The sequence below is a fragment of the Microcaecilia unicolor genome, chromosome 3 (genome assembly GCF_901765095.1).
Source record: "Microcaecilia unicolor chromosome 3, aMicUni1.1, whole genome shotgun sequence".
Taxonomy (NCBI): Eukaryota; Metazoa; Chordata; class Amphibia; order Gymnophiona; family Siphonopidae; genus Microcaecilia; species Microcaecilia unicolor.
Window position 1 is genome coordinate 100420772 of NC_044033.1, and position 487587 is coordinate 100908358.

The 487587-nt window shown below is 44.3% G+C and overlaps 2 protein-coding genes across 5 annotated transcripts; both read left to right on the forward strand.

Moving 5' to 3' along the window:
• Positions 1-41481: 41481 nt before the first annotated feature.
• PNPT1 (polyribonucleotide nucleotidyltransferase 1) lies at positions 41482-204156 on the forward strand. The gene is made up of 28 exons (XM_030196210.1): positions 41482-41696; positions 42258-42318; positions 50171-50245; positions 53145-53250; positions 55291-55340; positions 60345-60408; positions 60999-61046; positions 71166-71279; positions 74564-74750; positions 88002-88053; positions 89586-89643; positions 101439-101535; positions 104315-104417; positions 114632-114702; positions 115177-115213; positions 124736-124802; positions 125034-125123; positions 148215-148268; positions 148402-148511; positions 156554-156625; positions 166616-166679; positions 178503-178586; positions 181406-181489; positions 182045-182151; positions 182243-182298; positions 184285-184363; positions 192621-192668; positions 203858-204156. Exons 1-28 carry the CDS (start codon positions 41497-41499, stop codon positions 204014-204016), a joined length of 2397 nt encoding a protein of 798 aa, XP_030052070.1. The 5' UTR covers positions 41482-41496; the 3' UTR covers positions 204017-204156.
• A 35821-nt stretch (positions 204157-239977) lies between these two features.
• PPP4R3B (protein phosphatase 4 regulatory subunit 3B) lies at positions 239978-485511 on the forward strand. 4 transcript variants are annotated; one of them, XM_030196214.1, is made up of 16 exons: positions 239978-240527; positions 254714-254769; positions 285120-285218; positions 306910-307533; positions 319872-319949; positions 355232-355348; positions 387766-387882; positions 395747-395896; positions 411538-411640; positions 441598-441639; positions 442103-442261; positions 443066-443235; positions 475588-475727; positions 476800-476963; positions 477804-477997; positions 483942-485511. In XM_030196214.1, exons 1-16 carry the CDS (start codon positions 240386-240388, stop codon positions 484032-484034), a joined length of 2448 nt encoding a protein of 815 aa, XP_030052074.1. In that variant the 5' UTR covers positions 239978-240385; the 3' UTR covers positions 484035-485511. The 4 variants fall into 4 exon arrangements, with proteins under 4 accessions (XP_030052074.1, XP_030052075.1, XP_030052071.1 ...); XM_030196211.1 differs by having other exon boundaries at positions 239979-240527; positions 476779-476963; positions 483942-485510; XM_030196212.1 differs by having other exon boundaries at positions 239979-240527; positions 395747-395878; positions 476779-476963; positions 483942-485510.
• Positions 485512-487587: the final 2076 nt, after the last annotated feature.

Genomic DNA, 487587 nt, shown 5'->3' on the forward strand with positions numbered 1-487587 from the left:
CACATGCGGGTTTCAATTTTACCACAGGCCCTTTTCCCGGCCCATTGAAAAAAAGCCTATTTTCCTAGATGCAGTAAAAACTGGCCCAGCGCATGCCAAAAACACACACCCAAACTACCGCGGGCCACTTTTTGCCACACCTTAGTGAAAGGACCTCTTAAAGCACATAAAATACAATTACCACAAATTAAGGGGCTTTTTTACTAAGCTGCAGTAAAAAAAATGGTCTGCGCTAGTATGGGTGAGGTGAAATTGGCTCGCGCTGGGCCATTTTTTACCTTGGTGGGTAAAAAGGCCTTTTTTATGTTAAATCTTTTTTATTATTATTAAAGAGAATCATATACAAACAATACAAAACATTATCAGAAATCAGATTTGTTCAACGTTCTCAATATCCAACTCCCCTCACCCTCAATCCCACCTCGTCCGTAGCACAGATTCAAATACAATCTCAACTCCAACTATTCCCCTCCGTTGCCCGTGCTCCCACACCCACCTCAGATCAGAGAGAACAACCTCCACCTCCAGTTCTTATGGGTTCTTATGGCCATCCAGAGCCCCCAGAGGAGATAGGATGCTAAAGTATTTCCCTTTCCTCTTCCCTCCCAAATATCCCCTCTACATATTCTGTTAAGTGAGGTCAATGCTCTAAAAGAAATCAAACCAAGGAGATAGTGCAATCATAACACATTGAAAACAAGACTTCTGCCCCTAGGGGGCCAAAGAGGACAGGTATGGGACCCAGAGCTTCAAAAATCAGGTTTTACATTTATAAGATCACCTCGTCTCCCTCGCCTCCCATGTTAACAACAAATGCACCTGATTACGCCAGTGCCAATATGCTAGTGGGGTTTCCGAAATCCAGGACTGCAACATTTTTGTGCCAACAGGCAGACCTTTTGCAACAACAAGGTTACCTCCACTGTGGTTCCTCTAAAGGACTCAGGACTGCCCAGTATCATTTGGGTCAGAGTGCTTTCTATCCGACAATAAAGGAGTGAGGCCAGGTAAGCAATGATCTGATCCCAAAAAATGTTGAACTGCCATTTACTGCCTGAGCCCTTGCCACCACCTGTTTACTTGGCAGAAAGGGCTCACACGCTACTTGTGCGGTAATCAGGCAGTGCACAGTAACGTTGATGTGCTGCCAGTTAACACCGGAAATGCCCCTGTGGTAAAAAATAGAAAATTATTATTTTCTACCGCGGAAAACAGTACATGCCAACTTCAGAATTACCGTCGGGCGCCAACCCCCGCCAGCTGAAGTCTTTCTCCAGTTCTGTTTTCTGCGCATTGCCCTGCTTCCCCTTACATCGCATGCATGCTCGGTTTAAGTGAAACTGAGCATGCGCAATTCACGTATGCTCAGTTTCACTAACATCGAGCATGCACGCAACGTGAGGGGAAGCAAGGCAGGCAATGCACAAAGAACAATGCTGAAGAAAGGCTACAGCTGGCGGGGACTGGGGACCCCCTTCCAGCTAAGGTATGTGGGGTTGCAGTGGGGCAGCAGGCCAAACTGTGCCCCCCCCCCCACACTTTGGGCTCCAGACCCCCCCCCCCCCCCCCAAACATTAAGGTCTGGCTAAACCCCTGGCTGACAACTAAGTTCTGCTGATACGTGTGTAACTTATAATATTCTAAAAGTTACGTGCTTAAGTGTGAGTGCCACCCATGCTCTGCCCAGACTCTGCCTACCTATAAAATATACACTATGTAAGATGCACATGTATTTACAGAATAGTGCATATATGGGTGTTTGCATTTATGTGCGTATGTGTACACATGTGCCATTACCCTAATGCAGTGGTTCTCAACCAGTGTGTCACCAACAGCTGGGAGGTGTGTCACTAAAATTTTGGCAGACAACATACTTGTGACTTTCTTAACAACCATGTGTTCTGCAGGTTGGGGAGAGTTGAGAGCCAGAAAGTCGAGTACTTGAAATCTCCAGAACTGGTCCCTACATCTGGTAATCGCCTCAAATGAAAATATTGCAGCTCATCCCTCACTTCCACCCTGGCAGTCACCACCATTATGTCTGTCTTTCCCTTACATCATTGTTAGCAACAATTAAATGGTATATAGGGGTTTTCTCTTTGTTCAGCTGAAAACTGTAGTGAATATTGTCTGTCAGGTGAGTCACAACAGAAGACTGAGAACCACTGCTCTATGCACACTGGGGTCCTTTTACTAAGTTGCAGTTAAAGGGGGTCTGCACTAGCGTCAGCACGTGTTTTTGTCATGCGTTAAGGCCCCCTTTTACCGCAGCTGGTAAAAGGCTGTCTTTTTTTTTCTCAACAAGTGGCCATGTGGTAAGTGAACCCACTTACCATGCAGCCATTTCAGGGGGGAGCACTTACCATCTCCCATTGAGGTGGCGGTAAGGGCTCCTGTGCTAACCTGGTGGAAACCTGGCAGCGCCGGCACCAGCGCTACAAAAATGGCAACTTACAGAACTTGGATTGCTCTTCTTTCAAAGAGTCTTTCTGAAGACTATTTTATTTATTTGATGTTCAGTATCACGAGGTTGTTTACCATCTACGATCCAATAAGACTCCTGATGCAGGCACATTAGCTGAAACACGGTGCCGTATCAAGTCTACTTATGAAACAAACTTGTGTTGACATATCAACATCATCCACGTGTCATCTTCTGGAAGTATCCTGTTGACCACATTACTCCACCATTTCAGCAATCTATGATCCAATAAGACTCCTGATGCAGGCACATTAGCTGAAACACAGTGCCGTATCAAGTCTACTTATGAAACAAACTTGTGTTGACATATCAACATCATCCACGTGTCATCTTCTGGAAGTATCCTGTTGACCACATTACTCCACCATTTCAGCAATCTATGATCCAATAAGACTCCTGATGCAGGCACATTAGCTGAAACACGGTGCCGTATCAAGTCTACTTATGAAACAAACTTGTGTTGACATATCAACATCATCCATGTGTCATCTTCTGGAAGTGTTCTGTTGACCATATTACTCCACCATTTCAGCATACTAAGGGTGCCCATTGCTGTGCGCCAACCCTTTAGTAAAAGGGCCCACAATTGGTGCATGCTTATTGGCGCATAGTTTATAGAATTACTCCCTAAATACAACATACTAAGGACTTCAGTGCTGATCCAGTAACAGTAGACCAGGGGTCTCAACCCATTCCTTGGGACCAGGGCCGCCGAGGGGGGGGGCAAAATTCCCCAGGCCTGGCACCGGCACTGGGGTCTCTCTCTCTCCTGCTCCTGAAGAAAACTCCAGCGCCGAGCCCCCCTTGGAGGCTGGGGAGGAGCGGACACAGCAGGGTTTCAGGCCAGAGCCTCTGGTTTGGCTGGCACATTAGCTGAAACACGGTGCCGTATCAAGTCTACTTATGAAACAAACTTGTGTTGACATATCAACATCATCCACGTGTCATCTTCTGGAAGTATCCTGTTGACCACATTACTCCACCATTTCAGCAATCTATGATCCAATAAGACTCCTGATGCAGGCACATTAGCTGAAACACGGTGCCGTATCAAGTCTACTTATGAAACAAACTTGTGTTGACATATCAACATCATCCATGTGTCATCTTCTGGAAGTGTTCTGTTGACCATATTACTCCACCATTTCAGCATACTAAGGGTGCCCATTGCTGTGCGCCAACCCTTTAGTAAAAGGGCCCACAATTGGTGCATGCTTATTGGCGCATAGTTTATAGAATTACTCCCTAAATACAACATACTAAGGACTTCAGTGCTGATCCAGTAACAGTAGACCAGGGGTCTCAACCCATTCCTTGGGACCAGGGCCGCCGAGGGGGGGGGGGCAAAATTCCCCAGGCCTGGCACCGGCACTGGGGTCTCTCTCTCTCCTGCTCCTGAAGAAAACTCCAGCGCCGAGCCCCCCTTGGAGGCTGGGGAGGAGCGGACACAGCAGGGTTTCAGGCCAGAGCCTCTGGTTTGGCTGGCAGGGGTCCTCTCCAGGCCCCACCGGCAGAAGAGGTCTTCTTCCAGTGCTGCTCTTCACTCTGCCTCATTGCCTGCCAAGCGGCTGCTTTTCCCCTCAGGCTGTGCATTCTCAGTTTTGAAACCGAGCATGCATGATGAGAGAGAAAAAGCAACAGAGTGAAGAGCTGCACTGGAATCCCCATCAGCCAAGGTATTTGTAATTGCGACAGGGGGGGGGGGGCGGGGGGGAGCGGCCCTGCTTGGGACACATGTAGCCGATCAGGTTTTCAGGATAACCACAATGAATGTGCATGAGAGAGATTTCCATACAATGAAGATAATGCATGCAAATGTATCTCACCCATATTCATTGTGGGTATCTTAAAAACCAGCCTGGCTGAGTGTCTCTCAAGGACTGGGTTGAGAACCCCTGTAGTAGACTGACATTGGTAATGGGCAAAATAGTAAGAGCTATACTAAAAATCAAAATTACAGACCATATAGATAGACACAGTTTAATATGAATGAGTTAGCATGGGTTCAGAAAAGAGAAGTCTTGCCTTACCAATTTATTAGGGTTTTTTTTTCTTGAAGTTATAAACAAGCAAGTGAATAATGGTGAGCAAGTTGATGTAGTGTATTTGGATTTTCAGAAGGCTTTCAATAAAGTCTTTAATGACAATTCTTTTATGATTTCAAACTGGCTAAAGAACAGGAAACAGAGTAGAAATAAGTTGTCAGTTAATCACATGGCAAAAGTCCATTAACGAAGTGCCCCAAGGTTCTGTATTGTGATGAGTGCTGTTTAACATATTCATAAATGATCTGGAGAAAGGTGTAACGAGTGAGGTAGCTAATTTGGAAGATGGCATGAAATTATTCAAAGTCATTAAAATGGCAGAAGATTACAGGATTTGCAAAAGGATCTTGTGAGATTAAACATCTACATTTGTTTGTTTGTTTTTAATTTATTAGCTGAATTTATGAAGACGTTACATCCAAGGCTGTGTACAGCAGGTACACCTTGACATAAAACTTAAAATGTTATTAACACTATAACAATAAAATGACCAAATATAAGCATAAATACAATGTGACAAATTTGGAGATGGCTAATTGAACCCTAAACACAGGACTAGCATGGTACACTATCAGAAATATACACCTTTAACAGAATTGAGGGATATTTTTGAAAGGACTTCCACGTTATTAAGATTGTGCTTTCCAAGTTAAAATTATTACGTAAGCTGCAGGATTTGATATTATCTGGGAATTTTCAGTCAGTTTTACAAGCTGTAGTTTTTCCACATTTTGATTATTGTAATGCGTTGTTTGGTTTGTCTGGATATATGTTGTGGGCGCTCCAGGTTGCTCAAAATGCAGGTTCCCCTTAGTTCAACAGTCTTTATTTGTGATGAATAAAGACCCGACACGGGCCGTGTTTCGACGCTAGAGAGTGTCTACATCAGGGGTCAAACAGTAAACTCCAAATCTAGTGGCGGGACCACAGCCCTGCTCATGACTAGAAATGTGTGCACGTACCTCGGTATTCAAGGCAAGCAAACCAGCTTATAGCAGCGACTGTAGGAATTTAAAATGGGCAAATATAAAGTGATACACAGAGAAAAAATAATAATACCAACTACAGGCATAAAATGCTGGGTTCTGAGTTAGGAGTCACCATCCAAGAAAAAGATCATGGACTCCCTGGTGACAATATGGTAAAACCTTCAGCCCAATGGGCCATAGCTGCTGGGGGAAAAAAAAAAAGCTAATAGCATGTTATGAAAAAGACGGAAACAAATATTGAGAATATCATTATGCCTCTGTATAGCTCCCCTAGAATGATCACACCTTCAGTACTGGGTGAAGTTCTGGTCACCCATCTCATGAAGAATATAACAGAACTAGAAAAGTTTCAGAGATGGGATACAAAACAACATCTCTCTTATGAGAGAAAGCTAAACAGGATATAAGACAACAGAAGAAACATGATAAAAGTTTATAACATCAGGAGTAGAGCAGTACAGTTAAATAGACAGTTGTTTAAGCTTTCAAACAACACAAGAATAAGAGAATACTCCATGGGAATAATGACCAGCAGACTGAAACAAATTTTAGAGAAGTTTTTTTTTTTTCTTTCATGCAGTGTATAATTAATCTGCGGACTCAGTTATCGCATTAAGGGGTCCTTTTACTAAGATGCGCTGAAAAATGGCTTGCGGTAGTGTGGGCACAGGTTTTGGGTGCACGTCAATCCATATTTTAGCGCGCCTGCAAAACAAGGCCTCTTTTATTTGCCGAAAATGGACGTGCGGCAAAATCAAAATTGCCGCACATCCATTTTGAGCCTGAGACTTTACCACCAGCCCTTGACCTAGCAATAAAAAGTCCAGGCAGTAATGACCTACACACGTCAAATGCCACTTGGCACGCGTTCGTTACGCGCACCTGAAAATACAAAATATTTTTTAGACGCAAGTATTGGGCACGCATCAAAAATGAAATACCACAACAGCCTTGCGGTAGTCAGGCGGTAACTCCATTTTGGCGTGCATTGGGCACAGGTAGATGGTATCTACTGTCACTGTCACATCTTGGGGGGTGGGAGAGGGTCAGTGACCACTGGAGGATTAAGAGGGGGTCATGCCTTCATCCTTCCAATGGTCAGCTGGTCAGTTAGGGCACCTTTTTCTGACATAGTCATGACTGAAACAGGTCTCGATAAAAACTTACTTCTTTTCTGCCCTGGACCTTTTTTTCTGTTCCATTATTGCTGAAAAACTGTAAGGCAGCCCAATTCCCACCCAACACATGCCTCCAACACACCCCCTTGCTATTTGGACAAACTCGGTTAAAAAGTCCCAATTCTGCCTTTATGATAATTGCGATTTAGGCATTTTATTTATTTATTTATTTATTTATTTATTTATTTGTTGCATTTGTATCCCACATTTTCCCACCTCTTTGCAGGCTCAATGTGGCTTACAATACATCATGAATAGTGAGAATGCATGAGAAAGTATACATTTAGTAATAACAGAAAGATTTTGGGTAACATGATAATGATAAAACATGGTAGTGTTTTAGCAAGCAATCATAGTAAGAAATATTTAAGAAATATATAAGAATTATATAGAAAATGTACATTTAGTAATAGCGAGAGAAAGAAAAAAACATGATAGTGGTTTGGCAAGCAAATATTGTAGGGGCAGTTCTGGATCTGTGTACAGGAGTTCATATTTATTGATCATTGTTGTATGCCTTGTTGAAGAGATGGGTCTTCAGTAGACTTCGGAAGTTGGCTTGTTCATAGGTCGTTTTTAGGTTTCGCGACAGCGCATTCCAGAATTGTGTGCTCAGGTAGAAAAAGGTTGATGCATGCGTTAGTTTGTATTTAAGGCCTTTACAATTTGGGAAGTGAAGATTAAGGAATGTACGGGATGGTTTTTTAGCATTCCTGGGTGGTAGGTCTACCAGATCTGACATGTAGGCTGGTGCGTCTCCGTGAATGATTTTGTGAACTAGGGTGCATATTTTGAATGTGATTCGTTCTTTGAGTGGGAGCTAGTGCAATTTTTCTCGTAAGGGTTTTAACGGGAAAAGCCTCCATCTGGCACGTATTTCTCTTTTGACAATGAGCACCATAGGCACATATGTTCCCAGTCACACAATATTCTATAAAGGAAAGTAGCCACCTACTTTTCTTTATAGAGCAGGCTTGAAGTAGGAGCCCTCTAGGTGCCTAAATATAGGTGCTGCTTTATAGGTCTGCCCTCCACGTGCACAAATTAGTGCATGCTAAGAGTCAAGCCAGTACATTAATTATCATGATCTGCTCTAGCAGCATGCACTAATTGAGGATGAAGGGGGGCAGACTCAGGACTAATGTCAGGAAGTATTTTTTCACGGAGAGGGTGGTGGATATGTGGAATGCCCTCCCGTGGGAGGTGGTGGAGATGAAAATGGTAATGGAATTCAAACATGCATGGGATAAACATAAGGAATCCTGTTTAGAAGGAATGGTTCTGCGGAATCTTAGCCGAGATTGGATGGCGACGCTGGTAATTGGGAAACAAAATGGGAGCTGGGCAGACTTCTACTGTCTGTGCCCTGATTGTGACTGAATAGATAGGGATGGGCTGGAGTGTAAATTTTAAAGGGCTTCGACGTTAGCTTCTATACATATAAAGTATCACATACCATGTAAAATGAGTTTATCTTGTTGGGCAGACTAGATGGACCGTACAGGTCTTTATCTGCCGTCATTTTCTATGTTACTATGTAAGCACATTAATCATTAGCATGATCTGCTCTAGCAGCATGCACTAATTCACTCATTAAGGGGCCTTTTAACTACACTGCACTAAAACGTGGCCTACGCTACGAGTAGTGGATGCATTTCCCACACGTTGAGGCCACTTTTAGCGTGGCTGTAAAATTGGCACATTTCAATTTTTTCAATTAATGGCCACATGATAATTTCCTAGTTTTTTGGGTAATAAGCCTGCTTATTTTCGAAGGAGAAGGGCGGCCATCTCCTAAAGCCGGCCAAATCGGTATAATCAAAAGCCAATTTTGGCCGGCTTCAACTGCTTTCCATTGCAGGGACGACCAAAGTTCAAGGGGGCGTGTCGGCAGTGTACCGAAGGCGGGATGGGGGCGTGGTTAAGAGATGGTCGGCCTCAGCCAATAATGGAAAAAAAGAAGGCCGGCCCTGATGAGCATTTGGCCGGCTTTACGTGGTCCCTTTTTATTCATGACCAAGCCTTGAAAAGGTGCCCAAACTGACCAGATGACCACCGGAGGTAATCAGTGATCACCTCCCCTTTCTCCCCCAGTGGTCACCAATCCCCTCCCACCAAAAAATAAAAATAAAAAACATTTTTTTGCCAGCCTCTATGCCAGTCTCAAATGTCATACCCAGCTCCATCACAGCACTATGCAGCTCCCTGAAACAGTTTTTAGTGGGTACTGCAGTGCACTTCAGGCAGGTGGACCCAGGCCCATCCCCCCCTACCTGTTACACTTGTGGTGGTAAATGGGAGCCCTCCAAAACCCACCCGAAACCCACTGTAACCACATCTAGGTGCCCCCCTTCATCCCTAAGGGCTATGGTAGTGTTGTACAGTTGTGGGGAGTGGGTTTTGGGGGGCTCAGCACACAAGGTAAGGGAGCTATGCACCTGGGATCATTTTGTGATGTCCACTGCAGTGTCCCCTAGAGTGCCTGGTTGGTGTCCTGGCATGTGAGGGGGACCAGTGCACTACAAATGCTGGCTCCTCCCATGACCAAATGGCTTGTATTTGGCCGGGTTTGAGATGGCTGCCATTAGTTTCCATTATCGGCGAAAACCAATGGCGGCCATCTCTAATGCCAGCGATCTCTAAGGGTGGCCCAAATGTGTGTTAAGTACTTAGGGGCCCTTTTACTAAGCTGCAGTAAGCACTAATGGGTACCTTTAGCTAAAGGTCCCCAACATTTATTTTTTATAAATACGTTGAAATATAATGGGTTACATATTTATTACAAGGATACAGTAAACTTATGTCATGATCTGCAAATAATTCCAGTTCATGGAAAGTTAAAAGCGCTGTTTAAATGAGAGAATTTGTATCATTTGGCATCATGATAGAAGTAATTTTTCCTTTTTATCTATTCCTATAACAAAGAAACTGTTATATAATAGTTGTCACAAATACTTAAATAAATAGAATCAGTCCAAGAAAGGAAACATATCCAAGTCAGGCCTCCTATTTACAAATCGGTATTAGAAAGGGGAAAAAAATGTGAAAAAGGTAGAGATACTAATTCATGTCTAAGTAAAAACACATGCATTCACAAGGGTTGTCAACAGCAAAATCTCCTCTATTTGATTCTGCTGAGAGATTCAAAGAAAACACACAAAAATCCAAATTCCATTAACAGATCATCAGTATCATTTCACGTTTCCCCTTCTTCACGGGTTGTGTCCAATTCAGACATCTGGCAGGATTAATATTTGCTTTTGTCATGCTGCACTGGCTTTCTTAGGGGGTCTTGTACAAAGGTGTGGTAGCTAAAATCACTAGCTTACCTTTGTAAAAGGCCCACTTAGTTTTGGGACCATGACAAAATCATTCAAATAATTTTGTAAGAGCTATTTTTGAAAGTTTCTTTGCTGAGCATAAATATACTATAAACAAACATTGCAACCTTCAATTGAAGACATTATGAAGGTGAATTCGTTCCAGTTGTATTAGTCCTGGAAAAACTGGACTGTGCAAATTGTGATGTCTTTTATTAGACCAGCATAAAGATCATTGAAAGATGATATTGTATGTGATCATATGTAAACTCGGAGACAAACTCTAAAGAAAGAATGGGACTCTCTACAGAATACAGTCCTACAAATAGAAAACTCTTCAGCCCATCTTGTGACAGGAGATAAAAATATATTAAATCTATTTAGCATAGATTGCATTGGCTACCAAGAGAAGGTAGATCAGAATTTAAGATATTGCACCTGGTACATGAAGATGTAGCTACAGGCATTCATTAAATAATTTAGCTAAACATCTGAAGAGTTATGAACCTAGCAGAGCATTACAGTCATCACTGCAAGGGTTATTGAGGTTACCGTCATTGATGACAAAACATCTCAGAGCAACGCCCGACAGATCAAGGAAGGATTCCCTACATCAAGAGGTTGACTGTAGAAAAAAAAAACATTTACTGAGAAACCAGATACCATGGTGCCTGAACAATTAAAGTCTTTCATACAGCTCAAGAATATTGTTTAAGTTCTGATTAAGATATGAAGAATTTGTGGGTTAATGTTCAGCCTTTTCTTGTTTCTTTTGTTTTTCTTCTTGAGATCTCCTATTATCTCTTTAATGTCCCTCCCCCCCCCTTTAAATAGGTCTAAATAAGAAGGTAAATTGTTACTTATGGAATTTTATTTCCTGTAATTTTTTTATACCTTCTATATTGCCATAACAAGTGGATAACTGTGACTTATTGTTGAAATTTGTAAAAAATAAAAAATAAATTAAAAATTGAAAAAAACCAAAGTCAGAACTCTGCCATGAAGGGATTAAAATTGACCTTGGTTCTGGCCTTATTGGCTGGTGTGGCTACCCTTGGCTGGGATTTCTCCCTCTTCCTTAGGAGTATGAGTGAATAAGTGCCAGCTGAGTTCTCATGGAAATTCCCCTGATGACTCCTTTCCCCTTCCAGGTGTCTCTCTGCTTGCCTGGACTCAGACTAACAGGTAAGCTCAGAACCTAGCTGTGCTTTTGGCCACTGGACACCCCCCTCCCTTTCTCTTCTAGGGCTCTCTCTTTCTTCCATCCCTTCAATGGTTGATCCTTTTATTTATTTATTTATTTATTTATTTATTTAGATTTTGCTCACACCTCAGTAGTAGCTCAAAGTGAGTTACATTCAGGCACATTGGATAGTTTCTCTGTCCCAGGAGGGCTCACAATCTAAGTTTGTACCTGAGGCAATGGAGGGTTAAGTGACTTGCCCAAGATCACAAGGAGCAGCAGTGGGATTTCAACCTGCTACCTCTGGATTACAAGACCAGTGCTCTAACCACTAGGCCACTCCTCCACTCTTCCACTTTTAAACCCTTTCTGTCCTAGGAGGAAGGTAGTATTAATTATTCCAGCTGAGCTTGCTGAGTCAGTTTCTCCAGTGCTTCTAGTCACAGACCCCTCCCCCCTCCCCCAGCTTCAGCGCACAAGAACTTATGGGAATTGAATTCCATTTAAAGAGACCAAGACTTTAATCTGGTCTGAACTTATACAAAGAATATTCCTTGTTTTCTCTACTTTTCTTCCTGCCTGCACTGCAAACAACAATATACCTGGTTACATTAGCGTTCTATAAAAGAAAGTAAGGGGTCTTTTTATTAAGCCACACTAAAAAATTGGGTAGCGCTGCAAATAGCACATGGGTTTCGTGTGCGCTCCGGCCTCTCTTTAGCACAGTTCTAAAATGGCGGTTAAGAGTTCATACACTAATTGTGCAGTAATCGGGCAGTATGCAGCAATGGCCATGTGCTAGCTGATTACCGAAGGGCATGCCTACTTTCCGTCCCCCATGCTAGAAGATAATTTCTATTTTCTAGAGTGGGAATCGGCACATGCTGATCTCAGAAATACCTTGGGATGCCTCAGGGCATCCTGTGGTAGTGCTGATTTAATACAAACTACCCATGCAGTAGCCCTACCACCGTTTAGTAAAAGGGCCCCTAAATGCCTACTTTTCCTTTATAGAATAGGCACTATGGATGACATAACTGATCATGCCTAACTGCATATGCAGATATCTACCTGGTTACACTAGTTTTCTATTTAAAAAAAAACAGTAGGCACCTACTTTTCCTTTAAAGAAAAGGCATCATATAGGCACCTGTTATAGATTTGCCATCCACATAGGATGGCATTTAAAACACACACACACACACTCTGCAGTTTTCACCTGATATTGACCAGATAAGTGCTTTTCAGTAACATAGTAAATGACGGCCATAGGCGGTCGGTGGCCCAACTGTTTGGGGAGGCTAAAGGGGGCGGAGTTAGGGGTGGTGCCAAGGGTGGGGCTTATATCTACTACTACTACTACTACTACTTAACATTTCTAGAGCGCTACTAGGGTTACGCAGCGCTGTACAAATTAACAATAAGGACGGGCCCTGCTCGGAAGAGCTTACAATCTAAAGGACAAAATGTCAAGTTGGGGTAGATAAGTTTTCTGAGAAGAGGTGTAGTGATTAGGTGCCGAAGGCGACATTGAAGAGGTGGGCTTTGAGCATTGATTTGAAGATGGGTAGGGAGGGGGCACGGCGTATGGGCTCAGGGAGTTTGTTCCAGGCATGGGTGAGGTGAGACAGAAGGGACGGAGCCTGGAGTTGGAGGTGGTGGAGAAGGGTACTGAAAGGAGGGATTTGTCTTGAGAGCGGAGGTTACGGGTAGGGACGTAAAATTGTCTGACAACACAGAAAAAAAATAAGTAAAAATAAAATAGTCACAATTGCTACCTTTTATTAAATTTAGATATTAGATACAGTGGGGGAAATAAGTATTTGATCCCTTGCTGATTTTGTAAGTTTGCCCACTGACAAAGACATGAGCAGCCCATAATTGAAGGGTAGGTTATTGGTAACAGTGAGAGATAGCACATCACAAATTAAATCCGGAAAATCACATTGTGGAAAGTATATGAATTTATTTGCATTCTGCAGAGGGAAATAAGTATTTGATCCCTCTGGCAAACAAGACCTAATACTTGGTGGCAAAACCCTTGTTGGCAAGCACAGCGGTCAGACGTCTTCTGTAGTTGATGATGAGGTTTGCACACATGTCAGGAGGAATTTTGGTCCACTCCTCTTTGCAGATCATCTCTAAATCATTAAGAGTTCTGGGCTGTCGCTTGGCAACTCGCAGCTTCAGCTCCCTCCATAAGTTTTCAATGGGATTAAGGTCTGGTGACTGGCTAGGCCACTCCATGACCCTAATGTGCTTCTTCCTGAGCCACTCCTTTGTTGCCTTGGCTGTATGTTTGGGTCATTGTCGTGCTGGAAGACCCAGCCACGACCCATTTTTAAGGCCCTGGCGGAGGGAAGGAGGTTGTCACTCAGAATTGTACGGTACATGGCCCCATCCATTCTCCCATTGATGCGGTGAAGTAGTCCTGTGCCCTTAGCAGAGAAACACCCCCAAAACATAACATTTCCACCTCCATGCTTGACAGTGGGGACGGTGTTCTTTGGGTCATAGGCAGCATTTCTCTTCCTCCAAACACGGCGAGTTGAGTTCATGCCAAAGAGCTCAATTTTTGTCTCATCTGACCACAGCACCTTCTCCCAATCACTCTCGGCATCATCCAGGTGTTCACTGGCAAACTTCAGACGGGCCGTCACATGTGCCTTCCGGAGCAGGGGGACCTTGCGGGCACTGCAGGATTGCAATCCGTTATGTCGTAATGTGTTACCAATGGTTTTCGTGGTGACAGTGGTCCCAGCTGCCTTGAGATCATTGACAAGTTCCCCCCTTGTAGTTGTAGGCTGATTTCTAACCTTCCTCATGATCAAGGATACCCCACGAGGTGAGATTTTGCGTGGAGCCCCAGATCTTTGTCGATTGACAGTCATTTTGTACTTCTTCCATTTTCTTACTATGGCACCAACAGTTGTCTCCTTCTCGCCCAGCGTCTTACTGATGGTTTTGTAGCCCATTCCAGCCTTGTGCAGGTGTATGATCTTGTCCCTGACATCCTTAGACAGCTCCTTGCTCTTGGCCATTTTGTAGAGGTTAGAGTCTGACTGATTCACTGAGTCTGTGGACAGGTGTCTTTCATACAGGTGACCATTGCCGACAGCTGTCTGTCATGCAGGTAACGAGTTGATTTGGAGCATCTACCTGGTCTGTAGGGGCCAGATCTCTTACTGGTTGGTGGGGGATCAAATACTTATTTCCCTCTGCAGAATGCAAATAAATTCATATACTTTCCACAATGTGATTTTCCGGATTTAATTTGTGATGTGCTATCTCTCACTGTTACCAATAACCTACCCTTCAATTATGGGCTGCTCATGTCTTTGTCAGTGGGCAAACTTACAAAATCAGCAAGGGATCAAATACTTATTTCCCCCACTGTATATATCTTATGTCAAAGAATAAAGTGGTTGTTCAAAGCATATATTAACCAATGTATACTATTCAAAAATGTTATCAATTATTAAACACTACTATTTCCATCCATGGAAAATCCCAAAATGAAATGGTCACATTAGTGAAGTAACATTATGCATGAAAAGGCAGCACTGTAAATATTACACTGGGCAGACCCTAATACACCAAAATACCACCCATACAGAAAACACAGACCATCAACAATATGAAACAAGGGATCATAATATCACAATTCCTAAAGTACAGCCACAAAACAGGGGGATAGTGTTCACAATGAACTCCTTTTATTAACGACCAGATAGAGATAAGAGTTTTCAATTTTGGCACAGTATAAGTCATCACAACAACAAAATATAAGAAAACCAATGGACTGCATTAGGTGCTTATAGCCCATTTAGTTATGTTTAAACAAAAGAGATCTGCATGAAACAAAATATTTATTTTTATTTGACGTATAAAACTTCTCTCTCTCTCTCTCTCTGCCCAATCCAAAATTGCCCCTATGTCTCCCCATCTCTCCTCCCTTCATCATCCAGCATCATCACCCAATCCCCTCACCAGTCTCCTATTCAACAAAGCAATTTAGCAATAAGAGATCCAAATCAACGGACTGCATTAGGTGCTTATAGCCCATTTAGTTATGTGTAAACAAAAGAGATCTGCATGAAACAAAATATTTATTTTTATTTTAACTTATAGAACCTCTCTCTCTCTCTCTGCCCCAATCCAACATTGCCCCACTATCTTGACCCTCACCACCATCCAACATTGCCTCTATGTCCTCTCCCCATCTCTCTCTCCTTCCTTCAACATCCAGCATCATCACCCCGTCCCCTCACCAGTCTCCTGTTCAACAAAAAGCAATGAGAGAGCCAAATACTCCTTACCACTTGCTTCCTCGATCTGCTGCCTTCCTTCCTGGCTTAGTCGGTGTCGGTCACTGATTGAAAAGAGCTGCCGCGTGCTGCAACACTCAGGCTCACAGTCACAGCCAGGCTCTGACGCGGGAAAGGCAGCAGGCAGGAAATGTGTTACAGGTGGGAGGTTCCCTCCCGGTAGAGCCCGGAACCACTGAGGAAGGAGCCTTAGTGATATAGCGAGTCGGCAGGCAGCTGGTAAGAAAAGAAATGAACGGGGAAGGGGCAGGCGCTGGCGGAGAGAGGAAAGTACAATTTTCTTCCTGCCCTGAATTTGAGGAGAAGGCAGGGGAAGCAGGTCACGGTTAAGCCTCCCCAAGCCTCTTACATGGGGCGCCTATGAGGATGGCAGATAATCATAAGAACATAAGCACCGCCATACTAGGAAAAGACCAATGGTCCATCAAGCCCAGCATCCTGTCTCTGACAGCGGCCAATCCAGGCTTCAAGAACCCGGCAAAATCCCCCCTCCCCCCCAAAAAAAAATAATTTTAATAATGTTCAATGGACTTTTCCCTCAGGAATCTGTCCAAACCCCCTTTAAACTCCGTAAGGCCAGCTGCTGTCACTACATTTTCCAGCAACGAGTTCCAGAGTCCAACTAAACGCTGAGTAAAGGAAAACATTCTACTGTTTGTTTTAAATCTACCATATTCTAGCTTCATCTAGGTCCATCCAGTCTGCCCAACAAGATAAACTCATTCATATGGTATGTAATACTTTATATGTATACCCAAGTTTGATTTGTCCCTGCCTCTCTCAGGGCACAGACCGTAGAAGTCTACCCAGCACTGTTCTTGTACTAAGTTCTGGAGCTAACGTTGAAGCCCCTTAAAATTTACACTCCAGCTCATCCCTATCTATTCAGTCACAATCAGGGCATAGACCATAGAAGTCTGCCCAGCTCCCATTTTGTTTCCCAAACACCGGCGTCACCACCCAATCTCGGCTAAGATTCCGCAGAACCATTCCTTCTAAATTTGGTTCAATCCTAAATTCATCATTGGTAAAGAAAAAAGTGGTGAACTGGCCTATTTGGCAAGCAAAAAACATTTGTGCGTTGGATGACATTTTGGATAAGTCAAAATGTCTCTCTTTCCTGCATTTAACAGAAAAATATGGTTGCCAAATTCCCAAGCATATCAGTGGTTGCAGATGTGGCAAAGCATTCAAGAGAGCAACGTTTCCTTACTTAAACTGGAAAGAAACCTGATGCCATATGTGTCTATATGTCAGTTTTATGAATGAATAAATTCCTGTGAGATTCTAAAAAATAGTTTGCATGAGACCTGCAAAAATATTAATGCATGAGCACTTACCGCTTCCTAGTTATGAGGCACTAAGTGCACTCACGTTAGGTCAGCATTATCTAGATAGGGCTGGATTCTATATAAGGCATCTTAAATGTACGCGTGTTGGAATAATACGTGTAGCACTATTCTATAAACCGTGTCTATACTAAGACAGGGGAACACATGTACAGTTAGGTGTGGCCACTTACACCACTGGTGTAAATGCCTGCGCCTAAATGTACCAGTGGCATAGCTTCAGGGGGCCACAGGGGCCTGGGTCCCCACCCAAACTGGATCTGTGCCCCTGATTTGGCTGGCAGGGGTCCCCAACCCCCTCCAGCTGAAGCATTTTTTCCAGCACTGGTCTCCGGCACTGCCACATTTCCTGCCCTGCTCTCTCTTCCCCTCACATCTGGCACGCTCGTTTTAGTGAAACTGAGCTTTTGCACATGCTCAATTTCATTAAAACGAGCATGCTGGACATGACAAGAGGAGAAGAGAGAGAGCAGAGCAAGAAATGCAGTAGCGCCAGAGACCAGCGCTGTAAAACGCGCTTCAGTTGGCGGGGGTTGGGGACCCCCCACTAGCCAAGGCATGTGCAGCAGCAGCGGTGCTTCAGCTGGCACAGGTTGGGGACCCCCGCCAGCCAAGGTATGTGCAGCAGCAGCAGAAGCGGTGGTGGGGGGTGGCGAGGAGGTGGACCAAAATGTGCCTCCTCCCTTTGGGCTCTGGCCCCCTCCCACCTCAAGGTCTGGCTACTCCCCTGAAATGTACGTGTGTTTCCCCGAACTCTATAACCACATGCATAAATGCGATTGACACCCCTGACAAGCCTACACCCCCCATGGCTGTGCCCCCTTTATAGCTATGCACGTTGAAATTTACACACACCTCTTTTTAGAATACACCTACAAAGAAGCGCAAGTAAATTCCAGTTATTGCCAATTTTTAGTGATAATTGGTCATTATCAGCCAATTATCATGATTAATTGTCTTGTTACTCAATTGAATAGGCCATGTAAATTGGCCACATGCACAATTTAATGCACACTACTTGGCGCACCTTATATGGAATCCAGGGAATAGTGCATGCTAATGCAAATACGCTAGCTGGATAATGCTTTCATGCCTGTTCTCCACCCATGACATGCTCCCTCCCAAAAATATATTTTTTAAAATAAATAGCGCATGATTAGAGGCAAATTACTGCAAAACATTTGGACTGACTGGGTATAGACTTACATTACTGTTCTATCAAAATCTATGACTTTTAGAGCCAGATGCACTAAAGTCGTCGGTAATTCTCGTTCCCTACCGATTCCATAGTGAATCGGTAGGGAACGGGAATGCATCAACAATAGGGAATGCAAATGAGCTACTCGTTGTAGCTCACTTGCATTCGCTATTTTCCTCAGTTGCCAGTCGGAGAATCGGGACATCCCTTTCGATTATGCACTTCTTCCTGGTCTCTTCAGCCAATCAAAGCGCGTTTAGCTGGCTGGTGTCAGCTAAACACGCTCTGATTGGCTGAAGAGACCAGGAAGAAGTGCATAATCGAAAGGGACGTCCTGATTTTTCAGCAACCGAGGAAAATAGAAAAATTTTGCTGTGGAGGTGTAAGTGGTGAGGCGAAGACAAAATAGAAGGGGGAAAAACCCGCCTCAGTCACGAGCGCCGGCAGAGCGAAAAACAGCAAAAAAAAAAAAGACGTCCCTCAGAAGCATAGGGAGAGTACGTCCATAAAGGACGCCCCTCACATGCGCTCGCTGCTTTTTTTTTCTTTTTTACCTTTTTTTGGGGGCCCTTTTCCTTTCCGATTCCCTCACAGGAGCCCTAACGAGAGGTGCAGACCTCCCGTTAGGGTTCCTACAGTAAGGGAATCGGAAAAACGGTAGTGCATCTCATTATAATGGACTGCAACGGTAGTGCAGATCATTATATTAGCTTTTGAATAATTTGCATTCCATTTTCGTTGCCTGCTACCGTGACAGGGAAAATGCCCTTAGTGCATGCCCCCGGTAAACTACTTGCGTTTTAAACTGGCTGGAACCAGTTTAAAACGCAAGTTGTGGGCTCGTTAGGTTTAGTGCATCTGGCCCTCAGTGATTTGGTCTTACTAAATCCCTGTACTCTTTATTTGTTGGGATTTATTAACCACCTTTATGAAGAGATTCCTTCAAGGCACTTGTTAGATGAGTTAACTTAGATACTGCTTAAAATTGTACTTAGGCTTTGCAAAGATAGCAATAATTTGGGTATTTATTATTGGTGCAACTTGGTTTCCATTCTTTACAAACATAAAGCAAACTATAATTGAGTGGGAAAGTTTGTAAAAAAAAAATGGCACCCTCTGGATAAGTGTAAATGAGCCGTATAAAAATTTAATTTGATTTGATTTGCATTTCTCTCATGTAAAGTAATGAATTTTCTTTATGCAAGTTCTGGTTTTGCTTCTTTTGGCGGGGGGAGGGGGGGGAGGTTTTGGTTATTGGTTTAGGGGACTTTTGGGGGAGGAAGGCAATCTCTTTGTTAAAAAAAATGAAAAAAAAAAAGATTTAAATTGAAACAAATAAAAATGGTATATTCTATTAATTTCTTTACTGGAACCGTGATTATCACTGCAGGCACCTCTAGAGAAGATAGGGTAATTGCATTTCAAAAGGACACTATTTAGCTATTTTCTGCTGTAGAGAAATTTGAGCACATAAAAGGGCAAGAAAGCAGTAAGTTCATCCAGACCCAATGGACACTTGAACACAGCCTGGGGGGTTAATCATTTATTTTATTTGGAAGTCTTAAAATACGCTTTTTGTCTTGTTGAATTCTGTTTCTATGACTGCAAGCACTGCTTATGTTTTGCATGGTCTTTCGTGTTTATTACTTTAAAACTGCCATTAAAATATAGAGCATCTGGTGCTCTTTTCATATGCTTTGCATATGGGGCCCACCAGGGGAAAAGACCTACTTTTAACATGAGATATTATTACGCCCTCACATTGCTAACCCACAGCATCATTCCAGCTTAGTGGCAGCTTTCCATGCTTCCCAGCTGGGGGAACACCTGCATAACACAAGCCCACACTATGGTACAGCTGGTTTTTAAATAAAGCCTGCCTTTTTTTATTTGCCAAGCAGATATAGCTATCAAACATACTGAACACCAAAAGGCTAAAAAGTTAAACTACCTTCTTATTTAAGTGAAGGCAGATGTCTCATTAAACCTCATATTTCATGTGTAAGCAGAAAACAGGTAGTATATGAAAAAAAAATCAAACTGTAGCTACAAAAAGCATTTCACTGTTCAGCACTGCTGTACACAGTTTTCTCCTTATTGTACAAACCCCAGAGAAATGAGACTATTTGCTTTTTAGATAGATACTAAAGAGCTTTAAAATAATGTGTGCTCTTGTGTTTCAATATCACACTTTATTTCAACAGCATATTAGGGAAGGGGCATGTTTGCAGTGAAACACAAATAATATTGGCATAATTTTAATGCAACATATCATATATACATTACACTTATGCTACCAAGTACTGCATTAAAATAATACAATTGCTTTATTGTCATGTGCACTGTGTTATTTTTAACAGAGATTAAGCTCTCAGGGGTCCTTTTACTAAGGTGCGCTGCAAAATGGGCCTGCACTGTTGTAGGGGCGTGTATTGGATGCGTGTATGTCCATTTTTCAGCACGCCTGCAAAAAAGGCCCCTATTTTGGCCAAAAATGGACGTGCGGCAAAATAAAAATTGGAGCACGTCCATTTTGGGCCTGAGACCTTAGTGCCACCCATTGACTTAGCGGTAAGGTCTCACGCGTTAACCGGGCGGTAACTGTAAGAGCACTTACACTGCCGATTACTGCCCGGTTAGCGCCATGCGGTAGAAATGAAAAATATTTTCTGCCGCGCATATCGGACGTGCGTAAAAAATGGAATTACCGCCCGGGGCACGCAGTAGTTTGGCGGTAGTTCCAAACTGACGCGCATAGGCACCTACACACCTTAGTAAAAGGGCCCCTGTGTTTCCTCACTGTCAACCAATATAAGCCAGCCACGTGTAGGCACTGTGCTATTAGTTGGGTGCTGGGTATAAAAAGTGGTTCTTAATAGAGAGGGAAGAGAGGAGTTGTTCTGGTGGGTCTTAGAGAGTCTTGCTCTCAGAGTAATCCAATTGTTTTGCATTTTTCCTTGCCTTTTGTTTCTTTTTGTGAGTGCTAGCTGAGACAGCATACCAAGAGCGATAGAACATGGAAGGTGAAAGGATGGAAAATGACAAGAGGAAGCCTGGCTGTGGCAGGGAGCTGAGTGGGGTGAATGGTGTTTGGGAGGACAACAGTCAAGAAGGACAATAACAGAGGGGGAGGAGGGCTGATCAAGGTCAGGAGGAAGTACACCAAAGAAAAGACAGGGACAGCAGTCGTTGGAAATGCCAGGGGAGAAGTAGGGAATTGGAAGTGGGAGGTAAGGGGAAGGGACAGGGCATCCAGGTCAGATATTGGAGAAAGATGGAGCAAGAAATGCAGAAAAAGGCAGGGAAGAAGTTGGAACAGGTAGGGAGCAACAGACGGCTACTTTTCCAGGCATGTCCCTTATATGGTGTGAAGCCCCACCCAGCGCATCCCAGGATACAATGGGCAGAGCTGGGTGCCGCCATTTTGCAGGCGGTGCTGAAGGAAGAGGAGGGAGGCCACCTCCCTCCTCCAACTTAAGGTATAGGGGGTGGGAGGATTGACCGCGGCCCACTGGGCCACCAAGAACGTCTTACAAATGCTGGGGGGTTGGGAGGGCTGGAGACACACCGGATCTCCAGCCTCCCCTGAACCTGTGTTGGGGAGGGGTTTGGGGGGACTGGAGGTCTGCTGAACCTCCAGCCCCCTGTCAGTGGGGGGGGGGGGGGCGGGGTCATCGGTCAGGTCATCAGTTCCTGGGGGGGTCGTCAGTTGATTAATCGGTTGTGGGGGGTTGCTGCATTGGGGGGAATGGGGGCCTGCTAACATGCAAATGCATGCTGGGCAAGACTCATCATTCCTCCCAAATGGTCTGCAAACCCTAACACCAGCTCTGTGCTGGGATAGGGTTTGCCACAACCAGCGCTCCAATCTTTGGCATGCTGGTTGTTGATCATTGGAGATGAATAGGTTTTGCATGCATTTGCATGCTACTTGCATTCAGAGCCCACGAGCGCGTTGTTTCACATGCTCGGGGGCTCTGATCATGGTGCGGTAGCAAATGCAGGCGCTAGTATGGCGCTAACAGCCTCTAGCACCTGCATTTGCTTCTAATCATCAGCCCATCTGTTTGCAATCTCAAGGAGAGTTATCAGAGCTTGTAAAAAGCAGCACAAAAGGATTTCTGGTGCAGAGAAGTCTAGTCCATTGATGTTGGCATCAGAAGCACTAATCTCCATGGCTCTGGGATGCAAAAACCCAAAGGAACTGTATGTGATAGGAGGGAAGAGGCTGATCAGCACAGACCAGGAGAGAGACTGTGAAGGTCTGATAATCTCAAGGCAGTGAAACAATGCAACTAGGCAGCTGCTAAAGCCAGTGAGCAGAAAGGAGGAGGTCATAATATCTCTATGTAAGACAGTGGTGAATTTTCACATGAAGTACTGCATTCAATTTTGAATGCTGTATTTTGCTAAAAACATAAAGAGACTGGTGTTCGTACAAAGGGAAGTTATCAAAATGGTAAGAGATCTCTGTCAAAAGATATATGAGAAGAGAATGGGGTCCTAAATATGTATTCCCTAGAGGAGAGGTGTATTTAGATACAGACCTTTAAGTACTTGAATGGAATTACAGAGCAAGCAAGCCTTTTCCAAATGAGGACATGATATGAATGTACAGGGAGGTAGAGTAAAAAAAAACATCAGAAAAAGAGGTGGTAGAAGCAAAAACACTGCTGGAATTCAAAAAGGAATGGGATATATACACAGTGCATCCCTAAATGGCAAAAGGATGTAAACCAAACATAGAGAACTTCAGCTATGTAATTATTTTGTATTTCTAAGAAATCATGAGGAAAGTGACATACTGTGTGGCAGGAACAGCCCCAACAGCCTTTCTGGGCAGACTCAATGGACCATATTGATCTTTTTCATCATTTGCTATGTTTCTAATTAATTTCTACTCATGTTATTAAGTCAAGTGACATTACAGTGCATTCCCCTGTTTTAGGCTCTGTTGGTGGAATTCATTGTTCATTGAGATAAGAATGGAGCAAAATTTACTAACATTCCAGAAAAAAATCAAGTCCTGCTTTTGCTGGCCCAGCCTTGCCTGCAAGTTGAGCAGTTTATCAGAAGGATGGAACAGAGTTTGTTCTGCTCATTAATTGTGATGAGAAGACCTAGAGGATATTTGGATATCTGAAAGTGTAATTGTTTTAATATTTTCTTTTTTTTTATATTTTGTGTCACAGCCATGGGGGTCTTTGCAATCTGTCATGGATTGAGGGATGGTGAGCCCTTGGACCACAGCCAGAGCTGTGAAAGACAAGTCACCTGGGTTGACACAAGGCAGAAGTCAGAACAAGACAGGACTAGGCAAGGCAAGATAAGACTGGGCTTAGACAAACCAGGAGTCTAGACAAGACTGAACAGAAGTAACAAGGTACAATAGACAAGACAAGGACTGGATCCAGACGAGGCAAGGAAAGCAAGGCAAAGGGGCTAGAACTGGAACTCAGGTCAAGGCAAGACTCGGAACTAGATTAAAACTGGGACTGGGACCCAGACAATACAAGGCAAGGCAGAACAAGGCAAGACAAGGAACTAGATTAAAGCTGGGTCCAGAAAAGGCGAGACAAGGACAAGGCAAGCACTGGATTCAGATAAAACAGGACTGGACAAGACAAGGCAAGGCTATGCACAACCAGACAGGCAAGACAGAAGCTGGATCCAAACAAGACAAGAAAGCAAGGCAAAGGGCTAGAACTGAACCCAGACAGGAACATGGCAAAACACAGGAACAAGGCTAGAACTGGGTTCAGACACAGCAAGGAAAGGCAAGGCAAGAATTGGATCCAGACACAAGACTCAGCAGCCAAAGCAGGGCAGGAGCTAGGCAACAGGAATAGACAGAAGCAAGACTATAGACAAAGCAGGAGCAGGAACCAGGAACAGGACTTGGCCTGGCAAGAAAAGGAACCAGAAACTTGACTTGGCTAAGCAGGAGCAGGACTTGGCAGGCACAGAAACTAGGAACAGGACTTGGCTTGGCAGGAACAGAAACCAGGAACAGGACTTGGCTCGGCAAGAACAGAACCCAGGAACAGGACTTAACTCAGCAGGAACAAGACTTGGCTCAGCAGGAACAGAAACCAGAAACAGGACTTGGTTTGACAGTAACAGGAAACCTGGAACAGGACTTGGCTTGGCAGGAACAGAAACCAGGAACAGGACTTGTCTTGGCAGGAACAGGACTTGGCTTGGCAGGAAAAGGACTTGGCTCGCAGGAAGAGAAACCAGGAACAGGACTTGGCAGGAATAGAAACCAGGAACAGGATTTGGCTTGGCAGAAACAGTAAACCAGGAACAGGACTTGGCAGAAACAGGACTTGGCTTGGCAGGAACAAGACTTGGCTCGGCAGGAACAGAAGCCAGGAACAGAACAGGACTTGGCTCGGCAAGAACAGAAACCAGGAACAGGACTTGGCAGGAACAGAAACCAGGAACAAGGCTCAGCAAGAACAGGACTTGGCTCAGCAGGAACAGAACCAGGAACAGGACTTGGCTCAGCAGGAAAAGTAAATCTGGAAAAGGATTTGGCAAGAACAGAAATTAGGAACAGCACTTGACTCAGCAGGAACAGGACTTAGCTCAGCAGGAACAGAAACAAGGAACAGGACTTGGCTCAGCAGGAATAGGCTTGGCTCAGCAGGAACAGTAAACCAGGAACAGGACTTGGACTTGGCTTGGCAGAAACAGAAACCAGGAATAGGACTTGGCAGGCACAGAAACCAGGAACAGGACTTGGCTCAGCAGGAACAGTAATCCAGGAACAGGACTTGGCTCAGCAGGAATAGTAAACCTGGAACAGGACTTGGACTTGGCTTGGCAGAAACAGAAACCAGGAACAGGACTTGGCTCGGCAGGAACAGAAACTAGGAACAGGACTTCGCTCAGCAGGAACAGAAACCGGAGGCCAAAAATGAACCTGGACATGGCAACAACATTGAATTTCCAGGTTCAGCGCTGGCACAGGCCTTAACCACACTGTCCGTCACCAGCTGAATACCGGCCCCATGATATTTCAGCAAACTGTCCCAAAAGTTCTAAGCAAAGTCCTAACAATCCCTGCAGATGACCTAAAATGATGTCCTGAAAAGAAAAAGCATACGGTAAGGATTATACTTTTCTCAGGCAGGAGGTAATGTCTCCAATAGCCAATCAGAAACACATAAACATGTTTACAACAGGTGCAGGATGGGATGAGAAAGAAAGATTTTTCCTTCTCATAGTGTCTTGCAGTGTCTTTCATGAACTGATAAGAAGGGACAAAGCATGTATTTTTCTGTACTAGTGGAGAAGGCTCTCCCTAAGCAGTCTGAGCAATCTCTTAGACAAAGAAGAAAATATGTGGTTTTAAAAGCCTGTTACTTGCTGGATAGCACATCTATTTGCCCTCATGGGATAAATGTGGTTATTGGTAGAAGAAGATTTTTTGATTACACTAGGAACAAAAATGTATCTCCTTTGAGATCCACCTTGCTTCCTACCATAGGTAGGAATTATTCCCTTCTTAAATCTTTAAAACGAGATAATACCTGTTTAGAAATTTGTGATTGCAGTTCGGTACCTGCTGTTTATGTGAACACTAGATCTGTAAGTAACAAGGCACTTTTATTGCATGATCTTATGATCTCCCTCAACTTGGGTTTTCTGTTTGTTGCAGAAACCTGGCTAACTGAACTAGGTAGTCCTGTGATTTCTCATCTTCGTCCACCTAGGTATAGAATTTTGCATCTACCTAGACAGGATGAAAATGAAGGTGGCTTAGCCATATTTTACAAAAGCTTTAATTATTTGTTGTACACTCGGGTATTTCTCCTGAAGTGGAATTTATGCTTTGTAAGTTTAATGATGACTCTGCTGATGTTTCTACTACTAGTCCAAGAGCTATATAGGAGCCAACTTTTCAAAATTATTGGGGGTGCTAAGCCCAGTGGAAAAAACCCTTCCTTGGACATATACAAGGAATTTTCTCAATATTGGAGGTTCTCAAGCACACACAGCACCGGCTCCTATGGCTATAGGTCTCCTTTTAATATACCGACCCCCAGGTTCTTGGGCTAAAGCAGAACCTATTTTGTTTGATACAATAACTCAAACTATCAGTCAGTTCTCAAGATTAATAGTATTAGGAGATTTGAATTTACATTTAGAACAGGGTGCTGAATTTAATGTTACCAATTTTAAAGACTTTTTAATTTCTTTGACAGACTTTTAACTGATAGTGGCCCTACTCATGAGAAAGGCCACTCATTAGATTTTTTTTAGCTATTTATTCTTCCAATCTGATCAGATCTCCTACTTGGTCAGCAGTGTCATGGTCAGACTATTTTATGCTTCAATATTTGTTTTTTGCTCACACCTTTTCAGTAGTAGCTCAAGGTGAGTTACATTCAGGTACACTGGGTATGTCTCTGTACCGAGAGGGCTCACAATCTAATTTTGTACCTGACGCAATGGAGGGTTCAGTGACTTGCCAGCGATCATAAGGAAGAGCAGTGGGATTTGAACCAGGCACCTCTGAATGTCAAGAGCTGTGCTCTAACCACTAGGCTACTCTTCTATTGTAAATAGGTCAACTAAATTGATTACTACTAGGGGTAAAGTTGATGATAATCTTGTTTGGTCTGAAGTAAGTACATTCCTTCCACATTTGGATTCTATTACTACTTCATTCAAATCATGCTGGGATGCTTTATCATTATCTGTGTTAGGATAGCACCTAAGACAAAAACGGAGGTTATGGTTTACAGGAAATCACCTTGGTTTTCCGAAGACCTTAAAGCCCTAAAACAAAACTGCCATCACCTGGAGAAATGATGGCACAAAACAAAATCTTTGGAAGATAAATCTTCTTGAAAAGAATAAGAGTACAATTTTAACTGGTAGGAAGAATTATTATGGTAAATTGGTAGGCCTGGGACCTATTAATAGCAAAAAAATCTTTTTGTACTTATTAATAGTTTAACTGTATCTCCAAATTCTTATTTTAACTCTCAGTGTTCCCTACCATCAGCGCAAGATTGATTTTTTTTCTGATAAAGTTACCCAGATTTGTAGGGATCTAGATAAGTTTCCACCTGTTTTTTGTCATTCTACTACGTTTTGGACAAACCCACATTTTGAAGACCGAGTTTGGGTCTCTTTTCAATCGACTGAGGTCCATTCTTTATTGCTGAAATGTTCTCACTCACAGTGCTCTCTTGATAGCTGTGCTGTTTCACTATTCTCCTCAATACCCTCATCTGTTTTGCAATGGTTTACTCATCGGTTCAACGAACTGTTATGCTCTGTTTCTTTACCTCTCGACATGGACTTGATCCATTTTCTCCTTCCAACTATTGTCCTATTGCCAGCATTCCTTTGTTCACTAAAATGTTAGAATCTTGGGTAGGTAGTCTATTTTCTGCCTACCTAGATATATTTTTCTGTCTACATTTTACACAACTTGGGTTTAGAGTGGCCCAGAGCACCAATGTTCTTCTGCTTCTTCTGACTTCTTATGTAAAGGAACAACTTTGTTTCGGCAGACAAGTGCTTTTGCTTCAGTTTGATATTTTGGTAGCTTTTGATGCAGTTAATCATACTTTGCTATGAGAATGGCTGAAAGGGATTGGCATTACAGGTAAAGTTCTCAAGTGGTTTCAAGAATTTCTCTATAACCGTAGATATGCTGTTAGGCAAAGCAGTTCATTTTCAAAATACTGGTTTCTGGGTTATGAGGGTCCCTCGGGGTCCCCACTGTTTCCTGCACTATTTAATTTCTTTGTGTCATCACTGTATAAAACCGAGTTGAGGCTAGGGAAGATGCTCCTTTCCTATGCAGATGATATTTTGCTGCTGGTCCTGGTTCCTGTTAATCATGTTGATCATGTGAATATTGTTTCATTGGGGATGAACAAGATCCAGGATTGGGGTCTGAACAGTAAGTTAAAGTTAAATCCTAAAAAAATTAAAGATTCTCTGGTTTAGAAATCCAGGAGTAACTATACCCTCCTCACCTACTCTGTCTAAAGACAGGATTCTAACTTTCGAGTCTGAATCTAAGGTTTTGGGTGCAATTCTTGATTCTTCATTAAGTTATAACTCTCAAATAAATCAATTAAGGTTCAAGACTATATTTAAATTAAAGCAAATTAGGCTAATAAGATCTATTTTTGATCAAAGAAGATTTGCTTTCATGGTCCAGATGCTGATTCTTCCGCACTTGGACTACTGCAACGCTCTTATCTGATTTGAGAAAGATACAACTTAATCAAAACACTGCAGTTAGATTGATCGTTAAATTGAGTAAATTCGATAGTGTCTCTTCTTATTTGACTAAACTTCACTGGCTTCCAGATAATGCACGTATCACTTTTAAGTGGCCTGCTTGTTTTACAAAATCCTTTGTGGTACTACTTCAGAATTATTGGTAAACATGGTTCTTATGCCATTAGATTTTCATCCCAGTTATGGAATAAACTGTTCTTCACCCCACTTCTTTTAGGAACATATGTTTTCTTAGTGTGGCCAAGACTTTATTCTTTCATAGAGGTGTGTCTCTCTGGAATGCTTTCCCTTCCTCCTTAAGATTAGAACAAAACTACCTTAGTTTCAACAAAAGTTAAAACTTGCCTGTTTGAAAAATATAATTATTTGATTTTTAGTTTGTGTTACTTGGTATTATGAGACTTTCTGTATCTGATTTGATCTGACTTTTGTATTTGTCATGGTCCGTGTATGAGTGGGTTCCAGTAATGATTCCAGCGTCCGTGTAAGTGGGTTTCAGTTCAGCTTCCAGCGTCCGTGTATGAGTGGGGTTCCTGTAATGCTTCCAGCATCTTTGTGTGTGGGTTCCAGCAGCCTCACGTTTCTTCGTATGTGTGAGTTCCAGTAATCTTGTGCTTCTTTGTGCGTATGGATTCCAGCAGCCTCAGCCTTCTTTTTGTGTATGGGTTCCAGCAGTCTTGTGCTTCATTGTGTGTGTGGGTTCCAGTACCACATGCACCATTGCATGAGTGGGTTCCAGTAGTCTTACGCTTACTGTGTGTATGGGTTCCTGAGAAGCCGCCAGCTTCTATTCAAGTCACTGAGGCTTTGCTTGCTCGGCCTACTGGGGCCTCTATCCTGTTTTGGGCATTGATCCTATTGTGGGCCAGTTCAAATCTGCTACTAGATTCAGTCTATCGTAGACTTCCACTATGTACCAAGAGCTCGCCACCCCTGAAACATAAAAGTATTTTAGCATTACGTATTGATTGTATGCCACATTGAACCCATTTTGGTGGACACTGTGGTTTGTAAGAATATTATTGATATTGATATTTTCACTCAAAACAGTCACAGTTTTTTTCCATCTTGCATTGGTGGCACCTTAATTTAAGTGTAACTTTTAGAATTGCATGGTATTCTATAACAGAATCTGGGAGTGTACATACTGTTATAAAATAGGATTTCACTGGGTGGCATTAGGGTGCCTAAAAGGGAGAACCACTTACAGAATTACCTCCTAAGGTCCAAATTCTATATTGCGTGCGGAAAAATAACGTACCCGCACACAATGATCCTTTCCATGTCTCTCACCATTTGGTGTGTTTTGCATGTTTACTCTTTTGGTTTCCCCTTTTTTTTTGCCCATGCAGGTATTGTATTTGGGCCTCTTTCCTCATCCTAGGCTATGGGTAGCCCAAGGCAAGATGCCGCCCTCCACTTCCTGGGCGAAGTTCTGCCATCGCCACCCTTTCTTCCTGCACCCCTTCCCTGGGTTTACCTTCTTTCTACATGGTCCAAAAGCCAGCAGTGGCAGCGATTTCTATATGATGCCCTGCCGCCAGCACTGACCTCTTCTCTCATGTGGTCGTGGGCTGCTTCTGAGGAAACATCAGAGAGGCAGGCTGCAGTAAAGAGAAGAGGTGGGTGCCAGAAGCACATCAGGCTCAGTCTCTGGCTGTCTTCAAGTCTAGGCTTAAAGCCCACCTCTTTGCTACTGCTTTCGACTCCTAACTATGACTCTCTTACTCAACACCCTCACTTATCACCCCTACCACTGCAATTTCCCCACCCCTAGCTGTCTGTTCATCTGTCCAGTTTAGATTGTAAGCTCTGTTGAGCAGGGACTGTCTTTTCATGTTAATTTGTACAGCGCTGCGTAAGTCTAGTAGCGCTATAGAAATGTTTAATAGTAGTAGTAGTAGTGTATGGGAATCGCTGCCGCCGCTGGCTTTTGGAATATGGAGAAAGAAGGTAAACCTCCTTCCCTCCACAAACTCGTTGGCGTAATGAAGGGGGAAATGCAACTCCGGAAGAATGCCGCATGAGGCCCCCGCTTCAGGTGGCCTAATGGTCATGCCGCCCCTGATCCAAGGTTTAAACTGCTGTCAAATGCAAGACTCCTTTATGGAATGAGGCACAGGTTATATGAAGTGTTTCTTGGCCTCCCACAATCACAGCAAGACAATCATGCATTCAAAGCATGACTACAGAGTCTGTGCAGCCCAGCAACTGATAGGAAACAGAGATCATAAAGATCAAATGCATCAAACCAGAAATATAATGCAAACAAGCTACTACCCTGTGTACCCTCTATTATTTGTTTAAACTCATAGTGCTCCTGGTTGGGTATCTGCCCATACCTACATACATTCTCCCCCACAATTATACTTTGGTTTCCAAAACTAGAAACCTCTGTGCCACCTAGTATGGAGACACAGGGTAGCGTACATCAAGTCAAGTACTCCTCGCAACTGCTACTCAGCCTGCAAAAAAACACTTAACAAAAACAACAGGAAGGGGAACAGGCTCTGTTGAGAATCTCCATTTGTAGATGTTTGAGAGATGTGCTTCCCAAGTCCAGACCTGGAGTACCCATTGCCAGTCAGGTTTTCAGGATATCCACAATGAATATGCATGAAAGAGATTTGCATACACTGCCTCCATTATATGCAAATCTCTTTCAGGCATATTCATTGTGGATATCCTGAAAACCTGACTGGCAAGGGGTACTCCAGGACCGGACTTAGGAAACATTTCTCTAAAACATCTAGAATGAAGATTAGCGGGGTTTTAAAACGGTTGGATAGCTTCCTAAAGAAAAGTCCATAAGCCATTATTAAAATGGACTTGGGAAAATCAACTGTTTATTTCTAGGATAGCAGCATAAAATATATTGTACTGTTTTGGGATCTTGCCAGGTACTTGTGACCCGGATTGGCTATTGTTGAAACAGGATACTGGACTTGATGGACCCTCAGTCTGTCCCAGTATGGCAGCACTTATGTACTTATGTAAGCAAGTGCCCTAACCATTATACTATCGTAGAAAGTGGCATGGTGGCATCAGTCACTAGGTTATTTTGCAAAGTAGTGGGATATGACCTTGTGTTCTGCCTCTCTGTTCCTGTCATGCATGTTTTGCATTGGGAAACATTTTTTTGACTGGCTGGTGGAAGTATCTACAATAGGGGCAGATTACTCAAAGCTATAGGATGCAGCCTATGACACATATATGAGGGGCCTTTAACAGAGTCTGACCCCCTTCCTATTGCTATCTCCTTTCATAGAGATTCCAACTTCGACATTTCCAGGCTGCATATTTCGGGCCAGTCGTGGATTTGTAACCATCCCATCCTGGTGCATTATGGAACTTGCCGCACTCATTTCAATCGGCAGTCAGGCACTGTTGATCCCACACAGCTTGCAATGTATGTTAAAATCAGGACTGGCCCAAAATCTCCAGTTTGGAACTGTGTAACTTGGTATCTGTGGTGGCCATGGCCTTCCAGCAAAACCGTTACAGTACACACGATACAACAGTACACACAGTACCGACCCAGGAGCATGACTGTTCTTTCTTAAAGCAGGACATGCCCCCTGTCCTAACCTGTGCACTCCCTCATCTAATTTGTAACCTTTACACTGTGTTTGCTATATGAAGATATTTTGGCAGGTGGAGAGGTATCCAGCTAACACTCTGTCTCACTTTGGCTGGGTCTGTTTGGTCAAACAAAAGCTCTTGCTCAATGATTGATGGTAGTTAACTTGGTTCTGCTAAGGTCCTATAGTTGGACTTCAATCCTCCTCAATGACATCAGACAGCAGTGTTTTAGTTATCACAATCACACCACAGTACAGAGCAGCTCATGAGCTTATTAGTTACCTGGCAGCTGTCCGCTGTGCATTTGCCATGAACTAACAGAAATGTGTACGTGTTAGAGTTGGGAGACTTTAAAAGGTATATGTGCTTAGCAGGTTAGTGTTACAGAAGTGGAAACTGGTGAAAGAAATAAGATGTAAATGTAAAATGTTACAAGTAAATCATATGTACATGCTGGATAGGCACTGTAAAGAACCTACGCATATATTTACGCTATAAAAAACTAGGTTTAAATTTAAGTGCATATATTAACGCGGAGAGCAACAAATTCTATAACTATGCACAGAAATCAAGGGAACGCCCACACTATGCCTATTTTCGAATACGTGTAATGCCTCTTTTCAAATATGCGCATTAGAACCTGGTCGTATTCTAATAATACCGCGCATACAGATTTATGCTCATAGATTCCAATTAACACTCATTAGTATTAGTCATGCAAGGTTCCACATTAGGAGTCACGACCAAGAAGGGATTTAGGTATCGTCGTTGATGATACAGTGAAACCTTCTGCTCAGTGTGCTGCTGAGGCTAAGAAAGCAAATAGAATGTTAGGTATAATTAGGAAAGTAATGGAAAACAAAAATGAGGTCATTATAATGCCTTTGTATTGCTCCATGGTGCGATCGCACCGCGAATATTGTGTTCAATTCTGGTCACCGCATCTCAAAAAAAGATGTGGTGGAAAACAGTGTAGAGAAGGGTGACGAAAATGATAACAGGGATGGGATGACTTCCCTATGAGGAAAGGCTAAAGCAGCTAGGGCTCTTCAGCTTGGAGAAAAGACGGCTGCGGGGAGATATGATAGAGGTCTATAAAATAATGAGTGGAGTGGAACGGGTAGACGTGAAGCATCTGTTACACTTTCCAAAATTCTAGGACTAGGGGGGCATGCAATGAAGCTACAAAGTAGTACATTTTAAATGAATCGGAGAAAATCTTTCTTCACTCAACGTGTAATTAAACTCTGGAATTCATTGCCAGAGAATGTGGTAAAGGCGGTTAGTTTAGGAGAGTTTTAAAAAGGTTTGGACGGCTTCCTAAAGGAAAAGTCCATAGACCATTATTAAATTGGACTTGGGGAAAATCCACTATTTCTGGGATAAGCAGCATAAAATATTTGAACTTTTTTGGATCTTACCAGGTATTTGTGACCTGGATTGGCCACTGTTGGAAACAAGATGCTGGGCTTGATGGACCTTTGATCTGTCCCAGTATGGCAATACTTATGTACTTATGTAGTGTTTATTAATCTATTAACTCACATGTATTCTCTGTATCTATGCACATAACTACAATGGAAATTTCAGCACGGTATATAGAATCCAGGGGTAAGTGGATAATTGAGGGGAATGTGCAGACCCTATCTGGATAGCAGACTGAAAATTGCCACTATCCGGATAAATTCCATCTCTGACTGCCTTATCTCAATACACAGTGCTGGCCAGCCACTAACCAAATGTAATGCTGAATATCTGGATATTTTTTGACCACAAACAACCGAACAAGAACATTGGCCATGGTAGATGAATATTGACCCAATTGTTTTTATAATGTTTACTCATAGATGTCATGTTTTGCTTATTCTGTTCTGACTTCTAGAAGGGAGTAGTAGATCCCAAAAGCTAGTCAATTAAGTCCTTTAAAAAGATATCACCTTATACTTTTTTGTGTGTTTTTTCTTTCTTAGCCTTTCTTTCTATACATTCAAGTGGACTAACACAGGCAACATCACTGCTTTAAACATTTGCTGAAAAATATGCCATCATTGAAAACAACATTTAACATAACACAATAAAGAAAACCTTATTTCATCACTTACCCACACTACAGGGAGGGAACAATAATGTTTTTGTTAGTAATTTTATAGCATAATATTCTTTGGCTGTATGGAAGTAAAACAGTCAACAGTTTGTTTGGTCTTGCTTTATTTCATATTTTACCCTGTCCAATTAACCACAACAAAGCTGTACTTCTTAACTGGGGGGAGGGAGAAGGATACATAAGGAGAGGTGTGTGTGTGTGTGTGTGTGTGTGTGTGATCCCTCTCGTCCAACAAATTTATAATAATCCTACAGCATACAGTACTTTGGATTTTCAGAAAAATAAACTGGCAAAGGTAGTATTCTACTTCAAAGGTATAAAAGTTGAAACTTGCAGAAAATACATTGCCAGGCAGGCTATTTCATACTTAAAACCAAAGCCATGATTAAATAGTAACATGAAACCTTAAGAGAAGAAGAAGAAATTATCTTTGTTCCTGTGTGCTGAAATAGAAATCCTAAATTATGAGTATTTAATGAGCACTAACATTCATGTAACTCAAATGAATCTATCAAATATCATTTTATATAAGATTATCAAAACTATATTTGATATTTCAGTACAGTGTGCCTTCAACATAGCTGTGAATGATCATAATATTTTATGCTATAAGGACTCAAAGACATTTCAAATGTTATCACAAATCTCTAATAATAATCTGAATAGACTACTATTTTGATGCACACATACACACATGCACAATATGGACTTGACAGATACTTATTATTTATGTATTATAGTGTAGAGAATACTTGAATTCTGCTTCATTAAGAACACCAGAGCCCTCTGGTGGCTCTACTAATTGCTGGACATTGATTTCTAAATATTCCCACAGCTTCTGGAACAAGGAGTGTTCTCTTGGCCAGTGAAGTAATGGTGAGAGACCCCTCTTGGAGGGAAATGGTGGCTGGTATATAACCCCAGCCAGTGTTGTGCTGGTAAATGTTTAACAACAGGCTCTGTCTCAAAAAAAAAAAAAAATAGACCACCTGTAGATATGTACATAACTATATAATACATTCTACTGGTACAAATCATAAATATCACAGTGAGCCCTATTGAGAAAACTGAACAAGCTGGAATACTATATCAGAATAACTGACCCCAGTCACACATGCAGAACACAAATAGACCCTCTCCAAATACAGAATGTGACCACAAGCAAAAAATAAAAATATGTAGACAAAATTAACATGAAAATTCAAAAAGCCAGATTCTGCATGCAGCACAACACCAGAGAAATAGAAAGAGATGCATTTGCTCTTGTAATTTGCAAAATATAAACTAGCAGATGTCAATTACTAAACTGACGCATTCCAATCAATAAATGGAAAATAAAATTATTTTTCTACCTTTTTTTTTGGTCTGGTGGGTTTTTTAAAATCATATTAGTACTAGTTTCTGCTTCTTCTTCTTCTATTCTCTTAGTATGCTGTCCAGGCCTCCTGTCCATTTGCCATTTCTTTTCTGTATTCCTATCTTCTTCGTTTCATTGATTTTAAACACTCAGTTTTCTCCAATTTATTTTCTGCCTCTCAAATTTCATATCTCCTTCTCATCCTCCAGTCTTCAAGCTCCCTCTTTTTACTGTTTCTATCTAGTTCTCCATCTCTCCTCAACCCTTGTCAAATATCTCTCCTCTCTTCCGTTCTCCATCCATATTAGGCATCTCTCCTGTCTTCCCTTCCCTCATGTCCAATTATCTCTCCCTGATCTTCCCTGTCACCTGCCTCCATTTTCACTACATCCTCCTATCTCCCTTTCCACTATGTCCAGCATGCCCTCCGGACGTCACATGTTCTCTCAAGCTTGTTCTCATCCCACAGCTGTAATGATGTGCCTTACTGTCCCTCCCCTGCCGATGAATTCCAGTATCAATCTCTCTCTCTTCTTCTACTTCTTCTTCCCCATTCTGCATGGTCCCTTCTTGTTCCCAGTGCAGCCACTGTAAGAACTAAAAATGGTGGGCGCAGAGCCTCGTGCAGTAGCACTTTGAGCCGGGTTCGCTGGAACCGCCCCCTTGGCAGCAGGAAGTGCGTCAGAGGGAGCAGTTTGGCAGAGTTCCGCTGAAGCACAGGACTGTGTACCAGCTGGTTTTAGTTCCTGCTCATCGCGGCTGTACTGGGAAGGAGCCGCAGGACTAGGACAGGTTTGAGGGGAGGGAACAGATTTGAGGTGGGGGGACAAGAAGCAACAAAGCAGATACTGGAATGTGTCGGGCAGTTGAGGGAGAGTAAGGCACTTGGTCCAGCAGCGAACGCCCATGCTCCTGCACCAGCTGATCTGGCACAGCAACCGGCTCATGAGCCAGTGTGAGCCAGCTCCAGCGCACCATTATTAAAATGGACTTGGGGAAAATTCACTGCTTATTTCTAGGATAAGCAGCATAAAATGTATAGTACTTTTTAGGATCTTGCCAGGTACTTGTGACCTAGATTGGCCACTGTTGGAAACAGGATGCTTGGCTTGATGGACCTTCAGTCTGTCCCAGTATGGCAATACTTATGTAACCCAGAGGCTATGCCTGTACTGCAGGGATTAGGTCCACTATGCCCAATGATGCCCAAAGAAACTGGGAAACCAGCAGCCTTAATCCTGGCTGGGGAGGCAGAACCTGGGCTCAATAGAACTCACCTCATTCACAGATGCTGGTGCCAGCCATACTAGCCATCAACCCAGAAATCTGCATTGAGGCCTTCACTGAATCAGGAGCAGGATGTAATTTTATTGATGAAGCACTGGTGCGATGGTATCACATTCCCACACAAGAATGCTCTCATCCAAATCCAGTATCTTCAGTTTATGGACGTATTCAAGGAGTCTCCAAAGCCAAGACACCACCACTTGATATTCAAATTGGGGTATTCCACCAGGAAACAATCACCCTGTACATTCTGCAGACCACAGTGACCTCCCTCATTTTAGGTGTCCTATGGCTGTAACAACACAATCCACAAATTGACTGGAAAGAAGGGTCAGCTAACGGCTTGGAGTCCTTCATGCAGGGAGTGCTGTTTGGACATCGTAGTACCTCCTAGAAGCCTGCCACTCCAGATAGTGCAGGTCGATCTGCATCTCTTGCCAGTCTGCAAGGCGTCCACAGATGTCTTTTCAAAACAGCGAGCTGATACTCTCCCTCTCCATCACCTATATGATTGTGCCATTGACCTGGTACCCAGTAAAATGCCACCCAGAGGGCAGGTCTACCCATTGTCCCGACCTGAGATGGAGGCGATGTCTGCATACATCCAGGATAACCTCTCTCGAGGCTTTATATGTCCCTATCAGGCTCATTTTCAATAGGGAAGGATGCCCATCTTTCGACACAAATTGGAAGATGGGCGTCCTTCTCACAGGGTTGCCGTCCCCAACTGCTTTCCGTCGCAGGGATGACCAAAGTTCTCGGGGGCGTGTTGGAGGCGTAGCGAAGGCGGAACTTGCGCATACTTAACACATGGACGTCCTCAACCCATAATGGAAAACAAAAGGGCATCCCTGATGAGCACTTGGACGACTTTACCTGGTCCTGTTTTTCTTACGACCAAGCCACAAAAAGGTGCCCGAACTGACCAGATAACCACCAGAGAGATTTAGGAACCACTTCCTCTTACTCCCCCTGTGGTCACTAACCCCCTCCCACCCTCAAAAAAAATCTTTTAAAATATTGCCAGCCTCTATGCCAGTCTCAAATGTCATACTCAGGTTCATCACAGCAGTATGCAGCTCCCTGAAGCAGTTTTAATGGGTGCAGTGCACTTTAGGCAGGCGGACCCAGGCCCATCCCCCCCCCCACCTGTTACACTTGTGGTGGTAAATGTGAGCCCTCCAAAACCCACCAGAAACCCACTGTACCCACATCTAGGTGCCCCCTTCACCCGTAAGTGCTATGGTAGTGGTGTACAGTTGGGGGTAGTGGGTTTAGGGGGGTGGTCTGGGGAGCTCAGCACCCAAGGTAAGGGAGCTATGTACCTGGGAGCAATTTATGAAGTCCACTGCAGTGCCCCCTAGGGTGCTCGTTTGGTGTCCTGGCATGTCAGGGGGACCAGTGCACTACGAATGCTGGCTCCTTCCATTACCAAATGGCTTGGATTTGGCCGTTTTTGAGATGGCTGCCATTAGTTTCCATTATCGGTGAAAACCAATGTCAGCCATCTCTAAGGGCGGCCCAAATGTTGAGATTTGGCCAGCCCCGACCGTATTATCGAAACGAAAATGACCGCCCATCTTGTTTCGATAATATGGTCAGGTACGTCGCTTTACGGGGCCATCATTAGAGATGGCCGCCCTTATAGATGGGCGCCCCCATTCGATTATGCCCCTTCACGGGATTTAGGGGGCATGGCCATGGGAGAGCATGGATGGTTGAGGAACCACTGAGATACACATTAGTCAGGGGTGTACACACAAACACGACAAATGACCTAGTTTCAAGCAGGGGAATGCTTGCTCAGACCTGGTGCTCACCCTAGCATCCCACAGCATTGTAGGATTAGTATAGGGCTATTTAGATCACAGAGATCAGTGTAACAGATCCCATAATGCCACAGAATATCTGTGTATAACAAACAGACCAGATTGCATGTGATTATAAGGACAATGTATATGTTCTACTCTGTGTATTATCCGAGATAGCAGGTTGGCCAATCCCAGCATGTCAATTCGGGTACAGTCCTGGATTTCAGAGCAGACCATATTGATTCATGATGGGATTTGCACCAATGATGTGAAAGCCATTATCAAGCACTACAACTCACACACTGCTCTAGGATGTGATATCCAACACAGGACTATGTTACAATCTCCAGCCTGCCACTGAGTAACTTGAAATCTCTACACTAATGGGATTAAATATTGTGCAACTTTGGAGTAAGATTTTGAGGCTCTTCCTGTTTGGAAGATAACGTCGCAAACCACAGTAGGTTTTTTTTCAGTCTTTAAGATGAGTAGTGTGGATGTCATAGTCATTAAATTGAAAAGCACATAGCTTTAAAATGGTCAATAGGTAAATCAGCTATTTTGTAAGCCTAAGTGCTTTGAAAAATGACCCTCATAATGTATGTTGATGTGTGGGTTCAGATCCTGGCCCACAACTGACATTTTCCTCCTGGGCTGGTGAACTTAGCAGTTCTGTACTTACGTTGTGATAAGACATACCCACCCCCTTCCCTCTAAAAAAGCCAATAGCCTACATGGCCAGTATCAGAGGTACATAACACAAACTGAGTACATGTAAGACAAACACCTGGTTATAGTCAGTCCTCATCCAGCAGCCGTGGCCATATCTGCCCTCCTCAAAGGGAGGCCACAGTGATGCAGGAAGTAGGAGTCATGGGCAGAGCCTGGAAAACTGGCTACCACGTTCATGATGAGCATTTGGGCATCACAGACCACCTGGACGTTCAGGGAGTGGAAGTGCTTATGGTTCTGATAGATGTGTGCTCTGTCGCTGGGTGGAATGAGTGCCGCATGGGTACAATCAATTGCACCCATTACTTGTGGTAGCCTATGGATGTTACAGAAGTGTTCCTTCACAACTGCCCACTGTTGCCTGTCATTAGGGAAGGTGATGTTTTCCCTAACCCAGCTCATCATGGCACACAGTACCTGGAGGCATCTGGAGGCAAAAGACAACCCTATCCCACCTACTGCGGTCGTAGATGGCTGCAAAGAGACAGAGGCGAAAAAGTGTAATGCGCTCAGAAGTTTCACAAGGCAAGGTATAGCTTGGGACCTGTCTATGAGGGGGGTCAAGATCAGCCCTGAGTTCTTCATAGAGCCCCTGAGATCAGCTGGTACAGGTTCACCACCTGGTCCTCGAGTTGCCCTAGCAAGTTGGTGTGGGTACAGAAAATGCATGGGTGCCGTCGCCGTACTTCCAGTCTCTGAGGATGTCGGTGAGCCTGCTCCGGCTGCTGCTCATGTTTCTGCTGTGCTGGAACAACCTGCACCACCTGAGCTTATACTTCATGCTGTCCCTCTTGTTCTGTGGATGCAGCTGAGGCTCTGTATCAGACTTGCCTTCTTCTCCAATATCAGCCCCCACTGGGGCATACACATATGCCATTTTGTAGGTCTAAGCATGCTAGGATGATGCTGACCTTTTACTGCAGTGACAGAAGATATTTGTAGGCGGGACTAGTGATGTATACATGGACGTGCATGCACGCATTCGTGCGCTACTTCGCAGATGCGTGCACATGCCCTTGGAATCAGTTAACACCAGCCTCTATCCTGGCGTTATTGATACCTGCAAAAACACACATTTGATTGCATGCCTACCTTCTGCCACTTCTCTGCCATCTCTGCCCATTCATGCGACATCTAGTACTGCCGGCATTGGCGCACGCTGGTTCTGATTTTAGCGTGTCTAGGACTCCACCACACCCACAATGACTACATATGTGCACCAAAACACACATTAAACCCTTACTACAGCTTAGTAAAAGGGCCCCTTAGATTGTCTCTGGACAGATCTTGTGCATGAAGAAAGCCCCTACCTCATTATTCAATACATATCTGTGAAATAGTAGTAATAATAATTTTAAAAAAGGCAGGTGCATTTTTATAATATACCACTGTATTCCAGAAAACAAAAAGGAGCAAGTTCCCACATGCCATCTTTTTCTTTTGATGTAGGCACAGGAAAAAAAGAAGTTAAATGCTCCCAGTTTCAACCTAATTAATGTTTTTTAAAATTGTAAGTCTGATTGTTAAGTGCCTGATTCTCATAACATGATGTCTGTTTTGTTGGCCCTTTACTAGGTGAAAGTATCTCTGCATGAATACAGGGAGTCCCTATAGCCAGCCCCTCCAAATTATTTATTATTAATATTTATTGCATTTGTATCCCACATTTTCCCACCTATTTGCTGGCTCAGTGTGGCTTACAATAAGACATGAATAATAGAAATACATTTGTTACGACTAGGTTATGGATTACATTGAACAGAGTTGTGCGAGACATTCGAATATCATTGGGAGTATAACAATGGGACATCAACATAGAAACATTAGAAGGAGACAATGGGAAATGACAAAATGATTTAAAATGTTGAACAAATTAGTACTCTAATCGATAAAACCAACACTTCCTCTGTGCACATCCGTATGCTGCACAGGCCAGCATTTTTGAAAATTTAAGTGAGATTAGATAAAAAATGCTACCAACAATAAAGAACAACGACGATGATACAGCAGCTGCAGCCTGTAGGTTTGCCTGCTTTGTTAAGTGTACCAGAGTGAGAGACTGCGTCACTGCGCGCGCCGCGCGAGGAACGGGAAACAGCGACTAACCAAATGGGCTTCAACGTTCTGATGTCACCCCGTCTCCTGCTTTCTTCCACCTCCTTGATCTAACCTCTTTGTGTAGAACGTAAGTAGTGGGCGTATTCAAGGCTTTTAGCCTGTGACCAATCAACTGTGATGTAACTGCTTTGTGCAGACAGAGACAGTGACCAAATGTCATGGCGGCCTACAGGGTGTACAGGAAAGGGGTGCTGGAGGGTGGTCGTTTAGGGTCGCTTTTATTACCTTTAGGTATTGTACATCGTGCTATCATGGGCCGGTTTGTACCTGGATTGTCGAGTCGTTTGCAGCACGGAGATTCGGCTTGGAACGGTAGTGCTACGGCTGGCAAGAGGGTATGCCTGGATGTGGGCAATAGGTACAGAGGAGGCTTTTCATTACAATCCTTTTCTCTATACAGCCAATGCATTCTTCATCCTCGAAAGTCAAAGGCTTCCTTATTGCCTGCTCACCAATGAAGACGTTTAAACTGCTAGGCAGACTTTTAAAACTGACGTGTGTTAGCAAATTATTTTGTTTATAACTTCTTTTACTATCCGAAAGTTTGTGAAAAAAAAATCATATATTTTATAGTTTTGAAGACTGAGGGACAATAGAATACAAATCTGTGTGTGTGCATTTTCTTTGGAGGTTGAACTCACTGTTGATTGGATTGCTTAGATTAAAAATGAGCAAAGTGTACATGTTTTGCATAAAATGGCAATTATTCATAAGCATTTGGTTGCTTTGCATGGCGTTTTTGCCCTGTCTCTTACTTGTTTTCCATTATGTGGCTTGTCTTGGATATAGTGTAAACTTCAAGGAATAGGAACTGTTATTCTGTGTTTGTGTAGCCCTGTGTACATCTGGTATGTGCTGTACAGATCATCATGCCTAGTGAAATGCAGCAGCAGTACTAATTATTGTTTTTGTTCAACAGAAAATTGGAAATATCATCTGGGAAACTAGCAAGATTTGCTGATGGATGTGCTGTTGTACAGGTAAGCCTATAGATTTGTCATCTATTATAAGAAAATGCTGGAAACGATACAAAAAGGTTCCTAGCCAAAGAATAACAATGTGTCTAGTACGGACTCCAATATCTAGCTCGCATGATGATGACATTAAATAATTGTATGAAAACCTTTGATTCTCCAGAGGTCCGCTCAATTCTTTGATCAAATCTAAAAGGAATGTCTCCGTGATCTACAGTGTACGCTTATACATCTAAGATCCATCACAGGTTTTCTGTATAATAACCTCATTTAAATCAGCTTGATCTTTTCATATTTTTTCTCAAGTGTTTAAAAGTTAACTGCTACTTCATATAAGAAGTACCTTGTTGTCATAACTTACAGCTAGCCATTTTAACAACTATTTGCTTCTTATATTATTTTTTTATACAGTTGATGTTTATAATTTACGATAAATACTCATATAGCATTCTTGGATTGCAATTAACAGTGTATTTGAGGCGAGATCTGTACTACATTTGTCATCTCTTAGGGGCCCTTTTACTAAGGTGCGTTGAAAAATGGCCTGCGCTGGTGTAGACGCATGTATTGGATGATTGCAGGTTCATTTTTCAGTGCTCCTGCAAAAAAGGACTTTTTTTCTTTTTTACCGAAAATGGATGCGCGGCAAAATAAAAATTAGTGTGTATCCATTTTCCGCCTGAGACCTTACCACCACCCATTGAATTAGCAGTAAGGTCTCATGAGTTAACCGGGCGGTAATCGTCAGCACTCGTACACTGATGATTACCGCCTGGTTAGCACCATGCAGTAGAAAATAGAAATCATTTTCTGCTGTGCATTTTGGACGCATGTAGAAATTAGAATTACCGCTCGGGGCACTCATCTTAATAAAAGGGCCCCTAAGTAGCTCCACTATACGGTTTTACTATACTTGTTGCTTGAACTTATTAAAGTTCTTTATACTGTTAGGTTATTGTCTCATACAGTTACACTGCAATATGCCTTTGAACTTTCCTCTCTGGTATCTTCTTTATTATATGGTCTCATTCTTAATTATGTTTTATATCGCGAATAATGGCACAACCTAATCCTGTTTTGCCTTTGATCTTTGTTTCCTGGAACGTGATTGGCTTACAGCACCCAATTAAACATAAAAAAGTACTGACATATCTTTTAAAAAATTGAAAGCAGGTATTATTTTTCTCCAAGAGACTCATTCTCCTGACTTATTATCTTTTGTCAAATCTACAAAGTGGATTTTGCACTCTATAGATAGCCCATCAGAAAGTAGAAAAAGGGGTCTCTATTTTGTTCCATAAAAATCTAAACACACAAATATTAGAGCAAGCTATAGACCCTTTGAGAAGATGGGTTATTGTTAAATTATCTATACAAAGATTACCAGTACTTTTAATATTTATGCACCAAATTCAGATTCACCTTAATTTCCATGTCCCTTTGATTTTAGCAAGAAATTTTAATGTCCCTTTAGATATCTTGCAAGATAGACACTCCAGCTCTAAAATTTTACCCACAGAGTCCTCTGTGACTATATCCTCACTGATCTTTCAATTACAATTCTCTGATCCATGGAGATTATTACATCCTACTTCCAAGAATTCACCTTTTTCTCTTCCCCACACAACAGTTTTCCAGACTTGATTATCCTATATAATAATTTGCACTTCCAACGTTTACGTCTGGATGCCTGGGTTCATAACATCCATAACCACTCATTGCCTGCCCTCGTGTCAAAACATAAGACGTCAGAGGGCGGAACAGTGAGAGGAAGGGAAGCCAGCGCCAGCCAGCCAGAGAACATTAAGGTACAAATCGAGGGGCGAAGAGAATCGCGGGAGAAATCGCCCCCCTCCCTCCCTCTCCTTGAGTGCTAGCCCGACCTGCGCTGGCCGCCCTCTTCTCGCAGTCCTTTGCCTGCTCCTCGCCTTCCTGCGTGCCGCCCAGAATTTAAAAGTTCTTTTACCTCGGGTTCCGGCGGCAGCAGTGAAAGGCGAGCAGGTTCGGCGCTTCACCCTACCTTCCCTGCTCTCTCAGCTCTGCCTCTGGTCCTGCCCTTGCGGAAACAGGAATGAGGGCATGACCAGAGGCAGAACTGAGAGAGAAGGGAAGGCAGGCTGGAATTGCCGAACCTGCTTTGCTTTCACGCTGCCAGTCCGGACCCCGAGGTAAGAACTTTAAATTCTGGGCGGCACGCAGGAAGGCAACGGGCAGCGGAGGACTGGGAGAAGAGGCGGCTAGCGCAGGTCAGGCTAGCACGTGGAGGAGAGGGAGGGAGGGGGGCTTGGAACTCTGAGGATAGGGAGGGGGCCTGGAACTCGGAGGAGAGGGGGAGGGAGGGAGCCTTGAACCGGAGAGAAGGGGGCTGGAACTCAGAGGAGAGGGGGGAAGGAGGGGACTCTGGACCTCGGAGGAGAGAGCGGGTGACCTGGAACTCGGGAGGAGTGGGGGCCAGGATGGAACTGTGAGGAGAGGGGGGAGGGAGGGGCCAGGCTGGAACTCAGAGGAGAGGGATGAGGGAGGGGGACCTAGAACTCAGAGGAGACAGGGGGGCCTGGAACTCAGAGGAAGGGAGGGGGCCCGAAACTCAGATGAGAGGGGGGAGGGAGGGGGCCAAGCTGGAACTCGAGGATAACCTTGCTAGCGCCCATTTCATTTGTGTGAGAAACGAGCCTTTTTTACTAGTTTTTATATATCCTCTCATTAGTTGACTCAATATTCTCCACTAATAATTTCACCAATAGTTATTTCAGATACACTCCAGTTCTCCTTAACCATAAATTGGCAATCATTAATGCCCTCTAAATCACCAATATGGAAACTTGACCCTAGTATCCTAGCAGAAGAGGAATCTGTCAAGCATATATCGTTCACTTATTGAATTTTTTCTTTATAACAATTTCTCTGATTTATCCATTACTACTTTTTGGGAGGCCTTTAAAGCTGCCCTCAAGAGGTGAAAAATTTCAATTAACGCTTTCAATAATAAAAAAAAAAAAAAGATAAGGAATTAATAATTCAGTTAGAAAATACATATATTAATAATGATAATCCAAGTATGCTTAATCAGCTATATCATTTCAAATTTTTCTCTTAATTTGATTTTCAGTAAAAGCACTGGCCAAGAATTGTTTGAAACTCAGGGTTAATACTATTCTGAGAAAGACAAAAGTAGTAATTATTAGCTAATTACCTGAAACGTAAAAGAACTAAAATACAAATATCAGCAATTTGACAATCTAAGAATAAGATTTCCAACTGCCCTAACTGATATTTTGCAATCTTTTCACTCATTCTTTCCCACATTATATTTCAAAAGCCCTCCATCTAATGCAGAACTAGATAAATTCCTTGCACAATTGGGCGAGCCCTATTTGGTCCTCTGCTACTGCGAATATGCTTCAACAACCTGTAACACAGGAAGAAATTTTTTTAAGGCTATTAAAAATATACATTCTGGGAAGCTCCTGGCCTCTGAAGAGATTCCCTAACGAGTTTTTTTTAATTTTCAAGAAAGAAATATCAAACATTATGCTTCAGTTTATACAGTTTCTTGCCCTTACTAATGCGTGCAATACTCATTTTTCAGATACAATTATAACAGTTAACCCAAAAACCAAATGAGGATCCTCTCCTTATACAAAATTCTCCTTACTAAATGTTGATGACAACATATACGTCTCTTTTTTTTTTTCACCTTCTCAAGTAGTTCATGCTAGCCTTTCTCCTGTAGTTGCAATGACACTCGATGCAGAGAAGGCATTTGACAGAGTAGAGTTAAATTATCTTTTTGCAGTCTGAAAATGGTTTGGAGCCCCTCTCAATTCATTCAAAAAATTCAAGTTCTAAATGCAAATCCGACTGCACAGGTTTTGACTAAAACATATTGTCTGACATTATATATCTTAAACGTGGCACTGGACAGGGTTGCCCATTTCTCTCCTTTCTTGTTTAACCACTTAGAACCCCTTCTCATTGCTCTCATATCTCACCCCTTAATTACTGGCAGTGCCATTAATGATTTGGAGGTTAAAACTTCAGCATATGCTGATGATTATCTTATATCTAACAAACCCAAACACTTCCATCCGTGCTGTATTTCAGCTTATCAAAACGTTCTCAATTTCTCAGGCTATAAGTCAACCAACAAAAACTGGGGTTCTCCCTCTCAATCACCTTGGTTCACTCTATTGACTCAGTCACTCAGACTCACCAGGTCTAAAGGGAAAATAAAATATTTGGGAATTGATTTAGATTATGATATGGATGACTCTAAAAACCAATAGCGATCATATTCTGACTTCCTCAAAAACCTATTACTTCATGGCACCCTCTACAATTGTCTGGTGGGAAGATGGAAACACTAAAGTGGTGGTAGTTCCTAAAGTCAGTTTTATTCTTATATGATCTTGATTCTTTTTCCCACTAAGTTTTATTTCACAAATTGATAAACATTTAGTTTTCTTTTAATGGAAATCTAAACAACCAAGAATTGTCCTTCAAAAACTAAAAAGTACACGATTTAACGGAGGTATGCTTTTCCAGATTTAATTACATATCCTAAAGTGTTTATTCCACAACAAGGATGTAACTGCTCTTTACTGCTACTGATTACACTCCCTTATGGTTACAGATAGAAGAAACAATTTCAAAATCTTGTAAACTACCCTATTTTAATTTCTAGTTCATGTAATACAAATCTATTAATGATCAAATCATAACATCTACTGTTAAAATATCTTATAGAATTTGGTAATCGTTTGTCTTCTCCAGTTAATTCTACCATTCATAAACAATATGGTACAGCCCACATATACTTATAAATAAATCTCCATTTATTGGAAAGATAGGATATGGACGTCAAGGACATCCTAGCTGAAGATAGTCGAACAGTCATATCATTTCCACTTCTTCAGGCTCGTTTCCAACTACAGCTTAATAAACTACTACAAATGGTTTCAATTATATCCATGGCCTACACGTGAAACAACATATAGGGCCCTGTTTACTAAGCCGCGTTCTAGGTGCATTAGCATTTTAATGCGTGTTAACTGTGTACGTGCCTACAATATTCCTATAGGTGCCTACACAACATGCGCACTAATTGTAGGCGTGTTAAAAAAACACTAATGCGCTTTAGTAACAGGGCCCCTCAGAATCATCTGCTTCAGAAGAACCTTCTATCTTTCAACTGAACAATCATCATCATCTATATATATAAAAGCGCACCACCAACGTTCCTAATGAAGCCTCACTTCCGTTTTGCATGGTGGTGTAGATATCCGGTTCATTCACGCGTGTTTCCCTACTCTCCCCCTGCCTCACAATGAGCTGCACTGCTTGAATGCAGGAGGACTTGAGGTGCTGAAATCGGTAGGGTCATAAAACAACACGGAGGCACATTCTTACCAGCATCAGCACACAATCCAGATCGCCAGCACACAATCCAGGACTTCTCTCCTCCCCACCCCAACAAATAACACAGCTTTAGAAGTAATTAAGAGAACGGCTAGCAAGTTCCCACGTTCATGCCCTCTGCCAAGAGCTAAAGCTTTTTCAACAAGCTGTCCAGCCCAGTGCTTCAAGGAAAAGGCACAGCTCAGGTTTCGTTCTCTGCCAGGGAGAGGTGAATGCAGGGAGGACTGCAGGTGCTGTGTTCTGTATGTTAGCTCAGGCAGGCACTAGGACCTAGAGGGCACTGTTTGGGGGCCGCTCTCCAGACCACAAAATTGTATATTCGCTGCTGCTGCTGCTGTGACTGATTCAGTGTCAGCTCTGCTCCCAACCTTAGGAGTCTGTGTTTCATTTACAGAGAGGCTAGCCTGTACAAGTATTCTTTCCACACACACTCTCGCAAACATACACACTATGAGGAAAACCTTGCTAGTGCCCGTTTTACTCTGAAACGGGCCTTTTTCACTAGTTTATAATAAAATTGTGTCTAACATATATAAAGACTATTACGTCTAAATCTCATAAACATGTTACAGGTTTACAAAAATCTTGGGAAAATGACACTGGTCAAATACTTACAGAAGAAAATTGGGCATATCTGGACCTCAGGGATAAAACCACTGGTTTTATCCCTGAAGCCATTGCTGCAATTGGCGTGATATATGACTAATAATCCAAACAATTTTCAATCTACTTGTTCACTCTCATATTTTATTATTCATTTATAAAATCTAGGTCACCATTGATTAATCTTCCAGATCACATGTATAAACTTTTTGATATTCTTTTATACATTGCACTAAAATTTATTTTGTCAAATTGGAAATCAGTGAAACTTATCAATGTTCACTCTGATGGCAATCAGTCCTGCTTTATCGGAAATTTGAATTCTCAATTGCAGGTTCTATAATAAGGAAAAGGAAACGCTGGTCTCCTATAGAGTCATATCTAAATAATATAACTACTAACTAGCCAGTGTATCTGTATGATATCTTTTTTCTTGTTATGACATTTATTTTATTTATTAGGATTGTTTACCGCCTTTTGAAGGAATTCACTCGAGGCATTGTACTGTAAGAATAGATCAAAGATGATCAATAGGCAATTACAGCAGTAAAAATATTTGAATAATGCAAAGTGTGGCATAGTATACCACTTACAATGTCAACACAATACATAAACAGAACATTTTAATTCATAGTGGAGGGATAAAGCAAAGATGGAACATATAGGAGCCCCTTTACTAGGGTGCGCTGAAAATGGGCTGCACTAGTGTAGATGCGTGTTTTGGGCGCACACAGATCCATTTTTCAGCGCGCCTGTAAAAAAGACCTTTTTTAAATGTTTGCCAAAAATGGACATGTGGCAAAATTAAAAATAGGTGCGTCCTTTTTGGGTCTGAGAGCTTACTGCTAGCCATTGACTAGCCATTGACAAGGTCTCTCGCGGTAATCTTGTGAGGTAATCGTCTACGAGCGTAGAATGATGATTACTGCCTGGTTTTTGCTGCACGCCAGAAAATAAAAATAATTTTGCTGCACACCATAGCGGACACACGTCAAAAATGAAATTACCACAAGGGCCACCTGGTCACCGGGCGGTAACTCAAAATTGACGTGTGTTGGGCACGCGTAGGCACCTGCGCGGCTTAGTAAAAGGGCCCCATAGATAGGTAAGGACTAAGAAGCGTAGAAAGTAAGGTGACTGATTTAAAGAAAGTTGCACATGAGGTCAGAGAGATGGTTAAGTATTATTTCAGCTAGGGTAGGAGTGGATAATAATTGCGTGCTGCAGTTTGTGCAGAACGAGGTCACTCCTGTGTGTGTGAGTGAGACTAACAAGTTAGTTACCTTCTTCCATTAAAGGCCTGGTTGAAGAGCCAAGCTTTCACCTGCTTCCTAAAGTAGAGATAATCTTGTATTAAGCAGCGCATAGGAGCCAACTTTTCAGAATTATTGGGGGTGCTAAGCCCAGTAGAAATAACCCTTTCTTGGACACATACAAGGAATTTTCTGAATATTGGGGGTGCTCAAGCACCCACAGAGTTGGCTCCTATGAAGCAGAGCCTTTCAAGCAGTGCATTCCAAAATGTGGGGGCTACTCCAGGGAAGGCTCGCTTGCGAGTATCACATTGTGTCTTTCATTGTTGTTATTTTTTTTGAAAAATCAATAAAATTATCATCAGGGAAAAAAAACAAAATTGTGGAATCATAATTTTTGTATGCAAATATCTGTCTACTTTCTCAACCCCTTCTCCTTTTTCATCCCACTTAAATGTTAATTTTTTCAAATGCTGCTTGACATAAAAATGAATTTGACACCCTTGATTTACCATATTTTCTGCACTGTTAATTTTGTACTAAGTGGTCTGCTAATATTTATGGGTTTATTTTTCCCTACGTAGTTAGGTGATTCATCAGTGATGGTAACAGCGGTGAGCAAAACAAAGCCCTCACCATCTCAGTTCATGCCTTTAGTGGTAAGTACCAGCTGTATAATATATTCCTTCTAAGCGTCTAAATTTAAAATGCTTCTTTAATATTGGGATTAGTTTTTATTTAAAATGTATCATTTTTAAAAGGTTATATTGATTTTGTTTAGTTACTTATAGCGCTATTAACCATACGTTCAGTTGCAGAGCAAAAATCACATAAAGGTTAGGTTAAAAATCCAGGCATAAGCCGAATCTTTAAAACCTTTACTAGATCAGTATTTTTCAAACTACTTCTAGAGTACCTGTTAGCCAGTCTGGTTTTCAGTATATTCCCAGTGAATATGCATGAAATGGTTCTTCATTCACGGTTTCCATTGCATGCAGATCTTTTTCATGTATATGTAATTGTGGATATCTCCCCCCACCACGTGGTATACTTTATATCTTCTCTTTCACAACAGCACGTGTGCACTCTAAGGGGCAGAAATACGTATCCTGATTAGCCCACTAGGGGTTACCCAGTTGCTTGATCTACTGCTGCCGCTACACCTGAAGGAACTTTGTGCAGAGTTCTACATTTCGTAAGCAGTAGCAGCAGCTGCAGCACAAAGGGTGGCTCTCTCTCCCTTCCTGCTAACAGCGATCAAGAGGAGGAGGTGCAAGGCTTCATTTTCCATCTCTTCTGCCATCTTGGCCTCCAGCTGTTCCCTTGAACCATGCAGGCCTCCATACAGCCAGCCCTTTAAAGGAATAGTCAGGCCTAGGATAGCAGAAGAGGATGGAAATACTTTAAAATTAATAGGAGGAAATATTTTTTCACTCAACGAATAGTTAAGCTCTGGAACTCTTTCCAGAGGATGTGGTAACAGCAGTTAGGGTATCTGGGTTTAAAAAAAAGTTTGGACAAGTTCCTGGAGGAAAAGTCTGTAGTCTGCTATTGAGACAGATATGGAGAAGCAACTTCTTGCCCTGGGATTTGTAGCATGGAATATTGTTACTATTTGGGTTTCTGCCAGATACTTGTGACCTGGCTTAGCCACTCTTGGAAACAGAATGTTGGGCAAGATGGACCATTGGTCTGACCCAGTATGGCTATTTTTTTTTTAATTATTTTGCAAAACATTTTCCATTAGTATATAAGATAAATACTTAAAGCAAAACAGACATATATTTACTGTATTTAAACAGCAGTTAGTGGAATAAAGCAATAAACAAAAGAAAAACATTGATAGTCTTCTTTAGACCACAAAAATGGAGGAGGGGTTAACAGATATTCAGGAGATAAACCACCAACAATATTCTTAAGCATATGTAGCTTTGCACAAACTATCCAGACCTTAATTCATAATCTCAATCCTTGACCTCAAGTTGCCACCAGTTTCTTAGATTCTACAAAAATTCTTAATTGGTCAGGATTGAAGAAGATATATTTGATTCCTAAATATTTTATAACACATTTACAAGGATAATTTAGAAAAAATGCGGCACCTAATGCCAAAACATCCTTCCTAATAGCAAGAAAAGCTCTTCTTCTTTCCTGTGTTTGTTTAGTTACGTCCATATACATCCAAATCTTTTCACCATTAAACAAGGATTTGGAATTTCTAAAGAATAAGCGTTTGACCGCTTCTAAATCTTGTTCGAATATAAAAGAAACAATTAAAGTCATACGTTCGGAAACCTCTGACATAGATGATTCTAACAATTGAGTAACATCCAAATTTAATTGCTCTTTTCTTCTTTCTTGAATTTCTGCTTCAAAATCTGTATCCGTTTTTTTTCTTTTTTGGAATGTAATAGATTCTATTAATTGGTGGAATATGTTCAAGAGAAAATTTCAAAACTTCAGTTAGGTATTTCTTGAACACATCCAGGAGAGAAATCCCTAAGGATTTAGGAAAATTTAAAAGACGCAAGTTCAATCTGCGATTATAATTTTCCATCTGTTCTATTTTCCTGTGAATAAACTGTTTATCTTTTATAGTCATTGTGGAAAATTCTTGTAGTTTTTTAACTTCATTTTTGATCTCTAGCATTTGATTATCAGAATCTTTCTTAACTCCATCTAGGGATTTAGAAAGTGAATCAATAGTACTCACTAATACAGCAATTTCTCCAGTTGAACTAGTGGATGCTTGTAGATTTAGGCACTGAAATATGAACTAAGTGTATTCTAAATCTAGGGACCGATTATAGAATACACTTAGTAGGAACTGATTTCAGCGCCAATTTTTTTTTTTTAATGTGCCATATATATAGAATCTCCTCCATAATAGGTGTTAACGAGTTTGTGTTGTCAAGATATAACAGTACAATGTGAGAAGGGAGAGAGTATTACAACAAAAACTTTGGTGTTCATTTTCATAAGGTGAACCAATATGAGACGATAGACAAAAAGAAGGAAAGGTGATAGTAACAGTTTCAGCTTTGTCTAGGTTATGGCAGAACAGATACGTCCGATACAGCAGATTCTGCTATTGAAACATTTCTGCTTTAACAGGGAGAGGAAGACACAGCTGAATAGCTGAAAGTGTTTCAGAAAGTATTTTGAAATTTAAATGGCCTATATAATGAATATAAAAAAATGAAGGAATCTGAACTAAATTGAGAAGACCCAATTTAAATGGGAGGAATGTGGAGACCCAAAGAGTTCTGAGGCATAGAAGTGGTACAAGACTAGAATAGGGCCAGTAAATCCCAGAGATGAAAGTATATGCATATTGGTGATGGTACTGATAGCAGGAGAGGTCTAGGAAAATGAGACACCAGGCTTGGGCTGAGGAGTCTTAAACAAATAATCCAGAATCATAACTGCTCAGGATAGACCAACAGGGGTAACATGGGTGTGAGGTGTGTTCCTGGGATTGTTGGGGGGGTGGGTCTATCATTCAATTAAAATATTGTAATCTGGTGTCATTAAACCATAATTCATTTGTGCTTTTAGGTTGATTATCGTCAGAAAGCTGCCGCAGCAGGAAGGATACCAACCAACTATCTCAGAAGAGAACTTGGGTCTACTGACAAGGAAATCTTGACAAGCAGAATAATAGGTACAACTAATCGTCAAAAATGTCGCCAAGTGTATTCTGTGCAAGGTTTCAGATTTATGGCTGTTTGGGTAATATTTAACCTTTTTGTCTTGCTGTATACTCCTGGAAATACTAAGGACCCTGTTTACTAAGATGCGCTATAGGTGCACTAAGTTTTTAGCACGCACTAACACTAGAGACACCCATTGGTGCACTCATGCTCCCTTTGCAGTTGTGTGCTATGGATTTTGCATGCACAATTTGCAGAATTCCACCTTAACGCCAGTTAACACCAATTATAGCCAATAATTGGTTAACACCAATTATAGCCAATAATTGGTTAACACCAATTATAGCCAATAATTGGTTAACACCAATTATAGCCAATAATTGGTTAACACCAATTATAGCCAATAATTGGTTAACACTAATTAACAGCTAATTATTATACAAGGGTTAAGCAAAAAGTAATGCTTCCACTTTCATAATTCATCAATAGATGGCAGCACTGACATGCTACATGTGTTCACTTCCTTCACCTCAGTTGACAAGAAATGTCTGTGTGAAGAGGCTGTTTTGTTGTTGCTTGTCAAATAGAAGCATGCAATTAATGCTCATCGGTGCAATTTAAGCCACTGCTGTAATAGAATGAAGGAGTCCCTTCAACTGAAATTCACCACCACATTCAGATTGTTTATGGTGATGACTCTGATGTGAGTAAGGTGCATCACTGGGCCAAAACATTTAAAGATTGTGGATTGGGAGGGGCTGATTTTGTGTGATCAAAAACAAAGTGGACAACCTGTGACAGCAATGGATGAGTCTCACACAAGAAAGGTTGATGAACTCATAAAGGACCTTCAGAGGATTACTCAAGGCTTTTCATTGCAACCTTGAAAGCTTTTAAAGAATGATTTAAGAAGAATTTGGAAGCACAAGAAGGAAATTTGTTGCAACCTGACAATACTAGGCTTCACACAGCACGAAACAGCAGTCTTACGCCAGCCATTTGGCCCAGACTTAGCACTGTGCAATTTCCTTCTTTTTCCAAAATTAAAGTAATACCTTCAGGAGCATCTGTTTGACTCAAATGAAGAGGTGGAAAGGACTGTGAGGAACTGGTTTAAAATATGAGATGTGCAGTTCCTTTACAATGGCTTTCAAAAGTTTTGTCTGTTGTTAGCAGAAATGTGTGGCTAATCGTGGCAGTTATGTAGAAAAGTAAATATATACATTCAGAGCAAGTTTCAAGCATTTTCATTTTTTATTCAGTACGTTATCTTCATTTAAACAAAAGTTATGGAGGCGGAGGCATTACTTTTCATTTAACCCTCCTATTAAGTTAGGCGCACACTTAGTACTGTTCTATCACTTGCTCGTGCAACTTTGCATGCTAAGCTTAAAATTGTTCGTGCAAGTGTATAGAACTAGTGGGGTTGTTTCTTGGATTGACCAAGTTAGTCCTGACCTAAACTCTATCGAAATGTTGTAATGAGCTGAAGCAAGCCATTCATAAGAAGAGCCCTCAAGTGTCTGAAAGGAGAACAGGACAAAATTCCTCAAGGGCAATGTGAGGGGCTGATCAACAGCTAAAATAAACATTTAGCTGAAGTTATTTCTGCAGAAGGAAGTGCCACCAGATAAAGAATGAAAGGTTCATGAACTTTTTTTGATTCAGGGATACTTACTGTTGATTTTTTTTCCTTTTTAAATAAGTAATTCAGAATATATTTTGATTATTTCATAGAGTTATATTTCTGTTGTCATTATTTAGATTAGGATCTAATCATATTATAAGGTGTTGAAAAGCACAGGCTATCCTGAGGAGTTCACAGCACGGTATATGACATACTTTCAGTTTGTGGCCCATGGGGAAGGAGAAGGTGAAGATTCAGGAGTGACTTGACTTGTCAGCTCTTAGAAAGTGGGTTCTTTAAGCTCTGATTAGTAATTGTATACAAGGTTTTCCCCCCTTGTAGTACATGAGAATTGGGCATTGCATTTTTTTTGTCGCTTTGCTGCATTTGTAACTATACACTTAACCCTATAAATGTTTTACAGATCGTTCAATTCGGCCCCTTTTCCCAGCAGGCTACTTCTATGATACGCAGGTGGGTTATGTGAAACATATCTTCTATATGTTGCTTTAATCCTTATGGAGATATTCAGAAATTCAGAAGGGTTCTATCTCCAGAGTGTTTGTTTTTTAAGTTGATGGTTATTTGTAGATTTATAGGTACAGCAATGTTAAAGGATCTCTGCAGAATCATTTTAGTTCTCAGCAGGCCGCTCCTCTGTGTTCTCACCTGCACTAATATTTATAGTTTTGTTTTCTAAGTTTATAATTGAAAACAAATTTGTGATTTTCTACAGTTAAGGACTCCAATTGATTACAACACCCTGGAAATGGTCAAGGAATCCAGGTTTTGCCATAGAATAGTTGTCCTATTGCCAGCCTCCTAAGCTGTTTGCCATTATTACTGTCTTCATGCTGTTCCCCGTCCAATCATCATCTGCTTCTGCAATCATTCTTCTTCCTTCTCTCCTCGCCTTACTTTCACCCACCCCTTCCAAAACGGCTTTTCCCCTCAAAGCATTTGATGCTACCACTGTTGCGATTTTCTTTTGGCTTTTGCAACGGTATATCAAGCTTTCATAGTAAACATAAACAATATCAGTTGTCTTCCACTGTAACCCATCTTAACAGCTCTTTATTTGCTCACTTAAAAGTTAAATCTATAACTGAGCACATAAATTATAGGTTCTTTGAGTGCGTAAGCACACAGAAAAGTGGCTGTTAGGAGTTAACCAGATAAAACAACAAATAGTGGACTAAATCAACCCTCCAGTCTTCAGCTTACTGCTTAATGCAAAGTGGAGGAAAAGACCTCAGACATCTGTAACACAGTATCGCTGCCTCTAGTTTTTTTCAGAGGCTAATAACTGCTAAGCCAGATCTAGACACAATCATTGGTCTAAAATTATTCATTATTGCATTTTTTTTTTCAAAAGTCTATTTTTTTCTATTAAAGTGGGATAAATACAGCACTTGTCTTCAGAAAGTGATCCCAACAAGTCCCATTTCACCTTAGTTTCATCAGGGGATCTTAAGGTGCTGGACTAAATTAATGTCCTGACATGGAAACCAATTAGAAATGCACTACACCTATTCTATATGAGTGCTATAGCACGCACCTGCAAGGGGTGTACACACAGGTGGAGTGTGGGAGGGTTATGAGCAGGGCTTTACATGTCACACTTAGGTTCATCAATGTGGGTTTACGTTAGTATTTATAACAGAATACAGGTACCCAGATGCCATTATAGAATAGAGGCTCCCCATGCAGCATTGGGGAGCCTACAAGGGGGCACACACTTTAAGGGGGCAATTCATTCTATGACTGTATGGCATGAAGGGTACAGGAGAAGGACAGATCAGGTCCTGCTTCGTAAAATTGGAAATGGGGGGAGAGCTGGAAATTAGAGGCTGGGAAAGTATAAAGTAAAATCTGCTGAAAGATGGGAAGCTGTTTTCAGTCTAGAAGGGTTCCACATGGGAGACTTATTTAGGGCCACTTTTACAAAACTGTGCTACCGATTCTTGGTGCGGCAAATGAGAGGAATCCCATTCAATTCCTAGGGGCTTCCAATGGGATTCCTCTCATTTGCTGTGCGGGAATCGCTAGCACGGCTTTGTAAAAGAAGCCCTTAGTAAGCTGTTCAGGCTGAGAGTGGGTCTCAAAGTGGTGGGTTGGGTTACAAACATATGCATCTCTGTACTGGGACATCAAACCCAGATTTTATGCTGCTTATCCCAGGAATACTGTTAATAGATAGTGGCAATACTCTACCGTGATTTAAAATAACTACAAACACATACACCAGTAGAAGTGGGAGTATCAGATGCGTGGATATTCTGATTTACTTCAGGGACAGTCTCATATGGTCACCAGGACAATATATCACACCAATCACGGGTGTATCCTTCCTCTGTGACAGTTGTAATCATCAACTGACCCCCTCCTTCCACTATTTAATTTTTTTTGTCTGTTTTATATTTCTTCTTTCTAATATTACTACTTTTTTTTTTAATATTCCACTACTTATGTGTATGCTTTATGCCAAATTCGCTGACTCCTATATCGATCCAAAAAGTCAACGGTGTTTGTTGTGATACACGGTTATTGCAGTAATTACACGCCCTTACACTGGGCGTCCACAGACAGCCATTGTTTAATTCAGACGGCCATCATTAACAGTTAAGATGGCTATTGTTTGGGGCAAAAAGTATGGTCGCCCGAGCCATGAACAATTAAGCTCAGAGTGAAGACGGCCATAGTTAAGTGTGGACGCCCAGTGTAAGGGCGTGTAATTACTGCAATAACCGTGTATCACAACAAACACTGTTGACATTTTTGGATCAATATAGGAGTCAGCAAATTTGGCATAAAGCATGTACATAAGTAGTGGAATAATTAAAAAAGAAAAAAAAAAGAAGTAATATTAGAAAGAAGATCTGTGGCATTTTTGTATAGAGACAAACTGAGAAAATTTGAAGAGTAGTCAGTTGCTTGGCAGTTAAGTTTCAATAATGAAAATCAGAATTAGCACTAGTGGGAACACAAGTACAGGAGCAGTACATCTACTTTTCAGTTGTTTATTGCCCACCAATCCAAGGAACAATTCCTTCTCTTGGTGGATTATATCAATCATATGTAGAAAAAAGTAATAAAATACAGATGCATAAAAAATAAACACTTTCATTAAATACAGAGCTTCTAATCAGAAACTGATAAATCTTCTAAAGGCAAGGAATGATGTGGTCATTTGACAGCTACAGCCCATAATGAGCCTTGCAACTGCATTTTATACAAGGTATAGAGTTCTCATTGAGAACCAAGTAATTCAATAAAACCTGTTTCAGCAATCTACCCAATACAAAACTAATGCTTGTGGGACAGTCTGAAAATCAAGTTTTACCAAACAACTTAATTTTTACAGCACGCATAGTTTAAAGAACCTGAGTGAGCTATGAGCTCTCATTTACAGCAAAGTATCAGGAAACAACTCTCTGACTTCTAAGAACTGTCCAGTCAATACTCAAAATGGTAAAGAACCCCCTCCATGTGAGATCCATAGGAAATCTCAGAATCACAGATTTGAATAATATTAAGCAAAAGCCAATTCTACCAGTTTGCCTTCAAACCAGATTACTTTAGAAGGGTATCCATCATATCCTGAACTGGTAAAATCAACTGACTATCATCTGCCTTTATATAGTAAAATCTGTGTGTATGTATGTATGTCTGTATATATGTGTATTTATATGTATATAGATATATGTTAATACAATTTAGCTCCTGAAGCACCTGACTCAAAGGAGCAGTGTGTAAATTTAAATATGAGTGATTAAACATGAGCCTTGAAAAAACCCTGATGAAAAAGAACGCCAGTCGGAAGATAAATTGCCCCAAATAAACCTAGAACATATGCTCACTCAGGTATAATTCAAACCAATTTATGGCCACCTCTTCCCAACCTATATCTCATAACCTATTAATCCACCACTTCACAATCTAAGTGTCAAAAGCAGATGAAATGTCTGAAGCAATTATTCATAATGATATATTGTCAGTATGTTAATGTTTATTCAATACTTGATATACCGTCCAATTAACAGACTTTCTGAGCAGTTTACAATATAAAAAAGAGCAAAAAAAAAACCAAAGAGAGGAAATACAAAAACCAATGTAGCAGCAGAAACCAGCAATGCCCCCTGCGTACTGACCTGAAATGTAAAAGAGCTTTTCCGTAACTTTTTAAGGTAATCATCAATAGAAATAAAACATGGAAAAGAAAATAAGATGATACCTTTTTTATTGGACATAACTTAATACATTTCTTGATTAGCTTTCTGATATTCTTACTGAAGGGGGTAGCTCAGAATTAATGAAGTCGGGAGCTGTGAGTTCCTTTTCATTGGATATGTCAGGGGTTCCCAAATCTGTCCTGGGGAAACCTCAGCCAGTCAGGTTTTCAGGATATCCACAATGAATATTCATGACATTTGCACAGTATGTGCAAATTGATATCATCAATATTCGTTGTGAATATCCTGAAAACCTTGGGGTTCCCCCAGGACAGGTTTGGGCATCACTGGGCTATGTAATCGGATACAGATGATATTCCGATCATAATGCTTGTAAAATTTTAAAATTCAGTGCAAGTTGTTTGAAACTCAACAATTGCTTCCCATACAAGCATGATGGCTCAGTAAAGGTGTAACTATTATATTTCTGGCAGCTGTATTCCACAAAATCTGGTTTATGAAATAATTTAGAAATACCTAAGTAAAGCAAATAGCAATACTCAAACTGTGAAAGAATTATAGCCTAACAGTTATTCTAAATGGATACCTGAAAGGAGGTCATAATAGATCGTAGTTGCCTTAAAAATAATTTTCTTGACCAGATTTTTCTGTGCCTGAAATGGTAAACTAAAATACAGTATTGTTTCCAAAACCTGAACTGTGAGAAGTTTATTATTAAACAGAGACCCAACATGGTTGTGTTTTGGCGAGCATGCCTACATCGTGGCGAGTGTGCCTACATGGAGGTCAAAAACTTGTTCATGGAGCAGTCAGTAACCAAGTACCGCCAGGATTATATCAGTCAAAAATGAACTGTCACAGTGGTTTAATTAATTTGTGAGATGATGGCAGGTCGCCTCTCACAAAGAGCATGTGGTATTCCCTTTTATTTTTTTTTTAATTTATAGTTAAAACAAGTGTATTGAACATTATAAAGAAAAAAAGCAAGCAATCAAACAAACAAATGTTCAGCATATTACAGTGGCAGCCCAGACCCACACTCCCCTCCTGTCCCCCAGTAAACTGAAACTATCGAACAAGAACTATGGAAGAACAAAAAGAAACTTCCCACCAAACCCAACAAGAAACTACTTCACCCAAAGAAACCACACAGGGCTGTCTACTCTCCCCAGATTTTTTTTTTAATTTATATTATACCTACACAATATAACAAATACTCTGTAATATACCTCTTCTAACATGTAATAGATTTTAATGCTTTCTTATTATTTTTGTCTTCCACCAGATCATTTGTAATCTACTAGCTGTGGATGGTGTCATTGAACCTGATATCCTTGCAATTAATGGAGGTAAAGAAAAACCAACCAAAAAAACTAAATAGCATGACTGAATATACAGGCAATGTGGTTTTATATATTGTTAAATTATAGATGAACAATGAGAGATTCATAGAATTGGCTCTAAAGTGCTTTATTCCCATGAAATCTTGCTTGTCCCTCTAGTCTTGTTCTTGCTGCTGTACGGGTGAAGTATGTTCCTTTTTTTGGAACAGACTCTTCATATGTTTGACACTGCAAAGCAGCTTGGGACTTTCTTTAAGCACTACAGAAGGTTATAGCGTCTTTGATTAGTAAACAGTCAAGCCCAAATACAAAACTGTGTTTTCTGTAAACCCCTTCTTTTATCTTTAATGCACTTCCTAATCCTATATTTTCTAGCAAGAATAAGGAAATGGTTGGTTGGCTTGATGTATATTCACTGTTTGCCAGATACTATCAAGAGCAATCTGCATGAATTTAACCTGGTTAATGATACCTGATCTGGTGGATGTTGGTCTCACAAAATAGAACCAAAAGGCATGCCCTCCTCATAATGGGGCTTTGTTCATGTCTTTAAATATAGTGAAAAACAATTTATAACAAAATGATTTATTTTTTAGCCTCTGCAGCTCTTGCACTGTCAGACATACCATGGAATGGACCTATTGGTAAGTAAATATTTTAAAATCAGTGCTTATACTTATGAAGTAATATTAATCCAGTGCTTTCCAGAATTTGCAGCCAGTATGATGCTATTGTAACCGTCGATAGTTGGCGTGATCCCAAACGATGACCTAAACAAAAATAGCAGACTTTCACTCCCCCCTCTTTTTCCTCAACTACTGTGCCCCTCTCCCACCTTCTAACTGACTCAAAGCAGGAGCAGTAGTCAGGCAAGGTTTTTGAGTCCGTGTTCACTCTCGAATCCAGGTCCACTTCACAGGTTTCTGATCTAAGAGGGAGACTTTGCAGGAGTAGAAAGTGGGGCTAATGTGGGCCAACTTGTGCTGCCATTTGCAGATTGGAGGGGAGGGAGGAATAGATTAGATGCAAGTGAATTGTAGCGCCCATGATTTTTACTTCTCATTTTATAACTGATTTGGGAACCATTGTATTAATCTTAATGTAAACATAGAATTGTAGACTAGATGTATCTAACCTAGACTAGACGTGTCTACCCTATGATTTTCTACACTGTTGACACAAGCTAAAAAAGCTTGAGCAATGTTTAAATGCTTATCAATTCAGCTTAAGTGCCTAAAGTTTTAGTGCAGTGGCTGAGAACCTGGGGAACTGGGTTCAGTTCCCATTGCAGCTCCTTGACTCTGGTCAAGCCACTTAACACTTCTTTGCTACAGGTACAAACTAAGGGTCAATATTAAGTCGTTGATGGTTTTATTTGGCCGGCAGTGGCAAAATCTCCGGATATTTCAATTCCAGGCTATGTCCGGACACCAGCATTGAATATCAGTTCTGGGCTATGTCGTACATCGGCATGAATATCTACTACTACTACTTATCATTTCTATAGTGCTACTAGATGTACGCAGCGCTGTACCTTGAACATGATATACATAGCCAATAAAATTACTTGGTTAAGTTCTCACACTCCACCACTGTTTCTTCTCTCTTCTTATCCACTATGTTACCAAACTGTCAATGAAGCTGTTTCTTCCTATAATGCTGTTCTCTGTTCTGGACACATTTGCTGCTCCCATTCCTGTTCTGTAAAATGTACCAAACCCCAGCCTTGGCTGACCTCCAGAATCCACAAACCTCTGTTCCTGTGACCGATCTGCTTGAACACCTTTGGCAAAAATCCTGTGCCCATACTGACTTTATACATTTCAAATTCTTGCTGACCTATTTCCAGTTGGCTCTTTCACTTGCCAAACAAGACTACTAACATCCATTTCAAATTCAAATCAATTCTTGTATACTGCAAATATCCCCTTTCCAGGGTTCAGTGGCAGTTTATATTCTAAGTGGAGACAAAAACAAATAGTGTTAGTGTGAGGTTTGAGAAACATTAGAGGCCATTGGATTAATGCATGAGACTAAAAACATTAAGAAAAGGATAATGGATGATACTAGGACTGAAAACAATAAGAAACAGCATAAGAAATGGCAAGTCAAATGCAAAGAGGGACTTTGAAAAAAAAGATTTCGTTGGAGGCAAAAACATAGTAAAATGTTTTAGGTAAATTAAAAGCAAGAAGCCAGCAAAAGAATCAGTTGGTCCGCTAGATGACCGAGGGGTAATAGGGGCAGTCAGGAAGACAAAGCCATAGTGGAGGGATAAATTATTCTTTGCTTGGGTCTTCACTGAGCAAAATTTGGGAAAGATACTGGTGCCAGAAATGGTATTCAAAGCTGACTAGGCAGCGAAACTGAATGAAATGCAAGATGTAATGCGGCAATTTGACAAACTGAAGAGTATCAAATTGCCTGGACCGGATGGTATTCATCCAAGAGTACTGATGGAATTGAAAAATGAACTTGCGGAACTATTGTTATTCTTAAACCTCCATTATCCCAACTGCAGAGGACTTAAATACAAATCTATACATACATCTAGCTTTTCATACATCTGCACACAACTATGGAATGAATTGCCGATCACCATAAAAACGACACATGGCTTGACAACCTTCCGGAAATTACTGAAGACTTACTTGTTCAAAAAGACGTACAGAAAGGATCCCCCATAACGAACTGACTCCTAAACTTCACCAGATACAACTTTTATGGATCTCTCCTAATTTGTTTATTTTAATTACATCCTCATTACTGAATATTATATCTCGTCCTGATATCACTATGTTATGTTTTTCTATGTATCCACTTCTAACCCTACATGATATTCTTATGCATCTTATTTGTAACAATTCTGAAATTCATATTCCGGTAACATGATTGCCATGATTTTCTTATGCACCTTATCTATATCTATATTCTGAAATTCTTATTCCAGTAATGTGATTGTTTGTTGTAATATATTGTAAGCCCAAGTGAGCCTGCAAATAGGTGGGAAAATGTGGGATAGCAATTGCAGCAAATAATAATAAGTAAGTATCTTTAAAATCAAGCATGGTACTGGAAGATTGGAGGGTGTCCAATGTAATGCTATTTTTTAAAAAAGGTTCCAGAGGAGATCTGGAAAATTATAGACCGGTGAGCATAATGTTTATTGCCGGCAAAATGGGTACAGACTATTATAAGAACAAAATTACAGAGCATATTCAAAAAGCATGGATTATGAGACAAAGCCAACATGGACTTAGTGAAGGGAAATCTTGCTCCCAAGATATTACATTTCTTTGAAGGGGTGATGTAAACATGTGGATAAAGGTGAGTCGTTGATTATTGTGTATCTGGATTTTCAAAAGGCATTTGCAAAGTACCTCATGAAAGACTCCAGAGGAAATTGGAAAGTCATGGGATAGGAGGTAGTGTTCTATTTTGGATTAAAAATAGGTTAATACAGAGAGTAGGGTTAAATGATTAGTATTCTCATGGAGACGGTAGATAGTGGTGGTTCCCAGGAGTCTGTGCTGAGACTGCGCTTTTTAACATATTTATAATGATCTAGAGATGGAGTAACTAGTGAGGTAATTAAATTTGCTGATGACACAAAGTTATTCAAAGTTTGTTAAATTGCAAGTGGATTGTGAAAAATTACAAGAGGACCTTACGAGAATGAGAGACTGGGCGTGCAAATGACGTTTAATGTGAGCAAGTACAAAGTGATGCATTTGGGAACAAGGAACCAGAAGTATAGCTGCGTAATTAAAGGTTCCACATTAGGAGTCACCGACCAGGAGAGGGATCTAGACGATGATATATTGAAACTCTCTGCTCAGTGTGCGGTGGTGGATAAGAAAGCAAATAGAATGTTATGTATTTTTAGGAAAGGAATGGAAAACAAAAATGAGGATGTTATAATGCATTTGTATTGCTCTATGGTGCGACTGCACCTTGAATATTGTGTGCCATTCTGGTCACCGCATCTTAAAAAAGATATGTTGGAATTAGAAAAGGTACAGAGAAGGGCAACAAAAATGATAAAGGGGATGGGACAACTTCTCTTTGAGGAAAGGCTAAAGCGGCTAGGGCTCTTCAGCTTGAAGAAAAGACAGCTGAGGGGAGATATGATAGAGGTTTGTAAAATAATGAGTGGAGTGGAACGGGTACACGTGAATCACTTGTTACTTTTTCCAAAATACTAGGACTAGGGGGCACGCAATGGAGCTACAAAGTAGTAAATTTAAAATGAATCAGAGAAAATATTTCCTCACTCAATGTGTAATTACACTCTGGAAATGGTTGCCAGAGAATGTAGTAAAAGCAGTTAGCTTAGAAGGGTTTAAAAAAGGTTTGGCTAGCTTCCTGAAAGAAAAGTCCATAAGCCATTATGAAAATGGATGTGGGGAAAATTCATTGTTTATTTCTAGGATAAGCAGCATAAAATGTATTGTACTGTTTTGGGATCATGCCAGGTACTTGTAACCTGTATTGGCCACTGTTCAAGATTCTGGGCTTGTTGGACCTTCGTTCTGTCCCAGTATGATTTGCATTTTTTTTCTGAAACTGACACTTAATACCAAGAAATAGAACAAGTGAGATAGGACTAACATTTGGACTAGTAGTGCGAAGGCTTTTTGGTCAAAGAATGATCTGACTAGATGTAGCTGTCTCATTTTGAATAGTATTTTCTTCCATAGCTGGTTAATATGGGAAGCAAAGGTGAGTGAAGAGTCAAGCAAGACCTCTAATACTCTGGTTTCAGATTCGACTGTAAAGATTTGACCATTGGTCAAAGATATTGATGATGAGACCTCCACTCTGATTTTGGAACCACAGGACCTTGTTTTTTTGCGCATTCAATTTCAGTTTATTGATCAGGGCCTAGGTGCTGACAGCAGTCATACCATTCGCTACAGACTGTTGGATCTATGTTTGATGCTGTCACTGGTAAGAGAAGCAGGATGTCATCCACATAGTTCATTAAGTCCCAGGTGTAGTGAGAGATGACATAAAGAGATTGAACAGGATAGGTGAGAGGGGAGATCCTGTGGGAGACCAAAAGTTGGAAAGTTGGTTGTTTTGCTTGACAGAATACCTTGAAAGGAATTCGCTGAACCATTTGAACACAGTCCCTGTTATTCCTATCTGATCCAGGCGTTCAAGTAGCAGTGTTTGGTCAACTGCATCGAATGCCGCCAATATATCGAATTGGAGAAGAATTATTTGCATAGATGTTGTTTGCCATATGTAGTTAGAACTAGCAGCAATGTTTCCGTACTATGTGACGATCCGAAGCCAAATTGTGACCAGTGTAAAACAGAAAACCTTTCCAGATATAAGAGAGATGTTTACTAATGTAGGTTTCTAATACTTAAGTAAAATGGGGTATGCTTGCCACTGGACGGTAGTTTGCAGGCGATGTTATGTCTAGCCCAGATTCCTTCAGTAGTGGAGTGAGAACAATTTTGCCCATGTCAGGAGGAAGAGAGCCAGTTTTTAACAGTTCATTGAGATTATCGAGTAGCCTGTTTACTGTTTCCGTATGAATGGATTTGAGTAGGTGTTTTGGGCATTGATCCAGGGAGCAGTCGGCTCAGAAGCATTTCAACAGCATTGATCTTACATCCTCAACTGTTAGTGGTTGAAAAGATTCACAGTTTTGGTCAGTTTTGAGTCCTTTGTTTGTAGAATCTCCAACGATTAAGATTGAGGTACGGGTTTGGGCTATTTTCCTTGCTGGAGTTGCTTTAGATAGTTCGGACCTAATTTGGATGATCTTATTGGTGAAATGATCAGCTAGGTCTTGAGTGGTGGGACATGTTTTATGTGAATGTTCATCCTTATTAGTGGAAGCTAGTGTTTTAACTAAGGAGAAATGTTTTTTGTTGTCAGGATCATCTTGACCTATTAGGCTGCTAGTATTGGCGTTTTGAGTCAGCTACCTTCTTTTTGTAGCATTGGAAGGCTGACTTTCATTGGATTATCAGTAGTATCTTGTTCTTTCTCCATTGGTTTCCAGGAGTCAACATTCCTTTTTTAGGATTGATAGTTCCTCTGTAAACCATTTGATTAACTCTTGGCTCAATCCTCGCTGTCTCTTGCCACACTGAACACTCTCCTCAAAGCACCTCAACCCTCCCCCTTCATTTGTCTCCTGACTATGATGGAGTACTTCCATGACAAGGTTCACAAGATTAGATTAACCTTGAGTTCTCAACCAAGTTGCCTCCATTTTGCCTACCCCCCCCCCCCCCCCTCGATTCTCTCAACCTTTCTTCATCCCCTGCCACATTTTCTTCCTTTTCTAAAATCACTGAAGAGGAAACTGCACATCATTTTTTTCTTCGGGTCTTGAATATGTATACGGTAGAGAAAAGAGGAGGTGGTGATAATGATACAGACATTAAGTACTTGAAGATATTAATATACAAACAAATCTCTTCAGAGACATAGGGACGGTTGAGCTAGAGGACGTGAATTGAGATTGCAGGGAGGTAGACTTAGGAGCAACGTCAGGAAACTGCACAGAGAGGGTAGTGTACACATGGAACGCTGTTTCGTAGAGGTGGTAGTCAAAGATGGTGAGTGAATTCAAAAATGTGTGGGACAGACATGGGATTCCTAAATAAAGAGGATGGAAATACAAAATGGCTGTTGAGGTATTATGTTGGGCAAGAGTGGTAGGAAAGGCCAAAGCTGGACAGACATCTATGGCAAAAGGCTGGTGAACATTCAGCAACTCCGGTGTTGTAGATCACATTGTCACGTGGTGCAAGTGAGGGTGCTGTGCAGCTCAGGAAGGAGGGAAAGACATCTTGACTGATAAGTTGAATACTGTCAGCAATATTTGGGTTGATAAATGGTTATAACCAATCCTTGTTTTGCTGCCTATGAGGAGCATAATCGAAAGGGACGCCCAAGTTTCGCTGAGGACGTCCTCACAAAACGTCCTGATGGAGGGGCGGGGAAACCCGTATTATTGAAACAAGATGGACAGCCATCTTTCGTTTCTATAATAAGGCCTGGGACACCCAAATCCTGAAATCCTTAGAGATGATCGTCCCTAGACTTGGTCGTTTCTGTTTTTCGGCGATAATGGAAACCAAGGACGCCTGTCTCAGAAATGACCAAATGCAAGCCCTTTGGTCGTGGGAGGAGCCAGCATTCGTAGTGCACTGGTCCCCCTGACATGCCAGGACACCAACCGGGCACCCTAGGGGGGCACTGCAGTGGACTTCACAAATTGCTCTCAGGTACATAGCTCCTTACCTTGTGTGCTGAGCCCCCCCCCAAATCCCCCCCCCAAAAAAAACCCCACTACCCACAACTGTACACCACTACCATAGCCCTTATGGGTGAAGGGGGACACTTAGATGTGAGTACAGTGGGTTTCTGGTGGGTTTTGGATGGCTCACATTTACCACCACAAGTGTAACAGGTAGGGGGGGGATGGGCCTGGGTCCGCTTGCCGAGGGGGTTAGTGACCACTGGAGGAGTAAGGGGAGGTCATCCCCGATTCTCTCTGATGGTCATCTGGTCATTTTGGGCACCTTTTTGTGCTTGGTCGTAAAAAAAACCAGGGCCAGGTAAAGTCGTCCAAGTGCTCGTGAGGGACGCCCCCTTTTTTTTCCATTAAGGGTCAAGGACGTCCATGTGATAGGCACGCCCAAGTCCCGCCTCTTCCAGCATGCCCCCATGAACTTTGGTCGTCCCTGCGACGGAAAGCAATTGGGGATGTCCAAAATCAGCTTTCGATTATACCGATTTGGGCGACCCTGTGAGAAGGACGCCCATCTTCCGATTTGTGTCATTTACTTTATGTGCATGACATATATTGTACCATTGTCGCTACGCTCACATTAGACCTCTCCTTGAGTCACTTTCTTGGCCTCCAATCTGTTTCTGCATGCAGTACAAACTCCTCTTATTGACTTACAGCTCCTCAGTATCTCTCCATTGTTATCTCTCCCTGCACCCCTGTCTGGGAATTCCGTTCATTGGGTAACTCTCTCTTATCTATACCCTTCTGTGCACTGCCAACTCCAGACTCGTTCCTTTTATCTTTCTGAACCATGTGCCTGGAATAGACATACTGAATCGATACCTCAAGCTCCATCTCTGGCCATATTCAAATCTAGGCGAAATGCCCACCTTTTTGAGGCTGCTTTTAATTCCTAACTTCTATTCCCCTATTTATTACCCATGTCTGTTATAATCATTTTCACAGTAAGTAATTTCCTAATCTCATATTTGTCTGTTTGTCCATCTAGAATAGATTGTAAGCTCTTTTGAGCAGGGTACTGTCTCACACATGTTTAGTGTACAACGCTGCTTATGTCTAGTAGCACTAAAAAATGATTTAGTAGTAGTAACTTAACCAGACAAGTTAAACTGGATAAAGATAGGACTGTTTTATCTTGTTAAATTCTGAATATTGACAATTAACTGGATGAGTGCTCACTCCACCCACAGACCTCCACAAAATAGCTGGCTTCAGCTTAGGTGCTAACCAGGTGGCACTATTTGGTTAAGTGCTGCTGATTATTAACCCTGGACAAGCGATTTAAATGCCCAGGAGCCAGTTCCTGGATATTTAAATTGCTTTGAATATCAGTCCCTTAGATCAGCGTTTTTTCAACTAGTGTACCACAGGAGTTTGGGGTCATTTTAGTAGCGGGATTTAATCATTTGTGCCAGAATGGCCACGGACCTCTCTCCCTTTTTTGTCTCTCTTGACCCCTCTTCCCCCCCCCCCCTTCTTCTGTAGTGATCGGTGGCAGCAGGCAATGATTTAAATAGTCTTCTAGTGCCAACCCCAGAGTCTTCTCTCTGATATACCTTACCATTTCTGCATAGGCAGGAAGTATCTGAGAAGGCTTGGGTTGGTGCCAGCAGTTAGAGTACTATATTTAGTTATGGAAGCTATATGTTGGAGAGGATAGAGAAAGAGAGAGGCAACCCAAATGCTTTGGGGACTGTACCAAAAACCTATGAAAAAAGGCATATATAGAGAGCTAAAGAAGAGACGGGATATGGTTGGAGACTTTCAAATCTCTATAAGATATTTATAAATTCACAAGAAGCAAATGTTTTTCAAGGGAAGAGAAGTTCTAGAACTAGAGATGATGATAAACTCCTAGGAGGTAGATTAAGGGGTCATCATGAGAAACTCTCACAGGGAGGGTAGAGAAAGCAAAACTGATAACAGAATTTCTAAAAGCATAGAATTAAATATTGTTTCATTTGATTTAATAATTTGATATACTGTTTATTACAGCTGTTTAGAACTGTTTTACAATAAAAATAACATTTACAAAAATTTAACAAAGACTATAACACAATATATATCAAACAAAAACAATATTCAAATCAAATTGTAACAAACAAAAATGAGATCATAAGCAGAAACAAAAATATCAGATTATATGCAGAAGCAAAAGAACTTAAGAACAGTCATCAAACGTATTCTCAAAAATCCAGGTTTTCAACACTTTATGAAAGCCACAACTGTTCACATCAGCAGAAGAAGGATGTAATGTGCACTGCTTGAATATTTTACTGTTGCAATTGTTTGTTGTCTAAATTTGGGTTACACTTACTGTACACAGCCTTGGGTGGATTTCTGAAAAAGGTAGTAAATAAATCCAAATAATTAAATGGAAGCATTCCCTTTTAAACAGTTTTATAATTGATAAGGCAGAAATAGGAAGCAGGTATCCCTTATCAAAAGATAAAAATGCATATTCAGTAAAATACAGTAATTTATGTACTGATAGTATGCCTAAATATTTATTTATTTGCTTTATTTATATCCCACCTTTATCTAAGATGGGTCACAATAGTCACATACATGGTCCTAGACATTTAACCATCTCTAAGCATATGATGATGAAACATTATCAATAAAATGTCAGTAACTGCAGGAATACAAATAAGTACCTGTATATAATATGTAAGCCACATTGAGCCTGCTATGAGTGGGAAAGTGTGGGGTACAAATGTAACAAAAAAAAAAAAAAAAGAGAAAAAAAATGGCAGTATCCCCAAAGAGAGGAAAAAACCCAAAAAACAGATAAGTCCTCATGAAGCTGAAAAGGCCATTACAAATAGATGCGTTTTTAGCAACCTCTTGAATTGTCGAGTGTCTGTACATGATCTCAGGTATCCAGATAGGGCATTCCATAAGGATGGGGCAGCAATAGAGAAGGCCCATAGTTTTGTCTCTATGTAGTTATATAACTTCACGAAAGGTAAACAGAACTGATGGAACACCTCAGATCTCAGTGGTGATTTTGGTTTGTATGATTGCAGTGCAGTTCGAAAGTAGGCTGGAATAGTCCAAATATACATTGAGTCACTACAAGAGTCTTGAACTGAACTCTGTACATGACACAGAATAAGATCTGTACACAGCAATGTAGAAGATAACAGAAAAAAACTGATTGGTCCATTCAGCCTGCCCATTTGTACCTCCCCTGTTTTGTTATCATGGTCCTCCCTCAGTCTGTGCTTTTCTTCTTCTATGCCAGTAAGGTCCCTGTGGCTATCCCATGCATCCTTGAATTTGTTCGTTCAACTTCTACTAGAAGTCTGTTCTTCTAAAATATATATTTTTTCCCTTTTTGTTTTGAGCATTTCTCCCTTCAGTTGCATATAATGACCCCCTGTCATTAGCATAGATAGAAATGAAAAGCTTTAACTTGTTCTTCCATGAAGCGTACTACACTTAAAGGATGGCTTCATTTCTAAATTATTTGTAGGTGCTGTCAGGGTAGGCATGATTGATGGAGAGTTTGTCGTCAACCCAACACGAAAAGAAATGTCTTCAAGCAAATTGAATTTAGTGGTGGCTGGAGCTGCTCGCAGTCAGATTGGTAGGTGGTTATGTTTTTCAAATACTGCTCCCAATTGACAGTTGTATCTACCAGCAAGATACTGTCAACATCTGTTGTAGCAGGGATTGTTTTATTGCCTTTGTACTACTGGATATATAACACGTTCATGTAAAACTCTCTTCCAAAGGGGCGCTATTCTCTCGAAGTGCACCACAGACATTATGGTGTCTCCAAAATAAATTATCGAGGCCTTGAAATACTTAAAACACTTTTCACTGTAACATCCATTTATGAATCAATTTCACCAAAGTTCCTCAAAACCCTGCATTACACTTTTTTCCCCACATGAGACTTGTGTGGTCATAAAAACAGTTGCATAGGGAAAGGGAAATGGGACTTGATATACCGCCTTTCTGAGATTTTTGCAACTACATTCAAAGCGATTTATATATATATTCAAGTGCTTATTTTTTTTGTACCAGGGGCAATGGATACCTTATTACTATGCATGTGCTCAACACAGCACAAGTGCAGAAAACTATATAAAAAAATAAGTGGACAGCCATTCTTAGAGGTGCTTTTTTCTCCCAACACTATAATTAAATTTCTTGTAACTTGCATTATTCATCTGCATTTGCTGGCTGCAGTACTTCAATGGCCACAGTCTGTCAATATTCATCTACCATCCATCTGCCACACTGTGTTCTGTAGTGGTACTGCAGCTCAAAACCCTTTTTTCCCCCCATTTTTCGTCTGAAGTGGTAATTTCTCTTCAAAAAACAATTCTGGGTTCTGTCTCCTAAATACATCTGCCTATCCTGAAAATATGTTTTCTGCAGTTTTAAATGGTTTGAGAATGTCTACAGAAACACAGATAAAGCAGTTTTAGCAGCATGTTAGCAGTTAGCACTGTTAGTGGCTAATAATGACATATGTAACTGTCTGTAGTCACTAGTAGATGTAGTTTAGGAAGGGAGTGTGAGGTTTCATCGATCAGTTAAAGGGGTGCATGAACCAAAAAAGATTACAAACCCCCACCCATGCTGTACTTCTTCCTTGGGTTTTCAGCCTAAATGCTTGACCCTTCATTTTTTAGCATTAAATCTTAGCTGCCAAATTGTAGACTGTTTTTCAGATTTTGGTAGATTTCTCCTTGTGTTATCCAAACCTTACAGGGTGTCTACCTTGTTATAGGTTTTGGTATCATCTGCAAAGAAGCACACCTTACCCAATAACCCTTCTGCAATATCACTACCAAAAGTTTAATAAAATAAAACATGGACTGATCCCCACTGGATATGCCCTTACCCTCAGAGTGAGCACTGTTTACCACTGTTGAAAAGCTCAGTCAGCAGAGCCACTAGAACTTCCCTAAGCTCCTTCAGTACCCTCGGATGTATTTAGATGTGAGCGTTTACACCATCTCTATGACTAATGTAAGTGCTTGTGCCTAAATGTATATCCGTGTATTTGACCTATTACACTAGTGTTCTATAGTGAAAAGTAGGTGCCTACTTTTCTTTATAGACTAGAATATAAATAAGCACATTCTTGACACCTAAATATAGGCACCTTTTTATAGAAATGCTCTCAGATTATAACCATGTGCCTGTATTTGACACTTAATATGGTGTATGTTCTATAAATGAAAGTATGAGCCTACTTTTCTGTATTGACTACTAGTGTAGCAGGTTAGGTTCACACACATAATTGAGACACTAGCCTTGATGCCAAATACATGTGTAACTTATGTCATGAAACGCCTAGCCACCTGCCTGGGGTTACCCAGCAGCCACTTAGACTGTCTATCTCCAGCACAGCTCAGGTCCACTTGCACCTGCTGCTTGTGCTCTACACTAGCACCCTTCTCCCATGGACTGGATCTCAACAGCCTCTGGGCGAGTCTCCTGCTCTCAAATTATCGCCAGTGATTTCTAGGTTACTAGAGGCCACACTCTCAGCGGTCCCACAGTTCCCTGAAAGCACTCACAGACCCGACACAGAAACCCACAAACCACCATCAGTCTAGACAAGCAGCGTCAATAAACTAAAATTGTTCATTGTCTGAAAAATTAGAACAATGAACAGAAAAGGTGCAATCAGCAAAACAATAACAGGTGACTGAAATATGGATCAGTTGTAACACTAACTAAACATTTGTATACTATTTAAACAGTACTTGGGGAGATCAGGACATATAGCTGCTCACAAGTTATCAAATATAACTTTTCACGAGACTTCAGCAAAGAGATCTCTCTCTCCCCTCCCTGGCTGAAACTGGAGCAAAAGCCTGTAGCTCCTGGGTAACTTCAAACTTCAGGCCAATCAGAGCCCAGAACAACAACATTTGAAAATAGCTGGCCACATCACTGCAGGCACATCCTTTTATGTGTGTTAACTAAAGAAGGAAAGGTCAGTTCTCTGTAACAGCTTAGAACATAACATGCACCACCTGCTGGCCAAACTAGAGAAATACATTGCAGAAAAATACCAAAACAATTATCACAGACTTAAAAAAAAATCACTGTTTAGTCACAACTTGCATATGTAACTTAAAAGTATACTGTGAGTTCAGCCATGCCTTGCCCAGACTCCACCAGTGCACATACCTGTCTATATCGTTTTATGTGGATTTGGGGAATTTACATGTATATTTGATGCGTAAATATTAGCACCTTTTTATAAAATTATCCCCTATATGTCCTCCAGTCAGTGAAGAAATATAAGCTGAGGAGAGTTCAAAACATCGCTGAAAATCTACTATAAAATACTCAGATTGTTTTATCAGGGCCTTCACTGTTCAGACTTAAAGTATTATTAAAAATCTTTGGGGAAGTCTGAAACATGTAGAGCTAAAATTATTTTTGAGCTGGAAGAGTGGGAAAAATTCCAAAAGCAGGAATAAAAGCTGGCCACAGGAAGAGTTTTTGACAGAGCTAACAGATTCCAAGGGAGGTGTTAAAAAGTACTGATTGAAAGGGTGTCCAAACATTTGTTCCTTCCAATTCACTGTTTTCTTATTTTTGAATCTGTAAAAAAAAAACTTCAGATAGTAATTATGCATGAAAACTTGCAGAAAGATGTAGGCTTCTGTTCAGTTAGAGATTCTGTGGAACATTCAATTTGAGTTAAACTTTTGCACACAACTGTATTTGCTGGAAAGCTTGGTCGACAAACTTTTGTCAATACAGAGACATAATTATAATGTGGACATAACATAGAAACATTGTTCAGTCATTTAAATTTCAGAATTGTTGGCGTTATTGCACTTGAAAACCTAGTTCAACATAAGTATTAAATTTTGATTTTTTTTTGTTTAACAGTTATGATAGAAGCTGGAGCAGAAAATGTATTGCAGCAGGATTTTTGTCATGCCATCAAAGTTGGTATGAAGCACACTCAGCAAATAGTTCAGGGCATACAACAATTGGCAAAGGAACATGGGATGGCCAAGAGAATTCCCCAGAAGATTTTCAGTGCTCCAATGAAGATAGTGGAATGTGCAAAGCAGTAAGTACAAACTGCACCGTTTTCTGTTACTGAAAAGCAGTGAGAATTAAGAACCAGGAAAGTTTTTATCCAAGTTCCTCATTTCTGCCATTGGTTGCATAGCTTGACTTGCGTGTTTCATTCTTGATCCATAACAAGCATTTTAGAAATGTGATCTCTAGGAGGTAATTGTATAAAGGCTTTTACTTGTAGTAACACTATTATATAAAACTGCACAGCTCTTTGTTTGTGTGTAGGTACGTATGGCGATTAAGATTATGCCCATATCTGCACCACTTGTAGCCATTCCTCAGGGTGTAGTTTGGGCAGAGTTGTAACGCATGTGTTCATTTTATGAAATATATGGGTACTTGCATAGAACGTACAAACCACATTTATTTATTTGTTGTTGCATTTGTATCCCACATTTTCCCACCTATTTGCAGCTTCAGAGCAGGTGTAAATTTGTGTATCATTTGTATGTTATTGGGGCTGAATCTGGGAGCCTATTTTATAAAGGCACCTAGGGAGAGGAAGTAGCTTAATGGTTAGAGCAGTGGGCTTCTGCCATTGATAACTCTTTGTGAACTTGGGCAAGTCTCTGAGGACAAGTAGAATAGAAACAGAAAAAATGTAGGCAGATAGACCATATGACCTATCCAGTTGGCCTAGCCATGCAATCTACTCTCCCTATCACTCCCTTAGAGATCCTATGTATTATCCCAAGCTCTCTTGAATTCAGATACTCTTTTTGTGTCCACCGCTTCCACCTGGAGGCCATTCCACAAATTCATCATCCTTTCTGTAAAGAAGTATTTCCTCAGGTTACTTCTGAATCTATCCCCTTTCACCTTCATCTTATGCCCGCTCGTTCCAGAACTTCCTTTCAATTGAAAGAGACTTGCCTCCTGTGAATTTATGCTACATAGGTATTTAAATATCTCTTATGATATCTCCCCTCTCCCACCATTCTTCCATTCTTTGTGACAAAGACCACTGACCAATTTAGTAGCTGCCCTTTGGACCAACTCCATTTGGTCTATCTTTTTGAAGGTGCAGGTTCCAGAATTGTACATAATATTTGAAGAAAAGGTTAGACGAATTTCATATTCAATATAAAATGTTTATTTACAATTATACTGCATACCTTTTATGAGGTATGCAGGAAGCATGTTCAGACAAAGCAGTCAGAATGCTTAAGGTACAGATCTCTCATTGGTCTTATATAGCATTTGTCTTTGGCATCTGACTATACAACATCCCTGTGCAAGTCTCTGAATACCACAAACTGTTAAATGTGCAGAACATCTGCTTTCTGTTATTGCTCCCCCTTCTTGCCAGACTTTCTGGAGCCGTGCCTTTGGCTGATGTGGGCCTCATGTCTCAGGAGATTTAGTGTTGAAACAGCTTGCTCTGCATGTTCTTTGAAGCTTTCCACTTCTATTTTTTTATGCTTTTATTCAACATCCTCCCTTTGAGGACTGATTGTTTCAGGCCTCACACATCTGTTTCAGCTCCAGTCTGTTTCCTTACCTCCCTTCTAAATCTCCTCCCCCCTTGTTTGTGGCATTCAGTTTCTGCACGCTTTTTCAATATTTTTGGCTGACATATTAAAGTTCTATTCATTCTTGATTTCAGTTACCATTGTCATTTTAAAAGCATCCTGGCACATCTTTGCAAACATGCTAATACACATGTTACACAGCATTAAACAGATTCAATTGTACTATAACTTATAGTCACACCACAGATACCTGTCATTCTTACTTTTCATATAAGAACAATTATAAGGATAATGCCCAATTGCATTAACTGATGTGGCATTAAGAATTATACAAATTAAAAGCATATTCCAAAGTATTAACATTCATTGAATCAGTTGTTACATAACATTGAGTTAAAGTCTTATTGCAGCTTATTTTATTGCCACACTTTTCTTTGGTGGCTGTGACATTTATAATCAATGTACTTTTTCCTATACACCAATTACCTGTTACAACATTGTGCGTGTAATTGCACTTTATCAGGGGAATGTTTCCAGTTGTCATACTATTGATTAGACACCAAAATGATGTCTGTGGATACTTGTCCGTAAGCAAGGCTTGCTTATAAATAGTCTCATTTGTCCAATGAAGTTTCCATCATCCCTTACACAGGTATTATTGGGATAACAGACATGATTTTATCATTGTAGTCCCATATATCATAGCTGGCAAGGACAAGGATGATGTCAGTCAGTGGGCACATATGATACAATCAGTCAAATTCAACATCTTGGCCGCTGTAACAAGTCTATATGTGTTCATTGTCCATTAACAAACAACAACAAAACAACAACATCCCAATACCATCATGTTTAGGGACATGATGTTTGTTTATTCTTTGTCCATTTCAATATTATTAGTTCGTCGAATATCTGATAAGTGTATCCAAGAAGTATGACCTTCCAGACGGGCAGCGGTCTGAGTAAGGGCTGTGATAGCAAAAGGTCCTACATACACAGGATCCTTCCATGTTTTATGTGTAAAGTTCTTTCGTAGTACTAAATCACCTACTTTAAAAGCACAAACATCATTAGTAGTCCCTGCCTGTGATGCTACATTTGTTCGGATCATATCACTTGTCAGGTTCAACATTGGTTGTAGCTTTTGCCAGTACTGAGCTGTGCTATCAGTACTTGCTATCTGCATCGGGAAGAAATGACGTCCTGTCTGAATTTGGAATGGGGTCAATTTTGTACGCCCATTAGGTTGGGCCCTTATTGTCATTAATGCTAATGGCAATACATCAAGCCATGTATATAATTTTCCCACCAGTTCTTTATTGAGAGATTTTAGTAAGACTCTCAATTTTGTTTTTAAAATACCATTGTAGCGCTCTACCAAACCATTGGAGGTGGGGCGATACACTGATACTTTCCTGTGTGTTAAACCCATAATCGTTTCCATTTCTTTCAAAACACTGTTATTAAAATGTGTCCCGTTATCAGAAATTATTCTAGACGGACACCCATGGCTTGGCATAATATGAGTTACCAGGCATTGTACCACCTCATGTGCTGTCTCCCTTTTACATGGAAATGCTTCTATCCACCTTGAGAAAGCATCCACCCAAACTAACAAATACCTTTTTCCCTGTACTGGAACAATCATATCGGTGAAATCAATATACCATTCTTTTGCTGGGCCTTCTGGTATTGGAAGTGTCCCAGGTGATATTTTAGGACCTCGTTTAGGTATGTTAATATTGCATACCATGCAATTTTGCACAGCCTGTTGAATCAGGTTATCAATTTTTAAAGTCCAAAATCTTTGCTCAAATTGCAGTTTAATTGTTTCTCTGTTCCAATGCATGGTTGCATGCCACCTGAGCAATACCTTAATCGCCTGGCTCATTGGCATGCAAGGTAATCCTTCTTCTGCATTAAACCATTCACTTCCCAATTTCATACATCCTCTCTTCAACCATTTTTCACTTTCCTGTCCCTCTGGCTGCCACATTTCAATCTTATCTACATTCGTAAGTGGCCCTTCCTGTGTCTGTCTAGTATTATACAAAATCTTTTCACTTTGCTTAACCACCTCCGTTGCTGCTGCATCAGCCATTGCATTACCTAGTGCCTCAAAGGTTGGCCTTTCAGTGTGGGCCGGGGTCCACACAACTGCAGTTTTTCTACCTTCACGTTCCCTTCTTGCCAAAATTTCAAACAGCAATTTCCAATATGTGTAATGTTGTAGATTTTTACCTGCACTGGTTATCATCCCCCTACGCTGCCATTTTAATATATGATACTGTAGTGAACTTGCAACGTAACCACTATCAGTATATATAGTGACATTTTGAGTCATATCAGTGTGTTGTAAGGCCGTAATAACGGCTAAAAGTTCAGCATGCTGTGCAGTCTGGTCAGGAGGGGTTTTATATTGTACTTGCATTATCTTTCTTAGATTCTCATCTACTTGCACGCAGGCAAAGCCTGCAACAGTCCTTTCACAAGCTCCATCTGTAAACCATATTAACCCATCAGATAAGGGTTCAAAAGTAAGACAGTGAAATGTAGGGATTTCTATAGTATCGATCTCACCCTCTAGATCGACAGGAAAAAGCAGATCTATCTTATTTCTTTGTTCTTTAGTTAATGGTATTATTCTTATATCTTGTCCTAAAAATACTGCTTGATATTTTCCAAATCTAGTGGTTGTCAATGCTGTTTGGCTAGGGCTCAACAGCGTTTTAATCGTGTGGTTGGTATGTATTACAATAGGAACAAAAGGCATTTGTGCTCTCCATTTGCCTACTGCTGCCACAATAGCTGTCAATAACTTTGGTATCTCTTTCATTCCCTTTTCCACATGATTAAAAGAGCCTGACAAAAAAGCTACTGGTGCATTTACTTCATTATTTTGATTAATCATAGCTGCCCAACTTTGAGAAATACTGATACCTGATGCTGCACATAAAGCTTTAAAATCCCCAATAGTCAATTGAGTTCCTGCTTTTGTCAAATTCTGTACATCCTCAAGTGATGTAGGTCCTCCCTTGTCACGGGGGAAGGGGAGATGTTTAACTTCCAACAGGTTTTTAGTAACTCCCCACATTTGATTTTATCCATTCTCACAAGCTCTGCAGCTACATGTTTTTCCCTTAACTATTGGCCTTGGTGTCAATTTGAACAGGATTACCTTTGGTTTTTGTTGAGGTCTCGGGACTAACCCGTAGCCGTCCCTCAGCCTCAAATTATGTTGACCAATCATATTGTTCAGAGGTTATTAGAGATTTTAAATCACCTCTTTCACCTATTAGCCCTACACACAAAACTAGCTAGGACTGTGCCTAATTCAAACCAGATGATCTCTTAAAACTGCAGAAATCTCACTTAAAAAAGGGTTAAACAAAGTTAAATTGCAAAGACATTCCACATAGAGAACTAGAACTTATTAATTAAACAGAGTAACACATATTTTAAAATAAACAGAGATCACCTTATAAGACAAAATCAAACTTATTTAAATCTAATCTAAAACAATCTTTTAAAAGGAACAAAACAAATTTCAGTTCTTCCTGACCTTTCTAACCTGTAGCTTAAGCCAGACACCCGAGAAATCAAAACCAGATGACATTCCTCAACCTTCAGGCTGAACCAAAGGCTGCTTTTCCTGTTCTTGCTGTATTTTTTCAACATCTGCATGGAAAAGATCTGCTGCTACAGAAAATAAATTCCAAATTGTAAGATGCTTCTCTAAGCTTTTCTTCTTTTTCTTATTCTCTTGTATATATGTCAGGAGAGATAATAATTTTGGACGATCAAACGATCCATACTGAGACCAGTTTGCATCATATTTGACCCATTTCTCATGTATTTTTTCAATCTGTTTTTTTTCTAACGGGAATAATTCTATGACATGCTGCAAAGGGGAGCATTTTTTTTGACTATCTAAATCTAAATACAAAGCATATACAGGAGGCTTTTCTTTCTTATCTGCCCCTTTCCCTTCCATTTTATTCTGACTATTAAAATTTCTCCTATAAAGCCACAATCTACAAAAATATACTAATGCACCTAAACAAAGAAAATATACAAAAAAGAAAACTACAAAGCTAAACAAATATACTACTAATAAGTCCACAATGTAAGCTTACTCACGCGTCTTCTTATTCTCTTTAGCAAGCCCAGGAGTCGTCACCCGTATGTCCACGTCAGTAGGTTGATCACTCCCAAATCAGTAGTACACAGAAATCAGGCTTAAACAACGCTTGCTCTCTCTCAAAATCCTGTAAAAAACTTCGTTAACAACAAACACTTAATTTGTCATTCGTCTCGCCTTCTCTTTTCCGTGTGCGGCATAAATCTTCACTCCTGGCTGGCTCGCCACTTTGAAGAAAAGGTTAGACGAATTTCATATTCAATATAAAATGTTTATTTACAATTATACTGCATACCTTTTATGAGGTATGCAGGAAGCATGTTCAGACAAAGCAGTCAGAATGCTTAAGGTACAGATCTCTCATTGGTCTTATATAGCATTTGTCTTTGGCATCTGACTATACAACATCCCTGTGCAAGTCTCTGAATACCACAAACTGTTAAATGTGCAGAACATCTGCTTTCTGTTATTGCTCCCCCTTCTTGCCAGACTTTCTGGAGCCGTGCCTTTGGCTGATGTGGGCCTCATGTCTCAGGAGATTTAGTGTTGAAACAGCTTGCTCTGCATGTTCTTTGAAGCTTTCCACTTCTATTTTTTTATGCTTTTATTCAACATATTCTATATGAGGTCTCACCAGAACCTTATACAGGGGCATCATCACTCCTTTTTCCTACTGGCCATTTCTCTGCCTACGCACCCAAGCATCCTTCTTAGCTTTCGCTGTCACCTTTTCTATCTATTTGGCCACCTTAACATCATCATGTATGATTATACCCAAGTCCTGCTCCTCTTTTGTGCACAAAAGTTCTTCACTCCCTAAACTGTACTGTTCCCTCATGTTTTTGCAGCCCAAATGCATTACCCTTCATTTTTTTAGCATTAAATCTAAGCTGCCAAATTAGACTGTTCCTCTAGCTTTGCTAAGTCCTTCCACATGTTATCCACATCATCAGGGCTGTCTATCCTATTGCAAGTTTTGGTATCATCCGCAAAGAGGCACAACTTACCAGACAGCCCTTCAGCAATATTTCTTACAAAAATGTTAAGAACCAGTCCAAGAACTCAACCTTGCGGCACACCATTGGTAACACCCTTTTCCTCAGAAGGAGCTCCATTTACCACTACCTTCTGTTGCCTTTCGCTCAAACAGTTCCTTACCCAGTCAGTCACTTTAAGGCCCATACCAAGGGCACTCATTTTATTTATTAGTCATCTATGCGGAACCTTGTCAAAGGCTTTGCTAAAATCTAAATACACCACATCTAGCACTTTCCCTCAATCCAGCTCTCTGGTCACCCAGTCAAAGAAATCAATCTGATTTGTCTGATAAGACCTGCCCCTAGTGAAACTGTTGCCTCCGGTCCTGTAATCCATTGGATTCCAAAAACTTTACTATTCTCTGTTTAAAAGTGTTTCCATTGATTTACTTACCACAGAAGTCAGACTTAGTGGCCTGTAGTTCCCAACCTCTTCCTTCCTTCTTTTGTGAAGAGGGCCACATCTGCTCTTCTCCAGTCCTTCGGGACCACTCCCAACTCTAGAGAAACATTGAAAAGGTCAGTCAGCGGAGACGCTAGAATTTCCCTAAGCTCCTTAAGTCAATTGGATGTATGCCATCTGGTCCTATCGCTTTGTCCTTTAGACGTGAATAAACATGTGGATAAATGTGAGCTGGTTGATGTAGTGTATCTAGATTTTCAGAAAGCTTTTGATAAAGTTCCTCATGAGAGACTCCTGAGAAAATTAAAGAGTCATGGGATAGGAGGCAATGTCCTGTTGCGCATTAGGAATTGGTTATTGGACAGAAAACAGGGTAGGGTTAAATGGTCATTTCTCTCAATGGAGGAGGGTGAACAGTGGAGTGCCGCAGGGATTAGTACTGGGACAGATATATTTATAAATGATGTGGAAATCGGAACGACAAGTGAATTGATTACATTTGCAGATGACACAAAACTATTCAAGGTTGTTAAAACACGTGTAGACTGTGAAATATTGCAGGAAGACCTTAGGAAATTGGAAGACTGGGCATCTAAGTGACAGATGAAATTTAATGTGGACAAATGCAAGGTGATGCACATTGGAAAGAATAATCCGAATCAGTTACCCGATGCAAGGGTCCACCTTGGGGGACAGTAATCAAGAAAAAGATCTAGGTGTCATTGTAAATAATACACTGAAATATTCTGCTCAATATTTTGCGGCTACAAAAAAGCAAACAGGATGCTAGGAATTATTAGGAAAGGAACGATGAATAAGACTGAAAATACTTTAATGCCTCTGTATCGTTCCATGGTGCGACCTCACCTTGAGTATTGTGTTCAGTTCTGGTCACCGTATCTCAAAAAAGATACAGCAGAATTTCAAAGAATAGTGACCAAAATGATAAAGGAGATAGACCTCCTCTCATATGAGGAAATGCTAAAGAGGCTAGGGCTCTTCAGCTTGGAAAAGAGACGAATGAGGGGAGGAGATTTGATTGAGGTCTGCAAAATCCTAAGTGTTGTAAAATGAATGGAAGTGAATAGATTTTTTTTTTTACTCTTCCAAAAGTACAAAGACTAGGGAATGCTCAAGGAAGTTACATGGAAATACTTTTAAAACAAATAGGAGGAAATATTTTTCACTCAACGAATAGTTAAGCTCTGGAACTCTTTGCTGGTGAATGTAGTAACAGCGGTTAGCATATCTGGGTTTAAAAAGGGGTTGGACAAGTTCCTGGAAGACAAGTCCATAATCTGCTATTGAGACAGACATGGGGAATCAACTGCTTGCCCTGGAATTGGTAGCATGGAATGTTGCCATTATTTGGGTTTTCCAGGTACTTGTGGCTTGGCTTGGCAACTATTGGAAACAGGATACTGGACTAGATGGACCATTGGTCTAACCCAGTATGGCTACTCTTATGTTCTTAGTTTAGCCAGTTCTTCAAGAAAATCATTCAGGGACTACCACCCCTCCATTCCTATCTGTGTTTGTCTTCTGTGGTCCTTCTCCCAGCCCTTCAGTTGTGAACACAGAACAGAAATTTTGTTAAGCAATTCCACCTTATCTTTATCAGCTTCTCCATATTCCCCACCCTGCTTCACCTTTGAGTCTTACAATGCCACTCTTGCATGTTCTCTTGTCACTAACATATCTACAAAATGTCTTCCCCCCCCCCCCCCACCCCCCCACTCATTATATCGTATTGGCCGTTTTTTCTTCCATTTGCATCTTTTCTTTCCTGACTATTCTACCAGCTTCTCTTAACTTTACCAGATATTGTCACCAATCTTTCTCTTTCTGCGTTCTCTTGTAGTTTATAAAAGCTAACCTCTCTTTCCTTACCTCTTCAGCTACTGATTTTGAGATCCAAAGGGGCTCCTTTTCTCATACTTTTATTTACTTTCCTTACAAAATGTTTTGTTGCCCTTACTGTAGCTTCTTTCAGTTTTTGCCCACTACTTTCTAACTTCTTCCAGATGTTCCCATCCAGACAGCAATTCCTTGAGGTAATCCCCCCTCCTCCCCCCCTGTTTGAATGAAGCTTTTGTTTTGGGGTTTTCTGTTTTTTTGTTTTGTTTTGTTTTAAGTCTAGAACCTTCACTTTTGAATGAACCCTTTCCACACCTATCTTAATATTAAACCACACCATCTGGTGATCACCTACTGAAATATAAGAAACACTCTTCCCATTAGTAAGCACTGAGTCCAGTATGGCCCCATCCTGCATGGGTTCCATTACCAACTGCTGAAATAGTTCCCCCTGCAGAGAATCCAGGCTCTCCCTGCTTCTGAAAGACCCTGCAGTAGGGATACCCGAATCAACATCTGGCATATTAAAATCACCTGTTAGTAGTACTTCCCCTTTCACACCTATATTTTGAATGTCTTCAACTAAATCTCTGTCCACCTGTCTGTGAAAGAGGCCTGTGTATCACACCAGTATAAATACATTTGCCATTCCCTCTTTCCAGATTGACCCACAGTGCTTCTTCTTTACCCTGATCGTTCTGCAATTGTGTGGCTTTAATATTATCTGTAACATATAATGCCACACCCCCTTCCTTTTGTTTGTACCCTATCTTTCCTGAACAGATTATACAATGGGGGAAATAAGTATTTGATCCCTTGCTGATTTTGTAAGTTTGCCCACTGACAAAGACATGAGCAGCCCATAATTGAAGGGTAGGTTATTGGTAACAGTGAGAGATAGCACATCACAAATTAAATCCGGAAAATCACATTGTGGAAAGTATATGAATTTATTTGCATTCTGCAGAGGGAAATAAGTATTTGATCCCCCACCAACCAGTAAGAGATCTGGCCCCTACAGACCAGGTAGATGCTCCAAATCAACTCGTTACCTGCATGACAGACAGCTGTCGGCAATGGTCACCTGTATGAAAGACACCTGTCCACAGACTCAGTGAATCAGTCAGACTCTAACCTCTACAAAATGGCCAAGAGCAAGGAGCTGTCTAAGGATGTCAGGGACAAGATCATACACCTGCACAAGGCTGGAATGGGCTACAAAACCATCAGTAAGACGCTGGGCGAGAAGGAGACAACTGTTGGTGCCATAGTAAGAAAATGGAAGAAGTACAAAATGACTGTCAATCGACAAAGATCTGGGGCTCCACGCAAAATCTCACCTCGTGGGGTATCCTTGATCATGAGGAAGGTTAGAAATCAGCCTACAACTACAAGGGGGGAACTTGTCAATGATCTCAAGGCAGCTGGGACCACTGTCACCACGAAAACCATTGGTAACACATTACGACATAACGGATTGCAATCCTGCAGTGCCCGCAAGGTCCCCCTGCTCCGGAAGGCACATGTGACGGCCCGTCTGAAGTTTGCCAGTGAACACCTGGATGATGCCGAGAGTGATTGGGAGAAGGTGCTGTGGTCAGATGAGACAAAAATTGAGCTCTTTGGCATGAACTCAACTCGCCGTGTTTGGAGGAAGAGAAATGCTGCCTATGACCCAAAGAACACCGTCCCCACTGTCAAGCATGGAGGTGGAAATGTTATGTTTTGGGGGTGTTTCTCTGCTAAGGGCACAGGACTACTTCACCGCATCAATGGGAGAATGGATGGGGCCATGTACCGTACAATTCTGAGTGACAACCTCCTTCCCTCCGCCAGGGCCTTAAAAATGGGTCGTGGCTGGGTCTTCCAGCACGACAATGACCCAAAACATACAGCCAAGGCAACAAAGGAGTGGCTCAGGAAGAAGCACATTAGGGTCATGGAGTGGCCTAGCCAGTCACCAGACCTTAATCCCATTGAAAACTTATGGAGGGAGCTGAAGCTGCGAGTTGCCAAGCGACAGCCCAGAACTCTTAATGATTTAGAGATGATCTGCAAAGAGGAGTGGACCAAAATTCCTCCTGACATGTGTGCAAACCTCATCATCAACTACAGAAGACGTCTGACCGCTGTGCTTGCCAACAAGGGTTTTGCCACCAAGTATTAGGTCTTGTTTGCCAGAGGGATTAAATACTTATTTCCCTCTGCAGAATGCAAATAAATTCATATACTTTCCACAATGTGATTTTCCGGATTTAATTTGTGATGTGCTATCTCTCACTGTTACCAATAACCTACCCTTCAATTATGGGCTGCTCATGTCTTTGTCAGTGGGCAAACTTACAAAATCAGCAAGGGATCAAATACTTATTTCCCCCACTGTATATAGCCAGGTACAACTATATCCCAGTCATGGTTCTCTGTGAATGCCAGTATATCCAAATCGGCCTCTTCCATCACAGCTTCAAGATCTAAAACCTTATTTCCCATACTTCGGGCAGTGGTATATACACTGTTTTCCAGACATTGCCCCTTTTTCCCATTTGAGTAGAGGTATTTAGTGCTTCACTTACCACTGGGCTTTGATCACCTTTCCCAATGATTCTAGTTATAGCTAAGCTGCCTTTAGTAGGTTAGCCAGTCTGCTGCTGAAAACACTTCTTCCCTTCTTTAATAGATGGACATCATCTCTGTTCAGCAGTCCTTGGAAAAGCATCCCATGGTCCATGAAGCCAAAATGCTCTTCGCCGTTTTTGCAGCCACATATTCATCTCCAGGATGCAAGCTTCTCTGCTTTGTCCTTTTACCCTCAACAGGGAGGATTGATGAGAACACCACCTGTCTGCTTCACCCTTTATCACAGAGCCATGAAGTCACTTTTGATACATGGTACATGGATGAGTAGCTTTGGATAATAGTCATTCGGCTTGATGAGTCTTGGCAAGCTCTCTGTAACATAATGTCTGGTCTGCAGATGGACGCCTCTGTACTCCTCAGAAGAGAATGGTTCACTACCACTATCTTTCACCTCTTAGTGGTCAATGGTCCATCAACTTTGTGGATTTTGAGCTTCAATTCCTCCTCTCTCTGAGATGCTGTCATCTTTTCTGCTTCCAGGGCTGCATATCAGTTCTTCAGTTTGAGGGCAGATCCTGCAGGGTCGTATGATCAAAGTCCAGTTGTCCTCTTTCAGCACAGCTTCTTCCCTACTGCTGGAAATCTTTTAGTGCTTCATGAAGCATTTCATCAATATATTTCTCATTTTCACAGATGCTTCTAAACCTTACCACCTGCTTCCTGATCTCTTTTTCTCTTCTTCATGAGGGTTTCAAGATAAAGACATCTTGCATATGGAACCAGCCCCTCTCCTTGGATCACATTTTATTTTTATTTTTGTTACATTTGTATCCCGCGCTTTCCCACTCATGGCAGGCTCAATGCGGCTTACATGGGGCAATGAAGGGTTAAGTGACTTGCCCAGAGTCACAAGGAGCTGCCTGTGCCGGGAATCGAACTCAGTTCCCCAGGACCAAAGTCCACCACCCTAACCACTAGGCCACTCCTCCACTCCACAGAGGCAGAAGCTGTAACTGGGACAGCGTCTATGGTGACATAATATTTCCCAGCAATACTGCAATTGCAAGTATTTGCAGCCGTAGAAAGAAAATAGAAAAAGCCCTACCAAAATCACTAACTTTTCCTCAGCTGTCCTGTAGTCTAAAAGTAGCAACTCTCAGAAGTGTGGGGACTTCAAAAGAGATTTAGGTCACCTCCCCTATTGAAATGGAGGTAAAAAAGAAATCCTGGAGCAAGGAAGCTCCTTAAAGAGAAAATTAAACTAAGTCCTCTCTACTAGGATTAAAATTAAAAAAAAAAAGTTTTCTAAGCAATATAAAATTAGAATTTAAATAAACCTGTTCCTAAAATAAACAAATCGGGCACAGCGCTTGTTCCAAAATAGCTGAACCCTCCGACGTGAATGGCATCAACTGACTAAGCCTGCACTGGACCTTGTCGCCAGTACATTCTCAGATACGTAACTATTTTTATCTCTCATTACCTGAGGTTATAAGTTAGACTGTAAATTGTTTGGGGCTGAGCATTTTGTACCTGAATACTTTAGTAATGCTGTATAGGGGTGATTTATCTAGTAACAATCAAACTAAGTACTATTAATGATAAAAAAAAGATGCTATCTTAGACTTTCAACATAGGAGTCCTGTTATAAAATTACCCCTTGTAATGCATAAAATTTATTTTTTATACCATGAATGTTTGCCTTTTAGCTACACTTCCTTCTTCACAGTAAGCTTTCTTTCTCATCTGGTAGGCTTGCTTCTGACAAGTTATATGCAGTGTTTTCAGATTTTACTCATAACAAGGTAAGAATTTTTTGTTACAATATGACTTTGATTTTACAGTTGTATACCATTCATGTCAAGGATTAAGGAAATATGCAGTTAAGGCAATTTAAAGCCATTTCTGCAGGTAAAACAATACTTAATGTTTGTAAATTGCTCTAGTAAATGTATTTTAAGGGTGGTATAATTGCTTTTCTTTACATTCCCCCAATTGGGGGAAGAATTGTGGGGGGCAGGGTTTGGTAACTACATTCATACTTTTGAACAACTGTAACCACACTCTCTAAACAGACAAAAAGCATAGAAGTTTTGAAAGTATATATGTGTTTTAACTTGGAAAAGGATATACACGTCAGTAAAAGTATGTGTTAATTTTCAGTGAGTGTACATATATATGTTAGTGAAAAGTACTGTACATAAACTTTTCACCTGTGCAGACAGTTACAAATTAATAATAAACAGGGTTCTTTATATACCTTCACTACGGTGGCTCAGGAAGGTTTACAACAAAAGGTCAGAGTGATCAAACACAGTAGAGACTATTGGCAAAACTTAATATACAGCCAAACTTTCAAAAGTTTTCTAAATCTAAGATATGATCATTACATCTGATATCTGGAAGATAAACATAGAAAAATGCAGATAAAAACTATATAGCCTATCCAGTCTGCCCATCCATGCCATCTACTATCCTTTCCTTCCCATAAATTTGATGATTTTGATGACTTTGAAGACCAGAGTTTGCTGCTTGTTCTTTTTTTTATGTAGGTTTATCCTTTTGTTTAATCTGAAAATCTATGGGGATCATTTTAGAAGCACTGTGTGTGTTTTTATATGTGGAAATAAGTTTTATACATCTAAATGGCATGTATATAAATGCTGATTTTACTGTGCTACTATTTGCACATGTAGATTCCATGGGATGCATATATTTTTAAGGGCGTATGGTTTGAGTGGTCTAAAAATTGCAATGGCAGTTCACATTTTGAATGAGGTTTTTGTTGTTGTTACATATTCCTCAGTGCAAAGATTTAAGTGGTTACTACCTGCTCATTTCGACCTGGGGTCTCCAGGCAATTCTGATTATATAGTATATAAATAAATAATTTGAGGGGTGGTATCCACTCCACTACTTAATTGGCTTCTCATGTACTTGCAGTCTTCTGAAATCTTGCAAAAACACATATAAGGGTCCACATGATGCCACTCTTTTAGTCCACGTAAGTTTGTGAAATCAATGCTCCTGCTGTAAATGCTGGCAAATATACTTGTTTTTGTTGGCATCCTTATGTATATTTTGCAAAAGGCTTCACATCTAGCAGAGCCTTCTATAAAATACTTGGGGTGCTGAAAATCCCAAATTCTACCTAAGTGCCCTATGTGAAGTGTGGCTTTAAGTGTACCAAAAATAGCCTGAAGGAGCTAATTTGACAGGTTCAGTTTGCTTTGCATTGATGGTTGCAAGGTATCATGAATCACAGGGTGGCTGGAATGTTTCTAAAAAAAATTAGTCTTTTTGTTCAGAGATGCTGATAATATCAATTTATTCCTAGATTTCTAGAGATGAAGCTGTTAATCAGATAAGACTTGAAACAGAAGAAATACTGAAAGGTATAGTGAAAGAATAAGGGGACATATAAGCCTTTGCTTTGTTGCTGTATTACAATGTAATTTTTAGACAAGTCTCCTAGAGCACAGAATAGGAAGATAAGCTCTATGGTATGCCAGACACAGTAGTTCAGCTGGCTGTTGCTAGTATATTAATATAGAGGGCCTTTTAGTAATAAGTTGCTTTGGAAAAAAAAACCCTCAGAGCTGCATGTTGCTTACCTGTGGCTCTTCTATATGACTTCAGATTGTAACTGTCCACTTATTTTTCTTCTATCCAGTAACTTCACAATGGACATAGATTGTGGTATGGTTTGTTTTCTTTTTGTTTGTTTTTTTAATAGGAATAGTTTTGAAGTTAACTGTCTCTTTTTGACTTTAGCAACTTTATGTGCAGGTTGCCTGTGTAAATAAGCCTTTCACTGAACAGTAATATACTGTACTGAGGTTTTTTTTTTTTAATTTAGTTTTTAATTAGCAGGAATGATAAATTTGGGTTTATTAATGTGGAGGAGTGGCCTAGTGGTTAGGGTGGTGGACTTTGGTCCTGGGGAACTGAGGAACTGAGTTCGATTCCCACTTCAGGCACAGGCAGCTCCTTGTGACTCTGGGTAAGTCACTTAACCCTCCATTGCCCCATGTAAGCCGCATTGAGCCTGCCATGAGTGGGAAAGCGCGGGGTACAAATGTAACAAAAAAAAAAAAAAAAAATTATCAACAACCAGGATCTGAAATATGCAGAACCTCCATAAGATGTATTACGAGTTTTATTGGCCTGCATTGTAGTAGTCTGTGGGAGAGGCTGCATAATGGAGAAGGATTCTCATGGATCCTGTATAAAAGAAACTTAAATACTTTCTACGTTCTCCTATCCATTCTAAGAGCAGCAAGATCTCTCATCTGCTCAATTTGCTTAGGAGTGGTCTTTCACACCAGTTCTCTCACTCCTCTGTAATTATCCCTCCTAATACAGACACACACACTATTCTTTTACTTTACAGCTAGGAAAACGAGCACTACCAACGTGATACAGCCACTAATGAAGTCTATAGAGAGCGCAGCCTAAAATTCAGCAAGCAGCAAGGCTAGTGAATTATTTATTTCACTGAGGGGATGAGAATGAATTGCTCACAGGTCTTGCTCAGTACTTTCAGATGATGACCTCACTGTGTAACATCTATGCCAAATAGCAGCAACTGGACCACTTTAAAGCAGGGGCGTAGCCAGACTTGCGTGGGAGGGGGGTCCACAGCTCGAGGGGAGGGGGCACATTTTAGCCCCCCCCCCGCCGCCATCGTCGCCCCCCCCCCCCCCCGTCTCTGCCGACCCCCCTCCCGCCACGAACCTGCCCCCGCCGCCGCCTACCTTCCGTTTTGCTGGCGGGGGACCCCACTCCCTGCCAGCCGACGTCTTCTCCCGTAAAATGCAGCAGCCGGCACTGGCAGAGAAAAGTACAACGTGCAGGACGTCAGCAGCATGCGAGGATGAAGACTTTTCTCTGCCAGTGCCGGCTGCTGCGTTTTACGGGAGAAGACGTCGGCTGGCGGGGAGTGGGGTCCCCCGTCAGCAAAACGGAAGGTAGGCGGCGGCGGGGGCGGGTTCGCCGGGAGGGGGGTCCCCACGGAAATCTACGGGGGCCCAGGCCCCCTCAGGCCCCACGTAGCTACGCCACTGCTTTAAAGTGTGATAGGAATAAACGAATTCATATTTGCCACACATTGTCAAGGATTCTAAAAATGTTGGTAGTGATAGTACCAAAGCTTCTGGTGAAGATAACATTCCTGATGCAGTTATAAGTAGAAGTAGCAAATCACACAAATTCTTTTCTTCAAGGTTTATTTACTAAAAACATAACATAAAGTATGCTCTTATTCACATACTCATGTGTTAGAAGATATTGTTTCTAAAATTGGGCCATATATAAATTGGCCACTGAGGGAGCCATAGTTGCTCCCATAGCTGTTCCCTTTACCTGTTGATAAAACTTTCTATCAAAAGAGAAATAATTCCTAGTTAATGCTAAAACTGCCAATTCAACTATAAAATCTATGGGTACTCTAAGGAAAAAATCTCTTATCAAAGTGTCTCCCTAATTATTTCTGTAGCTTCCCTTTGCAGGATGTTTGTATATAATGATTTTACATCAAATGTTGCGAAAATGGTATTTTGTGTATACATAACAATATCAAGGACAGTAATCGTATCAGCTGAAGAATAAACATAGGAAGATATCTTCTTAACAAAGGTTCTTAGAAGTTTATCAATAAATTTTGATAATGGTTCAGGTAAAGACCCAATGGCAGAGACTGTTGGTCTTCCAGATGGGGACTGAAGAGATTTGTGTATCTTTGGAAAAATGTGAATCTTAAGGATCACTGATTCTTTCACATGCAGAAACTCAATTTCTTTTGAGTTACATATTGATCTTGCTTTCTGATTTCCAGTCAAGCATATGCGGAAGAAGGTTGTGTTTAGATCAGAATAAAACTGGCAGCATTATCTTGTGTGGATGCTTTGCAGTAACAGGGACTTAGGAAGCTTGTGATGGTAGAGGGTAAGAGGGATGGTACGAAGTGCAGACAGATCCTAGAAGCAAACCTGTTCCAGTCCACTGTAAACATGGGTCTGGGTGAGAATATTCTTTTCAGCACAACAATGATCTTAAATATAAAAGCAAAAACACAAACACCGATGAAGTGGCTCAGTAAGAAGAAAGTGAATGTCTGGTGGCCCATTCAGTGCCCAGACATGAATCCATAGGCAGGACTTGAATATTTCAGTCCAAGGAAGATCCTCTGTCAACTGGGAAGATCCTGAGCTATCCCTCCTCAAAGCATCCACCATCCCTTCTTTGCAAAGTTAGTAGACATTTATCCTAAACAATTCATGTTTATTGCTGCAAAAGGGGCTTCCATCAAGTATTGATTTAAGGGATGTGTAAACTTACTAAATCAATTTTTGGTTTCTTATTCTTTTTTGAGTATTTCCATAATTGTTCTTTCACATTGAAATTGTAGAGTATGCATTAGAGCAGTGCTTTTCTCAACCAAGTCCTCGGGACACACCAGGCCAGTCAGATTTTCAGGATATCCACATTGAATATGCATGAGAGAGATTTATATTCAGTGCCTCCTTGTTATGCAAATCTCTCTCATGCATATTTAGTATAGATATCCTGAAAACCTGACTGACTGGGTGAGCCCAAGGACTGGATTGCGAAGCACTGCATTAAGATTTTTTGGTTTTGATTTGTTGTTGTTTTTTTAAGTGTTTAATAAACATGGATAAAGGTGAGCTCATTAATGGTGTGTCTGGACTTTCAAAAGGCATTTAAAGTCCCTCATTTGAAACCCCAAGGAAATTAAAATGTCACATTGTTGTGGATTGGTAACTGTTAGATCAAATTAATCATATGGTAAGGAGTTTTTTTCTGACTGAGAGAATAAAGGAGGATACAGAAATATTTACTGCAAGCAGGATTTGGATTGGTAGTTCAATTTCTTATTTTGAGTAGATTAGACTACTGTAATATTTGGGTATCAAAAATTTTGCTAAAAAAGGATTCAACAATTCAGAACACTGCAGTTTGTCTAATTTATGCCTTGAAATTATCAGATCATATTACTCCCATCTTTTCTTGCCCTGTATTGGCATCCAGTGAAGGCACAAATCTTGTTTAAGCTTGGCTGTTTGGTTTTCAAGATCTTGTACGGGTTGGCTCCGCAATGTTACCTCTTGTGTGTAGGTCAATACCAAATCGAAAGCATCAAACTCATAATTTTGTTATTATCATTCCCTAATCCCAGGGCTATATCATCAAAAAAGGTATTTCAATCTTTATTTTCCTACCAGGCAGCTAACGTTTGGCCCATTTTACTTGGAGATATTTATTTATTTATTACATTTGTATCCCACATTTTCCAACCTATTTGTAGGCTTAATGTGGCTTACATAGTACCGGAGAGGCGTTTTCTGACTCCGGTGTGAACAAATATAAAGTGATGTTGTGGTAAGATAAAGTTCATGTGGCATAGCCACATTAGGGAATCGTGTTGGAAGAGTTGTGTTATGTCCATTCTGTACTTTAGTATTGTTGTGTTGCAGAGATCAGGCATTTATGTTGGATCGGTAGGGTATGCCTTTTTAAACAGGTTAGTTTTTAGTGTTTTCTGGAAGTTTAGGTGGTCGTATGTCCTTTTCGAGGCTTTTGGTAATGTGTTCCACAGTTGTGTGCTTATGTAGGAAAAACTGGATGCGTAAGTTGATTTGTATTTAAGTCCTTTGCAGCTTGGGTAGTGCAGATTCGGTATGTTCTGCACTAACTGAGAGGCCCTTTTACTAAGCCGCAGTAAAAAGTGGCCTGCAGTAGTGCGAGCACGTCTTTTGGGCGCGTGCTGGAACATTTTTTTACCACGTCTAGGAAAAAGGGCCTTTTTTTAAGGGGCTGAAAAGTGGACATGCGCTAAAATTGAAACCAGCACATGTCCATTTTTGGCCTGAGACTTTACCTCCACCACCCACTGACCCAGCGGTAGGATCTCACATGCTACCCGCACGGTAAGCATGCAGCGAGTGCCAACTGCTGTTTACCACCAGGTAAGCGGCCTGCGGTAGAAAATTATTTTCTACTTTGGGATTCAGTGTTCGCCACATTCAAAGTTACCACCTGGCTCATGCACTAACCAGGCGGTAGTGCCAATTTGGCACGCGCTGTACACATGTTGGCCTTTACGCAGTTTAGTAAAAGGGCCCCTGAGTAACTATGATTCTTATAAGAAAGCTATCAAAGCTTTTCTTTCTATAAATGTTTTGTTTAGATAGATAGTTGTAGTGAATGAGTATTATGTTACTCTTAGATAAATGATCTAGTTCTTTTTTTTTACTGTAATCTGCTGAGAACATGTATTGGGATACAGCAGACTATAAATAAAACTGTAAACTGTAGTTTTAAAATGGTGCACTTTCAAATTGCAAAATTGTGTTGGTGGAACATTTAACAGAGATAAGGTTTTTAACCAAAAGGTTAGACAAGTTCTTGGAAGAATATTACATAAACCATTCTTATCCATGTAAATTTGGAAAACCATCTCTCATCCCTGGTTAATGATCAAAAAGTATTGGATGATCTTGGATCCTCCCAGGTACTTGTGACCTAAATCAGCTACTCTGAGAGACAGGATGCTGTACTTAATTATCTTTTGGTCTTACCCAGTATGATATTTCATATGGCTTTGTGTTATGTAGATCAGCAAAACAAACTCTTACTTTAATGCATTTTGACTTTTATTAGACCTCAAAATGTGAATGTTTTCACACCCTTGTAGCTTTTACAAGGCAGAATAGAAAGCATAAAAAGAATTTTTTATATTTGAAAATGAAAATAAATTGGGCTCAATATTGTGTAGTGAAAATCACTGAGAATCCAACCAACAAGCACAAAAGACCAGAAGAAAAAAAGTTTACTTCGTAACAGTAGTGTTAAATGAAAATTGTGCATAAAGAGGTGTCATGGAGAATGTGTTAAATTTGAGAGTGCCAAAAAGATTCAGAACTTCAAGCTAACATATGCTGCACTAACAATTGGTATCCACCTATAACACAATTGAAAGTAAAAGCAGGAGCACAAAAGTTGCAGAGTAATGAAGAAAACTGAATGGGGAGCTGCCAAAATAATTCAGACAGAACCCATAGCCGTTCCATAAGGAATTTGGGAAGGATATTATTGCAGTTAAAAAGCCACTAACCAAATCTGAAACAAAAGTTAGAGAAACTTACGAGTCTCCTATAGAACACAGAAACTTCTCCATGCACACCAGCTAATCTATAAGAACCAGTGTTTGCCAAGATTGTACAACCATAATGAAAGCATAGGGACTGACATACAGAGTTGCAGATACATACCTGACTTCCTTTGTGAATTAAAAGGCTCATTTTCAAAGCATATACATCTATGCTCTTTGAAAATGAGCACTTTTATTACTGTACTATGATAAGCAGACCCAACATATAAAAGGTAACCAAAGAATTGGAAAGTTGCATACATATTGGCAGCGTTTTTGAATGATTCTAAAAGTATAATTTGTAGGAAAACCCTTTCTGTAGGCCTGAAGAGGATGATTTTATAACAAGGCACCTAAGTTAAAGGCCATGTAGGCGCCTACTTAGACACATCTGTCTTTTATAAAAACTAGTGAAAGTGGCAGAAGTCATGTCTTTAATGCAAACACAAATATGTACACCTGTTTGTGAGCAGGTGTAAATGTTCACATGTAGTTTGCAAGTATATGTGTGTATTAAAATTATTTTAACCATTTCATGTACTTGCAAAATTTGCCTACACTGCACCCAGACTGTGCCCTCGGCTCTGCCTGCTGGCGAAGTATACACCCTCTTGATACGAAGCATACTTAAGTCAGTATTTTACTAAAGGCCTTACCATATATGTGCAAAAATGACTCCATAATATGTGGCTGTCTCTGAGAAAATGTGACTATCAGGCTTATTTTCGAAAGAGAAGGGCGCCCATCTTCGACACAAATCGGGAGATGGGCGTCCTTCTCTCAGGGTCGCCCAAATCGGCATAATCGAAAGCCGATTTTCTGTGTCCCCAACTACTTCCCATCGCAGGGATGACCAAAGTTCCCGGGGGAGGGTGTCGGAGGCGTAGGGAAGGCGGGACTGGGGCGTGCCTAACAGATGGGCGTCCTCGAGCAATAATGGAAAAAAGAAAGGGGTCCCTGATGAGCACTTGGCCGACTTTACTTGGTCCATTTTTTCTTACAAACCAAGCCTCAAAAAGGTGCCTGAACTGACCAGATGACCACCTTCCCTGACTCCCCCAGTGGTGACTAATCCCTTCCCACCCTGAAAAAAACAAATTTAAAACTTTTTTTGCCAGCCTCAAATATCATACTTGGGTCCATCGCAGCAGTATGCAGGTCCCTGGGGGGGGGGGGGGGTTCAGTGGAGGCATAGCGAAGACGTGGACGTCCTTCTTTCAAACATTTTGGACGTCCTGAACTGCCCCCCCCCCCCCCCAAGAACGGCCAAATTTCAAGGGAGTGGAGTGGAGGAGTGTCCTAGTGGTTAGAGCACTGGTCTTGCAATCCAGAGGTGTCCGGTTCAAATCCCACTGCTGCTACATGTGATCCAAAATCCAAATAAAGGGGGTGTCAGAGGCATAGCAAAGGCATGGATGTCGTTCTCACAGAAACATCCAGGCATGGATGTCCTTCTCACAGAAATATCCACATTATGGACATCCTCAACTGCCGTCGCAGGGACGGAGGCATATTGAAGGATGTCCTTCACCCATACTCTTAAAAAAAAAAAAAAAAAGAGACGTCCCTGACGAGCATGTGGACGTTTTCACCTGGACTTGTATTTTTCTAAGGTTGTAGATGACAATTTATTTAAGGTTGTAGAAATCTATTATACACGCAGCTTGTCTGCATGTATGAAGCCGTCTTTGGCATGTTCAGAGGAGACACGCATAACGCTTGGCTGCTCTGCACTGGCTTCCCCTCCTTAGGAAGGAAATCATGTGCAAATAAGCTAACAGCGAACAGCTCATCTGCATGCGATTTCCTTCATGCATGCCCATTCCTTTCCGAATTGCTACGGGATCGGTAGGGGAAGGGCTTTTTCCGTTCAGTTAGTCCACTGCAGTGCCCCCAAGGGTGCCCGGTTGGTGTCCTGGCATGTCAGGGAGACCAGTGCTCTACGAATGCTGGCTCCTCCCACGACCAAATGAGTTGGATTTGGTCGTTTTTGAGATGGGCGTCCTCGGTTTCCATTATCGCTGAAAACCGGGGACGACCATCTCTAAGGTCGACCATCTAAACATTTACATTCCAGTTACACTTAGAGATGGAAAGGAATGAGTAGTAGGACAACTATATTGATCCATTATATTCTGAGTAACAATACACATAAGGGGAGGGAGGTAAAAACTCTAAAAAGAAAACAAAAGTAGGTAAAATCAGTTAAAAATTTTAGTCAAGAAAGTATATCGGGGAAAGGACATCTAAACAGTCAGGTTTTTTAGTTCAGTGTTTTTATTGACAACAAAGCACAGAAAAAAAAAATACTGACATATCTAATGATAAAAAGTGGCAATACTCAAAACAGGCAAAGTAAATACAGATAATATGATCCGTCATCAAACTTTTAAACTTTTCTCCCTTTTACCCCCCTCCCAAACTACCTTAACAAATCAGGATAAGTAACAGGCACCAAGACCAATATGAATGACGTACAAGAAGCATTACATGGCAAACAAAACCATGCAAACCCCCCCCCCCCCCCAAAAAAAAAAACATATGCAATTAATAACATCGCTACACCCCCTCCTCGTCTACACAAATGATCCCCCCTCTTAAAACCTCCACAATATCCCAAACTTCTACCCCCCAAATACATTCCCAGTGTAACAAAATCAAGAACATTCCCGTCCCAAATATATACCCCTTCTTTTACTATACCCTAAACTAAATATAGGAAGAGTCTGAATCTGCTAGCTCTCCCTATCTCACCCAAAAACAACTCGTCCCAAAAAAGTCCCAGTGTCTCAACCACCCCATCCCACCCAAAATAAGCGAAACTGAGGGAACAGAAGCACATAGTCATTAATCAGTTGAACAACAACTATAAAGGCTGAGCATTAAGAAGGAGGCTGTGCTCTCGGGGAGAGAAGCCCTTCACAAAGGAATCCCAAACTATCCAGAATCACTTCTTCCTCTTTGCCGTGAGTGAGGCAGATTGAGCCTCCCAGATGCATAACTGCTGGAGCGCATTATGCCAGTGCCATTGATTAGGAGCATCTCTCACACACCAAGTCTGCAAGATACACTTCACACCCACGAAACATGCTTTATACTGTATATGAAGTAACGATGTTCCTTAGACAAAAAGGGTCTATACTGTGTTATCCCCAACAGAAAGCTGGAGGGAGTAAACTCCGGGGGCAAAGGAAACAATGTGTTGATAAATGAAAAAATGCTATGCCAAAAGTCCCATATTATTGGACAAGTCTAAAGTGCATGAGAAAGGGTGGTCTCCAATAGTCAACAGGCTTCACACTGTGAAGAAGGGGCACACCCAGCATAAAACGCCTGCCTTGGAGAAAAGTAATCTCGCGTCATTGTGCATAACATACATTCTCTATATCAAGCATTATAAACGATCTGAGGCACCAGACGTAACATAGCTAAAATCGATCTCCCCCCCCCCCCCCCCCCCGCCACACACACATTAGACCTAGTTCGTCTGTCCACCTGGCCGCTATGGTAACATAAGATTTCCGTGACATCAGTAAAGTGAGGGATTTAGAAAAATAAGCCATCGACATACGAGTCACCTGAGATGAAGTGAAAAAAGATTGCAGCTTGGTTACTACTGTCAACGTACACCCAGTACGCAGAAGATGGGACACAATGTGTGACTTGCAAATACGCATAAAAATAACAGGTTTTTAAAAATGTTTTAAATTTCATGTGGGAGGGATCATGGTGAATATCTACTGGAAGCAAGCTCCAGAGAGTTGGAGCTATACAACATAAGGCAGAATCCCATGAAGAAGCAAAAACAGATTTCCTAAGCAAAGGAATGACCAATTGGTTAGTGAAGGTTGAGCATAAAAGTTGTTGAAATCGGTGTGGAACTAAAAGTGAATAAAGGTACTTTATATAAAAGAAATAATATTTTATACTGAATTCTATATTGAACATGTAACCAGTGTTGTTCAGATAGAAAAGGTGTTACATGGTCTCATTTTTTAGCATTATAGATTTTTACAGCAGTCTTTTATTTGGAGATGTCTGAGTACAGGGGTGTATCAACTAGCAAGGCATTACAATAATCCAAACAATTAAGAATTAGAGCATGGAGTGGGGGTTCTTAAAAGCATGAATATCCAAAAATAGTTTAGGGAACCTAATTTTCTGTAAAGCCACAAAAGACTTTTGAACCACTCAAGAAATGTGTGATGTTTAAATGACAAATTATTTTCAATTTTAACTCCTATTGACAGGAGTCTCTCTTTAATAGGAATCACAGTCTAGTTAAGGAGGACATGAGATGGAGAAGGACGTGAATGGAAAAACCAAAGATCTTTTTATTTTATTTTTATTTATTTATTGCATTTGTATCCCACATTTTCCCACCTCTTTGCAGGCTCAATGTGGCTTACAATACATTATGAATAGTGGAAATACAAAAGGAATTAGACATTTAGTATAACAGAAGGAACTTGGGTAACATGATAGTTGTAAAGCATGATAATAGTATAACAGCAAATATTATAAGGCAATTCTGGATAAGTGCGGAGGATTTCATATTTGTTGATCTTTATGGTACGCCTTGTTAAAGAGATGGGTCTTCTGTTTTTATTAGTGTTGAGAGAGCTTGTGATCAGTAAACCAAATGACAATGGCCAAAAAAGCACATCCCAGCAGTCATGCACTCTGGGCGAGTCTCCTGCTCCCAAATTATCCCCAGTGATTTCTAGGTTACTGGAGGCCACACTCCCAGTGGTCCCACAGTTCCCAGAAAGCACTCACAGACCCAACACACAAACCACCAGGATTCTTTATCAGTCCAGACAAGCAGAGTGAACAAACAATTGTGTTTATTCTCATAACTTGGAATAGTAGACAAAAAATGTGCAAATAGCAAACACTAACAAGTAACTAACAAGAAAACTAACTAAACATTTGCATACTGGCTAAACAGTACCTGGGAAGATCAGGACATAGATCTCTTTGCTGAGGCTCAGTGAATTATATCTCTTTCTTCCTTGCTAAGACTGAAAGCAAAACCAGCAAAGTCCAAATGAGATGAGCTCCTGGGCCAATCAGAGCCCAGTCAACAAGATTTCAAATATATACTGCTTCTTGCTTCATGTTTGTGTCAAACTAAAGAAAACACACTGAGTTCTCTGTAACAGCTTTAAGCATAAACATGTACCATCTGCTGGCCAAATAGGAGAAATACACTTCAGATATAATTCTTCATAGATATTAGCTGCATAAAGATAGATACAAATGTCTAGGGATTGGACAAGAGTTGCAAGGGGGGAATAAACAAGTTGAACAGAGTAGAAGAGAGAACGGAGCCTTGTGGACCCTATAAGGCAAAGGAGAGAGCTCAGAATACATTGTATCAAGTGCTGTTAAAAATGAGCCTGTGGAAAAATACTGGTGAAACCAATTGAGTGCTAGCCCCCCCCCCCCCCCCCCCCCCCCCCCCACCACCAGAGTCTTTCAGTCGAGTATGCAATATATCATGATTTATTAAATCAAAGGCAGAACTGAGGTCAAATTAGATCAACAGCACTTCTTGACTGACGTCAAGGAAACAATATCGTTGATCATAGAATCTAAAGCTGTTTCAGTGCTATGACCTACACAGTAGCCTGATTGATTAGGATGGAAATAGTTATTAGATTTCCAAAAATCAAGCAATTGGTACAAAACTGCTTTCTTACATAACTTAGACAAAAGATTTTCAGTTCTTTAGTGGTTACTTCAGGCCAGTCCTTAGCTTGATGTTCCCTTTTCAGTTAGTTTCAATTATGCTGTGTGGCTATTCTGCCTCTCATAAAATGGATGACAGAGATAGAAATAGCCATCTAATGTGCCACTCTGTGCAAGATAACCTCCCCCCCCCCCCCCCCCACGCGCACACACATTTGTTTCGTACAAACTTGGCTTATTCTTGTTCTCTACCTTTTCTATTTTAAATGCTGCCACTTTTATGTCTGTTTTAATTTATTTTTTTCCTCTGCACGTTCTTTTCAGAAAAATTCCCAGAGGCTGAACCATTTGAAATAATGGAATCCTTCAGTACTGTTTCAAAGAATGTTTTTAGAGACCTGGTTTTGAATGAATACAGACGGTAAAATGATAACTACTTTAGTTTATGTATTATGTATAATTTTGTATAAAGCATCCAGATGGAAAAAAAGCCATCCAAGTTGGGGCGCTCAAAGATTGCTAGGGGTCCTGTTAACTAAGATGCGCTAGCATTTTTTACGCATGCTAAAAATTAACGCGTATTAACGCTAGAGATGCCCATATATTTCTGTGGGTGTCTCTAGTGTTAGCGCATTCTAAAAACAGCTAGCGCACCTATAGCACACTTAGTAAACAAGGCCCTAGGTATTTTACAAAATGCTCACCACATGCTGGTGACCTTTTTGAAAAAAAAAAAACATGTTTAAAACCTTAGAAAAATGTGCATCTGTCTGCATGTACAATGTGAATAACCCCTTGTAAGGGGGGGAGTTATTGATGTGTAAACTACTGTTAAAACATGTCATTTTACTGTTAACTCCAGTTATTAGTAACTAGGTCTCTGCATAAAATGGAATCTGTGTTAAAATAGTCCCTTAGTGGTAAAATAACACATCTTAACAGTAGCCCAAATTCATAACTCCCCCTAAATGGAAAGATTTTGCATGACTGCATTGGACATCCTCCAATTCTTGACCCCTCCCCCGGAGCTAGGTAAGGAAATGAGCTTCAGATTTCAGTTTTTTTTAATATGAGGTTGTTTTGAGCACTGAAGATATAAGCACAATTTCCCCTTCAATCAGACTTCTGAAGTCTTGGCTCAAATGAGGCGTTATCTGACACATGTGAGTAGATGCAATGAGGACATGTTTTTGTTGCAATGTGTGTATTTCCTTTGCAAAATAGGAAAAACACATATTTTCAAGATCTTCCCAAACCATCCCTGACTGTGCAAATTGTGAGTATTCACATGTAAATAGCAGCTTTTCTAAAATCACTACTTACACATGTGAACTAGCTTTTTACAGTGATATGAAAAAGTATTTGCCTGCCCCGCCTCCCCAGTTTCCCCTTATTATTGCATATATGTCACACAGAATGGTTAGATCTTTAAACAAAATGTAATATTGGACAAAGAGAACCTGCGTAAACATATGACAATTTTAAATTTAGTTAGCTAACACCTATATCACCCCATGTGAAAAAGTTACTGCCTACTTAGTTAATCAACCAGCTTGCCAAATTGAATTGATAATTAGATTTAGCTGATTGAATACAAGCTTGATTACAGCCAGCGCTGTTGAATCTAAATCTCACTATATATTGAACTTTACCTTGAGAGTGAAGTAGTCACCACAAAGTTTAATCAAAGGAAAGAAAAATATAGTTGAAGTATATCAGACTGGAAAGGGTTACAAAACCATTTCTAAAACTCTGAAACTCCACCAAAACACAGGTGTGATCCCCTACTGTTGGGTTACTGTTAGACATCTGCTTCCTCTCTGTTACCTTACACCTCCCTCTGTGGTTTCCCCGTTTCATATTTTACCTTCTCTACCCTATTTCCTCTTCCTACTCTTATGCTTCTAACCCTTCACCTAACCTTGTGTTGTATAACTGGAATTCACACTTTCCTGTTGAAATTTTATAGTTCTTTTCTCTAAAAGTTTTCTATTTTTAACTTGTAAACCATGTGATCTGCTAGTTAGCAAATCTGAATAAACTAAACTAAAACAGTGAGAGACATTCCAAATGGTGAAAACTTGGAACAGTGGTAAATCTTTCCAGGAATCGCCTGCCTGCCAAAATTACTGCAAGAGCGCAGTGACAACTCATCTGAAAAGTCAGAAAACATCCTAGAAGACCATCCAAAGAGCTGTAGCCCTCTCTATCCTCAGCAAAGGTCAGTGTTAATGTCTCCATTGGACAAAAATGGAATTCATGGGAGAATAGCAAGGTGGAAACAGCTGCTATTCAACAATTAATATCAATGCTCGTATCACTTTGCAAAAACATATCTGGATGATCCCCAAGCTGTTTGGGAGCATTATCCAAGACACCACAGGTCCCATTATATCTGGTGTAAATCAAATTACAGCATTTTACAGTAAGAACATCATACTAACAATCTAATGTGGTAGTAAAACCTGGAAATTTTACCCATTATTGAAGGAACCATGCACTGTACCCGAAAATCATTCATGAGAATGTCCAGTCGTCTGTACATAAGCTGAAGCATAACTGGGTTATGCAGCAAGACAATGGTCCGGAACACAAAATCAAATCTACATCTGAATGGTTGAGGAGAAACAAAATTAGAGTGTTGGTTTGACCTAGTCAAAGTCCTAATTGGAACCCAATAGAGATGCTGTGGCAGATCTTCAAATGAGCTGTTCATGCATAAAAAAACCTATCAATGGCTGAATTAAAGCAGTTCTGCAAAGAAGAGTGAACTAAGATTCCTCAACAGTGATGTGGAGGACTGATATCAAATTATATGAAACGTTTGATTATAATTACTGCTGCAAAATTGGTGCAACCAGTTTATTTATTTATTTTTTTTTTTTGGGGGGGGGGGCAGTTACTTTTTCACGAGTGATATGGGTGTTGGATAACTTTGTTCCTTAAATGTTGTAATAATTTAAAAACTGTTTGTGTTTTCTCAGATTCCCTTTGACTAATACTACATTTTGTTTAAAGATTAGAAACCATTCTGTGTGACACATATGCAATAATAGGGGAAATCAGGAGGGGGGGGGGGGGTCAATACTTTCACATAACTGTAAATGTATAAATGATGCTCAACCTTTCTGAAATGACTTGCATAATGCTATGTCCTGTAAACAGGTTCTGATTTTGTGCTTCATTATTTTGTTTCACAGCTGTGATGGCAGAGATCTCACTTCTCTCCGAAACATAAACTGTGAAGTGGACTTGTTTAAACCTCTCCATGGGTCAGGGTTATTTCAGAGAGGGCAAACCCAGGTAATAATCTAAACAGTGGAAGCCACCAATCTTCAACTGATTTCCAGGAGCTCTCTATATGGTCTACAGTATTATTTTAGTTGTCATTAATTTTCAGTAACTGTACATGTACATTGTATTGGTTCAGAAGCACTACATTATTTTTGAATACAAAAAGAGTCCGTATAAAGAAATGTTTGATCTCGGCTGTATTTTAAGAGCAGATTACAGAATACTTATTCTGATATAGCCTTTCTTTTGTTTCCTGTTTAACATTCCTTAAAGTAAAAGGACCTTCTGTTGTAGCACTGCACACTTTTATTATGGGAACAGTCTTTGTGTGGCTCTTGAATAAATGTGGAATGTTGGTTTAAAGGATGACCTAGCTAGGATTTTATATAGTGCTGGGGAGGAGCAGGCTGTCTTGGTACATGTGGGTACCAGTGACTTAGGAAAATGTAGGAGAGAGGTTCTGGAAGCCAAATTTAGGCTCTTAGGTAGAAAGCTCAAATCCAGAACCTCTAGGGTAGCATTTTCCGAAGTTCAGCCTTTGCCACGCGCAGGGCCCAAGAGGCAGGCAGAAATTCGGATTCTCAATGTGTGGATGGTGCAGGCAAGAGGGGTTTAGATTTGTAAGGAACTGGGCAACATTCTGGGGAAGGGGGAGCCTATTCCGGAAGGATGGGCTCTATCTTATCCAGGGTGGGACCAGGCTGCTGGCATCGGCATTTAAAAAAGAGAGAGAGCAGCTTTTAAACTAGAACCTGGGGGAACACAGTTGTTCAAAAATGCATGGTTCGGAACAAGGTATCTTCAAAGATATCACCAAAACAGGGAAGATAGGGTATCTCGATAGCGAGGTTGCAAAAGAGTCCATAGTAGATCAGGTGTCAAATAAAAATCAGAGGAAAGATTGCAACTTAGCACTCAACTACTGAGCAAGATGTAAATAGGAATAACAAACAGTTTGAAATGTCTATATTCGAATGCCAGAAGCCTAAGAAATAAGATGAGAGAGTTAGAATACATTGCACTAAATGAAAAATTAGATATAGTAGGTATCTCTGAGACCAGGTAGAAGGAGGCTAACCAGTGGGACACTGTCATACCATTGTACAAATTATATTAAACTAGTAAAAAAGGCCCGTTTCTGTTTTAAAGGAAATGGGCGCTAGCAAGGTTTTCCTCAAGAGTGTGTATGTTTGAGAGAGTGTGTGTGAATGTGTGTGTGTGTGTAACAGAGAGAGTGAGACTGGGTGCGAGTGTGTGTGTGAGAATGAGAGTATGTGCCAGGGTCCCCCCTCCCTCCCAGTTCCAGGGTCCCCCCCCCCCCAGTCTTTGTCCCAGTTGCAGGGGAGTCCCCCCTCCCTCCCTTTTTCCCAGTTGCAGGGTCCCCCCTCCCTCCCAGTTGCAGGGTCTCCCTCCCTGCCTCCCAGTTGCAGGGTCTGTCTGTCTCCCCCCTCCTTTTGTCCTCCACGTTTTAAGGCACTGTGTTTCGAGGTGAAAGAGCTTTAGACTTGTTTCAGATGGAACAACAATTTAAAAACGACAATGTGAAGCAGCAGCTCCTAGGTTTGCTGGTTTTTGAGTGTATAAGAATGACGGCTGCGTAGGGTAGTGGAAACAGGGATTAACCAAAGGGTTTCCTTGCTTACCTTAGACTTGCTTTGCTCACTTCCACTCCTGTGTTTGAAACGTCCTGCAGCATCTCATAGGTTTGCTTGGTTTTTTTTGAGTGAACGGGGATGATGGCTGCGCTGGTTTTGGACCCGCTGTGCTTTCCCTCCACCCTCTTCCGAGTCGGCAATGGACCCCCGCCCTGAGCCCTCACCCGCTGCCACTCGCCGTCCTCCCTCTTCGTCCTCTCTGACAGTCCGAATCCGGACTTGGAGAAGAGAGGGAGGGTGGAGGCGGTGTTTTGAGGGCGGTTAGTGTGCACGGGTGGTTCAGGAGGTTGGCAGCCAGTCTCGAGCGATTCATAGTGTTTCCCTACTCCTCCCCCTGCCTGGGCCGCTGTTTGCTGCTGGCTGGGTCGTGGTTTGTTGCTGTGCGTCGGGCTGGTGACTTCACCTGAGGCGCAGCCAATCAGTGGGATTCTTGATGTCATCTTGATCTACAGCACCTAGCAGACCACGGCGGAAGCCAGGGTCCCAGGCAGCTTCAGAACGTTGGAGGTGAGAATTATTATATAGGAAGATTATTAAGAGACTTCAGACAGCCCAAAATACTGCAGCTAGACATATTTGGAAAGGCGAAATATGAAAGTGCTAGACCCCTTGGGAAATAATTACATTGGCTTCCGTTAACAGACAGAATTACATTCAAAATTTGCACCTTAGCTCATAAAACAATCCACGGAGAGGCCCCGACTTATATGTCAGACCTTATAGACCTTCCAGCAAGAAATACTAAAAGTTCTTCATGTACTTTCTTAAACCTCCACTACCCTAACTGCAAGGGACTCAAATACAAATCATTATATGCATCCAACTTCTACATCTGCGCACAACGTTGGAATGCACTGCCAAATACCTTGAAAACAACACATGATCTAGCAACTTTCCGGAGGTCACTGAAAACGAACTTATTCAACAAGACCTATAATAAGAATTTTTCTTAAAAAACTCATTTCATATCTATTAGAACTAATCAACACTGAATTCCTTAAATTGGCTACTTTAATCATATTGTCATTCTACTCTTTGCATATCTTGTAATTATTAATTATTTCTTTATTTCTAATTCTCATGAATTCCATCTACCTTAATCGAAATAATACTTTGTTCTCTTTATTTCGCTAATGGCGACTGTCATGGCGGCATAATGTAAGCCACATTGAGCCTGCGAAGAGGTGGGAAAATGTGGGATACAAATGCAGCAAATAAATATTGTAGTGATAGGGTGGATCTGATTGGTGGAGGGGTAACATTATATGTTAAAGAGGGTCTTGAATCAAATAGATTGAAAATTATACAGGAAAAAAAAAACACATCTTGGAATCCCTATGGATTAAAATTCCATGTATAAAGGGGAAAAGGATACATAAGTACATAAGTATTGCCATACTGGGAAAGACCAAAGGTCTATCAAGCCCAGCATCCTGTTTCCAACAGTGGCCAATCCAGGTCACAAATACCTGGTAAGATCCCAAAAAAGTACAAAACATTTTATACTGCTTATCCCAGAAATAGTGGATTTTCCCCAAGTCCATTTAATAATGGTCTATGGACTTTTCTGTTAGGAAGCCGTCCAACTCTTTTTTTTTTAAATATTTTAACTATTACAGTCATCAAGCTAATAACTTGTACAGAAAAGGTAAACTATACAATATCAGTTACTTTTTACTAACAAATAACATAATATTTCAATGAATAGGTACACTCAAGTCCTCAATTATTGATTCAAGATTAACATGAGTGGAATTTTTTTAATTAAAATAAAACCAGGAAAATATAGAAACCTGTATCAATTAAGTGTCCCATTTTATATAGAGCTCAAATTTGATGGTAATATTCCTTAGCCTTTTCTCAACTCCAGAGATCTTTTGGGTACCAGAAATTCCGTGAGTAGTAATGGCTCAAAGAAAACATGTTTAATTGATTGATAGCGGATTATGCATTTACATGGGTAATGCAAGTAGAAGGTCGCACCAAGCTGAAAAACTCCTGGCTTAAACAGTAAGAACTGCCTACGTCTTTTCTGAGTTTCTTTAGAAACATCCAGGAATATACGTGTTTTAAGACCCATAAATTCTTTATCTTGATTTTTAAAAAACCATTTTCATAATCCAAACTTTATCAAGAGTTAAGGCCACAGTTGCCAATAAAGTGGAAGAAGTTACCAAATCAGAATCTGATAATTCCAGAATTGCTGACACATCCAACGGAGGGTCAGATTGTTGTGCGGACAATTGGGTTCCTGTTGGCCTACTCGGCAGGTAGTACACTTGAGAGAAAGGAGGGATAACTTCTTCCTTAGCTTCAAATATGTCTTTTATATATCTGTTCAGTATTTCCCTAGGAGTAACCGATGGTACTCTAGGGAAATTCAAAAATCTCAAGTTATTAGATCTCATGGAATTTTCCAAAAACTCTATTTTCCTTCGCATGTTTGTATTATCTTTTATTATAGTTATCTGAATTTCTTGAGTTTTGGCTAGATCTTTCTCCTGAGTTTCTACTTTCTCCGATAATTTCTTCGTCTCCAAATGTTCTTTTTCCACTTGTTTTTCAAATTTTTTAATTCATGTCTCCAAAATTTGTGTATGTGGAAATAAAGCTTTACCCAGATTCACTATTAGGGCCAACAAATTGTCCAGGGTAACTTCAGCTGGTTTCTCCTCTAAGAAATTTGGAAGATTTAAAGATTGTATCTGGTCCGTTGAGACATTACCAACAGCAATCTCTTCTTGTAGCCAAATGGTCTCCCGCAGAATTATCTAATTTCTCCAAGGCTTGTTGGGAGCTAACAAAACTTGTCACTCCCCTGCTCTCCGGTGGTTGTTCTTGGGATCCTTGGCGTTCTACTTCGGCTTCACTTCCTGACTGCCGAGGGAGAGACACCAACACTGGGAAGCTGGCACTCTGGGGCTGCGGGGGAGGAGCTCTGTGATCGGGGCTTAAGGTAACATCAAGCACTAGCAGCGTCTCCAGGTTTCCACTCGTCCTTAGCATCACAAGCCTGCCACCCTCCGATCATATTGACACTTCGGACCTCTGCAAAAATGGTTCAATTGAACCCACAGTTGGTACTGGACGCCAACTAGGGGTCCCCGTGGTTGTCAACCTTCCCCTGTGCTTCGGCATAACAGCTGTAAGAAAGAGACGCAGAGATCTACAACAGGTTCAGTCCACCATCTTGAATGTAGTTGTTCAAACCTTTTTTAAACTCCGCTAAGCTAACCGCCTTTACCATATTCTCTGACAACGAATTACAGAGTTTAATTACACGTTGAGTGAAGAAACATTTTCTCCAATTCATTTTAAATTTACTACATTGAAGCTTCATCGCATGCCCCCTAGTCCTAGTTTTTCAGCTACTACTTTTGAGAACAAAAGTGGCCTCCTTTTCCTCTTACGTTATTTACTTTCCTTACAAAAAGATTTGTTACCCTTACAATAGTTACTTTCATTTTTTCACACTGCTGTCCAGCTTCTTCCACATGTTCCCATCTAGGCAATTCCTTGAAGTAATTGCCAATCTGAACAAAGTTAGTTTTTTTTTTTCAAGTCTAGAACCTTCACTTTTGAATGAACCCTCTCCACACCCATCTTAATATTAAACCACACCATCTGGTGATCACTGGATGTCAGATGATCACCTACTATAACATCAGAAATACTATCCCCATTAGTAGAGCTGCTAGGGTTCATTATAAACTTTCTCAAATCAAAACTAAACAGGACACAGAAACTAAAATTCATCGGAGGACTGCTGGACATGACTCTAGCATCAGGATTTGTTATGCAACACCAGATCTTAACTCTCATGTCAGTAGTACTAGAAGTATACCAGAGTCATAGATATCAGCTGGTCAGATGTTGAAGATACCAGGCTGAGTGTCCTGTACAGTTCATGTATCACCCATGGTACACCCCAATTTGAGGCAAGCTCAATAGACCCTATCAACCCAGTGGTTACAGGCCATGGAGAACTTTCAGGACATTTCAATCACCATTCTGCTCAGGAACTTACTGTCATGGTGGATGTTACTCTCCTATGGGGAAAAAGGATTCTCCTTCCAAATTCCTCAAATTTAGAAGGTATTAACAATGGATGTGTACTTCTAGAGTTGAGAGCAATCTGGAATGCTCTAAGCTTTCAGAGATAAGTTATCAAATCGTTCTAATTCAGATAGACAATCAGGCTGAAATGTACTATATCAATAAACAGGGAAAGAAAAGTCCATCCCTCCTGTGTCAAGAAGCAGTCAGAATATAGATTTGAGCCATATCTCATGGGAATGTCACTCAGAGCCCATAAAATCTTTCAATATTGGGTCACTTCTCAATAGATCTTTTTGCCACTCAGAACAAGAAAGTCCCTCAGTTTTGTTCCAGACTTGGATCACATGGCAAACTAACCTCGGATGCTTTCCTGATTCACTGGGGGCAGGAGTTTCTTCTACATGTGTATCCTCCAGTACCACTCTTAGTGAAAAGTCTTCTAAAATTCATGGAAAATCGAAGAACCATCATTCTGATTCCCTCCCCCCCCCCCCCCCCCCGAAACTGGTCGAGGCAGACATAGGTCCCCTCTTCTGGAACTTTCCTCCAGAAATCTTGGAAACTGGTATGTTTTCAAATACTGTTAACTCAGGGTCAGGAATCCCTACTACTTCCAGAACTTCAGTCCTTAGCCCTTACAACTTGGATGTTGAGAGGGTAGAGGTGGATTCTTTCAGCTTATTGGAAGAGTTTCTGCTAGGTGGTCTTCTAGTTTTCAGTGGAAGAGGTTTGCCTTAGATATTTTTTCCTCTCCACAAAAAACCTGCTTTGAATACCTTCTGCATCTGAGTCAGATCTCAAGACTAACTCTATTAATTATGTTATATATTACTGCTACATTTCAAATAGATTCTGAGCAGATCACAACACGATCTAACCTACTGTCTAGGAGAAATATATCACCTCTTCATACTATTCACAGAATACAAGTCTTTACAAACAATTTTGCAAAAATTCTTCTTTAAAAAAAATGCTTTGAGCCTTTCTAAAAGGGAAATATAGCTTAATCTGTCTAATATTCAAAGTCAAGTCGTTCCATACTTTCACTCCTTGATACAAATATGAAGATTCAAAAATAGATTTACTCCGTATGTTCTTCGTTGATAGATAGCTTTCAGCATTGTTCTTTACATGCCGTACTAAGTGCAGAAGGAAATTTCAAATAAAAAAAACGAATCCACTAGAATTATTTATTTATTTAATTTATTTATTTAATACATTTATACCCCACACTTTCCCTCTAGTTGTAGGCTCAATGTGGCTTACACAAACTGTAAAAGGGCTACCGTACAAAAAGTACAATTATACAATATAACAGTATGAATTATAAACAAATTGGTATCAGTTTACACACAAGATAGTAAAGAAAATGTAAGGTATTAGTGTCCATAAATTATATGAAACCATAAGTAAATCTTAATTATGTTGACTCTAGAGAATAAGCCTTTTTGAACAGGTTGGTCTTCAATTATCATCATAAAGAGACTTAAAAATTAAACAAGCCATCGGTTCAGTTGAAACCTTCCGTGAAGCCACCTGCAGTGTCATGGGACCTCAATGTAATTTTAACCCAGCTGATGAAAGCTCCTTTTGAGCCACTAAATATCTGTCACCTGAAGTACCTGACCTGGAAGGTCTTATTTTTGGTGACAGTCACTTCTGCCTGCAGGGTCAGTGAGCTCCTGACCTTAGTAGCTGATCCACCTTACTCTACGCTTTACAACAGAGCAGTCCTTTGCACACATTCTAAGTTCCTTCCTAAGGTAGTATCAGAATTCCATCTTAACCAGTCAATTGTTATCCCAACAATTTTTCCAAAGCCTCATGCCCACAGATGTGAAAGTGAACTGCACACTTTGCATTGCAAGAGAGCCTTGGCCTTTGATTTGGAACGGACTAAAGCCCATAGAAATTCTACCCAGCTTTTTGTTTCTTTTGACCCAAACTAGATGGGGGTTGCCATTGACAAACACACACTTTCAAATTGTCTATCCTTTATGTATGCCCAAGCTAGGCTGACTGTAGAGAGTCATGGCACAGCTCATAATGTCAGACTTGTAACTGTGTTGGTAGCCCATAAAAGATTTGCAGAGCTGCAACATGGTCTTCAGCCACACATTCACTTCATATTACTGTTCAGAACAGGACCTCTGTTCAGAATTTACGAGAGTCCCACTTGTGAGACTATGAGGGGCATAATCGAAAGGCGGTGGCCATCTCTAAGGCCGGCGCCGTAAAGAGGTCTCACGAACCGTATTATCGAAACAAGATGGCCGGCCATCTTGTGGAGAAGAGTGGCCTAGTGGTTAGGGTGGTGGACTTTGGTCCTGGGGAACTGAGGAACTGAGTTCAATTCCCGGCACAGGCAGCTCCTTGTGACTCTGGGCAAGTCACTTAACCCTCCATTGCCTGCCGCATTGAGCCTGCCATGAGTGGGAAAAAGTGCGGGGTACAAATGTAACAAAAAAAAAATAAAAATAAAATAATAAAAAACATAATACAGTTGGGGCCGGCCAAATGTCAGAGATGGCCGGGTTTGAGATGGCCGGCATTGGTTTTTGCCGATAATGGAAACCGATGCCGGCCATCTCAAACCCGGCCAAATCCAAGGCATTTGGTTGTGGGAGGAGCCAGCATTTGTAGTGCATTGGTCCCCCTGACATGCCAGGACACCAACTGGGGACCCTAGGGGGCACTGCAATGGACTTCAAAAATTGCTCCCAGGTTCATTTCTCCCTTACCTTGTGTGCTGAGCCCCCCAAATCCCCTCCAAAACCCACTCCCCACAACTGTACACCAATAACCATAGCCCTTATGCGTGAAGGGGGGCACCTAGATGTGGGGACAGTGGGGGGTTTTTTTTTTGGGGGGGGGGGGGTTGGAGGGCTCCCATTTACCACCACAAGTGTAATGGGGGGGATGGGCCTGGGTCCACCTGCCTGAAGTGCACTGCACCCACTAAAAACTGCTCCAGGGACCTGCATACTGCTGTCATGGAGCTGGGTATGACATTTCAGGCTGGCATAGAGGCTGGAAAAAAATAATTTTTAATTTTTTTTTTTTTTGGGTGGGAGTGGGTTGGTGACCACTGGGGGAGTAAGGGGAAGTAATCCTCGATTCCCTCCTGTGGTCCTCTGGTCATTTGGGGCACTTGTTGGAGGCTTGGTCCTAAAAATAAATGGACCAAGTGAAGCCAGCCAAGTGCTTGTCAGAGCCAGCCTTTTTTCCATTATTGGCCGAAGCCGGCCATCTCTTCACACCCCCGTGACGGCTTCGGTACACTGCCGACACGCCCCCTTGAACTTTTGCCGGCTCCGCAACGGAAAGCAGTTGAAGCTGGCCAAAATCGGCTTTCGATTACACCGACTTGGCCGGGTTTAGGAGATGGCCGGCCATCTCCCGATTTGTGTCGGAAAATGGCCGGCCTTCTTGTTCGAAAATAAGCAGGTATGCTATCTTGTTTGTCTTTGGAGAAAATGAATGTATTTACCTGTAGCAGGTGTTCTCTAAGGAAAGCAGGATATCTAGTCTCGTATATTCTCCCTCCTCCTCTTTGGAGTTGTATAGAATAGGTAACACATGGCAAGCAGGGAAGGTGTATGCTTTGCATTAAGAACCTGGAGAGCAGTTCCCACACAAGTGCTCCATTGGATGACCTCTCTTACTTGTGAGACTGTATCCTGCTGTCTTGGAGAACACGTGCTACAGATAAATAACTTTGATTTATCTGTGGTAGTCTTTATTGAAGAAAATATGTACCATAACCTGTCCTGATGGCACTTGGATGTATACACATCTGTAGCAACTGCTATCAGATGCACCAGCTCCAGGAGTCTTAAGCACTCCCAGAATCCGTTCTTGCCCCTGCATAATCTTTTGAATCTCCTGAATCTGTGGCAGTTAAGAGGAGAACCAGAAGCAGTAACATGGGAGCCGGATCATAAATTGAAGATGCTCAAGCATGTAGGGATCTGGTGCCTTACTTTTGCTCTTACCCATGTACAAGGGAAGCAGTTTTGAAGAACCCTTTTACTTGGGTAAATGGGTTTTGAAAAATTCCTTCAGTTTCTGATTTCTAGAGTCTCTTTGATAACGATGTAGTTTTTATCATTTTCCTTTGCTAGGTTTGGTCTTTTATCTCATTAATGAATGTAAAAATAAACATTGATCTGCATATAACACAGTTGGGCCTTTCAGTTGATGAAGTTGAAAAGATGACTTTTCCTGTTTCACTTTCTATTTCTATGCCTGTATTCACTTGGTTTTTCAGCTCTGACAGAGCAGCCTACATATCACTCTTTTCAAAGCCATGTTGTCCCATTTGCTGAGGTCTACCTCACAGGTTTTAAGGTTTCTTGAAAATTTCTGAGGTTGCTCTTTTTTTTTTTTTTTACTTGATATGTGTGGTAAATCTGGTACAGACTATCTGTGACTAAGTACTGTAATAGAACAAATTATTTTTGAAGATAATACCAGACATTCCTTTCATGTTTTTCTGTTGCATTTTAGGTTCTTTGTACTGTAACATTTGACTCTCTGGAATCAAGTGTGAAGTCTGACTTCATTACAGCAGCTGTAAGGTAGGCTTTTTTGCTTTTTGGTGTACTTTATCTGTGTATTAAGGTTCTCAGGGTTTTGGTTGAGACTCAGGATACCAGGGAATAATGAGCTGCACAACTTAAATAACTTTGATATGATATAAGCAGCTTGGTGGTAGCAAATAAGCAAGTTTTTCTACTGTGATCTAAGCTTGCACCACTCTCCGGCAGTGTCTTCTATGTGCCTCCTATCTGATTACGGTGTAAGCTGTTTGGGAAAGGGTGCTCCCTGATGTGTTTTGCCTATAATTCTTGTATTAACAATGAATGATGTCACCAGTCTCCTCCTATAGCCATGCACACCCTAAGTAAAAATAGAATTCTTCTTTGCATTTAATTGAACTGATACTCAAATCACTGCCATAACAAAGTATTTTTTTATGGTTGAAAGTAAATATAATGTCTAGTCAATAAAATGTGCAGTGCTTGCTTCTAATACATGTTTTCCTTTTCCAGTGGACTAAAGGAGAAGAATTTTATGTTGCATTATGAGGTAATTTTTTATGAATGGTATAAGATTCCTTAAAATATAGGTAACACATTATGGAATGGATTCAGTAAATTGCACCCAAATTTGGGTGCTGAAAAAAATCCACAATGAGTGCCATTCTATAGTTGGGTGCCATTTAGGGATCCGTGCTGAGGATTTACACCAACTGAAACCTGTTAAATCCTGGCATACAAGTGAGGTGCATATCCCCCGAATTCTATAATACAGTGTTTCCCAAGTTGGTCCTGGAGTACCCCCTTGCCAGTCTGGCTTTGAGGATCTCCAAAATGAATATGAGTGAGAATAATTTGCATACACTGCCTCTATTGTATGAAAGTCTTTCATGCATATTCATTGTGAGGATCCTGAAAACCTGACTGGCAAGGTACTCCAGGACTGAGTTGGGAAACACAGCTATAAGATTGTGCCATGACCCACCTATGCCCTCGCCTCCTTTTCAGTTGTGCACTAAAAGATCTGTACACTCATCTTTATAGAATAGCGTATAGCAAGATGTATGTGCAAATCCAATTAACTGCAATATTTGGTGGTTAGCACCCAATTATTGCTAGTTATCGACTCATTACTTAATTAAAATGTATATGCAGATTGGGTGCACGTTCAAATTTTGGGTGCCATATGGTTTATTAAAGTTTGCTATACTGCCAAAGCTAGCTTACAGGTCTCAGCGGTTTACAATAAAAACTATTAAAAAGTTTGCAATAGGAAAGACAACACATCTTAGCATCGTAGTAAATCCGAGGGTATATGTTCAGGGGTTTTGTGTGGTTAAGCAGTTCTCAACATGTGTGTCGCAGGCTGACAGCATACATTCTCTGTACCACGGCTGAGAATAGGAGTGCTTCTGCTGTTGTGACCAGGATCGAGGTTGAAGGGTGAAGCACTGATGCCACTGACACTTCTACAGCAGCTCTCAGGCAGCAGAAGTAGGCTGTGCTGTAGCCCAGGCTCCAGCAGAATTATGGATAGGAGAGAGGAGAAATGGTAAATGGACCGTACACATTAGCAAAAGAGCTATGAGACAGACGGAGAGAGACTTGGTCCAATATGACTGGAAACATATGCTTAGACAACAAAAGTAGAAAAATATAATTTTTTTATTTTATTAACCAGAATATGTTAACTTGGGAAATGTACATTGTGGATGCCTTTTGTATTTTGTTCAGTACAAGAAGAAATAGATTTCTATTTTTATTTCTTCAGATCAAAATGGAAAATCTCCTTTCATCACTACAAACAGAAAGTAACTGACTCAAGCGAAAATACTACCGTAGTCTAGTGGGCCTGGACACCCTTGACAGTAAAAAAAAAAAGCAACAAAAACAGAAAACTATTCACCCTAGTTAGGAGCTTAACTTCAGTCCACTATCCTGATAAAGAACATCAGACTTGCCCCTCTGTTCAAGAGCTAGCAAACTACTTCGAAAGCAAGATCAGTCAAATTAGAGCTGACCTAGCCAAATATAACCCAAAAGAAAATAACTTTAAAAAACTATGCCTCAGAAGCTAACTCCACCCTAGACTCAAGTCAAGGAATTAAGGTAACCCAACAATGGGAGGACTTCCAACCGCTATCAACTGAAGACGTAAAATCACTACTGCTCAAATGCTCTCGCTCGCATTGTATCCTAGACCACTGTCCTGAATTCCTGTTCCAAACCACCTCAACAGAGGTGATCATGTGGTTAACAGACTACTAGATTCTGGCTCTCAACCCTCAGATATAAGCAAAATCATTCATATTTCACTACTAAAGGGTTCAAGGATAGATAACCTCAGCAGTAAACTATTGCTCAGTGGCAAGTATACCACTCTTTACATAAAATGCTAGAATCATATGTTAGTAAACAATTCTCCCAACTATCTGGACACGTATACTCCACATTACACCAATCCCAATTAGGATTCAGAGCCGCACACAGCACTGAAACCCTACTCATAGTACTAACAATGTTTGTCAGACAATACCTATGTAAGGGAGATCAGGTGCTTCTACTTCAGTTCGATATCTCAGCAGCTTTCGACGTGGTGGATCATGTACTCCTACTGGAGCAGCTGAATCAGATCGGAATAACGGACCAGTTCTCAAATGGTTCAACGAATTCCTCTCAATCCAAAGCTACTCTGAAACAAAACAAAAACCTTTCCAAAATACTGGATTCCGCAATGTGGGGGTCCCCCAAGGCTCCCCACTCTCTCCTATCTTGTTCAACATCTTCTTGTCCTCCCTTAGCTCAATACATCTGGGATCAAGAGAACTACTGCTATCATACATGGATGGCATCATGCTCCTTCTAACTCTTACTTCCACACACCAAGATCCAATCCGATCAGCAATGATCGGGATGAGCACTATTCAGACCTGGGCCCTAGCAGACAAACTGAAATTGAACACCCAAAAAACTAAGATCCTCTGGTTCGAAGTCCCAGCCTCATTAACACCTTCCTAGTCAAATCAGAAGCTAGAGTGCTTGGAGTCACCCTTGACTTCTCCCTATCATTCATATCCCATTTCAACCAACTTTGGAAGAACTATGTTTAAAATGAGATAGCTTTGTCTGATCAGGTCATTATTTGATCAAAAAGCCTTTGTATTACTGGTACAAATGCGTATCCTTCTACACCTGGACTACTGCAATGCCCTATTTTTGAGTATCAAGAGCAAATACAAAACAAATCGTACAGAAAACAGCGGTAAGAATAATTTTCAAACTAAATAGATACACTAGTGTTTCACCTTACCTTCTGAACCTACACTGGATACCAACAACTGAAAGATCTAAGTTTAAAGTTGCCTGCAAAGATCTAAGTTTAAAGTTGCCTGCTTACTCTTTCAGATTCTTCATGGTACTACTTCTGCACTTCTAATTCGCATCTCATCTATTTGCATGTTGCGGTCCAACAGACTAAAAGAACAACTGATCCTAGGCACACCATTTCACAAAAGAATCCGATCTCAGAAGATCTTTAACTTGTTTTTCTCAGTAGCAGGGATCACTTTATGGAAATCACTCCCACTGGCTATTATAGCTACGTCATGCAAGGTTCCACGTTAGGAGTTATGGACCAAGAAAGGGATGTGGATGTCGTCGTCGATAATGCACTGAAACCTTCTGCTCAGTGTGCTGCTGTGGCTAGGAAAGCGAATAGAATATTGGGTATTTATTAGGAAAGGTATGGAAAACAGGTGTGAGGATGTTATAATGCCGTTGTATCGCTCCATGGTGCGACTGCACCTTGAGTATTGTGTTCAATTCTGGTTGCCGCATCTCAAGAAAGATATAGTAGAATTGGAAAAGGTGCAGCGAAGGGCGACTAAAATGATAGCGGGGATGGGACGACTTCCCTATGAAGAAAGACTAAGGAGGCTAGGGCTTTTCAGCTTGGAGAAGAGACGGCTGAGGGGAGACATGTTAGAGGTATATAAAATGATGAGTGGAGTGGAACAGGTGGATGTGAAGTGTCTGTTCATGCTTTCCAAAAATACTAGGACTAGGGGGCATGCGATGAAACTACAGTGTAGTAAATTTAAAAGAAACTGGAGAAAATGTTTCTTCACCCAACGCATAATTAAACTCTGGAATTCGTTGCCAGAGAACGTGGTGAAGGTGGTTAGCTTGGCAGAGTTTAAAAAGGGGTTAGACGGTTTCCTAAAGGACAAATCCATAAACCACTACTAAATGGACCTGGGAAAAATCCACAATTCCAGGAATAACATGTATAGAATGTTTGTACGTTTGGGAAGCTCGCCAGGTGTCCTTGGCCTGGATTGGCCGCTGTCATGGACAGGATGCTGGGCTCGATGGACCCTTGGTCTTTTCCCAGTGTGGCATTACTTATGTACTTATGTATAGAGTAGAATATAAGTACCTCAGCTTCCAAAAGAAGCTAAAAACCTACTTCTTCCCAAAGACTGCTATATAACACTCACCGATCATCGGTTCCCTAACAAACTATAGAAATATCAAGTTAAACACAGACTATAAACATAGTATATAACATTTTATAACATTACATCTAACCAACAAGAATGTATTCACCCAGTGTCTTACTTATAAAGCTGTAACTGTTATTCCACTAATGTTATAAGCTTCACTGAAACCTAAATGGGGTATTAGCTGTATATAAGAGCTAAATTGAATTATTATGTATTAGGATTTATTTACTGCCTTTTTGAGAAATTCACTCAAGTTGGTTGGTGTACAGCAAGAATAAGTCAAACATAGGCGATAGACAATTGCAGCCATAAAGATATTCAAATAACAATACAAAGTATGGCATAGTTTGCTACATTACAGTGTCAACACATTTTATTTCAGAATCTGTTTTTGTTCAATAATTAAAAAAAAAGAAATTGAACAGAACAGTAGCAATACACACAAATTGAATGAAGAACAATAGGCAACGGCAATAATACAAAGATGAGGAAGAAACACAACCTTCCTTCCCAGCACATCCACCGCAATAAACCATTTTAATAGACAGCATAAGGTGTAAGCAAAGATGGAACATGTAAGATAGAGTAACAGGAGTTAGAAAATAAGGTGACTAATTTAAGGAAAGTTGCACATAAGTCCAAAAGGTGCTTGAATATTAGCTTGGGCAGGAATGGATAAGGACCTCTCTACAGTGTATGCAGCTGGTATTACTCCTTGTATTCGACTTGCAATATATTGAGTTGTTTGGGGGGTTTTTCCTTTAAGTTCTCAGTTCAGTTTTTTGTCTTCATATTTCTATTTCCAATTTGTGGTTCCTTGCTTCATATTTGGTGAGGATCTGTCTGTTTTTTTCATGTGTGACCAAGGTGTGATATAATATAGACATGCAGTTTCTATGTAGAAATCTGTAACAGACCCACTTGTTCTGTTTTTCTAATAGTAGATGCATTGGTTTTCTAGGGCCCGTTGTTCATAGGTAGGTTCTAGCGTTTGAGTCTTAGGAATTAGTGCTGCTATCGTATGGCAGTTTTTCTGTGTGTGCATTGAGTGAGAATTTTTTCAGGTTTTGCATTATTTCACAACTGACTTCCATGGAGATATGTCCTAGTTTTACTCTGCAGCTGTTGTTGGAGGGACATAAGAGTTTTTGTGCATGCAGAATGTTTACATTTAAATCATAAGAACTGTTATATTGTGTCAGACCAAAGGTCAATGAGCGTCACGTCTGCAGTGTTTCACCCATGCAAGCATTGCCCTTCAGGTGTGTCATGATGGGAAAAAAGGTTTAGAACCAGTGTTCTAAACTTTAGGAAGAATTGTTTGTAATACAAGTTTACATGAAACTTGTAGTTTGATACTATTTATTAGAATGAGAAAAGTCGCCTACTAATTTCATTCTGACTTGTACGCTATGAATCCCTATAAGTGATTCTCTGTCACATAGCTGTCATTTTATTTTATTAAATTATTCATTCTTTATGCTGCAGAAAAGAATTACAGTAGTGTTCATCTTGTAGTGCTCCTAAAATGCATAAGGAATGAAAAGTACAGCCATTTGTGGGATGGAAACAAGTCTGGAAACTTTATCCCAGCACACCTTAGTAGGGTAGGTAGAGCAGAGGATCTGATTAAATCAGCAGTACTCATACACTCAATTTTAGACAAGTCTGAGAAGGGTGTACAGTAATCTCTCTCTCTCTCTCAGGCAAAATAGTGCAACTTGCTGTCCAATTTCTCAGCATAAGTTGTGGAGGATTTCTTTTTAATTTTGGACTATGATATACGTAAAATAGGAAAAGTACATATTACTATCTCTTCTGAACTGCTGCAATATATAGCAGAAGCCTTAAGCTATAACCAGGCAGAAGTTTCTTTCCAGCATCTATTAATTTTTGTTACTTTCCCAGAGTGGGGGAGGTACTACATTGTGGGACAGGAGCTATGTAAATCAATCCTAAAGATGTATCAAACTGAGAGAAAAGCCTAGACCCATTTTGTCAGTACACTCTGGACCAGGCCAGCCCACAATAGGAAAAGAGAACACTATCTAGCAGAATTAAATGATGATGGGAAATTGTGGTCTGCTGAACAGTAGAGAGAGAGGAGAAGTTAGGGGAGTTGAAAAGGAAACTTGAATGAAAGAGGGCAGGAGAGGTAAAGGGGCTAGAATAAATGGAGGTGAGGAGAGATGGGTGAAAGTGAAAAGGTGATGTACCTACTGTGTCTGAATGGAATTTGCTAGGAGCTAAATATAAACAAAATATATAAACCAGAGACAGAAGACAGGAAATAGCATAAAAGAGAGCAGCTACTTATGTGTCAGAGTAGTGCAGAGGGAGAATGGAAAAGGAACAGAAGAAAGAGACCCAGAGAAAGGAATCAAGAGAATACAGAGAGAAAAAATGAACAATATGGTAAGTTTTAAAAAATAGACAGGAAAAGTAGAAAAAATGCTGTCATAAATAGCAGATTGTTTTTCTTAGTTCAAATGTCAAATCACTAAATTGTATAATGACTGTACTTTCTGTATAAATTATGCCCGAATGGCGAGAGGTGTTGATCTGCAAGTGCTGCTGCAGTACAGATAAAGAGCAAACCAAATACACCAAGTGGTGAAAGCAGTAGACGATTTATTAGAAACAGAAGAGAACAGTTCCTGATGTGGACTCATTTTGCCTATATGTAGGCTGCATTTGGGGCTTATACTGTCAAACAGAATTCAAACTACATATCAAATTAAAAGGAACTAAAATCATATATAACAAAATCCATAAATAGTACTTTAAAAGTAAACATTTGAGACAAAAGCAAATAGTGAATGTTATCAACAACTTATGATATAAAAACAAACGCACATGCAGAGGTGCTTCAAAAATTGAAAATCAAAATTGTATCTGGCAAGATGATCCTCAACAGTGACGTGGAGGAGCATAATCGAAGGGGGCGCCCAAGTTTTCCTGAGGGCGTCCACGCAGGACGTCCCTGCGAAGGGGCGGGGAAACCTGTATTATCGAAACAAGATGGGCGGCCATCTTTCGTTTTGATAATACGGTCGGGGATGCCCAAATCTCAACATTTAGGTCGACCTTAGAGATGCTCATCCCCGATTTTCGGCGATAATGGAAACCGAGGACGCCCATCTCAGAAACGACCAAATCCAAGCCATTTGGTCGTGGGAGGAGCCAGCATTCGTAGTGCACTGTTCCCCCTCACATGCCAGGACACCAACCGGGCACCTTAGAGGGCACTGCAGTGGACTTTAGAAAAAGCTCCCAGGTGCATAACTCCCTTACCTTGTGTACTGAGCCCCCCCAAAACCCACTCACCACAACTTTACACCACTACCATAGCCCTTAGGGATGAAGGGGGGTACCTAGATGTGGGTACAGTGGGTTTGTGGTGGGTTGTGGAGGGCTCACATTTACCACCACAAGTTTAACAGGTAGAGGGGGATGGGCCTGGGTCCGCCTGCCTGAAGTGCACTGCAGTACCCACTAAAACTGCTCCAGGGACCTGCATACTGCTGTCATGGAGCTGGGTATGATATTTGAGGCTGGCATAGAGGCTGGAAAAAATATTTTTTTAAAAATTATATTTTTTAGGGTGGGAGGGGGTTAGTGACCACTGGGGGAGTAAGGGGAGAAGTCATCTGGTCATTTAGAGCACATTTTTGTGGCTTGGTCGCAAAATTAAAGGACCAAGTAAAGTCAGCCAAGTGTTCGTCAGGGACGCCCTTCTTTTTTCCATTATCAGCCGAGGACGCCCATATGTTAAGCACGCCCCAGTCCCGCCTTCGCTATGCTTCTGACATGCCCCCGTGAACTTTGGTCGTCCCCACAACGGAAAGCAGTTGAGGACGCCCAAAATCGGCTTTCGATTATGCCGATTTGGGCGACCCTGGGAGAAGGACGCCCATCTCCTGATCTGTGTCGAAAGATGGGCGCCCTTCTCTTTCGAAAATAAGCCTGATAGTGAACAATTATGATATAGTAAAATCCAGCTGAGTGTATTTGAGGTGTAATAGTGTTCCACACTTAGGATAGTGCAATGAAAATCAATCTATAAGAACCAGATATGACTTGCCTAGAGGGAACCAATAAGACACACTACCCTCTATAGCTAACAAAAAATGGCAAATGTTAAAATGTATTGTGTCAACTCTGGTCACCTTATAATAAAGATATAGCAGAATAAGAAAAGGCTCAAAGAAGGGCAACCAGAATGATTGAGGGGATGAAACTCCTCCCATTATGAGGAAAGGCATAAAAGATTAGGACTCTTCAGTTTGGAAAAGAGATGGCTGAGGGGGATATTGATAGAGGTCTACAAATTACTCATTGGTGTAAAATGGGTAAACGTAGATATATATATATTTTACTCTCAAAAAGTATAAAGACTAGGGGACACTCAAAGAAGTTACATGGTACTACTTTTAAAATAAACAGGAGGAAATATTTTTCACTCAAAGAATAGTTAAGCTCTGGAAGTGTATCAGCAGTTAGTGTATCTGGGTTTAAAAAAGGTTTGGACAAGTTCCTGGAAGAAAAGTCCCTATGTCTATTGAGATAGAAATAGGGAAAGCCACTGCTTGTCCCTAGGATCAGTAGCATGAATCTTGCTGCTATTTGAGATTCTGTCAGGTACTTGTGACCTGAATTGGCCACTGTTGGAAGCAGGAAACTGACAAAGTATGACTAGTCTTACGTTCTTACGTTCACAAATAATTGTATTAACATGGCTAGTACATTAATAAGAGAAAAATATATTCCTGCCTCTGGTGGAAAAATACTTAACAGCCAAAGCAGTCACAGCAAATGTCCTAGCTGTGCTCTGCGCTCATTGTTGGGGGAGAAACCAAGGATTTTTGTGAATACAGAATAAATATTTGGGTTTTAATACCGTATGAAGGAACATATGGGTGCTGGGCGAATGATGATGGGGGCTGAAGTGTGCAACTTCTTGTACTCTTCCCACCCCCCACCTTTCCAACTCAGCCTGTAGGTGCTGAAGCCAACACTACTGCCCTCAATGCAGTTGTTGTGGCAGGGCAGGTATGGAGCTTAGGCAATCCTAACTAGGCATGGAAAAAGAGAAAATCCACAAGGGCCAACAAATCATCAGAAAGATACAGAAATTGTTCCAATTGTCAGACACCACCAATCTGATTAAAAAGAATTTTCAATCACATCTTGATATGTTTCCTGTTTATATTACACCATATGAACTGCCAAAGAAGTTTTTAGCACAGTGCAAGTGCTGAGATGAGCATTATCTCCATAGCTCAGATTTTACAGCTAATCTACAACATACCGTGGCAAAGGATTAGTTTTATGTATTACTATGACAAGAAGAAACCTCACTCACTTGGAAACATTACCCTGAGACAGATTGTGTAACTTTCACTGGGATACAGAGGTGGTTATGGAAAGCCTATGTCCTCCCATTTTTACAGTGTGGTAATCTCTTGTTTTGGATATACAAAAAAAAATTTTAAATTAAATATTAGCATAATGAAGCAGTAGGAAAGGTCTGAACAGTAATTTCTGTGTCTTGCTTTTTTCCCCAGTTTCCACCTTTCGCAACAAATGAAATTGGCAAAGTTACTGGCATTAACAGAAGGGAACTTGGACATGGTGAGTGATAACCTAGAAAAAAATAATGAAACCCACTATAATTGAAGTTACTTATTAAACACTCTTAAATGCCATGCATCACTTGCAGTTCTGAGTAGTTTTACAAATGAATGAGAAATAGCTTGCTTTTATTCATATAAATACATACAAACAAAATACAAAGCAATACACGCATAAATAACAACTGGAGTGCAGTTCTTGTATTTGATTTACTTTGTGTTTTAAGTACAGGTGCCCTGGCAGAGAAAGCCTTGATACCCTTAATTCCTAAAGATTTTCCTTTCACAATAAGAGTCACTGCTGAAGTCCTTGAAAGTAATGGTAAGTGCTGGAGTCACAATGAAAAAGATACTACAATTTGTTATCTAGCTCATGGTTTTACAGGTAAGGTTGCTATATAGTACTGTGCTGATGGACTGGAAATACTATACATTCTGACCATAAGTACATTACTTTCATTGTGCACAACATACAGTGGTTCCTGTTTTAGCACCTTGAGAAAAGTTTCTTCTTCAAGGTCTTGCTCTCTTCTCTTTCTTACCCAAACCAGAATGGTTGGCAACTGGCCATAAAAATCATACTGACAAAATACTGTTCATTGCAAAAGTCTGTCTCCCACAGCCCTCAAGTAATCAACGAATGCAAAGGATCTTGTGTTTGTTTTGTATAATCACTACAGTGTGTGAACTTGGATGATGGTACTGGTGTGTATATTGCAGACTCTGAGACACCACTCACTGAGACAGTAAAGGGTAGATGGCAGCCTGCTGACAATGTAAACTCACAGGAGGTTTCCTGTTGGAATTAATTTTTTGTAACTTTCACACCCAGGCATCTATCTGAAGTTAGTTGGTAAACTATACATTCTTTAAGTATCCATTAATATAAAAATTATATAGATAGATCACATAAAGGCATAATACTTTAGTGAATTTTAATTACTGATGAGGTGACAGCCACCCCTTTCCTCCCTGGGCTGCAGGGAACAGAGTGAGAAGACTATGTAGAGGAAAAGAGGGGGGGAGAGTAGATAGGGGGATGGCAGTACAAGTGAGTACATTTCCTTCCCAGTGAGTATGTCCTGAAGGAAGTTTCAAATCCCCCCCCCCCCCCCCCCCAAAAAAAAAAAAAAAAAAATTAGCAGATGACACAAAACTATTCAAGGTTGTTAAAACACATAAAGACTGTGAAAAATTACAAGAAGGAAATTGGAAGACCGGGCATCCAAATGGCTGATGAGATTTAATGTGGACAAATGCTAAGTGATGCACATTGGAAAGAATAATCCAAATCATAGTTACCTGATGCTAGGGTCCACCTTGGAGGTCAGACCCAAGAAAAAGATCTAGGTATCGTTGTAGATAATACACTGAAATCTTTGGCTCGATGTGCAGTGGTGACCAAAAAAGCAAACAGGATGCTAGGAATTATTAGGAAAGGGATGGTAAATAAGCCTGAAAATACTATAATGCCTCTGTATCACTCCATGGTGCGACCTCATCTTGAGTATTGCGTTCCGTTCTGTCGCCATATCTCAAAAACGATATAGCGGAATTAGAAAAGGTTCAAAGAAGACCAACCAAAATGATAAAGGAGATAGAATTCCTCTCATATGAGGAAAGGCTAAAGAGGTTAGGGCTGTTCAGCTTGGAAAAGAGATGAATGAGGGGAGACATGTTTAAAGTCTGCAGAATCCTGAGTGGTGTAGATCAAGTGGAAGTGAATAGATTTTTTTTTAACATTAAATTTGAATTGAAAACCAAGCAATTTAAACATAATGCATCCAGTACAAATTATCATAGAAAACCTTCCATCCACCCTACATATACCTGTAATCTTAAGAGAAAAAAACTACAATCCAAGATATCAAATACCCCCTCATAACCTTTAAGACTTCTGGGTTAAAGTAACAAAATGGGTTCAAAGTTCAGAAACTGGGTCATACTGGTCCAATCTCTTATCCATGAGTTGTTCCATTTCTCCGATCAGAGATAATTTCAAAGTCCAATCAAATTTAGTAGGTCCCACCGACTGCTTCCAATGACTTGCTATAACACTTTTGGCAGCTGCTAAACATTTTCTCTTGAGACGTTGTTGCCACTTCAAACCACGTCTATTACTGAACCCCAACTAACACCGTTGTGGTTCACAAGGAAAAGGGCTTTACCCACTCACAGGACCACCAGATATGCATAAAGTTTCCAGTCCCATCCCTACAGCGCCAACAATGTTGAGGCAGCGCTGGATACATGTCATGAAGCCGCACGGGAGTGTAATAGCATCGTGTAAGAACTTTAAAAGCATTTTCTTTCAAAAGTACACATAGTGAAGCTTTTTTAACTTCCAAAATTATTGCTTTCCATTCATTCATAGTAAACTCAACATTCAAGTCATGTTCCCATTGAGACATATATGCATATTTCTGAAAGTCAGTGCCCCTAATAAAATATAGAATTGAAATGGTTCCCCTTATTTTTCCCCACAGATCCCACAAATTTTCAAATTGTTCATATTCATCTCTCAACCACCCCTGTTTAAACATATAGTGTTTAACCTGTAAATTAAAAAAAAACCCCATCAGACTCAGGTAAATTATACTGCTCCCCAAAAGAACGCATTTCATCCACATCCAAAAGATCCCTGAAACAGAACTATCTCCGAGTGGCCCATCGATCAAAAACGAGGTGCCCAAGTCCTACAAAAAATCCCAGGTCCTTGCCAATGTGAGCATATGAAGAAGATACTCTAGACTTCCGAAATCGAGACCTAAGAGAGTCCCACAGTATTAACAAATGCTGGACAAAGGGGTTATCAGTTAACTGACTATATACCCTGGAGGGGAGAGAGGCCCACAAAACTGCCTTCAAAATATAATCCCGTACAAAGATTTGATCCATGAGTGCCACAACTGTCGGATGTTTTTGGCTCCAGGCAGAGATGAGCTTCAACAGAGCTGTCCAGTAGTACCATTCCAAGTTGGGCACTCCCTGCCCACCTAGGTCCACCGAGTGCCACATCACTTTTTTTTTTTTAATATCTTTATTTATAAATTTTTTAATTAACAATCATTTAACATGACTGCAATTACAGTACTTGAATTACAGCAAAGAGGAAAAAAAAGAATAATAACTGGAGGTATAACCTCCCATAGGCAAATAATTTCATTTAGTTAGTCCACAATAAGGTGAGGCAAAACACAAAGAAAAAAAATCAAAATTAGAAATATTTCAAGTTTAGAGCAGGAGAACTACTAAACCCACAATCGAATTTAACAGCATTAGCCTAAAGAGTTGTTCTGGTTAGAACGATTCTAATCCTCCTTGGAAACAATAAAGTCTTGTAGTTTCTTCGGGTCAGTAAACATATAGTTAACATCTAGTCAATGGAAAGAAAGCATCTGCAGGGAAATTTCAATAGGAAGGTTCCTTTCAAGGTAAGAGTCCTCTGCTTTAAACCCAAAAACTCACGTCACGGAAAATAATGTCCGTTTCAAATACAAATTGTACCAAAAGAGTAGTACGCTCAGTTATTACTTCAGGGGAGCTTTCAAGAAATTCAGTTAAATTAAGGCCCAGTTGAGATTGTGAGTTTGTTTTGAAGTTCCTTTTCCTGTAATGTATTGAGCTCTAGTAATTGGAGGATATGCTTCTTTCAGGATAGCCAAAATTTCATGGAAGTATTTCTTTAACATATCAATAGCTGACAACATGGGAGATTTTGGGAAATTAAGCAATCTTAAGTTTAATTTTCTAGCATTATTATCCAGGTATTCTAATTTCCTGTTAATAATCTCTCTTTCGTGACTGCCCCTGCAAAAGTTTGTAAAGTTTTTATCTCGCCTTCTAGCTTAAGAATTCTCTCCTCCTGTTTTTGAACAGTCTCAGACAGAGGTAAATAGATACTTTTCAAACCAGTCGTTTCTTCTGTAAACGTTTTAGTTACCTGGAGAAGAGAGCCGGTCAGTTCCTGAATCGCATCCCATAGGGTGTCCAATGTCACCACACTCGATTTTTCACTTTTCTTTCAGCTCATGGTAGCAGGCCCCAGGTTTGAAAAAAGAGATGGCTCCTCCCGTCTTTATTCGATATTAACTCTGGGGTAGAAGTAGCAGGGGGGCCTCCTCCAGGCATCAAAGAACTATGCTCCACTGCTTGTAAAAAACTGCTTCCCGGTCTGGGAGATGTCGTGCTCGACGGAGAGCTCAAAGAGATCTCCTCTGTGCTGAGGGCTTTCCTCTCCATAACGGGGAGGGAATGCCCGTTTGCAGTGAGCGTCAGAGTTCCCGGTACCTGAGCAGCAAACATCGTCAGTGTAGTCTGGTGAAGTGCGGGGTTCCCTCCAGGGGTTAAGGAGGCCTGCCCCCTGGACTTCCCTTTTCTTTTCCCCATGTAAACGGGGGGAGAAGACCGCTCCTGCTGACAATTCACAACGATTCAAGAGCTTAGGTACTTGCTTCTGCTCAAGATGCCATCTTGCCTCTCTTCGCCACATCACTTTTCTGTTTAATCGTGGTGCACTACCCCCAAAGGAAACTTGAGATATCCCATTGTAACCTTCTGAATTCCACCAGAGGAACCAAGATTGGCAACGTCTAAAACAACAACCTGGGTAAGATGTTCATTCTGACAGCAGCAATCCAATCCCACCAAGATAACCATCTGCCTCTCCAACTCGCCACATCTCTACGGAGCCACCAAAACAAGGGAACATAATTCAAATTAAACAGCTGGGAAATCTTGCTGGGTATCTGGACCCCTAAGTATTTGATACTGCCCTGGACAAATCAAAAGGGAAAGGCCCGAGCTAACGATTCCCGCTCCTGCTGTGTAAGTGAAACACCCATTAATTCTGATTTATCATAATTTATCTTAAATCCTGACAATTTACTACAATTGTTCAATTCACATAACAGCACTGGTAAAGTAAGACCAGGGGCCCGTACATAAAACAATACTTCATCCGCAAAAAGCGCCAATTTATGTTCTGTATCACCAATTCGGACTCCTTTAATATCCACCAATGACCGAATCCTCTGGGCCAGAGGCTCAATAAAAAGAGCAAAGAGCAGTGGGGATAATGGGCACACTTGCCGAGTACCTCTCTCAATCGGGAAGACAGAGGAATAGCCCCCATTATCTTAAGCCGTGCTACCAGACGTTCATATGACTGCTTTAGCCAACCCAGGAGACAGAGTCCAACTCCCATGTATTGCAGCACTTACCACAAGTAGGGCCACTCAACCCTATCAAATGCTTTTTTGGCATCTGTGCTCAAAAGAGCCACAGGAACTTCCCTCTGCTGGGCTTCCCACAACACATGTAGCGTACGGCAAATATTATCTCTGGGCTTCCCACAACACATGTAGCGTACGGCAAATATCTGCAACTTGCCTATGAGCTACAAAACCTGATTGATCTGAATGTATCAGTTTGGGGAGTTTCTGGCCCAACCTATCCACCAATACCTTAGACAAAATTTTAACATCCAAATTTATCAAAGAGATTGGACGGTAATATCCACAGAGTGCCAGATCCCGCCCCGGCTTCAAGAGCACAGATATACCCGCTTCATGCATACTGATTGGGAGCAATTGACCATTGAAACATGCATTCTCCGAGGACAAGCAGGCTGCTTGTTCTCATGTGGTTCGGCGTCCACGGCAGCCCAGGAACTGATGTTTTTCCAGCAAAAATCCAAAGAACTTTATGACAGCTTCCGGAGCGTGGGACAGATGCACTGCGCATGCGTGGCCATCTTCCCGCCTCAGTTTTTCTTTTTCCGCGGTGAAGAGTGGCTGCGTGTCGGTCTCTGTGCCTCAGGCCCAAGGAAAGACTTAGGCGTCCTTCGCGTTCTTTTTCAGCGCTTTCTTTTTGGTTTACATTGCCTTTTTTATCTTTTTTTCTTTTTTCCAGTATTTAAAAAAACAAACAAACCTCTTTTATCTTAGTTTTTTTCCCCCTGTAAGTTTCCTTTCGCTCCGTTGCGGCCTTCTTGGGCTGCACGTACGCGGTACTCCTTTTTGTGCCCTCTTTCGGCACAATCGAGCCTTTTGATTTCGGCGCCGCAATTTTTCTGCTGATGTCATTGAAGCCTCCCAGTGGCTTCAAGAAGTGTGCTCAGTGCCAGCGGCCAATCTTGGGCATTGACCCGCACTCCTGGTGCATCCAGTGCCTTGGGCCCGACCATCGCCCAGATGCTTGTAAGTTGTGTGAGTTTGAAAAAATGGACACAGGCGTCGAGAAGAACTCTTCGGGACCATCTTTTCGGAGCCCCGACTGATTCCTCAACGTCGACAGCGGTACCGGGTCGGCGGTGTCGATATTGGCACCGGGGATGGCATCGACATTGGGAGCGCAGGTAATGGCTGTCCAGACTTTACCACTAGCTGGGAGTAGCGAGCTGTCGAGTGGGTCTCCACTTGTCTTGAAGGCTCCTACTGCGCAGGCCCACCGGGATCGACCACTGTCGGACCCGACCCTGAGGAGGCATGTGGATTCCACGTCCTCCTCGTCAGTACCGAGGAGTACCGGTGACGTGCTTCGAGCGAAGACTAAGAAGCATCAGCACCGGTCTCCTTCAAGGCACGGTACCGGGAGCTCTGGGGCGTCGAAGGATTCGGCACCCGGAAGGCGTCAACGCCGGGAGGAGCGCTCTCCCTCCATACAAGAAGTGTCGGTGCGTCGATCTTCGGACAGCCCGGTACCGCCTCCCAGGCCTCCACAGATTCTGACATCGACTTCTGTACCGGCCCCACAGCCTTCCTCGACAGCGACTCTGGAGGAGAGCATCCGAGCCATTCTTCCAGGCCTTCTGGAAGGGCTGCTACGTCAGCCTGCCTCGGTACCGGGGGTGCTTGTGCCCGTGGTACCGTCAATGGAAGAGGCAGCTGGCTCCGTGCCTGTGGTGAGGTCCCCGATGCCGATACTGCTTGCAGCATCGGCCTCGGCTGCCACCCAGGTCGACTCCCCGTCAACATCGTTGGAGGGAGCTTCATCGCCGCTGGCATGGGAGTTGACTTCTAAACATCGCCATCGGGGACATGGTTCCTCGGCACGGTTTCAGACTGCAGTTCGAGAACTCTTGTCCAATACCGAGGAGGATGCCTCTTGGGATGAAGGGGAAAATCCCAGATATTTCTCTTCCGAGGAGTCTTGTGGTCTTTCTTCTGATCCCACTCCTTCACCTGAGAGGAAGCTTTCTCCGCTGGAGAGTCTCTCCTTCTCGTCATTTGTCCAGGAAATATCTGTGGGCATTCCCTTCCCTGTGGTAACTGAGGATGAGCCCAGGACTGAGATGCTCGAGGTCCTTGACTATCCTTCACCACCTAAGGAGTCATCCACTGGCCCTCTGCATAATGTCCTTAAATAGACATTGCTGAAGAACTGGATGAAACCGTTAACTAATCCCACCATTCCCAAGAAAGCGAAGTCCCAGTATCGAATCCATGCAGAACCTGAGTTGATGAAGTCGCAGTTACCTCATGACTTTATGGTTGTGGATTCCGCTCTCAAGAGAGCCAGGAGTATTAGAGATTTCACCTCGGCACCCCCGGGGCGAGAAGCTAGGACTTTAGACTCTTTTGGGAGGAAGGCCTATCAGTCCTCTATGCTTGTGTCCAAAATTCAGTCTTACCAGCTCTACACGAGCATCCACATACGGAACAATGTAAAGCAACTGGCGGACTTGGTGGATAAGCTCCCTCCGGAGCACACCAGGCCTTTTCAGCAGGTGGTCAGGCAGCTGAAGGCGTGTCATAACTTCCTGTCCAGGGGTGCTTATGACACTTTTGATGTTGCATCCAGATAGGCTGCTCAAGGTATAGTAATGCGCTGACTCTCATGGCTGCGTGCCTCTGACCTGGACAATTGGACCCAGCAGCGGCTTGCGGATGTCCCTTGCCGGGAGGATAATAGTTTTGGCGAGAAGGTCGAGCAGGTGGTAGAGCAGCTCCACCAGCGGGAAACCGCCCTCAACAAACTCTCCCACCGGGCACCTTCAGCATCTACCTCAACAGGTAGATGTTTTTTCAGGGGAAGGAGGAATGCTCCCTATGCTTACAATAAGCGTAGGTACAATCCACCTTCCCGACAGCCTTCTCAGGCTCAACCCCAGCACGCTCGTTCGCGTCTACAATGTGCGCCCAGACAGGCCCCTGCAGCTCCCCAGCAAAAGCAAGGGACGGGCTTTTGACTGGCTCCAGCTGAGCATAGCCGCCATAAAAGTACCTGTGCCGGACGATCTACCGGTCGGGGGGAGGCTAAAATTTTTTCACCAAAGGTGGCCTCTCATAACCTCCGACCGGTGGGTTCTTCAAATAGTCCAGTTAGGGTACTCCCTCAATTTGATCTCCAGACCTCCAAATTGTCCACCGGGAGCTCAGTCCTTCAGCTTCCAGCACAGGCAGGTACTTGCAGAGGAACTCTCCGCCCTTCTCAGCGCCAATGCGGTTGAGCCCGTTCCACCAGGGCAAGGTGGGATTCTATTCCAGGTACTTCCTTGTGCAAAAGAAAATGGGGGGGGGGGGGGGGGGGATGTGTCCCATCCTAGACCTCAGGGCCCTGAACAAATATGTGGTCCGACAAAAGTTCAAGATGGTTTCCCTGGGCACCCTTCTTCCCATGATTCAGAAAAACGATTGGCTATGCTCTCTGGACTTAAAGGATGCTTACACTCACATCCCGATACATCCAGCTCACAGGCAATATCTTCGATTCCATCTGGGAACACAGCACTTCCAGTATTGTGTGCTACTCTTTGGTCTGGCGTCTGCGCCCAGGGTTTTTACAAAATGCCTGGCAGTAGTTGCAGCGTCGCTATGCAGACTGGGAGTACATGTGTTTCCTTTTCTCGACGATTGGCTGGTGAAGAACACCTCGGAGGCAGGAGCTCTACAGTCCATGCAGATGACTATTCAACTGCTGGAGCTACTCGGGTTTGTGATAAATTACCCAAAGTCCCACCTTCCAGTTCAAAAACTAGAATTCATAGGAGCTCTGCTGGACTGTCAGACAGCTCGGGCCTATCTTCCCGAGTTGAGGGCAGACAACCTTCTGTCTCTCGTTTCCATGGCCAGAGCATCTCAGCAGATCACAGCTCGGCAGATGTTGACTCCTAGGCCATATGGCCTCCACAGTTCATAAGTACATAAGTAATCCACACTGGGAAAAGACCAAGGGTCCATCGAGCCCAACATCCTGTCCACGACAGCGGCCAATCCAGGCCAAGGGCACCTGGCAAGCTTCCCAAATGTACAAACATTCTTTACATGTTATTCCTGGAATGGTGGATTTTTCCCAAGTCCATTTAGTAGTGGTTTATGGACTTGTCCTTTAGGAAACCATCAAACCCCTTTTTAAACTCTGCCAAGCTAACTGCTTTCACCACGTTCTCCGACATCGAATTCCAGAGTTTAATTATGCCTTCACATGAGGTCTGCTCAATGGACCCTAGCTTCCCAGTGGTATCAAGGTGCGGGGAATCTAGAGGATGTGATCCAGCTGTCCACCAATTTTCACGATTCCCTTCAGTGGTGGACAATTTGTTCCAATTTGACCTTGGGACGTCCCTTCCAAATTCCTCAGCCTCAAAAAGTGCTGACCACGGATGCATCTCTCCTGGGGTGGGGAGCGCATGTAGATGGGCTCCACACTCAGGGAGCTTGGTCCCTCCAAGATTCAGGTCTTCAGATCAATCTCCTGGAGTTGCGAGCGATCCAGAATGCTCTAAAGGCTTTCAGAGATCGGCTGTCCAATCAAATTATTCAAATTCAGACAGACAGCCAGGTTGCCATGTATTACATCAACAAGCAGGGGGGCACCGAATCTCACCCCCTGTGTCGGGAAGCCGTCCAGATGTGGCTTTGGCCTCACCGTTACGGCATGTTTCTCCAAGCCACCTGTCTGGCAGGCATAAACAACAGTCTGGCCGACAGATTAAACAGGATTATGCAACCTCATGAGTGGTCACTCAACTCTGGTGTGGTACGCAAGATCTTCCGGGAGTGGGGCACCCCCTTGGTGGATCTTTTTGCCACTCAGATCAATCACAAGGGCCCTCAGTTCCGTTCCAGAATTCAGGCCCACGACAGACTAGCGTCAGATGCCTTTCTCCTTCATTGAGGGAAGGGCCTTCTGTATGCATATCCTCCCATACATCTGGTGGGGAAGACTTTGCTGAAACTCCAGCAAGACCGCGGAACCATGATTCTGATTGCGCCCTTTTGGCCATTTCAGATTTGGTTCCCGCTTCTTCTGGAGTTGTCCTCCAAAGAACCGTGGAGATTGGAGTGTTTTTCCAACCCTCATCACTCAGAATGAAGGGGCGCTCCTGCATCCCAACCTCCAGTCTCTGGCTCTCACTGCCTGGATGTTGAGAGCGTAGACTTTGCCTTCTTAGGTCTTTCTGAGGGTGTCTCCCGAGTCTTGCTTGCTTCCAGGAAAGATTCCACGAAGAGGTGTTACTCTTTTAAATGGAGGAGGTTTGCCATCTGGTGTGACAGCAAGGCCCTAGATCCTCGTTCTTGTCCTACACAGATCCTGCTTGAATACCTTCTACACTTATTAGAGTCTGGTCTCAAGACCAGCTCCATAAGAGTTCTTCTTAGTGTGATTAGTGCTTTTTATTATCGTGTAGAGGGTAAGCCTATCTCTGGACAGCCTTTAGTTGTTCGCTTCATGAGAGATTTGCTTTTGTCAAAGCCCCCTGTCACACCTCCACCAATGTCATGGGATCTCAACGTCGTCCTCACCCAGCTGATGAAACCTTGTGAGCCACTGGATTCCTGCCATCTGAAGTATTTGACTTGGAAGGTCAATTTCTTGGTGGCTGTTACTTCAGCTCATAGAGTCAGTGAGCTTCAAGCCTTGGTAGCCCGTGCTTCCTATACTAAATTTCATCATAACAGAGTAGTCCTCCGTACGCACCCTAAGTTCTTGCCAAAGGTGATGTCGGAGTTCCATCTTAACCAGTCAATTGTTTTGCCAACATTCTTTCCCCGTCCTCATACCCGCCCTGCTGAACGTCAGTTGCCTACATTGGACTGCAAGAGAGCATTGGCCTTCTATGTGGAGCGGACAAGCCCCTTCAGACAGTCCGCCCAAATGTTTGTTTCTTTCGATCCCAACAGAAGGGGAGTTGCTGTTGGGAAACACACCATTTCCAATTGGCTAGCAGATTGCATTTCCTTCTCTTACGCCCAGGCTGGACTGACTATTGAGGGTCATGTCACAGCTTATAGTGTTCGAGCCATGGCAGCGTCAGTGGCCCACTTGGAGTCAGCCACTATAGAAGAGATTTGCAAGGCTGCGACATGGTCATCAGTCCACACATTCACCTCTCATTACTGCCTTCAGCAGGATTCCCGACGCGACAGTCGGTTTGGGCAGTCGGTGCTGCAGAATCTGTTTGGGGTCTAGAATCCAACTCCACCCCCCTTGGCCCATTTTTGTTCTGTTCCAGGCTGCACTCTCAGATGTTTCTTCGTAGATCAATCTTTGTTATGTCCTCGCCGTTGCGAGGCCCTGTTGACCATTGTTTGTTGTTTTGAGTGAGCCTGGGGGCTAGGGATACCCCACATGTAAGAACAAGCAATCTGCTTGTCCTCAGAGAAAGTGAAGATACTTACCTATAGCAGGTATTCTCTGAGGACAGCAGGCTGATTGTTCTCATCAACCCGCCCACCTCCCATTTGGAGTTGTTGTTGGTCTTTATTTGCTATTTGACATAACTGAGGCGGGAACGGACGCACGCGGGCGGGAAGATGGCCATGCATGCGCAGTGCATCTGTCCCACGCTCCGGAAACTGTCATAAGGTTCTTTGGATTTTTGCTGGAAAAATCTCCGTTCCTGGGCCGCCGTGGACACCGACTCACATGTGAGAACAATCAGCCTTCTGTCCTCGGAGAATACCTGCTACAGGTAAGTATCTTCGCTTTCCCCACCCTAATCAATAATGGGCCTACCTCTCCCGCAAATATTTTGAAAAATTTCACCGAGAATCCATCTAAACCCGGAGCCTTTCCCCCCTTAAGACCCTTTATTACTGACATAAGTTCCTCTAGATGGAAAGGGGCCTCCTACTCCGCACGTTCCTCATTAGATAATTTTGGTAACTCCAGCCCATGCAATAAATCTTGGATCGATGTTATCGCTCCCCCCCTCCCCCCACTCTGCTATATAAAGATTGATAAAACTGGGTGAACTGTTCTTGAATGTCTCTGTCCCAGTAGTACAACTTGTCCCCCGGACCTTTCATTTTTGTTACAATAGATGCCTGTTGACAACGGCAAAGATAATTAGCTAGCATTCTGCCTGATTTATTGCCAAATTCAAAAAACTTGTTGCACCAATCTCCTCTCATACTTTACCCTCTCAACCTGCAGCGTGTTAAGCTCCATACGACATTGTCGCAACTCCCGAAAAACCTCAGCAGACTCTCCCCCCTGATGTAGTCGCTCCAAATGCACCAGTCGAGATCACAACTCCAATTCCTGTTTCCTATGTGCCCCCCATTTAATTAAGTGGCCCCGAGCCACTGCCTTCAGGGCATCCCACAAGATCCCATCAGACACCTCCCCCATGTCATTAGATACAAGATAATTCCGAATTACATCCCTCAACTCATTACACACCTTTTTGTCACCCAAAATATGCTCATTCAATCTCCAAAACACCAGGCATCTCTCCTTCTCCAGTCCTCCCACAGCTATTTCTACAGGGGCATGATCCGAAATAGAAGTGGGACCTATTGCTGAATCCAACACATGCCCCCACAACTGACGTCTACACCACAGTATATCTATTCTAGTGTATGTAGATTGGGAGTGAGAGTAAAAAGTGTAAGACCTCTACCCAGGATGTTGGAGTCGCCAAACATCCAATATATCCAGACCAGAGGTTAGTAATCTCAATTGCTTACAATGTGCTATACTTGAGCTACTTACTCTTCTAGAGTGATCCATCGCAGAAGAGGAAAGATTAAAATCCCCCCCCCCCCCCCCAATTATCACTCCTCCCTGCTTAAATTGGAGGAGAGGCTCCCTAATTGTCCCCAAAAATTCCCCCTGCCCATAAAGAAAACCATGCACTGCAAGACATCTGCCTAATTCATCTCTATACACAGCATCTTTTAGAAATGGGACCAGTCCTCCCACCTTCCCCCCCCCCCCCCCCCCCCCCCCCCCCAGCATCTGAATGTACAAAGCTTTCACTATAGGCCCTATGTGTGAGTAAATGTACATCTTGCTTTCGTATATGAGTCTCTTGAAGAAACACAATGTCCCAGTGGAGACATTGCAACTCACAGTGGACCAGGCTTCTTTTACCTGGCAAATTTAACCCATTAACATTCCAAGAACCCAAACGCATCCCCTTCTGCCCCAACCCAGCTACACCCCCCCCCCAAAAAAAAAATCCCCAGCTGAGCAGCACCACTGCCTGCCAGCTCAGAACCCTGAGGAAGTGGTTCATCAACAGAGCAGACTCCCCTTTTCCCCAAAATATTTTCCCGACTTCCCCTCACCACCCCCAATTCCCCAAACCAACACCATTCATACCCTTGATCCATGACAAAACTCATGCATACTAAATAATCGTTCAGACCCCCAACAAGCTAAACCAACCCCAGCTCCCATCCTAGCCAGAAAAGTGAGAAGCCAAGTCAAAAAACATTAAACAGCGTGCATTGAAAGAGGCACAGATAAAGATTTCAAGTAAACAAAATGTATCAGGTCATCTGTTCTGCTGCCCCACATCCAGAATCCTGGGAATGCACCGAGGAACCCCGACCAGAGCATACTTTCTGCCATGTGGACTTTTTCCTTGCCTGCACTGCTGCAGGAGGGGACTCTGCAAGCACACCAACCGGCAGGTCTTTACAACCAAGCTCTAAAAGTACTTTCCAACCTCCACCACAATGGTAACTCGCCTGGATTGTCCTGCCACTGTAAACTGCAAGCCAAACGGATAGAGCCAAAGATAGCGGGAGTTGGACTGTTGGAGATACATAGTGAGATCTCGCGTTCCTCTCGCCAAATCTTGAAACACTGAAACTTTATGGTTTTCCCAAGGGACCTCCCCCAAGGATCTCTCCATCTTCCATATTGTTTCTTTAACAGTGTAATCATGGAAGTAGACCACAATGTCCCTAGGCTGCGATTCACTTCAAGGCCCCAGGCTTCTGTGAACCCAGTCAAGCTTAATCTCAGGCAGGTGTTCCCCAGTCTGCTTTCCAGATGCCGAAATCAAAAGCTTAATACAGATCTCCCGAATTATTTGGGTGCAATTAATGTACTGTTCCAATTTGGGGATTCCCTTAAAGCGCAAATTGCACCGCCTGGAGCAGTTCTTCAAATCCTTGAGTGCCAACTTCATAGTATCTCGCTCCTGTTTTACATTGTGAAGCTCTGCACGCATCTCCTGCACATCTCCATCTAAGCTTTCAAGCTTTTCCTCCGCCTGCTCCACACGGTTCCCAACCTCACACATTTCTCTCTGCATGTCAGCCACCACCGATTGAATCGTTTTCCGCACTTCCGACATTTCCGCCTTCAGTGCCTTAAACCATCTGGCCACGTCCTGTTTCGTTAGTTCGCCATCTCTTTCTGGAAGCTCAACCCGGGTGTTCTGTTTCGGACCCTGAGTTTACGGGCACCATTTTGGCATTCAGCTTTGTTGGCATCCGACCTGAGCCAGCCGCGTGATCTTGCTGATCTGCAGTGAATTTATCTACAACCAGGCAACAGCCCTGAAGTTGGCAGGGTCAGGGAACCGGGAATAAAACAGATTTATACACCACTCCAACGGAGCTTGAGACTCAGGCATCCATCTCCAACGATGATGTCACTTCCTCCCCCCATGAATAGATTTTTTTAACTCATCCAAAAGTACAAAGACTAGGGGAACACTCAAGGAAGTTACATGGAAATACTTTTAAAACAAATAGGAGGAAATAATATTTTTTCACTCAACGAATAGTTAAGCTCTGGAACTCTTTGCCGTAGGATGTAGTAACAGCGGTTAGCATATCGGGGTTTAAAAAGGAGTTGGGCAAGTTTCTGGAGGAAAAGTCCATCATCTGCTATTGAGGTAGGCATTGGAGGGGAGGGGCAAGCCACTGCATACCCTGGGATTGGTAGCATGGAATGTTGCCATTATTTGAGTTTCTGCCAGGTACTTGTGACTTGGATTGGCCACTGTTGGATACAGAATACAGGGCTAGACGGACCATTGGTCTAACCCAGTATGACTATTCTTATGTTATTATGAAGAACTAGCATCCATTCTTGAATTCTTCATTTTGTCTATTGTAAACAAAAAATAAATTCTCCAAGGACAAGCAGGCTTATATATTCTCACAAGTGGGTGATGCCAACCCATGTCGCCCGGTCCTGGATTTATAAAAAGTATAAGTATAGCCTTGTGGAGTGCAAGACATGCTCCACCGTGCGTGTGTGCCTTCCTGGCCGCCGCATGACCATGGTATCCTTGGTTCTTTTTCTACCGTGGTGAGGAGAGGGCATGTTTTTATTTTTACCATCTCAACGCTTGGTCCTAAAGAGCTTTTTCATGCCTTTTGGTGATTTTGTCTAGTATTGTATTCCCAGTTGTGGAACCCCCTTTTTTTGTTTTTCCCTTATATTTTTAGTTTATTTTGCCCGGTTTAAAGTTTCCTTTATTTTTCATCATCGTTCAGCTGCTTTTAGGCTTGAATTCAGCCGGGAATTTTCCCTTCGTTTTTTGTTGTGCCTAGCCCCCTTTTCAGGCACCATTGTTTTGTTTAATTTAGTCCAGGAAGTTTTTCCTTCCATATCCACAAAGGTTTCCAGTGGCTTTAAGCACTGTAGCCGGTGCAGTTGGACGATCTCTGGGAAGGACACCCATTCTTGGGCTTGACCATAGCCCCACTAACTGTGTTCTCTGTCTTCGCATAAAGAAGATTTCCAGAGAGGCTCAACGAGAACAGATTTTTGCCAGTTCCTTGGCATTGATGTTGAGTGTCACACTGGCTTCAGGAGTATCAGTTAGCATGGCTGCTGCTAGACCCTTAGACATTGGGAGCAGTGAAGCATCGAGTGGGTCTCCACCTGCCTCGAGGCTTCCTGCTGTGCAGGACCCCCAGGACCGTCCATCATCTGACCCGACTCAGAGGCGACGTGGGGATTCAACATAGTCATCATTGACACCAAGGAGCCTCTGACATGCTTCGGGCGAAGGCCAAGAAGCATCCTCATTGGTTGCACTCGACGCATGGTGCCAGGAGCTCCGGGGCGTCGAAGGATTTGGCGCCCTAGAAGCGTTGGCACCAGGAGGACTGCACCCTTTCCATTTAGGAGGTGCCGATGTGCTGGTCTCCCAGCAGCCAAGACCCAGCTCCCGCATCGACCCTGGCAGTTATGCAACTTGCACCTGTGCTGTCACACCAGCCTTTCCTGGTGTTGACCCTCGATGAGTGCATCCAGGCCATGCTCCCTGAGCTGCTGGATGCACCTAATGCATCAGGGGTGCTTGGGCTTACCTTGTCTACTGTTGCGGCCCCGCTTGGCCCTCAGTCTGTGGTGCAGCCTCCGACACCAATGCCGTATGTGGCTCCAGTGTCAGTTGCCACCCAAGCCGGTACTCCTTCAGTGTCGGTGGAGGAAGCTTCACCAGAGTCGAGGCAGGAACCTACTTCTCAATGCCTTTCTTGAGGGCATGGTTCCTCCATGTCGAGGCAGGTTCAGTCACGACACTCCCATGAGGAGGTATTGAATGACACCGAAGACGAGCACTCATAGGACTCAGGAGGATCCAAGGTACTTTTCCTCTGATGAGTCTTATGGAATTCCCGCTGAACCCTCCCCTCCACCTGAAAGGAGAAAGTATCCTCTGGAGAGCCTTTCATTCTCTTCTTTTGTTAAGGAAATGGCTGATGCTATTACCTTTCTGTTGGAAGTGAAGGACGAGCCTATGACCAAGATGCTTGAGGTCTTGGACTACACGTCTCTTCCTAGGAAGGCTTTGACAGTCTCTCTCCATGAGGTACTCGGAAGTCCTCGTTAGGAACTGGGAGTCCCCTTTGTTGGTCCCAGTCATGCCCAAGAAGATCAACACCTAGTATCGGATCCACAGTGCACATGGTTTTGATAAGTCTCAGTTGCCTCATAATTCCATGGTGATGAAATGCACTCTAAAGAGCCATGAGTTTCAGGGACTATGCTTCAGCGCCCCCAGGTAGAGAAGCTAGAATCCTAGATTCTTTTGGGAGGAAGGTATACTAGGCTTCAATGCTTGTCTCCCGAATACAATCATAACAGCTCTTCACAAGTATCCACTTCCGAAACTCGAGTTCCAATTGTCGGACCTGGCTTAGATGCTCCCTCCAGAGCAAGCCAAGTTACTTCTCCAGTCGGTCAAGCAGCAGAAGGCATGTTGAAAGTTCTTGGCCAGGGGCACTTATGGCACTTTTGACGTGGTATCCAGGATCTTTGCCCAGAGTATAGCAATGCACAGATGCTCATGCCTGCGTGTTTCTGACTTGGAACATTCTGTTCAGCAGAGGTTGACGGATGCCTTATGCCTGGGAGAGAACCTTTTTGGAGATAAGGTTGAGGAGGTCGCTGACCAAGTCAAGGGGCCCTTTTACTAAGCCGTGTAAGCATCAACGTGCACCAAAATGGAGTTACTGCCGAGCTACCACGTGGCTCTTGTGGTAATTTCATGTTTGGCATGTGTCTGAAAAATCATTTTTATTTTCGGACGTTTGCCAAGTGACATTTGACGCGCATAGGTCATTACCGCCCGGTTACAATGTGAGACTTTATCGTTAGGTCAATGGCTGGTGGTAAGGTCTCAGACCCAAAATGGACACATGCCAATTTTGATTTTGTCACACATCCATTTTCGGCAAAAATTTGAAAAGGACCTTTTCTACAGGTGGTCTAAAAAATGGATCAACACATGCCTAAAGCCCATGCCTACACTACCATAAGCTATTTTTCAGCGCACCTTAGTACAAGGACCCCCAAAAAACATACTGATACCATCTCTTCTCTCTCCCACCAGGTGCCTTTTGCATCTGCCTCCTCAGCTAGGAGGACATTTGATAAACCAAGGAGGAGTACCTATTACGAGCCCCCAGTGCGCTCGTTCACGTCAACAGCATACATTTAAGGCTTCTGCTGCTCCCCAGTCAAAGCAAGGGGCAAGCTTTTGACTGGCTCCAGCAGATCATAGCCATAGTAAAAGTGTCCGTTTTGGATGACTTGCTGGTCGGGGGGAGGCAGACGTTTTCCCACGAATGGTGGCCCCTTATAACCTCCGACCGGTGGGTTCTTCAAATAGTCCTTCTTGGATACGCATTCAGTTGGTATCAAAAACCTCCAAATTGCCCACTGAGATCTCATTCATTCAGGTCACAGCACAGACAGGTACTTGCAGAGGAACTCTCCGCCCTTCTGAAGTCCCATGCGATCGAGCCCGTTCCACCAGGTGTGAAGAAGGATGGGGATTCTATTCCAGGTACTTCCTTGTGCAGAAGAAAATGGGGGGATGTGTCCCATCCTAGACCTAAGGGCCCTGAACAAATTTCTAGTCTGAGAAAAGTTCAGGATGTTTTCTCTGGGCACCCTTCTCCCAGTGATTCAGGAAAACGATTGACTTTGCTCTCTGGACTTAAAAGATGCATATACTTGCATGCGTGGGATAAACATAAAGGAATCCTGTGCAGAAGGAAGGGATCCTCAGGAGCTTAGCCTAGAATGGGTGGCAGAGCTGGTGGTTGGGAGGCGGGCTAGTGCTGGGCAGACTTATACGGTCTGTGCCGGGGCTGGTGGTTGGGCGGCGGGGATAGGGCTGGGCAGACTTATACGGTCTGTGCCAGAGCCGGTGGTGGGAGGCGGGGTTGGTGGTTGGGAGGCGGGGATAGGGCTGGACAGACTTATACGGTCTGTGCCCTGAAGAGGGCAGTACAAATAAAAAAATAGCACATATGAATTTATCTTCTTGGGCAGACTGGATAGACCGTGCAGGTCTTTTTCTGCCGTCATCTACTATGTTACTATGTTACTGATACTGCCAGCCCACCAGAAGTATCTTCAGTTTTGCTGGGAACACATCACTTTCAGTACCACATGTTGCCTTTTGGCCTCGCATCAGCTCCCAAGGTGTTCACCAAATGTCTAGTGGTAGTTGCAGCATTGCTAATCAGACTGGGAGTTCATGTGTTCCCATGTCTCGACAATTGTCTGGTGAAGAGCACCTCTTCAGATGGAGCTCAGGAGTCCATGCGAATGACTATTCGGGTGCTCGAGCTACTAGGGTTCATTTTAAACTACCCTAAGTCCCACCTTCATCCCGTCCAGTAATTGGAATTCATAGGAGCCCTGCACGATACATAGAAAGTTCGAGCCTACCTTCCGGAGATGAGAACAGACACTCTTGTCGCACTTGCTTCCAACATTCAATCCTCTCAGCAGGTCACAGCTCGGCAGATGGCAAGATTGTTGGGTCACATGGCTTCCACAGTGTATGTTACAGCCATGACATGTCTTCACATGAGATCAGCTCAGTGGACCCTGGCTTCTCAGTAGTTTCAAGCCACGGGGAACGTAGAAGATGTCATCCAAGTATCCGCAGAGATTGTACGCTCTCTTCAGTGGTGGACCATTCGATCCAATTTGATTCTGGGACTTCCATTCCAAATTCCTTAGGCATAAAAAGTGCTGATGACTGATACATCGCTTCTGGGATGGGGAGCTCATGTAGATGAGCTTCACACCCAAGGTGTTTGGTCCACCCAGGAAACAAATCTTCAGATCAATTTCCTGGAGCTCCAGGCTATCTGGAACCCTCTGAAGGCTTTCAGAGATCAGCTGTCTCATCAAATTGTACTCCTACAAACAAGACAATCAGGTTGCAGTGTATTATACCAACAAGCAGGGGGGCACTGGATCACACCCTCCGTGTCAGAATGCCATGGCATGTTCCTTCAAGCCACTTATATGGCGGGCAAAAACAATACCCTGGCCGACAGATAAATCAACCCACACGAGTGATCTCTCAGTATGGGCATAGCCTGCGATATACAAAAAGACAAATGGGGTTCACACTCTCCACAGGAACGGAACACAACAGTAAAGGAGTGAAAAGGACCCAAAATCAAATGATCAGTCAACCACACAAGGGTAAGATGCTCCGAAAGAACCCTTTATTCAGACCCAACACGGCCCGTGTTTCGGCTAGAACAGCTTTCTTCAGGGGTCAATCTATTGGTATTCAGTAATATATTTTGATTGATGGAGTATTTAGATATCTTGACAAGCTGTTTGTGTAACGTGCTGCCGGATATCTAAATGCTCCATCAATCAATCAATATATTACTGAACACCAATAGATTGACCCCTGAAGAAGGCTGTTCTAGCCGAAACACGGACCGTGTTGGGTCTGAATAAAGGGTTCTTTTGGAGCATCTTACCCTTGTGTGGTTGACTGATCATTTGATTTTGGGTCCTTTCCACCCCTTTGCATAGCCTGCGATATGACAGGATTACACACTTCCAAGCGTGGGACACCCCCTCAGTGGATCTTTTTGCCACTCAGCTCAACCACAAAGTCCCTCAGTTCTGTTCAAGACTTCAGGCCCATGACAGACTAGCATCAGATGCTTTTCTCCTTAATTGGGGGACAGGTCTTCTGTATCTGTATCCTCCCATATCTCTAGTGGGGAAATCTTTGTTGAAACTCAAGCAAGACTGTGGAATCATGATTCTGATCGCTCCATACTGGCTTTGGCAGATATGGTTCCCTCTTCTTGTGGAGTTATCTTCCAAAGAACCATGGAGATTTGAGTGTTTTCTGACCCTCATCATGCAGAACGATGAGTCCCTTCTATATCCCAACCTCCAGTCTCTGGCTCTCACAGTTTGGATGTTGAGAGCTTAGAATTCGCTTCCTTGGGTCTTTTGTAGGGTGTCTCCTTGGTCTTGCTGGCTTCCAGGAAAGACTTCACTAAGAGGTGCTATTCTTTCAAACGGTGGAGGTTTGCCATCTGGTGTGAGAGCAAGGCCCTAGATCCCCTTGCCCTACATAGACCCTGCTTGAATACCTTCTACACCTATCAGAGTCTGGTCTCAAGACCAACTCAGTAAGGGGTCACCTTAGTGCAATTAGTGCTTATCATCAGCATGTAGAAGGTAAGCCCATCTCTGGACACCCTCTATTTGTTCACTTCATGAGAGGTTTGCTTTTGTCAAAGCCCCCTGTCAAACCTCCACCGGTGTCATGGGATCAAGCCACTGTATTCCTGCCATCTGAAGTACTTGACCTTGGAAGGTCATTTTCTTGGTGGCTGTTGCTTCAGCTTGTAGAGTCAGTGAGCTTCAGGCCTTAGTGGTGGATGCACCTTATACTAAGTTTCATCACAATAGAGTAGTCCTCCGCACTCCCCCTAAGTTCCTTCCAAAAGTGGTGTCTGAATTCCATCTGAACATGTCGATTATCTTGCCAACATTCTTTCCCCGATCTCATGCCCATCCTGGTGAAAGCAGTTTACACACCTTAGATTGCAAGAGAGCATTGGCCTACTACATGAAGAGGACCAGGCCCCACAGACAGTCCGCCCAACTTTTTGTTTCTTTTGATCCCAAAAGGATGGGGGTCGCCATGGGGAAACACACTATTTCTAATTGGCTAGTAGATTGCATTTCCTTCACTTATGCCCAGGCTGGGCTGGCCCTAGAGGGTCATGTAACAGGTCATAATGTCAGAGCCATGGCTGTGTTGGAAGCCCACTTGAGGTCAGCCTCCATCGAAGACATTTGCAAGTCTGCGATGTGGTCTTCAGGCCACACATTTACAGCACACTACTGCCTTGAGCAGGATACCCCACACTTCATTCGGTTTGGGCAGACAGTGTTACAGAATCTGTTTGGAGTCAAGAACTCCACCCTGCTAGGCCTGTTTTATTCTGTTCCAGGCTGCAATGTCATTCAGATTTTGTCTAGTTTCAGATTAATCTGTGTTATGTCCTCACTGTTGCAAGGCCCAGTTGACCAATGTTTGTTGTTTTTGGTGAGCCTGGATTCTAGAGATTCCCCACTTGTGAGCATACATAAGCCTGCTTGTCCTTGGAGAAAGCAAAGATACTTACCTATAGCAGGTATTCTCTGAGGACAGCTGGCTTTGTATTCTCACAATCCCTCCCACCTCCCCTTGGAGTTGTCTCCTTTGTTGTTTTTATTTTATTTAAACTGAGGAGACCGCATTGGCGTGGCGGGCAGGAAGGTATGCGTGCATGTGTGGTGAGGCATGTCTCGTGCTCCACAAAGCTCTACTTACACTTTTTATAAGTCCCAGACCGGGCAATCCAGGTCGGCATCATCCACTTGTGAAAATACAAAGTCTGCTGTCCTCGTAGAATACCTGCTACAGGTAAGTATTTTCACTTTGTGGCTGAACGACTTCCTGTATGGGCAATGTTTTAACAAAGGAAAAGTAAGCTGGCTCTATAGCTGTTTTCCTGATGGATCTCTAAAAACACTGGCCAGTATTTCTTCCTCCTGCATGCAAAACTTGGTGAATATCTGTCCTTTTACTTTTGAGAATTGTACCTTTGGATAGGTGGATTTATGAGCAATGATTACTTCTATATGTTTTCAGTGTTCTATATGTGAGAAAGCACAAAAGCTAAACAAGCTAGACATAAGAGCTTAGACAAGTTTAGGTGGCAGAGCCGGTGGTGGGAGGCGGGGATAGTGGTTGGGAGGCGGGGATAGTGCTGGGCAGACTTATACGGTCTGTGCCAGAGCCGGTGGTGGGAGGCAGGGCTGGTTGGGAGGCGGGGATAGTGCTGGGCCGACTTATACGGTCTGTGCCAGAGCCGGTGGTGGGAGGCGGGGCTGGTTGGGAAGCGGGGATAGTGCTGGGCAGACTTATACGGTCTGTGCCAGAGCTGGTGGTGTGAGGCGGGACTGGTAGTTGGGAGGTGGGGATAGTGCTGGGCAGACTTATACGGTCTGTGCCAGAGCTGGTGGTGGGAGGCGGGGCTGGTGGTTGGGAGGCGGAGATAGTGCTGGGCAGACTTATACGGTCTGTGCCAGAGCTGGTGGTGGGAGGTGGGACTGGTAGTTGGGAGGCGGGGATAGTGCTAGCCAGACTTATACGGTCTGTGCCCTGAAGAGGACAGGTACAAATAAAAAGTAGCACATATGAATTTATCTTGTTGGGCAGACTGGATGGACCGTGCAGGTCTTTTTCTGCCGTCATCTACTATGTTACTAAAAACTGAAGCTTACATTTTTTTAACAAACAATTATATAGCTATCAAAAACCCTAATTACATTTTCCATTTCTAATATGGGTTCGTTTGGTTTTCTCTGTAAGTATTGCTCACATATGAGTAATATGTGACATCTCATTCTGCAATTCTAAATCCTATAGGATCATCCTCCATGGCGTCTGCATGTAGTGGAAGTTTGGCCTTAATGGATGCAGGTATAGTACACAATATGACAAATTATTTACATGTAAATTAATTCATGCCTTTATGGTGCTAAACATTATTGATTGTGATGGATTTAAAATATTTGTTGTGCTATTGCCTTTTTTCTCTTATTACCATCATTAGGGGTCCCAATTTCATCTAGCGTGGCTGGTGTGGCAGTAGGCCTAATCACAACATTCAGTCCTGAGAAGGAAGGAGAAATTCAGGATTATCGCTTGCTGACAGATATCTTGGTGCGTGCAGCTTTTTGTACAGTCAATCCTTTTCTCCTTTAAGAAGCTGTCTTATTTTTGTGTGGCACAGAATGGTTTTCACTCTTAAAAATTCTGAACCCTTGCTCCTCTTTGTATGATTTTGTATGATTTTGTGGCAGGACTCCATGCTCTGAAATCTGAGTCTGTATTAGTTCAGTCTACTAGACTACTGTGATCTTATTTAATTTAGTTTAAAAATAAACCCAGTAACTGCAGCTCAGTTTGGAGCCTGCCTTAAATAGGATTGTGCTTCTGTAAACCCTTCAGTTACAGCTACTGTTCTTCCTGCCTTCTCCACCCCCTCCTCCACCATTTTTATTCCCTCACTCTCTTCCCTAGCTACAACATATCAATCTTAACCCTTGGTAATAGGCCACAGATAATGGCTGCTTTTAGAATCCGTTTTGAAGGTAATTCTATAACTGTGCACTTATAATTGGGCACTCAGGGGGTGCCTGATAGGAGCTGGAAAGGAACATAGGTGCCTACTTTACTTTTATAGAATACTAGCTTAGCAGGATAGATACATGTGGATGTTCTTAGACAAGACATCCAAGTATGTGCCAAAGTGCTGGTGATGTGCACATAATTTAGTATTCAATAAGTTGTATGTAATTTAGGCCCACTCATATTCTTCCTGGACTCTGATAATGTATGCCCACCTGTTTAAGGGAAGAGATGCTCACATTTACAGAGTTTTTAACAGTGAAGAAATTTACTTAAAAATTGGATCAGTGACGAATGGTCAGCGTTTGCATTTGAAAAATTAATATACATTCTGGTAGCCAGGCTTCTGAAGAGCCACAAAAACTTACAAAAATTTATATAATTTATGTTCATTGGTAACACACAAAATAGATTGTTTACAAAATATTTGTTTGCTGGGAATTGTTTTGTGTGTTGTCATATTTACAGAATTACGCTTAGGAATGTAAATGATACCGCCTTCTTTATGAAATTATCCCCTTAGTGTAACTAGTATCCCATACTTGTATGACGTTGTATGGTTTTTGGATTTTCCTTCACTCTTAGTCCTTTAACTCTGAATGCAACTACTACAGCCTCTGGCAGCCTAACTGCCAAACATGACAGCTGTATAAACCCAAATGAACCATATGGCAGCATACAGCATTTTCAGCAGGCCACATACCATTACTTTAAGAAGGATGCCTCACAGAAGAGAGAAGCACAATGCTGAGCATCTTCAGAAGGACACCTTTCAGAAAATTAGATCTGTCTCTGCAGATCGTGTTCAGATATTAAAAATGAACTCTAGTGAAGATATGTAAAGCAAATTGAAAATCAAATTCTTGAGATAACTTTGTTTTACTGAGTTTAGTTGTATAACCCACCCTGCAGTTTTAAAATGATTGAGCCACTCTAAAATGAAACTTTTTACATATTTGGCATCACACCTGCAAATGCATTCACACTTCACATCTGTTTTTCTCTTTTCTTCCCTATACCATTCCTTGTAAACTCTGTTCATCAGGCAACTCCTATCTGTATCCTGCTCTGTTACCAAATCCCAACTTAGTGCTTTCCACCTTGCATGCTGTATGCCTGGAATAGACTGCTGAATCATGCATTGTGCTCAGGGCAGGATTCAAATATAGACAAACTAGGCACATACCTAGGGCCCAAAGTCATGAGAGGTCCTACCAAGTCTGCTACCCAGCTTAAGACAGATGTGAGATACTTATAACCAGAGTAGAGTTATCAGTCAGCAGTTTTAATTAATGGTGACTGGCAGTACCTTTTTTTTTTTTTTTACATTGGTAATATACAGTGATTTGCCAGTAATCTGCTGATGGTCTGCATCCCTACTGTATACATGTACTTCTCTGCTCTGTAGGGCTGCAGTCCTTTTTGAGGTCTTCTCGATCCACATATTTCCTCAGTCTGCCAGACTTTAATCTATCTCCATCTCTTCTTGTACAGACCTTTATTCCTTCCTCATTGCCATTCCAATCAAGCACACCTTTGAAAGTAACCCAGAAAAACTGCATGGAGGCAGGTCCTGAGCATGGCAGCAGTTTACAGGCGAGTGCAAGGACTAAATCAGTATGCACATTCAGGCCACAGACTTGACCCTTCCTGCTTTTCTGGGTTCTGTCTAGGAGGCATGGCCTGTAGTATGCACTGCTTAGTCCTTGTGCTCACTCACAACCTGCTGTTGCTACCACACTCAGAAGCAGACTCTGAAATTTTCCACAAACCATTTCAGGAGAGGTGATCTAGGGGGAGGGCAACATGGGAAGTGACAAAGGCTATAATATATATAAAAAAAAAAAAAGTGAATAGAAGTTAAATTTTAAGCTTATCATTCATTTCCTTTCCTTTAGACCTCCCAGTAGGTTCTGATTCCTTGCCAGCAGATGGAGACAAAGCTCTGAACAGATTTCACTCTCGGGAGCTTCTTCAGTATATTTATCAGCTAAAAACCCAGGGCCCGGTATTCAAAATGATTTAAACAGGCAGGAGAGGCTCCTGGCCATTTAAATCACATGTCTGGGGCTAACTGGGTGTTTTCAGCAGCACGTAACAAGATGCTTCAACCGATAATGCCTGGTTAGTGCTTCAGCCAAAACAGCTATTTTAGGGGCATTCCAGGGGTAGAGTTGGCACTTTGCAGGTTAGATGCCAATATTCAACACTTTAACCAGTTAAGACAACCGCATAAATAGGACTGCATAAAATGCAGTGCCATCTTTGTGCAGTTTTTCATAGCCAGTTAATGACGAATATTGCACTTAACCAGTTGTTTTAGCCAGCTCCCTATACGCAGAAAATCGATGTCAGAGCCCGGAAGTGGCTCGGCATTGAATTTCCAGGTTTAATGCCAGTGGAGGTTAGCATAACACTGATCACAGTCAGCTGAATCTCGAGCCCCCAGATTAAAAACCCATCAGACATGACAACAACAAAAATAGTTTTTCTTGAACTTCCCAAAACACCATTGGAACCAGAGCTGAGAGTCTCTGATCAGTAACCCATAGACAAGCCAGTACCCAAAACCCAATGGTAAGATTGACCCAGATAACTTAGAATGAGCAACAATGCACTTGCAGTTCATTGTCTGAACTTTCAACTTTTGTGTGGATTCTGGACTGGTCTGGCAGGATTAAAAAAATGAAAATAACAGGTAAATTTTAATTTTACCTACCTTTTATAGTCCATGCCATTTTGGTCCAGACAAGTAGAACATCCCCAGTCTCCATATAGCTCAGGTAGGAGGAATCCATGACTACTCTCAGGACTGTTGTGGCAAAGGCAGAAATTCTGCTGGCCTGAACACCCAAGTTTAAGTGCTTAGAGTAGGATTGCAATGAAGGCAATGTCTCTGTCCTGCTATTATCATTGGGAAAGAGTTCAGGCTGTTTATATAAGGACTCCTGTGCCCTCATCAAGGGATTATTCAGGCCTCTAGAAATCGATCCATTAGAGATCACTGCATGATTTTTTGGGACCCATTCTGACCATGTTCTTGAACCAAATCAAAACTGTGCTCTTAATGATGGTACAGGTTTTACCTTGGTCCAGTATCCTCTGAAGGAAGAACCAGATCGAAGGAATTGAACCCACAGGGGAAAAATATGGAATCTTTTTGTAAAGCTAAACTTTGAGGCTCCAAACTCTAACATAGGTCATTTTTTCAGAAGAGTCTAAGATAAGAGACATCCCATTTACAAGTAGAAATCTCTTCTCCACCCAAATTTGCTAGGGGGCTTAGTAACTTGTGCTTCCTCACCTCCCTTTCCCTCCAGGATCTACCAGAAGATTCTAAAAGCAGAACCCTTCTGATTATAACAATCCAGAGAAGGCACAAGACATCAGAGTTCCAAACCAAGGAGCAATAGCTTTTCTTTCTCCACCAGGTATTGGTAACTTATAGAAAGTCTTGTGCATAATCAGCACAAAGTCAAATAAGAAAGGCCCCTAGGAAGGAAGAAGGGAAAGAACCACTAAGGCCCGTAAGACCTTTTCTGCTCAGGTGACCAAAAATGGAAAAGGATAGGAAGATGGCTAAGGGAAACAGGGCTATGGCAGGACTGCATGGCAGATAAAAACATAGCAGCTCTTCTACTAGCATGCAGACTACACAAGCAGGGCAGAATGGATTGTCCCAGGCCTGGGTTTCAGCCCTGAATATCCTTCACATGTCTTGCTAAACTCTTCCATAGTGCTGACAGTGGATTCCTCCCCCTCCAACACACTCAACAGCTGGTCCTGCAGTCCCTGTTTTCCAATAATTTTAACATAATTGGCTTCCCAATAAAAGGGTTCTCATAAAGAGATGCAGAGAAGCCAGTAGAAGGAATGGAGAGGAGGTTAGGAAGCTGATATAAGTAGAATCTGACACCTCTGATCACTCCACTCCATCCTTGCTCAACAAGAGGACCACCATAGTCAGAAGTCTTGATAGCATACCTACCAGGCCGTGCTGTACCAGAAGCAAACAAAGGCCAAACTGTGAGAGCCTGCTCAACGGTAGGCAGAAAGCCTAGAGCCCTGTGTATAGACCTACCAGTACCTGCTGTGCCACAAGCAGCTGAAAATCAAAGCTGAATCCTGGGAGTCTGCTCAACTGGAAAAACAGCCAAATGCTGTTGCCCTGGGAGCCCTATTGGAATCCTGCTCCACCTGGGGAAGATGGGCTGGAGACCATTGCTCTGGGGGCCTAATAATCTTGCTGTACCAGTAAATATGTCAAGACCATCTGCTGGAGACAGAGTAAAAAAAACAGCATCAGCCCCTATAAGTGAAGTGATGTCAGCTCATAGCATTTTTTTTGTTTAATTTGTTGTTGCTTGACTATCAGAATCAAAGAAAATTTATTTATGTTATAACAATTTTATTGATGACAAACCAAAGCATATACATCCAAAATTGCAGTGATACACTGTTCAGATATGAGAATGCTTAATACAAGCAATAATGCCATCTGTCAGCCTTTTAACCATTTTTATCCCCCCCCCCCCCCACCCCACCCCACCCCTGTATTGTAGTATTCAACCATTTTTATTGATGACACATACAATACAAACCATACGGTAAATAGCATAACATCTGATTACATACAATCAATTTGAGAAACTCCAACAATTATTACCAATTGAAAACCGTCATCAAGTTTTTTGTAAACAAACAATTCAAGCCCCCCCCCCCCCCAAACCTCCCTTCAGCTCACCAGAAAAAAAGGGGGAGGGAGGGGCTCCAACCAGGACGGGACCCGCGCGACTAAGGCCTACCTACCCGGCAGACTCCAACACTCCTGACCCTGTAACAGAGCATCTCGACCCTCGCCAAGTCAGCCATCAAGCTAAAGAGAATTCAAGAGCAGACTCCTGGCCCTATGCGGAAGGGACTCAACATATACATCCCATACTGCATGAAAAACCTTTAATCTCTTAGGGGTTTGCCTAGCATATTGGCGCTCTAGAAGCATCAGGGCATGCAATCGATTTCTCCTTGTCCAAAAAGATGGAGCTACCTCCCCAACCCAAACCGCAAGGATCACTTTCTTACCCAGAATCCCAGCTTTCCGGGGAAACAAAATTTATACCTGATTGCGGATGCGAAAGATTTCATAATTATCCAATAATACAGCTGCAGGAGAAAACGGTAAGTCACAGCCCAATAGCCTCCCCAAATAATTTAAAACAGCTCTCCAAAAAACCTTCACCTTCTGGCATTCCCAAAAGGCATGGAAAAATGAGTTAGACCCTTGCTGACATTTCTGACATACCAGGGACTCTACTGCCCCTATCTTAAACATTCGGTCTTAAGTAAAATATGCCCTATGTAGAGTCCGAAATTGACACTCTCTCAACTCAATTCTCACCGAAATCTCAGGGATTCGTTTGATAAGCTTCAGAGGCTCTATGGCAATACCTGATCTCCCCAAATCCCGACCCCACCTAGCAATAAGGTCATCATATGTCCGAGGTTGAGAGCTTGACTGCAATGCTTTGTGCAACCCAGAAACGGATAGACCTCCATCCCGAAATTTATCAAAGAATGCCTGTAAACTTATACCCAAGGACGGAACAGGAGCCCCCTGATCCAAAGAAAGTACATAATGACGTAATTGAAAATAAGCCATCAAATCCCGCATCTCTGCAACCCCTTTCATTAATAAGGCCGCCCAGGAGAACAGCCTACCCTCAGAGTCTAAAACATGCTGCAACAAAGAAACTCCCCTGGTCGCCCAACGAGCAAAGCTAGCATTCTCCCTCCCAGAGAAAACTGCATATTTCGTCCAATTGGAAGCTGGTCCGAAATATCAGGCCCCCCTCCTAACCGCAAAGTCATGAACCACCAAGTCAGACGCAGCGATCGGAGTAACACACTATGGGGCTCATTTTCAAAGCACTTAGACTTACAAAGTTCCATAGGTTTCTATGTAACTTTGTAAGTCTAAGTTAATTTGGTCTTGGTCCTGTTCACTCCTTATTCACATCAGTTTGAAAACACTCCTTTTAAGGCTGCTTTCCCATTTCCCATAGGCTCTTGTCTTAAGTCACTCTATACAACGTACATTCTAATTTTGTGTATGTGTGTGTGTATACTGTACTGTGTGACTAGTAGCACTACTTCTAGTAGTAGTGCTCTGTTCTGACAGATTTATACTGTATTTTTAAAGCAGTTTGCGCCACCCTTCACCTGGAAACATACCTAGTTTGTCAAGCTTTCTTTAATTTCTTTAAACAAATCACTGTAAAAGTAATATATTGCTCATTGGTCCTCTTAACATTAAAAAAAAAAAAAAGGAGGGGAAAAAACCTCAAAAGACCCAGGTGCTCAAGTGAACTTGCCACTTTTATCTTCATAGCACCCACCGGGCCACTACATCATCTTTGGCCAAAACCTCCTTAAGGATTTTTTTGTTCTTTTTAATGCCCAGAAAACATCTTGCTCACCTCACTCAGTGTAAAACAGAATTACAGGCTTGTCCACTGAGTGAGGTGAGCACAGTGGTTTTTTTTTTGGGCGTTAAAAAGAACAAAAATATCTACAAGGAAGTTTTTGGCCAATGATGATGTAGTGGCCCGGTGGGTGGTAATGAAGATACAAGTGACAAGTTTCACTTGATCACCTGGGTCTTTTGAGGTCTTTTCCTCCTTTTTTGCATTTTTTATGTTGAGGACCCATGAGCAATATACATTACTTTCTACAGTGATTGTTTAAAGAGATTCTGAGATTGTGTAGAAGTGTTTTTTTTCGATTGGAAGTGATCTTTCAAACTTTCAGGATTGCCATAGTGACTGTGCATGAGAGATTTGCAATGCACCAAGTCCTCCAAGAGAGGTTTGACATATATTGCATATTTATTAAGGATATATTCAAAAACTGGTAGGGAAACTTTGTCTTGAAATATTGGAATTAGAGCAGTGCTTCTCATCGGCATACCCAGCCAGTCAGGGTTTCAGGATATCCACAATGAATATGCATGAGATAGATTTGCATGCACTGCCTCCTTTGAATGCAAATCATCTAATGCATATGAATTCTGAATACCGTGAAACCCTGACTGGCTGGATGTGCCTCAGACTGGGATGAGAAGCATTGCTCTAATTCCAATATTTCAAGACAATGTTTCCTTACCAGTTTGGTTTTCAGGATATCCTTAATAAATATTCAAGAGAGAGTGGCATATACTAGAGACTTGGTGCATGCTAGAAATTGGCCTGTACTGGAGACTGACTGAGCACCACGGACTGGGTTGAGCAGCACTGAATTATTGGCTGATGACTGCATCTTCAATCGTTATCCATATTCTCTCAGGTTTCTTTCTTCATTTTTGTAACCAGATCCCTCAGCATAGAATCTTAGGTCATATGGATGCTCTGTATTCCTACTGAGGCTGTTATAAACTTGTGCCTTTGTCAGATTTCATCCCCCTTCTTCAAAACATGCCTTGCCCCCTCTTTTTTTTTTTTTTTGATACTGTGTTTATTTCCTGTTTTTAAAGATAGCTGTTGTGATTCAGTCTTCCAAATTATCTGATACTTTGGCAGGGGATTGAAGATTATTATGGTGATATGGACTTCAAAATGGCAGGCACGACCAAAGGAATAACTGCGTTACAGGTATATTTTGCTTTGTTAGTTTCATTATTATGGGAAAGTCACTGGGCTAATGCACTTCATTCTTTAAAGTTTTGGCCTGTCAATAGAAATAGAATAAAATAAAACTTAGAAAAGAAAATAAGATGATACCTTTTTTTATTGGACTAATTTAATAAATTTTTTGATTAGCTTTCGAAGGTAGCCCTTCTTCGTCAGATCAGAAATAAGCAAATTAAGTGAAACATACCTTTTTTTATGTATGGGTGCTATATTGGAGAAACAAGCCAGATGCTGAAGAAGAGATTTAATTTATATAGACATCATATGAAAAATGCCAGTGCCAATCAAGATGTTACCTCTGTGGGACAGCACTTTACAAAACTAGAACACTGTACTAATGATTTTATAGTGAGAATACTTAAAGGAAACTTTAAAACAATACAGGAGAGGGGGATCACGTGACGCTATGCACAGGAGCGGACGCTAGTCGAATTGCTCCTGCCTTCTCCTCAAGAATCGAGTTGAAAAAACTCAATCTAAAAGCGTTTGTTTGATTGTTACCGGCAAGAGGAAGCTTTGGGAAACAGAGGCATTTACTTACTATCGATTCAAAAGCTAATGGCGACCAAATCAACTAGAAAAGAGAAAGATAAGAACCGGCAAGCTGAGGACAAAATGGCGGCGCCGGCGAGCCCGGGAACTTCAGCGGTTGGATCTGCATGGGCCGCCGAGATAGTGGGCGAAGTCACACAAGCTTTGGAAGCTATTTTAGAGAAAAAACTCAGCTCACTAGACACTAAGTTAGAATCGCTGCATAACAGTGTAAATCAAATTCAGCTAGAAATGGTGACTTACCAACAGCGAGCCAGTGATACTGAAGATTCGCGTTGGTACTTTAGAGTCAGAAATAAACCAGCTGAAAAAAAACACTTGCCTCTTACGAAGAAAAGCTTGAGGATTTAGAAAACAGGTCAATACGAAATAAGTCTTCGGATGGTGGGTCTGTCGGAGGGACAAGGAGATCGAGACTTAAGCAGATACTGGAAACATGGTTGGCAGAGGAACTTGAACTACCGGAATCTTTGGGCCCGCTGAAAATTGAACGAGCTCACCGTCTAGGCCCAAAGCAGACGGCAGAAGGTAGACCACGTGTAGTCATTTGCAAAATTTTAAACTTTGCCCATAAAAACGCGATTTGCAGGCCTTAAGGAATGGGAAAGAACTGCACAGTGGAAATCGCAAAGTATATGTTTTCAAGACTACTCAGCGCAGTGGCAGCGCAAAGGAAAAAGTTTTCCGCCAATCTGTTCTGAACTCGTCAACCGGAAAGCTAAATTGGCGCTGCTATACCCGGCGAAATTGAGAATTAATCATCACTCGGAATAAAAATATTTGACTCAGTGGAAACAGCAAAACTTTTGGTACAACAGATGGAAAATGGACATAATGCGGCGAAATGATGCGATGCAATAACAATCTGAGATAGAGAATAATTGGTAGGGGGACTGATTACGGATAAAAAACGCATCCTAAAGATATGTCCCGCTGGGGTAAACTCAGCGGGAAGAGGTAATTAAAAGATGAGGCTATAACAAATAGTCAGGAGAAGATCATAGAGACTAAGACAGTTGATGATAAATGTCGTTGGAAACTGGACTATTTTGGTAAACCTTAATAATTGAAGAAGGCATTATAACTTGTCAACCTCGTAAACATAGACAGAAGTAAAAGTGAACTGTTTATCAATACTTCAGGTATCGTATAAAGAAGGGGAAATAATTCCCAGATAGCAACTGATATGAGACATACTGAAGAGAAAAGATAGACAATTTAACTGATAAGAAAGCTTAAATGCGGTAAAGAAATATATGATAGAAGGGATGTGATAGCACGATTGATATATAGACCTATATGGTTAGAAGAGGAATGAAAAACTGTAATGTTGAATGTCAAGAGATAAGTAATTATATAGAAGATTATTATTAAGAGAGGAGAAGGGGTGTCGGAAGTGATCCATTTCCTTAGGGAACAGAAGGGGTAGAGAGGGAGAACATGGGGCTGGGAAAGGGGAGGGGGGGGGGGGACTAACTCAAGTAGTATTAAAAGTGAAATTATCACAATTTGTAGAAGACCGAAATGTACGAGAGGGAGGCTGGAGGCTGGGCTGGCCTCTCTCAAAAGGAGAAGATGAATCTGATACAGATTGGCGGGACTTTGGAGGGTAAACATTAAGGTAGCCTCATGGAATGTAGGAGGTATACACTCCCCTATTAAGCGCTCCAAGATTCTGCGACAGCTTAAACGTCTTGGAACAGATATAGCGCTGTTACAAGAAACGCACTTGTCAGATGCTGAGCACACCAAATTGGCTAAGTGGTGGGTTGCGGACTGTGTGGCAACGGCGGCCTTGGGCCGGAAAGGGGGGGTGGCAATACTTTTTAGAAAAGGTATGGCTGTCCAAGTGCATAAAACGATTAAAGATGTGGAAGGCCGGTTTGTACTCTGCATTGCCACAATAAATAGACAAAAAATAATCTTGGGTAGTATTTACGCTCCTAATACATTGGATTTAAAATTTTATAAAAGATTACTTAGGCAGATCACATCAACTGGAACCATTGCCCTTATTGTTGGGAGGTGATTTTAATATGACTTGGGACCCATATAATGGACAGATCACATCCCCCGCTGACTTAAGGCGGATTAGTACCAGAGGTCTGCCGGATCTATGCACACACTCGGGCTCATAGATAGATGGAGGACACTGGGCATCCACTAGACAAAGAATATACCCATCAATCTAGAGCTCATGGCACCTCAGCCAGAATTGACTATTTGCTAGCTTCCCACACTTTATTAACAGATATTACTGAGGCACATATAGAACCTTGTGTTATATCGGATCATTCAGTGATTAGAATGTGCTGGAAAGGAGGAGGGGAGAAGAGAAATTAAATAGTTGGACGTTCCCAGCTACTTGTTTAAAGAACTCACGATTTGGGGAATATTTATGGGCTAAATGGACTGAATATAGCACTTTAACGAGGGTACGGTAGACAGTTCCACCAGCTTTTGGGAAGCCGCAAAGCAGTATTAAGAGGGGAGATAATAAGTTATGTGTCACAATATAAACGTGCCCGTGATAGGGAAATTGTGCGGCTAAGAAAAGAAGACTAATTAAGTTGAATAGACAAATTATGGGTCTAACCCCATGTAGTCAGATTAGACAAGAGGTGATAGAACTACAAACAACTTTGAACTCCCTGATACATGATAGAGAATTGAAATCTCAAGCCTATTAAGCGCTTTCAGCTATATAAGCTGGAAATAAAGGAGGCAAATTTCTAGCTAGACTTATAGCATCTAAATACGCATCTAAAAATATAACAGCTATTAAAAATAAAGAGGTGAAATATCTCCACACTAATAAAGAGATTAGATCAACGTTCCAGACATATTACCAAAGCCTCTATAAGGCGTCGGAACAAGAAGGACTTCCGGGAGAGCTATTTTGGATGGGGTGCAGACCCCTAAATTACAAGATGGGGATAGTACTCAATTAAATGCAAAAATTACTGCTGAGGAGGTGACATGGGTAATAACTCAAAGTAAAATGGGTAAGGGGGCCCCGGGCCCAGATGGGTATAAAGCAGAATTTTATAAATTGATGGTGACTCGGTGGTCCCCACACTGGTCAAGGTGTTTAATGAATGGATGGAGAATGGTAGGATGCCAGATCAATTAAATTTGGCTAGGATTGTTGTGTTTCCTAAGCCTAAAAGAGACGAAAAACTGGTAACCTCCTATAGGACCTATTTCATTACTTAACCAGGAAGCAAAATTATTTGCAAAAATTCTAGCAAATAGACTGGGGCGAGTGCTACCTCATCTTATCCACACAGCTCAGGTGGGTTTGTACAAGGTAGATCAGTTTCCAAAATTTGAGAAGTATACTGGCAGCACTAGAAAGGTTTGGGCCACTCCCAGGCACAAGCATTAATGATAAGCTTCGATGCGGAGAAAGCATTTGATAGAGTGGAGTGGGCCCTTCCTGTACTCTGTGCTGGAAAGATATGGATTTCAGGGTGGATTTGTACAGGCGATCAGGGCATTGTATCACCAACCTAGAGCACAGGTTATGGTGGAATGGGAATATATCGGAGGAGATCCAGATTAGTAGAGGTATCTAGACAGGGGTGTCCGCTCTCACCTCTACTTTTGCACTGCAGTTGGACCCCTTAATTAGAGACATATATGACTGCGCGCGGATTCCTGGAGTACAACTTAAAAATCAGGAATTTAAGCTTGCCGCGTTTGCGGATGACCTAATGAGGGTTATTAACAAACCGAAGGAGACCCTGTACAGTCTACTAGAGTTAATTCAAGAATATGGAGATTACTCGGAGCTTTAAATTAAACATAGACAAATCTGAAGCTCTTGGGATAAACCTTAGACATTCGGGCCTATTGGCCGGAAGGATTTCCTTTGAAATGTACGTGCAAGTCTTTTACATATTTAGGGATTCAACGACCGGCTAAATTGAAGGAGCTTTATACTTTAAATGTTACAACATTTGGAACAGACATCTCAACAGTTGGATTCATGGGGCAGTTTAACACTATCTTTGATGGGAGGATTAGTCCTTATCAAAATGGTGATATTGCCAAGATGGCTATACACATTACAGGTACTGCCCATAGTGTTATTGCAAAAAGATATCAAGCGCTTATATCGATTGATATCTAGATTCTGCTGGGCAAAAAAAACGGGCTAAGATGCAATTGAAACATATGATGGGGGATGGAGGCAAGGGGGCCTGGGAATACCTAATATAAAGTTTTATAATATGGCATGCCTCCTGCGTCAACACGAGATTGGCTATACCAAACCCAGGAACACACACCTCTAGAGATGGAGGAAGCGCTATATAGTCCATATCATGGGATAACATTAGCACATTTACAGAAAAAGGAGATACCGTATAGACTTAGACAAAATGTTCTGATACTATCACTTAGAGCAGCGTGGGAGATTCTTAGGGGAACTGTTGCGGGGAGATCCAAGAGTAACTGAGTATTTAAACATTAGGGAAATCCGTCTTTCGTGCCCGGGCTGGAAATAAAACATTTGATAGTGGGCACAGGCAGGTGTTACTTGTATAGCTGATGTACTGGGAGAGAGAGGGGACATACTGCCACTGTCACAGCTATTGGCTCAGAGGGAGCAGGTCTGGGGTGATGTATACGCGCACTGTCAACTTAAACATTATGTACAAACATTAGATAAAACAGCATTGCAGTGTAACTGGGCAACAAAATCAAAAAATTCTTTGATGAGATATCTGACAACGCCCCATCTATACCCAGATACATCGGAAGTTGTGGGAGCTGGCTCCATTGAAGGAGATAGCCACGATTAGACAGAGATGGGAAAAAGATATGAGTTGTAATTTAGAATCATGGGATATTACTGCGCAGATAAAAAATATACCAAGAATAATTGGGGCGCAGATTACAGTGAATGCGCGTATCGAATAATTAGTACCAGAGGTCTGCCGGATCTATGCACAACACTCGGGCTCATAGATATATGGAGGACACTGCATCCACTAGACAAGAATATACCCATCAATCTAGAGCTCATGGCACCGTCAGCCAGAATTGACTATTTGCTAGCTTCCCACACTTTATTAACAGATATTACTGAGGCACATATAGAACCTTGTGTTATATCGGATCATTCAGTGATTAGAATGTGCTGGAAAGGAGGAGGGGGAGGAAGAGAAATTAAATAGTGGACGTTCCCAAGCTACTTGTTTAAAGACTCACGATTGGGGAATATTTACGGGCTAAATGGACTGAATATAAGCACTTTAACGAGGGTACGGTAGACAGTGCCACCAGCTTTTGGGAAGCCGCAAAAAGCAGTATTAAGAGGGGAGATAATAAGTTAGTGTCACAATATAAACGTGCCCGTGATAGGGAAATTGTGCGGCTAGAAAAGAGACTAATTAAGTTGAATAGACAATATGGTCTAACCCCATGTAGTCAGATTAGACAAGAGGTGATAGAACTACAAACAACTTTGAACTCCCTGATACATGATAGAGAATTGAAATCTCAAGCCTATTATCGCTTTCAGCTATATAAAGCATGGAAATAAAGGAGGCAAATTTCTAGCTAGACTTATAGCATCTAAATACTCATCTAAAAATATAACAGCTATTAAAAATAAAGAGGGGAAATATCTCCACACTAATAAAGAGATTAGATCAACGTTCCAGACATATTACCAAAGCCTCTATAAGGCGTCGGAACAAGAAGGACTTCCGGGAGAGCTATTTTTGGATGGGGTGCAGACCCCTAAAATTAACAAGATGGGGATAGTACTCAATTAAATGCAAAAATTACTGCTGATGAGGTGACATGGGTAATAACGCAAAGTAAAATGGGTAAGGCCCCGGCCCAGATGGGTATAAGCAGAATTTTATAAATTGATGGGTGACTCGGTGGTCCCACACTGGTCAGGTGTTTAATGAATGGATGGAGAATGGTAGGATGCCAGATCAATTAAATTTGGCTAGGATTGTTGTGTTTCCTAAGCCTAAAAGAGACGAAAAACTGGTAACCTCCTATAGACCTATTTCATTACTTAACCAGGAAGCAAAATTATTTGCAAATAATTCTAGCAAATAGACTGGGGCGAGTGCTACCTCATCTTATCCACACAGCTCAGGTGGGGTTTGTACAAGGTAGATCAGTTTCCAAAAATTTGAGAAGTATACTGGCAGCACTAGAAGGTTTGGGCCACTCCCAGGCACAAGCATTAATGATAAGCTTCGATGCTGAGAAAGCATTTGATAGAGTGGAGTGGCCCTTCCTGTACTCTGTGCTGGAAAGATATGGATTTCAGGGTGGATTTGTACAGGCGATCAGGGCATTGTATCACCAACCTAGAGCACAGGTGATGGTGAATGGGAATATATCGGAGGAGATCCAGATTAGTAGAGGTACTAGACAGGGGTGTCCGCTCTCACCTCTACTTTTTGCACTGCAGTTGGACCCCTTAATTAGAGACATATATGACTGCGCGGCGATTCCTGGAGTACAACTTAAAAATCAGGAATTTAAGCTTGCCGCGTTTGCGGATGACCTAATGATGGTTATTACAAAACCGAAGGAGACCCTGTACAGTCTACTAGAGTTAATTCAAGAATATGGAGATTACTCGGGCTTTAAATTAAACATAGACAAATCTGAAGCTCTTGGGATAAACTTAGACATTCGGGCCTATTGGCCGGAAGGATTTCCTTTGAAATGTACGTGCAAGTCTTTTACATATTTAGGGATTCAACTACCGGCTAAATTGAAGGAGCTTTATACTTTAAATGTTACAAACATGTTGGAACAGACATCTCAACAGTTGGATTCATGGGGCAGTTTAACACATCTTTGATGGGGAGGATTAGTCTTATCAAAATGTGATATTGCCAAGATGGCTATACACATTACAGGTACTGCCCATAGTGTTATTGCAAAAAGATATCAAGCGCTTATATCGATTGATATCTAGATTCTGCTGGGCAAAAAAAACGGGCTAAGATGCAATTGAAACATATGATGGGGGGATGGAGGCAAGGGGGCCTGGGAATACCTAATATAAAGTTTTATAATATGGCATGCCTCCTGCGTCAAACACGAGATTGGCTATACCAAACCCAGGAACACACACCTCTAGAGATGGAGGAAGCGCTATATAGTCCATATCATGGGATAACATTAGCACATTTACAGAAAAGGAGATACCGTATAGACTTAGACAAAATGTTCTGATACTATCACTTAGAGCAGCGTGGAGATTCTTAGGGGAACTGTTGCGGGGAGATCCAAGAGTAACTGAGTATTTAAACATTAGGGGAAATCCGTCTTTCGTGCCCGGGCTGGAAAATAAAACATTTGATAGGTGGGCACAGGCAGGTGTTACTTGTATAGCTGATGTACTGGGAGAGAGAGGGGACATACTGCCACTGTCACAGCTATTGGCTCAGAGGGAGCAGGTCTGGGGTGATGTATACGCGCACTGTCAACTTAAACATTATGTACAAACATTAGATAAAACAGCATTGCAGTGTAAACTGGGCAACAAAATCAAAAAATTCTTTGATGAGATATCTGACAACGCCCCATCTATATCCCAGATACATCGGAAGTTGTGGGAGCTGGCTCCATTGAAGGAGATAGCCACGATTAGACAGAGATGGGAAAAAGATATGAGTTGTAATTTAGAATCATGGGATATTACTGCGCAGATAAAAAATATACCAAGAATAATTGGGGGCGCAGATTACAGTGAATGCGCGTATCGAATAATTTACAGAGCTTATTTTACTCAGGTACAACTATATAAATCAGGGGGAATAGAGACAGCGCTCTGTTTGAAATGTAATAGACATGACAATACTTTATACCATGCGATATGGGGGTGTGTAGTACTACAGAGATATTGGAGACAAATAGTTACCTACCTGTCACATGTTTTGGGTAGTAGAATAGCCATGAATCCACGACAGTTGATATTAGATTTGAAAGATGAACCTTTAAGACTCAATGCTGACAAAACATTATTATATCGAAAGTTATGTCTGGTGGCGAAAAAATGTATTATGCAATATTGGACTGTAGCCAGTTCACCACCTTACTGGCATTGGCGAAACAGGGTGCATCAGTTATTAGTGTGGGAGGCGAAAGAAGTTAAAGGACAATACAAAAGGAAAATAAGGTTTCTTAAAACATGGGGCAGTTACCTGGAAAAAATGACACAGAGAGGCCGAAGTTTGGTCATTAATACTTTATAAAAGTACTACATCACTACATTATTGGGATATATTAATTTGAGTTAGTTCAGGGGGGTGGGGGGGGGGTTAATAGGGAAGAGTGGGAGGAGGGTGTAGGGAAGGGGATAGAGGATTAAGAGGTTTCGAATTACATTAGTGTGATAAGCTGATCACTTACATCACGGTATAACAATGGTAGATTAACAATTGTATTTACCAAAGCAAAAGTTGTGTTATATTGTTAATGTGTTATGACTTTCTTTTAACAATTGTGGACAATACTGATATAAGGAGGGGAGGGGGTCGAGGGGGAGGGGGGAACAGAAAAATGAGATTCAGTGAATGAAGCAGATATAATGTTATTGCAATGCTGATTGGAAAACTGAACTTTGTTGTATGAAGCCTCCAAGTTGCATTGTATTGTGCCTTTCGATAATAAAAAAGTTTAAACATAAAACAATACAGGAATTTTGACACCCACCAGACAGGACTTAACAAAGATCTGGGTTTCCTAGCCCATTATAAACCATGAAATTTCACTGCTTTGTCACCCTCTGATCACCATGCATATCTCCCTGTCCCCCATCCTCTCAGCCCTCTCTGTTTCTCACCTAGCCCACCCCTCCCTCATCCTTTCAGACTGTCACTGAAATACTTTGATGTTTTACTTATCAAAATGTGCTTATTTCTAATCTGACAAAGAAGGGCTACCTTCGAAAGCTAATAAAAAAAATGTATTAAGTTAGTCCAATAAAAACGGTATCATCTTATTTTCTTTTCTATGTTTTATTTTATTCTATTTCTATTGACTGGCTTTAGAAGTGGACTAACATGGCTACCACATCTCTCTACTCAAGATGGAAGATACCACATCATATAGCCGCATGAAAAAGCAAATGAACAAACTTAGTTTTTGGCCTGCAACTTTGTTTTTTTATCGTTTTGGGCTTGTGGCCTCTTAAAAGCATGGACTGTGGTTTCCTCTAGTGTCCAGCACAACTGTGTTCTTAAGCCAGCCAGTCAGCATTGCTGTTGCTTGGTGTCTGGGACTGTTTGCTAGGGGCTTTTAATGCTGCCTCTTTGGTGTATGCTTTTAGCATAAGGAGCAGGTCTACAAATTTCTTCTTAGTATATTGATTTGTTTTTAGTTATGTTTTGTGTGATATTTTTTTTCTAGGCAGACATTAAAATACCAGGACTACCTTTGAAAATTGTAATGGAAGCCATTCAACAAGCCACAGGTACCCACATCACATGAGTTTTATTTTGTTCTTAATTCTAAGGTATTTAGATGTGTGAAGTTTGCTGCAGTAAATGTTTGCTTCATTTTAAATGGATTGTACAGCACAATGACATGTTTAAAAGCAGATTCTAGTTAACAAGCACAGTCAAGATTGGTAAACTGATCTGCATATAGCTATCATCCCAACATACTGCATTCATCTGCATGCTTTCATTACCAAATGAAGGTCTCATTTTGACATAGTCTTAAATTCAGGGGTAGGTTTTTTTTTTTTTAATTTCCTCCAGGGTCATCAGCAAAATGGCATCTTTTTAATCTGCGCACCACAGCTACTTTTCATATAAACACATGACATCAATAGCCAATTAGAGAAGCCCATCATCGGCTCTTATTCTCAACTAGTCAGAGCAGTCGCATTCATGTTCTCATCACTCAATGTCCATTTCAAACAAAATTAATTCACAAAACTAATTTCCAGTTAATGGAGTTGTTCAATATGTTCGGTTCCACAGTGTTCCAAAGAAAAAAGCACTTGTTATAATCTCAGCAAAGCCTTTCCTCGATCACCACTGCAACTGTCTAATTGCTGTTTGGTGGCAGAATGGCTTTCACCAGCCACCCGGGCACCTATTTTGGGCATCCTAAAGGGTGAGGTCTGCCAGCGGCCTCAGGTCCCTTACTGTGTCAGTTGACGGGAATGGGTTTTGCCAGCCATGTGGGCACCACAGGATGACAGTATACAGGGTAATTTTTAGACCATTTTCCCTTTCTTTATAAACTGGATCTTAATATTAAATTAACTTTTTCTTTCATATTGTTTCCATTTTGATTTTCTGCTTTGTGAACAGAATTTAATCTTGCGAAAATCTTGTGTAAGTCCTGGCATAGCAATTAGTCAGCATTCTGAATTTTAATTTTTTTCTCCTTGTACGCAGCTGACACTTATTGGCAGATAAGGACCAGTTGGTCTATCCGCCTCACCTAGTTACCCTTCAAGGTTTGACCACAGAGATTATTCTGGCTATAGTCATCATTAACTGTAGGAATATCTCTTAACTGTAATCTTTACAAGCTAGACCACAGTAAGAGAAAAATTTAAATACAAATGTAGCACAGCTAGCCATCACCAACATTATCTGAGGCAGGATCTCATGATTTAATGCCATGTCTGCTTTCATCTAATAGTGTACATTCCAAAGTTGGTTCTATTATGGAGCCATCTCGGAGTAGATGGATCTCATGAGTGAAGACATTGATGCCTCTGATTGTCATGTGCTTTTTCAAATACTCGGGTTCTTTACATATGCCCTAGGATGAAATACCCCAATATGAGGGCTTGGCATTGCCTGCAATGTACATACAAGAGCAAATCTTTTAGATCAGCTCAGAGGTTTATTTATCTTAGGTAGACCTATTGGAAATGAAAGTTTCACCATTTTGTGTATTCCTTTTGTATAGGCTGCTGTTAATAGTAGGAAATGAGGGCAGCACATTACTGGTTTGTTTTCAAAGGTGAACGGACCTTTAGTGCGAATAGCCCGCAAGATTTCAGCTTTGTGCACATAGTTAGGTAATTTAAAGATGGCTACTCGGGGACGTGTCTCAGCCGATGGGCTCACTAAATGCGTAGAGTGCCAGCCTCAGAGTGCAGCTGCAAGGTGGAGACCAATCAGGATTCCAGGAATCCCCGAACTCCGATTCAGTAATCGTTTCCAGTAAGCCCACGAGGTGTAGGTTTCCCCTTTGGGACATTTTCAATCTCATCCATCTTTTCTTCCATCACCCGAAGTTTAGTTTGTAGGTCTACATTTGAAGTGGAGAGTTGTTGCACGTGGTCTTCAAGATCAGACACTACTAGGGTTACCATACGTCCGGATTTCCCCGGACATGTCCTCTTTTTGAGGGCATGTCCGGGGCGTCCGGCGGATTTTGCCCCCGCCCACGTTTGTCCGGATTTCTGGACAAGCGCGGGTGCGGGCAGGCGCGTGCGTGCGGTGGGCGTGTGGGCGGGCGATCGGCGCGTGGTCTCCCGTCCCCTCCCCTCCCCTTCCTTACCATGTTCCCTGGTGGTCTAGTGACGTCTTCGGGGCAGGAAAGAGCCCCCTCTTTCCTGCCCGGAGCGCTGCCTCCCCTGTCTATCATCCTTCTCGGTCTGGCTGGGGATTCAAAATGGCCGCCGAGAGTTGAACTCTCGCGAGGCCGCTTCAACTCTCGGTGGCCATTTTGAATCCCCAGCCAGGAGGATGCAGCAGGCAAGGGCAGGCAGCGCTCCGGGCAGGAAAGAGGGGGCTCTTTCCTGCCCCGAAGAGAAGACGCTACTAGACCACCAGGGCTAGACAGTAAGTGAGGGGGGGGTATGTGATGGGGGGGAGGGGACTATGTGACGGGGGGGGGGGGGGAATAGGGGCGGAACCCGGACCTGAAGGGGGCGTGGCAGGGGCGGGGCATGAGGCGGGGCGGGGTAGGGGGGCGTGACATGTGTCCTCTTTTTCAGAGGACACAAAATGGTAACCCTAGACACTACCTGACACTGTGCAGAAAATTCTCCTTTTAGTGATTCCAGTCTCCCATCGACAGTATCAAGCTTATCTGTTTTATGTTGCAATTGTTTATTCAGTGAAGCGTCTATGACCTGTTTTATCTCCGCAACAATCTCAGTAACCTATGCGGAGCTTATCGTTGCCGGCCCGGCTTTGCCTTCATCCGCCATCTTGAGATCACTTTGGCACGATTTCTCTTGTCGCAGTGCTCTCGCAGCCATCAGCCCAAACAGACTATCTTTTGTACCAGAAACATACACCCGGATGGTGAGTTTTGGAGGTCGGGGCCCAGGAGCAAGTCCCATCTGCGTCCGCTTGCTAGCACGGCATCACGTGACCTAGTACTGTCTCTTTAAAGCAGCAAGAGACAGATCTGAAAGAGGGCTTTTCCTAACCTTGTCCTGATAATGCTCTTCTGATTACACTTGAATGAATAAAGTGAAAGGAAAGAAGGCGGCACATCATTTTTCATGGAGAAAAAAAAAATTTAAAACCTTTCCTTTCATTAGGGAATTAGAACAATATGTGAAAAAGGTTACCTAGATATACTCCTGCTTTGATCAGGACTAAAGTGTATTTTGGCTAAAGAAAATAAATCCAAATAAACAGAAATAAAAAATAATATAGACTGACTCTTCCTCCATGCTCTGAATATCCTTTTGGTCCTTTCTGAAAAATGTTATGTTCCAAACGGTGTTGTTTTTTTTTAATAGTATATTAAGGAACATGTGTGTGATGCCAAATGGAGGTTCTAGTATGTTTATTTTCCATATCTGAAGACACTAGCAGTGAATACACCAGAAATCTACTTACATAGTAATATAATAGGTGAATTAAAAGTGTGTATAGATAATCTATCTCAAATTCTAAGCAGCTTACAACATCCATCCATAAAATACAGCTTAAGACATAACATATAATAGCTCCACTTTTACTGGACAATTTGAGACTTTCAGAAAGCAGCTTGATGTTCCTCTCATTAAACAATACATAATTTTCAGACTTCTATAGGGTTATAGATTAATTAATTAAAGCCAGTGGTTCTTATCTGCCAACTCAGTCTACCCATTTATCCTCTTTATACTGCTCTAGCTAAGACTGTATCCCTGCTGTCAGCCATGCAAACCTGATCACCTGCAAGATATTGCTCATTTTCTGAGACAGTTTTGCTGTCCTGCTTTGGTCCTTTACCATGTGGGGTAGATGAGCATATATGTTTCATATTTGAACCAACATCCAGCCCTCATCTCCTCCCAGTTCTTTATTTTTTTTCTAGCTTTTAAGCACAGTGTTTAGCACTATCCTCTCCCTTTGTTCCAAACATTCTTAAATTCTGTCACCATTGCTGATTAGTAACTCCCTTTTGTCAACAAAGTAAAAACTAAAGCACAGAAAAGACAACTGGATTGCTGTTTTCAGACTGTACTGGCACCACAGATGGCACCAGGAGTTCATTCATACTAGAGGATGCATGTTTGTAACAATGGGAGGGTGTATATTAACCCTCAAGTGCTGTGGACAGGTTTTCAGAATATTTGTGAGATTTAGTTTCACATGCTGTTCAAAGCAACCTTCAAGAGCTGCTTCTACTATTTGCAACAGCTACGCTGCCTCTGTCCTTACATTGAGAAGGTAAATCTTATCCCAGTTGTGCATGCCATGGTAACATCAAGACTGGATTACTGCAATGCACTATACAATGGTCTGACTACAAAGGGCTTGCACCAGCTCCAGTTGATTCAGAATGCAGCAGCAAGACTCATAGAAGATTGCAAGCAACGTGACCACATCACACCGTTTTTGCAAAAACTTCATTGGCTACCAGTACAATACAGGGCTAAATTTAAAACTCTATGTCTGATCTTCAAGGCCCTGAAAGGAAATGGCCCTGAGTATCTAAAGAATAGGATGATCCTCCACACACCGCCAAGGACACTAAGGTCCTCCCAAGGACTTTCACTAACTACACCCTCTCCAAAAGACATTACACGATGTGATACCCGCAAGCGAGCCTTCTCTGGAGTAGCCCCCACACTCTGGAATGCATTACCTGAAAGGCACCGCTTACCACAAGACTATCTCTACTTCAGGAAGCAGGTGAAAGCTTGCCTCTTCAGCCAAGCCTTTAATGGAAGAAGTAACTAACTTGTTAGTCTCATTCACGCACAGAAGGAGTGACTCGGGCTGCACATACCACAGCAGGACATGTTTATCCACTCCTCCATGTGCAACTTTCTTCAAATCAGTCACCTTACTTTCTAATTCTTCCTACTTTCTTACCCACCTATATGTTACAACTTTGCCTTACCCATAATGTTCTATTACATATTGTGTTGACATTGCTAGTATACCATGTCATACTTTGTATTGCTTTTGAATATTTTTACTGCTGTAATTGCCTATTCTCCGAGGACAAGCAGGCTGCTTGTTCTCACTGATGGGTTGACGTCCTCGGCAGCCCCCTCCATCGGAAAGTTTACTAGCAAAGGCCTTTGCTAGTCCTCGCGCGCCCATGCGCACCGCGCATGCGCGGCCGTCTTCCCACCCGAAACCGGCTCGAGCCGGCCAGTCTTCTTTCGTCCGCGCTCGGTACGGTCGTGTTACGCCGTTCGTGCCCCAGAGAGTCGACCTCGCGCGTCCTTTTCGACGTGTTTTTTCCTTGTTTTTCTTTAAAAAAGTTCGGGAAGCGCTCCGGAAGTGTTCCGGAAGACCCTTTCGGGTTTTCTGCCCTTCCCGTAATTTTCTCAACTTTTGCCCCGTAAGTTTTCTTTCGTTGTCGGGGTAGGCCTAGTTTGGCCTCGGTCGAGATTTTTCTCCCTTTAAATTTTGGTGCTTCAATTTTCGCCATTTCGGCCTTTGATTTCGCCGGCGTGATTTTTCCGCCCATGACATCGAAGCCTTCCAGCGGCTTCAAGAAGTGCACCCAGTGCGCCCGGGTAATCTCGCTCACTGATAGGCACTCTGCGTGTCTTCAGTGTCTAGGGGCCCAGCACCGCCCTCAGAACTGCAGTCTGTGTTCCCTGTTACAAAGGCGGACTCAGGTAGCGAGATTAGCCCAGTGGAACGTTTTGTTCTCGGGCTCTTCGTCGACATCGGCACCGGAGGCATCGAGTGCATCGACGTCATCAGCGTCCGGACCATCTTCCTTGGCTGCCGCTCCATCGACTGCATCGAGGCATCGGACCTCTGCATCGGCGCTGAGGCATCGGGCGACTGCATCGACGTCGGTGGTACCGAGACTTCGTCTGCTGATGTCGTCGGACGGAGGTGCATCGTCAGGAGTGCAGGTGAGGGCTGTCTATTCCCCTGCTGGTGGCGGTGAGCCTTCGGGTGGGTCTCCTCCTACCCTGAGGGCTCCTGCGGTACAGCCCCCCCGGGATCGACCCTCTTCGGTCTCGGCCCCGAGGAAGCGACGGATGGATTCTACGTCCTCCTCGTCGGTGCCGGGGAGCTCCGGTGACATGCTTCGGAAGAAGTCGAAGAAGCATCGACACCGGTCTCCTCCCCATGTCGGCACCGAGAGCTCTGGGTCGCCGAGGGATTCGGCACCCAGCAGGCATCGGCACCGAGAGGACCGCTCACCCTCTGTTCAGGAGGTGTCGATGCGCTCCACTCTGGACAGCCCGGAACAGCCTCCTCGCCCGGAACAGGTTCTGACGTCGACGCCTGCATCGACCTCTCAGCCTTTTTCTGCAGCCACTCTGAACGAGAGCCTCCGGGCCGTTCTCCCAGAGATTCTGGGAGAGCTGTTGCGCCCTACCCCTCCGGTACCGGCGGTGCTTGCGCCTCCGGTACCGTCGAGCGTGGCGCCGGCTGGTCCATCGCCCAGGTTGAGGTCCCCGACGTCGGTACCGCGTGCGGTGCCGACCGCGGCCACCTCCCAGGAAGGCTCCCCGACTACGTCGGCGGAGGGAGCTTCGCCGATGCGGGCGAGGGAGTCTACCTCTCGACGCCCCCATCGTGGACGTGGCTCCACGGAGTCGAGCCGGGCGAGGTTGCAGACACAGGTCCGTGAACTTGTGTCTGACACCGAGGGTGAGGCCTCGTGGGAGGACGAAGAAGACCCCAGATATTTCTCTGACGAGGAGTCTGAGGGTCTTCCTTCTGATCCCACTCCCTCTCCTGAAAGGCAGCTTTCTCCTCCTGAGAGTCTGTCTTTCGCTTCCTTTGTCCGGGAGATGTCTACGGCCATCCCCTTCCCGGTGGTTGTGGAGGACGAGCCCAGGGCTGAAATGTTTGAGCTCCTGGACTATCCTTCTCCACCTAAGGAAGCGTCCACTGTTCCCTTGCACCATGTCCTGAAAAAGACATTGCTTGCGAACTGGACCAAGCCATTAAGTAATCCCCACATTCCCAAGAAGATCGAGTCCCAGTACCGGATCCATGGGGACCCAGAGCTGATGCGCACTCAGTTGCCTCATGACTCTGGAGTTGTGGATTTGGCCCTAAAGAAAGCTAAGAGTTCTAGGGAGCATGCTTCGGCGCCCCCGGGCAAAGACCCTAGAACCTTAGACTCCTTTGGGAGGAAGGCCTACCATTCTTCTATGCTCGTGGCCAAGATCCAGTCTTACCAGCTCTACACGAGCATACACATGCGGAACAATGTGCGGCAGTTGGCGGGCTTGGTTGATGCTCTTCCCCCTGAGCAAGCCAAGCCTTTTCAGGAGGTGGTCAGGCAGCTGAAGGCGTGCAGAAAATTCCTGGCCAGAGGAGTTTATGACACTTTTGATGTTGCGTCCAGGGCCGCTGCTCAAGGTGTGGTGATGCGCAGGCTCTCATGGCTGCGTGCCGCCGACCTGGAGAATAGACTCCAGCAGCGGATTGCGGACTCACCTTGCCGTGCGGACAACATTTTTGGGGAAAAAGTCGAGCAGGTGGTAGAGTCTCTCCACCAGCGGGACACCGCATTCGACAAGTTCTCCCGCCGGCAGCCTTCAGCCTCTACCTCTACAGGTAGAAGATTTTTCGGGGGAAGGAAGACTGGTCCCTATGCTTCTGGTAAGCGTAGGTACAATCCTCCTTCCCGACAGCCTGCGGCCCAGGCTAAGCCCCAGCACGCTCGCTCTCGTCAGCAGCGTGCGCCTCAGCAAGGCCCCGCGGCTCCCCAGCAAAAGCAAGGGGCGAGCTTTTGACTGGCTCCAGCAGAGCATAGCCGACATCCCAGTGTCAGTGCCGGGCGACCTGCCGGTCGGAGGGAGGTTGATAGCTTTTCACCAAAGGTGGCCTCTCATAACCTCCGATCAGTGGGTTCTGCAAATAGTCCGGCAGGGATACACCCTCAATTTGGCCTCAAAACCTCCAAATTGTCCACCGGGAGCTCAGTCTTACAGCTTCCAGCACAAGCAGGTACTTGCAGAGGAACTCTCCGCCCTTCTCAGCGCCAATGCGGTCGAGCCCGTGCCATCCGGGCAGGAAGGGCTGGGATTCTATTCCAGGTACTTCCTTGTGGAAAAGAAAACAGGGGGACAGGTGGATCACGTCCTCTAGACCCCCAGCGGCCTGATACCACTGGGAGGCTAGGGTCCATTGAGCAGATCTCATGTGAAGGCGGGCCATGGGAGTCACATGAACTGTGGAGGCCATGTGGCCCAGCAATCTCAACATCTGCCGAGCTGTGATCTGCTGGGACGCTCGCACCCGCGAGACGAGGGACAACAAGTTGTTGGCCCTCGTCTCTGGGAGATAGGCGCGAGCCGTCCGAGAATCCAGCAGAGCTCCTATGAATTCGAGTCTCTGCATTGGGAGAAGATGGGACTTTGGATAATTTATCACAACGCATCGTCCCATCCTAGACCTAAGGGCCCTGAACAAATATCTCGTAAAAGAAAAGTTCAGGATGCTTTCCCTGGGCACCCTCCTCCCCATGATTCAGCAAAACGATTGGCTATGCTCTCTGGACTTGAAGGATGCCTACACTCACATCCTGATACTGCCAGCTCACAGACAGTATCTGCGATTTCAGCTGGGCACACGCCACTTCCAGTACTGTGTGCTACCCTTTGGGCTCGCCTCTGCGCCCAGGGTGTTCACAAAGTGCCTAGCTGTGGTAGCAGCGGCACTTCGCAGGCTGGGGGTGCATGTGTTCCCATATCTCGACGATTGGCTGGTGAAGAACACATCCGAGGCAGGAGCCCTGCAGTCCATGCAGATGACTATTCGCCTACTGGAGCTACTGGGGTTTGTGATAAATTATCCAAAGTCCCATCTTCTCCCAATGCAGAGACTCGAATTCATAGGAGCTCTGCTGGATTCTCGGACGGCTCGCGCCTATCTCCCAGAGACGAGGGCCAACAACTTGTTGTCCCTCGTCTCGCGGGTGCGAGCGTCCCAGCAGATCACAGCTCGGCAGATGTTGAGATTGCTGGGCCACATGGCCTCCACAGTTCATGTGACTCCCATGGCCCGCCTTCACATGAGATCTGCTCAATGGACCCTAGCCTCCCAGTGGTATCAGGCCGCTGGGGGTCTAGAGGACGTGATCCACCTGTCCACGAGTTTTCTCAAATCCCTATATTGGTGGACGATTTGCTCCAATTTGACTCTGGGACGTCCCTTCCAAATTCTTCAGCCACAAAAGGTGCTGACCACGGATGCGTCCCTCCTGGGATGGGGAGCTCATGTCGATGGGCTTCACACCCAAGGAAGCTGGTCCCTCCAGGAACGCGATCTGCAGATCAATCTTCTGGAGTTACGAGCGATCTGGAACGCTCTGAAGGCTTTCAGAGATCGGCTGTCCCACCAAATTATCCAAATTCAGACAGACAACCAGGTTGCCATGTACTATGTCAACAAGCAGGGGGGCACCGGATCTCGCCCCCTGTGTCAGGAAGCCGTCAGCATGTGGCTCTGGGCTCGCCGTCACGACATGGTGCTCCAAGCCACATATCTGGCAGGCGTAAACAACAGTCTGGCCGACAGGTTGAGCAGGATTATGCAACCTCACGAGTGGTCGCTCAATTCCCGTGTGGTACGACAGATCTTCCAGGTGTGGGGCACCCCCTTGGTAGATCTCTTCGCATCTCGAGTGAACCACAAAGTCCCTCAGTTCTGTTCCAGGCTTCAGGCCCACGGCAGACTGGCATCGGATGCCTTCCTCCTGGACTGGGGGGAGGGTCTGCTGTATGCTTATCCTCCCATACCTCTGGTGGGGAAGACTTTGTTGAAACTCAAGCAAGACCAAGGCACCATGATTCTGATTGCTCCTTTTTGGCCGCGTCAGATCTGGTTCCCTCTTCTTCTGGAGTTGTCCTCCGAAGAACCGTGGAGATTGGAGTGTTTTCCGACCCTCATCACACAGGACGAAGGGGCACTTCTGCATCCCAGCCTCCAGTCGCTGGCTCTTACGGCCTGGATGTTGAGGGCGTAGACTTTGCCTCTTTGGGTCTGTCAGAGGGTGTCTCCCGCATCTTGCTTGCTTCCAGGAAAGATTCCACTAAGAGAAGTTACTTCTTCCATTGGAGGAGGTTTGCCGTCTGGTGTGACAGCAAGGCCCTAGATCCTCGCTCTTGTCCTACACAGACCCTGCTTGAATACCTTCTGCACTTGTCTGAGTCTGGTCTCAAGACCAACTCTGTAAGGGTTCACCTTAGTGCAATCAGTGCTTACCATTATCATGTGGAAGGTAAGCCGATCTCAGGACAGCCTTTAGTTGTTCGCTTCATGAGAGGCTTGCTTTTGTCAAAGCCCCCTGTCAAGCCTCCTACAGTGTCATGGGATCTCAATGTCGTTCTCACCCAGCTGATGAAACCTCCTTTCGAGCCACTGAATTCCTGCCATCTGAAGTACTTGACTTGGAAGGTCATTTTCTTGGTGGCAGTTACTTCAGCTCGTAGAGTCAGTGAGCTTCAGGCCCTGGTAGCCCAGGCTCCTTACACAAAATTTCATCATAACAGAGTAGTCCTCCGCACTCACCCTAAGTTCCTGCCAAAGGTCGTGTCGGAGTTCCATCTGAACCAGTCAATTGTCTTGCCAACATTCTTTCCCCGTCCTCATTCCTGCCCTGCTGAACGTCAGCTGCACACATTGGACTGCAAGAGAGCATTGGCCTTCTACCTGGAGCGGACACAGCCCCACAGACAGTCCGCCCAATTGTTTGTTTCTTTTGATCCCAATAGGAGGGGAGTGGCTGTAGGGAAACGCACCATATCCAATTGGCTAGCAGATTGCATTTCCTTCACTTACGCCCAGGCGGGGCTGGCTCTTGAGGGTCATGTCACGGCTCATAATGTTAGAGCCATGGCTGCGTCGGTAGCCCACTTGAAGTCAGCCTCCATTGAAGAAATTTGCAAAGCTGCGACGTGGTCATCTGTCCACACATTCACATCTCATTACTGCCTGCAGCAGGATACCCGACGCGACAGTCGGTTCGGGCAGTCAGTTCTTCAGAACCTGTTTGGGCTTTAGGATCCAACTCCACCCCCCGAGGGCCCTGTTTGTTCTGTTCCAGGCTGCACTCTCAGTTAGTTGGTAAATTTTTTAGGTCAATCTCAGTTTGTCCTCGCCGTTGCGAGGCCCAATTGACCATGGTTGTTGTTTTGAGTGAGCCTGGGGGCTAGGGATACCCCATCAGTGAGAACAAGCAGCCTGCTTGTCCTCGGAGAAAGCGAATGCTACATACCTGTAGAAGGTATTCTCCGAGGACAGCAGGCTGATTGTTCTCACAAACCCGCCCGCCTCCCCTTTGGAGTTGTCTTCCCTTGAAGTGTATTGTCTTGCTACATACTGGACTGGCCGGCTCGAGCCGGTTTCGGGCGGGAAGACGGCCGCGCATGCGCGGTGCGCATGGGCGCGCGAGGACTAGCAAAGGCCTTTGCTAGTAAACTTTCCGATGGAGGGGGCTGCCGAGGACGTCAACCCATCAGTGAGAACAATCAGCCTGCTGTCCTCGGAGAATACCTTCTACAGGTATGTAGCATTCGCTTTGCTCATGTTTGATCTATTCTTACTGTACACCGCCTTGAGTGAACTCCTTCAAAAAGGCAGTAAATAAATCCTATTAAATAAATAAGGTAACTTACATACTTGGGATATCCTGAAACAAGACCCATTTGTCAGTTTGCTGTCCCTCTTCCATTGCTTCTGTCCATGTTCCCAAAATACAGCAAACACCAAAGAGACAGTATTGTTACAACCGTTCACCTTAATGCTCACTTACTTGCCAGCGTGAGCCAGGCTGAGACCCAGTTTGCTTCTACTGTAAACACACATGAATTAATTGAAACAGAGGGAAAAAAAACAAAATCTCATGATGTATATATTAAATGGCTGTCTTTTTCTCCTAGTGGCAAAGAAAGAAATCATACAAATAATGAACAAAACCATTGCAAAACCCAGAGCAAATAGAAAGGAAAATGGACCAGTTGTTGGTAATGTCAATTGTATTTTAGCTTTAAAAATGAGCGATATTTACCGAGTTGGATGATTATGATTTGTACTTTAATTATTAATCAAAACTACTGAACTTTGATGGTATTATCAATTGTAATTTATTTTTAACTAAATAAGATTTGCATTCTTATACATTTTAAGTTCTGAAGAAACTGATCTTACAAATTTGAACCCTACTTTCAGCTGAAAATTCATCTTAATGTTAGGACATTAAAAGTTGTGCTTATAAATTTAGGCCTGCCATTCACTGGCCTAGATTTGAGTCTAGAGCTGAAAATTGGTGCAAAGCTTCCTAGCTTTTTTTTACTGTCTAAAATCTGCCTCGGTTATTACCTACTCTTCATGCTCTTAAATTTAGGAGTTTAGTGAAATTTTGAGTATGGGAGTTTAGTAGAATTTTGAGTATGTTTGAGCATAAATCCTTTGCATATTGGGCCATTTGCAAATTTTTTTGGTCTTTGCAGAACCCAAATGCTATAATTTAATAGAAATGTTGATAGTTGTGGGGCCTGTTTACTTAGTGTAGTTAATTTTTGCAGTTACAGCATGTTAAAGGCAGTGGTGTACTGGAGCCGGTTGTTAATTTTTTTTAGATTTTGTGAGCTGGTTGTTAAATCTCCCACAGCATCCCGCTCCCTGTTTGCCTCTCTTCCCCCAAGCCATAGGGCCCTGGCACATACCTGACTGAAGCCATCCTAATGGTCTAGTGGAGTCTTCGGGGCAGGAAAGATCCCCAGTCTTTCCTGCCCGCTACTGGCGCTGACCCTCCCGCTGCCACATTGCTCTTTAAAAATGGCTGCCGAGACTTCCAGCGGGCCTCGCGAGATTTCGCTGAAGTCTCGCAAGGCCACCGTTGAAGTCTCGGCAGCCATTTTAAAGAAGAAGTGGCTGCAGGAGGGTCAGCGCCTAGCTGGCAGGAAAAACTGGGGATCTTTCCTGCCCCGAAGACTCTACTAGACCACCAGGATGGCTTCGGGTAGGTGCCGGGAGGGCACCCTGTGGCTTGGGGGAGTGGTAGATCTGGAATAGGTAGGTGACGCTCTTCATTGTTAAATTTAGTCTCGCTTCTATTTTCAAACATGCCGGCTTGAGTATAGGGATGTACACAGGGGAAGTATAATATGGAATAAATTTTTTTAGAGTATTAACTTGTTATAAATCTTAATCAGTGTGTCATTTGGAGAAGCTGATTATAAGGACACCCTATCACTGTTATATTTGTGCAGGGATTTTTTTCTCCTGGTAAAGGGCCACTAAAACAGACATCATGTTATGAGAATCAGGTGCTTAACATTCAGAGTTTCTATCTATCTGTTTATTTACTTATTTATGCATTTTCTCCCACATTAAAATGAATTGGGAGCATTAAACCAAAACCTGGGAGCATTTAAAAAAAAAAAATTTTTTCTTGGAAGGAATAATGCATTGCCACCCCCAGGCTCTCTACATGGGTATAGCCAGCTCTGCAATTTGGGGGGGGGGGGGGGGCACAGAGGTGGACTGGGGAGAGAGCCTGTTGTTAAAATTTTACCAGCACACCACTGATTAAAGGCAAAAATTAATGTGTGCTAAGCACAAAACCTATGCATTAACTGTTGGGGGCATGGCCAATATCTGCCCATGCAGTTACTGCATAGGGCAAATATTTACCACATGGTAAGTGCTTTGCTGATGTATGCAGAATGGTAAGTGCATGTGCATTATCTCTGATGCATTTAAGTTCAATTTCCCCCGCGCCCCCCCCCCCCCCCAAAGTATCCCTCTAGGCTCTTACCTGCACCATCAAGTGACCCAGGGAGTGGTTGTCTCACAATACTGCTGCTAGGAATCAAGATGACATAGATGTTGTACCACAAGACAATTGCTAGGGGTGGAAGGCACTATCCATTTTGATTCCAGACCACTGACGGCACAGGCTCCTTGTCCCTGCTAAGCACCAGGGACCCCTGATAAGAGGTTGGGGGGGGGGGGGGGGAGCAGATAGTGGTAAACTTTGTAAAGGATGTCCAAGGGGGTGGGATGATATGAGAATGGTGTTGCTGCACTAGGTAAACTAAGAGATCCTTTTACTAAGGTGCGCTGAGAAATGGCTTCTGGTAGTGTAGCACAGGTTTTGGGTGCACGCGGATCGAAAATGGATGTGCAGCAAAATCAAAATTGCCACGCAACCATTTTGGGTCTGCGACCTTACCCCCAGCCATTGACCTAGCAGTAAAGTCTCTTGTTAACCGGACGGTAATGACCTACGCGCGTCATTGACGCGAATCCCAATACATGCGTCTGAAAATAACAATTATTTTTCGGCCGCGCATATCAGCCATGCGCCAAAAATGAAATTACCACAAGAGCTACGCAGTAGCCAGGTGGTAACTCCATTTTGGCATGCATTGGGTGCGCATAGTGCTTACGCAGCTTAGTAAAAGGGCCCCTAAGTGCATTCGTAAGTAGTGCAGATGCATTTAACACCACCTCTTTAGGAGGAGTTAATTGCACCTACACTAACTGGAAAGTTTCAGCACATGCTAAACACTGCAGTGTCCATTCCATTCCCATTCTTCAGATATAGCCCACCTATGTTGTGCCATATAACACAGCATGCAGTTAGCGCACAAACTAGTGCACACTGTCATGCCAGCATGGCATGTTACCACAGTTGTGCAGTAACAGCATGTGCAAATTTGATTGTTAACCACTTAGTTCAGTTAGTAAACAGACCCCTTTGATTTAGAGGTCAGGTACACAGTGATTAAAATAATTGTACTTTTCAAAATAAATTTGTGTGCCTTGTGCATTTCAGAGACTGTTCAGGTGCCACTGTCCAAAAGGATGCGATTTGTTGGCCCTGGTGGATTAAATTTAAAGAAACTGCAAGCTGAAACAGGTAAACATGTCCTCTAGTAGTGGGTATTTAGATATGACTATACACCACCCTGGGTGAATCTCTTCATAAAGGTGGTTAATAAATTTCGATAAATAAATAGGATGAGACAGGGACTCCATTTTTTCACTGAGGCATTTTGTTGCCCATAGGGATGCCAACAGTAAACTAGAAACACTTCCTTAAGAATCATTTTCTTATGAATTATCTCTTGTCCTTTTGCAATAGAGTTCTTGAAGTCATTACACTGAGTTAGTATTATATTACTGCACCTTTAGGATCATAGTGTTAGTAAATTTGCTGTAAAAGCTGGTTCAGCAATCACTCTGAAAAACTTCAAGAACTACATTTCTGATATCTTGACTATTATCCAAAGGTAGCTTTAATAAAATAAACTTTTTTTGACAACCAACTGAAGTCTGATGTATGAGGTCCCTGGGGTTTTTTTTCCTTAAAATTTTGTCTAAGGTTACTTGAGAAATTTGTCGTAATTTTTCCTGTCATGGCCAATCTTAAAAAGCAAGTAACTTTTTTTTTTTTAATCCTTTTCTCTTTAAGGGGTTACATTAAGTCAGTTAGATGAAGAGACATTCTCTGTGTTTGCTCCAACACCTGATGCAATGCACGAAGCACGCGAGTTTATTAGTGAGATCTGCAAGGATGATGTAAGTGCCATGTATTTTATGTTACCACTGCCTCTAGTTTGCTTTTTATTGTATCAAAATACTGTTTCCAACTCTCTACTTTTCTCTACAGCAAGAGCAGCAGTTGGAGTTTGGAGCCGTTTATACAGCATCAGTAACAGAAATTAGGTAAACCCCCCTTATCTCCTCTGAAAATGTTCTTTCCTTGCACATCATTTCTACTGCTAAAATTCCTAACTTGAATGTATATAAAAGCTGAATTGAAAAATAAACTTTATGGGGTAAATTTTCAGATGCCTAATTGAGAACTGCACATTTTAGGTGGTATACACAGGAAGAATAACTGACTAAATCTGCTGAAGTGGGATTTTCAGTGTACTAAAAGTATGGACATATACCATCTAAAATAATGTAAAATATGCATATGTATTTAGTTTTAAATACATATGCATGGACAGAACAGAAAGTGAGAACAGGGTCCAAGGTTTGGACAAGTTCCTGGAGGAAAATGCCATGATCTGCTATTGAGACAGACCTGGGGAAGCCACTGCTTGCCTCGGGATTGGTGACATGGAATGTAGCTACCATTTGGGTCTCCTCCAGGTTCTTGTGTCCTGGATTGGCCACAGAAGGAAACAGGATACTAGGATAGAAGGACCCATTGGCTTGACCCAGTATGGCTATCCCAACGTTCCTATGCTCAAACCACAGACATCCCCCATGGGGAGGTCAAATGGGAACATGAATGTAAGGTTCCATGATAAACAGGTGTGTAGAAACTCTCTCCACCAGCAGAACTAGCACAGACTGTGGAGGCCCCGTCATACAACGTGGCACTGTTTACTCTCTGTGATTGCACGGCTTCCGAAGGCAGGTGGAGAGAGACCCCCCCCCCCCCCTCGGCCAGAGACAAAACGTCTTCCTCTCCCTTACAGCCCTGATAACTGAGGATACTAGTAAGTCACCTGCAGCCAGTTGGCAGACCAAATTAAAAAGCCTCATTTTTTTTTATTTTTAATGCTAAACATTCACAGAATAAAGGAAGAAGAAAGGATAGGGTAGGAGAGGACAGGAGGGAGGGGAAGGGACCTGGGCTGACCCAGGTGTACCCCCTAAAGGTGGCACTGCTCAGCCAGACCCCAGAGCTCAACTAAGCTGGGAAAACCAGAATAGGTGCTGATAGCCAATGAGGCCAGGAGCTTGTGAGAGACTGTCCATCCTCCTGCTGGAGATAGAGAATACTGACTGGCCAATGTGCAATCTGGCACATAAGTACCCAGTGTACCTGAATGTAACTTGAGTTACTACTGAAAAAGGTGTGAGCAAAATCAAAATAAATAAGGCACAGTGAAATTCAGTGCTCTCTATCTCCACCTGCTAGTAGATGAACACAACCCACACGTCTCTGGATTCATCTGCTGCTGATGCTAAGGAAACAGCCTTTTGCATAGGAAAGACCTGTGTAAGGACACAGTAAGGCCAATTTTACCACAGCTTGGTAAAAGACCCCTAAATAATCAAAAATATGTGGGCAAAAGATACATAGGGCCCTGTTTACAAAGGCACGCTAGCGTTTTAGTGCAAGCTAAAAATTAGCGTGCATTAACCATGTAGATGCCCATAATATTCCTATCAGTGCCTACACGGTTAGCACGGGCTGATTTGTAGCGCACCTTTGTGAACAGGACCCATAGTTTCCCTGATATGGTGAATGCCACTTGGGTATAGTGGAAATCGTCTTTGAATCTGAAAGCTAGAGTTTTGGTAAAGGGTGGTACTTTTTGTTTGTAAATAAATATCTAATTTCATTAAATGGTAATCTTTGATAACACTCAACTGGAGAAATTATTGGTGAAACCTTTGATCTTTTTGATCAGAGATAACTAGGGGGTTACAGTAACAGATTTATCTATATTGTAGCCACTATGAAGTAGGTTTCTGAATCTGAACCTTTTCTTTTCCTTCATTTCTAATTTTTCTTTAACTTTTCTTCGCTTTCTTTGTTGGCTATTGTGTTCATAATGGATAGTTTGGTTATAGTTACATATTTAGGATTATGTGAGTGTATCATTTTATCTAATGTTTTTCTTTTAGAATGTATGTTTTCAAAAGCATGATCAAAAAAATGACCAAGAATATTTCCCTTTGCTGCAGAGATATTGGTGTGATGGTAAAACTATATCCGAATATGACTCCTGTGCTACTACATAACTCTCAACTTGATCACAGAAGGGTAAAGTGAAAACCTTGTCTGATTTATTTTTTTTCCATTTCTACATGTATAGTTTTGAAACAAATCAAAAAGTATACATAATACCCAAACTGGGAATGCTGTTGCAAAACCAAATAATTTTGAGTTGTCAAGAATTTTATTAGCAGAGTGATAATGTAGTTGAAACATAGGCATAATTGATTACTACAGATTAAGTTTTTAGTTCACTTCTTAAGTAGAAATGCCTCGTGCAATACCAGAAAGAGAGGGGGAAGCACCTCTTTGTCCCACATCTGTGCCTTCCTCTTCCCACTGCCTCAGAAAACCTAGAAGGACAATGGGGACTGCACTGAAGGTTCACAGAGAGCCACCTTTAGCCTGCAGACTTGCAGTGAAGATCATGATACACAGACTACTTTTTCTGTTGATCCTTTCTTGCATTCCTGTCTTCATTTCCCAGATGATTAGCTGAGGGCATATAACCTTTTCTTCAACGCTGCTAAATATATAGTAACATAGTAAGTGACGGCAGATAAAGACTGCCCAACAGTCACATTTATTATTAATTCAAGATTAAATCAACAATAAACATGATATTATATACTTGATCATGGTCTTTTTTTGGTGTTTCTGGGACATAGACCACAGAAGTCTTCCCAGCTCTGATGTTATGTTCCAACTACTGTAGTTGCCGTCAAAGCTCACTCCAGCTTTTCCGAATCCGTTTTGTCATTTGCGGGACACAGACCATAAAGTCTGCCCAGTACTGTCCTCACATTCCAAATTACTGGAGTTTCCGTCGAAACTCTCTCCAACCTATCCTACAACCAGATATGCAGGACTCAGACCATTCAAGCCAGCCCAACACCAGTCTTAGTTGATACAGCCAGAGTTACCATCTAAGCACCACTTAACATGCAAACACATATGCAACCCTTTAAGTTTTGTTTTTTATACCATTTTCTAATTAGAGATCCTCTGTGTTCATCCCACACCTTTTTGAATTATGCCACAGGTTTGTTTTTTTCTCCACCACCTTCCTCAGGATGGCATTCCAAGGCATCAGCCACCCTCTCCTTGAAAAATAATTTTCTGGCATTAATCCTAAGTCTACCACCCACAAGCTCAATTCATGTCCTCTAGTTTTACCAGTTTCTCTGGAAAATATTTGTTTCTATATTAATACCTTTCAAGTATTTAAATGTCTGTATCATATCTCCCCTGGCCCCTCCTCTCCTCTAGGGTATACATATTCAGGTCTTCCAGTCTCTTTTTTTGGTGCAAGCCCCATATCATTTTTGTCGCCTTCCTCTGGATTGCTTCAAGTATTCTTACATCTTTAGCAAGGTATGGCCATCAAAACTGAACACTATATTCCAGGTGGAGCATCGCCAATGACTTACACAGGGGCATCAACACCTCCTTCTACCGTCTCATCTTCCGCCAAGGTCGCTTTACTCATACTACCCCTCTCCTCAAGACCCTTCACTGGCTCCCTATCCGTTTTCGCATCCTGTTCAAACTTCTTCTACTAACCTATAAATGTATTCACTCTGCTGCTCCCCAGTATCTCTCTACACTCGTCCTTCCCTACACCCCTTCCCGTGCACTCCGCTCCATGGATAAATCCTTCTTATCTGTTCCCTTCTCCACTACTGCCAACTCCAGACTTCGCGCCTTCTGTCTCGCTGCACCCTACGCCTGGAATAAACTTCCTGAGCCCCTACGTCTTGCCCCATCCTTGGCCACCTTTAAATCTAGACTGAAAGCCCACCTCTTTAACATTGCTTTTGACTCGTAACCACTTGTAACCACTCGCCTCCACCTACCCTCCTTTCTTCCTTCCCGCTCACATTAATTGATTTGATTTGCTTACTTTATTTATTTTTTGTCTATTAGATTGTAAGCTCTTTGAGCAGGGACTGTCTTTCTTCTATGTTTGTGCAGCACTGCGTATGCCTTGTAGCGCTATAGAAATGCTAAATAGTAGTAGTAGTAGTAGTTACACCTCTCCCTGTACAGCCTAGCATCCTTCTGGCTATGGCCATCACATTGTCACACTGTTTCGTTGCCTTCATATACAATGTCCCTCTTCTTGTCTGTGCATATCAGCCTCTCACTGCCTAACACATTCGTCTCCCTTGGATTTCTACTCCCTAAGTGCATCACTTTGCACTTCTTTGCATTGAATTTTAATTGCCAAACATTAGACCATTCTAACTTTTGCAGATCCTTTTTCATGTTTTCCACTCCTTCCAGTGTGTCCATCTGTTACAAATCTTAGTATCATCTGCAAGAAGGCAAACCTTACGTTCTAACCCTTTGGCAATGTCGCTCACAAATATATTGAACAGAATTGGCCCCAGCACCGATCCTTGAGGCACTCCACTACTCACCTTTCCTTCATTTGAGTGAATTCTATTAACCACCACCACCACCACCCTCTGGTGTCTGTCTGTCAACTAGTTCCTAATCCAGTTCATCACTTTGGGTCCTAACTTCAGCCTGTCAAGTTTATTCAGGAGCCCCCTATGAGGAACCATGTCAAAGGCTTTGCTGAAATCTAAGTAGATTACATCTAGTGCACATCCTCTATCCAATTCTCTGGTAATCCAGTCATCAATCAGATTCGTTTGGCACAATTTACCTTTGGTAAAACCATGTTGTCTCTGATCTTGTAACCTATTGGATTCCAGGAAATTTACTATCCTTTCCTTCATCATCACTTCCATTACTTTTCCAATCACTGAAGTGAGATTTACCGGTCTGTAGTTTCCAGCTTCTCCTTTGTCACCACTTTTGTGAAAAGGAATCACATTCGCTCTTCTCCAGTCCCACGGAATCTCCCCCATCTCCAAAGATTTATTAAATCTTTAAGAGGACCTGCCAGAACCTCTCTGAGCTCCCTCAATATCCTGGGGTGAATCCAGTGTGGTCCCATGGCTTTGTCCACCTTCAAATTTTCAAGTTGTTCATAAACACTTTCTTCTGTGAACGGTGCTATAACTGCTCTATTCTCATATGTACCTTTGCCAGTCAATTTCTACATTTCTAGCCATTTGTTCTTCTCCTTGCTCTTTTGCGAGACGTATCTCTCTCTTGGCTTCTTTCAGTTTCATTTGGTATTCCTCTCAGTTTTTCTGTATTTCACAAATTCCAACTCTTTAGCCTTTATTTTTTAGAAACATAGAAACATGATGGCAGATAAAGGCCAGGTGGCCCATCCAGTCTGCCCATCCTCTGTAGCCACTAACTTCTTAAATTCTGACACAGTCCTCATCTCCATGACCTGCACCAGGAGGCCATTCCACGCTTCCACCACCCTTTCCGTGAACGAATACGTTCTTATATTCCTCTTAAGCCTGTTTCCTCTTAGCTTCATCGTATGCCCCCTCATTCCAGAGTTTTCCTTCATTTGAAAAAGGCTCACTTCTTGTACTTTAATGCCCGTAAGATATTTAAACATCTCTATCATATCTCTTCTGTCCCTGCTCTCTTCCAGTGTATACATGCTGAGGTTCATAAGCCTGTCCCTATATGTTTTATGTCCAAGACCACTTGCCAGTTTCGTAGCCACCCTCTGGACCGACTCCATCCTGTTTATAACCTTCCATAGTTGTGGTCTCCAGAATTGCACACAGTACTCTAAATGGGGCCTCACAAGAGACTTATACAAGGGCACTATCACCTCTTTGTTCCTGCTGGTCATCCCTCTCCTTATGCACCCTTCTGGCTATGACCGTCGCTTTTTCTACCTGGTTGGACACTTTAAGGTCATCAGACACAATAGCCCCCAAGTCCCACTCTTCCTTTGTACACAGAAGCACATCACCCCCTATATTGTACCATTCCCTCGGATTCTTGTGATCCAAGTGCTTGACTCTGCATTTTTTAGCATTAAATCTTAGTTGCCAAATATTGGACCATTCCTCAAGCTTCTCTAGGTCCTTCTCAGCCACTTGCTTGGAGAACCGTAGTGGTTTCCTTTTTTTCTTGCTTTTATTTACTCTCCTTACATAAAGGTCAGTAGCCATATTTATATCTCCTTTCAGTCTGGACCACTGCCTTTCCACTTCTCGTATGTCCTCCTAGCCCATCAGCTCTTTTTTCAGTTATTCCTCCATTTTACTAAGGTCAGCCTGTTTGTGAAATACATGACTTTCAGTTTTGAGTGGCTGCCCTCCACTTTAGCTGTTCTATCAAACCAAACTGTTTGATAATCACTACTGCCTAGGTGGGCACCCACTAGGACATTAGACACACTTTCCCCGTTTGTGAGCACCAGATCCAGCATCACTGGGTTCCATCACCATTTGTCTGAGCAGAGCACTTTGAAAGGCATCCATGATATTCCTACTTCTTTCTGATTTTGCAGATGGAACTTTCCAATCTGTATTCAGCAGTTTGAAATGCCTTCAGCAGCACCTCTGTTTTCTTTCCCAACTTTTGGATATCTGTAACCAGATCTTTATCTAGTTCCTCTGATTGTGTCGGAGGTCTACAGACAAATGGGGAAAGTGTGTCTAATGTCCTAGTGAGTGCCCACCTAGGCAGCAGTGATCATCAAACGGTTTGGTTTGATATAACAACTAAAGTGGAGGGCAGCCACTCAAAACTCAAAGTGATGGTGCCGATGCAAATGCATTTCAACTGAAACTCAACAAAGAAAAAACACACTGTCTCGTCTCATCTCAACACAGCGTGGACAACCCCACAATTATCAACACTCCAGACCATACCCTTCCTATCTCAGACAGCATGAAAATCCTCAGCGTCACAATAGACCGCTACCTAACACTAGAGAACCAAGTGGCATCCACAACGAAGAAAATGTTTCACACAATGTGGAAACTCAAATGCGTGAAACTACCTCCAGAGGGAAACATTTCGAAATCTGATACAATCAATGGTACTAAGCCATTTAGAGTACTGCAATGGAATCTATGCGGGATGTAAAGAACAAACCTTAAAGAGACTCCAGACCGCTCAGAATACGGCATCCAGACTTATCAGAAAAACCTGATACGATAGCGCAAAACCCCTTCGCGAAAAACTACATTGGCTCCCAATTAAAGAACGCATTGCTTTCAAGATCTGCACAGTGGTTCACAAGATTATCTACGGTAAGCCCCGGGATACATGACAGACTTGATCGACCTACCTACGAGAAACACATCTGAATCATCACGAATGATACCAATAATGTGGCCCTTTTTGTTACTTCTGATAATGAGTCCTTCCAAATCAAGGAAATATTTCTTAAATCATCCAATTTCTCCTCTTCCTGGACCTGTTCCATTTCTTCATAAGAACCTACTTGTCTCTTATTTTCCGGAAGAAAGAATATCATATTTATAGGAGGAATATTTTGAGCTGAAATTTTCAATAAGGTATTTTTTAAATAGTTCTAAAGGAAGAATTCCAATAGGCCTTGGGAAGTTCAATATCCTCATATTTAGACATCTGTTATAATTTTCAGTTTGTTCTATTTTTTGACATATAAATGTATTATCTTTCATAATTGCTGAAACATTGTCCTTAATAGTCACAACATCAGTTTGATATTTTAGTACCTGATCATTGAAGTAATGCTTTAATTTATCTATCGATTTGGAAAGCTGCTCCACCGTTGAAACTAGTGTTGTTGTTTCCTGGGTTGATTTTGTAACAGAAAAGTGCAGTTTCTCAATTGCCTGCCAGAGGGCGTCAAGGGTTACCACCATGGGAGGGTTCAATACACCCTTCTTATCCAAGGTCTCTGCTTCAACTGCCGGCCACCCTGATGAGGAGCCGCTACCACAGGGCCCAACTTCAGCGCCTTCCTCGTTCTTGGGACCCCATCATCTTCACCCACGACTCGGCAGGACATGGTGGTATCTCGGCTTCCGGGTTGGGGGGGGTGCAGATAATGTTCTTTCATGATCCAGGGGTGTCGAGGTTCCTCCCTCGGCACACACAGCGGAATTTCCCCCGGTTATAGTCCGTGGGCACTGGAGTGCGAAGCTGTCGAGGGTTTGCTGCTTCGGGGAAGACGCAAGGACTGGAAGTGGTAAGAACCTTACAATCCACTTTCTTTTAGTATGAGGCATAGCAGCAGTGGTAATCAATTCACTTCAAAAATCTTCAGCAAGCCCTCCTTAACAGCCTCACTCCTCTCAGTGTGTCGGCACCATCTTGGTCACGCCCCTCTGTTTTCTATCTTTTAACCAGTTTTTAATCCACAATAGAACACTACCTCCTATCCCATGACTCTCTAATTTCCTCTGGAATCTTTCATGAGGTACTTTGTCAGACGCCTTCTGGAAATCCAGATGCACAATATCAACCGGCTCACCTTTATCCACATGTTTGTTCACCCCTTCAAAGAAATGTAGTAGATTGGTGAGGCAAGATTTCCCTTCACTAAATCCATGTTTTTTTTTTCTCATTAATCCATGCTTTAGAATATGCTCCGTAATTTTGTTCTTTATAATAGTCTCTACCATTTTGCCTGGCACCGACATCAGACTCACCGCTTTATAATTTCCTGGATCTCCTCTGGAACCTTTTTTAAAAATCGGCGTTACATTGGCCACCCTCCAATCTTCCGGTACCACACTTGATTTTAAGGATAAATTACATATTACTAACAACAACTCCGCAAGTTCATTTTTCAATTCTATCAGTACTCCACTACTACTACTACTACTTATCATTTCTATAGCGCTACTAGACGTATGCAGCGCTGTACACTTGAACATGAAGAGACAGTCACTGCTCGACAGAGTTTACAATCTAATTAGGACAGACAAACAGGACAAACAAGTGATAAGAGAATATTATGGTGAGGATGATAAAATAAGGGTTCTGAACAAGTGAATAAGGGTTTGAAGTTAAAAGCAGCATCAAAAAGGTGGGCTTTTAGCTTAGATTTGAAGACGGCCAGAGATGAATACCATCCGGTCCAGGAGATTTGCTACTCTTCAGTTTGTAGAACTGCCCCATTACATCCTCCAGGTTTACAGAGAATTCATTAGGTTTCTCCGACACGTCAGCTTTGAATACCATTTCTGGCACCGGTATCCCACCCAAATCTTCCTCAGTGAAGACCAAAGCAAAGAATTTATTTAATCTCTCCACTACGGCTTTGTGTTCCCTCATCGCCCCTTTTACTCCTCGGTCATCTAGCGGTCCAACCTATACTTTTGCCGGCTTCCTGCTTTTAATATTCCTAAAAAAAACATTTACTCTGTGTTTTGGCCTCCAACGCAATCTTTTTTTCGAAGTCCCTCTTAGCCTTCCTTATCAGCGCTTTGCATTTGACCAGCTGCTCCATAAAGCAGTCCTTGATTTCATCAAGTAATTTTACCTCCCTAGTGTGCCCCGATCAAAATCGGGGTAATTGAAATCAATATTTGTTTGTTATCAACCCAGAACAGTGTGGTTTGGCAGTTTATAAATGTACATCCATATGTTTATAGAGAAAGAAAGAACAATGTTGAGGCATAAGAAAAAAGGCGAAGGGAATGAAAGCAGCAATGCTCGAGAAGAATGAAGGGTAGTGATGGGTATAGGAAATTAAATGACTGGCAAAATAATTAAATGACTGGGTAGAAAATCCAGTTGTAGGGTTCAGTGAACCAAAATGAAGATCTTGAAATATAGCAAAAATTGCCCCGAAGCAGAAAATGGTACATTGCTGATGGATCTGCCTTTTCTTATCTAGGTTTCTTCCTCTGACGGTCATTACTGTATATTTGCTAGCAAGTGTCGCTAAGTTTTAAAGGCTTTGAAAGCCTGGCTCTTTAACTTCTGAGCAAGGTTTTGGGACTTCAAGGCATGCTGAATTTTCTGTATTTTTGTTGCCCTGTTTATCTCAACTGCTTGTCTATTTTCTACAATTCCTTCTTCATTATTTCTTTGTGGCCCTCTTGAATTGCTTGCTTTTACATTGCAAATTATCTTAATGGCTGTTAAGATTGCAGGGTGGTCTAATGGTTATAAATAATGGTGATATGAGGGTTAAAATTACACACTGTAAGCAGTAATAAAAGAAAATAGCTGAGTAGTTGAGTTGAAATGCTGCCTTCTTATACAGGTAAATGGTGTGTTAAAATAGAGGCTCAGACTCTGGAGGAAGAAATGTGAACTAAAAAGTATACAGGTGACACGAGTTGTGAGCATATTATAGATACTTTTGCAATATACTTCTGAAGCGTTGCAGGTGAATGTGGGTGTGTTTAAATAGTTTTTGACACATTTTTATGAAATTAACTTACTATATGGATTTTTGTTCCAGATAAAACATCCTAGTGCCCTGGGATTAGAAGTTGGACAACAAATTCAGGTACTTTGTGGGAAGTGATTTTTGAAAGCAAACATTATAAATACCTGAGGAAAAAAAAAACAAAATATTTATAGCATTTGTTATGCATACAGTTATGCTGTACAGATAAAATAGAAAATGGGACCTGTATTCATAACTCTAAGATATAGCCACAGGCTACAGTACAAGAAACTGCATGCTTCTTGGGAAAGTAAGCCCTAGAGAGGAAAACAAACTCCATAGGCAGCTTGCAGGCCTACAAACACATTTTGGAAAAAAGAAATACTCTCCACAGAGTTTCCCTCTGAAAATTAAGGTGGCATGCACAAAATGGATAGTTACTACTACTACTACTTATCATTTCCATAGCGCTACTAGATGTACGCAGTGCTGTACACTTGAACATGAAAAGACAGTCCCTGCTCGACAGAGCTTACAATCTAATTAGGACAGACAAACAGGACAAATAAGAGATAAGGGAATATTAAAAGTGAGGATGATAAGGGGTCTGAACAAGTGAATAAGGGTTAGGAGTTAAAAGCAGCATAAAAAAAAGTGGGCTTTTAGCTTAGATTTGAAGACGGCCAGAGATGGAGCTTGACGTACCGGCTCAGGAAGTCAATGCCAGGCATATGGTGCAGCAAGATAAAAGGAACGGAGTATGGAGTTAGCGGTGGAGGAGAAGGGTGCAAAGAGAGATTTACCCAGTGAACGGAGTTCCCGGGGAGGAGTGTAGGGAGAGATGAGAGTGGAGAGGTTCTGAAGAGCTGCAGAGTGAATGCACTATAAGTCAATAAGAGGAGTTTGAACTGTATGCGGAAACGGATAGAGAGCCAGTGAAGTGACTTGAGGAGAAGGCTAATATGAATACAGCGACACTGGCAGAATATTAGTCGTGCAGCAGAATTTTGAACAGATTGAAGAGGAGAGAGATGGCTAAGTGGGAGACCTGTGAGAAGCAAGTTGCAATAGTCTAAGCGAGAGGTGATAAGAGTGTGGATGAGGATTCTGGTAGTGTGCTTAGAAAGGAAAGGGCGAATTTTGGTGATATTATAGAGAAAGAAACGACAGGTTTAGCAGTCTGCTGAATATGTGCAGAGAAGGAGAGGAAGGAGTTGAAGATGACCCCAAGGTTACGAGCTGAAGAGACAGGAAGGATGAGAGTGTTATCCACAGAAATAGAGAATGGGGGAAGAGGAGAGGTTGGTTTAGGGGGAAAGATAAGAAGCTCAGTCTTGGTCATGTTTAGTTTCAGATGGCAGTGAGACATCCAGGCAGCAATGTCAGACAGGCAGGCTGATACTTTGGCCTGGATTCCTGCTGAGATTTCTGATGTGGAGAGGTAGATCTGGGAATCATCAGCATAAAGATGATACTGAAAACCATGGGATGAGATCAGAGTACCAAGGGAAGAAGTGTAGATGGAGAAAAGAAGAGGTCCCAGGACAGATCCCTGAGGTACACCAACTGACAGTGGAATAGAAATAGAGGAGAATCCACCAGAGTATACACTAAAAGTACGTTGGGAGAGATAAGAAGAAAACCAGGAAAGAACAGAGCCCTGAAATCCAAGTGAGGACAGAGTATCAAGGAGTAGGCTGTGATCAACAGTGTCAAAAACAGCAGATAGATCGAGAAGAATGAGGATAGAATAGAGACCTTTGGATCTGGCCAGGAACAGGTCATTGGAGACTTTAGCTAGCGCTGTTTCAGTTGAATGAAGGGGGCGAAAGCCAGATTGAAGTGGGCCAAGAATAGCTTGAGATGAAAGAAAGTCAAGGCAACGGCGGTGAACAGCACGTTCAAGTATCTTGGATAGGAAAGGGAGCAGGGAAATGGGGCGATAGTTGAAAGGACAGGTAGGGTCCAATGAAGGTTTTTTAAGGAGTGGTGTGACTACGGCATGTTTGAAGGCATCAGGAACAGTCGCAGTGGAAAGTGAAAGATTGAGGATATGACAGAGAAAAGGGATGACAGTAGGAAAGATAGTGTTAAGTAGATGGGTGGGAATAGGATCAAAGGAACAGGTAGTTAGTTTTGAGGAGGAAAGAAGATGTATAGTTTCCTCTTCAGTGATTTCAGAAAAGGAGGCAGGAGTTGGAGGGTTGAGAGGATGGACTAAGGGAAGGAGAGGTGGAGGTGACCTGGTTGAGAATTCAAGTTTAATCTTGTGAACCTTATTATGAAAGTACTCAGCCAGAGTCTGGGGAGAAAGTGAAGGGGGAGTTGGAGGTGAAGGCACTTTGAAGAGAGAGTTCAGTGTAGCAAAGAGACGCCGAGAGTTTGAGCCAAGAGAATATGTCAACGAGATGTAATAGTCCTGTTTGGCAAGTAAAACAGCAGACTGGAAGAAGGTCAGCAAGAATTTGAAATGTATGAAGTCAGCATGGGCACGGGATTTAAGCCAAAGGTGTTCGGCAGAGCAGGCACAGGAATGTAGGTAGCGGATTCGTAGGAAACTAAACAAAAGTATTTGGCTGTACACCCCTAGTGCTCCATAGCATAAGGAACACTCCAGGGAATTATATACCAAAGGTATCAAAATTGTGTTGAAACAATCGGAAGTAAATACAGTGCACTCCATTTACGTGCACGTCGGATAAGCGCATGCTCTGTTTAACTGCATGCTGTACTTCGGTCCCGTTTTTGGCGCCATCAATTTATATGGGGACAAACCGGTTTAGCGCACCACTGATAAGTGCAAGATTCACTTATATGCATGGTTTAAGACCGCTTCTCTGTAGGAAAGACTCCGCATAAGTGCACGCACGGAATATGGAAGCCAATTAGCACGTGACAAAGGGGCAGTAAATTTGAAATCTCATTGGCTAACTGCCACAGGCAGAATAAGCGAAAGAATGTTGTTAGAGTGTACACTGGAGTGGTCGTCGTCGCGCAACTGTAAGACTTTAACACTGGCTGAATGAATAGAAGTTCTTAAAAAATTAGAAAGCAAACAGTCATGCATCTATTGCTAAAGAATATGGTGTCAATCCCAGTCAAATTTCACGTATCTTGAAGCAGAAAGATCAGCTTCTGGAAGACTGGCAAAACAATACAAATCCACACAGGAAACGATAACGGGCGGGAAAAGAGGAGGTAGAAGATGCTCTTCTTTGGTGGTTTTCTAAAGTCAGGAGCAGACAGTTTCCTGTCAGTGGTCCACTGCTTATGGAGAAAGCTAGCTAGCTGAAAGTCTTGGACTAACTGAATTCAAAGCCACTGTTGGATGGTTGGAAAGATGGAAGGAGAGGAACAACATAAAATTCAAGAAACAGCATGGTGAAAAACAAGACGCTGATGACTTTGGTGCTGAAAATTGGGTTGTTTCAGTTCTTCCTACCATCTTGAACGAGTTTGCACCTCGTGACATTTTCAATGCTGACGAAATCGATCTCTACTGGCGAGCAATTCCTGATGGAACACTTGCATTCAAACAAACCGAAACTACAGGAAGTAAAACGTTGCAGGACCGACTGACAATCCTCCTTTGCTGCAATATGGATGGAAGTGAGAAGTTGGAACCACTCATCATTGGAAAGAGCAAACAGCCCCATTGCTTCAATAATGTTAAGTGACTTCCTGTGTCATATGAGGCTAACGCAAATTCATGGATGCCTGGGGAAATTTGGAAACAGTGGCTAAAGAAGTTAGACACTAGAATGAGGGCACAAAAACATCAGATTTTGTTGCTTTGTGATAATTGTGCTGCACACAGTGATGATGTCAGGCTGTCTAACATCAAGGTGGTCTTCCTGCCACCAAACACTACCGCTCTGATCCAGCCTATGGATCAGGGCATAATAGCCAATTTCAAACAACATTATCAGACTCTTGTGCTACGTCGTATGATGAGCGTTATGGATGACCAGACTAGCAAGGATAAACGTGCTGTTGAACTGGCTCGTAATCTATCACTGTGATTCCCTACATATGCAGAAAGAAGCCTGGAATCATGTTACACAGGCAACCATTGTGAACTGCTACAAGCAGGCAAGCTTTGTTAAGAATATGGAGAGGGACGAAACAGAAGATAAAAAACAACAAAGCAGTGGAATCAAATGCATTTATTTGGAATAATACCCAACGTGGCCACGTTTCGCCAGGCTGCGTCAGGGGTACAAACTATCAAAAGTGTATATAAGTATATCATATACACTAGTACTGAGATGAGAACAGTTATTCCAAAAATCTAGTTCCACTTTTCTGCTACTTCCAACTGAACTGATATGCATATCAGTTCAGTTGGAAGTAGCAGAAAAGTAGAACTAGATTTTTGGAATATATGTTCTCATCTCAGTACTAGTGTATATGATATATACACTTTTGATAGTTTGTACCCCTGACGCAGCCTGAGGGCGAAATGTGGCCACGTCGGGTATTCCAAATAAATGCATTTGATTCCACTGCTTTGTTGTTTTTTTATCTACTGTTTTGTAAGCAGTTGTGTGCCTTTTTGTTTTTTTGGAGGGACGAAACAGATGCAGCTGTTGCAAACGCGTCAGATGAACAGGCTATTGACATCCAAGCCGGTGTTACTGAAGAGGAGTTTCATCACTACGTAGCTGTTGATTATGATCTACAAACAGCTGACAGCACTGATGTTGAGATATGCGCCTACACGCAGGCAACAGCTGATGATGAAACAAATTAAATGAGCAGCGAGGCACATGCTGACGAAATTCAACAACCTCCTGTCACTTTTGCAAGAGCGCTGGAGAGTCTCAACACCATGCGGGCCTATCTGGAGGGCACTGGATGTCAGTGCTATGACAGTTTTTACCGTCTGGCGTCTGGCAGACGTAGTCTATGGAACTCACAGACACGAGTGTACAGAGGACTATGACTGATTACTTCAAGTAAGCCTAACGTCAGTTAACGGAGACTATACTGTACGTATAATAAACAGTACTGTATATATGTTTATCAGATGTCAAGCTTCTTTGGGTCACAACGGTTAAGTGCAAGCTCCGGTTAACTGCATGTATTTCTTTGGTCCCAGACCCTTGCACTTAAGCGGATTACACTGTAATTTAGTTTTCACACATATATTGTTATAGGACTTTCTTACAAATTGATGTAACTGTTATGAGTATATTCTTGGAGTCAGATGCCTCAGGCCATTTACTGAGGGGCCCTTTAACTAAACTTGGCATGCATTAGCGGAATTTGCGCTCAATGCTAAGACGCTATGGGCTTCTTAGCATTTAGTGTACACTAACAAAATTATCACATGCTAAGCTTTAGTCAAATGGCCTCAGAGTGTGGTGGTTGTTTGTGTAGAGTGACCCAAGTAAAGTGTTTTGGTTGGGGAACTAAATGAGTGAGTGACTGCTAGGTGTGATGATTTTGAGTGCATGGGAAGAGTAAGTGGGGAGTGTGTGAGTAAACAGAGTTTGGTATGCCTCAGAGGGGTGGGGGGTTACTGTAGTGGACTCTGTGTGCCTGTCCTTAGATGAGTAGGACAGGATAAAGTGCAATGGTGAATAATATGCTGCAGGTGAGAGCTGTCCATAGAGAAGTGTCAGCATGTGCACAGTTAAATTTGTTAATGAGAAGGTAAGTTGGCATTCTTTTCTGACAGTGCATTCACTTGACTGTGTGTGTGTGTGTTTAACTTCCTGCAGCTCACTGTTCTTCCACACATCTCAAGCTCTTCCACACTCTCTCTCCTCTCCTACATGTATCTCATTATCCACTATAGTCTCTTCCCACATTATCCCCAGTAAGTCCCTTCCTAGCTTGTCTTCCCAAACTGTCTTTACAGGCCGTCTGAGTACCGGCACTGCAGCAATTGTACTGCACAGCTCTCTGATGGTGAGTCAAATGTAGCTGACCCATGGGCTTGCTGCACTGTGCAGCTCTAGCAGAGTATGATCAGCATAGTGCTCAAAATCCTGAGCTTTTCAGTCTCTCAAGAACAGTACAGGACTTCTGTACCTAACCAACCAATTGCGGCCCTGTCATTAGGCCGAGGCGGGGGTTTCAGGTGGCATGCTCCAAGAGCAGCACCCTCTTCTCCCTCTTCAGCCCTTTACCTTATTTGTTTCTTTTCCAAAAGGCGGCAGTGGCAGTGATTTCCCATAGGCTGCCTTGCTGCCGTCAATATCCTCGTCCTCTTCTCCCACTGCAGCCTGTCTCTTGACGTAACTTCTGTTCTCCGAGGACAAGCAGGCCTATCTGTTCTCACAAGCGGGTGACGCTGACCTGCGGCGCCTGGTCCGGGACTTATTTTTCATTATTACCTGCCACAGGTACCCCTAACACAGTTGTATGCAAGGTAGAATTTTGAAAGACTTTTGATATTGTATTCTACTTATTCCGGACATTTTCAGTATTTTCTGACCCTCATCACGCAGAACAAGGGGTCTTTTCTACATCTCGCCTCTAGTCTCTGGCTCTCACAGCTTAGATGTTGAGAGCCTAGAATTTGCTTCCTTGGGTCTATCAGAGGGTTTCTCCCTGGTCTTGCTGGCTTCCAGGAAAGACTCCACTAAGAGGTGCTATTCTTTCAAATGGAGGAAGTTTGCCGCCTAGTGTGAGAGCAAGGCCCTAGATCCTCTTGCTTTCCGTACACAGACCCTGCTTGACTACCTTCTACACCTATCAGTCTGGTCTCAAGACCAGTTCCATTAAGGGTTCACCCTAGTGCAATTAGTGCTTCTCATTAACGTGTAGAAGGTAAGGCCATCTCCGGACAGCCTCTAGTTCGCGTCACGAGAACTTTGCTTTTGTCAAAGCCCCCATCAGACCTCCACCAGTGTCATGGCATCTCAACGTCGTTTTCACCCAGTTGATGAAAGCTCCTTTTGAGCCATTGAATTCCTGCCATCTGAAGTATTTGACCTGGAAAGTTATTTTCTTGGTGGCTGTTACTTCAGCTCATAAAGTCAGTGAACTTCAGGCCTTAGTGGTGGATGCACCTTATACTAGGTTTCACCACAACAGAGTAGTCCTCCGCACTCACCCTAAGTTCTGCCGAAAGTGATGTTTGAGTTCCATCTGAACCAGTCAATTGTCTTGCCAACATTCTTTCCCCGACCTCATGCCCATCCTGGCAAGAGCAGCTTGCACACCTTGGATTGTAAGAGAACATTGGCCTACTACATGGAGCAGGCCAGGCCCCACAGACAGCCCAACCTTTTGTTTATTTTGATCCCAACAGGATGGGGTCACCATTGGGAAACGCACCATTTCTAATTGGCTGACAGATTGCATTTCCTTTACTTATGCCTGGATGCTAGGGATTCCCCACTTGTGAGAATAGATAGGCTTGCTTTTCCTCGGAGAAGGCGAAGATACTTACCTGTAGCAGGTATTCTCTGAGGACAGCAGGCCTTATATTCTCACAATCCTTCCCACCTCCCCTTGGAGTTGTTGCCTTTCTTTTTTTTACTATGTAAGCTCAAAAAGTTCTCTCACATGCTGGCACAAAGTATTTTTATATGTATGACTATTGTTCTGTGGAGTGCATTTAGAAAATTTATTAAATTGAACAATTTCTTTTAAAAAAAAGGGGAAAAAAGCATCAGCAGTAAGCCCAACCGCCCACCCGAGAAAACATTGAAAACAACGTGGGTGGAGAAAAATCAACAGGCTGTTTAATCTTCACGGGCTCCAAAAAAAAACCCCTTCTATTTCAAAGTATATAATATAAAAAATGCTGACTTCACAGAACTGACTTAAAGTGGATCCCCAAAATAAGTGAAAAACATTTTTTACTTAGCTCATTTTTCAAATAAAGCAGGCAATGTGCAAGTGGTCAGTCCATCACACCGACTTTGGCCAGAGTTTCGCAATAAGCTGTCTCAAGGCGTGGAGGACCTTAAAAGAGGGTGTAAAACAAAAACTAATCAAAAAGATGTGAACAAAACACAAAAACAACAAGTGTACATCCAATATAAACTTAAATGTGAAACAATCAATCTAGTACGTCAAAAATCGAGATGAATAGTTCAAGAAAAAATACTTGCCACTGATATCAGGCATGTTTAGCCTTATTGCAATGGGATCAACAGCCTTAAAATGACCGCGGCATCTTTTTTCTTTTATATTGTCAATAGAATGATATCATATCCTGTAACGTCAAGAGAGTCAACCTACTCATCAATTGTCGCAGCTTACATAAAGTAATATCCAATCATTATGCCCTAAAAAGCACTTTGCATGTTCTGGAAAACATGAACAAAAGTCCTCAACGATGTTAAACATGTCTTGAAAAATGATTCTGCTCAAAGAAAACTCCTCAACTCTAACCGCAGATTTAGACCTTGAGGTTCTTCTGTATTCAATGAGAATATCCAGAATTGTTCCCTCTGTAACAGCTTCTTAAGTCTGCCAGGAGAGTTTGCTGGAATATGATCAATCGCGCAAACTTGTAGGGAAGAAAAACCATGTCCCATATTAAGGCAGTGTGACACAATCGGTGCTTCCAATCTAGATTTCTTCAGACAACTCTTATGTTCAGACAGACGTTTATGCAAAGGGCGAGTGGTTTCTCCCACGTAGATCTTTGGACATGGGCAGATAATTAAATACACTACATAGTCAGACGAGCATGTAGTGTTAAACTACTTTTTTTCTTACTTTTTTGCTGTAGTGTATAAAAAACTGAGGAGACCGCGTTCTCACAGCATGCGGAAAGGTATTCGCACATGCGCAGTGGAGCGTGACTCACTCTCCTCAAAGCTCTATTTATGCTAATCATAATTCCTAGACCAGGCAACATGGGTCAGCGTCACCCACTTGTGAGAATATAAGGCCTGCTGTCCTCGGAGAATACCTGCTTCAAGTTAGTATGTTCCCATTTCCTCAGAGGCAGGACGCAATAGCGAAGAGGCTGGTACCAATGGCAGGGCAGCTTATGGGCATCTCTGCTGCTGACGCCTTTTGGGGAAAAAAAATATTTTAAACACTGGGAAGGGGGGGGGGGGGATACTGGGATGGTCAGCATCTCGTCCATGCCTTGGGCAGCACATTGCCTTGGGCCACCCCTGTAACCATCAGCAACCTAGAAAGCAAGTCTGGGCCCCCAACCCTGAAAAAGCCCTTCTCTATCCCCTTTTCCTGTAGCCCAGCATCTCCCCTTCCCTACCTCCTGTTCCTTTAGTCCTGCACAGCCTGTCTAAAGGGGACTACAGTTGGTAAAGTGGCCCCCTTGGTACATCCCAACATACCACTAGGGTCAGGCACTGGTACTTTTTACTTCTGCATCTAGCACAACCATCTTGAACATTGTTCCTGTCTCTGACCTCAAGATGAGATAGGGGAGGGGGAGTTTGTGACTGAACCACCAGAGGGATCTTTTGGGGGAGGCACCAGAGGGATCTTTGTGGGGGGGGGGGGGGGGGGGGAGGGGATTGGAGGTCCACTGACCTACCATGTGTCTCTAACAAAATTTTAAAGAAAAAGATCATATGAGGTGAATTGCTCACCACCTCAGATTTCTCTTTGCTATTCTGGCATCTTTACTCCAGCAACACGGTAAATGATCGCTTCCAGCAGTTTTAAAACATTTTATTTTAACATCCAGAGCAGTTAGACTATGGCTTTTTGCATGCCCACTGAGTCACTGTTCCCTCTAAGCTGAGCAAGTGGCCTCCACCTACAGCCCTGACAGTGGAGGGGTGCTGTTTCACTATTACATTTCCATTAGTGAGGGACAGGTAAGCGCTACAGGACTCCAGGGAGCCCGGTTGTCCCTAGAGATTGAAAATGCCATATTGAAGCACTTCCTCCCACTGACAGTTGTGCAGTTAGTACATAAGTATTGCCATACTGGGAAAGACCAAAGACTCCCGCGCAGATTAGAGGAAACGGTGCACTGTGCCCAAGGCGGTTTAATTGACAGGAGATTGTGGGACCGTTCTTGGCCCATGATCTGGCCTCAAGTCAATAGGCAGAGCTTGCTGCCATATTGAGTCACTCGAAACAGTAGCAAATGCTTATTAGAAATAAGGACTGCCTATGTATGTTTGGCGTGGACTAATAGTTTGCTTTGTTTTTAGTGTATCAACATGGCAGCTACAGCTTCAGCCTTGTCATGTGACGCCATCTACTGTCAATTAAATCTCCTTGACTGTCCAACCCTTTAGCATGTTTTTTTTAACTTCTGATCTTTCTGTGCTATATAAACCAGCAAGAGAAAGATTAGTGTGGGGAAAAAGGAATAAATTGCAGTTCTTAAGGATAGTCCAAACTTTAACAGCACTTCCAAGCTCAGCATTCGAAATGGCCGCCAAAGCAAAAGGCATGGCTATATATAGAAAAATGTCAGTGACAATTCAGCTCTTTAAAGGGATAAACACTTTTGAAAATGCACTCAACTACCATACAAACTTAAGAAGCTTAGAAAAATTATTTCCACGGTTCCACCCCACTAATGCATTCAGACCATGCGGTTCTGATGCAAGCATTTGAAAAATGTTTCTCTATTCTCTTTGGAGAAAGAGCAATGAAAATTTCCTCCCTGAATTGGGGACTGCAACTGTTCAATCACCCAACATCTTAAGTCTTTGAAAATATGATTACAGGAGGAGCAATGCTGTACTATTGGGGCCTCTAGCCTATTTCGTGTCAAACAGCTTTTATGTTCTGAAAACCAGGTTTTAAAAGAATATGTAGTAGCCTACAAAGTGTCACAATCACAGACAGCTCCTTTACAAATCCCATCAAGTTCAAAGCTGAGTCAGGCAAATGATTTGGTCTGCAACGACTTTAAACCATATTTAGTGAATGGTGGTTCTGAATTTAGAGAAGGCACTTAGGATTGTTTAATACTATGATTTTTTTTTTAAATCCGGATTTCAAGGCACTTATCACTTGAATATTCCAGCATAGCTATCCAACATGCTAGGTGTATTCCAATGTTCAGCTGCATATCTACAATAGTAATTTGCACTCCTCACTCAAACGAGATAATAGAACAGCAATTCCCTTGGTAAATTTGGAGGTCAAATTGTAAGCCAGTACGTTCTAACATGATCCCATCAGAGAAGCTTGCTGTTTTGATAGGGCTTATGCCAGAGAAGAGCACATTAGTTCTGGTTTTGAATTACCTCCAGATATATAGTGAAAATAATTCTTCTTTTGGAGAATTATTTGCTGCCCTCCCCTGCCCAAAGTATTAAGATACAGTGAAAAAGGGATTCTATTCATTGAGCCATTGTTAGTGTTTTTATTTTATTTTATTTTTTTGTTTCATTTTTCAGGTGAAATACTTTGGGCGTGATCCAACAGATGGTAGAATGAGGCTTTCACGTAAAGTACTTCAGTCTCCAGCTGCAACTGTAGTGAATACTTTAGGCGAAAAGAACAGTATTGTAATGGGAGGTACGGTTCCTGAATCATCCATCTCTTGCTCTGAATGATCGTAAGGATAATAGGAGAAATCATGGACATTGAATTTCAATTCAAATTCAAAACACTTGGCGGACAATAGACTACTGTCATATATATGTTGTGTATATTGTATAGATATTTTAATTATTTGCATAAAATCTATTTGATACACTAACTTTGCCTTTATAGTATTTTCTGTGTTGACCCAAGAGTTGGCCTCTTTTTACTTTTGTATTTCTAGCTTGAGCAGAATTGTACTATATTGGGTTGCATCATTGTGAGCCTTGACTTACAACTAGCCATTCTTCTCCCTCTCCATTTTCAACCCCTCATTACTTAACCCAGTTATTCTGGGTTACGAGGCATTTTTTCCACGGGGACAAAGGACCATTACCGCCTCCAAAACACGTTAATTAGATTGTTTGAATCTCTCCACTTTGTGATGGCAGAGTCTTCCTCCCTATCACCTAACCCATGGGTTTAAACACTGTAGCTGCAGCATCTCATGCTGGTCTAGGGAGCAAAACTCAGGCCCAAGAATCAAACCAAGACTTTTGCAAGACTCATTCAAGTATTATTTCTTATGCCAGTAAATTGGTGCTTCTTTCTCATACCGTATAGTTATAAATTCTGTGTAAATGGATGATAAACATTGGTTTATACCAAAGGTCTCAAATTCAGGTCCTTGAAGGCTACAAAAAGTTTGTATGCAAAGCTATCTCTTGCATATTCATTCATGTTTTTCCTAAAACTCAACTGGTTTGCAGCCATTGAGGACCAGAGTTTGAGATCTCTGGTTTACACACTGACAGCCTGTAATAACAATGGATAATGCCTGACCTATAGTATTGGTAAACAGTTATGTGCATTTTTGTGACATAGGTTTATATTTTCAATTTAGTAGGTGCTATAGAATATGCATTACTTCTTTAGCAGATGCCAATAGATTGACTAGATTGATTCTATACTCACAGGCAACATCAATATTCAAAGATAAACTTCTCAATGTCCAGAGTTCCACTTATCCTGTTCCCATTTGTCCTGTCACAAAAAATGGTAATGATGTGGCTTCCCAGGAAAAACAGAGAATTTATATGGCCATTTTCTAGTGGTATATCAGAAATAAACATGTAGAAAAGGCATAGGCGGTCGGTGGCCCAACTGTTTGGGGAGGCTAAAGGGGGTGGGGTTAGGGGTGGAGCCAGGGGCAGAGCTTACCTCCATAATTGTCTGACAACACACAGAAAATAATAAGTAAAAATAAAATAGTCACAATGAATACCTTTTATTAAATTTAGATTTTAGATATGTGTCATATGTCAAAGAATAAAGTGGTTGCTCAAAGCATATACTAACCACAATTGCTCAACTGCAAAACACTATGCACAACTTTGTGCAAAAACACACTCAGAACCTTACTGTACCATAAATATTACACTGGGCAGAACCTAATACACCAATATACCACCCATATGGAAAATGCAGACCGTCAACAATATGAAACAAGGGATCATAATATCACTATGAGCCTGCAAAGAGGTGGGAAAATGTGGGCTACAAATGCAGCAAATAAAATAAATAAACATGATGCCTGTTTTAGAAACCCATTACCAGGAGAAAAAAAATCTCTGCACCAATAACAGGGTTAAATGTCATAAATAAGTAACTAAATAAATAAATAGATAGAAACTCTGAATGTTGAGCACCTGATCCTTATAATATGACATCTGTATTAATGGTCCTTTACCAGAAGGGGGGGGGGGGAGCTAGACTGCACAGAGGAAAGGGGTTGAGTGTGAAAGAGGGCAGGAGATGTTTACAGGAGACACTGTAAACGCCAGAATAGTAATTAATACTTTAATCACAGAGTTATGTGTGATTAACTTCCAGCCCCCTACGTTTCTTCCAAACTACAAACATTCCTGAATTACAGATTCTGAAATACCTTCCTTACCATATTTGCGTTATGAAAATATATGTATTTAGTGTGAATATCATTTATGCCTAGTATATTTACACATATATAATATATAGAATATAAATGTTCAAGCCCAACCACACAAGATAAAAATGTTTATATACTTGTTAGATTAGTTTTGCATAAAGTTTAGAAAACTTGTGGGGAGGTAGTGGGGGAGGGGAAGGAAAAATTCACTCAGCTTTTCTGGTACATAATAATGTCACAAACGTTATGCAGGAATCAATGTGCCTTTTGTTAAAGCAAACATCAGCAAGGTTTGGGGAAAGAAAAAGTCAAGACACCGATCCTACTGATAAGCACTTACATGCAAAAGCAGGGATGCCTAGTCTGTCCCAGTAATGTTCTGCATTCTCACCCAAGGTTTTCTTCCTCGTTTTTTTTTTTTAACTCTCCCTTCCTTTCCACCATTTCTGCCCTACTGTCTCCTCTCATTCCTTTCATCACTAGTTTTCTTCCAAGTATTATGCTCTCTCCCTCTCCTGTTTGGATTATTTTATCCTTCACTGTAGCTAAACCTTTCTTGCCACCTCCTCTCCTTTGATGATCTTCTCTCCCTCCCCCCACAAACCGTACTGCCTCAAAGCTCATATGGAAAAACAGGCAGAAAAGTGCTTCTTTCAAGCGCTACGTTCCAGCCTCAACAAGCTGCAGAAGGCAGCAGCAGCAGCATTTTTATTTTAACAAGAAATTATTTCCTGTGTATTCCTTCAAACTGCTCATGCTTGAGCCACAGAACAGGTCACTTGTCCAAATTACAGCAGGGGGACGGTGTAAAAGCCAGTTCCATATCATCAAGCTGATCAATCCATAGACTGGTGGGTTGTGTCCATCTACCAGCAGGTGGAGATAGAGAGCAAACTTTTGCCTCCCTATATGTGGTCATGTGCTGCCGGAAACTCCTCTGTATGTTCTCTATCTCAGCAGGTGGTGGTCACACACAGCAGCAGCTCTGGCTAGGCCTCCAAGCCTAATCCTTAGGTTTTGTTGAGGCCTGGGGTTGAGGGCTCTTTTGAGCAAGTGCAAACCTGGTGGTGCCAGGTCCCTCCTTTTCTCCCCCCTCCCGCTGGCTCCGTTAAAAAAAAAAAAAAAAAAAAAAAATTTAAACGTCTTTAAAGGCGTTTATTTCGACGTTTATTTAAACGTTCATTGCAGCTACTCACTGGGACACCAGTTCGTTACAGCTCGGAGCGGCAAGCAGGTAATTTTACCTTTTTATAGCGGGCAGGGGGTTCCCCGATTCTTCTCCTCGTGGCATATGGCGTCGGAGGGCGAGGGCGCAAAGGGTCGCTCCCCGGATCGCTGGAGCGCTTCTAGAGGGGATGCGGGGGTATTAAAGCCTGATTCGCCCTTGTTGGGTGACAGTTTCGTGACCGATGAATGTCCCAGTCCTTCCTCCGGCGCGGCGGTTTTTCCCGCCATAAACGTCCATCCCCCGCTCCTCGCCTCCGCCATCTTGGCCGGCCACGCGGCTCGGACGGCTTCTTCGTGGGCCGCCCTTGAGGTTGGAGACATTAATGCCATGAACGCCCTTAATTTGGGCGACGGCACAAAAGCGGCTAAAGTTAAGCGCCGTTCTTCCCGCGCGGCTCCTTCGTGGAGTGTCGCGCCGGACGCCATTTTGGATGCGCAGCATGTCTCTCCCCCGCTCTTGCGAGCGCCGGTTGAGAGTGCGTCTAGGGCTGTTGCCCAGGCTGCGGAAGTGCACAGTCTGGGGGGTTTTTCCCCCGAGTTTGTTTTGCTGCTGCATCAGGCTTTCCTCAGGCAAAACGCTGCCCCTGCTCCCTCTTCTGGTAAAGAGGTTGAGGTTCCCAGAGGTAAACGCCCTCGGGTTGATTTTCAGGCCTTGGAGGACTTGTCTCCTCCGATGTAGATGAGGGCAGCGTGTCTGAGGTCTCCCAACGGTCCTTTGCGGATTCCTTGGAGGAGACGGATCCCCGCTCGGATGGAGCGGATGACCCCTCTGCAGCGCGGCTTTTTAGCCCAGAGGATTTGCCCAACCTGTTGTACAGGCCATGGACACTTTGAAGTTTCCTCTCCGGAGGACGTCTCTCCCTCAGCCCCTGTTGGCTCTGCCATTATGCTGGGGACGAAGCGCCCGCCTAGAACCTTCCACGTGCATGATGCCATGCACACCTTAATTTCGGCTCAATGGGATGTCCCGGAAACGAGCCTTAAAGTGGCTAGGGCTATGTCCCGCCTCTATCCTGTGGCTGTGAGTGAACGTGAGGCCTATCTGTGGCCTACCATGGATTCTTTAATCACTGCGGTGACTAAGAAAACGGCGTTGCCGGTGGAAGGTGGCACGGCCCTAAAGGACGCCCAAGACAGAAGATTGGAGGCGGCCTTAAGGTCGTCCTTTGAGGCAGCTGCTTTAAGTTTGCAGGCCTCAGTTTGCGGCTCCTATGTGGCCAGGGCGTGCCTGACTATGGTGCAGCGGGCTTCCCCCTCGGATCTTTCCTTGAGGGCTGATTGGCCGGCCCTGGAATCGGGCTTAGCCTATTTGGCAGACTTGCTGTATGATGTCTTGAGAGCCTCAGCTAAAGGCATGGCTCAGACAGTCTCTGCGCGGCGGTGGCTTTGGCTGAAACATTGGTCTGCTGACCACGCCTCTAAATCCCGCCTGGCTAGATTGCCTTTTAAAGGCAAGCTGCTCTTTGGGGTCGAGCTGGACAAAATCGTGACCGATCTCGGCACGTCTAAGGGCAAGAAATTACCAGAGGTCAGGGCTCGGGCTAGTACTCGTCCCGGTACCTCCAGAGGACGGTTGCAGGAAGCCCGTCGGTACCGCCCGGGCAAGTCGGGTTCCTCTGCCCCCTCTTCCTTCAAGAGGAATTTCTCCCCCAAGCAGCATTCCTTTCGCAGAGACCGCCGTCCCGGAGGTGCTCCCTCCGGTCCTCCCCCAGGGTCTCGTACCCAATGACGGGGCCTTGGTCCACGCCCCAGTGCAGATTGGAGGACGGCTGGCCTCGTTTCTGGGCGAGTGGACCACAATAACTTCAGACGCTTGGGTGCTGGAAGTCATCAGAGACGGCTACAAGCTAGAGTTCTGCCGACCCTTAAGAGACGGGTTTGTACTCTCTCCCTGCAAGTCTCCGGTCAAAGCTGTGGCAGTGCAGCAGACCTTGGACAACCTGATCCGCCGGGGTGTGGTCGTTCCGGTGCCAGAAAATCAGATTGGCAAGGGACGTTACTCCATTTACTTTGTGGTACCAAAGAAAGGAGGTTTTGTCCGGCCTTTCCTCGACCTCAAAGGGGTCAATCGGGCCTTGAAAGTGCGGCACTTTTGCATGGAGACTCTCCGCTCTGTTATAGCGGCAGTGAAGGCAGGAGAGTTCTTGGCTTCCTTGGACATCAAGGAAGCGTACCTGCATATTCCCATCTGGCCTCATCCTGCGTTTTGCAGTCCTGGGACGACACTTCCAGTTCAGAGCCCTCCCTTTTGGGTTGGCTACTGCTCCGCGGACCTTTTCCAAAGTAATGGTGGTCATAGCGGCCTTCCTGCGAAAGGCAGGAGTACAAGTCCATCCTTATCTGGACGACTGGTTGATCCGAGCCCCTCTTATGCAGAGTGCGGCAAAGCTGTGGACCAGGTAGTTGCTCTTTTGAGCTCCCTGGGATGGATCATCAACTGGAAGAAGAAGAGCCAGCTGCGCCCGACTCAGTCCCTGGAGTATCTGGGAGTTTGATTCGACACCCAAGTGGGCAGAGTGTTCCTGCCAGACAATCAGGCTCAGGTGGACTAGTTCCTAGTAGCCTCTCCTCTTCGGGCTTGGGACTATGTGCAGCTGTTGGGCTCTATGCCGGCCACGATGGAAGTAGTGCCCTGGGCCAGGGCTCATATGAGACCACTATACTCTCTCTGCTGCAGCGCTGGACTCCGTTGTCGGAGGATTATGCTGTGCGCCTTCCCTTGGACCCAGCAGTGCGCAAGGCGCTGAGCTGGTGGCTGCAGACAGTCAAGTTGTCTGCAGGAATGCCTCTGGTGACCCCAGAGTGGATTGTCGTCACGACGGACGCCTCTTTGTCGGGCTGGGGAGCCCACTGTTTGGGAAGGACAGCGCAGGGGCTCTGGTCTCCTGCAGAGGCAAAGTGGTCTATCAACCTCCTGGAACTCAGAGCCATTCGGTTGGCGCTTTTGGAGTTCATCCCGGTACTGGTCTTGAAGCCAGTACGGGTCCTGTCGGACAATGCCACGGCTGTGGCCTATGTCTACCGTCAGGGAGGTACCAAGAGCGCCCCTCTAGCCAAGGAGGCCATGAATCTATGCCAGTGGGCGGAAGCGAACCTGGAGCAGCTTTCAGCGGCCCACATTGCCGGGGTCACGAATGTCAAGGCGGTCTTTCTCAGTCGCCATACCTTGGAGCCCGGAGAGTGGCAACTATCTGCTCAGGCGTTCTTGGACATCACGAAGCGCTGGGGCCAGCCGAGCCTAGATCTGATGGCGTCATCGGCCAGTTACCAAGTGCCGCGCTTTTTCAGCAGAGGACGGGACCCTCGATCCCTGGGAGTAGATGCTCTTCTCCAACAGTGGCCGACACAAGAGCTCCTCTATGTGTTCCCGCCCTGGCCCATGTTGGGCAGGGTGCTAGACCGGGTGGCAAGCATCCCGGCAGGGTAATCCTGGTGGGTCCGGATTGGCCCAGACGTCCCTGGTATGCGGACTTGATCAGGCTCTCAGTCGACGATCCTCTGTGGCTGTCAGTGGAGCAGGGCCTGTTACATCAGGGTCCCGTGGTGATGGAGGATCCCTCCCCCTTTGGTCTTAAGGCCTGGCTATTGAGCGACAGCGTCTGAGGAAGAAGGGCTTCTCAGACAAGGTCATCGCCACTATGCTAAGAGCGAGGAAGCGCTCTACTTCTACTGCTTACGCCAGGGTTTGGCGTATCTTTGCAGCGTGGTGTGAAGCAGGCTCACTTTCTCCCTTCACTGCTCCAATTTCTTCAGTGTTGGCGTTCCTGCAAGAAGGTCTGGAGAAAGGCCTGTCGCTCAGTTCCCTTAAAGTCCAGGTGGCGGCTCTGGCTTGCTTCAGGGGCCGCCTGAAGGGTGCTTCCCTGGCTTCGCAGCCAGATGTGGTGCGCTTTCTCAGGGAGTTAATCACCTGCGCCCTCCTCTGCACTCAGTGGTGCCTGCGTGGAATATCAACCTGGTGCTAAGAGTATTGCAGAAGCCGCCTTTTGAACCCTTGTCAAGGGCATCTCTGAAAGACCTGACGTGGAAGCAGTCTTTTTGGTGGCTATCCCTTCAGCCAGAAGAGTTTCCGAGCTCCAGGCGCTCTCTTGTCGAGAGCCTTTTCTGCAGTTCACTGAGGCAGGAGTGACTATTCGCACAGTGCCTTCCTTTCTGCCCAAGATTGTTTCTCGCTTCCATGTGAATCAGCAGCTCTGTCTCCCTTCCTTTCGTAGGGAGGACTACCCAGAGGAGTACTCTGCTCTTAAATATCTGGATGTGAGGCGAGTCATCATCAGATACTTGGAAGTGACCAATGATTTCCGGAAATCGGATCATCTGTTTGTCCTGTTTGCAGGTCCTCGTAGGGGTCTGCAGGCTGCTAAGCCTACAGTGGCAAGATGGGTCAAGGAAACCATTGCAGCGGCTTATGTGGCCGCAAGGAAGGTGCCGCCTATCCAGCTGAAGGCTCACTCCACGAGAGCTCAGGCGGCCTCGATGGCAGAGGCCGGATCCGTCTCCTTGGAAGAGATATGCAAGGCGGCAACTTGGGCTTCGGCTCATACATTCTCCAAGCATTACCGTTTGACGGTGGCTGCACGGGCGGAGGCCCGGTTTGGAGCTTCAGTGTTGAGGTCAGGGATTTCAATGTCCCGCCCTGGGTGAGTACTGCTTCGGTACATCCCACCAGTCTATGGATTGATCAGCTTGATGATATGGAAGGTAAAATTATGTATAATCATACCTGATCATTTTCTTTCCATTAATCATAGCTGATCAATCCATAGCCCCTCCCAGATATCTGTACTGTTTTTATTCTGGTTGCATTTCAGGTTCAAGTTTAGTCTTCAGTTACTTCAGAAAGACTTCGTGTTCAAGTTTTTTCACTTGGATTCTTCAAGAGTTGAGACGAGTTTGTGTTACAGTGAGCTGCTGCATTCCTCTCCCCCCCCCGTTTTACGGGGCTGGATTGAGACATAAATTCTGCCGGCACTCCCTCCCGCTTCGTGCGGCTGTAGGGCAGCTTTGTACCCCTCCCGCTTCGGCGGTGTTAGGGTCAGTCAGCTCCTCCCGCGGTTGCGGTTGCAGGATAAGCCAGATCCCCCCGCATCGGCGGGTGTGGTGTCCTCCCCCGCTCCGCGGGGATGAGCTGGACGGATTCCCCTCCCCCACTTGTGTGGGGATGAGCTGGGTTAATTCCCCTCCCCCGTTTCGGCGGTGGTGAGCTGGGCAGAGTGTCCCTTCGTGGGTGTAATTCTCTAAGTGCTGAGTCCTGCGGATGGAGCTTTGATATCGACATACTGAGGAGTTTCCGGCAGCACATGACCACATATAGGGAGGCAAAAGTTTGCTCTCTATCTCCACCTGCTGGTAGATGGACACAACCCACCAGTCTATGGATTGATCAGCTATGATTAATGGAAAGAAAATTATCAGGTATGATTATACATAATTTTACCATCTGCGGGATCCTCCGGATCTAAGTACTACCTTAAGCGGTTGTTTGGTTTGACGGGCGCTCCTTTGTTTTGACGGCCGCAGCGATCACCGACTTTGTTTTGACGGCCGCAGCGATCACCGATCACCGGAAATACGAGGATCCCGCTGTATCCGGTGTTTACACCGTCCCCCTTTCCAAAACAGCAACTCAAAGCAGTACCATCTGGGACTGCAAGAGCACAGTCTTCCTTGGACTTAGGTTGTGCTAATTTTTATTCATTGTTCTATCCGCTGTATCCGGTTTTTACACCGTCCCTTACAGCAGGCAAGATGCAGACCTGAAATTTTGCATCACAAATTTCTTACTAAAACTGAACTACTCTCACTCTGTTTACAACTCACAGCAAAGGAAACAGACCAGAATAAGAGCCAGGTTTTGTTTACTGAATCTTTTGCACTGTTCTTTCCTAAGCAGCAAGGATATTACTTTTAACTTCTAACAAGAAGAGTACCTGAGTAGCTCTAGTGGTGGTCGTCGATCCGGAGCCTTCTCTCTGCTGCCTGCTGTTGCAACTTCCTGCTTACGCGTGGATGGGATCTGGCAGAGAAAAGGCTCCGGGTTGGTCAGGCAGTGGTGAGGGGAGGATGATGAACCTAAGGGACGACATCGTAGGGAGCTGAGGTATGCTGGGCACTCACGGGCGGGTGGGGGCTGGGGGAGGAGGGAGAGAGGAGGAGAAAAAAAAACCCAGATGTTTGTGTGCTGGCTGCCTGACTGCAACAACCGGCTGGCAAAAATCAATAACATTTAGAGGGAGAGCTGCCTGGCAAAAAGCGCTACGTTTGTGAGGACAGCAGCCAAGGGAAGTCAACGATTGGGCTGGGGAGGCTTAGCCTCCCCAAGCCTCTTATACGGAGCGCCTATGAGAAAAGGTGCTAGGAAAATAGTCAATTAGAAAGTTATTGAAGGGTTAGATAAACACATGGAGATAATCCTGCACTTTTCTGGAAAGCAGTCCTATTTTGCTATAAAAGGAATATTGAACTAAGCTGCTGATTGTATTAACCTTTTTTCCTTCCATTTACACAGAACAGAGAAGTCATAGGGGCTGTTTTTACTAAGGTGCACTAATGGATTAGTGTGCATTAAGTGCCATACAGCCCATAGACATACAGTGGGTTGCATGGCATTTAGCGCATACTAAATCCATTAGCACACCATAGTAAAAAGACCCCATAGTAAATAATATCCGAAATTCTTGTTGCAACACCAGTAATGCTCAAACAATCTATATTAATAATTCTCACCTTCAATTCTGAACCTCACAGTGTGGCAGGGAAACACTGAAGCCCTGTACTGTTGCTGCCTGTCAGCACCACTCACTCTCACTGTCACTCATACACCCGCCCTCAGCCACGCCCCCCAGCCACACCCCTTCCGGACATAATTCTCTACCTTAACATTCCATTGAGGCCACAAGCTCCTGCCACTTCCGTGAAGGGTTCATAACTTCATGGTGATGAAGCCTCTGTCTGTCACGCCCTCACGTACAACGTCGTTACATCGGGGGCGGAGCCATTGCGCCAAAAGCGTGACGTCACAACCAGAGCCAGAGAAACAACAGGAAGGCAGGCGGAACCATTTTGCATTACGTCGGGGGCGGACCCATTTCGCGAAAACCTTGACGTCGCGACCACAGCCAGAGGAACAACAGGAAGGCAGACGGAGCCATTTCGCTGAACGCGTGCCGTCGCGGACGCAACCCCCTGCCTCACAATGACCTCCCAGTGCGCCGGCGATACACAAATGGCGCCCACCACGACCTTCAAAAACGTGACGAAACGAAACCTGCTCATCCTGTTTCCCCAGGTATGTTAGGTGCGTCGCCGGAACATGAGGGGGGAGCAGAGGTATTCACGACCTGCATCGGGGTAGAAAGGGGGTGCAGTCGGTGCGGACATTCAAAACCTTTCCCTCAAATCCCCTTGCTAGCGCCCGTTTCATTTCGCCCAGAAACAGGCCTCTTTTACTAGTTTTACAGAAGTGTCTACAGTATACCTCCCACTTACAATTTTATTCATTCCTCCATTTGTACTTCAAACATTTTACAAGTATAAAACATTAAACCTATCTCATAATACCATTTTATATTCCTTGGTAAAATTTGTAATGTTTCATACATGAAAGTATAACTACTGAAAGGATTTATTATTTTTTCTTCTCTGTTTTTTTCTCAAAATAATATTTAATATGCTTTCCCATAATATATACGTGCATAGGCTTTTCTTCTAGTATGGTACAATTGACTTAATCAACATTGTCACCATTGTCAGCCCTTGGTTCGTAGAAGCAGTCTACAATAGACTGAATCCTAACAGAATACAGGACAGGCCCAGACTAGGCCACAGTCTGGAACAGGACAGAGAGCAGAAACTGGAGGCTATACTGGAACCCACTCATGCAGGTAAATGCCGAAAGCAATACTGAAACCCACTCACGCAGGTAAATGCTGAAAGCAGGACTGGAACCCACTCACACAGGTAAATGTTGAAAGCAGTACTGGAACGCACTCACACAGTAGTGGGAAGCTGCGCTGGAGCTCACACACACACAGTGGATGGAAGGCTGAACTAGCCGGGACAGTGAGGGCAGCAAGAAGGCGTCTCAGGACCCACAGGAACAAGACAGCAGCTAGGGCGGCTAACGATGCAAGAGCATCTAGACAAGTGTGCAACAGGGTTAAATGCCCTGCTCCCAAGTCGGCGTCTGATGTCATTCACCGGTGCTGGCGACTGTATCAGAATACAGTGTACTAGCTTTTAATAAAATACTAGCACAACTCCTGCTGAAGTCACCTCTAGACTGAAAGTGTGGACATTAACTATGCACAGAAAATATGACTCTGTTCATGCTCAGCCAAATGTCCCCAGAACAGACTAAATACATTCAGAAATGCGCATCATCTTGCCATTCTATGTGCTTTCAGCTGTGGGCTAATTTTATAACGGGCATTGTGGAGGCAATTCTATAAGTGTGCCTTGTGTGTGTAAGTACAGCCTCAATTGGCACGTAATCTGATATGACATATGGTGCAGTTGCTGGGATAATTTTTCTAATTCTATATAAAGTAGCGTACAAGTGCAAGGGAGTGTACACATGGGTATGGCACCAAGTGCTTCATACAACTTAGAATATTTTCAGCTGGGGACATTGCATGGTGCGCTTTGGCACATTCACTTCCACCGATCTTTGACCTGGTGTAAGTGATCACACCTAACATTTGCTACACCAGCATGGATTTATGCTAGTATTCTGTAACATCTTAGGTATGCGTAAGTGCCATTAATAGAATTAGCACTCATGGTGCCCCATTGTTGCACTTAATTTGAGGCACCAATTTATAGAATTACCTCCTGTATTTGTGAAAATGGTTTTATAAATTACTCCTTAAAGTATAGTTTTCTCATTAGCAGTCCAAAACAGCTGCCTATGCATCTTGGTGTTAAATATTGAGCCTGCAAATAGGTGGGAAAATGTGGGATACCAGTGCAATAAATAAATAAATAAAAATAAAACTTTAATTCAGTCTTGCAATGGCACATTCCCAGAAAGCATCACATCTGTGGAAGAGTGCCTCCCCCCCCCCCCCCTTAAAAAGAATAAAAATGGACAGTTATTTTTGTGCAAGTGATGCAAATAACGGTTTTGAATTTTTGGAACGAGCAAAAGTGCTGGCAAAACTTGCACAGGGGATCCTGTGCATTCCTACTACCAGCACGTCTTCTGAGAGGACATTTTCTATTGCAGAATGGACTGTGGAGGACAGGAGAGCTAGACTGAATCCTGAGATTGTTGATGACTTATTATTCATCCACAGATATAAAAATCATAACAATACTTCAAAGGGCATATTTCTCCCCCACAAGAGCATACAGAACGGGTTGTATTTTGTCCCCCTGCACATTTTAACAGGGTGGGTTAGGGTTCCTTGGGGGTAGGAGAAGTCACATATTGTTAGGGTTGGAAACGTAGATGATGGCGGGGTGTTATTTCAGGTACTCATTATTGATTTCTATTTGTGATTTATAAACAATTATACAGAATATTGTGCCTTGTTATACTTTAATAAAAATATTTTAAATGTAAAATCATAAGTGTTTGAGGTTTGTGCAGATGAAGACAGAGCCCCTGGGGATGGGACAGGGACAAATTTTTCTGTATGCCATTCTCTAGTGAAGATTCTGCTAGCATGTAGTGTCTGGGTAGGAATCAGTAGCAGTACATTTTGTTTTAGTTGCCCAGTAGTAAGTTTATTGATGCTGTTGAGTCCAGTGTAATATTTACAGCACTGTCTGGTGGGTTAGCCCCGTTATGGTTTGGTAAGTTTGATACAGGTTTTGAATGTCCTTGTGGGGTTTTGTGTTATTTTGCAAAGTGTCTGGCCCTATTTAAAAGCAGGCCCTTGGCACCCAAAACAAAAATGTTGAAGAATAGTGGTCTCCACAGCCTCTAGAGTCACCACATAAATAAAAAACCATTTGCTTTAACAAAATATTTGGCAGTGGAAGAAGTGTGTGCTGTTCCTGAGGTGGTAATCACAATCTGAATAGTCTTTGTATAGCCTATTGTAAGGATAGCTCTGTTGTTGGAGAATATGGAGATTCAGGGTTATATTCAGATTCTGACCAATCCTATACAGAATATCGACTTCGCTCTACACAGAAGAATTTGTTGAATGATGATATCAATTATAATGACCATTTTACTTGATAGCTGAAACCAGCTAGAGGGGGAAGAGTTTCTTTATGCATAGAGATTCATGGTGTTTTGTATTGTTAATTTAAAAAAGGGGGTTGGGAGAGGAGTGTATTCTGTGTGTAAATGTCATTTTGGCTTGCTCCTCTGTTGCCACCCCAAATATTTCTGTCTCAAGACACCACTGTGCTGAGCTTAAAGCAGCCTCAGCAAGGGAAGGAATACTTAAGAGGGCCTCTTACCAAGCCACGCTAGCAGGTCCCAGTGCGGTAATGTCGACAAAGCCCATTCACTTTGAATGGGCTCCGTCGGCGTTGCCGCACAAAAACTGCTAGTGCAGTTTGATAAGAGGCCCAGAATCATGCAATACAGTCACATGGGAGTCATGCATGGAAGTAACTCCAAAGGGGTCTGGCTTTCCATGGACCAGTGGGGTCCCAAAGCAGCTGTTGGTGGAAATGTCTACAGCAAGAAAGTAAGTCAGGCCCTCATTCCACACAAGCCTGGATGTTCCCAGTTCATCATTAAAAATAAATCAATAGATTTTAAGTTGCTTCCACCTACTTTATTTTTTTATAAAATTTTGATAATAAAGTACAATAGGAACTAAAGTACATCACAGTTGAAATGTGCCATCATTGCCATAATGAAAGGAAAACAACTTATTCAATTCACCACATTACGGAAGCTAACCCTGATGCAGACAAAAGAGAAAATTACAGAAATCCATAGGGTGATGTAGTTGACATCGTAACTCCCCCTATTCCCATCGTCCCCTGAAAATGAAATAAAGAAAAACTATTTTCATTAGGAAGGCTTCCAGCTGAGAGGGATCATTAAAAACATAATTAACCTGCTGGTAGGAAATTAAACATCTACAAGGAAAATGTAAAAAGAATGTAGCTCCAATAGCTAATACTTTGAACTTTAATTGAAGAAATTGTCTCCTCCTCAGCTGGGTTGCTCTGCAAACATCAGTAAAAGTGGTAATTTTCTGTCCACAATGCACCAAATCTTTCTTTGAAAAATAAGCCTTTAAGACTGGCAATTTATCCTCTTCTGTTACAAAAGTAACAAGTAAATTAGCCGTAGTTGAAATAACATTCTGTGAAGTTTCAAGAAACCGAGGGGGCCTTTTAAACAAAAATACACTAGCGTTTTTATTTCACCAGCTGGTTTTTACTAGGAGCTAAAAACGCTAGTGTTGCTTTGTAAAACATCCCGAGTGAGATTAGCAATTGTGAGATCATTAACAGCCTGCTCTCCCTGCTCTGAATCAGTAACTGATGTAGACAAATCAGTTTAGACAATTAAATATTATCCACATCTGGCATACTCGCTTGAGGTAATTTTTAAACAATATCTCTGGTGACAAAAGTTGGGTTTTTGGAAATTTCAATAACCTAAGGTTTCTAATCCTTAGTGAATTCTCCAAAACTTCTGTGTGCCACGTCTGAACATTTAACAGATATTTGTTCCCAAACATGTCATTTCTTTCTGAACTGGCACTGTGTTATTGCATTTTAGGGGCAAGAATTTCTATGATGTCTTTCAATTTAAAAAAGTACAGGAAAATATTGTTTTTATAAAATCCTATCAGAATTCAATCGAACATTTCCAACACCACTTGAAGAAATATTTTATTGTAGATAAAATGAAAATTAGAACATAAACATTATCCACCTGTTGTGATATCAAATCTCCCCCCAAAAGTAAAGCTGTTTTGGATATAGGAAGTTTAACCCTCATTTTTATTTTTCTTGCAAAAAAAAAAACAAACAAGTTAGCAATGCAAAAATTAAATTTTGAAACTCTTTTCAATGAACTGATTATGAATTTTGCCTATATTATTTAATTATAACTTCATGGAGGATGACAAGGGGCATTAAAAAGAAAAAAAAAAAAACACAAGCCAGCCAAATGTCAAACTACAAAAATGAAATTTATTCAATCACAACCAAAGGAACTGAATCCAAGAATAGTCATTAACAAATAATGCTACTGCTAAGAATGATTATAAAACCCAATAGCAGATCCTTTAAAAGAAATAAACTTTTTGATCTGTGCTCTGTTTTGTTGTTGATGAAAAGAACATTTATGCTTCTGCATTACAAGCAATTATTCTCCTTTTCAATAGGTTAATCCAGAGGATCGGAAGCTTGTTCATTACAAGCAGCTCATTTCATAATTTTAAAAGGATGGATCCTGAGGAAATATGGATATTCTATTTTCATGCTTTAGAACCAGTTGTTGTGGAAGATTAGTAGATTCTGCATTATATTGTTAGCAATTAATTGTTCTCAGAAGTTTTAAACAGACCAGAAGAGGAAATTCAGAAGATCCAGCAGATCTGGAAGACAAATAAGTTTGTTTTATTTATTTATAAATTTCTAATCTGCGCCATCTACAATTCTGGACAGAGTACAAAAACCATACATAAGCAATTTTCTTCACATACCAGTAAAAAACAACATACAACTTAAAATCACATACAATAACATAAAACAAACTCATAAAATTAAAATTATATATCACAGTGTAATATAATTAAAACAACAGTTCATATTTAACACTTGCTGAAACAAACAGGTCTTTAAAACCTTTTTAAAATCTATCAAGTTATAATGGTCCTACCGTATAAAAGATCAAATTTCTGTAACCTTGAAGGTATACTATCTTAAAAGATGGAACATCTAACAAATTACGTGAAGAAGATCTCAATGACTTTGATGTAGATATAGACTTGAGGCAATTACTTGGGAGATTTTATACACCATTACTTTGAAAACTAAAATCAAAATTTTATACTGCATTCTAAATTCAACTGGAAGGTAGTGTAGTGGAAGGTGATCAAAATGCTTCAACCCTAAAAGAACTTGAGCTGCAGCATTTTGTGCAATTTGTAGTAAATGAAGGGCATATTTTGGCAAGACTACAACAGAGAATTATAGCCTATTATTATTTGTTACATTTGTATCCCACATTTTCCCACCTTTTGCAGGCTCAATGTGGCTTACATATAACTGTTACATAGTAACATAGTAGATGACGGCAGAAAAAGACCTGCACGGCCCATCCAGTCTGCCCAAGATAAATTCATATGTGCTACTTTTTTTATTTGTACTGTCCTCTTCAGTGCACAGACCATATAAGTCTGGCCAGCCCTATCCCCGCCTCCCAACCACCAACCCCGCCTCCCAACCACCAGCTCTGGCACAGACCGTATAAGTCTGCCCAGCACTATCCCTGCCACCCACCACCGGCTCTGGCACAGACCGTATAAGTCTGCCCAGTACTATCCCCGCATTAGCCGATTACGGTCTGAACAAATACATGGTATGAATGAATACAAAGTGATATTGTGGTAGAATGAGGTACATGTATGGTAGGTACAGTTAGGGGGAACTTAGGGAGGGAAAGGGGGAAGAAGAGTCAGATAATGTCTGTTACAGTTTTTGGTTACATTGTGTCGCAAGTGACCAGGTATTTTTATGTTGGGTCGGTGGGGTATGCTTTTCTGAACAGGTCTACCTTTAGTGCTTTCCGAAAATTCAGCTGGTTGAGCGTAGTTTTTACTGCTTTTGGCAATGCGTTCCATAGTTGTGCGCTTAGGTAGGAAAAGCTGGCTTCATAGGTGGATTTGTATTTGAGTCCTTTGCTGCTTGGGTAGTGGAGGTTTAGGTATGATAGTGCAGATTTTGTGGTGTTTCTGGTTGGCAGGTCAATGAGTTCTGTCATGTATCCCGGTGCCTCGCCGTAAATAATTTTATGAACAGTCGTGCAGATTTTGAAGGTGATACATTCTTTGATTGGTAGCCAGTGCAATTTTTCTCTGAGTGGTTTGATGCTGTAAAAATGTGTTTTTCCACATATAAGCCTGGCTGCTGTGTTTTGGGGGGGGTCGACATTTCTTTATGATTTGATCCTTGCATCCCGCATAGATTCCATTACCGTAATCTGCGTGGCTTAATACCATGGATTGTACCAGGTTACAAAATATTTCCCTTGGGAAGAATGGTTTTACGCGTTTGAGTTTCTACATTGAGAAAAACATTTTCTTTATGGTGGATTTCGCTTGGGTCTCTAGTGATAGGTTACGGTCGATTGTTACTCCGAGAATTTTCAGGCTGTCTGAGACAGGGAGGGTGTATCCTGGGGTGTTCATGTTTCTGGGTTTGTATGTGTTGTATTGAGATGAGACAGTGTGTTTCTTCTGTATTGAGTTTTAGTTGGAATGCATTTGCCCATGAGTTCATGATGTTTAAGCTTAGCTTGATTTCGTTGGTGAATTTCCACCAGATCATGTTTGTATGGGATGTATAATGTAACGTCATCAGCATAGATAAATGGGTTGAGGCATTGGGTGGATAGGGTCTTGGCTAGTGGGGGGTCATCATGAGGTTGAAAAGGATCGGTAATAGTGGTGATTCTTGCGGTACTCCGCAGCCTGGTTTCTACGGTGACGATGTTTGTTTTTGATTTCTTTTATTTTTTTATTTATCTTTATTAGCATCAGAACCAAACATGCTTATAGTGTACAGCTTCTTGTACAATACAATATTCGATACATTGTTTCACTTGATATGTTCTTGTGGTTAGAAAACCCTTAATCCAATTGAGAGTGCCATCACTGATTCCGAAGTATTCTAGGAGTCTTAGCAATATGTTATGGTTAACCATGTTGAATGCACTTGACATGTCAAATTGGAGGAGAATGCTCTTGCCTATTGCTATTTCCTTCTTGAATTTGGTTAGAAGAGTGAGTAGTACTGTTTCAGTGCTATGTAGGGGTCGAAATCCTGATTGTGACTCATGTAGTATAGTGAATTTGTTTATGTAGTTATTGAGTTGTTTGGTCACCAGTCCTTCCATTAGTTTGACTAATGGGATAGATGCTACTGGGCGGTAGTTGGTAATGTCGTTTGTTTTTTTCTTGGTATCTTTTGGTATTGGGGTGAGCAGGATGTTGCCTTTTTCTTGAGGGTAGATACCCTGTTGAAGCATGACGTTTAAGTGGGATGTGAGATCTATTATGAAGCGGTGGGGGGCAGATTGTATTAGGTAGCTGGGGCATGTGTCCAATTGACAATGGCTGTTGAGTATTGTTTAATCGCCTGGGTAACTGTGTCAGCGCTAAGTAGAGCAAAATTTGACCATATTTGGTCAGCAAGGTATTCACCAGGGGTTAGGTCTAGACCATTAAGTTTTCTATGTCCATGTTGTTCTGAGGTAGGGTTTTGCGTAGGTTTATGATTTTTTCATTGAAAAACTTAGCAAGGTTGCCTGCAGATGGGATGTCAGTGTTGGTTGTGGTGACCGGTGTTGTGTCCAGTAGTTTGTTCACGAGATGGTATAGTTTCTTCGTGTTTTGTAGTCCGGCCCAATTTTAGTTTTGTAGTATGACCTTTTGGTCTGTCTTATTGCGTATTTGTATTTCCTCTGTAGTTGTTTCCATGCGTTGAGTGTGTTTGTCTTTTATTTTTTTCCATGCGCGTTCCAGTTTCCTAGATTGTGTTTTTAGTTTTTTTCAGTTCTTTATTGAACCATGGTATCGAGTTGTGTCTACGTGAAGTTGTGTCTGCATCTTTGTCCCTACGCAGCCTCAGGGATGAACATCTTGGAAGCCTGGGCCACCGCTTTTAAAGTAAAACTCAACAGACAGAAAACACAATTCCTGGTACTTAACATTGAATTACTGCAGTGACAACTTTCCCAGCATCAACATTGAAGGGATCACATACATACATACAGACAGACAATCTGAAAGTCCTTGGAGTCACATTAGACCATAACCTAACCTATGAAAAACAGGCGACAAACATCACAATGATAATGTTCCGAACAATGTGGAAGCTCAAATGAATCAGAGGCTACTTCCGGAGAGAGGTATTCCGCATGCTAGATCAAACAATGGTCTTAGCACATGCAGATTACTGCAATGAAGTGTACACAGGTAGCTAGAAACAGCACAAAACACAGCTACTAGATTGATCAATGGCAGTGGTTTCCAAACGTTTTCAGTTCATGGCACCCTTAGTGTCTGACCAATTTTTCTTGGCACCCCTCCCTCCCAGCCACACAGATCTCCACACCCCCCCCCCCCCCACACAAATCATGTCCAATATTTCTCCCTTTATCCTCCATGCACCATCTCTCCCTTCAACACTATGTCCAACATTTCTCCTTTGACTGTTTGCTGTATCTCTCCCCACCAGAGCTTAGCTGGAGAGAGTAGGATGAAGAAGAACCTGGAGCTGAGCATAGGAGGGAGGAAACATGATGTCCCGTGGGCACCCAGGACCCCTGATGCTGGACGTGGGCAGCTCTGGGGCTGTCCCACTTGGGTCTAGTAGAGAATGGGATATCACACAACTTTTATAGGATTCTCATGTTTTCTGCATGTAAAGAAGTCCTCTCATTCAAAGCTGACTTTCACTGAGATTCAGTTTTCTGAAGAGGAGGGTTCTGCTGGCTTACCATTAGCTCCAACTCATCTCCATGAAAGAAGTCCCCACCTGAGGCTGTGTAGATTCTATAAAACATCAACAAGCTTTTTAATAGCCTGATGCTGCTTTGCAGTTGTTGTATTTAGGGTTGCCAGTAGATTGCAAATTTTATCCTTCTACTTGTATTAATTTGTAGTCTTGCAAGCTACAATCCCAGCATGCACACTGTATTAAACTTTCAGTGCTGGCAGCACAAAATGAGAAAGACTCCTGAAGATTGAGATGGTGGAAGACTGGACATTAAACTTGTTAAGATGACATCACTAATGCAGAATTAACATTAATCTTATCTAATCTTAATGTGCTCCATCCAGTGGTATGACTGCATTGATTTTTTTTTAAATTAGAAACAGATATAATAACAGATAAAGCACTTCCAAGGGTTGTACTATCATCTGTTATTATATCTGTTTTTTTCCCCTTCTTGCATGGGCTTTTTCACTGTTTGAATTCTGCAGCACAACAGCGGCAGCAATTCCCACGCCGCTCTTGCTTTAACAAATCCGAGGCAGTGATTCACACTGCCTGCCCCCGAGGTAGCGGAAGACAACATGTGTGAATCTCTGCCTCGGATCTGTTAAAGCAGGAGCGGCATTGGATAAAGCAGGCAGTCACCAAAAAAATTTTAAAATGTACCTTGTATAGCTCCAAACTCCAGCAGTGGCGGGGCCCAAGATTAAATGTGGTGTATGCATGGCACGTGACACGTGCCCTTAAGGATGAACTCCAATCTTTCCCAACGGCACCTCTATGTTGTAGCATACCAGGGTGCCATGGAGCACAGTTTGGGAAACACTGACCTATGGTAAATCGTGATTTGAAACAGCAAGCCCACTACTACAAGGTTTGCATTGGCTCCCACTCAAGGCACGTATACAAGATACAGTGGTGGAAATAAGTATTTGATCCCTTGCTGATTTTGTAAGTTTGCCCACTGACAAAGACATGAGCAGCCCATAATTGAAGGGTAGGTTATTGGTAACAGTGAGAGATAGCACATCACAAATTAAATCCGGAAAATCACATTGTGGAAAGTATATGAATTTATTTGCATTCTGCAGAGGGAAATAAGTATTTGATCCCCCACCAACCAGTAAGAGATCTGGCCCCTACAGACCAGGTAGATGCTCCAAATCAACTCGTTACCTGCATGACAGACAGCTGTCGGCAATGGTCACCTGTATGAAAGACACCTGTCCACAGACTCAGTGAATCAGTCAGACTCTAACCTCTACAAAATGGCCAAGAGCAAGGAGCTGTCTAAGAATGTCAGGGACAAGATCATACACCTGCACAAGGCTGGAATGGGCTACAAAACCATCAGTAAGACGCTGGGCAAGAAGGAGACAACTGTTGGTGCCATAGTAAGAAAATGGAAGAAGTACAAAATGACTGTCAATCGACAAAGATCTGGGGCTCCACGCAAAATCTCACCTCGTGGGGTATCCTTGATCATGAGGAAGGTTAGAAATCAGCCTACAACTACAAGGGGGGAACTTGTCAATGATCTCAAGGCAGCTGGGACCACTGTCACCACGAAAACCATTGGTAACACATTACGACATAACGGATTGCAATCCTGCAGTGCCCGCAAGGTCCCCCCTGCTCCGGAAGGCACATGTGACGGCCCGTCTGAAGTTTGCCAGTGAACACCTGGATGATGCCGAGAGTGATTGGGAGAAGATTCTGTGGTCAGATGAGACAAAAATTGAGCTCTTTGGCATGAACTCAACTCGCCGTGTTTGGAGGAAGAGAAATGCTGCCTATGACCCAAAGAACACCGTCCCCACTGTCAAGCATGGAGGTGGAAATGTTATGTTTTGGGGGTGTTTCTCTGCTAAGGGCACAGGACTACTTCACCGCATCAATGGGAGAATGGATGGGGCCATGTACCGTACAATTCTGAGTGACAACCTCCTTCCCTCCGCCAGGGCCTTAAAAATGGGTCGTGGCTGGGTCTTCCAGCACGACAATGACCCAAAACATACAGCCAAGGCAACAAAGGAGTGGCTCAGGAAGAAGCACATTAGGGTCATGGAGTGGCCTAGCCAGTCACCAGACCTTAATCCCATTGAAAACTTATGGAGGGAGCTGAAGCTGCGAGTTGCCAAGCGACAGCCCAGAACTCTTAATGATTTAGAGATGATCTGCAAAGAGGAGTGGACCAAAATTCCTCCTGACATGTGTGCAAACCTCATCATCAACTACAGAAGAGGTCTGACCGCTGTGCTTGCCAACAAGGGTTTTGCCACCAAGTATTAGGTCTTGTTTGCCAGAGGGATTAAATACTTATTTCCCTCTGCAGAATGCAAATAAATTCATATACTTTCCACAATGTGATTTTCCGGATTTAATTTGTGATGTGCTATCTCTCACTGTTACCAATAACCTACCCTTCAATTATGGGCTGCTCATGTCTTTGTCAGTGGGCAAACTTACAAAATCAGCAAGGGATCAAATACTTATTTCCACCACTGTATGCACCCTAATGTATAGGATCATCTTTGGCTTTGCCTCCAAATTTATGGCAGATCTTATCAATCTACCACTATGTAATACAAGCCTAGAAATTAGAAACTACCTCACTCTCCCTTCCATAAATGCCAAAGTCTGAGATATAAATCAGTTTACTTATCAGGTTTCATGTATCTCTGCACAAAAAAATTGGAATATGCTCCCAAAAGGTATAAGATGCATGAATTGCTTGAACTTCCACAAACACCTAAAAGCCGCCTTCTGCGAGAATTTCTTCTATGAAGATAAACTATAATGACATAAGATACTCCTGAATCACTTTAACTGTTACCCCAGTCTGACAGGCAAAGGTAGAGTCTTCTACTAGCTATACTAGTCTGTTGGAATCTCAATCTGTAACTAATTCTGTTCTGTTGTAAGCCACATTGAAATAATGCTCTATTGGGAAATTTGGGACATAAATGCCAAAATAAATAAATAGTCAAAATGAGGCATGATTTTATTTTGAAAAAACAATCAATTTTTAGAAGACAAATAATCTTTTAATCTTCTAACAAGCTTAAGTTTTGAGAAAACTTGTACCAGTCACCTTTGCTACCTGCTTCTTCATGCTTAATGTAGGATTAATATTGACCCCTAAAGAATAAATTGTCTTGCTAAACAGTATTTCAAACTCCATCAATACAAAATGAATCAGGAACATGCACTAAAGGAAAACTAGACATTAATATAAACCTGAGTCTTAGACATATTCAGACTAAGACAATTTGCTCTCATCCACTGTTTTATTATTCTCAAGTATAGACATATCAGCTGAATATTCTGTATAACAGAACCCTCAATTTTAAAGAAAAAATTGGATGATATCTGCATAAAACCTGTAATGAAGCCCCAAACCCTTCAGTAGAGTACATAATAGTAACAGAAAAATATTAAATAGGATTGCTGAGAGGGCAGAACCTTGTGGAACACCACACAATATTTACGGTGTTCCAAAAAGGATTAGAACCAGCAATTCCAATTGAACCTAAACGTTGTAAAAAAAGTGTGTGACTGATAAGAGTTGAATGTGGCAGAGATATACAATAATACTAATGCAAAGGATACACCTTTATCAAACCCAGCCCTGATAACATGTCATTGAAAGTAAAAGACATTCAGTATCTTGTTCGCTCCTAAAACCAGATCAGTATTGATCAATAATTTGATGTTTATTACAAAAATCTATTAACTGAGCCAGAACAACCTTTTTCAAACACCTTTGAGAAGACAGAAATCTAAAGTTGTCAGCTTTAGAAGCATCCAATTTTTCATTCTTTATTAGCGGTCTAACAGAGGCAACTTTGAATAAAATCTGGTAGCTTACCCTCTGTTAAAGATTTGTTGACTACCCTCCCCCCCCTCCTTTTTACAAAGCTACATGGTAATGCTGACAGCCCATTCACTTTGAATGGGCTGTGTCGGGATTACCGCACCAGCAGCCACTAGCGTGGCTTTGTAAAGGGGGGGGGGGGGGTGTAAATAAGTAATAAAACTAACTGTCATATCTTGCAAAGACTTAATAACAGACACATGACAGGGATCAAATACAGAACCTGACCTAACTTTGTGCATTTTACCAGCTTCATTTGCTGGTATTGCACAAAGTTAGATCAGGTTCTGTATTTGATTCCTGTCATATTTCTGTTATTAAGTCCTTGCAAGATATGACAGTTAGTTTTATAACTTATGTATCCCCCCCCCCCAAAAAAAAAAAAACTCATTCCAAACCCCGTCAATGTGTGACTGAGTCTGTCAATTTCACTAGCTGGTGAAGATCAAAAGATTTTGTAATATTACAGACCTTGGTTGAAATGCCTCTGCAAATTGTTGGCTTGAAAATATTACATCTGTATTTCTTGTACGTACTTTAGGAGTTATCAAATGTTTCACAGTTGTAAAAATCTCTCTAGATTGAGAAGGGGAGGATTCAATAATTTTGTTAAAATACTCTTTTTACCCTCAACGTAGCCGAATTACACAAACCTATTTTTAAATTATAAGCTGATAGATCTGAGCATGAATGGAGGATCTGAATGCGAATGTTTTACAGCACAGTGTTTCGAAGGAGCAACCTCATTCAATGAATCAAAAAAAGCAGTGTTCCCTTGGTTAACAGCCTCTTCTACATTCTTCTCTTCAAATCCTAATAATTTTGGACTGACTACCGACTTTAGGGCCCTGTTTACTAAGCCGCGTTTTAGGCACGTTAGCATTTTTAACACGCATTGATCATGTATGTGCGTTAACCGTGTATGCGCCTACATTATCCCTATAGGCGCCTACATGGTTAGTGCGTGCGCGTTAATTGTAGGTGCGTTAAAAAGGCTAATGCGCCTTAATAAACAGGGCCCTTAATGTTGTAAGTTCATAAGGATCACATCTCTCATAAGTTTTATGAGAAATCGGATTCACTTGTTTCAGACTAAAATTTACAGTAAAACTAATCAAAACGTGGTCAGACCATGGAACATCTATAAAATCTTTAGGTAAATTACTAAAATTCAGGAAATCTTTATCCACAAAAACTAAATCTAAAATATGACACACACCCCGCCCCCATGAGTAGCTTGTTTCACAATTTGCTGCCCAACCCAAAATATGAAACAAATCTAAAAAATCAGCAACCTGTCACTAGATATCTCATCAATGTGAAGATTAAAATCACCCAAGATAAGAGTTTATTGGATCAACATTTAAGTCACTTAGGGGTCTTTTTATAAAGGTGTGCTAGTATTTTTAGCATGTGCATAAGTATTGCCATACTGGGAAAGACCAAAGGTCCATAAAGCCCAGCATCCTGTTTCCAACAGTGGCCAATCCAGATCACAAATACCTGGCAAGATCCCCAAAAAGTACAAAACATTTTATACTGCTTATCCCAGAAATAGTGGATTTTCCCCAAGTCCATTTAATAACAGTCTATGGATTTTTCCTTTAGGAAGCTGTCCAAACCTTTTTAAAACTCCACTAACCACCTTTACCACATTCCCTGGCAACGAATTCCAGAGTTTAATTACACATTGAGTGAAAAAAACTTTTCTCCTATTCGTTTTAAATTTACTACATTGTAGCTTCATCGTATGCCCCCTAGTCCTAGTATTCTTGGAAAGCGTGAACAGACGCTTCACATCTACCCGTTCAACTCCACTCATTATTTTATAGACCTCTCTCATATCTCCCCTCAGCCGCCTTTTCTCCAAGCTGAAGAGCCCTAGCCGCTTTAGCCTTTCCTCATAGGGAAGTTGTCCCATCCCATTTATCATTTTCGTCACCCTTCTCTGCACCTTTTCTAATTCCACTATATCTTTTTTGAGATACGGCGACTAGAATTGGACACAATATTCGAGGTACGGTCGCACCATGGAGCGATACAAAGGCATTATAGCATCCTCATTGTTGTTTTCCATTCCTTTCCTAATAATACCTAACATTCTATTTGCTTTCTTAGCTGCAGCAGCACACTGAGCAGAAAGTTTCAACGTATCATCAACGACGACACCTAGATCCTTTTCTTGGTCCGTGACTCCTAACGTGGAACCTTGCATGACGTAGCTATGATTCGGGTTCCTCTTTCCCACATGCATCACTTCGTACTTGCTCACATTAAATGTCAGCCATTTAGACGCCCAGTCTCCCAGTCTCGTAAGGTCCTCTTGTAATTTTTCACAATCCTCCCGCGATTTAACGACTTTGAATAACTTTGTGTCATCAGCAAATTTAATTACCTCACTAGTTACTCCCATCTCTAAGTCATTTATAAATATGTTAAAAAGCAGCGGTCCCAGCAAAGAGCCCTGGGGAACCCCACTAACTACCCTTCTCCATTGAGAATACTGACCATTTAACCCTACTCTCGGTTTTCTATCTTTTAACCAGTTTTTAATCCACAATAGAACACTACCTCCTATCCCATAACTCTCCAATTTCCTCTGGAGTCTTTCATGAGGTACTTTGTCAAACGCCTTCTGAAAATCCAGACACACGATATCAACCGGCTCTCCTTTATCCACATGTTTGTTCACCCCTTCAAAGAAATGTAGTAGATTGGTGAGGCAAGATTTCCCTTCACATAATCCATGTTGACTTTGTCTCATTAATCCATGCTTTTGAATACGCTCTGTAATTTTGTTCTTAATAATAGTCTCTACCATTTTGCCCGGCACCGACGTCAGACTCACCGGTCTATAATTTCCCGGATCTCCTCTAGAACCTTTTTTAAAAATCGGCATTACATTGGCCACCCTCCAGTCTTCCGGTACCACACTCGATTTTAAGGATAAATTACATATTTGTAACAATAGCTCTGCAAGCACCACCTGTTCCTCTGATCCCATCCCCACTAACTTACTAAACACCATCTCTCCTACTGTCAACCCCCCCATCTGTCATATCCTCAACCTCTCTCTCTCCACTGCAACTGTCCCTGACTCCTTCAAGCATGCTGTAGTCACACCACTCCTCAAAAACCATCACTAGACCCTACCTGCCCTTCCAATACCGCCCCATCTCTCTCCTACCCTTCCTCTCCAAGATACTTGAATGCGCCGTTCACAGCCACTGCCTTTATTTTATCTCCTCTCATGCCATCCTTGATCCGCTTCAATCCGGTTTTCGCCCTCTACACTCGACAGAATCGGCACTCACTAAAGTCCGTAATGACCCGTTCCTTGCCAAATCCAAAGGTCACTACTCCATCCTCATCCTCCTCGACCTATCCACCGCTTTTGACACTGTCAATCATAATTTACTTCTTGCTACACTATCCTCATTTGCGTTCCAGGGCTCTGTCCTCTCCTGGTTCTCCTCTTATCTCTCCCACCGTACCTTCAGAGTACATTCTCATGGATCTTCCTCCACCCCCATCCCGCTCTCTGTTGGAGTTCCTCAGGGATCTGTCCTTGGATCCCTTCTTTTTTCAATCTACACCTCTTCCCTTGGCTCGCTGATCTCATCTCATGGTTTCCAATATCATCTTTATGCTGACGACACCCGGCTTTATCTCTCCACACCTGACATCACTGTGGAAACCCAGGCCAAAGTATCGGCCTGCTTATCCAACATTGCTGCCTGGATGTCCAACCGCCACCTGAAACTGAACATGGTCAAGACCGAGCTCATTGTCTTTCCACCCAAACCCACTTCTCCTCTCCCTCCACTCTCTATTTCAGTCGGTAACACCCTCATCCTCCCCGTCTCATCTGCCCGCAACCTCGGAGTCATCTTCGACTCCTCCCTCTCCTTCTCTGCCCATATCCAGCAGACAGCCAAGACCTGTCGCTTCTTTCTCTATAACATCAGCAAAATTCGCCCTTTTCTCTCTGAACACACCACCCGAACTCTCATCCACTCTCTCATTACCTCTCGCCTTGACTACTGCAACCTACTCCTCACTGGCCTCCCACTTAACCATCTATCCCCCCTTCAATCCATTCAGAACTCTGCTGCGCGTCTTATCTTCCGCCTAGACCGATATGCTCATATCACCCCTCTCCTCAAGTCACTTCACTGGCTTCCGATCAGGTACCACATACAGTTCAAGCTTCTCCTACTAACCTACAAATGCACTCAATCTGCAGCCCCTCACTACCTCTCTACCCTCATCTCCCCTTACGCTCCTACCCGTAACCTGCGCTCACAGGACAAATCCCTCCTCTCAGTACCCTTCTCCACCACCGTCAACTCCAGACTCCGCCCTTTCTGCCTCGCCTCACCCTATGCTTGGAATAAACTCCCTGAGCCCATACGCCAAGACCCCTCCCTACCCATCTTCAAATCCTTGCTCAAATCCCACTTCTTCAATGTCGCTTTCGGCAAATAACCATTGTACCTCTATCCAGGAAATCTAGACTGCCTCAATCTTGATTGACTGCACTTTTTGTCCTTTAGATTGTAAGCTCCTTTGAGCAGGGACTGTCCTTCTTTGTTAATTGTACAGCGCTGCGCAACCCTGATAGCGCTTTAGAAATGTTAAATAGTAGTAGTAGTAGTACTCTGGGATGAATACCATCCGGTCCAGGAGATTTGCTACTCTTTCAGTTTGTAGAACTGCCCCATTACATCCTCCAGGTTTACAGAGAATTCATTAAGTTTCTCTGACTCGTCAGCTTCGAATACCATTTCTGGCACCGGTATCCCACCCAAATCTTCCTCGGTGAAGACTGAAGCAAAGAATTCATTTAATCTCTCCGCTACGGCTTTGTCTTCCCTGATTGCCCCTTTTACTCTTCGGTCATCTAGCGGTCCAACTGATTCTTTTGCCGGCTTCCTGCTTTTAATATACCTAAAAAACTTTTTACTATGTGTTTTTGCCTCCAACGCAATCTTTTTTTTGAAGTCCATCTTAGCTTTCCTTATCAGCACTTTGCATTTGACTTGACATTCCTTATGCCATTTCTTATTATTTTCAGTCGGTTCCTTCTTCCATTTTCTGAAAGATTTTCTTTTAGCTCTAATAGCTTCCTTCACCTCACTATTTAACCACACCGGCTGTCATTTGGCCTTCCGTCCAAACGACAAGAGCCTCGAGACAGCACCGAAACTGGCCCTGACCCCTCCAGGTGGACCAGGAGAGCTTCAGCCTCCAGCTGAAACGAAGGAAAGTGCCACCAAAGAGATGGAGGGAAGCACTGTGTACCTGAATGAAGCCAATCGGAAAAAATGGAAAATGAGCCCTGTGTCCCCTAAAGCTAGGGAGCCAGGCCACAACCTAGCAAAAGACACAATCCGCACTCTCTGTCAAGGACAGGGCCAAAATCCTCCTCAAGGCAGAGGCAACTAGCAAAGACATAGAGAGGCTTCTGATCCTATCTGGAAATAGGAACACCTCGACCCCCCCCACCCCCCAAAGATGGGCAACATCCTGCACCCAGAGGAAGAGTCCCACTCACTCCACAGCACAAAATCAGAAGTTCCAAGCAATGGTAGAGGCCTGAACAAAATACAGGACAAGAGTTTGCCCAAGAGACAGAGATGTAATGCTGCTACCTGGCTAACAACCGAGTCAGGCAGCCCAGCCTAAGATGGAACCATGTCCCACAAACAGGAATGGAACAACATGTTATGATCTGAGAGAGGGCAAAGTCCCCACACCCAGGAATGCAGACATGCTCCATCTCCAGAAACTCTCCCCAAGGAGACATCACACATCAAGGAACCAAACCCCGCCTGAGCCCCTGGAGGACCCTATGAGCGAGCACCAGACAACTTGCAGTGAGAGTCACGTATGGCTCGCAAAGACGGAACCCAGCTCGACCTGCAGAAAGAAGGGCCATCTCAATCTTTAAAGATGGAAGAAGACACAACAACCAGAGATGGAACGAGGCTCGCCATGTAGCAACAGTCCTAAGTTTGCCAGCCAGCGATGGAGCGAGGCCATAGAATGAGGAAGGGTTGATATCCAGAGATGGAGACAGACACAACGGCTAAAGATGGCGCCCAGCTTCATACCTCATGAGGGAACTATGCTGAAGACTAGAAAAAGAGCTATACCGGCCATGCGACACCCAGCAAGTAGCCAAGGAGCCATGCTTGAGATGCAGCGATCTGCAGAGAGAGATACTCGCGCAAGACAGAGATGGAGCTATGTTCGCGACGCTGAAAGAAAGGCATGCCAACACGCTATGCTCGATAGCCCGATATGGCACAATGGCAGAGATGAGCCATACACGTTGCGGAGAGCAGAAATTTACCAAATCGGCAAAGAGGGTGTAAAGCCACAAGCTCCGCACATACCAGGCAGAAAAGATGACCTGATCAGTCCAGAAAAGGAGGTGAACCCACATAACCACACCACCAGCAGCGAGTAAGCTGCATCCTAGAAACAATGCAATGGAGCAAAGAGCAACCAGCAGAGATGCTCTCATGTGCATGAGGGAGAGAGAAAAAGAGGAAGCGGTATGCCCCTCTACAGCCAGGTGCAAATCTCAACCTGCAGAGGAGGAATACCGTACCCCCCCCCCCCCAAGAGTGAGCTGAACTGCCCAGCCAAGGAGATCCATTTTCCGAAGACAGATCTGAACTGCCTGCTCGAGACAGGCTGCTCCAAGAAACAAGGCCAATGGAAGTAGTAAGCAAGGAAAATGGGAGAATCCTGACAGTTGAGAGCTCTGCGCCCCAGTACATAGAGGTGTGTCACTCAGAAGGACGCAAAAGTGCACCCAGCTTGAGAACAAAGTTGACAAAAGAGCCAACCTGGCACCCCATGCAACAGCGAGAGATAGCCCCACACTCCCAAACCAAAGGGAGATACTGCCAATACCCCGAGAAGGGATCAGCCAGACAAAAGAAAAGATGCGCTGCGCTGCATAGGCGAAGGTGTAATACCACCATCAACCGCTTACAAGAGGAAAGAGAGTGGCCCATAGGGCCAAGAAGGCATGGAATGCAATACACAGCCATGGAGAACCCCAAGACTCAAAGCCATGTCCCATACAGCAACATGAGGTAGGGGAACCCAAACTACACAAACCAAGAAATGGGAATAGGCCCACAAATCTGCCAGGAGTCCGAGCTCGGAAGGAGCAGCGTTTGGCTTGATGAGAAGAAAATGCTCACCGGCAGGCACAGAGGCCACCCAGCAGCTACAGGCAGCCCTCACGCCCCACAGAAGCAAGCAAAGAACACGCAACACACCCAGGGGGAACTGGCAGAGTGCCATGCAGTGAAGGGGAACTGATGCATCAGCAAAAAAGGACACCAGACACCTCACCCACAGCCCTAGTAGTGCCTCAGAGGGATAACAACTCCGGCCTCCGACCCACAGATCCACAAGGCTGAAAACCGATGGGCTGCAAGGCTGAGATATCCCCCATACCTCCCCAAAGGCAGGAACAGGAAGGCCAGAAATCCCGGAAGTTGGGCGAACCCCACATGGTCAGGCCCAGACAAAGGAATCCCGCAAAGAAACCAAAACAGTACCAGCGCACCATTGGAGGCTTGAACTGGACCAAGAGGTGCAAAACAAATGCCTGTGCCAGAACAGCCAAGGAGAATTAAGTGCTGCAGCGAGCAGCTGCAATCCCCTCCATTCAGACTGGTGTCCTAGAAGAAGCACTCCGCAAGTGAGACACCCCATGCGGGAACCCCTGGGAGGGCACGGGAAGAAGAGTGCTCTGAGGAAAGAAGTGCGCTGAAAACAAAAGGAATAAGTTGGCCCAGAGCTAATGTGGAGTGCACCGAAAGCAGGCCTGCCACAGACATACTCAAATGCTCGCCAAAAAGAAGAGAAAAAATGTCATCATCTGACCAACCAGTAATGCTGTAAAGCAAGCAACTGACAACGAAAAAACATTGACAGTGTCAACAGCTGCCTAGATGAGCCCTGTCTTTTTTTTTTTTAACCAGGTCGCTCCAGAAAGGAAAGAAAAAGTGTTAATCTCACATGCATTTTATGTTTAAGCAGAAAGAAACAAATATACTTGCCCTGGAGAAATACAAGCTTGTCACCATGCCACACCCAAGCTCATCCAGCCTCAGGCAGAGAGGGGAGGAACCCAGTACCACTAGGTATCCCATAGCTGGCAGATGAGGGACCCAGTGGCACTGAGTATCATCTTAACCAAACCCCAAACTCTGGTATTAGAACACCCCTTGCTCAATCGTCACTCAGCAGAGCTGGGACAGGAGCTAGCCAGCAAACACCAAGAGGAGCTGAACATCCATCCACTAGAAGACAGAGAAAATACTGAGCATTCCAGGCTGCATGATACCCTTAAGGGACGAAGTACTTGGAACTATTTTCTCTGTCTCCTTCTGCTGATGGATGGACATAACCCATTAGTCTGGTATGGTATTGATGAGAAGGAATGCCCTTACTAGAGTCAATATAACTGTATATTTTAATGTCATCTATTGCAGTGAATTGTTAGGTAGATATGTTAATTTTCAGGAACGTTACTTGGATCTCCCTTTGGAAGAAATAGTGTTCTTCTGTTATTGGTCTTTGTGTAGTTAAATCTGGTTGCTCTGCCCAATTGATTTTTGAAATATGGCAGGTCCTATATACCAGGTAATTGTTTATTTATTTTTATTTTTGTTACATTTGTACCCCGCGCTTTCCCACTCATGGCAGGCTCAATGCGGCTTACATATTGTATACAGGTACTTATTTGTACCTGGGGCAACAGAGGGTTAAGTGACTTGCCCAGAGTCACAAGGAGCTGCCTGTGCCTGAAGTGGGAATCAAACTCAGTTCCTCAGTTCCCCAGGACCAAAGTCCACCACCCTAACCACTAGGCCACTCCTCCACAGTGCCAAACACTGGTCCTTTGGGTAGGGTTCTTTGACTTAGTTTTTTTTTTTTTAACGTTAGGCCATGTCTACATGGCAGCTTAATTTCTCAGAAACCACCAGGCGAATGTCTTTCATATTTGATATCATATTGGATGTTAGTAACATAGTAGATGACGGCAGAAAAAGACCTGCACGGTCCATCCAGTCTGCCCAAGAAGATAAATTCATATGTGCTACTTTTTTTATTTGTACTGTCCTCTTCAGTGCACAGACCGTATAAGTCTGGTCAGCACTATCCCTGCCTCCCACCACCGGCTCTGGCACAGACCGTATATGTCTGCCCAGCACTATCCCCGCCGCCCAACCACCAGCCCCGGCACAGACCGTATAAGTCTGCCCAGCACTAGGCCCTGCTCAAAGAGCTTACAATCTAAAGGACAAGTGAGTAGACACCTCCTTAATTTCTTCTGTTATTTTACAAACAGCTCAGAATTTGGCAAAGCCTTTTGTAAAGTACATGGCCAATAATCTGAAGATTAATCCAAGCAAAACCAATCTCTTGTGGGTTGGGGGATGAGATGAGGGGATCCCTACTCTACCTGTTAGGCTGTCCAGTGTAGACATTTTTCTTCAGTCTAGTATTAAAATCATTGGGGTAACCTTAGACTCCACTTTGAGTATGGAGTTGCATATTAATGAAGTTGTTAGGAAGAGCTTTTTTTTTTTAAGATAACACTCTTGGAAGATTAAACACATTCTTGCAGTTATTTCATCTGACAATTCTGCAAGCTACCATCACTAACCAACTGGATTACTGTAATAGTCTTGTTAGGCTTGCCTTTGGCTCAAATTTGATGTCTCCAACATGTGCAGAACACAGCTGCTAAGCTTATTCTTGGTGGCAGATCTATGGATCATTCTACCCCCTTCCTAATCAAATTGCACTGGTTTCCTGTACAAGCCACAATTCATTTTAAATTACTGATGTTTGTGTTTAAAAACTTTATATGATCAGGTTCCAGATTATCTTTCCAGTTTCTATGTAGTCTGCGTCTAGAAATTGTTAGTCCTTGCGGATTAGATGCCACTTGTATACTAGAAATAGGTTAATTATTGGCCATGATCCTGAGCTGTGGTATAAGTTACCCAAGGACCTTAGAGAGATCACTTGTTACCATAGTTTTAGAAAGGTAATTAAAACTTTCTTGTTTCACCAATATTTAATGGACCTGCGTGTCAGCTGATGGATAAGTTTTGGCTAATGTTTTGTATCTGGGTGGGACAGGGTATGTACCAGCAACTACTAAACCGCTTTGATAATATTTTGAAAGGTGGTATATCAAGTTACTACTACTACTACCCGCCTAATCCAGCTTGCTCCAGTCAGCCTGATCCAGTTCTCCAGCCTTCTGCTCCTGCTGTTCCAGCCCGCCTAATCCCGCTTGCTCCAGTCAGCCTGATCCAGCTTCCCCTGCTCGATCCAGTCAATCTGCTTCAGCTTGCTCCAGCCCGCCGATCCAGCTCCCAGTCCTTCTACATCAGCTGCTCCACCCCACCAGCTTGTCCAATCTGCCTGCTCTCTCACTCCCTACCTCCCTCACTACCTATGGCCCCCTTTCACATTCTATTCCTCACCCTATTCCTCCCCAATCTCTTCCCCCTCCCTCCACTGATCCAGCTTCCCCTGCTCGATCCAGTCAATCTGCACCAGCCCGCCGATCCAGCTCCCAGTCCTTCTACATCAGCTGCTCCACCCCACCAGCTTGTCCAACCTGCCTGCTCTCTCACTCCCTACCTCCCTCACTACCTATGGCCCCCTTTCACATTCTATTCCTCACCCTATCCCTCCCCCCTCCCTCCACTGATCCAGCTTCCCCTGCTCGATCCAGTCAATCTGCACCAGCTTGCTCCAGCCCGCCGATCCAGCTCCCAGTCCTTCTACATCAGCTGCTCCACCCCACCAGCTTGTCCAACCTGCCTGTTCTCTTACTCCCTACCTAAGTAGTTCTTAATAAACATAAACTACTACTACTTAACATTTCTAAAGCGCTACTAAGGTTACACAGCGCTGTACAATCTACTATAATAAAATGCAACCTCAACGTTCTGAGGACACTGACGTCACTGAAGTCAGTCAGTCTCCCAGAACGGTTCGTGGATTCATGGTGGTGAAGCCACCCCACTGACCCGTGCCCCGCCCTCGCGTCAAACGTCATGATGTCGAGGGCAGGAAAAAAAAACCTCAACTAAACAAACGGTTCGTCCCTACTCCTCCCCCTGCCAACCCACCCGCGGAAAGGGGGCGTACCTCCAAAGCTCCGGAGTGCAAATGACTCCGGAGTCCACTGTTCCCACATCCAACACCCCCCCCCCCCCGCGCGCCCAAACCTCAAAACATTCAAGCTGTTCCCACATCAAACACCAACCCCCTCCCCGCGCACCAAACCTCAAAAAATACAACCCCCCCCCCCCGCAACAACCCCCTCCTGAGACACCCACCTTCGCATTGCTTTGCCGGCGGGGGACCCGAAACCCCGCCAGCACAAGCCCTGTCTGCTCACTACGGCGTCATCTTCGGCGTTCCTAGCCTGTGGCGGCAGGGCTTCTGTGCGTCTGACGTCCTGCACATGCATGACGTCAGATGCACACAACTCCACCCTGCACAGCTACCAACGCCAAAGATGACGCCGTAGTCAGCACACAGGACTTGTGGTGGCGGGGTTCCGGGTCCCCCGCCGCCAAACCAACGCGAAGGTGGGTGCGATGGGCACGGTGGGTTGGATGGCTGCGGCCGGCTGCATCGCCGTGGGTGGGATGGCGCCGGGAGGGGGGCATCGCACCTCACAGACAACAGCAAAATGAGGAAAACCTTGCTAGCGCCCGTTTCATTTCTGTCAGAAACGGGCCTTTTTTTACTAGTTTAACATAAAAGGACAAGCCCGGCCCTGCTCAAAGAGCTTACAATCTAAAGGACAAGTGAGTAGACACCTCCTTAATTTCTTTTGTTATTTTACAAACAGCTCCGAATTTGGCAAAGCCTTTTGTAAAGTACATGGCCAATTGCATACATTTCCTCAAAGATCCTCAATGTTCATTTAAACGACTTTGCTAACTCGGCCTTTACTTCTAAACCCAATGCACCTATAAACAGCAGTCAGCCACTCATTGGAATCTCTGAAGGGAGGGTTGCACTAGAATCCAATTTGCGGGTAGCATACTGTATAGTTTCATTCCAATAACGCGGTAAAAAAAATGACCTTCAAACATTTTTCATTTCGGGTCTAACGGTAGTTCTTCATTTTTAGTCATCAACATGAAAGACAGTCACAAAACACTCCTCAGGTGTGGTGGAGCGATACTGCGCGCCGTCGTCGACTCGTGACGTTTTCGAGCAGACGCAGCAGCGCGGCCTTGAGCCGCTTTGTTCAGGTCTGTTCGTTACAGTAATGAGGGCTTCGCGGAAGACTGTGGAGCGTCGTGCTCCGTCTTCCCCGGCGCCTCTCGACCGCCGTAACCCCTACGCGACCAATCTGTAGCGTCGGGGGTCGCTGGCTGCTTTGAGGAAGAGAAAGAAGAGAATCTGGTTTCAAGATGGCGACCGAGTAATAATTATCTGGGGAGAGAGGAGGAGCTGAAGTGGTGAGAAGCGACCGTTCTTCTCCTCCTCTTCGCTCAGAGGCCTGGTTTGTTCACCGCTGACCTGTGCGATAACTAGAGCGGTAAAACATGCTGGTGCTGCTCGCGTGCCCGCGGTAGCAGCTGAGGTGCCGAAGGGGCTGGCGGTAAGCGGAGTGGCAGCATCATGTCGGATACGCGGCGGCGGGTGAAGGTGTACACGCTGAACGAGGAGCGGCAATGGGACGACAGGGGCACCGGACACGTCTCGTCCACCTATGTAGAGCGGCTGAAGGGGATGTCTCTGCTAGTGCGGGCCGAGGCTGACGGTAAGAGCCTAGGAGCGAGGGCGCTGCTGAGAGATCTGTTGGCCGAGACAAAATCCAATACAGGCCTTGCCCTTGTCCCTGTAAAGTTCCCCAGGGGTCCGGCCAGACCCAAACTCATGCTCGCCGCCCCCCCCCCCCCCCACACTCAGCGATCATTACTCCCTTGCTAGTTCCCCATTGTGTACCTATGCTATATTTTTCTTGTCTATCTTTTTTTGTATTTCAATCATCTTTCTTTCTACAAGGATTCTCGCAGGTTGACTTGTTAAACTGTCGGCAGATGTATGTCTTCTTTACTGTATTTTTATTTTGCGGCCAATGCTGCTTTTCCACTTTAAGAAGATCATGGGATTTAGTCCAGTGAAGCTGTTTTATTATGGATTATGGGCCTTTTACCTCAGTCATTGTGGTTTTTGCCTTCTCTGCTGCTGCTTTTTGCAGAGGTTTTCATGACTAGGTTGCACATGGGTTTTTTTTTTTGGGTGGTGGTGATTTTTGTTTTATATAAACAATGTTGTATGTCCTAAGGACTGAGGGTGTTTTGTGTGTGTGAGTATTATGACTGGTGCACTATCAGGCACATAACATGAAACTTTTCTTGAGTTTTGCAGGGATTTTTTTACCTCCTCCTGTAGCCTCATTGTTGGGAAGTGGAGAGAGTATAAATATTATCTAGTCTAGTGGTACGGTTGTGAAGTGTTGGGACTGCCAGAAGGAATTATAAATAGTGTAATGTGAAATATGAAGGGGCTAATTTTCAAAAGAGGAAAAATTATATATAAAAAAAAAGTCATATGGTTGTAGGAGGACATATTTCTCTCCAAAATGTACAATTTGCAATTTTCGACACCCAGGTTTTAGATGTTACTCCTCCTTTCAAATTCCAAGGGGGCGTTTTGGTCAGGACATGGGCAGCACTAAAAGATAACACTATATATATATATATATATTTTTTTTTTTTTTTTTTTTTTGCAATAATGGTACAAAATGAAAAGGTCTAGGGTCAAAATTAAGATGTTTTTGTCAAGACCTGTATCAGTTATGACTAACCCCCCCCCCCCTCCGTTTACTAAGCCGCGCTAGGGCAGACATAGCCTATTTACTTTGTATTGGCTGTGTCTGCATTGCTGTGCGGCTTGGTAAACAGGGTAAGTGACCAAAAGGTGCCCTAAATGACCAAATGACAATAGAAGGGCTTAAGACATAAACTGAGCCCTCCCCCCCCCCCCCCCCCCCCAAAGCTGTGAAAGAAACATTACACCATCCTTTGTAATAGCTTCAGATGTTATGGCTAGTCCTGTTAGAGCAGCAAGCTTGCATAGTGATTGGTGCAGTGGATTGTAGAGAAGGGGACCCAGGCCCATAACCTAGTCTAACTGGTACACTTGTGGTTGAAAGTGTGAGCATTCCAAAACCCACCAAAAGCTTACCGTACCTACATGGAAGTGATACCTGCAGGCATAAGGACTGTTGTAGTGGTGTACTGTTGGTTACAGTAGGTTTTTGGTGGGTTTTGGAGGGCTCACCATACAATATAAAGGGGTAGCCGTGAGATGTGAAGTCCACTGCGGTCCTCTCTAGGGTGCGCCACTGGTCTACTGGGTTGTCTGTGTGGCCAGTCTACTAAGAATGCCCCCCCCCCCCCCGTGTTTGTATGTTTGTTTCCTTTGACTTTTTTTTTGTTGTTGTCGACAACGGTCCTAAAAGATAGACGCACGGAGTACAAAAACATCTAGCAAATGGCCATTTTCGAAACAGAAAGGTTGGACATTTTTGTGGTGTGAAAATGGCCATGTTCACTGCTGGATGTTTGTTTTTGGCAAAATGTTCAGAATTGGATTTAGATGTCATATCGAAAATGCTCCTCTAAAACCCAGGGGACGTGCAGGCAACTATACATCATGGTGTATCTGGCAAGCTATAGGGGAACTTGAAGGGTAGATATTTTTTTTGTCAATACACTTGTACTGGTAGCATTTGGATTGTTGCAGAGCTTTGTGGTTAGAGATGGGAAGGGTGCTATATGTTATTGGTTGTAAGCAATAAAGTTCATGACCTTCAAGCCCTGATGTTGGAGGCAGACTTAGACGTTGTTGCATTCACAGAGACGTGGCTCAACATACCAGGCTATAATCTATTTAGGAAGGATAGAGAGGGTCGTAAAGGTGGAGGAGTAGCTCTGTATGTGAGAAATGACATCGAGGCACCTGAAATGACAGGGACCTGGGGAAAGGAAGAAGCAATATGGATCACCTTAAAAAGAGATGATAAAACCTCTGTCCACGTGGGTGTTGTCTACAGACTTCCAACACAATTGCAGGAACTAGATAAAGATCTGGTCACAGAAATCCACAAGTTGGGAAAGAAGACAGAGGTGCTGTAGCTGGGAGATTTCAATCTGCCAGATGTAGATTGGAAGGTTCCGTCTGCAGAATCGGAAAGAAGTAGAGAGATCGTGGATGCTTTTCAAAGTGCTCTGCTGAGACAAATGGTCACAGAACCCACGAGGGAGGGAGCGACGCTGGATCTGGTGCTCACAAATGGGGATAGTGTGTCAAATGTCAGAGCGAGTGCCCACCTGGGCAGCAGTGACCATCAGATGGTTTGGTTTGATATGACGGCTGAAGTGGAGGTCGGCCACTCAAAACTCAAAGTCCTGGATTTCAAGCGTGCTGACTTTAGTAAAATAGGGGAATACCTGAGGAAGGAGCTGATGGGCTGGGAGGACGAACGAGAGGTGGAAGGACAGTGGTCCAGGCTGAAAGAAGCTATAAATAAGGCCACAAACCTTTATGTAAAGAGAGTAAATAAAAGCAAGAGAAAAAGGAAACCGATATGGTTCTCCAAGCAAGTGGCTGAAAAAATAAAGGCCAAAGAGTTGGCGTTCCTGAAGTACAGAAAAACTCAAGAAGAGGAACACAGAGAGGAATACCGGATAAAACTGAAAGACGTGAAGAGAGAGATACGTCTGGCAAAAGCGCGAGCGGAAGAACAAATGGCTAGAAAGGTAAGGAGAGGTGACAAAAATTTTTTCAGGTATATTAGTGAAAGGAGAAAGACTAAAAATGGAATTGTGAAACTGAAAGATGCTGCGAACCACTATGTGGATAATGATGAAGAAAAAGCAAATTTGCTAAACAGATACTTTTGTTCTGTTTTCACAGAAGAAAATCCTGGAGAAGGACCGCGATTGACTGACAAAAGTACATATGAAAATGGAGTGAATATAGCACCACCGTTCACGGAAGAGTGTGTATGAACAACTTCAAAATCTAAAGGTGGACAAAGCCGTGGGACCAGACGGGATCCACCCCAGGATATTGAAGGAGCTCAGAGAGGTTCTGGCGGGTCCTCTTAAAGATTTGTTTAATAAATCCTTGGAGACGGGAGAGGTTCCATGGGATTGGAGAACGGCGGATGTGGTCCCTCTTCACAAAAGTGGTGATAGGGAAGAAGCTGGAAACTACAGGCCGGTAAGCCTCACTTCAGTTATTGGAAAAGTAATGGAAGCGATGCTGAAGGAAAGGATAGTGAATTTCCTGGAAGCCAATAAGTTGCAAGATCTGAGACAACATGGTTTTACCAAAGAGAAATCGTGCCAAACAAATCTCATTGAATTCTTTGACTGGGTGCCCGGACAATTTAATCAAGTACGTGCTATGGACGTAATCTACTTAGATTTCAGCAAAGCTTTTGACACGGTTCCCCACAGGAGGCTCTTGAATAAACTAGACGGGCTGAAGATAGGACCCAAAGTGGTGAACTGGATTACGAACTGATTGACGGACAGACGCCAGAGGGTGGTGGTTAATGGAATTCGCTCGGATGAGGGAAAGGTGAGTAGTGGAGTGCCTCAGGGATCAGTGCTGGGGCCGATTCTGTTCAATATATTTGTGAGTAACATTGAAGGGTTAGAAGGTAAAGTTTGCCTTTTTGCGGATGATACTAAGATTTGTAACAGAGTGGACATCCCAGAGGGAGTGGAAAACATGAAAAAGGATCTGTGGAAGCTAGTGGTCTAAGGTTTGGCAATTAAAATGCAATGCAAAGTGATGCACTTAGGGAGTAGAAATCCACGGGAGACATATGTGTTAGGCGGTGAGAGTCTGATATGTACAGACGGAGAGAGGGATCTTGGGGTGATATTATCTGAGGATCTGAAGGCAATTAAACAGTGTTACAAGGCGGTGGCCGTAGCTAGAAGGTTGCTAGGCTGTATAGAGAGAGATGTGACCAGCAGAAGAAAGGAGGTGATGATGCCCCTGTACAAGTCTGGTGAGGCCCCACCTGGAGTATTGTGTTCAGTTTTGAAGGCCGTATCTTGCTAAGGATGTAAAAAGAATAGAAGCGGTGCAAAGAAAAGCTACAAGAATGGTATGGGATTTGCGTTACAAGACGTATGAGGAGAGACGTATGACCAAAACCGAGCTTCTCATTTTTTTTTTTTTTTTGTTACATTTGTACCCCGCACTTTCCCACTCATGGCAAGCTCAATGTGGCTTACATGGGGCAATGGAGGGTTAAGTGATTTGCCCAGAGTCACAAGGAGCTGCCTGTGCCTGAAGTGCCCCCCAAACCCACCTCACCACTCTCCCCATTTTCTATTTCTGTTGATGGCTCTCTCATTCTCCCTGTCTCCTCAGCTCGAAACCTTGGGATCATCTTTGACTCTTCTCTCTCCTTCTCTGCTCATATCCAGCAGATCGCCAAGACCTGTCGTTTTTCTTTACAGCATCCGTAAAATCCGCCCCTTTCTTTCCGAGCACTCTACCAAAACCCTCATCCACACCCTTGTCACCTCTCGTTTAGACTACTGCAATCTGCTTCTTGCTGGCCTCCCACTTAGTCACCTCTCCCCTCTCCAATCGGTTCAAAACTCTGCTGCCCGTCTCGTCTTCCGCCAGGGTCGCTTTACTCATACTACCCCTCTCCTCAAGTCGCTTCACTGGCTCCCTATCCGTTTTCGCATCCTGTTCAAACTTCTTCTACTAACTTATAAATGTACTCACTCTGCTGCTCCCCAGTATCTCTCCATACTCGTCCTTCCCTACACCCCTTCCCGTGCACTCCGCTCCATGGATAAATCCTTCTTATCTGTTCCCTTCTCTACTACTGCCAACTCCAGACTTTGCACCTTCTGTCTCGGTGCACCCTACCCCTGGAATAAACTTCCTGAGCCCCTACGTCTTGCCCCATCTTTGGCCACCTTTGAATCTAGACTGAAAGCCCACCTCTTTAACATTGCTTTTGACTCGTAACCACTTGTAACCACTCGCCTCCACCTACCCTCCTCTCCTTCCTGTACACATCAATTGATTTGATTTGCTTACTTTATTTTTTGTCTATTAGATTGTAAGCTCTTTGAGCAGGGACTGTCTTTCATCTATGTTTGTGCAGCGCTGCGTATGCCTTGTAGCGCTATAGAAATGCTAAATAGTAGTAGTAGACTGACCTGAACATTTATACCCTGGAGGAAAGGAAAAGCAGACGTTCAAATATTTGAAAGGTATAAATCCGCAAATGAAACTTTTCCGGAGATGGGAAGGCGGTAGAATGAGAGGACATGAAATGAGATTGAAGGGGGGCAGACTCAGGAAAAATGTCAGGAAGTATTTTTTCACGGAGAGAGTGGTGGATAATTGGAATGCCCTCTCACAGGAGGTGGTGGAGATGAAAACGGTAACAGAATTCAAACATGCGTGGGATAAACATGAAGAAAGGGATCCTCAGAAGCTTAGCTAAGATTGGGTGGCAGAGCCAGTGGGGGGAGGTGGTGGGGCTGGTGGTTGGGAGGCGGGGCTAGTACTCGACAGACTTATACGGTCTGTGTCCTGACAATGGCAGATACAAATCAAGGTAAGGTATACACAAAAAGTAGCACATATGAGTTTATCTTGTTGGACAGACTGGATGGACCGTGAAGGTTTTTTTCTGCCGTCATCTACTATGTATGTTACTATGTAAGATCTTGTGTGATCATCTTTGTAGAATGGTGGAATGCTAGTGAGGAAAATGTGTTGGTGATCATGCTGTATTATGGCAGTGTGTATGGAAATGATTAGTCCAGTGCTTTCCCAGCTACGAGTTGGGACCCTAAATAGAGTCACAAAATAAGACTGCTTCCTCTCTCTCTGGACACAGAGTCTGTGAAACCTTCCTTCCAGCCAGTTAAGTAAAAAAGGGAATAGGTGTCTGTTTTGTTTTTCGTTGTCATGGTGGGGGGTGTCATATGAATATTTAGGTGTTTAAAATTTTAAGAAAAACTGCATTAGGCAGACTGGATGGCCGCTTGATGTAGTAGTCATGTTTTTTGTTGTGGTAAATTTGTTTCAATGTTGTGAATTGTTCTATTTAGCTTAGTGAAGTTTATTTTTGTGCCCATTATGAAACCCTACTTTTTTAAGGGGTTTGAAACATGCTCTTTCTAATGAAAATGATTAAAAAGAGTTTCCAGAAGGTCTTCTTTTGTAAAAGTAGGCTAAAATACCCTATTTTTGGCGTTTTTGCAAAAATCATCAACTTTACACTCAATTTGTGAACGAATGGAAAATATTAGGAGAATGAAATTTTATATTCGAAAACCTTGTGTTGATAAGTTGTCTGCAAAGTTTTGCGTTCATCACACCTTTAATTCCAGAGGTATAAAAAGCCAAACTTTACAATTTTTTCGTGCCACAAATTTTTCGGACCAAGTTTGCTCCAAGTTTTCTTCATAGAAACCGCTCATGAAGATTTTTTTTATCATTTAGTTTAATAGAGCACAAAAAGTTGTACAAGATGGCCAAGTTTTGTTTCTCTCAACAAAATATTGCTGAAGATACAGTGTCTCAAAGTTGCCAAAATCTCTGAGTCATACCATAGAAGGCTGCAGTATGGGGTTAAACAGATTACTACATCTCAGCGAGTATTGAATCGGCGAACGTAAAACTTTACCAATGTTCATTGGGGACATGTATGAATGTTCACAGAAAATTTCATCGAAATCCGTGATGGTCGAGCAGGGCACTTCAGAGAACTAATTTTCCAATCTAGATGAAAATGCATTCCTTAGCATAGCAGCAGATAAATCCAGAAACTGATGGGTTTTGTCCATCTACTAGTAGGTGTAGATAGAGATCACTGAACTGAACTCAGCCTTATAAGACGGCCATCTCCTCCCTCAGTCGGTATATCTCCATCTGCAGCTACTCTTCAGCTCCTGCCTGGAGGTGCTCCTGGCCTAACTCTGCTGGCTCAGTCAAGTTTGGGGGTGATTCTTTGGCGATATATCTGGTGAGCCCAGATCCCCACCCCACCCCGTGATCCCCTTTTTTCTCCTTGTTCCTATTGCCTGTTTTGTGCCTGAACCCCCTTCCTTACAGATTTGTTTAAGAATAAAACAAAACAAAAAAACATTAAAAGGATAGAGGTATATAAAATAATGAGTGGAGTGGAACAGGTGGATGTGAAGCGTCTGTTCACGCTTTCCAAAAATACTAGGACTAGGGGGCATGCGATGAAACTACAGTGTAGTAAATTTAAAACAAATCGGAGAAACTTTTTCTTCACCCAATGTATAATTAAACTCTGGAATTCGTTGCCGGAGAAAGTGGGTTAGCTTAGAGTTTAAAAAGGGATTGGATGGTTTCCTAAAGGACAAGTCCATAAACCGCTACTAAATGGACTTGGGGAAAATCCACAATTCCAGGAATAACATGTATAGAATGTTTGTACGTATGGGAAGCTTGCCAGGTGCCCTTGGCCTGGATTGGCCGCTGTCGTGGACAGGATGCTGGGCTCGATGGACCCTTGGTCTTTTTCCAGTATGGCATTACTTATGTACTTATGTACATATGACATGTAGGGGGGAAAAAGACCAGAACTGAGCATTTGGAGCAGCTTGACTCCTTGGCAGGATCCCTATTTGAAACAGAGACCCGTGGCTGAGCACAGCGGGGGAGTTTGGCGAGTGTACCACTTTAAATTGCCTTTCGCTCTTGGGTCATGCTGCGCTGCCGTTTTTTTCTGATGACTTCAGAGGCTGTGAAACTGTGTTTGCGGTGTGGGAAACGGTGGTCTGTGGCTGGGGTGTGCCCGGCCGGGTTATTTGATGTGGGACATCTTGCAGAGGCCTCTCTCCTTTCCCACGCAAAATCGCATGGCACATGGCTGTGCTTTGATGTTCCCGCCGGTGTATTGGCTGCACAGGAGTCAACGGTTGGCGGATAGCAGGCCCGTTTGGATCTGGGCATTATCCCAGACAGTCCATCCTTGCAAGGGATAGCTGGGGGGGGGGGTCTTCAGTGCTGTTTCCTAGTGGGGATGAGGTCCCTGGACCTTCAGGTGCTGGGGAGCCATTCTCTCTCAATTTTGTGCTCTTGCTGCATAAGGCTTACTTTGTTAGAGTGGGTCTGTTCCCTGCCACAACCTCTTTTGCAGTCTTCCCCCCTACCTCCCACCAGGAGGGCAAGTGGACCCTGGATTTTTTTGGGGGGCATGCAGATCTCCTTGGGCCCCATGCAGAAATGCTGGCAGGTGGCACTTGCGTCTGAGGTGGGGTCATTGTGACCCCCTTCTCCCATGTCCTCGGAGTGCATGTTGGGGGCATTCCTGCATCCTTGGATGGATGAGCTGGAGGAGGGCGAGCTGGTTCCGGAGGAGCCGTGACTCATCTGCAGTCCTCATTTTTCATTGGGAAGAGTTGCCCTCTTTGATTTCTAAAGCCCTGGAGGCTCTCAGTGTTGTGGATGCGGAGGCCCAGTGTTCCTCTGGGGTGAACCCGAAGATCGCTAGTAACCAGAAGCAATCCAGGGTACTTCCTGTTCATAAATCCATTCAGGAGCTTACAGCCTCTGGACTACTCCAGATGCGGGTCTCACGGTGGCTAAGGTGATGTTTCGCCTGTTACCTTGTCAGTGAATTGTCTGGAACAGTTTGCCTTGGCCAGGGTGGATGTCTTGGTGGCGGTTGTCACCAAGAAGACCACTCCCCTTAAGAGTGGTGTGGCCCTTAAGGATGTTCAGGATAGGAAGTTGGAGGCCTCGCTAAAGCGGTCCTTTGAGGTCTCTGTTCTGGCCCTGAGGTCCTCGATCTGTAGTTCCTATGCAGCCCGGGCGTGCCTTAGCTGGATTCAGCAGGTAGTGGATCCTGAGGCAGATGAGCTCCAAGCCTGGCCCTCTTTGCCGCAGATGGAATCTTCTGTTGCACATTTGGCGGACTCTCTTTATGATTTGGTCCATGCCTTGGCCAAGCAGATTGCATTGGTGGTCACTTCCCTCTGTTATGGCTGCACCACTGGGCGGTGGATACTGCCTCTCCAAGTAGAGACTTACCAGGCTGCCCTTTTGGGGCAAGCTCTTATTTGGGGAAGGATTTGGAGAAGCTGGTGAAGGACTTGGGGGACACCAAGTCACAGTGGGTCCCAGAGAACAAGCCTAAACCCTCCGGTCGGGGACAATGAGGCTGCACTTCTGGGATGTGTTGCGGTGCCGATCAGGTAGGTTTTCTTCTGCCTTTCAGCGGTCCTGTTTTCAGCAGTACCCTGGAAATGGCAAGTGGGTGGGGGGGGGGGGGGGGGTCCACGCCTTCCACAAAAAAACGAAAATCAACACACAAGGGTGGAAGCAAACAGATTCCAAGAACAGCCAGCCAAAGAGTAAGAGCATCAAAAAAAGTTTATTGGAACCCAATAAACTTTTTTGATGCTCTTACTCTTTGGCTGGCTGTTCTTGGAATCTGTTTGCCTCCACCCTTGTGTGTTGATTTTCAGCAGCACCCCTCCATTCAGAATGAGAAGTGGGCTGCTGGAGCATCTCCTTGTTCAGGTGGCCTGTTCTTCCAAGCGATGCAGTGCTGGCCCTGTTCTCAGGATATGGGGCTGACTGGCTCTCTTTTACAAGGAGTGGAACAATATCACCACAGATCAGAGGGTCCTAAATATTGTCAGAGATGGTTACAAACTAGAGTTCTTCTATTTCGTCATAGATTCTTTCTTGGAGGCCTCATGCTGCGCTTCTTCGAATCATTTGGCAGTCAAGTCCACCTTCTGCTCCTTATTGGAACTGGGGGTGGTGGTGCTGGTACCATCCCTCGAGAGGGGCCAGGGTCGGTATTCCATCTATTTTATGGTGCCCAAGGAGGACAGCTCTCTTCGGCCGGTGTCAGACCTGAGAGGGGTGAATCTGTTTCTGAAGGTGCGGCATTTCCGCTTGGAGATGCTGTGGTCCGTGCTTTCAGCGGTTCAGCCGGGGGAGTTTCTTACAGCTCTGGACCTCAAGGAGGCATACTTCCATATTCCTATTTGGCTGCAGCACTAGAAATTTCTCTGGTTTGCTCTCTTGGGTCTCCACTATCAGTTTCAGGCCCTTCCATTTGGACTTGTCAAGGCTCCCTGGACCTTCTTGAAGGTCATTATGGTGGTGGTGGTGGCATTTCTGCGGAAGGAGAGGATCCGGGTGCATCCAGAACATAAGAATAGCCATGCTGGGTCAGACCAGTGGTCCATCTAGCCCAGTATCCTGCTTCCAACATTGGCCAATAAAGGTCACAAGTTCCTGGCAGGAACCCAATTAGTAGCAACCTACCTCGATGATTGGTTGATCCGGCCAGTGTCTGAACAAGAGAGTCAGGTGGCCACCTCCAGGGTGATTGCCCTCCACTCTGGGATGGGTAATCAATTTCACCAAGAGTCATCTGATTGTCTCAGACCTTGGATTATCTGGGGGTTCATTTTGACATGGCACTTGGAAAGGTGTTCCTACCGGACCAACGGGTTGCCAAACACCACGGATTGTGAATCCAAGGGTGTAGTATATGTGGTGAAATGCCCCTGTAATCTCTGGTATATTGGGGAAACCACTCATAAGGTCAGATTTCAAATGGCACAACACTTGAGCAATATATGGCTGCAGAAAGTCGAAACTCTGTTGGTATCTTATTGGTTGTACAGAGGGTATTCTGTGAGTGAGTTACAGTTTGTAGTACTCATGCAATGAAAATCAAATCGACGAGGGGATATTGAAAAAGAATTGCATTTGAAAGAACAGAAGTTAATCTTTCAATGGAACACAGTAGAACCCAATGGGCTTAACAAAGAGGAGGAGGCTCAGTCATTGTTTCTGACAGTACGATTGTTTCTAGTCCCGCCTACCTCCACAAGTTGGATATGTCTAGAAGTAAGTCTTTGCGCATGTGTGATTGTCTTTAGAGCTGAAGACACCATTGCTGAGCGGTCGAAAGACTCTTCACCCTGCTATGGCAGACGGTAGGAATTTAGTTGTTTAATTTTTAAATTAGTGTTAGTATATTATGGAGAAGTATATAGCAATTATGTTTGTTTTTTGTTTGTATTAGGATTTGGTCTCCTGAATAAGCCAGGCGAAACATGGTCCATGTAGAGACCAAGTGGATTATATTTCATGGTTGCTCTTGGAGTATGTGCTATCTACATGTTCACCTGCTAGCGCATCTGCAGAGCCAAGAGGAGCTCAGAATATGATTTTTGTAATCGCCAAAGGATTTGAGCTGAAGATTTGAATGGTTAACTGGAATATTTATGTACGATTTTCAACAGTACATCAGACTCATTGATCAAGCTTTATTGGAGTGGACAAGATCTATATATGAACTATGGTTATTGAGGAGTTTTCCTCAGACCAATCAGTGTGATTGGAAGGAACATATCAACTTCATTGAATTTTGAGGAGTCTGTTCAGATTTATTAGATTTACATCAGTTTCATCGTTTTTGTTCTGGGGTGTGTTTTGTATTGTGTGAATTTTTAATCTAGTTTGTATTATTACCCTTGGGTAAGGTTGAGAACTTTTATCCTCTTATTTTTTTTTTATTTATAACAATTTTACAATTATAATCAAGCAAAGCTTGTTTGAAAAGCAATACATTTCATTAACAATAAAGAAAAGTACAAAATAGTGCAAGAAAAAGGAAAAACGTTTTGAAACTTCTTGCTCAAGTCCACATAAATAGGACAAGATGTTAAGAAATGGAATATATTTCATAACAAAAAAAAGGGTTTTACCGATATTAAAGCTAAAAGAACATTAACAGGATAGCATTACACAGTGTTATTCTCTAAATTACAGGGAGCTTGATGTTTAAGAACCCCCATTTTGCCTTGATGCTAAGAACACTGTTAACTGAGCCGGGTCAAAGAAAACATATTTGTTTGATTGGTATCTCACCACACACTTACACGGATATCTCAAGTAAAAAGTAGCACCCAGTTGAGTTACACCTGGTTTCATTAAGAGAAATTGTTTGCAACGCTTTTGCATCTCTCTAGAGACATCAGGGAATATTTGTATTTTCTGACCAAGAAACAACTTATCTTTGTTTTTAAAGTACATAGACATTAACCATAACTTTAACCATAACTTATCTGGTGACAAAGCCACCATCACAATTAAAGTTGTTGGAATAATCATTTCTGAATCTGATGTTTCTAATAGTTCAGTAACATTCAACAGCTGTTCTTGTTCTGGTTTTTTCTGTTCACCACATTCATTAGTAGGAAGATAATACACCTGTGCAAAAGGTGGAATAAGTTCCTCCTTTACTCCAAAAATCTCCATTAAATATTTTTTTAACATCTCTCGAGGAGATTTAGTAAGTTGCCTTGGAAAATTTAGGAAACGGAGATTATTGCATCTAACAGTATTTTCTAGGGATTCTGTTTTTCTTCTTAATGAAGTCGAATCTTTCTTCATGGCTTCTTGTTGAGATTGCATTTTTTCCATATCCAAATCTCTTTTTAATTCTAATTGTTCAATTTTTCCTACTTTTAAATCCAAAGCCTTTATTTCCTGATCTTGTCTTGTCATTTCTTGATTTAATCTCAGTATCTGAGGTGATAGTGATTTCCCTAAGTCTACTATTAAAGTCCAAAGGGAATCTAAGGTTACCTCAGCTGGTTTGTGCATTTCAAAAGGGAAAAGTGTAGGTGGTACCTCTTTCTCCATGGTTAGACCCGAATTCAAATTAGCAGCGTTTCCCACCGTAGGTGTTACCGGTGTAGTAGTTCCCATCAAGGTTCTTTGCATTCCAACAGGAAGATCTAATTCCTCCCGACTCAGTTCAGTTTCACCCCTCCTGGGAGACCCGTTCTGAGCCACCTCCGTCGGCATGCTGCAGCTCAATGGCTGTGGGGGCGGTTCCCTCATGTCTGGGCTGAGCGTCAGCTCTAGCCCAGCAAACGCTGCGGTGCCTCCATTCGCACCGTCGCGAATCAGCGGGCTGCCTTCCGACGGATTCGGCACTGTAATAGATGGATTCACTGCTGCCCGCAAAAGTAAGCGGATGTCTTGGGAAGAAAGAGTCTGTCGCTGCGGGGCATGGGAGGCAGTTTTACCCCGTCGTTTCGGCATCTCTGTAAATGTAAGCCAGGGAGCTGTGGGAATGCTGCCTGTTAGCGTCTTTGCTCAGCGGCCATCTTGTCAGGGTTGAGAAAACTTTTATGATTTTCATCAAAATATGTACAGATGTTACCCAGGGTGATTAATGAGAGTAGGTTATTTAAATGGTTTTGAGAGGACAGCTTTATTGTTAATAGTATATCTATCTAATTCACAACCCCAACGTTCTAAATGAAGCCACCACTGGAAGTTGAAGCGTCGAGATCAGCTTTCCCCACCGGAAGTTGAGGCGTCGAGATAGCCGCTTTCCCCATCAGTGTGTGCCCCGCCCTCGTGTCACTACATGATGACGATGAGGGCGGAGCACTGACACTGGACGAAACGGAGCGCCAGCACCAATGAAGACATAACCGCTCACTTACACTGCAGCACCGACAACACGAACAGCGCTGACAGAAGAAATCCATTTTGATGGCCATGCTCCTGCTCTGCATATGTGAGTCACCCCCCCCCCCCCCCCCCCCGCCAAAACAAGCTAGCGCCCGTTTCATTGCTCTGAGAAATGGGCCTTCTTTACTAGTATTCAATAAAGTGTATTTTTTTAAACTTTACATGTATAGAGATGAGTGTAAAACATTGGACTCAACAATTGATATAGGCAATAATGAATATGCATGAGATAGATTTGCATACACTGGAGGTAGTAGGCATGCAAATATCTCATGCATATTCATTAGGGATATCTTAAAAACCTGACCTGTTGGTGGCCCTCAAAGAATGGGAGAGAAGACCAAGGTTCTTAAGCACAGTCCTGATCTAATTCTCTTTGTCTCACAGGTTCACTTCTTTTGGAGTCAAAAATAAACCCAAGCACGGCATATCAGAAACAACAGGTATGTACTTGTTTTCATTCTTTGTTGCTGAAGTGCTAATTTGAGAATGGTTGAGATGGACTGGCCTAAAGGTTAGAGCATCAAGCTGAGAACCAGGGAAGCCAGGGTTTGTTTCCCGTTAATGCTTATTGTAGTCTCGGGCAATTTGCTTAACTCTCCATTACCTTGGGCATAGGTGCCAACACTTCAGAATGATTTGGGGTGCCAAACGTAGTACAAATTATTTTTCCCTGGATACAGTAATAGAGTTGGCTCAATATTGGGGTTACTCAGTAGCCACTGGCGTCCACAGAGCTGGCTTTTATGGCTTCAGGTACAACCCCAGGGACAGGAAATTACTTATTCTACCTGAACTTTACTTACCTTGAGCTATCATTGAAAAGGCATGAGATAAATTTAAATCTCCTATAATTCCACTAAAAAAGGACAAAAATTAACATCTTGACTAATTCACAGTGTACAGCTGAGGTATTTGAGCATTTCAGAAATTGCATACTGCTGCTAACAGTAGAAATAGAAAGTGTGCCCATATCTTTCGAGACCTGCCTTTGGTCCCAAAAGTGCATGATGGATGGATGAAAATTAATTTGAGAATTGGGGGGTGGTTTTTTTTTTTTTAAGTCTGGGAGAACATAGTCCTTCAAGGATTCATGTATAATCCACTTTTATGGTACACTCCTGATTATATTATGATAAGCATGGCTAGAAGTTCTTAAAATTATACAGTATACTGTACTATATATATATATAATTTGCTGCTTCCGAGTCCCTTTCCCATGCTTTCTACTTCACTCATTGAAGAACGTAATGGACATGATTTATCAGTTCTCACATTCTTTAAGCTACTTGTCTAAGGTATACAGTTCCATAGCCCAGGCTGTAGTCAACTGGTGCTTTCAAACTTTTATCTGGTATGACATTATTTTAGCACTTATAAATGAAACCCTAGGCAATGATGAAAATAAAATAGATTTCAACTTACTTCCTCTTTCTCATTCAGTGCCGCCTCCATCTACTTACCCAAAGCATGAAGGCAGCAATAGTGGCAAGAGTAGCAACAAACAGCACAGGGTCCTTTGTTTCAGTGTTCTCAAGAGGAGAAACAGGACCTATGACCATTCACTGACTCATAGGCCTCCTACTGATTGCCCAGGGGCATAGGTCACAATGGAGGTCCAAGAAGTGGAACAACAGATCTGTTTCTATAACCCCATCTCCTGATGATGAGCCACAGTTTAGGAATCACAGGTCTAAACCATTATTCCTTGTCATCAAGCAGATGAATCCATTATGAATGGGTTGTATCTACCTACCAGCAGGGAGAGATAGAGAGCACTGAAAAACCATAGTGCCTCTTGGCCAGCTAGCTCCATCTGCCTCTCTGTATTCTCTATCTCCCCAGCAGGGTGGATGCAGCTTATTCAGCTCCTTCAGAAATCTGCCTGGGGTGGTGCTTTGGCCAGTTGTAGCAGGAGTGTTGTGTCTGGTGGTGCCCACTTTAAAGGCACATAGGTTTGCCCTTTCCCTGCCTTACCCGGCCCCCTATGTGGATGCAGGCATATAGGTTTGCCCTTTCTCTGCCTTTCCCACACTCTTCTATGTGGATGCAGGCACATTGGTTCGCCCTTTCCCTGCCTTTCCCACTCTACGGATCCTCCGAAGTGCCTCTGTAGCTGCTGCCTCTAACTTTCCTCACAGCGTTAAAAAAAAAAAAAGACGCGCTTGTTAGCGCTGCGATTCTGAGGCTTCCTTCTGTTTGTGCAGCGTGACCGGAGCTCTGGGACTCGGTCTGGTGAGGTAAGAGAGTCTTGTAGCTCCTCCGGTGAGGGCCCACGATCGGGAAGTTTTTGGTGTGAATCCGCCATTTTGAAAATTTCCACCATTTTCGGCGATGGCTGCGGAGGTTGTTAAGTGCTGCTCACATTGTGGCAAGCGCAGATCCGCAGCGGGGCCCTGTAAATTGTGCTTTTCAGACGTCAGGGCCGGTCCGAGCATGGCGAGCGATGATTCTTCCCGCTCGGTGGAGCTGGCAGCGGGCGCCATCTTGGATGCGCCGCAAGGCTCGACCCCCGCAGGGGTGGAGAGGTCTGAGGCCGGAGGGGAACCTCGGATGGAGGCTACCAGAGGAGCTGCTTACCCCGGATTGGAACCGGGAGGCCAGGGTGAGCCTTTCTCCCCTGAGTTTGTGTTGCTTTTACATAAAGCGTTCATGTTAAAAAGAGCTCTGCCGCAGATGTCTGTCTCTGCGTTGCTACCTGGTTCCCCTCTGGTGGAGACCGGCCTGGGATTGCCGTCAGGGTTTTTTCCCCAGAGAGTTGGCCGCAAGACAAGTGCAGAAGAAGGGTAAATTCCCCTTCAGAGAGTGGTGCACCCCCATTTTCCCCTCCGTGGTCGGGCTGTGCGGATTCTGAGGGGTCTGGCAGGCCTTCGTGGTCCAAAGAGCCAGAGGAAGGCGTAGGATTGCCACTGGATCCAGATGATCCCATTGCGGTTAGGATTTTCCACCGCGAGGAGCCGCCAGCGCTTTCTGATGCCTTAAAGGCCCTCTCTATTGAAGATCCTGTGATGGGCGAAGCCTCCTCTGGTAATCCGAGGATGGCAAGTACTAAGAAGCCTGCTCGAGCCTTTCCTTTGCATGACTCCATCCAAGAGCTTATTTAAGCTCAATGGGTTGACCCTGAGGGGCCTTTGAAAGTTGCCACGGCAATGGGGCACTTATATCCTCTCAATAAGGAGCACTTGGCACGCTTGGCCGTGCCTAAAGTGGATGCCCTAGTCATGGCTGTGAAGAAAAAGACTACCCTCCCAGTAGAGGGAGGGGTCGTCCTGAAGGACATGCAGGACTGACGTCTGGAATCGACAATCAAACGGTCCTTTGAGATTTCAGGCCTAGCCTTACGGGCATCTGTGTGCAGTTGTTATGCTGCTCGAGCCTGCCTCGCTTGGTTGCAACAGGCAGTGGAAGAGCCCGGGGATGGAGCGGAGCCCCTTGTGGAGGTGGCACCGTGGATGGAGTCGGCCTTGTCATTTTTGTCTGACGCCCTCTATAATCTGGTCAGAGCTTCGGCTAAACAGATGGCTGTGGCGATGGCCGTTCGCCGCCTTCTATGGCTACGGCATTGGGTGGCTGACATGGCCTCTAAGCAAAGGTTGGTGAAGTTGCCCTTTCAAGGCCTTCTCCAGGGCCGTGCCGAGGGTCTCCGGCGCCCCCCCCCCCCCCCCCCGAAAACGATCGCTACACTACCCACCCTCTTCTCCCCAGATCCTTTTTCTTTTGTTTAAATTTACCTCTGTCCGGCGGCAGCGTAGCGTTAGTGAGAAGGAGGCGGCGCTCCCCTGCCCCGACGTGTCAGTCTTCCCTTCGCTCAGTGTCCCGCCTTCTTCTGATGTCACTAACGCTATGCTGCCGCCGGACAGAGGTAAATTTAAACAACAAAAAAAAAAGGAAAAGGATCTGGGGAGAAGAGGGCGAAGTAAGCATGGTGCGGCGGGGCGCTCCCCAGAGGATGGCGCCCTGCTGCCATGCTTACCTCGCTTACCGTGTTGGCACGGCCCTGGCCTTCTCCTATTTGGTGAGGAGTTGGAGAAAATTGTTAAGGGCCTGGGGGATGCTAAACCCCAGCACTTACCCGAGGATAGGCCGCGGCCTTCTTCCAAGGGTCAGGCGGTTCCCTCCTCTTCCAGACCTCGCTACCGTGAAGCTAGAAGGTATCGCCCGGGGCGTTCTGCTGGGTTTACTTCACGTGCCCGCTTTCAGCAGAGGAACTCCTTTCACTAGGACAAACGTTCCGCAGCAGCCGCCTCAAGGCCTGGAGTTCATGGGCGACCCTCTCGATGATTCGCTGGCCCATTCCTCGATTCCTGCAGTGGGAGGACGTCTTTCCCTCTTTCTCGAGGAATGGGTCAAGATTAACTCAGATCAGTGGGTTTTGAACCTGATCATAGAAGACTGCAGATTAGAATTCAATGCCCCGGTGAGAGAGGTGTTTGTGGAGTCTTGATGCGGCTCTGCTGTCAAACGGGCGGCGGTAGAGGACACCTTGCAAGGTTTGTTGCATCTCGGGGCGGTGGTCCCTTTGCCTCCCACCGAGATCAGCTTCGGTCGTTACTCCATTTATTTTGTGGTGCTGTGAAAAGGGGGGTCTTTTCGGCCCATCCTGGACTTAAAGGAAGTCAACAAGTCATTAAGAGTGTGGCATTTTCGCATGGAAACCCTGCGCTCCGTCATTGTGGCGGTACACCCAGGAGAGTTTCTCACGTCTCTGGACCTGAAAGAAGCTTACTTGCCCATTCCTATTTGGCCCCCCGCACCACTGGTTTCTCCGGTTTGCGGTGTTGGGAAAACATTTCCAGTTTCGGGCCTTGCCTTTTGGCCTCACCACAGCTCCCTGAACCTTTTCCAAGGTAATGGTGGTAGTAGCTGCCTTTCTCAGATGAGAGGGTATCCGGGTTCACCCGTACGACTGGCTCATCAGAGCGGACTCTATAGAAGAGTCGTCATTTAACAGCCAGAGTGGTCTCAATACTTCAATCTCTGGGCTGGGTCGTCAATATACCCAAAAGTCACCTGACCCCTTCTCAATCTCTAGAATATTTGGGGGTCCGGTTCGAGACAGCCTCGGGGTTTGTCTTTCTACCCGAGCAAAGGCGGTGCAAGCTTCAGAATCGGGTCCGTCTGCTCCTGAGGATACCTCACCCGTGAACTTGGGACATAGTCCAGCTGTTGGGGTCGATGATGGCCTCCTTGGAAGTGGTGCCATGGGCGAGAGCGCACCTGAGACCTCTGCAGTGTTCCTTGCTTCAACGATGGTCTCCAATATCTCAGGATTATCAATGCAGACTCGCATGGCTCCCTGCGGCCCGGCTCAGTATGGAGTGGTGGCTCTCAGACAGCATGCTGCGGCGAGGAATGCCGCTAGCGCTTCCCGATTGGTGCCTGGTGGTAACAGATGCCAGCCTGCAGGGCTGGGGTGCACATTGTCAGGGAAGGCATGCCCAGGGTCTCTGGACACCCGAGGAGTCGGAGTGGTCTATCAATTGCTTGGAGTTGAAAGCGATATTCCAGGCGCTTCTGGCCTTTCACTTGACCCTGGAAGTGCTGGCTGTCAGAGTTCTGTCGGACAATACGACAGCAGTAGCCTACATAAATCGACAAGGCGGCACGCAGTACAGAGTGCAGGCTGCGCAGATTTGCCACTGGGCCGAGAGCTACATCTGCAGTGTCTGTCAGCAGCTCAAATTGCAGGTCAGAGCAACGTGCAAGCCGATTATCTGAGCAGGCATCAAATCGACCCAGTGGAGTGGGAACTGGCAGACGAAATGTTCCTTCAGATCTGTGCCAAATGGGGGACACCTGTAGCGGATCTTAAGGCGTCAAGCACAAATGCCAAAGTCCCATGCTTTTACAGCAGACGGAGAGATCCTCGCTCGGCGGGGTTGGATGCCTTGGCTCAACCCTGGCCTCAGGGCCTCCTTTATGTGTTTCATCCGTGGCCCTTGATAGGGCGAGTACTCCTGCGGATTCGGCTACATCAAGGAGAGGTGGTTCTCATTGCCCCGGATTGGCCCAGGCGGAAGTGGTATGCGGACCTCCGGCGGATGCTGGTGGAGGCTCCCCTTCCTTTGCCTTTGATACCGAACCTGTTGTCACAGGGGCCGGTAACCATGGAGGACGCCTGCCGCTTTGGTCTTACGGCATGGCTATTGAGAGGGTGCAATTGAGAGACAAGGGCTTTTCTAACAAGGTCATCTCCACTCTCCTTCAGGCCCGCAAGCATTCCACTTCCGTTGCCTATGCTCGGTTTTGGCGCCAGTTTGAGGCTTGTTGTGATGCTAAAGCAGTTACACCCATGCGGGCTTCTGTCTCGCCGATACTTGACTTTTTGCAGGATGGTTTACAAAAAGGCTTGGCCTATAATTCCCTGCGTGTTCAAGTGGCAGCCTTAGCATGTTTTCGGGGGAAGGTGGCTGGCCTCTCCCTGGCTGCTTATCCGGATGTGACATGGTTTCTTAGAGGGGTGCTTCGGCTCCGTCCTCCCGTGCGGGCTCCGTGTCCGGCTTGGAACCTGGGGTTAGTTTTAAAGGCCCTTCAGTGTTCGCCCTTCGAGCCGCTTAAGCGAGCTTCGGAGAAGGATGTGACCCTAAAGGCGGTCTTTTTTGTGGCCATCACATTGGCGAGATGGGTGTCTGAGCTCCAGGCGCTGTCCTGTCGAGACCCATTTCTGCAATTCTCAGAGTCCGGAGTTATGGTACGTACGGTGACTTCCTTTCTGCCTAAGGTGGTTTCAGCGTTTCACCTAAACCAGCCTATTTTCCTGCCCTCCTTTTCTAGAGAGGAGTTTCCGGAATCTTTTGGGCAATTGCACCTTCTAGATGTGCGACGGGCTCTGTTGCAATATCTGCGCATGTCAAATGCTTTCAGGACCTCTGATCACCTTTTTGTTTTGTTGTCAGGTCCTCGCAGAGGGTCTTCAGCGTCTAAAGCTACTCTGGCTCGGCTCAAAGAAGCTATTTTTTTTAGCATATCTGCTGTCTGGCTGGCCTCCGCCTGAAGCCTTTAAGGCACATTCCACAAGAGCGATTTCCTCTTCTTGGGCTGAAACTGGAGCACTCTCTCTTCAAGAGATATGCAGTGCAGCGACATGGGCGTTTAAGCTCTCATTTGCCCAACATTACAGGCTGGATGTGGCTGCCAGGAGGTATGCGCATTTTGGAGCACAAGTGCTGGCGCGTGGTGTGGCCTGTTCCCATCCTATCTAGGGATTGCTTTGATACATCCCATTCGTAATGGATTCATCTGCTGATGACAAGGAAGGGAAAATTAGGTTCTTACCTTGGTAATTTTCTTTCCTTTAGTCATAGCAGATGAATCCATGAGCCCTCCCTGTTTGATTGATAGATTAATGCTGTTTTGGGTTCAGTTTTTCCTGTAGATATGTTCCCTCATTGGGAGAAGTTGGAAAACAGTCTTCAGGATTTCTGTTCAGTTACAGGAGGTTGAGTTCGTCCCTCCTTTGAATTACTGCGCCTGTTCTGGGGCGTTCTTTCGCTGTGAGGAAAGTTCATGTTATTCTACTTTGTGGTGTAACACTGCTTTGGAAGCTTCAAATACTGAGAGGCAGATGGAGCTAGCTGGCCAAGAGGCACTATGGTTTTTCAGTGCTCTCTAACTCCCCCTGCTGGTAGGTGGACACAACCCATTTGTAATGGATTCATCTGCTATGACTAAAGGAAAGAAAATTACCAAGGTAAGAACCTAATTTTTCCTTCCTTATTGCTCCTGGTAGTCTAGTCCACAGAAGTGGGTTGTGACCCTTTCTACCAGCAAGCGGAGGTAGAGATACTGAACTATTACGGTGACATCACCAGCATAAGGGCTGATGTATCCTGGAAACTCTCCTGTATTTCTCTGTCTCCAGCAGATGGTAAAGGTTTTTCTGGACTGGTGCAGTAAGTCTGTATCTGCAGAGCACAGTCCATAGTCTGCACTCCTATGGTTGAGCCTCAGGGCTTTACTGGGCTTGGTGTACTGATCTTTCTCCAGTTGAGTCAGGGGGTACTTTAAGATGTTTATTCTAGAACTGTACAAAATAGCATATTTTACTATTCGGCCGAATACGAATAATGAAAAATATTATTTGGCCGAATATGGAGTATAAATAATGGGAATTGAGCTTTAACGTAACAAATAATTAAAAAGAAGCAATGTGAAATCAGAGACCAAGTGTTTGTTTAGATAGGATTTAGTGCAGTAGAACCCTGCATTATTCGTATTTGAATTTAAATCACTATTCAGCCAAATATGAGTAATGTATTTGGGGCAGTATTTGAGTCCAAATTGAATTTGCTACAGCCCTAGTTTATTCCCTTCGCAGGAAAATACGGAAGGGAGATTCTGGAAGCCAAATTTAAGCTCTTAGGTAGAAAGATGAAATCCAGAACCTCCAGGGTAATCTTTTTGAAAATACTCCCAGTTCAGTGTGCATGGCTCAAGAGACAGGCAGAGCTCCGGAGTCTGAATGCATAGATGAGACAATGGTGCAGGGAGGAGGGTTTTAGATTTGTTAGGAACTGGGCAACTTTCTGGGGAAGGGTGAGCTTATTCCGGAAAGAGGGACTCCAAAGCCCTTTACCGACCAGTGCTCAACACAAGCTGCGTCTGTTGAACAGCTCTTGTGGGCATGCACAAGCCTTTTACAGACCAATGCTCAACACGAATAGTGCATGCTGTTAGTGTTAAACATTGGTCACAAAAAAAAAATTGTTGCTCTACTCTTCTTTTTTTTCCAGCGCTGAAGAGAACAGCACCGGAGTTCTGTGCATCTCCCCCATAGTCCCTAGTCTTCACAGCTTGCATGTTGAGAGGCTAGAATTTGATTCCTTACACCTGCTTGAGAATATCTCCCAGATTTTGCTTACTTCCTGAAGAGATTCCACTAGAAAGCCTTCTAGTTTCAAGTGACATAGTAACATAGTAGATGACGGCAGAAAAAGACCTGCACGGTCCATCCAGTCTGCCCAACAAGATAACTCATATTTGCTGCTTTTTGTGTATACCCTACTTTGATTTGTACCTGTGCTCTTCAGGGCACAGACCGTATAAGTCTGCCCAGCACTATCCCCGCCTCCCAACCACCAGCCCCACCTCCCAACCACCGGCTCTGGCACAGACCGTATAAGTCTGCCCAGCACTATCCTCACCTCCCAACCACCAGCCCTGCCTCCCAACCACCGGCTATGGCACAGACCATACAAGTCTGTCCAGCACTATCCCCGCCTCCCAACCACCAGTCCCGCTTCCCACCACCGGCTCTGGCACAGACCGTATAAGTCTGCCCAGCCCCTATCCCTGCCTCCGAACCACCAGCCCCGCCTCCCGATCTTGAGGATCCATTCCTTCGGCACAGGATTCCTTTATACTTATCCCACGCATGTTTGAATTCCGTTACCGTTTTCATTTCCACCACCTCCCGCGGGAGGGCATTCCAAGCATCCACTACTCTCTCCATGAAAAAATACTTCCTGACATTTTTCTTGAGTCTGCCCCCCTTCAATCTCATTTCATGTCCTCTCGTTCTACCACCTTCCCATCTCCAGAAAAGGTTCGTTTGCAGATTAATACCTTTCAAATATTTGAACGTCTGTATCATATCACCCCTGTTTCTCCTTTCCTCCAGAGTATACATGTTTAGTTCAGCAAGTCTCTCCTCATACGTCTTGTAACGCAAATCCCATACCATTCTCGTAGCTTTTCTTTGCACCGCTTCAATTCTTTTTACATCCTTAACAAGATACGGCCTCCAAAACTGAACACAATACTCCAGGTGGGGCCTCACCAACGACTTATACAGGGGCATCAACACCCCCTTTCTTCTGCTGGTCACACCTCTCTTTATACAGCCTAACAACCTTCTAGCTACGGCCACCGCCTTGTCACACTGTTTCGTCGCCTTCAAATCCTCAGATACTATCAGAAGTGGAAGAGGTTTACTTTCTGGTGTTAGGATTTATGGGGCTCTGCCATGCCCAAAAACTTCTTGAATATCCTATACCTTTTTGAGTCTGGTCTAAAAAAGCAGCTCTGGAAAAATTCACCTTTGTGCAGTTGTGTAGAAGAGAGTGAGTCTATCTCTGTTCAGCCTTCAGATGTTCGCTTTATGAGAGGTTTGATGTTACTAAAACCCTCTATTGAGCCCCCCCCCCCCCCCCCACACACACACACAGTGTCATGGGATCTCGGTGTTCTTACCCAGCTGAGGTGTCATGTGGCTCAAAGAGCTGTCATCTGAATTTTCCTTATCATCAGCAGGTGGAGATAGAGAACACTGAAAAACCACAGTGACCCTTGGATGGCTAGCCCCAACTGCCTTCAGTATTTTTCTATCTCCCAGCAGGTGTGGACATAGCTTGATCAGCTCCTGGATTTCTGTCTGGGGTGGCTCCTGTGTTTTGCCAGTTGAGCAGGGGTGTTGTGGCTGGTGGTGCCCACTTTAAAGGCATATAGGTTCGCCCTTTCCCTGCCTTACCCATTCCCCCCCTCCTCCCGGAGTCCCTCTGTTGCTGCCTGCCTCCAACTTTCCTCACAGCGTTTAAAAAAAAAAAGTGCGCTTTTACTGTGTGGCTGTTCTGAGGCTTTTTCCAGAGATTCTGGTTCAGTGCAGCTTGACCGGAGCTTGTTGACTCAGTCTTCTGAGGTGAGAGTGGTGCCCAGCTCCTCAGGGGAGGTCCCGCGGACACCGTTCTGAATGGGGTATGTTTTGGCGCGAAGCCGCCATTTTATTGCTATATTTCCGTCCAGTCGGGCGATGGCTGCTGAGGGAGTTAAGCGCTGCTTCCGTTGTGGTAAACGCGGGGCTGTGCAAAATGTGCTCCTTAGACGCTCGCGCTATAGTACGAGCATGGCGAGCGATGATTCTTCCCGCTTGATGGAGCTGGCAGCGGGCGCCATTTTGGAAGTGCCGCATGTCTCGACCCTCGCAGTTGCGGAGGAGTATGAGTGCTGCAGGGGGACGCCTCGTTTAGAAGCTGTCAGAGGAGCTCCAGCATCTGTTTCTCCTAATTCAGAGGCAGAGGGTCAGGGTGAGTTTTTCTTCCCTGAGTTTGTGCTTTTAATACATAAAGCCTTCATGCTGAAAAGAGCTCTGCCGCAGGTGTCTGACACTGCGTTGCATTCTGGATCCCCTCTGGGTGTTGATGGCCCGGGGCTGGCTACAGAGGTTATTTCTTCCCCCGAGCGTTGGAAGGACGCTAAACATAGACGGGTAAATTCCCCGTCTTAAAGTGGCGCACCTCCCCCCCCCCCCCCCCCCCCCCCCCCCCCCCGTGGTCAGGCTGTGGGGAGTCTGAGGGATCTGGCAGGCCCTCATGGATGGATAATCCAGATGAGGGTGCCTGTTTGCCACTGGATTCGGATGATCCCAATGCGGTTCGGATTTTCCACTGCGACGAGCTGCCAGTTCTCATTACTGACGCCTTGCAGGCCCTCTCGATTGATGATCCTGCTTAGGGCGATGCCTCCTCTGTTAATCTTAAGATGGCGAGTACTAAGAAGCCTACTTGGGTCTTTCCTGTGCATGACTACATCCAAGAGCTTATTTCAGCTGAATGGTCTGACCCCGATGGGCCTTTGAAAGTGGCCAGGGCTATGGGTCAGCTTTACCTTCTGAGTGAGGAGCACTTGGCCTCTTTGGGGATGCCTAAAGTGGATGCATTAGTCACGGCGGTGACTAAAAAGACCACTCTCCCAGTAGAGGGAGGGGTCGCTTTGAAAGACATGCAGGACCGGTGGCTGGAATCCGCGCTGAAGCGATCCTTTGAAATTTCGGGCCTTGCCTTAAGGGCGTCTGTTTGCAGTTCCTATGCAGCCCGGGCATGAGGTGGCCCCGCGGATGGAGTCGGCCCAGTCATTTTTGGCTGACACCCTTTATGATCTGGTCAGAGCTTCGGCTGAACAGATGTCTGTGGCGATTTCTGCCCGCCTCCTTCTTTGGCTGCGGCATTGGGCGGCTGACATGGCCTCTAAGCACAGGCTGGTGAGGTTACCCTTTCGGGGCTTCCTGTTATTTGGAGAGGAATTGGAGAAGATTGTGAAAGACCTGGGGGACTCTAAGCCCCAGCAGTTACCTGAGGATAGGCTGAGGCCTTCTTCCAAGGGTCCTGTGTTTCCCTCCTCTTCCAGACCTCGCTTCCGTGAAGCTCGCAGGTATCGCCCGGGGCGCTCTGCTGGGTTTTCTCAACGTGCCCGTTTTCAGCAGAGGAACTCCTTTCGCTTGGACAAACGTTCCGCAGGGGCCGGTTCAAGGCCAGGAGTTCAGGGGCGTCCTCCACAATGATGGGACGCCGGTCCACTCCTCAATTCCTGCAGTAGGAGGACGTCTTTCCCTCTTTTTAGAGGAGTGGACCAAGATTACCTGGGATCAGTGGGTCCTGGACCTGATCAGAGAAGGTTACCGACTGGAATTCGGTGCCCCGGTGAGAGACGTGTTTGTGGAGTCCCGATGCGGCACTGCCGTAAAAGGGGCGGCGGAAGAGGAGACCTTGCAAGTCTTGCTGCACCTCGGAGCGGTGATCCCGGTGCCTCCCACCGAACGTGGCTACGGCCGCTATTCTATTTATTTTGTCGTGCCTTAAAAAGGCGGGTCTTTCAGACTGATCCTCGACTTACGGAGAGTCAACGAGGCCCTCAGAGTACGACACTTTCGCATAGAAACTCTGCGCTCCGTCATTGCGGCAGTACAGCCAGGAGAGTTTCTCATGTCTCTGGACCTAAAAGAAGTGTATTTGCACATTCCTATCTGCCCCCACATCAGCGGTTTCTCCGGTTTGCGGTGTTGGGACAACATTTCCAGTTTCGGGCCTTGCCTTTCGGCCTAGCCACAGCTCCCCGTACCTTTTCCAAGTTAATGGTGGTCGTAGCTGCCTGTCTCAGGCGAGAGGGTATCAGAGTTCACCCTTATCTTGACGACTGGCTCATCAGAGCGGATTCGGCAGCCGAAAGTCGTCTTTCCACAGCCAGAGTGGTGGCGGTCCTGCAGGCGCTAGGCTGGTTGGTCAATATACCCAAAAGTCACCTGACCCCTTTTCAGTCTCTCGAGTATTTGGGGGTCCGGTTCAACACGGCCTCAGGGTTTGTCTTTCTCCCCGACCAAAGGCAGTGCAAGCTTCAGAATCAGGTCCGTCTGCTACTGCAGATGCCTCGCCTGCGAGCTTGGGACTTTGTCCAGCTGCTGGGGTCGATGATGGTCACCTTGGAGGTGGTTCCTTGGGCGAGAGCGCATATGAGGCCTCTGCAGATTGCCCTGCTTTAACAATGGTCTCCGATTTCCCAGGAATACAAACGTAGACTAATGTTGCTCCCTGTGGCCCGGCTCAGTATGGAGTGATGGTTCTCCGACAGGATGCTGTGCCAAGGAATGCCGCTTGCGCTTCCTGCTTGGTGCCTGGTGATAACAGATGCCAGCCTTTTGGGTTGGGGAGCGCATTGCCAGGGAAGCTATGCTCAGGGTCAGTGGACAACTGTGGAAGCGGGGTGGTCCATCAATCGCTTGGAACTGAGAGCGATATTCCAGGCTCTTATGGCCTTTCAAAAGATTCTGAAGGGGCTTGCTGTCTGGGTTCTGTCAGACAACACGACAGCAGTGGCCTACATAAATCGTCAGGACGGCACTCAGTGCAGGGCCCTGGCCGCGGTGGCCGCTCAGATTTGCCACTGGGCCAAGCTGCAGCTTCTGTCAGCAGCTCACGTAGCAGGTCAGAGCAACGTGCAAGGCAATTTTCTCAGCAGGCATCAAATCGACCCGGCGGAATGGGAACTGGCAGAAGTTTTTCTTCAGATTTGTGCCAAATGGGCGACACCCGGAATGGATCTAATGACGTGAAGTGCAAACGCCAAAGTGCCTCGCTTTTTCAGCAGAAGGAGAGATCCTCACTCGGCAGGGTTGGATGCTCTGGCTCAACCCTGGCCCTCGGGACTCCTGTATGTTTTCCCTCCTTGGCCCTTGATAGGGCGAGTCCTACTTCGGTTTCGACTACACCGGGGATTGGTGATTCCTTTCGCTCCGGACTTTCCAAGGCGTCCGTGGTATGCGGATCTCCGTCGGATGATGGTGGAGGCTCCATTTCATTTGCCCCTGGTGCCGAACCTGTTGGTTCAGGGTCCGGTGTCTATGGAGGATCCCTGCCGATTTGGTCTTACGGCCTGGCTTTTGAGAGGGCGCAATTGAGAGACAAGGGCTATTCTAGCAAGATAATTTCAACTCTCTTGCAGGCCTGCAAGCGGTCCACCTCCGCAGCTTATGCTCGGATCTGGCGCAAGTTTGAGGCATGGTGTGTTTCAAAGGCGATCACTCCCATCCGGGCTACTGTCTCGTCGGTGCTGGACTTTTTCCGGGATGGCTTACAAAAAGGCCTGGCTTACAATTCCCTTCGGGTGCAAGTGGCAGCATTAGCATGCTATCGGGGGAAAGTCTCTGGCTTGTCCCTTACTGCTCATCTGGACATTGCCCAGTTTCTCAGAGGGGTGCTTAGGCTCCATCTTCCCGTGCGGTCGCCTTGTCCGGCCTGGAACCTGGGGCTGGTGTTGAAGGCTCTCCAGTGTTCGCCTTTCGAGCCGCTTAAGCGAGCTTCGGAGTAGGATGTGACTCTCAAGACAGTCTTTTTGGTGGCCATGACATCGGCTAGACGCGTGTCTGAGCTTCTGGCGCTGTCCTGTCGGGACTCTTTTCTACAGTTCTCGTAGTCCGGAGTAACGGTACGTACAGTGCTTTCCTTCCTGCCTAAAGTGGTTTCAGTGTTTCACCTGAACCAGCTCATTTTTCTTCCTTCCTTTTCTAGGGAAGATTTCCCGGACTCCTTTGGGCAGTTACATCTTTTGGATGTTCGCAGGGCGCTGTTGCAGTATCTACAGATGTAAAATGACTTCAGGGCTTCTGATAACCTTTTTGTATTGTTGACAGGTCCTCGACGCGGGTGTCCGGTGTCTGCCACTATAGCCCGTTGGCCCAAGGAAGTCATTTTTTCTGCGTATCTGCTTTCAGGCCGGTCTCCGCCTGAAGCGTTTAAGGCACATTCCACGAGAGCAATTTCCTCCTCGTGGGCTGAAACGAGTGCACTCTCTCTTCAAGAGATCTGTAGTAACATAGTAGATGACGGCAGAAAAAGACCTGCACGGTCCATCCAGTCTGCCCAACAAGATAAATTCATATGTGCTACTTTTTATTTGTACCTGTCCTCTTCAGGGCACAGACCGTATAAGTCTGGCCAGCACTATCACCGCCTCCCAACCACCAGCCCCGCCTCCCACCACCAGCTCTGGCACAGACCGTATAAGTCTGGCTAGCACTATCCCCGCCTCCCAACTACCAGTCCTGCCTCCCACCACCAGCTCTGGCACAGACCGTATAAGTCTGCCCAGCACTATCTCCGCCTCCCAACTACCAGCCGTGCCTCCCACCACTGGCTCTGGCACAGACCGTATAAGTCTGCCCAGCACTATCCCCGCTTCCCAACCAGCCCCGCCTCCCACCACCGGCTCTGGCACAGACCGTATAAGTCTGCCCAGCACTATCCCTGCCTCCCAACCACTATCCCCGCCTCCCACCACCAGCTCTGCCACCTAAACTTGTCTAAGCTCTTATGTCTAGCTTGTCTAGCATAAAAGTAATCATTGCTCATAAATCCACCTGTCCAAAGGTACAATTCTCAAAAGTAAATGGACATATGTTCACCAAGTTTTGCATGCAGGAGGAAGAAATACTGGCCAGTGTTTTTAGAGATCCATCAGGAAAACAGCTATAGAGCCAGCTTACTTTTCCTTTGTTAAAACATTGCCCATACAGAAAAGTCGTTCAGCCACAAAGTGAAGATACTTACCTGTAGCAGGTATTCTACGAGGACAGCAGGCTTTGTATTTTCACAAGTGGTGCGGCTACTTGGACCTCTCAGCTCTCTTTTGTCCAGCATTACAGGCTGGATGTTGCAGCGAAGCAGGACGTGATTTTTGGAGCACAAGTGCTTGCTCACGGTGTGGCCTGTTCCCACCCTAAGTAGGGATTGCTTTTGTACATCCCATCAGTTAATGGATTCATCTGCAGCTGATGACAAGGAAGGGAAAATTAGGTTCTTACCTTGGTAATTTTCTTTCCTTTAGTCACAGCAGATGAATCCATGATCCCTCCCTGTCTGACGTTGTTTTTTGTTCAGATCTTTCATGCAGATATATATCTCATTGGAAGAAGTTGGAAACCAGTTCTCAGAATTTCTACATGCTGCTCTACTACAGGAGGTTGAGATCTTCCCTCCTTTGTATGGTTATTGCTCCTGTTCTGAGGCGTTTGTTTGCTGGGAGGAAAGTTTGTTATTCTACCTTTATGGTTCACTCTGCTTTGGAAATCTCTAATACTGAAGGCAGTTGGGGCAGTCCAAGGGTCACTGTGGTTTTTCAGTGTTCTCTATCTCCACCTGCTGGTAGGCGGATACAACCCATCAGTTAATGGATTCATCTGCTGTGACTAAAGGAAAGAAAATTACCAATGTAAGAATCTAATTTTCCCATTTGACCTGGTTGGTGGCGGTAATGTCAGTACACACGGTTAGTGAGGTGGTTCAGGCTTTAAAACGCTGTTCTGCCTTGCACAAAATTTCATCACATTCCTTCTTAAGATAGTGTCGTAGTTCCATCTTAACCAGTCAAGTGTTCTGCCAACATTTCACTCAAGATTCACATGTCCATGCTGGAAAACAGCGTTTACTAATAAAAGTGAACACTATGAATATTGTCCTTCCTCAGTATGTGTAAAAGTGTGTGCATTTACCCCCCCCCCCCCCCCAAATTCCCAATTGGTTTTGAAGAATTCCTGAGAACAGAGTTTAGTCCTCTGAGAAGATAACGTGAGTAGTTTTTTATTATCAAACCTATGCCTGGTGTGAGTCCCCCATCCCCCCCCAAATGGAAAAATTACTTGTGGAGAAAGCAGGCACAAAATACCTGTGGGTAATTCTTTCTAGAAGCAGTAAAGCAAAACTACTGGTATAGCTTTTCATAGTTTTTGCTTATGGGACTTGTTCCAATAATATCTGTGGTTTTAGTAACATGGGCAATGTGATTACCGCAATATGTTTAAGCAGAATTTGGCTGTAGATTTAATATTTAAAGGTTTCACTTTTTTTTCTGTTTTCAAGGTAAATATTTGTATGGATATTTCTGGTTAAAAATTAATACTTCCTTTGCATCCGCAGCAGATCAATCCAGAAACTAGTGGGTTGCCTGTCTACCAGCAGGTGGAGGTAGAGAGCACTTGACTTCCAACTAGTGATACAGGACAGAGATCTCCTCAGCAAGCCAGTATGTCTCTTATCTCCAACAGGCGGATGGACAGTATCCCACTAGTTCCTGGAGTCCTCTGTTAGGGTGCTCCTGGCCTAGGTCTCTCTGGTCAGTGTAACGTGGGGGTACTGTGGCTGTAGGGGGCATACCTGGTCAGCCCAGGTGCCCCCCCCCCCCCTTCCCCAGGGCTTACTCCTTGCCCTGGTCCTCTCTGCTTGCCTCTCTCTGCCTGGGTTCCACTCTTGCCTTTCACAGATGTTTTTTTCTGTGTTTGTAAATTTAAAAAAAAAAAAGCTCTGGGGGCTGTCTTTTCGTCTTTTAAATACTTGTGGAATATAAAAACTGAAAAAAAGGGGTTTGCTGTACGGGTGGCAGAGTGAGGAGTGCGAGGGAGCTGAGGTCAGTACTTGGCTCCAGTCTCACTTGGGAGCTCTACTTTGAGACTGCGGAGTCAGAGCACCGGCGGAGTAAGTCCAGTGTTTTCCTCAGGCTAACTTTGCGGTCCTCGCAGGTGACTGAACTATTTTGTTTTAGGAAGGTGTGATGACGGCAGAGGCCGTTAAGCGCTGTTGGGTCATTCCATGTCAAGTGGTCTGATTTCAGAGAAGTGCCCTGCTCGACTATCACGGATTTCGATGAAATTTTCTGTGAACATTCATACATGTCCCCAGTGAACATTGGTAAAGTTTTACGTTTGCCGATGTAGTACTTGCTGAGTAATCTGTTTGACCACATACTGCAGCCTTCTATGGTATGACTCCGAGATTTTGGCAACTTTGAGACACTGTATCTCCGGCAATATTTTGTTGAGAGAAACAAAACTTGGCCATCTTGTACAACTGCTTGCGCTCTATTAAAATAATAAAAAAAATCTTCATGAGCGATTTCCATGAAGAAAACTTGGAGCAAACTTGGTCCGAAAAATTTGCGGCACAAAAAAATTGTACAGTTTGGCTTTTTATATCTCTGGAATTAAAGGTGTGGTAAGTTGTTGTGTGCAAAGTTTCACGTTTATCAACACAAGGTTTTCGAATATAAAAGTTTTCTATCTTTTCTATCTTTTAACCAGTTTTTAATCCACAATAGAACACTACCTTCTATCCCATAATTCTCCAATTTCCTCTGGAGTTTTTCATGAGGTACTTTGTCAAACGCCTTCTGAAAATCCAGTTCCTTGTCATCAAGCAGATGAAGCCATTACGTATGGGTTATGTCCATCAACCAGCAGGGGAGATAGAGAGCACTCAAACTTTCACAGTGCCCTCTTGGCCAGCTAGTTCCACTGTCTCTTCAGTATTCTCTATCTCCCCTAGCAGGGTGGCTGCAGCTTGTTCGAGCTCCAGAAAAATATGCCGGGAGGTGGTTCCTGGCTTGCCAGTTGTTAACCGGGGTGTTGGAGGCTATAGCAGCCTCACTTTAAAGTCACATAGGTTAGCCCTTTCCCTGCCTTACCCATACCTCCGTGGATGTGGACATATTGCCTTGCTTTCCCTGTCCTTACCCACCAACAGTGGATGCAGGCATATAGGTTCGCCCTTTCCCTGCCTTTCCCACTCATCTGAGCCTCCGGAGTCTTCAATACCTCTGCTTTCCTCACAGCTTAAAAAAAAAAAAAAAAAAAGTTGCGTCGCGTTTTTAAACGCAGAGACGCTGGAACAGAGGTTTTTGACCTGATTTTCAGCAGGATCGTAGTTGTACACTAGATCCTTTGAGGTAAGAGTGTTTTCCAACTCCTCCGGGGTGGGCCCGCGATCGGGGCGATTTTGGCGCGAAACCGCCATCTTGGATTTTACCGCCGTTTTTCAGCGATGGCTGCGGACAATGTAAAGCGCTGTTCCACTTGTGGCAAGCGCAAATCAGCAGCAGGGATCTGTAAATCGTGCTGTATTGGCGTAGGAGCCGGCCCGAGCATGGCGAGCGATGTTTCTTCCCGCTCTGAGCTGGCAGCGGGCGCCATTTTGCTTACACCACATGGCGCGGCCTCCGTGGACACGGAGAGACCTGAGCCGGGTGGGGCACCTCGAGATGAGGTTATTTCAGTAGTGGCTAGCACCGGACAGGATTTGGGTGCCCAGGGTGAGATTTTCTCCCCGGACTTTGTGCTTTTGCTGCATAAAGCATACATGATGAAAAGAGCCCTTCCTCAAGGGTCGCCTGAGGCTCCTCTGATTGCCCCCCCGATGGATTCTGGCCTGGGACTGCCCAGTGAGGCTTTTTTCCCAGATGCTTGGCCTAAAGATAAGCGCAGAAGGGTTAATTCCCCTTCAGATTGTGGTGCACCTTCCCCCCCCCCCCCCCCCCCCCCCCCCCCGTGGTCGGGGTGTGAGGATTCGGAGAACTCTAACAGACGTTCTTGGTCTGAGGAACTAGAGTCAGGTGCGGATTTACCACAGGATCTGGATGATCCCTCCACGGTGAGGATTTTCCACCGTGATGAGCTGCCAGCGCTTATTTCAGATACCCTCCAGGCCCTCTCGATTGAAGATCCTGACAGTGACATGGCCTCCTCGGGTAATCCCAGGATGGCTAGTACCAAGAAAGCTGCTCGGGCCTTCCCTTTGCATGACTCTATCCTAGAGCTTGTTTCGGCTCAGTGGGCTGACCCCGAGGGACCTTTGAGAGTTTCCAGGGCTATGGGGCAGTTATACCCTCTGCGTGAGGGACATATGGCTCGTTTTCAAATGCCTACAGTGGATGCCCTAGTCACTGCGGTGACAAAGAGAACTACCCTCCCTGTTGAAGGAGGTGTTGCCCTGAAGGATGCTCAAGACCGTAGGCTGGAAACAGCATTGAAACGGTCCTTTGAAATTGCAGGTCTCACTGTTCGGGCGTCTGCATGCAGCTGTTATGCTGTTAGAGCCTGCCTAGCTTGGCTGCAACAGGCAGTGGCTCAGCCCGGAGATGGAGCGGAGCCCTTCTTGGATGTGGCTCCGCGGATGGAGGTGGCCTTGTCCTTTCTGGCTGATGCCCTTTATGACCTTGTCAGAGCTTCGGCTAAACAAATGGCAGTAGCAGTGGCTATGACACTGGGCAGCGGACATGGCCTCTAAGCAAAGGTTGGTGAAGTTGCCTTTTCAAGGACTTCTCCTATTTGGTGAGGAGTTGGAGAAAATTGTGAAAGGCCTGGGTGATCCAAAACCCCAGCGCTTGCCTGAAGATAGGCAGAGGCCTTCCTCTAAGGGCCAGGCGGTCCACTCCTCGTACAGTCCTCGCTTCCGTGAAGCTAGAAGGTACCGCCCGGGGCGTTCTGCTGGGTTCACTTCACGTGCCCGTGGTCAGCAGAGGAACTCCTTTTGCTCGGACAAGCGTTCCGCAGCCAGTGGCTCAAGACCAGGAGTTCAGGGGCGACCCTCTCAATGATGGTGCGCCGGCCCTCTCCTCGATGCCTGTCATCGGAGGACGGCTTTCCCTCTTTGTCGAGGAGTGGGCCAAGATTTCCTCAGATCAGTGGGTTCTGGACCTGATCAGAGATGGGTACAGAATAGAATTCAACGCCCCAGTAAGAGACGTGTTTGTGGAGTCCCGATGCGGTTCTGCTGTCAAACGGGCGGCGGTGGAGGAGACTTTACAAGGTCTGATTCAGTTAGGGGCAGTGACCCCGGTGCCTCCCGCCGAGCAAGGCTGCGGCCGATACTCCATTTACTTTGTGGTGCCGCGAAAAGGTGGGTCCTTTCGCCCTTTTCTGGACTTAAAAGAAGTGAACAAGTCCCTGAGAGTGCGGCATTTCCACATGGAATCCCTGCGCTCCGTCATTGCGGCGGTACAGCCAGGAGAGTTTCTCACGTCTCTAGACCTGAAAGAAGCTTACTTGCACATACCGATTTGGCCCCCGCACCAGAAGTTTCTGAGGTTTGCGGTGTTGGGAAAACATTTCCAGTTCAGGGCCTTGCCTTTTGGCCTCGCCACAGCTCCCCGAACCTTTTCGAAGGTAATGGTGGTGGTAGCTGCTTTTCTCAGGCGAGAAGGTATCAGGGTTCACCCGTACCTAGACGACTGGCTCATCAGAGCAGACTCTGCAACAGAGAGCTTACAAGCTACAGCCAGAGTGGTCTCAGTACTGCAATCTCTAGGCTGGGTCGTCAATATGGCCAAAAGTCACCTGTCCCCTTCACAATCTCTAGAGGTTTTGGGGGCCAGGTTCGACACAGTCTTGGGCTATGTGTTCCTACCCGAGCTAAGGCGGTGCAAGCTTCAGAATCAGGTCCGTCTGCTCCTGAGGATGCACCGCCCGCGAGCTTGGGACATTGTCCAGCTGCTGGGATCGATGACAGCCACGATGGAAGTGGTACCCTGGGCGAGAGCGCACCTGAGACCTCTACAGTATTTCCTACTCCGGAGATCGTCTCCTTTTTCTCAGGATTTCCAATGCAGACTTACTTGGCTCCCTGCGGCCCGACTCAGCATGGAGTGGTGGCTCTCGGACAGCATGCTGCGACGAGGAATGCCGCTGACGCTCCCCGTTTGGTGCCTGGAGGTAACAGATGCCAGCCTGAAGGGCTGGGGCGCACACTACAAGGGGAAGCATGCCCAGGGTCTATGGACACCCGAGGAGTCGGAGTGGTCCATCAACCGCCTAGCGTTGAAAGCGGTGTTTCAGGCGCTTCTGGCCTTTCAAGTGACCCTGGAAGGATTGGCTGTCAGAGTGATGTCGGACAACACGACAACGGTGGCCTATATAAATCGACAAGGCGGAACAAGGTGCAGAGCACTAGCCGCGCAGGCCGAACTGATTTGCCACTGGGCCGAGCTGCATCTTCAGTGTCTGTTGGCAGCTCATATTGCAGGTCAGAGCAATGTGCAGGCCGATTATCTGAGCAGGCATCAGATCGATCCAGCAGAATGGAATCTGGCAGACGAAGGTTTCCTGCAGATCTGTGCCAAATGGGGCAAGCCCGTGATGGATCTAATGGCGACAGGTGCCAATACCAAAGTCCCGTGCTTCTTCAGCAGACGGAGAGATCCTCGCTCGGCGGGGTTGGATGCCTTGGCTCAACCCTGGCCTCTGGGTCTACTTTATGTGTTTCCCCCATGGCCCTTGATAGGGCGCCTGCTCTTGCGGATTCGGCTGCACCCAGGAGAAGTGGTCCTCATCGCCCCGGATTGGCCAAGGAGACCTTGGTATGCAGACCTCCGACAGATGCTCCTGGAGGCTCCTCTGCCGTTACCTCTGGTACCGAACCTGTTGACTCAGGGACCGGTAGCCATGGAGGACGCCAGCCGCTTTGGTCTTATGGCTATTGAGAGGGCGCAATTGAGGGATAAAGGTTATTCCAATAAAGTTATTTCCACTCTCCTGCAAGCCCGCAAGCGGTCCACTTCCGTGGCTTATGCCAGGATTTGGTGCTTGTTTGAGTCTTGGTGTGCTTCCAGAGCCATTGCTCCAATGCGGGCTCCTGTCTCGCCGATTCTGGACTTTTTGCAGGAAGGTGTACAAAAAGGCTTGGCCTATAATTCCCTGCGGGTGCAGGTGGCAGCTTTGGCCTCCCTTCGTGGTAAGGTGGAAGGCGTGTCTTTGGCTGCTCACCCAGATGTGGCACGGTTTCTTAGAGGGGTGCTTCGGCTCCGACCTCCAGTGCGAGCACCCTGTCCAGCTTGGAACCTGGGGCTAGTTTTGAAAGCCCTGCAGGCATCTCCTTTTGAGCCGCTTCGGCGAGCATCGGAGAAAGATTTGACACTGAAGGCCGTTTTTCTGGTGGCCATTACCTCGGCGAGACGGGTGTCAGAGCTCCAGGCGCTGTCCTGTAGAGACCCGTTTCTGCAATTTTCAGAGTCCGGAGTCACGGTTCGGACCGTGCCTTCCTTTATGCCTAAGGTGGTGTCAGCCTTTCACCTAAACCAGCCTATTTTCTTGCCCTCTTTTTCAGAGGAAGAGTTTCCAGAATCTTTTGGGCAGCTGCACCTTTTGGATGTGTGCAGGACTCTGCTGCAGTATCTGCGAGTTACTAACTCTTTCAGGACTTCTGATCATCTGTTTGTTTTGCTATCCGGTTCTCGCAGAGGGTCTCCAGCGTCTAAAGCCACTCTTGCCCGCTGGCTCAAAGAAACTATCTTTTCAGCTTATCTGCTGGCCGGCAGGGTTCTGCCTGTAGCCTTTAAGGCACATTCTACTAGAGCGATTTCTTCCTCTTGGGCTGAAACTGGAGCACTCTCTCTTCAAGAGATATGCAGTGCAGCAACATGGGCTTCTAAGCTCTCCTTTGCCCGACATTACAGGCTGGATGTGGCTGCCAGGAGGGATGCGCGTTTTGGTGCACAAGTGCTAGCGCGTGGTGTGGCTTGTTCCCACCCTATCTAGGGATTGCTTTGTTACATCCCATACGTAATGGCTTCATCTGCTTGATGACAAGGAAGGGAAAATTAGGTTCTTACCTTGGTAATTTTCTTTCCTTTAGTTATAGCAGATGAAGCCATGAGCCCTCCCTGTATGATTGTCTGTATGCTGTGAATCTGTTTTTTCAGGTTCTGTTCTAATTTCCTGAAGTTCCTTCCTTGGGAGAAAGTTGGAAAACAATCTTCAGGATTCATGTTCAGTTTAAATTTAGGAGGATGTGTTCATTCCCTCCAGCATGTTTTTTTTTTGGAGGATGTGTTGATTCTCTCCAGGAGGTGCGTGTGTTCCCCTCCAGTTCTATAAATAGGAGGATGAGTTCATTCCCTCCAGTGTGTTGGGAGGATGTGTGATTCCCTCCAGGAGGCGCGGGTGTTCCCCTCCACTTATACAATAAGGAGTTTATTCCCTCCAGGAGGATGTACATTCCCTCCTTTATGAGTTCATGCCCTTGTGATGGGCCATCGTTCGCTGTGAGGAAAGCTCTTGTGATTCCCATTGCGGTTTGCCATACTGCTTTGGAAGCTTCAAATACTGAAGAGGCAGTGGAGCTAGCTGGCCAAGAGGGCACTGTGAAAGTTTGAGTGCTCTCTATCTCCCCTGCTGGTTGATGGACATAACCCATACGTAATGGTTTCATCTGCTATGACTAAAGGAAAGAAAATTACCAAGGTAAGAACCTAATTTTCCCATACACAATATCAACCGGCTCCCCTTTATCCACATATTTGTTTACCCCTTCAAAGAAATGTAGTAGATTGGTGAGGTAAATCCATGTTGACTTTGTCTCATTAATCCATGCTTTTGAATATGCTCTGTAATTTTGTTCTTAATAGTCTGTACCATTTTGCCCGCCACTGATGTCAGACTCACCGGTCTATAATTTCCCAGATCTCCTCTGGAACCTTTTTTAAAAATCAGCGTTACGTTGGCCATCCTCCAATCTTCCGGTACCACGCTCGATTTTAAGGATAAATAATATATTACTAACAATAGCTCCGCAAGCTCATGTTTCAGTTCTATCAGTACTCTGGGATGATTACCATCTGGTCCAGGAGATTTGCTACTTTCCTGTTTGTAGAACTGCCCCATTACATCCTCCAGGTTTAAAGAGAATTCATTAAGTTTCTCCGACTCGTCAGCTTCAAATTCCTTTTCTGGCACCTGTATCCCACCCAAATCTTCCTCGGTGAAGACCGAAGCAAAGAATTCATTTAATCTCTCCACTACGGCTTTGTCTTCCCTGATCGCCCCTTTTACTCCTTGGTCATCTAGCGGTCCAACTGATTCTTTTGCCGGCTTCCTGCTTTTAATATACCTAAAAAAATTGTGTGTTTGCCTCCAACGCAATCTTTTTTTCGAAGTCCCTCTTAGCCTTCCTTATCAGTGCTTTGCATTTGACTTGCTTATGCTGTTTCTTATTATTTTAAGTTGGTTCCTTCTTCCATTTTCTGAAGGATTTTCTTTTAGCTCCAATCGCTTCCTTCACCTCACTTTTTAAGCATGCCGGTTGTCGTTTGGTCTTCCGTCCTCCTTTTTTAATACGCGGACTATATTTGGCCTGGGCTTCCACGATGGTGTTTTTGAACAGCATCCACGCCTGATGTAAATTTTTTACCCTCACAGCCACTCCTCTAAGTTTTTTTTTCACCGTTCTTCTCATTTTATCATAGTCTCCTTTTTTAAAGTTTAAACGCTGATGTATTTGATTTCCTATGTATACTTCAAAGCTAATATCAAATCCGATCATATTATGATCACTGTTATCAAGCAGCCCCATCACCGTTACCTCCCGCACCAGATCATGCGCTCCACTAAGGACTAGGTCTAGAATTTTTCCTTCTCTCGTCGGCTCCTGTACCAGCTGCTCCATAAAGCAGTCCTTGATTTCATCAAAGAATTTTACCCCCCTAGCATGCCCCGACGTTACATTTACCCAGTCAATATCGGGGTAATTGAAATCATTCATTATTATTGTGTTGCTCAGTTTGTTTGTGTCCCTAATTTCCTTTAACATTTCTGCATCTGCCTGTTCATCCTGGAGAGGCGGACGGTAGTGCACTCCTATCACCATCCTTTTCCCCTTTACACATGGAATTTCAATCCACAGTGATTCCAAGAAGTGTTTTGTTTCCTGCAGAGTTTTCAATCTATTTGATTCAAGGCTGTCGTTAATATACAATGCTACTCTTCCAACAATTCGATCCACCCTATCGCTACGATATAATTTGTTCCCCGGTATGACAGTGTCCCACTGGTTATCCTCCTTCCACCAGGTCTCAGAGATGCCTATTATATCTAATTTTTCATTTAGTGCAATATATTCTAACTCTCCCAACTTATTGCTTAGACTCCTGGCATTCGCATATAGACATTTCAATCTATGTTTGTTCCTACAGTATTTACATCATGCTTAGTACTTGACAGTATTAATTTGCAATCTTTTGTCTGATTTTTTTTATTTTTATTTAAGGACACCTGATCTTCTACGGTCTCTTTTGCAACCTCACTATCAGGATACCCTATGTTCCCTGTTTTGGTGATATCTTTGAAAGATACCTTATCCTGAACCATGTGCTTTTGAGCGACTGTCGGCCTTCCCCTCGTTTCTAGTTTAAAAGCTGCTCTATCTCCTTTTTAAATGCCAATGCCAGCAGCCTGGTCCTACCCTAGTTAAGGTGGAGCCCATCCTTTTGTAATAGGCTCCCCCTTCCCCAGAATGTTGCCCAGTTCCTAACAATTCTAAACCCCTCTTCCCTGCTCCATCGTCTCATCCACTCATTGAGACTCCGGAGCTCTGCCTGTCTCTTGGGCCCTCGATGACTGGCTGACTCAGGCGTCGTAGGGAATGCGAGAGTCGGGAGGCCACCACAAGTGGTTGAGCTCTGAGCAGTTTGCCTACGATTTACCTAGTGCCTTTTCAGACTCTGGAGTATCTGGGGATTCATTTCGATATGACCCAGGGCAGGGTTTTCTTGATGGACCTTTGGATGAACAAGTTGCAGGGGCAGATCCAGAGACTTCTCTGAAATCCATGTCCACGCACATGAGATTATGTACAAATGACGGCAGCCATGGAGGTGGTCCCGTGGGCAAGAATGCACATGCGTCCGCTTCAGCACTCGCTGCAGAATCAGTGGACTCCGGTTTCACAGGACTATCAGGTGTGCCTCTGTTGGACCCTATAAGCCAGGCTCCAGGATGACAGCTTGCGGAAGGGGGATTCCATTGGCATCTCCGCCATGGTTTCTGGTGGTGACGAATGCCAGCGTGGAGGTTGGGATGCACATTTTCTGCAGAGCAGTACTCAGGGTAGGTTGACTGAGGTGGGGGGGGGGGGGGGCACAGTGGCCCATCAATCTCTTGGAGCGTCAAGTGGTAGCCTGAGCTTTGGAGGTATTCCGGTTTGGGTGTTGTCTGAGAACTTGATGGCGGTTGTGTACATCAATAACCGGTGTGGGGGGGGGGGGGGGGGCACATGCAGTATCATACTTGCAGTGGAAGCTCGCTCTCTTTGTGTGTGGGTGAAACACCATCTTCAGCTGTTGTTCACAGCGCGCCTTGTGGGATATCTCAATGTGCAAGCAGATTTTCTCAGCAGAACCTCATTGGATCTTGCGGAATGGGAACTATCCCTGATGGTGTTTTGCACGATCATGTAGCAGTGAGGCATTCTGTCCATGGATCTGATGGCGACTCGAAACAACGCCAAGATGGTTTTTTTTTTTTTTTCAGCAGAGTTCTAGAGGCCTAGTGTGAAGACCTGGATGCACATGCTGATCTTTAACCCGTACTGTCAAATTCCTACCTTGCTTCTTACTCAGCTTATTGGCCAATAAGCGCCCCGCTTTGTCATCCCATCAAAAAAAAACTCCTGCCCAGTCTGCTGAAGAAGTGCAATATCATCCAAATGTAATTCTTTCAATTCATGCCGTCAGGTTGCCAAGGCACCAACAATTGAAGACTGCGCTGGACATGCCCGATGTATCCATTCCAGACGACATAACCGCTGCTGCAAAGCCACACGACACTCACGTCAAACTCGGTTCCTGTAAGTCCCTCGAGAGATACAAAACTCCTCTCGCAAATACCTTAAAAACCCTCCCACAAGATCGGACTTGTCTCACCAACAGCATTAAGAGCAAAGTGTTCCTTGAAGTCCGCCTCCAATAGAGGGAAAAGCTGTGGATCAGACAATAGGTGGTCGTCTAAGTGCCAAAACCTCTCTCCAGGTTGATGACCCAGCTGCAAAATATGCAAGGAGAGAAGAGCATGTTTAGACCACCCAAGAGTCAATTTCTATCTGCGACACCCAAGAGCAGGAGCCGCCTTCCAGCATCCACATATCAATATGTGTATAAGAGTAATGGTGGGCCATGTAAAATGAGTAATCCCTGTCTCCGGGATGATGTAAACACCACACATCCTCCAAACCCAGACGAAACACGAGAGCCTGTGATTGTACCCGGTCCTGCTTAGCATACTGAATGTGAGCTGTAGCATTGTCTAAATAAGGATTACAAGTAAAAAGCTAAATTCTCAGAATGCTCTCTTTTATGTTATTGATGATGATGGTAACCCCTGTACCTTCACAACTGAAATACTGCAACTTTTTGTAGAGTTTTATCGAAATCTTTACACACCCGACACCTTTCCTGCTGCTGCTAATCTTCAGGTGTACGTAACTGACCATGTCCTACCTGAGGTGTCGATGGCAACTGCAGCAATACTCTCTAATGTCATAGAATTAGATGAAGTTGAATGGGCTATTCAGGATTTACCGAATGGCAAGGCACTGAGGCCAGATGGCTACACAACAAATTCTATAAAATTTTAAAGCACTCCTGGCTCCGTTACTTGTCAAAGTTTTTAATGCTGTGGATGAGAGCACGGAACTTCCTGCCATATGCCACTTGGCAGCCATCATGCTGCTTCTAAAACCAGGGAAGGAGCCCCATTTATGTAATTCATATCGGCCTATCTCTCTGTTTAATACTGATTATAAATTGTTTACAAAAATCCTAGCGGCCTGTCTGCAGAAAGTGCTATCTATGGTGATCCATACAGATAAGCTATGTTCATTATTGGTAGACAAACCTTTGATAACATCCGCCGAACCCTACATCTTATTCAGTGTGCTGGAAGTGAGATGATTCCAATGCTTCTCCTGTCCCTAGATGTGGAGAAGGCATTTGATAGTGTACAATGACCATTTCCTTGTTTCTTAGTGGTGTGGCTAGAACTTGATGAATGAGGACCATGTGAAATTCAGATTCGGTCTGTAAAGAACATATACCAGTATATTAGCATTGCACCCAGATTTGCATGCACTGTACACCAGTAGTTGAAACATAAAGACAGAGCAAGGTGGACTTCTACGGTCTGTGTCCCAGAATTGCTAAAGAAAGGCTATGATCAAGTATAATATCATGTTCATTGTTGATTTAATCTTGAATTGGTAATGAATAAGACTGTAGGGCAGACTGGATGGACCATTCAGGTCTTTAGCTGCTGTCACTTACTATACTTGTGCCCCAAGCTGAAGTTGCACTTTCTGTCTCAAATTAGTAAGCAGCTGAGGTGTGAACTATGTTTAATTGTTTGGGTGGGTGGAGGGAGAGAAGGTTCCAGGCAAGTTATCCTATAATTTACTCACAGGCAGATGATCAAAAGCCTCGCGCTGTTCCAAACAGCGCTCTAAAATAGCGCTGGATCAGCGCGGGGCGATATTAGACCTATGATCAGAGATAATGCATGCAAATTTAAGCAGCGCAATTATCTCTGATCATGGGGTAGAAGTGCGGGAGAATTGTGCCTGAGCATGCGCTCAGCACAATCCTCCTGCACTTGTTTGACAGGTCTGGACTGTCAAAAGCCCAAACCTGTCAAACACAGGGGCTGAAGGTCCATGGGACCACCAGGCCCTGACTACCCCTGCCCCAAGCAACGGGGGCTGGAGGTCCGGCGGAGGTCCCATCCCCCCGACGATCCCCCCTCCCCAAAGTTCAGGGAGGGCTGGAGATCCGATGGGTCTCCAGCCCCCCAAACCCCCAGCAAATGGTCCCTGGTGGTCCAGTAGGTGCCAACCAAGCCCCCCCCCCCCCTAGCGACAAGGGGGCTGGTAGTCTGCCGGTCCCCCCTCCCCAACCCAACCCCCAGCATTGGCAAGGGTCCCTGTGTGATGGTGTCACTCCATCCGCCGCCCGCCCTCCCTCTCTCTCTGCCCACACGCCCCAGTACCTTGGTTGGAGGAGGGACGCAGCCTGCCTCCCTCCCTCTTCCTTCGACGCCGCAAATGGCGGCGCCCAGACCTGCCCAGTGCATCCTGGGATGCGTTGGGGGGGGGGGGACTACACAACATATAAGGGGGGTTGGGTTGGGGAGGGGGGGCCGGCAGTCCAGCGGACCTCCAGCCCCCCCCCCTGTTGCTGGGGGGGGGGGGACTTGGTCGGCACCCACTGGACCACCAGGGACCATTTGCTGGGGGGCTGGAGACCCACCAGATCTCTAGCCCTCCCTGAACCTGGGGGGATGGGATCGTCGGGGGGACCAGAAGTCCGTCGGACCGCCAGTCCCCTGTCGCTGGGGGGTGGTTTGCGTTGTTGGGGGGAATGGGGGCCTGCCAGCATGCAAACGCATGCTGGACAGGGCTCACCATTCCTCCCCAATGATCTGCAAACCCTATCGCCAGCTTGGAGCTGACGTAGGGTTTGTCACAGCCAGCGACCCAATCTTTGGCGCGCTGGTCGCTGATCATTGGGAATGAATGCATTAAGCGCTGATTAGCATGCATTTCAAGCTACTTGCGCTAAGAGCCCTGTTTGGTATGCATTTGCATGCTACTTGCGCTAAGAGCCCTCGAGCGCGTTGTTTCACGCGTTCAAGGGTTCTGATCATGGGGAGGTAGCAAATGCCGGCGCTAGTATGGCGCTAACAGCCTCTAGTGCTGGTGTTTGCTTTTGATCATCTGCCTGTCAGTGAAAAAGCCTGATAGGAGTGCAGTGTTAGTGTTCTGTGTTTGTGTCACATGTAATTTTGATTTGGTCAGTATTGTGGGTATTTCCTCTCCTATACTACTGCTATAGTTTTATGTTCAAATGTTTATGGTTTCATTGTTTTAAATTTTGTTTTCAATTGTCTAGAGCTGCTGTAGAGGGGGTGATAATGTGAGAGAAAAACTAATTTATTTTTTTAAAACAGGACACCCTAATTGTTTGGTCAGAAGCTGAAAATTATGACTTGGCCCTTAGCTTTCAAGAAAAGGTTGGCTGTGATGAAATCTGGGAAAAGATTTGTCAGGTAAAGAATTTTTTTGTTTGTTTTTATTCAGCTTCTCTTTATTTCAGAGTTTGTGTTTTGTTTTCAGAGTTAAGTATATTTGTGTGTTTACTGTTTAAAAAGAAAATCTTGACCTTTATGATAGTTTGATTCACCTCCTTTGTCTTTTAAAAACAAACTTGCTATGTCAAGTGATTAGCTGTGGAAATTTGGGCTTTGTTGAATGTAACTCCTAAAAAGGTCTATTTGGAAAATATGCATTAACCCCTTCCTCACCTTAAAAAAAAAAAAAGTTTGGGGCTGTCATGAGAAATCGTCTCCATACATTTACTACATGCTGCTCCATGTTTAACTATGAAGAGTTAATCATTGTTACAGGTTTTATTTTCTTAACAGAGCCCTTAACCTCAGAGATTTACTGCCTCCCAGGGTGTTATTGTCTCCAGAAAATACCTACTACCCAGCTATTTTATCACTTTTATTTTCCTCTGATGGCAAAGGCAGCAAACTCAGCTCAAACAGTCTTTTTTACTATATTGCATGTCATGAGAGGGAAAAGTGGGAGAAGTTTGTCCTCTAGTTTAAACTCAGTTTTGCTTGCTCTTATAACAAAACCCATTGTTAATGGAACAATAGTGCTGTCTCTCCAGCAGGTCTTGATGTTTATCTTTTAAAAAGTGCTTTGCTGATACTGTCTCCTACACAGCTAGACCCTCTCACACATGCCCTTTGTTTCCAGTATTAACTGGTCTTTATTTCCTCTCATATAAACTATTTGTACCCATACTTTCCTTGTTGTAATGTAGAGTAATATGGCTCTTATATCCCACTAGCTCCCACAAAAGTGGTTCAAAGTGGATGATAAAAAATAAAAAAATGAAAAGTTAACTCATTAATTTCTTAAATTAGTTTTCAAGTTTTTACAAAAAGAATAATAACCCAAAAAAAGTATAATTCTAATGGAAGAGATTCTAAAAAATGAGCTTGAAAAATAAAAGAAGCCTCAAGATAACGCTTGTATCTGACTCCTAAAAAAGAAGGCAAAAACAAGTGAAATGTGTCCTAATGAAACTGTTAACAGAAAGGAATGGAAAAAAAAAGATCAAGCATATAAGCAGGAACAAAACATCAAACATTTTAAATATTATATAGGACAGTTTATAGAACATGAGCTTGAAATGGCAGTCAATGAAGAGAAATAAAAGCAGAAGAAAAGCTATCCGATCTTTTAAGACCCAATATCAATTTGGCTGCAGTGTTTTGCAATATCTGTTTCCTTGTCATCAGCAGTAGATGAATCCATTATGAATGGGTTGTGTCCACCTACCAGCAGGGGAAGATAGAGAACACTGAAAACCATAGTGCCTCTAGGACGGCTAGCTCCATCTGCCTCTCAGTATTTCTCTATCGCCCAGCAGGGTTGGACGCAGCTTGTTCAGCTCCTTCAAGATTCTGCCTGGGGTGGCTCCTGTGCTTTTGCCAGTTGTAGCAGGGGTGTTGTGGCTAAGTGGAGCCCACTTTAAAGGCACATAGGTTCGCCCTTTCCCTGCCTTACCCTCCCCCCGTGGTGGATGTAGGCATATAGGTTTGCCCTTTCCCTGCCTTTCCCCCCCTCCCCCCCCCCCGTGTGGATGCAGGCATATAGGTTCGCCCTTTCCTTGCTTTTCCCACCCTCTTCTGCTTCCGGAGTGCCTCTGTAGCTGCTTGCCTCCAACTTCCCTCACAGCGTAAAAAAAAAGCTGCGATTTCTGAGGCTTTTCCTGACTGTGCAGCGTGACCGGAGCTTGTGGACTCTGTCCTTGGCGGTAAGAGCGGTACTCAGCTCCACCGGGGAGGGCCCGTGGACAGCGTTCCGATCGGGGTGATTTGGGCGCGAAGCTGCCATTTTGAATTTTATTCCGCCGTTTTTCGGCGATGGCTAGTGAGGGAGTTAAGTGCTGTTCCTGTTGTGGTGAGCGCAGATCAGCAGCGGGGCTCTGTAAAACATGCTGTTTAGACGGTAGAGCTGTGGGGATTCTGAGGGATCTGGGAGGCCTTCGTGGTCTGAAGAGCCAGAGGAAGGTGCCGGTTTGCCACTGGATCTGGATGATCCCACGGCGGTTCGGATTTTCCACCATGATGAGCTGCCAGCACTTACCTCTGATGCCTTACAGGCCCTCTCTATTGATGACCCTGTTCAAGGCGAGGCCTCCTCTGATAACCCGAGGATGGCGAGTACTAAGAAGCCTGCTCGTGCCTTTCCATTGCATGACTCCATCCAAGAGCTTATTTCTGCTCAATGTGCTGACCCTGAGGGGCCCTTGAAAGTGGCCAGGGCGATGGGGCATCTTTACTCTGAGTGAGGAGCACTTGGCCCATTTTGGGATGCCTAAAGTGGATGCCTTAGTCACGGCGGTGACAAAAAAGACCACTCTCCCAGTAGAGGGAGGGATCACCCTGAAGGACATTCAGGACCGGCGGCTGGAATCAGCATTGAAACGGTCCTTTGAGATTTCGGGCCTAGCCTTAAGGGTGTCTGTCTGCAGTTCTTATGCTGCTCGAGCCTGCCTCTCTTGGTTACAACAAGCAGTGGAACAGCCCGTGGATGGTGCGGAGTCCCTCGCTGAGGTTGCACCGTGAATGGAGTCGGCCTTGTCATTTTTGTCTGACGCCCTCTATAATCTGGTCAGAGCTTCTGCTAAACAGATGGCTGTGGCGATGGCCGCTCGCCGCCTTCTATGGCTACAGCATTGGGCGGCTGACATGGCCTCTAAGCTAAGGCTGGTGAAGTTGCCCTTTCGGGGCCTTCTGTTATTTGGAGAGGAGTTGGAGAAGATTGTTAAAGACGTGGGGGATGCTAAACCCCAGCGGTTACCTGAGGATAGGCCGCGGCCTTCTTCCAAGGGTCAAGTGGTTCCCTCCTCCTCCAGACCTCGCTTCCGTGAAGCTAGAAGGTATCGCCCGGGGCGCTCTGCTGGGTTTACTCAACGTGCCCGCTTTCAGCAGAGGAACTCCTTTCGCTCGGACAAATGCTCCGCAGCGGCAGGCTCAAGACCAGGAGTTCGGGGCTGTCCTCCACAATGAAGGGACGCCGGTCCACTCCTCATTTCCAGCTATAGGAGGACGTCTTTCCCTCTTTCTCGAGGAATGGACCAAGATTACCTCGGATCAGTGGGTCTTGGACCTGATCGGAGAAGGTTAGCGATTGGAATTCAGCACTCCGGTGAGAGACGTGTTTGTGGAGTCCCGATGCGGTACTGCCGTCAAAAGGGTGGCAGTAGAGGAGACCTTACAAGTCTTGTTGCACCTCGGAGCGGTGATCCCGGTGCCTCCCGCCGAACGTGGCTGCGGTCGCTCCTCCATTTACTTTGTGGTGCCTCAAAAAGGTGGGTCTTTCCGACCGATCCTCGACTTAGTCAGTCAACAAGGCTCTAAGAGTGCGACATTTTCACACGGAAACCCTGCGCTCCGTCATTGCGGCGGTACAGCCAGGAGAATTTCTCACGTCTCTGGACCTAAAAGAAGCTTACTTGCACATTCCTATTTGGCCCCCGCATCAATGGTTTCTCTGTTTTGTTTTGTTTTTTTTTATGTTACATTTGTACCCTGCACTTTCCCCTCTCATGGCAGGCTCAATGCGGCTTACATATAGTATACAGGTACTTATTTGTACCTGGGGCAATGGAGGGTTAAGTGACTTGCCCAGAGTCACAAGGAGCTGCCTGTGCCTGAAGTGGGAATTTGCGGTGTTGGGAAAACATTTCCAGTTTCGGGCCATGCCTTTTGGCCTAGACACAGCTCCCTGTACCTTTTCCAAGGTTATGGTGGTAGTAGCTGCTTTTCTCAGGCGACAGGGTATCCGGGTTCACCCGTACGTCGACGACTGGCTCATCAGAGCAGATTCGGCAGACGAAAGTCGTCTGGCCACAGCCAGAGTGGTCTCAGTACTGCAATCTCTGGGCTGGGTCGTCAATATACCCAAAAGTCACCTGACCCCCTCTGTCTTTCAAATATTTGGGGGTCAGGTTCGACATGGCCTCGGGGTTTGTCTTTCTACCCGACCAAAGGCAGTGCAAGCTTCAGAATCAGGTCTGTCTTCTGCAGATGTCTCGCCCGCGAGCTTGGAACTTTGTCCAGCTGCTGGGGTCGATGCCGGCCACTTTGGAGGTAGTGCCATGGGCGAGAGCGCACTTGAGACCTCTGCAGATTGCCCTGCTTCAATGATGGTCTCCAATGTCCCAGGATTATCAACGCAGACTCACGTGGCTCCCTGTGGCCCGGCTCAGTATGGAGTGGTGGCTCTCCGACAGCATGCTGCGGCGAGGAATGCCGCTGGCATTTCCCTCTTGGTGCCTGGTGATAACTGATGCCAGCCTGGTTGACTGGGGAGCACATTGCAAGGGAAGCTATGCCCAGGGCCTGTGGACACCCACGGAATCGGGGTGGTCCATCAATCGCTTGGAACTGAGAGCGATATTCTAGGCTCTTCTGGCCTTTCACAAGACTCTGGAGGGGCTGGCTGTCAGAGTTCTGTCGAAAATACGACAGCTGTGGCCTACATAAATCGACAGGGCGACAGTGCAGAGCACTGGCCGTGGAGGCCGCTCAGATTTGCCACTGGGCAGAGCTACATCTGCAGCTTCTGTCAGCAGCTCACATAGCATGTCAGAGCAACGTGCAAGCGGATTTTCTAAGCAGGCATCAAATCGACCCAGCGGAGTGGGAACTGGCAGATGAAGTGTTTCTTCAGATCTGTGCCAAATGGGGAACGTCCGTAGCGGATCTAGTGGCGTCAAGCGCAGACGGAGAGATCCTCGCTCGGCGGGGTTGGATGCCTTGGCTCAACCCTGGCCTCCTGTATGTGTTCCCTCCATGGCCCTTGATAGGGCGAGTCCTCCTGCGAATTCGGCTACATCAAGGAGTGGTGATTCTCATTGCCCCGGATTGGCCCAGGCGGCCATGGTACGCGGACCTCCAGCAGATGCTGGTGGAGGCCCCTCTTCTTTTGCCTCTGGTAACGAACCTGTTGATGCAGGGGCTGGTGACCATGGAGGATCCCTGCTGATTTGGTCTTACGACATTGGCTCTTGAGAGGGCGCATTTGAGAGACAAGGCTGTTCTAACAAAGTCATCTCCACTCTCTTGCAGGCCCGCAAGCGGTCCACTTCCATTGCTTTTGCTCGGATCTGGCGCCAGTTTGTGGTGTGGTGTGGTGTGGTGTGTTTCAAAGGCGATCACACCCAAGAGGCCTACAGTCTCGCCGATACTGGAGTTTTTGCAGGATGGTTTACAAAAAGGCTTGGCCTACAATTCCCTGTGAGTGCAATTGGCAGCATTGGCATGCTTTCGAGGGAAGGTCTCTGGCTTTTCCCTGGCCGCTCTTCCGGAAGTTGCCCGATTTCTAAGAGGGGCGCTCCGGCTCCGCCCGCCAGTGCGGCTGCCGTGACCGGCTTCGAACCTGGGGCTGGTGTTGAAGGTTCTCCAGTGTTCGCCCTTCGAGTCGCTGAGGCGAGCTTCGGAGAAGGATGTGACTCTAAAGACAGTCTGTTTGGTGGCCATAACCTCTGTGAGACGTGTGTCTGAGCTCCAGGTTCTGTCCTGTCGAGACCCCTTTCTGCAATTCTCAGAGTCCGGATTTATGGTGAGTACTGTGCCTTCCTTCCTGCCTAAGGTGGTTTCAGCGTTTCACCTAAACCAGCCCATTTATCTGCCCTCCTTTACTAGGGAGGAGTTTCCGGAATCTTTTGGGCAGTTACATCTTCTGGATGTTCGCAGGGCTGTCTTGCAGTATCTGCAAATGTCAAATGACTTCAGGAACTCTGATCAACTTTTTGTCTTGTTGTCAGGTCCTCGAAGAGGGTCTCCGGCGTCTAAGGCCACTATAGCCCGTTGGCTCAAGGAAGTCATTTTTTCTGCGTATCTGCTGTCAGGACGGTCTCCACCTGACGCGTTTAAAGCGCATTCCACGAGAGCGATTTCCTCTTCGTGAGCCGAAACATGAGCACTCTCTCTTCAGGAGGCTACTTGGGCTTCTAAGCTCTCCTTTGTCCTGCATTACAGGCTGGATGTTGCAGCGAAGCGGGACGCGCAGTTTGGAGCACAAGTGCTTGCTCGGGGAGTGACAGATTCCCGCCCTAACTAGATAGTGCTTTTGTACATCCCATGAGTTAATGGATTCATCTGCTGCTGATAAGGAAGGGAAAATTAGGTTTTTACCTTGGTAATTTTCTTTCCTTTAGTCACAGCAGATGAATCCATGATCCCTCCCTGTCTGTTTATTTGTTCAGCTGTTTCGTGCAGACATGTTCCCTCATTGGGAGAAGTTGGAAAACAGTCTTCAGGATTTCTGTTCTGTTACAGGAAGTTGAGATCGTCCCTCCTTTGTATGGTTATTGCTCCTGTTCTGGGGCATTTGTTCGCTGTGAGGAAAGTTCATGTTGTTCTACTTTGAGGATACACTCTGCTTTGGAAGTTTCGAATACTGATGGCAAATGGAGCTAGCCGTCCATAGAGCACTATGGTTTTTCAGTGTTCTCTATCTCCACCTGCTGGTAGGCGGACATAACCCATCAGTTAATGGATTCATCTGCTGTGACTAAAGGAAAGAAAATTACCAAGGTAAGAACCTAATTTTCCCTTGACGATTCTGTTTTCTAAATGTTATTTGGTCATCATTTTAACTTTGATTACATGCACCATATTTTTCCTAAACAATTTCACAAACATTAAAACTTTCTGTATCTGGCCACTGATATGGATTCTCCCTGAAAGGTCCCTCAGATGTGTTATCAAATCAGTTCTATGTGGTTCATCAGTTAGTATAATGCCAAATATTTGCAAGTCTCAAAACCATAATTTAAACTCGTAAGCTGTGGGTCCATAAAAATGGTGTCCCAGACTTACGTTTATGGTTTTCCAAAGCTAAACTAGCGGGTGGAAGCTCAGACAACCTATGTACCAGTATAGAAACCTTCTACACACTTCCTCGCTAGAAGTTAGATCTGATTTCTCCCATCTAGAGAATCTTTCAGGGTGAGTTCTTCTGGTCCCCCCAGTCTAGCGATCTACTGTAACAAAACCCATAGTCTAGAACCCTTTTCCAGATTCAAAAGTCTCAGTATAGAGCTGCTACTATGCAAATTAATTTGAGCGTCCACACCCTTAGGCTTTGTATAATTCCAGTCAGTAACATTTGTAAGACTTGTCTATCTCACAAATTATCTTTTTTTCAAAAAGTGATCCACCTTTGTTTTGATTCTCACCTGAATTGCTTTCATAATGAGAATTATCTACAATTATGATAGCAGTATAAATGCACAATACTTCAGTCATAATTCACTTCCAGTTGCAATATTCAGTTCAACCACTAGATAGTGTTGGACTGTTAGACAGTGTTATATAGTAGCAACAAATCGTATCTCAGTAGTACCAACATTTTATCTCAGTTACAAATAATCAAACAGAAAAGATATAGATCTGAAAGAGAACAAGCGACTGAAGATAGGTAAAGAGGCAAAGGTAAAAATAAGTTCCTATACATTGAAAATGACTAGTATACAGACATAACAAAAACACAGATGTGCTGCTTGAATACATTGAGTTCACAAACAGGAAATTACAAACCAGGGAGCAATGGAGATGTGCTCCTGGGTTCTTTTGGAAACAAATTCAAGATAATAGACTGGGGGGGGGGGGGGGGGGGGGAAACAAACAAACCTCAGTCTAACAAGATAGTAAAGAGGATTGATTATTCACAACAGTGGATATAGTAATTGCTAGCAATGGGAGAAAAATCACAATACAGAGAGACAGCATGGCCGTCTAGATTTGGATATTCTTAAGTTTGCAGACATCAAGACACAGATTTTTATAGGTGAAAATTGTTATATCAGGGTGATACAGAAAAAAAATACAGAAAGGTAAATGTGGTGTCAAGGTGTGGGACATCTTACCTCAGGAACAGATAAGATGTTAATTTGTGCTGTCACACTGGCACCTTCCTTAGCATCCTAGCATCTCTCCGGACAGGCCCAGAATGTGACTGATTGGTTATGCACGCCTTCCAGCAGGTGGAGACTGAGAAAAAAACTGTGGCTCTAGAGAGAGCTAATAAGAGCCCTTGCCAGCTAGAGAAAGATCCAGTAATCTCAGTCTCCAGCAGGAGGAAGGTGGTGAGCCCTTCAGTCTCATTCTTGTACTTCTCTATTTTTTCTCTTATTTGGTTTCTACCTTTTTTCTCCTTGCATCCATTTAATTCTGGCAAACAGTAAAGCCTGTTATGTGAAGGCAGAGGTCCACGGCGGGCCTCTTAGTGCCTCAGGGGTGCTGAACTCGGGTGGCTCCCTTATATATATTTCTGAGCTCTGGTTGATTTAAAAAAAAAAAAAAGCAGCTCAGTTAGTAATTCTGTTCAGAAAATAGCAGCTTCCTCAAGCTGTTCGGGGGAAGAGTCTTAGAGGCAGAGAGAGGCAGCCACAAGTAAAAAAAAAAAAAAAAAGAAAAGAGAAAAAATCAAAGGACAAACACACTCTTTTTTTTTTTTTTTTTCCACTGGTGTAATCAGGCATTACAGCTCCCGTTTCTGTTCTTTCTGCAGTTTGCCTCTGCTGTGCTTGTGTTTGGCTTTAAAAAAAAAAAAAAAAAAAAAGGAAGCTTAGCAGGCACGATGGCCGAGAAACTCCGCTGCTGTTTAGTCTGTCAGCGGCAGGGTGTTGGTTTGAGTGGTGCCTGCAAGTTCTGCACCGCTGTGGAAACTTCTTCGGGGGAAGGAGCAGGGATGTCTTCGTCGGGGGGCGGGGTTCCAATTTGGCTGCTTCTGCCGCAGCAGGCTCAGCTCTGGTGGCAGCTTCAATTTCGGCTATCTCCCTCCTTGCTCACTGCGTCCCTGCCTGCGGTGCCGGCTTCTCTGCCGGTTCCGGGTCTGGCTCTGGTTTTCCCTGCTTCTCTGATGGAGGTTTTCCTCCAGAATTTGTAGTTAAAATTTATCTGGCGTTTTTGCTGCCTAAGGCTGGTCCGCTGGAAACTCCAGGGAAGAGGTCACAGGAAAGTCAGTTGGCTCCTGCAAAAAGGCTCAGGTAGTCCTGGGATGTAGAAGATGATTTTATTTCTGATCTTGATCAGGGAATGCCTTCTGTTGAGCCAGAATTGCTTCCTGAAGGTCAGCTGTCTGAGGATTTGGTGCAGTCTGAGACTGCGGAGGCTCTCCCGGCGGGGGAGGACCCTTCTGTTGTGAGAATTTTTCATAAAGATGACCTTCAGAAACATTTTTCTCTCGTTTCCTCTACTTTACGTTTTGAGGAGCAGGAGGCTTCGGTGGCGGAGCCTAGGAAAGCTGAGAAAGGTATTCGCAAGCCAGGTAAGACCTTCCCCATGCATCAGGATATTAGAGACATCATTCAAGCACTGTGGGAGGTTTCCTGATTCTGCTTTTCGTCTCGCTAGGTCTATGGTCTGGCTTTATTCTGTTCCGGATTCCGACAAGGATCTTTTACGCCCTCCTGTTGTGGATATGGTTGTCTCTGTCATCACCAAGCGAAATACGGTTCCTGTGATGGTGGTTCTGCCTTGAAGGATGTCCAGGATTGCCTTATAGAATCTGTTGAAGAATTGCTTTGATGTCTCCGCTGTGGCGGTGCAGGCTGCTGTTTGTGGTTCCTTGGTGGCTGGAGCATGTTTACGTTGCTCGGAGAGGGTCTTGGATTGTGCCTCAGATGACCTTTTGGCGATAGATTCCGAAGTTGCAAAGTTAGACATGGGTTCCACCTTTTTAGCGGATGCTCCTTTATGATTTGCGTTGCGCCTCCTCTAAATCTATGGCTTTATGTGGCGGCCCATTGCTCACTCTGGCTCCGTGGCTGGTCGGCAAATGCGGCCTCTGAGTCCAAGCTTAGTAAATTTCCCTTTAAAGGTTCCTTTCTGTTCGATGATGAGTTGGACAAGTTGGTTCACAGTCTTAGAGAGTCTAAGGTTCCGAGGCTCCCGGAGGATCATCCCAGGGTGTCTGGACACAGTGTTTTCTCGGGCCATGGTAGAGATCGTGACTTTCAGCGGTATAGGCCAGGCAAAGTGGTTCCAGTTCAGTGCTCCAGGTTTTTTCAGAGGACCCATTCCTTTCGGGGTAACCGTAGAGGGGTAGGGAGACGGGAACTTCCTTCTTGCCTTCCTCCCATACTCGGCAATGAAGATGTGCGGGTCCAGCCTCCAGTTCCAGTGGGAGCTCAGTTGACGCAGTTTTATCAGAGGTGGGCCCAGATTACTTCTGATCAGTGGGTCTTAGAGGTTTTTCGAGATGGGTACGCCTTAGAATTTGCTCGTCCCTTGTCAGACGCCTTTTTGGAATCCCCTTGCCGCTCCTGACTCAAGGCCATGGCTGTCAGGGACACCCTATGCAGCTTCTCGATCTTCGGACTATTTGTCCAGTTCCTCTATCAGAGCTCCGCACAGGTCCACAGGTTGTTACTCCATTTTCTGGTCCCCAAGAAGGAGGGTTCTTTCCGGCTGATTCTGGATCTCAAGGCAGTGAATCGGTCTCGGAGTACTTTCATTTCATATGGAGACACTGCTGTCTGTCATTGTGGCGGTTCGGCCCGGGGAATATCTGTTGGCTCTTGACCTAACGGAGGCTTACTACACATTCCCATTCGTCCTGCGCATCAGCGTTTCCTTCATTTTGCTATGCTAGGCCAGCACTTTCAGTTTCGAGCTCTTCTCTTTCGCCTCACTACCGCTCCATGCACGTTCACCAAAGTCATGGTCGTCATAGCAGCAGCCCTCAAAATGGAGGGCATTCTAGTCCATCCTTATCTAGACGACTGGTTGATCAGAGCGAAGTCTTTCCAAGAAAGCTTTCAAACCACTGCTCAGGTAGTACACTTCTTGCAGTCTCTAGGTTGGGTAGTCAATGCTCAGAAGAGTCGCTTCCAGCCCTCTCAGTCGTTGGAGTACCTGGGAGTGTGTTTCAACATGCAGCAAGTCCAGGTCTTTCTTTCTTCGGCTCGTATCCTCAAGCTGCAGTCTCAGATTTGCCAGTTATTGAAGTCCCCAAGACTTTCGGCCAAGGATTATCTTCAAGTCCTGTGTTCCATTGCAGCGATGATCGAGGCAATGCCCTGGGCCAGGGCTCATATGAGGTCTCTTCAGCGGTCTCTTTTATCTCGTTGGTCCTCACAGATGGGCTCGCTGCATCAGAAATTGTCCCTTCCTGCAGAGGTGAAGAGCAGCCTCCTCTGGTGGCTACGGGATGCCAATCTGACCAAGGAAATGCCACTAGATCAGCCCAGTTGGATAGTGGTCACGACGGATGCCAGTCTCAAGTGCTAAGAGCTCACTGTCGGGGCCAGTATGCTCGGGGTCTGTGGTCCCCTCAGGAGAGTTCTTGCTCGATCAATCTGTCGGAAACCAGAGTGATCCAGCTGGCTCTGCAGGCCTTTCTCCATCGGCTAAGGGGCAAAGCGGTTCACATTATGTCAGACAATGCCACGACGTTGGCTTATATCAATCGACAAGGGGGGATGAGAAGTCTATAATTGAAACTCGAGACATTGCTACTGTTGAGGTGGTCGGAGGTACATCTGGTTGCTCTCTCAGCAGCTCATGTGGCAGGCATGCAGAATGTTCAGGCAGACTTCCAGTCGGCACACTCTAGATTCCGGGGAGTGGTCTCTAAGTGACGTAGCTTTTCGGTCACTGGTGCAATGCTGGGGTTTCCCCAAGATGGATCTGTTCGGGTCCGCTCTCATGCAAAACTTCCATTGTTCTTTAGTCGTCACAGGGATCCCAAAATGCAGGGCGTGGACGCTCTACTTCAGCCTTGGCCAGCCAGTTTTCTGTGTACCTTTCCTCCGTGGCCTCTGATAGGTCGGCTTCTTCAGAGAATCGAGATGCACAGGGGTCGTGTGATTTTTAGTAGCGCCAGATTGGCCTCACAGGCCTTGGTACGCAGACCTTCGACGACAGCTGGTCGGGGTTCCATTCTGGCTTCCACAAGTGCAGGACCTTCTAATGCAGGGTCCAGTGGTTCATCCAGATCCGGGTCAGTTCTGTCTTACGGCCGGCCTGGCTCTTGAGTGGGCAAGATTGACAAAGAGAGGATACTAGGCGGGCGTGATTGCTTCACTCTCGTCGTTGCTGTACTTCACTTAATTATGTTCGAACTTGGAGAATTTTTGAGGCATGGCGTGAGGAGTTCATATCTCTCCCTTTCGTGCGTTGGTTCCACAGATTTTAGATTTTCTGCAGCGGGGATTTGACAAGGGCCTGGCTTTGGCCTCCCTTAAAGTACAGATTGCGGCCTTGTTGTGCTTTTGCGATTGAGTCCAGGGTAAGTCCCTAGCTAGTCACCCAGATGTCCTTTGCTTTTTGCAGGGGGCTAACTTGCTTCGTCCTCCGAACCGATGCATTTTCCCACGTTGGGTCCTTAATTTGGTACTCTCGGTACTGACCAAGCCTCCCCTTGAGCCTTGGTCTGCTTGTACTTTGAAGGATTTGACTCTGAAGGCAGTGTTTTAAGTGGCTATTGCCTCGGCCAGGCGAGTCTTGGAATTACAAGCTCTTTCTTGTAGGTCACCTTTCTTGGAGTTCAGCTCAGATCGGGTGGTCCTGTGTCGGGTGCCTTCCTTTCTGCCTAAGGTGTTGTCTCGTTTTCATGTATTTCAGCTGGTGGTCTTGCCTGTGCTAGGTTCTTCCTCTGGAATGGAGGATCAGTGTTGCCTGAAGTGTTTGGCTGTCAAGAGGGCTCTGAAGCATTACGTGAAGTCTACCGCTCCAATTGGTTGTTCATTTTGCTGGGCGGTTCGCGCAAAGGCCTTATGGCTTCTAAGCCCACTATTTCCCGATGACTTAAAGAAATGATTGCTTCAACTTACTTTCTTTTTGGAAAATCCATTCCGGATGGCATTAAGGCGCATTGTACCAGAGGTCAAGCGACTTCCTGGGCGGAGCGGTGTCTCGTGCCTCCTGAAGACATTTGTAGGGCGACAACTTGGTCCTCGTTGCATTCCTTTTCGAAGCATTATCGTTTGGATGTATTCAGTCGTCTGCAAGCTGGTTTCGGTGCACAGATTTTAACGGCGGGGCTGCTTGGGGACCTCCCATGATCTTACTGCTTTGTTACTTCCCATCAGTCGCATTCTGGGCCGGTCCGGAGGGACACTAAGGAAGGAGAAATTAGGCCTTACCTGCTAATTTGCTTTCCTTTAGTCCCTCCGGACCGGCCCAGATCCTGACCTTCAGATATTCAGTTTCTTCAGTAATTGTTCGTGGTTGTTTCTTGGGAGCTGTGTTGCTTGTTTATGGTTTTTATTTAAAAAAAACAAGAATAAGAATTAGAGGCAAATCAAGCCATATTTCTTTGGTTGGTTTTGTCCCTTCCTATCTATGATAGGGGCATGTTATGGGGACGCTTTTTTTTCTTCGGTACATGCCCTGTGTTGGCAAGGTATCGGTGGCTGCTCAGGCTTTCGGATGCACAGACGGTTCTTTGGCATCCTTCTGCTTTTGGTACTTTGTTACTGGATCTTTCTCTATTTAGCAAGGGCTCTTATTGGCTCTCTCTAGAGTCACAGTTTTTTTTTCTCAGTCCTCCACCTGCTGGATGGCGTGCACAACCCATCAGTCACATTCTGGGTCGGTCTGGAGGGACTGAAGGAAAGCAAATTAGCAGGTAAGGTCTAATCTCTCCTTAGAGTGGAGGAGTAGCCTAGTGGCTAGTGCAGCAGACTTTGATCCTGGGGAAATGGGTTTGATTCCCATTGCCCAGGTACAAATAAGTACCTGTATATACTATGTAAACTACTTTGAATGTTTTGCAAAACCCACAGAAAGGCGGTATATCAAGTTCCATTGTCCTTTTCCCTTTCCCTTATGGCCACTAGTTTGTGGAATTTTCTGATGCTACTTCCTGAATGATCACCAATGTTTCTTCCTTAGCGTCCCTCCAAACCTGCCCAGAACATGACTGGTGGGTTGTGCACACCTTCCAGCAGGTGGATCCTGAGAACTCTGACTCTAGAGAGAGAGTCAGTAAGAGCCCTGGCCAGCTAGAGAAAGATCCAGTATTCTCAGTCTCCGGAAGGTGGTGAGCCCTTTAGTCAGTCTCTCTCTCTCTCGGTTGTATTTTAGGTTGAGACCTATTAATTATTATCTGGGAAGAGAGTACTTATTTCTGTTTATAGGTTTCTCTGTGCACCGGTGTCGAACCTGTTTATTAGAAGCTGAGGCCCATGAGGGTCTCTATGTGCCTCGGGGGTGCTAAACTCGGGTGGCCGAGTCTCATTGTAGCTCAGCTTATCTAGTTGCTCAAGGGTTTTTATCACTTGCCTAGTCCTCTTCAAGGGAAGAGAGCTTTTAGCTTGAGAGAGGCAGCTGTTTTTCTCAGACAATTATATATTTAATTTCAAGAGCGAACGAGCAGGGCAGCTCTGTGTTCGCCGTTCTATGCAGTGCTTCTGATCTTGGTGTAGCGGCTTTCTGGCTTCGCTCCCACTTAAAGAAAAAAAAAAAAGCAAGCACAAGGCAGGCCACTTCAGCGCTCGGGGGATTCGGTGCTATGGTGGAAAAACTGCGATGGTGTGGAATCTGTCAAAGGCGGGGTTTAGTGGCTACCGGCATCTGTAAATATTGCACCGCCATTGATAGTTCGGCAGATGCCGGTCTCTTGCAATCTACTCCATTTTCAGCATTGTTAGCGATGTGCTTTGTCCCGAGCGCTAAGGAAAAAGAGCCGACTCAAACTTTGGCGGGAAGCACCACCTTTTTACCTTGTCAGCCAGTAGCAGATGCGCGGCCAGCAGTACTACCGCATCAGGTCCCTGAGCAGTCATAGTTATCTTTGACCTTGAAATCAGGTCTGTCTGTGGGAGGTTTTCCTCCAGAATTTGTTTCACAAATGGATAAAGCCTTTATGTTGCAAAAGTCAAAGCCTTCTTCAACCCCTTTGGGAGGGGGTTTGGTGAGGCAGTTGTCTCTGCTAAGTGCCTTAGGGTGTCCTGGGATCTTGAGGATGTCCTGGTTTCTGAACCAGATCAGGAGATTCCCTCTTTGCAGGGGGCTGGTTATTTAGGGGATGGTTTTTCCTCTGAGGACACTGGTGTGGTGGACTCAGGTACAGAATCTTTTCTTCCAGTCAAAGACCCTTCAGTAGTTCAGATTTTTCAAAAAGAAGATTTGCAGGAACTCATTTCTTTGGTGACCAATTCTTTAGGTTTTGATGAGGAAGACCCGACTCCCGTGGCAGGTCGCAAGGTAGATCTTCTGGTGAAGGATATTAGGAGACTGACTTAAGACCTTTCCCATGCACCAAGATATCAGAGATATCATTCAAACACAGTGGGATGTTCCGGATTCCTCCTTTAGACCGGCTGAGTCTATGGTTCATCTCTATCCCGTCCCTAATGTGGACAAATCCCTTCTTAAGCCTCCAGTAGTGGGTGCAGTGGTCTTGGTGGTTACTAAGAGAAATACTGTACCTATAGATGGGGGTTCAGCCCTCAAGTATGTTCAGGATCGCCGTATGGAAGCTCTGTTGAGCAATTTTCATGTTTCTGCCTTGGCAGTTCAGGCAGCTATCTATGATTCCTTGGTACTAGAGCTTGTTTTCGGTGGTCTGAGAAAGACCTGGATAGGTCTTCGGATAATTTGGCCCTGATAGACACCGAAGTGTCAAAGATTGAGTTGGACTCTGCATTTTTGGTGGATGCCTTACACTATTTGCTAGGGACCTCGTCTAAGACTATGGCCTTCTCTTTGCTGTGAAGCAGTTTAGCGGATGTGGCCTCTAAGTCTAAGCTAAGCAGATTCCCTTTCCAAGGTTCTCTTTTGTTTGGTGAGGAGTTTGACAAGCTAGTCCGCAGTCTAGGGGACACTAAGGTGCCTCGTCTTCCTGAAAACAGGTGTAGGGCATCAGGACATGGTCTTTGTTTCAGGCCACAGTCGAGGACACAATTTTCATCAATTTCAATTGGGTAGAGTGGCTGCAGTCCAAAGCTTCTGGTTCTTTCAGAGAACTCTGTCCTTTTGAAGAGCTCATAGAGAAGGCAGGGACACAGGATCTGCTTTCCCATCGTTCTTCTGTCCAACCCAGTGAAGGTTTCCAGGTCCAGCCTCTGATTCCTGTGGGAGCTCGCTTGGCTCTGTTTCATCAGGTGTGGGCCTGGATTACCTCAGATCAATGGGTTCTAGAGGTTGTTTGAGATAGGTATGCCTTAGAATTCGTGCAGCCTCTTCCAGACGTTTTCTTGGAGTCTCCTTGTCGTTCTTGCCTCAAGATGGGGGCAGTCAGGATACTCTAAGGAGTCTGGTAGATCTTCAGGTTATCTGTCCAGTTCCCTCTTCAGAGCTCAGACAGGGCTGTTATTCCATTTACTTTGTTGTCCCAAAGAAAAAGGAATCTTTTTGTCAGATTCTGAATCTCAAGGCTGTCGGTCGAGCTCCGAGTTTCCTCTTTTCGCATGGAGACTCCGTTCGGTTATTGTAGCGGTGCGGTCTGGGGAGTTCTTGACCGCGCTGGATTTGACGGAGACTTACCTGCACTTCCCGATTTGCCCCTTGCATCAGCGTTTTCTTTGCTTTGCAATTTTAGGCATACATTAGTTTTGAGCTTTGCCATTTGGTCTTGCAATTGCTCCCTGTACGTTTACAAAGATTACAGTAGTAGTGGTCGCAGCAGCACTCAGGAGAGACGGCGTTCTCGTTCATTCTTACCTGGACGATTGGCTAATCAGGACGAAGACGTATCAGGAGAGCCTGGAAGTCATGACTCGAGTGGTCTCATTCCTGCAGTCTCTCGGTTGGGTGGTCAACTTTCAGAAGATTTGCCTAGTGCCGTCTCAGTCGCTGGACTATTTGGGGGTGACCTTCGGTACTCTGTGGAGTTGGGTATTTCTCTCTCAACCCAGAATTTGGGTTGCAGACTCAAATTTGTACGTTTCTTCGTTGTTCAGTGCTGTGTGCAAGAGATTATCTTCAGATTTTGGGTTATATGACAGCCTTGCCTCCGCCAGCACCTGCCTCTTCCCTTTACTGCGGCCACTTCTCTGATGTAACTTCCTGTTTCATCAGAAGCTCAGGCAGCCGCAGTAAAAGGAAGAGGTGGGTGCCGGCGACAGTAGGGCACCGTATGGGAATCGTTTCCGGGTTTGGAATGTCACCCACACAAGTACATAAGTATTGCCACACTGGGAGAGACCAAAGGTCCACCAAGCCCAGCATCCTGTTTCCAACAGTGGCCAATCCAGGTCACAAATAACTGGCAAGATCCCAAAAAAGCTTGATACATTTTATGCTGCTTATCCCAGAAATAAGCAGTGGATTTTCCCCAAGTCCATTTTAATAATGGTCTATGGACTTTTCCTTTAGGAAGCTGTCCAAACCTTTTTTAAACCCCACTAAACTAACTGCCTTTACTACATTCTCTGGCAACGAATTCCAGAGTTTAATTACATGTGAGTGAAGAAACATTTTCTCTGATTTGTTTTAAATTTACTGCTTTGTAGTTTCATTGCATGCACCCTAGTCCTAGTATTTTTGGAAAGAGTAAACAAACGATTCACATCTATCAATTCCAGTCCACTCATTTTACAGACCTCTTTCATATCTCCCCTCAGCCGTCTTTTCTCCAAGCTGAAGAGCCCTAGCTACTTTAGTCTTTCCTCATAGGGAAATCGTCCCATCCCCTTTATCATACTCGTCGCCCTTCTCTGTAACCTTTCTAATTCCACTTTCCTTAGCATCCCTCCAGACCGGCCCAGAATGTAACTGATGGGTTGTGCATGCCTTCCAGCAGGTGAAGATTGAGAAACTGTGACTCTAGAGAGAGAGAGCCAATAAGAGCCCATCCCAGCCAGAGAAAGATCCAGTATTCTCAGTCTCCAGCAGGTGGAAGGTGATGAGCCCTTCAGTCTCCTTCTTTATCTGTCCTTTGGTTGTTGAGGTGACTGTGCTTTATTTTTGATTTTTTTTCTTAGTTTTAATTTTTGAATTGGTCTGTGCAACCGGAAAAGAAAAGAAAAAGCCTGTCACTTGAGGCTGAGGCCTGTGGGGGTCTCTTATAGCCTCAGGGGGTGTAATACTCGGTGGCCGGGTCCCTCTCCCCTTTTCCCCCTTTGCATCTCTCTGATGCCCTGTTCTTTAAAAAAAAAAAAAAAAAAACGTTTCTTTGTCGGTGTCTCAGGCTTTTTGGGGGAAGAGCTGCTGAGGAAGGGAGAGGCAGCTGCATTAAATATAAAAAAAAAAAAAAAGAATCACAGAGATTTCTTTGTCTGTTACTGTTGTAAACAAGCAGGACAGTTCCTGTTCTCCCATGGTGGCTAGCCTTTCCCATGGTGGCTAGCCTTTCTAATTTGCTCTACAGCTTTAAGCGGCATTAAAAAAAAAAAAAAAAAAGCACAGGCGCCATGGCAGAGAAACTCCGCCGCTGCTTGGTCTGTCAGCAGTGGGGTCTCGGTGCGAGCAGATGCTGCAAGTTTTGCATAGCATTGGAGGTGTCGTTGGAGCAGGTTTCTGGGACGTCAATAGCGCCAGCATCAGTATCGGGGGAGGGATTTGGTTAGTTTGGGTGTTTTGGCGGGAACCGCTGCCATTTTGCCACCTCCGGTTTCTCCTTCAGTTTCTTCTCTTCCGGTCTTACCGATGCCTGAACTTCCTCAGAGTTCTGCGGGTGTGTCGGCTATTTCGGGGGGGGGGGGGGGGGGGGGGGAGGGGGAGGGTTTCCTCCTGAATTCGTGCTACATATGCATCAGGCATTTTTACTCCATAAATCCAATCCTTTGGAGGTTTATGGAAAAAGGCCTCCAGAAAGTCAGCAAAGCAGCTCAGGCAGTCCTGGGATTTGGAGGAGGACCTGTCTTCTGAACCAGATCACGAGATGCCATTCTTTGAGGAGCCAGATTTTGTTCCTGATGGGCAGGCTTCTGAGGATTTGGCCCTGGTTGTTCCAGGGGCGGAGAGTCTTCCTCCGGGAGAAGATTCTTCTATAGTGAGAATATTTCACAAAGACGACTTATTTCCTTGGTTTACACTACTTTACATTTTGAGGAGCAGGAAGTTCCAGCTGTGGAAAGTAGACCTTTTAGTAAAAGTATTCGACTGCCTGGTAAGACTTTCTCTATGCGTCAGGATATTAGGGACATCATTCAGGCTCAGTGGGATGTCCTGGATTCAGCTTTTTGTCCCGCTAGATCCATGGTGCGTCTTTATCCCATCCCGGATTCGGACAAAGCCCTTCTGCGTTTCCGGTGGGGGACACAGTAGTCTCGGCAGTTAACAAGCAGAATACGGTTCTGGCAGATGGTGGGACTGTGCTTAAGGATGTCCACGATCGCCCTATAGAGTCATTGTTGAAGAGTACTTTTGATGTATCTGCCTTGGCGGTGCAGGCAGCTATTTTTGGTTCTTTGGTAGCGAGGGCTTGCTTTCGCAGGTCGGAGAAGGTGTTAGACTGTGCTTCAGATGATTTTTTGCTGATTGATGCCGAAGTAGCCAAACTGGAGATGGGTTCGGCCTTTTTGGTGAATGCTGTGTATGATTTGCTGAGGGCCTCGTTGAAGTCTATGGCTCTTTCTGTGGTGACCCGTCATTCCCTGTGGTTGCGTGGCTGGTCTGTGGAAGCTGCTTCTAAGTCCAAGCTCAGTCGGTTTCCTTTTAAGGGATTATTATTTGGAGATAAGTTAAAAAAGCTGGTTCACAGCCTCGAGGAGACTAAGGTTCCAAGGCTGCCGGAGGATCAGCCCAGAGGGTCTGGGCGTGGTTCTTTCTTGAGTCATGGTCGGGGCAGTGATTTTCGTCCTTATAGGCCAGGCAGAGTGGCTCCTGTTCAGCGGTCCAGGTTTTTTCAGAGGACCCAGTTCAAAGAAGAGGTAGGGAGGTGAGAAACTCCTTCCTGCCTCTCAACCTCAGCAATGAAGGATTTGGGCCCAACCTCCAGTTCCGGTGGGTGCTCGATTGGCGCAGTTTTATTGGAGGTGAGCCCTGATTACCTCCGAGCAGTGGGTCCTAGAGGTTATTCAGGTTGAGTTTGTGCATTCTCTTCCATATGCTTTTGTGGAGTCTCCCTGCTGCTCTCATCTCAATCCTTGGTGGTTGGGGACTGTTCTAGAATTTTCTGGTATATTCTTTTGGGCTTTTTCTCTTTCTGTGTACTGCTATTAGTCTCCACTGACAGATGCATACAGGAAGCTTGCCTAACCACAAAGTCTGATAAGCCCCTCATTGCCAAAGGCAGCCCAACTGTCTTGTTACAAATTACTATGTGGCAAGGACCCCATTACACCCTATTATAATTCTCCAGTGTACTGCAGGACTTCTAATTGGTTCAGGGAGGGGGGAGAAGTGTTTGAGACCCACAGTACTATAAAAATACAGGGCACACAACTATATTTGGAATAGCCCTCTAGCAAGAGTTTCATATCTTTGCACAAAGGATGGTAATCCCCGGGAAATATATATTCCCCCCCCCCCCCATTTTATTCTTTTATTGCAGGTGAGGACTATATCTTTGTAGCTGACAACTTTCCATTTTTTTTCTTTTCTTTCACTTAGCTTTGCTATATCCCACAAGTCTCTGGATTCATCTACTGCTGACGCTAAGGAATGAAAAATTATTTCTTTCCTGATAATTTTCTTTCCTTTGGTTGCAGCAGATGAATCCAGAGGTCTACCCTGTTTTTCCGGTGGTTCCTATTGGTTAGTTCTCTTTGTTGGAACTTGTTGCTGCATTTTTATATTTTAGACTGTTGTAATCTGTTTACTTGTTTGCAGTTCTTGGATTATCAATTTCCCTGTGGGGAAGGAGAAATGTTGTAATTCTGTTTTCTTCTGCTTTGTCATAAGAAATACTGACTGACCAAGTATCATCCCATCCTATAAGACAGAGTAGTGCTCTATCTTCACCTGCTGGTAGATGGTTACAACCCACAAGTCTGTGGTTTGTGACTAAAGGAAAGAAAATTATCAGGTAAGAAATAATTTTTCATTCAGTCTCTCATACACTTAATGGCTTTCCACAAATTCATAAAAGCTCTGCCCTGGAATATTAGGAGGTACACTGTTCTACTCCACCCCCTAGATCGGCACAATGTGTGTGATCAAATCTGGTCATTCTTAAGGAAGCGCACATAAAAATAATAATTTGGTTGCAGCTGAGTTAAAAACATACTGAATTCTAAAGCCACTGTTATAGGTTACTCACCTTTGAAAAACGTGGGCTAGTCAACAATGTGAGAGATGCTTGAACTTAGCATATATAATAATATGGGAAAATACATGGATGCTTAAATGGAACTGGGAGGAGGGCCTGCTAAGGGTTGTCATCAGAATCCTAGTTTTTTTCTGGGTAGAACATTTGGAGGAAGAGCGGAAGCTTGGCTGTAGTGTACGTTGTGCTGCTGTCTTTGTAATGAACAACAGCACATGATCTCTGAAGTTTTGTACAAGGAACATCAGTGCTTAACGATATAGAAAACTATTTTATTTTGATATGTTTTTGTAATATTTAAAACTGATGTATAAACAGAATAATTTAAAGGAATTTTGTTTGGTCACATGGAACAAAAACTTAAAAAAAAACAAAAAAAACCACATCTATTCATTTCACACAAACAGCCTTTTTGAAGAAAGGCAGAAAAAGTAAGTAGCAACTATCATTCTAGCTCTACATTTGCCATTCCTTTCTGTGTGTGATGATTGCATTTGCCTCTAATTTAACCAAGTGTGGGGTTTTTTTTTTGTGTGTGTGTGTTAGGTTCAAGGTAAGGACCCTTCTGTAGAAGTCACACAGGACCTCATTGATGAATCAGAAGAGGAACGCTTTGAAGAAATGCCAGAAACAAGTCAATTAATTGATCTTCCTATTTGTGAAATCAACAAACTTGAAGAGATTGCTGACCTAGTGACCTCTGTTCTGTCTTCTCCTATCCGTAGGGAAAAGTTAGCACTAGCCTTGGAGACTGAAGGCTATATTAAAAAACTATTGCAGATTTTCCAAACCTGTGAAAACATGGATAATACAGAAGGCTTGCACCATTTATATGAAATTATTAGAGGGATTTTGTTCCTCAATAAAGCAACTCTCTTTGAGGTGATGTTTTCAGATGAGTGTATTATGGATGTTGTGGGTTGCCTGGAGTATGACCCAGCTTTGGCTCAACCAAAAAGGCACAGGGAATTCTTGACCAAAACAGCAAAGTTTAAAGAGGTTATACCTATAACAGACTCCGAACTTAGGCAAAAAATCCACCAAACTTACAGGGTACAGTACATTCAGGATATCATTTTGCCAACACCATCTGTTTTTGAGGAGAATTTTCTTTCCACCCTCACTTCCTTTATTTTCTTCAACAAGGTTGAGATTGTCAGCATGCTGCAGGTAAGTGAATCTAAGAAGGCTTTTACATTGAGTTGAGTTACTTTAATTTTTGTGAAATAATGTGAGCTTTTAAATGTACGAGCTAGTTGAATTTCTTCCCTGACAATGCATATGATTTTTAAAATTCTTTGAAAAATATTTAGCCATCCTAATTGTATTATAATGTAAAATTATTTGGGTGGAAATAGTTATCTGTAAAGATGTAAGTTATTGATCTATAAAATTACTGTTTATGCTTGTGTGTGTGTGTGTATATATATATATATATATATGTGTGTGTGTGTATATATGTATATATATATATTTTAAATTTGATCTTTAAGAAATGAATTTAGATCATCTTAATGCCATAAATGTATGTAAAGTACTTCAGTGAACTACAATGTGGTGTTTTTTTTTTTTTTTTTTGCTAGTTTTTCTGCTTAACAAGGGGTCCTTTTACTAAAACTTAGCTTGTTCTAATTGAATTAGTGCATGCTAAATGCACGTCTATTTTATGCATATGGGCCATGTGACACTTAGCGTATGCTAATGTCTGGTTCCTTGTTCTAAGCTTTAGTAAAAGGGCTTCATGTGATTTTAAAATCATAATTTTAGTTGTAAAAAGAGCAAATTTATGCTAGTAAATGTATACCTGTCTTCCTTCCTCCACTGCCCCTCCCCAAAAGAAAAATTACTACCCCTCCCCAAAAGAAAAATCTACTATGTTCACACCTTAATAATGTTTACTTTTCCTGCTAGAGCAGTCCCAATCAGTGGGTTGTGTCCCTTCCTAACCTGCAGATGGGAGGCAGAGAAATTTGAATATTCCAGTGACATAATCTCTGTAAGGAGTTGTACAGCCTGGAATAGCTCAGTATTTCTCTGCCTTCAACAACTGGTGCTGGTTGGACTGGTGCAGCAGGATTGGAAGTTGGCCTGACACCTCTAACTGCAGTCTACAGACTGTGGTTCTGTGATAGTCTAGCTTTTTATTCCTAGGACTTGGTCCATAGAGACTCTCCTGGTAGATCCTTAAGCGACATAGCCCTTCGAGTTCCTAAGCATAGTCTAAGGGCTTCCCTCAGGTGTAGGGGACTGACAAGCAGCTCTCAGGAGCCCCTGTTGGTGGGATGGGTCTCTTTCTTCCTTTGGTTTGCACCCCCCCCCCCCTTCCCCACCCCTTGGGTGTCTGGGGAAAAGTGCTTTATTCTGTTAGCTATCACTCCTTTAAATTTAAAGCTACAAGGGCCACACTGGACTGGAGCAGTGGAGAGACAGAGTGACTCAGGACTTTCTGGTTTTGGGGTGCCTCTTCAAATGCACTTGAGGCGACTGACTAGGACAGATTTATTTTATTTATATATGCCAGCAGGCAAAAGGTGTGGCTGCGGGAGCCAGCACACTGGCAATGTGACTGACTCCTTTTGCCTCCACCGTGATACAGACACAGATGGTTCACACAATTCTGCAAAACATCTCCTGTTGGAGCAACAGGAGTGACTGGGCTGTCAGAGACGATTTCTGAGGTAACCTGCTGAGAGCTGATTTTATCATAAATGTGGCCATTTTGCCACTTGCCCATGTGGCTCCTAAACGGGTATCTTTGAGGCAGGATTCAGTGCCTTTTGCTGCAGAGGGTCCTTCTCTGCAAGTGCCAGAGGGTCTGGGAATGGACTTTGAGCCTCATTTTTATCATACCCTTTCAGATGGTCTCGAGTCTGTGTTTGTGGTTCTTCAAGGCTCTTTTTAGCCTGTGGTCCCACTCAGATATCTGGGCTAGCTTCAAGGTCTTCCTCTGTGGATGCCAAGGACACGTGGAGGGGCATAATTGAAAGGGGCGCCCAAGTTTTCCTCGTAGTACGTCCCGGCGAAGGGGCGGGGTAACCTGTATTATCGAAACAAGATGGGCATCCATCTTTCGTTTCAATAATGGTCGGGGACGCCCAAATCGTGAAATTAAGGTCGACCTTAGAGATGGTCATCCTTAGAGATGGTCGTCCCCGATTTTCGCTGATAATGGAAACCGAGGGCGCCAATCTCAGAAACTACCAAATCCAAGCCTTTTGGTCGTGGGAGGAGCCATCATTCGTAGTGCACTGGTCCCCCTGACATGCCAGGACACCAACCGGGCACCCTAGGGGGTACTGCAGTGGACTTCATAAATTGCTCCCAGGTGCATAGCAGTGGACTTCATAAATTGTTCCCAGGTGCATAGCTCCCTTACCTCGTGTGCTGAGCCCCCCAAAACCCACCCCCCACAACTGTACACCATTACCATAGCCCTTATGGGTGAGGGGGGGCACCTACATGTGGGTACAGTGGGTTTGTGGTGGGTTTTGGAGGGCTCACATCTACCACCACAAGTGTAAACGGGTAGGGTGGGGGGGGATGGGCCTTAGTCCGCCTGCCTGAATTGCACTGCACCCACTAAAACTGCTCCAGGGACCTGCATACTGCTGTCCTGGAGCTGGTTATGACATTTGAGGCTGGCATAGAGTCTGTAAAAAAATATTGTTTAAAATATTTTTTTGAGGGTGGGAGGGGGTTAATGACCACTGGGGGAGTAAAGGGAGGTCATCCCCGATTCCCTTTGGTGGTCATCTGGTCATTTAGGGCACATTTTTGTGGCTTGGTCGTAAGAAAAAAAGGACCAGGTAAAGTGTTCGTCAGGGACGCCTTTTTTTTCCATTATCTGTCGAGGACGCCCATGTGTTAGGCACGTCCATCCTGCCTTCGCTACGCCTCCGACATACCCCCGTGAACTTTGGTCGTCCCTGTGACGGAAAGCAGTTGGGTCTGTGAAGTCTAGATCATGGTCCAGAGGATTGGCGTTGCTGACGGTTGAGCTGCAAAGGATCCCCTGCAAAAACCAGCTTAAAGTTTTTCAGGAGCCAGCCCTTCATCATCCGCCTTCACTTCCAAAGGCTCACGGTAAAGGGGTGAGTGTTCCATTCCTTGTCATCAAGCAGATGAATCCACTACGAGTGGGTTGTGTCCATCAACCAGCAGGGGGAGATAGAGAGCACTGAAAAACCACAGCTCCTCATGGCCAGCTAGCTCCATCTGCCTCTTCAGTATTCTCTATCTCCCCAGCAGGGTGGTTGCAGCTTGTTCAAGCTCCTTCAGAAAATCGGCCTGTGGTGGCTTCTGTGCTTTTGCTGGTTGTAGCAGGGGTCTTGTGGCTGATGGTGCCCACTTTAAAGGCAAATAGGTTAGCCCTTACCGTGCCCTACCCGGCCCCCAATGTGGAAGTAGACAAATAGGCAAGCCCTGTCCCTGTCTTTGTCCACGCTGTGGATGCAGGCACATAGGTTCGCCCGTTCCCTGCCTTTCCCACGCTACTGATCCTCTGGAGTTGGAAATTTGCCTCTTTTGCTGTTGCCTCAAACTTTCCTCACAACGTTTAAAAAAAAAAAAAAAAAAAAAGTCGGGTTGCGCTTTGGCGCTGTGATCCCAGAAAAAAGGTTTTCTTCTGATTGTGCAGCGTGACTGAAGTTCGGAGACTCAGTCTGGTGAGGTAAGAGCATTTTGTAACTCCTCTGGGGAGGGCCCGCGTCTGGACGATTTTGGCGCGAATCCACCATTTTTCATTTCCGCCGCTTTTGGCGATGGCTGCTGAGAAAGTAAAGCGCTGTTCTGTTTGTAGCAAGCGCAAATCTGCAGCGGGACTCTGTAAGGCGTGCTTTTCAAATGGTAGAGCCGGCCCAAGCATGGCGAGCAATGTTCATTCCCGCTCCGTGGAGCTGGCAGCGGGTGCCATTTTGGAACAGCATGGTGCGACCCCCGCAGAGGCGGAGGGGTTTGAGCTTGGAGGGGCACCTTGTGTAGAGGCTAATAAAAGAGCTGTTTCCCCCGGACTGGAACCGGGAGGCCAGGGTAAGCCATTTTCCCCTCAATTTGTTTTATTGCTGCATAATGCATACATGTTAAAAAGAGCTCTTCCCAGTGGAGTCTGGCCTTGGATTTTCCACCGCAATGAGCTGCCAGCGCTTATTACTGATGCCTTGCAGGTCCTCTCTATAGAAGACTCTAGGAGTACTGAGACCTCCTCTGGTAATCCAAGGATGGCAAGTACTAAGAAACCTGCTCGAGCCTTTCCTTTGCATGACTCCATCCAAGAGCTTATCATGGCTCAATGGGCTGACCCCAAGGGGCCTTTGAAAGTCGCCAGGGCTATGGGGCAATTATACCCTCTAAGTGAGGAGCATTTGGCGCACCTAGCAGTGCCTAAAGTGGATGCCCTAGTCACGGCTGTTACAAAGAAAACTACCTCCCAGTGGAAGGAAAGGAGGAGTTTCCCTGAAGGACATGCAGGACTGTCGCCTGGAGGCAGCTATGAAACGGTCCTTTGAAATTTCAGGCCTGCCTCGCTTGGTTACAACTGGCAGTGGAACAGCCCGGAGATGGAGCGGAGCCCCTTACGGAGGTGGCACCGCGGATGGAGTCGGCCTTGTCATTTTTGGCCGACGCCCTTTATGATCTGGTCAGAGCTTCGGCTAAACAGATGGCTGTAGCGATGGCGGCTCGCCGTCTTCTGTGGCTATGGCATTGGGTAGCTGGCATGGCCTCTAAGCAAAGGTTAGTGAAGTTGCCCTTTCAAGGCCTTCTGTTTGGTGAGGAGTTGGAGAAAATTGTGAAAGGCCTGGGGGATGCCAAACCCCAGCGCTTACCCGAGGATAGGCCGCAGCCTTCTTCCAAGGGTCAGGCGGTTCTTTCATCTTACAGACCTCTCTTCCGTGAAGCTAGAAGGTACCGCCCAGGGCGTTCTGCTGGGTTCACTTCGCGTGCCCGTTTTCAGCAGAGGAACTCCTTTCGCTCGGACAAACGTTGCGCAGCAGCAGGCTCAAGACCTGGAGATCATGGGCGACCCTCTCAATGTTGGTGTGCCGGCCCCCTCCTCGATTCCTGTGATAGGAGGACAACTTTTCCTCTTTGTCGAGGAGTGGACCAAGATTACCTCAGATCAGTGGGTCTTGGACCTGATCAGAGAAGGCTACAGAATAGAATTCAATGCCCCGATAAGAGACGTGTTTGTGGAGTCCCGATGCGGTTCTGCCGCCAAACAGGCGACGGTAGAGGAGATCTTGCAAGGCTTGATTCACATTGGGGCGGTTTCCCCCGTGCCTCCCGCCGAATGCAGCTCTGGCCGTTACTCCATTTACGTTGTGGTGCTGCGAAAAGGAGGGTCTTTTCGGCTTATCCTAGACTTAAAACTAGGACTCTGAATGTGCGGCATTTTCACATGGAAACCCTGCGCTCCGTCATAGCGGCGGTACAGCCAGGAGAGTTTCTCACGTCTCTGGACCTGAAAGAAGCTTACTTGCACATACCAATTTGGCCCCCGCACCAGAGGTTTCTGCATTTTGCGGTGATGCGAAAACATTTCCAGTTTCGGGCCTTGCCTTTTGGCCTCGCCACAGCTCCCCGAACGTTTTCCAAGGTAATGGTGGTAGTAGCTGCTTTTCTCAGAAGAGAGGGTATCCGGGTTCACCCGTACCTAGACGACTGGCTCATCAGAGCAGACTCTGCAGAAGAGAGTCATCAAGTTACAGCCGGAGTGGTCTCAGTACTGCAATCTCTGGGCTGGGTCGTCAATATAGCCAAAAGTCACCTGACCTCCTCTCAGTCTCTAGAATATTTGGGGGTCCGGTTCGACACAGCCTCGGGGTTGGTCTTCCTACCCGAGCAAAGACGGTGCAAGCTTCAGAACCAGGTCCGTCTGCTCCTGAGGATGCCTTGCCCGTGAGCTTGAGACATTGTCCAGCTGTTGGGGTCGATAATGGCCACTTTGGAAGTGGTGCCTTGGGCGAGAGCGCACCTGAGACCTCTGCAGTGCTCCCTGCTTCAACGGTGGTCTCCAATATCTCAGGATTATCAATGCAGACTTATGAGGCTCCCTGCGGCTCTGCTCAGTATGGAGTTGTGGCTCTCAGACAGCATGCTGCGGCGAGGAATGCCGCTAGGGCTCCACGATTGGTGCCTGGTGGTAACCGATGCCAGCCTGCAGGGCTGGGGTGCACATTGCCGGGGAAGGCATGCCCAGGGTCTTTGGACACCCGAGGAGTTTGAGTGGTCCATCAATCGCTTGGAGTTGAAAGTGATTTTGCAGGTGCTTCAGGCCTTTCAGTTGACCCTGGAAGGATTCGCTGTCAGAGTTCTGTTGGACAACACGACAGCAGTGGCCTACATAATTCGCCAAGGAGGCACTCTGTGCATAGCACTAGCCACGCAGATTTGCCACTGGGCCGAGCTTCATCTGCAGTTTCTGTCAGCAGCTCATATTGCAGGTCAGAGCAACGTGCAAGCCGATTATCTGAGCAGGAATCAAATCGACCCAACGGAATGGGAACTTGCAGACGAAGTATTCCTGCAGATATGTGCCAAATGGGGAAAGCCCGTAATGGATGTTATGGCGACAAGCACAAATGCCAAAGTCCCGTTCTTCTACAGCAGACGGAGAGATCCTCGTTCGGCAGGGTTGGATGCCTTGGCTCAACCCTGGCCTTAGGGCCTCCTGTATGTGTTCCCTCCGTGGCCCTTGATAGGGCGAGTACTTCTGCAGATTCGGCTACACCAAGGAGAGGTGGTTCTCATTGCCCCGGATTGGCCCAGGAGGCCGTGGTATGCGGACCTCCGGCGGGTGCTGGTAGAGGATTCCCTGCTGTTACCTCTGGTACCGAACCTGTTGTCACAGGGCCCGGTGACCATGGAGGACGCCTGCCGCTTTGGTATTACAGCATGGCTATTGAGAGGGCGCAATTGAGAGACAAGTTATTTCCACTCTCCTACAGGCCCGCAAGCGTTCCACTTCCGTGGCTTATGCCAGGATTTGGCGACAATTTGAGGCTTGGTGCGCTTCTAAAGCGTTCACACCCATGCAGGCTTCTGTCTCGCCCATACTTGACTTTTTGCAGGATGGTTTACAAAAAGGCTTGGCCTATAATTCCCTGCATGTTCAAGTGGCAGCTTTAGCATGTTTTCGAGAGAAGGTCTCTGGCCTCTCTCTGGCTGCTTGCCCGGATGTGACACAGCTTCTTAGAAGGGTGCTTCGGCTCCGTCCTCCCGTGCGGGCACAGTGTCCGGCCTGGAACCTGGGGTTAGTTTTAAAGGCCCTTCAGTGTTTGCCCTTCGAGCCGCTTAGGCGAGCTTCGGAGAAGGATGTGACCTTAAAGCAGGGCTGTGGAGTCGGAGTTGGCAGCAATTTTGGGTACATTGAGTCGGAGTTGGAGTCAGCAAAAATGTACCGACTCCGACTCCTCATACATTTGAATAAAGTACTTCTCTGCTGTGAAGCTTCCCTCTGCTCAGTCTCCGTTTGCATTTACTGACCTGCTGTAGAGTACCTCCTCTCTGACCCCACAGTGAACTTAAGCTCCAAGAGAAGATCATTCAGCACACACAGATAAGGCAGCAGAGAGACTCCACCCAACTTCCTCTCTCTCTGCAAGAAGAGCTTTATATTTTAGTGGAAGTGGCACACCATTCACAATGGCAAAAAGAATGTCAGGAAACATGACAAAGTCTGCTGTTTATGAACACTTTACAATATCAACAGATGGGAAACATTATGTATGTCAATGTATTATAGAAGATGATGATGGTGAAAAAGCATGTGATGCAAAAATTTGCAGTTTCAGTGTTTATGAAAAAAATGCACCTACAAGAGCATCAAATTTGAAAAGACGCAGCATTTCGATCCTAAAGTGTTAGAAGCTGTGAATGAGAAAGATAGCAATGAAAACATTCCATCTACTTCAGGGTCAATAAAAGATCAGAAATCTACTGGAGGCCAGACACAACTATCAAGATTTTTTACAGCTGACAAAGTTACTATAACAATGACACCAGAAAAATTCAAAAACCACATCATTGAAATGGCAGTAAAGAATAGTATACCACTATCTTTTTTTCACAACCAGCCTTTTTAGGCTTAAATGGAGAAATGGCTAAAAAGCTTGGAGTTTCTCTGGAACGAGAAAGTATAAGGAAACTTATACTTGAAGAGGCCAAATGTAAGAAGGAAGAACTAAGAAAAAGTCTGAAGGGACGTTTTGTCTTTATTAAAATGGATGCATGCACACGTCACAGAGTCAATTATTTTGCAATTAATGTTAGATTTGCTGATGAAAACAAAAAAAACAACCCGGACATTAGGAGTAAAGGACACTCAGGCACACCATACCAGTGAGTATCTGCAGAAGTTAGTGGAAGGTGTTTTAGAAGATTTTGAAATTAAAAAGGAACACATTCTATATATTGTAACTGATAATGCTTCAAATATGTTAAGCGCAATTGAAAAAATGAAAGAAGTTGATGAAGAAAGCAACATACAAATATCAGAAGATGACAGTTCTGCAATTCAAGAAAGCTGTGAAAGTTTGGATGATATTGCTGAAGAAGCATCTAAGCTTATTACATTCAACATATGCGTTGTGCTGTTCATACTCTGCAACTAGCAATGAGAGATGGATTGAAGGATCGTCATGCGGCTACACTAATTAGCAAGTTGAGGCAAGTAGCTGTTGCAGCCAGGATCCCTAAAACAGATGCTATTCTGAAGAGACGTGCTGGAAAAGGAGCCATTTTAGATCAAGCAGCGCGCTGGGGAAGCACTTACTTCATGATAAAGCGTTTGCTTGAACTAAAAGACTTTCTTGAAGAACTGGACAATGTAAATGTTTCATTAAAAGAAAACCAGTGGGCTCAAGTTACAGAATTAGGCTACTTTCTTACCCTTTTGCTGTTACCAAGAAGCTGCAATATGAAGATTTAACACCAGGTAAATTCTTCTTGGAATGGAAGGGCTTGATATATAACCTTAACAAAAGTGGGAGGTTAATTGCTGATGGCATTGTATCTTCAATGAGGAAAAGAGAGGAGCTCTTGCTGGATAATCAAATTCTCTTAGCTGCTATTTATGTTGATCCAATGAGCCGAATTTTGTTGAGCAGTGACCAAATTGCTACAGGAAAACAGGCACTCTATGACATAGCAGTTCGCATGTAAGGGTTGCTACCTGAAACTCATAAACCACTGGATGAAGCTAAAGCTATAAATACTGGTGGTAATGGTAACTCAGGTTCATTCTCTTCAAATGAAGAGGAGAATTTTCAAGCCTATTTGGACAAAATGGAAGCTTCAAAAGCAAAGCGATGTCAGTTAAGCATGGAAAAGCAACCTGTAAATGTCCATATAAAGACATTCATGCAAGAGTTTTTTAAAGGATTAAAAGAAGTGGAAAAGTTTGACCACTCATCAAAACTGACTATAGAAGAAGCCATCATTGTTTATCCATTGATTATCAGTGATGCAGCTAGAACCGTAACAGCAATGCCACCCACCCAAGTCCGTGTTGAAAGACTGTTTTCAGCACTGAAAACAATCAAGTCAGATTTAAGGGCTTCTATGAAGGAGGATCTGGCAGAAGCAATTCTGTTTCTAAGAACAATATATTAGTTAATTTTGGATTATGTTTAACAGCTATTCTACAGCTATATATGCCAAGTTTAAATAATATATAAGTTGTTTTAGGTTTTCCAAATGTTTTTGGTTTATGTAGGTTAACTTTGATTTTGTTCTAATTTCCAAAGGATGTTGTTCTAGAATTTCCAAAGGATGTGGTTGTTCCAGATTTTTATACTTGCTAATGCTATGATGACTTTATACTTGATAAAAAAAAAAAACAATACACATAAACACACATAAAAAAACCAAGGTTTTTTGTTTAAACTTTAGGATTAATGAATATTTATAGTTTCTTTAATAAATAAAATAAAAAGTCACAATGACATAGATTTTAAACCCAAACATTAACATGCAGCCTTGCATGCTGCACTCTTTCAGTCAACATGCAAAAAAAAAATACATATTAAAAACTGAGGAGTCAGAGTCGGAGGTACCATAAACTGAGGAGTCAGAGTCGAAGGATTTTTGTACCAACTCCACAGCCCTGCCTTAAAGACTGTCTTTTTGGTGGCCGTGACATCGGTGAGACGGGTATCTGAGCTCCAGGCGCTGTCCTGTTGAGACCCATTTCTGCAATTCTCAGAGTCCGGAGTAATGGTACATACGGCGCCTTCCTTCATGCCTAAGGTGGTTTCAACGTTTCACCTAAACCAGCCTATTTTCCTGCCCTCCTTTTCTAAAGAGGAGTTTCCAGAAGCCTATGGGCAGTTGCACCTTCTGGATGTGCGAAGGGCTCTGTTGCAATATCTGCGCATGTCAAATGCCGTCAGGACCTCTGACCATCTTTTTGTTCTTTTGTCAGGTCCGCGCAGAGGGTCTCCAGCGTCTAAGTAACGCATGCGTCAAACTTTTCCTACCTGAGTACACAGTTATGGAACGCACTGCTGTGCAACTTAAAAATGATCTACGAACTAACTTCTGTAAATTCTTGAAGACCCATCTCTTTAATAAGGCATACAACAAAGACCAACCAATGTAAATGCATGAATCCCCTCCACAGATATTCAGAACTGTTTTTTATTATTTGCTTGTTTATATTTCTACTATGCTACCCAAGATCTTTTCTGGAGTACTAAATGTCTATTTTCTAATCTACTTCCACTATTCATGATATATTGTAAGCCACATTGAGCCTGCAAAGAGGTGGGAAAATGTGGGATACAAATGCAATAAATAAATAAATAGTCCGTTGGCTCAAAGAAGCTATCTTTTCAGCATATCTGCTATCTGGCCGGCCTCCGCCTGAAGCCTTTAAGGCACATTCCACAAGAGCGATTTCCTCTTCTTGGGCTGAAACTGGAGCACTCTCTCTTCAAGAGATATATAGTGCTGCTACTTGGGCTTTAAGCTCTCGTTTGCCCGACATTATAGGCTGGATGTGGCTGCCAGGAGAGACATGCATTTTGGAGCACAAGTGCTGGCACGTGGTATGGCTTGTTCCCACCCTATCTAGGGATTGCTTTGATACATCCCACTCGTAATGGATTCATCTGCTTGATGACAAGGAAGGGAAAATTAGGTTCTTACCTTGGTAATTTTCTTTCCTTTAGTCATAGCAGATGAATCCATGAGCCCTCCCTCTGTGGTTCATTATGTGATTCATGTTAGTTTTATGTTCAGTTTTTCCTGTAGATATGTTCCCTCATTGGGAGAAGTTGGAAAACAGTCTTCAGGATTTCTGTTCAGTTACAGGAGGATGAGTCCATTCCCTCCTTTGACTTATAGCTCCAGTTTTGGGGCGTTCATCCGCTGTGAGGAAAGTTCATGTTGTTATGCTTTGCAGTGTAACACTGCTTTGGAAGCATCAAATACTGAAGAGGCAGATGGAGCTAGCTGGCCATGAGGCACTATGGTTTTTCCGTGCTCTCTATCTCCCCCTGCTGGTTGATGGACACAACCCACTCGTAATGGATTCATCTGCTATGATTAAAGGAAAGAAAATTACCAAGGTAAGAACCTAATTTTCCCATCTCAGCATGCAGGCCCCACTGTAGGACTATTCCTGAAGATCAGCTGGTTTCTTCTTGGAACTTATTGGGCTGCTGCACAGCATCCTTCAATAGTGTAGGCATCCTGTAGGAAGCTAGGGATCAAGATGTGGCGTTGTCTAGTTTTTTTAGGTTCAGAGGGGATCAACAGAACTTCTAGCTTATGCAGCTGTCCAAGGTGGTGACATTGCTTCCTTCAGAAGTCTATTTTATCATTATTTCTAAGTGAAAGTTAGACATTATCAAAATGATGCCTTGGAAACATGAATGATGCCATTTTATTACTGTTCATGTAGGTGATAGCACAAATGTGTAATTGGGAAGGTAATTTTATAAGAAGGCATCTTAACATGTGTGGCAGGTATGTGCATGGGTTGCCCAAGTTTTCTAAGGAAAGGTATGTGTATCTTTTCTCTTTATTACCTCACATAAAGCACCTGCATACATTTACACTTGCTATTCAGTAAACAAAGATTTCCTGACTTACCTTGTACGTATATGCACATATTTTATGAAGTGTTTATAAATGCGAACACCTCCCCACCACACCCCCAGGAATTCTCAAGTTATATAAACTTATGCACTTACAGCATGTATGTGCATAAGTTTATGGGCATACAGTCTGAGCAGTTTTATAAAAGGCTGTTTCTGTATATAAAAATATTTTGTGTGGAAATGTCTTAATATTCCTAAAGTGACAAAATGTGTTAATGTTCAATAGTACAATATAATTCTGTTTCTGAGAGATTATAAAAATGCTTGTTTATGATGAAATTCATAGTTTACTTTGTAGTTCCCACACAAGTTTTCCTGCTTCTGAGGTCACTTGTCTGTTAAAATGGAGTCTTTTGTTATGCAGGCTTTTTTGTTTTTATATTTTATGAGTAATTCTGTGTTATACAGGAGGATGAGAAATTTTTGTCTGAAGTTTTTGCACAATTAACTGACGACGCTACAGATGATGACAAAAGGCGTGAATTGGTAAGTTATTTCTCTTCTGAAAGCATTCCACTACTTAAGGGTCCCTTATAGTAAGTTGCGTTGAAAAGTGGCCTGCAGTAGTTTGGACATGTGAAATTGGCACGCACTGGGCCATTTTTTTACCACGACGGGTAAAATGGCCTTTTTTTTAACGGGGTAGTAAGAGTAGTGCACGGTTGTTTACTGCCTGAGCCCTTACTACCACTTATTTACTTGGCGGTAAGGGCTCACGCGCTACTGGTGTAGTAATCAGTCATTGCATAGCAATGTTGCCACGCTCACAGTTACCGCCAGGAAGGGCCCCTGTGGTAGAAAATTATTTTCTACTGTGGGAAACAGCGTATGCCAATTTTGGAATTACTGCCGGCACCCCACTACCCTAGTGGTAGTGTTGATTTGGCACACACTAGCCCTACCGTGGCTTAGTAAAAGGGCCTCTAAATGCAAGAGACTCTAATATGTGTTCAGCTCTGTCTCTCGGGAATATCCTTAAGTTATCGATAAGGCAGTATCTTATATTGAGCTGGGGCTTTATGCAAATAAGTTTTCAAAAATTGTCATAGTTTGTGTTCCATTTCTCATTCCTTTCTAATAATGATTAATATTCTGTCTAACTTCTTTTTTTACCACTAATACACATTTTACCACTTATAATTTTAATGCATTGTTCCCAGTGAGCCCAAGATAATAAATTGGTAAGGCAAGACTTTTTGTGGAACCCATGCTCACTCATTCTCATTAAGCCTTGTCTGTCTATATGGCCAGTAATTTTGCTTTTAAATATAGCTTCATTCATATTACCTGGCACAGATGTCAGGCTCACAGATTTGTAGTTTCCCATATCGCCCCAGGAGCCTTGTTTAAAAATGAATTGTCTGGTCAAAAATCTGCACAAAGCATGGCATTATTTAAAAAGACCACTTTGGAAACCAAGATAAAATATATTCCACTCATCAAAAAAAATTAAAACTCAGCCGGTCACCATGGTTTGATGGTGAGGCGGAAGAGATGGTGAAAGCCAAAAGAACATCTTTTTAAAAAGCAGACCCTAATGCAAAGCTTCCCTTGGGGTCATAAAACCCACATTTGGGGTTGCAACTTGTGTGGCTTTCCATAGGTGCATCATTAATCCACACCACTGGGTTATACAGTTTTATTTAGTTGCAGTCATGGGGACATAGCCACAAAAATATTGATAAGCACTGCCCTAACGAAAGAAATAAGATGCAAAACAGTAATAAGCAAGCCAGAAAAGAAGCTTACTTTAGAGGCAAGAACTAGTACTAAAAACTTCAGACACATCCCAACCCCAAAAGTTTGTGAGCGAGTCAGTTGGACCACTAGATGACCAAGGGGTAAAATAAGTGGTCAGGGAGGATAAGGTAATAGTAGAAACACGCAAGTGAATTTTTTTTTTTTTTTACCTTGGTCTTTACTGAAGAGGTTGTTGGAGTCATGCCTAGACCAGAAACCTTCTTTGGTAATGATCAAGCAGCTAAAGCAAATCAGTGTTTAAGTCCAGAGGATGTAATTGAATAAATGGTCACATTCGAGCAACAAATTGTCAGGCCCAGATGGCATTCATCCCAGAGACCTGGAAGACCTCAAACATGAAAATGCTAACATGTAACTTAACATTCAAAATGGCCATGATATCTGAGGATTGGAGGGTGGCCAGTGTAATGCCAGTTTTTGAAAAGGACTCCCAGGGTAATAAGGAAAACTACAGATCTGTGAGCCCAATGTTGGGCCTGGGTAAAATGATCAAAACAATAGAAAAAAACATTTGCTCACTATAGATAGACACAACTTAATAGGAATGAGTTACCATGGTTCAGTAAAGTCAAGCCATAATTTATTATATATTTTAAAGGCATGAACAAACAAGTGGGTAATGGTGAGCTAGTGTATTTGGATTTTCAGAAGGCGTTTGACAAAGTCCATGATAAAAGGCTTCTCAAGAATTTACAAGAGTCATGCAGTAGGAGGCACACTTGTGGATTGCAAACTACCTAAAAGACTAGAAGTAGAGTTATTTTATTTCTTAAATACTTTTATTTTAATTTCTTATACTACCTGCATGTCCAAAACCTATTGAAGCAGTGTACATTTAGGTAGGTGTGTTTCTGACCCTGAGGGGGGCATGATCTCTGTTCATATCTGAGTCAATGAAGGGTTAAGTAACTTGACCAAGATCAAAAGGAGCTGTAGTGGGATTTGAACCTGGCTTCCATCATTCTCAGACCTGTCCTCTAATCATTAGATTACTCTGAATAATCAGTAATCCACATGGAAAAGGGTCACTAGTAGAGTGCCCCATGGGTCAGTATTGGAACTGTTCTATTCAGCATATTCATAAATGATCAGAAGTGACGAGTGATATGATCACATTTGTCGATAATACAAAATTATTCAAAATCATTAAAATGGCTAAGGATTGTGAAGACTTGCAGAAAGATCTTCTGATATGAGGAGACTGCATCTAAATGACAGATAACATTTAATGTGGATGAATACAAGGTGATGCACATAATGCTAGGTTCTGAGATAGGAGCTGCCACCCAAGAAGAAATTTTTGGTGTCATTATGGATAGTATATTGAAAATTTCAATTGTATAGGTCAGGGTGGGCAACTCCGGTCCTTGAGGGCCACAACCTGGTCAGGGTGAGCAACCATGGTCCTTGAGTACCACGACTGAGTCAGGTTTTTAAGATTTCCTCAGTGAATATTCATAAGATCTATTTGTATACAATTGAGGCAGTACATGCAAATCAATCTCAAGTTTATTCACTGTGGAAATCTTGAAAACCTGACTGAGTTTGCAGCCTTCAAGGACCGTGGTTGCTCACCCCTAGTATAGGTCCTGATGTGTCTGTACCTTGAATATTGTGTAGCTCTGGATGCCCCATCTGATAAAGAATATAGTGCAACTAGAAAACATTAAGAGAAGGACAACAAAATGTTAAAGGGGATGAAACACCTCCCTTATGAAGAGAGGCTATGCAGGTTAGGGCTTTTCATCTTGGAGAAAAGATGATCAAGAAGTATACGAGAGGGGAAGAATAGTTGATCATAAATGGGGTTTTTTTTAAAACCTGTCAAACAATGAAAAACAAGAGGACACACTATGAAACTAATGACCAGCGGGTTGAAAACAAATCATAGAAAGGGTCCCCCCCCCCTAAAGGCAGCACATAATTAAGCTGTGGAATCTGTTGCAAGAGAGATTTAATCGGGGCAACCAACCTATCAGGATTCAAAAGAGGACTGGACAAGTTCCTGGAGGAAAAATGCATTCAAAAATTATTACTTTAGTCTTGGAAGAGCCATTGTTCAACCCCAAAATAAACTATAGAAAGTAGATCTACCTTTAGGATCTGCAGAGTACTTGGACTTAGACTTGGATTGGCCTCTGATGCTAAGTTCCATGAACCTTGGTCTGACTCAGCATTGCTTTTCTTATTCTTTTTTTGTTCTTATATAAGACCTTGTTGAGTTGTGATGCCTGCTGTGGAACCCATTGTGTACCTATAGTTGGATTATTATTCTTTTTATATAGTACATTACTTAGAACTTCTACCTCCTGCATTTTGGATGCCTATTTCCCCAGTCTCACAAGGTTCTTCAGCAACTGTTGCTCATGATCTATCAATTTTAAATCATTTTTTCTCATCTTCAGATTTGATCTCTTCATTTGTTACTTTAGCAGGCCATTTATAAATATATTTTCCATAGCGTCCCCTCAGATCAATCCAGGGACTTGTGGGTTATGCCCCTCCTCAAGCAGGTTAGATAGAGAGAAGTTTGCCTCAACAGAGCATGTGCAGCCATTCCAACTTCAGTATTCTCGCTATCTAGCAGGTAGAAGGGAACATACAGTACAGCTCTGTACTAAGACTCCTATCCCGTTCCCTCGGGTGTGCTGAGATCTTGTTGGGGTTGAAGTGCTGGTGCACAGTTTGGGGTACACCTGGTGGTGCCAGGTCCCTACCCTTCTCCCCCTGTCAGCCTGAATAATCTACAGAAATTGGCTGTTTAGACTCCTGCCTCCTTTAAAAAAAAAAAAAAAAATGAGGTCCTTTTATATCCATGAAGCTATGCAGGTACTTATTCGGGCTCAATGGGATCTTCCAGAAGCTAGTCTACGCGTGGCGAGGGCGATGGGTAAGCTTTGCCCGTTGCGGCAGGAGGATTTGGAGTCCTTGCGGCTGCCAGTGGTGGATTCTTTAATTTCTGCGGTAGCTAAAAAAAAACTGCATTACCCGTTGAGGGTGGTGCAACGTTTAGGGACCCTCAGGAGAAAAAGCTGGAGACATCATTCAAGGCCTCATTTGAAGTGGCAGCTTTGTCTTTGCAGGCTTCAGTGTGCAGTTCGTATGTTGCTAGAGCATGTTTATCCTGGGTGCAGAAGGCGACGTCCGCGGATGATCTCATTGAAGTTCTGCCGATTATGGAATCAGGTTTAGCATATTGGGCTGATCTTTTATATGATATTCTTCGAGCCTCCGCTGTCCTTGGCAATGTCTGCTAGACGCTGGATTTGGTTGAGACATTGGGCTGCTGATTTACCTTCTAAGTCTAGGTTGGCCCGGTTGCCTTTTCAGGGAAGGCTATTGTTTGGTAAGGAATTGGAGCAGATTGTAAAGGACCTTGGTGAGTCCAAGGGTCGGCTTCCAGAAGATAGATCAAAGTCACAGCAAAGGCATTTCGTCCACGGTTTAAGGAAGTGAAAAAGTATAGGCCTGGTAGAAGCGGCGGTTTTCAGAAATCGTGGTTTTCTCAAAAACAGCAGCAGCCCTTTTGTCAAGATCGCAGAACCCAGCCTCAGACTTCCCGTGGTCAGTCAGGAGGCAGAGGTGCATAATGATGGGGCCCTGGTCCAGTCCTCTCCACCAATAGGGGGGGCGACTGACTCAGTTCGGAGAGGAATGGGCCAGGGTGACTACAGACATATGGGTGCTGGATGTTATAAGAGAGGGCTACAAGTTAGAGTTCGCTTTTCCTCTAAGGGACAGTTTCCTCGAATCGCCATGCAAGTCGGCACTAAAGTGTGCAGCCGTAAAGGCTACCTTAACAGAATTGCTGCGGCTGGAGGCGGTGATTCCAGTTCCCGCGGACGAGGTAGGCCGAGGTCGCTACTCTATTTACATCGTTGTGCCAAAGAAAGATGGAAACGTTTGTCCAGTGTTGGATCTCAAAGCAGTCAACAAAGCCCTGGCTGTGCGTCACTTCCGGATGGAAACGCTTCGCTCAGTGCTGGCAGCGGTGCAGCTGGGAGAATTCTTGACATCCCTAGATTTAAAAGAGGCCTACTTGCACATTCCTATTTGGCCTCCTCATCAGAGGTATCTTCGTTTTGCGGTATTGGGACAAAATTTCCAGTTCAAGGCAATGCCGTTCAGCCTAGCCATGGCTCCTCGCACGTTCTCGAAGGTGATGGTAGTTGTGGTGGCGGCTCTTCGTACAAGAGGGTTACAAGTTCACCCTTATCTCGACGATTGGTTGATCCGAGCTCCCTCTTACACAGAGAGTGTGCAGGCTACCCGAGAGATAATGATGCTTCTTCAATCTCTGGGTTGGGTGATAAACTTTCAAAAGAGTCATCTCGTTCCAACTCAGACATTGGAGTACTTGGGGGTTCATCTGGATACCGCTCGGTACAGGGTGTTTCTCCCGAACAACCGACAGGTGAAATTGACGGAACTAATTTCACTCATTCTTCAGAATCCGGCCCCAAGGGCCTGGGATTATGTTCAGGTGCTGGGATTTATGGCAGCGACGCTGGAGGTCGTTCCTTGGGCTCGGAGTCATATGCGCCCTTTGCAATGGCATGTTCGGAACCGTTGGTCTCCCCTGTCCGAGGACTACTCGATTCGGATTCCTTGGTCTCCGCAAGTTCATTTTGCCCTCCAGTGGTGGCTCAAGACGGAGAATTTGCTTCGGGGCATGTCCCTAGCCACACCAGTTTGACAGGTTGTAACGACGGATGGCAAGTTGTAACGATGGATGCCAGTCTGTCGGGCTTGGGAGCTCACTGTCTCGGGTATGCGGTTCAAGGGACTTGGTCACTGGAAGAATCAAGATTACAGATTAATCTTCTAGAGCTTCGGGCTATTCGGTTGGCTCTGTTAGCATTCAAGAAGTTTCTCAGAGGCCTTCCAGTACGAGTACTCTGCGACAACGCGACGGCAGTGGCATATGTCAATCGACAAGGGGGGATGCGAAGTGCTCCTCTGGCAAAGGAAGCAGTGATTCTTTGCCGTTGGGCGGAGAGCCGCCTGGTGCAGTTGTGGGCTGCTCATATAGCGGGAGTTCAAAATGTTCAGGCAGATTTTCTCAGTCGGAACCGTTTGGACACCGGCGAGTGGGAACTCTCCCCGGCAGCCTTTCGACTGATTGTAGACCGTTGGGGAATTCCGGTGATGGATCTGATGTCTCAGATGTCCAACGCCAAAGTGGCCAGATTTTTCAGCAGAGGCAGGGACTTCGGGTCCGAGGGCATAGATGCTCTGCTTCAGCTGTGGCCGGTCGAACTTCTGTATGTTTTTCCCCCGTGGCCGATGATCGGACGCACAGTGGACAGGATATCTCGACATCCGGGGCTGGTGATTCTGATTGTGCTGGATTGGCCCAGGCGTCCATGGTACGCGGATTTGATACGTCTGCTGGTCGACAGACCGTTCCACCTGTCTCATCTCACGGAGCTACTGCGGCAGGGCCCGGTAGTAACGAAAGATCCCGCTCCGTTTGTGATTACAGCTTGGCTATTGAAAGGTCACGATTGAGACGTAAGGGTTACCCGGAAGCAGTCATTAGGATGATGTTACAGGCTCGCAAGCGTATGCCAGAGTCTGGAGAACGTCTGTCTCTTGGTGTTCCGAGGCCGGACTTTCTCCCCAATCCACCTCTCTGGGATCTATTTTGGCCTTTTTACAGCAGGGAATGGATAAGCAGTTGTCGTTGAGCACATTAAAAGTTCAAATGGCGGCTTTGGCCTGCTTTGGGGGGCATTTGGGGAAACACTCCTTCGCTTCTCACCCAGATGTAGTTCATTTTCTCCGCTGCGTCGGGCATGTAAGACCTCCTCGAGAGTCGGTGGTACCAGCCTGGAATTTGAATTTGGTGCTTAGGGCGTTACAGCGGCCGCCGTTTGAGCCTTTGGCTAAATCTTCGCTGAAAGACCTTACTTTGAAAGCAGTTTTTCTGGTAGCTATGTCTTCAGCTAGACGGGTGTCGGAGATTCAGGCACTGTCGTGCAGAGATCCCTTTCTCCGTTTTTCGGAAGTGGGAGTATCGAGGACGGTTCCATCTTTTGTTCCTAAGGTAGTTACGCGATTTCATATTAACCAGGAAGTTTTGTTGCCTTCTTTCAGGCGCAAAGATTATCCTGATTCCTTTCGGGAGCTGCATTGCTTAGATGTTCGGAGAGTTCTTATGCACTACCTGGAGGCGACTAATCTGTTTTGCAAAACAGACCACCTGTTTGTCCTGTTTGCGGGCAGTAGAAAGGGAAACATGGCCTCTAAGGCTACAATTTCGCATTGGCTTAGGGAGGCGATCGAGTCTGCATACCTTTTGATGGGGAAGATTTCTCCTCTTAACATTAGAGCACATTCCACAAGAGATCAGGCGGCATCATTTGCAGAATCCCGTTTGGTGCCGTTGGAAGACATCTGTAAAGCGGCAACTTGGTCGTCATTGCATACATTTGCGAAACACTATCGTATTGATGAGGGCGCGATCTGGGAAGCACTTTTCGAGGCGTAAGTTTTGGCGGCCAGGTTAGTTCGGTCCCACCCTTGATGAGGATTGCTTTGGTATATCCCACAAGTCTGTGGATTGATCTGAGGGGACGCTATGGAAGGTAAAATTATGTCTTACCTGATAATTTTCTTACCATTAGTCCCTCGGATCAATCCAGAGTCCCTCCCTGGGATTCGTTGTTGCGTTATCGGAATCGGTACCCTTCAGTCAGCTTTGTTCACGTTCCTGTTTTTAGTTGAGTTAATATAGGGTTTGGTGTACATTATTGTTATATGTTCTATTTCATAGCAGCTCGGAGTATTCTTCCAAGTTTTGCTGCTCTAGTAGAGGCAGGAGTCTAGTTTATGGTTTAATTTCCTACTGCTTTGGTATCGTATACTGAAGTTGGAATGGCTGCACATGCTTTGTTGAGGCAAACTTCTGAGTTCTCTCTATCTAACCTGCTAGAGGAGGGGCATAACCCATAAGTCTCTGGATTGATCTGAGGGACTAATGGAAAGAAAATTATCAGGTAAGACATAATTTTACCTTAAAAAGCGCAGATATTTTTCCCGCCATCTTCTTGTGTGCTGTCAGAGCTTTTAGCCCCCCCCCCCCCCCCCCCCCCCCCACCCAACGCTGCCATTTGCTCTCTTCTAGCACTAGTCATTGCAATTTGTTCTTCCTTGGTCTTCCACTACAGTCCCTCAAGAGGTTGCAGCTGCTTAATCCACTGCTGTTCATTTCCTTCACAATTTAAAAACTTCTGATCACATCACCCCTCTTTAACAAGAATACTGGCTCCCTCTCTCAGCGTATATTCAATTTTAAACCTTAACACTTGTATTCAAGAATTGTCTCACTCATGTCCACAACTATCTCTGTCGCTTATTTATACCATATACTGCTCCCTGCACCCTCCGTTATTGCACATGGGTCTGCTCGTGCTTCCCTCCCCTTCTATGATTTGTCTGGACACTACTCACTTATCTGCAATCAGCTATGCCAGTCGCAAGCTCTCACTAGAGTTCTCCTATACTACCTTCAGGTCTGCTCTCAGAACTCACCTCCTTACTCTTTCCTTTTCCATTTCTTAGCACATGATACCTCCCTGCACTTACATTCCTTTGTTTTCTTTCCATGCCATAAGTTATGTGTAAGTTGTAAATGACATTGAAACCATCAGTGGCCCATACAGTATATCAAGCTGTGGCAAATAAATACTGCAGACCTTTAGGCATGCCATTATTTCTCTATATCCATGGAGAGAGTATCAGTCCTATTCCCCCCTCCCCCCAATCTTTTATTCAGTTACCATTCATTGCTTCCTGTCCTGTGACTCTTTAATTTCCTGATGAGCATCTCTTGAATGATTTGGAGGTGTATTTTCAAAGCACTTAGGGTTACAAAGTTCCACAGGTTACTATGTAACTTTAGGCCCCCTTAGTGTATCAGCTGGCTAATCCTTTGCTAAATCTATGTTGGCTCTGCCACATTAATCTGTGTCTATTTAGATGATGACCAGTTTTTCAGAATAGCTTCTACCATTTTATTTAGTACTGGCATCAGGATCTCCAGTTTATAGTGTCTTGAATTTCTCGTGGAACCCTTTTTAAAAATGAATGTTATACTTGGGCCTGCTTGTAGGGTGTACATACATAACAAACTTTTGGGGTGTTATTGGGAAAGTGCCACTTAGTGTAGATTGCAGAAGAACAGAACTCTGCCAAGTTTGGCATTAGACAAAGTAGTGTCTGGAAAGCAATTGTGTTCCCTTTTATCTATAGACTCATTCACAATGCCCAAACAATAGCAGAACTAATTCCACGCCCAAGGGTAATGTAAAAAATAGAGTGCTTATTTATTTACAATAGCAGCAAAACAGTATGAAAAGGCTAGAGTCATGAAGTGGTCTTATTATGAAAATAGCACAGAGTAAACGCACATGAATCCTTACACCTGAAATAAATGCAGTTACTGCTAGAGTGAAAATGTAACCTTATACAAATGCAAGCAGACTCTAGCGTGTATCATTCAAAACAACTGATGTTATGTCTTGTTTAAGAAAATTGGAGAAAAGCCCTCAGAAACCAAAGGCAAAGTTACTCTGGTTTTAAACACTGTTACATTGAATATACGTATATGTATACAGCGTTTGATTTCGATCATTGTGCATAAAAACGCCTAGAGCTCTTAAGAATGCAAAAAAGTGTTTACATTTATCCTTTTTTAGTGATGCTGTTAGACATAGTGTCTTTACAACTCAAATTATTTTCCCATATGTCAACTCTAATCACATCAGTTTCCACTCATAATATCGGTAGAGAAAGCACTTAGCTTTTCTTCAAATCCAGCATAGACTCAAATTAGCTCGACGGGGCCACCATTTCACCCATCAAAGGCTTCGTCAGGAACTAGTGCTGAATATCTGGGAAACAAATATATAAACTTACTAGTAAAACAGGCCCATTTCTGACACAAATGAAACGGGTGCTAGCAAGGTTTTCCTCGGAGTATGTATGTTTGAGAGAGAGTGTGTGTGTGTGAGAAATGGTGTGTGAGTGAGAGAGAGAATGAGTGAGAGAGAGAGAGTGTGTGTGTGTTTGTGTCAGAGAGAGTGTGTGTGAGAGACAGAGTGTATGTGTGTGTGTGAGAGACAGAGTGTATGTGTGTGTGTGAGAGACAGAGAGAGTGTGTGTGTGTGTGTGTGTGAGAGTGTATGTGAGAGACAGAGTGTGTGTGTGTGGGCTCCGAGTTCCAGGCCCCCTCCCTCCCTCCCTCCCTCTCTCTCCCCTCTCCCTCCCTCTCTCTCCCCTCTCCCTCCCCAGCGTGTTCCATGCTCCCCTTTCCTCTGAGTGTGTATGTTTGAGAGAGAGTGTGGGTGAGAGATGGAGTGTGTATGTGAGAGAGAATGAGTGAGAGAGAGACAGAGTGTATGTGTATTTGTGTGTTTGTGTCAGAGAGAGAGAGTGTGTGTGTGTCTGTGTGTGAGAGAGAGAGTGTGTGAGAGTGTATGTGAGAGACAGAGAGTGAGAGTGTGTGTGTGAGAAAGTGAAGCCTTGAAGCATTCGTGCGCTCTGTAAGGCTTCATCTCCTCAATTGACGACACGTAGTTCCGGAACGTTGCAGGAATGCTTCAAGGCTTGATGGCTTCACTTTCTCGGCTTCAGAATGTTGGCGGTGCGTTTTATTAAATAGGATATGAATAAAGAAACATTCAAAATATATGAAACACCAGCCGAACCACAAACATCCTTGTTCACTTGCTTTCAGTCATGGAGACGCTGTCTCAAAATAGCGCTGCAACGTCACACGCCATTACTCACGAAATATATAGGCTCCTCCTCTGAAATTTTTAAAGAAATAGTGTCATGTTGAATGGGGGAAAGTGAATTAATAGAAAGTGTACCAGTCTATTGAACTGTTAAGACCCCAAGGTTCAATTGATTTAAGGTTGAAAATCCATATGGCTTTTTTCCTTTATAGCATACGTTTACAGTTCCCTCCTCTTCTCAAGATGTCCACTTTGTCGATTTGAGGAGCTTTCCCCTTGGACTCTTTTGGGAGGAAGGCGTATCAGGCCGCTATACTCGCTGCCAAAATCCACACATACCAGCTCTCCACAAGCATCCTTTTGCAGAACTCAGTGAGGCAACTGTCTAGCTTGGTTGATGCACTCTCTCCGGAGCAGGCTGAGCCTTTTCGCCAGGTGGTCAGGTGGCCAGGGGTACGTTTGACACTTTTGATGTAACATCCAGAATCACTGCTCAAGGTATCGTGGAGTGGAGGAGTAGCCTAGTGGTTACTTCAGTGGACTTTGATCCTGGGGAACTGACGCTTTGAATGTAGTTGCAAAAACCTCAGGCAGTGTATCAAGTCCCATTTCCCTTTCCCTAGTGATGCGCAAACTCTCATGGCTGCGTGTCTCTGACATGGATCATTCAGTCCAGCAGCGGATGGCGGATGTTCCTTGTCGGGGGGGATAAACGTTTTGGTGAGAAAGTAGAGGATCTAGTTGACCAGCTCAAAATGCACAATGATGCTATGGATTCTCCCGCCAGGCGTCTTCTGCTACTACCTCCTCATCTAGGAGACTTTTTGGAGGGAAGAGGCATGCTCCCTATTCCTATGCTAGGCATAGGTATGTTCCTGCTTCTCGGCAACCTGTCCAGGCTCAGTCCCAGCACGCTTGTTCGCATCAACAGCGTGCGCCTAAGACCTCTGCGGCTCCCCAGCAAAAGCAAGGGATGGGCTTTTGACTGGCTCCAGTTCAGCATAGCCTCAGAAAAAGTGTCCATACCGGATGACTTGCCGGTCGGGGGGGAGGTTGATATTTTTCACCAAAGGTGGCCTCTCATAACCTCCGATCGGTGGGTTCTTCAAATAGTCCGGTCAGGATACACCCTCAATCTGGAATCCAGACCTCCAAATTGTCCACCGGGAGCTCATTCTTACAGTTCCCAGCTCAAACTGGTACTTGCAGAGGAACTCTCTGCCCTTCTACATATCCAAGCGGTTGAACCCGTTCCACCAGGGGAAGAAGGGCTGGGATTTTATTCTAAGTACTTCCTTGTGCAAAAGAAAAGAGGGGGGATGCGTCCCATCCTAGACCTAAGGGCCCTGAACAAATTTCTAGTCCGAGAAAAGTTCAGAATGGTTTCCCTGGTCACCCTTCTTCCCATGATTCAGGAAAATGATTGGCTATGCTCTCTGGACTTAAAGGATGCTTACACCCACATCTCGCTACTTCCAGCTCTCAGAGGAAGTATGTTCGATTTCGGCTAGGATCACAGCACTTTCAGTGCCGTGTACTGCCTTTTGGCCTGGCGTCTGCACCCAGAGTTTTTACCAAGTGCCTAGCTGTAGTAGCAGCGTCGCTATGCAGACTGGGAGTGCATGTGCTTCCTTATCTCGACAGTTGGCTGGTGAAGAGCACCTCGAAGGAGGGTGCTCTAGAGTCTATGCGAATGACTATTTGGATGCTAGAGCTACTGGGGTTCGTCATAAATTATCCCAAGTCCCATCTCACCCCAGTCCAAAAATTGGAATTCAGTGGAACCCTGTTGAACACTCAGACAGCTCGAGCTTATCTTCCCGAGGCAAGGGCGGATAACCTTCTGTCCCTGGTGTCCATGGTTCGAGCGTCCCAGCAGGTCACAGCTCGGCAGATGTTGAGACTTCTGGGTCACATGGGCTCTACAGTTCTTCATGTAACTCCCATGGCACGTCTACATATGAGATCAACTCAATGGACCCTAGCTTTCCAGTGGTTTCAAGCTGCAGGGGATCTGGAAGATGTAGTCCAACTGTCCACCAGCTTTCGGAATTCTCTTCAGTGGTGGACAATTCGTTCCAATTTGACCATGGGGCGACCATTCCAAGTTCCTCAGCCACAGAAAGTGCTGACGACGGATGGATCTCTTCTGGGGTGGGGAGCTCATGTAGATGGGCTCCATACTCAGGGAGCCTGATCCTTTCAGGAAAAAGGTCTGCAGATCAACCTCCTGGAATTAAGAGCGATCTTTTTGATCTTTTTGCCACTCAGATAAATCACAAGGTCCCTCAGTTCTGTTCCAGGCTTCAGGCCCATGACAGACTAGCGTCAGATGCCTTTCTCCTACATTGGGGGACAGGCCTCCTGTATGCGTATCCTCCCATACTTCTAGTAGGGAAGACTTTGCTAAAACTCAAGCAAGACTGTGGAACCATGATCCTGATTGCACCTTTCTGGCCGCGTCAGATCTGGTTCCCTCTTCTTCTGGAGTTGTCCTTCGAGGAACCGTGGAGATTGGAATGTTTTCCAACCCTCATCACTCAGAATGAGAGGTCGCTTCTACATCCCAACCTCCAGTCTCTGGCTCTCACGTCCTGGATGTTGAGAGCTTAGAATTTGCCTCCTTAGGTCTTTCAAGGGTGTCTCCTGAGTCTTGCTTGCTTCTAGGAAAGATTCCACGAAGAGCTGTTGTTCTTTTAAATGGAGGAGGTTTGCCATCTGGTGTGACAGCACGGCCTTAGATCCTCTTTCTTGTCCTACACAGACCCTGCTTGAATAACTTCTACACTTGTCAGAGTCTGGTCTCAAGACCAACTCCGTAAGTGTTCACCTTAGTGCGATTAGTGCTTATCACCGCCGTGTATAGGGTAAGCCTATCTCTGGACAGCCTTTAGTTGTTCGCTTCATGAGAGGTTTGCTTTTGTCAAAGCCGCCTGTCAAACCTCCACCAGTGTCATGGGATCTCAACGTTGTTCTCACCCAGCTGATGAAACCTCCTTTTGAGCCACTGAATATCTGCCGTCTGAAGTACTTGACCTAGATGGTCGTTTTCTTGGTGACTTACTTCAGCTCGTAGAGTCAGTGAGTTTCAGGCCTTTGTAATGCATGCACCTTATGTCAGGTTTCATCACAACAGAGTAGTCCTCCGCACGCACCCTAAGTTCCTGCCAAAGGTGGTGATGGAGTTCCATCTGAACCAGTCAATTGTTTTGCCAACATTGTTTCCCCACCCTCATACCCGCCCTGGCGAGAGCAGTTTGCACACCTTGGACTGCAAGAGAGCATTGGCCTTTTATGTGGAGCAGACAAAGCCCTTTAGACAGTCTGCCCAATTGTTTGTTTCTTTCGATCCCAACAGAAGGGAGTCGCCATTGGAAAATGCACAATCTCCAATTGGCTAGCATATTGCATTTCCTTCACTTATGCCCAAGCTGGGTTGACTCTAGAGGGTCATGTCACGTCTCACAATGTCAGAGCCATGGCTGCGTTAGTGGCTCGCTTAAAGTCAGCCTCCATTGAAGAGATTTGCAAGGCTGCAACATGGTCATCAGTCCACACATTCACATCTCACTACTGCCTTCAGCAGGACACCTGGCGCGACAGTCGGTTTGGGCAGTCGATGCTGCAGAATCTGTTCGGGGTTTAGAATCCAACTCCACCCCCCTAGACCCATTTTTGTTCTGTTCCAGGCTGCACTCTCAGTTAGTTGTTTATGGTTTCAGGTCAATCTATGTTATGTCCTCGCCTTTGCAAGGCCCAATTGACCAATGTTCATTGTTTTGAGTGAACCTGGGTGCTAGGGAATACCCCACATGTGAGAACAAGCAACCTGCTTGTCCTCTGAGCAAGCGAAGATACATACCTGTAGCAGGTATTCTCCGAGGACAGCAGGCTGATAGTTCTCACAAACCCGCCCACTTCCCCTTTGGAGTTATTTGCTTCTCTTTATGGTTTTTGATTTAACTGCAGGAACGCACTCGCGCAACGGGCAAAACTTTTTTTAAAATTTTGCTTGCAAAATTGCCTATTCCCAGGCCGATGCAGATGTCGACCCACATATGAGAACAATTAGTCTGCTGTCCTCGGAGAATACCTGCTACAGGTATGTATCTTCGCTTTTTGGGCATTAAATTGGGGGGCTGCATGCTCAAAGTTCTTGCATATGTGAATTATATGCTCTTGACCATTTCTAGTCCACAGCAAACTTTACCAAAAGTACTTAGGGCCAGATGCACAAAAGTCATCATTAGAGCCATTCCCTACCGAATTCCATAGCGAATCGGTAGGGAACAGCTATGCATCAAGGAAAGGGAATGCAAATGAGCTACTCGTTCTAGCTCACTTGCATGCTCTATTCCCTCGTAAAACAGTTGGAGAATCGGCCGGTCAAGCATGCGCAGAGCAGCAAAGAGTTATGCTGGCTGCTCTGCGCATGCCATATACGCCTGAAGTGCCAAGTGTTCGTCAGGACCGTCCTATATGGACATTCTTCACTGTAGTGTATTATAAAAAAAACATTACAGGCTCCGATGCTGCACGCATCCGCTGCACCTACCATAGTACAAATAAAAGCAATTCTGGATACTGTCATTAGGATTTCCATCCGCCCAGCGCCATCTTCCACCCAATCACAGCGAAAGAAGCATTGAGCTGATCTAAACGCTTTTCCACCTCCTGCGAGGTAACCCTGGTTCTGATGCTGCAGGCTCTCAGCTGAGAGACCCGGAAGTCTCTGAGCCAATCACAAAGCGTTTAGCTCAGCTGAGAGCCTGCAGCATCGGAGCCAGGGCTTCTGCTAATGTGTTGACTGAATTTCACTCATAGCAAGCAAGTGCAGTTTGGAAGTTGTTAGTCTTGAAAAGGTTCATGAATGGCAGAATAACAAATGTTCAAATAAATAAATAAAAATGGGGAGAAAATAATAAATAACTCCAATTTTAACAAAACTATTAGAGGGATTTGAACCCGCCACCTCTGGATTACAAGACCGGTGCTCTAACCACGCAGCCGCAGCTCTGTTTGCTTGGATGTCCCTCCCTTACTTCCAGGTCTCTCAGCTGAGTGAAGAACGGGCAAAAAGGACGTTTTTATTATTTGGGGGGGGGGGGGGGGGGGGCACAAAATGGACGGCTGAACACGTTGTGATTGGCTCAGGGACTTCCAGGTCTCAGCTGAGTGAAGCACTGCCGAAAAAGACGTTTTTATTATTCCGGGGTTGAATGATGTCCAAAAAGAGCCTGCAGCATCAGAGCCTGTTTGATTTTTTTAAATATAGTGAAGAACGTCCATAAAGGACGCTCCTGACGAGCACTTGGCCATTTCTCCCCCCCCCCCCCCCCCCCCCCGTTTTTTTTTTTTTTTTTTAACATTTAATAATTTTTCCAATCCTGCGCAGCCCCAACGAGAGGTACAGACCTCTCGTTAAATTTTCCAGCGTTAAGGCAATCGGAAAAGATTAGTGCATCTCATTACAATAGGGTTTCTACATGATTTGCTTATCTGCATTCCGTTTTCGTTAGCTGCTACCGTCGTTGTCAGTAAAAAGTCTTTAGTGCATGCCAGGGTTTACTACTTGTTAATGGCTCGTTAAATTTAGTGCATCTGGCCCTAAGAGTCTTGTATGAGCTTGGTTTCTTTTCTGACCTTAAGTTAAATTTGTAAAAATCATTAGCTGCAGAACACAGTTACATGAAATTGGGTGGGGGACTTTTTCCTTTAGTATGGGCCACAGACAGGATTAAGTATTTGGGGATTTGGATTCCACAAGTCCTCTTGTGTCTTTACCAAATTAACATTGACCCGATGTTACATAACACCATTTAGAAAATGCAATTTTGGCAACATTATCCCATTTCTTTGTTAGGCCGTTTAGCTTTATATAACATGATACCCCGATGGCGCTGTCTTTTTCAGATGTTGCCTATATTGCTGTCATATCATCATGGGAAGGTGTTGGACAAGGCTTTGACCTGGTTTTTGTGGCAGGGGAGGCAGGCTTGAGTATCATTGGCAGTGGTCTCGTTGCCAAGGTTCAGAGGTGGCATGGGTCTGTTGAACCTTCACTTATTCTCTGTGGCTTGTAGTATGAGACACATCACACATTGGTTTTGAGGCACTTCTCATATTTCGGTTTTGTCAGTAGAACTGGAGGTGGGAACTCCCTGGCATCAATGTTTTTTATTGCATATAAAAAACCTGAGGGTGGGATTCTACCGTAGCATGCTCTCTGTTTTATGTCTCTCTTGAAGTGTTGCAGATGGTGTATAAAATTCTTGGGGTGAGTTTGTGTGCATATCCGTTGCTCCTATTGTGTGATAACGTGGAGTTTGTACCAGGACTACCAACTCCATGGGTTCAAAAGGGGTTGATGCATTTTCATAATGTGGTCACAGAGCAGGGTAAGATTAAAACGTTTCCAGAACTTTGTAGGGAATACGGGTTGTCCCCTGTGGTGATTTTCAATATATGCTGTTGCAGTGGTATGTGGTCTCCCTACCCTAAAGTTCTTTGTCCCTGTCCATTCATGAACTGTTTGTAGAGGGGTATTGGTTAGATGCACAACTAGTTCTCTGAAATGTTACTACACATATTTGCAAGAAAAGATGAAGGACTTTGACTATGACTCTTATGCTTTGAAATGGTCTCGCGATGCTTTGGGACGATTTACTGGAGATCAGCTTAAGTGTTGCCTTTTGAACTGTGCCAAGCTTACGAAGCACACCTTACATTGGCAGTTAAAATATTCATTTTTAAAAATTATGCATGGGGTCAGAAAGTACTTATGGACATGTAACCTGTGCAATTGTTTCTTGCTGTCATGCTTCAATAAAAATTTCAAAATAAAAATTGCACATGTATGTTTTCCCACATAGATGTGTCGAGCTACCCTGGGACATATGTTCTGGGCCTGTCCCAGATTATTGTTCTTTTGGACCTGTATATTTATATAAGTTTCACGTTTGTGGTGCTGTACATGTATTCCTACAGCCCTAATTCTTATGGATGCCCAGCATCGAAAGGTTGTTTAGCCTTTTTGAAATGTACCATTTTATTGGGAAAGAAATGCATTCTGCAATGTTGGCTATCAGCAAAGTTGCCCTCATTGGCACAGCAGCGCTCCTTGATGATACAACAGATTTCGATGGAGCATGGAAAATTTGTGGATTTTGGCTTCTGGAGGGGGGGTGCTGCTTTGTTCAGACCTGGGAGCTTTTTTGGACTACCCTTACACCACTGGCATGTAGGATAGTTGATGTGATCATGTTTTCTTTCTTGGTTAGGCCGTGTTTGGTTAAGTGCACAGAGTCTTTGGGGTGGTGGGGGTTGTGGGTGAGGGAAAAGGTGGGAAGGAGCTTGTATTGTAAAATTTGTTTTTGGCATGTGCTTAATCTTTGACTTTGCTTCGAGAACTGTTATTAAAAAGAGTTAAAATGAATGTTATGTTGGCCACCTTCCAATTCTTTCGTAACATAATTTGAATAAGACGTTACAGATTACTAATATACATCTATAATTTAATTTGAGTTATTCCAGAACTTGGGGGGTATATACCCATCTGGTCTTGTTGATTATTTATTACTCTTTAGTCTCAGTTTGCTTTATTACAAATTTCTGGTTCATTGTTTTTGCTTTAGTTCTCTAAATAAGTACATAAGTAATGCCACACTGGGAAAAGACCAAGGGTCCATTGAGCCCAGCATCCTGTCCACGACAGTGGCCAATCTAGGCCAAGGGCACCTGGCAAGCTTCCCAAACATACAAACATTCTATACATGTTATTCCTGGATTTGTGGATTTTTCCCAAGTCCATTTAGTAGTGGTTTATGGACTTTCCTTTAGGAAACCGTCTAACCCCTTTTAAACTCTGTCAAGCTAACCGCCTTCAGCATGTTCTCCAGCAATGAATTCCAGAGTTTAATTATGCGTTGGGTGAACCCCACTAACTACCTTTCTCCATTGTGAATACTGCCCATTTAACCCCACTCTGTTTCCTATCCTTCAACCAGTTTTTAATCCACAGTAGGACATTTCCTCCTATCCCATGACCCTCCAATTTCCTCTGTAGCCTTTCATGAGGTACCTTGTCAAACGCCTTTTGAAAATCCAGATACACAATATCAACTGGCTCCCCTTTGTCCACATGTTTGTTTACTCCTTCTTCAAAGAATTGAAGTAAATTGGTCAGGCAAGATTTCCCCACACAGAAGCCGTGCTGACTTGGTTTCAGTAATCCATATCCTTGGATGTGCTCTGTAATTTTGTTTTTAATAATAGCCTTTACCATTTTCCCCAGCACCGACGTCAGACTCACCGGTCTATAATTTCCTGGATCTCCCCTGGAACATTTTTTAAAAATCGGCGATACATTGGCCACCCTCCAATCTTCCGGTACCACGCTCGATTTTAAGGATAAATTGCATATCACTAACAGTAGCTCCGCAAGCTTATTTTTCAGTTCTATCTGTACTCTAGGATGAATACCATCCGGTCCAGGAGATTTGCTACTCTTCAGTTTGCTGAACTGCCCCATTACGTCCTCCAAGTTTACCATGAAGTCAGTACATTTCTCCGACTCGTCCGCTTGAAATACCATTTCCAACACCAGTATCCCACCCAAATCTTCCTCAGTGAAGACCGAAGCAAAGAATTCATTCAATCTCTCCGCTACGTCATTGTCTTCCTTGATCGCCCCTTTTACCCCTCGGTCATCCAGCGGCCCAACCGATTCTTTTGCCGGCTTCCTGCTTTTAATATACCGGAAAAAGTTTTACTATTTTTTTGCCTCTAATGCTATCTTTTTTTCGTAATCCCTTTTGGCCTTCTTTATCTGCGACTTGCACTTGCTTTGAGACTCCTTATGCTGCTGCTTGTTATTTTCTGGCGGTTCCTTCCATTTTCTGAAGGCTTTTCTTTTAGCCCTAATAGCTTCCTTCACCTCACTTTTCAACCACACCCGGCTGTCTTTTGGACTTCCGTCTTTCTTTTCTAATTTGCGGAATATGTTTGGCCTGGGCCTCTAGGATGTATTGTTGAACAGTGTCCATGCCGGTTGTACAGTTTTTACCCTCTGTTTCCCCCCTAAGTTTTTTTTTCACTGTTCTTCTCATTTTATCATACTCTCCTTTTTTAAAGTTAAACACTAACGTATTTGACTTCCTGTGTATAGTTACTTCAAGGTTGATATCAAAACTGATCATATTATGATCACTGTTATCAAGCGGCCCGAGTACCATAACGTCCCTTGCCAGATCATGCGCTCCACTAAGGACCAAGTCTAGAATTTTTCCTTCTCTCATTGGCTCCTGCACCAGCATCATCTCTAAGAAAGTTTCTGGAATGGTTCTGTCTGATATCTTTGTCTTTATAGAGTGAAGCAAAGAATTAATTTAGAATTTCTGCTGTGACCTTTTCCTCAATGCTCTTTTTACCAATTAGTCAAATAGTAGTCCAACTGCCTCCTTCATGTCGTCTTGCTTCAGATATGTTTGAAAAGTAGTAAAACAGCCTCGTTACTGTGTGAAATGAAACGGGCGCTAGCAAGGGCTCCCTCCCCCTCACGCCCCCAGGAGTTCCCTGCACCCCTGTCTTTGGAGTTCCACACCCCCATTCATCCGTGTCTCTCTCTGTCCTTTGAGTTCAAGCCCCCTTCCCCTCGGAGTTCCATGTCCCCAACCTCCCTCCCTCCCTGTCCTCAGTGTTACAGGCGCCCCTCCCCTTCGAGTTTCAGGACCCTCCTCCCTTTACAGTTGCAGGACCCCCCCTCCCTTTACAGTTGCAGGACCCCACCTCCCGTTGGAGTTACCGCATCTCACCTTCCATGGACCCCCTTCCCCCCTCTGTCGTTCCAGGATCCCCTCTCCCCCTCTCGTCCCGTGCCCTCCGAGTTCCATGCACCCACTGTCGTCCGAATTCCACAACCCCGCGGCTCCCTCCCTTTCTCTCTGTGGCCTCCGAGTAGAAGCAGGCGTGTGCTGTTGCCCCTGCCCTTCGTAAATGCCGGCTGTTCTTTAAAACCTTTTACCTCCTGCTCTGCCGGCAACAGTGAAGTCCAGCACGCACGGACGCAGCTTCAAACTGCCTTCGCTCTCGCTTCTGTTTCAGCTGTGCCTCTGGTCCCACCCTCATTTCCTGTTTGCGGAAGGGCGCAAACAGGAAATGAGGGTGGGACCAGAGGCACAGCTGAAACAGAAGCGAGAGCGAAGGCAGTTTGAAGCTGCGTCCGTGCGTGCTGGACTTCACTGTTGCCGGCAGAGCAGGAAGTAAAAAGTTTTAAAGAACAGCCAGCACTTACGAAGGGCAGGGGCAGCAGCACATGTCCTGCTTGCACTCTGAGGCCACAGAGAGGGAGGGAGGGAGGCGCTGGGCGGTGAAAGTCTGAGGAGAGGGGGAGCGTGGAACTCGGACGGGATTGGGGCCGTCGGACGGGAGTGGGCCCGTGGAACTCGGACGGACGGGAGTGGAAGGAGGGAGTTAGGTGGTCATGGAACTTGGGGGGGGGGGGGGATTCTTTACTCACCTTAGGTGGCTGGTGCTGGGTTCCCTTCCCTCTCACTTCCCATTGGTCCGCCCTGTAACGTCATCCCCAGGGCGGACCAATGGGAACTGTTAAGAACCCAGGCATCCAGACGGAGGTGCAAATTATTATATAGGAAGTTTGAGTTTTGCTTCTCTGGCAAATTTATTTTCAAATTCTGTTATGGCTGGACTCTTATGCATTTCAATCCCTGCGACGCCTAGCATGATTTGCAGTGCTTGTTTTCTTTCTGTCTGTCTTTCTTTGTGTTTTGATCTTCATTAGATTCCTGTTAATTGAGACACATTGGGACTCCTATACTTTTTCCCAATTAAGTGGCTGCCCAACTGAATGAAATTGTAAGGTATATAGTGCTAAATGAGTACAGTACAAGCATAAGATAAAATTAAATGTTTTCATTTATTCTGTAACAAATACACAAACAAGCAAAACAAAAAGTTGCAAATCACAGATAAATTTTCCTTGAAAACGCTATTAATGTTGGAGGAATTGATCGAGTGTACCCTGATGAGCTCTCTTCATTTAATGCAGCTGAACAAAATTGGCACAAGTTTTAAAGCAGATAGAGGACTGCCTTCATTGCCTTCCTGCATGAAATAGTCATAATCCAGAAATAAATTTCCTAGCATCCTAGTTTGTCACTCCTTCATACTCATTAATGCCATCCTCTTTGATCTTCTGATGTCTACTGATGTTTTCTGCAATTTGCTCAACAATTTCATCCTTACAACCTTCATTTTCATTATAACATTGAAGATTATTGTAGATGCATGAAAACTCTTCATAGTTCTGGTGCGCTTCTAAAACATGATTTTCACGTTCAGCTGTATCCAGTGTATCGAAGTGTGAGCTAACATTTTGTTAACTGTCAGCAATAAACTGTACTCCTTGTAAAAGACTGATCTTTTCACTGACCTTCTTTGCTGTTGAAGTTGAAATGAATAGGTTTTCTTCAAGTATGTAATTTAGCAGTTTTGTGCGATATAAGTTCTTCCGCATTTTTTTATGATTCCTATGTCCATTGGCTGCACAAGAGATGTGGTACTGGGAGACAGAAATTCCACTTGGGTGTTTTTCAGGGATTCTAAGTGTGGGTGTACTTCATAATTGTCCAGCGGTTGTCTGCCTTTCCTTGTCATCAATACCAGACCAATGGGTTATATCTATCCATCAGCGGATAGTTCCAAGTGCTTCACCTCTTAAGGGTATTGTGCAGGCTGGAATGCTTAGTATTTTCTCTGTCTCCAAGCGGATGGTGGATGGATGTGCAGCTCTTTTTCGTGACTGCTGGCTAGTTCCTATCCCAGCTCTGCTAGGTGACAGTTGAGCAGGGGTGTCCTGGTACCGTAAGTTGGGTTCTTTTAAAAATACCTACTGGCCCTAGGTCCCTCATCTGCCAGCTAGGGGATACCTAGTGTTCTGGGTCTCTCCCCTCCCCTGACTGGTTCCTTTGAGCCTTGACTGGCTTGGATGTGGCATGGTTACTCTTTGTTTTTTATTCTGGGCAGTACATTTGCTTTTTCCAGATGGCAGGGGTCTTCTGCACTTCTGAGGTGAGCAGTTCTTTCCTTTGTTCTCTGGAGTCTCTCCCCCCCCCCCCCCCCCCAAAAAAAAAAAAAAAAAAAAAGATAACTGCTGATTCTGCTGTACTTGTCTCTTTATTTTTTCTGTGGTTTGTTTTGCCTGATAAGGTGCTGGCTTGCACTGGGTTTTTTTTTTTTCCTTTACTACTACTATTTAACATTTCTAAAGCGCTACCAGGGTTGCGCAGCGCTGTACAATTAACAAAGAAGGACAGTCCCCTGCTCAAAGGAGCTTACAAAGGACAAAAAGTGCAGTCAATCAAGATTGAGGCAGTCTAGATTTCCTGGATAGAGGTACAATGGTTAGGTGCAGAAAGCGACATTGAAGAGGTGGGCTTTGAGCAAGGATTTGAAGATGGGTAGGGAGGGGGCTTTGCGTATGGGCTCAGGGAGTTTATTCCAAGCATAGGGTGAGGCGAGGCAGAAAGGGCGGAGTCTGGAGTTGGCGGTGGTGAAGAAAGGTACTGAGAGGAGGGATTTGTCCTGTGAGCGGAGGTTACGGGTAGGAGCGTAAGGGGAGATGAGGGTAGAGAGGTAATGAGGGGCTGCAGATTGAGTGCATTTGTAGGTTAGTAGGAGAAGCTTGAACTGTATGCGTTACCTGATCGGAAGCCAGTGAAGTGACTTGAGGAAAGGGGTCTAGGTGGAAGATAAGACACGCAGCAGAGTTCTGAACGGATTGAAGGGGGAATAGATGGTTAAGTGGGAGGCCAGTGAGGAGTAGGTTGCAGTAGTCAAGACGAGAGGTAATGAGAGAGTGGATGAGAGTTCGGATGGTGTGCTCAGAGAGGAAAGGGCAAATTTTGCTGATATTATAGAGAAAGAAGTGACAGGTCTTGGCTGTCTGCTGGATATGGGCAGAGGAGAGGGAGGAGTCGAAGATGACGTCGAGGTTGCGGTCAGATGAGACAGAGCAGATGAGGGTGTTATCGACTGAAATAGAGAGTGGAGGGAGAGGAGAAGTGGGTTTGGGTGGAAAGACAATGAGCTCGGTCTTGGCCATGTTCAGTTTCAGGTGGCGGTTGGACATCCAGTCAGCAATGTCGGATAAGCAGGCCGATACTTTGGCCTGGGTTTCCGCAGTGATGTCTGGTGTGGAGAGATAAAGCTGGGTGTCGTCAGCATAAAGATGATATTGGAAACTATGAGATGAGATCAGCGAGCCCAGGGAAGAGGTGTAGATTGAAAAATAGAAGGGGTCCAAGGAAAGATCCCTGAGGAACTCCGAAAGAGAGCGGGATGGGGGTGGAGGAAGATCCATGAGAATGTACTCTGAAGGTACGTGGGAGAGATAAAGGAGAACCAGGAGAGGACAGAGCCCTGGAACCCAAATGAGGATAGTGTAGCAAGAAGTAAATTATGATTGACAGTGTCAAAAGCGGCGGATAGGTCGAGGAGGATGAGGATGGAGTAGTGACCTTTGGATTGGACAAGGAACAGGTCATTACAGACTTTAGTGAGTGCTGTTTCTGTCGAATGTAGAGGGCGAAAAACCGGATTGAAGCGGATCGAGGATGGCATGAGAGGAGATAAAATCAAGGCAGCGGCTGTGGAACGGCGCATTCAGTATCTTGGAGAGGAAGGGTAGGAGGGAGATGGGCGGTAGTTGGAAGGGCAGGTAGGGTCCTAGTGATGGGTTTTTTGAGGAATGGTGTGACTACAGCATGCTTGAAGGAGTCAGGGACAGTTGCAGTGGAGAGAGAGAGAGGTTGAAGATATGCAGATGGGGGGGGTGACAGTAGGAGAGATGGTGTTTAGGTAAGTTAGTGGGGATGGGATCAGAGGAACAGGTGGTGCATTTCGAGGAGGAAAGAAGTTGGGCGGTTTCCTCCCTCGGTGATATCAGGAAAAGAGGAGAAGGAGGCCTGGGTTGGTTGGTTGAGGGAGTGGGTTAAAGGGTGAAGAGGAAGAGTGGCTTGGTAGTGAATTTGAGGTTGATCTTCTGCACCTGGTCGCGGAAGTAGTCAGCCAGTGATTGAGGGAGAGAGTGAGGGGGTGGGAGCGGAAGGGCAACTTTGAGGAGGGAGTTAAGGGTGGCGAAGAGACGACGAGGTTGGAGCCGAGAGAATTAGTCAATTGGGTGTAATAGTCCTGTTTGGCAAGGAATAGGGAGGACTGGAAGGAGGATAGCATGAATTGTGTAATGAATGAAGTCGCTATGGGTGCGAGATTTCCTCCAGAGGCATTCAGCAGATTGGGCGCAGGAGCGAAGGTATCAGATGCAAGGGGTCAGCCAGGGCTGGGGATTAGTACGCCTTGTGGGACGGGAGATGGATGGTGCAAGGGTGTCCAGAGCAGAGAAGAGAGTGGCATTGTAAGTAGAGACAGCCTTGTCGACAGACTCGAAGGACATGATGGACGGGAGGAGATTAGAGATACTAGAGGGATAAGGTGGGAGGGTTGACAGCCTGGAGATTCCTGAAAGTAGTGATTAGTGTTGGGCGGGACTGAGGGGGAGGGTGATGAAGTGTGAAGGTGATCAGGTGATGATCTGAGAGAGGAAGAGCAGAGGCGCAGAAATTGGAGGGTGAGCAGGTAGAGGAGAGGACGAGGTCAAGACAGTGGCCAGTTTGGTGAGTAGGGGTGGTGGAGCTCAGATGGAGGTTAAAGGAGGATGTCAGAGGTTGAGGAGCATAAGAGTCGGATGGGTCGTCAGCGTGTATGTTAAAGTCTCCAAGAATGAGGGACGGAGATGAGGGTTCAAGAAAAACAGAGAGCCAGGCATCGAAGTCAGTAAGGAAGGAAGAGGGGGGACTTATCAGGGGGGGGCGGTAAATGGACTGCAACTCTGATGGCAGCGGGTAGAATAGAGACGGATGAAGTTGAACTTCAAAGGATGAGAACCAGTGAGACTGCGGTAGGAGGAGGGGTTGAAAACTACAGGAGGGCGAAAGTAGAAACCAGACGCCTCCTCCGCGGCCAACTGGGCGGGGAGTGTGGGAGAAAAGAGAACCTCCATGGCATAGGGCCGCAACTGAGGCAGAGTCATCGGGGTGCCCAGGTTTCAGTTAGGGCGAGCAGTTGAAGGGAACGGGAGATGAGATCATGGGTGAAGGGAAGTTTTGTGCAGGACCTGAGCAGGCATTCCACAGGGCACACGAGAAGGGGAGGAGGAGGGGAATAGAGATGAGATTGGAGACATCCCGGAATCGTTTGCATGGATAGGACGAGGACAGGTGTTTGCATGTATAGGACGAGAGCTGATGTGGAGGACCAGGATTGGGATTAATGTCCCCAGCGGAGAGCAGGAGGAGGAGTAAGAGAGTACGGAGAAGAGTAGGAGGCGCGCGGCACCTAGAGCGGAGGCCCTGAGTGGATCGGAGTGGACCTGGGAGTCACCCCAGAGAAGGCTGTAAATGATATGCAGATGAGCTGCAAGTCCTCCACAGCACCTGACAGGCAGCCGGTGGTAGAGTGGGGCACCTCTCAGCTGAGGAAAAGGCTTACCAGGGGTTAGGCCGAAGCCAGCATTCCTCCCCCTGAGGGTCGCCTTTTGGCAGGCTTTTCATTTCTTCAGTCACAGGCCTGTGCTGCCTGTCTGTGGCTGCAGGGCACTCTTCTCTTTACCGCCGTTCTCTTTGGCAGTCCCTTTTTGATGGCATATTTCTGTCTGCTCTTCTTCCTGCTCCAGCTCGAATGTTCCCACTGAGGCCGTTGCATTTGCGATGGGTCTTCCTTCAGTCCAGCCTGATTGGAGCGTGGCTGTTCGCCACGGCAGTTCTTCCTGCACAGGAGTTTCCGGTTAATGGAAACTTTTGAGTCTGGTTCAGAGTGCCAGTTTGGGCAGTTTTGTTTTCTTCTGGATACGGATGTTGGACCTGACCATTCTCTTTCCTTCTGGGAATTCTAGTTCCCGATTCCCGCCTTTGGATGTTCTGGAATGGCTTGGCTTGTTTTCCCTCTGTGGTGCTGGAGCTGCACAGTGTTTTTTGTTGTTTTTTTCAGCGATTGAATTACTTTTTTCCCCTTCTGGTTTTGGGTTCCTCTGTAGGGCCTATCAGTGATTCTTTAAAAAAAACCAAAGCAAAACAAAAAACAAACCTTCTGCTACCACTTTGTTAAGGCATGGGTGTGCATGTCCCCATGGGTATTTTTTCAGGTCAGTTTTGGTTAATGGACAGTCAGTCCCTGCTCTTTTGCAGTTTTGACCATGTCCGTTTTACTTTGTTCTGTTTCTTTGGGAAATCCATTTATTTCTTCTTTTATTTTGAGGGACACAGCATTTTCTATGCCTCTTCCTTCTTGAGGTGTTGATTTCCTGTCATTTTTATGCTAGGAGCTGGGCTCCTCTTGCTGTGGACTGTGGCTCTGGTTTGGCATTCTTGCCATTCACCCTCTCCGGGGGTTGAGTTTTCATACATTTCTGGAGGTTCAGACTTGCTCTCTTTCTGGAGGACGACCCTTGCTCCCTCTCTGGAGGTTGGGCCTAAAGCCTCGGACTGTCGTGCTGAGGCGGCCTCGATCCGTCTCTGGTTGTTGTCTGGTTCTGTCTGTACAAGTTGCACCTCCCATTTTCTCTCATCCATTTCTTCTTGTCGAGAGTTTCTTTATCTCTAGGGATGGGACCATGTCTTGTTCCTAGAGGTGAGGACATTGCCTCCTCTCTGCTCAGGGAGTGGGAGGCTGTCCCTTTATGTGGGATGTGTTTCCATCTTAGGCTGTGTCCTGGCTTCTGGACAGGCAGCAGACCTCCGTCTCTGGCTCTTGGGTGGGGCTCTGTTCCTTCATGTTGAACAGGCCTCTGCTACTGTTTGATAGCTGGAGCGTCGTCCGTGGGTTCCTCTACTGCAGGCAGTTGCCCGTCTTCCAGGTGTTGAGGTTTTCCCATCTCCAGATAGGACTGCAGTTCCTCTTGGTCTTGATGGTTTGTTCCTTCTTTGTTGGTGGAACCTGACCTCTGCCTCGGAGGGGAGGACTTCTCCGTGTTCCTCTGAGGGTGTGGACTGTCTGCCTCTGGGTGGCAGCCTGGCTTCCTCTTTTAGCAGACTATTGGTTCGGGTCTCTTTCGGTTCAGTCTTGAAGCTCCCTATCCGCAGCTCCAGCGGCAGCTCAACACAGTTTTTCGGTTTGGAGGGTGGTACGTTACTTCCTCTTCTGTGCCTTCGTTGACAGCCGATGAGGTAGTTGGTTCCTGTGCAAGTCCTTTTCTCTCTGTGGGGCTTTTCATGGGCGAAGTTGGGATCTATTTACTTCCTTTGGTCAGTTGTTAGGGTCCCACTCCTTTGTTCTGAGCTTTTTGAGCTCCGTAGGCTACTTCCTTAAGCTGTTCTGGGTCCCTGGGCACTGGCTTCTTTCCAGGTGCCTCTACTTTTATCTCTTTTCAATTGGGGCATTGCTGTTCTTCTGTTTGTGATGTTCCTTTCCCTCCCTGATGCTGTGACTGCTTTGCTACATCCCATTGGTCTGGACTGGTCTGGTATCAATGACAAGGAAGGAAAAATTATGTTCTTACCTGATAATTTTCTTTCCTTTAATCATACCAGATCAATCCAGACGTTCAGTTTTCTTGGTTTGCTTCATTGTTGCTTTTTCTAGGGCTCAACATCTCTGTGTCAGTGACTGTCTATTTTCGGCTTCTGAAAGTGGGGGCCATTTCAGGAAGACAGGATTTGCCCTTGCTCTCCGTGCCACTTTGTGATGCCAACACTATATGGCTCTCGATTATCTTTCACTGATGAGCCACTTCTCTTGTATCAGGGGTACGTCTGCATGACAGACAGACTGAGTGGTGCCCCTCCTTCCTTTTTGATGGGTGGTTTGGCTGCCCTTGTTTGCGTCAGTACCCCAGAAGGTTTCTCAGCTGGGTGCTGTTGGATTTCCGGTGACCTCTGTTTTCCTGTTTCCTGTGTTTTTTCTTGTTTGTAGCAGTTGAGAGCTACATTGCTTGGCTATTCGAAATACTGAGCATGCCAGGCTGCACGATGCCCTTAAGAGATAAAGCACTTGGAAATATTTTCTATGTCTCCTTCCACTGGTGGATAGACATATAACCCATTCATCTGGACTGGTCTGGTATGATGATTAAAGGAACGAAAATTATCAGGAAAGAAGAATTTTTCCTTTTGCTGTGCAGACGATATCCAGATTCTTTACCGTATCCCACCTAATCACAGTGATCTTTTCGAGCTCAATCTCTGCCTCCAAAAGCTTCTTCATGGCTGAAGGATCACTGTTCATTCCTTAATTCTAAGAAATGCGACGTCATTTGCTCTGCTGAGCCCCATTCGGCCATTCCTCCTGCTCCACAGATTGATCAACTTTCTCTCTCCTATAAAGATTCCATCAAAGTCCTTGGTGTCTTCCTTGACCATCAACTCACCTTCAAGACTCAATGCCATAGTCTGTTCTTCATTCTACACCTTTCATTGTATTCTCTCTGTTCGCTTTTTTCTCCCATTCTCTTCTATTCGTACTCTGCTCCTTGCCCTGGTCATCACATCTGGACTATTGCAGCTCTCTCTATGCTGGCTTGCCACTATGCTGCATTAAACACCTTCAGTTAGGACAGTCTACAGGCAAACGATTACTTCATAACACGTGTTTAACCACATTAGTCCACTCTGAACACTGGCTGCCTTTCCTCTCATATTCACTTTAAACTTTTGACCCTCACTTGCAAAGGTCGCTTTCCCCACACCCTTGACTATTTACAACTAATGAACTCATAGTACTCATTCCCAATGCTCCCTCCCTCACACTCCGGTCCTCCAATGCTGGTCTCCTCTCCCTACCTCCTCCTACTCTCATTCGTCTGGATGTCACTTGTGCCTCTGATTTCAGTTACATTGGTCTTATGCTCTGGAACTCCTTCCGCAGATCCGCTCTGAACCCTCTTTCAATACTTGCAAACCTGCTCTCAAAACTCATCTATTCTGATTGGCTTTTCCATTTTGTAGTTGTCTTCCTGTCTTTCCCTTTTTTTTATATTACTTATATATCTCTTTCTAGCTATCCATTGTTTTATATTGTACCTGGCTTGGTTTTGGTCCCTTGCAGTTTATAATATTAATAAATAATATTGATGATGGTTTTCCTTGACTTTTCATTGTAATTCCATGTCCCAGCTCACTAACCAATTCTTGAAAATTTCTGATGTCATCCATGCATTTTTGTTAGCATGATAACAAAACTGGTAAACTTTCCATACTAATCCCTTTAAAACACTGAGACTTTTCACGTTTCCCAATAACTAGTAGCTTCCGTTTATCAGTTCCTGACATGTTGGTGGGAGCAGCATAGAGCACTGTCACATGATCCATTGCTTTCTATGAACCTGACAGTGTTGCATGTTCAGGGAAACTTTCCAGTGTGGCATGTTAAAATAAACCTGTTTGTCGGCATTGTAGATGTCATTCACAAAAAATGTTGGTACTTATAGCATCAGCATTGGCCTTCTCACTTTGTGCCTTCTTGAATTGTATCCTGAACCTGCATTTCCATCAAGACAACCAACCATCCGATGCTTTAAATTGTTGTGACTTAGTTTTCTAGCTAACTCCTCCGACTTGCTTTTCACTATTGGCCCACTTACAAGCACACCTCATCCAGTTACAATTGAGAACCATTGATCAAGGGCCTCTTCAACATCTGAATCCTTACCTTCATGCTTTCGTTTTTGGGAAATTCCCGGGTGTTTCATGTAATGTCCCTTCATTTCTCAATTTTGGCACTCCAGTTATCTCTGCTAGTTGGTTTTTAAGTTGTTCAAGTAAGGCAGTTTTGTCTGCAATTATTAGAGCTCTTAGGCATTTTAAATTCACATGCCACAGGTTGGACGCGAAACACCCCACAGTATCATGTGTATACAAATGCAGCTGCCTATTTATATTTAATTTTTTTTTGTTACATTTGTACCCCGCGCTTTCCCACTCATGGCAGGCTCAATACGGCTTACATATTGTATACAGGTACTTATTTGTACCTGGGGCAATGGAGGGTTAAGTGACTTAATGAGAAAGTGATGTACTGTGGATGTTGCTAGCCAGATTAAATGGCACAGTGTACCAAATAAGCAAAACCTTTTCTGGTTATAGTCTTTGTTTTTCTTCTCCAGGGTTTGGATCAAATAAACAGCTTCCCCAATTAACCGGTGTCCCAATTAACCAGAATCCACTGTATTTTCCAGTTGTTGAATGGGCCTCTGGATATAATAGCACCTCTCTTCTGTTTAACCATGGTGACAGTTTGAAGCATATAAATATAAGAAATGATGGTAGATAAAGACCATGTGCTGTACGCAATGTGCACATTTACATCAACCGCTAAACTCTACAATTCCTTCCTCTTAGTTCTTTGTATTTTTCCTATGCGTTAGGTTGCTGCTGGTTGCTTCTTCTCCTGCCACTTTGGTGCTAAATGCAAAATTTGAACCACATGGTTTCAGCCAGTTCGTGTGGGGACATATCATTGTTGCCCTTTGTTAGATGGTCAGCTGGTGTTCTCGTTGATATTTGAGAGCTTGCGGCAACCATATTTTCTGCCTTGCGGCATGTCTGGCTTCTCCCGTAATAGATAAAAATCTTCCAGTCTGTTGACTTTTTTCCAACGAAAAAAACTAATATCTGAGTTCAGGACAGTCCCAATGTATGTGGATTCCCCAAGGTCAATGAGGAGCCGCAGGCTTAAGCAACCATTAGGCCTGTTGATGTCACTTTCTCCGGGAGTAGGGATGTTTAATGTAAAGAACTTTAAGTTTCCTTATTTTTTATTAACTTGTTAGTGCTATGCAAAGATAATCCTGACCATAACATTGTAAATATGTTAAGGTCAGGGTTATTCTCTTGTTTTATCTAAATACCTAATTGATTCTTGTTCAGAAGACTTCCTTCTTGTCCACTTAATTAAGATAAGTCTATAAATAAAGCATGTGCTGAGTGGGGGGGGGAAGCAGGAGAAGAGGTGAGTAGTAGGTAGGCAAATAACCTAGCTGCATTTTATTTATTTATTTATTACCTACCACTTACATGCTAATAAATCTGTCAAAGAAGTATAGAAATTAAAATCCAACCACCCCAAAGTTCCAAAGAACCCTTGACACTAATAAATCATCATTTCCTATCCTATTATAAAAATACAAAATCACATTAAACAAGCGCAGGAGACAACTTACTCCACAATAAAGGGGCAGCATCTGAAAAAAAACCCCATGAAACCTCCAATGTGTGTCCCTAATACAGTGCATGGTGGGGTCCACTAAAAGTGCTCCCTGACTCGCCAAAGAGGGCAATTCAGTATATAATCCATGCAGCCTGTCCAGTAAGTAAAGGCTGCACTGGTGATCATCTTGTTGCATTAAAAATCAATCTAGCTGGTACATTTTGAGTGACTTGTAAACGTTACTTCAAATGTTTCATCATACCCAAATTTACAATAATCCAAACTTGGTAAAACAGTTGAACTACCAAAAGAAATAAATCTAAAGGTAGTAAAGGTTTCAAGTACCTCAAATTTGCAGTTTGTAAAAAAAACACGATTAATCTGTCTTTCCTCCAGTCCTTCGAGGAGGCTATGCAAGGTCCCCAAAATAACTGTGACATCAGCGGAATAGGGGGGAGATACCCTCCACCATCAATACAATATGATTTGGGTACTTAATTGTCCACATCTTACCTGCAGGTTTATAACAGATTACAAAAGAATATTAATAGAGCACAAAAAGAAGAAACAAAAAATGAAATCATATTTTAGCAACTAAACACTTTTTAAATAAGATTTCAGTGACTTCCTAAACCTCATATATGATTACTCCATTCTAATTTTAGATGGGAAAGAATTCCATTGTTTAGCAGCTTGATAAAAGAAACAGTAAAATGTCTTCTGTATCTAATGTGTTTGAGGGAAAATAAAGCACGAAATTGTCTCAAGAAGTTTGGAGGGAACAATATACAAGTCATAAGTGGGAACTAGACCCTGCCGGATCCTAAAAACCATAGTACAGAGTTTAAAATAACGAGTATGCATGGGTAACCGATGAAATTTGATAAGAACGAGGTTTCCCTGTCAGAACATTTAGCATGGCAGAGTAACCTAATCACAGCATTATACAAACTCTGTAGGTGTGAAAAGGAAAGTTCAGTGCAGCCAATAAACAGATTACAGTAATCTAAGGCAGATAACACAATAGCCTGAACTAATATTTTCAATTGATGAAAAACAAATAGTTCTGATATGCCTGATCACCTTTACTTTATTAAAAAAAAAAAAAACCCTCTGTCTTCTCTTTAAGTTCAAGACCATTAGTTGTTTACAGTTATCAATCTTTTGAAGAGTAGTGTTCAACTTATCCAGCATCCCTTCATCACATATCTTCCAGGGAAGAAATCATTGAATATGATCTGCATATTAAGAAAAAGCAGTCAAATTTAGTTGTTCAACCAATAATGCCAGCAGGTGTAGAAAGATGTAGTGGAGGGAGGCAGGAGCCCTAGGGAACTCCACTAGACAGGGTATGGAAAGCACTGCTGGAATGGCTCATTACAACTTTAGTGAAGTGATGAAGCCAAAGACCTTAATTCAATCTAGAGCCACACCAGTAATACCAACTTCTTTTCATCTAACTTCTTTTCATCTAGAAAGCAAAAGTCTGGTCAACCAAATCAAAAGCAGATACTGAGTCTAATAAAATCACTAAACCACATTGTCCGTGATCTAAACATCTTTGAATCTCATCCTGCAGTGTGATCAATACTGTCTGTGCTATAGTAACATCAAAAACTGGATGGTATATCCATTAAACTTCTAATCTCTTCTACAGAATCCTGCAATTCTAGAAAAAATACATGCTCCAAAATCTTAGCCAATAAAGAAAGATTAGTAATAGGTCTGTAAGTTTTTACAGGCCATCAAATCTGTCAGATTTATTTTTTTTAAGCAAAGGTGTTGTGTTATGGTAGCCTGTTTTAATCAGAGTGCCAGTCCCTTCCTGAAGTGATTGGCAATAGTGCCTAAAAATATAAAGATTCATGTGGTAGTGTTTTTCCACAAGTTTGGTTCTTTTAAAAGAATCATACACACAATTTACCTAGTCACTCTCCTGTCCCAAAAAAGAATCCCTCACAAATTCTGTTCAACTTCTGCTCTGTGCATTCCCTCAAAAACAGAAAACTTGAAATTAAGGTTAGCAAACCCAGATGGACTTAATAAAGGACATTGGTTTTCTCTCATCGGATATAGGCCCTTATAGCTTTCAAGTTTTACTGTCTCTGGCACATTTATCATTGCCTTCCCCACCTCCTTTCCCTTTAATAAAGTGTAAAGACATATGCAGGCAAACTAAAAACTTGCTGACTCTGTACTATTTAAATGCAGTTCAAGCTTGTGGGTCCATGTTGGCCTTAGGAAAATACCTTGACAGCTAGTCACAGATGTGTTAGTCCAGTTAAAAGGAATTGCTTTAATTTGACTCTTCTTTTTACATGTACAAGTGGATTAACAAGGTGATCACAATATGTTGGTGAAACAATTCAGTAAAGTATTTAGGAAAATAATCTTCCTGTATCCCACCTAACAGCCCTTAAGTATATGATCTAACCTACCTCCAAATTCTTGTGCTTCTGCAACTATAACAACTGCAGAATCTGTATCTTGCTGTGAAACAGTGAAAATTATTTCCTTTTGCTGATGTGCTCAATCCCGACAGCAAATTGCATGAATCAAAAATAAGGCTTGTGGCATGAAATGCTGTAATTGAAAATGGTACAATATGGTACCATCGCAGTTAGTTTGGAAAGATGAAGGTAGATGTATAGGGAAGGGAAGAATGGAAAGGAAATCCAAGAGGGAGAATTGCATAAGGAAGGAAGGGAGCGAAAAGTACAGGGAGAGATGCATAGAATGAAGGGGGTGGAAAAGAGATCAGTAAAAAGCAGGGTGGGATGGATTGATGTGATACTGGGAGGAACAGAGAAGTTACTGGGAAAAAGGGTAAACTAAGGGAGGAATTTAAGGAGGAGAAACTATTGTGACAAGTTCGTCATAGAGAAGAGTAGGAAATAGCCAGTTCATTTCAAGTGTATACTATAACACTGTAGATTAATTGGTGTACCATTTCACTATATAGTTTGGGCAGCCATATTTACAAATTATATCTGTGTGCAACATATATTTTTCAAAATGCAGATTTTCAATGTCTTAAATTTATCTTTTTAGGTTAACTTTTTCAAGGAGTTCTGCGCATTTTCTCAGACATTACAGCCTCAAAACAGAGATACATTTTTCAAAACTCTGGCAAACCTGGGAATTCTTCCTGCCCTTGAAATTGTGATGGTGAGTGCAGGTTGGATCACATGTTTTGACGCTCTTCTAGATGTTAAGTTTAATTTTCTTTCCTATATAGTTAAAATAACATTTATAAAATGCATTTTCTTTTCTCCTTAGACAAACAGGACTTGTATGGTGATTTCCCTCTCTTGCTTATAGAGAAAATAGTTGTCTACTAGTGACAGATATTCTCTGTGAAAAGCAGGGTACAGACCTTACTGCTCCCATTTTGGAGTTGTATATTATATACTAGTAAAGAAGGCCCGTTTCAAAACGCAATGAAACGGGCAATAGCAAGGCCCGAGTTGCAAACCCCGTCGTTGGCAATTGAACCTTCACGGCCCTCCCACCAAGTTTTGGACTCCCTCCTGCCTCCGATTGCAGCCCCCTCCCTTCGCGTTGCTGCCTGGACCCCCCCCCCCCCCCCCCCCCCCCCCCCCCCCCCCGAGGCACGACCCTGTGGGCGCCACCTTTGGCTCTGGAAGGCATGGCCCGAAGCATCTGCGTACCTGTGCTGAGCGGGGTGAAGTTGTTTTTTAGGGCTGCGGGGTGTTCCTTGTTGACGGAGCGTCTGTTGACGTGTCTGTGTGTGCGACTGATGTCAGACGCATGCACAGACGCGACAGATGCTTCTTCCTCAAGCCAGGCACCGCAGGCAAGAGGAGAAGTTTGTCGGCGTTAGCGGAGGTAGGGGAAGGGTTGGGAGGGAGGGGTGGTGTGCAGAGGGGCGCGGCGGGGGGGCCCAGGGGGCAGTGACGTGGAGGGGGCGTGTTGGGATCGCAGGGAGGGGACTGTGTAAGTGGTTGTTAGGGGCATGACGGGCCTTGAAGTGGGAGGGATGGAGGAAGTGAGATGTGGGTGGGTGGGGGCTGGTGTGTTGATGTCCATCTGTGTTGCGCCCTCGACGTCATGACGTTTGACGCGAGGGCGGGGAACACAAACACAGTGAGTTTCATGGCTTCACCACCATGAACTAACGAACCCTTGAGGGAGTGTGCAGATGGCCTCATCCGGTTTTGTCTTCAGAACGTTGAGGTAGCGTTTTATGTACAGATGGGGCGTGGCTGAGGGCGGGTCTGTGAGTGAGGTTGAGTGGTCCTGATAGCCTAGCCTATGAAGACTACAGGAGTTCAGTGCATCAGTGCCTTGGAGTGAGCTTCAGAACGTTCGAGGTGGGATTTATTTATATAAATTAAATATAATAATCTTGAATAGAAATAATCAGTCAGCATATGTGCTAAATGGAAGAATCAAAATAGGAAATAGTTTTAATGTTCCAAAAAAAAAAAAAAAAGAGAGAAAATCTCATGCAAGCTGACAAAATAGAGAAAGGACAGAAAATCAAAGAAAACTAATAAAAGGAATATTCAGGAAAAGAAAAACACTCGAGCATCTTAGGTGATGAAATACAAGGGATCTTTATCACTTTTATCAAAATACTAGTAAAAGAGGCCCGTTTCCGAAAGAAATGAAACGGGTGCTAGCAAGGTTCCACGCCCCCCTCCCTACCTCCCTCCCTCCCCTCTCTCTCTCCTCCGAGTTCCAGCCCCCCTTCCCTCCGAGTTCCATACCCCCCCCCCCCACCTCCCTCCCTCTCCTCAGAGTTCCACGCCCAACCTGTTAGTGCAGGCCATGAGCATTTTAAAGATTTCCTATCCGGAGGACGTCTCTCCCTCAGCCTCTGCTGGCTCTGCCATTATGCTGGGGACGAAACGCCCGCCTAGAACCTTCCACGTGCATGAAGCCATGCACACCTTGATTTCGGCTCAATGGGATTTTCCAGATGCGAGCCTTAAAGTGGCTAGGGCTATGTCCCGCCTCTATCCTCTGCCTGAAGGTGAACGGGAGGCCTTTCTTTGGCCTACCGTGGATTATTTAATCACTGCAGTGACTAAGAAAACGACGTTGCCGGTGGAAGGTGGCACGGCCCTAAAGGACGCCCAAGGCAGAAGATTGGAGGTGGCTTTAAAGTCCTTCGAGGCAGCTGCTTTAAGTTTGCAGGCCTCAGTTTGCGGCTCCTATGTGGCCAGGGCTTGCCTGACGATTGTGCAGCGGGCTTCCCCCTCGGATCCTTCCTTGAGGGCTGATTGGCCAGCCCTGGAATTGGGCTTGGCCTACTTGCCAGACTTGCTGTATGATGTCTTGAGAGCCTCGGCTAAAGGTATGGCTCAGACAGTCTCTGCACGGCGCTGGCTTTGGCTGAAGCATTGGTCTGCTGACCACGCCTCAAGTCTCGCCTGGCTAAGTTGCCTTTTAAAGGCAAGCAGCTCTTTGGGGTCGAGCTGGACAAGATTGTGACCGATCTCGGCACGTCTAAGGGCAAGAGGTTACCGGAGGTCAGGGCTCATGCCAGTGGTGCCCGCCCCGGTTCCTCCAAAGGACGGTTTCAGGAAGCCCGTCGGTATTGCTTGGGCAAGTCGGGCTCCTCTGCCCCGTCTTCCTTCAAAAGGAACTTCTCCCCCAAGCAGCATTCCTTTCGCAGAGACCGCTGTCCCGGAGGTGCGTCCTCCGGTCCTCCCCCAGGGTCTCGTACCCAATGACGGGGCCCTGGTCCATTGCCCAGAGCAGATTGGAGGAAGCCTATCCTCGTTTCTGGGCGAGTGGACCAGGGTAACTTCAGACGCTTGGGTGCTGGAAGTCGTCAGAGACAGCTATGAGCTACAGTTCTGCCGACCCTTAAGAGACGGGTTTGTGCACTCTCCCTGCAAGTCTCCGGTCAAAGCTGTGGCAGTGCAGCAGACTTTGGACAATCTAATCCGCCTGGGTGCGGTCGTTCCGGTGCCAGAAGATCAGCTTGGCAAGGGACGTTACTCCATTTACTTTGTGGTACCAAAGAAAGGAGGTTCTGTACGGCCTATCCTCGACCTCAAAGGGGTTAATCGGGCCTTGAAAGTTCGACACTTCCAAATGGATACTCTCCGCTCTGTTATAGCGGCAGTGAAGGCAGGGGAGTTCCTGGCATCCTTGGACATCAAGGAAGCTTACTTGCATATTCCCATCTGGCCTCCTCATCAACGCTTTCTGCGTTTTGCAGTCCTGGGCCGACACTTCCAGTTCAGAGCCCTCTCGTTCGGGTTGGCTACTGCTCCGCGGACCTTCTCCAAAGTAATGGTGGTCATCGCGGCCTTCCTACGCAAGGAAGGAGTACAAGTCCATCCTTATCTGGACGACTGGTTGATCCGAGCCCCCTCTTATGCAGAGTGCGTTAGAGCTTCAGACCGGGTGATTGCTCTTTTGAGCTCCCTGGGGTGGATCATCAACTGGGAGAAAAGCCAGCTGCGCCCGACTCAGTCCCTGGAGTATCTGGGAGTTTGTTTCGACACCCAAGTGGGCAGAGTGTTCCTGCCAGACAATCGGATTGTCAAGCTTCAGGCTCAGGTGGAGCAGTTCCTAGTAGCCTCTCCTCTTCGGGCTTGGGACTATGTGCAGCTGTTGGGCTCTATGATGGCCACGATGGAAGTAGTAGTGCCCTGGGCCAGGGCCCATATGAGACCTCTACAGCACTCTCTGCTACAGCGATGGACTCCAGTGGATCCTTGGATCCAGCGGTGCGCAAGGCACTGAGCTGGTGGCTGAGGCCAGACAAGCTGTCCGCAGGAATGCCTCTTTTGACCCCGGAGTGGGTTGTCGTCACGACGGACGCCTCTTTGACTGGCTGGGGAGCCCACTGCTTGGGAAGAACAGCACAGGGGCTCTGGTCTCCTGCAGAGGCAAAGTGGTCTATCAACCTCCTGGAACTCAGAGCCATTCGGTTGGCGCTTTTGGAGTTTCTCCCGGTACTGGCGGTGAAGCCAGTACGGGTCCTGTCGGACAATGCCACGGCTGTGGCCTATGTCAATCGCCAGGGAGGTACCAAGAGCGCCCCTCTAGCCAAGGAGGCCATGCATCTATGCCAGTGGGCGGAAGCGAACCTGGAACAGCTGTCGGCGGCCCACATTGCGGGAGTCATGAATGTCAAGGCGGACTTTCTCAGTCGCCATACTTTGGATCCCGGAGAGTGGCAGCTATCGGCTCAGGCGTTCTTGGACATCACGAAGCGCTGGGGCCAGCCGAGCCTAGATCTGATGGCGTCATTGGCCAATTGCCAAGTGCCGCGCTTTTTCAGCAGGGGACGGGACCTTCGATCTATGGGAGTAGATGCTCTTCTCCAACAGTGGCCGACACAGGAGCTTCTCTATGTATTCCCGCCCTGGCCCATGTTGGGCAGGGTGCTAGACCGGGTGGCAAAGTATCTGGGCCGGATAATCCTGGTGGGTCCGGACTTGCCCGGACGTCCCTGGTATGCGGACTTGATCAGGCTCTCAGTGGACGGCCCTCTGCGGCTGCCAGCGGAGCGGGGCCTGTTGCATCAGGGTCCCTTGGTGATGGAGGATCCCTCCCCCTTTGGTCTTAAGGCCTGGCTATTGAGCGGCAGCATCTGAGGATGAAGGGCTTCTCAGACAAGGTCATCGCCACTATGCTGAGAGCGAGGAAGCGCTCTACTTCTACTGCTTACGCCAGGGTTTGGCGTACCTTTGCATCGTGGTGTGAGGCAGGCTCTCTTTCTCCCTTCACTGCTCCAATTTCTTCAGTGTTGGCGTTCCTGCAAGAAGGTCTGGAGAAAGGCCTGTCGCTCAGTTCCCTTAAAGTCCAGGTAGCGTCTCTGGCTTGCTTCAGGGGTCACCTGAAGGGTGCTTCCCTGGCCTCACAGCCAGATGTGGTGCACTTTCTCAAGGGAGTTAATCACCTACGCCCTCCTCTGCACTCTGTGGTGCCTGCGTGGAATCTCAATCTAGTGCTAAGAGCCTTGCAGAAGCCGCCTTTTGAACCCTTGTCGAGGGCATCTTTGAAAGACCTGACGTTGAAAGCAGTCTTTTGGTGGCTATCACTTCAGCCAGACGAGTTTCCGAGCTCCAGGCGCTATCATGTCGAGAGCCCTTCCTGCAGTTCACTGAGGCAGGAGTGTCTATTTGCACGGTGCCTTCCTTCCTGCCCAAGATTGTTTCTCGTTTCCATGTGAATCAGCAGCTCTGTCTACCCTCCTTTCGTAGGGAGGACTACCTAGAGGAGTACTCTGCTCTCAAATATCTAGATGTGAGACAAGTCATCATCAGATACTTGGAAGTGACCAATGATTTCCGGAAGTCGGATCATTTGTGCTGTTCGCAGGTTCTCGTAAGGGTCTGCAGGCATCCAAGCCTACAGTGGCACAATGGGTCAAGGAAACCATTGCAGCGGCTTATGTGGCCGCGGGGAAGGTGCCGCCTATCCAGCTGAAGGCTCACTCCACTAGAGCACAGGCGGCCTCGATGGCAGAGGCCGGGTCAGTCTCCTTGGAGGAGATTTGTAAGGCGGCAACTTGGGCATCGGCTCATACCTTCTCCAGTCATTACCGCTTGACTGTGGCTGCTCGGGCGGAGGCCCGGTTTGGAGTTTCAGTGTTGCGGTCAGGGATTTCTATGTCCCGCCCTGGGTGAGTACTGCTTCGGTACATCCCACCAGTCTTTGGATTGATCGGCATGATATGGAAGGTAAAATTATGTATCATACCTGATCATTTTCTTTCCATTAATCATAGCTGATCAATACATAGCTCCTCCCAGATATCTGTACTGTTTATATTCTGGTTGCATTTCAGGTTCAAGTTTAGTCTTCAGTTCCTGTTCAGGAGGTCTTCGTGTTCAAGTTTGTTTGATTGAATTCTTCAGGAGTTCACACGATTTTGTGATACAGTGAGCTGCTGCATTCCTCTCCCCTCCGTTTTTAGGGGCTGGATTGAGACCTAAATTCTGCCGGCGCTCCCTCCCGCTTCGGCGGTGTTAGGATCAGCCAGCTCCTCCCGCGGTTGCGGTCGCAGGATAAGCCAGATCCCCCCCGCATCGGCTGGTGTGGTGTCCCTCCCCCGCTCCGTGGGGATGAGCTGGATGGATTCCCCTCCCCCACTTGTGTGGGGATGAGCTGGGTTGATTTCCCTCCCCCGTTTCGGCGGTGGTGAACTGGGCAGAGTGTCCCTTTGTGGGTGTAATTCTCTAAGTGCTGAGTCCTGTGGATGGAGCTTTGATATCGACATACTGAGGAGTTTCCGGCAGCACATGACCACATATAGGGAGGCAAAAGGATTGCTCTCTATCTTCACTTGCTGGTAGATGGACACAACCCACCAGTCTATGGATTGATCAGCTATGATTAATGGAAAGAAAATTATCAGGAATGATACATAATTTTACCTTCTCCAGCAGGCAAGAAAAGATAATAACTATCTTTTAGAACAGTTCAAGCCTAGCTACTATCCTTTTTATACTCTTGGCTGTTAAGTTTCTACCTCTAGTGAAATTTTCAGTTTAAAACTATAGGGAAAAGGGATTGTACAGTATGGAAACTAGTTAATAATACTTGCTTAACTGTCTCTTATATTTTTATTTTCTTTCTAAGACTGAACTGGGCCCTTCTGTGCTTTGTAAAAACTATATGCTAATGCTGTGGTAGAAACTTCATGTTTTAAACCTATGGGGAAGAGGTTATAGAGACTAATAAAGTTAGCTTTTTTTTTTTATTTTAAAATTCTGTGTATCAATATCCTACAATTCCTCTTTTAAACCGTAATCTTTGAGCTATGGCAGAAACTTCAAGTTTTAAACCTATGTTCTCCCTAAAAACTTGTCTTTCTGTCTGGACTATACTGTAAGCTTTATAGAGTTTCTCAGTTCAATTTTTATCTTCATATTTCTATTTGCATCCATGTCATGTACAAAAGTAAAGGAAAAGTAATTAGCTACTTTAAACCATTAAACCATAATCAGTAATTATTTTCCTAGGTGGTTTATTTAATTACTATAACTACTTTAAGCTGAGAAGTAAAAATAGCTGCAATTAATTACTTTTCATGAGTAATCAGCACAACATTAGTTATAGAGTACTTGAAGGGAAGTTTACAAGTGTTTGACTCCTAGACCTGCTTGATAGTAACCTTGAAGAATCTCCCATGGCTAACTGCTGGCTAACCATTACTAGGTCTGGAGACAACTTTCAACGCGGCTTGTTCTTTTTCAGCCTGTTATCCTGGTACATCTCCAATCACAGATTCCTCCTTTGGTAAGTCTTCTGGCCGCGAGGTGTTAGTGCCATCTTCCAGCATCAAGGTCAATCGAGTTGTACTCCTTTCCAAGCACTCAGGCCCAGATGCACTAAACGTTTTTGATCGTTAAATGAGCCCTCAAAGTAGAATTTCCTATTCTTTCCATGGACTAAAGCCCATTTTCCGACGATAGTAGCAGTAGCAGCTAACGAAAACAGAATGCAGCTGAGCAATTCTTCTACAAACCCCATTGAAATGACATGCACTAACCTTTTCCGATTGGTTTACCGCAGGGAAAGCGATTGAAACGCCGTGAAATCTAACGAGAGGTCTGCACGGGCTTGGAAAAACTATAAACAAACCTTGAGCCAATCCCAGCCCATAGCTGTGATAAACGCACTGTGATTGGCTCAGCACAGCGTGTTGTGACACTGCTCCCCGCTTCTCCCTGCAGCATAAATCCAAGCTTCTGGCACGTTAGAAAAAATAAATAACCCACAAAACACATGGCTCCCCGCTTCCCCCTGCAATAAAAAAGAAAACACCGAAGCAAAAGAATTGGGAGGGTGCAAAGGTGCTCGTCATGAGCGTCCATTATGGATAGCCTTGGCCCCCCCCCCCCCCGGCACGAAAAAACTCCAATTTTAGCAGCCCCGGCCCTCCTCCCTTACTGTTCTTCTGTGTATTCTCCCACACTAGCTCCGCCTCCCGCCATGCTCCGCTCCCGTGCCCCTTCTCCGCCGCCCTCCCCTTAGGTCGTCTCCGCCGCCGCTCCCCCCCTCCAACGACCCCCCCCCCCCTTTGTCTTACCGGCCCGTGCAGCACCTCTCACCTCTGCTGCACGGGCAATAACAGCTGATCGGCGATTCAGCAGGTCTCCCTCAGACGTCCCTTCTTTCTTCCTGGGCCCGCCCTCCTCTGACGCAGGTAAACTACTATGTGAGAATTTTCACTAGAATAAAAAAAATAGTAAGAGCCGAGCCTCATGCTCCTGTTGCTGATCATTCTGTTTATCTTGTTCCAATGCTTTACATTCTATGGTATAATAATGGAATAACATTTCATAGGTAGAATAGTAATTTGTTATAAATCTTAATCAGTGTGTTATTTGGCATGGCTGGTTATAGGGACACCTTAGCACTGATATATGTCGCGTGCTCGAGGACCTTGGCATACTGTCAGGCTTCTTCCCTGGGAGCACTGGGTTCGTGAGCCCATGGGCCACTACCGTGGAGCGGCAGTGGCAGGCAAGATCACCTCCAAGGTAGAGATGAGACAAAACTGGACCGGAACCCCGGACTGGAGTTCTACACCGGAATACATGGAACTGGAACGCACCGGATGGGTGCGCACTGGAGTGGAGCCCGCTGGACTGGAACACACTGGAGGGCCCCACAGGACTGGAACATACAGGAGTGAAACCCGCTGGACTGGAACACACTGGACTAGGCTTCACCTACGCTTGACCACCTTTCCCCGAGGGTTGAGCCCTCAGGTTCGGGCGGCCGGCAGGGCTTACAGGAAAAACCGGAACTGGAACTTGCAAGCAGGAACAGCAGGAATGAGGATCCAGGAGTGCCCCCTGGCACCTCGGCGAAGGCAAGGCAGCCAGGCAGGGAATGTCCGGGTTCTGGCAGTCGGCAGGTTAGACACAAGGACTAGTAGACTGTACCCAAGCTAATAGGAAAGCTATGCCCAGGCAAACCAGTCATATACAGGAAACATACACTAGGTAACTCAGCTATACACCAGCTAACAAGTCATACACTGGAAACAAACACAGAGAACTAGCAAAGCTATACACAGGCTAACAAGCCACACGGTGCCTAAGCTGGCTAGTCTAACCCTAGGAACAAACACAGAGAACTAGCAAAGCTATACACAGGCTACCAAGCCACACGGTACCTAAGCTGGCTAGTCTAACCCTAGGAACAAACACAGAGAACTAGCAAAGCTATACACAGGCTAACAAGCCACACGGTGCCTAAGTACTACTACTACTACTACTATTTAGCATTTCTATAGCGCTACAAGGCATACGCAGCGCTGCACAAACATAGAAGAAAGACAGTCCCTGCTCAAAGAGTTTACAATCTAATAGACAAAAAATAAATAAAGTAATCAAATCAATTAATGTGAACGGGAAGGAAGAGAGGAGGGTAGGTGGAGGCGAGTGGTTACAAGTGGTTACAAGTCAAAAGCAATGTTAAAGAGGTGGGCTTTCAGTCTAGATTTAAAGGTGGCCAAGGATGGGGCAAGACGTAGGGGCTCAGGAAGTTTATTCCAGGCGTAGGGTGCAGCGAGACAGAAGGCGCGAAGTCTGGAGTTGGCAGTAGTGGAGAAGGGAACAGATAAGAAGGATTTATCCATGGAGCGAAGTGCACGGGAAGGGGTGTAGGGAAGGACGAGTGTGGAGAGATACTGGGGAGCAGCAGAGTGAGTACATTTATAGGTTAGTAGAAGAAGTTTGAACAGGATGCGAAAACGGATAGGGAGCCAGTGAAGGGTCTTGAGGAGAGGGGTAGTATGAGTAAAGCGACCCTGGCGTAAGATGAGACGGGCAGCAGAGTTTTGAACCGATTGGAGAGGGGAGAGGTGACTAAGTGGGAGGCCAGCAAGAAGCAGATTGCAGTAGTCTAAACGAGAGGTGACAAGGGTGTGGATGAGGGTTTTGGTAGAGTGCTCGGAAAGAAAGGGGCGGATTTTACGGATGTTGTAAAGAAAGAAACGACAGGTCTTGGCGGTCTGCTGGATATGAGCAGAGAAGGAGAGAGAAGAGTCAAAGATGACCCCAAGGTTTCGAGCTGAGGAGACAGGGAGAATGAGAGAGCCATCAACAGAAATAGAAAACGGGGGGAGCGGGGAGGTGGGTTTGGGGGGGAAAATGAGAAGCTCAGTTTTGGTCATATTTAATTTCAGGTGGCGTTGAGACATCCAGGCAGCAATGTCAGACAAGCACGCTGAAACTTTGGTTTGGATGCAAGGTGAGATATCAGGGGTAGAAAGGTAGATTTGGGAGTCATCAGCATAGAGATGGTAGGAAAAGCCATGGGATGAGATTAATGAACCAAGGGAAGAAGTGTAGATAGAAAAGAGGAGGGGACCAAGAACAGAACCCTGAGGTACGCAGACAGGCAGAGGGATAGAAGTAGAAGAGGATCCACCAGAGTGAACACTAAAGGTGCGGAGGGAGAGGTAGGAAGAGAACCAGGAAAGGACAGAGCCCTGGAATCCAAGTGAGGACAGGGTATCGAGAAGTATGCTGTGATCGACAGTGTCAAAAGCAGCGGAAAGATCAAGAAGAATGAGGATGGAATATTGACCTCTGGATTTAGCCAGTAATAGGTCATTGGAGACTTTAGTAAGCGCAGTTTCGGTTGAGTGGAGAGGGCGAAAACCAGATTGTAATGGGTCAAGAATAGCATGTGAGGAGAGAAAATCAAGGCAGCGGCGGTGAACAGCACGCTCAAGTAATTTGGAGAGAAAAGGAAGGAGGGAGATGGGTCGGTAATTAGAGGGACAAGTAGGGTCAAGTGAAGGCTTCTTAAGGAGAGGTGTGACCACAGCATGTTTAAAGGCAGCAGGGACAGTCGCAGTGGAAAGTGAGAGGTTGAGAATGTGACAGATAAAAGGAATAAGAGTAGGAGAGATGGCATTAAGAAGGTGGGTGGGAATGGGATCAGAGGAACAGGTGGTACATTTTGAGGAAGAAAGGAGAAGTGTAGTTTCCTCAATAGTAACTTCAGGAAAGGAGGAAAGGGAATGAGGGGAAGGAGAGAGAGGGGAACGGACTAGTGGAGGGAGAGGTGGTGAGGTAGAGAAAGCAAGGTTTATCTTTTCAACATTGTTGTGAAAGAATTCAGCAAGGGTCTGAGGAGATAAGGGGGAGTTGGGGGAGGGGGCACCTTGAGGAGAGAGTTCAATGTGGTGAAGGGAAGTCGAGGATTAGAGCCAAGAGAGTTGGTCAGTTGGATATAATAATCCTGTTTGGCACGTAAAAGAGCAGATTGGAAGGAGGTCAGCATGAACTTAAAGTGTAAGAAATCAGCAAGGGCCCGAGATTTCCGCCAGAGGCGTTCGGCGGAGCGGGTACAGGAACGTAGGTAGCGGATATTAGAAGTCAGCCAAGGTTGGGGTTTTGTACGCCTTAGAGGGCGGGTCATCAAAGGTGCAAGAGTGTCTATAAGGCAGAGGATAGAGTATTGTTGTAAGAAGAAACAGCCTCGTTGACAGACGTGGATGGTGCCACAGTAGAGAGGAGGTTTGAAACATGGGAGGATAGAGATGAAGGGTCAATATCGTGAAGATTCCTAGATAAATTAGATAGGATAGGACGGGACTGGGAGGGAGGAGATTTAAGCCTAAGCTGGCTAGTCTAACACTAGGAACAAACACAGAGAACTAGCAAAGCTATACACAGGCTAACAAGCCACACGGTGCCTAAGCTATCTAGTCCAACATAGAAACTCACACAGAGCAAACACTGAAACAGTGTACAGAGCACTCTATACACCAGGGCCCTTAGATGAACAATGCAAAGGCCAGGGCTGTAATCTCTAAGTGATTAATAAAGCCCTTCCACACCAGAGGCACAGCTGCAGCAATCACCTTGCATCCAAACAGAGACTTGACACACACAGAAGTCAGCCCAGCCGGAGCCATCTTGGATACTGGCATCGAGGAGTCGGCGGCAGCCATCTTGGAAAAGGCATAGCCCACACAGGTGAGGTTCAGCAGGGCAATCAGCACACAGAGCCAGAGAGAAACTAAGACAGAGACAGACACAGAGACAAGCAGAAGCCAGCACAGCCACTGACTCCCAGAAACAGGGTAAGTCTGAGGGTGGTCACGGCCACAGACGTAACAATATATTTGTGCAGATAAATAGATGGAGACCTGTGGGCTGGGAGGGTGGAGACCTATGAGAGGGGCGGAGGTTGTGAGGTGCCACAAAAAAATTGCTTAGAACATGAAGGGTGCCATGAACTGAAAAAGTTTGGGATACCAATGTACTAGCTAGTTTAAAAAAAAAAACTTCTTGATAGGTATGAAGCACTGGTGAATTTAAAAAAAAAAAAAATGTAATCCTTGCCTGTGGGGTGGAGTAATGCCATGGATCAGTTAATCCTAACTTATAAACTGCAAAGTAATCCCATGGTCTTGGCAGCTTTTGTTTGTGAGAGGAAGAACAATCTGGAAAATACTCTAAAGTAGATTAAATTTTCCTCCAGTAATATAAGGTGCTTTCAGATTCCATCAGTACATCAGCCTAGTGTGGTGAAAAACCTGGGTGAGTTCAAAGAATTAAAGCAGCATGGTCCCGAATTTAAAACCTGCTTTAGACCAATTGCCTTTATTTTATGGTATTGATTTAATGGCCAGAGTTAGATGGTTAGTGAGTATGGCAACCCCTTTATTTTCTACAAGGCTAATGAAAAGCCTGCATATTTTTTTTCCTACTTTAGAGTTTTAATGACACCTTGTAGTTCAGAGGGATCTCCTGTAGAAATGTACTGTATCTGGGTTTTGTTTTGTTTTCTAGAGAGACTGCAAAACTTTTTCTGTTTCACTAGGTTTTGGAACCCTTTAACATTCAAGAGAGCAGACTCTCCATTAATTGGCCACATTTATTTTTGTTACATTTGTAGCCCCACGCTTTCCCACTCATGGCAGCTCAATGTGGCTTACATGGTGGCAATGGAGGGTTAAAGTGACTTGCCCAGAATCACAAGGAGCTGCCTGTGCCTGAAGTGGAAATTGAACTCAGTTCCTCAGTTCCCAGGACCAAAGTCCACCACCTAACCACTAGGCCACTCCTCCACTCCCATGTGAGGGACAGTTCAACATAGGAAAACTACACAGCATGAGATATTCTTTAGGTTCTGTGCGTGGCAGCCATCACAAATTCAAGAATATTCTCTGTAGTTTATGTTCTTAGATTCTTGCTTAGTGTATGGTCCTTGTGAAAAGGTTAAAAAAAAATTCCGCTGTTCCCCACAGAATATTAAACAGTGTTTTGTGTCCTAGTGGCCAACTGTTGGGCACTCTTTCAAGAAGGAACATTAATAATAACTTTTACTTCCTTGTCATCAAGCAGATGAAGCCATTACATATGGGTTGTGTCCATCAACCAGCAGGGGGAGATAGAGAGCACTCAACTTTTCACAGTGCCTCATGGCCAGCTAGCTCCACTGCCTCTTCAGTATTCTCTATCTCCCCAAGCAGACCCTCTACCTGCCCCCCCCCCCCCCCCCCCCGGTGGATCCTGGCCTTTGGAGTTGGCTTTGCCTGTTTCTTATCCTCCTGATAAACGCAGAAGGGCTAATTCCCCTTCTGAGTGTGGCGCCCCCTCCCCCCCGTGGTCGGCTATTAGGATTCTGGAGGAGTCTGACAGAACTTCTTGTGCTGAGGAGCCAGAGTTGGGTGCAGAATTGCCACAGGAGCTTGATGATCCGTCTACGGTGAGGATTTTCCACCGCGAGGAGCTGCCAGTGCTTATTTCAGATGCCTTACAAGCCCTCTCGATTGAAGATCCTGGAGTGGCACAGCCTCCTCTGTTAATCCAAGGATAGCTAGTACTAGAAAGCCTGCTCAAGCCTTTCCTTGCATGACTCCATCCACAGATCTTATTTCGGACTCAATGGGCTGACCCCGAGGACCTTTGAAGGTTGCCAGGGCTAAGTGGCAATTATACCCTCTGAGTTAGGAACATTTGGCTCGCTTTGCAATGCCTAAAGTGGATGCCCTGGTCACGGCTGTGACAAAGAGAACTACCCTCCCTGTTGAAGGAGGTGTTGCCCTGAAGATATTCAAGACCGCAGGCTTGATTCAGCTCTGAAGCGGTCCTTTGATTTGGCAGGTCTCACTGTTGGGCATCTGCATGCAGTTGTTATGCTGCTAGAGCCTGCCTGGCTTGGTTACAGCAGGCAGTGGAACAGCCCGGTGATGGAGCGGAGACCTTATCTGAAGTGGCTCCGCGGATGGAGTCGGCCTTGTCCTTTTCGCTGACGCCCTTTATGATATGGTCCAGAGCTTCGGCTAAACAAATGGCTGTAGCAGTGGCGGCTCGCCACACTCTTGGTTACGACATTGGGCGGCGGACATGGCCTCTAAGCAAAGGTTGGTGAAGTTGCCCTTTCAAGGCCTTTTCCTGTTTGGTGAGGAGCTGGGAAACATTGTTAAAGGCCTGGGGGATTCCAAACCTCAGCGCTTGCCCGAGGATAGGCCGAAGCCTCCCACTAAGGGTCAGGCGGTCCGCTCCTCTTACAGACCTCGCTTCCGTGAAGCTAGAAGGTACCGCCCGGGGCGTGCTGCTGGGTTCACTTCGCGTGCCCGCTTTCAGCAGAGAAACTCCTTTTGCTCGGACAAACGTTCCACAGCTGCCGGTTCAAGGCCTGGAGTTCAGGGGCGACCCTCTCAATGATGGTGCGCCAGCCCCCTCCTCGTTTCCTGTCATCGGAGGATGACTTTCCCTCTTCGAGGAATGGGCCAAAATCTCCGCAGATCAGTGGGTCTTGGACCTGATCAGAGACTGATACCGAATAGAATTCGATGCCCCGGTGAGAGACGTGTTTGTGGAGTCCCGATGCAGTTCTGCCGCCAAACGGGCGGCGGTAAAGGAGACTTTGCACAGTCTGTGCCAGATAGGGGCTGTGACCCCGGTGCCTCCCGCCGAACAAAGTCTAGGCCGCTACTCCATTTACTTTGTGGTGCCACGAAAAGGCGGGTCTTTTCGCCCGATCCTGGACTTAAAAGAGCTAAACAAGTCCTTAAGGGTGCGGCATTTTCACATGGAAACCCTGCGCTCCGTCATTGCGTCGGTACAGCCAGGAGAGTTTCTCACGTCTCTGGACCTGAAAGAAGCTTACTTGCACACACCAATTTGGCCCCCACACCAGAAGTTTCTGCGGTGATGGGAAAACATTTCCAGTTTCGGGCTTTGCCTTTTGGCCTTGCCACAGCTCCCCGAACCTTCTCCAAGGTAATGGTGGTAGTAGCTGCCTTTCTCAGGTGAGAAGTATCCTGGTTCACCCGTACCTAGACGACTGGCTCATCAGAGCAGACTCAGAAAAAGAGAGTCATCTAGCTACAGCCAGAGTGGTTTCAGTCCTTCAATCTCTGGGCTGGGTCGTCAATATGGCCAAAAGTTACCTGACCCCCTCGCAATCTCTAGAATATTTGGGGGCCAGGTTCGACACAGCCTCGGGCTATATGTTTCTTCCCGAGCAAAGGCGGTGCAAGCTTCAGAATCAGGTCCGTCTGCTCTTGAGGATGCCCCGCCCGCGAGCTTGGGACATTGTCCAGCTGTTGGGATTGATGACTGCCACCTTGGAAGTGGTGCCATGGGCGAGAGCGCACCTGAGACCTCTACAGTATTCTCTACTTCAACGATGGCCTCCAGTATCTCAGGATTATCAGTGCAGACTTTCTTGGCTCCCTGCGGCCCGCCTCAGTATGGAGTGGTGGATCTCGGACAGCATGTTGCGGCGGGGAATGCCGCTGGCGCTCCCCAATTGGTGCCTGGTGGTGACAGATGCCAGCCTGAAGGGCTGGGGCACACATTGCCAGGGGAAGCATGCCCAGGGTCTGTGGACGCCCGACAAGTCGGAGTGTTCTATCAACCGCCTGGAGTTGAAAGCGGTGTTTCTGGCTCTTCTAGCCTTTCAAGTGACCCTGGAAGGATTGGCTGTTCGAGTGGTGTCGGACAACACGACAGAAGTGGCCCACATTAATCGACAAGGCGGAACTCAGTGCAGAGCTCTAGCCGCGCAGGCCGAACAAATTTGCCACTGGGCCGAGCTGCATCTACAGTCCCTGTCAGCAGCTCACATTGCAGGTCAGAGCAACGTGCAAGCCGATTATCTAAGCAGGCATCAGATCGATCCAGTGGAGTGGGAACTAGCAGACGATGTATTCCTGCAGATATGTGCCAAATGGAGCAAGCCAGTGTTAGATCTTATGGCGACCGGTTCCAATGCCAAAGTCCCGTGCTTCTTCAGCAGACGGAGGGATCCTCGCTCTGCCGGGTTGGATGCCTTGGCTCAACCCTGGCCCCTGGGCTTGATGTATGTCTTCCCTCCGTGGCACTTGATAGGGCGAGTGCTCCTGCGGATTCGGCTGCATCCAGGAGAAGTAGTGCTCATCGCCCCGGATTGGCCCAGGAGGTATTGGTATGCGGACCTCCGACAGATGCTGTTGGAGGCTCCCTTTCCGTTACCTCTGGTTCCGCACCTGTTGTCACTGGGTCCGGTGGCCATTGAGGACGCCTGCCGCTTTGGTCTTATGGCATGGCGATTGAGAGGGCGCAATTGAGAGATAAAGGCTACTCAAATAAGGTAATTTCCACTCTCCTGCAGGCCCGTAAGCGCTCCACTTCCGTGGCTTATGCCAGGATTTGGCGCCAGTTTGAAGTCTGGTGTGTTTCAAGAGCGCTTTCTCCGTTGCGGGCTCCTGTCTTGCCGATTCTGGACTTTTTGCAGGATGGTGTACACAAAGGCTTGGCCTATAATTCCCTGCGGGTGCAAGTGGCAGCATTGGCCTCCCTGCGTGGCAAGGTTCAAGGCGTGTCCTTAGCTGCTCATCCAGATGTGGCACGGTTTCTTAGAGGGGTGCTTCGGCTCCGTCCTCTTGTGCGGGCACCTTGTCCAGCTTGGAACCTGGGGTTAGTATTGAAGGCCCTTCAGGGTGCTCCCTTTGAACTGCTTCGGCGTGCTTCAGATAAAGATCTGACACTAAAGGCCGTCTTTTTTGTGGCCATTACCTCGGCGAGACGGGTGTCAGAGCTCCAGGCGCTGTCCTGTAGAGACCCTTTTCTGCAATTCTCGGAGTCCGGGGTCACAGTTCAGACCGTGCCTTCCTTCAAGCCTAAGGTGGTTTCAGCGTTTCACCTAACCCAGCCTGTTTTTCTTCCCCTCCTTGTTGAGGAGGAGTTTCCAGATTCATTTGGGGCAGTTGCACCTTTTGGATGTGCGCAGGACTCTGTTGCAGTATCTGCGAATTACAATGCTTTCCGGACCTCTGATCATCTTTTGTGCTGTTTGCAGGTCCTCGCAGAGGGTCTTCAGCGTCTAAAGCCACTATTGCCCGTTGGCTCAAAAGAAGCTATCTTTCAGCATATCTGCTGTCTGGCCGGGCTCCACCTGAAGCCTTTAAGGCACATTCCACAAGAGCGATTTCCGCTTCCTGGGCGGAAACTGGAGCACTATCTCTTCATGAGATTTGCAGTTCTGCAACATGGCTTCTAATCTCTCTTCGCCCGACATTACAGGCTGGATGTGGCTGCCAGGAGGGATACGCGTATTTGGAGCACAGGTGCTGGCGCGTGGTGTAGGCTTGTTCCCACACCTATTTAGGGATTGCTGTGTTACATCCCATACGTAATGGCTTCATCTGCTTGATGACAAGGAAGGAAAAATTAGGTTCTTACCATGATAATTTTCTTTCCTCTAGTTGTAGCAGATGAAGCCATGAGCCCTCCCTGTATGATTGTCTATATTGCAGTGATTCTGATTTTAGGTGCTGTTCTTGTTTCCTGAAGTTATATTCCTTTTTTGGGGAGTTGGAAAACAGTCTTCAGGATTCTTGTTAGAGTTATGGGAGGATGAGTTCATTCCCTCCAGTTCATGTTTTGGGAGGATGAGTTTATTCCCACCAGGAGGATAAAGTATTCCCTCCGTTTATACAAAGTGGAGGACGAGTTTATTCCCTCCAGGAGGATGAGTTCATTCCCTTCTTTTTTGAGTTTATGCCCTTGTTAAGGGGCCATCGTTCGCTGTGAGGAAAGTTCATGTTATTCCCATTGCGGTTTGCCATACTGCTTTGGAAGCTTCAAATACTGAAGAGGCAGTGGAGCTAGCTGGCCATGAGGCACTGTGAAAAGTTGAGTGCTCTGTATCTCCCCCTGCTGGTTGATGGACACAACCCATACATAATGGCTTCATCTGCTATGACTAAAGGAAAGAAAATTATCATGGTAAGAACCTAATTTTCCCATCCTGCTTATCAAACCCAAACAATCTGATATCAGTGACAATTATTTGCTATTTATGATACAGAAATTAAGATCTGGCAAATTATAGGAATAAAATCACAAATTGGACTAAGAATCCACACATTCACGGTTCCCATTGCACTCAGAATAATTGATAAGATAATGTTATCACAAAGTGTATCGAGCCTCATAGACGTGCACTGGAATGAAGGCTTTTATATACCAGAACAAAAGGAGCAACAAACCCAATATCCCAGACAAAACCCCCAGACCCTAGAATAGGAACTTTTGATTTTAGGTGTTCAGCGCTGCGTGTGTCTAGTAGCGCTATGCAAATGTTAATAATTTATAATTTCAGTTTATCCATCTGTACTGCATTAGTATACACCTAACCACACACAATCATGCTCACTCATTCATACCGTGAAACAGCATCATGATTCTCCATCCTCATGTATTTGACCATTTAAGAGACAGGGCTTAGTGGGAGTCCATTCAAAAGTGAAAATTATGAAGTTCGATTGAAGTCTTTTATGATTTATAATTTTTATTAATTTTTTTTATATACTTATACAGATATTAAAGTACTGCAAAGTGTAATACAGCCATTAAGCAATAATGCTTACAGATAGGTACAAAAATTTCTTCGTCCTATAATTAACAAAACATGGCTTCATTAGACCTCAATATAAAAGAGGGGGGTTAGGAATTAGTGAAGTTAACAACAAACTTTTAAAAAATTGTTAGAAAAGTAAATGTGGTTCCGTCAATCCCTTACTACTTAACTCTACCGTTGTTTACTATCTAGGAAGGTCTGAAGCTGATCAGGCAGGTAACATAGTAGATGACGGCAGAAAGACCTACGCGGTCCATCCAGTCTGCCCAACAAGATAAACTCACATGTGCTACTTTTTGTGTATACCTTACCTTGATTTGTACCTGTCCTTTTCCGGGCACAGACCGTATAAGTCTGCCCAGCACTATCCCCGCCTCCCAACCACCAGCCCCGCCTCCCACCACCGGTTCTGGCACTGACCGTATAAGTCTGCCCAGCACTATCCCCGCCTCCAAACCACCAGTCCCGCCTCCCACCATTGGCTCTGGCACAGACCGTATAAGTATGCCCAGCACCATCTCCATCTCCCGCCACCGGCTTTGCCACCCAATCTCGTCTAAGCTCCTTAGGATCCATTCCTTCTGAGCAGGATTCCTTTATGTTTATCCCACGCATGTTTGAATTCCGTTTCCGTTTCCACCACCTCCCGCAGGAGGGCATTCCAAGCATCCACTACTCTCTCTAATAACACATTTACAGGGGTAAGCCAGGAGAAGGAACCCCCCAATTCCAAAACTTTTGGCCTCATAGAAAGTTTTTTCGTTTTTTCCTACGATTGAAGACTTTAAGAATAAATTATATTAACCAGTTCTCAGCCTGAATAAACAGATTCTTAGGATTCCATAGTATTCATCATCTGGTTTTGGATAAAGGCCTGAAGCACCACCGAGTCTTCAGTTTCAGGTCTCATTGCAATAAATGACCTGCAAGGATACTGGAAACATTAAACCATCTTCCTTCCATCTTCTTTAATTGCTGTTGGAGAGCACCAGCGGGCAATGGTGGCTTTAAGATCCAGGAAGAAAATCAAAGTTTTTCTCTAGTATACAGCAGGGCCTTTCAGTTTCACTCACTACAGAATTTATAATGTGCAAGGGATATCGCAGGATTCTCAACATCATGGACCTTGGGTGTCGGGCATCTTGGCTATGGTGTGATGGTGTCCGGTGTGCCCCTTAGATTTTGGAAGGGTATGCAGAGGTAATGTCAAGCAATTGCAGGAGTAGTTGCTTCAAGAAACTAATAGACTCAGGGCCCCTTGTGCCCTCAAGTAGGCCTAGGATTCTTATGTTGTTTCACCTGATGTGTTGGTTATAATCCTCAAGTGTTTTCTCTGTTGCAGAGAAGGCATTAGATTGTTTTCTTCAGCTCACCAGTATCTGTTTCTTCGATTGTGATACAGCCCTCAATATTCAGGCAAGTAGTTCATTCAGATTGCCCATCTGCTGCTTTAGTTTGATCAAGGCATCACAGTACAGAATGACGTGGGACAAAGTTTCTCCCTGTGAACTCTGTCCCTGTCCATAGAAGCCTAAAACAGTTGATTTTATATTTAAATGTTTTTATTACAGTATAAAAATGAACTGTCATAAAGCAGAAATAGAAAATACCATTCCCCCTTCTTCCTTCCCTCTCCTTCTTTCACAAACATCCCCCCCCCCCCCCCCCCCCCCCCCCCCCCCCCCCCACACACACACCCCTTCCCTGCCCCACTTACAAGAAACACCCTTGCATTCAGCAAATATATAGTACCAACTGGGCATTTGTAAAAGTCTGTCCTATAATGATGCCATAGCATGTTCAGAAATTATTTCCATATGTATGATGCATAACACCAGAACAGGCATTCACTGATCCACACACACATTATAAAAGTAAATAAGAACTTCTACAGACTCAGAGAACATCCAAAACTTAATATTTATTTTCACATTTTCATCTTCCAAAATTCTAGACATCAGATAGGACTGTAATACTGGTGGTAGCAATAATGAAACAGTGATGGAGTATTCATAACATAGCAAACAGCCAAAGCCAACAGATTTATTTTCCACTATAATAAATTTATGAACTGGACAGTGTTGCCACATTTAGACTGACTCTCTGAACTCCATGAAATAGTAATAAAAACAGCAAGTATATTTTTATAATATACCACTGCATTATAAATAGTAGTGATTGTTGAACACCTGACCTGAACTCATAATTGATGTCTGTGTTTTTTGGTAGCCCTATACTAGATGAAAAACATCTCTGCAGGGAGTTTACTAGATGAAAAACATCTCTGCGGGGAGCCCCTATAATCAGCCCCTCCAAATGAACTAATTACTACTCTAACATGAAACCAATAATACTTCCTCTGTGTGCATCACATCTGTATGCTGCTTCACAAGCTGGCAGGGCTGGGGGGAGCACCTTACCGTTGTCTTCACAATCTTATACCATGTGTTCCTCTGGGCTCACGCTCTTCTGCCTGGATGAGTCCTCTGGCCGAGTCTCGACTCCTGATGCCATGCTCAATCAGTCCTCTCTCCTGCTGGGGCTGCCCGTGGCTTAGCTTGTACTGTACGATGATGCACTTACCACCACCAGCCACCACATTGAAAAATAACCCACAAAATGGCTGCTGTGCTGGTGGTGCCAGCGCGAGATGAGACGAAAAGAAAGTGGCCAATCAGGGTTCTCTTCTTGTGATGTCAGCATGGTGGGTGGGGAGAAAACTCTGATGTGCCGGCTGGTGTTTGTTTTCAAGACAAGACTGTGTGGGCGTGCATGCCTTCAGAAGCAGACAGGGAGGAAGAGCAGAGCTGAGCAGAACAAGAGGAGGAGGGATGTCCCAGCCTAGCGGTAAAACAGCAGTAAAAGGTAGGCATCTGTTTTACTGCGGGTATAAGGATTACTACCACTCCCGTGGTGAGGGGTAATAATTGCTTCTTGCGCCCTTGGTAAAACCTGGAAAATTTTTGTTTACCCATGGTATAACCATGGATTCTCCAAGGACAAGCAGGCTCTCATAATTTCACGTGTGGTTAGACGCTGGTCCGTATTTTCTGGTCCAGCATTTATGCCCAATTAAAAAAAAAAAAAAAGATTTGTGAAGCACAAGCCACACTGCACTCTGTATGTGCGAGAGCCTTCCAGCCTGCCGTGAGAACATGGTTCCCTCAGTTTTTTTCTCTGTGTGACGAGAAGCTGCGCTTTTTCAGAATCTATCTGGTTTTTCGAAGTTTTGAGTGCCTTCAGCCTTTTTTTCTTATTCTCCTTCATTTTTCTTAGTTTCTTTTGCCCGCATTTAAGTTTCCTTTATTTTTCGACGTGGGCTGCCTTTGGGCCCTGACTCTGATCGAGAACTCCCTTTTTCAGGCACCATTGAGATGTTTGGTTTAGCCAGCAAGGTCTTCTCATTCATGTCCACGAAGACTCCCAGTGACTTCAAGGGTTGTACCCAGTTAAACCGCACCATCTTGGGAAAAGGATACCTATTCTTGGTGTCTGCAATATCTTAGGCCAGACCATAGCCCTGCAAACTTTATCTGCCTTTGTATTTATTTTTTTTAATTTTTGTTACATTTGTACCCTGCGCTTTCCCACTCATGGCAGGCTCAATGCGGCTTACATATTGTATACAGGTACTTATTTGTACCTGGGGCAGTGGAGGGTTAAGTGACTTGCCCAGAGTCACAAGGAGCTGCCTGAAGAAGAGAACCCAGGTTTCCTGAGAGGCTCAGCACGAAAACATTTTTGGAGCCAGGTCTGGTTCCTTGACATTGGCATCAACGTCGAGTGTCGCACCTCTATCGGTAAGCATGGCTGCTTTAAGACCTCTGGACACTGGGAGCAGTGAGGCATCGAGTGGGTTTCCACCTGCACCCAACCCCCGAGGCGAAGTGAGGATTCAACGTTGTCCTTGTCAGCACTGAGGAGCAAGGTTGACATGCTTTGGACAAAGGCCAAGAAGCATCGTCACTGGTCGCCCTCGGTACATGGTGCCGGGAGCTCTGGGGTACTGAGGGACATGGCACCCGGGACGACCGCTCTCCCTCCATCCAGGAGGTGCCGATGCGATTGTCTCCAGGCAGCCGAGATCCTGCTCCCTTGTCGGCCCCAGCGGTTCTGCAAAATATGCTTTAGGCAACGCCCCAGCTTTTCCTGATGTCGCCCCTCGATGAGCACATCTGGACCTCACTCCCTGAGCTGCTGGATGGCTTCATGCAATGATGTGCTACAGTATCGGGGGTGCTTGTTCTTGCCATACCTCCCGCTGCAGCCCTTCCTGGCCCTTGGCCTGCGATGCCACCTCTGCCGCTACTTGCAGCACTGTTGTTGACTGCCACCCAGGCTGGCACCCCTCCAACGTTGGTGGAGGAAGCTTCATTGGAGTCGAGGCGGAAGCCAGTCTCTTGACGCCAGTCTTGAGGACATGGTTCCTCAGCATCGAGGCAGTCTCTGTTTCAGTCATCTCGTAGAGAGATTTTATCCAACACCTCGGAGGAACACTCGGAGGAGGATCCCAGATACTTTTCCTCTGACGAGTCTTATGGTTTCCCTTCCGAGTCCTTCTCGCCACCTGAAAGGAGATGGTCTCTACCCAAGATTCTCTCCCATCTTTTGTGAGGGAAATGGCTGATGCTATTTCATTCCCTGTAAAAGTGGAGGATGAGCCCAGGGCCAAGATGCTCGAGGTCCTGGACTATACTTCCCCTCCTATGGAGGGCAGGGATTCTATTCCAGGTACTTGTGCAAAGGAAGACCGGGGGGGGGGGGGGAGGAGGGTTTGTCCCATTGTTGATTCAGGAAAATGATTGGCTATACTCTCGGGACTTAAAGGATGCGTATACTCGTATCCCGATACTTCCTGCCCTCCGGAAGTATCTTTGATTTTGTCTGGGAATGCATCACGTTCAGTGCCGCACATTGCCCTGTGGCCTCGCGTCAGCTCCTAGGGTTTTCACTAGCGGTAGTCGCAGCATCGCTACGTAGAATGGGAGTCCATTTTCCCATATCTCGACGATTGGCTCGTGAACAGCACCTAAGGATGGTGCTCGGGACTCCATGTGGATGACTATTCGGATGCTAGAGCTACTAGAGTTCATTTTAAACTACCCCGTCCCATCTGCACCCTGTCTAAAAATTGGAATTCATAGGAGCCCTGCTCGACACACAGAAGGTTCGTCAAGCCTATCTCCCTGACACAAGAGCAGACAATGTAGTCTTCCTGGCATCCAAGGTTTGAACCTCTCGGCAGGTCCACAGCTCAGCAGATGTTGAGGTTGCTGGGCCACATGGCCTCCACGGTGTACGTTACACCCTTGACACATCTTCACATGAGACCAGCTCAAGAGAGCCTGGCTTCTCAGTGTTATCAAGCCATGGAAAATCTGGAAGATGTCATCCAGTATCCCCAGAGCTTGTTTGTTTTCTTGGTGGACAATTCGATCCAGATTCCTCAGCCACAAAAAGGACTGATGACGGATGCATCTCTCCTGGGATGGATTGCTCATGTCGATGGTCTTCACACTCAAGGAGCTTAGTCCCTCTGGGAAACAAATTGTCAGTTCAACCTCCTGGAGCTTCAAGTGGTCTGGAACTCTCTCAAGGCTTTCAGAGATCGGCTGTCCCATCCAATTATTCTCATTCAAACAGACAATCAGGTTGCAGTGTATTACATCAACAAGCAGGGGGCACCACATCACGCTCTCTGTATGAGGAAGCCATCTGAATGCAGCATTGAGCTTGCCTGCACAGCATGTTCCTTCAAGCCACTTATCTGGCGGGTGCAAACACCCTGGCCGACAGACTGAGCAGGATAATGCAACCGCACGAGTGGTCTCAACACATGGGCATGGCCCACAAAATCCTCCGTGCGTGGGACACCCTCTTTTGATGGATCTTTTTGCCACTCAAATCAACCACAAGGTCCCTCAGTTGTGTTCCAAGCTTGAGGCTCACAACAGACTGGCGTTGATGCCTTCCTCCTCAGTTGGGGGACAGGTCTCCTGTATGCTTATCCTCCAATACCTCTAGTAGGAAAAACTTTATTGAAACTCAAGCAAGACGACGGAACCATGATTCTGATCATGTCGTACTGGCCAAGACAGATTTGGTTCCCTCCTTTCTGGAATTATTCTCCGAAGAACTGTGGAGGTTGGAGTGTTCTCCTACCCTTATCACTGAGAATGAGGGGTCGCTTCTGCATCCCAGCCTCCAGTCTCTGGCTGTCACAGCTTGGATGTTAGCTTAGAATTCGCTTCCTTGGGTTTTTCGGAGGGTGTCTCTCGGGACTTGCTGGCTTCCAGGAAAGATTTGACTAAGAGGTGTTATTCTTTTAAATGGAGGAGGTTTTCTATCTGGTGTGACAGCAGGGCCCTAGATTCTCTTACTGCTTGAGTACCTTCTACACTTTTCAGAGTCGGGTCTCAAGACCAACTCCGTAAGGGTTCACCTTAGTGCAATTAGTGCTTATCAACGTGTAGAAGGTAAGCCTATCTCTGGACAGCCTTTAGTTCGCTTCAAGAGAAGTTTGCTTTTGTCAAAGCCCCTGTCAAACCTCCACCAGTGTTATAAGATCCCTACGTTGTTCTCACCCAGCTGATGAAAGCTCCTTTTGAGCCACTGAATTTCTGCCATCTGAAGTACTTGACCTGGAAGGTCGTTTTCTTGGTGGCTGTTACTTCAGCTCGTAAGGTCAGTGAGCTTCAGGCCTTAGTAGTGGATGCATCTTATACTAAGTTTCATCACAACAGAGTAGTTCTCCGCACTCACCCCAAGCTACACTCTATCTCAGACAGCCTGAAAATCCTCGGTGTTATCATCAACCGTAATCTTACACTTGAGAGCCAAGTTAACTTTACAACTAAGAAAATGTTCCACGCAATGTGGAAACTCTAACAAGTGAAACCATTCTTCCCGAGGGAAACATTTCGCAGCTTGATACAATCAATGGTACTAAGCCAACCTGTTCAAAAAGGCATACCCCATCGACCCAACGTAAGTGCCTAAACCCTGCAACACAACGATACCAAAGCTTGTAATAGACTATGCATAACTCTTCCTCTCTATGATTCCCAATGTGTCTCTAACACACGATCCTTATTCGGCCACAGCAACTCCATGTATTTGTTTCTCTACCGGAGATGGCGAACGCCTCCTCGGTACAATGTAAGCCACATTGAGCCTGCAAATAGGTGGGAAAATGTGGGATACAAATGTAAGAAAATAAATAAAATAAAAAGTTCCTGCCGGAGGTGGTTTTGGAGTTTCATCTGAACCAGTCGATTGTCTTGCCAACATTCTTTCCCTGACCTCATGCCCATCCTGGCGAAAGCAACTTGCATACCTTGGACTGCAAGGGAGCATTGGCCTACTACATGAAGCAGACAAGGCCCCACAGACAGTCCACCCATCTTTTTTTTTTCTTTTGATTCTAACAGGATGAGGGTCACCATTGGGAAATGCACCATTTCAGTTTGACTGGCAGATTGCATTTCCTTCACTTATACCCAGTCTGGGCTGGCCTTAGAGAGGGTCATGTCACGGCTCATAATGTCAGAGCCACAGCTGTGTCTGTAGCCCATTTGAAGTCGGCCTCCTTTGAAGAAATTTGCAATGCTGGAACATGGTCTTCAGTCCACACGTTCACATCTCAATACTGCCTTGAGCAGGATACCTGACGCAACAGTCAGTTTGGGCAGTCAGTGTTGCAGATTCTGTTTGGGGTCTAGAGTCCAACTCCACCCTCCTAGGCCTGTTTTATTTTGTTCCAGACTGCACTCCATCAGATTGTATATAGTTTCAGGTTAATCTGTGTTATGTCCTTGCCGTTGAGAGGCCCAATTGACCACTGTTTGTTGTTTTAGGTGATCCTGGATGCAGGGGATTCCCTACACGTGAGAATATGAGAGCCTGCTTGTCCTCAGAGAACGCGAAGATGCTTACCTGTAGCAGGTATTCTCCAAAGAGAGCAGGCTTCGTATTCTCACCATTCCACCCACCTCCCCTTGGAGTTGTCTATTTCACTATTTTATTTTCCTTATTTTGCTTTAAAATTAAACTGAAGGAACAGCGTTCTTGGGGCGGGCGGGAAGACATTCACGCATGCGCAGTGGAGCGCAGCTCACGCTTCACAAAGCTCTGGTTTTTTACTTGGGCATAAATGCCGGACCAGACGACGCAGATCGGTGTCTACCCACACACAAGACTATGAAGCCTGCTCTCCTTTGAGAATACCTGCTACAGGTATCTTCTCTTTATCGCGGTTTACCACAGCTACCCGCTCCTGTGTCATTCTCTACATCACAGTTGTCTTTGAAGAGTTCCTTGATCTGAAGGATTTCCAATATGAGCGACTGCAAGGTAACCTCAGCCTTCTGAGGCCAGGGGGCTAACAGAGAGAGGGCACGGGGGTAGTTAAGCTCTGGACGGCAGATGCAGAGATGTCCAACTTAGCCAGTTTGTATCTAAATATCTATAAAGAATGATAAAATACCAGGTCAAGTAAATTGATCTCAAATTGTTGAACTTCATGCAATACTGAACTGACAACCAATGCAATTCTTTCAGCATAGGGGAAGTATGTAATAACCTAATACCTAACAGTAATCCAGAAACTGTATTATATAGCATTTGCAGCTTATGGATACTCTTTACAGACAGTGTTTTATAAAAGGGTGTTGCATTGATCTTAAGGTGATGTAATAGTCTAAGTTAATGAATGTGCTTAAGTTGAAAAAATGCTACCTTTGAAAGCAAATCAATATGGTTATCCGTGTTTAAGAGCCTGACATTTTTAGACTTAGTATTTTGGTGTTGACTACCTCATTATGTGGTCTTCCCACACATAATATCTGCCCTTTTATGATTTATCAATAATTGTTTTCCTATTAACCAAGATTCCTATAGCTTCCACAAATTCAGACATTTGATCAAATTGCTCTTCAGACCGTTTTTTACTGATGTATAGAGCCGAGTGTCATCTTTGTGGTATTTTATACCAAATGACTTGAGAATCTTCCCAAAAGACTGAAGGTTGATGCTAATGGTTTACAGTTTATTAAGACTTGCTATTCCGCCCAAGCTAACTTGCAAATCTGGGCAGTTTGCATACTATATAAAAGGTAAGAAAAGAGCTACAATATTGGACAGGAAATAAATTCTTGCATTCAAAATAGATCATTCTGCTAGACAATAGTGAAGAAGGGGGAATAGGGTAGAGGAGGGTAAGACTGGGGGGGGGGGGGGGGGGGTTAAGAAAGAGTTAGAGGGAAGGAAAACACTGATGCAGGCTCAGTACCCCTAGTTATGTAAATTAAATGCTTGTATAAGTAGGCAGGTTTTAAGTTATTTTAAAGTTTTTAAATGAGTTTGGAATGTGCGTGAGAGTAAGGAAGTTCCAATAGAAAGGGGACATGAAGAAGAAAGGATGACTGGTAAATTCGAGCTGGTCATCTTTGGGGTTGGGGAGGACCAGATGGTGGGCATTTATTGACTGGAGGAGTCGGGTGGGGAATATGGAATGGTTAGTTGCAAGATACTCAAGAAAACCAAGTCTCTGTTAAAAGTGAGTGTGAGCAATTTGAATATAAGCTTTTCAACAGGGAGCCAATCAAATTTTTGGAACAGAGGCGAAACATGATAGAGCTTACATGCATGACATAGAGTTTGGTGATATTTTGTATTGCCTGGAGTTTTTTCAATATTGGGGAGAAACATAAACTTGAAGTACCTGTATATCTGAATCCAGAAATGAGATACGGAATTCTTAAACCGGACCTATTACTGTCTGTCATCTAGGAAACTGTTTAGCTAGTTAATACAGATTCCCACTATTCCATCAACTGTTAAAGTAAAGTTGTATGATCTGCCATGGAAAATGCTGCCAACTTTTCAAGCAGAAATATTAAGACCACATGTCCTACATCTGATTTTTGTTGCATATTGTCGATAAATGCTCATAAAGCTATTTATATGCTAAACAGATTGAGCCCTTTGAATCCTTTTTGCATAGTTGACCAGTTACTAATCTAGTAAAGGAAAGCTTAATAAAAGCTTGATTCAGTGTGTTTGGAGTTTCTCTGAAGACAAGCAGGCTAATATTCTCACATGTGGGTAATACGGTCCATGTTGCCCGGTTCAGAGGTTGTATTGAGCTTTTACAGAGCTCTTTGGAGCACAAGTCACGCTCCACTGCATGTGCACGAGTGCGGGACTCTTTTTTTTTTTTTTTTTTTTTTTTTTTTTTTCTCTGCGGTGAGGAGAGGACACGTTTTTCCTTCTCTTCTCACAGGTAATGCTCAGAGTTGCTTTTTGTGCCTTCTTTTTTGTTTTGTTTTTTAAAATTTTCTTTAGTTCTGTTACCTCTTTTGGGTTCAATTTCTTCCCATTCAATTTTTTTTTTTTTATTTACCGTGGTCAGTAGGCCGCACTTAGGCCTGAGCCCTGTTGGAGTCTTTCCCTTATTTTTTCTCTGGCGCTTGTCCTTTTTGAGGCACCATCAAGTTTTTCCCAGTTGCTACAGTGCTGTTTCCAGTTCACTCGGACTGTTTCTGGCACAGCTACTCTTTCTTCACCTTTTCCGTGTTTGAGGTCTGAACATACCGCTTCTTAACCGTATTCTGTGTCTTCAGGTCCAAGCCAGAATGGCTGAAAGGAAGCTTTTTGGAGCCAAGTCCGAAGCCTTAATGATGGCATCGATATCTGCAGTTTTGCATCAGGTGCATTGGCACCTGCCTTGACGCCAACCAATATGCAAGCCCCCCCCCCCCCCCCCCGGACCAAGTGAGCACCGACCCGAGGAGACACGAGGTTTCGGTGGCGGCATCTGTGCCAAGGATCTGGAAACCCATAATTAGAAGAAATATCGGCAACGATCTCCCTCGATGCACAGTGCGAGGTGTCTATGCCAGAAGAACATCCAGCAGGTGCCGCTGCATGAGTCTCTGAGGATCAGAGCCAGGCACTTTGTTCCATAAGATGCTGGCTGCTTTTTTCAGAATGCATCTGCTTCTAGGGTGCTTGTGCCTGCCATGCTTCTCCACTCATCCCACATGGCCCTCAGCCTGCGGTGAGGCTCAGCTCCCTCTATACTGTCAGACCCCTGGGGAACCCCACTAACTACCCTTCTCCATTGAGAATACTGACCATTTAACCCTACTCTCTGTTTTCTATCTTTTAACCAGTTTTTAATCCATGGGATAGTAGGTAGTGTTCTATTGTGGATTAAAAACTGGTTAAAAGATAGAAAACAGAGAGTAGGGTTAAATGGTCAGTATTCTCAATGGAGAAGGGTAGTTAGTGGGGTAATTAAATTTGGTGATGACACAAAGTTATTGAAAGTCGTTAAATCGCGGGAGGATTACAAGAGGACCTTACGAGACTGGGTGACTAAATGGCTGATGACGTTTCATGTGAGCAAGTGCAAAGTGATGCATGTGGGAAAGAGGAACCCGAATTATAGCTACGTCATGCAAGGTTCCACGTTAGGAGTCATGGACCAAGAAAGGGATCTAGGTGTCATCGTTGATGATACGTTGAAACCTTCTGCTCAGTGTGCTGCTGCGGCTTAGAAAGCACATAGAATGTTAGGTATTACTAGGAAAGGAGTGGAAAACAAAAATGAGGATGTTATAATGCCTTTGTATCGCTCCATGGTGTGACCGCACCTCGAATATTGTGTTCAATTCTGGTCACCGTATCTCAAAAAAGATATAGTGGAATTAGAAAAGGTGCAGAGAAGGGCAACGAAAATGATAAAGGGGATGGGACAACTTCCCTATGAGGAAAGACTAAAGCGGCTAGGTCTCTTCAGCTTGGAGAAAAGGTGGCTGAGGGGAGATATGATAGAGGGAGTGGAGTTGAACGGGTAGATGTGAAGCGTTCACGCTTTCCAAAAATACTAGGACTAGGGGGCATGCGATGAAGCTACAATGTAGTAAATTTAAAACGAATCGGAGAAAAATTTTCTTCACTCAACATGTAATTAAACTCTGGAATTCGTTGCCAAAGAATGTGGTAAAGGCGGTTAGCTTAGCGGAGTTTAAAAAAGGTTTGGACGGCTTCCTAAAGGAAAAGTCCATAGACCGTTATTAAATGGACTTGGGGAAAATCCACTATTTCTGGGATAAGCAGTATAAAATGTTTTGTACTTTTTTGGGATCTTGCCAGGTATTTGTGATCTGGATTGGCCACTGTTGTTAACAGGATGCTGAGCTTGATGGACCTTTGGTCTTTCCCAGTATGGCAATACTTATGTACTTACGACATCACAGCTTTTCCCGGTTTCCCCTCTATGGGGACATTTGGGCCTTGCTTCGCAGAGCTCCTGGCTGGCTTTGTTCAGAAGGCATCAGCGCTGAGGGTGCTTCCGCCTGCCATGCCTCTCGAATTGGCCCGGGCTTCAGGGTTCCACCTTACCGTAAATTTCATTGCAGTAGAGTGTTTCTCCGCATGTATCCAGAGTTCCTGCCTCAGCTTGTGTCAGGGTTCTGCCTACATCCTTCCCACAGTCCCGTACTTCTGACAAGCGCACATTGCACTCCTTGGACTGCAGTTGGGCATTGGCCTTTTCCTTTAAGTGGCCTCAGCACCACAGACAATTTCCCGATCTTTTTGTTTCCTTTCATCCCAATCAGAGTAGGTTGCCTTCGGGGAAACACACAGTTTCTAATTGGCTACCAACTTATTTTCTTTTCTGTATTCCCAGGCTGGTCTGCGCATCAGAATCCTCATATGAATTGCAATGTCAGAGCCCTGGCTTCATCGTTAGTCTCCATTTGGGAAATTTGCTTGGCTGCTATGTAGTCTTCATTCCATACATTTATATCTCATTCCTGCTTCAAGTAACATGCCTTAAGCAGCATACCCAACATAACAGTCAATTTGGATAGATGATAATGCAGAATTGGTTTGGGTTCTAGAATCCAACTCCACCTGCCTAGGCCCATTTTTATCCTGTCCCAGGCTACACTTTCAATGATTTGCATGTGGTTTCAGGTTCATCTATGCTGATCTCACCATTGCAAGGTGCAATTTGTCATTGGTGGTTGTTTCCAGGGAGCCTGGTAGTTAGGGATTCCCCACATGTGAGAATATTAGCCTGCTTGTCCTCGGAAAAAGCGAGGATACTTGTAGCAGGTATTCTCTGAGGACAGCAGGCTATATATTCTAACATGCCATCCTACCTCCCCTTAGAGTTGTCTTCTTTTTCCCCTATGCTAAAGTATTGTACTGTTGGTCCCGCGCTCGATTAGCAGGCAGGAAGGCGCTCGCGCATGCTTGATACAAGCTTCAGACCAGGTAACGCAGACCACGTTGCCTACATGTGAGATTGCATAGCCTTTTGGCTAGAATAACCAGATTTTCTTTTTTTTACAGTTTGGTTCCTTTCATGGAAAGCAGGAAATGTAGTTTAGATCTTGTCTGAAAATCACAAGAATTAGTTTAGTGCTATTACAACACTTCTATTGCGTTGATCAAGACGTTTACAAGAGTCTTTTAAAGCAACATTATGGGCTATATTTATCAATGTGGCCTTCTGTTAAGACTTATTTTACCACAGGTCTCATTTTACGCAGTGAGACCCAGTTACTAATAATTGAGGTTAACAGTAAAATAACACATTGATAATTTCCCCTGTACATCTTTTTTTGCGTTAGTTACTTGGCAGTAAATATCTCAAAATGTGCATTCCTGTTGCAATGTTGTTGTTGTACTGATATGTACAATCAAAGTGTTATACTGATATTAACTGCATACTGATTTTTTTCTAGGGTATGGATGATTTACAGGTCAGAACTGCTGCTACAGATATATTTTCATATCTAGTAGAATTTAGTCCCTCCATGGTCCGAGAATTTGTTATGCAAGAAGCCCAGCAAAGTGACGATGTAAGTAATAAAAGTTTTCATAGTTTTGAGAAGCTTCTTATGCTAACGGGTTTTTCTAATACTATTCCTATGGCAGTATTCAGTATAGGACTAAATACTATGTATACTCGAATACAAATCAATATTTTTTGGCCAAAAAGGGCACCAAAAATTGAATCTTGGTTGGTATTTGAGATCTCTCTCCCTTCCACCCACCCCCGTGGTGTCCAGCATTTTTCCCATTCCCTTCCTCCCTGTGCTGTCCCTCTTCCTCTGCGGCCACTGCTACTGCCTACCCCCCCCCCCCCCCCCCGAAAACCATCAGAGCTCCCCTTCCTTCCTTCCTTCCTTCCTTCCTTCCTTACCTGAACAGACGAACCCCCCTCCTGTACTGGTAGCCCCCTCCCCCATCTACTGTCTAGTGACACATGGGGCAGGAGTGATCCCCACTCGCACTTGTCCATACTGTGTCCATAGTAAAAATGGCTGCCGTGACATCCAGGAGCAGTCTCACAATCTTATGGCAGCCATTTTGGGGTTGGTGCTGGTTCCAGTCCCAAAAGAGCCACCACAACCTCCTGAATCAAACTCGGGAGTTGGCCACTGGAAGTCATGGCAACCATTTTTACTACAAAAATGGCGTGAGCAGGAGTGAATGGGGATTGCGCCTGCCCCAACATGCCACGAGACTACCAGAGCAATATGGTAGGTCCATGTCAACAGTGTGCGCCTAAGGCCCCTGCTGCTCCACAGTCAAAGCAAGGTGCAAACGTTTGACTGGCTCCAGCAGAGCATAAGTACATAAATAATGCCATACTGGGAAAAGACCAAGGGTCCATCGAGCCCAGCATCCTGTCCACGACAGCGGCCAATCCAGGCCAAGGGCACCTGGCAAGCTTCCCAAACGTACAAACATTCTATACATGTTATTCCTGGAATTTTGGATTTTTCCAAGTCCGTTTAGTAGCGGTTTATGGACTTGTCCTTTAGGAAACCGTCCAACCCCTTTTTAAACTCTGCTAAGCTAACCGCCTTCACCACTTTCTCCGGCAACGAATTCCAGAGTTTAATTACACGTTGGGTGAAGAAACATTTTCTCCGATTTGTTTTAAATTTACTACACTGTAGTTTCATCGCATGCCCCCTAGTCCTAGTATTTTTGGAAAGCATGAACAGAAGCTTCACATCCACCTGTTCCACTCCACTCATTATTTTATATACCTCTATCATGTCTCCCCTCAGCCGTCTCTTCTCCAAGCTGTATAGCCCTAGCATAGTTCATCTCGAATATGCCCTGGCATGTCAAACCTTCAAATTGCCCACCGAGAGCTCATTCTGCTCTCAGCACAGACAGGTACTTGCAGAGGAACTCTCTGCCCTTCTAAAGGCCCATGCGGTCAAACCAGTTCCACCAGGGGAAGAAGGGCAGGAATTCTATTCCAGGTACTTTCTTCTACAGAAGAAGATAAGGGGGGATGCATCCCATCCTAGACCTAAGGGCTCTGAACAGATTTCTAGTCTGAGAAAAGTTCAGGATGGTTTCCCTGGGCACCCTTCGCACAATGATTCAGAAAAACGATTGGCTATGCTCTCTTGAACTTAAAGAATGTATATATTCACATCCCGATACATCCAGCCCACCGGAAGGATCTTCGATTTTGGCTGGGAACGCATCAATTTCAGTATCACATGTTGCCTTTTGGCCTCGCATCAGCTCCCAAGGTCTTCACCAAGTGTCTAACAATAGTTGTAGCATTGCTACTCAGACTGGGAGTCCATGTGTTCCCATATCTAGACGATTGGCTTGTGAAGAGCACCTCGGAGGATGGTGCTCGAGAGTAAATGCGGATGACTATTCGGGTGCTGAAGCTACTAGGGTTCGTTTTAAACTACCCCAACTCCCATCTCCACCCTGTCCAACGCTTGAAGTTCATAGGAGCCCTGCTCGACACATAGAGGGTTCAAGCCTACCTCCTCTAAAAGCGAGAGGACAATCTAGTCTCGCTTGCGTCCAAGTTTCGTGCCTCTCAGCAGATCACAGCTCGGCAGATATTGAGGTTGTTGGGCCACATGGCTTCCATAATGTATGTTGTCTTTATATGAGATCAGCTCAATGGACCCTGGCTTCTCAATGGTTTCAAGCAATGGGGAGTCTAGAAAATGTCATCCAGGTGTCCCCAGAACTTGTACGCTCTCTTCAGTGGTGGACAATTTGATCCAGTTTGACTCTGGGACTTCCATTCCAAATTCCTCAGCCACAAAAAGTGCTGACGATGGATGCATCTCTCCTGGGATGGGGAGTTCAAGAAACGTGGTCCACCCAGGAAATGAAACTTCAGATCAGTCTCCTGGAGCTTCAGTCGATCTGGAACGCTCTAAAGGTTTTCAGAGATAGGCTGTCTCACCAAATTGTTTTCACCCAAACAGACAATCAGGTTGCAGTGTATTACATCAAGAAGCAGGGCCACCAACATGGCATGTTTCTTTGGGCCATTTATCTGGTGGTCACAAACAATACCCTGGCCGACAGTTTGAGCAGGATAATGCAACCGCACGAGTGGTCTCTCAATATAGGCATAGCCTGCAAGATCTTCTGAGCGTGGGACACCCCCTTGGTGGATGTTTTTGTCACTCAGTGTAACCACAAGGTCCCTCAGTTCTGTTCCAGGCTTCAGGCCCATGACAGACTAGCGTTGGATGCCTTACTCCTTAATTGGGGGACAGGTCTTCTGTATGCGTATCCTCCCATAGCTCTAGTAGGAAAAACTGTGCTTAAACTCAAGCAAGACCGCGAAGGCTGCGGAAGATTTGGTTTCCTCTTCTGGAATTATCCTCCAAAGAACCATGGAGATTGGAGTGTTTTCTGACTCTCATTACTCAGAATGAGGGGTCACTTCTACATCCCAATCTCCAGTCTCTTGCTCTCACAGCCTGGATGTTGAGAGCCTAGAATTTGCTTCCTTAGATCTCTCGGAGGGTCTCCCATGTCTTGCTGGCTTCCAGGAAAGATTCCACTAAGGTGTTGTTTTTAAATGGAGGAGGTTTTCTGAAAGCAAGGACTTAGATCCCCTTAACTTGCCCTAAACAGACCCTGCTTGAATTCCTTGTACACTTAAGAGTCTGGTCTCAAGAGCAACTCCATAAGGGTTCACCTTATTGCAATTGGTGCTTATCATCAACATGTAGAAGGTAAACCCATCTCTGGATAGTCTTTAGTTGTTTGCTTCATGAGAGGTTTGCTTTTGTCAAAGCCCCCTATCAAACCTCCACCAGTGTCATGGGATCTCAATGTCATTCTCACCCAGCTGATGAAAGCTCCTTTTGAGCCACTGAATTCCTGCCATCTGAAGTACTTGACCTGGAATGTCGTTTTCTTGGTGGCTGTTACTTCAGCTTGTAGAGTCAGTGAGCTTCAGGCCTTAGTAGTGGATGCTCCTTACTCTAAGTTTCATCACAACAGAGTAGTTCTCCGCACGCACCCTAAGTTCCTGCCGAACTTGGTGTTGGAGTTCTATGTGAGCCAGTCGATTGTCTTGCCAACATTCTTTCCCCAACCTCAAGTGAAAGCAGCTTGCACACCTTGGACTACAATACAGCATTGGCCTTTTACATGAAGCGGACGAAGCCCTTCAGACAGTCCGCCCAGTTGTTTTTCTTTTGATTCCAACAGGATGGGGGTCGCCATCGGGAAACACACCATTTCAATTTGACTGGCAGATTGCATTTCCTTTACTTATCTTGGAGGGTCATGTTACGACTCATAATGTCAGAGCCATTGGCACGTCGGTAGCCCACTTGGGGTCAGCCTCCATTGAAGAAATTTGCAAGGCTGTGACGTGGTCTTCAGTCCACGCATTCACATCTCGCTACTACCTTGAGAAGGATACCCGACGCGACAGTTTGGGCAGTTAGTGTTGCAGAACCTGTTTGGGGTCTACAATCCAAATCCACTCTCCTAGGCCCATTTTATTCCGTTCCAGGCTTCACACTCATTCAGATTGTATATAATTTCAGGTTAATCTGTGTTATGTCATCACCGTTGTGAGGCCCAGTTGACCAGTGTTGTTTTTGGTGAGCCTAGATGCTAGGGATTCCCCCACTTGTGAGAAGGTAGAAGCCTGCTTGTCCTCGGAGAAAGCAAAGATACTTACCTGTAGCAGGTATTCCCCGAAAACAGCAGGCTTCATATTCCTTGTCATCAAGCAGATGAAGCCATTACGTATGGGTTATGTCCATCAACCAGCAGGGGAGATAGAGAGCACTCAAACTTTCACAGTGCCCTCTTGGCAAGCTAGCTCCACTGCCTCTTCAGTATTCTCTATCTCCCTTAGCAGGGTGGCTGCAGCTTGTTCGAGCTCCAGAAAAATCTGCCTGGAGGTGGTTCCTGGCTTGCCAGTTGTTAACCGGGGTGTTGGAGGCTATAGCAGCTTCACTTTAAAGGCACATAGGTTAGCCCTTTCCCTGCCTTACCCATATCTCTGTGGATGTGGACATATTGCCTTGCTTTCCCTGTCCTTACCCACCAACAGTGGATGCAGGCATATAGGTTCGCCCTTTCCCTGCCTTTCCCACTCATCTGAGCCTCCGGAGTCTTCAATACCTCTGCTTTCCTCACAGCTTTAAAAAAAAAAAGTCGCGTCGTGTTTTTAAACGCAGAGACGCTGGAACAGAGGTTTTTGACCTGATTTTCAACTATTGCCCACTGGCTCAAAGAAACTATCTTTTAAGCTTATCTGCTGGCCGGCAGGGTTCCGCCTGTAGCCTTTAAGGCACATTCTACTAGAGCGATTTCTTCCTCTTGGGCTGAAACTGGAGCACTTTCTCGTCAAGAGATATGCAGTGCAGCAACATGGGCTTCTAAGCTCTTCTTTGCCCGACATTACAGGCTGGATGTGGCTGCCAGGAGGGATGCGCGTTTTGGTGCACAAGTGCTAGCGCGTGGTGTGGCTTGTTCCCACCCTATCTAGGGATTGCTTTGTTACATCCCATACTTAATGGCTTCATCTGCTTGATGACAAGGAAGGGAAAATTAGGTTCTTACCTTGGTAATTTTCTTTCCTTTAGTCATAGCAGATGAAGCCATGAGCCCTCCCTGTATGATTGTATGCTGTGAATCTGTTTTTCAGGTTCTGTTCTAATTTCCTGAAGTTCCTTCCTTGGGAGAAAGTTGGAAAACAATCTTCAGGATTCATGTTCAGTTTAAATTTAGGAGGATGTGTTCATTCCCTCCAGCATGTTTTTTTTGGAGAATGTGTTGATTCTCTCCAGGAGGCGCGTGTGTTCTCCTCCAGTTCTATAAATAGGAGGATGAGTTCATTCCCTCCAGTGTGTTGGGAGGATGTGTGATTCCCTCCAGGAGGCGCGTGTGTTCCCCTCCCCTTATACAATAAGGAGGATGAGTTTATTCCCTCCAGGAGGATGTGCATTCCTTCCTTTATGAGTTCATGCCCTTGTGATGGGCCATCGTTCGCTGTGAGGAAAGCTCTTGTGATTCCCATTGCGGTTTGCCATACTGCTTTGGAAGCTTCAAATACTGAAGAGGCAGTGGAGCTAGCTGGCCAAGAGGGCACTGTGAAAGTTTGAGTGCTCTCTATCTCCCCTGCTGGTTGATGGACATAACCCATACGTAATGGCTTCATCTGCTATGACTAAAGGAAAGAAAATTACCAAGGTAAGAACCTAATTTTCCCTTCTCACAATCCCTCCCACCTCCCTTTGAAGTTGTCGTCTTGGTTATTTTTTCTTTAGTTTTTTGCTTTAGTATTATACTGAGGAGACCGCATTCGCGAGATGGACAGGAAGGCACTCGCACATGCGTGGTGGAGCACGGCTCGGCCTCCAGAAAGCTCTCTTTTTAACTTTGGCAAAATGCCGGACCAGGTGACGCAGATCGGTGTTGCCCACTTGTGAGAATGAAGCCTGCTGTCCTCGCTTTATATTTGGATGGGTTTATATTCGAATATATACAGTATGTTTACATTGCTATAGTTTAGAACTAGATTCTAGAAGTGTTTTCCAAAACTGTTTCTCATTCCTTCAGGTCATGTAGTTTTCAAGTGGAACTACTAATTTATTTTTTCTTTCCAAATCAACACTGTTGAAAAGAAATTGTACTTGAGTACATAGGTGCTTGAAAATCCGTCTGTCCAGGACAATACAACTTTCTGAAAATTGAATGTAACATGCCCAAATTTGACATGGGGAAGAATCGGGGAAAATGACACACTAAATTTAAAAATGGGCTGGTTTGGACTAGCGGTTCTAATGAAATACAGAACTCAAAAACGGTCTTAGTGCCTTTCTGTGGGGGAGACAATCGCAGCAGCTACAGAATCTGTCTAATGGAATAAATTATCATACGTGATTTTCCCTTTCTTTCCAACTTAATGGAGTTTTGTAAAGAAATAATACACTGGGGATCAGATTTCTATCAGAACATCCCTCTCCCTCCACAAGCAATTCTGGTCACCGCATCTCAAAAAAGATAGTGGAATTAGAAAAGGTACAGAGAAGAGGCTAAAGTGGCTAGGCTGTTTGGAGAAAAGACGGCTGAGGGGAGATATGATAGCAGTCTAAAATAATGAGTGAAGTGGAACGGGTAGATGTGAATCGCTTGTTTACTCTTTTAAAAAAAATGCTAGGACTAGGGGGCACACAATGGAGCGACAAAGTAGTAAATTTAAAACAAATCGTATAAAATATTTCTTCATTCAATGTGAAATTAAACTCTGGAATTCACTGCCAGAGAGTGTGGTAAAAGGAGTTGGCATAGTGGGGTTTAAAAAAGGTTTGGATAACTTCCTAAAAGAAAAGTCCATAAGCCATTATTAAGATGGACTTGGGGAAAATCACTGCTTGTTTCTAGAATAAGCGGCATAAAATGTATTGTACATCTTGCCAAGTACTTGTAACCTGGATTGATCACTTTTAGAAACAGGATGCTGGGCTTGATGGACCTTCAGTCTGTCCCAGTATGGCAACGCTTATGTTCTTACCAGTCCTCATCTCCCATTCCGCACTAGCATCATAGAGGCAGACAGACTAGAAAGCTTCCCCATTTGTTTTGCTTTGTAATGAGCATTACGTAGTTTAGTCAACTTTTGCGGTGAACTTTTATTTACAACGTTGAAACCCCTAAGAGTGATCGTGCTTGTAAGTCTGTATATTCATGTGGATTTGTCTGTCAAAGTGGTTCTCTATCCAGTTCTCAGCACATATCCAATCTGTTCCGTGTTCAGGCTATCCAGAGTCCAAACAAAAAAAACAGCACCACGGGCCTTTAAAAATGGAACACAGTTCTTTAATGAATGAGCCTTGACAAAAAGACCCGACCCGACAAAACATAGAAATAATATATTTAAAAAAATTTTTTTTTAAATATAATGAGTAAAACCAAAGATTAATATTTAGACTCATCAAGCATGCATATGATGAGTCTAAATATTAATCTTTGGTTTTACTCATTATATTTAAAAAAAAATTTTTTAATATATTATTTCTATGTTTTGTATTCTATGTAGACCCCTGACGCAGGTGCTAGTCACCGAAACACGGCCCGTGTCGGGTCTTTTTGTCAAGGCTCATTCATTAAAGAACTGTGTTCCATTTTTAAAGGCCTGTGGTGCTGTTTTTTTTGTTTGGACTTTAGTTTGTACTTTGTTCCCTCTCTTTTGTTATATCCAGGCTATCCAGAGTGAAATATTCATGACACAGATTTGCATACAGGGGTGGCAGTGCACACAGATTTGTTTCATGTATTCATTATGGATACCCTGAAAACCTGGTTGGATGGGTATGTCCCAAAGACTGGTTGGGAACCCATAGCCTATTAATATATGCGGGTTTTCCAGGAAAATGTTTTAAACTGTGTTTTCATTTTCTGCAGGATATTCTGCTCATTAATGTAGTAATTGAACAAATGATCTGTGATACTGACCCTGAACTTGGAGGAGCCGTCCAGTTAATGGGACTGTTACGTACTCTAATTGATCCAGAGAACATGTTAGCCACAGCTAATGTAAGAACAAACAAATGGGTAAAGAATGTTTATTGTTTTATCAAATATCATAGAGTGTTAAAAACTGTTTAATTTTAAAATTTAAACATGATACTGTGTGTTTAATAGTTGTCCTCAGAAGAGTTAAATGATTAGGTCTTTTATGTCTTACGTTCCTGATTCAGCATAAAATAAATCGATAAATTAGCTAACCTGTGACTTGTGGTGGTGCACATTAATTGCAGTGTGTTTGCTTAGAGTGTAATTATTTTCTTTAAGCAAGATTTGTTTTGGCTGATATCTACTATGGTCTCTTTAAGGTCTTTGTGTTCTGATACTATTAATTGGGTGCTGTAATGCCTTTGTATTGCTCCATGGTGCGACCGCACCTCGAATATTGTGTTCAAGTCTGGTTGCGGCATCTCAAAAAAGATATAGTGGAATTAGAAAAGGTGCAGAGAAGGGTGACGAAAATGATAAAGGAGATGGGACGCCTTCCCTATGAGGAAAGGCTAAAGTGGCTAGGGCTCTTCAGGTTGGAGAAAAGGCGGCTGAGGGGAGATATGATAGAGGTCTATAAAATAATGAGTGGAGTTGAACGGGTAGATGTGAAGCGTCTGTTCACGCTTTCCAAAAATACTAGGACTAGGGGGCATGCAATGAAGCTACAATGTAGTAAATTTAAAACGAATCGGAGAAAATCTTTCTTCACTCAACGTGTAATTAAACTCTGGAATTCGTTGCCAGAGAATGTGGTAAAGGCGGTTAGCTTAGCGGAGTTTTAAAAAAGTTTTGGACGGTTTCCTAAAGGAAAAGTCCATAGACTGTTACTAAATGGATTTGGGGAAAATCCACTATTTCTGGGATAAGCAGTATAAAATGTTTTGTACATTTTTGGGATCTTGCCGGGTATTTGCGACCTGGATTGGCCACTGTTGTTAACAGGATGCTGGGCTCGATGGACCTTTGGTCTTTCCCAGTATGACAGTACTTATGTATTTATATTAATAACTTTCTAAATAGCAGCTTTGGGTGAATTTGTGTGCCTGATTTGATACTGTTGCCTACAGAGAACACCTATTTGTCCTTTCTCTGTTAACAAGGAGGATTGAATTGGGCACACAGGTAGGTGACTAAGTTCAAGATTGCTTGAATGTCTTAGATAAATGCCTCAGTGTTGAGAGCTGAATAGGTCACAAAGTCAGATTGCTCACTATTGCTTGACTGAATACACTACGTTTGATAAAACCAAAGAATCACAATGTACCAAAAAAAGGATAATAACAATTATAATAATGGAGAAGCTTTCATAATGTGCACTCAGAGCCAGCATTAAAGCCCACAATAGGACTGCTGCATAACTCAAATATAATCATAGAGCTACTTTTGTGCAGACAATGTGCCAACATGACAGTGGCATTTAAGACTCCCAGAAGGCAGTGCCCCTAGTATATGACTACAATACAAAAATCTTTATTAACAACTCATAATAACTAGGGCTGCAGTTCGGCAAAAATCTCCGATGTGATTAAAATGTTTAATCGTTGGGCCATAGTCTGCTGTTCATGGGGGGGGGGGGGGGGGCACATTTTCTCTTCTCACCCCCCCCCCCCCCCAATTAGACGACATAACTTTGCTGTTGGGGATGCTGAAGCCAGTTGAAGAAATCTACTGCCAAAGTGTCCCCCTTCCTCCTTGTGCTGCCTCAATAGCAAGCAATTCAGCGGGGTATCATCCGCTGATGCCTGCACTCCCCGAGTATGCTCAGTTAATGCTCAAACTAAGCATGCTTGGGGAGTGCAAGCGTTGGTGGATGGAGGCACCCCGCTAACTTCCTCGCTCCTGAGGCAGTACAAGGAGGAAGGGGGTGACCCAAGAAAAGGATTTTGTATGCTGGCGGGGCTTCAGCTACCCCAACAGCCATTGAACAGGTACTGTAGTTTTAGGGGGGGCATCACCCATTCTGTCATGTGCCCCCCTGTGCCTTTCCTTCTATTCTAGCACCCCTTTCTGAAAATAGGAAGTTGCATCAGAAGGAGGCAGGACCAAGATGGATCAGAAGGAAAGGCCCGGTGCAGGCTGAGGCAACATTTCAATATGCTGCTGGCCCCTGCAAGGTGAAGATTTACCACAAGACAACTAACGAAGTAAACTGGGAAAGGAGAGCTGCCAGAGAGGGAGCAAGAGATGCTAGACTGGGGGGGGGGGGGGGGGGGGGGGTTAAGTATCAACCGCAATTACATTTTTTTTTCTCCGAGGACAAGCAGGCTGCTTGTTCTCACAAATGGGTTGAAGTCCACGGCAGCCCCTCCGATTGGAGATCATCACTAGCAACAACGTTTGCTAGCCCTTGCGTGCGCATGCGCAACCGTCTTCCCGCTCGAACGCGAGTGTGCTCGTCAGTCTTCTTTTTTTCCGCGGCTCCAGACGGCCGTTCTCGATCGTTCTGCGCCTCAAGGAGACTCCTCGCGCCTTTTTCGCTGCTTTCTTCCATTCGGAAGTGGTCGGAAAGTCTTCCGTTCGCATCTTTTCGTCTTGTTTTTTTTTTTTTTAATTCCTTTTTTCTGCTATTTCCTGTGTTTTTCCCCTTAAGTTTCCTTTCGTCATCGGAAGCGGCCTTTTTGGCGGCCTGTAGGGGTTTTTTCCCTGTTTTGGTGCTCTTTTTTGTCACCATCGCAAATTTTGACTTCGCCGGCGTGATTTTTTCCGCCCATGTCATCGAAGTCTGCCAGCGGCTTCAAAAAGTGCACGCGGTGCAGCCGGACGATCTCGCTCGCTGATAGGCACATTTCGTGTCTTCAGTGTCTCGGGGCTGGTCATCGCCCTAACGCCTGTACTTTGTGCCTCCAGCTCAAGAAGAGGACTCAGGCGGCGAGATTGGCTCAGTGGAACGTTCTGTTCGGAGCCTCGTCTGGTGCTTTGACGTCTGCGGTACCGAGGTCATCGGAGGTATCGATGTCGTCAGTAGGTGCAGAGAGGCTGAGAAGGCTAGGGCTTTTCAGCTTGGAGAAGAGACGGCTGAGGGGAGATATGATAGAAGTGTATAAAATAATGAGTGGAATGGATCGGGTGGATGTGAAGCGACTGTTCACGCTATCCAAAAATACTAGGACTAGAGGGCATGAGTTGAAGCTACAGTGTGGTAAATTTAAAACGAATCGGAGAAAATTTTTCTTCACCCAACGTGTAATTAGACTCTGGAATTCGTTGCCGGAGAACGTGGTACGGGCGGTTAGCTTGACGGAGTTTAAAAAGGGGTTAGATAGATTCCTAAAGGACAAGTCCATAGACCGCTATTAAATGGACTTGGAAAAATTCCGCATTTTTAGGTATAACTTGTCTGGAATGTTTTTACGTTTGGGGAGCGTGCCAGGTGCCCTTGACCTGGATTGGCCACTGTCGGTGACAGGATGCTGGGCTAGATGGACCTTTGGTCTTTCCCAGTATGGCACTACTTATGTACTTATGTACTTATGTCATTAGGAGCGCAGGTGAGGGCTGTCCATTCCCCTGCTGGTAGCGGTGAGCCCTCGAGTAGGTCTCCGCCTGTCTCGAGGACTCCTGCGGTACAGGCCCCCCGGGATCGACCTGTTTCGTACCCGGCCCCGAGGAGGCGTTTGGATTCAACGTCCTCCTCTTCGGTACCGGTGACATGCTTCATGCGAAGGCAAAGAAGCATCGGCACCGGTCGCCTTCCTGTCACGGTACTGAGAGCTCTGGGTCGCCGAGGGATTCGACACCCACTAAGTGTCGACGCCGGGAGGACCACTCACCCTCCATATAAGAGATGTCGATGCGCTCTGTTGTGGACAGCCCGGCACTGCCTCCTCGACCAGGACAGATTCTGAACTCGTCGCCGGTACCGGACCCCTTGCCTTTCTCGACAGTCGCTCTGAACGAGAGCCTCTGGGCTATACTTCCAGGGATCCTGGAAGAGCTGTTACGCCCTTCCGCTCCGGTACCGGGGGTGCTTGCACCGCCGGTGCTGTTGAGAGAGGCGACGGCTGGCTCCTTGTCCATGGTGAGGTCTCCGGTCCCGGTACTGCTTGCGCTGCCTGCATCGGCAGCCTCCCAGGTTGACTCCCCGACAATATCGATGGAGGGAGCTTCATCGCCACCGGTGCAGGAGTCTTCCTCTCCGCGTACCCACCGTGGCCATGTTTCCACGAAGTTGAGATGGGCCCGGCTTCGGACTCCAGTTCATGAACTGGTGTCCGATACTGTTTTAATTACCCCTCTCTAGACCTCCGGGGGACCCGTGCCCACGGAGATGAAGGGTGGGTTTCAGAAGGCTCATTTTAAGTCTGTTACCCAGGACTTCGGCTTTCTGACTCCTGGTTTCTAAGTGTATCTTAGGGCATCTATTCTCCCACATTATGCACTAAGGAGTAGGAGCTTCCTTGCTTATGTGAACACTATTTGTGTAGGGGTGTTCAGAGAGATAGATATGCAGTCAAGAAATTTAGGCACAGGCTAGGAGGATAAGTGTTAGAAATGATCTTTATTCTCACCAATTGGAACTTCAATCAATCTGGCACGCTCATCAGTGGGAATCTCAGATGGACGACTGTAGTTCTGCCCTCTGGGTAGAGTTGGGGAAAATTCCAAACTCCGCCTAGATTTGCAGATCTTAAATACTCTCTTCTGCCCATTAAACTCAATGGGCACACAATTTTTTTCATATGTGAATCATACTTTCCGACAGTTTGCTAAATCGCATCTTGGGTGCCCACTCCTCCCTCCTTTCACCTATTTCTTCATAACTGTAACATCCTGAGTTGTAAACAACTCTGGAGATACAGAGAAAGACGCCATCTTTCCAAAATCAGACTCCATTTTATGAACCTAACTTCTTACCATTTTAGCCATTAATTCCTCCATCTTGGCCCTTACACTGTATTTGAATGTCACACCAGATCCCAATAAGGCTTGCCTACCAGTCCTGCTTCCGTAGGCATTCAGCTACAAGGCCATCATCAGATTTTAAGGCCTAGTCAGTGTTTTACAGCAGCTTAGGCTATAGAGCTCGGCCCACCACTATTCCAGTGGAGGGGTCTCAAGTTGTAACACATATTAACAATACCGATGGTGAGACCTCGTGGGGAAGCAGAGGAGGACACAAGATATTTCTCTGACGAGGAGTCTTGCTGTCTTTCCTCTGACCCTACTCCCTCTCCTGAAAGGCAGCTTTCTCCTCCTGAGAGTCTGTCTTTCGCGGCCTTTATCCGGGAAATGTCTACGGCCATTCTCTTCCCTGTGGTTACAGAGGATGAGCCAAGAGCCGAAATATTTGAGCTTTTGGACTATCCTTAGCCACCTAAGGAATCGTCCACTGTACCCATGCATCATGTCCTCAAAAAGACATTGCTGGCGAACTGGACGAAGCCGCTAACTAATCCCCACATTCCCAAGAAGATAGAATCCCAGTATCGGATCCATGGGGACCCAGAGTTAATGCGGACTCAGTTGCCTCATGACTCTGGTGTGGTGGATTTGGCCCTTAAGAAGGTCAAGAGTTCTAGGGAGTACGCTTCGGCGCCCCCGGGCCGTGACTCTAGAACCTTGGACTCTTTTGGGCGGAAGGCCTACCATTCTGCAATGCTCATTTCCAAAATCCAATCTTACCAGCTCTACATGAGCATTCATATGCTGAACAATGTGCGGCAATTGGCGGACTTGGTGGACAAGCTCCCTTCTGAGCAGGCCAAGCCTTTTCAGCAAGTGGTCAGGCAGCTGAAGGCATGTCGCAAATTCCTGGCCAGGGGTGTGTACGATACTTTTGATGTCGCGTCCAGGGCCGCTGCTCAAGGTGTGGTGATGCGCAGACTCTCATGGCTGCGTGCCTCCGACCTGGGGAACAGGATCCAACAGCAGATTGCGGATTCTCCTTGCCGGGGGGATAATATTTTTGGTGAAAAGGTCGAACAGGTGGTAGAACAACTCCACCAGCGGGACACCGCTTTTCGACAAATTCTCCCACTGGACGCCTTCAGTATCTACCTCATCAGGTAGACGCTTTTATGGGGGAAGGAGGACTGTTCCCTATTCTAATAAGCGTAGGTACAATCCTCCCTCTCGCCAGCCTGCTGCCCAGGCTAAACCCCAGCGCGCTCATTACCGTCAACAGCGTGCGCCTCAACAGGCCCCAGCAGCTCCCCAGCAAAAGCAAGGGACGGGCTTTTGACTGGCTCCAGCAGAGCATAGCCGACATCAAAGTGTCCGTGCCAGACGATCTGCCGGTCGGGGGGAGGTTAAAATTTTTTCACCAAAAGTGGCCTCTTATAACCTCCGACCAGTGGGTTCTCCAAATAGTCTGACTAGGATACTCCCTCAATTTGATTTTCAGACCTACAAATTGCCCACCGGGAGCTCAGTCCTTCAGCTTCCGCCACAAGCAGGTACTTGCAGAGGAACTCTCCGCCCTTCTCAGCGCCAATGCGGTCAAGCCCGTGCCACCGGGGCAGGAAGGGTTGGGATTCTATTCCAGGTACTTCCTTGTGGAAAAGAAAACGGGGGGATGCGTCCCATCCTAGACCTAAGGGCCCTGAACAAATATCTGGTCTGAGAAAAGTTCAGGATGCTTTCCCTGGGCACCCTCCTTCCCATGATTCAGGCAAACGATTGGCTATGCTCTCTGGACTTAAAGGATGCTTACACTCCCATCCCGATACTGCCAGCTCACAGGCAGTATCTTCGATTCCGTCTGGGAACACGGCATTTTCAGTACTGTGTGCTACCCTTTGGTCTCGCCTCTGCGCCCAGGGTGTTCACAGAGTGCCTGGCTGTCGTAGCAGCATCTCTAAGCAGACTGGGAGTGCACGTGTTCCCTTATTTCGACGATTGGCTGATGAAGAACACCTCCGAGGCAGGAGCTCTACAGTCCATGCAGATGACTATTCGACTTCTGGAGCTACTAGGGTTTGTGATAAATTATCCAAAGTCCCACCTTCTTCCAGTCCAGAAACTAGAATTCATAGGAGCTCTGCTGGTCTCTCAGACGGCTCGTGCCTACCTTCCAGAGGCGGGTGCCGACACTCTTCTGTCTCTCGTCTCCTGGGTGCGGGCATCTCAGCAGATCACAGCTCGGCAGATGTTAAGATTTTTCGGCCACATGGCCTCCACAGACCATGTGACTCCCATGGCCTGCCTTCACTTGAGATCAGCTCAATGGACCCTAGCTTCTCAGTGGTACCAAGCCGCTGGGGACCTAGAAGACGTAGTCCTGCTGTCCACGAATTTTCTCCAATCCCTGCATTGGTGGACAATTCGGTCCAATTTGACTCTGGGACGTCCTTTCCAAATTCCTCAGTTACAAAAGGTGCTGAGGACGGATGCCTCTCTCCTGGTCTGGGGAGCTCATGTCGATGGGCTTTATACCCAAGGGAGTTGGTCCTTCAGGAAACAGGGTTGCAGATCAATCTCCTGGAGTTGCGAGCAATCTGGAACGCTCTAAAGGCTTTCAGGGATCGGCTGTCCCATCAAATTATCCAAATTCAGACGGACAATCAGGTTGCCATGTATTATATCAACAAGCAGGGGGGCACCGGATCTCGCCTCCTGTGTCAGGAGGCCGTCAGAATGTGGCTTTGGACTCGCCGGAACGGCGTGTTTCTTCAGGCCACATATCTGGTAGGCGTAAACAACAGTCTGGCCGACAGGTTGAGCAGGATCGTGCAACCTCACAAGTGGTCGCTCAATTTCAGAGTGGTACACGAGATCTTCCACGTGTGGGGCACCCCCTCGGTAGATCTCTTTGCCACTTGAATCAACCACAAGGTGGTCCCTCAGTTCTGTTCCAGACTTCAGGCCCATGGCAGGCTAGCGTCGGATGCCTTTCTGCTGGATTGGGGGAAGGGCCTTCTGTATGCTTATCCTCCCATATACCTTTGGTGGGGAAGACTTTGCTGAAACTCAAGCAATATCGAGGCACCATGATTCTGATCGCCCCGTTTTGGACACGTCAGATATGGTTCCCTCTTCTTCTGGAGTTGTCCTCCAAAGAATCGTGGAGATTGGAGTGTTTCCCGTCCCTCATTACTCAGAACGAGGGGGCGCTTCTGCATCCCAACCTCCGGTCCCTGGCTCTCACGGCCTGGATGTTGAGGACGTAGATTTTACATCCTTGGGTCTCTCAGAGGGTGTCTCCCATGTCTTGCTTGCTTCCAGGAAAGATTCCACTAAGAAGAGTTACTTTTTTCTCTGGCAGAGGGTTGCCATTTGGTGTGACAGCAAGGCCCTAGATCCTCGCTCCTGTCCTACACAGACCCTGTTTGAACACCTTCTGCACTTGTCCGAGTCTGGTCTAAAGACCAAGTCTGTAAGAGTTCATCTTAGTGCGATTAGTGCATACCATTACCATGTGGAAGGTAAGCCGATCTCGGGACAGCCTTTAGTTGTTCGCTTCATGAGAGGTTTGCTTTTGTCAAAGCCCCCTACCAAGCCGCCTACTGTGTCATGGGATCTCAATGTCGTTCTCACCCAGCTGATGAAACCTCCTTTTGAGCCACTGGATTCTTGCCATCTGAAGTACTTGACCTGGAAGGTCATTTTCTTGGTGGCAGTTACTTCAGCTCGCAGAGTCAGTGAGCTTCAAGCCTTGGTAGCTGATGCTCCTTATACCAAATTTCATCATAACAGAGTAGTCCTCCACACTCACCCTAAGTTCTTGCCGAAGGTGGTGTCGGAGTTCCATCTTAACCAGTCAACTGTCTTGCCAACATTCTTTCCCCGTCCTCATACCCGCCCTGCTGAACGTCAGCTGCACACACTGGACTGCAAGCGAGCATTGGCCTTCTACCTGGAGCGGACACAGCCCCACAGACAGTCTGCCCAATTGTTTATTTCTTTTGATCCCAACAGAAGGGGAGTGGTTGTCGGGAAACGCATCATTTCCAATTGGCTAGCAGATTGCATTTCCTTCACTTTGGTTGAGAGGCAGGGATAGTGCTGGGCAGACTTATACGGTCTGTGCCAGAGCCGGTGGTGGGAGGCAGGGATAGTGCTGGGCAGACTTATACGGTCTGTGCCAGAGCCGGTGGTTGGGAGGCGAGGATAGTGCTGGGCAGACTTATACGGTCTGTGCCAGAGCCGGTGGTTGGGAGGCGAGGATAGTGCTGGGCAGACTTATACGGTCTGTGTCCTGAAGAGCACAGGTACAAATCAAAGTAGGGTATACACAAAAAGTAGCACATATGAGTTGTCTTGTTGGGCAGACTGGATGGACCGTGCAGGTCTTTTTCTGCTGGCATCTACTAGGTTACTATGTTACTTACGCCCAGGCTGGGTTGACTCTTGAGGGTCATGTCACGGCTCATAGTGTTCAAGCCATGGCAGCATCAGTGGCTCACTTGAAGTCAGCCACTATTGAAGAGATTTGCAAGGCTGCGGCGTGGTCATCCGTCCACACATTCACATCGCATTACTGCCTTCAGCAGGATATCAGACGCGACAGTTGGTTTGGGCAGTCGGTGCTGCAGAATCTGTTCAGGGTTTAGAATCCAACTCCACCCCCCTAGGCCCATTTTTATTCTGTTCCAGGCTGCATTCTCAGTTAGTTGAATAAGTTTAGGTCAATCTCAGTTATGTCCTCGCCGTTGCGAGGCCCAATTGACCAATGTTTGTTGTTTTGAGTGAGCCTGGGGGCTAGGGATACCCCATTCGTGAGAACAAGCAGCCTGCTTGTCCTCAGAGAAAGCGAAAGCTACATACCTGTAGAAGGTATTCTCCGAGGACAGCAGGCTGATTGTTCTCACCAACCCGCCCACCTCCCCTTTGGAGTTGTGTCATCCCTTGTCTTTGCTATTTACTGGACTGGCGAGCACACTCGCGTTCGGGTGGGAAGACGGTCGTGCATGAGCAATGTGCATGCGCATGCGAGGGCTAGCAAACGTTGTTGCTAGTGAAGATCTCCGGAGGGGACGTCAACCCATTCGTGAGAACAATCAGCCTGCTGTCCTCGGAGAATACCTTCTACAGGTATGTAGCTTTCGCTTTAAGCACGATTAGTGATTAACTCGTTGGCCTCGATTAACTTGCAGCTCTAATAATAACAAAGAAGCATGAAAAAATTAAAATGTTGGGGGGAACCCCTCCTCCCTCCCTATTTATATTATGGTATTCCATTCAAGCTCTTTATTTAAACCAGCAGGTTCCAAGGATCCTGTTTCATAGATCCAAAATTGTTCTCAGCATGCCAGATATAACTCATGACCACCACGTCTAGGGGATAGTAAAACTTTATCAATAACTCTCCATGTGAGATCCTGAAACAAATGATATTTGTAAGCAGTGTGAAACAATAGAAGTTGTATTCTTTTATTTTTTTTTCTCTCTCTCTCTCTCATCTATGCCCTGTGGAAGTGGCAGTTTCTCCTCAACCCCCAAAGTAGTCGTTAGTCGGGCTCTGGGGACCGCACATTCATGATTACAACCAGTTGAAAGTTAAGTGTTAGGTAGCACTCTTTTTTTGGACATTGTTATACACATTTATTATAATGCAAGTACAGGTCTATAAAAATGCCTATTTCAAATTGAAGATTCTCATTGTATATATTTAAACTTGTCACATTGTTTGCACAGGAGTATCTCTATGATTAAATTTAGCCACATTATACAGCAGACCTGTTGTAGGCTTTAATGCTGGCTTTAAGTGGCTCATTATTATAATTTTATTAGCGCTTTGAGTATTTATAACAAGGATTATTGTATTGATTTTGACTGATTGAAGCATGGGCCAAGCAGTAGTATGACATAAAGCTATGGTGCAAAGCCCAATTAAAGGGGTGTCCATTAAGAAGATTGACTTCTATAGTCCACTTTTGCAACATGGCTTTAAGCAAGGCAAATGGCTTTTCTTAGAAGACAAACGCTGGGAATTTTGATGCCACTAAAACCTGAGGCCACTTCATTTTGAATTCTGCAAGAGGGGACTACATGCACTGGAGAAGCCATATGGCCTACCTTTTCTAAATAGGCTCTAGTGACCAAAGGGGAGAATTGAACAGCTTGAATTGATGGGCTCACCATTTCTTGTCTTTCCTGCAGGAAAAAAGGCTTTTGTTTGCTCTGAGTCCAGAAATGCTTCTATAATGTTCTTTTATGCAGAAGGGCTGACTTGTCAGAGTTGAGGAAGCCGTGTGATTGAAGAAAATGCATAGCTCTGTCCCTTAGGATGTTAGCCAGATCTGGCAATGAGGTCACTAGAAGCCATTCCTTATAACCCCGCTATGGGTATGTGCCGTCCTGCCAGTAGATGGAAACAGAGAACACACTTTTCTAGTGGTGACAAAATGGCAAGAGATTGCCATTAAAAGACATATGAAAAGAGACTGGAGAACCTAAACACGCATATCTTAGAGGAGAAGGGGAACACAGGGAGTATGATAAAGACCTTTAAATATTTGAAAGGAAGTGCTGAAAAAACAAGCCTTTTCCAATTGAGGTGATGCTCTAAAACTAGAGGACATGAAGTGAAGCTACAGGGGGATAGCATCAAAAGCAACATTGGGAACTATTTTTTTGCAAGAAGACTAGTGGAAACAGTGCTATAATTCAGAAAGGAGTGGAGTCTACGTAATGGATCCCTCCCAAGCATAGAACATCTCAACAATGTAATGACGTTTGCACTAAGTAATCATGGGGGAAATGACTTGTACTGTGTGGCAGGTACAACTCTAACAACCTTCCTAGGTATACTTGATGGGCCATATTGATCTTTCTTTGCTGTAGTTTACTATGTTAATATGACATCATTGCTATAAGGTGCAGCCCTGAAACTTGCAAGCATTCTCTGTCTGTAGCAGATGGTAGACACATGCTGGACTAGTACAGTAGCTCTTGGATTGACTCGGAGTCTGTTTGCAGACAGTGTATTCCTGTGGGGGTGGGCTTGTGCCTCAGCTCTCAAGGGCTTGGTCTTTAGGTCTGATTGAACAGGATTTTGTGATTAATCTCAGACTGTAAGCCTGGCGGAGCAAGGCCTGTGCTTTGGGGCTCATGAGTGTTTGGCTTAGTCAAGCAGTGACTAGCTTTATTGGGAGGTTAGTGTCAGCTGTTGAGTGCCCCTCATCCCCACCTTCTCACCATTTTCCTCCTCTCCTTTCTTCCCATAGGGCTTGGAATTTCTTTTGCCTGCCTTCTGTAACAGTAAAGTAAAAAATAAAATAAAGGAACACCAAAAATTGAGCAGAGTGTTGGAGTAAGGTTGGGGGCATAACTGCATTGGGATGACAGAGGAAAGTGCTTGTGGGGGTTGTGGGAGCAGCTGTTTACAGGTAACTGGCAAGCTCTTAGTCCCTTATTTTATGATGTAAATTCTTTCAAAACAGCAGGGTTATAAAACTAGTACAATGATTTGTATTAAATACTAACTTTATTATTCACTGAAAAAGATAATATCCCATATCAAAATATATATATTTTTTCATATCTTAAACATTGATTTAAAAATGTTTACAGCCCAATCCAGACCACTAATGGAGTTATCCTTCTATAAATTGTCCTTACTTACATAAATTACCCTTATAAGTTTTTAGATAGAAATACAATCATGATAAATGACAGGCTGAAGGCAGTAATTCTCAATCATCACATATCATTCAGTCATTGTTCTTTCATTTGAATCGCCAGTGCTTGCATGTTTTGATTAAGCGATCTTCATACGTCCTCGACCATCCTCAGTTGTAAAACTTGTTCTGCTAAATTCAGTGGATTTATAATTCATATAAACTGAAAGTTCAAAATTCCGTAGACATGTTGGAAACTCCAAAACAGAGGATTATAATCAGTGCTCCACACAGTTGTGTAAAGACTAAAAGAATGTGTGAAGCACTGATTACAAACCTCTTGTTTTGGAGTTTCCAACTTGTCTACAGAACTTTGAACTTTCTTTGTTTCTTTTGAAGTCTCTTTATTGGAACATATGACTCGCTTTACTCCCGTACCTGTAACTTATATTGCCAGATCTGTCAGGAACAATTTTATTTATTTATTTGTTTATTTGGATTTTGCTCACATCTTTTTCAGTAGTAGCTCAAGGTAAGTTACATTCAGGCCACACTCTGGACTATACTTCCTATCCCACCAACTTGATTAACTCATTTAAGTGGAAGCCTGTACCATGGTCTGACCACTACCAACTAGACTTTACTAAAACAAAATCGGCGTTACATTGGCCACCCTCCAATCTTCCAGTACCACGCTCGATTTTAAGGATAAATGACATATTACTATCAGTAGCTCCACAAGTTCATTTTTCAGTTCTATCAGTACTCTGGGATGAATACCATCCGGTCCAGGAGATTTGCTACTCTTCAGTTTGTAGAACTGCCTCATTACATCCTCCAGGTTTACAAAGAATTCATTAAGTTTCTCTAACTTGTCAGCTTCGAATACCATTTCTGGCACCGGTATCCCACCCAGATCAGTGAAGACAGAAGTAAAGAATTCATTTAATCTCTACAGTACAGCTTTGTCTTCCCTGATCGCCTCTTTTACTCCTTGGTCATCTAGCGGTCCAACCGATTCTTTTGCCGGCTTCCTGTTTTTAATATACGATGCCCTAATGTGGCTATGCCACATGAACTTTATCTTACCACAACATCACTTTGTATTTGTTCACACAGGAGTCTGCAAACGCCTTTCCGGTACTATGTAAGCCGCATTGAGCCTACAGATAGGTGGGATACAAATATAACAAATAAATATCCAGCTGTCGTCCTATCCAAACATCAATCTTTTAAACTGATATCCACCAGAGGGAAAATCAATGAGTCCAGTTTCTGGACTGAGCAGAGAGACTCCTTTACCCCATGGATTCCTTTGCAAGAATTGGTAAAATCTTTTTGGTACAATAAAGTAATATCTGTGTTGGATAAAATTGTTCTAGTTACTATCAAAAAGGTCAAGGCAGTCAGAAAATCTCCTTGGTTTTCTGAAGAGCTGTCTAAGCTGAAACTGAACTGTCGACACTTCAAAAAGCAATGGAGAAAAAGCAGGAGTTGAGGTCCCAACTTCAATAATACTGTCAAATGATAGAACCTTCACAGTTGAATCTGAAGCCAGAGTGCTTGGGATCTTTCTTGACGCCTTCCTAACATTTTCATCCCATATTAACCAATTATGGAAGAAAACACTTTCATTCTTTGATCAAAAAGCCTTTGCACCGTTGGTCCAAATGCTGATCATACCACATCTGGAGTACTGTAATGTCTTATTTCTTGGTATTAAATCCTAACATCAGAAAAAACTGCAATTTATACAGAACACAGCGGCAAGGCTTATTTCAGACTGAATAGATATACTAGCGTTTCATCTTATCTTGTCAAACTGCACTGGCCATTCATAGTTGAAAGAATCAGGTTTAAAGGAACTTGTCTAGTTTTTCAAGTTTTCCATGGCATCACATCTGAACTGGTGATTAATGTCTGATTATTATGTAACATTCGATCCAACAGACTGAAAGAACAACTGATTTTAGCATCACTGTTCTATAAGGTAATTCTACTTCACAAGATCTTCAGTTCTCTCTTCCCTGTATTAGTAGTTTCTTTATGGAACTCATTTTCCTCTCGCTATTAGATCAGAGTTTAGCTACCTTAACTTTTGAAAGATGTTTTCTCTTTCCAAACCCTGCTGCATAACCACCATTACTACTTTTATATCCCTTAGCTGTCTTTAGGTCTGTTAGATGACTCTCCTCTATTACATTCTCTAGTGACCTATAAGATTGTATTTAACCTGTGTTCCACCTATGATGTAAACTCAGAAATGGGGATTTTAGCAGTTCACAAGATTTGATTTGATTTGTATGAAGCTACTGCATGAGTGGACAGATGCAGTATTAAGGGAGGATGACCTGCTAGGCTGTATAGTTGACCAGTCTCTGTGCTGAAGATCTGATCCTCTCCTCTGCCTCATAATGGTCACAGAGCTGGTTGAGGTAATTCTGCTGGGCTTGTGTGGACATGCAGCCATGCTCATAACAATCCTATTGTGATGCACACACCACAAACAAACAGCTGTGGGTGTCATTGCTGGCTTTCTTCCACAGGTTGGGCAGGGTCTGAAGCCTGACTTAACCTATGGCATGGTTCCTTGACATCAGTGTGTCTCCCACCCCCCACCCCTTTCCGAGCCTCCAAATAAAAACTAATAAAAATGTTACTTTTAAGTAAAATAATATAAACTAAAAAAATTTAAAAAGCATAAAAAAGGGAAGAAATACTATTCAGTGAAAAAGTTGGGAGAGCTTTATTTCAGTGTTCATGTAGTAGAGTGGAGAAAACCCAAACTGAGGAGACTGAGGGTAATCCTGCTTATATAGGGAGGGCCACATACACTCGGAATTTTAATCTAGTTTGAGCTCTGGGTAAGCTGTTCTGAATTGGCGCTGTCAGATGATGGTTACCACTTGCGTGGCTGATTTCAGTTCTGTTTGTTGATGAATAAACTTATGCTGCACAAATTATTAGTTTGAATTAAATTTTAAATTTCAGAATTAAAGAAAAAGTATGTCTCCAGTATAAAACAGATATGGAATGTATTCAGCTAAATGTTCTTCAGTTTCCTCTAAATGTTGATACTTAGTGGACAGCTGCCATATTATATTTTGCTTTTCAGTAGAAACAAGTCACCATTATATTGCTTAACTACTATTGCACTTAAAATTCTGTATTTTTCAGAAAACTGAAAAAAGCGAGTTTCTTAATTTCTTCTATAATCATTGCATGCATGTCCTCACTGCACCACTCTTGGCTAATACTTCAGAAGATAAACTTGAAACAGGTAAGATCACTGTTCAACTGGCATTTCTTACATTAGGTTCCCTGTGTATTTTTGGATGCAAGCTGTGTAGTTGCTAACTACTCTCTAACATTAAGATGTGCTAAAATCACCAAGTGTGTCTGCAGTGATATGTGGTTACTGAGGCTTCTATTCCAATAATTTATAATCAAATAACTTTAGGCTCTATATATTCTTCCTTATCCCAGTTAATTTTTCTTACTGGAAGAATCAGTTATCTTCCCCTACATTATCAAAAGTTGTATTATGAAAGAACTGTTGCATGTTAAATAGATTCTTTGTGATTTACCTTTTGGGCACAGTTTTACTTGTACATATTTTCCATATTAGAATATTGTAAAGAACCGTTAAAACTGCTTAAACAGTAACTTATATATGCCAGTCTGAATTATTACCAGCATCTGGACAAATCTGATGCAGGCCAAAAAGCTATCTCTAACTCTCTTGCAAGCCAGAAAGGAAGACTAGAAAGCATCATCAGGAGAGACCAGATACATTCTGGTGATGCTTATATTTTTGTTTGTCAATTTATGATTATTATTATATACAGCAAATGTGAATAGTAATTATTGTTGGCCCTTCCTTTTTACTCTTGATTTCTTTTCCCCCATTCCTGCTACTGCAGCCATCTCTCAAAACCCCAACCTCCCACAATCTCCCTGTTGGTGTGAAAAATGTATTGCTGCTCACTATCCTCAGTCTGTCAAACACACCACACTCTGCAGTGGCCCCACTGATCTTAGACAAATCCTAGAATGAGTTTCTAGCATGGCAATATGACACCCAGGAATCAAGTCTTAGAAATCACTAAATGTTTGAACTTAACTCATTTGTTCTTTTTTCTTGGTGCTATTTTGTAATATCCAATTTTTTAAAATAAAAAGGCCAATTAAGTGTGAGTAGAGAAAAAGAGAAAGAAACTGAATCTGAGTGCCATCATGTCTGTCTGTCTTGCCATTTTTGATTGTAGCTCATGTTTTATTCCAGAAGTTTGTATACAGTACTAGTTTAGAACTTAGGGCCTGATGCACAAAGCTTACCATGCTTGCAATGTTTGCTTTAGACTGGTTGTAGCCGGTTTAAAGCAAGCGTTATTTAGAGTCTAATGCATAAAGAAGTTCTATGTGGCTTTAACTGTTCACCATATCAGCTACCGATAATCCAATGCAAATGTATTACAACAAGCTCATTAGTATTAACATGAGCATTCGTGCGATACACAGGGGCACTTACCTTTTACTTGCAAAATTTTCCGCCAGGTCTGCAGCTGTTGTGTAAGGGCAACTTCTGAGATGAGCAGTCTGCTTGCATTTTTCAATAGCATTGGAATAGGAGTGAGAGGAGCAAAACTGTGTTGGAGAGCAGAAAGCAGCTTAGAGGTGCGGAGAAATAAAAACAGACAGCCAGTCACTGGGGAAAGCCTCTATGATGTCAGCTGGGGGGCATTCAGCAAGGAAGAGATTCCCATTCTTGCTGGCAAAATGATCAGGAGCAGCCTGAGGGAGAGTAAGTAAGCTGCAGGAGGAAGGTGGAGCCAGCATCAGAGCACTGCAGGGGAAAGGACAATACAGCAGACAGTGGAGCTGGCATTGGAGCACTGCAGGCTACATCTTTCATCACAGCTCACAATATCAGAGCTATGGCTGTTTCAGTAGCCCACTTCCAAGTTCCATTGAAGAGGTTTGTAGGGCTGCAACATGGTCTTCAGTCCACTCGTTCACATCTCATTACTGCCTTGAGCAAAATACCCAACACGGCAGTTGATTTGATCAGACAGTTCTGCAGAATTTGTTTGGTGTCAAGAATCCAACTCTACCCTCCTAAGCCCATTTTTATTCTGTTCCATGTTGCACGCTCACAAGAAGGCCATATATGTTAAGGTTGCTTGGTTTCTCATTGGCCTTGCCATTACAAGTCCCTATTGTCCTTGATTTGTTGTTTTCAGTGAGCCTGATAGCTAGGTATTCCCAAATGTGAGAAATAATGTCCTGTTTGTCCCCAGAGAAAGCAAAGTTACTCACCTGTATCAGGTGTTCTCCAAGGACAGCAGGACATGTATTCTCATATCCCTCCCTCCTCCCCTAGGAACTGTATTCCTTTATCTTGATATTGTACTGTTAGTCCTATGCGCTCACATTGGATGGGAAAGCATGCTTTACTTCTTAAAGCTATAGAATGCTGGGTAGCATCCACACTAGGCTCCTTCAGATGACGTCACCCAAATATGAGAGTACACGTACTGCTGTTCTCGGAGAACACCTGCTACTGGTAACTTTGCTGTGCTGATGATATTAAAAAAATTTTGGCGGGGGCATGTCGTGTGTGTGGTCCCACGTTATCCAGCTAATGCATTATGATTAGCATGCGCTAAATAGATGGTACAGAGTTAACACAGGAGCGCTTAGTGCCTCCCTAAATAGGAGACAGAAACGGTTCCAGTGTTAATTCTTTGTAGGTACCTCACACTAATGAGAACATTAGCGCATGACCTGTTAGCACAACAGAGAGCCCTAAAAAAAAAAAAAATGGCACGTTCAATCTGGGATTTTCTTTCAGGAAAGTCCCACATTAAGCCCAGGTTTTACTAGTTAAGTTATTTAAAAAAAAAAAAAACCCTGTGTTGTGACAAGATACTGTCGGTACGTCCTGATTTTGAAATGCTGTAACTTATATTTTCAGTTGTTTTTCAAGGCCTACTATATTATATAATTTGTGATTGATTTTATTTTGAAGTACTTTATAAATCAAAATGACATGCAGTTCCTTTTATCCTTCTGGGTATATGCCAATAACATCTCATTTTGGGCCCCTTTTAATAACCACATTAACAATTCCCATGCGGCAAATGCAATGAAGCCCATTCAAATTGAATGGGCTGCATCACATTTGCTGTGCCGGGAATCACTAGCACGGTTTAGTAAATGAGGCCCTTTATATTTTATGTGTCAGAATTGTTCAGCACACATGTATTCGTAGACATAATTGTTGGTTTTGAATTTTTTTTTCGTTTCATATAATTTATGGAGTCCTTTATGGTTGGTTTATGTTTTTAACTTTAATTTTCTATGGTTTCATATGTTTTGCATAGTTTTTTTTATGGATAATTATGAATGCTTTTGTTTTTTTAATGGTATTATATGATTTGATTAGCCCTTTATGATTCACTATGAATGTTGTTAGTTTGTATTCGTTTGGTAGTAAATCCCTGGTGTAGCCCTTGGAAGGACGAAATGTGGCCAAATCAGGTAATTCTATTTTTAGATCTCCCAAGAGCTGCAGCAAATAAAGCTTGGACTTCTGTTTGCTTTTAGTTTTGGTCTGCTTTTGCTTTCATCCTAAAGAAGTGTTGGACTTCCATTTTAACCAGTCGTTCTACTGTTTCTCTTTAGGCCTCATGTTCATATGAGACCAAATTCTGTATAATTTAGTCTTCAAGAAAGCTGTTATCTTGTACGTAGAATGAACCAAAGTCGTCGGGAGAGTCATACAACTTTGTTTTCTTTTTTTTCTGAAAAAGATTGCTTTTACCAATCCACTGTTATGAATTGAGAGGAAAAGGTAAAATTATGTATCATACCTGATAATTTTCTTTCCATTAATCGTAACAGATCAATCCATAGACTGGTGGATTGTGTCCATCTACCAGCAGGTGGCGATATAGAGCAATCTTTTGCCTCCCTATATGTGGTCATGTGCTACCGGAAACTTCTCAGTATGTCGATATCAAAGCTCCATCTGCAGGACTCAGCACTTAAAGAATTACACCCACAAAGGGACACTCTGCCCAGCTCACCACCGCCAAAGCGGGGAGGGGAATCAACCCAGCTCACCACCGCCGAAACTGGGGAGGGGAACCCACGCCTGCCGACACGGGGGGGGGGGGGGGGGGGGGGGGACTGGCTTACCCTGCTACCGCGGGAGGAGCTGGCTTACCCTAACACCGCCGAAGCGGGAGGGGTACAAGGCTACCCTACTGCCGCATGAAGCGGGAGGGAGTGCCGGCATAATTTATTTATCAATCCAGCCACCGTTGAAACTGGGGGGGGGAGGGAGGGGAGAGAAAGCAGCAGCTCACTGTAACACAAAACCGTCACAACTCAAGGAAAATCCAATTGAAGAACTTGAACACGAAGTCGTCCTGAACAGGAACTGAAGATTAAACTGATATATAACCAGAACACAAACAATACAGATATCTGGGAGGGGCTATGGATTGATCTGCTATGATTAATGGAAAGAAAATTATCAGGTATGATACATAATTTTACCTTCCATTTCATCAAGCAGATCAATCCATAGACTGGTGGGATGTACCGAAGCAGTACTCACCCAGGGCGGGACATGGAAATCCCTGAACGCAACACTGAAGCTCCAAACTGGGCCTCGGCCCAAGCAGCCATATCCAAGCGGTAATGTCATGAGAAGGTATGAGCAGACGCCCAAGATGCCGCTCTACAAATCTCTTCCAAGGAGACGGATCTAGACTCTGCCATCGAGGCCGCCTGTGCTCTAGTAGAATGCGCCTTCAGCTGAATAGGCAGAAGCTTCCCTGCAGCCACATAAGCTGCCGCAATCGTCTCCTTGACCCAACATGCCACAGTAGGCTTAGATGTCTGCAGACCCTTACGAGGGCCTGCGAACAGCACGAACAGGTGATCCGACATCCGGAAGTCATTGGTCACTTCCAAGTATCTGATGATGACTCGTCTGACATCCAGATATTTGAGAGCAGGGTACTCCTCTGGGTAATCCTCCTTATGAAAGGAGGGTAGACAAAGCTGCTGATTCACATGGAAGCGAGAAACAATCTTGGGCAGGAAGGAAGGCACTGGGCGAATCGACACTCCTGCCTCAGTGAACCGCAGGAACGGCTCTTGACACGAGAGTGCCTGGAGCTCGGAAACTCTTCTGGCTGAAGTGATAGCCACCAAAAAGACTGCTTTCAACGTCAGGTCCTTCAGCGATGCCCTCGACAAGGGCTCAAAGGGTGGCTTCTGCAAGGCCCATAGCACCACATTGAGATTCCACGTAGGCACTATCGAGTGCAGAGGAGGGCGCAGGTGATTAACTCCTTTGAGAAAGCGCACCACATCTGGCCAAAGAGTCGGTTGGGCCGCTGGACGAAAATGGTGTTAAAGGGGCGATCAAGGAGGACAAAGCCGTAGCGGAGAAATTAAATGAATTCTTTGCTTCGGTCTTCACCGAGGAGGATTTGGGGGGGACACCGGTGCCGGAAAGAATATTTGAAGCGGGGGAGTCGGAGAAACTAAACAAATTCTCTGTAACCTTGGAGGATGTAATGGGTCAGTTCAGCAAGCTGAAGAGTAGTAAATCACCGGGACCTGATGGTATTCATCCCAGAGTATTAATAGAACTAAAAAATGAACTTGCGGAGCTACTGTTAGAAATATGCAATCTGTCCCTAAAATCGAGTGTAATACCGGAAGACTGGAGGGTAGCCAATGTTACTCCGATTTTTAAGAAAGGTTCCAGAGGAGATCCGGGAAATTATAGACCGGTGAGTCTGACGTCGGTGCCGGGCAAGATGGTGGAGGCTATTATTAAGAATAAAATTGCAGAGCATATACAAAAACATGGACTGATGAGACAAAGTCAGCACGGATTTAGTGAAGGGAAGTCTTGCCTCACCAATCTAATGCATTTTTTTGAGGGGGTAAGCAAACATGTGGACAATGGGGAGCCGGTTGATATTGTATATCTGGATTTTCAGAAGGCGTTTGACAAAGTGCCGCACGAAAGACTCCTGAAGAAATTGCAGAGTCATGGAATCGGAGGTAGGGTATTATTATGGATTAAGAACTGGTTGAAAGATAGGAAGCAGAGAGTAGGATTGCGTGGCCAGTATTCTCAGTGGAGGAGGGTAGTTAGTGGGGTCCCGCAGGGGTCTGTGCTGGGTCCGTTGCTTTTTAATGTATTTATAAATGACCTAGAGATGGGAATAACTAGTGAGGTAATTAAATTCGCCGATGACACAAAATTATTCAGGGTCGTCAAGTCGCAGGAGGAATGTGAACGATTACAGGAGGACCTTGCGAGACTGGGAGAATGGGCGTGCAAGTGGCAGATGAAGTTCAATGTTGACAAGTGCAAAGTGATGCATGTGGGTAAGAGGAACCCGAATTATAGCTACGTCTTGCAAGGTTCCGCGTTAGGAGTTACGGATCAAGAAAGGGATCTGGGTGTCGTCGTCGATGATACGCTGAAACCTTCTGCTCAGTGTGCTGCTGCGGCTAGGAAAGCGAATAGAATGTTGGGTGTTATTAAGAAGGGTATGGAGTCCAGGTGTGCGGATGTTATAATGCCGTTGTATCGCTCCATGGTGCGACCGCACCTGGAGTATTGTGTTCAGTACTGGTCTCCGTATCTCAAAAAAGATATAGTAGAATTGGAAAAGGTACAGCGAAGGGCGACGAAAATGATAGTGGGGATGGGACGACTTTCCTATGAAGAGAGGCTGAGAAGGCTAGGGCTTTTCAGCTTGGAGAAGAGACGGCTGAGGGGAGATATGATAGAAGTGTATAAAATAATGAGTGGAATGGATCGGGTGGATGTGAAGCGACTGTTCACGCTATCCAAAAATACTAGGACTAGAGGGCATGAGTTGAAGCTACAGTGTGGTAAATTTAAAACGAATCGGAGAAAATTTTTCTTCACCCAACGTGTAATTAGACTCTGGAATTCATTGCCGGAGAACGTGGTACGGGCGGTTAGCTTGACGGAGTTTAAAAAGGGGTTAGATAGATTCCTAAGGACAAGTCCATAGACCGCTATTAAATGGACTGGAAAAATTCCTCATTTTAGGTATAACTTGTCTGGAATGTTTTTACGTTTGGGGAGCGTGCCAGGTGCCCTTGACCTGGATTGGCCACTGTCGGTGACAGGATGCTGGGCTAGATGGACCTTTGGTCTTTCCCAGTATGGCACTACTTATGTACTTATGTACTTATGGCTGTGAAGCCAGGGAAGCACCCTTCAGATGGCTCCTGAAGCAAGCGAGAGCCGCCACCTGGACTTTCAGCGAACTGAGCAGCAGGCCTTTCTCCAGACCCTCTTGCAGGAACGCCAACACTGAAGAAATTGGAGCAGTGAAGGGCGATAGAGAGCCTGCCTCGCACCACGATGCAAAGGTACGCCAAACCCTGGCGTAAGTAGTAGTAGAGCGCTTCCTCACTCTCAGCATAGTGGCGATGACCTTGTCTGAGAAGCCCTTCTTCCTCAGACGCTGCCACTCAAGAGCCAGGCTGCCGTAAGACCAAAGGGGGAGGGATCCTCCATCACCACGGGACCCTGATGCAAGAGGCCCCGCTCCGCTGGCAGCCTCAGAGGGCTGTCCACTGAGAGCCTGATTAAGTCCACATACCAGGGACGTCTGGGCCAATCCGGACCCACCAGGATCACCCGGCCCGGATGCTTTGCCACCCGGCCTAGAACTCTGCCCATCATGGGCCAGGGCGGGAACACGTAGAGAAGCTCTTGTTCTGGCCACTGCTGGAGAAGAGCATCAACTCCCAGAGATTGAGGGTCCTGTCCTCTGCTGAAAAAACGCGGTACTTGGCAATTGGCTGAGGATGCCATCAGATCCAGGCTCGGCTGGCCCCAGCGCTTCGTGATGTCCAAGAACGCCCGAGCAGACAGCTGCCACTCTTCGGGATCCAAAGTATGGCGACTGAGAAAGTCCGCCTTGACATTCATGACTCCTGCAATGTGGGCTGCCGACAGCTGTTCCAGATTCGCTTCCGCCCACAGGCATAGCTTCATGGCCGCCTTGGCTAGAGGGACGCTCCTGGTACCTCCCTGGCGATTGACATAGGCCACAGCCTTGGCATTGTCCGACAGGACCCATACTGGCCTCAGCACCAGGACCGGGAGAAATTCTAGAAGCGCCAACCGAATGGCTCAGAGTTCCAGGAGGTTGATAGATCACTTCGCCTCTGCAGGAGACCAGAGCCCCTGCGCTGTCCTTCCCAGGCAGTGGGCTCCCCAGCCCGTCAAACAGGCGTCCATCGTGAGAGGCATTCCTGCGGACAGCTTGTCTGGCCTCAGCCACCAACTCAGCGCCTTGCGCACCGCTGGCTCCAAGGGAAGACGTACAGCATAATCCTCCGAAACTGGGGTCCACCGCCACAGAAGAGAGTGCTGTAGTGGTCTCATATGGGCCCTGGCCCAGGGCACTACCTCCATCGTGGCCGTCATGGAGCCCAACAGCTGCACATAGTCCCAAGCCTGAAGAGTCGAGGATGCTAGGAACTGGTCCACCTGGGCCCGAAGCTTGACGCTCCGGTTGTCTGGCAGGAACACTCTGCCCACTTGGGTGTCGAAATCGAACTCCCAGATACTCCATTGACTGAGTCGGGCGCAGCTGACTTTTCTTCCCAGTTGACGATCCATCCCAGGGAGATCAGAAGAGCAATAACCCTGTCCGTAGCTCTCCCAAACTCTGCATAAGAGGGGGCTCGGATCAGCCAGTCATCCAGATAGGGTGGACTTGCACTCCATCTTTACGGAGGAAAGCCGCAATGACCTTCTTCATTTGGAGAAGGTTCGCGGAGCAGTAGCCAACCCGACCGGGAGGGCTCTGAATTGGAAGTGTCGGCCCAGGACTGCAAAGCGCAGGAAGCGCTGATGAGGCGGCCAGATGAGAATATGTAAGTAAGCTTCCTTGATGTCCAAGGATGCCAGGAATTCTCCTTTTTTCACCGCAGCTAATACGGAGCGGAGAGTCTCCATCCGGAAGTGCCGTATTTTCAAGGCCCGATTGACTCCCTTGAGGTCGAGAATAGGCCGAACAGAACCTCCCTTCTTTGGCACCACAAAGTAAATGGAGTAACGTCCCTTGCCAAGTTGATCTACTGGCGCTGGGACCACCGCGCCCAGGCGGATCTGGTTGTCTAAAGTCTGCTGCACTGCCGCTGCTTTGACTGGAGACTTGCAGGGAGAGTTCACAAACCCGTCTCTCAAGGGCCGGCAGAACTCCAACTTGTAGCCGTCTCTGATGACTTCCAGTACCCAAGCGTCTGAAGTTACCCTGGTCCACTCTCCCAAAAACGAGGATAGCCGTCGTCCTTTCAGCTCTGGGACATGGACCAGGGCCCCGTCATTGGGTACGAGACCCTGGGGGAGGGCCGGAGGACGAACCTCCGGATCGGCGGTCCCTGTGAAAGGAATGCTGCTTGGGGGAGAAGTTCCGCTTGAAGGAAGAGGAGGTCGACTTGCCCGGGCGATACCGATGGGCTTCCTGAAATTGGCCCTTGGAGGAACCAGGGTGAGCACTGCCGGCTCGTGCTCTGACCTCCGGCAACCTCTTGCCCTTGGACGTGCCGAGCTCCGTCACGATCTTGTCCAGCTTGTCCCCAAAGAGCAGCTTGCCTTTAAAAGGCAACTTGGCTAGGTGAGATTTTGAGGCATGGTCAGCCGACCAGTGCTTAAGCCAGAGCCACCACCGGGCAGAGACTGTCTGAGCCTTACCTTTAGCCGAGGCTCTCAAGACATCATACAGCAAGTCTGCCAAGTAGGCCAAGCCCGACTCCAGGGCCGGCCAGTCCGCCCTCAAGGAAGAATCCGAGGGGGAAGCCTGCTGCAAAACAGGCCGCCTCCAATCTCTTGTCCTGAGCGTTCTTCAGGGCAGTGCCACCTTCCACCGGCAGAGCCGTTTTCTTAGTCACCGCAGTGATTAAAGAGTCCACTGTAGGCCAGAGAAAGGCTTCCCGTTCCCTCTCAGGCAGAGGGTACAGACGGGATATAGCCCTGGCTACTTTAAGGCTCGCTTCAGGGGAATCCCATTGAGCCGAAATTAAAGTCTGCATGGCTTCATGAAAGTGGAAGGTTCTAGGCGGGCGCTTAGTTCCCAGCATAATGGCTGAGCCCGCTGAGGCTGAAAGAGGGCCTTCCTCCAGAGAGGAAATTTTCAAAATGCTCATGGCCTGCACGAACAGGTTGGGCAAATCCTCTGAGCGAAAAAGCCGCGCTGCAGAGGGGTCATCCGCTCCATCCGAGCAAGGATCAGTCTCCTTCAAAGAATCCCCTAAGGACCTTTGGGAGAACTTAGATACGCTGCCCTCGTCCACATCAGAGGAGACAGAGTCCCCTAAGGCCTGGAGATCCACCCGAGGGCGTTTGATCATAGAAGCCTCATCACCCTTATCAGACAGGGGAGCAGGGGCAGCGTTTTGCATAAGAAAAGCCTGATGCAGCAGCAAAATGAACTCGGGAGGAAACCCCCCAGGTCCCGTGCACTTCTGCAGCCTGGGCCACAGCCCTAGAGGCACTCTCAACCTGCGCTTCCAAGAGCGTGGGAGAGGCGCGCTGCGCATCCAAAATGGCTTCCACTGCGACACTCCACGAAGGAGCCGTGCGGGAGGAATGGCATTTTAATTTCGCCGACTTTTTACCATCGCCCGAGTCAAGGGCGACCATACTATTAGCGTCTCCCACCTCGAGGGCGGCCCAACAAGAAGCCGTCCGAGCAGTGTGGCCGGCCACAACCGGGAGGGCGGCCAGCAGGGAATGAGCGCCTAAGACGGAAAAACCACCGCACCGGAGGAAAAACTGGGGAACTCTCCCTAACTCCGAAAAGGCCGCCCAAAAAAATGCGACTCTGCCTTCGAACCCCCTGCTTCCCCCGCTAGACACGCGCACCACGGTTCGGGGAGCGTCCTTTTTGCGCCCTTTCCATCCGACACCATTGGCCACGTGGAGACCGGGGAACCCCCTGCCCGCTATAAAAGGTAAAATTACTGCTTCTCCGCTGCCCGAGCTGCAACAAATTGGTGTCCCAGTGAGCAGCAGGAAAGCTGTTGTAGATTCAAAGCACTTCGTTGGAATATATTTTTTTTTTTTAACGGAGCCAGCGGGAAGGGGGAGAAAAGGAGGGACCTGGCACCACCAGGTTTGCACTTGCTCAAGAAGAGTCCTCAACCCCAGGTACTCAACAAAACCCTAAACAATTAGGCTTGGAGACCTAGCCAGAGCTGCTGCTGTGTGACCACACACCTGCTGAGATAGAGAACATACTGAGGAGTTCCGGTAGCAATGACCACATATAGGGAGGCAAAAGTATTGCTCTCTATCTCCACCTGCTGGTAGATGGCACAACCCACCAGTCTATGGATTGATCTGCTTGATGAAATGGAATTGACCTGCCTTAGGTATAACAAAAGAATATGCAAATTGTGGAGGAATTTTTCAGGTCTCGTAATGTTAGAGCCCTGGCAGCATCAGTGGCCCTCAGTCTTCAGTGAGATGGACATCTTCAAGACTTAAATATGGGTCTGTTCAAATATTCACATCCTGCTATTGTTTTGACAGTGGCTGCTAATTCTACGATAGGTTTGAGTAATTGGTTGTTTACGGTCTCCATCCCCTTGGATTGCCTTAAAAATCTGTCTATGTGTATAATTATAATGTAGAAGAGTAGATATGTATGTTTGTATGTTTATATTGAAAGATATAGATACATATGTGTGATTATGAATATGCAGTGCTTCCAATGAAAAATATCTGTGTTTTAGTAGTGTGTATCTCCCATTTTTATTGCAAGGCAAGCCATAGCTAGGTATGTCCATTGTGTGGTTATATTATCCTGCTTCTCCTTGAGAAATGCTCAGTTTCACACGTGAAACAGATGTTCTTTGTGGATAGCAAGATGAATACCCATATAGGCAATTCTCTTTTTGAAGTTGGCATCATGAGGCTATTTTATTGACCACTGTTTCCCAGCCTTTTCAAGCCTAAAGCACACCTATATTAATAAAGATTTTTGTATGGACACCATCCACCTTGGAGCAGGCAGTATAGACATGGAGAGGACTTATAAGACTAAAACGAAAACTAGGGAAACATTGAGGGGCCCACCAGTATCTCATTAAAGGAACAAGGGGTAGAGACCCATATGGACTTGTCATAATGAAGCCACATTTCAGTGGCTTTCAAAATTAACAGATCCTTAGGAATGGCATAGTACTTAGAGTAATGGAGTAAGAATCAGGCAAGCCAGGATTCAGATCCTGCTTGTCCCACTGTTACTTTATCCTCCATTACCTCTGATACAAACAAATTGTAAGCTCTCTTTAGCAAAGAAATACCTGCCTAGGTAGGTGTAGTTAAATATATATATAGAGAGAAATAGACATATGCATGCATACATATGGAGGGTAATTTTATAATGGCGTGCATATGCTGTGAAGACACACAAGTATGTATATTGAACTTGTTTTGTAAAGGAAACACACTTGCCTTTATAAACGTGCCTCCTGAACTCCCCTGCATAGTTATACTGTTTTGATGCAGGTGTAATTTGAAAGGTATTAATCTGCAAATCTTTTCCAGAGACGGGAAGCTGGTAGAACTAGAGGACATGAATTGAAATTGAAGGGGGCAGACTCGGGAGTAATGTCAAGAAGTATTTTTTCACGGAAAGGGTGATAGATACATGGAATGCCCTCCCGCGGGAGGTGGTGAAGATGAAAACAGTAATGGAATTCAGACATGCATGGGATAAACACAAATGAATCCTGTTTAGAAGGAATGGATCCACGGAATCTTAGCAGAGATTGGGTGGCAACACCAGTAATTGGGAAGCTAAACCAATGCTGGACAGACTTCTACGATCTATGCCTTGATCGTAACTAAATAGATATGGATGGGCTGGAGTGTAAATTTTAATGGGCTAAGACATTAACTTCAGAACTTTTAGTACAAGAACAGTGCTGGGCAGACTTCTATGGTCTGTGCCCTGAGAATTGCAAGGACAATTCAAACTTGGGTATACATATAAAGTATCACATACCATGTAAAATGAGTTTATCTTGTTGGGCAGACTGGATGGACCGTTCAGGTCTATATCTGCTTTGCCAAACATAGAGAAATTTGGTACCTCTGAAGAGAAATTTTGGCCAGAATGGTGGCCATTTTGCAGCCGACCTGCAGTTCTGCTTCTCCTCTGGCTGTTCCATGGTTTAGCCCCCTCTATTGTGGTTTCCTTATCAACTCCTGTATCAGGGTCCTTTGTTCAGGGTTCCTCGGGGGGGGGGGGGGGGTTCCTGTTCAGATTTTGGGCCCCACTATATTCAGACCATCACTGAGGGTATTAAAACAGCATTGGAGGGGCTTTAGTGTTCTTGGGTGATTCATGAAGATCCTTCATTTCAGCTTGACATGCACCCCTTACTTTGCAAGCAAGAGTCCAAGAACCTCAAGCAAAGCAAGACAATGCAATACAATACAAATTAGGTCTTATATACCGAGAAAATTCCCTTTTCAGCATTCATTGCGGTTTACATTAATTAGTTACTAGATTATTACAGTGCAGGGTGTTCAAGATTAGGGGTAGTAGGCTATGGAGGGATTGCGTCAGACGAGTTATGAAGTTTCCCGTTACCAGGTTTTGGGGTGTGCTAGACAAACATGAACCTTTATCTTCAGGGTAATGCTCAGATAAGTCTGGAAAACTATCTCCCAAAGAGGAGTAAGATTATTTTGCAGGAAAGAGCTGCCTACCTTAACTGATGAAGTTCTTGGAATTCTTTGGCTTCCTGAAGCAGCTCCTCCAGAGTCTTCTGAGAGAAACCCCAATTCTGGAGGGTATTTGCAAAACCTTGATGCTCCTTCATGAAGCTGTTTCCCAAATGGTTCTTTCAGAGTAGGAAATTCCTAACTCTGTAATTAAAGGATCTAAAATTCTGGGAAAATTATATTCACTTCCACAAGAAGACTCAGAAAAATGTTTAGGCTTCCGAAAGTGGATGCTTTTATTTCAGTGGTAACTAATAAGACAACTATTATGGTAGCCTTGATGGAACCTTATGTAAGAAAGGTGGAATAGATGCTGAAAGAAGTATTTAACTCTTCTGCTCTTGGGGTTCAAGCTTTCATTGTTGGTGGATATGTGACTAGAGCACATACTCATTGGATGCATCAGCTCCTGGCCTTGCACAAAGTGTCCTGTCCTCCCTCCTTGGGGAAAATATGCAAGATAAAGGCTCAGTGTTCTTGCTTTGTCTCATTGTGAGCCCCAAGAGCCTAGGATTATTTAATAATTAGTGGGATCATGAGTGTGACCCTAGAAGTTGTTTCCAGGGTGAAAGCAGACAAGATACCATTAAAACAGGCATTGTTGTCTAGGTGGTCCCCCAAATCTCAGAATTTTGAGTTGAGACTTTGTCTTCCTCCTCATTGTCCTTTTCCAACTGACTTGGTGTTTAAGCAGTACTGGATCCTGGGTGATAATGATGGCAGATTCCAGCTTAATGGGCTGGGGAACTTGCTATTTTCTCAGCTGGCTCAAAGTTGTTTGTCTCAGCTTGAGGCCTCTTGATCCATCAACCACTTGGAAGCAAGAACCATTGCTAGCCATGTAACAATTTCTTCCCCTCCTTCAGGGGAGCACAGTCAGTGTGATGTCAGACAATACCATTGCACTGACATATGTCAATCAGCAAGAAGGCACCAAAACTGCAACTATGGCGCACAAGGTTTCACTTGGGTGTGATTGCATGGAGACTCATCTTTTGACCCTCTCTGCAGTGCACATTGCCAGAGTGGAGAACATTGTGCCAACTTTCTCAGTCATTAGGTTACGGATCATAGGGAGTGGGAGGTGAGTTCATCAGCATTTCAACTTCTAGTAGACATAGGAGGAAGCCTCGCTTAAAACTTAATGGCGGGAGGAAGTGACGTCACCAGACCGCATGGACGCTTGAGAGTGAAGCTCCCGCGATCCCACGGAGAAAACGAGCGATAAACCGGAGTTCACTGGGGCTGGAGAGTCAAAAAACAGCTAGGGGAGTGCCCAAAAAGCAGAGCAATAGCAACATATGAGCGCAGCTCGAAAATCGGCGGACCTCTCGCGATTTGCCTTCTCCGGTGGTGCGGTAGCGGCTAAAAACAAAATGGCAGAGGTTCGGAAAACGAGAGACTCAGTAAATGGAGAAAAATCCAAGCTCTCAGAGCACCAGGTGGAACAGCTGAAAGATATGATATCTGATGGGGGAGAGATATTAGCGCGGACTTGAAAGCCCTGCGGGCCGAAGTGGCGACGCTGGGAACTGACTTAAGAGGAGAGATACGGGAGTTGGGCTCGCGTCTTGAGGATACAGAGTCCCAGGTAGAAGTCCATAGCGAAACACTGGGAGCACTGGATCACCAGATTTCGGAGATGCAGGGTGAGCAACAACAACTACTGGACAAACTTGAGGACTTAGAAAATAGGGGCCGCCGCAGTAATCTGAGATTTCGCGGCATTCCGGAAACCCCTACTTATCAAAATTGTGAACAAGTAATCCAAAAAGTAGTTTGTGAATTGTTTTTGGTAAGCGGAGAAGTCATGGAACCGGAATCGGTGCATTTAGACCGAGTGCACAGGGCGCTGGGTACTGGGCGCAATAATACACCTAAGGACATTATTGCTTGTTTCTCCAACTATAAGCTAAAGGAAAAGGTGTTGAATTTGGCGCGTCAGACTCAGGAATTTAAGTGGGACTCTTATGCTGTTGAAATATATCAAGATTTGGCAGCAGCTACTCTTAGACGCAGAGGAGAACTGAAGCCCTTCACCAGACACCTGAGAGACCTTAAAATACAATACAGATGGAAACATCCTTTCGCACTAGTCTTTTACAAAGATGGGAAACTACACCAAATAAGATCAATTTCTGAGGCACGAGTGATTTGCCCGGAGGCTGTGGAGCCAGAAGCCCGGACAGAGGCAGACCCGAACAGAAAGATCAACCCACGCTCTCTTCCACCAAAATGGCAGAGAGTAGGAAAAGGCCAGAAAAGGCTACAACGTCAACGATCCACTACACAGATTACATGAACTAACTAAAACTCAGGTGGTGAGACTGCTACTTTTATCACAAATATTGTTAATGTTGGTTTCAGATACTGCACATGTTAAGCAACTCTCCAGCCTTGAACACAAGGTAGTTTGAGATATGTGTTACTTAAGGGATACGTGGGAAGCAGAAAAGCGGTTCCTTCCTCACACTTAAACACTTACTGGTATATACAGGGGTGTTCTGTAAGAAATTGGGGTTGATGTGGGAGGGGGGAGGGTTATATATGTGGGAGAAGGGGATGGGAGGGAATGGAATTGGTATGAAGCAGGATGACCATAAGCAGAGGGATGATGACCAGTGTGTAAGCAGGGGTTTAAAATGGCACCTAAAACATTAAGTACTAATGGGAGACATTAAATGTATGCTACTCAATGTACGAGGGCTAAATGTGCCTAGGAAACGGCAATTGCTGTTTCGAGAGATGCAGAGGCTCAAAATAGATATAGGTTTGGTACAGGAGACTCATCTTAAAGCCCGATATGAATATCTGTGCAAACACAAGCAATATCCCTCTATATACTTTGCTTCCAGTATTGACAACACGAAAAGTAAAGGAGTGCTGATAGCATTCCACGGGTCTAAACCCTGGGAGGTCAAGAAGGTGGTTAAAGATAAGGGGGGGAGTTATTTGTTAATTGTTTTTGCACTGGCTGGCAGGGTATACACTTTGATAAATGTATATGGTCCCAACACAAACCAAGGAGATTTCTTTGCAGAGCTAGATAAGGTACTCACGAGAAATATTGAAGGGTCCCTACTGATAGGAGGGGATTTTAATCTTACCCTTAATCCAACACTAGACAATACTTCTACTGACACAAACTATGCCAGACAGGATAGGCGGAAATTCCATGACTTTGTAACACGCTGGCAATTAATAGACTACTGGAGACGCGAGAACCCTACACAACGTGCTTACACTCACTTTTCTGCAGTACACCACTCCTCCTCCAGAATTGATATGTGGTTAGGTGATACCTCAATGCTGAGTATAGTGGGGGACCATCTTATCAATCCATGCACTTGGTCGGATCATTCCACAGTGCTCTTACAGCTTAAGGGACAGGGACATGTCAGACGGCAACATAATTGGCGCTTAGATGACGCCTTGCTGACTGACCCCAATATTGTTAACCAATTGGAGCAACACATTAAAGATTATATTTTTTTTAACGACAACGGGGAGGTCTCCCCTACCACTGTTTGGGAGGGTTTTAAAGCAGTGGTGCGAGGTCACCTGATAGCTTTGCGGTCTCAGGCGTGGAAGACACGCTGTGCCAAGGAGACCGAGCTACGCCAGCAGTTAGCACAGACGGAGGCGCTTATGCAACAGGAAACTGATCAGAACCCCTCGAATATTAGGCTGCGGGCGACTGACCTCCGCAACCAATTGCATGAATTAGAATTAGCAGATGTGGCAGAAAAACTACTAAGAGCGCGCCAATCGCACTTCGAATTTGGCAATAAACCTAGCAGGCTCCTGGCCCACAAGCTAAAACAGCAGGTTAGCAGGAATATGATAGGGGTATACGAGACCGCAGGGGGAACCGTGCCATGGGGGCAGTCTCGGATTTAAATTAACTTCATAAATCAGAGCACTTGATATAAACCTACCCAGTGCTCAGTTGAGAGTTGCTGAAGGACAGTTGCCCATATAAATGGGCTCGTAAATACATTAGATACCTAGGGGTTAATATACCTCGTCAATTAGAAGATATTTTTGACAACCAATTTTCCTCATAAATGCGAGAGATCTTTCAGGAACTGGAGAGGTGGAGGGCTTGACCCTGTCATGGGTGGGTAGGATTAATGCTATTAAGATGATAGTTCTCCCAAGCCTGTTATACTTGTTTATGGCCCTGCCTATTGCCATACCAGATACCTTTTTCAGGGGCTTACAGGGTAGAGTGTTCTCGTTTATCTGGAGGAGGAGGCCACCACGGGTTAGACGAGAGGTGATGTACCAATTTAGAGACAGAGGAGGATGGGGGTTCCTTCCTTCTATACATACTATATAGCTGCACACCTGCGAATTTTGGCTATCTGGCTGAAGGACGCAGGGAAAATTTGGACATGTATAGAACAGAGCTGGCTAGAGCCTTATCCACTCAGAGCAGTACCATGGTTGCCAAAGCACACACTCAGAGAGCTCACCCAAAGGAGTCCCCCAATTCTCCAGTGGCCATTACATACTTGGTGTAAGACACGGGAGCAATTCTTCCCAGAGCGGAAATACTTTAAACACTCATTTCTTAGATTTGCCCCCCAGTTTGGACCAGGTGTAGTGGACTTGGCATACAGAGACTGGGAGGACATGGGTCTTTGTGAATTGGGGCAGATGTGTGAGGAAGGTCAGGTCCCCTCCTTCCAAGACCTATGTCAGAAGCATGAGCTTTCCCCCCTCTGCAAGCATTTCAGTATTACCAGGCACGAGATTTTATCCGTCGCAGAGCTATGGAGGAGCTTAATCTAGCAGAAACACAACTGGAGAAGGGATTGATGGGTGGTGGAGGAAGGGGGGGTATTTCTAGAATATACAAAGCGTTGTTGGCCCGCACCCACCCGGTAGAATTCTACACACGAAGATGGGAACGAGCAATGGAGAACACATACGAGCCATTACAATGGGTTAGAGCGTTTAGGTCCCTGCTTAGAGTGTCATATCTAGTGCAATGGTAGAAAAGGGCACAAGATATATATAGTTGGTATTATACGCCCAGCCGCTTGTTCAAGATATACCACTCGGGATCAGCTCTATGTTGGCGGGACTGTGGTGAGTAGGGGATATGCAGCACATATGGTGGTCTTGTTACATGCCCGCCGATACTGGGAAAAAATTGTGGACTTTGTGCATTGGTAACTGCTACAAAATACCAGCTGAAAATAGACTATTGTCTCCTACATTTTCGCCCGCCAGAGGCCAAAAAAACACATTCACCAATTTGCTACGCAGGTATTTGTCACTGGCAAGCTGGTGTTGGCGGCATCATGGAAGCGACCTCGGCTACCAGAATTATCGGCCGTGTTGGAAAAACTGAAACACATCCAACTGATGTCGAAGCTCACTGCATTACGCAATGGACACATAATACAACATCAGAGAATATGGGACTTGTATAATACTTGGTCATCTGTTAACGCAAGCCAATAAAGACGCATAGTACTTAGCTCAAAGAGGGGAAGGGGGTGGGGAGGGTGGGAGAGTGGGGGGATCTGGGACATGGTTAATACTTACTGTTAATAATTATAGCAGTTAAGCTTTCAGAAGAGTTATTCAGTTACATGTACCTGTTGATGACATTTGTTTGATGGTATTGACTCTGTATGGCAATGAAAAATGACTAAATAAAAATAAAGCTGAAAAAAAAAAAAAAACTTAATGGCAACTGAGCACAAAACCGAGTGTTGCCCCTTCTTCAGTTGCTGGGAAGAAGGGCGGGTGGACCTAGATGCGTTAGTTGAGCAGTAGTCTCATCAGGAGCACCTTTGCATCTTTCCTCCGTGGCCTGATATGCAAGATTGCATCTCATGCATTTTTAGTGATTCTAATAGCTCCAGATTGGCCACATCAGCCTTAATACATGGATCTGAATGGGCTTCTAATAAGACAACCTCTTCCTTTTCTTTCAGAGTCTGATCTTTGCCAGGGACAAGTGTTTGTTGAAAATCCCACTCCCTTTTGGCTTAAGGCTTGGTCATTAAAAAGCATAGGTTAATTTACAGAAGTTATTCCTCTCAAGTGGTTGCCCCACTACTTCAAGCGCTCTGTCCTTTCCATATCCTTAGCTTAACGTGCGTGTTTGGATGCTGTTTGAGTGTTGGTGTGAAGCTCATAATGTTTATCCTGTCTCTGCTAAGGTTCCTCTTATCTTGTCCTCACAAGGAAAACAGAGGCAAAAGATCCACAATTTAGATATAATGACAGAAGACAAGCAGTCTAGCAGTCTAACCCAACATGGCCACGTTTTGCCCACAGGCTGCATCAGGAGTAGGAACTAGTATTCAAACATACAAATTAAAATAATAAAAAAATTAAATATTCATGCAGATATCAAAATCATATAAAACATTCATATCATCTTCAAATATAAACAATCAATGCCAAAGAAATTTAAAATCATACGTATAAAACACAGACAAAAGTGCCTTAAGAAGTTTGGTGTAAGTGAAAATCACCATAGATTTAATACTTGGAGATGACCGATGAATTCAGGTGTTAGGATCATTTGTTTATCCTTTTTTTGTGGCCCTCACAAAGAACAGGTTGCTTCCAAATCTACTATTGTTCAATGGATCAAATCTGCCTTGGAATCTCATTATATTTCTGCTTGAAAAGTAGTGCATGAGAGCCTCAAGGCTTAACTAGATCAGAGGCAGCTTCCTGGGCTGAGGCTTCAGTGATTCTCCTGACATATATAAGACTGCAACTTGGGCATTGCTCCATTCATTTGTTAAACACTATAGTTTAGATTTGATGGCACAGGCAGACAGTTCCTTTGGTAGGGCACTGTTGGAGTGGGGCCTTGTCTTCCTCGCACACTGAGGGATATGGTATGGGTAAAACCTGTTATTTGGACAGGTCTAGCGAGATATGAGTAAAAAAAATTAACTGGTATGAATAATTTCACCTTCCTTAAGTCCTTGTGGACCAGTCCAGCTTCTCTCCTGGGAAGTCTATGGTCCTAGTTTTCTCTTGTTGGACTCTCTTTTTGTTGGTTTTCATTTGGCTTTGGCATAGTCATACTGAACTGTTTCAGCCCTCACCACTCCTTGTGGACCACTACTTGTGGTGGTGATATCAGAATGTTTGAGTTATTTCTTTGTTTCCCATCTGCTGGTACAGGGACACAACTCCTTTCTCTGAACTGGTCTAACAGGACTCAAGGAAGGAAAATTAGCAGCCCCTGTATACATAATTTCACCATTTGCAGAATAGCTCTTTGGAAGCATGCTAATATATATGTGTATATGCTAGTAGTCTAAACATTTACAAATGTAAAGTGCATATAAATGTTGTTGCCTAGTTTATCAAATTACTCTGAAAATTATTATAAAATTAACCCCCACAATGTGCAGTTTTTCCTCCAGTTGTTACCGAGGAATTTCTGTAGCCCTCTACATAGCTCCTCTAAGCACTGGAAGATGAAGTATAAATTACATTGTGTTTTACACATAGTTTCAATATGTTGTTCATTGACAGTTTGGTTCAGTTGTGCATAAAGTAGTCTTACTTTGAAGTTCCCTCCTCACCTGCCGCTGCCGTCTAATTCACTCTGCTTCTATATTTTAACATGTATCATCCGCCTATCCTAGTTCCACTCCCTGAAGATACTCTTCAGTGCCTGTGGACACCTTCTCCTTCTCTACCCTGAGCTTCTCCTCACATATGAACTCCACTCTATCTTATCCTGTCGGTTCCTTTCCATGAACATACTTTCCAACTGCTTGATTTGAACATCCTGTAACGATCTGACTCCTAAACTACACTAGACACAATTTTATATTGGAACTCATTTATTTTGCCTGTTTTATTTACACCCTAATTACTGATAATCATACCCTGTCCTGATATTGTTATGTTATCCATTTATCCTAATTACTGACAATTATACCTTGTCCTGATATCATTATATTATGTTGTTATCCATTTACCCACTTAATCAACATAATTTTCGTATGAACCTTAATAGCAGTAATTCTGAAATTCTTCTCAGTTAATATGATTGCCATAATATTCCTATGCACCTTATCAATATATATAAATGGCGAGTGTCGTACTCACTCGCAAATGCGCAGTAGAGACCCTCTCTGCCCCGCCCACGCGTCAATACGTGATGACGGGGGCGGAACAGAGAGGGTTTCTACTGCGCATTTGCGAGGGACACCGCCGTCGCTAACACTCCCCCCACCCGGAGTCGCCGCCGCCACTCACCTTCCACCCCGGTCGGGCCCTCGCTACGCTGTTGAAACAGCGAGGGCACGCAGCACACAGCTCTGCTGAGCTGCCGTCGGCCTTCCTTCTTCTTCTCTGCCTGTGTCCCGCCCTCAACGACATTACGTCACACGAGGGCGGGACACAGGCAGAGAAGAAGAAGGAAGGCCACGGCAGCTCAGCAGTAGAGCTGTGTGCTGTATGCCCTCGCTGTTTCAATAGCGGAGCGAGGACCCGACCGGGTGGAAGGTGGGTGGCGACGGCTCGGGGGGGGGGGGGGCGAACTCAGAGGGGGAGCGGCAACGGCGAACTCGGCGGCGGGGTGGGGGACCTTTCAACCCCCCCCCCCCCCCTTCCTATACTAGCCCGTTTTTACGGGCTGAACGGCTAGTCTGTTATATATACTCTGATTCTCTATTCCATCAATGTGATTGTAGTTGTATTATATTGTAATCCACATTGAGCCTGCAAATAGGTGGGAAAATGTGGGATATAAATGCAGCAAAATAAATATTTTTTTAAAACTCTTTTCATAAGTGTGGTTAGTCTCAGGGCTACTGTTTAAAATATCTTCTGAAAATGCTTATAAAATTAATGTTGACTAGAGAATGGATGTCATCATTGATAAGCAGCCATGAAATGTACACAGTATACAGATAGTACAGCTTGTTTTTAAATTGTATATGGTTACAGGCCAATATTCAAAACATCAGTTGATGGCCATGGGTATATAGTGGCACTGTGACACTGAATATCCTTACCGTCCACCTTGTCACAAATCTTGGACAGTGCTGGGGGGGGGGGGGGGGGTGGAACATGGACAGAGCTGGCAGTTATCCAGAGAGTGACACTATTCAAACTGTTCTCTGGAAGACTACCTGGATGATTTCATAATTGAAAAATTGGTATCCTAATTTTATCCAGTTAACTATCTAAACATCAATTTGAATATTGGCAGTGTCCCCAAAGAGCAGTCACCACTTGCTATCTGGACAGTGCACTGAATATCCATGAATAATTTAAATGCTGCTGCTAGGGGTCACGTGACGCTATGGTGGAGAGAGGACGTGAGTGATCTTCTCTCCGCTGCCTGCCTGCTCTTTCTAGCGTCTGCAAAAGAATCAATCTCCCCCATACAGCAAAAAATAAAGAGGAAGACTGCGCGAGTGTACCCGGTGAGCTGGAATAGCGGGAACCCCGATCATGGCAACGAAATCGGCCCAGAAAGAACGACAACGGGGAAAGACGCCGGAGTACAAGATGGCGGCGTCTCCTCCCGATACAGCTTCCTCTGTATCGTCGGCTTGGGTAGCAGAGATTACATCCGAGCTGACAGTGGTAATGGAAGAACTTTTAGACCGGCGCCTTGCCCCACTGGATCAAAAACTTGATCAAAAGCTGGAACAGTTAAACGCTAAGTTAGAAGATTTAACTAAAGAATGTGTAGCGTTCCAGAATAAAACTAGCGAGGTGGAAGAAAGAATGGCGGGAGTAGAAAACAATCAACAGGACTTGCAGAAAAAACTGTCTGACCTGGAATCCAAGCTTGAAGATTTGGGGAATCGCTCCAGACGGAATAATATCCATCTGGTGGGTCTGCCTGAAGCCCTGGGGGGAAGGCAGCTGGAGAGATTCCTTGAACAATGGCTGACAGACAGCATTGAGTTCCCTGCAGCACTCGGCCCTCTAAGAATAGAGCGAGCCCACCGGTTGGGGGTAAGACAGATGGAAACTGCTAAACCACGGGTGATAATATGCCGGGTGTTAAACTTCATGCACAAGCAGCATATATTACAAGCAGCACGGTCCACTAATTCCTTGACTTATGAGAATAAAAAGGTTCTCTGTTTTCAAGATTATTCTGCGGGAATAGCAGCAAAAAGGAGGGCATTTTCACCAGTATGCTTAAAACTCTTTGATCTGAAAGTTCGTTTTACCCTACAATATCCTGCTACCTTGAGAATAACACATCAGGGCAAAATGAGATCCTTCACGTCTGAAAAGGAAGCAAAAAATTTTGTGGACGGACTGGAACAGCTAGAGCCATCCACATCAGCAGATACAGTGCCTGCATGAACTAGCGAGGAACTAAAAAAGATCTGACAAAGTTCACCTCAATACTCCTTAAAGGAGTTACACTTCAGGCAGCACAGCGTGTGGACTGGGGAAGAACAAGTTAAGGATAACTTGAACAGTTACAGGAACAAGGAAGAAATCTTTAAAGTTACTGATGGACGTTCACTTATGTTATGGACACTGTTAAGAATTCTGTTTTGGGAGCACCGTGGGTGAGTTATTGATGGGGATTCCAGACATATAGAATAAAATATGTTATGGTGGAGATCCTGCATAATAAAAGGAGATAAGAAATCTAGAGAGTTTAATTGTAGTTGTGGGGGGATAAAGGGACATAGGGGAATGTAGAACTGTATGATAGAAGAGTAGATGGGTAAGCGTTAAAAAGTGACGGTTTCCTTAGGGGAAGCACATGTTGGGAGGGTATAGAAGGGAAAGCAAAGGGGGGAGGGGGAGAGGAAGGGGGGAGGGATTAGGGGAAGGTTTAAAGGAAAGGAAAGAAAACAAAGTAAAACAGCGAGGTCAAATGGAATGTGTGTGGATGATGGCGCTGAATGTGACTGGTATTTCAGACTGCATTTTTTATTTTTATTTTTGCCAATAAAACCGATGTTTGGTAAGAAAGGGGGGTGCCAAAGGCTGGGATGGCACCTCTCAATTAATATGATTCACTATTGGTTGATCTTGACTGCTTCTCTTAAGAAAGATGATTAAGCTAGTAACATGGAATGTGGGAGGTATACATTCACCTATTAAAAGATCTAAAATCCTGCAGTACCTCCAAAGAATAGGAGCTGATGTGGCCCTTTTGCAAGAGCCACATCTCAGTGATCAGGAACACACAAAGTTAGCTAAATGGTGGGTGGGAGACTGTATTGCTTCATCTGCGGTAGGCAATAAAGGAGGAGTAGCTATTCTTCTCAGGAAAGGGGTGGCGTCCCAGATTCAAAATGTGCACAAAGATCCAGAAGGGCGCTTTATTCTCTGTAATGTTACCATTGCTAGGCGGCAGATAATTTTAGGCAGCATATATGCCCCAAACACGCTAGATCTTAAATTTTATAAACGACTTCTCCAAACCCTCACTAAGATGGCACCACTCCCCATGATGCTGGGGGGTGATTTTAATATGATGTGGGACCCGCAAATTGATAAATCCCATCCACATCCGAAAAAGGGGGCAATCAGCACTAGAGGACTGCCCGATATGTGTGATACATTAGACCTTATAGATGTTTGGCGTACATTACACCCGACAGAAAGGGAATATACCCACCTGTCTAGGGCCCATCAAACCCAGTCAAGGATTGATTATTTGCTGATATCACGCCAGACTTTTACAGACATTACTGACGCTGCTATTGGACCTTGTGTGATCTCAGATCACGCCACAGTTTGGATGACGTGGCAAGTGGGAGATAATACTGCGCAAAAAAATAGGGGTTGGGCGTTTCCCATTTATCTTTATAAAGACTCTAAATTTTGGGAATTTCTTATTGCTAAATGGGAAGAATACAGACATCTTAATGAAGGTTCAGTGGAAGACTCGGCGATATTCTGGGAAGCAGCAAAGGCAGTCCTAAGAGGGGAGATTATTAGCTATGTCAGTCACTATAAAAAAGCTCGGGACCGAGAACTACTGCGCTTGGAAAAGCAATTACTAGGTTTGAGGAAACAATATGGTAAGACTCCATCCCCTGGGGTGCGAAAAGAGTGGATGTCAGTTCAAGCAGCGGTGAACTCCCTGATACACGAGAGGGCGGTAAAATCACAGGTATACTATCGGTTCCAGCTGTATAAACGTGGCAGTAAGGGGGGTAAACTGCTAGCTAAAGTAATAGCCTCACAGTATGCTTCTAGGCATATAGTGGCTATTAAAGATAAAGATGGGAAGGTACTACATACAGATGGGGAGATAAGGGAGGCCTTTCACAGTTATTATAAACAACTTTATAGAGCAGGAGGCAGCCAAGACCTGCAAAGCGATATGTACTTACAAAATATAGAAGCCCCCTTGTTAACACAAACAGAAATTCAATATTTAAATGACCCTATAAATTGTGACGAAGTGGCTTGGGCAATCAGTCAAAGTAGATTAGGAAAGACACCCGGGGCAGATGGCTTCAAACCTGAATTCTATAAATTGATGGGCGATCAAATTGTCCCCACACTGACCAAGGTATTTAATGAATGGGTGGCAAAGGGAGAGCTGCCGGACGGCCTCAGTTTAGCCCAGATAGTGGTATTACCTAAACCGAACAGAGATGGAATGTTATCTTCCTACCGACCTATATCCCTGTTAAATTTCGAGGTAAAATTGTGTGCAAAAATACTGGCTAATAGGTTGGGAAGAGTACTACCAAATCTCGTTCATGAAGCACAGGTGGGCTTTGTTCAAGGCCGTTCGGTTACTAAAAATTTGCGTAGTATCTTGATGGCACTGGAAAAGTTAAGGAACTCTGCGGAGCATGCATTATTGATCAGTTTCGACGCTGAAAAGGTGTTTGATCGTGTAGAATGGCCCTTTTTATTTTCTGTCCTCACTAAATACGGATTTACTGGTTGGTTTGTGCAAGCAATTCAAGCCTTGTATACCTCTCCTCGAGCACGGGTCCTGGTAAATGGAACATGGTCAGAGAATTTTGAGATTAGTCGAGGAACCAGACAAGGATGCCCACTGTCACCGTTACTCTTCGCTCTTTATCTAGATCCTTTAATCCGGGATGTAATTTCGAATAGGACTATTAGAGGAGTAGCGATTGGACAGGCGGAATTTAAAATCGCGGCATTCGCCGATGATTTATTAATGACTCTTACTAGTCCTCATAAGTCTCTTGCAGATCTTTTAGAAGTTTTTGCAGAATTTGGAGATTACTCCGGTTTTAAGCTTAATCTAGAGAAATCGGAAGCTCTGGCTATCCCTATGACTACCCGATTTTTTTTTTTAAAGAAGATTTTCCTTTGAGATGGGCAGAAGGCTCATTTCGTTACTTGGGAGTTCTTCTGACAGCTCAGATGGAGGACATATACAAGCTGAATGTCACTCGGTTGCTTAATCATACTGCGCAACAGCTGGACACCTGGAGGGCCTTACCTTTGCCGTTGATAGGTCGGGTTAGCCTTATTCGAATGGTAATTCTACCCAGGTGGTTATATGTCCTGCAGGTTTTGCCGTTGAAATTACTTCAAAAAGACATTAAACAATTCTATCAATTAGTGGGGCGGTTCTGTTGGGCAAGAAAGAAAGCTAAACTCAAGATGCACTTTTTGCTGGGAGCCTGGCAACATGGAGGATTGGGTCTCCCTAATTTGCAATATTACAACCTTGCTAGTTTAATGCGGGTGGTGAGAGATTGGGTTTTCTCTTCACACACACATACACCTCTGGAGTTGGAGAAAGCTTATTTTAGCCCCTACGACTTAATCACCCTATTACATATAGAAAACATTTCATTGCCACAGAGGCTGAAACATTGTATACTTTTATTGCCTCTACAAGCAGCGTGGAGAGGCTTGGCAAAGAAGCTGGGGGGGGGGGGGGGGGGGGGGGGGGGGGGGGAGGAGGTAACCCGAGTATATCAGAACTGTTGTCTATAAGGGGAAATCCGATGTTCCCACCAGGGTTGGAAAATTCAGTCTTTATACAATGGGAGGAAAAAGGCCTTATACGTTTGGAAACAATATTAGATGGAGAAGGAAGTTTGAAATCCCTAGGACAACTCACACTAGAGGGAAATTGGAGGTATATTTTTAGCTATGGTCAGATGAAGCATTATATTCAATCCTTGGATGGGGAGGCGTTAAAACTTCAATTAGGGGAGAAAATCCGAAAATTTTTTGATGATATCTCTGATGAAGCCCCATCAATCTCGCAGCTTCAGAGGACATTGTGGACCCTGACACCGCGAGTGGGGTTGATCCAGCTCCGTCGGCGGTGGGAGGCAGATACAGGAGCGGATTTATCTAACTGGGATGTTGAAGCCTACATAAAAAGTATTCCCCGGCTAATCAGTGGAGCTAATTATAGGGAATGTGCATTCAGGGTGTTACACAGAGCCTATATCACACAAGCTCAATTGTCCCGAATGGGAGGAATCCTTACACCAAAATGCTTGAAATGTAATCTTGTGGAGAACACTTTTTACCACGCATTTTGGGAATGTTTAATGATTCAGAGCTATTGGCGGAAGATAGTAAACTTTATGATTTCACTGATATCACGTAGAATAGTGGGTACTCCTCTGCAATTGGTATTGGACTGCCCAGGTGCATTCCGGGGCTTAGCAGCAGATGAGACACTTCTATGTCGAAAGTTATGTCTGGTGGCAAAAAAATGCATATTACAATCTTGGACTTCAGATAAACCTCCTGACTATTGGCATTGGCCGAAACCAGACACATCAACTGAATGACATGGGAAGCAAGGGGGCTAAGGTTCATGCCGCCTGTAAGGCGCGTTTTCTAAAGCTTTTGGGGGCCATTGTTAGACACACAACCCAAAGAGGACGGAGTCTTGTACTTAACACGTTGTAACTGAGAAGCAGTCAAAGATACATATTTATGACCTATTTTTTAGAAAGCACACATTCGATGAGATTCAAGGAGGGAGGGGGTAATGGGGGGGATAAGGGAGGGGGGGTAGGACATTAGAAGGAGTGTTCACTTGCTAATTTGTTATAAAAGTTCCTTTGAGTGTTGGTTTAATTGGAAGATGAAAACACCTAAGATGCAGGTTGTATACCATGTTCATTATGGCTGACAATCTTGTTTGCCACAATTAATAATGCCAAGGTTAATTGTATACTCCAACTGCATGTAATCTGATGGCCATACAGGTAGAAACAACCACAATGCACAGACTGATAATAACTGGCTATTAGAAAAACCTGTTTGTTTAGTTATAGGTTCGCAATAGATTTACTAAATAAAGGTTTAAAGACTATATAGGACACAGTTTCATAGTTATCAGGGTATATGGTTTACATACTGTCCATCTAACAGCGAGCGATGAGGATAATAGCCACACAATTGCTGATTGTATGGAGCCTCTGGTATTGCCTGCACAAAATTTCAAATATTACCTGAGGTTCAGATCCATAATCTGTGTGAGAATTCCATGTACAGTCACTACTAAAGCAAGCGTCGTAATGACATGGGGACATCCCTCCTATCAAAGAGGGGGAAGGGGATATAAAATGTGATGAGTGGGTTGGCACTCTGTACTAGCTTAACAAAAAGTTTCTTTATGAACATTGTATCTGTGAAGCTGTATATATATGGTCAAGCATGTATTTTATTGAAGTGTCACTAATAAAACTGTTGTAAAATAAATGCTGCTGCTAGTATTCAAAACAAATATTGATTTAAATACTGACCTCTTAGTTCCAAGTATATTTATGAATACTTGCGTAAAATAATATTTTTTTATTGCCTCCTGAAAGCAAAAGTAACATATATGCAATTTTTGCATGAAATGAAGTAGACATATATTTTCAGTACACTGCTGTAAGATCATCTTGAATGCCAAACTGTTGTAACTCCTGAAGAAGGGTCATATCTCAAGTAGAAACAGTTGCAATTTTGATATATTAGTGATTTATAATAAGCATATTAATTTTCTGTGTTTTGTATCAAATGCACATACAACACTTTTGCTTTCAGATGACAGTATAATTAATAACTAGAAGTCCAAATAAGCATTGATTAATGAATTCACAGTGCTTTCTCTTTTCAGGGATTATTGTATACATTGATAATGCATTCACAATTTAGATTTCACCTTACATATATGCGAAGTGATCAAAAGGTCCCTGTGCACCTACCATGCACTAATGTAAGTACTATTGCAGTAAATACTAAGGACCATTTTAACAGTTTATTTGTATTATTTAAAAAAAAAAAGTGTGGTAATCCAAAAGTCACTGATGATCCACTGCAAATATTACATAAGCCATTTCCACCAAGAATTTGACTGCTTACTACACTCTGGTGGTAATTTGCACAGGGACGTTTTAGTCAACCAGTATAAATTATTATGACTTTACAATAGCTAAACTCTTTTGGTTTATGCTTATCAGATGCAGAAGTTGAATCCAACAAGTCTAACACAATTTGCCCGGGTAAGTGATAGCTCTTTGGTCTGTGCCAGAGCCAGTGGTGGGAGGCGGGGCTGGTGGTTGGGAGGCGGAGATAGTGCTGGGCAGACTTATACGGTCTGTGCCAGAGCTGGTGGTGGAAGGTGGGACTGGTAGTTTGGAGGTGGGGATAGTGCTAGCCAGACTTATACGGTCTGTGCCTTGAAGAGGACAGGTAGAAATAAAAAGTAGCACATATGAATTTATCTTGTTGGGCAGACTGGATGGACCGTGCAGGTCTTTTTCTGCCGTCATCTACTATGTTACTGTTACTTAGATACAAATAGTTTTAATATTTTTAATTTGAATATCATTTCTTGTAGTATTAATGTTGAGCTTGTAGAATGTATAGTTAATCAAGTTATGGATAATGGTGCATTATTAATAGTTTAGATATTGGAAACATGTTTCACCTGGATAATTGCATTTTCCCCTATGTTCTTTGTAGATAACTATCAGACAGCACAGCTACTTGCTTTAATTTTGGAATTGCTCACTTTTTGTGTGGAACACCATACGTATCACATAAAAAACTATATTATGAACAAAGATTTGCTGAGAAGAGTGTTGATATTGATGAATTCTAAACATACATTTTTGGCCTTGTGTAAGTAGTAAGTGTACTTGTGATGTATTTAGTCTTTATATAGGAGAAGGAAGTATCAAAAGCTGTGTTTTCATTTTAAGTTTTTTTTTTTTTTTTTTTTTTTTTTTTAAACTCAAATTGTAAGTGAATTTACATGATCTGATATACTGAGTGTTCTTTAAGTATTAGGGCCAAATTCATTAAGCTGCTTTTCTGTAGACACAGAATGGGAGAAAATCCTTAGGGCGTCTTTTACTAAGGCGCGCTCAAGTTTTTAGTGCGCGTTAAAATTGTGGGTGTGCTAAACATTAGAGACGCCCATAGGGATGCATTGGCGTCTAATGTTTAGTGCACCTATAATTTTAGTGCGCACCAAAAACGTGAGCGCACCTTAGTGAAAGACCCCCTTAGTGAATTAGGCCTAGCCTGAGAACGTTTGTAATACATATGGTCCCACATTTCTTAAAATACATCCGTTCATCTACTTAGATATTTATTGGCTATCCTTTTAGTTTCATGAAATAAGTAATGGAAGTTACCCATATCTTAATTGCCACATTATGCTGTGATACGGGGAAGGGGGGCCACAAAATAGAGAAGTGTGTTCTTGTATTTTCCTGGGTATGCTTCTGTTTTTGTGGTGGTGGTTTTTTGTTTGTTTTGTTTTTTTAAAGTAAAAAGTGTGTGTGGAGGGAGGGCATACAAGATAAGTATAACTAGCTATTTGTACTTGAGTGAGCAATAAATCCTGTTTGTTTTTATTCACAATTGTACTTCAAAAGTTGTGTAAGTGCTTTGTAACTATTTTTGTAAATGTTTGATCAGGTGCTCTACGATTCATGAGGAGGATAATTGGTCTAAAAGATGAGTTCTATAACCGTTATATTATAAAAGGAAACCTTTTTGAACCAGTTATAAATGCCCTTTTGGACAACGGAACAAGATATAATCTGCTGAATTCTGCAGTGGTTGAACTGTTTGAGTTTATTAGAGTGGTAAGTCTAAATTGAATGTACACTATTAATAGAATGACATATTAAACTGGTAGAATATCCTATTAAACCTTAGTATGGAACTAGTATTTCAAGTAAGATGTCAGATATGAAAAAGGAATTAATATTGCTCAAATAGTGATCACTAGTGTGAGATGTCATCTGAAGTGCTGTGTTCAGTTGTGGAAGCTGTACCTTGGTAAGGACATTGAGTGGACGGAAACATTCCACAAAAAAGTAACTAGCATGGTATGGTGTAGCGTCAGTGCACAGACCGATAATGCTCAATGAGGATTTGACTTTCAAATACTGATATTTAGTGCATGTTAATCATTAGCACACAGTGCTGACAACTAGAAATCGACATGCACAAGAAACTGAAATTTAAAACTGCCTCAGTCACTTGATCAGAAGTGTTAGAATGTCGGATCAAAAATGTCTTCATTTTATTTGTTATGTTTATTCCAGCTCTGTTGCAAGATTTGTAGCTGGAATAAACATAATATATAAATTGCTGGCAAGTGAGAAGTTTTGATTTGTGGAAAGATATATTTTCTTCTTTCCTTTATTTTTTTGGAATACATTGATCAAAAATGTATTCCAAAAATCAAGCATGTACAGTTGAAGAGAAGCTAGCTGCCATAGAGAAAGTGAGAAATGGTGAAACACAACCAAAGGAGCTTGGAGTTAAAGAAGCCACTCTTCATGGATGGCTGGAAAATGAAGGCAAGCTCAAAACATTTGTGAGCAATATTGACACAACAGCAGGTCTAGCAAGAAAATGTGTTTGTTATTCGGCTGAACCAACTTTTGACAAAGCAAATAAGAACAAAGTGAAGGTGTGCCTCTAAGTGGCCCTTTACTACAAAACCAAGCAATAAAATTCAATCACGAAATCAAGGAAAATGAGTCTTCCCAAGCTAATTACAGGATAGTTACATCAATTAAAAAAAAAGACATGGAGTTGTGCAGACAGCCATCTTTGAGAGTAAATCTACTGAAGAAGAAGCACCAAGCAGTTTTCCTCATTGAGAGCAGCAATTACAAGGAAGAGCAGATTTATAACTGTGATAAAATAGCCTTATTTGTAAAATTTCTACTGGACAAGATACTGGCAGTTCGTTATAATGACAACAAGAGTAACTGCTTCAAGAAACTTAAAGGCTGCATGATCATTCTTTTCTGCTTCAACAAAACAGGTAACCATACTCTTAAACCTCTCATAATTGGTCACTCACAATCTTTCGCTGTCGGTGTGGGGTGCTCGTATGCTGTTTCAGAGCCAATGAATATCGCGGGGTGCACCACTCTCCGTTTAGTCCCTCTGATAGTGGGTTGGACTCCACATGCTTTTCACTGTTGGGAAAAGAAAGGATTGGTTGTGATATGCCAGATTCTACAAGAGAGCGGTCTCCTTGTGTCTTTTCTGAAATGCAGCAAATGTTTAATATATAGACCAAGGATTTTTTTTTTATGTATTTACAACTTAGGCATTTGCTCCATAGTGATCCGTACAGGGGGGTGGGGCTTTCAAGCTTCTCCCACCCCTTTTGAGGAATTTCTCTCTAAAGGTTTCCACCAGCCTAAAATGATCTCTGTCCTCTATGATTTTTTTATCCGGTTCAAATCTCCAGTGGATGCCCTCATATGTGCGCAAGTGGAAGGCCGATTTGGGATGTACATTGACACCTCAGGAGTGGGATAGTGCACACACAAACATGTTCCAGGTCTCTATTTCAGCAGACTTTCAGGATAATGGAATCATGTTGCCGTATAAATGGTATAGAGCACCCGTGACTATAGCTAGATTCACTACCACTAGCTCAGGAGAATGTTGGAAGGGAAGTGGGGACTTCTTTTCATACATGGTGGGATTGTTCTTTTATTAAATCATTTTGGACTGAGTGGCGGGGTTTTTCTCTACTATGCTCTCTGCTTCGGTGTCTGTGGACCCTGCTGTCTTTCTACTATATGTAGTTCCTGAAACCACCTCTCCAGAAGTGAGGAGAGTGCTCCTTCCCGTTATAGCGGTTCTTCGGAGGGAGGTAGCTAAGTGCTGGAGATCCTCAGTTCTCCCATCCATGGCGCAGCTGAGACATGCCTTATGGGATTCTTATTATCTTAGTAAGCTGACTGCGCAGAGGAGGGTACATCAGGCCACTTTTCAGAGAATTTGGGCACATTTCCTTACATAGTATGAGGGTTAGCCACCAAAATCTGTTGTTCAGAAACCCTCAGCTCTCGTGATGTAGAGGGAAATTTGGGGCATACTAGTTAGGTATTCACAATTTTGTACTCATACCCTGGCTAATCATTTTTGAAGTTTTAACTTCTATGCTTAAGGTATTTTCAGTTGTTCCCAAGCATTCAGACTGGAATATGGGAAGGGAGGAAGGGGTTGGGTTTTTCTTATCCTTCTCTTAGGTTTATGCAGAAAAGGGTTTCATGAGGACAGTTCATGATAATAGTTCTGTATTGTATTGTTATGTAATTGTATTTCTGTAATGTATTTTCATGATGTTTGAAAATCAATAAATATTAAGTAAAAAAATAATAATAATTGGTCATTCACAGCCACCATGTTGCTTTCATCAAATTAATAGTGGAGCTCCCGCTGAGCACCACGATTCGCCTTTCAAGATGCCCAGCAGTGCAAATTGTTGCACACCAAAAACTGCTGGCTGAAACTCTGTGCACATGCACAGTTTCCAACTCTGTGCACATGCACAGTTTCCAACACGAGAGCCACTTACAGACAGACACCGATCCCCAAATTGAATGGCAGCCTGCAAGACGCGTTAACAATCCAGATCATCAGCCATGGCGATTGCACAAAGTTATATTTTGCTTACATTACTTATAATCTGTTTAATAACCTAACATGGTCGCTCAAACCAAAATACCACATCCCTGTTCTGGCATCTTCAGGGTACCGACCAAATGATTAGACCCTAGCAACCTAGGCTTAATCGACAGAGAAACCCCCCTATCACCACACATCCTGACTCTGGTCGGCAATCTACCAAAGGAAGGCTTCCAAAACGCTAACAGAAGCACACACAGAACCCTAAACGTCAGCTGATAACTATCAAATGCGACACTGACAACATCAACTCCTATCTACTGCTCTCACTAGCCTACATAAATGCCCGCTGTGTTTACAGCAAACCAGAACTCATCAGAACATGGGTGGAAGAAGAAATTGGATTAGCACTAATCACAGAGACCTGGCTATGCACTGAAGATAACCCGATACTGAATGATTCATGCCCCTGAGTTACAAGATACTACAAAAGGCATGGACCTCAAAAAGAGGAGGGTGGTCTAGTTATCTACAAGGCATTCCTAAACATGATAGTGATATCGAGTCTTCTCAGTCCATCCCTAGAGATCCTAATGTTCACTGTAAGCGATCCTACCCTCAAGGAGACACTCTGCTGCACATTATTGTACAGACCACCTGGCAGCTGGGCAAAAGCCAGAGACGACTTCACATAATTAATTTCCAGTTTATGCACTACCCACTCCAATGTACTGATTGCAGAACCAAGACAACCTAGATGATCCACATACTCAGGAAGTCCTTAACTTCTTAACCTACTGGGATATCCCAAAACCAGTCAAGACCTCAACACACTGCAAGGGCCACCTACTAGACCTTTTCACACACACATTATTGATTCACAAAGACATATTCATATCCGACACCACCTAGTTATCTGTACCTTGGTCAGATCACAACAAACTCAACTGCACCCTAAACTGGAAAGAAGCAGTGTCAAAAAAAAAAAAAAAGAAAACACTGCCCACCAGTGTTCCCACAAGAGGTAAGATAAGACACTGAATTCTGGGACAAGACCTCAACCTACTATCCACCACTAGATCCCAGAAACATAGACTTCCTCACAAACTGGGACCTCCGAAGCTTGGCTACATTAGATGAAATTGCCCCTGTAAAACTGAAAAATAAACGCAATCATCATTCATCCCCTTGGTTCAACGAGGAGCTACTGACCGCCAAAAGACATTGCAGAATTGCAGGCAACTAGAAAGAAAGTGGATTAAAGAGAGTACAACAGAAAGCAGACATATGGAGTCAAGCAATAAAGTCTTATAAACACATCAAATAAGCAAAACCAGAGTTCTATGACACATACATAGGATCAGGCAGCCCCAACATCAATAAACAATATGACCTAATCAACAACCTCCTTGACACTCAAACCATGGTAGTCACAAATAAAGACCCTCCTGATGCCATGGACCTAGCCAAATATTTCAAACAGAAAGTGACCAGCATTAGATCAGGCCTTCCATTGACCATTCTCCCACTAGAGAGCTGTCTAGTCCATAGGATACCACAAAGTGAGGCAGCACAAGCCATCAGAACCTGGATCTCTTTCACAATATCAACCTCTGAAATACAAATCTCCCTCAAAAATTATGTGAAATCTCACTATACTAGATGCTTCCCCACCCCACTCATGAGAGATGGCCTAAACACACATCTCCTATTCACTATGAGAAGGTCACTTCCCAGAGATCAAAGGAAACATAATGCTTACCCGAATCCTAAAAACAACACAACCAAGAACAATGACATAACTAATTATAAACCGGTGGCATCCATACCATTCCTAGTCAGTCATGGAAGGGATAGTCACCAAACAAACCATGGATTATCTACCTCAGAACTCTAACCTCCACCCCTCTCAGTCAGGTTTCACACCACACCACAGCACAGAATCTGTTCTACTATCACTGGTCGACATCAAAGCTGAGACAAGCAAAGGAAAGAAACTTGTAGTTGACCAGGATACAGTTCTCTGCTTACTGGACTACATCGGCCTTGGAGGCCCTGTACTTAGGTGGTTCACTGGTTTCCTCAAATTCAGATCGTATCAACTCAAATCATCACATAACATCTAACTTCCCCTGGACCCCAGGCTGTGGTGTACCACGAGGTTCTCCACTGTCCCCAACACTATTCAATATCATGGCGGCACAACTTGGCAGTAAACTAGAAGAGTTAGTGCTGAAATCACATAGCTACATAGTTGACATGACAATATACATACTCTTCTTGAGCAACCTCACTGACATCACAGTCAGGATCAGGATTAGCCTAGACACAGTGGAGACCTGGGCTTCCACGTTCAGGCTAAAGTTAAATAGAAAACCAAATTCTTGGTTGTATCAAGCACCTTCCATACTATCCCATACCACACTTTTACATTGACCAAACAAGTTTCCCACTAGAAAACAATCTTAAAGTCCTGGGAGTCACTCTAGATCAAAACCTGACACTCAATGACGAAATAACTTTGGTCGCAAAAAAAAGCCTTGAGAATGCTTTGGAAGCTGAAAAATTGGAAACCTCTTCCCAATTGCAACCTTTCGTCTCATAGTTCATGATATTAACCCAACTGTGAACTGCTGTAACAGTTTATGCACAGGTTGCAAAGATCTGAACCTGAAAAAACCGCAAACCTTCTTAAACACGGCTGCCTGATTGATCTTCAGGTCTCCCTGCTATCAAAAAGCCTCTCCCCTACAGCAAACACTCCATTGGCTCCACATAAAAGCTAGAATAAGCTTCAAGATCCTAACACTTGTCTTCACAGTTCTCCATGGACTAACCTCCACCTACATGATCACATTAATCGACCTCCCACTCAGAAATGTTCTGATGTATGCTCAATGCTACCTTCTACTCCACTTCCAAAACTGTAAAGGAGTAATATACAAATCTCTTTATGACACAAGGTTCTCCTACCTCGCAACCCAGGCCTTGAACATTCTACCCTCAAACATTAGGAGAATAACCGATTACCTTACATTATGCAAAATGTTAAAATCATACCTCTGCAAAAAAAGGTTTTACTGATACGGGATAAGCCCCCAAACACTGAGCACACAACCTGATCACAGCTCCTAGTCACTCCTCTTCATCTGACTCAACAATGATATCTCCCTGTTTACCAGGTCCTGAATCTTGCTCTCCATAATAACACAGCTACACTATTATTTGGTATGTTCTCTACTACACTAGACTCTTGGTTACAAGGGCTGTTAATCTTGCTGCTAACCTATTGATTGCAGCTTCTCTGTTAAAATACAGCTGTTACACAATGGATTTGTTGTCAGAGAAGATTTCCCTGCTACTCTGTAACACTGCTGATTACAGTTTTCTTTTCATTTGTTATCTTAGTAAGTTCTTCGTTGCACTGTAAACCTCTTGATTGCAGTTCCTCCTTATAATGTAAACCATGCTAACTGATTCTGTTACACTGTAAGCCACATAGAACCAAACTTGATTTGGATAATGTGGGATATAAGACTAAATAGAAAGTATGGATGTCTTACCTGTTGCTTACAGTAATAGTAAGAATACTTGGATGACTGGAGAAATATTTGCTGAACGGTTCCACAGACAATTTGTCTCATCTGTCTGCAAGCACCTACATGCTAAGAGACTAGAGAAGAGAGCCATCTTCTTTATAATTGCTCTGTACACTTACCTGCTTACACCCTAGTGTCATGTTGTAGTGAAATGTTGAATCTTCCAGCATATGAATTATAAGAACACTAGTAAGAAATGCCCGTTTCTGGCAAAAATGAAACGGGCGCTAGCAGGGTAATCCCCCCCCCCCCCCCCCCCCCCCGTCCTCCCTCCCGAGTTGCATACACCCCCTCCGTGCCTCCGTTCCGAGTTGCACACCTCTCCTCTTCGTCCCTCAGTGACGTGGTTGCGAGGGCCGCCCCGCCCTCAACATCATCGCGTTTTGACGCGAGGGCGGAGCTACAGTGACTGGAGCCTGCAGGCCAAACCGGATATCTCGGGCGCCTCAAGTTTCCGGCTTGAGGCTTCAAAGTGCCTTTTATATATATAGATTTCATGAAGTGTATTTCTCTAGTTTGGCCAGCAGATGGTGCATGTTTGTTTTAAGTTGTTACAGAGAAATGACTGTTTTTCTTTAGTTTAACACAGAGAGGAAGTTACGTGCAGTGATGTGGCCAGCTACTTTTAAAAAAGGTTCTGGGCTCTGATTGACCCAGGAACTCAAATTCAGCCAGGATGTACTGGCTTTTTCCCCAGTCTCAGCCAGCAGTTATATTCTATCACCAGTGCACAGCTATATTTCCTGTACTCCCCAGGTACTATCCAGGTAGTGACAAAATGTTTAAATAGTTTTATCCTTATTCAGTTACTTGCTATTTGCCTGTTATTTTCCATCTGTTTTTATAGTTCACTCTTCAGTATTTTTATGAAAATAAACATAATTGTTTATTGGCTCTGATGTCCTGGACTAAGAATCCTGGCAGTTTGTGTGTTGGGTCTGTGAGTGCTTTCTAGGAATTAGAAATCACTGGGGAATAATTTGAGAGCAGGAGACTCGCCCAGAGGCGGTTGGGACCCAGTCATGGGGAGGAGGGTGTTAATGTGTAGAGCACTTGCCCAGGTGCAGGCGAACCTGAGCAGTACTGAGGGCAGATCCCCTGGGTGGGTGATAGGCGTTCCGTGATACACGTGATGGCAAAATAAAGGCTTTTTACCTCCCTCATAATGAGATATCTAAAATTCAGTTATTAAGCCAAGGAATCATAAAGAGCTTCAGTTACCATCATGTGATAAGTGAAGTCTGTGAATCTGACGTCAGGGGCTTCCTGAAAAAGCTAAAGCAGAAGGAGATAATGTATGTTGTTGGCAAGACCTGAGGTATAGTTAAAAGTTGCTCAATAGAAAACTGCTGGGGGATAGAGACATGGAGACTCACATCAGGAGGTGGAATCTTGGAGCACTTTTGCCATCTGCTTCCTTCTGATTGGTGCTGAGGTTCCCGGCATCTGACATCATCTTCTAGGTGCTGGTTGATCTCTTTAGACTAACTGCTGCTAGCTGCCAGGGATAGAGACACGAAGACTCTCGTCAGGAGGTGGAATCTTGGAACACTTTTGTCATCTGTGTATTTCTGATTGATGCTGAAGTTCCTGGCATCTGATGTTTTCTTCTAGTCGTCGGTTAGTCTCTCCGTTTTTATTTTTATATTTTATTTATACGTTTTTCAAATCCAAGCAATTTTCACTTGTACAGAAGTGTTGTACAAAAAAATTATAACCTCTCATAAAGAAATATTTTTAAAGAGAATATAATAAACACTCAAGTCCACAATATTAGGATCCAAGACTAATGGAGAAAGGAGAAATTGAGGAAAAATTGAAGGCAATATTATACCTGAGGAGTATGAGCTAGAAATTAATTATATACAGAGCTTTACTTAATCTTCTGAAACTCTTTTAGTTGCTATAAAGGCTGACAAGTGAGAAGATTCAGTGAAAACATATTTAACAGCATTATCTAATAATACATTTACATGAATATCTTAAGAAAAAAGTTCCACCTATTTGCAGAACTCCAGGTTTCAATAATAACTGTTTGCGTCTCTTGATACGTCAGGAAATAATTGAATCTTAAAGCCTAGAAACAATTTCTCTCTTAAAAAAAAAAAAACACATTCAAAATAACCATTGTTTATCAGGTGGTAGTGCCACCGAAGCAGCCAAAGTCGCTATGGTGGCTGTGAGTCTGAGGTATCCAGTAAAGCGGAAACATCCAAAGAATTTTGCTGCTGTTCCACTACTTTTCTCGGTAGATAAGCTTGTGTTAAAGGAGGAAATTTATCTTCTGGAATTCCCAAAATTTCCTTCATATAACGCTTCAGCATTTCCAAGGGCCTAACCATAGTTACCCTTGGAAAGTTTAAAAAGCGAAGATTATTGCTCCTTACATAATTTTCAAAAGTTTCCGACTTATTTCTCAAATTAGACAAGTCTTTAACCAATGAGATCTGTACATTTTGAATTTTAGAAAAATCCTTGTCAATTTGGTCCATTCGAACGTGCAATTCCTTCACCTCTGTTTCAACTTTCCCACTCTCTGTTCTACATGAGAGAGCTTTTGTATAAGAAAAATCTTACCTAGATCAGAAATTAAAGACCATAAATAGTCTAAAGTTACCTCTGTAGGCTTCTTACTTAAAAAAATCAGGAAAAGATACCAGCGTAGATTGAGAAGTATCACTTGTCATTTCAAACTCAGGAGCACTTTGATCCCCCGTCTCACTCACAGCAAGTTTGTTTTCCCGGGAGTATATTTCTAATCCCGGGAGTATATTTCTAATTCGACTCCTCCAATCTTCCCCCTTTGTAAGTGAGCCTCACTCAGAATGGTGCCTTGCATTTTTCTCAAAGAAGGCACCATCGATTCAGGGAGGAGAGAACTCGAACCTTGTGGTTGTAGGGGAGGAGCTGTATCGTCAGGGCTCAGCATCGTCTCAAGCCCAGGAGACACCGCCGCCTCCTCTCTCAAGCCTTTGTCTCCACTGGATCCGCTCCCGACTTCTCCATCCCCCAGACTCCTCACATGGCAATCCATTGGACCCACAATAGGGGAAACAGGCAGGTGGGAGGCTCGAACCGCTGCTTTACCCCGGCGTTTAGGCATTGCTCAGAAGAAAGAGGGAGTCTGCTGCTCCTCAGGTACTTGCAACCATCATGGATCGGCCATCTTGGATCTGGTTAGTCTCTCCCTTTAAAAGAACTACTGCTTCTGTGGCATGGCCGCAGGACGTCCCCTAAGGGGGGGGAACGCCAGACCCCTGAGGAGCCTTGAGAGGGGAAACAGACCAATTGCGGTGAGCCTTTTCTCTTTTTCCTTGACTTGTTTTTGTTCTGCTTAATGGGGGTAAAAAAGGAAGATTGTTGGAACTTTGACTCCAGTTCTTAAGGGACCTATGGACAAGCATCATGTTCCAGGAGTTAGAGCTGAGTTATCATCTGAGTTGTCTTCACTGGAAGGAGCGATAGAACGCCTCCTCCACAACTGGGGCTGATACCTTCCCCATCTAGCCATGAAAACAAAACCCACGAGGCTAAAAGGTCTGAAGGTGTTGGTGTTTCTTTTCCCAAGGAGGTATCTTATCCATCTGATTTGGACTCAGTAGTTTCTTTTGCCTCTGAAGATATAACATTAAAAGATATTTGTGTGGTGGTTACCGACACTGAGATACTGCTGAAAAATATAGTATCTCAGTTGTGTGTGTTTACCTCTGAATCTATTGCTGAAATTAAAGAAATGGATGCTAAATTAGAAACCGTTACTTCTCAGGTTAAAAATTTGGAGGGGGAGGTTTCGTCCTTGTAAAATACTAGTCTCTGCTTTTAAGGATGGTCTCTTCTTGCATCGCAAGATAGTCAGTGGAAAATATTGCAAGGAATAGGAACATGCAGTTCCTTAATTTCCCAGTAACTCATTACCTTTCAGCAGAGATACTTGCAAGGAAATCCAGCAGAGAGCAGATTTAGGTGCTTTTCTGAAGGATTCCACTTATCACTGCAAGATCTATCCTTCTGATTACATCCTTACACGAAGAGGATAAAATTTCAGTTTTAAAAACATTTCAAGAAGAAATCTCTGTTCTGTGGTAAGACTATTCAGATATTTCCAGATGTCACATACCACACAACTTCAAAGGAGGGCTTTTTTTTTATCTCTGAATGGCCAGGTTTTGGCTTTAGGGGCTTCTTTTTTCTTGTGGTTCCCTTGAAGGTGTTGTATCACTTACAGGGGAGTCCATTATTTATTCAGTTGGATTGTGCTCACACCTTTTCAGTAGTAGCTCAAGGTGAGTTACATTCATGTATACTGTATATGTATTTAATATGTCACATCTTGAGAAGTTCTTACAGGAACATAGTTCTAAATAAATAGGTATGGAGGTGTATAAGGTTTATATAGTTTATCTAGTCTCATTAAGATTGTATTCTTGATTTTCCTAATTTTTGTATTTTTACTTAAGTCACTTTTTATTCCCCCGTTGATGTGGGCTGAAATTTTTTTATTTCTTTGTATTGTTATCGCCTACCGCATTTTGAAATTTTTTTTCTTTTTCTTTGTAATTGCTTAATGTTTGAATTTGAACATGTGTATTTTAAAACATCAATAAAAAAGAAAAGAAAACTTCTGTATGCAAAGTGATAGAGAAATCAGATGAAGAAACTAACTGAGGGATACAGAGGGATAGTTCTTCAGATGATGAACATGACTTTGAAGGGTCTACTACTGACAATGATATAGGCACCTACCATATCAGATTTGAAAGAAAGGGTGACAGAAATTCTTAATGGGTGTGGCATTGAAACATGAGTAGAGCTTATTGATCTGTTGTTAAATCTTGATACACCTTACTGATGAAGACAGGTGTTCTTTCATACTCAGACAATGAAAATGCATCTCATTCCAAAGAAGACAGAGACAATGATGAGGTTGATGATGATAATGACAGTCAACCTGTACCCCGTGACTTGGAGGTGGAAACTGTTATGAATTGGGTTGAAAATCAAAATTTAGATCCGCTTTTAATGTTTCACATCCAATAGCCGCATTGAGCCTGCCATGAGTGGGAAAGCGCGAGGTACAAATGTAACAAAAAAAAAAAATCTCTCGTCGACTGTATTAGAAGAAAACATGTAGAGCATTTGATGCTATCTAAACTTTCAGGTTGACATAGATTGACAATGTATCATTTTATATACAGTACAGTCTTGATTTTGTGATGTTCAGTAATCCAGCAATTTGACATATCTGACAGGACCCCCCCCCCCCCCCCCCCCCCCCCCCTTGACATAATTGCAGCTTTTTTTAACGCTTTCGTGACATCCAATTCACTAGAAGGGCAGACCTACTTCTGTTTGGATTTACTAGAGTCCCTGTTTTCACTGCATCACTTGAAATACTTATTTTCTATGCATTTTCAGCATGTTCCATGTTATATTGACTTTTCATTTATCTGACAATGGGTCGGTCCTGTTTACGTCGGATAGTCGAGACTACTGTACTTAATCAAGTGCAATAAACGTTAGTTAGCCCAGTTTCATTAGATATGGTCTACACTGCAGAAACAACTTTTTTGAGATGAACATAAAAATACTTTATGAATCAAGCATATTAGATATCAGCTTATGTTTACTGTGTATTAATTTGCACACAGTTCAGGACTAATGACTCCTGGGCACTAATGATACGCCACAGTATAAGACCCAGAAAGGGAGACTGAAAATGCATAGGATGAATGTTGTAGGATGGCTCAGAGGACAAATGAGAAAATACTTTTAATTGAGAGGGTTGGTAGATAGAATAGCTTACAGGCATAGTTAGTAAGACTATTAGTGTATGTAAACTGCTTTGACTGTATTTACAGAATGGTAGTATATCAAGTGTGGAATAAACATAAACTAGTTAACTGAGAGGTTGGTTGGTAGATAGAATAGCTTACAGGCAAAGGTAGTAAGACTATAGCAGAATTTAAATGTGTGGAACAGACAGAGCATAGTGGAAGGAGTGGAGAAAGAGGAGTAGAAATAATAGGGCAGGGAGCTTGAGTATTGGTGTGGTCATATAGAACTTTAGATGGCCAAAGAGTACATAAGTAATGCCACACTGGGAAAAGACCAAGGGTCCATCGAGCCCAGCATCCTGTCCACGACAGCGGCCAATCCAGGCCAAGGGCACCTGGCGAGCTTCCCAAACGTACAACATTCTATACATGTTATTCCTGGAATTGTGGGTTTTTCCCAAGTTCATTTAGTAGTGGTTTATGGACTTGTCCTTTAGGAAACCGTCTAACCCCTTTTTAAACTCTGCTAAGCTAACTGCCTTCACCACGTTCTCCGGCAATGAATTCCAGAGTTTAATTATGCGTTGGGTGAAGACATTATGAATTTAGGGAAAACATAAGCCACTGGACAGATAATGGTAGCATAACTGCATCAGACTTTTAAGACAAGCTGAGATAACCTGCATGGAATGACCCTAAGGAGAGGAAGAGATTGTAGATCTTAGTGATTGGTATGAAAGGGCAGACTTGAATAGGCCATGTGGTTTTTCTCTGCCATTATTTTCTTGTTTCTGTATATGTCTATCTTTTAATATAATGTAGCATCTTGTTAGAAATGTTTGACAAATAAATTGTTGTACAACAACCACCAGTTTTTTTTCTTTCCTTTTTTTTTTTTTAATTTAAGTAGAAAGTTATACCTTCACATTTCATTGCAAAATGAATTTTAATTTTCATAATGAATGAACCTTCCAAACTCCAGATATTAAGGAATAAATAGCAAATTTCCTAATTGTATCTCAATATATTTAGTTTGGAAGTATACAATGTAATTAGCTGTAGCATTTAGGTTTACTAGTTCACTTTTTTGGTTTTTCAAGACAAATGTTATAGCTATGTGATTTGTAAGTAACAGTATTCCAAGAAAAGAGGCATAGTGGTGCCTTAATCGTTGTTTGCTTTTAGTCTTCATAGAAGACTTACACCTGGGGGAATTCTGCACAAAAGAAAATTGAAAATTCTGCACACAATATTTGAAAATAATGCAGAGTTCTGCACACTTTATTTATAATTTTCTTGTACAGAATTTCCCCATTATAAGTATCTCCCCCAGGCATGAAATACCCCCCATCACTGCAATTTTCCTTGCACCTTCCTGAAAACCTCCACCCAATTTCCATGGTGCGCACACACACCTCATCCACCTTTTCCAGCTCCCCCCCCCCCCCACTCACATGCCATCCATCTTTTCCAGCCCCCTCACTCTATCCACCTTTTTTTCCAGCCACCTTCCTTGTTCCTTTTTTCACACACACACACACACACACCCATGTATGTTTTTTTCCAGGCCACCTGCTTCCTCCCTCCCTCCCTGCACACATAACGCTCCAACGCAGTAAGAGGAGGAGCTCCACAGGCACACATCGGGCTGCTTGCTGCTCCCCTGCTATCTCGGGCCAGACTGTTACTTTCAACCTCGAGGGCCACCGTACAGCTGTTAGGCTTAAAGGAGCCGCCAGGGACCAAGACATTAGAGGAAGAAGAAGCTCAACCTGCAGCTGTGTTCAGCTTCTCCTCTTATTGCGCTGGAATGGTGAAAATGTAGAGAAGGATGGAGGCAGCCAGCCTAAAACAGATTGCACAGAGTTTTGCGTATCTGTGGAGGGGGGGAATTCTGCGCAAATTCTGCATTGTGCAGTAGTGCAGAATTCCCCCAGAAGTAAAGAGCTGAGTTCTGTAATTACAGTACTCTAAGTCTTCACACTCTTGTACATTTTTTTCACATTCTTTTGTATGAAAGCTATGAATCAAAACGTTTGAGGGTCATTTTCGAAATGTTCAAATGGCGAAAAAAAACATTTACTGGAAAACGTTTAAAAATACAAGTCCATAATGGAAGAAATAAACGTGTTCCGATATTCGAAAATACACAAAAAAAAAGTTTTAAAAGAGGACGCACTGTAATCAACAGACATTTTGAGATAAACATCCCATCCAATCAGAAATACACTTTGTAAAACGTGCAATGGTTGTACTGGAACCAGTGTCAAGAAGACGTTCATGGCAATGGCAGCACATTCTCTCCACATGCAAAGCATGTAAATATACCTATTGCATGTGGAGTAATGTTTCTCAGTGTGGCCAGTGATGTCTCTTCAGAGGGAGCCTAATTTTAATGTGCCAGAGACAGAGCTCCTGGTCCTGATAAATTTTGAAGCACCACCACATGCCACTCCATAACGTTTCCATGAGGGCATGGAGATCCATTAGAGGCAGCCTGGAAAGGTGAGTGTGAAGCAGTACCCCTCAGGATCACACCACCACTCATGTTCAAGCACCATGCATAGGCAGGGTCACATACAGTGAGGTCCCTTTATAGTTGTAATACATGTCGTTGATTTTTTATAAGAAAGAATAACAAAACATTGGTGAAATCAGAATGTCCAGAATATCCAGTGAAAAGCAATTACGGGGCCCCTTCCATTCAGTGCTGAAATGAGGGGCTACACAACTCTCCTCTCCCCACCCCCAGTGCCGGAATCCTGCCCCATGCCTACATACTGATGGGAATGCTGGCAGCAGCTCACTAATGTACACTGAGCCACCCAAAGGTACACCTGCTTTATCCCACTGCCTAGCCCCACCTCCCAGCAACGATGCACATGCTCCACAGAAAGGCCACCATGCCATTCTCTGTCCCCATGGCCACCTCAGCTCACACAACATCTGTGCCTGTGTATTGCATACCCACCCCTCCCCCTTTAGCACCTCTCCCCCCACCCCCAAATCTGGCTATGTAAGGAGCATTGCACAATGTCCAAAACAGTTTGTGTATTTGACACCAAGAAGGGCCATCACCTAAACCCTGTCTCTACCAACTTATGTTTTGTAGATGATTTGGCATCTACAGGGACCTTGAGGTGCTCAGGTGCCAATACAGGATAACAACGGGAAGACCCAGGCCCCATCTAGCACATGAGGGGGTGCCTCAGGGCCCGACATAAGCGCCAATGGCATTGTACCCCTGTAACAGCCCTGTCCTGGATCAAGGCCTGAGTATGCAGCTACCCTCATTACAGTGTGCCCACAACCCCATTAGAAAGTGCTGCAGCCAAACCCAAACCTATGAGATGACATGGAAGGGGGAGGGAGGAAGGAATGTTGGACACCCCCCTCGTACGACCAAAAGAGAAGTAGCCAGCCTGTCGCACACAGCTACCAAGTACATTGCGGCAGCTGTGGCAGGGTAAATAAAACTGTAACCAGAAGGACCCACAGTGGGAATCAAGCCCATGTTCCCTGCATTTGAGGGCCCACAGTCCTAACCCCTACACCACACATGTAGCTGACAAAGGAGTGCAGGGAGGACAGTACACTGACCACAGAGGGGGCTCTGAGAACACAAGTTGCAACCCAAATGAATGGCCTTGCATGGGCCAGACCCCGCATTGATTGTACTTAGCATTTTGAGGTCCAAAGTTAGGTATGCTGCCCTTTGAAACATCCCTCAAGGCCCAAGCTGGAGACCCTTCAAACCTCTACATGATGGTGGCACACAATCCTCTCCTTAGGGAAACTACCACCTGTGTATACCCCTCCCCACACCCACTAACCCCAAGAGCATGCCCATGAGTCATGGAGTGATGTGCAGCCAGTGGACATCTGTGAAAGCCCCCAGCCAGCTAGACTGATTTCATCACAGATGCCCCTAAACCTAGGTTTCCCACCTTGCAATATGTAAAATACCTTTCTCAAGGGGGTCCCAGCAGAGGTGGCCAGAAAGATGGGAGGACCAAATGTCTCCCAGCCAGCTGTAGGCGACATAGGCATGGGGATGCACACACACCCACATCCCTGACAAGAGCTGTTACAATGGTCCTAGCTGAGCACAGTGACTTATCAGCCAGTACCTGATCACTCATGACCCTTCAGCAGGGCTGGGATCCATCTTGCATGCATGTAGGGAGACAACCCTCTCAGGGAACAAACATCTATCATATCCTTGGCTCTGAGGTTCCTTGCTATGTCATCTCATTGGTGCCACAAATCAGAGATGTCCCCTGGATAACAACAAACAACCCCTAACTTTCCTTGCCCCTGCCTTCCAATACTTAGCTGAACTACTAAGCAAGTTATGTAGGATGTGGCATTCTGAATTGCAACCAAAGGAACAAAAACAGGAGGTTCCTCTACGACGATCCAAGGAATACACCGAAGAAGTAGAGAAGGACAAACTTGGATAACTTTATTAAAGCACCAACAGTTAAAACCCAACACAGGTTCTTGCTCGCTCTCTGCCTCCTCCCCCAGCTCTTGCTCGCTCTCTCTGCCTGCCTCCCCCCAACTCTCGTTCGCTCTCTCTGCTTGCCTCCCCCCAGCTCTCGGTCGCTCGCTCTCTGCTTGCCTCCCCCCAGCTCTCGGTCGCTCGCTCTCTGCTTGCCTCCCCCCAGCTCTCGGTCGCTCGCTCTCTGCCTGCTTCCCCCCAGCTCTCGCTCGCTCTCTGCCTGCTTCCCCCCAGCTCTCTGTGTCTCCACCAGTTCTCGCTCGCGCTCTCTCTCTGTCTCCTCCACCAGCTCTCACTCGCTCTCTCTGTCTCCTCCATCAGCTCTCGCTCTCTACCTGCCTCCCCCAGCTCTCGCTCGCTCTCTGCCTGCCTCCCCCAGCTCTCGCTCGCTCTCTGCCTGCCCCCCCCAGGCTTGCTGTCTCGCTCCCCCTGCAGCTTGCTCCCTTGCTCCCCCTCGCTCTCCCCAGCTCGTGTTCTCGCTCCCTCTGGTTCTACCCAGCTTGCTCTCTTGCTCCCCTTGCCTCCCCCCCAGCTCGCTCTCTTGCTCCCCTTGCCTCCCCCCAGCTTGCGCTCTCGCTCCCCTTGCCTCCCCCCCCCAGCTCGTGCTCTTGCTTCCCTTGCCTTCCCCCCAGCTGGCGCTCTTGCTCCCCTTGCCTTCCCCCCAGCTGGCGCTCTCGCTCCCCTTGCCTTTCCCCCCTCAGCTGGTGCTCTTCCCCTGCCTTCCCCCCCCAGCTGGCACTCTCCCCCTGCCTTCCCCCCCCCCCCCCCCAGCTGGCACTCTCCCCCTGCCTTCCTCCCAGCTCGCGCTCTCGCTCCCCCTGCCTTCCTCCCAGCTCGCGCTCTCGCTCCCCCTGCCTTCCTCCCAGCTCGCGCTCTCGCTCCCCCTGCCTTCCTCCCAGCTCGCGCTCTCGCTCCCCCTGCCTTTCTCTCAGCTCACGCTCTCGCTCCCCCTGCCTTTCCTCCAGGCTCGCGCTCCGGCTCCCCCTGCCTTTCTTCCAGCTCGCGCTCCGGCTCCCCCTGCCTTTACTCCAGCTCGCGCTCCGGCTCCCCCTGCCTTTCCTTCAGCTCGCGCTCCGGCTCCCCCTGCCTTTCCTCCAGCTCGCGCTCCGGCTCCCCCTGCCTTCCCCCCAGCTCGCGCTCTCGCTTTCTGCCTCACCCCCCCAGCTTTGCCTCCCCTCTGAACTTGCGCTCTCGCTTTTTCTCTGCCTCTCCTTGTTATAAAGTCCTACACAGATCTCTTGCTGTCAAGTTATTTATTTAATTAAAACAGGTTTCAACAAGAAATTTAGGTTGTCATTGGTAACATTAAACGTATCAGCAGCTTTTGATTCTCTGGCTCATGAGATTCTATTAGTATAGAAGGCACTGTATTAGAATGGTTTGACTCTTTTATCTAGCTTTTAGGAAATTTCAAATGGTACAAGGAAATTGTAAGTCTGCATGGTTTGAAATACCCACTGTGTCCCTCAAGGTTTAGCGCTGCTATGCTTTTTAATAGCTACATGATCTCTTTGTTTAAACTATTGCATTGCCTAGGGTTACAATATAGGATATACGCTAATGACATCCAGTTTGGGGTTTTTTTCATGTAAACAACACAGTTGGGGAAGCCCTGGATGTTTTTTTTAGATTGTTTGCATAGTATTAGTTCTTGGAGGGAGGCTAATCACTTTAAATTGAACATAGCGAAAAACTCAGGTGTTAGTTTGTCTGACTTCTTACTAGAATGATATACCATAGTTGGTCAGGTTAAATGATGATGAAATACCACTTGTTCACCAAGTTTGTTATCTTGGTGTTTTTAGATTCAGCTCTTTCCAGGGAGGTACATTTGGGTAAATTTTTACAAGTTGAAGTTGGTTTAGCAATTGTCTCGTAATTTTCAGAACTGTTGTTCAAAGCTTAATTATCCCTCATCTTGACTATTGTAACAGTTGGTTACTGGATCTGTCTCAGAAAATGATTAAGGCATTACAAATAGCTCAAAACACAGTTGCAACAGTTAGTGGAAACTGTAGATCTGAGCATATTTCACCTGTTTTGTTTCAGCTTCATTAGTTTTCCATAGAATGGAGGATTAAATATAAGATATGATTGCTTGTCTTTGAAGAACTAAATAATTTAGTTTCTCCTTTAATTTCTTCTATTTTAAGATTTTATATCAGCCACCATGACAGTTAAGGTTTGCATAGAAAGGTTTATTGGCTGTTCCATCATTTTGCAGTGTCAGACTAGGAATGAAGACGTTGAAGCAGACACAGTGACGAGAAACACAGGAAACTTTATTGATAAATTTAAAAAGTGCACCCAACATGGCCATTTTTCATCCATCAGGGGTTGCTTCAGGGGTTAGACATTACTGTTAAATAAAACCCAAAAAGCAGAGTACAGTAAAAATGTCATTATAAAAACAGACATACATGCCATAAGATCGTCAGACTGAAAACACTACTAGAATGTCATTGTGTAATAAGTTATAAATACAGATAAATAGTAATCAAATAAATAATTAAAAATATCTTCTAAAAGCAACATCACTGAACATGCAAAGTGACATACTACACTACACAAAAATGTGTGGGGGGACCAAAACTCAGAACATAATCTTATAGTGTAAACCATTCACTTCACCATAGTCATTACTGCTGGAAAAAATGAGATTCACAACTTGTTTTAACTTATTCTCATCCATAGAGAGAGAGAACAAATGAGCAAATACAATATCTAAATAATAAGCATATTATACAGTTACAAGAAAAGAAAACACTTTTTGCTCCTGTTTTGAGCCCATTTGCAAATAGCCGAGAACCTTGAGACTTAATCACCAAGAAAAACTGAATTACAGGAATGAAAGAGTGCTCTTAACAGAGCTTCCTTATCTTGTGGAAAAACAGAAATAACCAGGAGAGTTGATCTTGCTACAGTCTCCTCTATAGAGCTCTCCAAAATATGTCCAAACTATCTGAAGAGACTTCTTCTGTAGATCTTTGTGAAACATCCTTAGCAGTCTGAGCCTTAGGAATAAAGTATACCTTATGTAGAGGAGGCAATATTTGGTCTGTATATTTATAATTCTCCCTAAGGAGTCAGTTGTGCTCTTTTGAATTAGCTGTGAGTACTGTTACTATTCTCTGAGGACAAGCAGGCTCAGTTGTTCTCAAACTGGGTCAACGTCTGCATCGGCCCGGGAATCGACATTTGCAGTAGCAAAAAGAAAAAATGTTGCCAGAGTCTTCTGGTGTGCTTGTGCAGACTGATTTCCTGTCTGTCGTGTGACTGCGCTCAGGTTTCTTTCTTCTACATGAGGAATGACAGGTTTTTTCCCTGTGGCTCCTTTCTAGTGCCCGGGAAAGAGCCTTCACAGATTTGAAGCATTTTTCTGCTTTGGTGTTTTTGTTTTCATTTTGTTTAAAAAAAAGAAAACTTTATTCCTTTCCATTCTTAGTTTATTTTTTCCCAATTGAAGTTTCCTTTGATTTTTGCAGCGGCCCATTTTCTAGACCGTGCGGTTGTTTGTCGTCATTTTTGTGCCTTTTTTCTTGGCACAATCGAGCCATTTGATTTCGCCGGTGCGGTTTTCCCCTCCATTTCATCGAAGACTCCCAGCGGCTTCAAATGTTGTACTCTGTACAACCGGACCATCTCTGGTACAGTACGACACACATTCTTGATGTATCCAGTGCCTTGGGCCCGACCATAACTCGACTCGTTGTGCCCTTTGTCTTCGCATGAAGAAGAGGACACAACTTGCTTGAGAAGCCCAGAGAGAAAAACATTTTGGGGCTCGGTCCGGTCCTTCGACGTTGGCATTGACTTAGGCACTGAGGTCGGCCGCGGCGTTGACATCGAGGGACACATTGACATCGGGAGTAGAGGTACGCATGGCTGAGAGGCCGCAACACGCTGGGAGCAGTGAGGCATTTAGTGGGTCTCCACCTGTCTCGAGGCCTCCTGCTGTGCAGGCCCCCCAGGACTATCCATTGTCGGACCCGAACCTGAGGCGATGTGAGGATTCGACATCTTCCTCGTCGGCACCAAGGAGCCTCAGTGACGTGCATCGAGTGAAGGCTAAGAAGCACCATCACCATTCTCCTTCGACATGCTTTGCGAGGAGCTCCAGGGCATTGAAAGATTCTGCACCCGAAAAGCGTCGGAGCCAGGAGGACTGCTCCCCCTCCATACAGGAGGTGCAGACGCATAGGCCTCCCAGCAGTCCGGTTCCTGCTCCCGAGCCTCAACCGATTCTGCCACCGACTGCTCCACCAGCCCCGCAGCAGGCGGGTCTTGACGAACGCATCCGGGCCTTTCAGAGCTTCTCAAAGGACTGCTACACCATTCTGCTTCGGCGTTGGGGGTGCTTTGCCTGCCGTGCCGTCTGCTGCAGCTGCGTCAGGCCCTTCACCTGCATTGAGGTTCCTGACCTCGGTGCTGCTTGCAACTCCTGTGCCAGCTGCCACCCAGGTTGACTCCCTATCGCTGTTGGTGGAGGAAGCTTCACCACAGACCATGCGGGCGTCAGCCCCTCAACATCGACGTTGAAGCAGGCTCAGTCTCGAAGGTCCTGAGGGAAGTGCTTTCCAATACTGAGGAGGAGTGCTCGTGGGAGAGGAGGATCCCAGGTACTCCTCCGATGAGTCCTTTGGGAATCCCTCTGAACCTTCCCCTCCACCTGAAAGAAGACTCTGTCCTCCTGAGAGCCTCTCCTTTTTATCGTTTGTACAGGAAATGGCTGAAGCCATTCCATTCCCTGCAGAAGTGGAGGATGAGTCCAGGGCTGAGATGCTCGAGGTCCTGGACTATGTCTCTCCACCTGAGGAGGCAGTAATGGCTCCTTTGCACAAGGTACTCTGGGAAGTCCTTATGCGAAACTGGCCGTTCCCTTTGTCTGGTCCAGTGATCCCTAAGAAGACTGATTCCCAGTATCGTATTCATGGTGAACCTGAGTTGATGAGGACTCAGTTACCCCACAACTCCATGGTGGTGGACTCCGCCCTCAAGAGAGCCAAGAGTACTAGAGACTATGCCTCAGCACCCCCAGGCAGAGAAGCTATGACCTTGGATTCTTTTGGGAGGAAGACGTATCAGGCCGCTATGCTCGCTGCCCATATCCAGTCTTACTAGCTCTTCATGAGCATTCATTTGTGGAACTCAGTAAGGCAGCTGTCTACCTTGGTCGATGCCCTTCCTCTGGAGAAAGCCGAGCCTTTTCACCAGGTGGTCAAGCAGCAGAAGGCGTGTTGTAAATTCCTTGCCAGGGGCGCATACAACACTTTTGATGTGACATCCAGAATCTCTGCTCAAGGTATAGCGATGCGCAGACCTAGACCATTCAGTCCAGCTGAGAATGGCGGATGTACCTGGCCGGGGGGATAACCTTTTCGGAGAGAAGGTGGAAGATCTGGTCGACCAGATCAAGAAGCACACAGATGCTATGGCTTCTCTCTCTAGCCAGGTGCCTTCTGCTACATCCTCCTCATCTAGGAGGTTTTTTGGGGGGTCACGGAGTGCTCCCTATTCCTGTTCTAGGTGTAGGTACACTCTGGCGTCCCTCCAGCCTACTCTGGCTCAGCCCCAGCACACTCGTTCTCGTCAGCAGCGTGCACCAAGCCCCCTGCTGCTCCCCAGTAAAAGCAGGGAACGGACTTTTGACTGGCTCCATGGAAGCATAGCCACAGTAAAAGTGTCTGTTCCAGATGACTAGCCAGTTGGAGGGAGGTAATGTTTTGCACCAAAGGTGGTCTCTCATAACCTCCAACCGGTGGATTCTTCAAATAGTCCGGTTAGGGTACACACTCAATCTGGAATTTACACCTCCAAATTGCACACCGGGAGCTCATTCATACAGCTCCCAGCACAGGCAGGTACTTGCAGAGGAACACTCCGCCCTCTTTCAGGCCCATGCGGTCGAATCCATTCCACCAGGGGAAAAAGGGCTGGGATTCCATTCCAGTTACTTCATTGTTCAGAAGAAAATGGGGGATGCCTCCCATCCTAGACCTAAGGGCCCTGAACAATTTCCCAATCTGAGAAAAGTTCAGGATTGTTTTCCTAGGCACCCTTCTCCCAATGAATTTTTTTTGTTGTTGTTACATTTGTACCCCGCGCTTTCCCACTCATGGCAGGCTCAATGCGGCTTACATGGGGCAATGGAGGGTTAAGTGACTTGCCCAGAGTCACAAGGAGCTGCCTGTGCCTGAAGTGGGAATCAAACTCAGTTCCCTAGGACCAAAGTCCACCACCCTAACCACTAGGCCACTCCTCCACTAAAAACGAGGAAAACAATTGGCTATGCTCTCTGGATTTGAAGGAGGCTTAGACTCATATCCCGATACTTCCAGCTGACAGGAAGTATCTTCGGTTTCGGCTGGGAGCGCAGCACTTTCAGTACCGCGTACTGCCATTTGGCCCAGTTTCAGCTCCCAAGAGTTTTCACAAAATGTCTAGCAGTAGTTGCAGCGTTGCTACGCAGATTGGGAGTGCATGTGTTGCCTTATCTCGACGATTGTCTAGTGAAGAGTACTTTGGAAGACGGCGCTCAGGAGTCCATGTGGATGATTATTCAGGTGCTGGAATTACTGGGATTTTTAATAACACCAAGTCCCATCTCACTCCTGTTCAGAAATTGGAGTTCATTGGAGCAATGCTGGACACGAAGATGGCTCGAGCCTATCTCCCCGAGGAATGGGCAACCTTCTGTCCCTAGTGTCCACAGTTCGAACGTCTCAGCAGGTCACAGCTCGGCAGATGTTGAGACTCTTAGTGCACATGGCCTCCACGGTTTATGTTACACCCATGACACATCTACACATTAGATCTGCTCATCGGACACTAGCTTCTCAGTGCTTCCAAGCTGCAGGGAATCTAGAGGATGTGATCCATCTGTCCACCGACTTTCACAATTCTCTTCAGTGGTGGACAATCCAACCCAATTTGACCATGGGACGACCATTCCAAATTCCTCAGCCGCAGAAAGTGCTGACGATGGATGCATTCCTCCTAGGGTGGAGAACTTATGTAGATGGGCTTCACACTCAGGGAGCCTGATTCTTTTAGGAAACAGGTCTTCAGATCAACCTCCTGGAGCTTCGAGCGATCTGGAACGCTCTGAAGGCTTTCAGAGATAAGCTGTCCAACCAAATCATCTTGATTCAGGCAGACAATCAGGTTGTGCTATACTACACCAACAAGCAGGGGGGCACCGGATCTTGCCCCTTATGTTAGGAAGCCGTCCAGATGTGGCTTTGTGCACGCCGTCATGGCATGTTTCTCCAAGCCACTTATCTGGCAGGCGTAAACAACAGTTTAGGAGATAGGCTGAGCAAGGTACTGCAACATCATGAGTGGTTGCTGAATATGGGCGTAGCCCGCAAGATCTGAGCGTGGGGTGGATCTTTTTGGCACTCAGATCAATCACAAGGTCCCTCGTTTCTGTTCCAGGATTCAGGCCCACGACAGACTAGCGTCAGACTCCTTTCTCCTACATTGGAAAACAGGCCTCCTGTATGCATATCCTCCCATTCCTCTGGTGGGGAAGACTTTGCTGAAACTCAAGCAAGACCACGGAACCAAGATCCTGATTGCACCATACTGGCCACGTCAGATATGGTTCCCTCTTTTGGAATTGTCCTCCGAAGAACTGTGGAGATTGGACTGTTTTCTAACTCTCACAGAACGAGAGATCGCTTCTGCAACCCACCTCCAGTACCAATTGATAGCAGATTGCATTTCCTTCGCTTATGCCCAAGTTGGGCTGACTCTGGAGTGCCATGTCACGGCTCATAATGTCAGAGCCATTGCTGTGTCGGTGACTCACTTGAACTCGGCCTCCATTGAAGAGATTTGCAAAGCTGCGACGTCGTCTTCAGTCCACACATTCACATCTCACTACTTCCTTGAGCAGGATACCCCAACGTGACAGTCTGTTTGGGCAGTCGGTGCTGCAATATCTGTTTGGGGTTTAGAATCTAACTCCACCCACCTAGGCCCGTTTTATTCTGTTCCAGGCTGCTCTGTCAGCCTAGTTGTATATAGTTTCAGGATAATCTCTGTTATGTCCTCACCGTTGCGAGGCCCTACTGACCAATGTTTATTGTTTTGGGTGAGCCTGGATGCTGGGGATACCCAGTTGTGAGAACAACTCAGCCTGCCTGGATGCTGGGGATACCCCAGTTGAGAACAACTCAGCCTGCTTGTCCTCAGAGAAAGTGAAGATACTTACCTGTAGCAGATATTCTCTGAGGACAGCAGGCTGATTATTCTCACAAACCTGCCCACCTCCTCTTGAAGTTGTTTTATTTCTTTTTGCTTTACAACTTAACTGAGGAGCACGGTCACGCGACGGGTGAGAAGTTAGTCCACGTATGTGCGGTGCATGCGCACCAGAAGGCTCTGGCAAAATTTTTTTCTTTTTGCTATTGCAAATGCCAATTCCCAGGCGGACGCGGACTTCAACCCAATTGTGAGAATAATCATCTTGCTGTCCTCGGAGAATACCTGCTACAGGTAAGTATCCTCACTTTTACTATTACACATTTCTATTCTGGAACAACATATTTAGTTCAGTGTGGATTACAATTGTAAGAGGTTGAACACAATATGTCCAAGAATTACATTAGCAGATAAAGTGCAAAAAAAATATATCTATAAAAGGTATTTAAAAAAACAAGTTTTAAGATGGTGACAAAAAATCATGTAAGGTCCAAATTGTTGATGCTTTGTTATACATAGAGTAAAGATTCTACATGATTTCACCCCTTTAATTGTTAGAGCAGCAACATTTGATTTCTAGTTTTACCAAGATAATCAATAGAAATAAACCTTCGAAAGCTAATCAAGAAATGTATTATGTCCAATAAAAAATGGTATCATCTTATTTTCTTTTCCATGTTTTATTTTTTTTATTTCTATTGATTACCTTTAAAAGTGAACTAACACGGCTACCACACCTCTCTACTTAAGATGGTTTTACCAATAGAGCTTTTTTGGAGAAGAATCGCCCAGTCAGATAAATAAGATGGAGCTAAACCAGTCAAGATCTTAAAAATGATGGTACACAATTTAAATTGGGACTTTGCCTCGATCGGAAGCCAGTGCAACTCCACAAGCAATGGGGTTATCGAATCAAATTTAGAGGCTGAGATCATCAACCAAGCTGCTGCATTTTGAATCATTTGAGCATTAACAACATACTTGAACATACTACATAAATAATATTGCAGTAGTCTAATCTAGATAGGACTAAAGCTTGGGCCAGCAATCTGGAATTTGCACTATCCAAAAATTTATAAAGACATTTATGAATCAAAATTTGAATATTATGGGAAAAAGATAACTATCTACTTCAACCTCTAATATTTTAGAACAAGATACAAACAAAAATGAATCTGAGGCTATGTTAAAGCCCTGAGGAAAACCAACAGAAAAAGGCCTAACCATAAAAAAATTTAGTTTTATCATGATTAAGTTTGAGAGAGAGTCCATTGTTGAATCAACTTTATACATTAAGTAATGGTTCTCAAAGTATCATGCCAATCTTGAGATATTGGCAGTAATAGGGGAATATTATTTGCGTACATAAAATAAGTTGTTCCAGGAGTTTACCTAAAAGTTCCAACTAGATGACAATTCTCCATCTTTCTGAACTATATAATTATGAGAAGTTAAAAAAAAAAAAACCCTTAAACCAAGATGCCCGCGATATCCAATTCACTCAAATCTAGTAAGTAGAAGATTATGGTCTTCTAGATCAAAATTGCATGATAGATCTTACTGGATAACCACAGCATTATGGCCCTGAGCTAGTAGAGCTTTACCACGTGCCACCAAATCCTCGATCACAGTCTCTGTACTATACAATTTACGAAATATGGACTGAGATGAATGTAGAATATTATCATCAGAGAGGTATTTATCAAGAAGTTTAACGACATATCCTTCCATTATTTTTGCGAATAGTGGAATTGAAGCAACTGGATGATAATTTGCAGTATCCGACAGCTCTCCTTTTGGATTTTTTGGATTTGGAGTCAGAACTATCTCATCTACAGCAAGAAGGAAACACACCAGCTGCTAAACAATCATTAAGCCAAACAGTAAGCATATGAAGTATGTTAGAACTTATATCGTTCATTAGGTAAGATGGATATGAATCTAAACTACAGCCTGATTTTGTAAATCTGGTCAATAATGATTTTGTATGATGTTCTGTCATAGGCACGAAACAATCCCAGATATGATAACCTGGATTCTCAACAGAATTACAACATGATCTTTTATCGTTTCCCATGGGAAATTGATCCCTGATTTTAACTACTTTATTTTTAAAGTGTGAAGCTAATGCTTCTGCTGACGGCATAACAACATTAAGAGGTAGCATAGTGACACATATATCAGACTATTCACTAAATTTAACAGCATATGAGTATTGGTGAAAGGGCAATTATTCAGCTTGGAATATAATTCTTTCCTTTTAATAGCAATAGTATTCTTATACAGAGTTGTGGTGGCTCTCTAAACATGTCTAGATTCTGGAGTCGGAGACTTCCTCTGTATAGTTGCATCTTTCTGCAATCTTGTTTAATAGCAAGTAATTCTAGATTTAGCCATTTCTAACTTTTTCTAGCCATTTTAGATTTTGGCTTAATGGGGGCAATTTTCATTCAGAATAGTGGAAACACGCAAGTTCCAATTTTCAAATAAATCTTGAGGTAAACAATTATCACCTAAATTATTAGCTTTTTCCCAAAATATTGAAGACTCTATTTTTCCCCTAGTTTGCCCCACTGGTTTTTGGTTAGATCTCTTAGGGTCAGTAGCATCTTGCCACCTCACTATAAAATCCATAGAAAAATGAACAGTCCAAGGGAGCCTAGAACAAATTTAGGGTACAACAAGAACTGTCAGACTGAGTCATGGCTAAGATGTATAAAAGATGAGCTTTCTCATGGAAGCACTGTTTAGTTGAATAAGTAATCCCAACAAATCTAAAATAGTTTAAAAAGTCATTAGTATCTTTGTCTTGCCTATTTTCTAGATGCAAATGTATGTCTCCCTCTAAAAGTATTCTGATATTTTAAAGAACATTTAGTTACAAAGCCTTAAAATGTAGTTCTATAGCTGGACCATTTGTTTGGGGACAGTAGCCTACTATATATCCTAAATTCCTTACAAACATAGAATCACTAATAGAGCAATGAATAATTTCTAATGAAGAATTAAACATTTTATCCAACAAATGGACAGAGAAAAAGCTTCTGTAGAGAATTTTAGGAAAATCCAGACGTCTAATATTATCGAAGTTTTCAATTTTTCAGTGCATTAACATTTTATCCTGGATTAAAGATGATTGAACCAGTTTCATATGTTCAGCCTGCTCTGATCTCTTGAATTATCTTAGTAGTTTGCTTAATATTTATTCTCAAGCTTTTGAATTCTAAGTGTATTTTGCTGTACAGAAGGAGATATCCCAGAACATATGTGGTATATGGAGTCTAATGCAGTCCAAACAGACTCCAAGGTCACTTGCTCTGGTCTTACCATTGGAGGCAAACTTGCCAACAAACTTGTCTCCTGCATATCTCTGATTGTTTTATGGGTTAAAGCACCATAGCTCGCCGTGGTTCTGCTAAAGTCTTCGGGGGCTGAACCCCACCCTTGGGGCAGTCTGACATCAAGTTCGTCAATCCGCGCAGCTTCTGTTGCTTGTCCTGTATTCGGGTTCTCAGAGCTGGAGGCATCGCTGGCCCCTGTGGTCTCAGTGATATCTCGCTGCTGAGCTCAGAGTTCTCCCTTACACCCTGACCAGCTTGTTCGCCCCTGAAGGAAACCAGTCTCTGAGTGACGGTGACTAGATGACATTCGCAGGCGAGTGGGTACCTGCTAATTTCCCCCTTCTCAGGTATTTTCTAATTGAAAAAGCCATAAAACAGTCAAACTAAAGGGAAATAATGCTTCCTGTCGAGAACTGCCTGCTTTATGTCCTGCTTAGCGACCATCTTGCCTCCCCCCCCCCCCCCCCAACAGTCCTCCAGATTTTTTAAATTTCATTTGAAACTATTCTTAAAAGTTCTGTTGATGGCCACCATCTTGTTTTCAGCTATTTTTAATCGTGATTTTTGATTTGTTCAAATTGTGTGATTAAAAAACACTTCTTGAACAAGCATTGTGTGTCCTTCATGTTTCTACTTTTTGTTTTTAAACTTGGAGGTTTTTTAAAGGGTATTTTGCTTTTTTGAAATTGCAGCAGCCATGTTATCCCCTATGATGTCACTGTAATGCATAGGTGGAGTGCTTGCGTGGTTTTTTGTTGTTGTTATTTATTGTTTTAAGTGTTTTCTCGGATGAATTTGAGATTCACAAATTGTTTTAACTTATTTGTTCCTGCTGTAATGCCTATGGTGAAGTGAATGGTTTACACTATAAATAAATGTTCTGAGTTTTGGTACCCACCACACACACACACTCCTTTTGTGTTTTATTAATGTAGTATGTCACTTTGCGTGTTTCAGTGATGTTGCTTTTAGATTGATCCCCCTTGGAGGCTAGAGGTCTTGGTAATGAGTTTTTGCTTGTTTTCACACACACACACACACACACACACACACACACACACACACACACACATACACTTATTTATGTATTTATATTTCTTTCTCCATAGATGTTTATCACCATGTCTGCTCCAGTGCCTTCATTCCTTTTGGAAATTATGGACCGTTTGCCAGTTTTTGTAGGAGAATGGCAGACTAGACATGCATAGATCTGCCATATTTTTTATATCACAGACCCAAATAGTCTGCCCTCACAATTACAATAACATAAAAGTATGAGTATTTTTAAAAAGTGTTTTCTGGACAGTTGTCCTCCTTATTTATTACAGGATACTTTCCTGGCTGAGCTACGAGTTTTGCACAGGCAATTTTAACACCTCATGGGGTTATGATGTCCTGACCCCAATCCTAAAGAATAACAAAGCTAGCATTCATGATGTAGCAAACTACAGACCTATAGCTTCTATTCCTCTGCTGATGAAGATCATGGAGGGTTTGGTCACTAAACAGTTGGAGGATTACCTAGAAAATTATATTTTACATTCTTAGCACAGAGACTGTAATAGGGTTTCTGATAACTCATTGTAAATCATTGTTAAGCTTAGGTCGATGATTAGTACTTAGTTTGATCTCGAATGCATTTGACTTTGTGGACCATGAGATTTTGCTCCATATATTGGATAGATTTGGCATCTCGGGATATGTTCTAAAATGTTCAGGGGTTTTCTCTCCCACAGATCATGTAGTGTGAAGATGAAAGGTACAGTATGTAGTACTTGTAAGGTTAAATGCGGAATCCCTCAGGTATCTCCATTGTCACCTGTGCTATGTAATCTTTTAATGCAGTCCCTGGGGTTGGAGCTGGACAAAATCAGTGCTAAATGCTATATATACACAGATAATATTTCAGTTCTGTTCCTTTATCATCAGGGGGTTACCAATGATTGGACAAACATTAGTTGTGTATGGATCTGATGGGAAACTCAGTTTCATCCCATGGCTTGAAGCTTAATAAAGAAAAAACTAAGTTCCTATGGATCAGTCCTATTGACAAGATATTTAACAATTTGTCACTTCTCTATTTAACTACACTCCTGAATCCTCAATGCAGGTCTTGGGAGTACAGTTAGTCAACTTGCCATGGACTAACAGGTCAATAAGTTAATAAAAATTATTTTTTTCTGTTGAAAAAGTTAAGGGCCATTAGAAAATACTTTGAATTGCCCATATTTCATTTATTAGTTCAGACACTGTTACTATCCCAGCTGGACTATTGCAATGTAGCATATTGGTTGCTCAAAATTCCTTATAAAATGGCTACAGACAGTCCAGTACACTGCTGTCAGACTGATTCTTTTCAATTGGTTTCATAGTATTTCACTATATTTTATTTAAACTTTGGCTTCTGGTAGAGGCCTAAATATAGTTCAAAGTCTGTACACTGGTTTTTAAAATTCTACATGGCAACGCCCCATTATATATGGTAACCCATCTTAATCCTTCCATTGGTCAAAATTCATACTTTTGTTTCGTGATTAGCTAATACTTTATTTTCCAAATGTTTGATGTCTTAAATCGTGTAAACAACTGATTTCATCCTCAAGTTCCTCTGATATGGAATGAATTGCCTACTTGTATAAAACGACTGTGAAACTATCCACAATTTAGGAAAGCTCTGAAAATCTGTTTCAAAAAATTGTCATCCTAACGGGTTTGCTGGTTCTGTTTTTTTCTTGTGATTCTTTAAGAATAGCCTAACTTCTCTTTTTTGTGATCCGCACTGAATTTTCAGGTAGTTGCGGAGTACGAATCTGCAATGTAATGTAAAATCTTTGAAGACATATTTGTTTCAGCAATCATTTAAAGATCTGATTGAATGATGTTCTGATATGTTATCTGTAATGGTCTGTTTTTATACACTGTGTATGTATAATGTTTCCCACCAAGAATTGTAGATTGTGCAGGCTGCATATTTTTAAAATTAATATTTAAATAAATAAGCACACCTTCTGCCTCCCCCAGCAAGCACACAATAGCAGCTCTCAATGACCACTACCCCATACATCTTCTTGTGGCTTAAACTCCCTCTCTCTCAACTGTCTCCTAATAACTACCTCCATAACTAAATTTCTCCATCTCTTTCCTGCATCCCAGCATACAGACACTTATCTCTCTATTCTTGCTTCATCCCCCCTTTCCTCACACAGACACACAGTTCTCTGTCCCTCCTGTGGCACACCGACACCCACCTCTTGCTCCCTCCTACCTCCCTGGCACACCGACACCCACCTCTTGCTCCTTCCTACTCCCTTGGCACACCGATACCCACCTCTTGCTCTCTCCTACCCACTGGCACACCGACACCCACCTTGTGCTCCCTCATGTTCTCTCCCCTTCCTCCCCCCTCCGTGGCACACAGACACCCACCTCTTGCTCCTCCACCACCACCCAGCACTGATGAGAAGTGAAAGAAAAGCATGCCTGCGCATCAGGCCACAACTGCCTCTTCTGCTATTTGGTACTGGTAATATAAAATTTGAACAACATGGTTCAAATTTTGCATTTAGTGCTAAAGGGGCAGGCAGTTGGGGTCTGATGCACATCCATTCTTCTTTTCTTTCACTTCTCAACTGCTTTCCCTGCCGCTTTGGTGCTAAATACAAAATTTGACCCATGTGGTTCAAACTTTACAAGTATCAATAGCAGAAGACATGACTGTGGCCTATCGCACAGCCACTCTTCTTTCATTTCTCATCAGCGCTAAGCTGGGGCTGTGGAGTGGGTGGTGTGGGCATGCATGCATGGTGAAGTTCATGTGTGTCGGAATAGCAGCTTTGGTGGGGAGAAGGAAAGAAGAATACAGACACTGGTACTGTCTGCTGTACTTTGAACAGCCACATCCTTAATGTCCTTATGCTCAGTTGCAGCACTTAAGTGCCAGGTCCTGTTTTTTTGGTTGCCATGGCAAACTGAGGCCTGGGGTTTGTTGAGCCCTGTTTTAAGTCAAGTAAGAAACTTGCATTTAGTGGTCTAGGGCAGTCTAGTGGGGATGGATATGTGAAGAAGAACAAAAGATTTTACCTGTTAGAAATTTTACTTTAAAGTTGAAAAATTGTTCATTTTACAGGAAGATATCAAGTCACTAACAGCACATATAGTTGAAAACTTTTATAAGGCACTTGAATCCATTGAGTACGTTCAGACATTCAGAGGGCTGAAGACCAAGTATGAACATGAGAAAGACAGACAAAATCAGAAACTGAGTAGGTAAGCATCATTCCATTATTATTGTTGAAATTAAATCATTTCATTTAAAGAAAAGAAGCAGTGGAAGAGCTTGGGATATAGATGAGGATTCTGTTCTTAAATGTTTATAAATTGTAAATTTACACGTTTATTTCCCACTTAATTAGGGGTTCTTTGATGGTAGAATAATCAGTGTTTGTGTTTTCATTAAGGGTACTGTGTGTCATAGATTTTATGTTTGTGTTACTTAAGAGCCATCAACATAGAAAAGGCACTGAAACTATGGAGGATGGAGGATAGAAAACAGGTCAGGGGATGGGGTGCCAGAGTACTAGGGAAAAGGGTAAATGCTTGTTTGTTTTGTTTTGGAGGTGTTTTATTGTGTATATTGGTTAAAATTTAAAATCAGAAGCCTAAGTATAGATCAGAATCGGAATCTTAGGCTATCATTTTCCTCTTTTTTTTTTTTTTTTTTTTTTTTTTTTTTTTTTGAGTAAGAGGGACTAGCATGGCCTTAGTCCAGAAGGGGCACAGCAGCTGATGGCTGGAGTAAAAGGATCATTGAACCAGCTTTGCAGAAGAGAGGTTTTGTGATGCCCCAGTCAGTGTGATGAGTAAGGTGTATACTTTCCTAAAATTGTCCATGAAAGCTCTGTTGGGCAACTTTCCATGTTCAAAGTCTTTTCTTACTGTTGGTGTTTTTGCTGCATGCAAATGGAGCACATACACTGCTTGGTTGCTAATTAAAACTTTATTTTCCTTCAGCTGTTGAATAATTGTGAAGTGTATCATTAAGCCTCAAATTTGGCTATGAAGTGACTTGATGTTTTGACCTACCTTATTAATCTGTTTATATTCTACATTATTTTACATTTATAAGTTTGCATGGTTTATTGCATTGTTTTCCCCACACTGTGATTCCTCTGTTTCCTCTCTCTGATTTTTTTATATAATATATCAAGAATTAGTAAAATGTGGTTATTTTGCACATAGGTTAGTAGCACACAGACTATATGATCATAGTTATCACATTAGTCAAAAGATATTACATATCCATGTAACTTTCTTACAGTGTACCATCTATATTGCGTAGTAATAGATTTCGCAGAAATACAAGAGCCCTAGAAGATGATGAAGAAATGTGGTTCAATGATGATGAAGAGGAAGAAGGTGAAGCTGTTGTGCCTCCTGTTGAGAAATTGAAACCTGAAGATGATTTTACTGATAATTATGAAAAATTTATGGAAAGTAAAAAAGGTATTTAGCTAACTTAGCTGTGTTGTTTACAGAGCTGTAAAGATAGAATTTGTCCCAAGTACGTTTAAATTGCATTAAAGTGCTTTCTTGGTAGACCATTCTAAGTTTTTTTTTTCTTCCTCTGTTTCTTATAACTGCATGCTCGTTCTAGTGCTCAGGCCATCACTCATGTCTTAACATCAAGTTTTGTAATAGTTCAGATTGCTACCAAAACTAGTGAAGCTGTTGTCTGAGTTGTTATATTCAACCCTTTCTCAATAAGGTTTTTTTATTTTATTTGTTACATTTGTACCCCATATTTTCCCACCTATTTGCAGGCTCAATTTGGCTTACATAGTACCGTAAAGGCGTTTGCTAGGCCTCTCTGTGCATGTTACCCCAGCCACCTTAGAAGCCAATGCAGCTGTATCAGCGCTTCCTGCATAACTCAAATGCTCTCCCTCATTTCTTTTACTCAGTTCACAGCAGATGCCTATAACCAAACATAAGAATCAAAATCAGTGTAGAACTTCATTCTTTTATATCCTTTCCCAGAAGACTTGTGCCCTTTGCAAATTTGGGTGCATCTGCTATTTTTGCATATTTTTAATAGTACTAGCAAGATACCCCATACTAGTTTGGTTATGCTAGAGAGAAGTGTTCAGCTTTACTATCCATTTAAAACATGGATGGATTTCCACTTTTGACTGAGTTTTGGGGTACATCACCTTGAGCTCATCATAAATTGCTGTAGGGCTTGTAGTGAGATTCTGTATTACTGAGCATTATTACAGTAACTGCCCAAATCTCAGCCCCATGCTAATTTTGATATTCAGGAATCTAATGCTCTTATTTCTTCAGCTAAAGAGTGTGAAGACAAGGAAAACTTTCCAAAGAGGACAGCTACAGGGGGTTTCAAATTTACGTTTTCCCACTCACCCACTGCAACTAATGGAGCAAATAGTACCAACAGTAAATCTGTGGCAACACCACCAGCAAGTTCTAATGGTTCATCTTCAAAAAATACAAACTTATCAACAGTAGCTACAGCAAAGGTGAGAATATCTTCATTTAGATTGTTGGGAAATAGAGGATAGATAAAACATGTTAGTGTTTCAAATATGTTAAAATGGCTAAAAAAATTACATCTTCACAAGATACGTATTTCTTTTCAAATATTCCCTACTTACTGTTCCCAAATTGATGGTGTCAGCTAATACTGTTCTCAGCACCTAGTTGCTATTCCATATCATCATGCCGATCAATCCTTAGACTGGTGGGTTGTGTCCATCTACCAGCAGGTGGAGATAGAGAGCAATCCTTTTGCCTCCCTATATGTGGTCATGTGCTGCCGGAAACTCCCCAGTTTGTTCTCTATCTCAGCAGGTGGTGGTCACACACAGCAGCTGCTAGCGTCTGAGGAAGAAGGGCTTCTCAGACAAGGTCATCGCCACTATGCTGAGAGCGAGGAAGCGCTCTAGTTCTACTGCTTACGCCAGGGTTTGGCGTACCTTTGCATCGTGGTGTGAGGCAGGCTCAGTTTCTCCCTTCACTGCTCCAATTTCTTCAGTATTGGCGTTCCTGCAAGAAGGTCTGGAAAAAGGCCTATCGCTCAGTTCCCTTAAGGTCCAGGTAGCGGCTCTTGCTTGCTTCAGGGGTCACCTGAAGGGTGCTTCCCTGGCCTCGCAGCCAGATGTGGTGTGCTTTCTCAAGGGAGTTAATCACCTGCGCCCTCCTCTGCACTCAGTGGTACCTGCGTGGAATCTCAATCTGGTGCTAAGAGCCTTGCAGAAGCCGCCTTGTGAACCCTTGTCGAGGGCATCTCTGAAAGACCTGACGTTGAAAGCAGTCTTTTTGGTGGCTACCACTTCAGCCAGAAGAGTTTCCGAGCTCCAGGTGCTATCATGTCGAGATCCCTTTCTGCAGTTCACTGAGGCAGGAGTGTCTATTCGCACAGTGCCTTCCTTCCTGCCCAAGATTGTTTCTCGCTTCCATCTGAATCAGCAGCTCTGTCTACCCTCCTTTCATAGGGAGGTCTACCCAGAGGAGTACTCTGCTCTCAAATATCTGGATGTGAGACGAGTCATCATCAGATACTTGGAAGTGACCAATGATTTCCGGAAGTCGGATCATCTGTTTGTGCTATTTGCAGGTCCTCGTAAGGGTCTGCAGGCTGCCAAGCCTACAGTGGCACGATGGGTCAAGAAAACCATTGCAGCGGCTTATGTGCCCGCGGGGAAGGTGCCGCCTATCCAGCTGAAGGCTCACTCCACTAGAGCACAGGCGGCCTCGATGGCAGAGGCCGGGTCCGTCTCCTTGGAAGAGATTTGTAGGGCGGCAACTTAGGCATCGGCTCATACCTTCTCCAGACATTACCGCTTAACTGGCTGCTCGGGCGGAGGCCAGGTTTGGAGCTTCAGTGTTGCGGTTAGGGATTTCTATGTCCCGCCCTGGGTGAGTACTGCTTCGGTACATCCCACCAGTCTATGGATTGATCGGCATGATATGGAAGGTAAAATTATGTATCATACCTGATAATTTTCTTTCCATTAATCATAGCCGATCAATCCATAGCCCCTCCCAGATATCTGTACTGTTTATATTCTGGTTGCATTTCAGGTTCAAGTTTAGTCTCCAGTTCCTGTTCAGGAGGACTTCGTGTTCAAGTTTTTTCAATTGGATTCTTCAGGAGTTGAGACGATTTTGTGTTACAGTGAGCTGCTGCATTCCTCTCCCCTTCGTTTTACGGGGCTGGATTGAGACCTAAATTCTGCCGGCGCTCCCTCCCGCTTCGTGCGGCTGTAGGGCAGCTTTGTACCCCTCCCGCTTTGGGCAGTGTTAAGGTCAGTCAGCTCTTCCCGCGGTTGCGGTTGCAGGATAAGCCAGAACCCCCCGCATCGACGGGTGTGGTGTCCCACCCCCGCTCCGCGGGGATGAGCTGGACGGATTCCCCTCCCCCACTTGTGTGGGGATGAGCTGGGTTGATTCCCCTCCCCCGTTTTGGCGGTGGTGAGCTGGGCAGAGTGTCCCTTTGTGGGTGTAATTCTCTAAGTGCTGAGTCCTGCGGATGGAGCTTTGATATCGACATACTGGGGAGTTTCCGGCAGCACATGACCACATATAGGGAGGCAAAAGGATTGCTCTCTATCTCCACCTGCTGGTAGATGGACACAACCCACCAGTCTATGCATTGATCGGCTATGATTAATGGAAAGAAAATTATCAGGTATGATACATAATTTTACCTTTTAAGCATCTGGAGTACCTCTTTTCCATTTACTCACTATTTGAGGTTGAGAATAATTCTTCTCTTTTTCTGTGAATATACTGCTAAATACAAATTGCTGTATCTATGTTGATGTTGTGCATGTATTTATGCCCATTAAATCTGATCTACCCACAGGTTGAATAAACTGACTGACTGTCTAGCATCAACTCAGAAATAGAGAAATAAAGAAAACGAACTCTGCCTGAACCCAAGCATAACAGAGATTCTCCGAGGACAAGCAGGCTGCTTGTTCTCACGACTGGGTTGACGTCCACGGCAGCCCCCACCAACCGGAAAAAAACTTTGCGGGCGGTCCCGAACGCAGGGCACACCCACCGCGCATGCGCGGCCATCTTCCCGCCCGTGCGCGACCGTTCCCGCTCAGCAGCACACTGAGCGGAAGGTTTCAACGTATCAACGACGGCACCTAGATCCCTTTCTTGGTCCGTGACTCCTAACGTGGAACCTTGCATGATGTAGCTATAATTCGGGTTCCTCTTTCCCACATGCATCACTTTGCACTTGCTCACATTAAACGTCATCTGCCATTTAGATGCCCAGTCTCCCAGTCTCGTAAGGTCCTCTTGTAATTTTTCACAATCCTCCGATGATTTAACGACTTTAAATAACTTTGTGTCATCCGCAAATTGAATTACCTCACTAGTTACTCCCATCTCTAGGTTATTTATAAAAATGTTAAAAAGCAGCAGTCCCAGCACAGACCCCTAGGGAACCCCACTAACTACCCTTCTCCATTGGGAATACTGACCACTTAGCCCTACTGGTTTCTATCTTTTAACCAGTTTTTAATCCACAATAGAACACTACCTCCTATTCCATGACTCTCCAATTTCCTGTGGAGTCTTTCATGAGGTACTTTGTCAAATGCCGTCTGAAAATCCAGATACACAATATCAACCGGCTCACCTTTATCCACATGTTTGTTCACCCCTTCAAAGAAATGTAGTAGATTGGTGATGCAAGATTTCCCTTCACTAAATTCATGTTGACTTTGTCTCATTAATCCATGCTTTTGAATATACTCTGTAATTTTGTTCTTTATAATAGTCTCTACCATTTTGCCCAACACCGACATCAGACTCACCAGTCTAATTTCCCGGATCTCCTCTGGAACCTTTTTTTAAAAATCGGTGTTGCATTGGCCACCCTCCAATCTTCCGGTACCACGCACTAACAATAGCGCCGCAAACTCATTTTTCAGTTCTGTCAGTACTCTGGGATGAATACCATCCGGTCCAGGAGATTTGCTACTCTTCAGTTTGTAGAACTGCCCCATTACATTCTCCATGTTTACAGAGAATTCATTAAGTTTCTCCGACTCGTCAGCTTCGAATACCATTTCTGGTACCGGTAGCCCACCCAAATCTTATTCGGTGAAGACCGAAGCAAAGAATTCATTTAATCTCTCCGCTACATCTTTCTCTTCCGTGATCGCCCCTTTTACTCCTCGGTCACCTAGCGGTCCAACCAATTCTTTTGCTGGCTTCCTGCTTTTAATATACCTAAAAAAATTTTAGTATGTATTTTTGCCTCCAACCCAATCTTTTTTTCGAAGTCCCTCTTAGCTTTCCTTATCAGCACTTTGCATTTGGCTTGACATTCCTTATGCTGTTTCTTATTATTTTCAGTCGGTTCCTTCTTCCATTTTCTGAAGCATTTTCTTTCAGCTCTTCCTTCACCTCACTTTTTAACCACGCCAGCTGTTGTTTGGTCTTCCGTCCTCCTTTTTTATTACATGGAACATATTTGGCCTGGGCTTCCAGGATGGTGTTTTTGAACAGCATCCACGCCTGATGTAAATTTTTGACCCTCGCAGTTGCTCCTCTAAGGTTTGGTTTTTTTTTTCCAACGTTCTTCTCATTTTATCATAGTTTCCTTTTTTAAAGTTCAATGCTAACGTATTTGATTTCCTATGTATACTTCAAAGCTAATATCAAATCCGATCATATTATGATCACTGTTATCAAGCAGCCCCAGCACCATTACCTCTTGCACCAGATCATGCACTCCACTAAGGACTAGGTCTAGTATTTTTCCTTCTCTCATCTGCTCCTTTACCAGCTGCTCCATAAAGCAGTCCTTGATTTCATCAAGGAATTTTACCTCCTTAGCGTGCCCCGATATTACATTTACCCAGTCAATATCGGGGTAATTGAAATCACCCATTATTATTGTGTTGTCCAGTTTGTTTGCGTCCCTAATTTCCTTTAACATTTCTGCATCCGTCTGTTCATCCTGTCCAGGCGGATGGTAGTACACTCCTATCACTATCATTTTCCCTTTTACACATGGAATTTCAATCCATAGTGATTCGAAGAAGTGTTTTGTTTCCTGCAGAATTTTCAATCTATTTAATTCAAAGCGCCCGTTAATATACAATGCTAACCCTCCACCAATTCGATCCACCCTATCACTATGATATAATTTATACCCCGGTATGACAGTGTCCCACTGGTTATCCTCTTTTCACCAGGTCTCAGAGATGCCTACTGTATCTAATTTTTCATTTAGTTCAAGATATTCTAACTCTCCCATCTTATTTCTTAGGCTCCTGGCATTCACATATAGATTTCAAACTGTTTGTTGTTCCTATTTACATCATGCTCAGTACTTGACAGTATTAATTTGCAATTTTTGGCTGTTTTTTATTTTTATTTAAGGACACCTGATCTACTATGGTCTCTTTTGCAACCTCACTATCAGGATACCCTATCTTCCCTGTTTTGGTGATATCTTTGAAAGATACCTTATCCCAAACCATGCGCTTTTGAGCGACTGTCGGCCTTCCCCCCGTTTCTAGTTTTCCTCATATTTTTCTTCTTTTTCTTTAATAATTTTGTTCAACTTATTGATTTATTATTTTTCTTTTTTTCTTTTTATTTTATTTTGATTGGGAAGCATGGACAGTTTTTTGGTATGGAACTACTTGAGCTTCCCAGGTTATTGAGCCTTTTGACCTTGCGTAGGCTGTTTTTCTCTCCATGTAACGAGTGATGAGTGGCTTTAAGAAGTGTGCTCGGTGCAATACGACCATTTCAGGCACATACCCCCATAACTGGTGTGTTCAGTGCTTGGGTCTGGTGCACTGTGACGTATTGTGTGGCCTGTATTTACACGTGCAAGCTAGGGCACTTTAAGACTGCAGAATCCAGCGTAAAAACCTTTTTTTGCTCTGCATCAAGCAGGTCAGGAGATTCAGCACTCAACGTGGAACCTGCATTGACATTGGGTGCACAGACACAACATCGAGAAGGTCTGACATCGGACTTGGTACTGAGACCGCGTAAGGGTTCTAGGGCCTCTTTGTCAGTGCCACATGCATCAAAGGACCTACAGCATAAAAAAGCCTAAGAAGCATTTCTGTCATTATTCCTTCAGTCACTCTGCCGATACCTCCCCTACATCAGTATTCTCAATACATTGGAAGCACCAGGGCCACAGTGACCGCTCGCCTTCTCTCCAACTTCTCATTTATGCCCTTCCAATCACTACTTCTCCAAGCTGTGTTTATAGTCCTGATTTCTGCATAGGTCTTTATTGATTTTTATTTCTGAGCACTTCTAAGCTGTTGGCATCTTTCTTGAACAGATTTCTGCTTCTGATAGAAAAATAATGGTTTTTCAACAGGCATTAGTGACATATATTTGATGGATTCTGAGTGTGAAATTAGTCTTTCTGTTTTGACTTTTTTTTTTCTTTACAAACTGCAGGGGAGTCTTGTTGGCTTAGTGGATTATTCAGATGATGAAGAGGAAGAAGAAGAAGAAACCTCCCCAAGGAAAAGACCTCGTCTTGGCTCATAAAATAATAAACATTTATTTCAAGTCTTGTTAAAATGCTGCGACTGTTTATAAACTTAATCCAAATCAGAAAGATTTCTCCCTTAATACTTGGAAATATATGTAGGAAAATATTTAAGTAAAAGGTTTTAATTTTGTAAACACCAAGCTTCCAATGATCTTGATGCTTTTGTAGACCTTAGGGAGTCTGTTCAGACTGTCTGCAATGGTGGATTAATTATCAAATTCTAAATGGCTGTTTCACAGCAAGACGTGTTTGGCGTGTGTGGAGGACCTTTGAAACAAGTCAGAAAACAATTTTAATATTGCTAGATTGCCAAGGTAAATATCAGAACTAGAACAAAATGGATAAAGCTTTCAGCTGCAAACCCTGTGTTCTAATCTTGTAATGGTGCTGTCCATAGTATATTTTATCAATTGCCTCTTTTAAAAAAATGAATAGAAATCTTATTCTACTAGGATAAAATATAACACAAAACATTCTATGTAAGAGAAATGAAAAGGAAGAAAGAACACGTTGAGTCTAGAAGAAAAATTTCAGTGAATTAAAAAAAAAAGTTGCAATCAGTATAGAAAGATCTGTAAAGATATATTTTTGGGCTGCACTTCCAGCAATACTGATTCAATGGGTAATCTTTTCAGAAATTACTTGTCAGTTAAACAGCTGCACTGTTGTACAGTCAGCAGTGTTTGTTTTGTATTAACTACACAAGACATACAGTATTAAATCACTGTCTGTTTTGTTAGTAAACATGTTTTCCTCTTAGCACATCTTATATAGTGTGTAATTTAGGTGGTTATAAGAAACACTAACAACAAAAGGCTCAATTGTGATGAATGTAATATGTTTTAAACTGAACACTGAGAAGTCATTCTGGACCAAGTTGGAAGGTGGAGTTTTTGATAAGAATACATCAGTCTGTTTCAGACAACATGTAACTTTTAAACCATATTTTCAGTCACAACATAAGGGAAAACAAACAATTCTACAGATGTAAATGAATTACAAAACTAATTGAAGCAAACAGTTTTGGAAATTTTAAGAAGCTGCATATGAACTGTAAATATTTTAATGTTCACCCCTATATGATCTGAGATCATGCTAAAGTGAGAAGATTCCCAAAACTGTGATTGCTTAAAAAAGGGGGGGGGGTGAGCTCTATATTAAACTGCAGTCTGTTATGTATAGAATGCCCCGGGAATGTGTTAAAATCCATTTTCTTCTGCAATAGTTTAAAATAAAGCAGTTTTCCTGTTTTGGAAATTGTGGTGTTAATTTCTGTTTTAGCTATTTGGAAAAGATGGACTGTTTTGTGTAGATATGAAGAATAGATTTTTTTTCCATAAAGTTTATTTTGTATTAAATACCACTGGACTTGTTTTACACCATTTGTTTTATGTGGTGATATTAATACTGAACTGTAAAAATCAGGAATTAAAATGTGACCCAGTAATTCCATAATTACTGATTTTGTTTGGTTTGTTGGAAATAGTAAATTATATTTTTTAAGTATCACTATTGTTAGAGTATGACTTCTAGTAAGTAAATTCAAATTATTTACACGTGCTTAGAAATGTAGATTTTTTTTTTTTTTTACTGGATCAAAAACAAGCGATTAACACATTTTTCATTTCTAAACTAGGCTTAGAAAGTAGAAAGAAACAGCTGTATATATGAGGACATTTGTTAGAAATTATTGTGATCTTAAAGTAAATTGTATATTCCATATCATCATGCTGATCAATCCATAGACTGGTGGGTTGTGTCCATCTACCAGCAGGTGGAGATAGAGAGCAATCCTTTTGCCTCCCTATATGTGGTCATGTGCTGCTGGAAACTCCTCAGTATGTTCTCTATCTCAGCAGGTGGTGGTCACACAGCAGCAGCTCTGGCTAGGTCTGCAAGCCTAATCTTTAGGTTTTGTTGAGTACCTGGGGTTGAGGGCTCTTCTTGAGCAAGTGCAAACCTGTACGGGTCCTGTCGGACAATGCGACGGCTGTGGCCTATGTCATTCACCGGGGAGGTACCAGGAGCGCCCCTCTAGCCAAGGAGGCCATGAAGCTATGCCTGTGGGCGGAAGCAAACCTGGAACAGCTGTCGGCGGCCCACATTGCGGGAGTCATAAATATTGCTCAGACGTTCTTGGACATCACGAAGCGCTGGGGCCAGCCGAGCCTAGATTTGATGGCGTCTTCAGCCAATTGCCGCGCTTTTTCAGCAGAGGACGGGACCCTCGATCTCTGGGAGTAGATGCTCTTCTCCCACAGTGGCCGACACAGGAGCTCCTCTTTGTGTTCCTGCCTTGGCCCATGTTTGGGCAGGTGCTAGCCGGGTGGCAAAGCATCCGGGCCGGATAATCCGGGTGAGTCCGTATTGGCCCAGACGTCCCTGGTATGCGGACTTGATCAGGCTCTCATGGACGGACCTCTGCAGATGCCAGCGGAGCGAGGCCTGTTGCATCAGGGTCCCGTGGTGATGGAGGATCCCTCCCCCTTTGGTCTTACGGCCTGGCTATTGAGCGGCAGCGTCGGAGCAAGCAGAGCTTCTCAGACAAGGTCATCGCCACTATGCTCAGAGTGAGGAAGCGCTCTACTTCTGCTGATTACGCCAGGGGTTTGGCGTACCTTTGCATTGTGGTGTGAGGCAGGCTCACTTTCTCCCTTCACTGCTCCAATTTCATCAGTGTGGCGTTCCTGCAAGAAGGTCTGGAAAAAAAGCCTGTCGCTCAGTTCCCTAAGGACCAGGTAGCGGCTCTTGCTTGGCTTCAAGGGTCACCTGAAGGGGTGTTTCCCGGGCATGCAGCCAGATGTGGTGCGCTTTCTCAAGAGAGTTATTCACCTGCGCTTCTCCTCTGCACGCAGTGGTACCTGCGTGGAATCTCAATCTGGTGCTAAGAGCCTTTCAGAAGCCGCCTTGTGAACCCTTGTCGAGGGCATCTCTGAAAGAATTGACGTTGAAAGCAGTCTTTTGGTGGCTATCGCTCAGCCAGAAGAGTTTCCGAGCTCCAGGGCGCTATCATGTCGAGAGCCCTTCTGCAGTTCACTGAGGCAGGAGTGTCTATTCGCACAGTGCCTTCCTTCCTGCCCAAGATTGATCCTCGCTTCCATGTGAATCAGCAGCTCTGTCTACCCTCCTTTCGTAGGGAGGTCTACCCAGAGGAGTACTCTGCTCTCAAATATTTAGATGTGAGACGAGTCATCATCAGATACTTGGAAGTGACCAATGATTCCGGAAGTCGGATCATCTGTTGTGCTGTTCGCAGGTCCTCGTAAGGGGTCTTGCAGGCTGCCAAGCCTACAGTGGCACGATGGGTCAAGGAAACCATTGCAGCGGCTTATGTGGCCGCGGGGGGAAGAGGTGCCGCCTATCCAGCTGAAGGCTCACTCTACTAGGAGCACAGGCGGCCTCGATGGCAGAGGCCGGTCCGTCTCCTTGGAAGAGATTTGTAGGGCGGCAACTGTGGCATCGGCTCATACTTCCTAGACATTACCCGCTTGGCTGGTGGCTGCTCGGCTGTGCGAGCAAGGCCCCGGTTTGGGCTGCAGTGTTGCGGTC

Excerpts from the sequence above, each read along its gene's own strand:
- PNPT1 (XM_030196210.1), top strand. The coding sequence starts at position 41,497 with ATGGCGGCCTACAGGGTGTACAGGAAAGGGGTGCTGGAGGGTGGTCGT. Across the intron at positions 101,536-104,314 it reads GTTTTGAATGAATACAGACG|CTGTGATGGCAGAGATCTCA; the intron begins GTAAAATGATAA and ends TTTGTTTCACAG. Across the intron at positions 104,418-114,631 it reads TTCAGAGAGGGCAAACCCAG|GTTCTTTGTACTGTAACATT; the intron begins GTAATAATCTAA and ends GTTGCATTTTAG.
- PPP4R3B (XM_030196211.1), top strand. The coding sequence starts at position 240,386 with ATGTCGGATACGCGGCGGCGGGTGAAGGTGTACACGCTGAACGAGGAG. Across the intron at positions 254,770-285,119 it reads CGGCATATCAGAAACAACAG|GACACCCTAATTGTTTGGTC; the intron begins GTATGTACTTGT and ends TTTTTAAAACAG. Across the intron at positions 411,641-441,597 it reads AGAAGATAAACTTGAAACAG|ATGCAGAAGTTGAATCCAAC; the intron begins GTAAGATCACTG and ends TATGCTTATCAG.